Genomic DNA, 576,716 nt, shown 5'->3' on the forward strand with positions numbered 1-576,716 from the left:
CAACCCTGACGCAACCCTGACGCAACCCTGACGCAACCCTGACGCAACCCTGACGCAACCCTGACGCAACCCTGACGCAACCCTGACGCAACCCTGACGCAACCCTGACGCAACCCTGACGCAACCCTGACGCAACCCTGACGCAACCCTGACGCAACCCTGACGCAACCCTGACGCAACCCTGACGCAACCCTGACGCAACCCTGACGCAACCCTGACGCAACCCTGACGCAACCCTGACGCAACCCTGACGCAACCCTGACGCAACCCTGACGCAACCCTGACGCAACCCTGACGCAACCCTGACGCAACCCTGACGCAACCCTGACGCAACCCTGACGCAACCCTGACGCAACCCTGACGCAACCCTGACGCAACCCTGACGCAACCCTGACGCAACCCTGACGCAACCCTGACGCAACCCTGACGCAACCCTGACGCAACCCTGACGCAACCCTGACGCAACCCTGACGCAACCCTGACGCAACCCTGACGCAACCCTGACGCAACCCTGACGCAACCCTGACGCAACCCTGACGCAACCCTGACGCAACCCTGACGCAACCCTGACGCAACCCTGACGCAACCCTGACGCAACCCTGACGCAACCCTGACGCAACCCTGACGCAACCCTGACGCAACCCTGACGCAACCCTGACGCAACCCTGACGCAACCCTGACGCAACCCTGACGCAACCCTGACGCAACCCTGACGCAACCCTGACGCAACCCTGACGCAACCCTGACGCAACCCTGACGCAACCCTGACGCAACCCTGACGCAACCCTGACGCAACCCTGACGCAACCCTGACGCAACCCTGACGCAACCCTGACGCAACCCTGACGCAACCCTGACGCAACCCTGAAAAAAAAAAAAAAAAACATATACACAAACTTTTAAAATACCCAAAAAAACATATACACAAACTTTTAAAATACCCAAAAAAACATATACACAAACTCTTAAAAACAAACAAAAAAACATATACACAAACTCTGAAAAAACCCAAAAAAACATATACACAAACTCTCAAAAACAAACAAAAAAACATATACACAAACTCTTAAAATACCCAAAAAACATATACACAAACTCTTAAAAAACCCAAAAAAACATATACACAAACTCTTAAAAACAAACAAAAAAACATATACACAAACTCTGAAAAAACCCAAAAAAACATATACACAAACTCTTAAAAACAAACAAAAAAACATATACACAAACTCTGAAAAAACCCAAAAAAACATATACACAAACTCTCAAAAACAAACAAAAAAACATATACACAAACTCTGAAAAAACCCAAAAAAACATATACACAAACTCTTAAAAACAAACAAAAAAACATATACACAAACTTTTAAAATACCCAAAAAAACATATACACAAACTTTTAAAATACCCAAAAAAACATATACACAAACTCTTAAAAACAAACAAAAAAACATATACACAAACTCTGAAAAAACCCAAAAAAACATATACACAAACTCTCAAAAACAAACAAAAAAACATATACACAAACTCTTAAAATACCCAAAAAAACATATACACAAACTCTGAAAAAACCCAAAAAAACATATACACAAACTCTTAAAATACCCAAAAAAACATATACACAAACTCTGAAAAAACCCAAAAAGACATATACACAAACTTTTAAAATACCCAAAAAAACATATACACAAACTTTTAAAATTCCCAAAAAAACATATACACAAACTCTTAAAAAACCACAAAAAAACAAATACACAAACTCTTAAAAAACCCAAAAAAACATATACACAAACTCTTAAAAACCCACAAAAAAACATATACACAAACTCTGAAAAAACCCAAAAAGACATATACACAAACTTTTAAAATACCCAAAAAACATATACACAAACTTTTAAAATACCCAAAAAAACATATACACAAACTCTTAAAAACCCGCAAAAAAACATATACACAAACTTTTAAAATACCCAAAAAAACATAAACACAAACTTTTAAAATGCCCAAAAATACATAAACACAAACTTTTAAAATACCCAAAAAAACATAAACACAAACTTTTAAAATGCCCAAAAATACATAAACACAAACTTTTAAAATACCCAAAAAAACATAAACACAAATTCTAACTACACCCAAAAAAAAACATAAACACACAAACTCCTAATAAACCCAATAAAAAAAAAATAATAAATAAATTGATACACACATACTGACTTAACCCTCGTGCGCGTGAATATCAACACGCACACACACATAATGAACGAACCCCCGCGCGTGACCTTGACCCACATAATGAAAGAAACTCGCGCGCGACCTTGCCCTGGATGTCCTTGACCTTCGATGACCTTGACCTGTAAAATCGGCTACAGGCACGGCCTCACGATTGATTGCCACCCCATTAACTAGAGACCAGGCCCCCTCTAATACTAGAAGACCCCCAATTTTCTTATTCTAATTTTTTACTACTACTACTACTACTATTATTTCATGCTTCTACTATTTCATACTTCTACTACTACTACTATTTCATGCTTCTACTACTACTACTACTATTTCAAGCTACTACTACATGCAACTACTACTACTACTCCTCATCATTCCATTTTCCAAAGGCTGTCATTCTCAGGAGCAAGCTGAATACAACGCTCAGGCCTAAGCGTGTATTGCAACCTGCTCCTGAGCGCAGCCACAGGAGTACTCTGCTTCTGCAGAGTCGGGGTCGCACCCCGATGCGTTGAAATCCATGCGCTTTGCACCTCCCTTTATACTAAATCGGCTATCCCAACGCTACCGAGTTCAAGACGCCATCTCGTAATTATATATGCAAATGAACTGTACAGCTGACATACATCAAGTTGTAATGGCTTCTCCCTCTTGTCAATCTCGCATGACATCCATTACTTTACTTTAAAATAACATTGCCTTTTATTTTTTTTTTATTCTATCTTATTATATACACAAGTGCAAATATTCTTGTTGATGTTGTTGTTTAAAATCTTTTATAAACTAATGTGCTGTGGTCGTCTACTTATTATAATATAATAAAAATCTATTATCATGTGTAATGATTTATTTCTTCTTAAAGTAACATAACCACCAGACGTGACATTGCCTATTAAAAAAAAAATTAATAATTTTCATTATACGTTATTACACATATATGTCTACAAGTAAAGTGGTATTTTTCTTATGCTAACATATCCATACTTAGTGAAATGATTTGTGCTATTTTAATTACATATAACCTCTCTCTCAAGTGCAATGGTTTTCTATTTAACTTTTTACATAACCTTTAGTGCAATGGTTATTAAATTAACACGTTCCGTTCATTATATGTACAACTCACGTGGTTATTACATAATTATTTAATATGCTAAAAGGCTTGTGTTTATAATAAATTCAATTCTCTATTAAAATGTTCATGCATTAAAAAAAAATTCCTTATACGACAAAAAACACATAAATTTGTTTCATAATTAAATTTTACAATAATTAATAATGACATATAATGTTTGATTTCATTACAGGAAAATTTCAATGGCTTGGATGATAGGATAGGTTATAAAAAAGAAATAAAATTTGACACAAAACGTGGTAATCCAAAGTAACCTCAAGTGTGCAATGGTATACTTTGTAAGTCGACAAGTAACCTTTAAATTGCAATGGTATACTTTTCCTGTCGACCTGTCCACCTGTAGAGAGTGCAATAATATTCTTTTTACATTTACATAATAATAGTAAGTACAATGATATTCTTCTTAAGTTAACATAATAATACTAATAATAATAAGTACAATGGTTTTCTTTTGTAGATCACAAACACAAATCCAATGGTTTTCTTCTTAAGCAGATATCTAACATCAAGTTAAATGGATTTCTTCTTAAGGAAATATCAAACGTCAAGTCCAATGGTTTTTTTTTCTTCACAAGATATCAAACATCAAGTCCAATGGGTTTCTTCTTAAGGTGAATTGGTGATCACTGCAAAATAAGAGAAGAGAATAAGAAAAGAATTATTATAAATAAAAACAATATTATTCACTTAATTATGATTGCATCACTGTAAGAAATTTTGTTAATTAAATACTTTACACTTTACTACACAATACTTTACACAAAAGTACAATGTGACAGCAGGTAGCCATCTTGAATTTGTCCTAGAGATGTGTTTTCTTTCGTCGTCTAGATGGCGATACATATTCCCTCTACCAGTCGGTAACTAAAGTAAAAATTTATGTAAACTTATAAAAAATTAATTATATTATATTAATTTACGTTTTATATCACAAAAATAAATGTATTTTAAACAATATTATAATACTTACTTCTTTAAACAACATCCTATTTCCATTATAAAATACATGATGGTATTTCTACAAAAAAAAACACAAATGAATTCATACAAATATATACATTTTTATGCTCTTAGTCTATTCCCAATAAAATAAGTGTACATTAATAAATTTAGTACATATAGTAAGAACTGCAAACATTAGAATGTAATTAACCATTTCTTTTCTTAATTTGTGATAACTAGGAAACATTTTTTATATCTAATATTCTTTTCATAAAATATTACTACTCTATATATGGTTTGCTTCTAGTGCAAGTATAAACAGTAACATAACCTCAACTGCAATGATTTTCTATTTCAGTTAACATAACTTCAAATTCAATGCTATTCTAAACTTTCTATTTCAAAAATATTTCATTAATATGCTAAAATGTATATATGTTAATAATAAATTCAATTGTCTACTAAAATATTTCTATTAAAATGTTCATGCATTATAAATAAAAAAAAAAATACCTTATATGACCAAAAAAAAATATAAGTTTCTTAACTTGTAACATTTACAATAATTAATACTTACATGTAATGGTTGATTTTATTAAAGGAAAATTAAATGGCTTGGATGATAGGATAGGTGATAAAAAAGAAATAAAATTTGACACAAAACGTGGTAATCCAAAGTAACCTAAAGTGTGCAATGGTATACTTTGTAAGTCGACAAGTAACCTTTAAAGTGCAATGGTATACTTTTCCTGTCGACCTGTCCACCTGTACAGTGCAATAATATTCTTTTTACATTTACATAATAATAGTAAGTACAATGATATTCCTTTTAACTTAACATAATAATAATAATAATAAGTACAATGGTTTTCTATTTTAGATCACAAACACAAATCCAATGGTTTTCTTCTTAAACATTGTTATCTTACATCAAGTCCAATGGTTTTTTTTCTTCACAAGATATCACACATCAAGTCCAATGGTTTTTTTTTCTTCACAAGATATCACACATCAAGTCCAATGGTTTTTTTTCTTCACAAGATATCACACATCAAGTCCAATGGTTTTTTTTTCTTCACAAGATATCACACATCAAGTCCAATGGTTTTTTTTTCTTCACAAGATATCACACATCAAGTCCAATGGTTTTTTTTTCTTCACAAGATATCACACATCAAGTCCAATGGTTTTTTTTTCTTCACAAGATATCACACATCAAGTCCAATGGTTTTTTTTTTTCTTCACAAGATATCACACATCAAGTCCAATGGTTTTCTTCTTAAGCTGAATTGCCGAGCACTAATCACTAAAAAAAAAGAATAAAATATGAACACTGAATTATTATTGTAAATAAAAACAATATTATTCACTTAATTAAAGCATCACTATTGAATTTTTTGTAATTAAATACTTAACTTTATTGCACGTGGCAGTATACAATGGCAGGTGGCCATCTTGATTGTGTCCAAGCGCGATGTATTTTCTTTCGTCTAGATGAAGAAACATATTGTACTTGTCGGTAAGTGAATTAAATATTTCCATCATTTGATGATAACAGCATAATTTTACCAGTCGGTACAATGAAGTAATAGCTAGTACCGCTGCTAGATGGCAATACATATTCTCTTTACCAGTCGGTGATAAAAGACTAATTTCCTAATAAACATTTTTATTAATTGATTAAAAAGTTAATAAAATCCCAATCATTTATACTATATGATAACCAAAAATAAATGTATTTGAATAATTTTATAATATTTACCATTTTACATATTTTAGTCTACATTAGTTTTTAACAATATCAGCTGCATATTCTTTTTCCATAATAATAATGAAATGAAATTCCCTGCAAAAGAAGATATTTATTAACAAATACATCAATTTTTCTTATCAGCCATTTAAAAAAAAGTATTATCTTCTATTACCGTGTGTACGTAAAACTTGATAAAAAATTTTGACTTGAATTGAATGTCGGTAATATAATAATGTATTAGCCACGTGTGTTATCCATATATCTTGTGATGATAACTAAGATATACATTTCTTCTCGTATTCTTTTGATTAAACATTACAATATAAATATGATTTGCTCGCAGTGCAAGTATAATAGGAACACAGAGTGCATTAAACTGAAATTGCGTGCAGCAGAATTAAAGTGATGGTTAAAAAAAAAAACCCTCATGACTGTATGGGATATTTGGTTATGGATGGAGTCATAGGATTGCGTGGAAAGTTGAAGTGATGGTTTAAAAATCCCTCATGATCGTGTGGAGTCTCTCCTTTTGAATGGTGTCATTGCTGTGCGTGGAGAGTTGGTGTGATGGAATTGCATGTAAAGTTATTTTGCTAAGAAAAGGGACAGAAATGTTTAGATAATGCATAAAGTTAAGAGACAAACTAATCCACACATATATTTTAATAATTAGTAAAATTTCGTATAACAAAATACATATAGATGTACCTTAGTAGTAACTAATATTTGTTAAAATAAATTGATATAATGAGAACATCCTGAATTCATCTATATATACTCGGATTTAATAAAGAAAATTATTTTCCTTTGGTTATGACGTAATACTATTGTACCACACACACCAATACATCCCATTTGTAACTATTTTCATCCAGAATTGGCAATCACTAATCACTAAAAAGAGAAGAGAATATGAAAAGAATTATTCTAAATACAAAATATTATTCTTTTGATTATGATTGCATCACTATTGCATTTCTTTAATTAAATATTTAATAGTGCACGTGGTAGTACACGACACGGCAGCCATCTTGAATTTTTCCTCAGCAATGTGTTGCCCGCGAAAATTCAAATAATAAGAAATGTTTTTTTATCATTAATCCATAACCACAAAATTAATAATAATAATAATAATAATAATAATAATACTTTTATTATCTGAAACAATATTTATTTTGCAAGTGTGTTTATGTAATCTTTTAAAAATAATTCATAAGTATGTCACTTTTTTTGTTGTTCAGTTAATAAAAGTCGATTACTGTAACATGAATTACTACTACTACATATAATTGTACATGCATCGAAATATTTTGTTATATAATAATTAATTTTCCATGAAATTATACTCTTATGGTCACGCAAGAGAATTGAAATATGTATGTGTATATATAGAGTATATATTAATGATGATGCTGCTGCTGATGATGATGATGATCTAACATAAAAGACACAGTCGAGGCAAATTCCTTTCTGATTTTACATTTTCTTTGATCCAATTAATCACCCCGTTCATTTATATAAAATTATATGTCGATACAGTCAACGATGATAAGTCGCAGCACAACAGTTTATACAAGAAATCCTTTTTTGTGTATGTGCATGTGTATTATTGTGGGGTGCAAAATAGACATATAAGTGTTTAATATAATAATGTTAGTTGCAGTATTGTTGGATTCTTCTTATCAATCTTGATAATAATGATTAGGCATTTCTAGTCAAATTATTTACCTATCCTGTTAAATGAATCAGTTTATCAATCAGTTTGATATAGGTTTGTTTTTTACAAATACAAGATTGCAATGCTTACCTTTTGACACATTCTTGTCTTGATTATTCTTTGTTACTGCAGCTGCATTCTATTTACATAATATTATAAAATAAAACTCTTTTTCGGATTACATAATCAATGCAAATCTTCTAATCGTTAGCCGTAAGAAAATGAAATATATATCCATTGATCCAATGGTGTAACGGACTCCTCTTCTTTTGGGTATAACGTTCTTGGATTGGAATTTAAAATATAGATCTGCATACTGAATTGATCTAAAAATATTTTTAAAAGTAGTTTATATATATATATACCAAAATAAGTTTTAAGAGAGAAAATGTTTAGATAGTGCATAAAGTTAAAAGGCAAAATAATCCATATATTTTAATAATTAGTAGAATTTCGTATAACAAAATATATACTTTACTTACTAGTATTTGTTATAATAATTTGATAAAACGAACGTCTCGAATTCATCTGCATTCTCGGATTTAATTAAGAAAATTATTTTTCTTAGGTTATGACATAACACTGTCCCACAGCACTTTATCCAGTTTAATTATTTTCATCCAGAATTGGCGATCACTAAATAAAGAATATGAAACGAATTATTATAAATAAAAAATATTATTCACTTGATTATTGCATCACTAAAAGGATTTTTTTAATTAAATACTTTACACTGCACATAGCCTGTATTTACGGTATTCAAATTACATTGACAGGTAGCCATCTTGATTTTGTCCTAGTGGTGTTTTATCTTTTGTCTAGATGGCGAAACATATTCTACTAGTCGGTAAGACATAGTAACATTTACTTCCGCTAGATGGCAGCCTAAATTTACTAGTCGGTACAGTGAAGTAATATCTAGTACCGATAGATGGCGAAACATATGTTACCAGTCGGTAATAAAATACAGATAACTCACACACTATGTGTTTTTATTAATTGATTAAAAATAAATGCAACCCACAAATCAATTTTTACATGATATAAGTAAGTTTATTTTAATAGTATTATAATATTTACCTCTTCTTTTAACAAATCTATTATATTTGCCTCTAACATATTATTGTCTAGATTATTTTTAGTCAGAACAGCTGCATTCTATTCATATAATAATTCACATGGAATTCTTTGCAAGGAAGATATTAATTTATATAAATACATAAATTTTTCTTGGCAGTCGATGAACAATAATATCTTCCATCATCGTTTAGAAAACCTGGTAAAAGATTTTGTACAAGAACAGAATATCATAATATAATGTATTAGCCATTTGTTTTCCTAATTTGTGATAACTAGGATGCATTCCTTCTGCTAATCTTCTGATAGAATATAACTGCATATGATTTCTTCCCAATGTAAGTATAATAAGAACAGTGCATTCAAAAATCTTTCATAGTTGCAGTATTGTTAGATTCTTCTTATCATTCTTGATAGTAATGAATAAACACTTCCAGTTTATTTTCTCTGTTGTATGAATTAGTTTACAAATTAGTTGAATAAAGGTTTGTTTTTTACTACCTACGAACTTTTCAGAAATACTCTATCATACGAACTTTTCAGAAATACCCTACCCTACGAACATTTCAGAAATACAAACCCTACGAACTGTATTTCTGTATAGTATTTCTGAAAAGTTTGTAGGATAGGAGTATTTCTGAAAAGTTCGTGGGGTAGGGTATTTCTGAAAAGTCCATAGCGTGGGTATTCTTGGAAAGTTGGTAGGGTGGGTCCGGTTGCTTGACCCTTAAAGCAATATTGCACAATATTATACTATTTTCTGTCTTAGGTACGCAACCAAATTGAAGACAGTCATCTGAAAAACCAGAGAAATATATTCATATGAAAATTTTTGAAGTGAAAACTTTTTTTAGAATGGGTGTAATTTGGAAAAATGTAACGGTAATTGTAAAAAATGAAGCGGTAGGCCGCTGCGTAACGGAACGGTAGGAGGCTATGAAACGAAAGCGATACTAAATAAGAGCAGAGAAAGAGACAAACATATAGGATTGAGCCTGCGAGAGAATGAGACAGAATATAGCTCTACAGTTTTTCCTATTCTCTGGCTTTGATTCGTGGTCCTCACTCCTGGTTACTAAGTTGTGTGTATGTGTGTGTGTTGTGTGTCAAACAATGGCAAGCACTGTTAGTGGCGTAATGTTGCTACGTCAGAGCGTTGCTATGGTAACCATCAACGGTTTTTTACATACAACTAAACCGTACTAGTACTTTGCCCGTTACAAAAATGTGTGTGTGTGTGTTGTGTGGCGAAGGACAAGAGCAAGCTTGTTGTATGACGTCACGTTACTACGTAAGAGCGTTACGAGTGAGTGAAAACAAAGCAAGCTGGTTGCCGGGAGAGTTCTTGTTTACGAGAGAGAAAGAGAGAAAGGGAGAACGATACGTGCGATAAAGAAGTGTGATTAAACGATAGAATTAAGTTGAATTTGAGCGATATTAAACGATCGATTTTGAGAGTGAATAAGCGTGAAAGTGTGCAGTGAGTGACGATACAATACGAGCAGTTTAGCGTTTTAGTTTAATAGCGATTCGTTACGTGCGATTTAGTGTCTAAGAGTTTTCAAGAAGCAGCGGAGGGAGTTCATCTAATTATTGCGTGTGAATTGTTTTAAACGGATTGTAATTTATTAACTTGTTTAATAAAAAAAGGTGTTTTGTTTTCTATTTTTTTTTTTTTTTGAGTGGTACCGGCTACGCAAAGAATTCAGATATCCTTAGCCGGATACGTAATAAGTGTTTTCCCTACACTGTTGTCTGAATATACCAAGTATAAGATCGGAAAACAGTCTTCCTTTAAATTTAACTGTATACTGAGCATTGTTTTCTATGCAAATACTTTTATACTTTGTTTTATATATGATTTTCTGAGTGTGGAACAAGCATATATATGTGAGTGTTTGCGTGAAAGAAAGAGATAAGGAATGGTTGCTTTGTTAGGATGCGTGCGTCTAGCGTGAGGATGACGGAACGAGAGGCGACCACCGTTCGTTGTTTGTCGTCGAGCTACTGTGTTGTGTGTTATGTGTATGCGTGTGTGGTGAAGCAAGCATAAGCTTTGTGTATGACGCATAATAGCCGAGGGTGGGAGATGAAGCATCCGGTGTGCATTGTGAGTGTGTGCGTGTGTAGCGAAGAACAAGCATAAGCTTGTTATATGACGTCACGATAGCCGAGGGTGGGAGTAGAAGCATCCGGTTTGTTATAATTGTGTGAGTGCGTGAGTGTGTGATAAAGCGCTTGACAAAAGAAAGCTCGGCTCGTCGCAGAATGTTGCTTACATCAGAGCAAGGTTCGGCGCGTGGTAAGATGTTATCAGTTTCTACAAAGGCAAGCTCAGCGCGTGGCGTGATGTCGTTACGTCGGAGCGTTGCTAAGCAGCTCATACAAAGGCAACCTCGGCGCAGCGTTGCTAAGCAGTGAAAACGTATGCAAGCTTGACGTATAAGTTGAGGGAGCGCGAGCACGTGTGAGAGAGAAAGAGTGATAGAACGATACGTGCGATTTGTATTCCTTTTGATTATTTAACAATTATTTTAATATTATATTAAACATTTTTTACAATACAGGACAATTTAACTCTAAAAGTCATCACTGCTCAAGAGCTATATAATAATTACATTACAATGAAAAAAATATTAAAATAAAAATGATATTATAGATAATAAGTCTTATAATTTTAGATATTTCAATTTCATTTTTTTTTTAAAAAAAACCTTGTGATCTTTCCGATGTGTATATATTATATAAAGGTATCGGTTACTTAAAAGAAACATTAGCGATAACATTCAAGACAAAGCAATGCCGGCGATAAAAGACTGCCGTTTCCGAAAAGAGTCCGAACTTTTCCAATTTTCAGCCTCACCTCCAGTGATATTGATTATGAGGGTATTGAAGATTTATATGTTCCCTGTCCCTGTTCAAAAGAGCGTAGCGCTTACTTTTTAAACATTACTTTAAACAGAGGGTGTAGTGATATCTATGAACAGTCAACGTCTATGTGTTCAGGAGATCTTGAAACCGAGATGATACAAAACCTTTTTTGTTTTTGAATTTACATTTTCAAGGGAGATTTTCCGTATTTTATTATTTTTTGTCATTTTTATTTTGATTGATGCACAGCCTTAGTTTCAAAGAAATAAAAAATACACTTACCTATTTAAAAATTATAGATGCAGTATATATTACAGACAATGTACAATGTAATTTCAATCGTTATTTTTATTTTAAATATTTACTTTTTACATTTATTTTCATTTCTTTGATTAAATCAAATAATACTTGTACAGTGGATCGTTAAAAATAAATAGATAATCAAACACAAAATATCTTTTACTAGATTTTAGTGATTTCTTTAATATTGATTAGAAATTAAATAGTCAAAATATGTGTTGATTGTATTTAATCTTTTCTATTCTATTGATAATCAGTCATTCTTTACTGGAATGATACAATCACAATTAACATGATTATAAGACATTATGTGCAATAATAGAATAATGTATTTTTAAACTGTAAAATATTGAAAGGTTTTTGTTTGCTGAGAGTATAAAAAAGTACTCTCTTATTATTTTGAAGACTCATAGAATATAAATTTATAAGGATTATAGGAATTATAACATGTTATAAACTATATATTCTTTTTTGTGCAAAACGTAATATTCATTAAATTATTTTTGTCATGTTATTATTATAACATTATTAAAGAATCAATATAACGATTTTATGGTCAAGTTTTTGCCATTAGTTGATGAATTGCTATTTGGACACGCAATTCTACGCAAGCATCTTTTTCTTCAATAATACTACGTATTAAAGTTGTCATTTTTTTCTATTAAATAAAACATTAATTATACTTATTTGAAATTGAATAAGAAAAATAATTTGTAATTAGAAAAAGAGAAACAACATTATTAATATACCTCTAATAATTGATTTTCTTTGGCTAATTGTATCATTGCTGTTATCTCAGCTTCGTTTGGAGAGTGAACTCTTTCTTTTGGTTTTGGCTTCTTATCTGGTTCTCGTGTTGTTATCATAAGAAGCACTTCTTTTAGTCGTTTAATTTCACTTTTTTCTTGAGTAATACGAGATTTTAATATTGCTTGCATATCTAATAACTCTTCGTAAATTAAACTTTCTCTTAATTTAGCTACAGCATTCTCTGCTTCAATTTCTATATTCAAAATTTTTATTAGATATCTTATAAATAAAAAAAAAAAAAAAAAAAAATAATAATATAATTATATAAAATAATATATTTAATATACCAGCATTATCTCCTTTAGATGTTGTATTATTTTCTTGTTCTTTACTTTGAATCATAATAGATGATTCAACTGAGTCTACTACGTCTAATTCTTGCGAATTTAATTTTCGTTCATTTTTAATAATATTCGTATTCGATCCTGTACAAGTTGGACACTTATCCTTAATATCCTCTGCATTATGCTGTTGATTATTTTTTTTTACAGTTGTGTTAGATGATTTCAATCCCTCGATTTTTAAATGTCCAGTTTCCTTTTCTATAACTTTTGCTTTTTGTGAATTTGGATCTAAGGGATTCTCATCGCTAGACTTCACTTCTTCGTCTAAACTTTTTTGTGCAGTGCCTTCAAGTTTCTGAACTGTTTTGTACTTTCTCTAACGATATATTTGATAATAAGAAAAAATTAAATTCTTTTTTATTGCAATTCCATTTAATAAACAACTTATTAATTAGGAAAGCTTACCTTTAATTGTGTTATCATACGCTGAACTTCCCATAATTCTTCTTCTTTTGATTTAGTAACGAAGCCTGCATTCATTTGCATATGAATTTGTGATAATAATGATTCCTGTTTGATTAATTCAGCCGCTATACTTTCTACAGTTTCTGGTAAATTTGTACTACCAGATGCAAGTGGTGGAATGTACTTTTTCAATTGTACATCAGGGAAGAGCGCTTTACAATGAAAAAGTAAGGCGGATAATAATCTATGACTCATTTGTAAAACTGGACTTAATGTCATCGATATTGTTTGGGCATTCATTTTAGTAGTTTTTTCCTAAAACAGAATGAATTTTAGTCATTTTACAATTATTTTATATTTATATCAGATCTATTATATATTAACATAATGATTTTCAATAGTTATATAAATAACATACACGTGCTGCAACATGATCTAAATGTAAAGTGATCCATGCGAGGAGAGTTCTATTGCATTTTGGCAATTGTTGCGTTAATTGAAATAATTGTGATTCCCGTTGAGCAATTTCTTTCGTTGATGCAGCTTGTTCAAATCTTGATATCATTTCACTATTCTCTAAAACAGGTTCTGGCAATTCTCTGTATCGCCATTATGTGAATTTTGGAATATTGAAACTTGAAGCAATGTGTAAAATAAAATGTTTCAATACAAACCTAAGAAAAAGTATTAATAAGCTTGTAGCTACCGTGGGTTCAAATTCTGCTATATTTACAATCTCTCGTTGATTATAAAGTTTTTTTAAATTTTGTATTTTAGATTTAACCCCAGGGATTTTATACAGGCATTCTATATTCATGCCATGTTCTTCTACATAGTCAATACAATCGCGTACAACTAAGGGTAATTCAACACCATCATGACATCGACTTCTTTCAACCGCAAGACTTAAACAGATTCCAAATATTGGTTGCTCCTCTAAAACAGATGAATTATATACTCATTACTATTTTAATAATTATATTTTAAACAAGGATAACAAAAAATAATTAAGAAGATATACTTTACCACCAATATCTAAACCTTCTTCACCATGTTTTCCCTTCTTTCTATCTTTTAATTTTTGCTTAGATTTATCTTTTTCTTTGTCCTTACGTTTATCCTTCTCTGCGTCTTTATCATCTTTATCTTTCTTTTTCTTATCTTTATCTTTTTCGACATCCTTTTCCTTAGTTTCCTTTTCTCGAGATTTTTCCCGTTTTTCTTTTTTTGAAGGAAATTTAAAAGCTTTGGTTTTCTTTGATTTTGATGGGCTCCTACAAATGAAATATAGCATCGTAAAAGCAGAATTTCATTATATATGAAATTACATTTTATCCTTGTATGTAGAAAATGAAAAATAGTAAATAATAAATAAAGTAAAGAAGTATATCAGAAGAAGAAGAAGAAGAAGAAGAAGAAGAAGAAGAAGAAGAAAGATATAATATAAACTAATGCTAGGTTCCAATAATTGTTGAAATGATTGTTAAAATATTATTATAAACATGACAATAATAGTAAATGAATATACATAACGTGCAAGTATATTAAAGTAAAAAGCAAGCATATTATATTTACTAATAATAGACAAGAAATAATTAATAACAATGATTAAATTATATATACTTTGTTTCTTGATCCTCGTCTGGTGAACTTTCACCTTCTAAAGTGGCATATCCCCTATCTTTACGATCTTTCTTTTCTTTTCGTTTACCACCGAGAAGTTCCTTTTTTGAATGTTTCTCGTGACCACCTTCGTCGCTGACTAAAATCGAAAAGTAAATTAAGTAAGTAAATTATATCTATAATAAGATATTAATATAGATTTTGAATAAGAAATACATTTTGATAGAATGAGACGTAGAATGTTATATAAAATGATTATTTGCAATCGTTAATTGAATCAAATGACATGTACATAACCTCTTCGCAATCTTCGTACTACTAGTGTTACATTATTAATGTCATTATTATTGTTACTTACAATCACTCTCGTTACTCTTCTTGGCTGATTCCGATGCGTAAAGTCCTGGAAATTCTTTTTCAACATCCGGACTTTCGAAGTCCATCCTTTTTTGTCTGTTTGACACTTGGCTCGAAACATACACGCGATACTCGAGAATACTCGAGAATACTCGATAATACTCGATAATACTCGATAATACTCGAATCTTATTTGTTAGTGGGAATTCGATAGATTCGATTGATCGAATTAAAATATTCAAATTGATAATGTCTATTAAAAAAATATCTAGAGTGACTTGAAAAGTTTTGAGACTACGTTTTAAAGATAAAAGTGAGTATAAGACAAAATAATTTTTGTCCATGTATATTTTGTCTTATTACAAAACTGACAATATTTTATAGGTGCTTTTATAAGCTTTATTGTTAGTTAGGATCAACTTAAAATCATCAACTATAAAATCATATAGCAATATATCACAAATTTTTTCTGTTTTTTAATTTAACAAGTTTCCATTTAGTTTGTGCATCAGTCAGTCATTGGTAATTGACACTGACACTCTTTTGTTTTAATTTGTTTTTATTGTAAGTACTAAGCAGCTTTCCATTTGATATTTTTTAAATTTGTATTTGCAAGTTGATTCCAAGTTGTATAAATTCTTTTATAATTATGAACAACATTTCGGTTATAGAGAATTAAAAATTCTATAGCAATAATGTTTATTTTATTTGAAGCTGAATAAAAATTTGAAAATGACAATCGTGTTGAAAATCGAACTTTGTAAATGCTTGTTAGATTGTTACGAATGATTAGAAAATGAGAAAGAGTCTGAAAGAAAGATTGACCGAATAGGACCAATAAAAGTTAGCTATTGGAAAACTACGATTCGATTTTCTTTAACGAGCTCAACTTGCTTTGGTCATAAACGAAAAGTATTTTCTCCTCGTGTTTATGTCTAAAATAAAGAATAGGAGAATACACTGGTGGATAGAGTAGTATATAGTCGTTCTTGTCAGTGGATATCTAACTTATTATACACTACTAATGAAGCGATATATCACGATTATGGGACTGTTCCTTGCTAGAATTAATTTCCTCGGAAGGTCGTTTGTTTGGTGCAAATGTTTTTTAAAAATTAATTATAAGTTTTAGGCATAATTTTAAGCGATAATGTTCTCTACAAATTTCACATGTTATATGTAATAATTAAACTCGTTAAATAGTAGATTATATTTACAAGTTTTTCTTTAGATCAATCAAATTGTACAACAGGAAAAGTATAGTGTGAATCGTTATGAAAGAAGATACAATCAATCGATACAATCAAAAAGATTGTCCATTAATTATTACACGTGTTGAAGAAAAAAAAAAAAAAAAAAAAAAAGAAAGAAAAAAAGAAATAAGTAGAGGCGCTGTAAAGTTTCATTGTAAATTTAGTTGTAAGCTTCCTCGTGAAATTTAATTACATCTTAAATTCAGATACAGTCTGGACATGAGTCTAACGTCCGAGAAGAGTATCTTTAATATTGCGATAACGTTTCTACGTGTACGGCCTATGCAGTATATTTTTAAGAAACCGACCGACCATAAATTTTCCGAGTATCCGTAAAATGATTATAAATGGCCGAAGTTAGTTTTAACGGTATATTGACGTTGATTTAACGTAGACTTTTGTAGTGTAGTGTTTTGTCTTATAATGTTACACATATTTTTTTAATTTTCTTTCCTTTGTAAGCGACAAGCCTTATATCTGATTTTCTGTCCTTTTATATTATTTTCTTTCCTTTTACATGCCGGCGATAAAAGACTGTCACTTTCGAAAAGAGTCCCATCTTTTCCGATTTTCAGCCCCACCTCCAGTGATACCGGAGGCCAAAAAGATTCATGTGTTCCTTGTACCTCTCCAAAACGGCGTAGCTTATTTTAGATATAAATAAGTGAAAGTAAGTAAGAAAGGGGAGAGGTCCACGTCATTATTATATTATCATTATATATTCTATATTTGTGTGTGTTTGTCCATTCGCGTTTTTATTAGGAAATATCGCGAAGGTCGTTTGAGAACGCGCATGTACCGATTAACACGATTAGCCTTGCAACGATTAAAGTAAGCATATTCGTTCAAGAAGAGAATAATGCTAAAATCAATAAGTCATAAGAGGATTAAATAAGTATCGATGAAGACTTTCTCAAACTTTCGACGCACATAATCTCTTTATCCTTCTTATCTTACTTTCATTTAAATCTTCGATAAGTATATTAAAAATCAAGAAAAAAAGTATTTTACCTTTACCTTTGCATTTCTTTTTCTTCTCTGATTTTCTTTTTTGGAAAGTAACATAAAAATACGTTTTACGTTTTATTTACATGGGATTTAATTGAAAAATATCCGGTTCGAAATGTATACAAGAAATTTTATAAAATGTTCTCGTATATTCAAAATCCTTCAATATCTCGCCGCAAGAATGGTCGATCGGTTGGTTGGTTGGTTGGTTTTGTTGACATGCAATTTCAATTGACCTTAATAAATCTTACATAGAAATTCGTCGTATAATATGTTAGAAATAATTGACTAAAAATCTATTTATCTTTTCTTTGCAGCTCCGATTCTCTTTTTTTATCTTTTACGTCATCTTGTTTCCCAGAGAAATATGTAACTCATTCCAAATTTCGATTTGAACGCGAGCAACTGAGCGTAAAGAATTTATGTTTGTGTATCGTTTAGAACTGTATACAACGAAAAATAGTTATGTTCAGAGTGCCGAGAGAGAAAAAATGGGAGAATCAAAGAGGAAAGGGAAAATAGGAGGGAAAAGCCTTAAATCAAAAAGAAGTATCCTTTTTCCGATTGGTCACTATTTTTCTCTCCTTCTCTCATTCTCCGTTTCTCCCCTTTTCATCTCCATCCTCTATTCTGTTTCTTTTGTGTGTCCGATGCTGCAGAAGGAAGGAAGGAAGGAAGGAAGGAAGGAAGGAAGGAAGGAAGGAAGGAAGGAAGGAAGGAAGGAAGGAAGGAAGGAAGAAAGGAAGAAAGGAAGGAAGGAAGAAGAGAAGGAAAGGCTCCCGAACGATAAATTCAGGTTTAAAAGTAAGAAAAAGGGTGCTGCTGTTGATTCGTTGGTTGTTTCTTTTCGCAATACCTGGAAATTTGACGGTGCGCCGAAACACGAGAAGTTGATTTGCCTTCGCTGATGACCGATTGTTTTCACGTGCAAAAAGTGCAACCCATTTGTTATTCCGTTATTATTAAAAATATCTTTCCTAGTTTTATCGAAAACTTTCCTACTACTTTTCTTCAATATTTTCTAAAGTTAAGAAACTCTTTTGGAAACAACTTTGCGTTTTCCTTCTTCGCGTACGTAAGAAATAACAAATTATTTTATTACAAATTAATGCAGCAAAGCTTTAACATGTACAAACATCGTCCATGCAACAGGAGTACATCTGTGAGCCGTATTTACATACTTACATTTATACTTACGTATTGTATGGATTTTATTTAATAATTATATTTCGATTAAAAACAAGAAAAATGAAAAAAAAAAGAATAAAAAAGCGGATGTGCTATAAAATAAGTTTGAAATATTCGAAAGCACTGGTGTACCAAAATGAAATCCTTTCTCTTTTCGAGCATCGAGATTTTATTTCAATCTCCCCAAATGTAGCAAGACACTGTAACAGTATTTATAATAATTAACACGCTCACGCGTCGCTTCCGCGACAACAAAGATTGCGGTATAATATTCAATTATAATTCAGTCTGAGATTCGATTATTGCTATTTTATTCAACAACATATTTCTTCTCTTTTTTTTTCTTCTTTTTCTTTGTTAATGTTTACCATCATATTTTTTTTTCCTTTTCCAAATTGCAACTTTTCGTTTTTTTTCTCTAACTTTTTGGCGCTCTTTCGTTCGCTTTTTTTCTTTCACTCTCGCTCTCGCACTTTCTTCGCACACAAGTACGCTGAATGAAATTCTGAGAGGGGTTCCCTTTTTCTTTTTTCATTTTTGTTTTGTTTCAGAAGAGACGGCAACGATTATTTCGATTAGATTACCGTAAGAGTTATGTATATGTATGTATAGATATATATATATATATTTTTTTTTTTTTTATATGCTAACACATACAAGTTGTTTTTTTATTACTCCCCTTTTTTTCCTGTATATACATATATATATATACACATATACATATATAGTTTGTTACAAGGCACAGGTAGCTTACACACTTATACTCTCTACCATCATTTTCCATTTACTCGCGCTATTTCAGAATTACACTTTTTGTTGTATTGGACAACACATCGAGCATACATACTCATACACACATATGTAGCTTTTGTCGTTTGTTGAGACACTTTTTAAAAGAGAGATAAATGTACTTTCCTCTTATCTTGATCTTATCTTCCTTCTTGTCGGAAATGTCGTCGACGAAAAAAGAATCGAATTGAATGATATATATATATATATATATACACGTTATATTGAAGAAGGGAAAGAAAACAAATGCTCAGGAATGACATTATAAAAAGGAAATATGTAAAAAAAAAAAAACCATAGGAAGAAGAAAGAAAAGAAAAAGAAAAAGGAAACGATCGTTCGATATATCGATGATGATTGGTTCGTTTACAACATTCGCCGAAATAGCTCCTACCTTATACGCCATTACAAGTCCATTATTATTAACGTGCACGATCGAGGAGGAATCGATACTTAACGAGAATGCCGATACTCGGTACGACGGTTTAACGCAATTGCACAATTCGCGAGGCGCATTATGCAGCGAACGTTCGTGCTCGCGAGAACGATCATAATCGAAGTTCGTCGTTTTGAAACGCGGCCGATGGCTTTTATGGTCTAACGGTAAATCGAGCTGGTTGACAATGACGGTCTAGCGCTAATGGCTCTCGCTAAAATAGGAAAACGATCGAACCCGTTGAAAATCATGAGTCGAAAGTCGATCTATGTTCGTTCATTCTGGATCTTTTCTTTTTTTCTTTTTTTCTTCTTTTGTTTCATTCGTTCAATCGAAAACTCTTCATCGATCTCGTTTAAAATCATTTTTTTCATGTGACGAATTTGAGCATTGATAATTTAATTATAGCGATATTAAATTATATTATAACAATAGACTAATTAATATGAATCATATTGGTATAGAAAAAAAAGATTATTTCGATTCAGTATCCAGAAATCGTGTATCCCATAAAAAGTAGAAGGAAGTAATGTGTTTCATTATTTTCCTTAACTCTTTTCTCTTTCTCTCACGCGCGCATGACACACACACACACACACACACACACACTAGTACACATAAATTTGAATTCATTCTTTAATCGCTTTCTATACATCATTGCCCCACGGTCCTGTCGCGTGTTATATGCGTGATGCATTCCAATTGAATACTGTCACACGCGCATACGCAAGAATGCATGTATTTTTACTTACATCCGCCAAATATATCATGTATTATGTATATATGATATTAACATATATTCTATATACTGTATGTATGTATATATTTTATATTTATATTTATATGTATTTATTTATACTCGTATTTATTTATATTTATATGTATATATTTACAATTGTACGTAGTTATCAAATACGTACATACACTAATACGTTTCTTTCGAAATTTTTTTCGTTTTTTTTTTTTTTTCTTTCTTTCTTAATTATCGGGAAAAAGATGGGATTGGGTATGAGCATAGAGGAGAAGAGAAAAGATAGAAAAGTTTTACAAGTAACGCAATTGATTTTGTTCTCCTCTTTTCCTCTCGGATCATTTCGAAACATTTTGTCGTTCTATTATAGATATAGGACAAAAAATGACCAGGGATTGATATATGTATATATGTATTTGTGCGTGTGTATATACATATCGTTTGAAGTGAATAGGGCGTGGTGGGGTTAGGAAAAAGAGGGAAAACGGTGATGCACGTCTACGATGATTCGATAAAAAGGTTCGATTGCTCGTCGAGGGATGATTGTCCCTTGATTGAAAACATCCTCGATTCTGGTTGGAGGGTACGCAAAGGAGAAGCGAAGGGAGAACTTATTCCGTACATTTCGTCCCCATATGCCAGAGGATCGCTACGTATGTACGTATTACAGCTTCCCTCGTTTTTAATCTATCGATTATGGACTACCGTACGTAGGGTGCACGCTCTTACGATTGTTAAGGGTGCCTCGTTGATATCGTATTTGTACGTAGACACGCGCGTTAGGGGATGACAGACTTGTAGGGATAACTTTTCGACGGGAGAATGTGCCGATTATTTTAGGACCTTATTTTATTCCTTTTTTCTTTTTTCTTTTTTCTTTTTTCTTTTGAATAAGAGCAAGCGAAATGATTGTCATGGGATTTCTCTTGATCATTCTTTTTTTTCCTAGGGGTTCGATCGTATGATAGGTATGTCAAATTATTATAAACCCATAAATCTTTGATAAATTATTAAAAGATGTGTTGGCTGCAAGTACACAGTTTTATCTGTTCAATTTGTGTGAGTATGTTTCTTTATAGATTATATATGATTTATACGAAAAGAAAATGTATGAAACATTTGAAAACTGTGCAATAGATAGTATTGAATTTATTGTTGTTAAACTTAGTTGATTTTATTTGTGGATCTTAATGAGTTTGATATACCTGTTTATATTAGGATATTAAGTAGTAAAAGATTGTCGTTATTTAGTTTCGGATAAGAATGATTTAATGATTTGTGGCCTATATAAAATAGACGTTATTTAATAATGATGACTTTACGAATTATGGTTCCTTTTTTACGAAACTTTGAATGATTAATATCAATTTATAATAATATTTTCTTTCAAAATTTGTATCTCGATTTATATTAGCATTTTTCTTTTATCGAGAAGCTTTCTTTAGAAAATATAAGAAAGTATAAGATATAAAAGCGTCATAAAAAGACCATTAGAAGTGTTGTCTGAGGATGACGGAAGCTATGTCGGGTATTTGAATTTAACGCGGCCGTCACGTGGCTCAATTTTGATTGAACGTTCGATGAAAGAAACGCTCGACGTGATCGACTTTCGTTTCCGCGAACTTTGATTCGATTTATAAGCACTTTTCACGATTCATTCGTCCGCGAGTATCACGAATGGTGAGTTTTAAAGGTTCCCGGGAGAGTATTGCGGCTTTGTACGAGAAAGGAGATCACCAAGAATGAGCAGCATAATCCACCAACGTACGGTAGTAATAAATCGCGAGGGAGTACTCGTACGGACATGGAAGTAATCCGATAATCCCATTAGACGAGGTCCCATAAAATCGTTAACGCAGACAAGTCCGATTACGTAAGCCGTGCTTCATTCGTAACCGTCGTCGGGACTGGTTTCGCGTGGTTATATCCGCACTGCGGATAATTCTTTGATTGCCTTTCCGATCTAAATTTACGTGAACGAACCAACGAACGAACCAACGAACGAACCAACGAACGAACCAACGAACGAACCAACGAACGAACCAATGTGCATACAAAATATTCAACAATTATTTAAATTTATACTCGCATTATCGCGAATAATATTATAAAATGCGTCGGTGCTTTTCGCACCACGTAGGTACATTTTTGTAGCCTACATTTTTGATTGCTAAAACCGCGAGCGAATTTCAGGATTGTCATTAGGTTCATCAAGAATTAAGATGTCTTTTTCTTTCTTCTTTACACTACGTCTTCTGTACGATAAATATTTTATTTTGATTAATCATTAAAAATCTCGAGATCCCAATATTATATTCAAGAGCGACAAGATATTCTTCTAACAGATAATAATAATAATAATAATAATAATAATAATAATAATAATACTACTAATAATAATAAAGATAATAATCTTAATGATTTTCGAATCGCGTAATTACCCGTTACGTTTAATCGAATAACGATAAATAAACGAGTTTCTTTGGGAGTAAGGTAAACGAATTATCCCTGTTCGTTGAATTAAACGACTCGGTTATACGCAGCGTTAAAAATGGGTGTAAGAGAGAGAGAGAGAGAGAGAGAGGGAGAGAGAGAGGGAGAGAGAGACAAAGTGGGTGGATGGGTGGTTGAAAGGGTTGCTTCTGTTTCTCATTAGCGACTCCATTAGCGGAATGTCTGCGCGCGCGCGTGCACGATATTAGGGCCCAATGTAAATTGGTAGCATTAAACGCATCAGGCGATTGCATCAATCTCATTAAGCGGGGCGCGCATAATGTTTCATGAGAGTGCAGCCGACGCGAATTGAGGTGGTCGGTTAGTAACGATGTTTGTGGATGCTCTGGAAAATTATCGAATTTCTCGGTGCTGTTTGCACCAAGCAAATCGAAAACAACGAAGAGTGGTCGAAGCGGAACGCGTTCGTTCGGCCTGAGACCACCGGAACTGCGTCGAGTTTGCCAATCACGTATGTTTATATATATATATATATATATATATATGTGTGTGTGTGTGTGTGTGCTTGCGCGCGCGCATATATACGACTAATCTTTTTGATATATGTATAGGTATATGTATTTTTTGTCGAGCATTCGTTCATTAACGAATGCTTCCTTTGAAAAAATTATGAAAAACGCTTAAAAAATAACGTGTTTGAGAGTTGATTTTAAAATTAATTGTATAGATATAAATTGATTAGATAAATCTCGTAAAATATAAATTCCCATTAATGTTGGCTAGTTAATGTTGGCGATTTGATAGATTATGCTTTCTAATTCCTTTGCGTACATTCCAGGTTTTTTTTCTATCGTGCGACAGATCGATCGAGTGATCGATCCAGGAACGATAGTAATTATTCGAAATTAGGATTATATAAGCAATTTCGACCGCGGGGCAGCCACGTCTGATTGTTGTCACAATGAGCTTATTATCCCTACGAAGCTATGAGACGTTCTTATCGGCTAAATCCTTTTTTTTTTTTTTAAATTTATCCTTTATGTAATACTCTAAATATGCGCTGCATCGCATTTATTTTTAATTTTAGGTTTTTTTATTTCGTTTGGTACGAAATACGGCATTTCTACGGCATTGCTAATTCGCTAAGAATTACTAACGCCTAAGACCTACCTACCTGTTTCGTGAAAAATTAATAGATGCCTCGCGAGCTGAACCGATAAAGCATCGAGGTCTTTCCTTTTTTCTTTGCTTTTTTTTTTCTTTTATCTCTATCAAAACAATATGTTTTTAAAAATTGTTCGCCATTTGTACCGAGATACTCTAGGAAATAAAAAATGAATCTTTATTGATTCCCAGACTTCTTTCATTTAAAATTGAGAACAACGAAACTAAGCGGTTACGAATCAGAAACCATCGTCGTTTTGATTCACCTTCTTCATCCCTTATAAATAGATTATTCGTTAAAAATTTTCGATTGATGTCAAAGTAATGAGTGAGTCAAAGAAATGGACAAATCTCAAGAAGATCAATTCGTTGTAAATAAGACGTTAATATGCAAAGAACATAAATCGTAATTTTATTAAACCGTTAGAATTAATTTGTAGCGAGTCAACGATGGTTTCCGTTTACGTAATTAACTAATGATAAATTGACGAAAATTGTAATGGTATACAAACTACAATAACGCGATTGAAAAAGTGGTAAAATAGCAATTGGCTTTTTTCTTTCTCACATAAAATTGCACACACAACCCACATATCCACGCGCGCGCACACACACACACACACACACACACACACACACACACACACACACACACACACACACACACACACACACACACACACACACACACACTCACATCATACGTAACTCACGTTTTTCTTTTATCCTTTCTTCATTGTCAAATGTTCTCATTGCACGTCTCCTCTTCTCGTTTATCCTCTCGTCACTCGTTTTGGGTTAATTATTACAAAGATGGTTGTACAATAATATAATATATAGACTCTGTATTAGTTACAATAATATCGTACGCTTACGCCCGTTTCTAGCGTCGCCGTCTCCTTCGAAGCTTTCTTCATTTCGCTGAAAAGATCCGAATTCAATTTCTCCCTCTCTCCCTCCCTCTCTCTCTCCCTCTCTCTCTTTCTTGATTAATATATCTACGACGGTCGAATTAGCTCAAGTAAATACAATTTTAATTCTTTTTTACACTAATCGCCTCATTATTTTTATTTTATTTTGTTTTATTTTTTTTCTCTTTCTTTCTTTTTTCTATCGTTCGTTCAACCCCATTGCGCTTTTTTTATTGCTTATTTCTTACGCTAAAAAACAAACCAAAAATACAAGGGAGAGATCAAAGTGGTTTTGCAACGAAAACGCGAAATTTGCTTCCCTTGTGCTATTTCATGTTTTACCCTATCTTTCTCTTGACATAAAAACATATAAATGAACAAGATTTGCGATCGCATCAAGGTCGAATAGGAAGGATATCAGAGAAAGAGTTGAAAAGAGATTCGTAATGCGAATTAAAGATGCAAGAATAAATTCTTCTCTATTCTTTGTTTACATCATTTTATTTCTCACTCTCTCTCTCTCTTTCTCTTCTTATTTTAGGCGAACTAGTATTGGAAAGAAAAAAAAAAATAGTCGATCACAGTTATATACGACGATATTTAAATGTGCAGCGAAGTATAAAATTTTTCATATTTTCTTTCCCTCTTTTTTTACCATCACTTCAAACTACTTTTCACTCTTATCTCTTTCGCTTTTTTTTCCCCTGTCACCTCGAACCGTTCGTATCTCTTCTCTCTTTCTCTACCTCTCTTTTTCTTTCTCTTTCTATTTTTTTTTTTTTTTTTTTTTATCTTTCTTTCACTTCCCTTTTACATCCTGTTAGTCACATAAAATAGTCATTTTCCTATATGTATAAATCGAGTTGGTTGTATTGCGTTGAATCACTTGTTCTCCCATAGTCCTTGCTTTAATATTCTCTTTATACAAGCATAAATTTGAAAATTATCCTTGGCGTATTACGAGCATTCGCCGGGTTGTGTTTCATTCGTCATTCGTTCGATCGTCGTTGGGCGATTTACTCTTGAATTCGTTTCCACCATCAATATACGTACATATATAGACACATAAGCACAACATACACATGACGAAAGGTCATGGAATTTGATTTCGTGCCGATATACATATGCGCTCTCGATTCTCTATCGGTTTTGGCGGTCTTCTTCTGACATTATTTTTCCTATAGGCAACTCATGGATGGATAAATAAATTTCCTGGTATACATATACATATATATTTTCTTTTTATATGTACACATATATGTATATATGTATATACATATAATTATAAATTAAAGACGCTTATGTCGCCTGAAGTAGGTTTATATATAAAAGATAGAGAAGTCTGGCGAGCACTGTGATTTCAGGAGGGAAACGTTTGCAGAGTAAATTGCCCGGCGTCGTCTTTACCTTTATCAAGGATAGTCTCTCTCTCTCTCTCTGTCTCTCTCTCTCTGTCTCTCTCTCTCTGTCTCTCTCTCTCTCTCTCTGTCTCTCTCTCTGTCTCTCTCTCTGTCTCTGTCTCTGTGTGTCTACGTAGTTCTTACCTTAGAAGATAACGAGCCCGCCTCGTCGCTTGGCTTACTAGCTAGAACGAGATTACCGCGTTTATATTTCGTTTCACGATCGGTCCCTCATTCGCTCTCTCTACCTCTTCTTTTTTTTATTGCCCTTTTCTTTCTTTTCTTTCTCTTTCCTCGCGTAATCCCTCATGGCCAAAAAAGAAAGAAAGAAAGAAATCGAACGAAAGGAAACGAAACAAAACGAACCGAAATGAGACGACACGAACGATCAACCGATCCTCGTCTCGCTTTGATATGGTCCGATCACGATAAGCCGTTTGTTTGTTTGTTCATTCATCAAAGATTTTAATTATATAGCATCCGCGCCTTTACTACGAGAGCTAAACGTGTATACAATGTGTTGGTAAAAAAAGCTACTAGCCGTATGCGCGACAGGTGTCGAGAGACGAAGGAAAGCACGTGTTTTTTCATTTTTACATATATGGTCCGCTCTCTTTATTTTTTTATTTTTCATTCTTATTCTCGCCCTTGCTCTTACCCTTTCGTCAATCGTTCGTTCGTTCGTTCGTTCGTTCGTTCGTTCCTTTACTCGTTCCTTTACTCGTTCGTTTGACCGTAGTCAGGAAAAAGAGTCCGCACGTTCTCTGGGTGCATCCTTATCCTTTCGTTCACGGATCGAAGATCACCGGCTCGCCTCAAAGGGTCGACGGTCGACGATAGTGTGCGAAGTTTGTACCTTCTGGCGGTCGAGCTGATTTTCTTCCCTTTATCTTCTCCTCCTCCTTTTCCGTTTACTCCCAAAACGATGATCGTACGAGTACGAATTTCTCCCGACGGAGAATGAGTGAAAGCAAGAGGGAGTGAGTGAGAGAGAAGACTTGGCAAGACCTATCGACCGAAGCAGTCAAAGCCAGTGAATCGATTCTTTCTTCCTCTTTCTCTTTTTCTTCTTCATTCTCCTCCTTCCATCCTCCATCTTTTTCCATTGGCTTCGACGTTCGAACGATCGTAGCCGTTGCTTCATGCCAGAGGCGGTCTCTTTCTATCTCCTTCTGTCTTCTTTTTCTTTTTTTTCCCTTCGTCGCTCAGCGTCCTCGTCGATAAAACATTTTCCAACGAAGATCGTTCAACGCTTTTCTCGAAAATAGTCGCTTGTCGTCGTCGTCGTCGTCGTCGTCTTCGTCTTCGTCTTCGTCTTCGTCTTCGTCTTCTTCGTCGTCTTCGTCGTCTTCGTCTTCGTCTTCGTCTTCGTCTTCGTCTTCGTCTTCGTCTTCGTCTTCGTCTTTTCGATTAGAATCACCTAAATATTACGACTACCCCGGTCAGTAGAAGTATCGTCAGGTACGTCGCTTGATTCATCTGCCCCTTGTTCTCCTCCATACACTGACCTGTGACAACATCAATCGACACTTTCACTTTATGTACGTTAAATCGATTAGGTTCAAAATATTTAATGGAGGATTCAATTTTACGCTACTCGATGATTATGTATCAATCGGAAAAGGAATGTGAGCATCATAAACATCTTCGTTTTTTAAAGGGTGGATTAGGATCTTTAAGGTAGAGGCTCGCTTACCGGTGCTGGTAGCATTAAAGGCCAACATCGGTGCGGATGGAGGAATGCCTCTTTGACACGCTACCGAGCTGGCAGTCAAACTAACAACTCCACCGCTCTCTTTGTACATGAAACACAATCTTTGGGTGTTTCTGTAGGGCTGCGGCCTGTTATTATCGTTCGACCACGTTGTTTTCCGCGTAAGTCTGGTTGCGATCACGAACTGAGTACCCTCTGCGTCGATCCACCTTCCATGGCAGGAGTAAGCTTGAAAGCAGAAAAGACGATTGCTTTAGAACAGAGAGACAAGTGTCAAATCATAGAAAGAGGGGTACAGAAAGAGAGAGATAGAGTGAGAGAGAGAGAGAGAGAGAGAGAGAGAGAGAGAGAGAGAGAGAGAGTACGTTGGGAACTTTTGGGTTAATATAGGGTGACTTTTCGGGGACAGTCGTTACCCTTCGAACACCATTATCCCTTGATGAAACTTTACCAATTGCAGGGGTTCAACGAGCATAATACAGAGCTTTGGAAAATTAAGAGAGGACTCTACATAATTTTTAAGTACCTTCTCTCACTTTCCAAAATTCTACAACAATTGATCAATTTTATAGCAAAAAGGATGCTCCTTCTTTTTCCTTCCTTTTTTTTCTTTTTTCTTTTTTTTTTTTTCTTTTGGAGCCATCTATTACGTGTATGAAATTAATAGATAAATTATAAATGGATTATATATTTTGGAATAATAAGTAAGCAATAGTATTTACCGACAACTGCGACGTCATTCACGCAATCGCTTTGAAGCTCCATTCTGTCTGCGGTAGAACATCCAACGGTGAGAGTTGTGATCTCAGCGTTGCACTTTGATTCGACCTCTTCTCTTTTCTCTCGGGTTTCGCTCGTAACTTCCTCTTCGGTTACTAGATTCTCGAGGTCTCGTCGCATCCTCGTGAGATCCGTAAAGGACATGCTCTTGTAAGATCGAACGCCTTGGGATGATGATCTCTTCTTCGGTGCGTTCTTGGTATCAGGGTAATCCCCAAAGTATTCGTCGTCGTCCACTTCTAATATGGCGGACGTTCCCACGTCGTCAAAGTTCGGCATCCAGAATTGTTTCATGTCAGCAAATCCGGTAAAGTCTTCGGAGTTATCAACTATTTTGGAATTTCTTTTAGATCTGCTCCATCCATCAGCATTATTTTCATCTTTATTAAATTCGTCCGATATTTTCTCTCGTTTTTTCGCTTTCAAGTGCGAACCGTGTTCTCGATGGACCACACTCTCTTGTTGTTCCGGAATTAATTTCAAGGAAGATGACGACTCCTGTTGATCTCTGTGACTTCTGTTATTACGATTCGATCTAGCTCGTCTACCCATTCGCTCACGCACGAGATATTCATTGTTCGCTCGTCTCTTCTCAAGCTCAAAGTCGATCTTGCTTCGACCACGACGGTCCTCGACTATTCGTTCTTGAGCGTGTCTAACCTTTTCACCGTCGTGCCTGCTTGTCAGAGACTCTTGATGCTGAATCCTTCGACTTTCGCGAGTGTTCCTCTGATTATGGTTAACTCCGGTTACCGTGAATTTACCAAGATAAGGACACTGACGTAGTTCCGGTGAACTCGCTGAAACAGATAAAGTCCTTTTTTTAATCCTTTCAATCTACACATGCAAAGGTTTTCTTTTTTGTTTTTTTTTTTTTTTGTTTTAACTATGTAATACATGTACTATACATTACCTACGTATGTATGATCAGATTAACTAAATTGGGAGAATTCTCTTCTCTTGTCATACTCGGTGTACGAGTAGACGGTCTTTTGTAGAATAAAGAGAACTGACATTTTTTTAACGTATAACATTTACAATAACGTTGTAGAGATAAATGGTACGCTTGGGCATGTATATTCCATAGAATATACCTACTGAAGATAAGTTTGCATGAAAAAGCCAGAGAGAATAAGAGAGAATAAGAGAAAATATTATATATAATAGTTAACTCCTTTTGATTCTTGGAGTGGTCTACCCATCTTCTCAACATTGACAACAAAATTATTCGTTGTTGGTTTAACGGCTTGGACGAGATTTCGAGTTTATTTGACAGAACATGCGTACACATAAATACATATGTAACAAAGAGACGACGACGACGACGACGACGACGACGACGCGATGGGACATTTAACTATCAGATTATATGCAGCTCGTGTCGTCAAATGACACGACAATACTGCTCTGCCTGAGAGGGTAATGCGATAGATGCTACTAATTGCTGACAAATGCGGAAGACATATTGTTGGTCTTAATGGAGCCTCGTTAGGTACTAAGTAATACAAAAATGACTGAAGTAAGGGAAGAATGCGAATAGTTATAACGAGGGAGAGAGAGAGAGAGAGAGAGAGAGAGAGAGAGAGAGAGAGAGAGAGAGAGAGGGAGGGAGGGAGGGAGGAGAAAGCGTAAATCGGCCGTAGGCAGACACAATGTGAACTCTAACGAGACAAATCTGACGACGCACCCTCCGGTCAAATCATCACCTCATCCTTTTCCTTCCTATTGAGACGCGTTTCTGCAGGGTTACTAACTTGGAAAGTTTGCGGTGAAATTTTACATCCGCTATACTTCGTGATATTTCTCAAAGAAAGGGGCTGACTATCTACCGTCACACGATTACTATATATAAACCTTCGTTCTCCCTTGCCATTGACTGTTACTAGGATAAATGATAATTCCAAGGATTCCTATCTATCGCATAAAACACAGAATTGTTTGAGCGTGTTATACTGTGTGTGTGTGTGTGTGTGTGTGTGTGTGTGTGTACGTCGTTATATATACGTTTATGTACTTTGGTCTATGATCTACATCGGAAGGACGAATCAAAATTGTATACTTTGTTACGAATTAATGCAAAGGTAAACACTAGGATTAGGACTTTCTTGTTCTCTTCCTATTTTTGTCTCTTTCCTTCTCTTTCCTTCCCATTATGATTATGTATCGTGATTATGTACCGTGATTATGTACCGTGACTTTGTTTCGAAAAGGTCTTTTTAAAATACGCGACTTGTCTTTTCTTTCTTTCCTTCTTTCTTTCTCTTACCTACCATCTCTCGTTTTCTCTACAAATCGTAAATCGATTTGGACGTAGCTTCACGGGACGTGCCCGCAAAAATCTCGTTATTTTTATGGTTAATTAGACACGCATTACGATGGGCTAAAGGCGAGGCCGTGCTCGCCAAAGGAGACTTGATTTTTCCGACTCGTTAGGCGATTGCCAGTAGCACGAAGGTCCTGCCAAAGGGACCGAGGAATAAGGGTGAGTTTCCCGCTGAAGGGAGGCCACCCTTCTTCGATTGGCCCTTCTTTGTGTGCGATCGGGAGGACAAATCGGAGACTCGTCCCTTGAATCGTTAATTATATTCATCGCGAGAAAACTTTGAATAGCATTATTAGATAGACATTGAAAGTATCTTTCTTTTTAAATGTAACAAGCAAAATAAAATAGATGTATATCATCTTATTGACAAAATCCATCTCAATGTCATCTATGCAAGTCATTTTCATCAGTGTGTCTGGAGGGTTTCATCCATATAGATATAATAGTTTTATAAATAATGATCAAAATGAAAGTTTAATTTTGTAATTAATACGCTTCATAGTATGCAATCGCACACAAATCAGTAGTGGGGATTACGAAGCACTGCATAAAGAGGAAATCGAGAATAGGAAAAACTTGTCGCTTTTTCGTCAAATCAGTTTTCAAATCACCTCGATTCTAAAGAGTTTTCATTTGAAATGAAGGTAGCGTAAATAAAGGTAGCGCGTGCATATTTTCGTCTCATTCACGCACGAAAAAAGTAAGTCCTTTTTGCAGGTTGCATATTTTATATTTCTGACACTTTATCTTTGGAAAAGATATACCTACGCATGCATAAACACGAGTTGCACATAAAATGCGCAATTATTTTGCTCGCGAGTGTCGATATTGTCGTACGGTTAGTCGGCGACATTTTACTTTTTCTTCTTTGTTTGGGTCATCCGGAAATGACGTCTCGATTCTCGTCAGAGCGATAAATTTCCAACGGAAATAACTTTTGGCACGGAGATCGAGAGTGAGAGAAAGAGAGAGGGAGGGAGAGAGGGGGAGAGGTTTGTTGCCGAGGTGTTCGTTCGTTCGTTCGTTCGTTTGTTCGTTCGTTCGTTCGTTCGTTCGTTCGTTCAGCCGTATGTCGAAACAGGAACACGTTCGTTTCACGTTCACAAGCAATGACGAGAAATGCATTTTTATTTTGAATTATTTTTCTTTTAGAGAGGTAATTTTGATAGTTTGTTAAAAAGGATCGAGAAACATAGATAAATTAGAGAGAACGTTGGTCAAAAAATTGGTCATCTTTTTGCTGGATTGGGAAATAAAAGTGATTCAAGTCAATATTCTATCTGCAAATAGATTTATTTTTATTTAAAAGCCAATGAAAATAATCCAATATAAATTGTGTAATAATTTGATCAATGATGAAATGTGATATTAATGTGATAGTAATCTTTTTAGAAGCATTGACAGAATATAATTGGAGAGTAGAGTATTTTCCTTTGCTACATATATTACGATCGATAATTAGGAACACAGATTTGAGTGTATATCGGTAAAATTTGGTAATTTATAGTTCTCGTCAAAGAGAACCGCGCTTGGTCTTGATTAACGATCTACACCACAGGAAAATACAAACGAGAGATAGAGATAGAAAATGCTTGTCTATCTATAAGCGACGATGACAACTCGCGTAATTAAGCCTATAACGGATTGTTTATTATTGGCCGGACAATGTTCAACCCTGTTTTCGGCAAATATAGTTATCTATTTAATTTTCTACCGCGAATATCGACCCATTAGCTATAGTTCGATGTGTCGTGTACCACCGCCACGCGTGGTCCAAGAGCTAACAACCTCGAAAACGTAATCGGTTAATTAGTATGCGTTACTATTTGATTAGCTTTCTCTCCCTCTCCATTCAGCTCTCTTTTTCTCTCCAATTCGAATATTTTTGAATACATAATCAATTGTTATTCCAGCGATAATTCGCTATGTATGTTCATCGTACTCGTATCTACTTTGGGATTATTCGCATAACGTATGATCAAATTTATTTTGATGAATTAAAATGATAATTATGTTTTCCAATGATGACGATACTATATAGAATATAGAATATTCATTCTTTATATTACTATGGAACCTCCAATATCTATTCTACTATTCACATGTTTGAAACACTCTTTAGCATTCCTAAATTTATGCCCATATATATTTTGAAATATTTGGAAATATTTGGTTATCTATATAAATATGCGTGATAATAATAAAAAGAAATATGTAAAAGCTCTTTTAGAAGCCTCAACGGGGTTTAAAAGTGGAAGTGAGTAATGGATAGCGTGGGATTATCGGGGACGTTATCAGAGGGTGGCGAGAAGGTGGCGAGAAGGTGGCGAGAGGGTGGCGAGAGGGTGGCGAGTCAAGGAGCGAAAGGAGGGTCTCTCGACAAGGCGGACCGAGTCTAAAGGCCATGGAGTCAGGTGACCCGTGTCAAGTTCAAAGACGCGAACGTTCTAGCCCTACCACCAACGTTTAATCCACCTACGCGAGAAGATACCAAGGAAACTACTCTCCATGATCGATCGTCTATAAAACTCTGAGCTTGTATAACCTTTACATGGATTACATACTTTTTTCCTTTATTTCCATCATTTTTCCATTAAACGAATGAATTGACTTATATGTTGTATATGTATTAGGTCCTTGGATCATTTTTAATGTTCAAACATTGGAAATTATGCAAGGAAAATACCATACGATTTCATTCAAAACAAAACAGTTGATCATTCTTCAATGTGTGTTTCAATTGTCAACAAATTGAATTACACTTTTTTACGTGTCTCTTTAGAAATTTCAATGAAATGTTATAAGTATATATTATCATTTGATGCTTATATTTTTCTCAAAGTAATTTTCATCCTTTCGAGTTAATCGATGCTTGTTTATTTAAAGATAGCTCTGCTTTGAGTTTCATGCAAAAGTCGTCAAGTGTATCGTATCAATCGTTTGCGGGATGGCAAATTGATCGATAAAAAAAACTTTTTCTTGGACTATAAATTAAAAAGCGTTCTGGTATTGAATATATAGAGTTAGTTCTTCTTTCAAGTAGTAAAAGACAGATGAGTCGAGGAAAAAGGCAGGTAGTAAGTAGATACCTCGCGTGTTCGCGACCTAATAAAGAGAGAGAGAGAGAGGAGAGACTTTGCTTTTAACGAACTCTGTTCGCTCGGTTTCCTCGCAATCCATTGGGAACTCGAATCAATCATTTTCAAAAAGATCAAGAGGGTGAGAAAACACGCACAAAAAGAAAAAATAAAGCAAAATAGATAGAAAGAAAGAACAAGTGAATTAGAGAGACGAGGGAGGGAGAGAAAGGATAGTGCCTTCCGTATCCCCTTTGGAGAAGGAACGGCTGTTCCAAGGGACTAACAACGGAGATGGTTCGGTCAAAATGCTAAAACTTGTACATTAACGAATGCATTAAATATGAGAGGATGGTGAAAGGAGTTTTGGTGACAAGAAGAACGACGATAGCGAAGAAAGGAAAAGAGAAAACTCTCGAACGAGACGCATAATATTCCACGAGTCTCCGACGACTGCATTATAGATTACGGATTATGGATTATGGATTATGGATTATGGATTATGATTCGAGGCGACGCAGCACAATTGCGTTATCAAGTCCGAATTTTCCGCCCGCCTTTTTTTCATTTCGATTATTTATCTTTTTAATCTTACAACCAAACGAATATTCTCTCTCGAAACGCGTTTAACGTTTTCTCTTCACGCCCACCATAGCAGATACGAATTATCTTCGTCTTCCTTCTCGTTGGCATGTATAATGAAATGCTCCGTAGAGACGCGAAAACGTACAATTTAATGAGATTTAAACGTGAAAAACGAGGGGTCCTTTGCATATTTACGTAACGTCGCGAAAGCCCGTATATCCGTGGCTCTTCTTCTTCTTCTTCTTCTTCTTCTTCTTCTTCTTCTTCTTCTTCTTCTTCTTCTTCCTTTATCCATTCACCTCCTTTTCCTTCCTTTTCTTTCCTTCAATCCGTAGTTTAATATCTCACGAAAGATGAAAGTCGAGCGTCGTTTTTTGCAAAAACTATCATTCCCTTTCTCTTCATCTCTATCCTTTTTTATCTTTTATTTGTTCTTCCTTTTTTCCTTTTTTCGTTCGAGATTCGTCCCGTCCCGTCCCGTCCCGTCCCGTCCCTTGTCCTTTTGTAACAGTCTTTTCTTCTCCCCTTTTTTTCCTTTCCTTTCCTTTCCATTCCATTCCATTCCATTCCATTTCTTTATTTTCCTCAACGTGATTTTTGAAACAGTTTGAATATCTATTACGAATTATATGAATATGACTTTATGTACATATCGATATAATAATTGCTTATAACATAATATTGTCTTATCTTGTAATCAAGTATGTTTTTTTGAATAAGTGTTTTATGGGGAAAAGAAGAAAAATAGAAATTGAATGTAGTTCTGGTATTCCATGGTCGAGGGTAAATAAATGAAGCATATTACGAGAGCAGATAGATAGTATTTGAAAGCCTTTTATAAACATAATTTACTCGGTGTACTCACTACTCGCGATGTTTTGCGGTACAGGAATCCAAGAGAATATAATTGGCAAAGTTCGAAGCACGCTACTACGGTTTACTATAATAGTTTTACAAAATTATACTTTGGCCGGTGGAAAATCAGAGTCGAACAACGAATAAAGCGATTATCGTTGTATACAATTATTAATCGGTTACGTGAGAAACTTTTAAAGATACGCCGCGTAGTATTTGCGTAAAATCGATAAACACAGTATTATAAGTATATTAATTATAGTTATTATAATTTATAATTGCAAACAAATCTCTAACTATAATGAAACTCTTAATCATAGACAATTTTTTCTAGTTATAAAAAGAAACAAAGACAAAACGGAAACACTCGCGTTTTTCGGTCTTCCACTGTAGGATCGCGGACGTAACGAACGCAAAATGGCACGAAGGATGATGGAAGGAAGGGAGAGTATGGGGGAAAAAAAATCTCAGTCGAAGCAGCGAGCCAAAAATGATCACGCGACGCTTCGCTCTATGGAAAATCAATTCCCCGAAGGGAAAGGTATGCGCAAAAATGACGTGGCCAACGAGATGAAATTTTTGGCACGTGCATTTTTGCTTCATTGAACCATTCTTCCTTCCGCTTTTTGTTCGTTTCTGTCCGTTTTCCTCTTTCACGGGGGACGCGCGCTTCGTTATGCGCAGGTTTCCTGTCGGAGAGAAAGATCTTGCCTCTCTATTCGATTCGTTTTCTATCAGTAGTTGCCTTTTCCCTAAATTCAACTCTCTCCGCAGTCGGACGGAAAAATATTAATCCGCATATTTGTACGTAGCAGAGCCATTGTACAATGCCGAGAATCTCTTTCTTTCCGTCTACGTGCAACAATTCTTTTCTACTATTTTTATCGAAACCATTCGAATAAACGAATGAAAGGACGGAGAGAGAGAGAGAGGGAGAGACAGAGAGTTCATCAACCATGGAGAATCAACTAAGAGCTTGTTCATTTTCTAACATGATTTTATTTTCCTAAACGAGTCGTTTTTTCTCTCGCGTAATTAATATATCCCAATTTGAAAAGCGAAATCGGATGAAAAGATTGAGAAAAAGCGTTGAATACTTTCGAGAGAGCGTGCGTGAGTACGTGCGTGAGTGCGTGTATGGATAACGGATTGCAATGAATTGGGCTTTTGCTCGAGGGGATGAGAGAAAGGATATTTATTAGGAAGAATATATTAACGGCTTATACTTAAACTGGCGTTAACAAACGACGAATATAATTCATGCATTACTCGATTAATTTCAATGGAAATCGCTTTTCTATTTTTGGTATTACCCCAAGCTGCTAATTTGCCAAATATATGCATGATTTAATACGAACTCGGGGACAAATCTTCAATTTCTTCAACGTGACATTTACGGTTTTTTTTTTTTTTTTTTTTTTTTTTTTTTTTTTTTTTATAAATAACTTTCTATAATAGGAAGATCCGTTAATGCAAGAGATTATTGCATTAACTATATATTATTTATTATTCAATAAATTGAATCGCCCTAATGTTGCAAAATTCGAGCTTACTTTTGTCAATTTTGAAAGATATTTACGATACCCTTTCTTTCTCTTTCTCTATCATAGACGTTTCTATCCGTTGTAGGTGGAGATCGAGCTGAATTGATAGGTCAGATGGGGTGTGTAAACCGAGAGGGAGATATCGGATGGACGGTGAATGTTTTTAGTAGAGTTAGTATATTCGGCCGCTTATATAATCAATATACAGGGTTGAGAAGGACGGAAAAAGAAAAAAGGAGAAGCATGAGAAAGAGGAAGGTCGAAGAACGGTGAAATGTCAAGGTCTATTGGAAAGGATTGGAAGTAATAGAAGAACGTGAGAAAGCAAAGTGAATGTTTGGTAAAGTACAGGCTAAAAAAAAAGAAGAAATAGTGAAAGATAAACGAGTGATTCAGAGGAATGAGAAAAATGTGGATGGGAGGAGAAAGATTTGTTTCCTTGAAAAGAAAACACGCGAAGATCGGGGAGGGAGAAGGAGGGAATGATTATCGAAGAAGAAAAATCACGAAGGAGGAGGAGGAGGAGGAGGAGGAGGAGGAGGAGAAGGAAAAGGAGGAGTGTGAGAAAGAAAAGAAAAAAAGAAAGCGGGATAAGAGAAGTAATCGGATGAGAGGGAAGAAAGAAAAGCACGAAGGGTGGAAATGGTTGGATAGAAAGCTAATACTAGCAAGCAGTCTTGCTTGCTCCATGAAATGCGTTAGACGAAGAAAGCTAGCTGCAAAAAGCGAAACTGCAAGATGTGCAACTGCAATCTCAGTTAGGCGCCGCAGGGACTGCCAGCGACGTCAGCAGAAGGTTTCGCTTTTTCTTCGTGGATTCGCTTTTCTGCCGATGCTTCGAAAGGGCATACATTCTTTCCTCTTCTTCTTTCTCTACTTCCTCCCCCACCCCCCCTACTCTTTCCTATTCACCACATCTTTCAAGAATTACGAATGCTCGAGTGCATTGTCGAATTTCGAAATCGGTCTCGCATTGCAAATCAATTTCTACTTGTATTATTGCTATTTCCGTATCAATGTTGCCGACTCAAATAATAATGTATTTTTAACAAGAAATATCGTTAAATTCGAATTTTATCTTCTTTCTAAATTGAACATAGTGTGAATTCGTTTGTACGCATTGTGTGTTGTCGTCGTTGTTGAGAACTATAGTATTCTATGCAAGAAAATTGGCAATTTGTTTGCAAATTCGGTACACGACGTCCGGCCCGGCATGTGTGACGTCAGGCCCGCAGGCACATAGAAAATTTTATGGATTTTCTCGAAGAACGAGACCACCACCCATCGTAGTAGCAGCACCAAGGATGGACGAATACGGACACAATTTTTGCCATTGACTGACTATGTACGCGCAACTTGGAACGGAAAGAAAGAAAGAAAGAAAGAAAGGAAAGTGTGAAAATTGTAGGTAGATGGATAAAGAGACAGAGGGAGAGGGAGAGGGGGGGGAGAGAGAGAGAGAGAGAGTGCCCGCAACAAAGTTACCTTCTTCTTCTTCTTCTTCTTCTTCGTCTTCTTCTTCTTCTTCTTCTTCTTCTTCTTCTTCTTCTTCTTCTTCTTCTTCTTCTTCTATTTCGCGCATTTGATTGAAGTTTCGCTTGCAAAATTTCCTTTTCTCCTTGTGACTCGCCGCCTGAGGACATCGCCTTATATTCCTTAGAGAGATACTCCCTTCTTCTTAATGCTACCCCAGTTGACCACAAAGAGAAAGAAAGAAAGAAAGAAAGAGAGAGAGAGAGAAAGAAAGAGAGTAAAGTACTACTAACTTTTTGTACTTTTCTTTTTTTCTTCGCAACGTTAGAATGGTAGTACTTCAAGAAAGAAATTTTTTTTTTATTACAACTACAAAACAGAGAAAAAAAAGAACACTCTTGAGATGAACTGCGAAATGAAAATGTTTGCTTATGTTTGCTTATATACTTGCACGTACTATCAACAAGTATTGCATACAATCGATGTTTATGAAACGAATTTTTCCTAGAAATAGTCATCTCGTATAAGACATATTTTAGGTATTCAAGATAAAAAGGTTTGTCCGTTTTGTATGGTTTCTCAAAGCCCCCCATATGACGAAACAATAAGGTACCTACATGGAAACGCTTGAATTATTCTCAGGAGACGTAAAGCGTGTAAACCCACCACCATAACGCGTCAACCAGTTTCTATTTATAAAGGTACGCAAACGACCTGTCGGCTAGCTTATTTCATTGAAATCCTGCTTACGGGATTATTCTGAAGGGCTAACGCGAAAGTCTATGATTATAATAGTATACGTTGTTGGATACTAGATGTAGTCTAATAGAGTTGTTAGTGGTAGTCAGATTGCTACAAATAGGATTGTTACTATAGCTAATAGTAAGTTATTAATTAGACGCTCTATTAATGTCAGAACAAGCCGAATTCGAGTTTACACGTGCAGAGGAAAAGGTTAAAGGCAAAAAAAAGAAGAGTTTATGGAAAGGCTATCTTATGTATCTTTCTCATTCCTCGTTAAATGATTTATCTCTCATGCTGCTTACCATAGTTAAATGCAGGAAGCCTACAATATACAATATTTCATATTTCATAAATATACAATACGTATTTTCAGAAACATCTGAAATCTTCTTTGCTATTTATTAATCAACCAACGTACACATAAAGGAGATCCTTTTCACCTTCTGTTAAATTACTTAACGGACGAGATGTCGTTCGCGAATGGTGGACATGATAATTGTTTTTCTTAACTTTATCCTATATACTCTAAGCGTTGACAGAATCGGTCATCAACTATGTTGGTCACGTTTCTTATGTCCAACTAAGAAATCGTTTAGTTTGTTTTTTTTCTTTTCTATTGTTCTACCTCTGTCTCCTTGGTACATGCACTTTCTTGATTTTTTTTCTTTCAAAATAAGATATAAAGGCTGATAGATAGATGGATAGATGGATAGACACAATTATCCAATGTTTTGAAGTCTCCTTCTGATAAGAATGAGTATTCTTTTAATTAAAAAAAAAAAAAAATTAATATAAAATCCTTCCACAAAGTTTTTTGTTCAAGTTTTTTTTCCGAATGACGAATATATTATATGAAAAGGCAAGAGAAAAAGTGTGTCTGTGGGAGATAAAGACAGAGAGAGAGAGAGAGAGAAAGAGTGTTCGAGTTCACGAGATGTAACTTTGTTCGGGGCATAGTCGACGTCTGAATCGTATGGTTCCTTTCTCTGACGTCGACATCGTCACGACTCATACGTCATGTTATTTCCGGTTGCCGATCGCCACAGGCGTTTCTCTCCGACGTTCTATGCCGTTTCTACACGGACGCGCAACTTTGTCCAATCGAATCATCTTTCTCTAACTTAATGTGTATTTTTAAACCTATCAATGTTTCGTTATAGAGAATAGAACAAAATAATAATAATGGAAATTAACAGTTCATCGATGAATGTATCTTTTCTTTTTGATCGTAACATGATTTTTTTCTCCTTAGTAAACAAAATAGAAACAAATAATTTTTGATATGAAAATAAATGGTTTGGCGTTCTATTCTGTTTTATCGAAAACGAACAGAAGAAAGAAATTGAAGACGAAAAAGAAGACATTTCAATTGGTCAAATTTCACGTGAATCGTAGAAATGATTAAAATTCAAATTAGAAGAAGGACGATAAATCGAAAAGACGTTTAATTGTAGAATATTTAAGTATCAAGAATATTAGGAATAGCTGGGGTATATATTACTAGAAAAGAAAAAGAAAAAATAAATGTTTCAAGCTCTCTGTTTGAGTACTGTTCGATATCGACTTTTGCATTTCCCGTTGCGATTTCACGACCCGACAAACCACAATCGGATTAACGCTGGAAACTCTCATGGATACGCGAATATTATAATGAAAGCTTACGGTGAAAGAACCATTGGAAACAAATCGTATCTAGTGGCATCGTTCGTTCGTTCGTTCGTTCGTTCGATGGGACGACGGACAAAGGGAATCGTTTTCGTAGTCAGTGTTCCTGTATACCTGCCTGTCTATTTGTCTGTCTGTCTGTCTGTCTGTCTGTCTGTCTCTTTGTGTGCGTGTGCGTGTGCGTGTGCATGTGCGTGTGTATTCAAATCATCGTGTTTCATCATTGTGGTATTTAATTATTCGAGAGCCGTTTTGCTAATGCCTCGTTCACCGATAAGACCATATTGCACGTGAAAAGCCGCTTAAAAATAATTCTACATAATATATATTACTAGCAAATATTTCTGCGCCCGCCAAACGTCCAATAATTTTGTAACGACTGTGCGATCCATTACCGAGCATCGTCGATAATTAAATTTTAATCCTCCTACCTACTCTTCTTCAATGTCTATACCTTTTAGGAGTTTATTTTCCTGCGAATACACAACGGTTTACTTTCATTTTCGATATAACCTATATATTAAAAAAAAAAAAATGCAGAGCTACAATCGTAATAAGAATAGTAACAATGATACATTGTAAATAAATGACAACCCTCCATTTTCGTGATTTATCATTAAATTAACGTTATGAATTGTTACCGAGTTGTTGCTTCTTTTAATCTCCTTCTAAAAGAATGTGTCTTAAATATTGCGTAGTATAATTACAGTAAATTCTTTTTTTCGAACTCTGAATTCACATAAATTTAATATAATTAATATGAATTTCATTTAATCATGATAAATATTAAATAGATATTCATTACATATTATAAAAAGTACTGGCATCAAAAAAAGAAAGCAAAGGCTAAAATTGAATGACGGCATGAAAGGTTTAAAATTTGCCGGAATTTATTCATCTTATTGCTCGTTTCAGATTTTTCCGCATCGGACAAGTAACCCTGATATATTTTACGATTGGAACTTTCCGAGTAAGGTCTAAGGTCAACTTCGAGCTAAGCTTTCGTCGTCGTTCTAGTCTTCGTCTCGTGTCTCGCGAATGAAATGGTTGAACGGATGAAAGGAGTCGTCGTCGTCGTCGTCGTCGTCGTCGTCGTCGTCGTCGTCGTCGTCGTCAAATGAAAGGGTTGCTATCTCGAAAGAGGAAGAGAGAGAGAAAAGTAGGAGAAGAAGGTGAGATGGGAGGAAGGGAAGAAGGGGATGGCATAAGTGACAAGTTGAGGGATTGCCGCGCCTACGAGCGTGCATTGTACGCAATCGTCCTTCGTGAATACCTCGAGGCCCTTACTCCGCCTGCGATTTTCACCATTTTCGACTACATACATACATACATACATACATACATACGTACAACATACATACATACATACATACATACATACATACATACATACATACATACATACATACATACATACATACATACATACATACATACATACATACATACATACATACATACATACATACATACATACATACATACATAGGTACATGTAACTCGTACGTAAAAGAAGCACACGTCGCTCGTAGTAGACGAAATTTCTCAACTGTAAAGTCCTTTCCTGGGAAAATAATTCTGAGAAAAGGTCTGCTATTCGATTTCAATGTGATTTCGAGCTTATCAAGAGTATCTGTGATCGATATCTTCTCACGTTTCTACGTTATATTATGAATTTGATATATTATATGTATTTTTTTATCTTTGCCTTTGATCGCGCGTAAGTAAGTTTCAAATATGATGGTTTTTTGTTCGTAGAAACTCGTAGAAACTTTAGTTAATGAGCATTAACTACAAATTATTATTCGTGTAAAATATACTATATATATTAAGAAAGAGCGACAAACTTTTGGGACACAATCTAATATAAAAGATAAGAGTAGATTCTAAAAAAGATTAAAACAAATGAATATCACGCATAACGAGGAAATTCATTGAATAATAAAATATATCCTGTCATTTTTCTCGACAGTGAATAAATATAGATGGATAGAAAATAAAATTGACGATCTCGAGCATGAGTCCTCCGAGAGACTACGGTCGATTACTTTGGAAAGGTTACGAGTTTTATTTCGAGCTAGGGGTAAAAACTTTGAGATAAAAAGATAGAAAAAAAAACAAAAAAAAAATAAAAAGAATAAGAAAAATGCGTCTCTTTCTTTTTGTCGTTATTTCCAGCCGTTATCTACTTTTTTCTAACGTTCTCTTTCGGCATATAACAGAGACACACGTGCGCTGTGCTATCTTTTCGTGGTTTTGTTGATGCATCCTGAAATGCGAAAGCGACGTCGTTTGTACGTTTTTCAAAATGCCAGACCGCGGATTCGATTAGGGAAGCCTTGTCGACCTGGCCTCTTTCGGGAATTGCGGAGTTTGACAGTGGCAGCAGTGGCAGCAGTAGCAGCAGTAGCAGCAGCAGCAGCAGTGCACACCACGATCGCGGTTCCACCACGCGGTAAAACAATGACGAATGTGTTCTGTCGCGCCCAATACGGATCCCCGTCGGCGTCGGCGTCGGCGTCGGCGTCGAGGTCGGCGTTGGCGTCGACGTCGGTGTTGGCGTCGACGTCGAAGAGATAGAAACAGGGCGAGGGACAATGGAGGGACAGAACGAAACTGCGAAGGGGTTGCAAGAGAAATACGGGCTAACACGGGACCCTCTCAACGATTCGACTGTGAGATGTCGCTGTGGTATTATCGAGCGGATTTCCTCTACGTGTTACTTTACACAGAAAGACGCGTACTTTACAGACTAGACGAATTCTAAAGTGTCTCGGAACAAGAGAAGACAAAATTACTATCAAATTATTGTTTCATGCACTATCATTTATTATTTAAATGCAAAAACATTTAGCTATAGTTTTTGACGTTCAATATTTGAATATAAATTTTTTCCTCGTTCGTTTACTTTTTTCTAATCAAATTTTAACTCCGCCTAGTTATTATCTAGATACCTAGATAATACCTAGCTGGTCCCAAGCCCAGATAAAGGAGGAGGGTTCAAGGGCGAGGCTAGCAACCTGCCCTCGGTAAAAAAAAATAATCGCTCTCAGAAGTTTAGAAGTTAGGGATAACAGGACAAAGTCCTAATAATAATAATAATAATAATAATAATAAGAAAAAGAAAAAGAAAAAGAAAAAGAAAAAGAAAAAGAAGAAGAAGAAGAAGAAATTCCAATTACCGTCTCGATAATTTGCCACGAGAAAACGAGATCTTTATGGTTTACGATTACACACTCACGAATTATCTTAAATAAATCGATTTTATAAAGGAACTTTAGGGAGAATTCGTGTTTTGTAAAAGCACATTTGGAAAACTATAATACAAATTTCCAACTGGAATTTGCATTGTTCGTGATATTGCGTTGGATATACTCGTGGTATACTAGAGAACATATTAGAAGAATAAATAAAAAACATCTGTTCTTTATCTCTTGCATTTATAAGTTCTTTTACTTTGGCCGGAAAAAAGAACGAAATTTCTTGTTTTTAACGTAATTTTTCGACAACAAATCAACATAAACTTGAAAATATAAAATAAGATTAAGAAGTTGAACTACAAGTTTATTTGCTTGTGTATATACGCGTGTATGAACGATGCACTAATGCGCTAGAGATTTATGCACGATCAAATGGATTTTGGACACGTATCGCGGTACATGGTTTACGGTTCGCTTCCTATTCCGGTTGAAGAACAAACATTGGAGAATATTGTCAGGACTATTTCGAAATTAAGATTCCGCATATTAACTAACGCTAATGGATTTGTTATCAAGCTTATGTATTTTTACAAATGATTTCAATTTCTAGTTTATTTAAGAATTCTATACAAGTATCATTGGATTCTGAAATTTGTAGCAAATATTTATTACATCACCGTGCAACTGTTGTATTATGTATATACGTATGCGCATGTATGTAAGTAAGTACTTGGAAACAATAGCAAACTGCGAGCGAACATGATTCTACCACAACATGTTCTGACCTTAGTAGTAGTTGTGTGAGGCGAGGAAATAAAAGAAAGAGAAAAACGTCGTTTGAAATTCCGCGCCATATGCTCAATGGCTCTTCTATTACATTTCTTTACTCTCCTTGTTCTTTCTCTAGGCTTCTCTTTCTCTCTTATCCATCCATGGCCAATACTCCTTTAGCTTGCAGCTGTGGTGAAATTCAAATTTACGCACCAACTACCTCCGCTGTGTTTTTCGAACTTATGAAAAATGAGTCTAGTCGAGGGTCCGTACCACCCTCGACTAGATCACTCCTTCTGCACTACTCTATTCTTTGCACTCTCGCGACTTTCTCTTTATTTCTTGCTTTGTGAACATCACCTTTTTGGCTCTTATACTTTCTCCTCTTCGTTTTACAACTCGCCGATAGTTTTACTTTATTTTCCTTACGAACTTTCAAAGCTCGTGGAATTCAAATTTCAAATGACTTTTCCTACGATCGATCGATTTCAATACGAAATAGATATGTAATTTTGGATATAAAGTATAGTAGTATTTTCATTCTGAAAATAATGATGTTGCGTTCAAATGTTAACATTTTTTTATCAATTAATTTCAGATGAGGTAAAACGGAAAATAGCGTGAAGCGAAAAAACTTGGTTCATCATTTTGTTCCCTCGAGTGGATCGAGTTACTACTCGCGTTGGAAACTACTACCATTCGCGATGGTGGTTCACATTTTCCGGTAAGAACGTGAACTGTGTGGGTTTATACGTATCGTGTCTCCTGAGGTTATGCGACATAATTTACACAGTGCCGAGCTCGTCCGAACGTGTAAAAAGCGTAAGCGAAAGCTAGGCTGAAACAGCTTCGGGTGTAACGGCTATGGGTTAGCTATCTTGATTTTCGAGATATACCACGAGTTTAAATTATTACCTACCTATCTTCTGGGGATTATATTCTAACGAGTAGGTAGCCATGGAAATCACTGCTTTTGATATACATCTACTAATCTACGTTTCTGTGTAATTTTTTTCCTCTTACTGAAATAATATCTAACTAAAATGAACTTTCTCCAAATTATACGAATATCTAGATGAAATGACGACATTAACATATTGTATCGGTTACGCGATTCTCTAAACTTTAGGAGAACATTTATCTCGTTGACTCGATTATACGAAGAATAAATAACACCTGGAGAATTTAATGAAAGTGATTCGACTCAATTCCGAGTTCTTTAGCTTCTTCTTCTTCTTCTTCTTCTTCTTCTTCTTCTTCTTCTTCTTCTTCTTTCTTTCTTTCTACCGATTCAATAGGGAAGGTTTCTTTCAGTTCGGGTAAAACTTCCACGACCGTGGCTATTACCGTCCGAGATTAGAAGCTTCTTCTTTTTCTTCTTCTTCTTCTTCTTCTTCTGCTTCTGCTTCTGCTTCTGCTTCTTTTTCCGCTTTTCTTTTTTTTTTATCTGCTTCCATTTTCCTCTCTTTCTCGACTACACACTCGACTCTTGTTCTTCTTTTACTTCAGGTCGAAAACACGAGAGAAGGATGGACTTGTGAAGTCTTTTGAGAACATGCGCGAGAGAAGGGGAGAGGATTCTCCGTTTGGCTCGACGTTTACAATCGCTTCGAGTTTGAACGAGGCTAATCGTGCAGCAGGAAATGAGTCTCATTCTCGAGATCTTGGACACCCATTTCTAAAGAAAAAGAAAATAAAGCGTGTCGCAGTTTTTATCTTTCTTTTTTTTTTTTTTAACTTTCATCTTGAGGGTATTCTATTTTTTTTTAAATTTTTTTCTGTGGATTTATCAAATAAATATTTCACGTTTGCATTCGTATAATCAGCCTTAAACCAAATGAGCATATAATTATTGATTATTGAATTATTATCGTAATGAAAGAAGTTGATTGAAACGGTAACAACAAGATGGATTTTGAAATTCGTAGAGAGATAAAATTTGGCGGTTTCACGGATGCATTTGTTTTGTTTTTTTTTCTCGTAATATACGCACGCATTACAAAATATGTTTTGCGTTTGCCGTTTGCCGTTTGCCGTTTGCTCGTTGATGCTGGCTGCTGGTGGTGCTGTTACTACCGTGGAGAAAAAAAGGGCGGACGTGCGCGCGCGCGCGCGCGCGTAAACGCAGCCTTCGTAAATTTACGAGCGTCATTATTAAACGCGAGCCAAGGATGGTCCACGGGTTGTGCGGTCCCTTTTTTAAAAACGGTAGCTTTAGATATTAATTCCTTCCTCCTGCTAGCCAGCCCTCTTATACTTTTTCTCGTTCAGTGGGCGCATTTCAGCTGTGCATCGTTGCTCCTATAGGACCGATGCTGGAATCAAAATTATTTGTCTTCCACAAATTCCTCTCTCTTTCTTTTTCTTACTATTTTTCTTTCTTTCTCTTTCCCTCTCCTTTCCTCTCCTTTCCTCTCTTTTCCTTTTTACTAAAGTGACGACGTTGACCGTAGCATTCTTAATATCGATGAAATATATCGAATATTTTGTCGTCTATTCAATTTTCCGCTCCTTCTTGTAAGGGCAATATCGAGCGGTGCAATTTCAATCGATAGCAGTGTATCCGAGCTTGCGTCATATGTGCACATAACATGCACCCATAGGTGTATGTTATACGTATGCACGCACACGTACATACCTATGTATCGGTTCATCGATAAATGGATACATTCCAGTTCTCGATCTATTTGAAAATAGTAAAAAACATACACGCGTAAATGCCCGGGATATTCGCAGACCGTTGACGGATAAAACACACAAGCATTTTCATCCTGGAAGTTTTTAGATTGCATTTTTTATGGAACGTTATAGGGAAGGAAGGAAGGAAGGAAGGAAGGAAGGAAGGAGGGAGGGAGTATCACGTTTGCCATAAACATATGTACGTAGTACATCGTTCGTATTTGATTGATTAAACTCTCCGATCGCTCGCTCGGTGCATATTTTTCCAAAATATTAACAAAGTCTTATCCCCATTTTTTTCGAATCTTTCGGTTTCTTCGTTATTTGCAATATACGATAAAGATAATGCAGGATAAAATGGACGAAAGTAATTTTACTCGTGTTGTTCTACTCAAAGTACGATCACCGTCGCAAATTGCTATTAAGAGAATTGCACTTAAATTAGAGACGAATTTGTTCTTCTTATTAGAAGATGAAAACGAAGCAGTTATTGAGCCAGGCTGTACAACGCGAAACGATCCTGTAATTCTCTACTTGCATGCGCCTGGTTTGATACCAGCAGCACGGTGCTTACGCGCATATTTTAGGTGTCGTAGTCATAGCACGACCATGCTCTAAGCATATACACACTGTATGCTGAGAGAGAAAGAGAGAGAGAGAGAGAGAGAGAGAGAAAATAGGCTCATGTCGTGTACGTTTGCTATGTACCGATGCAAGTTCTTATAGGAAGTTTACACGAGCATAGAGAAAGCACGAGAAAGACATATGAACGCGTAAGGGCGCGCACGCACACACAGGAATCGTGAGATCCTGTATAAAGGTACTTGAGCAAACATATGCGTGATTTAAAAATATAATATATTCAACGCTTGACCGCCATTGTGCTGTTTAACTAGCCAGCCATGTTAACTACCAAGCTTTTCTCTATTTTCTCTCGAGCTTTTTCATCGCTTCTCTTCGATCGAGTTTTCCTTCGCTTCTTTCTCTCTTCCATTCTTCTTCATTCGTGTGAGGTTACAAGAGCTTACACAAGATCCAACAAATATACATACGACGTATGTAAATATACATATATATCTACTTTATTTTTACATCGTTATTTTTTCCCATAGGTACTTTCCTGTTAAACGAGTTCAACGATTTTTTTTTCTTCTTCGTAAACCATATGGTGTAATAACGATCGATCAAGAGATAAAGTATTTTTACATTTTATTTTAACGTCGTCCTCTCTCTTCGTCCTCTCTTTGTCCTCTCTTCGTCCTCTTTCGTCGTCGGCGATGATCATCGCCTTTGACAAAAAAAGGCCAAGGTATCTGTCGCGTTCCATTTTGCTTGGACAATAACACGACCACTTTTTATTTCATTTTTCTTTGACCTGTTAGTCAAGTTATAATAATTAATATTGCTTTCTTATCAACTCAATAATAGATTTCAAAGTTGTTAGTAACTACTATTTTATTCTTCATTTTTTCTCCTCTATTAAATTACAGGTAAAGAGAATATTTAATCGAAACGTCTTCTTTTTACAAAAATTAAATACATACTTATATACATGCATATGTATTAGTAGTATGTACCTATATATATACATATACATATCTCTATATACTTTAATAATGATATTCAAGGTTGTATTTAATTTATCATTTTTATCATGTTTTAATTATGCTTTTTTTTTAATGAAAAACAGGGTCTTTGATAATAAGTTACTCGAGCGTTGTAATACGTTGTAAAACCTTTAGGTTTTAGCGATTCTCATTCGCTTCTCACGTTCAATATAATAATCAAGCGGATTACATTAAATTTGAGAAAAGATCGTAAGATTTAATCTTACATACAATCGGTCAATGTTTGTCCTGAAAATAACGAAATATTTCTACGTCATTGGAACATTAGCCGTAATAACGAATCCATTTCGTTCATGTAGTATCTTAATATCTAGTATTTAGTAAAAATACGCTTTAGTAAAAAGCGTCTCTTTAATCTTCCTTCGACGGTTAATTAAAATTTTTATGATAAACCGCTCGTTTCACTAACGACGGAATTTCACGTTTGAAAAAGTACGGATGAAAACTTTAATGATGATTCCAGAAGATAGAGATATTTGAAAAGATTTGACGTACACTCCATCGATTAATTAAAAGAAATAATACGAATAAACGAAGAAAAGAAGAGAGAGAGAGAGAGAGGAAAAAAAGGAATTAAAAGGAATAAAAAGGAATAAAAAGGAATAAAATTGTATCTCATTCCGTTTTTATTTACGAGCGCATAAATATTTAATATTAAATTTGTACGCTAGGTAGGAAACGTGTTTTGCGAGAAACTAAAGTATTACTGTTTTATTCGCGAAATTATATTATATTTACAAATGAATAAAAGGAGATTCGTCAAAAAAAAAAAAACAATATGTTTTCGGAAAACCCAATTTCATTTGTATTTCATTTGTATCCTTTATAAGAAAAAGAAACATTTTCACTGTACGCATTATTGCGATGAGCTTACGTTATCGTACGCTTTCGTAAATGAGAGGTAGTAAATAAGTATAAATACAATGTGTACTGTAGTAGAAAATGAGTAGAATAACGAAAAGAAAAAGGAGTAATTTGAAATCGGATATATTTTGACTATTTGGCATTAAAATATGTTTAAACATGTTAGCAAACATGTAGAGAGATTATATATGCGTAGCATTTAATTTGGATCAATTAAGAAACCCTAACGCGTTTCGACGTTTCGCGCGACGGCCGATGCTCGGCTAGAATTTTAGCAGAGACGAAGCATAACGTAATTTAATTAGATTTTCCCCTTACTTCGTTCGTTCTAATTTAATCTCGTTCCACTAGGTTCTACATTCATTGCAATAAGGGCCCCACGGCACTCGTCCGCGTTCTCCTCCGCGTTCTCCTCCGCGTTCTTTGTTTTCATATCGTCGAACGGATAAGCATGAGCCGCGATAGATCTCGACGGACGTTCCACGTGCCAGTAGCTTAATTGCTCAGGGATTCGTGCTCTTTATACCTGTTAAACCGCGAATCTGCTCACACAAAGCAGTATTTTAGCTTATAACCTAATTTAGAAGTAAGTTTCTAAGACAAGATCGAGCCAATAAAATATAACATTTCATAAAGCTTCGCGCCGTTTCTGTAGTCGTAGAGGCAATTCCGCGACACCGTGTTGTATAATTAATTCGCGCGTAAATCGAATTTATGAATTGGACGATCCACGCGAATTATCGTCGGCTGTGGTATCTCTGTTATTGCTTTATCGTGTATTATAGATAGGCAGCGGGAACTTTCTATTTCCTCCTCGTTTGAAATTCGAAGTACGTTCTCCCGGAGATTTGTGCGAGTCGATCGAAGGGGGTGAACAGACAGACTATAGTTTCTCTCTCTCTCTCTCTCTCTTTTGCACTCGCAGAGAATCACTAGATTGAGCTCGCTTCGTACAAACTTGTTTTACAAAGAGAAAGAAGAAAGGAAATGAAGAGGGAGAGGAGGATTATAAAGGAGAACAAAGGGGGATGAAGAGGGTGGAAAAGGAGGAAGTGCAAGTGGTGGTGGAGGAGGAGGAGGAGGAGGAGGAGGAGGAGGAGGAGGAGGAGGAGGACTACAAAGAGAATCCAATAACTTTCATGATCATAAAAGAACTGCGTTATTACATCAAATCAAGGTTAAAACGATGTCTCCTTCGATATCGCCGGATGTAGATTGTTCATCGTGCGATTCAAAAGAATTTTCTCTCCTATTATTGTGTCTACGATGGAATCGTAGTCGATAATTACGGATTCGCGAGTAACAAAAAAAGAAAGTAAAGAAAGAAAGAAAGAGAAAATAAAAGAAAACGAAAGGAAAGAAAATAACACGGTAACAACGTTTGCGGATCGCTAATCATTAATCAATACTCTCTTCTTACGGATGAGTTGGTCCCTTAGAATTTCGAGTATCTGACGAATAATTTATATTTGATCGACGTACATAAATTATTATTACGATCTTATTATTCATCGGAGATATTCCTAAAGCTTCCAAATTCGAGGTTGACCCTCTGGAGAATTTCTACGTGACCCGAAGGAAAATTCAGTTTCTTTCCATAAATCGGTAGATCAATCTTGCCGGTTTCTCCAAGTTCGTTCGACAGAATAAGAGGAAAGAGAAAAACTAGAAGATGAAGAAGAAGAAGAAGAGAGAGAGAGAGAAGGATCGTACGAACGAACGAACGAACGATGTATCAAATCGGATTCAATATCTCTCTTGACATTACGTAAAGATGCTATTTCTCGATTCGAGTTTGTCCTCTGTTTATCTCTCTCTTTCTTTCTTTCTTTCTCTCTCTCTCTCTCTCTCTCTCTCTCTCTCTCTTTCCTTTCTTATTCTTCTTTCGTTTTCTAGTAAATCCTATGACAACCGTTCGACCAAAGCTTCTTGCAAACGGTAAATTGAATAGCATAGCTATATTCGAGAAATATCCGTTATCGTTCGTTTCTCAATTTGGATTATCGTTGATTATACTTTAGAAAAGCTTCCAAACAGTTGTATCGCGCGACTATTTTCTAGCGAAAACTAACGCCTGATTTCTTCCTCGCCTCGTTCTTCCCTTATCATCATATCTTCAATTTTATCTCGCGTCTCTCTTTTCTCTCAGCAGGCAGGTGTATTAAGCGTGAAATTAAAACGAATAGGATCGTCAACGTCGCGTGTAAAGTTTAATTTAAAAAAGTAGGCCACGATAAACTGCTTCGTGTATGGCATCATAAACTTGGCATTATCTTAAAAAACGGGCCTCAAAGAAGTATAAATCCGATGTACGTTATTCCAACCAGACGACAGTCTCTTTTCCCTTCGGACCAGCGAGATGATTTTAAGCCCTCGATGAATAACGACCTTCAATTTTGCATAAATTTCTACTCTCTTTCTTAGCTGAAATCTATATTTTCGTCAACCTGTGACATCTTACGACAACAACAAGTCTTACCATTATCAAATTGAACAAGAAAAAATCATAATAATAGGATAGATAAAAGTTTACGTTTGAAATGAAAACCTTGGGAAAGATTTTCGTATTCGATTGGATCGATGAGACGATTTTCTTGTCGCGAATCGGCTTCCAGGATATAAAGCGCTTCTTTTCGCGAAACTGGGAATCAAAGAAAAAAAAAAAAAAAGAAAAAGTCGAGAGAGGAAAGGAAAGTAGGAAAAAAGAATGAACGACCAGTGGATCAAACCGAATCCAATAACTCCCGTGGGATTACAACTCTGACCCGCGGGAGTCGATCGAGTTAGAAGACGAGAGGGATGAGGGATAAGGGCTGCCATTGATGTTGCTGGCGTTGTTGGCGTTGCTGGCGTCGCTGGTGGTCGAAGAAGTACGGAGTAAAGGAAGGAGAAACCCAACTCGTGGGGTTAACTCATTTCTAAGCTTCGGTGGTCGACGAGACTTGGCAGCCTTTACTATTTTGCGACGCAATAAACTACAATAACTCATAACGATTAATATTTCCTTTCGTTGCAATATTTCATTGTAAGAACATTATAATTTGATATAAAATGTTTTTCAATAGTATCAATTATTTATAATTTACACTAACGTGACTCATTATATGCAGAGAAGATATGTTCTAAGATTTGAATAGGCATTCCTTGATCTTCCATTAATAGATATCTATTTCGGTTCACATATGATATATGTATATATACACTATATATGTATATATATATATATATATATATATATATATATATATATATATATATATATATATATATATAGTATATATTATATATTATAATATGGTTGATGTTCAATTCACGTTCCACTTGCTATGGAATATCGAAATTAATAATATAATTAATTCAGTATTGATCGGAAATAATATAGCAATGGAAAATAGCTGAAACATTTGTATCGACTTTTCGTTGTCATTGCATGATTCGATTATGGTAGTATTTCTAAAGGTATTTTGAAAATTCGCCTTCTGTACTGTACTGTCCTATCGATTTTCCATTTTTGATGAAACACGCTTGGATAAATCTACGGGTGGTCTTGTTCAGGACGACACGGCGGAAGTATTTTCGAAGGAAAAGCTTGGAAAATCGGGAGGCGAGATATCAAAAGTACCAATGGCCATGGGCAAAGGTAAGAGCTAGCGGGCAAATGACGAAACACAAACGGTCGGTATTCAATCACGTCCGAGATAGGTACAACGATTTTCACGACGCGCTGCGTGAATTCTCCGCAAATTGAATTTTTACGAATGTGGTAGTCTTGTTCGCGAACAAATAGCACATATGTATCCACCTTTACTTACGTAACATATAAACACAAAGATATTTGAGCCCCTATTCGTATTTATCTATATATTTGAGAAGAAGGCGAAAAGTTTTCGTGAAGCGCGCACGCGCACACACACACACACACATATATATATATTTTTGTATGGTACAGAAAGAGAGATAGACGCTTCGGCAAGCAACGATAGGTATATAACTTATAAGCCTTTCGTAGGATTTTGACAAATCGTCCAAAACCTGTTTTCATTTCTCCCTCTTGTTCTCTCTTTCTCTTCCATTTTCTTTTTACCCTTTTCCTTTTGTCTTCTTTTTATATTCCTTCGTGATCCTCTTTTCTAGCCGAGGAAGAATTACCTCGGTGACCAGTGGCGTGCCACTAAATTCTCATAGCTTGTATCGGTAGAACTTTCCCAACGGTGCTAGTTCTCCTCTTTTCTACAGAATTCTTCATGTTTCTACTCATACTATATTTCTTGTTTTCTCTCTATCTCTTTACTTCTATACGAGTTTCCTTTGTTTCGAGCAGATCGTTTGTAAAATTCACTGACCTAGACCAAATACTAGTTCATAGTAAATTTGTATCAAGTTACAGAACATTTTCTTGTTCACTTAAATCTATAAGTTAAAAAACGAACGAAATCCTTTTAATAATCTTTCATCTCTTTTCTCATTACACTATTTTTGAATGAATAATAAAGAAACTTTGTTGTGAAAGTTCAGTCGTATTTACAATGTAAACCTTATAAATGTCTAAGCACCAATCCACGCTCGTTATCCATTATTTATGTATGAAATGTTCGGTGGAAATGCAGAAAGGCTTTTTCATCGATCGATTCTCATTACATGGTGTTTCGGTCCATATGTGTAAAATTGCGTTTTCATGTGTTTGTAAGCGTGTTTTTGTAAGTATAATACGTTCATGTTCAACATTATATGTACAAAAGTTAAGCGCGAACGTAAGTATTAATTTATGCATAGTTCAGCGAACATTTGTCACGAATATGCAATATACCCAAGGAGATGCACATTTAGGTCATGTACGCTATCGCTCATGAATTATCGACCGTTTACGTATGTGTACGTATCTATCTGTGTGTGCATATATATAAAGATATATATATATATATATACTGTCTATATAGGTTTAGTCTAATCATCAATCCACACACAGGTATTAATCGTCAACTGTTGTGATCAATGTTTCAAGATTTCTACTTTTCTTTTACTTGACGTAATTATTTAATTTAGTGCATAATTTTATATTTAAAAATGATGGAATAGAAATAACCGTTCTAACATTGTAAAACAGGATTTAATTGAAAATCGAACAGACGTATGTTAAAAAACTTGATCTTCTATTTTGGTATCATCTTCTTTTTATTCAAATAAAACTATAAAAAATAAAATGAAAAATAATAAAACATTTATAGCGATATATAAATCGAAAGTTACTTACTAACTAACGTGAGGTAAGGTATACTGTGTTGAAAATGGGGTGAGCTGCAAGCTTCTTCCGGTCTTGAGATGGCACTTCCTGTTTGCACTTCTATCACGTGACCGTCTCTTCGATAAAACGCCATGCACATGTAACCGCTTCGACTGTGAAGAGTTTCAATCAATTGAGATATAAAAAGTACGTGTATATAAAAATATACATTAAGGTTTCAAATAGTTTCGTTCGAATGAAAAATATCGAATCGAATCGTATTTGAAGACATATAAAATGATGACGTATAAAATAACAAGAATTTAGTAATTAGAATGTCATGAAAATTACCATCCAACAGTGAAGTGGGCAACCAGCATGGTCATAATCATACCGGGAGCAGTATTCGTCTGTTTGATAGTATTGCAGAGAATTTTAACGTCTTGATCCTCTTGTCCAGGAATATACTGTCCATCCAAAGAGCCACTATCAAACCTGGAGGAACTACCGTTTGATCGAGCTACGTGAAGGGAAGCGTTTCTAGGATGAAAGGTATAGGATCTTCCGAGATCTAGTGTATGCCATGTGAGTCCTCCGCTACTATGACCAGTCAACCAGTTCGGGAAACGGCATTCGCCTGGTGATGAGACTGTAACACAAACGGATCAAAGTCAAACTCTAGTATAGTAATAGAACCTTCATTAACGTTCTACTATCTGAACAGTGTAATTAATTATAGAACGTTCTGTCATTTCTATCGATTCTACTTTATCCAAATTTGTTTTGAATCGAACCCTCTTCGATCGAATGTATTATAATAATTACATATAATAAGAAAGTATAGAATATGAAACATGATAGGATAAAGATATATTATTTCGTACGTTCGATATTTGAAATGGAATCGTTAATGTCACTTTCTTTTTCTTTTTCTTTTTTTCAAATGTATAAAATGTAGAGGAAGAAAAGAGTTATTTCGGCCTTTCCGGACCGAGAAATGAGAGAAAAGGGTTAAGAAGGTCTAACGAAGGAAGGGGAGATGAAGGAACAGAGTAAAAGAAAGGAAAAGGAATTGAATAGAAAGGGTAGATGGAAGGGTAGATGGAAGGGTAGATGGAAGGGTAGATGGAAGGGTAGAGGGAAGGGTTGACAGAGTGCACGTTCGTTCGGCGGGTGCTTTTATGGCGCGTAAAAGCATTGTTGCACGACGTGGAAAAGAATGGAAATAATTCAGGCGCTCCTTCGATAAGTCCGTCGACGCGAGCGGCCGAAACACAAATTCCTCGATCGTAAAAATCGAATGGTGCTTTTTTGTCTCTATCTCTTTTTCTCTGTAGGTAAGTTGGTAGGTACCTTAGTAGATAGGTAGGTAGGTATAGCTAATTCGAATTTTAACGACGACGATAAAATTGTTCGAGGACATAGAAATGGCGGTATGAACTTTGCTGCTTTTCTTTATTACCGAGTTACGCCATAGTGTGCGTGGTGTCTCTAACGTACTATCTCTTTCTATCTATTTTTTCTTCTTATTTTCTTTCCACGATGGCAATTTCTATGGAGTTCATATTTAATGCACCGATTGATTATCTAGCAGCTAGAAGCGTGTCCATTTCACCGTCGGTCCATCACCGAACCATCTCTCTCTTTTGGTTCGTTGGTTCGTTCTTTTGGACGCGAAAGGTAGGCACTCTATATGCATTCGGTTGATATAATCGTTTAAGCGATCTTCGAACAACTCTGTCAGTTAGACTCTGCTGAATTATGTGAGGAAAAGGAAAATATGAGGGTACACCGCCGGCCGAGGCTCGATATTGAATTTTTCCAAAGAAAAATAAAATGCACGTATCGTCGAGTAGGATATACATGCAGCAGCAGCAGCAGCAGCAGCACGTGTACGTGAATAACAATAATAACATGCATGCGAATTTTGTTTTGAAATGATACTTTTTACGGTACGATAATACGAATTTATTATTGATTTTAATTTCTTCCCCTGACCTTTTTCGTTTTTGCTTTTTAACAAAGAAGAAGAAGAAGAAGAAGAAGAAGAAGAAGAAGAAGAAGAAAAGAGAAGGCCCATCTTCTGTAAAACGTTTCTTATCCGTGGAAAAGCGGCATCCTTCTGTCTTTTTTTCTGTGTGGCTTTTCATTCGCTTCATAAACCTAATGTCTAGGAAGGAGAAACTCGCGATGCACCCGCAAAACTCGATATCTCGAGACGTGGCAATTTCTGTAACACCACTTTTTGCTAGGAAGAAAACGCTTCTTGGGTTCTGGTTACTCATCTACGAGATGACTTTCTCGCTTCCTGGCGCCCGACTTCTTCTTACAACCCACCTCCTCGAGCTTTTACGCTACCTTTCCTTTCTACTACGGAAGACAAGAGATTCCTGGCAGAGTTTCTGTGTTACAAGATCTCCTCCTGTCCACCCTTTTCCCTTTTCTTTTTTTCTCACCTTTTTTAATCCTCTTTTTGTTCCTTCATTTCCATCGTCGAGCATATTTTCTACGTTCGTAATAATGCATATTTTACAAATTGATTTTAACAGTGAAAGATAATACAATATATTTTGTTATTTTATTTAGACTTGATATATATCTAAAAAGCTCCTTGAATGAGTTTCCCTTTTTCTTTCTCATGCTCGTCCACTCGCAAGTTTTATCCGCGTGTCGTTGACTACTACGCATTCGACTTAAAACGATTCGTGAAAGAAAGTGGCAATTGTAGAGGACAGTGAGGAGAGAGAGAGAGAGAGAGAGAGAGAGAAAAACCACCGAAGTGGAATCCGTTAACGAAGTTTGCCTCGAGACAGTACGTATATATACTAAAATACGGGTTTGTAAACTGAAAATGAGGAGCTCGAGAGTAAGTAAAAATGAAGAAGATCGAAAGAAAGAAAGTAGAAAGAAGTTGAGTTTAGAACCGTGTAAATATTTCGTCTTTTTATATCGACGATATTTAGTTGCAATACGAGATCAGTTCGCATACTCGACGTGCGATCGTTTTATATATATCCAACCAACCATTCGGTTGGACCGATTAATCTGTCTAACGTTTAATTGAATGTATCGAGGTCACCTTTTTTCAAGGTCATCGTCCTGGAACCCTCCATAGCACTGAAAAGGCCATTGCAAGTAGCGTCGCCGCTTTGAGCCACCTGGTATATTTCCGCCGCGCCCTCGGATGATATCGGTCCTCCATTCGGTCCTCCATTCGGTCCTCCATTCGGTCCTCCATTCGATCCTCCATTCGGTCCTACATTCGGTCCCCCATTCGGTCCTCCATTCGGTCCTCCATTCGGTAGGGTGACGTCGTGATCCATGCCGCCCATGCCCATGCCACCAGCTCTGTTTAGATTGGCCTGGACCGTCTGACTGGCCTTCTCGTAGACGAAGCATCGGTATCGATCTTCGTTGCTCGACGCGTGGTTGTGATGTAAACGGCCGACGAGGTACCGGCTGCTACCCTCCTTCCATGTGGCCAAGCACTCGAGCTCTTCCACTGGAAACGCAATGATTTACCTTATAACATAAGCCATCAAAGAAATTTCAATCTTCCTTCATTTATCACTAATTCAATATTTATCCAAACTATAACAAAATAAACGATTGATAACAATTCCAATGTTATGTATGCCCTTCGGTTAATACCACAACTTTGTTAATATTTACCCCCGACTCGTATTTATTTTATATAATTCATTTGTGCAAATAAAAACGAAACATTACATTTTCCAAACTTTGTTAACAAATGAAATATTTATTTATCATATATATTTTATAGTCATATTTTGATAAAATAAATATGTAAACGTTTGAAACGAATGAACAAACCGATAAGATACATACATGCAAACTTTCATCACTCTTTTATCGATTCATGATGATCGTTACGCAGACATATTGGTGTGAATAATTTTTATTGCTATATGAAAACCAATTCAAATTCCTTTCAATCGAATTCTAAATTAATTGTTATCTTTTATTGAAACTTATATCGCGCGAATAAATGTGGAAGAAGAATTTAATGTCACGTACAGAAAGAGAGGTGTATGTATGATTGATGCTAGAAAATATTTCACGACAATTTTTTTTTCCTCGTCGTCTAGAGCAAAAGCCGACGACGATTTTCCGTTAATGACAAGATTTTCACATCTTGGCAAGACAAGAACGACGCACAAAAGATATTTCCTTCATGTACCATCGAGAATCATAAACCCTGTGACTGAGAGTCTCTGTAACCGATCGCGAAAGAACTTTTACGGAAGTGTAAACGAATGGCTGGAACTATCTGTAAAAGAAAAAAGAAAGAAAAATAGAGTGGAAAAACGAAATGGAACTAGACGAATGAGAGAATGGGTGAGAGATGAAAAGAGAGAAAGTAACAAGAAAGAAAGGGAAGTTGAAAGTCCGAGGAGTCGAAAGGAGAAATCGAGTCGAGAGGAGTGACCAGAGAAAGAAAGAAAGAAAGAAAGAAAGAAAGAAAGAGAAAAATTTCCGGCTAAAAAACGATACCCCGATTTGAAGCTGTCGCCGCAGGATCGTTCGGGATCGTACTTTTCTGGAACGGTGAAAGATCCTTTGTAGAAAAGAGACGACGAAAGAAACCAACAATTATCGGTTCGGTAACGAAGTCGCCTCGAGGCTTCGACCGATGAGAACGAGAAGAAGAGAGTGCAAAGAGCGAGATCTTATCATCCTCTATCGCCACCTCTACCATCATCATTGGCACGACTACCTTTTCCTTTTCCTTTTCCTTTTCCTTTTCTTCTTTCATTCATCTCTTTCTCTCTCTCTCTCTCTCTCTTTCTCCCTCTTTCTCCCTCTTTCTCCCTCTTTTATTTCCTTCCGCTCGTTCTTCGAAATCCAGGCTATCCCGAAGAGCCGCGTATCTAAATCACATCTTCTACTTCTTTCTTTTCCTTTCTTTACCCTCTTGCCCCTTTAGCCTCCCTTTTTGATCCTACCGAATGACGTCGCGAGCAATTTGCGAAGAGCCAAACGAAAAAACCGTCATCTCGTACCCTTTTTACATCGAGGAGGAGATTTTCTCTCGTACTCTATAAGGATATGTTTGTTCCTGGCACGTAAAGGATCGTGTCGCGTGTTAAAAAGAGAGAGAGAGAGAAAGAGAGAGAGAGAGGTCTTTTAGATTCCAGCAAGAGAATTACGGTCGGTAGCACTTCATCGAAAACGGCACGTTATTACCTTTCTAAATGAGATTCGTCAGTTGGTAACTTGGAGGTTATAACAAATTGGTACATAGCTCTGTACTCGTATATTATATCGTACGTTTGTATCAATTTCTAAGTATCACGTTAGCTGTATATTTTTGTCGTTTTTGTCGTTTTCGTCGTTTTCGTCGTTTTCGTCGTTTTTGTCGTTTTTGTCGTTTTTTTGTTGGTCCAATTTTATATTTGGCTATGGTGCAATTAGAGTGCACGCATTTGAACGAATCGACGCGTGTAAAGAGATCGAGCGGGTGTTTGGGTGATCGCGAGGGTCACATCGAAGCGTAGAGGCAATTTGATTTTTGAAAATTCGTCGTCCAACCGTAGCAAGCGTCGAGCTTCGCCACAAAGCGCTGGTTAAAAGTACGTTTCAGGCCGGTTACATTTCGCATCAAATTGTTTTCATTTTGGCTGGACGTTCGGTCGAAAACGCGCGGTTAAAGCGTATCGACGTTAAATCGAATCACCACCGAGGAAAAATGCAAATGCGAAAGATCTCTCTCTTTCTCTTTCTCTTTCTCTCTTTTTCTCTCTCGATTGCCCGTTCGTCGTTTCGCTCTCGCGTATTCCGTATTCGCCTCTTCATTGATCTGTTCGTGTTTATACTCGTGGTATTTACACGTTATATATTGCTTTATTTATTCTACTTCTATGTCGGAATTTTACTTAAATAATATCGATTCGAATTTCTAACGGAAACGAAATAAAATATTATTGTAATGCGTCTTTTGTAGAAATTAATTTAAAGATAAAATTATCGATAAAATTCTCTTTGATCCCGTCCAGTTATTTTATTCACCGTATCATTCTATCGTAAAAGATGCACGTCTATTTACTATTTTTTAAAGAAAGATAAAACGAACAAAATGTTGGCTTCGTTCCAATGTATAAATCTCTGTACCTTTCAAATCGAGTGGGTGGGATGTTCGTTAACAGGACAAAAGCGATGGGGTTGATCTTCTTCGTCTTACGTTCTTCGAGACATTTAGCTCGGTAACCGCCCTCGATTTCTCGATCTATAGGATGCGACACGAAATCGTTAATCTCGAGGTCGTCGAGTCCTTACCAAGTCATTCCCGATAAGAGAATCTGTAGAGAAGCCTTCTACGAGATGCGATTTATCTTCTATACCCCTCTCTTTCTCTCTCTCTCTCTCTCTCTCTCTCTCTCTCTCTCGCAGTTCTGCTAACCCTTCGACGGTTACTTTTCGCTTAACTCGCTTTTGAGAATATCCTGATGGTGTAGTACGAAAATATTTGATCAAAGCTACGAACGTAGCGAACGTAGACGTTTTTTTTTCGTCTCTATTTTTATTCTATTGTTCTAATTGTTTATTACTTACCAGCACTTTCAGAGGCGGAGACATCCGGACAAGCTTGATACCTGAAAAGGAGTCGACTATCGTCCGTGCACGTGTCAACGTTGCTTTGCGGAATGGAACAAGTACCATGACCCCGATTATACGAGAAAGTCATTGGTCCTCGAAAGGGACATGGTACCGGGAGTGCCTCCTCGCGAAACATGGAGTACAGAAGTGCATCGCCAGTGATGTACGAGCATAAAGACGACAAGGAGTTTCTAGTGTGGCAGTAAGCTGCGAACAGAAATTAATCTTCCATTTATCTTACAGTTTGTATATGCATGCTTAGTATTGTACAACTAACTTAATATTTCTAACAAATACTCTAATAGAATTATTCAAATAGTATTATTATCTATCTCTCTTGGAAAATAACGAATGAAACTTTGAGTTTTTTTTATCGTCGAGTTAAACCTGTGCTTGGGTTTTAAACCTGTCCGACAATGATTAGAATGAAATATCTCTTCTTCATACGTCTGCCATCAAAATGGTAAAGAATTTTAATCGCGAGACCGAGCGAAAGGTAAAAAATTCTTCTATCGTTTATGCCGCGAGCAAAAAGCGTCTCGCTTTTGAATATTTTCTCTGGAAAGTACATATGGTCCATATATATATATATATACATGGAAACGTAGATACGAGCGCGTAAATGAAAAGTTGCCGAGGTGTCTTTTCACGGTCGGAACGATTTTACGATACGATGATATCGATCGTCGTTTGGAGAGAACATTAACCAGGGCGTTCGACAAACTTTCAAAGAAGGCACGTTCGATTTTCATGGCTTTAAAAGGTAGGATGATGATATTATATTAGGACACGATTCGAGAAAACATTAACCTATATTTTCAAACTTTCCTCTCTAGATTTGTTTCTTTTTCCTTCGACCGTGAAAACTTCATTAAATCGCTATAAATACTTTTTCAAATGACGATTATTTAAATGTTGTCTGCCATTTATAGAACTTTCGAGCTTTTTAATAGCGCCGGCGACTAGTTTGCTTTGTTTCGTTATTTTGTTTCGAATGAAATGAGAATTATCGAAGGATCTCGTAGCTCTCTAACTCATTTAGATTTACATATATAAACGTCGGATTTCGTAGCATACGCGTAATAAAGCTGGTTAATTAAGATTAATGTTTTGGAGTAAAAGTCGAGATGGTCGCGCGCTAAACCATAGCTACGCTCGCATACATAAATGTTGCGTGTAATAACGGCACAAGTGCGCTAATTACCGCACTAATGTAAGCTCGTTTAGATCGTGACCAAAAAAAGAATTCTGGCAAAGAGTAGGGAAAAACGAGCAGAAACATATTTTTTTTTTTTTTTTTTTCTAAAATACGTACTTGCACAAATTCCTATAATAAATGAAAGGAAATTGTTATTATAGAAGGAAACTTACCTTAAATAGGTAAAACGAATAAGGTAAAGCACGGTTAGATATATTCGGTGTAAGAAATAAAAAGCCAAGACAAAAGTTACTCGAGAAGAAAATAAGAAAAAAGTGTTGGGATGACGAATTTTGTCAAAGTAGCAAGTTCATATGGACGAGTAGAAGTAACTCCGGCGTAGAAAAGGTTCCTCCTCGCGATCTCTTTTCTTCGAGTTCGGAAAAGTGGCGTGACGAGTCGGCAAAGACTTCGTCGTTGCGAATGAACTTAACTTTTCTCGTGCGCAGGTGTTACTCTAAGCGAAGAAAAATGTACGAAAGCTCGACTATTAGTTTCTTTCGTGCATAAACTCGAGTGCATAGAGCATCGTCGAGTTTCTTCTATTGAAATTTTCCTCTTTTACTTTTACATATTCACGCAGACGCATTTTAAGAGAGAATTATTAAGTATACGCTGGAAATGGGAAAATGAAGAGAAGTAAGTTAGAGAAGAAAGAGTGAAACAAGCGGAAGGTGAAACAATTTCGTTGACGTTAAGAACAGCCATACGCGGATATTTTTTATCTCTTCATTTTTTCTTTCCATCCGCCAACACCGAAAGCACGAAGCAATAATATTGTGGCGCCCGAGGCGATGGGTGGGAAAACGGGACCTAATTTTAAAACTATTAAAGCGTTGCAAAAAGTGCAATATTGTGTTTCTCTTCGTCCTCTTTTTCCTCGCAATCTCTTCCTCTTCTCTTTTCTCTCTTTAGTTATACAACTACTACACAACCACCACCCTGTACCTTTTTATTTTTTTATTTTTTATTTTTTATTTTTTATTTTTTATTTTTTATTATTATTAAACGTTCGCCGTTACCTACTTGCGCTTTCGTCGACGTTCAATTTTCCAAATGGGAAATAGAATATGACGGCGAGACTAGAACGCCGTTTTAACAGGACGTTGCTCCAGCATTAATTGGTCTTTGTCTTTATTTTGTCCTTTTAATTCGGAGACAAGAAGTTTTTCCGATGTAAACAGACAGCAAATAGTAGTAGTAAAGTGGGATTTTGCCCGTCTGGTTGTAGTCCGGTCTAGTCATCATCGCCATTGTCATCCAATTTTCATTTTTTCTAGCTACTTGAACTCAAGTTAGAGCACTGCATTTTTTCGTCCCATCTATACTTTGTATATACCTAGGTATCTATGTACTACAATTTTTCCAAGGTATCAACATCTCGGTACGACCCATATTTTTTCGCGGCCAGCAGGACGACGATTTGAAACCGCGAAAAGCAGAGAAACGCAAGCTGCGGGCGACAGTGTATTCTCTTCCTGTTTGTCTGTCTACTACTAGCCTGCTGCTGCTGCTGCTGCCGCTGCTGCCGCTGCTGCTGGTTGCGGTATAACGCTAGGTAGATTAAAAATCCGTTTTCAAGAAAAAAAGTCGAAACAAAAGAAAGAGGAGACTTTGACAAATCGTTGAAAAATATGGGCGAAGAGGCAACATCCATTGCCGGCAGTCCTGGCGCTGCTCTCTGTACGTCGTCCTTTTCTCTTATCCTTTTTTGCACGACCCACTGCTTTCTGGTTTTTTTCCTTTTTTTTCCTTTTTTTCCTTTCTTTTTCCTTTCTTTTTCCTTTCTTTTTCATTTCTGATCTACTGCCAAACTGTAGATCTTCGCGATATCCTTTCTATCCTACAATACTAGGGATTTTGTTCTTTTACGAGAGAGATACTTTGAAAAGTTCGATCTTTTTTCTCACTCTCGTTACGTTTAATAATAAATTGTCTTCTTCTACTGTGTCGGAACGATGCCATTCTCGTTCCCTTTCTGTCGATATTTTGACGGTGTTTCGCGTGAATAAAAAATCGAGTTTGCATCGAAGAATCGTATTGCGATAATTCATAGCTTTTCCAGTCGTTTGACCTATTTCTATTTTTTTCTTCAATCCTTTTCCTATGATTTTGATGATTATCTTTTTTTATTTTTCGCTCGATCATTTTTGGCACGATCGATAAAACTATTGAAGCAATAAGTGTTACGTGTCAAACCCAGTAGTTTTTACTCTTCCAATCAATAACCTACTTCTCATCCCAACTCATATTTACCTACACTACTCTATAACGCTCCCACATATATACTTTCACCGATATATAATCTTTCCCGAGTATTCATTTGGTCCTTTAGTCGGAGCGTTATCACTTTAGATTACGGTTGACCGATCAAAGTGTTCTTAACGCTATGATAAAAGCAAAAAGCTACGATATTGTCTATATATTACATTCAACTGTCCGAACATTCCACTCAAGCATCCTATCGAATGAAAAGACCAACGTATAATATATAATTCATTAAAATGGAATGACTTTGTATAAGTTACAACTCGTCATCGTCGAGCTTTTAATTAATAATCGACATTATAATTAACGAGTGGATTTTGGATCGAGCGGCAAAATGCGCACAACTGGGAAATCGTTATCGATCGAAAATAAAAGAAGAGAAACAATGTTGCGAAGAAAAAGACCGAGGAGAACAGCAGCGAATCTACCCATCTTTTCCATGGAGCTTCTTCTACTTTACTTCCCCTCGTCCTTCTCGCAGATTGTACTTACTCTCTTTGTATTGGAGAACATTGGAGTGCTTCTCGTGAATGACGACGCAGCGGTAGCAGGATTTCCTGGAACGAAGAGAAAGACGATGTTCCTTTAGTTTAAAGTCCCGCAGTGTCTCAGTATCTCCTTCTCCTTCATCCTTCTTCCAAGAAGGATCAAGGAATGGTAAGGGAAAGAGAGAGAGAGAGAGAGAGAGAGAGAGAGAAAATAAAAAAGCGCACAATCATGATTATGAAATTTTTCTCGTTCATTTGCGCTTGCCGTACTTTACAATCTCGCGTATTTTAAATTCTTTTCAAGATTATTTGAAAAGTACGTGTACACTGAGTGTTTTATATATATAATTTTTCTAAATATAATATATATTAGTAAAATAGTTTTTTTATCTCTCTCTCTCTCTCTCTCTCTCTCTCTCTCTTTCTGTTTTTCTCACAAAATAAAGGGTACGTATAGTAGACGATTAATTTATTATAACAAAGGTAGGAGAAACGAGCCACTCTCGGTTATATACATTTTCTTTCGACCATGGCGCGTATCGTGAGCCCGTTTTCTCGGATATTTTTTTATCTCGCTCACCGGGCCGTATCGATCGCACTCGCCCCCACGGTGAAAAAGCTGGAGAGAAGGGTAGGTAGAAGGAGAGCGAGCAGGAGGAGGAGAGAGAGAAGGGCGAAAGCCGATAGAAATCTCCACGAAAACTTGAGGCAACTCGTGTGACACGAGCATTACGCGGAGAAACAACGTCGACTTTCTCTCTCTCTCTCTCTCTCTCTCTCTAACACAAGGTTCTTCATCTAGCACGTACTCGCGTGTAACACCTCCCCACGTAACCCCATTGTACCTTTCTTTCCTTATGTGTATATCGTGGGTATTAGAGGAGAAGGACGTAACTCTACACGTAACACTAGTACTCTCTCTCTCTCTCTCTCTTTTTCTTTGACGATGGATCCCAAGCTTTCTCTCTACTCTTGGAAGCTTTTAATCCTTTTCAGCCCCGAGGCCAAACTCTACGTGGAGAAAGGAGCCAAGGAACCGTCGGGCGAGGCGCCAGCAAGGCTGCGATATGACACGACGAGAGATCGAACCGATACGAATTGCGAAACAAACACGACGAGCTCGTCATTTAACTCAACGCCGATAAATTGAAAAATAACGATATCGGTATCGATATCGATATTTGTATGTATATATATATATATATGTATACGTATGTCATTGCTAAAGTTATCCTCGCAAAAGGGACAAGATTGAACGAACGATATATCGCGGCTTTAGAATTGATGAAATTTCCAAATTTGCCGTCACACGTTGATGGGCAAAAACGATCACAAATTTGAAAAAAGAAATGATATTCGTTTTGCTACTGTTGTTGTACTCATTCGATAGTATTATATTAGATATTATTGATTGAACCCTTGATCTCGTAAATATTCGATGAAATCGTATCATGGAAATCAAATCGTATAGATGGAAAAATAATAATTACTCACATGTCGACTAAAAGGAACTTGTCGCCCTCATTGTGGAGACACCTGCCTTTACTGGAAAGCTCATTCCTGGATATTACAATCGATTGCCTCACGCCACTTTGAAACCAGGTGCCTTCCCAACGTGGTGGAAACGAACATTCTGAAACAATTGATTGAATAGTAACATTAATGTCTTATAACATTTAACTGAAGTATTTGGAATATTTGGTTATTTGATTTGTGAAAGATTGCAAAGAAATATATTCCATTTGGGAGATTCGATTATCCCTGTCGCGAAGCCAAAACGGAAGCGCGTTTATAGGGAACTTACGTTCTTGGAAGAAGGCTCACATCAGAAGGAGGAAGATATAGATAGTGGTGACTTAGATGGAATAGAAGCGGCAAGACGAAGGATCGGCGTAGGATCGGCGTAGGATCGGCGTAGGATCGGCGTAGGATCGGCGTAGGATCGACGAAGGATCGACGAGATAATAATCGAACAGATCCTGTAATATCCAGGATGAAGTAATTTGGGACAAATCGGTACGCGGAACGAAGACAAAGCTCGTTGGTAGGAGATAGACTATATATACATGTGTGTGTGTGTGTGTGTGTGTGTGTGCGCGCATGTAAGAGAGGGAAAGATAGAGAGTCGCGGTACCGAGATGAGAATTCCCAAGGTGGGATAATCCCAAAGGCGAAGCGAATTTCCGGAAACTACCATCGCAGTGGAAGGGATACATCCAGCCGAGTTATCGACGATAATCGAAATCCAGGGTAGTCCCTGGTGCCTCGTTCGTTTCCCTATGTTCGCATTCACGAGTCCAAAAGACCAAAATGCGACATGGCTAACGTCCCGCGCATGCAACTACGTTGTATCTTTGTTTTTGTCGAGTCAACAAATCTTACAACAAATGTATGTTAAATGTATGTAATTTTGTTAATTGCTTTTTGTATAATTTCTTTCTTTTCTATATCTTTCACTCCTGGGTGTAAAATCACATGAAAGTATAAGCAAAAACGCTTATTCGCGGAGGGCGTCCTTCGACAAGCTTAAGTGCCTTCCTTTTTCTCGTAAAGACGTTTGTACAAACGAAATGGTTTGCTCATTTTTCAACCGCAAGTAGAAAGATGTAAATGGAACAAAGTGGTCATTTACTCTGGGACGTTTTCACGTGTAAAGTTGTATAAGACTGTGCCATGGAAAGTGGATGATTTACTGAATGAGTTCAAGGTAGATCAAATAAAAAGGGAAAAGGGAGATATAATAAGAGAACGAAGACTAAAGATCGAGTTTACTTGTGTTACCGAATTTCAAGAGCTTTTTTCTTTCAAAATTGCATTTAAGTAAGCATTTAAACAGACTTTATCAAAATCATTTTTATCAATTATATTTCTTTTTTCAACTTTTTTTTTAACAAGCTAAAACGATATCACATAAATGAACATTATTGTACTTCGAGGACTTTCTCAAGATATTTCAGTGGAAAGAAAAATCGTATAATTATTTTTAGAATATGTACATACGCATACAATTTTTTCGTGGTTTTTTTCTTTTTTTTTTTTAGAAAGATAAACGCTTCTTTATTGGCTAACGTTATATAAAGTAGCTTTATATTTAACATGCCTTTAATGGATCTCTCTTATGTATATACACAAGGAAGAAATATCAAAGGCTATGTGTTCCCATCTTGTTCTTTTTTCTTTTTCTTTTTCTTTTTCTTTTTCTTTTTCTTTTTCTTTTTCTTTTAAACGCGAGAAGACGTCGTCGCACCTTTTAATATCGTTACTTTTTCTTCGTTAAAGCGGATCCTTACAGATGATTGCTTACAACTCTTGCGAGAAGAGTCTTGGGTGAAAGAGCTTTCGGTGTTCTTTCTCAAGAGATTCACAGAGTTTGTTATCGTTTCTTGCGGTAAACTAACAAATAATATTGACTCGTATAATTGCCGATAGCTTTTATCTCCACGGATTACAGGCCTCAAAGTTGCCGTTTCTTCCCCATTACTAACTAAAGCTTTTGACGTTCTCAAACTGCAGTTGTTAAAATGAAAGTCCGTTCGACTAGTTTTTTGTTCGTCGTTCGGATGTTTATTAAAACAAACGATTACAACAATTTGAAAAATAATATTTTGTCGAAAAACGTAAGCGTACGCGAATGCCCAAAGCTATCTGTGTATTCTCTTTACCGTTTATATACGATTTTCTGCTTACAAAAATATGTATTTCCTATTTGTATATTTCCATATTTTGCAATTCTAGTTTTGCTTTTATAACGATATCGATTCTATTAACGATTGATTTTGACAGTATAATGAAGAAAACAGACGACAGGATGGATATTTCTTTAAAGAAACATTTACAATTTGTACATTTGATACATATTGACAGGCAACATCGGATAGATGATTAGTGATTGTTTTAGTGAGAAGAAGAAACAGTGAGAAGACAAAGAAATATGTAGATATTTGAAGAAAGCAATGTCGAACGTGCGATTCGATTAGTCGTGCGATTTATTATACGTCGATTTTTAACAGCTGCATTCAGTACATCGAGTTTTGATTTGCTCGAACGATCTCTATTCGAGCTGTTTATAGTATTATAGTTTATAGTATTATAGTTTATAGTTTGACGTTGCTAATATTCTTTGATTAGAGAATTTCCTCTTTTTTTACTCGTAATTATGTTCTACACGGCCATTGAAATTAGACCGTAGGCCATCAACAAGCATCCCAGGTTGCGTCAGAGTTGCCATCCTAGTACCAATCATTTCTTTCTCTCTTTGGGTTTTTGCTTCTCCCCATTTTTCAAGAGAGAACGTCGAAGGGGTGAGTCGCCGCGATTCGTGGCAAAGTCGTCAAATCCGTAATCACAGTTCGCACCAGCCACCGACCGTGATGGAGGATCTTGCGAGAGGGAGAAACACTGGCAGGGGGTAGAGCACTCCAAGTAGGGCGAGGCAAAAGGAAGAGTTAGTTCGACACCCTCGTAGAATTTCCCTACCAGCAGTAGTGTTCGATAAAACAAAACTACGATGTACATTTTTCTTTTTTTTTCTTTCTCTCTTTCTCTCTGATTATCCTTTTAACCCTTTGACGTTGAAGCGACCGACAGGTGTGACAGGTGACGGCTTAAAGGCGGCTTTATTTTAAATCTTTTTTTCCCTGGATCGATCGTACGAGGTACGACTTTGTTATGCGAAATTTCTCAATGCAGAATATTTGAAAGGTAGCACGAGAAATATCGATATACGTACATACCCTATACACGTGTATGCACTTTGATTCTTTTTCCTAACGATATTACGGCTGATAATTAATTTATTTAACATTTTCACCTATCATAATTATCGTTATTATCATTTTGTCGATCGAATTTTAAATTCAAGCTGCAGTCAACCGAACGATTTCAATGGAGAAAAGACACGCCGATGCATAATTACGGTGTTTTTATTCTCACGGATGTTACATTACTTTACTCGTCTTTTTATTCGTCTTCGTTTCCCACCTCTTACTCCTTTCTCTGCTAGTCTAACGACCCCCGCGAGGATATAATTCACCCCTCGAAACGGTCTACAACGAACACCAGTCCGATAATAATAACACGAACGATAATGATAATAATAATGCGAGCGCTCGTCCCGAAGGGAAAATAAGAAGAAGCTTAGTCCGAACTCCCTTCGAGCGTGTACGAATGCAAAGTATACCAATACATTAAACGACAAAAAAGCAAAAAAGCAAAAAAGCAAAAAAGCAAAAAAGCAAAAGAGAAAAAAAATGTAGAAAGAATTTTCGCGTTGAGAGAGAGAGAGAGAGAGAGAGAGAGAGAGAGAGAGAGAGAGAGAGAGAGAGAGAGAGATATGATGCTTCATTCGAGTTTACTGGTCTAGATATTTTGTGTACTTTTCAAAATAGAACAGCCGAGGAGTATTCTTAAAAGATGGAAAGATGGTCATTTAAATCCACAAGCCGTGTGATAGATCATTAGGAAAGTCGGCCATGTACTAAGTACTAAGAGTCAAGCTTCGAATCGGTACACGAATTTCTAGTACATCTTACCCTAAGAGTACTTTTCCCTTGAAGCCGTTGATACTAATTGTTCTCACGAACGAGACATTATTTTTCCTAGTCTCCTTATAAAGCAGCTCTTCTTGCTTTCTCTAGGGAGTTAACGATCCCTAAGAGACCGTAATTCAGCCCTCCAAATGGCGGGTGACATCGTTCCCGTCTCTCCTCTCTCTCTCTCTCTCTCTCTCTCACAAATCCCCTTTAGTTGGTTGAGTTGTTTCGTGCGAGTCACGTGACCGGAGCCAAAATTTCTTGATTAAGACGATGGCACGCGATCAACCTTGATTATTACACATATGTTTATATAATATATGTATAATATACTATGTATACGCGCGTGGTTCCCCATGTCAGGGTTTCTTTTTTTCTGCTTTTATATATTTTTTCTTTTGTCGAACAAAGTACACAAATAAGTAGCACTCGTGCCAGCCACCAACTCCTTCGTCTGTTATTGGTAACTACACACTACAATCCTACGTTGAATTTTGTATGGAAATTCTTGTGAATAGAATTAGACGATCTTTAACTTTGTATTAGAATTTGTATCTTTCATTTATAAACAATTTTATTTGAGAATGTATTTTTGGAAATGTAATTAAATGTACGATCGATGTATATCGTTTTTGATGATTTAGTTCATACCTACAGATACACCACCTATGCTTTGTTCGTTCTACCTTCTATTGCATATGTACGTGCACGCTTTGATAGTCAATTTTCCGTGATCCGAACGTTGCAGTTGGTTACCGCAGTATTGTGGAATCTTTGACGTCATTGCAGTTATCGCTGGCTATATCGGGCTGTCGTTTCTCTATAAATTAGACCGCACAATAGCACTCGTCGAGAGCCTCAGGGGAGGTAACGGAACGTAACGTTACGGTGTGCCAAAATGAGTCGAACTGATCAGAGGGAAACTGCCTCGTTAGACATCCTACGTTTAAATAATTTCAACCACAGAGTGATATAAATTAGCAAATTTGCGATTATCATTAATTTATTTCATAAATGAAGGATAAGGGCAAATTTCTGATGAAAGAAAGGGCTTTCCAAGTGACATCACAAAGACGTAAAATTCGTGGAATGTAGTTGACAAAAAAGCCCTTTTAAAGAATCGAAAAACGACACGACCGGAGATACCAAGTTCGAAATCCTACCCGCCAAAATACTCACCGGACTAACTATTACCCGGCGTCACGACACGTCTCGTCGCCACTTTTAATTCCAACGTTGAGCTGTGTGATAAAAGAGAGAGAGAGAGAGAGAGAGAGAGAAGGATAGAAAAACAAGGAAAACGAGAGATACAACGACACCGTGTAAATCTGCAACGTTCTAGCTAGGGTGTCGTATCTCTTTACCTCTTGTAGCTCTCTCTCTCTCTCTCTCTCTCTCTCTCTCTCCATCTATTCGTGTCGAACGATCGCTTTGAAAAGGGTTAACGAATTCGGCAATCAACGGGTATCGCTTTCGATCGCGCCTCGATGTTACACGCATTTTTTAAAACCTTTTTTTTCCACACCCAGGTTTCATCTCTTTTTTCCTCCGTAGATCAATGTCCTTCCTTCATTGATTCGCACAAAATCGCTGATTCTATCAAATTGGTCAAGAAGAAACTACAACTATAGTCGCCTCATGAAAAGCAAAATAAGAGTAAAGGGAGTAATGGAGTAGGAGTAAGGATAAGAGGACATTCTAAATTCACGAGGGATTTTAATCCTCGGAGAAGCTTTTAAAGCTACTTAGGAAGGAAAAACACTTGTTCGCAACGCTTATGAAACGTACAATTGGTGCGATAATACTATCGTGGAAAAAAATACAAGAGTAATTGAAAAACGAGAGAAAAGGAAAATGAATAGAATTAATAAGTGACTGGTGGGTGGCCTAGCTCAGTTAGATGGAGTCGGAAAAAGATGTTTTAAGTGGTAAGGAGTTTTCGTTGAACGTTCCATCGAATGGTAGCGCGTATCCCTGACAATTCGACCGACAGTCGTCGGTGTAGGTTGGGATAAGAGGGTGAAGTCGGGGACGAGCTGGGAAAACCGCGACTGCTCTCGCCCGTCATTGACAGCTGTCAGCCGTCGGCGCGCGCCGAAACTTTTACGAGAACGAAAGTTCATATTGCTGTGCTCGCAGTTCTATCTCCCCCCCACCCACCCCACCCTGTTCACCCTTTCTCTAATCCCCAATGACCGCGGATAACCTACCTTTACCTTTCGATCGTGCATACTTCGTCGGCAATGGTAACGCGTTCCATTGAAAATCGTGTGAATAAATTGAGAAAATGGAACGGTATGTATACATGGATAAAAGTGAGGTAGAACCTAACGAATGAACCTCAGTTATCCGTCGAGACGTGGATCGATCGACGCTTCTCTCTCAACTATCGAAAGTCACCTAAAATTTCTTTCAAAGTAGACAGTCGAGGATGGAGGATGGAGGAACGAACCTTGTACGACGTTCAAACTCGTTCCATGTAAACGAGAGTTCGAGGGAACATAGAGAAGAATTTGTCGGTGACCTTATTGCACCGAATAAGAGTCAGGAAGGGAGAAAGTAAGTTCATTTTCGATGACGACGTCGAGGATTGAAATGGGCCGTAAAATGGGCCGTAAAATGGGCAGTACTCCCAAGAGCAAAATATTCGACAGTCCTTGTTCTACCGAATCGAGTCTCTCAAATTGCTCTCCTTTTCTCTTTTTCTTTGCTCTTTGCCGATATTCTCAAATTTTGCTCCAATCCTACACACGTTTGGCTTTACACACAACGAGTCTTTCAATTGCTATACATAATTGATTAACGCCAGAGAGGGAAAGAAGAGAGATAGAAGTGGACAATTTCGAACGTGATTCTACATTGATACGGCACTTTGTCATTCGCCGCACGCTGCTTCGTTCGATTCGTTCACGGTTCGTTCACGATTCATACACGGTTCGTTCACGGTTCGTTCAAAAACTTTCTCACGAAAACTCTTCCCATAGATCCGGATCATCGTATCGACGGTGCGCACCAGCTGTCCCTGCGAGTTTCCATTCTCAAGTGCAAAAATTGCACGATTCGTTGCGCACGATGGAACGAATCTTTCTCTTTCTCTCTCTCTCACGAATACTTTCCATCGATTTTACGACTAAGCTGGAATGGAAGTCGAGGATATTCCATTAAAAGTTGAAAGTGAGATCTCGCGCTTGGTGAGAAACAAAAATTCCGAGGACGATTCGAGTCTCCCTTTTTTGTTTTTTCGTCAGGAAAAGTACACAGAGGAAAATATCGATCGAAAGATACGAAAGAAACAATTTAAAGTGCAACAATGCAATTGATAAGAACAAATAACAACAAGATTTTTTATTAGCATATTCAACGTATGTGTATTTATAATAAAATAATCGAGAGATTTTGAGAAATAATACCAGTCCATTTTAACCAGGTTGGAAAATTATTTGAGATTAAAATTTCTTCTAATTTTTATGTCAAATATTACTAGGGAAGTGGAAATAAATTCGAGTAACGAATTTTAATCATCACCGATCAAAGAAACGAGTCGTCGCAGTTCGAGCGTAAAGCCAAGAGTCTCTTTATTTTCTCCTAAAGTTTAATTCTATCATTTTTCTTCCTGCCAGTCTCTTTTTCTCTTTCTATTTCCTTCGCTTTTCACATCGAGAATGTCGGTGAAGCCGAAAAGCCTTTACTTCTTTCTTTCTTTTTCTTCTTCTTCTTCTTCTTCTTCTTCTTCTTCTTCTTCTTCTTCTTCTTCTTCTTCTTCTTCTTCCTCCTCCTCCTCCTCTTCTGCTCCTTCTTCTCTTCCTTCGAATGAACATTTTCCTTTTCTCGGCACGAAAAGGCAACGTACAATTGCTGAAAAGTTCAACTCGGTGTTACTTGGATTCTAGCGTTTCGCAAAGGTGGCAAACGCGAATTCGCAATTTATCCTTTCACTCTTAACTTTTCCCTTGTATTAAGAATTTATAAAGTTTGTTTTAAAAATGTATGTTTGGAAAAAATCAGCGGTATTAGATGGAACGCATAGGTTCGTAGCAAGTTTTTCATCGTAGATACTATTTAAACTGTAATCCTTGGCACACACAAGTGTGTGTGTGCCATTGTACGATTTCCCTACTATCCCATTCTACGATTTCTAATCGGCTATCGCGGATTATCGAGAATTTTAAGTCGACGTCTACTACCACGAGCAAGCTTTCAATCATCACTGGAACGGGACACCCGATGGAAACCGAACCGGATTTCGGGTGGAATGAATAACTCATGACTCGCAGTCTGAGTCCCGATACTCTCGGATCAAACGCGTCAGTGTCGTCGCAATTAAAGCTCGGAACTCTCTCTCTCTCTCTCTCTCTCTCTCTCTCTCTCACCCCCTAATCGTCAATCGCATCGTCAATCGCATCGTCAATCGCATCGTCAATGTAGAAGACGCGGACTCGCATAATTTTCCGTCCCATTTGACTGTTTCAAGCAGTATCTCTGGTAATGGTGATCATTCTGACTATCGTTCGACAAATTGTCACCGATGACAACGACGACTACGATCAATTTTCTTTTTTATCGATGCGGTAGAGACGATGGAACCCTATAATAAAAGGGTTGTTTGAAAAATAATAAGAAAAGAAAGAAAAGATCAGAAAGCTCGCTTCTCGCTAAGGGTAGGTATTATACGTTAGCATACATTTTATGCAAACACTTGTGAATATTCATAAGTCTATTATAGTCTTCGAATGGAGTACAAGAGAACGTTCAAGCTAAAGGTGAAAGGACTTATCTTAGGTCAAGAGTCGTAATCGAGTCAGATCCCTTTCTTATGATATTTAAGAGACAATGCAAGAACATCAGATATATGAGATATGACATACAATATATTTATATATATATATATATATATATATTATAGAAAAAGTGACAAAATCATTTGATAAAGTTTCGTTTATGAAACAACATCACCAGAAGAATTTTCATTGTGTGCCCAACTATGTATGTGCCCGATATTGTATGTCCATTAAAACTTCTTTCGAGGGTCAATAGGGCTTTAAATATAATTGCTGGATTGTGCAATTAGTACAACGAAAGGTCTCATTTTTGCGTCTACCTTACATCAGACGCCTAGATATTTTCCAATGGAGTTTAATTCCAATAATGTTTTATAACAAGATACCTACTGTTTCCCTTATCGGCTTTTGATTTTTAAAATAAGAGAAGCAGCAGAAGAAGAAGAAGAAGAAGAAGAAGAAGAAGAAGAAGAAGAAGAAGAAGAAGAAGAAGAAGGAGAAGAAAAAGATATCTATAAAATCGTTGAAAACGGGAAAGGTGGAACGAAGCTAATATCGCATTCATGAAGTGACGATCGGTCCGAACCCTTCTGAATAAATAAATAAATATAAATAACTAAGTAGAGAGAAAGATAGCTCGATGTTGCATTATTGACGTGCACCTTAATGCCCTATTGTTTGCATCATAAAATACAAATTTATAATACAATAAATAAATATATACATATATACATGCTGACAATTTCATGTAATTTAATACATGGACTTTATTATAAATTGCTAATAAAAAAAGAAATAAGATGAATTTGTAAGTAAATCATGTGCGAGTATTATGAGTTTTTATATAAATCATCCATACGATCGAAATATATTTATTTGTGTATACGTGTAACTATGGTTAGACGCATCGTATGTATATTCACAGGGTGGAAAATAGGAGAAAATTGTTCGCTGTCGGAGAAGGTTGACAACGTGGAGAGCTCTTCAATTTATCTCACCCCTCGGAACGTCCATTCTTCCTTCGTCGTTCCGTTTCGTTCCATTTTCGTTTCGTTCTTTCTTCTTACTTCTACATCCGTTTCTTCGCCTTACTTCCGACTTACTTCTTTCTATTCCTGTTTCCTTCTTTAGCCTTGGGATGATATTTATTAGATTTCTGTCACGTCCCGTTTTCGTGCGAAAAGGAGAGCAATGTGTTCTAGAGAGAGAGAGATAAGGAGGAGGAGGAGGAGGAGGAGTAGGAAATCCGGCATATTCAAAACGATATATACCTACTCACTAAACAAAAACGAATAGAAATATCGATGGAATTATAATTGCAAGGATTTGTCGATACAACACACGATAAGTAGAAAAGCATCCTACTAATCGGAGTGTGAGGATGGATGGATGGATGGATGGACGGACAGTCCTCAAGTTCTTCCTTGCTTCGTAAAATTCATCATGCGCCCGACCTCGAGAACGGCCCTTTTATCTGAAATTCCAAGATAGTCGGGACTACGGATTAGTGTTGTTCAAACAGAGGTTAAGGGCACTTCGAAATGGGCGTGCACGGGCTTACCATCTTGTTCTCTCTTTCTTTCTTTCTTTCTTTCGTCTTTCCCTACTATTCTCCGTCTCTTTCTTTTTGCTTCGAGCTAATAAAATACCACGACGACCGGCCCTTCTCGAACTATATTGCCCTTTGCTCAACTTAGACCGAAAGGAATGCTCGCATTACGTACCTTTTATCTCTTTCTATCAAGTTCTATCACGTATTTTCCACTCTCTTTCTCATTCTGTTATGCGATAATAGTTCAAAGGGGACTCGAGTAAAAGACTCTGCGTTCATCAATTCGAGGAAAATCGATTAACAATTATTTACCTCTGTATTTTTTCTTTTATTTTCGCGGTGGATCTACAATATTATAATAAATAAATCCTACAATTATCTTACTCTTGATACTGTGCACTCGTTTCATTCTCTCAAAAATTTGTTTGTTCAAGGTTTTATTTCTAATGATCTGATGTGATCTGTACATATAGTATTTCTTTTTTTTTGTACATTTTGTATATCTTTTCTTATATACTCTATATCTGTGCTATTTGTTTTCACGATTAACATGCTGTTTAATCTGATAAATTTATCATCCAAGTAATGTTTACCTTCTTTTTATTCGTAGATAAGATAGGGTTGATTTAATAGCAAATTTAACCATTGAAAGGTTCCTTTCTTCTTGTCGTACCATCGAACGATAGGTTTCACAGAGTTCTCGTAAATTTTACTCAACACTGCTTGTAACCGCACGTTCTCATTCTCTTTGAGAGCCACTATCTGTCTCTATTTCTATTTGTCTCCCTTTATCTACGTCCGGATAATAAAATTGCGTCGGTCTTTCTCTCGTTATATCGGCCATTCGTAGTTCTTGAAAGGACGCGTATATCTCCGCTTCCTATGGAGGAATCTACGGAGGAAGCTATGGAGGGTTAGTAAGAATTTTCTCTCCAATGTGTTACACACATGTAATTACGCAAACAAGATATATACGTCTTCTAACAAATGCCGAATCGTAATACACGATAGAAAGGGACGTTAATCGTTTGTCTCGAGGACTTAATCTCGATTTATTCCTTCACGACCATCCCCAAACTATTTAATACCGTTATCTGTATCTGTTCGTACCTATTGTATATACGTTTATATATATATATATATAATGATTTAAATATATATGTTACGGTCGATGCAGATATCTATCTATAGATCAATCTATAGAATGTAATATAAATATATTCAGTTGGTCGAGTTTGATCGGTTTTATTTTTCTTTTTTCGTTTTTCGGTGATACGGTAAAACGCAGATGATATTCTTTTCCGATGCTATATATATATATATATATATATGTATATTTTCTCTATTGTCTCTTTTTAACTTGGCAAAGAGGAAGAGCAAGAGAGAACCGGGAAATGACAGTATCGCGAACGCTCGACTACAAACGACCGAATGAAATACGAAGGAGGAAGTAGAAAGGAGATCTATGAAATATGTATTACGAATCGCTATTCGGTGATTTCGATGCAATAAAAGAAGTTTAATGTATCAATGGGAATATATCATCTCGAACGAATGCAGCAGCCTTTCTTCTTCCTCTTCTTCTTCCTCTTCTTCATCTTATTCTCCATTATCTTTTATCTATCAACGATATATCGTTCGTGATGATTGTATAAGTTTCGATTTTACTAGCATCGTAAATTAGTATTATTGAAGAAAAACTAACGAAAAGAACAAAATATAAAGTAAAAGAGAGATATATCTTTTTATTGTTTTCTTTTTGAAAAGGTTGAAAAATAAAGTGGTATCCTCGATCCTATCTACTGTGACTTGTGCTGATAAAAAAATGGAGTAAAATTATCAGGAAGTAAAAGAAACAAAAAGATGGGACAACGATTTCGGAATAATTAAAGGTCTTAATGTAGATACCAGTGTCGATAGGCAATTTTACGGGCCGTGAAAATGGGCTTAAAGTCTCTTTTTCTTGAAATAAAGTGAGAAAGAGAGAAAAAGGATGAGAACGACAAGAGCAAGGCATCCTGATGGTGAAAGGTGAAAGTCAATAAGGCTTTATCTGGTCGACATACGGTTGACAAATTGCACAGGAAAATTGGCGTTTCCACTTTTCGTATCCCTATTCTAGCAGTGATTTTTGAAAAGAGATTTTTATCGAGTCAATCCACTTGGACTAAATGTTTGCTTTGGTCAAGAACGCGATTGTACATTTTCAAATGACCCTCGCGTATTTGAATAAAAATTCGATTCGATTATCATTTTGGTTTTGTTTCATTGTTTCTCTTTATTTGACAGCGTCGTTCGCCTTTGTAATTAGTCGCAACGCTCGTTCCAATTACGAGACGCGACGCGACACGGTATCGGCCCTAATGAGGCACTTGTAAGTAAGCTGGCGAGGGCTTTGACTAATTAAGTCCCAGTAGGGCTCGCCATCGGCAATACTCGTTGTCCTTAGTTTCTCTCTTTTTCTCTCTTTTTGTGTCCGCTCATGTTCCTTCTGTTTTCTCTTTGAACCTCCTGGTGCCCTACTCTGGGCTGCCCCTTTTTGCTAAAGTTTTGTTCGCGATCCTTGAGTATTGATATATCGATTGGTAAGAGAAGAGCTAGAGGCACGCATTGTTTAACGATAGAATAGCTGGAGCGTGGAGCGTGGAGTGTGCAGTGTCGATCAATAATGTCAACGATCTCAACGTCGGACCGGAAAAGACGTTACTGCGATAGTAAAACCTATCCGCCTATCTCCAAAGCGAGAATGATAGAGTTCCAAGCGTTTGCTCGAATTTGCACGAACTTGCCCGATTATTGGATTTCCTTCCTTTACGTCTATACTATATATAAATTCATCTATGTATATGTACAAGCAGTATTATAGTGCTTTTGTTATCGAATAATATAGAGCTAGGTTCGATTGTTCACGAATACACAATTCGTGATTGTTCCGCAATAGGTATGCGAGTTGGTACAGCTTCCTCGTTAGTAATTAATTAATTAGTTTACGATCGAACCTAACACATGTACATATTGAATATAGAAAAATGCAGATGATATTTATAATACGATACTTCGAAATCGAGTTCGATCTATTGGTAGAAAAGGAGCGAGAGGAAATATTCGAATCCGGTGAAAGTACTTTTCCGTATTCTTTCGATCACCTTATCTCCCTTTTGGCCACCGGAATTTTCCCATAAGAGTTCGCAGACAGTTTCCTCGAACCGATAGAGCGAAACGCGAAAGTCGGCTTAGTGCCCGGTATAATCTCATTTCGATCCTTCCGTAATCCTCATCCTCCCACCATCACCACCACTACCACCACCACCTATTTCATCCTCCTTATTCTCTCCTCTTTCTTCTGTACATTTGAAGACTCCATATATAGTACTCATACATATAATCTCCGAACGATTGGGTAAAAGGGTGACAGTATAGTCGAACGACACGAGATCACACGAATTCCTGATAGCCTTTTTTCTCCTTTTGCATACCGAACTCCTCTTATCCTCCTTCGTATTCCTCTTTTACTACGGAGAGAAGCTCTCAATTTCTTCGAACTCGCTTACTTCAAATCCTTTTGTAGTTTCTATACAATGACACCAGACATTTCGACTTTTGGTCGATGCACTAAATTTTCTTAGGTACTACCGAAAAAGAGATCAGAACCTTTGAATGCTTGGCAGCCATCGGAGAGATGCGTTTAGAAAAGTACAAAGTTCTAAAGTAAGAAACTTTTTCTCTAACTTTGAATCAAATCCAATGTTTTTCATCAACGAAGATCACTAGCAGGAAACGCTAAGAGCTAATATGAAAGATACAGAGAAAAAGATTTTATTTTGTATCATCTTCTTAATGCTTTTGATGTAGAGAGAGTGAGAGAGAGAGAGAGAGAGAGAGAGAGAGAGAAAAGTATTTTATATTCGCATGAATTCGGGAAAACGGATGAAAACGTGGTAGGAAACATGGTGGCCAGTATGCACGATAAAAATCCCTTTTTTTCCGTCGTTGGATTAACTTATCCTCGAAACATTTTGCCGTTTTTTTTTTTCTTTTATTTTTTTTTTTTTTTATTTTTTTTTTTTTTTTCATACTTCCCTCTTATTCAACGCGCATTGTATTGTCCGTATAGAATTCTCTGCGTTCTCGGTACTGAACTTTCCAAACTTTTGTTGTTACAGTATCATACGTACGTGAATTTGAAATGTATTTTTGGCGAATTGTTTAAACATTTATTTTATACATTTGAATATCAGTTTGTTGATATACTACGTTAATTATATACGATTAGGAATGAATTTAGATATTGTAATAAGACGATGAGGGATTTATAAACGTTCAAATGAAATTGTTGAGAAGTTTGGTCGGGTTCGCGCGCGTATTTATGTGTCTATGAGTGTGTTTAATTCTGTGTATCTCGACGAGTGGTACTCCCCCTTTTTTGAACTGGTTGAACGATCGTAAATTAACAGCTATCGCAAAGAGATTTTAGGATTATAAAGAGTCGTCGAAACAATAGGAATAAATTTTAATTACCAAACATATTATCCGTTTAAAGAGACACTCGAATAAATTGTGACAAATAATCCCGGTTTCGTCGCTCTCTTCCGTCCTTCCGACATTTATTCGACCGTTATGGAACATCCATTTGTTCCTCGCGTGGGTCATTTTTTTGTATTTTTTACACTCTGGACAATATTTCGACGACGTTACAACGGCGAACGTAATGACACGTCGCTCCAAACGAATTGCTTTCATTGTATTCCACTAAATTTCATTAATCACGAATAGCAATTTTTTCCCTTTTTCTTCTAGTTTTTTTTTTTTTTTTTTTTTTTTTTTTCCCCACGAAGAGGAAGTTCTCGTTAACGAATCCTCTTTCTCTCTGTGAATTTTTTCCTTCTTTTTTTTTTTATCTTGTTTTACTCTCGAAGGAGAATACAAATGTAAAAGATATCGTTCTCTCTCTCTCTCTCTCTCTCTCTCTCTCTCTCTCGTTTGGTCGTCGTGCAATTTGGCGAGCGTTGGTATCATACAACTGGAAGATGTCGCGAACGTGGAAAGAGCCGTTCAGCCAAAAGGGCAAGCATTCGTCGACGAATTTCAGCGGGAAATAAAAATCCTCGTGGTACGCGTACGGAGGACGACGTCGTTACCTAAAAAAGGGTCCAAGTTATACCTCCGAGAGAACGTTCGAAAGTGCTGAGAGAGAGAGAGAGAGAGAGAGAGAGAGAGGAGAAAGAAAGAGGAAAAAGAGGAACTCGGTTGGTTATGGAAACAAATCACGTTGCTCTTGGAAAGAAATGCAAATACTATGCAGGAGAGGGTAAGAGTAAGAGACGGAGATAAAAAGAGAGAGATAGTCAAGGAAAGCGGAGCGAATTCCAAAGTAGAATTTGCCCTCGTCTCTCTTTCGTTGGAAACTCGTAAACTGCGGAAACTGACCTCCGGTCAGAGAAGACGAGCCACGCACGCATGCACGCTCCGAAACTGCAGCCACTTTTGGAGTTATTCGTATGCGCCGAGAGCAAATTCGCGTTTTGGCATTTCCGCGCTTTCCCTCTGCGACGTGCTGCCGTGGGGCTGCATGGGGGCATGCGATTCTCCGCATGACCGAACTACCCTTCCTTCTTTACCCTTTTAGAAAGCATATTCGAGGAAAGAGATATACGAGTGACGCCTTCATTTTCAAAGTGCAAGCCGAATCGTCCTTGAGATATCGCCTAGTTTCACCTTATTCCACCGTAAAACGCTACTTCGCGGACCGCCGGAATAACCCCTCATCCTCGCCGTCTCTCTCTCTCTCTCTCTCTCCCCAGTTCTTCCTATTCTCGAGAATGACGTTGACCTCTTTCTCGAAGCGTTTTGATATTCCGGAAATTTCTTCCTCGACATTTACGATATTCATGTATATGTACACGTAAATAGGTACATATATATATATATATATATAGATCACGTTCCTGTTTCCTGTCGTCGTTTTGACGTGAATTTATTTACGACGAATATTTTCACCGAACAATGATGTTGCCTCTCTATAAAAGCCAACTTCAATGTTTCTTTTATTTTATTTTATTTTATTTTCTTTTATTTTTTATTTTCTTTTTTCTTTCCTTCTGCACCTTTCTTATATTTATTTAATATCGAATTGAGAAAAGAGCATTATTTTGTCATATTTACGCAAACTTTGTTTGTTTCATTATTTGACAAGAAAATAGGGTAGAATAATATTACATTTTTAATCAATTGTGCAAAATTCGATCTATATTCTATCGGAACGTTTTCCATATTTTGTTCTTTTCGAACAACTGTCAGTTACCGGATGACGTATTTTCCGGTTTTGCAAAAGCAAGAATATAAGAGGAATGTTTTTAGCTCGTATTTGGTATTCCAGATTTTTCTCGAAAGAAATTCGCTTTAAATCAGTACAGAACTAACGTGAAAAATTCGTGAAACGATGATAAGAGAGGGTGGGTTTCTTCGAGAAGAAGCAAAAAGAGAAAAAGGGATAAAGAGAGGGCATGGACAAAAGTAAAAAAAGGGAAAGACGAATGGACGTGAAGTAGGGGGAGCGTAGGGGGAGAAATCGGAGATAGAGAGCGCATTGCGGAATCAGTTTTTGTTTCGTGGCTTAAAAGCAGGGAAAAATGGAAAGCGCTGCGTCGACAATGCGCGAAAGGACGACCTTTTCGCCGAGGTCCCTCGGGGAACGTCAACCGGCACGTGTGTGGACTTAATCGGACGGGAGAGAAAGACCGAGTGGATCGACCTTGCCCATAGCCCTTTTCAACGGTCTACGGATGTGGGCGGACGATAATCGATATCGCGTGTAACGCCACTTTTCAATCAATGCAGGCTGGTGCTATAGTCGTCCTCCGACCAAAGAAAATACAAAAGAACGAACTAGGACCTTTCAAAAGAAAAAAAAAAAAAAAAAAAAAAGAAAAGCTTTTACTGTTCTCCGATTTCGTCTATTTTATTCTACAATGCAATCATTTTCGACAAAATGATAAGTAGCTAATAGCTTAATAAGTAGCTAACTATCAATGTAAAACGTTCGATGACTTGAACTGACTTCATATTTATTTTGTCTTTTTTCGTTGCAATTCGTCCGATATCATGGGATAACGATACCAAAGTATGAAAGGAATCGCGGTCTATCTGCGTATACACTACTACCAACCAAAACTTTAGATACACGTTAATTATAATATTGTTTATTTCTTACTGTGTCATTTATACACCATCTTAAACTAACTCCACTAGTTTAGTTCGTAGAAGACCAAATAATTGAGAAGAAAAACGAAACTTGACAAAGTAATATCATAAACGATATCGGTTGTTCCAAAAGCTTTTTACTCACAATTTGATAAATCTGACGAATTTGGATAACAGTAAAAGTTAACAAAATGGTATCACAAAAGTGTAATGTATATGTCGTAGATGTTGATACATGCGTAGATGCGTAAAGTTCGTAGGAAATATTGACGTAGATCTTGAATCTGCTCGGACGTTCCTCTTTAAAGTGTTTTCTGCGTGTATCTGCGCATTCGCATACAACTAAAGTAATCAGCTAGTCAAGCAGGTTGCCAGCCAACAGTCTACGAGCGAATATAGCTGCACTGATAGGTCTTTGACTATATGGAATTAATTATGCAGAGCTCGTACGATCGTACCAATAACGTCGCGTTATTGCCGCTTTTAGTGAAAGCTGCAAAAGGGGAGAGGAAGAGAGAGGGAGAAATGTTCGTTCAAAACGAAATCGATTCTGCTCTTGGATTTCGTTTCTTCGCGTTATTCCTTGCCCCCTTTTTCGCAGCATCGTCGTCGATGAGGCTTTCGATTAAGAAAAAAAAACAAGCAACTGCTTTGAAAAACTGATGTGATTGACCTAAAACGAGCTACGCTTAATTACCGCGAGTTAACGCGTCATTGTTACACAGTAAAATTAAGATTAAAATAAAGAAAGATCGATTAATAAGATCGATAAATAAGCCTATTAGAGATAGACAAAAAGGCGAGTTACTTTTTCATCTCGTTTCTGTTTATTCCTTTTCGCAAGTTGAATCGAAATTGGCTCCCTCCTGGGTGTACACGTTGATTGAGTTATTAGTACCCTCGCGTCCGTACCTTTAGTCCGTTCCATAGCAGGGATATAACGGTAATTTTAGTCGGCACGTACCGCCTGCAGCACCGCCGGCAGCACCGCCGGCAGCTCCGCCAGTAGCACCGCCAGCAGCACCGCCATTCCACTTACAACGCGACACGCTTCGACGGGGGTCGCGTGGGCTGATTATTATCGTGATTATCATAATTACGATAATTATGTTACTTTAGCGTTCGTAATATAGACTCGAGAGTTGCCAGTGGAAGCTGCCGAGGATTGTATTGGTTGGAAGGGGCTCACGTGCGCCACAGAGATATATGTATAAATGAAGGGGTGAGTTATAAGAGAGACGCGTTGTCTCCGCGCATAACGCACTCAACTCGACTCAACTCAACTCAACTCAACTCAACTCAAGCCATCGTGTCTTTCCTATTTTCTACGTTCTACTTATGCTTTATCTCCCATAGGCGACGACTTCCCATAAATCCAAGACGTGAGCGGACTACGGATGGTGTTGCGCCTGTCGAGGAAATAGAATAAAATTCTATAATGTACCCGTTGGTAACTCCTTCGGTGTTACTTCGTTATACCGAAGCACGAAAAATGCACTCTACCTACTCGAGAGGCCGAATAAGAAAGACGGACAGAATTGGAACGTGTTGAGCTTCTTTCTTGTGCCAATGTTACATTCTCTATTCGGGATATGAGAGAATAGATATAAAGTAATTTAATTTAACAAGTTTTAGCAAAATTTCCAGTTACAAACTGATCACTTTGCGAGAACAACAAAAAGTTGCGTCGTTAACGGAAAGGGGAATATAAGTTGGGGAATATAAATTATAAGTTGGGAATATTCGGTAGCAATGAAGACGACATTAAGAAAAGCTCTACTTGTATTTCGCGCGTATGTTGAAATTAAATCCCTATACGCGCAAAGTTATAGAGGATAGAAAGAATGGTTATAGCTGGTTACTAGCCGGAGGCTAACACTCGCTAGCAACTCGTACTCGATTCGGCTAACGAGCGTCCAGATAAAACTACGAAAACGTCGTCAGGATTAATTAAATAATTAAAGCGCGTAATTATCTTTGAGAACGGCCTACGTGGCTGGACGTCAAATCGTAGGAAGCTTGGAATGTATGAGTGCTAGATTAGATGCTTTCGTAAAATTTAGTGCAACGCAGATATAATCGCCTTTCTCTTTTCTCCTATTCTTTTTTCTCTCCAAACAGAGAGAAGAGATACACAATATAATTATTCGATATTCATTTTCGCTCAGCGAAAAGTAATTCGCTGTTGTATCTCTCCCTTTTATAATAATAACTTTTTAGCCGTATCCGCGATCCGTATTTTACGAAAATAAATCGGACGTCGTCGGTTGGGCGCGAAATTCGTTAATTTCGAGTACGTAGCTACCTACCACTACTACATACTGCGATTATTGCGCACGAATTACATGGACGTCGCGTCGCGTACGATTTTCCGCGTACGATTTTCCGCGTACGCGTTGATCAATCGGAAAATAAACGATCGCTTTGAACGATTAAACAGCAAAAAATTTGACTTGTCTTCTTGTAGAAGAGGCTATTTCGTTAACTCATTGTCCTTATACGCTTGATTTTACGATTTAATAAAAGATTGTAATGAGCATCCAACAACCGACAAAGATTTATTATACGCATGAATATGGAACTCTTAAAGCTTATTTCTCTTTCTCTACCTTTTTCTCTTATTCTAGTTGTACTTACCTATTATACATGTACAGCTTAAATAAGATTCAAGTCGTTTTCCTTGAAACGCAACGCGAACCCACTTAGCATCAAATTTAATGCGGTTAGAACTCATTTTGAATTACAAAGCGTACGCTGCGCAGACCTCTGTCGCAATTTTAAATTCTTACTTGGAGATTAATCGAGATTAAGTCTCTGCAAAGCCTTTTTTATTAGTCGCATTTTGTCTCTTTTCTTATTGGAAACCTCCTCCTGCAATGGTATATTAAGCAATATATACATTGATCAAAATCCAAAGAGAGTTTCTCATCTCTAATCATCTCTTGTCATAAAAGAAGACAAATAAAGGGAGAGATAGCGAGTGTAATCGATACGGGTAATAATCTCATTAACGTTCATCCAGTCTCGATGGTCGTTTCTTCTTCGACATGTTCCTTTTCACTTACCGACTTTCTCGACTTTCGAATCCCAAGAGACTAAAAAGAAAAAGAAGGAGAGAACAAGAAGGAGAGAACAAGAAGGAGAGAGACGGCAAAGACTGCTAGTTAACGTTCATAGGGGATTGATGTATTTAAGTGAAAAGAGGAGAACGTCGCGCATCCATATTCCCATAGGACATTGTCGTGACTACTTTTTCTTCTGGATATCGAGACAAATCTAGGGAGCAAGAAGAAAAATAAAGAATAAAAATTGCCATCGCCAATGCGCACTCACTACAATCACGAAGCGCATATATCGATTTGCAAGGATGAGGGTGAAAACTACAAGAGAAAAACAGAAATAGAAATTGAAAGACGATAGAAGAAGGGTATAGAAGGGGGTGATGAGGTTACAAGCATAGGGACGGGAAAAGGGAAAAGAGAAAAGGGAAAAGGGAAAAGGTCCAGATTGTGAAAGTCCCGTGGGAAGAAAAAGGGGGAGGCCATGAGTGCTAAGTGATAGATCTCGACGACTAACGCGAATTTCTCTCTAACGCGAAAGATCTCCATATCTCGATCACCTTCTTCCTTGATTTATCGACCTTTCAAAGACACTTACACTTTATTACCAAACGGAGTGAGAAAGGGATAAATTAAGACGCATCGCTTTCCGTTCAACTTTTACCATCTTTCCAGCGTATTTTTATTTTCGAGTTGGTTGCCTTCTTTTACCGTTGGTTTCTTTTACCAATATCGAATCAATCTTGAACGAGCCAATATCTCTCTTTTCCTTTTTCACGTGCGATCGAGTGTATGAACGAAGCCAAATCGTGAGTAGAGACCTCCAAAGGAGCTATCGATTTTTCTACCAATCGTAGATACATGCGAAAAATTGTTCCAGACAAAACAATTTATGTATCTTTATTATTTACAAAATTGTCGAATCTGTCGAGTGATTTCTCAATCATAGAACGATGTATAGACGTGATGTATAGATATAGACGAGCGTTTTATTAGTAAAAGTGCGACACTAGGGGTTGAGACTAAGTAAGTGAAGAACGAGCTTAGGGTACCCTCGACCCTCGCCAGACCCGTGGGTTTATTTTCACTCAAGAGTTTCCTTAAATAATTTACGATACGGTGAAGGTGTATCGCCACCTAATTGCCCTGAAATATTGAGGAGGAGGTCGACCGCCCGTTTGGGCGGAGCTTAACGAAATTTAACGTGAATTTAAGGTCTGTATAGGAAAGCAGTCGGTGGGTTACAGACAGGAAGATATTGGAATGAGAAGCGATAAATCTTTGGAAAAATGACGCTGATAGCGCTTATAATGAAATTTAACTAAAATATAAGATGCACGACGCACGCAAGTGTACGTACATATGCACGAACTCGTTGACATGTTTATATATCATCCATTTAAAAATCAAAAAGTAATAAAGACCGATGATCCTTTTTACTAAAATATTCATTTGTACGGAATAAGAAATGGCAAATGAATGGAGAAGAACGTCCAAATGGCTAATAAAGTTTCGAAAATGCTTGAAAGAAGCTTTTAGATTTCTTTTGATGTCTACTCTCGATGGAATAGCTGAAAAAACGATTTAAAGGATGGAGTAAAGCGTGGAGTTTGGAAAAGAGTTCATCATTTCATTCGAGATGATGAAACGGATATTCGATTGGCACTGCCAATGCCATGACAATGAAATTAGTTTAATTGAACAATTTATTTGTCAAATATTCTAGGCGGCTTTATAGGAATCTTCCATCGTTGTAAAAAAGAATGAAATAAAAATTCACGTGCGCGTAAACCGATTAATAAGACGATTAAAAGAGAAATATATAAATAAATAAATAATTACTCTAAAGTAGCCTTCTCTAATCCTTGATAAATTGTAAAAGCTCTTTCAGACGCAATAAAAAAGAAGAAGAAGAAGAAGAAAAAAAGAAAAGCGAGGAAACGTAACGTTAATAATATAAATCCTTTGAAGGAAAAAAAGTAAGCCAGTCTCTCTATTTCCTTTTATATTTCCGTTCAAAATTTCTTAAAGACTTTAACAGTTTGTGAACGTTTTCCTGTTTTATAGATCTTTATAGTCCTCCTGGGCCCTGTAGTGGTTTCGTAATACTCGAACGCGCAACGCTCTTAATGTTAACATCGACGATAAAAGTGATTTACTCTTACGTATCCTTAACTGCGTACTTTCGAGTAACGAGAAAGAAAAGAGAGAGAAGGCAAGCTTATTAAAACTCTTCAAACTTGAGACATTTTCGATGAAATTTTATGCAGCAAATATATGAACGGCGTTGAACCATGGCCCACATGTTATCGTTATTATACATGTTATATCACTTTAATCGAACGAAAATACAATAAATACAATATATATATAATATATATTGTCGATGTCAAATGATTCCATTTTTCAATACATTTTTCTAACTTACTTAACGTACCATTTTGCTGTCGCGGAATTCATGATTAAGGTTGATAAATTGTAGATACAAGACCTTTACCGGGTTCTTTATACCGTGATATATGCGGGAATGTTATTATTAATCCCTTCCGACTACAGTGCTAATGTCAAAAGCGTGAGCGAACCCTTTGACTACTTTAGGTGATTACGGTTGTTCTTAGTTTCTAAAGCGTCGCGTAACCACGTCAATTTTTCTACGTATTTACATACGTGCCACGTATACAAGTATGCATACATAGCAGTAGACAGAGTAAAGAGAGACAGAGAGAGAGAGAGTGAGTGAGGGAGGGAGGGAGGCAAGGAGGGTAGGAGCGTAATATGCGTGAGGCAAATCATCACGCAGCGCGGCTTTTTCTGCGAAATCAAAGGAACGAGAAGTTTTCCAATATTTTAGAGACAGACAGTGTTGCGAAACTCGCTGTTTTTCCTTTTCAATCCTGCAGAAGGATCCTAGAGTGGCATGATTAACATTCATATTTCGTTTGCGAGCAAAATTTACAAACAAAATCACGGCCGCATATCCATTTTTCTTCCTATCCTCGTGCGTTAACAACCTACGCGATATTTATTATTCAAATATATTTTCATATTATTACGTATATTAAACGTTGGTATTATTGATACGTTTCTTATTACCGACGTAAATTCATGAAATATATTTCTATATATTTTTCATTAATCTGATTATTTATCGACTGTCGGATTCGTTTGTTCGTTGCGTCGTAGGATCGTGCTGCCTCTCGGTAGAAACGAATAACAAGAGAGGGAAAGCAGAATAAAAGGGGAAGGAAAGAAAAAGATAGAAAACGAAATGGAAGGCGAATTTATTCGGCAAAGCTTGCTTAAATGCATCTTCTTCGTGGATCTCTTTGTATGTATGTACGTGTGTGTGTGTATATATATATGTAGTGTATTTTTCCCCAACGCATTTCTGGGTGGTCGTAATAAATTTCAACGAAAGGAGATGCGAACGGTGAAATACAGTCGCGGAATTCGTAAATCATGATGCGATAATGCCGGATGTCAAGCACGCTGTTGCGTTTACGATGGGCGACATTTAAAACGCACACCACCCTTCCTCCCTACTTGTTTACACGTGCTTCTCGCCAATCTCCGAGCACCACCCCTTTAAGTGCCTTTCCTTTCTACTCCTTCTTACTATTCCTACAACGACTAGATTATTTTCGTGGTATTTATCGTTGCTCGCCTTTCTGATCTTACAAACGTCTCTCCCGTTTTTGCGCAACAAAGATAGTCACCAAATTCCGTTTTCATGCGCAAACATAGATATTTCTAAATCTAATTTCAATTAGATTTTCGATTGATTTTGTTTTTATAAATAACAATCAATATATACATAGTTGATATTTATTAAAAACATCTACTTCATCTACGATTAGAAACTATTATCGTGCACGTTGTACTTTGATATATAACGACAAGTTGCGTTTTCTATGCTTCGCTAACGAACACGATCGCGAGAAAGCCACGGAATTACTGTAATCCGTGAAAGATTTCGATGATGAATCGCCGTAGGGAGGAAGAACGAGAGTAAGGTTGTTATACGCAAGAACGGGAGGGGAAGAGAGAGAGAGAGAGAGAGAGAGACGATCCAAGATTTAGTACGGATATCTGGATTCCGTGATGTCGCCGTTGGGATTAATAATTAGCGTGTTTTGTCGAACGAGATTCGGTCACGTCGGGAGAACGAAATACGTGCAACTAATTGTGCTACGTGAGATATTGTAGTCCGGTTACGGTTTCGCCTTTGCGTTATCGTCTTTGTGTTATCGTCTTTGTGTTATCGTCTTTGCTCTCAGACTTTAGCCTGAAAAACATACAACCTCCAAAACGATGAACACGTATGTGTCATGATAGCGATAATGCTACTTATACATATAACATTGTCTCTACCGAATCTATCGATTTATTCATTATTTCGTCGTTAGGCTTTATCCAATCTCGATAAAAATAGACTATCATCATTTTCATAGGAAAATAATATGAATGAATGAAGGCTACAAGTATATCATAGAATATATATTTGAATAAAGTATTACGGTTATATAATAAACCTCAATGTAATTATTTTATGAATACTTTCTATAAGTCATCGTTAGTGTCTCTACGTGTAATATCGTTACGGTTGGAACATACGATAATTAGGTGGACTGAAAAGTTTTGGAGAATTTTCCGAGGTAAGAGAGGGAGAGAGGGAGAGAGAGAGAGAGAGAGAGAGAGAGAGAGAGTGAGAGAGAGAGAGTGAGAGATAGATAGATAGAGAGTCTCCTTCCGGAAGCTGTACGCCAATTCTGCTACGTGCGCTTTCATGGAAGCGTCAAGAACTTTAATATCACGAGTGGACTACTTCAAATGTTTGAACTGCTTTCCAGAGAAGAAGAAGAAGAAGACGAAGAAGAAGACGAAGAAGAAGAAGAAGAAGTAGGGAGAGGAAGAGAGAGAGAGAGAGAGAGAGAGAGAGAGCGACGAAAATTTTCAGCGACACAGATTGCCGAGCTATATTCAGAAAAGAGAGGCGTGTGCGCTCTTGTTACTTTCGAGAAACTCCCTGACTCTATAAAGCTTTGATTGAAACTGCCTTAAAGGATGAGTCTCTCGTTAAAGATTATCACGAATGATCCTAACACCCCTATGTCCTTCTTATCATGACACGAATAGATATGCCAAAGAAACACCGAGCTTCTCGTTTTAATTAACGAGAGCTTTCTTAACGTCGATAGAATTATTTGTGAACATGACAAAAAATCCAGTTTAAGGAGACAGAGGAGAGAACAAAATATGTCGATGAAAAGGCAGAGAATATCGCGAAAAGAAAAAAGAAAAAACTTCTACAGAAATAAAGGTGTTTCCTATACCTCTTCTTGTTTTTTTTTTTTTTCAATCTCCGCTTCCTCTTTTTCATTTCCTGGCTATTGCTGGCACCGCAAGATCGCTTCGATTCGAGAAATTCACGCAACTGTAGCGTTTCCATTTTTACATTTTATTTTCAGACTCTCGCTATTGTAGATTTTTTATCTTCTCCTATTTTTCTTCATCTTCTTCTTCATTTTCTTTGATACTACCTTTGAGTATGTCCTCTCTCTCGCACACCCACACACATACTAAGAATAGTCTTTCTTATAATTAATTGAAGAATTGCAGGCGCAACGTTATGGAGTCATGAACTTTCTTGAAAGAGAGTAAACTCGGTGAGTACCTTTAATTTCTTCAAAAAATGAACATTCCGATTTTATTGTTAAAAGTAGATAGATAGAAAGAAAGAAAGAAAGAAAGAAAGAAAGAAACAAAGGGATATAGATATAGAAGGGAGTCGAAGTTGAAACAAAAGATCCATTCGTTTATTTAGCCGTTCGAAGGATTAAAATAAATATCGAAATCGAAGCGTGAGATCCACGATGGTAATCCTTTCTCTCTTTCTCTGTTGTTCGTTGGAATCGTTGACCGATTCGTTATTCGGCCATTACAGTAGGAAAAAAGGGTAGACAAGTCGCCGCAAAATTTATTTCCCTATGACCGGAGGAGGAAGCCGTGCGAGCCGATTTATCGATCCGAACGCGCCGGAAAAAGCAACGCGCGCGATAAATTTCTCGTCTCTCCTCGATGTGTCGTCCCTTTTCTAAAAAAACAACGGATAGCTAACAAAAAAAAAAAAAAAAAAAAAACAAAAGGAAGAAGAAAAAAGAAAGAAGAAAAAAGAAAAACAACAAAATAGAAAGGTCGACAAGCGTGAGGAGAAGTCGCGTAAGAAAAGAAAAATACGACAAAAAGAGAAGTAAATTCTTTCCTTCCTCTCAAAACATATGGTCGGTCTATTAGGACTAATAATAGAGGTTCTTGGACACGCACAGTGCATGCTTTATATATAATATATTTCTATCTTGTTCTTTGTCGCGTGACAAGAGTTCGTTTAAAAGGAGAAATTTTCTCCCTGTCCTTTTGTCCCATCTTCGATAATATATTTTGCAAAAGCTTGCGAGCTTTCGAGATGACAACGATGACGCTGGACAAGAAGGGAGACGTCGCAAAGATACCACTCCCACATCTTAGTTTATGCGTCACTTAGAATTTGTGTAATATGGCGAACGGACGAGTTAGAATTTCTAATGTTTAATATATTCTGGATCTTGAAGTTTACAAAGTCTTAGAAGCTTGGAAGAGCTAGGTATTATTTATTTGAAAAGAGTGAATTTGCAAATAATCCCACGCCCATTGTTCTGTTTTAATTATTTATTTATTTATTTATTTATTATTCGTTAGCTTATGAACAAAATGAGTTTAATAAATTTCCATTGTGTGTGTGTGTGTGTGTGTGTGTGTGTGTGTGCGTGCGTTCTTGCTCGTTAAGCGAAATTCTTGTCAATCACATAACGCACGATATAAGCATAGACGTGTGCGCCGATATTGTAAACAAGCAGCAGCAGGGACGTATCAAAATTAGTTGGATTGCTAATGCAAGCAATGCGTCTCCTATATTAAACTGTCATAACGCAATTCGATTTTACGGTACGGTTCGAGCGTACGCAAAATACATATACATACTCCAAAGTAATATTAACCATCATTACTAGTGTGTCTGTATACGCGAGCGAATTATTTGTTCCTAAATAAACATCAGCGTGCGTAATGAGTGTAATGTGATTTGTTATAACTAGAAACATATTACGAATGATTATAATGTATTAATCGTTCGGATAATAAATGACGTACATACGTAATATACATATACCTACGTACGGCGAATAATCAACGCGCAATTCATCATCGTAGAACGCAGGGCAACGAGCTTTAATTATAAGGTGTCATTTAATTACAAATACATACGTACATACGGCTGTCCGTATGTAGTATGTATGGCTATTAAAATGAAGGATGACGCTTAAAATCGCTAGTCGATAATAATAGTCCTGGAAATCGTTCGTTCACTTTTATCGATTATGTAAATCCTATAGAAATGTTCTAAATTAGTCTTTGACGTTCAATTATTCAAACTGTAAATCTTCAATTAATGTTAATGAATATAAAGAAAGCATCAAATAATGTCGATAACAATTGATATTTCTTCTCGTTATTCTTCTCTACAGATCTGTATAGATATTATCCTTGATTGTGTCTTCGTCGTGATGGCGGAGGATGCGCAAGGCCCTTGTCTACCCTCTTAGTCCTAGCAAGTAACGAGTGAGCAGGGCGTTTAGGCGTTCGCATGGCCAACAAAGTGAAAAAGACGTCGTCGGGTGAAGAGAAAGACGGAAAAAGAGAAGAAGAAAAGCTTAGTCTGGGAATCTAAAACAAGGTACACACCATTTCTCGACGAGTCGACGTCGTTATTGTTACTGGCTGCCAAAAATATACCGGGTGTCGTGTTCCAATGCGAGACCAACTTGACACGAGGAGTAAATGGGGAAAAAAAAAAAAAAAAAAAAATGAAAGAGTCGAGACTTTTGAAATTTCGTTTAAGCAGATAGGACACGTTCGCTTTTCCTTCCTTATTTCACCGAGGAAACAAAATTAATCGCATATCAACGGTGTTTGCTTAATATCAAATTCGATGGTTATCTCAACGTATTTTCCACCTTCCTAATTTAAGACCAATACCGTACACTATGGAAAGACTTCAATAGGATAAGTAGATAACTGACAAGTTATTTCGTTGCATGATTACACATACAACTTAAGTTTTGATAAACACTTTGTATGTTTTAACCGGAATCATATAGTTACTAAAAATATCTCCGACTCCTCTTATTTTAGTAATCTCGTTGTTAAAGTTGAGACAGACGAGCGAAAAGATAGACGTGCTCGACGACGATCGTGGTATTTCCTTCTTCCTTCTCCCAGTCTGCACAGTATTTTTTGGTAGGTAAAATTCGAAATTTTGGTTTAGTTATCACGCGAGAAAAAACGACTAAACAAAATGGAACGATAGCCGAAATCAAACAAAATAAAAAGAAAGAGAAAGAAGAAGAAGAAGAAGAAGAAGAAGAAAAAAAAAAAGAAAGAATTAAAGAGAGAGAGAGAGAGAGAGAGAGAGAGAGAGAGAGTACATAAATTCCACGTTAAGCACGTCGGCAAAGTTTTAAGTGCTATTTCATCGAAATTTTCACGGAAATACCGAAAAGCGTGAGCTTCACTTTCGGCTTGGGTTCAAAGGGCAATGGTAAAACCACGATGCTGTTTCTTTCTTTCTTTCTTCCTCTTTTCTCTCTTTTTTAGCTTTTTCTCTGTACTCGGTATTTTGTTTTTTCTCTTTTGGAAACGCTTCGAAGCAGAAAGAGTTAGCTCGCGGCTTCTCGACGATTCGTATCCGTCCGAACACCCGGTATAAACGAAGCTCATGTTAGCACGAGGGAGAGTTGAGAAAAAGGAAACAGCGTTATTACTCGAGCGAAGCATTGGGCTTTTCTTCGAACCCTCGTTTCGTTGCGCTTCGTTTCCCTGCCTTTTCTTCCACCATTTTCCTCTCAGTTTTTCTTCCCTTTGTCCGCCTTTCCCGGTACCGTTTATTGACCGAAAAGTCACTCTTTCTCTCTCTCTTTTTATATACATAAAAGGGCCACCACGGCTTTGCACATGTGACAAGACATCGGAGGGAAGATCGCGAGTGATCAACGATCAAAGTAAATATAGCTTGCTATATAAGAATGTACGATATGTTAACGGCGTAAAAGCAGCTACACGCTTGGCTTTAAGTAAAGAATTACGATAGGAAACGAGTGTTACCCTTCGACAATGTTATTTGTCCCTGTATCCTCGCGAGGATGAGCCTGCATCGAATGTCAACTCGTCGATTATCGTATCAAATAAAAAGATTTACGATAAAAAGAAAAGAAAATCCAAAATAAATGAAATAAGATATGATATAAATATGATATGAAATGATATGATCTTTTTATACTATTCCATTGTATAATTTTCAAAAGTTATACATATTTGTATAATGTGACAGTAAACGTCAGAGGCAACGCGTGTTGCTTGTCAAGAATATTTCGATGATTCAACTAATTCAATGAGTAGTACGGTCCCTCGTAGTGAAAATTGCTTGATGAAAGAATCCTCGTGTTATTAACCACATTATAAACACGTTATTAACTCGGCCACCGATTATTTCTGCGATTATAATTCTCGTTAGCGTGGCTCGGTCATAACGATGAATCATTTATCTTCATTTATTATACAAAATTAATTATTTGTTCGGTCTCCCTCCCTCCCTCCCTCTCTCTCTCTCTCTCTCTCTCTCTCTCTTTCCCTTTTCGTATCTATCGTTGGGACCAGATGAAAATTCTTTTATTCGATAAAAGCTAATTAGATTGAAATAAAGAGTAATTTAACTAGAACGAGAAGAGAAACAAGCCGAAGCGAAACGAAACGAAACGAAACGAAACGAAACGGAATGAAATGGAATGAGATGAGGAAAAAAATCAAAAAGAGAAAAATCATTGTTTCGTATTCTCTATTCGAACGACAAGATAGAACTGAAATTAACACCGTAACGCGTAAAGAGAAATTCGAAGAACGATTTTGTTTCTATGGGATCCATTGGCAGGAAATTAGAATCGCGAATGACATATCTCATCGAGTGAAATACGGTTTGAATAACGAAATCGATGTCCGGCGTAAGGCGAAACTCATATATCGTATTGCGATAAGGATCTTTACTCGATTTTCAACGATCTTTTTTCTTTCTTCCTATCAATAGAAATGACCTGTTCATTTGTAAAACGGAACGCAGATGTTTTTTTGTTAATAGATATCCAGCAGATATATTATATCGCTTATATCGCTTATATCGCTTATATCGTTGATATCGTTTATATCGTTTATATCGTTTATATCGTTTATATCGTTTATATCGCGTGCGAGTATTTTCTATCATTTATTTTATCGACAAACCATGATAGGAAATATTATATTGGGATTCACGTTAATTTACGAGATAGCAATAATTATACACACAATCGTACTTTTCCGTTGATTTATTTAGAAAGCGAGAGGGGAATAGATCAAAATCGTGAAACGATCTCGATTTTACCTAATAAACCGGAAACCTAATGCGGTTCAACCTAATAAAGCGGAATTACCCGTATTAGGTGACGGATCGATCGATCGATCGATCGATCGATATATTGCACCCAGCTTCTCGGCAATAACGCGAATTTCAATTGATCTAAGCGTTACTGACGTTTTCGTGCTTTGCGTTGCTACTGTTCGATCCGACAATTATCTGATAGAGACATCACACTCAGGGAAAACTGTAAATACAAGGAGAAAGACTAAATCGTAATAAAGCTTCAATCGTAAATAGACGAACGACGACAACGATAGTACGGTATACAACGCTAATTTATTCAAGTACTTTTTATTCATTTATTTTATATTTATTTTCCAAGCGTTTTTTACTTGTAGGAATTTCTTTAAATAGTTTTTCTTGTTCTTTCTTCTCTATACACACTACTATCGATAGGTATAATCTCGTATTTTCCGTTCGTATTATTACATCGTTAGCCAACGTTAATTTAGCGAAGAAGCAAGCGTTTTCCAGAGTTTTATCGAGCGATTCGCAGTTATCGCGAATGAGCATCGAAGTCCAGAGTTTTCCATTGGGAAGCAAGAAAAAAAAAAAAAAAATGAGAGGCCAGTAGCAGCTCCATTGTACGTACGATCGAACGTAACAGATACGTACCATGGCAACATCGTTTTGAAATACGGCGGCCCTTTTAATCCTCGCGAAGCCGGACACACGATAATAAAACAATGAGAAGTACGAATATTAATGACTTTGTATCCATTATTCAACGCGGATGAAACCGCATTTTTCTCGGGGAAAGCGTCAAGGGAAGAGAAGTAGGTGGAGTTACCAACTTGGAATACGGAGATAGAAAGAGAGACCAAAATTGATATCGTATCAGTTTTGCTATGAAACATCGCAAATCATTTAGCAAAACCTTAATGTTCAATTTCTATTTTCAGTCTACTTTTATTTTGGTGTGCTTGCACCATGCAAATGCTTGGAGAATCAAATGTTAGGAATATGTCGCATACCTTCTAGCGGGATGTCGTAGCATGCTTGGATGGCAAAATAATCGAGAACCGCCTGTCGCATTGGCGGACAAAAGAGATATTTCACCATCCGACAAATTCCCTCGTTAAATGGGCGCGCGCGTGTAAAAATAAGAGAGGAAAAAACCGAGAGAGGAACAAAAACAACTAACGCGTCACGGCTTTCCAGCTCTACCAACCCCTCTTTTGCACCACCTTCTTTCACCTCTCTCTCTCTCTCTCTCTCTCTCTCTCTCTCTCTCTCTCTCTTTCTCCTTTTTTTTTGTTTCTCGTTTCACGTTCGATCGACGAATCGGAGCGGCCGGATTAAAATCTCATATCGGTCGTTTGCTCGCTCGCTCGCTCACTCGCTCGCTCGCTCGCTCCAAATGGTGCGCGGTAAATATAATAATAATTAATACGCGCCGTGCCGATTAATTGTGACTAATTATCGCTCACTTTTTGATCCCGATGAAAAAGAAAGAAGCCTGTTTCGTCGTCGGGCACAATACGTTTTGCCTACTCCTCTTACTCCTTCCTACCATCCACTGTTTCATACCTTTCAGTTCCATTTGTGTACGCTCTTCTCTCAATTTCATTTCCATTATGATGAAGAAAAAGTGTTATGATAATGACGATATGATTGTTTCCGTATGCAAATAATATTCGAGAATCATCAGCGTTAACGTCGCTATTATTAAATTGCAATGTATTTCACGTACATATTATTCAATCGTAATGACTAATGAGTGACGTGTGCGAGGAGAGCGACAATTACTGTGCCAGGCGTTAAAAGTACTTCATCGATTGCCTGAAATTAATGACAACGATAATAATAATAATTACAATACGTTTTCAAAGTTTCGTCTTGCAAATATTAACAGTGATTCTTATCGGTGCATTGGCGTTTACCGTTGCTTTTTTCTACGATAATTGAAGCGTGGAACAAGATAGCCTGTAATTACGAAGGCTCTTTTCGAAAGAAATGAAACGCGTCTACGAGATAAAGCTATATACTTTATCGTGCCTCCACGTCGTTCCTCCACGTCGTTCGCGAAGACGACGAGCAAGGAAAGAGCAAGGAACGAGCAAGGAACGAGCAAGCAACGAGCAAGCAACGAGCAAGCAACGAGCAGTCCGGATCGTCGTCTTATCTTGATACGCTTTCATTGGTGGTCGACACGACAGCTACTCTTCGATGTCGAAGAAGGGGAACAGGAAGAAAGACAAGGAAAAACTAACAAGAAAAAAGATACCGAAGGGAGAACAGGAATCCAATCTCGACAGAAGGAACGATTAGTCAGGCTTTCCATTTGTTTTTCTCTTAAATTTCTTTTTTTACACCATCATTCGTTTCCAAAGAACGAATGAGAACGAAACGATCGGTCAAAAATTCTTGAAGGAACCCACTGATTTCTCGGTTATTCTCGGCGGCATGATTTGTTAGATCCTTTTCCTTTTTTCTTATATTCTTATATTTCTTTTCATTTTTTTTTTTTCTTTTTTTTTTTTAAATAGTTGGGAATACACCGAAGAAAAAGTTAGGAACAGAACTGTGAAACTAGTCATTTCCGAATGAGGAATCAAACCGATTAGTATCCGTGGTTGTAGGTCTTTTTTCTTTTTCTCTTCTACCTTGTAGGATTTTTCTCTTTCCTTTTTGGGTCCCCGCGGACGATGGGAAAACTTGATATTGACTGCTCCAACTCTCTGCTCTCCTGGCGTTAATTTTAAAAGTCTCGAACGTAGATTAACTTTTTCAAACGAAATGACTCGTCGAAATCATCGAATGTGCCACAAGATGTGACTCATTATTCGTTTAGAAAAATTCCTCCGGAGAAAATTTATATAGATAGAAATTTATTTACGAACAAAAATATACGAAACTGTTATAGATATTTGTTAATATCAACTAAATGACCAAATGACCATGTGAAAGTATTAACACAAAGCAGTGAAACTGCTTTCCTCATAACTGATTTTTCCTATTCAAAATTTGTTTGAGGAACAATAATAATTCATTGTCAGATTTACATAAATGTTAATTAGAGACTTTTGGCTGAACATGGACGATATTATTTTTGTTCTTCGCACAACGATCAGAAAGATTAAATTATAGAAGAAGGGAGCATGCATCAATCTTCGTGAAGAGGAAAGTATCGAATTTCGTGGTCGAAGAAACGACAAGGAGGCGAGAAAGGAAGGGAGAAAGGAAGGGAGAAAGGAAGAGAGAAATAAAGGGTGACGACGACGACGACGACGTTTCTGGACTCTGAGGAATGCAAACGCGTTCTTCGTCGAAAGAGAAGCTGGCGCCAGTTGCGATGCCCACGCCTGATGCTCACGCCTGATGCTCACGCCTGATGCTCACGCGTACGCGTGAATTCACGCTTTGCTCTCTCCCCTTCTTCTTTTCGTTCCTCGTCTTCTTAGGACTGAGCGTACGATAGATAGTTTGTCACAGTCAAGTGCTCGCTAAGTATGCCAGACCATTTGTCTCCGATCTTCTATTCTGGCACGAACGTCATTCCACGCTAGCCGCAAACAGAATTAAATGTTTCTGCCTTCTACTCGTCCCAACATTTCTTCATCTTTTTCAACGTACAAAAGATTATATTCGTAATACGGAAATATTATTTGTATTAATTTGTTATCTACTATATAATATAAATAAATGAATAAAAAGTAGAGTATTTTTCGATAGGAATATCAGGTAAATAATTAGAATTGTTTGGTTAAACTTTTTGCTTGTTGTCAAGCAGCAGGCGACTTTTATTTCGGTCTATCGCGCATTCTAGCACATCGGATACATTTCTTCTCTCGCATGGATATTTATTCCATGAACGTGGAGGAAAGAGAGAAGCTTGGTTATCTTTTATCCCGGCTGATCCTTCGCGCGTATGTAAATCAAATGGGCGCACGGAATTTCGCTGGAAAGTTTGACTTCGAAATGCATTAGCTTTTAAGGAATTAAATCCATCCCCGATAAGTTCTTCCTCCTTTCCTTCCCAACCCGTTTATATCCAGCCTTCCCCCTTTCGAACTTCCTGCTTCATTCCATCGGTAAACGCGCGCGCAAATGGCCAACACACGTCATTATTTTACTGCGAGATACTAATCCCATCCAACCTTATACTACCTTTGATACATCTCAAAGCAAGCAATGGGGCTAAGCTCGAAAACGAGCGTGTGCACGCTTGTCGAACTTTTGAAAGGGAATACTCTATTAACATTTTCCCGAGACTGCTCGTTTAAATTACGTCTCGATCCTGAAAGACCAGTCTATAATCCCATAATACGTGTTTTTAATGTTTCTTTGCGTCAAACGAGTGTGTGCTCGAATTTCTTTTCACTATGCCTATATATTCTTTATAGAAAATACATTTAGCCAAGCACGGAAAATTTATAGAAATTTTTTTGGCCTGCTTTTATTGGGGATAAAGTGATAGAAAAGTCATAGCGAGTGGAAGAAATGAGTGTGTTCGTTGGATACAACAACATTCGGATTCTTTTGATCGAGAAAAGACGCTAGTGAAAATTCCTACGGGCTCGTTTCTCATCGTCCTTACGGTTACGCGAACTTGCCGCGCCTAGGGACTTTAGTAGCGACGAGTTTTATCTACCGACCACTTTCGTGAATGCAAGAAAGTCGATATAAGTAAGTAAGAAGGGAAAAAGAGACTAAAGTTCGACTTTCGAAAGAGAGAAGTCAACTATGCGCGAACTCGAGTTTCTCTGACACCTCTCTCTCTTTCTCTCTTTCTCTCTTTCTCTTTTACATCTTCGACCATTGATAAATGAGCAACACAAATTATTTTCTTTTTATCAGCTCCATTTATTTTATGTTAAACTTATAAATATAAGATTATTATTATATTTCTTGGCTACTTCGAAAAGACGTACACGTATATTTTGATCATTCGTCGTATCAAATGTTCGAAGAAAAAAGAAAAATGTGTAAGAGGAAGTATCGGATGAAGAGAAAATAAAAATAACAAAATTGTCATTCATGGGGAATCGAAATTCGTATTTCTTGTTTTTTCTTGTTTTTTCTAAACTGAGAGACTAGGAGGTAGAGTTAACTATTCGGTGGAACGAATTCATGAGCGCTTTTATTCCGGAAATAAAAATCTCTAGCACACTTGGCACTCTTTCATCTTCCGATGGGCGCGACCAATCGTGAATATTGCTGTGGAATCGAATTTTTTTTCAAGCTCTACTCCGTGAGAGGAATTAATGGGGCTGACCTATAGATAGTCCAACTTATACGTCTCCTCTCGACGAAGGATATGAGATTAACGTAAGAAATCGGCTCGACGGAGAAAGAAATGCTTCTTTCTGATTGGATACTCTTTTACTAAGGGCGCCAGTCATTTTACGAGTCCGTTCACTGGAAGAAATAACTTTGACTCGATTTCGCGAATCTCGTACTTTAGTAATTGCCCTTTTACTAATAGTACTTACCCTATTACCTATGCACTCGCTCAAATCTACATCAGAATTCAAACATTTCAATTAACGAGAACAATTTCTTCGATTTTTACGGAAATATCGACTATTTCATACAGTAGTTGTAAAATAATATTGACTTTTTCCAATCATTTTCAAGAGAAACATTATTTTTTTATTGTTTCAATCAAACAATTTACAATTTATTCCTAACTTCGATATAAGTAAGTATGATGAGCTATTTGAAGAAGCTAATAGTTTGTAATAGTTTATAAGAACATGAACAAAGAAAAAAAGAGACCTTAAATATATCTGCTTGATGAGCATTGGCTGACAAGATTCTACAAGGACGATTCCTTTCCCCAAGATAATCTTCCCTCACGTTCGTTCCCAGCACGAACGAGTATTTCTCCGTGTCTCTTCGTTCCTCTTCTCTATCGTTACACTTAAATTCCCTTTCTCCTTTTCTTCTTTCTTTCTTTCTTTCTTTCTTTCTTTCCATTTGTATCATCGCTATGCTTGCGGCGAAAGAAGAACTCTAGGCACGTCCTACTCCCTCGCACGTATAAAAAAAGGCGACACGAGCCGGCAAAAGAGGCCAAAGCAATCACGTACTTGTGTTTGGAAAAGAGGAAGGAAGAGAGAGAGAGAGAGAGAGAGAGAGAGTTTCTAGTCGTTCGTTAAGACGCCGACGTAAGAAACGCGGACAACCGGACGACAACGGAGTGACAGTAACGTTTCGAACAGTCGTAAAGCGAGCTTAATTAGGGAGACCCACTTAAACGTTTAGCTTCTGCCAAAGAATACGAATCCATGCAGTGAATCACAGATATTTGCTCTTAACTCGAGTGTCAATTTGATTATTTTTACAATGAATTATTACTTTTATAGAGACATTGTTCCTACATTTTTTATTTGCAAAAGCAAATGAAAAAAGAGGCAAAAGCTAGTAATTCGTCACAAATCGCAGGAGGGGTTACGCGAGATTACCATTAATATTCGATCAGATAATCTTATTTGTCATGCGATTAGAGCGACCTTTCTTTCCTACAAACTTGCCGTCACCATTGGTTTTGAAGTCACCGACAAATTTTTCCTCCATCCCTGTTCCGGACATCAATTTCGCGCTAATCAAGTTTTCTACGATTACAGTATCCAACCCAAGAGAGATTCTAACTCGTTTCTAACTCGTTTCTAGCTCGTAAACGTAGGAGGTTTTCATTTGGAATTAGGTCAAACCGATATGTATACTCGAGCATTTTTTTAAGTCCACATTTGCAAAAAAAGAAAGAAGAAAAATAAAAATAATAATTTTCCTTGGAAAAAACTCGCCGAAGTTATATCCGACTAATCTATATTTCGACAGATATCGTCGATGTTATTTCATTCTATCATGAACTTTGTTCTCCCCGAGTTTCGAGACCAATTTAGGGTTTTTAGCGATATAACGATACTCGTTGAAAGTCCGGCAATTAGCGTAGAACGTACCACGCTAACAATACCGCTTTGTTCGACTTTTTTTCTTTTTTCTGCTTTTTTTTCTTCCTTTTTTTTTTTCTTTTTTTTTTCTTTTTTTTTTTTTTCTAATGAAAGGTAGAAATTCCTCGGAGAATTCCGAGAGAAAGAGCTTCCTCTTTTTCTTCTTATTAGTTTTTTCTTTTTTTCATTTTTTCTTCTCGAGTCTCGAAAATCGAAATTATTCTTCGACATTAACGCTCGCGTATCTAGAATATATTTATGTATACGAGTCATTTTTATCGAAACAGATCATTGAATATTAAAATCCCCGTAATTGGATATTAAAATGTTGTATGCGTTGCATTTAATAATTTATGAAATGATATTTTTATACGCTTTTAATTAAATGTAATATTATAATGTCGTCGGGTATATGTTATGCCAATGTCTTATTGATCATTTTCACTGGGCCAACGGTTATCGCGAGATGCAGGAGCCTAAAATAAACGTTGGTGCGATTCTCTTAAATTACCACGAATTTGTCCAAGTTTTCAAGGTAAAAAGAAAGAAAGAAAGAAAAAAAGAAACTTTAACGGCAAGAACGATAGGAGTCCGCGAGACGCGTGGTGTGTTCTCGGTCCGAATGTAACTGTACTTAACTTTAAAGTGGTTGCGCTTAGAGTCATTACTAAATCTCGTAAATCTTCGAACAATTTATCCGGCGCATTCCGAAATTCTCGAGAGTGCACTATCTCTCGAACACGATGTCCGTAACGCGTAACAGTTTTCCTGAAGCGTATACGAGAAGTTTTGCCCTTCGTACTTGGAGATTCTCTTGCTCTTTCATTCTCTCTCTTTCCCATCTTACAACTATCTGCTTTTCAGGTGACCTTAATCTAGGAAATGGCCACTAAGAGCTACTCTCTACAAAAGCGACTCTCCTCTGCGGATAGCAGAAGACAAAGGGTGGAGAGAGAGAGCGAGAGAGAGAGAGAGAGAGGCGAAAATGTAGGAACTGCTAACACCAGAAAGTAGTACTACAAACCTAGGAAATATCTCGCACGTATTCGCATTTTCTTTCTTCGGTGAGTATCGAAACGTGCGTATCTAATACCTTTTCTCAAATTGTCTCACGACTTTAAATGAAAAATTCTTTTATACTTTGTCCATCTCTACTTATAATAATAAGTTATCCACAAGGAATATTTACTTAAAGATAATACATTAACGAAAGTCAAAAGGATAAAGAAAGAGAGAAAGAAAGGAAACTAGAAAATCGCATTAAGTAGTTTGGTGGACGGAGTGAGTAAATATTGTGCAGTTGTCTACTGTATATTTTGCCGAAGAAAATAAAATACTAAGAAGGAAAAGTTGTTGAACGATCGCGAACGCGTCGAGCTCGGTTCTGTTCATCGACATTTTCTACGGTAAATATCTACCCTTCGTTCTTGGATGCATCATTATCATTTCATCCCTTCCCACTCCACTTGTTTTTATCCTCGTCATTGTCGTGATCCTTCCCTCGTCTTCGTCGTCGTCGTCGTCGTTGTCGTCGTTGTCGTAGTTTCTTTTCACGACAAAGCATCCTACATCGTCTAAATCTTCGTCGTGAAAGCTCGAAGCTTCTTACCTCCTTGTCGCGAGTTGAAGGCACCGATGCTTCCTGCGAAGATTAGAAGCAGCACCGGGCTTAATAAGGCTCTCGAGGATGGCGGCATCTTTCTTGTGCTCCTACCGGCACATGCGCGACAGGGTCCTTCTTCTAGCCTGCTTCCCTCATCACAGCTCTCTCTGTAACGTTGAAAAAACAAAATGGAAAAAAGAATGAGTACTGGAGCTGGGGCTGGGGCTGCTGCTGCTGCCGCCGCCGCCACTACCACCGTCGCTACTACTCTTACAAGAGAAAAAAAACAAAAACAAAAAATAAGGTAAGAAGAAAAAGTGAACAACGTTTATAAAGTTAATCGAGGACCTTCTCGTTTCTCCTTTAAATGGAATCAAGTGCGACAGTTTATTTGACAATGGATTTTCTCGCTTTTAGATTATTATTGCCTTTTATTATTTCTAAATACTAATTAGGTATATTTTTTCTCAATCTGTTGAAATCAATAAATAAGAAGAAAAACCATATATGATAAGCACATTTGCGTTTGCGATCGTCGAATAAGACTTGCTATTAGCGTATCGCCGAAGATGCCAATTAAGCCTTTGTTCCACTGGCTGATTGCAATTACCGTTGCGGAAAGCGATTATCCGCGTAATTTTTGCCTTTGTAATTTCACTCGAGGTAGAGGCTCGGTGATTAACTCGTTTTCCATTTTTTATTTTTCATTTTCCATTTTCTTTTTTCTTCTCTTCCCTTCTCTTCCCTTCTCTTTCTTTCTTTTTTATCTGTTCTTCCTCTGCCAATCCGGTCAAGCTCGCATAGCAATTCGATTTTATGTTTCCACGAGCGTGTAATTTGAAAAAGAAGACTCAGACAGACATATAGTTAAAGAAAGAGAGGGAAAAGGCCAGGGATAACGTATAAATGTAATTATCATGATGGAATGAGTGTGTCATTGTGGTGCGTATAGAAACGCGCTCGACGTTTATCCCTTACTTCTCTTTCCATCTTTCAATCCCAAAAGTAGAATTTTCATTTTTCTGAAAGCTTCTTCATTACCCCACTCTTACGAATTCGTTAAATTTTACATCGACTTTAAACGTGGTCTGCTTAAATTAGCCACCACGGGATTAAGTCACGTAAATACTTCACCACTGACATTAGAGCCAAAAAAAGATCAACATATTATCTTACTAACTAATAATTATTAAATGATCTGTTTGGAAAGAAGAAATATAACGTTAACAGCTTTACTATGAATAGAAGAATCCTTGGAGATTATAAATCTGTAGGCACAGAGTATGTAGGATGATTAGGAAGCTTTTCGTCAACAATTGAATGTCCGAGAAGACCAAGACTCGGTTGTCCACAGTTGTACCACGAGAGGAAAAGGAGGAGATGATGGTAGATGCGGTTGTCGTCGTCGTTGACGTCGTCGTTGTCGTCGTCGTAGTTGTAGGTGGAGGTGGTGGTGGGCAAAATAGAGACGAGGGGGAAACCGAGGGTGGCCCCGGGGAGCGTTGGGTTTCCATTATGCTAAACCGCAAATGGAGTCCTGCGATCGAGTGTCTCTCTGTACCACCCCCGCAGGCGCGCACAATGGCGCTCGGAATAAGGCTCCTAAGGTGTAATGTTACCCAGAAATTAAATTCGCTCGTTCGCAGCGACGCAACGAAGGAAACGTCGGCGGCGTTACGCTGCCTTCCTCCCTTTCTCATTCCACTTCTATTTCTTTTCTTCTTGTTGTTTTTTTTTTATTTACCTTTCTCTCTCTCTCTCTCTCTATCATTCTCTATCTATATCGCCTTCCCTTTCTCTTTCTATTTATCTCGTTTACTCTCAACATCTTCCTTGTCACCTGGCACAAATGAACTTCGCCGCAGCGTATCGTTGCTGTTACCGTCGTATATATTCTCGAGTATACTTACATTTGTATGGGTATATATACATATACATATATACCGTGGAACGGTGTATATATGTGCAAGCGAGAAACAACTCACACGTGAACACTACTCGAGAAAGGACTCCCGTGACATTTGATCTTTTTACGGTAGAGTACTCTCTCTCTCTCTCTCCATCTCTCTCTTGTACTTTTTTCTTCTTGATGACGATTTTTCAGCTTCCGACGTGAACCAAGACCCTTTTTCGAGACGTCCGTTCGATAGAGAGACTTATATCGTGATGGGATTTAAATCGAGGTTTTCTTCGAACGACTTTTCTTCCCTCTTATTTTTTTGTCGATTGATCGACAAACGAATTTATTTGATATGCTACAATCGCTACTTTTTTGACGAGTAGACTTTTAATGGATATATTTGGAAAAGCTCATTCTCCGTAGCTTTGAACGATTTCGGCCCTTGAGCGCAAAGACCACCAAGTTGCAGAGACTTTATTGCGATCCTGCAAGCACGGCGAGAACGAGATTAGAACCGATTCGGGGGCGTATCGTCTTTCGAATTAGTACCAAGCTCATCCTTGTGGTCCGTTTCTTTGTGAAGAAAGCAACGAGTGAACGAGGAATGAACGAGGAATGAACGAGGAATGAACGAGGAATGAAAGAGAAATGAAAGAGAAATGAAACAGATGTAGAAGGAAAAGGGACAGCAAAATTAAGCTCGATACGTAGAGAGATTTGTAGTTTCTCTTTGTGAAACATCCATCACGATTTTCTATCTTCCTATTTACGAACAATACTCTCAACTTCAATATCAGCGACTCTTCGAACAAGATCAAAGATTTATATCGTTCTGCCCGGTTCGGTATTAAGCGCGTAACATAGGAAACAAAAGGAAAGAAAAAGAACAAAAATAATGGACGAATAGGGAAGAGAAGGAGAAGGAGAAGGAGAAGGAGAAGGAGAAGAAGAAGAAGAAAAAGTATCGTCGACGTCTTTCGAAATGAGGGTTGCGTCAGGGGGTGGTAACGTCCGTCTGTGGCTTCTTTCAGTAATTAAATTATAATTAAGGTAGAATCCTTTGTTCTCGTGTCGCCAGCCGATAACATTTCTTTCGTCTTGTCAAATAATGTCTGTTACTCTTTTTTGGGTTACGCATACTAGAAGAAAATGTAATTAAATATTAAATAAAATTGAGTCAACATTAAATAATATAATTCGTAGTTTGAAATGAATTTTATTACATCTTTTTTGTCAAGATTTGTTCGCATACGCATATATGCAATTGTTCTTTTCTTTTCTTCTACCGAGGAAAGATCGTAGCGAATTAATTCGTAAAGACAAGAACTAATTGTGCCGCGTACTACTCGAAGAGATAGATACTAGTACGAAGGTAGAAGGAAGAAGAAAAGTCTCTACATCATCTAACAGTTTCATGAGATTAAAAGGTCGAATAAGAGGAAGAAAAGAGGAAGAAAAGAGGAAGAAAAGAGGAAGAAAAGAGGAAGAAAAGAGAAAGAAAGTAAGGAAAAGACCGGATGAAAATCTCTGAACCGAGGAAAGGAAATAAGCGAGTAGCTAGTAGTTAAGAGAAAAAGCATAAGAAAAAGGTATAAAATGTTCTCTAGTAGATCCGCTACTTGATTTGCAACTCGCGTTCTCCCGATTTCCCAAGTTACGATGCTCTAGAAAAGAGCGTTCTCTTGTCCTGTTTGCTATTTACCAGATAAACTCGAAGAATTATGCAGTCGGACGTTCGTCTCGACGTTGTTTCCAAGAGGAAAAAGCTAAGACCTAAGAAAATTCATGTCCTCTTTTCTTCTCCAAATGCATTAATCCGATATACGTAGGAATAAGTCTGAAAGAATTTCGAGAGCCACTTTAGCAAACCTATTCTGATTTCAAGATACGATGAAAAATTTGCTAATTCGTAGAGATAAAAAATACAAGGAGAAATGTATGAAACATTTAATGAAATTTTGTTGACGCAAGATCAACGAGGAGAGTTTAATGGGCTGTTTGCAGCAATTATTCAAACTCATCGTTAAACGCTACTAATCTTGATTAAAATTAATATGTAAATTTGTCGAAGATAATAAGAGTATTTTTGATAATTAACGAAAATGAAGTTGTTGGCTGAAGTGAACAAGCGAACCGAAACTAAAAAGATAAAGGAGCAAAAGAAGGAGAGAGTATAAAAATGGACAAGGGTGTCTTATCCAGCGGGAAATGTGCACACTTTTCCGAGTTCTTTCGCAGCCAAGTTCGTCGTTCTTGGGTCAACGGTTGGCAATCTTAGCTGCGCGTCTGGAGATCGGCCATTTGCCAGACGAAACATTGAACATTCGTAGCGTTGATTCGTTGGTTATTATGGTCGACGCGTATGGTAGGTGCCGTGGGGTACACAACCCCACGTAGGGGGAAGGGGGTGGCAGAAGGCGTGGTCGAAAGGAGTACCGAGCGAGAGAAAAGAAAAAGGAAAGCTAACTCCCAAGGAAGTTTGATGAACGATTGCGAAAGCGTTAGCTCGCATCTTTCAGATCGACTTTTCCCTCTCGAAAATACGATCGCAGGAACTTTCTTGTCTTGGAGATCTTCGAAATCGGTAGGAGCATTTCTTTCAAGGATTTCGTCCAACGTTCGCGATCGATTGAGAAGCACGAGGTAAAAACTTCGGGGCAATCGTGGTACTTTTCTTTCTCTCTTTCTTATCTTATTTTCTTTTTCTTTCTCATCCTTCTTGGTCGTTGACCTCGTAAGAACGAACCAAGGTGTATCGTTTTCTCTTGCTCTCCTTTTTCTTCTTTATCGAACAATCCCTCGCGTAAATAATTCGTAGGAAAACGTTCAAACTAAAAGATAAACCGTGACGATAATGATGATTGACGGGTACTAGGAACAAACGTTTTTTTTTATCGTATGACAAAATGATATCGAAAAAGCATTGATCGTCTTCCTTTATATTTCATGAATTAAGAAAACGCGTAAGTTAATAGGAGAGATCTCGTCGATGGAAACGAGCATTAGGACAAAAAGGCGATTTACCAAGGTACCAAGAAAATGAATACGACGCTTTGTCCATTACGTTCCATCGCAGTTCTCGTACGTACGATTATTATTGGTCTTTCGCTACCTCCGTTGGAGCCTTTAACTGGTAGTTAGCTTTGGATCTTCCCATTTTGCCCCCATTCTCTCTTTCGCTTTCTCCCTCCTATTACACATTACTCGAATTCAAAGACATTTTCGACGATTTGCTACACGCGCAGAGTTTCCAAGTCCCTCCTTTGCTCTTCCCCTTGCTCACCCTCTACCAAATGTAACAACGAGCAATGCCATCCACGTCCCTCTCGTCCTTTCTCGTCTCGCCGCGGGGAATGCGATTCTCCGTGCCGCCGCGTGGAGCCAATTACTACGTAAGAAACGTTAACTTAGTTTGTCAAGCAGTTAACAGGAAGCGACCCTCTCTCTCTCTCTTCCGGCTAGTCCCTCCCTGTAGGTAGGATAAGGTGATAGCGAGCGCCACGGGAGGAAGAGATATCGAGTTATAGTTGGAACAGTCTCTCTCCGCCCCTCTTTCGTTCGTTCCGCGAATACGCTCTTGCACAAGACGACGACGACGACGACGACAGAGAAACATAACGTAAGAGGAGCTCTCGAGCAACCTGAAATTTCAGGATCGACTGTTCAAGTTTTGACAGTTCGGCGCGAAACTAACCTTAACCGTTCACCACGCGCACGCGTACCTATATAGTTATGTATTTGCTTGTGTACCACGGTTCTCAGTAATTTCGAAGCAAAAGAGAACGAGGAAACTCTCGTAACTGCGTCGACCACCGTTTGTCGTTTCGTTGGCATCGATCGTACTGAATCATGCTCGATATTATGCACCAGAAGGATCGGAAGTCACGCCATTTCTTGAGAGCTTCATGTACCGAGAATTGAAGAAAAGCACAGGTTTTAGTATAACATCGATTTTCGATTCAGCGAAAAAGACAAATTTTCTTTCATGCGAGTGTAACTGATATTATAAATTATAAACAATACTATATTTAGCATTGCCGTCAATGCGTTAAATCACAAGGTTCGATGGAAAATTATTTGCAATAAGTTTGACGCGTTCATAAGGTTTCCCTGGGATTCGGTAAGATCGACGAATAGTTTGGGCAACTTCGAACTTCGTTAATGGACAAACTATTTTAATAACATCGTATTAAACTTGGAGATTTCGCAGCGAAGCTTCGTGAGATTCTTGACGAATTTGCCTGGATATAGATTTTTTCTTTTCCATTTTTCTCTCCTTTCATCGAAATATATATTAAATTATTAATCACGTAGGTTAAAATCGAGCGTGTATGAAATTAAGACGTAAAAAGAGTTAGCTGATTTTTTTCTTTCTACGAGCAAGATATCACGAGAAGTTTGCGACGAAATATAAATCATGCAGAGCGTCGGCCTGTACGCTTTCATTAAAGAGATTCGAAAAAGATACCAGTGGTCGTATTTAAAGCTAAACTACCTACTAACGAAGTATCGCGTGCGAGATTGTTCAAAGTATTCACTGGTCGTGGAATAACGCGTGCGATTCGTGCTTGTATAATCGACAATTCCTCTCTCTCTCTCTCCCCCCCACACCCTTTTTACCTTTGTCCCGGCTCACTCAAGTTACGAGGTGTCGTTCAAAGTGTTTGTTGTCCGATCGGACATAAACGAGCCAGCGAGAAAGCGATTCTCTTCGTAAACTCGCTGGCCAATTACGTCTCGTATAACGTGTAGCATTGTTGTAGGGACGAGTTAGAAACCCTGACCCTTTAGGATATATCGACGGAGTCAAGGAAAAGAAGAAAGATATAACGTATATCCTAGTACGGTTGCAAACTTATTCGAGTTATAACGATTGCTGGTCAGCACCTAGAGACAGAAAACTTTTATGAGAGACCATCGTCGACTCGGTGGTGTCTTTCTCTCTGTTAAACTCTTGTGAAATGCAATAACTATCAATACCTAAGTGAATTTTCTTTCTTCTTTTGTTGATACTGCAATACTAGCAACCGCAATATTTCATATACTGAAATAGAAAAGATTGTATTTTTTTCCCAAATAGTATTGGACGTGTTCAGCGAAGAATACGTAACCGGTGCTTTGGTTTGCGTCAGGGTTGCAAGTAGCGAAGCACGAGCCGGATAAAACATGAAAGCTTGCCGCGTAAAGTTGCCCGATGAAGCTGTACGTGCACTTGTATAATCTTACGCGAACGTATAATTATGCAGCTACGGACTTTGCGCGGCTTGAATTGCGGAAGCGCGTAATGCAAAATCGGTTCTACGATGGAGCCAAGCGGCCGGCTTTGAATTTTAATACGCTCTACTAGTCCATGGATGCAGCGTAATAAGGCTTTTCCTCGGTTACGTTGGCAAGCTCTATCGTTTACTACAAAACACGACCTAACATTTCATGCAATACGATCGAAACAAAATGAGCAATGAAACTTTTAATCGTTATTTTCTTTATTTATACGTGAAACATTCAATTAACACAAATCATTTATATTTTATGTCGATAATTAAACAATTCAATTACATTTGATGGAATATCAATTTGCAACTAAATTATCAATAAAATATTATCGAGAAACGTCGTATCGAGTTAATCAAATTTTGATATCGTTCACATCGAAGTGTATTATTAATCAAATGTTCAAACTCTTATAAAAGACTATTAAAAAACCATTTCCTTTGGTTTCTATAACGAGAAAACAATTAAGAGAACGTTCAACGTTCAACTGTGTTAATCTTTTCTATTTTCGTCGTATTCCTTTTGTAATCTCTTTTACGAAAGATTTCTTCGAGAAAGAAACGAAGAAAATGTATTTCGAGCTCGTTAGCCCATCCCGAGACGTTAATTTGGACATTTGCGTTTAGCTTGCATTTAACTCCGGAATCGTTGTTGCAACGGACGTCCTGTTTTCGTAATGTCGGAGAAGAAAATAGATGGAATTATTAGTCGACTAGAGGTAGTAATAGCGTTAACCGTAACAATGACTAATGACGCGCTCCGGTCATTCGCAGGATGCACACGATAATCTTTGTTTTTTCGTCCTTTTGTTTTTTCGGAAGCTGCTTCAACCAATGGCCAACGATGGCCAACGATGGCCAACGATGGGTTCTCGCGTGTGCAAGTAGAAAGGGGTGTTAAGAATATGATGGATAATGCTGCACTTCCATAGAAATCCGGTGGAATTGGTTGAAAGCCGTTTGCGGTTGAAACGGTGGCAAATACTAACCGGATTATTTCCATAATGTTGCTTGCCTAACATTATTTGTTTTTTTCTTTCTAACCGAAAGGCAACTTAATTGAGCTAACGTAGTTAGTTGGCACTGTAACTACCTTCTCCAACAATATCTATATGCATATTATATATTACCAGGCATCGTGTATATATAACATATATCATATTATATTTTGAAACCGCGCTAGTCTCTCGACCAACTTACAACCCCTTTCGCTTACCTAGCCTTACTTTTGCGAAGAAGAAAATTCTTCACAAATTTTACACAATTTTCTTCCCTTTGCTAAAGTAAATTTAGCCAACGTCGAGAGAAGGTAGAAGAAAATTTTCGGGTTTATCTTGGGGGGGGGGTGGGGGGGGGAATTGTGAAACTTTTCGACGAACGTTGCATTTCAAAGCAGGGAAAACGATCAATTGGAATCGATACGATTTTCACATAGAATTATAAGTTATAATCATTTATAAACTTATTACACATTCGAAACTAATGAAAGAGTTACACATACGTAACAAATATGTAACAAATATGTAACAAATATGTAACAAATATGTAACAAATATGTAACAAATATGTAACAAATATGTAACAAATATGTACTATTCTCGTTCATCAGATACAGTCAGACTGGCCGAAGAAATTTAATGCTTAATCCGTAATGGAAGTAGTGCATGGCTCGGAGTTGTTTTGAAACTCGTGGAACGTGCGTAGTGTACGTGTCCGTTGTTCTAAGAGAAGGTGTGCGGATACGCAGATTTACGCGAAATAACACGTACGCTTCTGAAGCCGGGAAGCATCTCGTTGGCAAGAGAGAAGGGAATAATGAAAACAGAGGGAAGGAGAACTAGATACGAGGAGCTAAGGCAAAGTCTTACGAGGGTAGCTTGCTAGGTTGTGAAGGGGATGAAAGGGGTGTAGAGGGGATTTGAAGGAAGTCGTGCTAAGCAACTTAGATTAGTTCAATCGACTGGCCTTCTCTGGCGAACCGCCAGGCCAAATTGTCAAGAGAATTGCTCTCCGGTTCTTGCTATATCCCTTCTACCACTATACTTCTACCACTATACTTCTACCACTATACTTCTCCTATCTTTTTCCTTCCTTCCTTCCTCATTCTCCTCCTCCTCCTCCTCCTCCTCCTCCTAGTCGGACACGATCTTCTTGAATACGTGAAATAACATTAGCTTTGCCATCCTGCAAAAGGAATATTAGATAAAAGTCAATCACGATTAGTTAGTTACCTTCTCGCGTAGATGTATATTATAATAACGTTGAAAGAGTTCCTAGCCGAGCTTTTCTTCTACCCCCTACATAATACGAAATATTAACTCGACCAAAGTTTCCCTTAACGTCTCCTCGTCGCAGCATCTCGCGACTCTATTTCATTTTCTTCCTAAGGTAAAGAAGAAGATTTGGTAACGTCCCAACGTGTCCACGAATAACGAATCAGAACGAAGATTAATCGACTCTGACCGCGAATATTCGAGAATAATACTTCTCCGAGGTAGCAATGACTCCGAATCAAGCATTCGTCGGTAGAAGTTTTTCAACTTCTATGAGACGAGATGAATGATTATATTATGATATCAGGTATATTTAGCTCTCTCACTCTCTCACCGTATACATAGATCTACTTTTTCTCCACTCAAGCGTCGCGATCGACGTTATAAACGTATAATACCATGTGCTCTTTCGTTTTATTGGATTTCGTGTAAGGGCGGTGTCGTTTTTCCAGGTTAGCGGCCGGCGAAGAACCCCAGCCGCGTCCTCATCTATCATCCGCCTCTACCGTGTGCCGAGTCATTTAGCAAACGTCTCTTTGAGATTCCATCTTGCTGCACCTGCGCGCTCCTTCTTCCTTCCTTCCTTCCTTCCTTCCTTCCTTTCTTCCTTTCTTCCTTCCTTCCTTTCTTCCTTTCTTCCTTCCTTCCTTTTCATTCGAATGATTCTCTCGTAATCGTGCTTCTTTTCTTCAAACTCCTTCTCTCTCCTCTTCATTTTTTCATTTTCTTTTTCTTTTTCAAATACCATGCAAGGATGAAGAGATTTTCTTTCATCCGTTACGCTATAAAGTCAACTGCCTGATTTCACGATAGAATTTTTTTTACAAACAACTCAATTTCATGATGTATTTTTATATTTTAAATGAGCAATCGGACGAGAGACTCGTATCGAGAAAATAATTAGTAAATGTAAAAGGACTATGGGCACATGGTCGGTAAGGTCGAATCCCTGAACGAATAACCGATGTGAGAGTTTCCTCGGCTTAATCCGGTTCCTTCGAACGATCGATGCTAAGATCCGCTCCACTGGCTGTTATTCCAAACGACTATCTCTTTCTTTCTCCTATCATATCTCCTTTGCTCGTTAACGAATCCTGACCTCCTTTTGTTCTCTACCATTCTACATCCTCGTAATACATTGTCCTACGATGTCTGCATTGTCTCGTGGACAACTCAGCCACGAAACGGACGACGTATCTCTTGCCATTTCTCTTTTCCTCTTCTCCATACCAGAGCGCGAGTCAAATCCTTTTACGAATGATAGAAGATTCCACTACGTGTACCAGTGTAAACTCGGTTTACTTCCCATACCCTTTATCCTGTTTACTCTCTCTCTCTCTCTCTCTCTCTCTTTGTATATATAATATATTTAAAGATATCGATTTTGGTGATATTACTAAAAAAAAAAAAAGATAGGGACGCCTTGGTTTTAAAATGATATTACACATCCTAAAACCTGTCGAACAGCATTTATTTATCAAAGTGTCTTGAGCAAAAGTATCCCGTTTTTTCTACCACAATCAGTTATCTTCATCTTGGCGAACCCTTCTCGGTGATGAACTTTTATGACCTTATCGAAGACACAAAAGATCAAACAGAAAGGGGGAGCAAAGACTCGACGTCTTGTTGAAGAGTACAAGAAAAAGAGAGAGATAGAAAGACAGGAATAAAGTGATAGGACTGTAGTAACAACTAGAGAGAAAATGAACGTAGGGCCAACGTAGGGCATCCTGTAACTTCATCGCTAGTCGAAATCCTTATCTGTCCGGAGGGTTAATCTCAGAGAATCCCTTTCGCTCGGTGTTATCTTCTTTAGGTCGAAAACCCCTATAGTATCTCGAAGACGAAGACCACGTAGACGCGAAGACGGTAAGAGTTCGCAAACGCACCAACACAAACGACGACAACGACGACGACTACTTTGACGCCACAGCCGCCGTCGGCAACTTTTCAACTCTTCTCAATAAATCTCTTGGTGCTCTGCCTTTCCGCGACTTTTCTTCCTTTTCTCTTTCGCTTCTTAGTTCCTTTTCTTTCCTTTTTCTCTCTGTATCACCGAAACGTCGTCTCAAACTGTCTCTTCTCTTTTCTTCTGCTTGTCCGATTTCTATTTTTTCCTCTTTTCTTTTTCTTTCGCGAATCTTCATTTATAATATACTACTGAAATATTATAATTCATAAAAGTTTGAATCCAATATTATAACCGATATAAACTTATAAATTATCTAAACATTTCGTCGACGAATTTGTACGAATACGCGTACAGAAAAACATGTATTTTGCAAGTATGCAACTAACTCTGCGTGACCACAAGTTTTTATCGTTTTTTTTTTTTTTTTTTTTTTTTTTCATCCCCTTGTCCTTCTTTCGTTTCATGGACCAACGTGCTCGACTACTTTTCTTCTCTTTCCTGGATCCTTCTTATTTTGTCCTGTTATAGCGCGTCTACCACTGCTGCACCACTGCACTGCACTCTCAACCTAGTTTCCAATGTCTCGCTTCTCTTATTTCTTTCTTTCGTTCTTCCTTTCTTTCTCTTGTACTCTTTGTACTGTGTAGAAACGTATATACATATCCTCTTCTTTCTACGAGCACGATAGAGTTAGATGTTTTATAAGTGGCTCAACCAAGAGTGCTGACCGCGATCATGCGGTTTCTCGTACACCGACACGACACGACACGACACGACACGACACGACACGACACGACACGACACGGACTTTTCTCTACTTTACTCTTAGCGTTAACGTAACGTTCGCTAAGTGACTGTTTTTAAACATTAACATTTTTGTTCGAGTGTCCACGAGAGAGAACGACGAGAACTCGACCACGAGATTTTTTTCCTTTTACTCTCGGCCTGCTAAAACATACCTAATTACCACGAAACTTTTAGAACCGAGTAAAACTGCAGGATTATCTCGATGATGGGAAAAAATAAAATTTTACTTTATGACTGATAGTATTCTTAATCGTTTGATTAAAGGAAAGCTTCAAACTTTATTTTACATTCAATTGATTATTGTAATAATCAAATTATTATGAACAAGAAAGTTCATAATCTCGAACATTCACTTCATAGTTATCCTTGTGAATCTGTCTTTCTCCGTGCATCCTCCTTCAAATGAGAACAATAAGAAGAGAAAAGAGGTCGGTCGCACGAAATTTGTCCACCAAAATGAAAGACTTATGAATTTTGTAATAGAAATGAATGCAAAGTAACTACTCGAGCGAAATGTACCTTACAGTCATTTTCGCAGGAGCGTCAATTTGATGAAATTGATGTTAATATCAAGCAGCAACGTTATTATTTCGAGTAAGAATTTAACCGATAACGCGAACGAATGAAAGAATATAAGAATGGAAGAATATGGTAGGTGCGCGGGCTAGATAGATTATAATCTTCTCCGACGAAATTATCGAAGTAATCGGAACGACAACATTTTCACTCGTTCAACATTAAATGCTTCTTCTTCATTATTTACAGCAAACGTCAATTCTTGGTGAAGGCGTTTAAAAGACCGTGTAAATTTATCGATTGAGAGTTAGCGACAGGAGGAAGATGGAGAAGCACACATACATACATTGAATATATAGGATTTTCCTTTGGCAGAAAAGTGGAATGTTGGAAAAATCATTTAAAAAATGCATTATTCACTGAATCTTATAGATTTAGGTAGGTATATACATTTATAGTAGATCCTACAGACTTTGAAATGCGAATGGGATGTGGTAATATATGGTATAATACGTTCTCTTCGTATAAGGTGAGATAACGCGTGGGAAAAAGAGATGGAGAGAGTAGCAGAGAATCTCTATGTATGTTTATCTCTGTGCGTATGTAAAAGTGCAGGAGAGAGAGAGAGAGAGAGAGAGAAAGATCGATTAAAGGGCGAGCAGAGAACTATCTGACGCTCTCACGCTTTCCGCAAAAGTCCAATTTGTTGGGACGGATGTAAGCTGATTTCGAGGTGGTCAGAATGAGAGTGAGAGAGTGTCTCTGTGCGATTTCTGTGCGATTTCTGTGCGATTTCAGTGAGATCTCTGTGCGATCTCTGCGCGATCTCTGCTCGTATTTCGGCGGATTGGAATACGTTTCGGTGCTGGTAACACGTCCGGTACCGAGTTACGATCGGCAAGCGCAGTCCGACACGCTCCAGGGAGCGTACCACGTACCATCGTTCCTCCTCGTAAACTCCAATCGGTGGGTGGCTCTATCGATCCACGACAGGCTATAGATCCGAATAGAACATTTGTGTCATCGTCTTTTTCCATCTCTTTTCCTTCCTATTTTCAGTCGCCGCCCCGAGGCTCCAAAGAGAATCAACGCGCTGACTTAATTAGGCGTCGAAGTGGAATTAGGAGTCAACAATGGAAGCTCCATTTTCCTCTCCTCGCTTTCTTCTCGGTTTTCCTTCGCCGGCTTTTCCCGGCGAAAACTTTGTCCGCTTTCACATCGATCCTTCCACTGTTGCTACTACCACTAATACTTTACACTATTTCTACTGCTATTACTCAACGAACAATCCTCCAACTGTCTTCCTCTTTTATTCAAACTATCTGACACAGAAAGAGAGAGAGAGAGAGAGAGTGAGAGAGAGAGAGAGAGAGAGAGAGAGAGAGAGAGAAAACGGACATTGCGTGTCGTTTCTCATTCAGGTCCCTGCTTTATCTAGAAATTACGGTTATGAAACACTCTGTACGTACGTACATTGGTACCACTAGGAAAATTCACGAACGGACGAAAATAAGCTTTGTATTCTGCCTTTCTCTTTCTCCGTCTGTCTGTCTGTCTATCTTTCTTGCTAACTCTTTTAGATGGAAGGGGAAAGCTGTCGAAAGTGCCGAGGTAAGCCGATTTCATGATGGACCAGGGTTCTACTCTCGTTGTTCGTTTCTGTTCAACATAGACGAGCGAGATCTTCCTCCCGTAACGAACTACCAATCCTAAAGTCCTGAATTTATAAAAAAGGAGAGAGACAAAGTCTTCCGATTTTCGATAATACTCTTATTTCTGTTCAAATAAAAATCATCGACACGAGAGTGTTTTCGCATCGAGAAACGAACGGAATAAATTTCAGTGGACGGCTCAACGTTATCCATCTTTTTGCTATTTCTCTTTCCCTCTCGTTGTACGAGATTCGAGGGAATTTTATAGGTGGGCGTAAAAAATCATTGAAATTCTAGTCTCTCTCTTTTTACGAGACGGCAGGGCGCGTCGAGACCGTGACGGTCAAGCTTCCTGCTCGCTACCTGCCCCGCTACTACTTGCGTGTCTACTACTACTCCCGCATGCATGTATTTCTACGTACACGCGCCTGCGATGCTTTTTTCCCAGAGCCATCGACCGCGTTGCGCTACTGTTTTATAAAGCGAAACCCCAGGACTTTGACCCAACCCTTTACTCGCGTTCGGAGGGAACAAGGTGAGCTAGTGGGCGGTCTGTATCGAAGTAAGCCGATTTTATGGCCTTTTCTCGTGGGGAAATACCTATTTCGCTTTCGAACCGCATCACGAGCCGCTGACTCTGTAAGAAAAGTGACTACCTTTCGTCCAATAGCCGTGAAGAGAAGAAGAAGAAGAAGAAAAAGACTGAACGCGAGCTTATATCTATGCCGGACCTTAGCTAGTTGTTTTCTCTTTCTTTCTTTCTTTCTTTCTTTCTATTTTCGAAAGCATCCACACAACGAACTGCCTCGGAATTTATGTAAGACGACGAGCGATTTCGAATTTTACTGCTTTTCTCTATCGCACGCTTATACCTAGCACTCGATTTCTGCCCTGGTGGATCCGATAATTGAATTTCGCGGGCGCGGGAACAGTCGCGGAGAGAACTTTTACTTCTATCCTCGTACCTGCGGTTAGAATCTTCTCTTTTTACGAGACTTTTCAACCCTCCTGACGTAACCTGCGTACTTTCTCGAAAGAATAGAAAGAGAGACAGAAGATCTTTTATTTTCTTCAAAGTTTGTCGGATATTCACGACGCTATACGCGCTGTACGATTGTCTTCATTCACCAATAAAGTCTAGGCGTTTCCTTTCAAATTCTTCAAGACTACTAAACCTTAATATTGTTCCCCTATCTACTTTATTGACTTATTCGATATAACTAATCTAATTCCATCGTAATTTTGATCGATCTAAATCTATTTATATCTATACCTATACCTATATGTATATACTATATATTCATATTAGTATCATAGAGATTGTTGGGAAATAGAATAGGATCATAGGAAAAAAAAAAAAAAAAAAAACAAAAAAAAATAAAAAACATAAAAAAAAGCAGGAAAAATAAAGAAACAAAAGTCCGGTCGATGTGAAATCCCAGCAAACGTCGAATTGAATCCGGTTGCATCAATTAAAAAACAGTAAAAAGAGTAGAGAACGAGGGGAATGATAAGAGGGGAATCGGGGAAGGGGAATCGAGAGGCGGATATTCGAGGACGATAGGATTGATCGAGAACGGAGAGTAGATGGTCGAAAATTCGTTATAATTTCACGCTGGACCGATCGATACCAATCGTGAATCCCATCACGGAATATCAGATTACCGTTTCGTCGTTCGTAAAATAACGATAGAGCGAGCGAGCGAGCGAGAGGGAGGGAGAAAAAGAAGAAATAATAGATGGAATAATGCTAATCGCATTGATATTCGGCTCGATTGATTTTCCACTGTCGCGTCAAACGGCGGGAACGCGCGCGTACACGAGGAGCGCGAGATAATAAGGGAGGAAAAATCGACAAGATGGTAAAAGAGAACGAAAAAGGCGAGGAAAATAAATCCGCGAACGACGATGTGATCCGTTCGCGCAGAGTCAGCGCAATCGAGTCGAGCGCGTAACTATTACTCCGGTGAAACGACGTGGCGACAGAAGGAAAAAGAAAAAGGGACAGATAAATGGACGGATGAAAAGAGAAAATGAGAATCAGGGAGAAAGACAAAGTTGTCTATCCAAACGAAAATTACAATTTTCCGAGAGGAGTGTCGCACGAAAGCAGCAGATAATGCGGAAAATGTGAAATTGTGAAATCTGCCGTTGGAGCGAATTAATGATGCTGCACTAGTTACAAAAGTGGCCTAAGGCGTTACAAGATACTATTGAAAATCGTGTCGAATCTAGCCCCACAAACATTTTTTTACATACTCTTCTTCGTCTTCGTCTTCTTCTTCTTCTTCTTCTTCTTCTTCTTCGTCTTCTTTTTCTTCAGTTTGCTAACATTCAAGCAACTTTCCTCTACAAATTTTCAACCTAACGACTGGACTATGGCAAGGTATTCGCCGTCCGAGGAGAAATCTCATCTAAGTTTCTAAGATAATCGCGAGCTTGGAAATTGGAAGTCTCGTAATAACAGCTGCTTGATCGCGGTAACTTTGGCGTAGAAGCTTTACGATCATTTTCCTTTTAATGAAATGCAAATGCATATATGACGTTGATTTTACTACGAACCAAAAAATCATTATTTCAAATAACAAACGTCCGTCGTGTTTTAATGACATTTTGCTCCAACATATTTTTCTACGACAAGGATAAATCATTGTTCATTGTATCGAAAAATAAAACAATAAAAAATATGTTAAACAGAGTTTTGGTCGCGCTGAGAGAAATTTCGTTGAACGGGCATGGATCATCGCGAGCGCATATTTGCAACTTGCCGGAAGAGCCGCAAACAATCAAGCGTCCCGTCGGTGGGAACAACCGCGAGTAGTACCACTTGTCTCGTCAGCGGAGAATTGAGCGAGCCATGTATGTCGCTCGAATCTCGACCAAATTTTTGGCCGACCCTCGAGTATGCTTGACATCGCGTACTCGGATGGATCAACGTTCGTAAAGCGTGATGATCCACGCTACCGAATACCCTCAATGAATCTGTATAAACCACCAAATTTCAATTGAGATCATTCGTCGTCTATCGCTTAATCTCTACCATATATCTATTTATCATCTACTCTTCTTTCTTTACAAATTTAATTTAAGCTTTCCAACAAAATTCTATCGCAAACTTCCTGCTCACCTTCCTACCTTCGTACTTTACTCGCGATTAGTGTGGATATATGAAGCATCAATCGTAAATTCGCTCAAGTAAGAACACTCTGCGTTAAACGAAACGCATCCATGAAATAAGATCGAATAGACGATCGATTTGACGTTCTTTTCCTCTCTCTCTCTCTCTCTCTCCCTCTTGATTTTCGAGGATCTTTTTAAATCATCGTAAGCGTCGTATAAATCCATTCGTTCCTATCGTTGTTCCAAGAGAACACGATTTCATGCTATTCGATTTGAATATTTAAGTCAACTCTTTCTCTCTTTTTCTTTCTTTCTTTCTTTCTTTCTTTCTTTCTTTTACGCTCTACTTTTATCGATACGTGGATAATACTTGTTCACTAAACGAAATAAAACTCGAATCGACTCTACGTACGAGAATCTCGATGAGAAGGGTTCAGCATTTTCTAATCACATTTAAGAGCTTTACTTTTGCCAACATACATTCGACTTACTAATTAATTCCACTTAGAATTAGTCCACTAAAAAGAATTCCTTTTCGTTGCTATCTCGATTATTTTACCTGAAACAAAAAGAAAACGAAGCTACGTGAAATAATAGTTGGAAAAATAAAAATAAAATAAAGAAATTTAAGATTATATTCGCTTTAGGATAACGTCAATCCCAAAACGATTTATTCTTTTATCTTATCGCTTAGTTTTCTCTTGAATTTTGAAGAAATAGGGGATGAGGAAAAGGGAGAGACTAAAGAAAGAAAGAAAAAAAGAAAAGTACTAACGTGGTACGTGAGAAAAGGAGATCTCGAGTACAATTAGGCTGGCACCCTAGGGCGCAGTTCCTCTCATACTCGCCGTTCCTGTGCCGAATTCTAAAGCCCTCTTCCTCGCGGATCGAACACTTTTCTCCGTATAACTGGAGAGGGAGAGAGAGAGAGAGAGAGAAAGCAGTCGCGTTTACCCTTGGGGCACGAGAGAAACCAGGTTCACCATCGAAATCGTCCTGTGCCGAAGGCTGAAGAAGCAGAAGAAGAAGAAGAAGAAAAAGAGGAAGAAAGTCAAAGAGGGGAAAACTAGGATCGCGGTTCTGCCACCGGCAGACTGCCATAATTGCAGCGAATTAAATTCGTTTCTCTCTCTCTCTCTGTCTGTCTTTCTATTTTTCTTTCTTTTTTTCGCGACACCCGACGGAAATCACTTCGCTTCTACTCTCTTGCGTCATTATTTTCCACGATTGCACATCGCCTTCCAGATTTCACGTACTCTGTCTACCTGTTCTCCCTAGCTTCGTTAACGAACTTCGTCAGGTTCATCGAGTTTTTGTTAACGATCCGTAGGACAGTGGTTTTCGTTATACCAAAAAAACTTCCCACAGAGAGAAAGAGGGTCTAACCTTTATTATTTTTTTCCCTTCACTTTTTCTACTTTCATAATGGGGACGAGGATATGTCTACAAAGTTACGGTATTTTATAATTACGATTGATATCTATGAATATCGTTGAACTTTTAATTATTTAGATTGAATTCTAACTTTTTTATATACAAAATATTTTAAGAAATTTAACTTACGCCTTATTTCATTTGTTTTTCACATAAAAATATAATCGTAGGATTGGTCTCATTTATGAATTTTGTTCTTGCAATCAGATAACGCATTGATGAACGCATTGATGAACGCATTGATCTACGCTTAAACTAACGTTCGATAAGTTATCTCTTATAAGCTATCTCTTTCTGTCTCGAATTGTACTTAAAAAGTTGTAACCTACTTCTTTGAAAGATTCGTATCTAATGATTCGGAAGAAATTGTATACCTTCGCAGGGGTAGGAAATTTCAAATGGCGAGGTTCTATCAAGAGTAAAGTTTTGATAACTACGATTTCGATGGCTCGAACGCGGTCTTTTCAATTAGCGAAACAGTATAGATTTTCTACGGGAAATGAAAAAACAATAGCCGTCAGGGATTTTCATTACATACACACACATTCAAGTATGTGCAAGAGAGTATATACGTGAGATAGTAGAAAGCGTCCAATTTCATGAAACTGGTTGTACTTTTTTGTTGGAATGTCGGCTGGGTAGCCATCGTGTAGGATTCTAAAAGGGTTCCATGCCTAACAAGGACTAATCTTGTTAAGGATCACGAAATCGGCTTGTGTGTTTTACAAGTTAAGAATTAGACTGATTAGCGAAGAGTCGAAGCTCGTATCGTTGAGAATTGCTCGAATTCGCTTTCTATCGTTTCAACCTTTTTTTTTATTTTCTCGATTTTTCTTTCCAATTTCTTTCTTCTCTATTCTTTTCTATTTTTCAAGGAAAAAAAAAGAGAAAAAAAGAGAAAAAAAGAGAAAAAAAAGAGAAAAAAAGAAACAAAAGCAGCAAAATTTTCGAAATAATGAAAGCATTACCTATCGAGATAATTTACCTGATATTACCATTCTTTCTTTGTATTCTTTTTTTCTCACAAAGCTTCTTTTTGCAAGGATTAACGAACGCATAAACGACGACGAGTATATGGTCGACAATAAAAATACGCTTCGAGGATAGCAGAGAGAACTCTATGTGTGTATGTGTGTTTGGGCGCGCTCGAGAGAGAGAGAGAGAGAGAGAGAGAGAGAGAGAGTATATCCGTGCGACGGGTGATAAATTATACATTATCGTAAGTGCACCTAAACGTATAATGCGCATAAGTAGCGAATAATTTATGTTCGTTGCATCCAACGGCAGAGGCGAATAATTTATCGCCCATCACGCACCTGCTTCTCGCGCCCCACGCAATAATTTCACGCGGGTGATTCTCTTAATGATCGTGATCCTTGCAAATTCGTGTGACGACAAAAGGTACACATATACATATGCTGATTTGCATTTATATATACATTATATTTCGCATAAATACGTATGTATTTAATCCTTTTTTTTTTTTTGAAGGGAACAACAGAGTAATATCTCGATTGCAAAGGATTAAATTGTTTCATTAAAAATCGTCGAAGAAGAAAAAGGTTTTGAAAAGAGAGTAGACCGATATCGAAACGTTCAAAGTTCCGATAAATGTTTTCTTTAGCACCTATTCTCGACTTCATCCGCCGCCGCACCCCCCCCCCCCCTCCCCAGCACGAAGAGTTAACCGAGAAGATACGTAGCACGTTACACTCGACGCGATCCATCAGATACAAGCTCGAAAGTTCCTCGATAGCGCGTCGTAGAAAGATTCCAAGCTTGAGAAATGTTCGAGGAAAGAGAGAGGTAGAAATAAGAGGAGGAAAACTCTTCTCTTGTAAGTTGAAGACTCGGGGCTTCTATAGAAGAAAGACAGAAGGATGGAGGGCTTTAAGAAAGCATAAAATGGAGCGAGAGAGAATGGTGAAAAAGAGGAAGATGAAGGGAGTGAGAAGAAGAGAGATAGGAGGTAAAGAGGCTGGGTGGAAACAAGTGACGCCATGAATCTTACGCGGAAAAGGGAGTCGTTGGGTGTTTCTTCTTCCATCTCGTTGATTCCATGCGTTCCCCGCCGCCTGCACCACGTGTTTCGAAACGATCCTACGACACAAGGAGGACGTCGTAGAGGAACAGAGGGAGGAACAGAGGGAGGAACAGGGAGGACGAGTATCGTGTCTGATCCACGAGGACCATTAATTTAACGGCTGCGAGACTCGGGAGGGAGATACAACACGGATGCGCACACTCGAACAACTAATAAGCTCGTTGTTGTCTCCCTTCCTCGGTAACATACGTTTGCGTCGACAGACATTTAAAAATAATTATTAAAAAGTATGAGAAAAGAGAGAAAGACGATCATCCTAAAGACGAAAATCACCTAGGCAGATCCCTCGCGAAGATATGGAACATGGATATATGGATCTTTTTGCTTGAAGGAGCGAGGAAGGGACGAAGGGACGAAGTCACTCGAGCAAGCAGGAAATTACACGTCCTTCCGTGTTGGTAGTAGTTTCGCGAGGGGTTGCATCGTCTTGGCGGCTTGACGCAACCCTGACGCAACTCTGACGCGCCTTACCGTGCACAAGTCAGGTTCACCCTCTTTATCTTTCCCTCCTGCCTCTCTCTCTCTCTCTCTCTCTCTCTCTCTCTGTTTTTGCGCCTCCTATCGCTTCGTAGTCCTGTAAATTATTATTCATTTAAGGCAGGAAGTCGAAAGGGCATTCCATGCTTGGTTGGGTAGACTATCTCTAACCCGACGAATATCTACCCTCATCTCACAGTACTCTATTTTTCTTTTTTTCTTTTCTTTTTTTTTATGTGAAATTAAATTCAATCCGTACGAGTAGTATCTTGCTAATCGATAAGCAACGTTTTTATTCCAAAAAGTCGACAATATTTTCTTTCAACGAATTTGAAGATTTGAATCCATGTTTTCTGTTATAATATATAGATATAGTTATAGGTGGGTTATTTTAAAAATATACTATTATATGTCGTATGTATAGGAATATCGACATTTCTATCAGCAATCTTACTTAACGTCTACGGAAATTGCTCAGCGAACGGTCATGCGTTACACCTTAGGATATTTAAGATCGTTCATCATAGATTAAAGGCATGGACGAAGTGGTAAAAAATGTAAAGTAAAAAGTTGACATAAAAGGACACGAGGTTGTAAAAGCAGCTTACAAAGTAGAGACTCGAGCCACGGTTCAAAGCAGCAGACACGGTAAAACGCCATCGTGAGTGGGATATGAAATTTTTTGTTTTCTTTTTCTTTCTCGACAAAGTTGTGCAGAGAGAGAGAGAGAGAGAGAGAGAGAGAAAAAGATGGATCACAACGCGAGATTAATTATTATAAAGCTAATAAAGTTTAGTAAAATATTCTTCACGTGTTTTTGTACATATAACGAATTGTTTTTGGAAAGATTCGAAATACTGACCACTCCCCGCAGATTATTTCTTCGGTAGGAAAATATAAATGAAATTAAGTCGTGCTTGGTCTCGGGTAGAATAAAATCAAGTTACCGATGGTTGCGCGTCTACTACTGTCGAGACTAATCCACCCGAAAATCCTAGTTTTGTTTTGCAAGTTTAAAATATTCATGGAAATTCCGTGCTCATAATGAATCCAGAGTTTCTCGAAATTCCGCTAATAAACTTAGAAACTCGTGCGCGTTCCGAGAACGTCGAGATTAGATGGAAGTTAACGAATTTATTAAACGGGAAAATTGACGAAAATGATGGAACGCAATGTGCGGGCAAAACGGAAATACCCTTTCATTTTACGCCCGACAAAATACGTCCCAGATGGCAAATCCCTTTTTGGATAAATAACAAAAGATGACAATTGTGACAACTTATGCATCTATAGAAAGTAACGTTTTAATCGGACAAGCTAATGATTTGATCGAAATTATTAATAGTACTAAAAAGCATTTACAAATATTTGTATTTTGTTGAATTTTGTATTCTTCCCGGATATTTGATATTCTCTCTCTCTCTCTCTCCCTCTCTCTCTTCATCGACTAGAGCCATTAATTATATCGTAAAGCCATTGTATAAGATCGAAAACAGTTGAATACATTAAAAATGGATTTTATCAATTAAATCGAAACTGTCTACGTAACTATGGTAATAATTGATAATGATTATGTCGTTGCGTCAGAATTGGAATAATAAAAGAAGAAAATGAATTACAGGCAAATATTGATATGTTTATTAATTTGATCGTAACGAAAGGAAATAGAAAAATAAGATGGATGTTGGACGATAAGGATATGTCGATAACACGGGTGCGATCATTCAACCGCAAATCTTCCCTTTGAACTTTTACGATTGAATTCGTGTTATCTTCTTTCCTTTGAAATGTTTTCAAGGTACGAATTTAAATTGACAATTTGAAAGGAATTAGAAGGATTTGGAGATATTCTCGTGCTAAGTCGAAAATAATTTCATTATCTTCTATATGATTCTTAGTTAGATAAGTAATAAGTGTAGATATATGTATAGGAACAATACGCTTAATATAATATTGAAATATGTCGAGTTAACTGTGACGAGAAGGTTCGATAAATCATCATATTTACGAGCAAGATAGATGGGAAATGTGATTTTGGAGTTGTTCGATATAACTCGTAAATATCGTGTGATAGTATTATAAATCACAATACGTAACGGATGAGTCCTCGAAATAGCTTGAGATTTATTCAAATTAAATTTGTCCATGCATTTCTATGCTTATGTATAATATGTATGGTCGATACATACTTGTAATACTATCTACAAATTTCGATCTCGTATTTTCTACTTTTCCGAAAGTCAGTTTATATTTGCCTACACTAAATTCTCAAACTACTATCGAGCTTCTTTATAGGTACACACATATACGTAGTCATATCTATATACGTGTTATATATAGGACAGATATATAACTTTGCCGAGACTTTAATAGATCTAAGCTCTGGAAATCGTTATCGGATGGAGTTCGTATCTCAAGCTCGTAGACTTCTGCTTTGGTAATCGAGACCTTCTGGTGACCCTCGATTTATTACTCTCGATCGAGGAATATCCTCCCTTCTTTCTTCTTATACCTTATAACCATAAATTACTTCATGCCCTAGGAATAAACGAGGAGAATCAATGATTTCAAAGTAAACTTTTAATCCATCAAACGAATGTCTAGATATGCGAAATATTTTCCCATGTGAGTTATGTGCCCGGAGTTCGGTTGGTCGAATGTCTGTGAACTTAAATTCTTCACGTGAATTTATTCAGCAAACATACTCTTACTCGCTCGACGAAACACTCTTCTTATATTTGCCGATGTCACGTAAACAAGCTTAGCAAATATAGAATGCATGTCGTAAGTTATAATTATAACTCTGTCGAGCTATTCGGTTGGTCTTATGGTACACTTATTTGGACACGTCGATATTCGATACACATTGGATATTCGATCAAAATTCAAATGTCATCCTGTTATCTCTTTATTGTATTTTCTTTTTTCCTACCTAGCAACGAAACTTGCGCTTTTATCGCGAATACAGAATTTCATTTGTCAAATATACCTACCGGCCATTCTTCGAATGAATCGTAATTATACTTCTTCCTACGATACTTACATTTCGAGAGAAACGAATAATACTCTCGACACGACTATACAAGCGGAATACCATTTTTACAAATTATTCTTCCACTCTTTCTCGTTTCGCATTGTTCGCAGAAGAGGCACATTGTGTCCCAGGACATAATAAATTATTCTTCTCGTCCTTCGTCGTTTTATTCCACGAACAGTACACGACTGTATCATCATCTCCGTTGAAATTTCATCTTTTTTTTCTTTCTTTATATTCTTCTTTTCTATACGTACTTAGCACCAATTAATAGCCATAATTCAAAATGTTCTAGAGTAAGTTGTTCGAATAAAGAAGCAGTAGAAGAAGCAGTAGAAGAAGCAGAAGCAGAAGAAGAAGAGGTAAGGAAAGATTTTCGACAGATCGAGGTAGAATTCGACGATACTTACACGCTCAGAAGAGAAAAGCACTCGAGATAGACGCGGACCGTCTAGGAAAATAGACGTTCTCAAACGAGCTGCGAGAAGTTGGAGAGTACTATAAGAAGAAGAAGAAGAAGAAGAAGAAGAAGAAGAAGACGAAGTAGAAGTAGAAGGAGGAGGCATAAGATTGTGGTCGTCATCGAGCAATAACGACTTTCCATAATGGTTTTCCATAATGGTTACCGCGCCCACCTTTCCTTGCTGCCTTACAATTTTACCGCCGTTTTCCCACTTACTTGTTTTCCTTCTCCTGCTTACCAATAGCTGCTAATTGTATCCTCGGAAAAGAAGTTACGTATCTATTAAATATATAAATGCACACAATGATATAGTTGTCGATAAATAATTATTACAATTTGTTTGTTTTTGTTTCAATCGAAAACAAGTTTGCAAAGCAGATATTTCCCCAGAGTGAAAACTCTTTGAATGTCGAACCTACTTGGTCGACTTTAGCCCTTGGTAAAGCTTATTACCGTCTTATTATGAAGCAAAAAGATACAGCGAAGAGTGATCGCTAACGCGAGTGCTTTGGCCAATCAAAGTTAAGCCACTATTCAACTACTTTGCAGAGTTCCTAATAGCCGGGCTTATCCAGCCACGAAGTGAACCATCAAAGATGAGATTAATTCGATCGAGTGTCCTCGTAAATTGAAGAAAACTGATTTTCTCTCGAAAGATTCCACCTGCCGTTTTCTCTTTCTCTTATCGAAAACTTTGACTCAGGGAGAATCTTTCTTACAATTAGTTTCAAAGACGATCGACGAAATTTGACTATATTTTTTCAACAGTTTTTCTAAATAGAAGCTAAACAGAGGGTAGGGTGAGAGGGTGAAAGGACGGAGCTCGGATCAATCTTGAGAAAAGCCGAGCCGCGAGCATTTATCCACTTACACTTGACGACCCCCGTCCGAGCACTTTACAACTTCTTAATTGCGGGTTCTTCCGTTAGTGAGTAGTAGCTAAAGGCCGATTAAGAACACGACAGTATCGACCAAGTATCGCGATAAATCGTCGCTTGTTAAATAATTTACCGCGGCAAACGCTCTGCCAGCAGCTAATTATTCCGCAGGATACTACACGAGAATGAAAAGTTTACTAAATCGAGACTATAATTTATGTAAGTTTGACTTTTATGTTTTTGCACATGTACGCATGTCATTTAACTTTACAAGCACGGCGGCATTGCGCTCATGTACAAACAACGAACGTGTTGTAGGATTTCATTTTGATCGATTAATTTAATTTGATTTGAAAACATTATTATTTAATTTTTTACAGTACAAATACAGTAAAACTATTGAAATGCGGTATAATTTGAATAATTTATTTGAAATTTAAAACGATATGTTTAAATAACTATGAACGCAATGATATTAGCAAGTTTGTTAAGCATTTCATAGAAATAAAAGTTAACGAACGAGGTTTGAGCTCTCTTTTTTTGAAGAAGATAATTGTCCATAACGAACAACGAACAGGAATATATACAAAGTTAAACTATTTCTGAGTAGCGATTAAGTTAAGACAATTTGCATGTATATGCGATATTTGAACGTAACATTCGGGAACACTGCTTATCGAAAATAATACTAAAACTATATGCACGCATTGTTCGTTCTAAGCAGGATACTACGTTGGCGTTACGCTCTTTCGACCATTCACTTTCTGCGCGCGATTATATTTAATACGAGAGAGATGAAGCGAGTTGTTGGAGTTTAATCGGGACTCGTCCGCAAAATTTCCTGCTATGCCACGATGTGAAGTTTGCGATTAAAAATAACATACCTATATAAAATACGTATAAGCGGATGTCTGTGAAATTGTCAAAATAACCAAAAAGTAATCCAAATAAAATCTAATGAAAAAAGAAAGAGAACGTAGTGAAAGAATGAAGAAAATAATTCACCGGAGCGCACACAAACGCACAAAAGCGCACGTTCTCTCGTGCGAACTACGTAAACGTCGACGTAACTACAAATTCATGATAATGATGCCGAGAATTGTGAGGAAAAGAGAAAACGAGGGAGGAAAAATCGTGTAACGTCTGCCACGCACCATTAGCGAAACGAAAAAGAGTTAAAAGCTTGGCCACGTACTCGAAGCGTTAACAAAAGTACAAATCGTTAGAGGTATTTCTCAAGTTATCCCTCGTCGTAGGTGGTCACTTTAGTTTGTAGCCCACTCGAAATTTGGTCCCAAGTGCGAACACTTTCGAGTGCGTGTTTGTCAATTTCCTTCCTGAATTTCCTTTATAAAGATAATATATGAATGTTTGTTCTCTTGTTTTGTAGTATTGTTAAAATAATAAGTACATACATACGCGCGTATATATCGAAGTTGAGAACCCTCGGCGCTTGTTTCTCGCGGATTTTCATTTCATCCATTTCTTTTTGTTTCGAGGGTGATCGCCGGCCCGTAAAACTTATGCAAGCAGCGAGCTTGCCGTAGTAGTACATGCGAGTGTTTATTCGGGAAGTGCAGTGGAAAAAGTCTATGCATAGTCGGGCGAGTTCCTGCGCCAGAAACGTCATGTTCAACGTCAAGTCACCCGGAAAATAGGCATCGAGTAATCGCACTTCCACCGATATACAAAAACGCTTTTATTTTTAGAACCGCGCGCTCCCATCGAAAAAGAAGCACGCGACAACTCTCGATTATCGAAATTAAATATTGAATCTCGCAAATAATCGCTTTTGTTTCGTTCCAAAGAATCGATAAACCTATTTAATCCTATCGATCAAATTAAGCTTCGATCGTTAAGCGACACTTTATTGTTCCAGCAAACTTTCAAAGGAATGAAACACATATCTCATCGAAGATCACAACTGTTCTTCACAATTATCTATTCGCATAATTATCGATAACGTCTATCTACGTGGCAAATTGTAGTGGAGATCCTATAACGCAAGGTCTCTATCGGAGGATTAGTAAGGAGAGATGGTAGAGACGAAGGAATCATGAGTAGTGTCTATTATTGGATAGAAAGCGAAGGCACGATAGAGGAGTAGAGGAGTAGGTTCGGCAAATAGAGTCGTCTGACGAGGCTGCATCGAGGCCGTGGAATTATTAATTTTAATTACACAACTCGAGGCGGGCGAGCTCTGCGTCGTGCGCGTCGTGCGCGTCGAGCGCGTCGAGCGCGTCGAGCGCGTTGAGCGCGTCGAGAAGCCCTGCCTTACGTAATAAACTTACAGCAACACTACCGGCCTCGCACCACCAACTCCACTTGCCATCATCCATCCGCACCAGCATTACGTGGGTATTGATTAAACGCAACACATCCCCACCCTTACAACAACTACTACTACTACTACTATCAAATCCTCCTCCACCTCTTCTCGGTCGGCAGACCGGACCGACACCTCTGCGGGGGTTGCTTACTACCACCACCATCACCACCACCATCACCACCACCACCACTTCGAGTCGGCCGGCAATTAATATTATTTATCGACGTCTTAATCGGCTGGCCGCATCTAACCGCTAGCTCCAACCCCTTGGGTTTTCAGCCACGGGGGTTCAAACGGGAAAAACATGAAAAAAAAACAACAAAGTAAGCTCGTACTTCCTATGATCTATTCTGTCATATTCACCTTTTTCTTGCGTGACTATTATCCTTTTCCTTTATTTCATTTTTTTTTTTCAAATCCATTTTTTAACCTCTTCGCGAAGTGCCTTCCCACCCTCCACCCTCTCTCTCTTTTTCACTTTGTTTCTTCTTGAAGAGAGTTTTTTCTAGCCACGCGATCGCTTTACGTGTTAACCTTTTACTCTTGACTATTGCGGAAATGCAATAAAAAGGACTATCACGAATGAAATTGTTTAGGCATGCTTTTAATTCTCCTTTGATCTTATATATTACAAGTGCTGGCTTTTCAAAATGTTATCTATCGTCAATTATACCGTTTGATATATTTTTTTCTCACGTGTAAGAAACAATGAACCTATTATCGATAATTTTGCGAATAATCAGGATGCTCTATACTTGGACTAAATGATCAGAAGTTAAACTGCAACATCTATCTATCTTAAATTGAGACTAACGATGAACTTGAGAGTAAGTATAAAGTAGGTAATGATGAAATTACGAAAGAATGTAAGAAGAAGCAACGGAGCTCTTCGAACATCTTTTCTTTGATCTACTTGGCGAAATAGTTACATACGCTTTAGTTCTCCCTTTTACTTTTCCTCCTTTACTCTTTATTCTATCTTTAACGTAAGCGTAACTTTTTTGCGATTTTCTCTATCATTAAAAGGAAACTCCAACGTGTACGGTAAGCGTTAATTATGCTAATTGTTCCGAATTATTGCCTTTGAATGAGAGGGAAATTTGAATAAAAAAAGAAATCGATAAACGATTCCTCGATTGTATATGAAAGAATGAACAAAAGAATGAAAAATGACATAAATGATTCGATTTAATCTCTGGAGTACTCACAAATAAACACGATTCTCTCCATAACTCATTCGTAAGAGACGTTTTCATCATATAAATGATCATTCACGTTGATGGTAGACTCTTGAAATAACGAAGATACTCGAGAGAAGCTCGTAGAGACGACGCGTATGAAGGTGGTACATCAGAAATAAAAGAAAGAAAGAGAAAGAAAAAGAAAAAGAAAAAGAAGGAAAAGAAGAAAAACACGGTGCCTTAACTCTGACTTTATCTCGAAGAAGGTTTAAGAAATACTTTAACGATGTTGTTTCGCAAAAACGCAACTTAAGGTGCATAAAACTCATCTACGTATATATTTCACATCTTATTGTTAGTTGAAGAAATCGATATTAATGAAATTTCTAAAGTATTTCTAAAGGGTCGTTAACTAAATTTGATAGGAAAGAACATAGGATTTTGTACTGGAGAAAAAGCAAACTACTTCTGAAAGCATGTTTTCCTCTTTTCTTTTCAACCCTCTGTATACCATCGGACTTCTCTGACAGCTCGTCGATATAGACTGCTCATCGTTATCCACGATTCGAATAGCGCGGTCGAGACGAAACAATAAAAGCTCTTACACGTGCATGATCATTCAACGTTTGGCTAGAGGGAGAAAACACCCGCTCTCTCTCCTCTATTTATATACTAACTATATACTATATACTATATACTATATACTATATACTATATACGCGTAGGTACGCGTATTATCGAGTGTTCAGAAAATAACAATGAGATTTACGATCGATTCGTACGTGCCGGACGAGAAAAGTACGAGTAAGAGAGATAAATAGATGTACGGTTGAATAGACAGACAGGGTGAACTATTTATTCGATTTAAATGAAAATAATCGAATACCCCAATTGCTTACGAATGTATCCAATGATAATATTATTTGTTAACAATTAATTATAAAATTGATCCTCTGAAAAAGGCATAAAAGTAATAAAAGTATATGTGTAGAGATTGAAGGCGAATCGAAGGCGCATCGAAGGCGCCAAACTCGAACGTTGGTAGTTGTGCAAGGGGTGAGGTAGTTAGGGCGGCAGCGGTGGCGAACTCCACCACCCTTTCAACCGGCTGCCGGATAACAAATGGCCAGGCCGCCCCTGAAGGACAACGGAGCGTTGTGTCGGTAGTTCGGGCGTAATTCTGCGCCCGGACGACAGGGCCGTAAGTCACGGGCTCAAACGAAGCGGCTAGGTATTAATTAGAGTTTCAGGCCGGGAACCGCGATCACTTATCACCAGGTCCGACCTAATCTGCCGCCAGTCTCCCCGCCAAAACTCTCTTCCCACCGGATTCGAATTTTCCCTCTCGAGTTAACGTTGGCACAGTCAAAAGGCAACGACGAGTGGGACAACTTAAACCACCTGATTGATGCCACTTCGATCATCGTCGTCGAAGGAGCTAACATTTCTTCAATTGAGTATGGTTAAAGCCCAAACTATTCTTCCTCGGATATTATTTCAATGAATGTTTCAAAGAACTTTTACTTTTACTTTTTGTTTGTACGTAAGGTAAGATTCTCTACATTGACTGTAACATATACACGTGTGTTGAAGAAGAAGAAGAAGAAGAAGAAGAAGAAGAAGAAGAAACGAAGGAATGTTTGATCGCGAATACAATTTTGCATTTTCAACGCGAAGTGGTCTTGAAGAACGTTAAACGTAGACGGGGCAATTACTTTTACGAGGCGGTGGGTTCCGCAATAAGAACACGTGTAAATATATTTTAGACTCAGGAGGCGAGTAAAAAAGTGCGAGAGCAAGAGAAAACGGCTACGTGGAGGAACATAAAACTCCATTTTAAATGGGCACGAAGTTGACAAGTAAATAAATAGGCTCGCATAAAAAGCTTTTAACGAAAACACGCCGGTGGATACAGATTAATGATTTACATATATTTTCTTTGGAGGACTTTGAATAGAGAGAGAAGAAAAAATAATCGAAGGAAAAAATAGCAAAGTGAAATTTGTGACGAGCATGCTCGTCAATGCGGTTCTTACAATTGGTTGATAATTAATTGATTAATTTAATCACCAGAATCCCGTTTGAACGAAAGCTAACGAGCGAGGCTATTATTAATCGGTTCATTAATTCCTACTAATTTAAAATTTTCAACCCAGCTGGATATAACCTGACGTTTCCTCCAATATAATTTTCGCGATTTCACTGTAAAATTATCGACAAAATTAAACGCGGAATCTCCGCTTTCGTATTATCGATTAAATCCGTTGGAGAAGAATAATAGGAGAATTTTATCTGCCTGTTTGATAGGATAGGGAAGGGGGGCGGGGGAAAAAAGAAAAGGAAAAATACAAATACAAGTCGTTATATTATTCGATATTAATTATTGACTAATCGATTTAATCATTAAAACGCTTAGATTTTCTTTCGCGGGAAAATAATGTCGCGTTAAAAAGGAGAACGTCGCGAGTAATTGAAAAGCCATTAATATTCTTAGCCTTAAGCTCACACGACGGCAATAATGAAATATAGGATGTTAATGACGATATCTAAATCGAAGAAAAGTCCCAATTCGAGTTGGAAAGTCGATTTGGAAATGGGTTTTAATTGGAACTAGAGATAAAAAGTAAAAGAGAGATATCATCGAATTGGAGATCAAGCGTAGGATTCCATAGACCCTTTTACTACTCCATACGGTCAAATTATTCAGCCGATTTCCAATTGGTCGTGATAGCGCGTCCGGTGCACCACCATCCATTCGATGTCAATTAACATAACGTTCCGTCCTTGTCTCTGTTTTAAAGGCAATAGATCAATTACTATCCTCATTTATCTTCCTCCGTCGGTTTATTCTTCGAACAAAAGCGAACGCAACGTCAATGAGGGGGGATCGATAATGAATCGTGATTTACGCCGTCACGACCTAGTTTTGGAGAAGAAGAAGAAGAAGAAGAAGAAGAAGAAGAAGAAGAAGAAGATATCTATTCCATCTAGCATATCTATCCCATCAAAATGGCCGCCTTCGCTTTCGCGTTCGCCTTCGCCTTCGCCTTCGCCTTCGCCTTCGCCTTCGAAGTTCTCTGTTACCGTGATGAACCGTAGAGAGGGCTGCTGGCTGTTCGTGAGATCTCGACGTTCCAAGTTTCTCATTTCGGAGAGTTTCTACTGGTTTGCGAGCCAAACACGTTCGTCCGAGGGGTCAGCCATGCTTGCCCTTTACAGAGAGAGGATCGCTACGTTCGTAACCCTCAATTAACTCGACTGCGAATTGATTTTCCGGTTTACTGTCACTTACAGGATCCAGCCTCCGAAGCAGGCCTGCCTCCCTCTTCTTCGACGTAGGCACGAGTATCCCTATGTATATATACCTAGAACTACGTATCTAGCCATGTGTATGTGCGAGACTCGAATTAGAACCGCTCGGATACGACGTAGAATTACGTATTAGCTTTCCGATATTCCCAACATCGTTACTACATAATTCTAATCTCAGTATGGATTGCAGGTGTGTGTGTGCTTTGTACAGTGTGCCCATAGTTATGAAACTACGATCTCGATTCGCTACGATTACTTGAAAGCAGTACAATCGACGAGATTTTTTTCCTTCCTAGTTTGAAAGTTAAAACACGAATAGGTATTTTGAAAACGATCAAAAATTCACTGTGAAACGAGTCAAGAGCAGGATAGAGAATGGCATTCGCGACACGCCGCGTTTCTCCTGATGAAGCGCACGAGATCAAAGTACTTTCGAAGCTCGCGGCAATTTCCCGAAAGATTACCCGTTGATTTAATTCATGATGGTGTTCCACGATCGGTGCCAGAAACGTTCGAAAGTGGTGCGAATTCGTACGATTCAACGAATCCAATAAAATGTATTTACGTAGACGCTTGCTTGTATACTATCTCTACGCGTGTCTCTACGATGTTTTATTCAATTCGATCAATAGTCTATGTATTTTTTTCGATTACGCCCTTCAACGAGGAATTAATCAACGACATTCGATAAGTTGATCGTTCGAACGATAATATAGACAATATATATTTCGAGCTATAAATAAATAAATGTAAATGAATTTTCTTGGAAAATGAAAGATTGGCGCAACCCAAAGACAAACTAGCTAGGAAGGAAGGAAGGAAGGAAGGAAGGAAGGAAGGAAGGAAGGGTAGTAGTAATAGTAAAGAGGAGGGGATGCTTTAGCAATGTCGAAGGGAGAGTGCGTGAGGATGTTTCGTTCCGCGAGCCTCCCGCAACTCTCTGCGCAAGGGTGTACGAAAGGCTCGCTACGGAGAGGGTGGGTGCTGGGACTGGTCGTACACGAAACAGCACTTACACCCCCGCTACCCTTCACTCCGGCGAACCTGCGAGGTGGCTCACCAACAGCTGGACTCCGCACCATACTCTCAGCGTTACTCGGTAATACGCCTAAACCGTAGCTATCGCGTGTGTTACCCACCTATCTCAGGGGTTTTCAAAATCTTCAACCTTCTTCTTTTTCTTATTCTTTTATAGATTTATTTTCTTAAAAAGTCCATTTAAGAAGATATATTTTTCTCATCGATTTTCTTTATCCTCAAAGACACCGACAATATCATTTGTGACAAACAAATGATATAATATATTCCATTATAATGAAATTTCATATCACATGATTTATAATAAATTATAATAATAGCTATTTAAATAATCTCATTTAACGAATAAATATTTATGACGTATCGACGCGATGATCATTCGATTGTTTTCTTTCGTACATCTAAAGTTTAATATACCTTCTACCCGATTATGGTTCGATAATTGAATTGAATTGCAAAGTAGTCAGGTTTGAAAGCCACTGTCGCATACACATACATAGATATCCATACATTTACGTAGACACACGTCGGTTATTCCTCTTGGTTCAAGCTCCTGGTTCACCAACACGTTCTCTTCTACAAACGTATAAAGCCTCCCTCGCGTACACAAGGATCAGAGAAATACAGGCGAGTCCGTGAAACTATACCGATACTGGAAGGTACGTACTAATACCGATGCAGTAACGTAACCACCAACACCAACCAGGGCACTCGCGTTCCTGCAGTACTTACTCTGCAAGTGGAATTCTCTCGTGGACCGAGTTGGGGGAGTTTCCCTTTCTTCCCTTCATCCAGCAGCTCCATCAGCCAGCAAGCAACCCATACTCCGCTTTTCCGTCCCTGTCCCGTCCCTGTCCCGTCCCTGCCCCGTCCCTTTTCCGAGCATCAACCCGCTCGGAACTTGCCTGGAACGGTCCTGGTAATGAAAACGAATCGCTCTTCTTTTCGAGCCCTCCCTTTTTTACCCTAACCAGACGGCGGGGCTGCGCACACGGAGGTTTCCGAGGACAGGTAAGGGAGAACCTAGACTAAAACACGGACGAAACTCTTGTTTGTCTGAGCAAAATTATTCTAACCCTAAAAGATCTTAACATTCCTTCTTACGGAGATATTTTGTCAAACATTTCTTTCCCAAAATGTCGATATACATTAATATAATTGTTATTATACGACTTGCCTTTTCTCTTATTATTTCTAGTTTGTAGTTTGTCTTCTGCATAAGAATATACTGCATATATGCATAATAGTGTAATTAATGCTTAAATTAAACATTTTAAAATGCTTTTGTATATTATTATCACTCGTATTTTGATGAAGTACCTACAAATTCAAATATTATATTATCATAACTATTTATACGTCGAGTTTAATGAAAAGATAGTCGGGGCGTAGAACGAATAAAAAGTAACTTTATACTTTACAGCCACGATTATAATTAAATATGAATTCCATCCTCAACGTGCATTGTAATTTGATATGCTCGCGCTTTCTCCCTCTTTTTGATTGTTCCTTTTGTTTTTTGTTTAAGTAGGTAGGTACGTAGGAAGTTTCTTATCGCGGTCGAATGAACATTTTTCAAGAGAACCAAATTCAAAAAAGTCTATTACTTGTATATCCGTTAGAACAGGCGGAATCTTAATTTCCATTAAATCGAAACAACGGAATACGCTTATGGTGAGAATAAAGGAGAACGATTCTATCGATTCGATTGAATTCGTACTATTTCCGAGCGGCAAATCTTTCAAAAGTCTTTTTCCGATCGCGAGTAACAAAGAAAAAGAGAATATAGAAAAGTTGTAAAGGTAGAAATGTGAACCAGGTCAAGAGCTCTTCCTTTTCTCGAGCGTGTTCGTTGCCATCGAATCGACCCTGCTGCTCGCTCTTTCGAATTCATTATCGTTAAGAATCATATTCCTCACGTGTTCGCTCGCCCATTCGCTCGCCCATTCGCTCGCCCATTCGCTCGCTTGCACCTATACGTATATACACAAACATTATATAATTCGTTCACGCGAGTATATACGAGTCACGATAAATTCGTGCTCCTCGCACTACTTGGCGCGAAAACGAAGAGGGACACGATAACGGTGTACTCGAAACGCCTACGAAGGCTCGATGGACGTAGTTGATCAAGCCAAACGAGAACGACCAAAGTATTTTACCATTTTTATCTACATTTTCTACACGAGACAATTAGATAATATGCAACGTTCTATATATGTATATGTGGTATTTTTTTTCTTTTTTTTTTTTCTTTTTTCTTTTTTCTTTTTTCTTTTTTCTTTTTTCTTCTTTCCCTCCGAGTTTCAGACCTTTTCTCCATCTACTGGCGCGTACATACCTAGTAAGTACCTAGTACCTCGTCTAATTAGAGTTCCTCGACCATTCTCGTGTACCTTTCAGAGTCTGAAGAGTTCTTCTAGTACCGCGTGACACTAGGAAAGAAGAGGAGTTAGTCGTGTTGGAGAAATGCCATTGCTGAGGAAACCCAGAGAGTGAGTCCTCTGTCCTCGACTAAAACGAGGCTATTCATCAATTTCTCTAACTATACTACTGTGTATCGTATAATCGACAAGAAATTCAAAGTACGACCGATAATTACTTTTTATCAAGGGTCTTAAGACAACACAAGATATTTACTTGCAATGAGAGATTATCAAAACAAAAAGTGAAGAAAAATAAATCTTTGTTGTTTCTCTAAGTGAATATACGTGTAAGTAGCGTCGAATTTTTCATCCTTTACTAAGTTAAAATCATTTCACTAGAGAAGCAAGAGAAAGATAGATAGATAAGTAGATAGAGAGAGAAACCTTTGGAGATCGCAAAGTACGAGTTATTTGTTCCATTTCAGTTTTCCCGCAAACAAGAAGAACGACGTCGCTAACGGAAACGGACGGAATTTACATTTAATCTCGAGGGTTGAAATTTAAAAAACTCGTGCGAACATTTCCTCTCTTTCTCGTATCTTTGCTATACAGATGACGGGGTAAAAATATCGTTCGAAAATGTAATAGGTATTCTGAGTATTTCATTTCAAAAAAAAGAAAAAAAAAAAAAAGAAAAAAACTGCAAACTTTCCGGAGGAAAAGAAGAATACCCATCGTAATTTCCGTATCGCTTGTCGGCAAATATCTCGTGTTCACTGTTCAAAACATATATTCTCATTCTCCCTCTCTCTTAATTCCAGAAACATATGCGAACTCATTCCAATCGTCCCTTTGGAAGGAAAAAAAAGGAAAGGAAAGTACAAGTCCGGCTTGATTCGAAAGCAAAAAAGGAGAAAACGAAAGAATGAACGAATTTCTGTCGTATTTTTTTTCTCTCCAATCGGAACTTCGATGGGGATTAAAATTAAACGGGCGACCGGGAGATTGGGGGGGTGGGGTGGGGTGGGGGTAGGGCTAAATAAGGCTGGGACGCAACTTGAAATCCCCTAAGAAAGGCGAAGTAGGAAGAAGAAAGGAAAGAAACACGCAGTCATCGTGACTCGGAGAAAATCCCGGCGACGGCGCACCATCCTTCTTCCCTTCGTGCTCGGTGACAGAAAACAAGCACGGATGCACACCCCACCTTTTACCTCGTTGTGGTTTAGGGGTAAGGTTGTTAGGGAGAGAGAGGGAGAAAAAGGGAGAAAAAGGGAGAATGGGATGGCTCGGTCGAATCAATTAAAAGCTCGCGAGCGGTCTGAAATTTATGCGGGAAAAATTAACAAGTCAGATGTCTCTCCGAGCACAAACTCCCCAATTCCCCCTCTTTCTATCTACTTCTCCATGACTCTCCCAACGACAACTACAACTACTACTACTACTACTACTACGACGACGACGACGACTACTACGATGACTGCGACGCCGACGACGACGCCGACGACGACGACGACGACGACGTCGGGGCTCGTGGCTCGACGGATATTAAATTAACGGAAATAATGAAATGATAACCGACTGGGAGCTCTACGAGCCAGTTTTTCCTCCTACCGATCCACCAATCGTCTACTCTCTGCTAAATCCTCCGAAAAGTCAAATTATAATGTCACCGATTATACAGGATGCTTAGTTTAACTCGATAGCATTCGCTCTTTTTTTATACCCTTATTCTCTACTTAGAAATTGATCAAATAATATTATGACACAAGAAATGGAAGCGGTTTCATTGATCTTTTTTTTTTCATAATATTAAATACATAATTACATATAATATATTAAAGCTGATCGAGTTAAATGGAAATACCCTTTATGATTTATCTTCAATGTTCCATTTACCATCCACTCACCCTTTTCTTGTTCGTCCCGTTAGCGTTAACTGGCTACCGCGATTAAACCACTGGTCATTACGTTTCGGATATATTCGGAGCGTAGTACTAACAGTGGAAAGGTAATGTCGAAAAGGGTAAACCTTGCGAAAGCCAAAACGCTTGTACCGGTATCTTGACCTCAATGGTCATAGCTACCACTTCTACCTTCTAACGGCAAATGGAACGATATACTACTACTGATCAAAACTAGTAATTAATCTTCTATAAAAATATTTTTATTATTAATTTTGTCTTCTTTTTTAACTGACCTATTTCGATGAAATTCGCAATGTTTGTTGCTTCGTAAATAAGACGCAAGACAAGGGATAGGTGGGAATATCGAAGACGATATCGGAATAATTAAAGGGTAAAAGCAGACGATGTGATGGATAGGAGGAAGTAAGGGTGCAACGAGTGGGTGGGAGTATCTCGAGGACGTGGCAATTTGCTCTTGGCGGTGTTTGTACTGCAAACTTAATCGCGCCCAGCAAGGTACACAGAGAATGAGGTACTTCGATATCGGTCACAGTGATTAATCAGTGCCATATGGTAAGCCTCAACGTCGCCGGTTCCGCGAGAGAAAGCAATTAATAACGTTTCCATTATCACCGGTTCGTAATAAGTAATGAAACTGTAGACGAGGAAACGGCGTTTAGTCGTGCCGAGACCACCTCAGAGAAAGACGGAAAAAGCCAAGAGTACCATACGATTAATTACGTTTCTCCGTGTCGATTCTTACGTGATACGATGTTCAAACTTTTTCCAAAAACTATAAGAACGAATTAAAAAATACATATATGTGTGTATAGGATGACTGGATGTTTAAGAAAAACAATTATTACCTTGAAGAAGGTTGCACTTTGTCGGCCGTGGTAATCGTTGCGGTCTATAATGATGAATAACCGCCCAGCCCACCCCTCCTGCTTAATTTATTCCGACTAGGGTTGGTAGAATCGCGTGAACTCGCGTAAGCTCGCTCGTGCGCGCACGCGCATGCGCTCAAATTAAGTCGGTTATTTCTCGTGCCAGCCGATTCTTTTTTCTCCGTTTTCGCAAACCTATCGGATAAGCGATACTTAAGATATGAATAATGGTTACCGTTATCGCAGCTATTAGAGATAATGTCTGGCCTCATTTATACTACGTTTGACGACGTTAAAAAGGAGAAACGGCATTAAATAAATCGGCCGAAAAATCGCCAGATGATTAACCTGCTTTTCGTTAAAACGAAATTTAACGATGATGACCAATCGTCTATTTTACGAGCACACATTTAAATAAATACAAATTCAATTATACACGTTACAACGTTTTTGGCAATGAAATTCTCACTAATACTTTTCCTATTGGTTTCACATTATTGTATATGTAATTAGTGTTAAAAAAAGGTAACAAAGTAAAAAAGTAAAAAAGTAAAAAAGTAAAAAAGAAAAAAGAAAAAAGAAAAAAGAAAAAAGGAAAAAGGAAAGGTAATGATATAAATTTATGAAACATAGTTGGTCGCGTTCTCACGGCTCAGAGCTTTTCTCTTCGTCGTTTCTCCTTCTCAGACTTGCGCGCGTGAGCAAGCAGGTAATTAGTGCCGAAAATTCACGCTCCTCGCTTCCGTCGTGGGGAATTACTGCTACCATAAAATATCGCTGCTTTATGATATAAAAGGTAATTAGTACCACGTGCTCGCGGTCGCGAGACGCGCGACTTAAAACAATTAGCAAACGAATCACAGCAGCTGCGTAGCTTTCCCTCCTGAGGCACGTTTACCGTACAAATAAAACGACTCGTGAAAAGGGGGAGTCACGAAAAAGACCAAAACTTCGAAGATGCTGAATATTAACAACTGTGCGAGAGAAAAAATACCAGAAGCAAGAAAAACAACATTTAAGAATTTCCTCTTATGGCGAGCATACGTACTATATATAGGTCTTGAAAAAATAGAACGAAGCGGTTAACGTATCGACACGTTTTCGCGGTAAGCAGCGGAAAAAAGAAAAGCGAGTAAGATGGAATAGAAGGTTCAAGTAGGAGGAAAAGGAAGAAGAGGGTAGAAAAGGCAGGGGTGGAATGAAATTCGCCGAGCTTCATATCGCGGTCGTTACTTTCCTGGAATTTATTCCCAGCCGCACTACCGTTACTACTACCACCATCGACAACCAACCCCCTCTTCCACCCTCTACATTTTCTCCTGTCAAGTACTTTCTCGGTGGCTTAAACCACGAAAAGAAAGTCAGAGAGAGAGAGAGAGAGAGAAACGAGGTGAACTAAGAACTTGGAAAGATGAATACGAGGGGTGGCGCGGACTCTTCCGAATATATACGAATCGTTAGAAGAGCGAGAGAGCTACTTCGACAAAAGTAGGAGGTAAAATCAGTGCTGCGAGGGATATCGAAGAAGGCAATATTTCAATCGACATCAGATTTATCGAGTCTCGACTGCTTCGCCATACGAAATGGCCATCGCACCATACCGTGTTACGTGCCACTTCGCGAAGTGCTTTCGTGTCTCTAACGGGTGTCCACGTCGTTTGAGAAGCTTCAATTTCGAGTTTCGCAAGTAGGTGGTAGGAATAGCTGGCTAAAGTAGTTTCGGTAACGCTCTCTCTCTCTCTCTCTCTCTCTCTCTCTCTCTCTTTCTCTCTGCTTCTTTATCCATCTCTCCCCGTAAGGGAATATATTATATTTAATATGTATGCAATGATGTAAATGTGAACGATGCTATCTGCAAATAAATTGGATATTAACGACAGAAGAATCTTATTTGATCTATATGTTATTATTCTTTTTGGAGATAATGAGGATAGTCGAGATATGTTCATAAGAGAAGGATAGAAAAGACGAAAATGGATTATTTTGCTCGATGGAGCGTTGAACGTAATGAATTGAAATTGGGAAAATGCATCGTTCGAGATAATCGCGAGATAAGCGGTCGGAGCTTTAGGCTGGGCTGGGCTAAAGTAGGGTTGGCTAAAATTGAATTTTTCTGAAATTGTCGAAAAAGAAGAAAAATAGAAGAGAGGTAAACGGGCCCGGTGAGTCTAGTTGCTTCCAACACGTTTCATCGCGTTGGCTTTGAAAACCGCATTCGCCTATGCTTTTCACCATTTTCCCCATCGTGCCCGAGGGGTTAACGGGATATGCGAAATTCCGAAAAACAATCCAAGTTCTTTCGAGAGTTCCATTGAAAATAACGAACGACGTCGCATTTAAAGAAGATATTTGCCCCAAGCGTTGTCATTTTTCGATAAATTCTATACCTTAATAAAAATACGAATTTAAACGAATTGTCAGGAGAAAATATTTCTAAATCAATCGAAAAAAAAAGATATAATTTTTCATCTAAAGATCGAATGTAAGAGAATCGATAGAATCGTAGAAAAGATAAATATACGATTTCAACCCTCGAGACCCCTGATGCGTTCTGCCACTCGAAAGGAAAGTTAACGCGATGAGGTATCGCGTTATGCCACGGGCTTGGAGTAGGTACTACTCTTTCCCCTATCTGTATCTCTATCTTTCTCTTGACGTCAGACGGGATTTCGAAATCCAAGGGCAACTGAGAGGGAGAAAACCCATTTGATCACGCGCGAGAAGCGACGAGACGCGAGTTGGTTGCGTCAAGAGAGTCGAGTCGAGTCGAGTCGAGTTTTGGTGGGAAATAGAGGAAAGGGCCGTTGACGCGCGTAAGGGCTCGCCGCTCTAGGCGTTATGGGCTTCTCTAGAGGAAGGAACAGAAGAATGGGGAGGAACAGAGGAAAAGGGAGGGGAAGGTGGAGAACTAGTGCGAAGGGTAGCTGCGCTTCGGTAACTTGGTGGGGTTCGCCGAAGCATTGAAATTGCAAATGCGCATTATGGATATTTCCCTATAGAGGGTCGAATGTCTCTCTCTCCTCACACATCGCTCCTGTTGCCTGTCTCCTGATTCTCCACCTCATTCTCTTTATCTCTCTTTATCTCTATTTATATCTATATATCTTTCTCCTACTCGTACAAGAGTTTATTTCTGTTTGCTTACAGAACTAAGTCCATTCATATAGAGAAAAAAAAGAATATTATTTAAAGGAACGTTTGGAAAGATGCAAATATTCTTGAAGAAAAAGTACAATAAATGTTGGTTACACCATTTTTGATCTATTTTGTGTCTTGTATTCTCGTCTTTCTTCTTTCTTAGGATGTACGAGTACGCGTTTATCGTTTCAATATGTGGCACGTATTCTAGAGTTTGCAACCCACATCAGACACGCAAGAAAAGCACGACGCCGTCAGGAGCATTGCCTCTCTTGCACTGCTTTTCCTTCATCTTCGCCTGCTTTCTCAGCACCATCTTGTTCTCTTTCAGTAACAACCTTCCTCTTGACTTCTACTTTCTTTTTTTTCCCTTCTTCTATCTCTCACCCTTCCTCACCCTTCCTCACCCTCTCTCTCTCTCTATTTTGACGCACGTTTGCGTCGGTGGTACGTAAAACCAACGGAGAATTTTTCTGAATGTCTAACTCGTGAATTTATCTGTGAAGTACGTGTACTCTCGATTTTCCGCTTCTGCATTTTCTTGCTCTCTCTTTCTCTCTCTCTCTCTCTCTCTCTCTTTCTTTTTCTCTCTCCCCTATACGTTAGCATACGTTTACGCGAATCTCTCCGTGACACGAATTTTCAAAGAATTTGTAATCTCGGTGATTGAAGTTATTTCCTTTTCGTTCCTTTGAAATAATAATAAAAACAATTAATAAAAAATAAATAGAAATCATTTAGATAGGAAATGATAATTCGTTAACTTTGTCTGAAATCTTTTTCTTATAATGGCGATTGTGTGTGTGTGTGTGTGGAATTATCGATCGTTTCCGTTGAACGGTGATTCCGAGTTCATCTCGTGATTCTCGAGACTCGAAGTGGAGTCGCGAAAGGGGGTGACTGTAGAACGACAGGGATGATTAGGTAAGTGAATCAACTATGCGAATTTCACGGGGGTTTGGCGAATCGCTTTAGACTATTCTCCTGTTCTCCTCGTTTCAACGTGTCTCACGCAATCCTCCCTTTGCTAACTTGTTCTATTACATCGTGAATAATTACTTCGTTTATTATCTCTTACAATCGAGCAAAATTCGTCCATTTCTATCAAAGATTTTTTCAACTGTATAAAGTAAAAAGAATAGAAAATATTAAATATAGCGGTGATTAGTTGCATGCACTAATACATAGTATTTGTAATCGCCTAGATTACAAAAGTAGTCACCACAGGAAAAATAAATTGACTTATTTAAGTAATGCTAAACGAGTTCTCCAAAGAAAAAGGAAAAAAACCCTACAGTAAAAAAGAAAACATAAAAGAGAAAAGTAACAGCTCATTTTAAGCTCGTTCTATCTTTGTTTTAATACTTGCTTTACGATTCGCACGTAAGAGTTCGTTGACGAGCAATAAAATTCTAACTAAAAAACACGATTAAAGGAACGAAACGATACTCTCTACAGACGTTTTAACACATTATATACCAATTGATTAGCACCTACTTAATCATTCGAAGAATCTAATCACGATCTTGTTGATAACAAAAAATACTAATAAAAAAAGCTTTTGCTAAGAAATATGTAAAAAGCATAGGACACAAGAATACATTAATAACATTTTCAATTTAGATGTCCTTTAAATTTACGGAACCTTTTAACCGAAGGAGAATTCAATTACCGATCAGTATTTAATCGAGCAACGATTATTTGCAATAAATTTATGTAGAAAAGTTGAATAAAGCGTAAATACCTATACCTATAGTAAAGAGAGATAGAGAGAGAGAGAGAGAGAGAGAGAGAGAGAGAGAGAGAGAGTAGAAATTGGGAGCGACGTAACAGAAAACAGGAAATTGGGAAAACGACGATACATGCTCAACACGCTCATGTGTTAGTACATAACGCTGCTGGTTCTTTACGGCCTTGTACGGTTTACTGCTCATACGTAATTATCGAACGTTTCCATGGACCAACCCAAAGAGGTTTTATCCTTTTCTCTTTCTCCCTTTCTCCCTGGCTTTAGCTCATCCCAACACAGACTTTGTTCACTTAGCAAGCTCCCACCGCTATCACCCCTACTATTACTACTCCAGGTTCGACCAATTTTTGTTACCCCGTACCTACACTCATCTTCATTTTCTCTTATTTTCTCCATTATTCCAGCTTTTACCATCTCTTTCAGGCACGCGCGAGAGAGGAAGGGAGAAAGTCACGGTCTGTTCTCGATAACACATATTTTTATTTTCGTTTCCACGCCCGAGTGGCTCGCTCTTAACGCTCTAGGCCGAGCCTGTCTGCTTGCTTGCTCGCTTGCTTCCTACCTTCCTACCTTCCTACCTTCCTTCCTCTTCTTCTTTTCTATGCTCCTGCCACGAGGTACTCTCCATGTCGGTTTTTAACCAACGTTCATTAGCTCGTTCTCCTCCGATGAAAAATAATTACTAAGAGCGTCTACGCCTCCTTCCTCGGTTGTCTAATCGATGCGACATTATTAACGCTATGCCCTTCCTCTTTATCGAACGATTCGATTATATGTAATATAAAGGAGTCATAAGAAATCTTAAATATAATATTGATATTACAGATTTCATTGAGATAGGAGTTTGTAAGATTGCTACTTTTTAATTAATTTCTAGTACTTAAGAATTCGATATAGTTCATTTATTTTTACAAGTAGAATGCTGCAAATTAATTCGAACTTTTGCGAGAATATCTTTCCATTCCTCAGATTCATTCGAAAACTTGTAATAATAATTATTATTATCTCGCGATGAAACATGTCAGCTGGAACTTGTATCGTTTCTTAATGAGATTAATCATAGGAAAAAAAAAACTGTATTACTCTGATAAATTGACGAAATTATCTCTCGGTCGTAATCAGGAGAACGGAATGAAAAGCTTGAGAAAAAAACGTAGCTCGTTCTAATAGCAAGTTTCCAAAGCGGATTATTATAGATACTCGGAATCGAAAAAGAAAAGGAAAAACTTAAAAAAAAAAGGTCGAAAGTGGGGTGGAAGTAAGGAGTAAAAAAAAATACAAAAAAAAAAAAAATGAAAATTACAGGAGCAGATGTCTGTGCAGGTAGTGAAATAACTTTAGCTCGATTAAGGGAGTGGAAGGATTTAATGATTTTACAAACACGCACTCACTCGGGCCAGGCAAAAGTCTCGAGCGAGATTTAACGCGTCTTGCATGGCAAAGAATCGCTTCGATGATTAATTCCCGCGTTCGTATACGCCCGCTGAAATCAATTATCTTGATTAACGAGAGAAACCAACAGTGGGATTATAACTCGAATAAAACTTACGATTTTGTCGACATATTATTTTTAATTAACGCATTGTTAATTTCACAAGTTTGAAGACGATCGCAAAAAGTTAATACCACCGATATACGCGATTGAATTTGTTCAAACGTTAAACAATTACGACTTTTATCGAATATTTTTTTCAAATACAGATTTGCTTGGAAAGTAAATTTGCAATGGAGATAATAATGAAAAAAAAAAAAAAAAAAAAAAAACAACAACAATATGCAGTAAGGTAATTAGAACGAGCTCTCTCATTAAAGCTATTGAAATGCAATGCAGCTTGTCGACGCGATTCGTTAGTAATAATGACCACAAACGGCAAGTCAAATTTATTGTTACCTACATTATTTTTAAACACTCGCTAGAGGAAATACGAATAATTAGGGAAATAAATATTTCATAAAATTTGATTAAAAATATTACGGTCGTATAATAAAAAAAAATAAAAATTCAAATAAATAAAAAGATTAATCTGGAATGCAAAAAAGGTTAATATTTGTTAATAGAAAAATTCTGCTTCGTTGAACATCAGGAAAGACTCGTGTCAAAGAAAACTGTAAAATAAAGGAAAGTTAGAAAGAAAGAAGAAGAATGAAGGTACATACGTTAAATCGTAAATAAAAAAGGATGTTATCGATAGGCGGAACCGTAGGATATTTGCGAGCAATTTCGTTTTTCCAATCGAACATCGGCATTCGCAATTTCACACCGGTGTGATTTTGCTATCCTGGATTCGGTTTACGTGTATCTCGATTTATGATCGCGCAATTACTCCTGTATCGTCGATACGTCCCTCTACGCTTGCCGATTTTTATTCAAAGCGTACACGTTGTAATTGCAACTGTAGGCTGTAGTTACGTGTACAGTAGAACAGAGCATGAACGATAATACTCGTTTTGTTTCTCTCTGCGTCATACAATTGTCAAAAATATGTGGTGCATCGAGCTTGCCCGAAATAACAACAAAATTCAAACAAAATGATTCGATTGTCAGTGTATGCACGCAAGCTCAGCATAATACAAAATTTATCCTAACGAATTGGTATGAAAGAAATTAAGGCTAAGAGAGCACTCAAAAGTAGAATCGATATTAGTTAGTACGATATACGGATTTAAGGTAGATAATTATTTGATAAACTGTAGCAGTTCGTAATTACGCACGCAGCTAAAGAAGAAAATAATTTTCTATAAATTCTAAAACGTGTAACACCATCGATCGATCGAACGAACGAACGAACGAACGAACGAACGAGCAAGGGATGATTTAATTCTACAAAGAAATAAAATTCATTTTACGAAAGGCGAATATGTATAATATGTTATAACCGCTTCGACATCCCTTATCCTCTCGTTATCGTTACGATCGTCGCTATAATTAATAATACTACTGGCTGGCGCGACTAATTGGTTGATTTTCGACTCATGAATTAGCGGGAGATATTGCCGATCGACTAATTGGCGAATAAACTCCAAATGGATTCTACGTAATACAGTAGAAGAGATAGGTACCGAGGATCATGCGTGTGGCTGTTGATTTCTCTCCCTCCCCCGCCCACCTCTACCTTCCGTTTTATCTCACCATGATGTCTATGCTATGCATGAAAATATGTATAAGTGTGAGAATATAACGATCGTTCGTTTAAAGGTTAACAAAAAGTTTACGAAGCGTCGTTACGTGAAATCGATCGATTCTAACACGGTAATTAACCTAAGTGGCATCAATTTTCTATACCCTTTGTTTTACAATTTTTATCAATAATACAAATTTAATAGATACTATTACAAAAATATAATATAACAAGCGACATTTATACATTGAAATCCTTTGAAAGACGAATAAATGTTAACGATTATGTACCTTTTTATAACATTTCTTTGACAACTTCTAAATTATATATTTATGTGTTAACAAGACCAGTGCTCCGACTAAACTGAAACTTTGTCCCCTTTACCGGTCTTTTATCTAAGTAGAAAGTAATGTTTACTAGTACTTATGGTCTGTTCTATAAACAACGTGACCTAGTTCGTGTCCTCGTTCATAGATACACACGCGTATCAACAAGTCGTACATTTAAAATAAAAACAATATACCTAGGTATTTGTTAGTTACAAATAACTCTTGTTGATATAATAAAAATAAGAAATGTTATCTTTTTTTTTCTTTTTTTTTTCTTTTTTTTTTTCTATAAGAGTGAAAACATTCTAAAATGATATTTATCCGATATATGGTTACATAGAATACAAACACGAATCTCTGAATGAACGTTTAAACCGAAAGAAAAAAGGAAGAAATAGGTGGAAATTTATATGCGACATATATGTGTATATGTATACATAGACGTATTGCGATATGAAGCCATCGGATGCGATAACGCGATGGCATTCGACGCGTGTGCGTCAACGTCGAGTTGGCTTTTATATGGAGCGAGGTCGACATCGCGTGATACCTTCTACGTGCTTTGCGTTTCTCCATATGTGTGTTTGTATATGAATATATACCTATGCGAGTTATATATATTTTTGTATATGTATGAGTACGAAATCAGGTCGAATTGTCCCGTTACATCGACGACATTCGCTCAGCTGCAATTTTATACCGTAATTATGGTCGTTCCATGATGAATCGAGACGATAAAGTTTCTGTCATGGCTCCCTGATACCGACGGCGACAGTACATGCTACTCGTTATCGTTACAATGACGTTTCCGATGCGGTCCGAGTTAGTCTCTCTTTCCCTTTCTGCGGGAAATCGTTTCCTTCTCGAGTTTGTTCCTAGCTACAACGATCAAAGGATGTCGATAAATTCGTATTGACAAGTAGTCATCGTTTCGTTCCTCTTCGATCAAACTACCAATAAATTAATTTGTTCTTTCTTCTTCGATCCCATCTATTATAACATCAAATATGTTCACGTCGAATTTGAAAAGAAAAATGTTTCATCATAAATTTCATTTAAAATACGACTAAATTCTGTCTTAGAGCATATAACAAATCATGGTAACGAGCTTGACTGGATACGATCACGAGAATATAGCTGAACAGTGTTGGCGCAGATGATTGTAGTAGACACACCACATCGTTGTAGTATTCATATCGCTTGGAGGTTCGCGAGATATCCTCGTAACACACATTCACACGTAGAGATAGAGAGAGTATATCTATTGAGATGTAGGTAGGTGTATATGGCAACAGTGTCCGGCAAATAACCATGCACTCGAATACACAAACAGGCATTCGATTCGTGTGGTGGATAGGGGTAGTTACAGGAATCTATTGTGTTCTCGAGAGATTGTCAGGGATGGGAGTAGGGTGTAACGTGGAGTAGCAGTGAGAGGAGAAGCGAGGGAGATGAACGTTTCGTCGAACGAAGCTGTCTGGATTGGGAGTGGCGAAGGGAAGAAGTGGAGGTAGGAAAAGCACCTAGATGAATGGCGACGGTATTAGTGTCGGTGCTCGTCGTCGGTGCTGCCATTGCTACTGGAGGTGACGGTAATGCTTGCTGGTACTGGTGGTGATAGTGGTGGTGGTGGTGGTGGTGGTGGTGGTGGTAACGCTGGTGGTAGTGGTGGTGCTAGTGGTGGTGGTGGTGGTGGTGGTGGCTTTTAGCCGGGTGCATTCAACCACGAGGGTTAGCCGGGACTTGGGATTAACGCATCCACACGCTCTACGAAAACGGGGGATCCGAGAGAAAAGAGAGGGAAAGAAAAGGGAGACAGAGAGAAATGCGTTTCGCAGAATCGTCCATAAAATGTATCATTCGCGGTGGCAGCGATGGAGTTAGTGTTTGTTTAATTAACTTTAACAACACACGAGAAAGGGAAAGAAGAGGGTGCGCGCAAGCATCGAATAAAGCCACCCTTTTCATTGCCACCCGCTGTGCCGAAATGAGCGTCGCGCTATCATTCTTCTGACATCATGTTGGAGAATAGTAATTAGAGATATGACAATTTCGTTTCATTCGCGTGCGAGGGAGTGCCCGACGAATTAATAATAGTCCTGGGACGGGACATTGATAGTAAATCAAAAAACAAAAAAATAAAAAGTGAAAAAAACATTTCTCTAACACAATATTTTCTATATAATTTCTTTTGTTTGTTTGGTTACAATGAAAAAAAATTATATAATTATTCGTGTTTTCGTGATTTTTGTAACCATAAACGAGATCTCTATATTTAAATATAAAATCCTTTCGGATTTTCGTATACAGTATAAGCATGACACGTAAGGATGGGACAATGTTGTAAAGGGAGAAAGAAAATAGTGAATAATCAGCCAAGATCGTCCATGAAACTCATTACTTGCGGTTACCGCGGTGGAAGGACTATCCCTGTTTGTTTAATTCAGTTTAGCTTATACGAAGGGGAGGTTTTCACTAAGATCACCATTGCTTTCCATCCCTTTATTCTTCCTACTAGTCCCCTTCGTACATATATGCGCATACATATGTATATATGTATTTACGTAGCTACTACGTATATTATAGGACTACCTTCTAAAGATTTTAGACGGAAAACTCGAAGGGCTGTTCATCGAACGAGGGTCGCGTTTTCTATTCGTATTCTCCCTCTTGAAAAGATTCGATAACCTCGGTAGTTTGGATATGATTAGAAAGACGATCTCGTCTTTTGCGGCTTTAGAAAAATCACCAACTCCCTTTCTCAACTTTCTTCAACGTTATCAAAACGAACGAAGCCATTTAAAAGTTCAAATATATTTATATTAATCGACGAGAAAAAAAAACCCTTTTCAACTATTTTATTTAATTTATATAAATACATATACACATTTTAGGAAATAATGAAAATTTAATCCCTTCGCAATCGACATCCCTTTCAACGTTTCGTTCCAAATAACGCGAATTAATTTTTTTTTTCACCGATATCGTACACAGTTCACTTTTAATTAAAATCAGTTAAGTAAATCCAACCAGTTTATTTTCCTATCAAATATCGAAGTTTAAATTATCAATATATGAATCCATTTTTTTTTTTTGTATGTTTCGTTTTATATTCATTCTAATTATAAGATAGAGGATACAAAAATGGATTCCGACTAAATATCACCACTCAGGGCGAAATCTAAAAAAGACATTAGAAAGGATATGGCAAAAATAAATGTAGCTATTAATTAGGACGAACCGTTAACACGTTCGAAACATTTCAAAGGCAATATAAAGTATTCATTTTTGGTGGGCAATAGTTTGCTAATTATAAGATAGAGGATATCAAATTGATTTTCAACTGAATATTTCCAATTCTAACAAAATCTGAAACAAGAATTCGAAAAAGAATGAAATCAAAATATATGTAATAATTAATTACAATGGAACGTTAATGTGTTGAAATATTTCAAAGGAAACAAAGTATTACCCTTTGGTGAGATTCCCTTTTACTAGGGAATAGCTCGTATAATTTTCCTGTTAATTTCCTGGTCAAGTTTCCAAATAATGCGATTGTCCAGGAACGCAGCTGCCATAGAAACGCATGCGTAACGTTTTATAAAAGCAGATCGTGTTCGTTGAAATACACGTTAAATAATAGCATAGAAAATGGAAGGAGAGAAACGACTGGGAAAGCGAGTTTTCTCCAAGGAGCCAAAGCTAGAAAAGGGGTGGGAGGTGAAGGATGCTCTGGCGATGGTTGGCGTTGGTGGTGGTGGTGGTGGTGGTGCTGCTGCTGCTGGTGTTTCATTGGGACTTAGAAATCAAATATTTGCACGAGTCAAGCTTCGCCTCGATTTACACGGCGAAACTTGCGAGTCCTAAATACTCAGCATTTACCCGACTCGTCGAGTGTCAGGGTGGAGGGTGAAAGGGGTATGAGAAGAAGGATGAGAAACGAGGCGAGAAGGAGGCGGAGGAGGTGGAGGAGGATACGTGGGAGGATGGGAGGGAGGGAGTGAAGGGATAATTTGCTGGGCTTCCGCGTTTATTGAGATTCGAAAATCGCAAGCCGTGCGATTATACCCACCGGCTACGAGTCAAAATAGCGCTGAATCAGTGCCCATTAGCGCTGCTACGTGGTTGTTATTATTGCGAGTTAACTCGTCCAACCGTTTATCGTCCGTGTTAAGGGCTCCCTGCGAGCCTCTAATAATTGGGGCTTACGCAATCTACCGTGTGAAAGAGAGAAAGAGAGAAAGTCACGTAAATGCAATCGACCGACCTCTTCGCCAAATTAATGGATCACGGATGCTGCACTTTTTTGTTCTCTCTTCCTTTTTACCTTTTTCGACAAAAATTGTTATTTCAAATATTCAGTTTTAGTTTCCAACGATAACTATCTCGTCTTTCGAAGAAAATTCCTATAAGCTTTTGGAATATTCAAGGTGTATGTATTCTGCGGCGGCAAAGGTTAATCCTTACTCTAATATAAAGGATAAAATCATCCTAATCTGATTCTAATTAATAATAATTACGCTGCTTCGCTCCACGAAATCTCTAACGAGTTCAAGTTTTTAATTATTTCGCATTATATTAGCACGTAGATATACCTGAGCTTTTATTTAATAATTTAGATATATTTATTGCGTCAAAGATCATATTGATTCTACTTCGTTGGTTAAGTAAAAGAAGGAGAAATGGAAGAGAGATCATTTTCAGCAGCGGACGTTACTTAGGTGACTAGAGAGGTATAATAATCTCGACCATTTCGCAAGATAGTCACGATCATTGCGATTATTATGACTTCGATATAACTACTACGGGGTTGCAATGTACTTACCAAAGACTTTACCCTGTTCCGTTTCTGTAATTTCAAAGTGTGCGAACGAGTACACACACTTATACATGCATAGGTATGTATTTAATATGTATGTACATATAAGGCACCTCTGAGTACCTCAGGATGCAAGGAAAGCACCCGGTATTTTGCATGTAAAGCGGCATAACTATATTTAAACTTAGATCATGCACTGCATGGCCGCTTGTACGAATAGAAATTCAACGAAGGAATGCCTTCGAATTTAGAGTTAAACGTTACCGAAATTCCGAGATATCTCTAAATGGTAACATTATGCGATTTCTACTTGATAGCCTACATAATTCACGCTTTCTCTTTCGTTCAAACTATTTACACGTTATATACTCGTCTAAGTGTATGCGTGTATAAAGAGTAATCATATTCTTTTCAACATACTATATACTATATACTATATACTATATACTATATACTATATACTATATATTATTATTATTAGTCCGTAATAATTAGCTAAACATTAGGCAGTTTTAAAATCAATATTTAATGACTGTATTATATGTAATGAAGGTAGTTAGCACGCAGCGCACAAACACGATGAAATATAATAATTAGTTGAATTTGCACATTTTTCGCTTGATTAAAAAAGAAAGTATAAAAAAAAGTTGTAAAATTTGCTAACCACTTTTTCTCTACATTCTTCCCACATACTATACCGCGAAGCAAACGAATCACGCAACGTAGTAAAAGTAAATTACGGAATAATAAGATTATTGGCGAACGCGCAACACCACAGCGTATCGTGCGGGACGTCAGACCGCAGAGGGTTAATTATATACCTACAATGTACGCGCGCACTTACTCAACCGAGTCCCGTTCTAACGTCGATATTTATCGATAATTCAACGACGCGTAAAATCGATTTTGGCTTCTCTTTTCAATTTCCCATCAATCGCGATTCTTCTTCTTATTAGGTCTACCTAATAACAATATTTCAAGGCAAAGTGGATTTTTTTTTCAATAGAAATAAATACTTCCACGTGATTCATTGAAAGGAAATACATTTCTAGAATTGGACTCAATTGGAAAATAATACTCGTATCGATTCGGTAGGCCGTGTGTCCGCTGTTTGCACCATTATTCGCGTAACACCGTGATAACGATAACGGTAATTACATTTGATTGAAAGCGAAAGAAAATAGGAAGAAAAATACGGGAAAGGTCGAGCCCGACCGCGAGACCTTTCTTCTTTCTCTCTTTCTCTCTTTCTCTCTTTCTCTCTTTCTCTTCGAAAAGAGATAATAAGTGGCTTCGTTTCAATGCGTAATGGTTCGAACAAGCGGATCGAAGTGAATATCTCCACTTGACGCTGCCATATATACGTTTATGGGACAAGCGATGATGTATTAACGTCATATCGGCGAATCTCTCTGCCAATAGATGAACTATACCGAATGGGCACTCGAGTCCTCCGGGCTCATTCCAACGATCCGATTTCCGTGCTCATTCGTCCGCTTTTAACCTATTTTATCAATAAAATAGTTTTATTGGGATTTTCAACAACAAAAATTTATCATCTCTCTACCTTTTACAGTTCTCTACATTTTTTTTTTTTTTTTTTTTTTTCCCCATTACGACCTAAGGCTATATTATATGAACTCTCTTGTATTATTACTTGGTTTTTTTTTTTTTTTTCATATATTAACAATAAAATGGCCCAGAAAAAAGGAACTTTATCGTAACTGAAAAACAGACATTCTTTTTTTCCAGGTATTTGGAATATCGACATTTTTGAGCCATACTTTTTTAACAACGCTGTAATTGAAGATTTATATCTTCAAATGAAATACAAAATATTGTAATTCTGTCGTATAAACCAATATTGATTTATTTGGTTAATATTTTTAATGGATAAAGCGACTAACTTCCGGAACACTTTATATATGTGGAAAATAAAATGAGCTCTTTACGTGTTTTACTTTGTAATAAAATATTATATATGATGCATCTTTGACCTTGTCAATTGATTTGAAATCTGTCAAAAATTTAGTGCGCGAGTCGAATGACATCTAAGAGCACTTTCACGAAAAGCTCTTTATTATAGTTTCCAAATCCGTAAGATCCGACGTCTGGAATGATATTTATTATCGTAAAATACGATATCGAGAAGTCTTAAGCGTATGATGTATTTCGTTGTAAATCGAGACCCTTTATCCCCGTTTCTCCCTCCCTCTCAGCAACTTTTTGTAAAAAGCATCGCACGCGCGCACGAGCAAGCGTTGCAGATATTGGTGTTTTAATACGATTTACGTTTAATCAATATCTCGTTTTTCCGTTACCTTCGAAGTGGCTCGCTACAGAACATTCGATAAATCACTCCAATGGAATATTTCAATCGAAGAGTTTTGTCCACTTGTTCGAAGTCCACTCTCTCTCTCTCTCTCTCTTTATTTTACCCTTTACCCCACCGCTTCCCAGATACGTTCGGATGCTTTCATTTCGTTTTATATCACGCAACGATAATTAAGCACGAGCTCGACACTGTAATCTTTATGGACGCTAGCCGATTCGTTAAAACGAAACCCAAATTTCGTTCGCGAATCGACGTATGACGATAATGAATATTTTCATGCCAGTTGAAATTAAAGAGAGCGTAACGGCAAAAGAGTTTTCTACAACTAAATAGGTACATGTATGAAAGAGGATATCTTTGTATGGTATCCATAAGGCTTACAATTAATTATTTTTCAATGAATGTCGTCTTTTGCCGACAACATTATTCGACGCACGTTACCGAAAAAATAAAAATCCATCTGATGTGAGCCGAAAAATAACTCTCTCGTTCACGTTCGTAATTACGCGAGCTTTTTTAAATAGAATCACGTAGAGGTAGGTACAATGCGTACGTGCAATTTCTACTTAATTAATATAATTTCATTCATTTGGAATGCATAAGCGATTACATTGTAAAAAAAAAAAAAAAAAAAAAAAGAAGTAGGAATCGTACAATAAAATGTATGTAGTAAATGATAATAGATTATTAATAATCGTTTTTAAAGGAACACTGAGCAAACTAAGTAGACAAAGTAGCAAGCAAAGCAATCTAGGCTGATGCGACGCAACGGCCGTTCGTTCACAGGACAGATTGGAAAAACAACGAAAGGTTTTTCAACTTTTTCCGAGTTCCGGACACGACGGAGACGCGAAACTGCTTCGATCTTCGTTCGTCCGTACGCGAAATGGACCGATAAACTTTTAACGAGGGAGAAAAACGGGGGTGAGCTCTCGAGATTTTATCTTTAAATACTGCCGTCGTCGGGGTACCGTGGCAAATATTGATTTTCATTTCTATTAACGGCTTTATGCATTAACTCGACGGCAAACGAGAACGGAGAGAGAAGAAGAAAATCAAAAATATAAAGAATAAAATGTACGCAAACTCGTTGGAAAAAAAATGAGAATAAAAGTGAAGTGAAGTGAAGATTAAAGAGATTGAGATCGATGCATTTTACGGATTATCTTTGCATATCAAATAAACATGGTAATAATAAAACGTATAATACTTTGTGGAAGTATAATTAATATATAACGCGTTTTACGTTAATTATAATGGTTATTACTAAATGTTATTTTTGTGAAAGGGAAGAGAAAAAGAAAGATTTGCACGATTACAAGCTACTACTGTACGGGAGGGTTTCGATAAACGTGGATATATTCGTGCACGTTCGTGCGCGAGATGAACGAGGACATAAATCACGGGACGTTAAGGGGGATAACATCAGGATAGGAGTTACCCTATCGCAGACACTTGCATAATTGAATCGGCTGGATCTTACAAAAGATGCTGCATGTTACGAGTATGTACACGTACACGTTTACTTACATATTATAGTATAAACTCGTTAACGCGAGTAGAAAATTCAATAAAGGGATAAAAAGAAACAGTTTAAAGATCGGAAAGAAAAACGTAGCGACCGGAAGTAAGGAATAAGAGGATAGTTCTTTGGCGAAAATGGTCGGGAGGAAAAAGAAATAGAAGAAAAAGTATAAGAAGAATAGCAGACTCGATTGTAGAATTTTATGCGCATGACCATGAACCGAAAGAAGGAGGAAGCAACGTAAGTCCATTTCCTATAAAAGTGATATTCCTTTAGAAGAAACGGATATCAGTTTTGTGGAAAATGGACTTACGTTGTTGCTATGTCGAAGGAAAACGTGCACTAGATCGTAGAATGGGGAATGCTCCAGAGTATGCCATTGACGCTCACTTGCCGAGAAAGTGTGTTCGATGAGATGAGATTCCGATCGTTCGAATCTATCGGCAAAGCTTATCGTTGAAAATACAGAATTATAAGGAAATCGTGAGTGGAAAAGTACTTTAGACAAAATATGAGAGATCTTACAAAAAGGATAAGTGAAACGAAAAGGCGTAGATAGACTTGCTTATTTTATTTCTTATAAATCTGATTAAGTATTATACTAAAGAATTTACTAAAATTCAGTGTGTGACTTATTAATGCTACATTTCTAAAAGAAAATGAGTGAAACATAGGTGGACAAAAAAAAAGTACGCACGGATTAATAGACAATACACTCTTTTTCTAGCGTCCTAGCAGCAGCGTTCGATCCTACGTCGCTTCGAAAAAGGTATCTCCCTTTTCACAGATACGAGGGTACACGTGGCTTACACGCAGCACCATCCTTATAAATTTTACTAGACAGGAAGACATACCTCCTGTGAAACCCGCCCTCCTCTATTCATCCTACAAGTCGATATTCCCCTTGCTTACTTATTTTGCTTTCCTTCTCTCCCACTACCACTCTCAGAAAGCTCGATTGACCCTTTAGATTCTTCGACAAATCTCGATAAGATACATTTCTCCAATAAAATCGATAAATACTTGATAATAATTATTTATTTAGATACTCTTTATGGAACCGAACAGTTTTACTTATTAATTGACTTCCTTTCTCGGAGTAATAAATTAGTTTAAAGAAAAGTATGAAGTTTGTATCTTAATACGAATGGTAGCGTAAGAAAGTTTGTTCCTTTCTTCTTTCATTCTCTTTCCGATGCATGAACATTTAGCATGACGTTTGGAAGTAAGAGAATTTTCCGAGAAGTCACGCTGGAATCTGTCGTAACTCTTTTAGAACGAACCTTTGCATAAATACGAACCGGATGAAAGTGATGATCAGGCTCGGTTACAACGAAGTTTCGAAATACGTAAGAAATAAATCTTCCTTTTCTTTGTACTTATTTCTCTCTCTCTCTCTCTCTTTTATTTTGAACGGAAACCTGACGCTTTCCATCAAAATGTTCAGCTTATCTTTCCCGAGCTCACGGGAATGTGAACTTTTGAAACTCCTGTTTATCGCTAAGGTAATAGACATATAGATCTTCTTCGCTTTTCGTTGAAGTTGACCAAAAAGTAAACAACCCGTTTATATCTTCGAACTGTTCCTACCGAAACAAGTTGTAACGCTTTAACTGCGCGAAACCACCTACTTCCCGTGTTATCGGTCTCTCTTTCTCCTCTTATCCAACGATGACGATCCTCTCTAGTCACCCTATCGATCCCACACTTTGGATAGTTAAGTTCATTAATCCGACTACGATTCGTACGACATACGTAATCGTATACATGATCGCTGACCATTAAATTAATCCCAGCAATTGTTTGCTCTCCTCCTTTCATTTTCCTTTCTTTTCTTTCCTTCTTATTATTTTTCTTCTTACTTTTTTCTTCGACGAATTTACGAGCGGAAGTTTGAGTTTACGAGGAAGGATTAAAGGTTCGTTAAAACGTTAAACGAGGTTATTTGAGAAAAGAAGAAAGAAAGAGAGTATAATTTAGATTCGAATTCGTTGCTAAGAATTCTTTTTTTCCTCCCTTTCTTTGCGAACTTTCCAAGTGGCTATTCGATCGATGAATCTGACGACCTTGAAAAAGGCTCTAGGCAAGTTTTTAGGTATCCCGAAGAAAAGAGAAAAAGTAGCGTAGCTTGTGGATTCCTCTCCCCTTCGAATCGACAACCATCAGCAATGCAAACGAGCACTTTGCGATCCGTCGCACGATACAAATCGTAAAGCGTATCTCTTTCTCTCTCTCTCTCTCTCTTGCCTCGAGCTTCGTTCTTTAGATTGCTTCGATTTTGTCTACTACCCTCGTGCAATTTTTCTTTCCGAAGAAAAAAAAAATGGATAGAAAAAGAACAAGAAAAGAGGGTTGAAACCAAGTAAAGACAAAGAAGAATAAAGAAAAAAGAGAATTATCGAAGAAATTCTCGCGAGAATTTGAAGAAAATGTAGAGAAGAGGGTGGGTATTTTTGAGACGTAAGTTCGCGTGACCAGCGTTGGACGATAGGGTGGTTTAGAACGCGTAAGAGAGGTAGAGAGGGAGAGAGGGAGAGAGGGAGAGAGGGAGGAAGGGAGAAGGAAAAGGAAAGGAAGGGGATGGAAGGGGGTGGGATGGTTGGCTGGTTCAGAGTGCGCACGGGGGAAGGCTCGCGGATCGATTCAGCGGCTCGAGTCGAGTTGAGACTATGCTTGGGGACTATGCTTCGCTATGTGCCTTTCTCTATATGTATGCGCCAAACATACACGCCGAACATACACGCGAACGCACACCCACGAATAAAAGGGACACCTTCCCGTACGCGCGAGAACGTACGTGCGAGAATGAACGGGGGAGAGAGAGAACATTTTCCCTCGCAAAACTTCACGATGTGTATCCTCGATATCATTCACCTCTACCTATCTACCTATATATGCATGTACGTATATGTGTAGTACCTCTACACGTAGGTATATGCGCGCTAAACCTCATACGAAGAGAAACGAAGAGAAAGAGAGATACGATTATTCGAGGTTTTACGGAGTAAGCGAGAGAAAGAGAAACGAATAGAATCGTGAAAAAGGTCTAACCAACCGGGCGTGTTGCGTTTAATTGGATTTTATTGAGTTTCATTGAATGCCAGTTGGTTATGTTTAACTTTTCGAATCCTGATCTTGTAACGCCCTCGTCGCGCGAACTCGCAGCTTACAATCGCCAATTTTTCTTCCTTTTCTTATAATAACTTTCGTCCGATGTTTCCAAATTGAATACAATTTGTGCATTTCTCGTTGAAATGCACCCTAATCGATGTGCTTCACGTTTCTATTGTTTAATAGCTATCATCGCAATCTATGTACACTATTGAATATTGAACGAGAGATCCCTGGAGCTCGAAACGATCCCGTGATGTATAATAATATACGTTTTATGTGAAATAACAATGTTAATTACTCGCGAGTAATAAATTAATTGGGCTACGTCAGGACTGGATCATGATGGCGAAGTGGGGTAGAAAACGAAACTGAGTAAACGAATGATTTTTCTCTCTCGCTCCCTTTCTCGGCCTCACACACGTACGCAAGGCCGTAGTTCTTTTGCAAAAGTTACATACAAGAATATAAATGCAAACATTTCTCTACGTACAGGTATACAAGCACATGCATACTTTCTCTTAGCTGAATTACGTTGTGAATGCTAGTATATGTAGTGTTTATGTAGATATACGCAAACTGCAACGTTTAATTAATTTGAACTTCCTGCGTCGTTAACGTTAAATCGACGCCACTTATTAACCAGCCGTTCGTAGGTTCGTAGATTCGCTGGTACGTTGGTTCGTTGGTTCGTTGGTTCGTTGGTGGATTCGACCGAGCGACATTTAGAATCGTAGAGAAAGAGAGAGAAAAGAACACTCGGAAATTAATTTTCAAATCGATCTCTCGTGCGAAACGCGAACGATTGGCTGTACGTTCGACAAACTCCTACCAATTAAGAACGTTGCGCTTGCCTCGTTCGTCCCTAACAATTACATTGAATTATATTTAGCAACAACTATTAAATAACGTTACTCCGTAATTATCTTTCGCTTCTATCGCGAGAAATTTGGAGACTCTGAAAGCGTACGTATACTCTATGTATACATATACATATGTATATGTGATAGAGTGTACACAAGCGCACTGATACTGACACGGCGACCCATGCGATCTCTTGCACCGACTGACTAAGAGAGACGGATGATACGAATGTATATATAGATATATATATATATATATATATATATATATCTCTTCCTCTCTTACATCGGTAACGGTTATACGTGTACGTTGGTGCATTCAATATCTATGTGTATACACGTCTATGTGTTTGCGTCTATATAGAATAAGAGGTCGAGAGAGTAAACTAGAGGGAGAGAGAGATAGAGAGAGAGAGAGAGAGAGACGATCTCTCGCCTCCGTAAGCGCTTCTGTCAACCATACGTCGGCTGCATTTGCAGTTGCAGCCGCATTGCTCGCGCGCTGCAGCGTCCCTCATGGCTGGAGTTGCAGGCCACGATTCGACTGTGTGTTCGTGGTGCATGCCGTTTGTCACCATTCAAGACGATGACGTCGAATGCCGCGCGAGTCTCACCGCACTGGCTCGATGCAAGGCTCCAATGCTTGAGAGAGAACTTCGAAGATAGAGTTGGCGATAGAGTTTCAGTTGAAATCTTGAAAGGTACCAAGAGATGTAGACAAACTTTACTTCCTTCTACTTCCTACCTCCTACTAAGTCCTACTACAATTTCTTTCATTTGCTCGCAGATTCTTTTAATATAATTTACCTCATATATTTACTATGACGAGGTTAAGAAACTTATCAATAATACATTTTATTTGAAATATTTATTTTAGTTTCCAAGTATGTTGTATTGAATAATTTACTCGTCATCAAGGATTCATCTTTAATTGAGATATTTTTATCCATGCTTATGAAATTCTTAAATCGACTAATTTTCTGACATTATGAAATAACAATGAGGATAACATATACATATACTTGATAGAATCAGATTGGGAAATCTTTGAAGAGCAATACGAAATTATCGACGACGTCCGCGATGACTTTTCTTCTTCTTTATTCGATTAAAAATAAATGAAAAATCGTTGAAGAAAATTCAAAAGTTCGTCACTCGATATTCGTTGCTGAAAGCTGAAAATTGTGAGATATTTTTTTAATTACCGAAACAATAAATCCATCGGCGAATCGATAGAGAACGAACTCGTTAACGATTTGTTCTTTGACGTGACTACTTCATCGAGGACGACGAAGAAATTAATTTTAGATGAAAATTAGCAGCAGTCCGAGAAAAATCGATAAGTTTCAAGTTGGAAAGAAGGCGAATTTATCTTATTCTTTCAAAACGAAGTTATTCCAACTTGTAATTCACGTATACGTAGGAGGTGGCAAAATGGGGTGGATTAAAGAGAGAGAGAGAGAGAGGAGAGTGATATCAATTCGCGAATTCAACCAAGTTCACAAATTAACCCAACTTAGTTCCGAACCCATAGATTACATTATAAAGTTCGCAACGTTCTGCATACTATTTCTTAGTTCTCTTTGAAATTAATTTCATATTAGGAAGTGTTATATATCAAAGGAAATGAAATACGACATCAATTCGCATACGTCCAAATGAAATACATAGCGAAATATACAAGAGGAAACGCGTTCCTACTTTTGCATAAAGGTTTATAATATGAATGCTCAAATAAAATGAAAATAAAAAGAATACGAAAAGAATACAATTAATATGCTGTTTCTTTTGTATTCCGAAATAGACAAGAAAAGATGGATCGATTTCTCGGTAAGAAACGTTGAGGATGAAACGAGCGAAAGTTCCGATGGTCGTCGATTCTATCGGGGAAAGGGAAAAAAAAATTCAATATCTCGACGAGACAAAAAGGGGAAAGGGTAGTAGTGGACGTTACGTCGGAGAGGTTAATTTCCATAACGTTCGCAGAGCCGGCAGGTTGCCAACTGACCAATGTTGTCCGTTTGAAAAAAGGAATCGATACGCTTGATACAGAAATTTAAGCGAGCAAACAAAATTGTCCACGGGGACGAGAGCTCGTTAGGATTCTCGAATAATTTACTTGAAAAAAAGAAAATCAAATAGAGAGAGAGAGAGAGAGAGAGAGAGAGAGGGTGAGAGGGAGAGAGAGGGAGATGGTGAATGAGAAAGAGTTCAAGAGATAGATAAAAGAATGGTAGCAGCTGGGGTTTTGTCCCGCGGACATACTTGAAAGAGTGGCCGAGACAAAGGATATCGGTGATCCAATAGAGTCCTTCTGCTCACCAATCTGTACGATGTAACTGCATTGTGTCTCGTGAAATCAACAAGATTATCCTTTGACGGAACTGAGCCATCTGTGCGGCAGTGGTCGACAAAGTCCGATTCTGTATATAGTATCTTATGCCGATATCAAGTAGCTTTCGGATAAGATACTACGGATTTATAGTCGCGAACGAACGTGATAGGATGAACATTAGCAAGATTACACGCGCGAGACCCGTCGGAATAACCTACTACCTGACAAAGTAACACCTGCCTACCACTTTCTAACAGCTACCCCATAAACAGATACATCCAAAATAAAAAGATCCTCGTCTATTTTTATTATTTCTTTATCGCTAATAAAATAGCCGTAGTAGTTGTGTAAAATGAACGAGACGTTTATATTCGTACCTTCTTAAATACGTAAATAAGGTTGTTTTATTAAATTCTTAGAATGAGAGAAAATTCGCCAACCGACCTATATAATTTCTTGGAAAAAACAGCTGTACGGCGCCTCGTAGTCGTAAAAAAAGTCTTTCTATTCTGGTGCACGTTCCAAGCACCTGCATAAAATTCTACAAGAGAAATATGTATGCTTAAAGGGTCATCGACAGTTACTCTCTTTCTTACGATATAATAACTTACAGTCTCAACTATTTTTACAAATTACAAATGTAACATAAAAAAGATATATAAAGTTCTTTCACAGTAGAAAAGAAAAATTACGAAGCAATAATAAAAATGAACATTTTCGAGTATCTAATCAATTGCATTCAGTTGAAGCCTTCAATCGACATGTTGTAACTTTACGGAAAATACTTATTAGACTACGACATGAAAGTTTTTTTATGACCTGTGTTCGTCTCTTCTTTTAAGAGACATCTTTCGAAAGAATAATCTTTAAAGTTACAGTTAAGAACGCTATTTCAAGTAAGGAAATAAAAGATGTTCTGTCGTTAAATTTTCACGGATTACGAACGCACGTCTCCCTCTTTTCTCTTTCCTTCGAAAATATATGAGAATTATTAACGAGTGTATAGCGGAGATTGCAATTTCGTTACTTCCTCGTAATCTCGCCTAACCGACATTTCAAGCTTTATACGAGCGAGAATTACTGACCCACCAAAGGGATGGAACCCTACAATCGGGACAAATGATAGGTTTACGGTAACACTTTCGCGTGCTAAATTACGATTCGAGTTTCTAGTTTCCAGTACCTAAGAGAGAAGGCTTCCATGATACGTGTAAATTTAACTTTGGTATAACATAAGAACCCGAAATTACATTCAAAACAAGTAGATAAGAAAATCTTAACAAATGCTAAGAAAGAAGAATTTCTTTGCGAATTCGATTACATTTCGAACAAATTCTTATTCGACTTAAATTCGTATCAACCAGTAAGCCACTTCCTATCGATAATCACATTTAAATCTAGTCTCACTGACCTCAAGGAGAATCTCCCTGCTGTTGGAGATAAGTAGATATACATCTGTCAGTGTGTAATAGCCTCAATAGGAAGGGTCCTGTTACATGCGTCCATCACATGCAATAATACGTGAGATAACGAAAGATAAAAGATAACGAAAGTAAGGTTTATATAGCTGCACGTTTCACCGAATTGTAGTACAATTCACAGCATTGTTTCGAACGACAAATTATGACAAAGATAAATGATAAAGAAAATTTAGAAGGACGTTTCTTATCTTTAGAGTAATTATTATTACCTGTTTCAGGATGCACCACCGATTCTGTACTCCGGTGTGTCTCGTACAAGTAAACTCGATCGTCTTCTCTTGTTCGTTCTTGCGTACTACTAGCTCAACGTAGCACACTACACTGAAATCAGAATAAGAAGAGAGACTATGAAGATTACGAATACGGTGTCGTAACGAGAAAGAGCAGTAAAATATGTAATTATAAGTGAAGGAGCTCGTGGTACGCGATGCACCTAAAACACTTCTCCCTTTCCTTTTCCTTCCGTTCTCGAATACTTTAGATATAAAGGCAATCTCGTTGTCAACGGGGAGCTTGTATTACGCGTACTATGTTCTTCTATTCGTCGTCTACGTAAGCGCTGATGTAAGTTAATATAGTCGACGATTTTCTCTATGTTGATGTTGTATAGGGATCTAGGTGGGTTGCCATTGAACGTTTTAACGAGTTACGAACGCACCAATGAATGAGATCTATTGAGGACACAAAAAGTAAATGCAAGTCGGAACGATATAGTCGGAACGATATAGTCGGAACGACGTAGTCGCTCACTTAAAACTTTTCTAAGCCGACCTTTAAAATAACGAGTAGTCTCCCAATATAATATCTAACGTGTATAGCATCAACGCGTTTCTCTCTCCCTCTTATTTCCTATTTGGTAGTTTTGATGAAATCCTTTTATTTCGTTAAAATGTAACATCGTTTAAATGAAAAATAAATTTGTTGACATTTTGTAAGTGAGAAAGGATGGAATATACGGGTATGACCTATTTATTGGAAAAATAGCCCGTTTCGTCGACGCTTAAAAGATAATAAAACAGAATGGACAATGGCCAGTGGTAGTATGGTATCACACCATTTACGAACGAACGCGAGCGAGCGAGCGAGCGAGCGAGCCACGCGATTAAACTCAAACGCACCGTATAAACACACGCGACGCGACACGACGCGACGCGACGCGGCCAATCGCATTCGTACAGCAGCGGTATACATTGAAGTTATTACAGGAAGCAAGAATGATCGTCCCATCCTGTCTATATAACTATCCTCTAGGTACGGATAGTTAACCGTACAGTGGTTTCATTTTCGTTCCGACCGTTAGACTAACTTTTTCGATAAATATTTTCTATGCAATTAACTTTTCCAATACTATCGATATAATAATTTATGTCAAATCATAATCAAGTTGACTATAAAAGTTGATTATAAGAAACGCGCTTAGTGGTATTTAAAAAAATGTACGCAAGTCGATAGTTTCGTTAACGCTCATACCAAAATAAACGTTTACGCTCGGTTCGGCTACAATTTGCCGCTCTTTAGTCTGATCCAGTGTATAGAGATGGCAAGATAACGACACCTGCGCTCGCTATTCGTTGGCACATTGCCAAAGCGAATTGTTACGGCATCCCGGCAAAAGCTATGCTTTCGAGTTTGCAACCGCGTGATCGAGTTGTCGTCAATTTGCCGACAAATTTCGCTTCTGCTTTCTCTACCTAGATATATATATAAACATCTATGTGCATGTATTATTCTATACACGCGTTTATATGAAATATATGAAAATATGTTTATACAAGTATTACATGTTTCAACTAACAAATGTTCTAAGGGAATATAGAAACAAATGTTGCAAATTCATTTGGAAGATAATTATTAATACATATCAAGGGGAAACTTTGACTTGGATTCACTATGACTTCGACTTTTCAAGCTGCTCCAAATTGAATAACCGTGAGAAAACGGCTTGCAATCGGTATAATAGGATTATCAACGGCAGGTCTTCGAAATGTTATTCGACTCGATTAGTTTGGGATTAGAGCTTATAATCCTGCGACGTCTCCAATGGCCTAACGAAAGGGAAGATCAGCACGTAACAGTCTTCGTAGATCAATCATGATATTTACATATATATATATATATATATATATATATATATATGTGCAGTTGAATACATGCATAAGTCATTCCATAATTATAATGAATTTTTGTATGTAATCGTAAAGAAATTAGGGATAATAGCGATTAATCCAATTCACTTTTGTAACAATGTACATATCAAAGGCGTGTCCCATGAGAGACACGTTTAACGCGACCCTTAGAGGCTCGTTACCAGCACAGTACTACCGGTAGAGAATCGGTATTGGGAGCCCCCACCTTGGAATCCCCTACCACATTTAGCTATTGTACCGACTGTAATGCACGTTCCCTTTACTCCGTAGCATTCGCTAAGAGATAAGGATACTAGATGGGACATAGAGACAGAAACGCACGCCTAATCGCACATAGGAACAATGGACTCGCATCGTCATCACAGCGTGCGACTATTGCAGAAATTGCTGTGGCAAGCGGGGCCGATTGAAGATTCGATAACGATTCGGGGATGTGCGGAGAGGGTGAATGAGGGTGAATGAGGGTGAACGAACTATCCTTCCCTGCCTTCCTGACGTCTCAAGCATCGACGCGCGCTAATTAGGCGACTCGATGGTACTCCAGGACGAAAAGCGGCATTAACGAGTCTCATCGATTTACCACCAGCGACGTTCACTTTCTATTTTTCTCTCTCTCTCTCTCTCTCTCTCTCTCTCTCTTTCATCATTCAAGAGATTTTGGCTGGAACCCACTACCAATAATTCAATTTTCGATAATCAGAATGACTCGTAAAAATGAAAACTATCGTTCACGATTGAATCCGATTGGAAAATGAAGAAATAAAGTAACGAAAATGTGCGTAAAATTTCTTTGAGATATCGACGATTTGAAAAATGACATTGAAAAATATTGAAATGATCGTTTTATAACTCCTTTGGGTTATTATATCATGTAGAATATGCATGGGTGAATAATTATTTACCACGTAGTCTTCGTTATTTTGTCGACGATTTTGAACGTCGAATAGAAAGCATACTCATACACTTTGCACCGAATCTCTTCTGGGGCAAGTTAGCCTTTTAGAAAGGGCAAACGACACCCCTGTTGGTAGTAATAATAATTGTCGCACGGCGAAAGGGGTGGTCGGCCTGCTCGACTGTTTGGATATCCAGCTTGCCGTTATTAATGGGGAACGAAACAATTTCGTAACGCAACCCGGCTTATTATAATCCTCGCTTTATATATATCTTCGCGCCATTTCATCCCCTTTGCCTCTCCTACGATAAACACGCACCCATTCGCATTGTGTCTCTTTTTCTGTCTCTCTTTCTATGATGTCCCTCTTATTTTATACGTCACGGATACAACTACTTGTACGATAACATTCACCCTTTAATACTAAGGATTATTACAGCTTGTTTGTCTTGAAAATCAATGGGTCATCTTCCTGGGAAAGCCAAGTTCCTTTTGTTATTTTTCCCTTGATATTTTTACAATACTTTTTCATATAGCTACACGTTACTATCGTATGTACTTCTTTCGAATCATTAATAAGGACAATATTTTCTTAATAAAACAAAGCGAAAGGTATTAGCCGAATAATAAAAAATACAAAAATATTGTTTCGATGATTTTCATTTATCGTATTGAAGAGAAAGAAGAGAAAGAGAGGAAAGCTCTTGATGCTTGCAACTTCGTTCAATGTACCAAAGCTAGGGGAGGAAAGGGAATCATTAATTATAGATATTAAAGGTTGCCGCGGGCGGATGCGTCTGTTTTCCATCTCTCTCTCTCTCTCTCTCTCTCTCTCTCGCTCTCGCTCTCGCTCTCGCCCTCTCTTTCCATGCTCACAGAAAATTAGTTCGGTCCAAATGACAGAGGTTCTTTTCCGAGTCAGCGAACTGATAAATGTGGCTTCCTAGTGCAGAAAGTACGCTCAAAAATGTATTCATCCCATTAATTTAATTAACTCTAGGTCTAACCTGATATCGACTTAAATTTTCTAACGGAAAATAAGTGGAAGTCGTCGATTCGTCGATAGGTTAGAAGAGTCACGTGCAATCTGCTTTTGATATTCACGTTGAAACTCTTCTCTACCACTATTACTTGTCATTCTATTCTTCTTCGATTACGTTGGCCGTTCGAGTAGATTAATCGATCAAACTATTCAAAAGATATTATTACCTTATCATCGACCTTGATTCTATTTAATAGAGAGTTATTTCATCGTCTTTTTGATTAAAAAGTAAGGAGAAATAATAATTACAATGGTTCATTTCTATAATACTTATGTGAGATATGATAAAATGGAGAATTTTGTTTGATTAACTAGCGAAGATGTCCGTAGTAGTTAGTTTAAAGAAGCTCCAGAACAATATAATCGATATCCTCGCCAAACTTCCTTCAGACTGTTTACGGAGTATACATAAAGGTCAGATTAGAATTGGAAAGTAGACCGGGTCGAAGAGAGTAGGAAGCCAATAGAAGGCAAGCCAAGGTGCCGGTTAGCTGAATCCGCGAAGAACTTGCTAAAAGATTCGAGAACTCGGTTGAGGTTGCTTAGAAACTTGTAAGACGCAGACTCGATGAAAAACATTTGCTTCTTAATTTGGAAGCTTATTGGTAAGTGAATAAATACAAATTAAATAAGGAAAAATGATAAAAGATAAAGTGACTTTGGCTTAGCAGGGTGTTTAGCAAGGGCCTCGTTGCAAGCTACCATCATTGGTAGAAGCTGCGCTCGATTATACGGAAGGCCTCGAGGGAAAAGAGAAGAGATGGAGACCGATCTAAAGCTGTACATTTTCCAAACGTATCTCGAACACCCTGGTTCCAACATCAAATCCCACGGGATAAAACGAAGTCTCTGCTGCGGCCGGCACTATCTCTCTCTCTCTCTCTCTCTCTCTCTCTCTCTCTCCCTGGGCCCTTGCTTTTCGAGCAACCGGTACACGTACGTGCGGCCAGCGGCAAGTGGTTCCTCCTGGTTGCGGGAAGAACAGCAGACCAGGCCGGTGGCGTCGACCTTTGTACCTTAGAAGCAACACATCCAAGTAACAGTAGAAGCACACCTTGGCAAGTCCTTTCGCGCGTAACGCTAGACACCCCTAACATCCACGAACAAACGCCCGGGGCTCGTTGCTTCCTGAATACTTTATTTGGCCGCCACTACCGTCGCCTTCCAACCACTCCTTCTTCTTCTTTTTCTTTTTCTTTTTCCACTTTCGTCTTACCACCTTGTGATCTTCCCTTATACACTTTTCTCTCTTTCTATTTCTCTTTCTCTTTCTTTGTCTGTCTCATTTTCCCTCCAACGAGTTTCCACAACCTTTGATGCCTCTTTTCTCGTTTTCCTCTCCTTTTCCTCACCTTTTTCTCATTTCACCCAACGCCGTGCTTTTCTCGTTACACTTGTACGTACACATCTCACCTGTTGTCCTCTTTCCGTTCCTATCTTCTATCCTTCTTTTTAACAGACACTACGTCTCTGTTCATTCTTTAAACATGGAAATGCCGTTCCACCTTTCGATGACGTCGTACTTTTTTTATCCCTTCGTCTTTCTTATCCACAGCTATACTAAATGTTCGTTCCGTCTTCTTTCTTTCTTTCTTTTTATACAAAGACGAAAAAGAAACGTAGCTTCCTTTTATTCCGTTCTTCTCTCTTACTCTATTACTAGCCGTTTTTCTTTCTTTATCTGCCTCTCTCTTTCTCTCTTTCCATGACATCTCCGAACCCCTAAAAGCTCGATGTTTCATCCTTCTTTTATCCAACGTATAAAACTCCGGCAACCTTCTCCACCTACAAACTTTTCTGCCTACCTATCTATCTACCCTTCTTTAATCGCACGAATTTATCTCCGTTAGGACGTACCAGGAAGAATTCTATACCGTTTCCATCTATCCTTTGCACCTTGGATCGCGAACATCGGCGAATCTTTCTAAGCTTTTCTACCTAGTCGTAAATAACGTACGCACGCACGCACGCACGCACGCACGAACGCACGCACGTTTGAACGCACGAACGCACGAACGCACGTAAGCGTATTTTCTATCCTCGCGAAATGTCGAGCCAACTATCGATCCTCCTACGCTCTTCTCGTGATAATCTTCTTAGCTTTACAACCACCACGATTCACTTTAATTATTCGCGAGATAAATCGAGCCTTCGCCAAAAGGATTCCAACTCATTTTTATTTTCTTCCTTTTCCTCTTCTTCTATTACTCTTTCTCTAGCTTGCTTTATTTCGGAACTTTGGAAAACTCACCGCAGGGAGTTCTCCTAACCATCGGTGGATGAACGTGCCGTTAAACGTTTCCGTTTATATACGAACTTTCACAAGAAAAAAGACTTCACGTCATTATCTCCCTTTTCTTCTTCTTTTCTTTCCAATTTTTCCTTTACACTCACATACGTACTCACTTACGTACGTTGGAAGTAAGTAAAATTTTCCAATTTCATTGCAAAATATATAGTATTGAAATTTTCCGATAAACTCTCCTTCGCTATGATTTATAATAATAATAATAATAATAATAATAATAATGATAATAATAATATGTTGAGCGTAGTTGTAGTATCAATTACTAGGGCTAGAGGGGACTAGAAACCGTACGGAAATACTTTAACGAGAGGACCGATCGTCCCTCGTGGCCAAACGTCCGAAATATCGATTATGCGAAAGCGTAGCCCTGGAGCAGAGGCTATTTGTATGCGCGGAGTACCACAGGATTAGAGAGTCTTGGGTAAGGTAGGTGTAGATACTAGATGGAATGTTAGACCGCAGAGAGACTTGGACGACGATAGAGAAAACTATTGAAAAACCGGATATATTTTATCGGATGTTTTTGGCCCTTATCAAAAATACAAAATGCCAAAGTAATTTATAGAAAAAAAAAAATTACATAAATATTGCTTGACCAATGATTCATTTTTTTTTATTTTTCTCATAAATATCCTGGTTCTCCCAATTTATGTAGCAAGTGGAAAGTTTGGACAGGCAGTATATATTCTTATTCTTCCGCAAATACATATAGTATATTTGTAGGCGTATCGAATATAAAGTTTGAATATATCGTGGAGAGATATTGTTATTTCTCAACGAATCGTTGTAATTTCGTTAGTCGAACGAAGCATCGAAAGTGCTCGGTGGAAAACGTGAGAGCTTGCAAGCTTGTACAGGACGAAATGAGATTACGTAGGATGCATATCGTCCCCCTTTGGCTTAACCACTGGAGTTCTTCGTTAATTTTGCATGAACCTTTCGTGGGACAATGCCGAGGTGATAGATAGATAGATAGAGAGAGAGAGAGTATGGCGCGAAACGCGTACATTTCCGGAACCTAAATCCTCGACAAGGACGATCGGTGATTTCATAGGGAATTAATCGAACGGCGGGGGGTAAATTCGTGTGCGCTGGTATTAAAGGATTTCCCAACGGTTGCTGATAATTCGATTGTACTCCCTACTTCTCTCTCTCTCTCTCTCTCTCTCGCTCTCTACACGTATACAACAACGCCTATTCGATGCTATTTCGAACGAAACGCCTGTACGAAATGAATCACATCCGTGCTAGGATTCTACTCTCTCTCTCTCTCTCTGGTTACTGGAGCACGGCGAAAACAATAAAGCCCGTCGAAGATTTTGAAATATGACGTAGGAAAGTTAATAACTTGGATTTCTATCTGCGCTATAACATTCTCTTTCCAAATTTTCCCACGAAATGAGAATCAAATGTCGAGGTGAAACTTTCTTATCGAATTTTCTCCATTAATTTAATAAACATCTGGAATTATATATAAGACTATCATCCGTTTACGAAATAATAAAAATAAACCGACGACGAACTTTTGGTTTTTTTGTTTTTCATTCATTTTCATCTATCATTAAAGTCACAAATATTATCGTATCAGAAATGATATAAAAGCACAGAGAAATGAAGAAAAAGGAAGATGAAATTTACATTCGTTTCATGTCTCGCTTCGATTTCCTCATTTTGACCAGGAAAACGGCAAGTTCGTTTCCGTTGATTCATTAAGTCGATTAAACGAACCGAATATTCGAGAGAGAAACCTAGTTTCAATGGAACATGAAAATTTTCTCCACTATAACTTTTGATACAGATTTTACTCCGAGAGTTGTAATGTAAAGCAATCCGAAGAAAGTCGAACGAGCAACTAAATCTTACGGATTAAAGTTGTCGAGGAGGGAGAGAACTGATAAAACCGCTTACACGTTTTAGACCAACAAAACTTACCCTTTCATTTCCGATCATGGAACAATCGATAATCGTTAAGTAAAACACTCATACTGTATTCCATCTTAATTATAATATTTATTAATTAACGAGAGAGCACGAGGTATCTAAAGTCACTTATTATAATTTATAAATAAATATATGTATAAAGTCTAAATGAAAGGATCACGGTGATCCTTTTATCTCATTCATCTCGAAATAAATGGAATACTTAAAGGAGAGTATTCTGCAAAGAGATTGGTCGTCTCCAAGAGAGGAAATTAATTAGCGATCGAAGACGAGCCCCGCTTTGTAAAAAAAGAAAAGAAAAGAAAAGAAAAGAAAAAATCTATTGAAAATGGGGATAGACGGCGGGCGGGCATGCGTTCGTTCGGGCGTTTTCGTAGAGATAACAAAAGCAAAGTGAACTGGAATATCGTCGAATGTAAAAACGGGGCCCTCTTTATTTTCTTCTCTCTCCGTTCGATATTCGAACGTGTCGGTGCGCGATTCCCACGGGATAAGACGATTACCGTCTATTTTTTCAGCTAAATTTATGCCATCAACGAGCAGCCGTCGCTCTCTCGGCGACAATATTATCGTTACCCTGCTGGAAAAAGCAATTATCGACCTTGCGACTTTTGCGTGGCAAAACGAAGCGCGACGGAGCACAAAGAGCACGAAATTCATTACGGATTTTCGGCATAATCCAACGAGAAACGACTTAATACCGCCTATCCGAAACGCTTGTGCGAATTTAAGGACGAATGCGTCGACCATTCGGGGATAAAACCATTTTATTCCTTCCTAGTTTTTCTTTCAAGATCCCGCAACCGATCAACACGATAGAATAGGTCATTTTTGATATACAATAAATACATAAATATTATAGTAAGAAAAAACAATCGGTGACCCCGTCTAAATAAGAGGAAAAAAAAAAAAAAAAGAAGAAGCCGTGCCCAAGAGGAATATCCGAAGGCACTCGCGTAATAGGCTTAAGTTATTAAAGGGTAGTGGTAAGAGAAAATATACGGGGTCTCGACAGGTGCGAGCACCGCGAATTGTCGCTCTCTTGCAGCCGTACAACCTACAAAACTTATTCTTTATTCAGTGAATTTGGCTTTTAACCTCACGACGTACAAGAACAAATAGAACTAATAGAAAAATACAAAAAGAGAAAGAAACTTGGCTTCCTCGGTCACCGCTCGGTTTAACACGATAATTCGAGCGATAACAATGTTCATTTATATGCATCGTTGCATCAAAATTTGAACTCGACAGTCGTGGCAACATGAATATTATTTTCTAATTGTAAGTTATGAAGACCGACCGAATGCGTTCGAGACGAGTTCGATTTTTCGTCAATGAAATGGCCGATCATTCTATTGAGTCGGTCACCTTTTGACGCGTACAAATAAAAAGAAAATAAAAGAAGGGGAGTTACAACAATTGATACCGATCGATCGATAATCATTTTTATTATTATTTCCATTTAAAATACAGGTAAGCAAAAAAAAAAAAGAAAAAAGAACGCGCACGCGCATACGAATTAATATTATGTTATCGGTGTTCGGGAATTCAAATTCGACGAGCGCATTCCAATCGAATGAAATGTAATTCTCGGAGATATAGCAATCAGCGCTAATGGCATTGAATTCGCGCGTTGAGATCGCCGTATGGTGAAATAAAAAGAGTAAATAAAAAACGAGCTCGGAATACATAAAACTAAAGAGAGAGAGAGAGAGAGAGAGAGAGAAAGAAAGAAAAAAAATAATAAAAAATAAAAATAGCACCCATACTATAGGGTATGCTATACCGTAAGAGAGGATCGATCGAGGCAATCATATTCGACGAACAAACATCTCGATGCGGTTGACCGTTTAATTACTTTTTCACGGTTTTTTACATTCTAGCAAAAAATTACTCGCGGCCGTTCGTCATCGTTTCGAAAACGTATTCGGCTAGGTGTGGCTGCTCCCGCAACTGTATGAACAATTTTCCGCGATACCAACGGATTACGTTTTCACGATTCGTCCTTTCACGGAAGCGCTCCCGAGCTTTCTATAAACCTGCGGTTATCGAACCCTTCTTTCAAAAAACCTTTCTATTCGCAGCGTAAAGTTAACCTTATTAAAACAACAAAACTACCAAGACCAAAAAAGAATGCAATAATACGTTTATCGACGGCCATTAAAAGACCATTAAAAAGAATATACGCGGGGTATATAAATATAAATAAAATAGAAAAGTTTCCGTCTCCTTTCGAATACCTTTAAACAAAGTCATTCAATAATTTATAAAAATAATATAAGTATATAAATGAAAATAATTAAATATCTCTTTGTCATTCCTAATGAATGATATCAGAAAAGTTATTTGGAGAAAAAATTATTTGTTTCTCAACCTAATATTTTTATCTATCCGAGCATTCAACAAATTTTTCCCAATTCATTGTTCGTCTCCTCATGGAAAAAATCCCCACGATATTTGAGTGTTTCTATTGAAATGTTCTATCCTCTCCAAGTAGAATGATTTTGGAAAGAGACACGAGTAGACACAAGCAGGAATAAATAGCTTTTAAGAATATTAATATCGACATCTATCGAAAATCGCTACATACCTAACGATCCAATCTATAATATAGATATAGGGGGAGTACCATTTATATAATAATACAGAAGAGATATCTATCGTACGTCATTTCCCGCATTTCCTACGCTAAAATCAAACGATGGAAATCGAGTTATGCCGAAACGAAGTTCCCTCGCTACTACCCTCTTTTCCGATAGGATCGCGGCAAGTGATCAAGACTGATCGACGTTTCCTATAACCACTGTGGGAAAAGCAGATATCCAATAAAAGACAGCGTTCATCGTGTTTAGACAAAGATAATCGTGTCTACTCAAAGATAAAAGTCGAAGCGCCGCGACTGTATTTGCAAAATGAACATTTACAAAGACGATTAATTTCACATGAAAATCATTAGAATTTGTAGTAGTCTTACTTTCTTATAAGAAAACGTTCGTTGAAAAAGGACTTTGGCCGAAATTCAGAAATCGAGAGCTTCGACATATAATATATTATATATACGTATATACGTATATCCATGTAACTCTCAATCATAATATATTTCCTTTTTCGGTAAAGCCAGGCGAGAAAATGGGATACTCCGAGGACGGATTTTTGGCCCGCTTGACCCCGTATTTTTGCCGAAATTGCTATTTCCGCCGTGCCGGTCTACGCGTATTTCACTCGCGATCATCCTTATTTCTCCTATAATCAAATAGATAATAAAATAGATCTTTTCTCTCTCGCATACTTTTTCTCTTTTCGATATGCGATAAGACAGAACTCGTTCGGCTATCATCGAGTCCTGTTGGCACGATAAAGAAAACAACAGAAATTCCATGTAATACATTATACTTGAAAAGAATCGAATGTCAAGAGAGAGGATTATTTTTAGTGAAAATTAAAAATCGACACTGGGGGGTTGTGACACAAGACGGATCGGCTAAAGGGTTGACAAGAGAAAAGGAAGAAGAAAGTGAAGAGGGTGCTGAATGTGTGTCGGTTAGGATGGATGCTGGTAAAAGGGTGGAAGACTCGAGAAGGTAGAGGGTCAATGAAAGAACGTAGTAAGCAAGGGAGCCGAAACGCGGGATATCATATGAGTGGAATGTGCTTTACGACCTCATTTTTCACAAGATCACCTTTCGCAGGTTCCTTTACACTATTTGAAGAAGCAACTTTGGGTGTTTTTATTGTCTCAATTGCTTACTTCGTCTAGTCCCCATGTATTTGCATACTGCAGGATCGTTCACTTGATTTTTCACGAAGGCTCTTCGATCTTCGAACAGAAATTTAAAGCTTTTCCATGCGAACTTAAAAGCATCATATTTTACGTACTCCCGTTCGTTCTACGCCGTTTGCTCTTTCTCCATTCCACCCACTCGGTCTCCTTTGTTACTCGAGAGGACGACTCAAACAGCTTGGAAGATTTGCTGGACTCTCTCTCCCCTCGTTTTCTTTTTCTTCTTTCATCTTTCTCACGCCCCCATTCCCATCCTTTTTCTAGACCCTCTTCATCTTGTGCGTAGATACGCACACGTGGAAGTACGTACACATACATCCACTCGACTCGTTAGGTATAATACTTTTTTTATATCCAATGGTAGATTCATCTAGGACAAAGCAGAAAGCTATAAGACATTTTTAGGGTTAGTTAGGATTTACCTAAATCCTTCTCACCCCGTTACACGCTATCTTTTATTTTCCAATCTTTTCTTGCTGGCCGAAAATGTGGGAAAAATGCTTTATACTCTTTGCCGTCGAGAATTGTTTAGAATTGCTAATGGTGCTCGGTTAACCTCGACCTACTACGAAAACGAAAAAGCTAGATACAAAGGAGGAAAGAAATAAGAAAAAAGAAAAAAAGAAAAAAGAAAAAAAGAAAAAGATGTTTTAGCGTCGAGAATCGTAGAAGATTTATCGATACGCCATATTGGCTCCTTTTCACTTACGCTCGCGAACATGATATCTAACCCGAGCTTGCATAATTTAAAGGATTCCTATATATGTATATATGCAAGAAAGGTAGGAATGAAATATAGTGGAACGTTTCGGAACGCATCGTACCAATACGATTTCTCGATTGGGAGATGCTGCTTCTTGCTAAAGTCACTCACTGAAAATGTCTTCGAGGCTAACTAAAGTTTCAACCAAAGCTTCAACCAAAGCTCCATTTATTTCAAATATTTGTAATTTAAGAATTATTGACGGTATCGTTAACGTTTCTTGTCAATTGTCGATAGTCTTTTTCTTTTATGAAAAATTGTAAAAGACCCTAGACGGACGTATTGATTTATGCGAAATTGGCTCGACAGTCGACGCGTTAAAAAGCATGCGAGAAAGAGATAGAGAGGACGGTCTGAGATATAAGAAATAATAAACGAGACCATTAAGCCTGTGAACTTTCCTCGTCCACGAGGGTAGAAGAAAACGAGGCGAAAGAACAAAAGCTTGCTTTCCCTGAGCTTGCACTCTTTACATCCCATACTCTTTATATTTTCATGCTACACTTTCTCTCCCTTTTTCTTTCTTTTCACTTTTCTCCATATATCTCTTTCTCTATCCTTCTTGTCGTCAACTTTAAACGTATAAACAATATATCGTTACGTGAAGTCCCATTTCGTAAAAAGTAGACCTTAAAAAAGAAAAAATGACGTTAGCAGTAGGAAGGAAGAAGTCGAGACGTTTTCAAACGTTGCCTCTTTCGTTCTCTTGAGAAACAGCCGTCAGTAGTACGTACTTACAATAGTCTCAGACACTTCAAAATACCTAACGAGAATAAAAATACTTTGACGTAGCTAGAGAGTTGACTTTAACGAAAAATTGTCAAGTTTCTCGGCTGAAAGTTTACAGCCAGTTCTTTTCAACTCGACAATCAAATTCCAATCAAATGCTGAAATATTTCCTATCCTTAGTATTTAAGAGATATACTTGCAATTTACCGCCAGTGAAATTCTACAGATTTGTATAAACTAGCGATATGCTTTTGCACGACATCTGTTAAAAGCACTATTTCATTCGTTTGAATTGTATGAATTTATGTAGGGCAAAAATATGGCAAGTTTTACACACCTGTTTATTGTCAATTGTAAGAATTTATAAAGGGCAATGATATTCTCTTACTTGGCACCTGTTAAATGCACATGCATTCTCGAAAAATATATGTAGGTCAGAGAGATACTACTCTCTAATATAAGATGCACATTTTCAAAGGGATATGAAACATAGTAAGGATCGACTAAACAATCCGACCAACTGTGCGTTACATTCTCTACAATTTCTTACAGTAGTAAGCATATCTAAAAAAAACATATTTCAATATTATTTTACTCTTCTTTTTTGCTTCTTTTTTGCTTCTTTTTTGCTTCTTTTTTGTTCTCGTCAAAAGAAAAAGCAGCCATCTCGTGACAGGGAAAAATTCCGCTAAAGTCTAACGTGACACTTTATGCTCGGTAAGCAGATCGGTGGATGAGAAAATTGGTCCAATATTCCGATCAGAAGTTTCCACGTCTTCCAAAACGAAGCTTCTAAACGTTCCATTTACGAATTTTATAAAAAAACCGTTAGAATCGTTCGTCCAAAAAATAATTTCACAGCTAACTGGATAAACGTATATTAGTTTATCGATTTAATAAACTATTTCATTTGTATCTTGCATTATGTATAATAAAAAAAAAAAAAAAATAATAAAATGACAAAAAGATAGAGAATCGCATATTTTCGACAATACGTACATACAAAAATGTAGAGGAAAATTTTCCAACGAATATTCGTGAACTTTCGACGATGCGAGAAAAATCGTGTACAGGTAGGATATAAATTCAATATAAACCGTTGTGTCCGATAAACGCGAAAAAAAGAGAGAGAGAGAGGGAAAAGAAGAAAAAAAAATAAAAATTCGAACATATCGGTCGTAACATTCGCGTATACCTTTGAAAGCTTTCACAACGTGACTCTGCAATTTTTCTGGCATATTTTAACGAACGATTTGCGCCCCTTGAAACTCGCCTTTGCTCCTTCTCTCGCTACTCTTTTCTACCTTTCGCGGATTTCCGTCCTTCAAGCGTCAACGATTTATCCGTATTTCAAAGAGTCCCTTCCGGGCTCTCGATAGCTTTCAAAAGAACCATTATCGAGACGCCCAAGCTCTCCTCGAATTATCCTATATCTTGGAGAATCGGCTACCCTCATCCAACTTGCACTTCGACTCTCAAACCATTCCATTTTTTCCATCAAATGAGACAACTAAAACCATTTGCAGATCGCTTAGAACGAAGTCTCGATAATTGCAATTTCTTTTACTTTTCAAAACTTATCGAATGAAACTATATTTATGAATAATGAAACAAAGTTTATGATCTCAAACGAAAACTCTCTAATTTATCTTGATCGATTGGAAGCCAAAAAATATGCATTACTATATAAAACATTTCAAAGTGCATTCTATGTGTCGCGTGTACCGAATATATCCACCATCACAAGGGTGTTTGGTCGAGCATGAATTTAAGGGAACATTGAAAAGAGGGTGATCATGATTTTTCTTCGTTTTATTATTCATTTACTACCTACAAGAATAAAAAAGCGAATAACAAAGACAAACAGTTTTAAATGCAATAATACTATTAGACGAATAAGTGAAATTTGTTAACCTTTCGTAATAGGTTGCGATTTCAGTCCGATTGCTTGGAATTCCTTTGAATACGCGTTTCATTGTCGATGCAAGTCGATTTAACTCTTTTATCGGAAAGATCTCAAGGAAAGGGGGAGAGAGAGAGAGAGAGAGAGAGAAGGAGTTTTAACAAAGTAAAACTTTGTTCGAACTTACATTAGTATTTCGGAAAACGTTGGCAAATCTGTGTGAAGTCGAATTAAAAGAGTAAGATGAAAAGAAGAAAAAAAGACAATAGTATCGAGTTTGGATAGAAATGCTAATGGCGTTTCATATTTCATCGAGAACTTTAGAATCGAAGTAACGGCGTAAATTTTCATCGTATACAGTAACATCGAGAGAAGTTAGAATGTCCAAAAGTGTAATACTTTATGTTAATTGTACGCAAAGAACAATATCGATGATAGTGTCGCTGCTGTTACATTATAACGGTTCAGGATAGATAATGGATGTTTAACGAGGGAGCCCGCAGCGGTAATAATTATATCTAGGTCAATGAACAATAAACGTTAGCCTGGATGACCTCGGTCGGAATGTGCGTGCCCTGGCACTTCGTTCTATCTCCTCCTCATCGAAAAACGACTAATTAACGAGCCGTTAAACGCTCTCGACCCTATTACGCGTGTCCTTGTTTCGACGCAACCCTGAATGAGAATCGTGTCTACCTAACTACTTCCCGCTTAAACGGGAATTCTGAACAAAAGGGAAAGAAAGTGCACGTAAGTATACAGTGCCATTATGCGAAATACTACTGCATGTTTTGCTAAAACGTATGCAACATATTGTTGCAAAATGATATTTTCCCACTTTTGATATGACTGAAGATGGGAATAGTTACATAAAAGAGATATCGTCGGGGGTGATGTAAAGTTGGTGATATCTCAAGAATATCCGAGGTATATCCGGTCGTCCAATATTTACCGTAGAGATGAAGAAAGGAACCAACCAAAAGGGGTAAACGTCTTCTCTCGTTTTCGTCAAGGCAACATCTCCTTTCAAGGAGAATTCCTTACTCTAAAGGTACGAGCATTTAATCCGATCTTACACGAATTTAGATGAAATTTCTTGCCACGTTTACGACGATCGACGATTCGTATCTTCCTAAGAGCCGAAATAGAAATTAAATAGAAATGGAATAGAAATGGAATAGAAATGGAATAGAAATGAAATAAAAGTCAAAATAAAATGGCAAATTTTGTGTAGGGAAATGATGATTATCGTATCGCTAGGAGAAACAATCTTGAAGTTAAATAAAAATAAATAAATCGATCGAATCAAGTATGGAAATTTATTGAAATCCTTGTGAAATAGACGATAGGTAATTCCGTTTACTAGCATCATCGATCGTAGTAGTTTAACAGTTTACCCCTTAAATACCGATCGCATGTATTTGCATAAGATATTGTGTTCCTTTTAAATCACCGACAATCTCACCCCTCCCTCCCTCCCTCCCCCCTCCAAATATAAGGCATTGTTGATTTGAGTATGTGTATGCGTAGCATATATCAATGTAGAATAAAAGATACCCATACATTGTTTGGTTGAAAATAAAAAAAAGAAGAAAGAAGAAGGAAGAAGAAGAAATAGAGAAAAGAATGTACTCCGATGGAAAAAGAATATCTTTATGGTTTGGTACACAACGCACAGAGTCCATAAATATCGGCGTATCCTTAAGAAGCTTTCAGTTCTTCCATGGAAAATCGACGATAACGTTAAATCGCGCACAATACCAGCCCTTACCCTTCCCTTAGGCGTTTACGGAATAAAAGATAGCTGCGTTGGAAGAGTGGCCTTCGCCTTTTTCGAATTGCCCTCTTCAACGACGGGGGTGGTCGCCAAGTATTAACATATTTACGATCGCCATGAATTCGAACGTACACATTTACTCCCACCCTTTTTTACTCTCTCGTAAAGTTCTATGATCCTTTAGAGAAATCGATATCGATCGTGTAGGAACGAATGGTAACACTAGGTGCAATAATAGTACCATCGGCAAAAAGAGGAAAGGAAAGCAAGGCAAACATGCGAGAAGAGAAAATTAGTCGAGCGTGTCGTTCGTCGTCCTACGAAAAAGACCCTTCGACTCAAGAGAGAACTCGTCCAACCCTTTCCTTGCACTCGTCAAAATACGCGTGCAAACTTATCCGAGCACGTACCGAATCGGATCTTTCCCTTCTCGTCGTCTCGTCTCCTTTTCAGAGTGATGGCGGAGGAGTGTGAGGGACTTTGCAAAGGGCCAGGATGCGCGTAAAGTACCTCACCCAGGTACTGCTAAGAATGCAGAAAAAAGGGGTGAATTCAAATGGGATGAATCACGTTGGCTGGATTCGATATACATATCGATGCGATTCGACGGAAAAGAAATTCGAGTGTCGTGCTAAAAGGGCTTCCTTAGAAAAAGAATACCTACTCACTATCCCACCCTTTTCGATTTCATTTGCATTTAGGCTGATTTTACGAGCATAGATTATCTCAAATCGATCCTAACATATTTTACCTCCGATTTTACACTAATCGAATAATTCTCTTTAGTATTTGTTAGTAAATTCAATCGAATTATATGGAAGAAAATGGGAAAACAAAATCCATTTAACACGAATTACACGAATGTGTTTGCAAAAATACGAAAATAATCTCGAAATAACATATTCGTTTCCTTCAATTAAAATCAATGTAGCAAATTGTTACACATGAGAATGAAAAGTGTATATAAATGGATAAAAATAGATTGGATAAAAAGAAAATTTGTCTAAAAAGAAAATGAGAGAGAATCGATAGGTTCTATCAATTGAAAATGAAGCAAACAAACACGCCTTGGTCGTTATCGAGAATATCAAAAGGTAAGATTGAAAAAACATCATCGTCTTTTGGTTCGCCCGACTTTGACATAGGGAAACTTCATAGCAGAGTTACAACAAATCGTCGAGGAAGCCGTAACGGACTTTTTACCACTCTTGTATTCAATCGCAAGTTTTTGGCGAGCCGCCGACGACAAGTTTGTGCGACTGATCCAAGAATGGGCCATCGATCACGTCTTAGGAACATCGAGAAGATGGAGAAACAGAAAGAAGAAATGTAAAAAGAAAAAGATCTCTCGACTTCTTTATACTTGTTGACTCTTCTTGGAATCACTCCCTGGGAAGCATAGTTTCCGCCGCTATATTCGAACCTTCCCTCCCTTCCCTCCCTTCCCTCCCCTTCTTCTTCTTCTTCTTCTCTCCTGTCTACCCTCTTTGGGTTCTCTCTATCTTGCTGGCTTCATCGAAATTCTGTCGACCTTACCAGACCGTGAGCAAATCCATTCTGGATGGCGTTTCAGTTCGCTTCTACTCTCTCTCTCTCTCTCTCTCTCTCTCTCTCTCTCTCTCTTCTACCCCCTAGCGTAGCAGTTATCAGAAGGGGTCATTCGGCACGTGTGTGCTGCTGCCTCCTACGTGAATATATACGTGGATATATACGTGGATATATACGTGGATATATACGTGGATATATACGTGGTATGCATGTAGGTACACGATAGACATGTGTGTTCGTGCATCCGTACGTGAATAACTCCGAGGAGTCGGTTCGACCCGGTCAACGTCGACTGCACCACGTTGCTCGTCGATCTTCAAGACAAATATTATTCCAAAAAATTGGATTAACCGTTATCGGTTCCCGCCAACCACCACTTTTCTTACATTTTATTGACTTCTTACAAGGAATCTAAAATGTGTTCATTCTTTTTATTTTTTTACCAATTTTATTATTTTTCCAAACAAATTTAAGCAGTAGTTGTTGCTTGTTTTTTTTTTTTTTTTAAAGAAAGACAAAAAACTAATGAAAGCTGGAGCTTAACGCGTAAGTAGATCTGGGTATTACATTGTTGACGATTTTGCGGGAAATTCAAACGTGACCAAATACGAACTAGGATCGTAATTAGTGGGGGATTACGCGTAGGATGCTGTTGAATTATGGAAATGGATATATGCGATACGTGTATTCTATTTCTCTCCCTCTCTCTTTCTCGTTCGATCTCATGGGATAAGTACGTTCGATTCATCGCTTTGACGTAACATGATCGGTGGTTGATCATCGTATTATCGTAGAGATATTAAATTAAAGAGACAGAGTAACCGAAAGAGAACTACGAAGGGAGACGAACGAATAGAGATAGATAGAGAGACAAGTTGATACGGAAAGCCTCTCTCGCGTTCGTTTCGATGTCAATTCGTCCCCTACGCGTTCACTCGCAACGAGAGTGTAAGCTGAGGCTTATAACGCGTTCACAAGCAGTTGCGCGACTGATGAGGCTTAAAAAGAGAAACAGACGAATGAATAGTGCTAGTACCCGATACCAAAGTTCTTTTTGTTTTCCTTTCAGTGTGCACGACTATACATATAGTACTACGACTATATTTCTTTTTGTCTACTTTTTTCCATCCACTACGGAAATAGATATTTTAAGAGAAAATAAATTCCGTTGTATTTACTGGCCGCGTAGAATAACGAAGATGGAAAATATTTCAAAATCAATATTATCTTTCTATTTAGTTACTAACTGTATGTTATAAGAAAAATATCTAAGATAATAAATAAAATTTGCTTTCCTCGCACGATGTCAAGAGTTTGACACCACAATAATACCAATCATTATCATGAAATCGAGCGATCTCGAAGGCGGCCACCGAGACGAGCATTAAAGTCATCGATTAAATTGGATGGTCGAACGCAAGCGAGCATCGTTCCGCGCGGTTCCGCGTCGTTCCGCGTCATTCCACAATACCATTACTCAACCGCAAAATTTCATCTCGTTGGATAGATCATTACGTGCTCGGACGATTTATTCCTTTTCAAAACGCATTGTATCCGCATTCTAGTATCCACCTACTATTTCCTTTAAATGTTGTCACCAAAAATAATGACAAAAAACAACAAAATCAATTTGAAAGGGAACACACGTGCAAAATAATACTCGTACATATCGATGAAACCGGATTGAGATCGGTATGGACGCGCGCGAACAAATTCGGGAAAGCAAGAGGAGAGATAGTTTCGGTACAAATGCAGAGTAAGTGCATTTCACGGGCCACGGTATTTCAGAAATTTCCCGATACTACACGCCACACTCTATATCGACGTTCCTTTACGTACCAATTCTGTCTATCTCATCTTACCTCTTTTTCTCTCTTGACTACCTCTGCAGAAGGATTTGCAACGCTTCCTCTTCCAGCACCACCACCAGCACCACCACCAGCACCACCACCAGCACCACCACCAACACTGCCATAGCATCGTCTGCCAGATGTTTTCGCGAACGAATGGAAACTGTTCCTTCTCTCCTCGAGACGAGTATACTCAATGATGAAACGCTTCGAGGAAAGAGGACGGAACGCTTTTCCTCTCTATTTACCCTCGTTTCTATTTTTTCCCCTTTTCCCTTTTTTTTCCTTTCTCTGTTTCTCCAACTATTTCTCTCTTGTATAATTCATCAAAAGACTACCGATTATCGGAACCAATCGTTGAGGTTGAAAAATTGCTATGTTCTTATCTAGTCACGACAAATGTTACGAGTCGACTGTCGCAATCGGTCAACTTTACTCGTTATATATAATTTATCTGTCTGTTTATCATTCTAACGATGTTATGTTTGCATCTTTCGAAACACGAAACTCGAAACATAAAAAAAGATCAATATTGTATCAACTGAAAAGTTTTATCCGCAATTACTTTGACATGAATACAAATTATATAATTACTTTTCAATAATATTATATTTAAATGATAAACAATGAAAATTCGCATAGAAATGTTCTAAGCAGATCTAATGATATAATAAAATAATAACAATGTTAACGCGCGCGAACATTGAACTCATTTTCCTTTGTCCTAACGTAATCAAGATTATATATATATATATATATTTATATATTATATTTTTGTAACAGAAAAAAAGTCACTTTAGTTTCACGATCGTTAAGAAGTGTATTTTTTTTATCGGTCTCGTGAAATCTCGGCTCTCGTGAGTCCGCGTAAATTGCGTGAGCTATAGGACGGACGCTCGGAGTTCACACTCGAGTCACGCGTTCACCAATATATCGAGAGTTGTTATTCGTCGTGAACACACCACCACCACCACCACCACCACCACTTTGTCCATACCTTTGCATATCTCCAAAGGACCTTTATTTGTCGCATTAAAGGAAAACAGTATGTAGGCTACGTGCGAGAACTTTATTCGAACGTCCATCGATCAATTCCAACTTTCCAAAATAGTTATTTCAAAATAACATTACTTTTCCTTACTAAAATAAATCTCACGGTATTAAATGTACCTATCCTGGGATCCTTTTTACGTATAAAAAAAATTTAGCGTATAAAAAAGTGTCAAACCAACAAACAGCGTAAAGAAAATAATTATTCGTTTATATTACAGTGATAAAAAAATAAACAATTTAAAAGGAGTCTTTTAGATTTACTCTAATCCTATTTAACCTACCGAAAGAAAATTTGTCCAGACCCGGTATTTACCCCCGTAACTTTTGGAAATCGACCTGCCACTGCACGACAATAGACCAACAAAAGAGAGAGAAGAAGACAAAAGAGAAGACCGGTTGAAGGAAGAAAAGAAAGGAACCCTCCCCCAAAAAAGAAAAACAAACGAGGTTCCTTCTCACGGTGTTCCCTTCCCTTTGGTGTATGGCGAGGGTGTGGATTTTGTGGACGAACGATTCGCGATACGATCGCAACAGCTCATTATTCGATCTTAGCTCCGTCCGTGCCCTAACCCGATTGCTCCTATATACGCGTTAGGTCACGCACGTTCTATGTTAGCGCGAACTTAACGCTCCACTGATTACAACGATGCGAACGATCGTTCGTTCGTTCGTTCGTTCGTTCGTTCGTTCGTTCGTTCGTTCGTTCGTTCGCTCGTTTGTGTCGAGTATTGCAGGTAAAACGTTAGCTACAGGGCCGGAAGAAGGTGAACTGGTACCCTCTGCGTTTGACAGACATATGTATTCAACTCCCAATTTCAACCCCCTTTATCGTCCCTTCTAACCCCTCTTTCATCCCTCTTTCACCCCTTAATGTCGATATACGCGAGTGAGTAGGGCTAACAAGAGTGGGATAGCTAGATAGATAAATAGATAGATAGATAAGAGAGAGAGAGAGAGAGAGAGAGAGAGAGAGAGAGAGAGAGAGAGAGAAGTATGTACACGTCGAATGCACGAGCATCGCCACTGCCACGCGAAGAGATTTCGGGATCTCGCATCGCTGATCGAATCGTTCGTGCATACTTCGCAAAGCAGAATTAATTCGACTGCGACTAATTCGGGAATTGCCTATGGTCGAACTCTCCACGTACTACTAGTCGAATACTCTTCCACAATGTGAAAATCTTCTCTTTTTCTATACAGTAAATAACGAATAGTACAAAGTATGTGCTATACTTTTTAAAATATCATCACGATGATAATAAATTTTCTTGAAAAATAGTTCAGAACTTTAGTTTGATTTACTTTATACTTTCCCTCTCTCTCTCCCCCTCTCTCTCTCTCTCTCTCTCTCTCTCTCTCTCTCTCTCTCTCCTTGTCTCTATATGTATATATATATATATTCAAGTTTGAAATTTAAATTGGAAAGAACGTCTCTAGGAAGATCGATACTTCGTTTCTTTTCTCATTATTTTTAAAGTCGATGCTATCGTAAAGTTCGATAAATCATCGATGGAACAAAACGTAAATAGAAAGATATAACAAATAATAATGACTCCTCCCATTAGTTCCTTCGTATCGATCGGTGCTAGCGAACATTGATAAACGATATAAAGTTAGTAAAAAAAAAAATAAATAAATAAAAGCTAAGCCCTCTCGCTGTCTCTGTCTCTCGTCATACCTTGGGAAAAAATAAGCTCTTTACTCGGACATTTGGATTTGATTTTTTTTAGTCCGAAGGAATGATATAGGCCAGAATTTTTTTTTTTTTTTTACCAAAGCCCTAGAAAAACGCATGGATATAGGGATGAATAGAAAAATCCTCTTGGAATGGATCAAAAGAATATCGATTTGAAATATAACATCTCGTTATCGTTTCCAAAGTAAAAAACAAAATTTGGAGAGATGAAGCAGGTAGTCCAAGGATCATATATATCTATCTATGTATACAGGTCGTTCAGAAAGATACTTCTTCGTCGTCGTTCTCGTTGCATAAAACAAAGGAGACCCATGGAAGGCGATATTCCAAGCTTTATACGCTTATGTCTCTGAGCTCGTAGCTTCGGTGACGTCGTACTTGGAAATACGATATACCGTATAACGGGATGTGTATATATCGGTGATATCCATAGGATCTACGGGTTTCCTTTTCTCTCTCTACCTCTCTCTCTCTCTCTCTCTCTCTCTCTCTCTCTCTTTCTCCCATAGCGAGGTAACATAAATTTCTCGAGCATAACGCGCTTGTTCGCGCGCCCAGCCATATTCGATCGTAAGAATATCCAAGTAGCGCGAACCTTCCATTTGCCGAATGTCGTTTCTCCGAGTTGAAAAGCTTTTCGCGATGCACCGAACACATATACATAAGCACTACGTAGAAAAATACGAACAAGAAAATAGATGGAAAAAGACGAAAAATGCTTACGAGTGTACAAGTGTATGTGTGTGTGTGTGTGTTACTTGCATTCTCCAGCTAAAATACAAAACTTTTTCTCAAACGTCCACTTTCGCATAGCTTAATTAGTACTTCACGCGAGGAGACGCTCTTTTCGCGACAACTAACTTTTCCGGGAGTTTGCGTATCTCTACGTGTAGGTATATGTCTACAAACGACGGACAAAATTAAACAAAAAAAAGAATCATGAAAAATAAGTTACGCTCCAAGCGACGCTTTTCTCCTTATCAGATGGAGTCGCATTCTGCACGATATTAGAAAAAAACAAAACCTCAAAAAGAGAAAAACTATGACCGTTCTACTTTGTTTTTCACCATAAATTTGATTACACGCCACGATATTTGTCGTCAATTTGAAATTTACGATATTTCTTACATTTATAAAAGATATTATTACCCGTCATCGTTATTCGATAGTTATATTTTCACATTGCTAACGTTCCTATCTTCGATACATGTTAGACAAATATTGTATTATATAACTACAAACGGATATCAGTTGCTGCGATAAAAGAAACGAAGAGATAATAAAACCAACCTACCTACCTACCTACCTACCTACCTACCTACATACCTACAATGAAAATGGGAAATTCTCGATAAGGAAGGAATTATTATTGCTTCTCGCAGTAGCTTCAAAATGAAGTTGAGAGAAGGACGATAACGTTTGTCGAGGAACAAATCGCGATACACCTTGCAGCGAATATAATAGTATATATGCGCATATATAGTACTTCAGAGTGGATGGAAGGAGAAATGTATTGTGCTTCGGCAATTTTCTCTCTCTCCCTCTCGGAACGTATGTACATATTGTATTTTCATGAGAGAACGAGAGAGAAGACACAGGGACGACGAAGAGAACTACCACGTCAAGTTCCTTTGTATTTCCGACGTATAATAATCGTAATAGCTGTAACCGTCCTCCGTCCTCTCGCCCCCCCTCTCTCGCTGGCCTTCTCCGAGCCCTGTGCCCTTTCCTCAGTCCCCTTCAGTTGCGTCTCGCAATTGCCCGCGGCGGTCGTCCGTACGCGAGTGCCATTGATGGCACGAGTGGCGCAACTTGCATTCTCCAGTGGCAATTGGTCAGAATGCAAACCGCGATGGTGGGTGTACTGCTTGTCCATGGTTAACCAACCTTAGGCCAAACTCCACATACTCGAGCCAAGGAATGGACGAAGAATATCGGGATTGCCATTGGTAAACACATTCCGAGACTACGCAGGGAACGTCATAGACCGGCAACCTAAATCCTAATCGTCTATCTCTCGCACGCATTTCCTGATTGTGGTCGTTCATCTATCGCGAGCATAATTAGTACACGAGTTATTAAGAATTTCATAGATATCGCGGTGTTGATAGACAAATAAATGAAATCAAGTCAGTTTTACCGACCGTACGGCAAGTGCATTCTATTCTAATTCCTAAATAATAAATCATTTCGTCTAGTGTATTTCAAAATAAGCGACCACTAACTCGACTCTACTTATCGATCGTAGTTATTATGGTTACACGATGACCCACGTTAAACGGATTTATAATCAAGGATTAGATGCCGCACTGATTACTAATTACAAATGTAGATAGCAATTACAAGACTGATTAATATCGAAGTGATACATTGGAGAAAGCGGTTAAATTGATGAAAGCTCGTACACGTAAGTACTCGTTATACCGTAAAGTCGTTAAAACGTGTTTCCAAATTTTCATCAATTTTCAAAAGTATAGGTATATGATGGATCGAGAAATGAAAGTGCAATTCTAAGAAATCCTTCGTAGGATCCTGAATGACGGACGACGAGCTATAAAAAGAGTAAAAAAAAAAGAGAATATTCGAGGATTGGAGAAAATATTTGTCCACTGTTAGATAAACAATAATAACGATAGAACACGTACAGGTTGTTTTATCGTCAGTTTCTCGCTACAGTACTAGTATCGTCATTGCAGTCCAGCGATATTGCGAAAACAACAACGTTCAACCGATCCACTAAAAAAAAAAAAAAAAAAAAAAATACATAGACGAATTAATTCATCGAACTGATCCATTGAGCCCCTTTTATCCGTCATCCATCATCGATTACAAAAATGGAAGGTGAAGAGTTGGACGTGTAAGCATAGGATTGTACAAATTCCTTCCCTTTTTCGATTTATTTTTTTTGGGGGTATTTCTTTTTTTTTTTTTTGTACGAAATCGAACGTCACGTCAGGGACATATGTCACGAATTTGTCAATATTTTTTGTCGAAGTAAGATAAAATCGAACAAAGCTCACGATCGAGATCCGACGAGCATCGACAGAAATAGAGAATGTGTGTTTTTAGCGAAAGCCTCTTCGTCGATTCTTCGGCGGTCTTTGATCAGCGATAAAAGCAGAAAGCTTGGCGATAAATTCGCACCAATGACCGACTTTCAAGCGAGTTCAACGATATAACTGTAAGAATGGCTAGAAAGGTGTGGCAACCTCTGACGAGGTACAAGGTGCCGTAAGTGGTCTAAAACGAGCTGAAAACTCTTTACTGCAAAGCTACCCCAAACTAAAGTATATTTCTTGTTAACGCGTCCTAGTTGCCATACGCTTTTCATATTAACGAGTGTGATAGTGTTTAAAAGCTAGCGTTAAAACGACTTAAGCTCGAAAAATTATTTCGTCTTTCGAATCGTTTCGACCGATTACTCGATCTATGTAAGTTGCTCAACGTATTGTGGACGCTCGTGTTTCCTACCTCTTTTTCGAAGGAATTCAATTGTAAAATAAGACTTACAATGAGTCAGCTTTGAAACTCGATAATTGCTTCTGACTGTACCAACGACGTAGAGAGTTACGTTGTAACTAATTAGTTTGCGACAACTTTGTGGTAACTCGGTTCGCTTTTTTCAAAATGTGTCTAACTTCTGTTAAAGCTTTACGAGAAAATAAGATAAGAAAAGTAGTATTCGATTAAAACGTTTAAGTATGCTACACTATATTTTTTCTTTTGTGGTTTATTTTAGTTGTAATATTTGCAAGTGAAAAATAATATCAAAAGAAATAAAAGCCATGAAACGTTTGCTATATCTTTTATGTTGTATTATACATAGGTGTATATCTACCTACTAGAACGCGGTAGAATCAATTTCACGCAGGAAATATGAAAAACATAGAAATGCTTTGCGGAATGCAATTTCGGTGACCTACAACGTTCTCGTAGCTTTCCGATCCCTCCAATTAATTCCGTACAGCGGTCGTATTCGCGGGAGTATAATTTAAATGAATAAATTACATCTGCGCCTCTGTTTAAATGGCTCGTTTTATATTTACGAAACACGGAGAATATAATATGTGTGTGTGGGGTGGGTGGGGGGAAGTGGGTGGATGGGTATACATAGAAAGAGTACAACGGGACCTACGGTGAATAGTGGCGAAGCGCGAAATGCTTTTTCGCAAGATAGATCAAAAAATACCGTGCGTATGGAAAAGTCGTAAATCATCGAGTTCTTTGAAGTACACTGCACACGAATGAAATCGTTTAAAATTGTGGAAAAACGGATTAAAAAGAGAATAAAATGAAGAGAAACAACATGGTTTGTATAATTATTAAAGAAAAAACCCAGATATAGTATAACGTTTGAAAAATCATCGTCAATTCATTGCGTCCAAACGAAAAGGTAGGTAGTAAAGATGAAATAAAAAATAAAAAGAAGAAAAGTGCAACTCGATATATAACAGAAAAGAAAATATAATTATAAAGGATTCACATAAATCATAGCGAGGGTATTATATTTTCATAGGGATCTCGCTTTAATTACACGTTTCTTAGTCGACATCGCATTCTAAAATCTCTTCTATAGTAGCAAGCTCTTCCGCACGTATAAATATCATTCTTGCATTAGCATTTTAAAATCAACAAGCTTCGCTTTAATTACATTCTCCGTGTCTCTCTTCCTATATCGCGAGTACACGCGTTATACCTACAGTAAATACGTTAAAACATCGTAGAAAATGAAGAAAGCAAAGGGACTGGAAACTCGACACTCGAACCCGTGTAAAGTAGATAAAAGAGAAGAAGATTTAGCTGTTCCTGTATATTCGTCTACTATTTCACTATGTTTTCAGATTAAATCTAATTATCTTTTATCCATAGAACGCTAACGATCATCGCAGAGAAAGAAAAGGAAAAAAAAGTACAGATCTGATTGTACAGAGAGGAAAAAAAAAAATAAGGTTAATCGTCGTAATCCCTTAGTAGCGAGTTGGTAGGATATAAACGAGACGAGACGAGAATGCCGCCAAAGACGCGAGTGGTAGGAACTTTGAAGGAGGAAGGTGTAGCGCATGCACCTCGAGATTGCATAATGACATAATATTCATGACGGTGCGCTTATGCTCGTGACCGACTAGGTAATAAGGGTGTCGTCTATGTGAGTGTCGTCGGTGGAAGTCGGTAGGATGCTGAGAGAGGGGCTGAGAGAGGGGCTGAGAGAGGGAGTGAGAGAGGGAGTGAGAGAGGGAGAGGAAAGCTGACGGGCGACGGACACATTTTTAATTAAGACAGTTTCGAGGTGTAATTAATTTTACGACGGCGCTACCTAACAACCAGAGCCGAGCCATGGCTCTTCGTAGCCCCTCCTACTTTTCCTCCATATTTCTTTCCTCTTCTCTGGAAAACTCGCAGAGGCTTGTCTTCCACGTGCAATCAGGAGAGTTGCGTTTCTGCGTAGGCACTTACCTATGTACTTACCTACCTAACTACTCGCGTTTTTTCTCCCTTTTCTCGTTTGTCGAGTCAAAATGTAAATACTAATATTTTTACCATCTCTCATTCTCTCTTTCTCAACGAGATCGTTATCGTCCGCTAGATATAAAGGGAGAAACGAGTTCTCGCGTTAATTTTATTTGCATTTAAAACGGATCTCAACTCGCGCGAGCCCAACACGTATTTCTAATTTAAATCCGATAACTTTTGGCCAAAGGATTTAAGAAATCTCCCACGTGTCTTTTACAAAGACTTTTCGCGCTGCCGAAAATCCTAGTCGTTCGTGTCAAAAAATATCGAAGGAAAAAAGGGAGACAAACAAACAACGAACGAACGAAGTAGTTTATCTACTAGCCCCTTTCTCCCTGAGAATGCATCGTTTCCGCCTTCGTTGTTGGCGTTGTTGGCGTCGCGAAACCACTGAAACAAATTTCAAATTCGCCCGGCAGTCTGGCGTAGCTTGTCATTTAATTTTTTATCTCGCTTCGCGTTTTTATTATACCGAAAGAAAGGAGGAAGAGAAGAGGGTCGATGCATAAATTGCTACGTGTCACGCAGTTGGTTCCTCCCTTTAGTTACTATGACACCATCGCCAAAGACCCTACGCCACATCCCGCGGAGACCCTTTTTCCTGCCAAAACTTCAACAAGATAAAGAGCAACGAGTCTCTCTCTCTCTCTCTCTCTCTCTCTCTTTTCGTCTCTAGCTGCACTGTTTTATGAGCAACTTGAATTATGCGGTCTTTAAGAGATAAAACTTCTCGCAAACGCGTAAGAGGTTTCACCGGTGAGTCCACTCAACGTTTTACACGCTCTGAAATAAAGTGCCACCCGTTACATGACAACGACGACGACGACGACGACGACGACGACGACGACGACAACAACCGACGACGACAACGACAACGACAACGAAGAAGCGACGACGACCTTTGCGTTGGAGTAGAAAACGTCTGTACTAAAACGAGACTGCTTTCTTGTGCTTTCTTTTTCTTCTTCTTCTTCTTCTCCTTCTTTTATCTTTCTTCCCTTAATTTTTTTTTTCCTCTTCTTTTTCCTTTTTTTAAAACGAGAAGCTCAACTTCGCTACCGTCTTCTCTTTTTCTTGCCAGCCGAGCTTAATTCTCGAGTTAATTTTACGCGATGTCGAACAGCAGCACGCTACAATGCATACAACCTTTCATTAATGAAAAATATTTTTAACAAATATTTTTCTTTTCAAAATAACATGGATAAAACTGTTACGGAGCACAATGCAATTAATATACATCCTCCTATTGTGATCGAAAACGCACCGATGATTTTATTAACATTTATTTCAGATAGAAATAATTCATTCAATGGTTCAATAGTTGGATAGATATTTATTGTATTACATACGTATATAGTTCATAAACTATTCTATATTCTATGAGGGTAAATATATCAATTGATGGAACGAAAATTGATAATGTATGTGGAGAAATTTGATAGATAGGTAGATAGATAGTATATCACAAAGGTCGATAACATTTTAGTAAATTTCACTGTAAAACGTAATAATAAGTGTGCGATTAATAAGAAATGATACTCTCTATAGATACAGCTCACATTTAACGTGTTTATGAATTAACACCATTATCAAAGCCGCAATCACGTTTATCGCTATTCGATTACCGTTAATTAATTCACCGTTTTTCTCAACCAACTGAATAAACATCTGAACGAGAATCCCAAGCGATCGTAGATATTAGAAATTAATTAGCGGTTGATCAATTATTTTGTATTAGATTAAATGCTATCGCATTTCAAATTATTAATTCTTGTTCGAATATGTTATTAAATATCGTGCCGCAAAATCGAACCTATCCAATTTTAAGCGTAACTAATTTTTCACGATCATTTGCTATTTCAATATACTTTCTCTTCCTCTTCCTCTTCCTCTTCTTTTTTCTCTATTTATTTCTATCTTTATGACTTTCCTTTAGTATAACGTCAACCTGTATTATTAATATTATTTAACGAAATAAACATTTTTCTTCTTGATCAAAATTTTCGTTAAATATCACGAAAGAATATCGATTTTAGTTGAATGCGTTTACGTCAAGCTCTCGAGAAGCAACCGCGATCTCTTTCCACTTGGAAAAATAGAAATACCTGGCTAGATTGGCAGGTACCTTCTCTCAACGTTCCTCGACACGGTTTTATCGCGAGCGAATTATTGAAATGTCAAAGAGTTTTTTCTCCTCTTTTACCACGAGATTGGTAGAAATGGCAGTCGCAATAACCGTTGCTTGCTTTATCTGCTAACAAAATAAAAAAGAGGAAAAACCAAAGAAAAATGATCTGTTAAACGATGCACATTCTGATAACAAAACCGTTAACCAATAAACGTTCAGCTTTACGCGTTGCGCTTTCAATCTTTTGCACGCTTGCTTCTCCACTTTATATACCTATTTGTTCAAAAACCTAAATACAGTTAACAACAACAACAAAAGAAGAAGAAGCAGAAGAAGAAGAAGAAGAAGAAGAAGAAGAAGAAGAAGAAGAAGACAAAAGAGAGAAAGAGAAAGAGACAGAGATAAAACGTGGAAGTGCGAGGCGACACACTAGCATGTCACGATGACGAAGAGTTGCATTAATAAAGCTCGCGAGACCCGGTAAATTCGTTGTGGAATATTAATTAGTTTTTCCTTAGGTGCATTAACGATAAGGAATGCCTGGCACGATTCAATAACGTTGCCTGCTTGCTTGACGCATCGTTTTAGTTTTTACTCCTACCAACGAATAATAATCAAGCGAATTAGATACGATTGACAAAAATGACAAGAAACAAAATCTTATAGAAAAAGCGCTCTTTAATTAATGAAAAGTGTATATCTTGTTCTTATCATCTTTAGTTCGCTAAAAGTTAGTTTGTATATGAAAAGTTCGAAAGGATCTACCGGTTGAAAATTTGCAAGAGCAAACCCGATGAAGGTTTACCCGAGAAAGGTTTACCCGAGGAAGGTTTACCCTTGGCATCGATTCACGTTTCTGTAGATGGTATTTCGTACATATCCGCAGCAGCTGTAACAGCCGGCGTGCGTCCTGCGGCCGCCGGTCGTTCTTCTGCAGGCAACATACAAGGGGGATACTATCTCTCTGGAATATTAATACAACGCGAAATATTATAAGCCACGACAGTCAACGACTAGGGAATACTAAATATTCTCCGTCCAATACTCTATGCTTATTTTTATTTGATCGATCGAATGAGATTGAATAAGAAAATCGTCCTTTTTTTCCATCGAAATTCACGACAAATTAATGATACTCGTTGTTGTTGTTGTTGTTGTTGTTGTCGTTATAGAACGAACATAATGAACAATAGAATTTCATTCGCAATTCTATGATAAATATCGATGCCAATGTGCATCCAGGGAATTAGAGAAGGAGAGGGAGAAAGGGGGTGTCTTCGAGTTACGCGTTCTAGTGCGATTATGAGGAGAACAAACTTGTCTTCTAACATTTCGCGAACTAGGGCTATCGTACTTAGCTTCGTCGTATGAACAACGAGGGAGGAAGAGGAACTGTAAGATGTATCATTAGTGTATAATTAATGCTCGACTAGTGACGTTCTAAGACTTGTCAACGAGTAATTTTCATTAGATAATTGGAGACGAAGTGAACAAGCTGTCGTGGTGACCGTAATTATATCGAAAGCTAAAGTTTCATCGACGAAGGTAGTTTGTTATTTCAAAAAGTCTGTTCTATCCTACATTTGTAAAATATTAACGAATTAATGACGACTATAAACCCGAATGACCCAAATAAACATATCGTATCATCAAAATTTTCTGATCGAAAGAATTTATTATATTATTTGTCGTAATAAAAAAAAAAAAGAATAATAAAAGATTTATTTTTTCCAAATCACCATCAAATTTCTGCAGTAATTTAACAAACTCTGTACAACAACGATTTACCTCTATTAGACAAAGCAGGTACGGGAAAGTGGCGCGCTACATCGACCGTAATTACAATTAACGAGAAACTTCTCTCATAGCGGCAACAAAGAAGTCAGATTGCTTTCCACTTCGATCCTTTCTCTCTCTCCCTCTTCTCTCTTATGCCCGTATGAAACACGCGTATTAGAAACTTCCAACCGAATAAAACCAAATTCACGAGCGGTAAACTAATACCACAGAGAAGCCAAATCGAAAATACGAGCTTCGCCTATACTATTAACGTTGCTTGCACGATTTACCGTGGATGTTAGTTCAAACTCTCATCCAAATAAAAAGAAAAGGAAAAAAAACAAAAAACAAATAGTTGATTTAAAAAAGCCAACATATACTTATCTCTTAGTGCGAGTAAAAAGTTCAGAAATGAAGAATGATAGTAATTATTGATTTTTGTAAATTTCAAGGCAAAATCTAGAGAAACGTAGAGAGACTTTGGTAGAATATTACTGCCATGCGATAGGAATCTATGATTAGGAGAAACTCTTGTAACGTATATGGAACGAAGAGAGTAGGAGCCCTATAGTTTCCTGCGAGGTACGAAGGAAACACAGTGGGGTGAAATAGCTCGGCGAGAAATCGCATCCATTATGCAGAGTGGTCAAGGAATTATATCGCTCGCGTACTTGCAACACGGATAAGGCTCGGCCGGAATCGCGTGCAAAATTCAAAGCCGAAGGGCGTCTCTTTGGGCGCGATCTCGCTCCAATTCAGAAGGTACAAGGAAAAGGAACAGATAGTGTGAGAGAGAAAGAGAGAGAAAGAGAGAGAAAGAGAGAGAAAGAGAGAAAGAGAGAGAGAGAGAGAGAGAGAGAGAGGATTGCTGCGGTTTGTCGTACAACGTTTCAACGAAAACATGTACGACGTCGACCACCTTCGTTTCACATTAGTTACGATATTTTACACGCATTGACGTTAACGATAATTTATTTCAAACGGATTCAATTATATATGAGCTAGTGAAAAGTATGAGAGAAAAGTGGTCGGGGGGAGGGGGAGGGGTTGGCTTAAAGCGAACTAGAATCAGGTATAACACTTAAATTTCCTGTTCCTTCGCTCGTAGAAACTCGCAATACTTCCCGATTAACGTGCCGCAATTTAGTCAATAAATTTGCCGATGAAATTCCGAAATGCTCGGGGTGATATTAAATTCCGCCTTCGGAAGGAGCCCCAACATCGAGCTCCTCTCCTTCGGGTCTTCGTCTTGGCAAAAGCTCCACCTCCTCCTCGTCTTCCTACATTTCCCAGCCCTCCGACATACAAGTTTCTTTTGCTTGGAAAAGCTTTCTTCCTTCCGGGCTACCAAAGAATTTTTTCAATTCACCTTTATTTCAGACGATAACGTGCATGGAGAGAACCAACAGGAGACTTCGATTTTAATTAAGAAATTGCTCGTTGTTACGAATTCTTTATTCAAAATGTGCTAAAGAAAAATAAAAGACAGAGCAAGAGAGAAGTAATAATAAGAAAGCTCTTGGAGAAATAGAGCACAGTTAGTAGCAGCAGCAGCAGAAGCAGCAGCAGCAGCAGCAGCAGCAGCAGCAACAGCACAGACGAGCCATTTACGGGCGCGTAAGCGGTTTCCATTGTCGATCGAGGTATAATGGAGTAATCTAGCGGTGGTGATGCACCACTACCACCAAGGCCGATATTCAAATCGTGCGCCTCTTGCAAGTACATACGCGCGACCACAATACCGGCCCATCCGGTCAGGGTTGAGCGGAAGGTGCGGTAGGAGGTGGCAAAGTTGCGCAAGCACGCCTTTAAGTGACTTCGACAAGATGAACCGCGAACAAGAGAGCCCTAACCGAAAGACAAACCTTTGAGGTTGCTTTGATGCCAAAATCGGCAAATTCGAGCTTGCCTAAAATAGACAATTGAACGAAATATAAGGGTAGAAAAGTACATCCCCCCTTTAGGTCAGCGATCATACCTTAGTATGATGGTGGGTTATGCGCGTTAACGTAGACCGGTCTCGCGCATCATCGACGTGCAGATGCATCCACCTACGTACTAGTCGTGCGCGCTGGTTACGGCGATATATCATCGCACGTCCAGAGTCATAACGTGACGCGAACAACACGCTCGTGCATCAGTCATTTAGCCGCAAATGGAATCTGCTTCCTTCCTCACGCTATTTTATATACATTCTCGCCAGGCATAGCCAACCGGGGGTGGTTGGGGATAGCCATTGTGCGAGAAACACAACGAGAGTGTGCGCGCGCGCGCGCATAAAGTGCACAAGCCCTTTGCGAAATTCGTCGAAACTAGCTAGAATAGAAATGAATTACGTTGTTGAATCAACTATGGTACTTTTATTAACAATGGATTATGATCGACGACGAAGCTCTCGGATATGACGGATCATTTCAAACTATCTTACGCTACTACTACGTTTTCGAATTTTCTTTTCAAGTATATCATTTAAATAAAAACCAATCACTACGGAGAAAGAACAATTTCTCTTCTTGTCGAGAAAGAAGCTTGTATTCTCTGGGGTGGTTAAAATTCGCGTAACGAAGATTCGAAGTGGAAAAATCGCGGGAGGTCGCAAGAAAGCGTCTACGTGACCTCTCGTAGAAATCTCGGGCACGCGGTGGTGTTACCCAAAGAAGAGGAAAACAAAAGGAGAAAAAAAAGGAATAGAAAAAGAAAAAAGGTAGCACAGGAAAACTAAACAGGAAAGAGAAAAAGAGGGATAAAAAGAAAGAGAGAGAGAGAGAGAGAGAGAGAGAGAGCGAAATGGCACCTGCTGCGGTGGTGGCTTGTACACGCCGTCTTTTCTCTTTCTTTTTTCTTCTTCCTTTTTTCTTCTTCCTTTTTCTTCTTCCTTTTTTCTTCTTCCTTTCGTCGATCTTTCTCTTCCACTTAATGGACTTTAACGAGCTCCGAGATATGAGTGGAACGAACACAAGAGAAAGAAAGAAAATCGTAGAACGACGCGGTTAAATTAGAAAACTCTTGGGACCCTCTTGAGAAACCAGAGGAAGGGGGAGAAGGATATTTAAATTAGGTGAACACCCTACTACGTAAAGCCCGCATCCCTAATGAGCCGGATAAGCGATCGAGATTTTTCGGCGTTCCCTCGAAAGAGGACCAACCATCGTAGTTATACCACGACCCTTCTTTTCTTCGGGCAGGTGTTGGCCTAAAAGATTCCGGTTTTCGTGATATCATCAACCGGTTAACGACGTGCCAGAGATCGCATTCTTCGTTAAATACAAAGCTCCCGCTCTCTTAGATTCCAGACGTAGAAAGCAATTTACAACTTCTATCTACGATCGAAATGATCCTTTTATTATATTCCGTTTGAATAAATTTGTAATATGTTTGATCAACTCAAATTGACGAGATCGTGATATATAATAATTATTATTATTTATAAATCGACATTAATTAAAATAAAATATTTCTCGATATGTATATTAAATACGTGTATACAAAACCAATTTCATCTTTGAACAATTATTATATTTATTACCTCATCGGAGAATTGTCTGGAGAAAAAAATATGAATTTTTCGAGCGTACTGTACTCGTTTCGACAACAAACTTTGGAGGAATGTAACATTTTCCAGCAGCAGTTGAGAGTACAAGGTTTTCGAGAAAAAAAATGTATACTGATATATATATATATATATATATACATATAATATTAATCTACGTACACCTATATTTATGTAGCTATATATTACAAAACACGTTTATCAAGTGGACCCGAGATGCAAGCCATTGCATTAACATATAGATAAGCCGTTTCTCTCTCGTGGCCGTGTTAAACATAATAATGCATATTTTCCGATAGTACCTCCTCTTCGCAATTAATGATACAACCCGTCCGATGTGAATATTGTTACATTAACGAATACTATGTTTCCAGTGGCCGATCATCATGAGTCGATACTGTTATCCTCTGGGTAATAATTAAACACCTTTACGGCATTCGATCGATATTCGTACAATTCGATGAATGCTCCGTACAATTCGTTGTTCCGAGTCGGACTTTTAAAAGAAATGATTATATCGTCATTATTATTACAATTACCGTCGACATCATTAACATCGTAATTATATTCATACCGAGATCGTACACTATAGCTACAAAAATCTCTAGTATCGTCATTGAGATAAGCTTCGCAAGAGATACACATACATATATAATGCACTTAGATTTTATTAATTAGTCCTGTTCATTTTCTCGAGATCTATTCAGGATTTCCGGTGTATTGCTTTGTTCTATTAAAAATAATTATCTTTTCACAGAGAAAAATTCATAAGCTTATCTTCAGTGCTTTTCATAACATAAATCTTACACATTCTTTCAAATATATAATATGTATATATAATATAATATAAATGTAAAATATCTGTTGAAAATGTAATATATATGCAATTTTCCTACGTTCTTTCATTCTAGTAAATGAAAAAGTAAAACAAAAAATACATATATATATATATATCAAAATAAAAGCATCTCTGATAGCAAGGAGGGTTATTCTTTTAATAAATATTTCTGATTAATCATTCTTTATGTTAGTCGTCGACGATTATCAATATTGCACGAATGAGGATCGTGTTCGCGCTCGATTGAAATTTTCATAGAACGAAAACACGAACCTACTGTATTCTACCAATTAATAATTCTCTACTCGAGTGTATATCTATACTCGTAGGGTATCCCAAGTCTTTAAAGAAAGTTCGTGTATTAATAACAGAGAAACAACACTAAAAAAAAAAAAAAAAAAAACAATGATGGAGCATTATCCATCGTTTTTAGATCGAATTAATGATAGAAATTTCTAGGACTTAAAATAAATCACGTTACATTGAACACGAAATACAGGAATAAGAGGAAAGGATGAGAAAGAAATGCAGGGGCATTGCGTTGGACAAATAAACAGGTCAGGTGATCGATCTTCGACCTCGATTCCATAACGAACTGTTTTTTAATTAAAATATAATTAAAACTGCTTCTCTCGCGACGAAGAGTTTAAAACTATTACGAAAAATAGGTGTACCGTATCTCGTTCGCTTCTCTTTTTATATATGTAAGTATATATTATATATCTAGATATATATATATATATTATATATATACATATATCAAAAGAGTGAGAGAAGAAGTTCATACTTTCGTATAAGCAGCTGTATCTCATTACAGCTTTTCACGAGCGGAGAATATTTCACCTGGTTGAGTTACATAATGGTCGTTCGAGAACTCTTCTTCTAGAGTATACGCGAGTAGGAACTCATTTCTCTGCGCCTGATAGCGCCGCTTTTATGGATTAATTTCCTTTATTTTCATTTTCTTGCAAAATCCGTGATAAAGAGAAAGAAAGGATCAAGCGGAGTCTCCTCTCAACATTATCCTCTTTTTGAAATTATTGAAACGTGCTTGGAATCTTTCCTTATATACGAGAATAAAGTTCGTTACTTTATCAAATAATATTATCCAAGTTTTCTTTTTCTTTTTCTTTTTCTTTTTCTTCAACGACCGTATTAGACAATATTTTATACATGAAATGTTACCCCCCCCCCTTTCTAAGTTAAGAGAAAATTAATTACCAAGATAGGTAGAATATGTCAAGTTGTCGTTAAAAGTAAAGACGGTTTATACAAAAGAAATATGTTATAAGAAATGTAAAACAAACTATTATAAATATTATATATAACCCACCCAGTATATAATTCTCGAGCACACACACATTTGGGGCCCTCGGAAAAAAAGAAAAATTTGTTAAATATCTGACACAGCAGGGCGCAGCTGAAAGGGAAGTTTCGAAGGCACAGAAGGGGAGCAAAGCTATCGGCTCGTTAGATTTTCTAACGGATGCTCGAAGATCTTTGTTGCGTTTGCCTGCACAGAGAAACCGAAACGATAACCGTGACTCGACGGCAAGGTGTGCGACTTGAGAAAGAAGATTGAACATGAACACGAAGGAGAGAGGAAGATATACTCGTATATCTTCTTATTCGATCAGACTTCATAATATATACCAGCTATAATATCCTTCGTAAGCCGAGACATCTCAACTTCTCCCACCTTTAAATAAATTCCTACGAGACCTAAAACTTTCTTTCTTTCTTTCTTTCTTTCTTTCTTTCTTTCTTTCTAAGTATTATAACATACGAGTGTATACCTAAAATTCAATGCTTTCAAACTTTTTAGTAAAGTCAAATAATTTAGACTTCATTTACTTGTTACAAAAACAATAGAAGAAAAAAGATAATCGCGAGTAAACTCGAGAATAAAAACTTCACCTAATACTAAATTGAATACTAAATTGAATACTAAATTCAACTAATAAAATTGACTTGCTGTGATTATAAAGCCGCGAAGCTATATTGCACGATTATTGTACTAGCCGAACGACCGAGCTTACGTATCAACGAACAAATACCGCTAATTAAAATACACATTGAAAGTCCGTCGATATCCAATCGCCGTCGTTTAAAGTCTCGACGATAACCTATCAATATTTTTTCGTTTGCATGATCGTTCCCGATATTTATTTAATTTCTGCCGAGCACCAGGCAAACAGATTTTCGCCGTAATTTTATGAACGATCCGTGAACGCAAACGTTGCGATCACTTTTCAAACCCGCTTTTATAAAAAAAAAAAAGAGTAGCAATAAAAAAATCCTTCTTCGCTTGTTTACCCTATCGATCGAACGAACATATATGAAAAACCGTTTTTTTTCATTCTTCTTTAATTGCAATTAAAAAATTATCAAAACAATTAAACGATATACTAGATTTTGTTGATAAAAATGCATTTATTTCTTAAACAAATTCTTTCTTAGGTGTTTTTTTTTTCTCTCGAACGAAGAGATACGAAATTAGAGAGGAGAAAGAGAAAATATACGGATGTAACATGTCGAACTGTCATCACGACGATGCTTCGCTTGAACGAATCGTTTGAACGCAGCAAACTGTGCGACAAGTTTATTTGCGTCGTCCTCTCTCTATCTAACGCATACACACATGCGATGTCTAGGTACATCACGCATGCGTACACATCGATAAATGCAATATATCTAAAGGGTGAATCTGTATAGGAACATCTTGTAACAGTATTTTTGAAAAAGTGTTTTTCGATCGAACTCGAACGAAGCAGCCAAGTATTTGAGCAGCCTTTTCAAATTGCTTGTAACGCGTGATACGTTTCCAAAATCAACTAAATTTGTCATTTTCCTCTATGATCTTGATCGATGAAAAATCAAACATTACAAAGGTAGAATAATGCAGTATTATTTTTCAGTAGTACAATGGAGAAGCTTAACGAGTATTCTCACGGTCAGCTTTGGTTAGAAGGAGGAGAAGCTGAAACCACTAGCAAAGGCTTGGCCAACTTATGCAAAGTACTTTCTCGAGGGCAGCTGGCAGTCGACGGGGTAACAGGAGGGTAAGAGCCTAGGAAGCGAACGAGAATAACCGTTATAATAACTACCTTCAATTATCGCGCCAAGTCCTTACGTACCTATACAGATACCCCATGATTTTCACTTACGAATAATTGTTGAATCGCCAAATCCTCTCTTATATCTGTAATTCTTTCCTTCGATTGGTTGTTTTTTTATTGAAATTTCCTATGATAAAAATGATAACGACAGAGATGGACGTGTAGCTAATAATTAATACAAACGTCGACGTTTCAACAGGACGCGAGCGGATCCATTTTCCAGCGAAATTTTATGATGCTCGGCAAAAGAGCGAAATGCTTCGGCAGAGTAGTAACTGGGCAGACAGAGACAACTGGAACGATGAAACTGGGTCGTGTTACTCTCCGCAGCATTCAACGTGGCGGATGTGTAACGCAGCTGACAAGTGATAATTGAATTTTGTCGGAGGATCGTCGGCGATCCGTTTATGAACTCGATAACGCTTCGTATCATCGAGATATCGAGTACGTTCGCGCACGATTGCCTAGAATAACGTTGTTTCTAACTTCTGATTAGTAACCATAAACGAGGGGGACCGATGTATGATCGATGCATGATCGATGCGAATTTAATGATCTAAACAAATAACCACGAATAATCGATAAAGTTAGTTAAATGTTATCTCTAATTTCTATCTAAATATACTGTGAAAGAAGAAGAAGAAGAAGAAGAAGAAGAAAAGTACTAAGTTCGTATTATGATCCGGCATGAATATGAAGAAACGACTCGCGGGAATGTAACGAACAGAAGCTCGCACTTACCACTACCACAAAATGTCTCAAGTTCGAGTCGTTGAACCGTCCAACTTCCGTCCAACTTCCGTCCAACTTCCGTCCAACTTTAAACTCGGAGTATGCTCGAGATATCGCAGAATCGCGACGGCACGTCGCGACATTTCTCTAACAACGCGCCGATAAGGCTAACCAAATCGGTCAAACAAAGACAAAAAAGGCTGAAAAGAGGAAAAAGACGGAATATAAAACTCGTCTAGCGAATATTGTGTTTCTCTTTCTGTTCTTTTCTTCCTTCATCTAAAATCACAAGAAAAAGTGTCGTTGGAAGACGTCCGTCCTTCTTCTTCATCCCTTTCTTTCGCTCTTCCTTACCAAGGAAAAAGTACGAGTATTCTCCAAGGGATTCTCGATAATGGAAGAATAATGCCAGACGTACGAAAGTCAGAATAGAGGTGGTAGTGGTAGGTTTAAAAAAAAAAAAAAAGGAACAAAGAGCATTTCTTTAAACGTTAATAATGTTTTTACCAAACGTCTCGTTCGTTTTAAAAAAGAACCAATTTCAATGTTCACTTCTATTCAAATAGTGACAGAGTACAACGTATTGAATGAAGATTAAAATTGTTTGAGAGAGACAATTGTAGATGAAAAAATCGATATAAAAATCGTGAAAAGAAAGAAGAATAAGTTATCGTTTATCGCATTCGAAAGACGCGCATAGTTTTCGAAATGGCAAGAGAGAATGAACGTATAGAGAAGGGAGAAGAGGTACGAGAGGCGGATAAGAAAGTTTTGCGGCTCTATGAAAAATGCAACGCTCGAGTTATCGCTGACGTGAATTTTTCATCGGCGCGAGTCGACTTCTCGGTCGCGAATGCGCGAATACGCGCGCGCACCCTCCTCTCTCTCTCTCTCTCTCTCTCTCTTTCTCTTTTTCTAACCAACGGAACTTGTATACACTGTCTTTTTTCATCTCTCCAAAATATAAAATACCTTAGAAATTTCTAAAGGAACTTGGCCGAACGAATGTTTGCAAAATGATTATTTTTACATAAACTGTAACCTATATTTGAATCCATTCGACGATCATACATATTTTACTTCAGTTCTACAAAACTAATTGGAACAATCTCCTCGCTGCAGTAATTATATATTTTATCTTTTTATAAAAGTATCTAATTGGTTTTTCCAAAAATACGAAACATTGATATTTGAATCCTCGCGAATTATTCGTTCGATTTATGTTTATTTATAATTTCAGAAAGAGATTTCGTATCGTTACACACGATAATAAGCGAATTTTCCATCGAAATATTAAAGTCGAGACAATGGTTTAATCAGCATAATTTTATAACGTTAGAAAGTTAATCGAAAAACGATTACATTCGTATGTTCGATAATGATGATTATAATAATAATAATAATAATAATAATAATAATAATAATGAATCGACCATTGTATCGACACGTTTACATCGAGTTAAACGTTAACGTTACACATAGCTTGTTAATTAAGAATTGATAATACCATTGGAATTGACAAGAGAAAGATAAGATAATGTTGAAAAGGGTCAAGAGAATAAAGAGGAAAGGATTTTAAACAAGTGTAAGTACCGATAAAAGGGCCTCAGCTACATTGTGTCCAACGAGAGATTAAAAAAATAAGCCTAATGGCCGATTCACGTAGGAAGGAAGGACGAGAAGGGTCTGAGGAAAGTTGGCGCGTGGCTCGAGGGCGCCGATTCTGAAAAGGGCGTCACGCTGGACCGTAAAACGTTTATTCGACCCTCTTTATTCCTTTACAATGTAGTTTGTTGCGCTCTTGAAAAAGTGAAAGAGAGAGAGGGAGAGGGAGAGGGAGAGGGAGAGGGAGAGGGAGAGAGAGAGGTCTCCCCATTCGAATAGGTACAAAATTCGTTTCTCTGAAGTTTCTCTCTGACGAGCACGTACAATACGTTAACGATCAAAATTCAAAAATCAACCGTCAAAGAATTGAATGGCATTGTTTTTTATTCAGAAATAAATGAAAGATCGCCATTAAACAAAAAGTAACTGTAAAAAAAAATATATGAAAAATCAATCAAATGAAAGGATATTAAATGAAAATTTACAACGTGGAATTAACTAAAAAGACTAAAAGACTTTGAGATTCGAATCTTTTAGTGAGTTATTTGAACGTAACGAGTGGCATTCGAGAGAGAGAAAAGTCTCTGACAGATTTAATGGTTTTATGGGACTGAAAGAAAGGGGGAAAAAGAAAGGAAGGAAGGAAAAGAGAAATACAGTTGGATTTTGAACATTGGAAGCTGCGACGCGAGTTCGTGAAAGTAAAGATAGGAAAGCTTCGAGAGGCAGATAACACGAAGAAATTCCACGAAGCGTGGACGGGATAAGTTATCCTCGCGTTTCGGGATACGCGTCGACATTATTTCGTATCTTGCAGGACACTTCGGCCAATGAGGATGTCCTGCCTGTTACGCTACCGGAATTCATAACGAGTTCTTATCTCTCTCACTCTCGTTCTCTGTTTCTCTCTTCCCCCACTTGGTCTCTTTCACGATTTATTCTTCTTTTCATTCCTCTATATCTTTTCCCACCCTCTGTTCCTTCCTTCCTTCCTTCCTTCCTTCCTTCCTTCCTTCGCCCTCTGCCACTTCATCTTGTCCCCACGCTCATGTTCGCACACACGGTCAGGTAATATCGCGCGATTCTTTCTTGGAATCGAGCCCGCTTCTTAGTTTTCTCTTCACGCTTGTCGCCTTCTACTTTCAAAACTTCTACCAAGATCCAGGACTTCACCATTTGTAATTTCAAACGCGCACTCTCTTGCGACGACGACGACGACGCCGACGCCGACGACGATCTTTAAAGAATAAAAAGTATTTTTTTATCGACTTTTCTCCTTTCCTTCCTATTATTTTAAGTTGGCTCAATTAAATGAAATACAAATATTACCGATCGATGCTGAATCTTTTTCTTTTTTGTTTTTTTTCACATTTAATCAAATCAAGGATATTCCTTTGGAAAGCAAACATACATAGATACCTATATATTTGTATAAAACATTTGGAAGGATATAGTTTTGATAACGCTTAAGGCACGTCGCTCGCTAATAACAAATCTAGCAACGGTGATTACACGCTGTGATTTCGCGGAGAATTGGACGAGTGATTAATTCTCGCGGGCAATCCCGTTCTTCCCCCAAAATGTCCCTTCCTTCCACCTCTCTCTCTCTCTCTCACACATATTCTCTCATACACGTTCCCTATGCGGATTTGTCGGGTGAGCCACTCACAGCAAAGATATTTTAATTCCGAAGCGCCGGCCGGCGAAGCCGTTTGGAATGGTTATTAATTCGTGCGTCGAGAACGAAGGGTGTGGATGCTGTACGGAAAGAGGGGGGAGGCCCAAAAAAGAGAGAAAGAGATGATAGCTCCGGAGAAAGAAAAGAAGAGAGAAACAACGTTCGTAAAAACAGCCCCATTGTTATCGCTGTCCCGCGGCTCGTTTCGCAGTGGGCGGCACTCGAATGAAGAGCAAGAGAGAGAGAGAGAGAGAGAGAGAGAGAAAGAAATAGAAGAGAAAGAGTTTCGTGTAAACGCGTCTGCTTGCTCGACTCACATATATATAGATATATACATATATACATGAAACATGCATATGTATTATATACGTGTGTACAGATTTTACTAACGACAAAAGAGTAGAACCGAGGACGATTCTTTTACATTGATTAATGCATCTCATGAATGATAGTACACACCATGGATGATGGCCCACCCACTCACTCCATGAAACGTTTCTACCCCTCTTTCCGCATCGTCTATTCGCTCAGCCATCCGTCTTCGTCCCTCTCACCAAAGCATTTTCCATCTTCTTCTCTTTTTCTTTCTCTTTCTCTTTCTCTTTCTCTTTCTCTCTACTCGGCGGGAGCAACTCGTTTCGCGAGGACGGATTCATCTCCGATTTTATGCCTCGTTTGAAAGCTCTACCCCGCCCCCATCCCTACCATTCTTCCTTTAACTTCTCTTTTCATCCCCCAGTCGACTCTACGACGATTCCAACCCTTATCCCAATGTACCTGTGCCTACCAAATTCGAATACCACGTGTCTGAATTTCTCTCCACATAGAAAGCACTTTATTTGTTATTTAAATAAGCTCGCGCGCGAACACGCAAAGATTATTTTTCAATCTTTTTCAATCTACTCTTTCTTTTTATTTGCTAACGGTGTGTATGTAAGTGACAGATATTAAGAAGCTCGAAAGAAGTCCTCGGTTCGTTGAAATTCCAAGATATATATCTTTCTTTCTCTTTTATTACCTGAAAAATGATCTTTATGCCGAGAAAGGTCGATCCAGATAAGAAAGGAGCGTAATTATCTCTCAGCATAATTAATTTCTATGATCAACGTCCATGTTCTCTTCATTCATTTACACGTAGTTGATTAAATCTAAACGAAGAGTATCTTACGTGTTATTTAACTAGATGAATTAATAATAATACGAATTATACGCTTGTCCTACAGATACGATTTTATCCAACAATTCCTAATGGATGTAACAATTTTCCAAATGAAATGTTGTTTTTGGCTATAAAACTTGCTTTTTAAATGAAAATTTATTACAACAAGAAGACTTGAAATTATCGATAACAAAAGTCCTTGAAATAAAGTTAGCGAGAAGAGAAGAGAAGAGAAGAACGGCCAAGTCAATATTGTCCTCTCGCACTATAAGACGAGTTAAAGTACACCCTGAGAGCAGCACAGAACGCAAGAGAACTTTCTATATCTAGATGCGTAGTTCTGAACAAAGTTGACAGAATCTAAGTCGAAGTTGTACAATCCCCTTCGACGTTTCCTACATCGCAGAAATAAATACGGTCTCCGTTGGCCCCGTGGCTTCGTACCAAGAGTCATTGGATAGAATGGCGAGAAATAGAACCGACAAGAAATGACTACTATAAAACGTTGACTAGCATCTTAGCTACTACTGTCTAGGACGTTCAACTCGATCTTTATACTCGACTAAAATATCCTCAGCAAATAAAAAGAAAAAACAAACAAACCTACTACAAATATATTCAAAATAAATATTAACCCTTTCCACTACGTATGTCACAACTGCAATAACACTTTTGTTAATAAAAATCATATTTTCCAAAAGCAAAACGAATCGGTGTCATATTTCGAATCATCCTTCTTTCCTTCGATCACGTAAATCGATAACACCTTTAAAGATATTTTTCTACTAAAACCAATTTCCTTCCTTCGCGACGAAACAGATTTGCGAGAAGAAAATCTGATCCGATCTATCTACAGTAGTCCGTGCTTCACTTCTGACTAAATATATTCTCTAAGCTTTTTTCTTTTCTCTCCAACTTTTAAATAACATTGAAAACTTTGTCAATCGTATAATCTTACCTACTATCGATATTCAAAAGAATAAATCAATTGAAATACAAAAAGGAAATATATACATAAAGGCCACCAACAATGAACTAGGTGTCGTTTCTTAATGAGGCAGTAAATCTTCGTCAAATTAATTGTGAAGGAAAAAAAGAAAAGTATAGCGAGAGGAATATGAACGCCCAGCCGCCCGCATATGTTCCTTTTTACTTTGGCTATTCAACCTAAGTATGCATGTGCATGCTTCGCATTAACGCTCTTTATGAACTAATCATTCCTAATAAGTCACTCATCGCGATATTTAAGATCTAGAGCGTTGTCTATTGAAATCTTTGATAATAAACACAAGCAGCATCCTTTCAAAACAAGTTTTATCTTTTCACATATGTATGCATTTACAAAAAAAAAAAAACAAGCGAGATTTTGACGATTACATACATATACGGTGTAGTTAATTAAGAGCAAACATTATACAATTGATATGATTTGAATCGAACGGGGAACGTTTTTGCTGCTCTTTCCGGACGTTATAAAAATAAGGAGAGTTTCGTTATATGCTTCGACTGTCGATATAACCAACAACGAGGTATCGTACTTCGACAAGACGGAAATGGTCTTTCTATTCCTTCCTTCGTATTTCCTTATCGCGTCGCAATACATTCCTACATACGTTCATTTCTGAGAATCGAATTCCGAAGGTACCGCTTTTTATTCTCGATACTCTCCCCGACCCTTTTATGTCTCGATATTTTTACTTTTACGATAGTATAGAGTTCCGGGAGAACGCAAAGAAAATCAAATCTAATGTTCCCCGGTGCTCTCGAGGTAGTCGTAAACTTTCTCAAAGCTTTCGCGATAAAAGTAAGAAAATCTGCCGATTAACTTTTTTCTTTTAAATATTATTTTTACATTGAACATTTCTTCATCAGAGATAGGTAATACACAGAGATGGTAATCGTTACAAATGTAACATGTAGAAATTAATTAAACTCAATTCGCTTACTTTTTTTTCAAGATCATTGGTATTTTGCCAAGATAATAGAGATACCAAAGAGTACGTTATTATCTACCAACACGATGTTTAAGAATGATAAATAATTGTCATTAGCAGATTTTCTTGAAATAAAATCAACCCTCACTTGTGTTGAATTACAAATTTTATTACGTTTTTGTACAAACGTAATTTTCATTATAGCTAATATTTTGTCGGTATAAAAGAAACTCTGACAATAAGATAAAAGAGGAAAATGGGGGAAGAAACACAAGAAAAACTTGAAAAGTACTTACTTTTCCGAGTAGAACGCAGATTTCAATAAAGAAGTAGTCTTGATGTCTCTTAAACGAAGAAATAAAGCTACTCTTCTTGTTTCTTTTCAGTAGAACGGCGACGACGACGACGACGACGACGACGACGAAGAAGAAGAAGAAGAAAGCAAGCACGATCGTCGTAAAAAAAACACGTAGCACAGTAAATATCCTTAATACGGTCACGTGACACACAGTAGAAACTAACCGGAACCACGAATCTCTAAATCTCTATTTCCTTCTATCTTTAATTTTGGTATTTTTCCTTTGTTTCAACCCTTTACACCTTCGCTGACACCCTTAGTCGTTGCACGAACAACAAAATTCTCAATAATGTCAATCGTTCATCCGTCTCTTTCGGCGAACGACGAACGACACTGCAGTACAAAGTTCTTCAACTCTTATTTTCTTGTCATACTCGTTGCTTCCATTTAATATAACTGTTCTTCTGACAATGTTGTCTTTTATAATGGGGACAAAATAATAAATATTATGAAAAACCAAGGTCTGTCGTATTGTGAAGCATTAGAAAAAGAAAAAAGGGGAAAAAAAGAAAAGTTTACATTCGCGATATGTTTTGAAATGGGGTTGAACGAAAGGAGAATGCTTTTTGAAAGATGCAAAAGAAGAAAAATGGAAAGAAAATAGAAAGAAAATAGAAGAATAGAAGGAAAGAGTAAAGTAAATTGTGGAAAGAGGGAAAAACAGATAAGAGGAGAGAAGGAGGGTGTAAAAAGAGATGGATGTATAATATACGCGGGGAAACGAGCGAGGCGACAGTCGCGTGGTATCGATTCGTGGTCGTGGAAAGCCGGTGGAGGCAGCCAAGAGAGCGAGAGAAAGAGAGAAAGCTTTTTCTTCGTTTTCCCTTCCCGTCCCTTTCCCTGCCCTTCCCCTCCCCTCCCCTCCCTTCCCTTCCCTTCCCTTCCCTTCCCTTCCCTTCCCCTCCCTTCTCTTCTCGGCAACGATCTTTTCTCTTCGTCTTTCTCTCTCTCTCTCTCTCTCTCTCTTTCTGTATCACACACGCACGCATACACACACGCACAGCATAACCCTCTTCGTCCCTCGATGCACCTTTTCTCTATCGTCCGTTCTATCACACTCTGAATAAGAAGTTTTATTTTCTCTCTCTCTCTCTCTCTCTCTCTCTCTCTCTCTCTCTCTCCCTCTCTTCCTCCCTTGAATGAATTAAAGTCCTTTAAATAATATTATTACTAATATTATTATTATTATTATTATTATTATTATTATTATTATTATTATATCCTTCGAGAGGGATGCGAGTCGGTTGCAACGTCCCGCTAAGAAATGACAACTTTTTTCCCTTTCTTCTGCGTGTCCACGTTTATTATAATAAAGAAGAGATAATTAGGTAGGCTTATTCTAACAACACAAAGATTGTTATTTTATGCAATAAGACAATAGCAACAACGTGCGCGAGCAACACCGGTGCGTCCTTGCGTGCGTACGTGCCGGCAAGTAAAAAGCAACAGACACATCTCCTACGGACGTCCGGGTCGGACTGAGCGCTCGAACCGCGCCGAAGACGCACGGAGCTATCCGAGTTAGTGGGCCCCCACCATAAGGGTCCCTCTCGCGCCGCCGCTGCGATCTCTTCATCCCTACCCCGTCGACCACGAACACGCTTCCACCACCACCCTTCCGCCACCCTTCTGCCACCCTTTCCTTCATTTTCCCTCGAACACCAGCAACCCTACCACCAACGCAAGCATCGTCGTCGTCGTCGTCGTAGTCGTCGTCGTAGTCGTCGTCGTCTACGCCTCGACATCTACTTGGTATCTGCTTCTCTCTTGCTACCTTTCGTGCCGATCGCCTCTTCCTCACCCTCTCGCCCTCCCCAAACCACCCCCGAAACACCAGTCGGCCGAGGATTTAAGGCCCTCTCTCCTTCTCTCTTTCCCTACGCGGTGTTGCCAATTTAGCGGGAACGCCGCTCTTGACAGTGGATCAATCTTTTTGTTGATTTCGTTTTCCTGCAACACCTCTTCTACTTTTTTCACTAGTCTCTACATAAATGCAAACTTTTAAATCTATCGCGGAATATAGATCATTTTTTTCCATGGTGGTATTTTAGTACTTGATCGAAGGATCAACAATAAATTATTTTGTACAATATATTATATGGAGTAGGAGTCCGCTTACGTACGAGCGTACGAGTTCCTCGACTTCTCAATTTTAAAATCATTAAACGTTGAAATTGTCGAATGTTTTTTTGTTTTTGTTTTAACAACTTGGATGAAAACAGTGAATTGTTGAAGAATATAAATAATTCATGTAAATAATGAAACTAAAGAAAATCGATGCACTCGTTATTTTCATCGCTCTCGACGGTGTGCGTCGGGTTCTGTACAAAATACGCGCACGAATGGAACATCGAAGATATTCTAACAACGAGCTCGCGTTTCATCGTAGTAACAGGTAAACGTGTCAGGTTTTAAAAACCACGAGCGATTTGATGTATCGCAAAGCTCGTGCAAAGCTATACTTTAAATACGTGCCGATCGATTTTCAACGTTATTTGTAATTTATACAGTGCCGCGCGGATTTCCAAGTATCAGCATTTCGTTGTCGAAATCCGTTCTCACGTTTAGAGTTTTAACTTGTAATTAATTGTACGATGCATTACGTGGCATAATATATGTAATTTGTAATGCACACATTCGTAATGGGTAACACGATATCGTTCCCTGTTCAAGCGTTCGGGATGACTGTCGATTACTCGATTTATTTCGACGTAGGAGGATACTCAAACGGTTCGCGGAGGAAGGACCGAATTGTATATATCGTAACTAACTGATTTACAACGCGGAAAACGATAAATATTTAACTGCATGAAATAATGGAGCTCGAGTATAACATATAAAATACGCGTATCACCATAAACATGAATTTTCCTATTGCTGTCGTTCAACAGATATTTTTTTAGATCAAATATTTCAACCTTAACGAAAGCAACGGCTTTAATATGTAATACGTCCTTACACGAAGCAAGATTCATTAATTTTCACTGGAAGATCCATCGAAAGAAAAAGAAAAAAAAGAAAAAAAAAGAAAAGAAAAGAAAAGCAAGGTGAAAAATAAACTCTCGGTGTCGTAATTCCGATTCTGGATAAGAATAAAACTGGACGAATCGAGAGGAAACGAATGAATCAATACCATACCTACTGTCGCAAGAAGCGACGTGATTTGAAAGGAGGCCTGAAGGTTCTTCGCAAAGCTCGTCTGGATCACAAAAGAAGTACGAGTCTTTCTTTAGAAGCAGAAGAAAAAGAAAAGGAAAAAATATAAGGGGAGAGAAGAGGGTGTAGTACGTCTACCGACACGAACCATTTCGAGTTATTTCATCAACGGCCGCCTTTATCGCTCGTAGAATCGGTGTATCTTCCTTGGGGCTGATCCTACCATCGATTCATGCGAAGTGGGTTAACTAGCTTGAGAGGGATGTAAAAGTGGATTAATGCGTGTCGACGTTAAAAGGAACGTCTCTCATTAGAGTAATGTGCGAATTATTAGTAAAGACTCCAAGATATAATCATTTCAGATCGAGCAAGATATCTAAAGATATTTGTATTTGCGGACAAAAAATTTATTTATATAAATAAAATCAAAATATCAAGTCTACGTGATCCGACGGCATTTTCATTATTAATTTTTCAACCGGGACAAAGTAGAATCGAATAGCATGATATACTTGGAAAATATATACGTATATATGTATAGAGAGAGAGAGAGAGAGCTTCTTTCATCTTATCTCGAAGCATCTGCCACGAATCGCTAAATTATAGTCCATTCTCGACATACCTTCTCGCAAGATACCTCTATCTAACCAATGAGAAATTCGCTTTTCCATGTTAACTTTTCTTGCTCTATCCCTTTTTTCGTAGTTCTCCTCGAGAAGAAATAACTCGTGATATTATTGGTCCAATCTTGAACGTTTTAAGAGTTATCGCGAAATGCCGATGACATGTTTCGTTATTAGGATTTTTATCTCCTTTTGATAATAAGTAAAGCAAAACGAAAGGGAGACTCGAGATGTTTCACTTATATGCGCGTAAATTATATACGACGAATGAATAAAAGAAAAAAATAGAAAAAAAGTACTGAAAATCCGAGAAGGCGTAGATAAAGAACGAAGTATCTTTTAAATCTTTCTTTCTCTCTTTCTAATATTGTCACTGCTGTTCGTAGAGAGATTTTTTTCTTCGTCGTATTATCGAGTCGAATTTATTTTTCTCTAAAATCGATACTAATAAATGGACAGTTACATGCGCGTTAATATAATATAAAATTCATAATGAAACGTCTTTTTGTCAACGTACTACGTTAATTAATTAGAAGCTCTTTTCGTGAGTTAGATGACGTTGAAATAATCCAAGCAAAGTACATTTACATTCTCTATTAACAGGTTCCCTTAGGATCGGCTTTGTCGAAAATCTCTCTCGCCTCTCTCTCTCTCTCTCTCTCTCTCTCTCTCTCTCTCTTTGGTTTTAGAGACATGACAGCAATGTCGCATATGCGTAATGTCAGATTGCCTGGACAAACGGTGCATCGTACATTTGCAACACATGCTCGCACGATCGTGTCAAATCGGAGATAATTAAACCAAAGATTATGCGGGATTGGATTATAATACTTGGTCTGGTATCTAGCGTTACTAATCAGTATCAAAGTAGTTTAAGCTCGGTCCGTTTCTAATCTTTGTGCGTATCTACATTATAAATGAAAACAAAATGTATATAGTAAGTAAAACAATGTTGATAGGATCGTAAGACTGGATAAAAATCGATTGACTAGGAAAGAGAAGGCGTTATATAGCGTTAAGGCGAATTCAAGTAGAGTCCAGTGTGTGCAGGAAGAGCGAAGGTTTTCGGTCGCGTTTGTTCCGGGTACGCCGCAACACGAGTTACGGATAATAACGGTGGGCTATCCCGGAGCCACCAAAGTCAAACCGCAAGCTCCATCGACATACGCTGCACGTACCGAGCATGCACATGCACGAGGGTACTCCTGTCGCGATTGGTATTGGTGTACGTTTCTCTCGTATATTGTGCATCTCGTTGCGACGAACGCGTATGTACAACGCGCAAGCACCCATGTCCCTATATATAAATATATACGTATATACGTACGTGTCACCTGTTTTACGTGTACGCCCGCATGTAGGTACTCTGTCTGCGTTCGTGCGTGCGTGCGTGCGTGCGTGCGTGCGTGCGTGCGTGCGTGCGTGCGTACGTGCGTGCGTGTGCTGCTTTTCTACGTATATGCATATGTATATATACCGCTAGTGTACACGAAGAATCACGAAGCGTGTTTGGTGCGCAAACGCGCGGAACACGAGCCGAAGGACATCGTGAACGAGCGCAATAAACTCGTAGCGCGTCACATAGGGACCCCGTATACACATCGAGAAGGAAACGTGTACTGTGCACGATTCCGATCGGTCGCGCGTAAACACACGTATATGCGCGCGATCGCAAACGTTTCAGCGCGTTCACTCCTAGATAGAGACGGCGATAGAAATTTATATGAAAAGAGAGACAGACGAACATGCAGACGAACATGCAGACGAACATACAGAGAGCTTACGTGGCTTCTCTATTTACCTTTACTGCATTCACACATATATAGATGCGCGTTAAATGCATTTGCGTGGTCAACTAGCATAAGACTGACTGTCCTTCCTATGTCTCTTCAACTTATCTGTCATAGTGTGTGCGTTAAAGCTTCGTTGGGATATAATTTATTTGACAGGACGAGTTTTAACTTACCTAAACGCATTATTAAATGAGTCCACGTATGCAAACGTAATATAATTTTCTACAATAGAAAAATAGAAAAATAATTTTCCATTTGATTTGCTAAAAGGAAGAATTTGTAAGAGAGTATAAAATCTATAGACATTATCTTTACCTTTATATAAGAAAAAATACTTACAAACTGTAGTATGCATATCGAAGAGACTCAGAACAAAAGATGCAAGGATAAATGTATAAACAACTTACAAGTTCTTCCCTTTATCCTGTACGTGACATAATTTTCCGTGACAAGATCGGCGATGTTTATCCATCGTGCGAGCTTGTATAGAGAGTGCACCAAGAGATTCCTTTAACCATGGCGCGCGCGTTCTCCTAGACGAGGTATCGATAATAATGTTTGTGTCGCGTTCAAAGAGAATGAAATTGCCTACTCCGTGAAGAGACGATACTACTTGATGCCTTTAAAGACGAGACCTCATAGAAATAGTTGTTCTTGCATTAGTGATTAAATTAAACCAATTCTAATTAATATTTTTAATATTTTTTTAAACGTTCTCATTTTCAAACGTAGAACATAACCGTATTTCCGTATCAAGAGAACGGGAACTCATCGAAAGGGTTAAACTATATTTCTAAACAGTGGTTCTAGCTAGTGATAGTTCCGTTACTGTTACAGTTATTATTGTTACTGTGCTGTTGATGACGATGAGAAGGAAGAGAGTACTTCTAAATGAGGGTAGTCCAGTTAGCGAGCTTTCTAGAAACAATGCATTATCGAGGGAACTCGATGATTTCGAGTACTCAAACTTGGAACTCCAGCTGACCTTTGGTCAAGCCTTACGAATCGACATTGAAACTGTAGCTTCGCTCCTTGTGTAGATAAAGTATTAGCACGTTATACAATGTTTAACCAATTCGAAGGGAAACGTAGACTTGTCAACGAACGCAAAGTTTCAAACTGAATTCTCTATCTTCTCTTTCTCTTTCTCTCTTCTATGTGCATATATATCTTTGTCCCTCTATCATTCCCTCTTCCCATCGACCTTTCCACCAGTGCATATAATACCGTAGCATCGTTCGCCGATTATGAACTGTGTAAGCGACGTAGAGAAGCGTTCTCCACCCCATAGAGTAAACTTGCACATATGTACACACACGCATAACGACGTCGGGAATGAGGTCGTTCGGAAAGTGGCGTATCCCATTAAATGATATCGTACTTCGAGTCCACCATCGGTGTACCACTGTTTCCTATTTCTCTTTCTCATTCTCTCTCTCTCTCTCTCTCTCTCTCTCTCTCTATTTATCTACCTATCTATCTATCCCTGTCTCTCGTTTTCTCTCTCTCTCTCTCTCTCTCTCTCTCTTTCTCTCTCTCTTTATCCTAGTCTCCGCAACCCTCGTTTCTCTTCAGCCTTGGCAAAGCGACGCCGGCTCCTCAGGGGGTTGCTAACTTCCGTGAACTTTTGAAAGAGATACGACCGATCGATAGAACCGCTGAAACAAAGGAGACGTTAAAACCTCGAAACGTTTAAAGCGACACCGATCGATCGATGGCTAAGATCGATTCGTAAATTTCTTACTGATCCTAAGAATTTCTCGCTAGAGAATTCATTAACATCGATTAAACTATTCTAGAGTTTCTTCCACCTTCTTCCTAGGTATTATCGATCAACGAAAATCTCTTTGAGATTTTATACCTTACACTCGGATATTCTCGCGGGAATGAAGATGAAATAGAAATAGGATGGCGCAATCTAAGTGAAAATTGAAGAAGAAGAAGAAGAAATAAATTCTTTTTAAAACTTTCGTCGAGAAAGGTACCCCTATATACGCGAGTATTTAATTTTCTATGGTAACCATATAATCAAATTTTAAAAGTCACCGGTTACTTCTCACATAACTTTTCAACTTTCTGACTACTTTTAATTTTTATATAAATGCAATTTATCGAGTTTATTACTTGACGATAAGATCTTCAAAATATCTAATAGAAGATACATAGATATTTTAAGAAAGGAGTAATTGGTATTATTTTATTTCAATAATTTATGGAGATTTTGTTAACTCTATTTGTCGAATAAATAATTACCTTATTCGTATATATATATATATATAAATAATTAGTAAATAAATATCGATTTTTAGCGATACCGCGCGAGGTATATTAAAATTTTCATTTTACCCAGTAGAAGGAGTCTAAAGCGTCGAAAACGTTATTCTTAAGTGCACATCCTTTTAACGTCCTCCGCAACATAATTCGCGGTGAACTTTCCAATTTTGGTAGAACGAACGTTTTACTAGGTTGTAGGTATTACATAGACGACGTCCGCTTCTCATAGGGTGTGCCTATGTACACACACTCATGTTTAACGAGATCGAGAGTAAGATCGTTCGGTGGCGTATACCATTAATAGCACCCTTCCACAAGTCCACCAAGGAGAAACGACGTCTGGTCGTTTAGGTGATTTGCGAAGGAATACCACCGATAACTTCTTAAGGTGAAAGAGCCGATTAGCAGTAGCGTAGAAACACCGATACAAACGATAGCAAACTTTTCTTTTTCAAAACCGAGCCAAGGATCGACAATTTTTCTTTAATAAATCTTCCCATTCAATACTCGATTGGAACAATTATCAAATACGACAGATAGAGAGAGAGAGAGAGAGAGAGAGAGAGAGAGAGAGAGTTAAGCAAGAATAAAGGGTGAAAGTCATTCGCAACAAAGTACATCAACGATCTTGAGTAGCGTGTTAATTTACAAGGTAATTCAGACGACGTTACTTTTGCTTTTCGTAGCCCTTTTCTCCACTTAACCATCTACACCTACTCTCTCCTCGTCTTTCCTTTTCCTTTCTTCCTTCCTTCCTACGAAAATGGCGAAAGTTTCTTACGCCACTGCGAACCGGAGAATTAGTTTCTCGTTAACGAAGTTTACGCTTGTGCTTATAGCTCTCGTAGTACTAGGAGAGGTCCTAGCTGAGACATATTTATGGTCCTGTAGACGCAGGACACGCGTGTGTACTTGGAGAGTATTCTGTTATATCTATCTCCCTTTTTTTCTTTCTTCTGCGCTGAAAATAGGCTTTCCCTTTTCCTCTCCCTCACGCTCTCGCTCTGGTTTTTTTTCGTCACGTTCTTTTAGGGGCAGACAGGACGAAGTACCAGCGGATAAACGTCGAAAATATGTGCTCGCTGCTAAACACGGGGAACGCAGTTAACACCTGCTCCATCCCGTCGGAATTATCTACACCCTTCGAAGGCCCCAGGATGCGAGCGGTTGAATACACGCTGCATTTCACGCGACTCGCCCTTTGTTGACAATGAAACTCTAGAACTTCACCCCGATTCCTTTTCCTTTCCCCTTTTTTTTTCTATTACCACCCGGGAGAGACTCTAATGCCTGTCAACGTGGAAGAGACGCATCGTGGTTATTCCATTCCAAATACAAATCTCTTTCCCTCAGGATAAATGCATGTTCGATTTTGTCTTCTTTCTTTTTTCTGCTATATTTAAAATAAATAAAAAGTGTTACTATACTATAATAGCGACAATAGACGTTTCACTAGTTTTACAATTTTTATCAAATTACTTTAACAATTTTCACATCTTGTACTCTCTTAAGGTAACTTTGAGTAATTGAAATTTGTTAAAAAAGATTCAATTGTTCGACATGAAATAAAAAAAAAAGAGAGAAAAAATATTAACCGACCTTTATCTCGCATAACGTAAAAGACGATAAACGATAGGAGTGAGGGTAACATTGAGAGGTAATACCCCTGTGTGTACCATGAAATACGATCGTTCTGTGCACAATTAGAACTGTGGACCGACCTCTCGTTCTATCAATTCTGAACGTAGCCATCCCATCCACATAGCATCCACTGCTATGTTTCTCCAAGGGATTCTCCGATAATCCTTAAATCGGATAGCCGATGCATACAGGATCTATTGTAGGTGAAAAAGCTTAAAAGGTACTTGCCATTGAGTGCCATTAGAAAAAGAAACAGGTGCTATGATCACCCTACGTAGGGCTCTTTTCGAGTCCTTTGTCGGTATTTGTGTATGCACACGTATTATATTATGAGTATTACAATTTAACACGCGCTTCTACAACATTAATTATATATCGTTTTTTATCTTTTTTTTTTGCTGTATCTAAAATTTCCTTTTATATATTTTCTTGTTACACTTCCTTTCTCTGGTCCGAGAAACAGTATGTTATATCTAAAGCAACTCGATCGAAGGTACGTCCACCACTTGTAACCGCTTATCTACGATCTCTCTCTCTCTTTTTTTCAGCGAATATTTATTTTATTCATGAGCGAAGGAGCTACGCTACTATTACGATTTCCTTTTGTGCCGATTCTCTCTTTCTCTCTCTTCCTTTCGTTCTCGACACAATGCACGCGCGTTCTCTGTAATTCGGAAAATACTCACGAAAATGAGCCCAAAGGGTATAAAGAATTATTTATGACACTCTTAACAGCTTGCTCGTGCCACGCGTGCAAGGAAATTAGAAATGGTACTTTTACAAAATATTGTTTTAGGTATCCGTTCTGTGGTTACTCGTATCATTTTCAATGAAATTCATTATCTCCGTCGTGAAAACTAATAAAGAAAAGAAAAGAAAAGAAAAGAAAAGAAAAGAAAAGAAAAGAAAAGAAAAGAAAAATGAAAAAATAAATGATAAAAGATATAGGTAAAGTAGACACATCCTATTCGTATGTTTCGTTAAATGATAAATTAAAAGGAACGTTTGCAAGAAGTTAGTTATCTCTTAGAAACAGGAAACGGCAGGAGAGTAAATTTGATCGGTTCGTATTACGCTCGTGAAAAAGAAACAAGTAGCACGAAAATGATCTTCGTATCGACTGTAGTTTCTACTTGCAGCCCGGGTAAAGTCCGAATGGAATAGCTTGAATAATTAAACATTGGCAAGAAGGTACCTTCGTGCTTTTCGATCAACTCCTACTGCTTGATTATACGAAAGCTTTTCTTTCATTCTCTCTCTTTTTCTTTTTTTGGAAACGACCACGAGACAGAATTGGTCGAATTCATTGAAAAATACATAAATAAGTCTTATTTAAAACAGTATTTCTCTCTCTCTCTCTCTCTCTCTCTCTCTCTCTCTCCCTTTTTATTTCTTGACTCTTGGTCGTAGCAAATATTGATATATATATCCAACTAATTAAAGAACGTTTATTTCTTAAGTTAGAAGAACAACGAAAGTAGTAAGAACAACATGAGTTGGAATATCGATTCTTATCAAGGTGGAATAGAAGCAACTTTGACTATATTTTCACAATGAGAAACGTTCAGAAGAGAAGGAGAAGAAGGAGAAATTTGTGAAGGGCGGTAAGCAAAAAGGTCCATTGTGAAATGTCTGTCTCTCTTTCTGTCTATTTGTCTGTCTATCTGTCTGTCTGTCGGTCTGTCTATCTGTTCGACGGTAGACAGACAGAGCGACAGAAGTAAAAGTGCTTCTCGAGTGGCGCACCCCCAGTTGGATTCATTAGTAAACTGAAGTAGCGCGCAGCGCGGCACTAAGGGCCTTTTGTACGAGGGTGCACCATTCGCTATAACTCTCCTTCCTTCAAACCCCTTTTCTCTACCTTCTACTAGCCTCGGCCTCCTTTGCTTTCTTCTGTCTTCTGTCTCTTTCTCTCTTTGACTTTTTCTTTATCTCACTCATCCTTTCCCTTTCCATACACATAGATACCTTTGCAAGTATCTTCGGCCTACCGACACGTCACTAATGTCGAATTGCTAATACTATAAGAATATCTAATATTCCTTTATATATAATACATTATCTAGATTTGTGAGAATTTATTTGAAATTCATTGATTTTCTCTCTGTATTTACAAAAATATTATAATAAAAAATTTCTCAAAATGAGAAATAAAAATAAAAATAGTTCATGTAAAATCACCGAAAGGATTGTAAAATACATATGACCGGTCGTTCTTTGGGAGGGTTTTGAACCATGAATGGCAAACGTTGCATGGAATTTTGAAAAGAGCGTAGAAAAAAGCGATCGATGAGAAACATAAACGAAAAGAAAGTCGATAAAAACAGAAATTTAAATAGAAAGGGATAGTTTGGTGGGGAAAGACAAAGGACGAAAGAAAGAAATAGTGAGAGAGAGAGAGAAAGGTCCAAATCACAGGGTGCGGTTGAAAAATCTCGACAACGCTGCAGGACAGACGAATAATTGTCACGAAATTACAGAACGATGGGAACATCGGCGACAATGGTGTTCGGTCCTCCCGATAAAGCCCGACAATTAATATTGCACTGCTTCGACGGCGCGCTCGGGGGCAGTTTTGAAGGGTGGTCATGCTAGTGGGCGAGGATAGCGCGAGAGAAGGGACAAGTGGGAGGGGGATAGGATGTAGGGTCAAACCAGCGAAAAGGGAACAGAAAGGGCAGATCGTACAACACGGTGCGCGTATACGCGATACCGACGCGTTCGCATTCGCGTTCGCATTCGCGTTCGCATTCGCGTTCGCGTATTGTGCGAAGATCCCAAATATTCAGCCGTGTATAGATTATACATAACGTGTGTTCCCTCCTCTTTCTCTCTCTCTCTCTCTTTCTATATATATATAACATGTTCAATGTACATGCATGGATATATCCAGGAGCGTAAAGCGATATAATTCGCAAACTGCGTTCAGCAACATCGTCTGGACGAAAAGTCGATCAACGATTCGAACCTATCGATGAACGAATTTTTTACTATCGCAATACAGATGTATTTCTATAAATGTATATATATAACTTGTTTCTCGTAGTATTAACAATTTGTTGATTTTTGTTATATTCGACAAGAGGAACTATTGTATCTACCTGGAAAAAATATGAAAAGCCTCCAAAAGTTCGTTACATCGATTATGGAAAATATCTCCTTTTAATTAATATATTGGAAAAAAAGTACTGTGAAAATCTAGCCCGAGAGTGCACTCGTTAAACAAACAACAACGTGTAAATAGAGATTTTTTAACAACCGAGCTGATTTTTCCAATGTACCAACTACGATACCTCGTTAGTTGCTTTAATGCGAACGGATCAAGGACCGGATTTGCTTTCTCTCTTTCTCTCGCTCTCTCTCGCTCTCTCTCGCTCTCTTTCGCTCTCTCTCGCTCTCTCTCCCATGTTTCCAATTGTTTCTCCGGGCAAACCACCTGATTGTAATTTACGAGGAAAATCGTATTAACGCTGCGGCGAGACCGCGACGCGAAGTATAATATAACGATGCGCGGCACCAGGATGCGTTCGTTGCTGGAAGAGGAAAGATAATCGTTCGTGAACAGGATGACAAGAGCCGTTGTTCGCGCTTTCGCGGAACAAACCGACAACGACCGCTTTGATTTTCCTAAAAGAGATTCGACAACTGTTGTATCGTCGCTCCTATCATTACTTACATACCAATTTGATTATCGCATTATAAGTTCAATATACACGAATGAGAACAAAACTTCTACAAAATCATTCATTCATTTTAAATGCATTTATTGTTTGCGTTTTATACTTGTTACATACAAACTAAGTTTAACATCGAATAAATGTAAAAATCATCCGTAAAATCGTAATGCAACGTTAAATCCTAAAATTCATCGCGCAAAATCGCTTCGATGTGCACCGTTAGCGGATTATCTTCGACGAAATAAATAGAGTGAGTACGATAAAAAGGGAATTAATGGCTGCCGATGATCGTATTTGATTCCTCCTATCCATCGGCTAACAATAAACTAACAAGATATATGGCAAGCTTAAGAATGGGAATTATCCTGAAAGGAAATAAAACAAAATAAATAAATAAAGGAGCTTACGATGGTGGTAAATAAACAGGGACGTTTGATAAAAAAAAAAAAAAAAAAAAAAAAAAAAAAACGAGAAAAAAGAAAAGTAGAAAAGAAACGATAAAAATGGGCAATGGCAAATCGTACTTTTGTTACACGGTATCTCTCGATTATTCTCTTCTCGTTATTCGCGTTTGAGTATCTTGAAATTTTTTTTTCCCCCCCAAATAGAATGATTCATCGAATTTTCAAGAGAACATCGTATAGTACTACAGTACTATATGAGTAGAGGATTTGTTAAGCCACGCAAGCGAGGAACACGTGAAAGCTGACACCTCGTTAAAACCGTCATTAATGTGCACAGCAGAGATATTAGTATCAATTCGTGTGGAACGAGTAGGACGTATGTACATGCACGTTCTACGTTTTACATATACATGTAACTATGTATATGTATATTACATAAAATAACTAAACTAACCAGTTAAAGTATAAAAGAAGATAGAATTACATACTTCAAGAGGAAGAATGGAGGTTGATCAATCGGAAAATTTGTAAAAAGAAGCAAAAGAAAGAGAATAGTCGAGGACAAATATCACGTATCTGGTATCTATAAAATTTGAAGTAAGTTTTCGCGGCAATTCCATTGCCCACGGCATTCCCGTAAAAAGGTTTTATAAAGTATATAAACGATTCACGAGGCTGTTGGAAAAATTCCCGTATCGATCGATCGAATCGCGAGTACGCGCGCGCACGTGCTCAACTCGGTCCATTTGTCGTTTCTCTCTCTCTCTCTCTCTCTCTCTCTCTCTCTCTCTCTCTCTCTCTTTCTCTCTGGCCACATAGGAAATGTACGTTCGATCGTGATTGCACGACAATCGGGTTAACGTACGGCACCGTTCGGACGTATATCGTTATATACGAGGACGGAGTAATAAAATGTTCGCGAAACAATCAACGCGAGCGAAACGGTCAACGATGCGGCGACGGAGGCTACGCCACTGCGTCCAATAATTATCGGCTGTCGTCGGTAACCACTCGGCAATCGGCTAATTCCCTACGAAAAAGATACAAAAGTAGTATCATTGCCGTCGATTTTACGCGCTTGATTCCACCGATCGAGAATCGAACGTGATTTCGCATAACCAAGGGATGATAGTAAGCTAGACCCCCTCCAATCATATACTCAGTATGTGTAGATTGTTTCTACACATATATACATATATTGGTTTAAACATTCCATATCATTCCGATTAATCAAATGAAATCGGAGAGGGGCCAATTTTACTATCCCTTGGTTATGCGAAATTTGTTCGATTACTTTTTCCAAACTTGTTACATAGGTAGTAGTACATCTATAAAAATGTATGCAAGTATATTACGTATGTACAATATGTACAATCTAGTTTGATATCTTTCCGAAATTTAATCCGGATATGTCGTTATGTTGGAATTTTGATAAAAGCTTGTCGGCTGAAACGTTCTTGTCATTTTTCGTGGATCCTCATGGTATAGATATCGCATGGTGTACGTTGAAAGATTATATGATACGATATATATGTATAATAACAATTTCAAATAACAAAAATGTCCAAGTAAAAGAGTTAATCTGAAAATACGATGGATGGATAAAAATCTTATAGGTGTACAACAAAGGGATGTATTTCAAAGTATAAACAAAAAATAGGTAAACTTTTTGGCATTTACAAAGCCAGCTCGTAGATAATGCGAGTATACGTACATATGTGTGTAGGATACTTACACAAGCACATGTATACAAATATTGTCTATCTATTTCGAAAGTGCTCCGATATGGGTGTCCTCGAGTAAACGAAAATTTGCTTTTCTCGTCGTGATGGAAAATAGAGAGTAAGAGAAAGAAGGAAGGAGAGAGAGAGAGAGAGAGAAAGAAAGACAGAAAGAAAGAAAGAAAGAAAAATAGAGGGTGTGTATGCGCATTGCGAGCCACGCGACTAGTTTCATGAATCTTTCATCGCGATCGGAATTTAAGATTTTCCTTGCGGCGTGCCGAGTTGTCGGCTGAGAAATCGCGGGTAGGAGGATCAAAGGTGCGAGAATATTCTTGCGGAAGGGAAAAAGTGAAGCCTTGACCTCCTTCCTTCGAGGTCTACGAAAGAGGAACGACTCTTTTCTTCCTTGACTTAACAGCAACGTTAGAAACGAGGCAAGAGAGGAAAAGGAGGAAAGAGAAAAAGGTAAGGACACGTTCGAGAGGTCGGGGGATAAAGATGAAGAAGAAGAAGAAGAAGAAGAAGAAGAAGAAGAAGATCGTTGGAGACTCCGAGTTTGAAAGAGAAAAAGAAGGAGAGAGAGAGAGAGAAAGAGACTCGAAGCAAGCGAGATTATGCAAATTGGCTTCGCCGGTACTCGAAGGAAGGTTCGTAAAGGCACGTCTTCGAGCCGGTATGGTAAACGTCGAAAAGGGTCGTACGAAGAGTCGTAAGGGCTCGTACAAAGAGGCACGAAATCCTTGGGAAAATGCTTCGCCAACCGTAATCGAGTCGCGGTTACGGACGTCAACGTACGTCGACTGCTTTTCTTCCTCTCTTCGAAGAACCGTCTTGAGTATATTCCTGAGACCTCCCAAAGAACGTTCTCTACCTCTTTATATCTCTCTATTGGCTAAATCCTAAGTCAAAGAACTCGCTTTACATACTATCTTGGACGAACCTGTTGTACGTTTTTCTTTTAATACCAGCCGATGGTACTAAACCGATGAACTTTTTTAACAAGGCTAATCTCCAATTCGATTATACCACATACAGCTTGTCTTGTATATTGACGAATCATTTGGTTTATCGAATCGCTGAGGAAGTTAGTATCAAGATTGAATTATCTTTGTAGTTCGATATCGATTTGAAATATTTGATAAGATCGAACGTCGATGCACCGTTTTTCAGAACGCAACGAAGAAAAGGAAATCCCTGAGAAAAGTATTCCGTTGGTCTGGTAATCGAGTTGCTCCAGCAGACGTTGCTTCGAGATAGCATCGATATAAAGGGACACACATAACCCATACCGCCCTTTTTCGCTTTCCTTTCTCTCTCTCTCTCTCTCTCTCTCTTCTTTATCTCGATCTACTATTTTTCTCGATATCTACCTTTTTCCACCCCGTAGAACAGTCGCGGGGGTGTAAAGCAATGTGAAAATCTCGCAAAAAATTTAATAAAGCCGCGAGATCGAGCAGCCTCCAGAGGGAGAGAGAGAGAGAGAGAGAGAGAGAGAGAGAGAATCCTTCTTGCGACCTATCATCCCATTGTTTCTTAATAAAAAGAGAGAGAAAGAGATAAAGAAATATATTATTTTTATTTTTCTCGACAACGTTGAAACTATCGAGAAACTATCGAAAAAGTATCGAAAAGAAAGGAAAATTTGTAAATTTGTGAGGTTTTTTTAATCGTTCAAACGATTTTATCATGGTTAAAATTAAAATAGACACGGAGGAAAATGTTGAAATGATCTCTACGCAAAACATCGTACCCGCTATCCATTAGGTTTGTTTTTTCTAGCGTTCGCTTTTATGGTAAAAGAAGGGGACAAAAAGTAGACGTATAAATAGACTAATTAATTATGTCCCGTTTTAGACTAAACACGCTATGGTAATAGAGAGTAAAGTAAGATAAAATAAAATGAAGAGAGAAGAGTTTTGGAATATAGAGGAGATCCTTTTCGGTGGCAGGAAATTTAATTCCCAGCACTTTGCACGAGTCATAAATACGGTGGCGGGGCGAGAAGCTCTTTTCCATCCTGACGGTCTCGTCGCGAGTCCATGACGAATTCACGTGTACATACATACTAAGGTACCTACGTGGTCAACAGTCGATGTAACCTAAAATGACTTGTCAACCGTGTTTCGTTTTCTCTTGGCAATATTTCTACGTCCTCGGCTCAAACTCACTTTATTATGTACTATTCAGGAATGGACGTTTTGACATTCTACGAGAACTTGTTGTCAAGAACTGCTTATCTCTAAACTGCATAAATTTCCGATAACATTATTTTTTCTTCACACTAAAAAAAATGTCGATATTTTGTAAGATTTGATAAGTAATTGAATCAACGATTAGTTTGTTTCAAAAGTACTACAAAATGAACGAAGAAGCTTTCAAATCTGTTAGTACCTCTCTATACATACTATAGTATATATACATACGTGTATTAGGGTGAATACGTAAAAAGAACAAGAGGAAAAGTAGTACGGAGGAACCTTTCAACCGGACTTACGCGACACCTGCGAGGTTTCAAGGATAATTCCTCGTTGCAGGATCTTCAGTGGCGCGTCGTAAAACATCGTAAAGCCCTCCTAGTGATCCCTGGGTGATCCTGCCAGGCACCACGTGGAAAAAGGGCTTGCGTCGGGATAGGTACGCGTTAAAACTTGTGGAGAACCACGCACGATTGCGTCTTTTTTCACTCACTAACGTAAACGTGTGCGTTTGACCGTGGTAATATCGAAGCCGGTAGTTAGTTTCTCGGAGCCGGTAATTTACGAGGCCCTCCTAAGTACACCGACGCGCACTTTCCTCGCGAATGTTCCACTTTCTCGATGAATTTTCCTCGATCGTTAGTTTCGTGAGCACTCCCACCCCTTACTTCGGGAATCTCCTGTCTAAGGCAGAAATTTTAATCTGCTTGCCGGAGGAACGTGAGATTTATGCGTGTTGAGATCAACCACCTAACACTTTCTCTTCTTTTTTTATACTACACTTCAAGTTTTTCATAACATTTGAGATAGTTTAATTGGATTTCATTGTTAAACGAGTCAAACGATTTCTTTCATTTTCTTTTCGTTGAAAATAGGAAAAATTGAATGAAAGGACACTCGCCGTAGGTGAATTTCATTTATTTACATAATCCTCGAGCGATAATATTTGTTCTACTTTTTCGAGTAGGTTTGTTCCACTTATCTCGGACTCTCCAATCCCCTTCCTCCCCTCCCCCTCACTCCACCATGTAGAAAATCCTACTTGAACGTTAACATTCTCTATCGCTTAGCCGAGCGAGCGAGCGAGCGAGCGAGCCGTTATCGCGCGACAGACTTTCCGCTTAGCAATTTTTCCGTCAAGTCGAATTGTTTGAGCACCCTACACGCATTTATTTCTTTTCTCTTCTCTGCCTTCCTGCCTCCCAACTACCACCCTCTCATTCACTCTTTTTCCGTTCTTCTCATTTTTTTCATATGCACACACACACACACACACACACACACATATACACAAGTCGTCGTTCGATACGACGACGTGCCGGATATTGAAGTTCTCGAGTGCAATACACGACGTATACATTGCCACGAGCACTCGAGAAGGAAATATTTCGTTTCTGAACCAATGAAAAGAGAAAGAGAAAAAGAGAACAAAAGAGAAAAATATTTCTATGATATCGATACATTAAATGTAATTGGCTAACAAAAACGTTATGATTATGAACGATTAAAAGCTTAAATTGATCATGGTTATGAAATCAATGTTAATGGTTTTTAATTGAAAATAAATAAGAGAGCATTTTTCTTTCGTAGAAGTTAGTATTCGTAGCGATCAAATCGTAAAGTTATCTCGAAAGAGTCTCCCGAAATCGATAAGCGCAAAAAGCAAAGAGAAATCGACCTCTCGAAATTCCGCTTGAACTCGTACACGTCGAACTCGTACGTATCCTCGCATGGTAGGGACACTTTTCGACAGGAGGTTTAATATTTTGCAATATGTCATAACGCCGCTGTCGCTTTCGCTCGTTCCTCGTATTCGAGTGAATTTCTCATCGGCGTACGACGACCAAAATCCATTTCGTATTCGTCCTATACCTTTACAACGTCACTCATTTTTACTCTTTCTCTCTCTTTTTCTCTCATTTATGTTTTTTCAAGAATAACACGAACCGTGACCGCTGCAAACGAATATCATACATTTCAAATTATAGTCAAGATCAAAATTTACAATGAAATTTAATGTGTTCTACTAGAGGTATTTGATACTATTATTATTTCATATGTATGTATGTGTGCGTGTTCTAATGAAATATTGTAACACTAAATAGATCAAGTGGAAATGCTAAATCTTTTTGAAGAAGGGAGAGAGAGCGAGGAAGAATAAGAAAATAATACACTCGACATACACGTTATTATAAATGTGTATTTATATTTGCAGATATTTCTCGAGTCGATGACAAAACGTAAACAACCGATAACATAGGTATAATAGCCGAGCGTTCGACACGTTCCCGAGGTCTCCTCTACTAAGGTTACGTAGTAATGTACCTCGTATTCGCTTTCTATCTTTCAACGAGACAACATCAACGAAAATAACTTGTATTCAATTATTTAATCATTTTATTTCTAACGTTATCTTTTTGATTTTAATACTTTAAAAAGTTTTTCATTGCATAGAATGGTTTAAAAACTGGTTTATTTTTTATGTTACTCTTTATTGAGTTTGCTGATGCAATTACTGTTTCATTTAGACTACTTAAAACAGATTTTTAATTCATATTCTTACCAACATTACATACTTGGTATATAATTTAGTAAGCAAATAGTTGCATACTTTGATCAATTTCATAATTATTTAATAACTTTAACTTTTAATTATGTCAATTTTCATAAATTATTAAATTATTTCTTTCTATTTAACATTGAATATTTTAGATAAACGTGTGCCCTGTCTTCAAAAATGATTTACAGAAAATATTTTAATATAATCTTTAGTATGTTTCAGATTTTTTATTTAATTTTATTTTATACATCGTCATCCTAAGGGTAGGATACCCATCCTGCATTCATCAACGAAGACTAAAAGTAAGTATATTTTCCTATCATACATTTCTATGATAATTTCAATGGTTTTTTTTATTAAGACGATGACATTAATTGTTCTTTTTCTTTTTCTGTTTCTGTTTCAGATCATTGCAATCGTGCGTGTAGGCAATGAGGTACTCGTGTGTTGCATCGTGTTAAAATAAAATATAAAAAAAGTCGACAAGTAGATTCAGTGTTGATCGTCGCATGTTAAAGTTTCGTTTGCTCGGTTAAGAAACTCGCAAGTTTCTTTTATTCATCTTAAACGTGTGCTCATCGTCATCCTAAGGGTAGGAGACCCATCGTGCATTCATCATGCGTTCATCAAAGTAAGTATATTTTTGTATTAAATAATTCCACAAAAATGTTAATGTTTTTCTGTAATAGTAATGATATTAATAGTATTGTTTTTTATTTCTGTTTCAGATTACAATCGTGCGCAAAGCAATATATGTATCACCACGGGTCGGTGTCTTAAATCGAATGTGAAGTGACCGGGAGTGAAATTTTGGTTCTTGCATTTGACTGCGTGCAATGCAGTCTTTGAATGAGTTGTAGAATCAGTGATCGAGCGAGTAATAAATTCAAATCAAACGCGAATTAGAGTCAGTGTTGTTTGTCATTTAATCAAATTTCGGTTTCGCGATAAGAAACTCACCTATAGTTTCTTATTTTCGTTTATAACGCGTTTTTAGATTCACGCGAGGTGCATCACCATGGTGCAATTGAGCTGCATCTCATTGGAATGCATTGTAAGTATTCATTTGTATTTACATTTTATTCAATTTTATTTTATATCATTTTGAATAATATTCTATGGTGATTCTCTTCCTTTCAAAGATGTTGGATGAATTCTTCGATGGATCTTCGATGGATCTTCTATCAGTGGCAAATCGAGTATCGTCTTCCATCGTCAGATTGCAATACTTGCTACGAAGTAGGAGTGTTTTGGAGCCATCGCAGAACTTCTTAAACCGTGAGTTTTTATTTAAGGTCTCTCCAGTGCTCAATCATGCCAAGGATGAACAGTCCCAATCGGCACGAGTTACTGATTGTAATTATTTGAATAAATTATTGACCAGCCATGAGTAATACCTTTTTAGATGTTTTTTGAATGATGTTAAAAATGATTTCAAAGTTTCAACAAAATTGAAAGTGGTCGGGGTCAAAAGTGGTCAATTTGACGTAGAATGCTCCATATTTATATATCTCCGTACATTTGTTAAATAAAGCTCATTTATTAAGATTATCAACGTGTTCGTAAATAAGTAGACGCTTAACGTTATATTCGACTCGCTTATTTTCCTGGAGAAATGTTGAACAATACGCTGCTCTTCTCATCGCTTTTATTTCTCCTCGAAATCGTATCTAGAAACGCAGTAATAAGAGGCATAGGTATAACGTAAAAGAGTAAGAGAGAGAGAGAGAGAGAGAGAGAGGAAATGAGTAGAAGGAGGAAAATCGAGAAAGCATGGGAATTACTTCTGAATTATGCGGACCGAGTTGAAGCATCGTCTGTGCTATGCTCAAGCCGTAATTGCGAACGGGTAGATTCGACCGTGCGTACCGTATGTACCATTCGCCCTTTCCTTCGTTCCTTCATTCGTTCATTCCTTCATTCGTTCATTCGTTCATGTGATTTCAGATTTACTTATGTACGTAGTATCTACATATGTAAATGCTGTATCTAAGTAGAAAAGAAGAAGAAGAAGAAGAAGAAGAAGAGGAACCGTATAAAAAGAGTAAGAGAGAGAGAGAGAGAGAGAGAAAGATGGAAAGGTTGAAGAAGGTTGAAGAAGGTCGAACGTCTGGCTGCGAGGTCTAATCAGTAAATTTACCGCGGAAACTTCGCCGCGATATCTTTCTTCTTGGCAGGCGAAAGACCAGAATACGTAATTCTCTCCTTTCGCGATAGAGACAACGAGATAGATCGCGATAGAGTCTGAGAGATAGAAAGTGAAAGAGATAGAGAGAAGATCGGAGTGGAATGACGTATAAGAGTTGCCAGAAGAACGAAACGTTTCCGTTCGCGGGAAATAAAATTACGTGAACGAGTGGAGCTAGTACCTTTAATTCGCTATGATTAAACGCGAACGGAAGTCAAATTATAATTGCAATCGAGTAACAGAACAGACGGAGATCGGACGTTCTTTAATCGTCGAATCAACCCTAACAAATTTCTTTCAAAGTTTCATTTTTTTTTCTTGTATTTTTATTTCGAGAAATATATTTAATGAAAAAGATCACTTTTAGATACCTACATACCTGGTGCTAATGATACTCGTTCGAATGACCGATAAAAACATCAATGCCATTGTCGTCTTCGGTGCAAATGGAAATATTGTAAAAGCTTTCATAGCGAGAAAAGACGAATCACCTTCTTGAAAAATACGATCGATCGTCGTACGATCATGCGCGACCGACTCCAGGAGGAAGAAACTCGTGAGAAAAACACGTTATATTTACACCTTCTTTCCGTGAAAAGAAAGAAAGAAAGAAAGAAGAAAAAAGTAATAAAAAAGAAAATAGAAAAAAAATCTATTTGTATCGTTCCAGACGATCCATGCCATAAATACATACCTGCGTTCTTGCGTACAGGAAAGATGATAGCTCGACGTTTCGATGAAAGAGAGAGGGAGAAAAAAGAGGAGAGAGAAGAAAGAAAGATATATATATATTTATAAAAAGAGAAAGATAGATAGATAGATATAGAGAAGCATGGATGTGGGAAGAGAGAAAAGAAAAAGAGACAGTTCGGAAACATCCCTCGACGACGCTTTTAGGACGTGCCACCGCCCCCTTTAACATTTTCTTTTTATTTCCTTTCTATTTTTATCCTCGAAAAAGGCATAAGTTCTATACGTACAAGTATCGAAACGTTGTTCAAATTTAGGTGTAAGAAAAGAAAGTAGAAGGGGAAATGATCCATCTTTCTCTCTCTCTCTCTCTTTTCTTGAAGAGAAATGAACGTAATAGAAAAGGGTGTCCCGTATATTATTCCTCGTTCCAGCTTCCATCCCATTTAGGAGCGAGCTACACCGAAATAATGTTTACGTACACGCGCGTACAGGTCACGCACGTCCACTCGACCATTAGTCCTGTACTCAGGAGGTGGTTGCTCAGTGGTGGTTGCTCAGTGGTGGCTGCTCAGTGGTGGTTGCTCAGTGGTGGCTACTCCAGTCGGTCACGCACGACCGTTTGCGCCTCCAAAAGAGTTTCATACTAATTCGCACGCGAACGCCCGACTACAGCGAGACAATTATTTCTAACTGAAACTAACGATTTTTCTATTATTTTATTTTTACTATCTTTTATTTGTGACGCAGCGTATTTTAGATACGCTGGCTCATTTCTTTGACTAGATAGCTTTTAAAAATATTATTGGAAAATGATTTCATTAATGTAATCTACAAAATTGCACACTTTTAGAGATATTATATTATTATAGATTATTAATATTAACAAAATTGGAATATAAGCAAATATTGTCTCGGGTGGCAAACAGAGTAGAGCTATACGAGCTGCATTTTGCCTGCTGTTAGTTTGTACTATGCATATTAAAAAAAGGACCAATCATATACATACGTATGCCATATTTTAGAGCAATTAAAAACAGTTCGTTCATTTTTCGAAGCTATATCAAATTAAATTAGTTTCATAATGAAATTATTTTTATTCTCCAAAAAATTATAAATAGAGTCAAGAGATATTAGATTATTAGTTATATTTTTATATAGTAGGATGGATACACGTGTCTACGTAATAGATGTAATTTCTTAAATGTAACTAAAAAAGAAATACAAAAAAGTATATATTCTATTAGATACATTCATATTGCTTTAATATACTTAATAGAGAATATAGAAGAAAAAAGCCACATAAATTTATTTCCTCTACGATACGCGCAAACACACATATACATGTATACGCGTATGTACGTATATTTATATGGCTGCACGTGTCGTATAGAAAATAAATTTCTAGTCGTTTACCAAAGTACTTCTACGATCTGCTCTTGCTTCGATCGTCGTAATTTCGAAACATTGAGATACAGAACAGCATCCGGGCCTCTCACTCTCTTTCTCGCCACGGGTAGTTTCCCTTCCGACTCGGCGTGATCACGAAGAAAGATGTGCATCGATTTACCAAATGGCACCAACAATTTTTATACTACTCTATAGAGATTGAGGTATGATCTATCGTTCGGATGTTATTTTCCTAATATTCAAGCTTTTAGTTACTAGCCAAATTTTTAAACGTACTAATTTTCTAAATATAACGAAATATTTCAAAATTATAGTTTATCTATTATTTACAGGTGTTTGATTTCACAATCGATTATTATATATATAAAAAATAAGGAAACTACACAATAACTTTTAATTGGCTAGAAAGTACTCATTAAATTTATTAGCTAATTTACATGTGTAACATTGCTAATATTTATCCGCGTTCTATCGTATAATTTGTTTACACGATAAACAATAAACTTCGGTTATAGACGTTGTAAAATACATTCATTGTATGCTGTTGCTGCTGTTGCTGCTGCTGTTGATGTTGTTTTTAATGAAATTCAAAAATTGCCCTACAAGAGAAAAGTGAAATTCAAAGCTATTGAGAAAATTCATCACGATCCGATCGGTTCGATCGAATTCAGTTGTTCGCCCATAATTACGAAATCCCGAACATATGTCGAGAAGGAGGATGAGGAAGTGAAAACATTTGGAAGAGGGAGAGAACATAATCGTGAAATTAAACCATAAATCAGTAAATTGTTTCTCGCAATGAGAGTCGATTAATGTTCCGCTGGTAAAACCGTCTCGAAGAGAAAAACGAGGAAAATTCGTTCGATTCACTTTTTCCACCTCCTAAATCCCTCCCTCCCTCTCTCCCTCCCTCTCTCCCTCCCTTCTTCTTTCTTCTATTTCTAACGAGATTGCTTTGGTGGATTTTCATCGTGCTTACAAAATGCTCGTGCTCTCGCGGAGGGAGATAAATCGGGATCTTTTGAGAATAAGGGATAGTAGGACGTAGGAAAAGATAGAAAGAGAGAAAAATAAATTACACGAAAAGCCAAATTTCGTTCCACGCATTTGTCGTTCTCATCGGTTCTCATCGGTTCTCATCGAAAACAGTTACCTAGCGCCTTCATATTTGGCACATATCGATTTTCGACTTTACTTATACAATTGGCAACATATTGCGGCCTTATTTGCACCCCAAGCCTTAACCTATGGAGGGTCACTCAGCCGCAAAAACTCAACGGCACGTGAAATACAAAAATAATTTAACGTCCCACCTTGTCCTCGTCTCCGATCGTACTAAACTTTTGTAAACGTTATTTTCTTATGGACAGCTGACTCCTTACCTTTATTCTCTTTTTATCTGTTTTATTCTTCAAGAGGTAACATCTTCTCCTTTTTAACTCTTCTCCAATTGAAGTTTATCTCGACGAAGATGATCTCATGAATATGAAGGAAACCTAAAAGCAATTTTCTAAAATGAAATCCAAGTTTTTGATCAATTCTATAACATTAAACGAATAACTCTTGTATATTTGTATATTGTATCTCGAATGTAGGAATTTTTTCATGTGAGATCAGGTAAACATATCAATTTGGAAATATATAAAAGATATTGAAATATTGGAAAAATGTATATAGGATTGATTCTAAATAATAATATAAAATACAAATAAATGTTTTATTTAACGTAAGCGTTGTATGACGGACATAACAATATACAGTACGATATTCGCTGAATTTCATACAGTTTTATCATTGAAATTAATTATGAAATGGTTAAAAACAGATACTGAGGATAAACAATAATAAAATCATTTATATTTCAATATGCTTATTTGACCTCTTAAATGAATAATGCTGACTTGTTATTGCAATTATGAATTATTTATAATTGAACATTAAACTTAATATTTGTGATTAATGATTATTTATGAATCTTAAAATAATGATTATTTGTGTGTTAGATTTAATAATGAAGCAATCTATTGAACATTGAACCGTAAATAATAGGATAATGAAGAACGATTGAAAATACAAAAGAGAAAGACGCGAAATGTCTCGATCTTGCTTTTCCCTTTTAAATCCGCGTTTGTATACGCTCAATGCTCACTTGACAATCAACTGGCAAAGTGGTTGGTGACGAGGTCGACGACAAAGCCGAAGAAAAGTGAAAATAAATGGCGATCGTCGAGGACCGAGTTTAAAGCTTCATTCAGATTGCTCAGTGAATTCGAAATCGTCCTATTATCGTCCGTTTCGTTATTGCATTTCAAAAGGATATAGAAAGTGAAGCAGTGGAATGTAATAAGATGAGAAATGAACATTCACTCTTCCTAAGAAATTATTTATTTACTATATTTCATTACATTGACAAATCTAAATGATTATTAAAATAACTCGAACCCTTTATACAGATTATGATTGATTCTCACGTTCATTGTTCTTGCTAATCGTAAAAACGTAATAACAATAATTACAAATTAATTACTTTCCACAAAAGTTCTTTGATGAAAAATCTAATATCGTTTAGCATCCTAAACTTGTTCTTTGAGTGAGCTTCCCTTTTTTTATTTTTTCAATTTACACTAGCAAGAACGAATAGGAGAATTTACGTCAAGGGTAAGTCCAATTATCTCCCTTTTCTTTTACCTCTTTTACCAATTTAACTTTAATTTCCCCATTTAATTATTTGAAGTTTGGAACGATCATAAGGTGAGACGATAATTGACTGGAAAAGGTCCACCTAGGCAAAACTCGTCATTACGAATTTCTCGGAGTAACGTCGACGAATGAACGAAGTCTCTCAGTTTTGCCCTTTCTCTACGATTTTACGACCCTTTGGAGAAAATGATCGCACTAATTTGACGGTCACATACCGACCCTTTTCGAAATAGTCACGTCGCCAAGCCACTCTCTTTCCCTCTATTTTTCGATAAAATCTCAAAGCGTCAAATTAACAAGCAGGAAAAAATAAAGTAGCTTAAACGAAACTTGTCTACGAATGAGTATTTCTCTCAATCTACAAACTGTCCGTTCGTTCTTTTACTTTCATTTATGAAGTCAAAAGCAAACGTAAACATTTGAACGATGGTAAGAAGAAAAGATGAGAAAGGGCTTGACGGGGGAGAATCGAGACAGGCTGCAGAGTAATTGTAATTAATTGCCTTTACATTTGCGAAAGCGAGAAATGAAAAAGAGCGAGACTTTAGAGACGTTCGAATTAATGCGAAATGAGTATGCGAAACTTATATAATATCGTCGTTAATGGAGTTTTCGCGATGCAATTCGTGAAAAGTTTATGTGCACTAAGATTCTCGCATTCTCTCGTTATAGTTGAGTAGAGAAGGCAATGGTATGACAGGTGCTGCGTTAAAAGTGCTGCAGAAAGAAAAGAAAAGAAAGAAAGAAAGAAAGAAAGAAAGAAAGAAAGAAAGAAAGAAAGAAGGAAAAAAGAGAGAGTGAGTGAGCGATATACCTTGAGCACAATTAAATTAAATGGCACTCGGGTGCGCGGTTCTTACGTTATAATCGTCGTTTTAATAGCAACGGTAATTAAACCGAGCGTAATTGATTTACGCATACTCTTTTCCGCGGGTAGTAAACAGAATTTGAAAGGGCGTTGAATGGGGTGGAAAAGGGTAAGGTTCGAATTAAAACGGACAATGCAACGTTTACTTTATTTCACTCGCGTTAGATATTTTACATCTTCTCAATCACCTTTTTCTTACTCCCTTTATCTAATACCCAAACAAAAATATATCCGTATATATGTATACCAGTAGCTCGTGCCGATTAGGACCTTTCATCCTCGACATAATTGAGCACCAGAGGGACTTCAAATTTATTCACTCACTCGTTATATCACATATATGTGACATTTTAAAATTAAAATGACGCATTTATGGAATATATAAACAGTTAGTATTAGAAGTTCTGCGATGGCTCCGAAACACTCGTACTTTGTAGAAAATAGATTAGCTGCATCAATCGTCAAGAGCCATAAGAGAATTCCTTGATGATTTTCCTTGACGATGCACTCGCGTGAATCTAATAACGCAAATAACGCAAATAACGCGAAATTGTAAACGTAGGATAAAGTTTACACAAGCGACGGACGGACTTTAAACTAACGAATGGTAGAAAGACAAAAATAAATGGAATAAAAATTGATTAACTAAATAATAAATTCCAATATATTCGATTGATAACGTAGACAGATACATACACAGCATTTGCACATTATTTCTTCAATAAAATAAACTTTAGATATAATCTCTTTACGCGCGTTCGAATGACGTTTAAAACGAACTATTTTCTTTTTCTTTCATCTGTATTTTTGTATTTTTGTATTTTTGTATTTTTTTATAATAATTTTTTGTTCAGAGAATAACAAGATCGTCACAGTAAGCGTCGCTTGTTTTACAATGAAAAGACCTTATCAATTGTACGTAGCAACATTTACAATTCAAACGAAATGTTGCTGATTGACAATTGGTCGTTGAGTTAACGATAACAAGCCGACTATTAAGTTACCCACGCACGTGTCGTGTATGTCGCGTTATAGAATGTCCTCGCGAAGAAGACGTCATAGAATTTAAGAGGAGCCAATCGTGTGACGCATTTTCTTGCCACTCTGTAAAAGAGCCCTCCAAACGGATGTCTTTGTTAACACCTCTTTTTTCGATTGATCTTTATCGTTATCTCTGTCATAAATCGTCTCCAAACAATGATTAAAACCAAATACGAATAAACAATAAATAACTAACAGCTGTTGCATTTAACATACATCGATTAAAAACATCAAAGCTTAAAAGAGGATTTCACAAGCGCTTTTTTTTTTTTTTACATACAATCGTCGATTTTTGCATATTTTTCAATGATCTTTTCAATAATCCTTATTCTTCTATATCGTTTTTCTCGTTCTTTAATATAAATTAATCACAAACATCTATGACCCGTTTATTGCACAGTCACGGTATCATCATTATAACTAGAGGAAACAACGTGTTACGTTAGTGATAGGAGAGACTCGTGACAGAGATATATATATATAATTAGGTGTATATACATAGATAGATATATATATATATGTTGCTTTCATATTGGTCAATTTAATAATTGTCTTCTTTTTCTATCTCTCTGAATTTCGATGTAATACCCTGTATTACTCTTTAGTTAAGTCGATTATCAATAATAGATATATCATCGACCGGACGTAGAGATTTTTCTAGTATATCGGTGTGGCCAGAGATAAGTTCTTTCAATAAAATATCTTCGTACATAAAAGGATTAAAGAACATCGAATAGCGAATTATAACTACGAAAGATAGGAAAGTAATAAGAGCATGATAGATCAGTTCGATCATTCGTCGAACCTAATTCATCGCGAACGTGTCTCGTAAGGAATAATAGTATTATTTCTACGTATATATGTATGTATGTATATTAGGTACAAAGTATGTACCTTTTTATATCACGACACTTAACATATTATCAAGTATATATGTCGTAAGTATAATCGAATTACTTTTTTGAGTAGCACTTGATTTTCCATGCTTTCTAGAAACTGATTCACTTTTATATCGGAAAAGCACCTTTCGTGAATTATCGCACAAGTCTTCGGAATTTAATTATCGTACAATATACATAATATGTATTTATGCGTGTATAGTGTATATATATATATATATATAGATATATAATATATCTTTCTCTAAACGTGACAACGTATATAGGTATATATAATATATATGTATTATAGTTATAAGTATATATCAGAACTTTGTTTAGTCTCTTGCCGACCAGTCAGGATAAAAATCTGTCCGAAAGATATTTCATTACTACGTATATGTATATATATATAATATGTATGAATATATATATATATTTAGTATACATTTTCTCTAAGAATGTATTTTTTCACACTAACGAGTCAACTACATACGATACAGTAAGGTTCTGTTTTTTTTTTCACTTTTTATCCAAACTTAATAAGACATATTCCTTCATTTCTAGATTTTGGAAATAACAATTTTCTTTACTTTTTTTTTGTCTTTTTCTTTTTCAGCGAACAACATATTCGCTATTTATTATTATACTTTCCACGGTTCTTCCGTTGCGCTAAAGATATATGAAAAAACCAAATTTTCGTTTGGAACTTTTGTCAAAATTACAAAGATTATATCATCGGTGTAAAGGCATCTATGAATGAATGTCCTTTAGGCCGGCACAGTCAATTTCTTTTCTTTTTTTTTTATCGAGGAATTAATATTTTCTATTTATTTTAACGAGTCTGTAAGAAAAGGAACGATCCTTTATCATCGTTTTTTATCATTACTTTTTTCTTTTTTTTTTTTTTTGGTAATCGCAAGTCACGAAGAAAAATGTACGATAACAAATTCTTACGAAGGAACTGTACGTACACCCTGTTCAAAAGATTACATTGTTCGCAATAGTAAAGATAACTATGAGAATGCTTTCCTTTGTTTCTTAAAAGAAAAAATCTTGTATCATTTCTATTGAAAAAAAAAAATAAGATTAAAGAGGAAAAGAAGGCAATCTCTCTTGAAATGTCGCTTAAATCGAATCAGTCAAACAGAGCGTACATTTAATATTACAACAGTGATCGAAGTAATCGGTAGATTTTTCTATTTCTTTCTTTTTTTTTTTTTTTTTTTTTTTTTTTTATATATAGCTCTTCGTTATATACTGCTCATAGTCGGACATGATATTCTCTCGTACAGATTTGAATCGATATAGAAATTTATAGAATATATTCTCTTTATATATTGCTTTCCTTTTCTCTCAACGCAACGAAAGTACTGTCAACTTTCAATATATTAACAATATGTTAAATCTCTCTTACTAATATTAACAATCTTTAAATATATATATATATGTGTACATATATATATATATATGTGTGTGTGTATATGTACGTAAACGTGATTGTATATACGTATGTATATATACGTAAACATCGTTCTATATTATATTACTAATTTGCACTATCCCACTAATAAAAGACTATTTGTAGTGATTTTACTCCCCTTCACTCCTTTTCCCTCTCTTTCTCTTTCGTTTTTTTTTTCTTTCTTTAAATAGGATCGTTGTTATTAATATTCCGTCTTATGTGAACCCTTATCGTGACATACGACGTGAACCAGCCTCAAGTTCTTCAAAGTAAAAAGATTTTCATAAATATCATATATGTCTTTCTCGTTTACCGTGTCTTGAAGTGACATACTAAGAAGCCTTGGCACGAGGGTCCGCGATCGTTCGATTCTGTAAATAACAACAAGCGAAAAACGGTTTTTATTATAATATTATAGTTAGATAGTGGAAAAAGGTTGACTATAATAGAACGGTATTTTCAAGTTCTATTTGAACCATCACTGTCCTTGCATCCGATATATCGGCTTTACGAGATATCACCGTGAAACATAAAAACGATAATATTCTTGTAGAACTTTATCCTTCGTTTTTATTACGTCAGATTTTCTCGCCTTCAAGTTTATTTTCAAAAAATTGTCAAATCGATTCGCATAAATTTACATCAAAAACGTTAGGAAAAAAATGAAATGTACGAAGGATTACTGTACACGTGTTTCTATACGATAAAACATGACAAGTTGACACATATGTATTAAATTGTAGTAAAAGCTTAATGAGAGCACATTATAAAGAAGGAGAGAGTATATACTCGTATGTATGGAGTGTGTGTCCTTGGCACTGTAAAATAAAAAAAAGAAAGAAAAGAACGTAATGCGTCATCGGCATTGAACGCGTTAACTCATGTACAACACACCTTGAAAACGCTTTGGTAAATGCATTTTATCGATAACCTATGTATATTGATTTATACATATGTATACACATGTATTATAATAAGCACCTATCGTAGTGCCCTCAAAAGATAAAAGATTCAAATGATTTTCGTTATCGAAATATTTGAATAAATATTTTCTTTCATTAATACTTACTTTGATAAATAATTTGTCAAACTTTTGATAGGAAATAGATGAAACAAATGAAATATACTCTTACTTGTGATCCAAATTCCACGTGGAAAATAGGACAAGTTCCTCTCTCGATCTGTAAGGATTGATCCTGTGTCTCGATCCATAAGCACATTCGTTTGCGTTCCATACTCCTTCACATCTAAATTCTCCCTTGCGATCGCAAATAGCTTTCTGTTCTTCTACTTTTCGAAGTTTAATCCTAAAAGGACATTCCTCCTCATTTCCATCGTCCTGTTTTCTCTCGACCGATACTTTGGTGATTTTTCTCGCGTCTACTTCGTCATTCTTCAAATTATCCTCGATTCTTCTGACATTTCCGAATAAACGAAAATGCGTGCTATCGTCTAAATGACTCAATTTGCATGGACAATGATCGTAACAATTTGAAGAATCTACTTCATCGAAATGTTTTTCCGTTTCGTTTGAGTCCTTTGATGCTCGACTTCTATCGAAATAATAACCGAAATAATGATCCTCTTTTAATTGCAATTTGAAGAAGGCTATGGTCTGTAATAATTGCTGTCGAGCTTTTCGATCATTTAAATATATATCCGAGGATCTTATCTGATCGATCGTCTTATACAAATATCCTCGTATCCTATCTTGACATCGTCGATGCATATAAGCTTCCTGTAAACAACAAATTTCATCTTTAATGCAATAATACATTTGCGATAAAATAACATCCTTGATGTGTTGAGATATTATTTAAAAATTGTCTTAATTTGACGACATCGCGAGTGGATATTTTAAAGCTCGAAAGAAAGAATTAGCTACACGCGATATAATAGACATACATAGATGTTCCATAAGTTTCAGCAGACGAAAAGTTTTCTCAGAGGCCTCAGCACATTATCGGAAAACAGAGGAGCCCAAACACAGAAGCTACGGTATTAACCTACTTAGAATTCTTGATCGAAAATCGACTTAAGAACGATCTACTGGAAACGTCACGCGTTCAGCTTGAATATCCTTCCTTTGAAATCGGGCCACGTATCAACGAATAGCTCCATTCTGAAGCAGCTGTTCTCTTTTGAAACGTTCTTTTGATGTTCTTCCTTTTGCATGCTACAAAAATACGCTTCCGAGTCTTTTCCGAGTCTTTTCCTTCGGTATTTTCTCTTCAATATATTATAATATAAAATATTAAGACAAGCATGACTCATTTTTATTTAGTCGAACGATGATCAAATATTGAATGTAAGAAAATGTCAAGAAGTACTATCTTCGTATATTGTAGGAAATTTTCTAAATGAGATTACCGGTCCGGAGATGGTAGTGACATTTTAATAATAGTTAGAAGAATCTCTCGGTCGGGCACGCGCGCGTTGCATGTGTGCATGTGTGACTTTGAAAGTACCATAATTCGTAATAAAGTGACAGAGAGAGAGAGAGAGAGAGAAAGAGTGAGAGTGAAAGTGAAAGGATACGTATGGATGCGTAGGTGTATTAGAAACACATGACAAAGTGACAGCACCATATGCGATTCATCGCCAAGAGGGACAGAGATAACGAGTTAATTAATTACATGAACCAAGCAGATAGAGCTTCCGAGATTACAGGGAGAAACGAGGCAAGCGATAAGTGGGACGTTGAAACTCTCAAAGTGTAATACGAAACTAGACGTTAATTAACCCTCGCGATATCGTGAAATTGACACGATTTCCGCACATATTCGATCGGCTCATTTCGTAGATAACTTAGAATCCTGAGTACCAATTGAAGATTTCTCACATAGAACTCGCGGATGGATATTTCATCGTATTCAAATATATTATACATTAATTAATCTTGTTATGTTGCAAGCTAGTTATTAAATAAGTTATTTTATTACTAATATTATTATATAATATTTTATAGAAATAGTCAAGTTATAACGAATTTATGAACACTTTCGTGTTATCTTAACTATACGTATTCGAAAGGATGTTGTTACTTAAGACAAATGGATAGAAATAGTTGAAGCGTATCACTCAAAGTATCTCCAAGTAATTTCCTTGTAACTTACCTTACTGGTATAATTAGTCTCTAGTCCACGAAACCACTCGGAATGTTCCTCTCTTAAGCTGCACGTTGTCTTGGAGTCATCCACGTTCAAGGCATTGTTCAAAACGGCGATCTTGTTCTTAAGATTCTCTGTTAGAAATTGCGTCACTTTGTCACCGGCAGTAATATATTCGATATTCACGCGACGCAAAGTGTCATACAGAAGATCAGCATCTACGATAAACGATTATTACTGTACAATCATTAAAACTAATTTTTGTATCATTAATATTCAAAGTGATTCAACCAACCGGATAAAACCTTCTCTCCTGGTTTCTGCAAGATCAAGGTTGTTTGCGGTTCCAACGTATGAAAATAATCCTCGTCTACCAAGGATCCGTCAAGAAGAAAGACGTTAACCTCGGCCAGATCGTTTGTTATCTAAAAAAAAAAAGAACGCCCACGTGTCATCGCATAATCGATTTTCTTCTTCAGGCTTACACTTAGACTAAAATAAACCGGAATATATAATATTTTGTTCTCTCTCCTTCACATCAAGAAGCTATCACTCGAAAGAAATTTATTCTTACTTATTATTTATTATTAATCGAGCGTAGGATAATAATAAGAAAAAAAATCCCTTTGAACATTGTAAACAATTTTAATACGCAATATGTTCCACTTTGTAGAAAAGTCAGAATTGATCAAAAGAAAGTTAGAAAATAATTCGAAGATGAGAATTTTCTGAATAAAAGATAAATGCGGTAAAAAGGGCGATAAGAAAAGTAGCTCGAAGAAAAGTAGCTTGAAGAAAAGTATGAATCTGCAACGGAAGTAGAGGATTGGTACAGTGCCGAGACGAAGACACGACCTTGGCATTGGGGTTGCTCTCTCTGTCCCTGGCCCGGATGGTTCGATAAAGCTACATGCTGCAGGCCAATAGGATTCGTTTCCAAGGTCATACTGCAAACGGATTAATCTATCTGCAAAACGTTACGCTCTTTTTCTAATCCTTCCTATTAAGATTAGGTATCCTTTGAAGAGACAAATGTAAATCGCGATGGAAATAGAACAAGAATGAAGAGAAACTATTTGAGTCTACTAAAGGAGTGAGATTTTAGTCGCAATAGAATCGAATCGAATCGAACGGATCAGCCGCATTGAAATTTCTAATCGTGTCCGCAACTCCTGAATAGAATTAGAAGTACTCTGGTGGTACCTTCCTATCAAGCTATCTGATCAAAGTACTTCCTTTTCCTTCTTTTTTTTTTCAAGTTCTTTTTTTTTATATAGATATATATAGAAATATTTTTACAAGATTACTGAATCCAAATTTTGTGTTTAAGAATATATATAAATAAATAAATTGAATTGTTATATATTATAATTATATTATTCCATATTTTGTTGAAAATAACGAAGGAGATCCATCGTGTGAATTTATTTGAAAATGATACCCTGTCAATATCATGCATTGCTGATAAATCGTATAGTACTTTTTCGAATATATTCATTAACAGCTGGTTTTCTTTCTTTCTCTCTCTCTCTCTCTTTATCCCTTTTTTATATTTTAAAACAAACGATAGCATGGAAATTCAAAAATATGCAATGAAATATTGTTATCGACGGTAGCAACATGAAATTGGAGCTTTTTTTTCTCTCTCTCTCTCTCTCTCTCTCTCTCTCGAACATTGCATATTATCAAATTACGTGTTATTAAGACCTCGAATTTGATAACTTTTAATGGGGTTCGAGTAAGTGGAATAGTTAATGTAATTATCGCTAAGAGTCATCTCACTTTATATCTTCTTCGTAGATAAATGACAAGTAAACTCGCAAGAAATTTATTTCATTTTCAAGCGTGTACTTTTAATGATAAGAAGAGTAAAAGAGAACAAAATCTCTATGAGATTTATGTTATACGTAGAAAATGATTATATCATATATCATATATTATTATTATTATTATTTTTAAAAATATTAAACTTCATTTAACGAAAATTTATTATTTTTTTATTCATTTATAAATAATTTCATGAACCATCAAAGGAGCGATTAAAATAATCGACAATTTAAAATGCAATTGATTAAATTGTAAACACGTTGAAAATCCATTAAAAAAGAGAGAGAGAGAGAGAGAGATTCAATCATTTGATAGGTATTTAAGTATATACATATTCATAAAGAAAATAGAAAAAGGAAGGATACAAAATTACCTATATATATTTTAAACACATATTGATTATGCATTTTATTTCATATTAGAAAATGATCACGCGTGTACGTATTCGTTATCTCGTAGTCTCTCTTTTTCTAGGCATTTTTATAAAACAATTTCAAGTGCAATCTCTCTGTCAGAGCAGAACTTGCGTCCGTGCTCTTCTCTCTCTCTCTCTCTCTATTTTATTTTTTTTTATTTTTAGGACGTTTCCTACACTCAAAACCTACACGGTGGTACACCGAGTACTTTTTACCTCGAGGCACATACGCCCTACTTTTCGATTCTCAACTCTTATTATAAAATACGAACGACACGCGTCTCTCGACAAATATACACGGGCACGCATGTATACACGCGTCGATAAGTTTTATAATAATTAATTACTGAAATAAATGATAAAAACATCATTGTTTTTTACAAGTAATGAACGAAATTAGAACCCAAATTTTTACTTACGTTCAATTTTGTGCAAGCTTTCCTTTTCAATTCCTGAAGACTTCGACAGGCTACGCCGAACTTTCTCGTACGATTCACATCTGTTATTTTGTAACCCTTTAACTATAATCAAAAGGGAAACGAGCTTAATTGCGATTTATTACAAATGGGTTAAGATTGGCGATATGAACCTTTAATCATGAATATTCAAATCAAATTTCTAAAGTGTTATTAAAAAAAATTAGTTATTGAATGCATAGAGAATTATGAAAACAATGTTTACTTTATAGGCGAGCTCTCCAATTAGAAAAGCAATGAAAATGTAGTATAAAAGGATCGATTACATGGACGAAATACTATCCTTGCAAACGCGTACAATGAACAACTATAAAGGGAAAATAAAAATTCAAAAAGACGCGCCACGCCGTTCAATCACGATGGTTCAAGGCCATGAAAATATCAGAGAAATAGTCATCACAGTTTTTCCGGTTGACCCACATTATACTCCTCCGTTACCCAATCCCAGAAACCGGAGTGAATCTCCATCGTATTCAAAGGCAAACAACATTGAAAGAGAGATGAATTCCAAGCTGGTTGCATCTTGATGCAGGCTTAATTGAACTTTGACTGGTGTCGCGATTTCGACATTTTCTCCCTTTTGTTATGCTGCTTCAATCAACCAACGAAACGAACAAAGGTGTAAATAAAACTATGCAGGAATTAAACGGGGCCAACCTTTTTTTGGCTTTTAAACAAAGAAGCCAAATAATAATAATAATAATAATAATAATAATAATAACAAAAGAAAAATCCAGAAAGGTGGATTACGAATGAAACTCTAATCGATCGACAATTTCAATAGTTGGAAATTTATTTTAAAACTATAAATAAAATAGGAAAAAAATAATTTATTAAAAATACATACTTCACTTTTGTAGGACGTGTCAGTCAATCGACGAAAGCATTCGGCGATGAGCGACATGATCCTCTTCTTCTTTTTCTTCTTCTTTTCTTTTTTTTCTTTTTCTTCTTCTTCTTCTTCTTCTTCTTCTTCGAGAAAGAACGAAAAGAAAAATAGGGTAGGTTGTTCGTAACACTTGTTTTTCTCCCTTCTTTCTACATCTAATGCATTCTTCCTTGTGTCAAAACGTCCCAGCCAGCTGTTTGCCAAGGTTTCTTTTCTCTCCCTCTTTCTCCCTCTCTTTCCCTGTTATCCTTCTTCTTTTTCTTCCTTTCTTACCCCTCTTGACTTGGAGCGTATACGACCCTGACACTGACAACGTGTTCGTGGTTCACTATAACAATCTTTTAAAGTTAACAACAAAATAACACGGAAAATGTGAGCTAAATATATATATATAATACATATATATATATATATATATATATATGTGTATGTAAAGAGTAAGAAAAGAAAAGATAAGAGATAAGAGAGATGGATGGAAATATTTAAAAGAAATTGGTTTAAAAAAGGTATGATATAAGAGAGGGGGTAAAACGATGCTAATGAAGCCTGTTGCCTTGCTGCGAAGACGAGCGCCGGAAATGCACGCGCGTGTCACAAATTTCCGCAATGGGGTAGTAAAGAAGAGGGAAGAACACGCGTCTATCTCTTTAAATAGACAAAGAGGTAGGTTCTTCCTGTGTGTTAGACGCGATCCTTGCAATACTCGAGGAAGGAATGACGAACAAGCCTTCCGAGGAAAATGCTCGGCCAAAGAAGGACGGGGATTAAAGCGGTGCAAAGTGCGCCTGCGAGACACCGTCCCCGTGTATCCTGCACTTACCTTATTCCAGCCAGATGGCACCACCTATCAGTATGCACAGCTGACTGCACTCCCATCGACGACAACGATAACAACAGTACCCATTTATTTTCTAACCTTTATTTTTCTACTCGAATCGGTTAATATTCTTCTATAAATAAGTTTAATTCATCGTCATTTTATTACCGTTATCGTTCAATTTGTTCTAAGTGATATTTTATATTTGGTAATTGTGTGTGATATTGTTTTTCTCTGTTAATGATACTATTAATAGGTTAAGAAATGAACAAAGTATTGCTACAGTGTAACATTATATGCAAATAATATCAAAAGATGAGAGTAGATGATTATTTCTTATGCCAATCGTAGTGAAAGATTGAAAACAACAGAATTATGTAGATGTTCTTAGTTTTTATTTAGCAATTATGATGTTATCATTATCAATGGAAGTTGAACAAGCTTGTCGATCAACAATGCGATGATGCATGCAGTATACTACGTTATAAATATATTTTTTTACATTATTAATGTAATGTGTATGCATTGGATTGAAACTAGCGCATTAAGTTTACAGATTATTGATCGTATAGCGAATACTTGAATTTTAATTATAAGCACTTTTGGTACCATTTATATACACTGAACAATTACAAAAATAAAATATTCAAAGCATTTATTTAAATAATATTTATGTGTCAATTGTCTGTTATACATTATTTCAAATATATTACATTAGCAGTAAGCAACAGTATAAAGGATAATTCTACATTAATTAGATGTATTGTTTCATTAACATATTAATCTATTAAAAATCCAATTATTGAATGCAATTTAAAAGGAAAGCAATAAGCTCTAATTAAATTTTCTACATTACAATATAATATATTAACAATACTTGCGATCGAATTCCATTCAAACGTCAAAATAGAATGTTATATTACAGTAATAAAAGACAACAAAGAAACACTTGTACTATACATATAAGTATAGTTCTGCAGACTCGATCGACTCGTCATCTAGTGAGCAGAAGGATTAAGTTTATTGTTATTTAAATAATTATATGCATGAAATTTTCATTAATTGATATAAAAATATTAAGCAAACGTATAATAAGAAAAAGAATGTTATTTATAAACAATATTTGTTATAATTCGGTTCTCTATTTGTTAACACCGTCATCGGTTTTTAACAAATAGTCGATAATACAGAGTTCTGTATAAACATGATAAAGATCTGTACACACGAAGCATCCTGTATATATACAGTTTCTGGAATGTTTATTTTCAAGAGAGTAAGTGTGGATAGACATGGTACTAACAAAATAGTATTTCAACAGCAACTTATCGATTGAGCATCTTTATTGCTACGAATGCAGTTAATAAAAATATATATCTGTAGTTGGTTTACATTGTCATTTGGATTACTGCATGTCCTATCGTAGTTTTCTTATTTTTATTTTGTTTTTTAAATTCTTAGATTACATGGAAGATTCTTTAATTATTGACATATTTATTGCGACAAAACTTTTGCAAACAAATAAAATATCGATTGTGCGAGTTTAAAATTCATAAAGTACCTATACTATTCGAAAGTAATAACCAACTACTGTATTTATTGAAATTTCTCGAGCAATTTGTTATTATCAATTTAATTCATATTAACATTTTCATCGCAAATTACATTTATAAAGAAACTTTCAATACGGCATAGAAAAAGAAGAAGAAGAAGAAGAAGAAGAAGAAGAAAGAAATGAATGAGCTGTAATCAATTGAAAAATATTTCCAATTCGTTAGGATATCAGAATATTTTGTTTGCATGATTGAATCAGTGCACTGCATGACAGGATCTATATAACAAAATGACATTATATTATTGAAAAAATCAGAGAAAGAGTAAAAGGAAATTCTTAGAAGCAACAGTCGTTGCAATTCAGATCGATATATGTTTTTGTTGTTCTCTTTTTATTATAAATAGTTTAGTTGAAGCTGTCAAGAAAAGAACAATTTCTTAAATGTTGCTAGAATAAAAAAAAGAAAAAAAAAAGAAAGAAAAGATTTGATCGTCCGCAATGTACGGTGTATATACGGTGTCCCAGTTTGTTCAAGCGTATGGCGTCGCGCGTATCGAGTTGTCTCGGTCTTTGTCTTGTGGAGGAAAGAAGTGCGCAAGAGTGAGATGGAATATAAGAAAAGTAGGAAATGAAGTGGGGAGAAAGTCTGGTACCGAGCTTGCGCGGTGCTTTTGTAAGGCGCGTCCTGGTCTCTCCGGACGAGACCGGAAAGTGGAGAGGGCTTTATTCGTCGGCGAGCTTTCGTCGTGGAGAGGGTGCGCGCGCGCGTGCTAACTCGAGAAGAAGGGTTGGAGAAACAAGAAGAAGAAGAAGAAGAGGAAGAAGAAGAGGAAGAAGAGGAAGAAGAGGAAGAAGAGGAAGAGAAAGACAAAGGAAGAAGGACATTTTTCCAATTGTGTCTCTAAGGAAAAAGAGAGATTTTGTATAAGAGGGAGGAAAGGTAGGAAGTTTGAAGAGGAGACAAAAGAGGAGGTAAAAAACAAAAAGAAAGGAAAGAAGAAGAAGAAGAAGAAGAAGAAGGAGGAGGCCGGTGGTGGTGGTGGTGGTGGTGTGCTGGTGGTAGTAATAATAGTAGTAGAGTAGAGAGAACGAAAGCGTCGGTCGATCGTAAAAATGTAATGACCCGGCGACGAGAGAGGGAAAAAAGGTAGAGCTCCGCTTGGAAAGTTTTAGCAGCAAGCTACGTCGTAACTACGATAAGAACGAAGAAGCACCACCGACAGGAAAGCTCATGGCGTGAGAGCTCGAACAATCGACCGGAAGGGATTCGCGGCTATCGTTTCTCTTTTCTTATTTTCGTCGTCTCTGAGCGAGCAACTCGAGCGAAAGCTCGACCACAAGGATCAGGTAAGGGATACACAACTATACATATATTATAATACGTTAATCGTTATATACAGTTTCATCAGTTAGATTTTTGCTTTCTTTTTCTTTTTCTTTTTCTTTTTTCTACTTTTAATTGTGTAGTTATGTTCATATGTTGTATACATATTATTGTTCGTAACAGTCACGTTCAACCTTTGTCTATTGTTCAAATGTTATTCCCGCAACAGGTTACGATTGATGATCTACGGCTCTCGAATGAAAACAATGATATAACTCGCGGAGCTCGAGGGCTCAGGCTTCCTTTCTCTTCATTTTCTCCTTCTCCGCTCTCCTCTCTCTCTTTCAAATAGTTCGGTTTCGTCGCGCGGGTTACTCATATGCTTTTCCCTCTCTCTCTCTCTCTCTCTCTCTCTCTCTCTTCCATTTGAAATTTTCTTCCTATCTTTATAACGTCTCGAATTAAATTGCTTTACTTTGTTAATTTAATTTATAACGTATTTGTACGTAACAAAATCAGATCCTTGTCGGCAAAACTATTGAAATTCGGTCAATCTTTCAACGAGATTGACGACCAATTTGAACTAGTTAATTAATTAATTAAGTTAATTTATTCATTGTGTTATTTATTTTCCATGTTATGTTGATTTTATCGATATACTAACCTAACGTCTTATATACATCATTTTGACAGGGGTTGATAGATTTGTTCATAAATATAATATAAATGTACTTTATAGAATAATCACTATGTTGTATACCTAATTACACCGTATTATTATTTACGTGTATATTTAAAAATGTTATTATTGGTGTAAGAAGGTAGGAACATAATTTCTTGTATATCGTCTCATGTTATTTCTATCTCTCTTTTTTCTCTCGTAAAAGAAAATCTTGTTAGTCGTTTCTTAGAACATATATTATCAACGAAGTGAGCTTTCTTTAAGGTCAAAGAAAGGTAAAGCAGGAGGGTTAAAAGCCCGGTCGATCTTCCGATGCGCGACGACTCGAGCCGTTCTTTGCGCGAACGTAAACACTGGATCGGTCGATGACTGCTGCGCAATGCAATTTTTCAACAAATAATCAAAATCAAATGAATAATCGTTTGTTTTATTTTCCATTTCGAAAAGTCCATCTTTTATTTCTTTTTTCAAGACTTTTCATTTTTCATTCATCGTCAAAATGCATTTGTTGACAATATCTGAATCGACAATTATTCGGTTTTATTCGTACGAAATGATTGATCTCTAGGACCTAACACTATATATTTATACATATTTAAAAGGGTGTCCATCGTAATAGAGAAGAATTGTAATATTTATGACCATCGTTCGTGCACGGTAATAAATTCGTAGTATAAAACAAATTCGCATAAAATTATCATACATTGTCGTTTATAAAGCCAATTTATGGGAGAATATAAATATTGGTATTAAGAATTATTAATAATTTTAATTGGATATAAAGTATTTATTAAAATACTTATTTAAAATCGAAATATAATCTTTCCTTCATCATCAATTTCTACATATAAATTTGATCGGTTTATCGAAAAATACGGAATTACTTTGTCACTTGAAACTAGTTTCATAACTTTACGATCTGTTGTGTTAATTAACAAATTTTGAAGTAATTAAAAATTCAAATGAATTTTAATTCATGATGATGAATATATTATGTATATACATGCATATCTTGAATAGATTTAAAGTAATTTAGATTTAGAGTATGTTTTTTTTTAAATCTTTCAAAATGATAGAAGATTTTCTCGAAGACAGGCAGGCAGCACAGGAAGCAGGCTACATTTGCTTTTACTCGAAGTAAAAGCATGTGCTTTAGAACTATACTATGTAGCATTAGGCAAATGCTTCTATTTCTGTGCCTAAGAAATTTTCGTATTTATTCGGCGTATGTTAAGAAAGGCGTGTTCTACCAGAGTACCGTGCAAAAGCAAATGCTGTTGGACTTTAATTCGTTGGAATTAAATAAACCAATCGTATTAAGCAATTTGTTCAAACCTGTCGTAATATTTCATACACTTTATTCATACTAAAGTAATATTTTTGTTAGCCGATGTTTTATAATAAGTACGCAAATGTACAGAACTGATGAGATTAACGCAATTCAATTTTCTACTTCAACATTTGATGTGTGTCTTAAATTCACCATATGCGGATAGTTTAAAGTAACGTTATCTTTATTTAACTTTGAATTAATAAATTGGTATAAAATAGAAAATCGGATAACATCCTATATAGGGTATGATTCATACGAATACGAATAACACGTTAAAAAGAAAGAAAGAAAGATCAAAAATTCGCATCGATAAATCATCAAAATTAGTCTACGGAGAAATGATTCTATTTAAATGTTGTAAGCAAGAGATAGTAAATGCGGCAACTTGGGTGATATTATCTTTGGCACAGATAACGGATCTTTTAAACGGTGTACTAAAAATTCAATACTGTATACTGCACAGGAAACAATGGCGAATGGTCTTGCACACATGTATAAAATTGTATATATATGTAGTATATTGATGATGCAATATAATGATTAAGAAGAGGAGGAGGAGGAAAAAGAGTCGATCGAAGGTCAAAGAAGGACATTCGAGGAGGGTAGGTCTGTAGGTAGCTCGGTAGGAGACTCGATCGAATCCATATCTCGAATCGGAGGATTAATCGACGGGTTTTGACGACGATGGCAAATCAAACACTCTCACGTTAGCGGCTCCGAAGAGCTTTAAACGCGTCGAGTGGCGAGTGTTCGACATACACACGTATCTCGGCTGCAGTTGAAGCTTTTCCGTGACGTAGCTGGAGCTTTTAACGACAAGGAAAGAGTAGACTAGGCTTTCGGCAGTGTTTGCTTTGGCCGTGCCGTACTTTGCTAAGTCGAAACGACTATCATTTTATTTTTTTTTCATTCTTACCTATTTCGAAATCGGCTGTAGGCAATGTATGTAAGGCAACCAAAGACAAGAAACATTCCTTTACAAAATTTCAATCTATAGATATCATATATTTCTTTTTATGTAACTAATCGTATTTCAATACAACACGAATGGGGTATATTTTTGTAGATGTATTTGTATGTAGAGATCACAAGCATCGCACTTGATCACGTCAGTCTGGTTACCACTAACTGCCTATACACGGAACTGCTATATCCCAAGTGTTATTTGTTAACATATCGTCAAAGAAATATTTTAAAATACGAACAATATCGAATGAATAATATCGGCCGATACGTTGCATCTATAATGCATAAACTACGATGGGAATTTTATAATATTCAGAATTGCTTTGTTTTCTACGACAATTTTGATGCTATTCCAATATTATTGAATAGCTTCGAGTAATATACGAGTAATAACGTCATGGAGGAAAAGAAATATATCTTTGTCTTTATTTTTTTCCTGTAATAAGTGGTAGATATCGATATTGTAATATTATTCAATTTAACCGAATTTTACGTAACTGTAGAAATTCAATATCTCTCATCTAAATCCTACTACATGTTTGTTATATTTTATTTCAAACAAATTCTTCATCCGACATTGTAAGGTTTAAATCGTATTAGAGATAATTCTATCTCTGTCAGTCTTTTTCTTCAATTGTCAATATTTCTACAACGCTCGTCTTCATTTACAATCAATTAATGAGATTTGTCATAGCTTTAAAGATTTCTTAGCACCTATTTAGACGATACGAATTATACGAAACGATCAATTTTGCACGCGATATTGATCTAAAATGATTACGAACGTTTAAGTTAAGTCCTCTTATTTAACGACTACATAATTCAAGTTTGTTACATATGCAAGCTTATATTTAAATATACAATTACAGTTTCGTTTTGATATTAATTCCATTTGCAGAGAGTTCAAAGAAACTTAATCGAATAAAAATTCTGGAAATTGCTAACTCGCCATAGTTACACGTATATAAACAGAAATGTACGAAAACTCGTGGACGAGATATCCTCCTCTTTCAGTAGGAAGGTGAATCGATTTCGAAGGAACATGACGATCTGCTGGCAGTTCGAAAGGTCACTCGCATGACCCACATTCAATTTGAACGCGACGCAATATTCATGCCGTAGCTCACGAACAACTTATATCATTTATCGTTGATAAGGACAATTTTGAAAGGTGCGGCTCGATAAAGTAGAAAGCTTTGATTTTATTGTCCAACGACGCGTAAAGTTCTAAAGCATAAAAAAAATAATTAGCGAAATAGCGAAGAGTAGGAGCAGTAGAAAGGAGTAGACGAGCTTTTGAGCCGACAATTAGGTTCTTTTCTATATAACTTTGTAACATATTTAAATACTCGTATCCACTCAACGAAAGCTTTTACCGTCGATCGATCCTTGCTAATGGTAGCCACATTCAATCCAAGTATTCTACTTACATACTTTCATGAAATTTCGGGAAAAGTGTGCGAGAGAGAGAGAGAGAGAGAGAGAGAGAGAGAGAGGGAGGGAGGGAGGGAGAGAAATCATTCGATCGAAGAGAATGCAATTTAAACGTGTCATTTGCGAATAATGTCGCCTTGCTAAGAGAAAAAAAAACAACTTATAGCATAGACGGAATTTTCTCATTTCTGTGAAAAACTATTTCGGACGATCCCTTTACTTATACTCATGAGATTGGTTATCCCTTGGGATTTGTAGCGTCCTGCTTCGATCACATTTTTTTCTATTTTTTACAAGTGTAAACCATTCGATTCTCTTGAGAAAGGAAGTGTATAGATAGATAGATAAAAAGATAGAAAGGGATGGTCATACGTTTTTGTTTCAAATCTTTCGCTGGGATTTTGTCGTCCCTTGGAATTATCGATCTACCTTTATCCTTTAGATTTTTCTTATCCCATCGGAAAATATAGATTCTCGATAGTTCTTATATTCCTATTATTTATTTCTTCTCTTTTCCTTCTTTCCTTACTGATCATAAAAAACATATGAATACCCTCTACTTCTATTTTATTTTTTTTGTTTTTTTTTTCGAGCCAAAACCTTTTTTTACGCAGTCAACGAGTTTCGTTAAAAACTTTTTCCTCTGCTCGCTATTCCGCCGAAAATTTTTTTAATCACGTTACTTTCCTACGTTAGCTAATATGACGAAGCTATCGAAACTTTTACAAACTGTTTCACGTATGCATAGATTTGATAAGGACAAAATATTCGTCGTGGGTGTAAAATATTTTTCTCTCTAACGAAAATGAACAAAGGAAGAGAAAGAAGAAGCGTCTTTTTAAGTTGATTATTTTTCCTTTAATTATATATCGTGCAAAGGTAAGAAGGAAAATAATTATACAAGGATAACACATCTCGGATTAAATTCGATGCGAAAAATGTACGCTTTAAATGTCGTTGACAAAAGAAAAAGTTACTTCAATATGGAATTTAATTTTGATCGAGTTTGTTAATAAGGCTACTCTAAAGGGAACGAAAAAAATCTTTTGTGTTCGTTCATGCGGGCCTTATCGATGTGAAGCTTTAGACACCAGTGCCCGCGGAAACCTTCTATTTGAGTCTCGTCAAATAACTACCCTTGTGTAACTCTTTTGATAAAATCGCTATTCGAGTCCAGGATATCGGAGAAAATATGGTCGCGATAGATCAACTTTGACCATCTATTTTTCTTTTACGTTAACTCGAAGCAACAGTTTTCTCTCTCTCTCTCTCTTTCCCGTTTATTTTCTTTACTTCATGTTTTGTTTGTGAGAAATGATGTTGAATATATTTTAACTAAAAGTAGAAAATTTGTTTAGTCATGTTTGCGTGCTAAATCTACTTGTGGAATTATAAATATCTTATTTATATTCTATCTTGGTACCTATCACAAAACTAATTTTTCATTTTCTCTTTTCTATTTTCAATTCTTTCGCCAAATCAGTTAAAACTTGAAACTTTCTTGTCTTCTTGTTCGTCTTTCATTATCAACAAGTCTGGCCGTTTTCGCGAAGGGTATCTATCGATTATTTATCAAAGGCCTCCGCTTGCCAAGAAACAATTGGAAATTGATGTAAAGAGGAGGAACGAGGGAGGTGGATGTCAAGTTGAATCTGGATAGAGTAACGAGGGTGAAACCGCTTGTTGCTTCTTGTTACTTGCAGGTTCAGCAACTTTTGAAAGAAATAATCTTTTGACATACATCTCAAAGACGTATTCATTTCATTTTCAAATTTATTCCCGATTAACGGGTTCTATTGTACGATACTTGAGTAAAACAACGCGTTTCTGTGTTTGAACTTTCTATTGCTTTCTACTAACTTTAATTGTAGACATATTGCAAAGTTACTTTGTGACACAATCTTCTTCTATCCAACGTATTTAATCAAGCCGTGATATTATTGATTTTTTTTATAAAAGATAAATATACCTATTAAAACAAATTAATTAATAAAATAGATTAATATATATTGTATTTTTATATTTACAAATGAACATAATTAAATTACACAGCTTATATCGAGTCGATCTTAATGTTTTAAGTATCTTAATTTGAAGTCAATTAATCATTTACACAAGTGTTAATTACATTGTGCATGCATGAATAAAATGTCATTTGAGAAGCATTTAATACTTACATAAGTACTTAGAACAAAAATAAGGTTGAGATAGTTCACAAGCAATCTGTCCCATCGACACCAGTTTCGTGTTTTCACCTGCGCACGAGTGCCTATCGATCTAATCGAGAGTGTTTGAATTTATATCCTATGTGCCTCTTCTATCCTTAAACAACTCTCGTGTACACACATATACATAAGCATACATGAATATGCGTGTTCACGCTTCGTCGAGTCGTCTACTGCATTATAAAATATCCAGTTATATAATCACTGGACACGACGCTTGCGAGTATATAAATGAAATTTTGTAGGGATACATTTCTACAGGAAAAAATAAAAAAAACCAAATTTCCACAGATCTTCTCTTTTTGTCCTCTTCTTTTCTTCTTAAACTTGGCACAGAAACATTAATAATTCATGAATTTAATCGCATTGGCTGCTTCCCAGACTTTTCAGCACCCGTAGATTTCAATCACAAAATTACACGTTACTTCCTGACATAGTAAGTTTAACGTATTGCACTAGCTTTTTCTTCGAGGCGATAAATAGCAGCATTAGAAATGAAATACGAAATTATAGCAACGCCGAGAGTTTTCTTTCGGCGGTTAAAAGACAATATAGGAACTAGTAAAATGAAATTTGTTCATTTGTACAATTGTATTTTCTCATCGAAATGCAACATAATAGAATACGTAATAACTCTTTTTTTTTCTCATCTCTATAAATAATTTCGTTGAAAACGTAACAATACAGCACAATAAAGTTTGTTAAAAAGTATCATTGTTTTAAAGCAAACAAAAAATATTTCAATCAATTTTTTTTGTAAGAATAGAGAAAGGAATACAAGATGAGTGGCAGATAAATTTCCACAATTTCATTATTTGATACTTGAATTTAATCGAGATATGTCGATATTAATCATCAGTAACACATATTGATAGTTTATATCGAGCACATCTTCTTCACTTTGTTCTCTTTCAACGAATCTCTCTTTCATTAAGTTTGAACAATGAAAGGGTGTTCACGTGCGCGTCATGTTTGAAGAACTAACGCTCGTTTTTACTACACATATCTGAAACAACTACAGACGTAACTAAATACATATGTAAGTAAATGAGTGTACATGTATGGATAACTAGGGGATATACGTTCATTTGATATAACATCAAACGCAGGATTACCGTGGAACCTTTCACGAATGATACTCGCAAGCTACGCTTTTGAATGGCTGCTAGCTCAGTGCTTCACATTTAAAGCAGCTTAAACCTATGCTTTACCTGCTCATCCCGAACAACGTCAACTTCGATGCGGCTTGTTTCCTAATTATATACGTTACGATGCATTCAAATATGCATATGCATATGCACAGAGAACTGTCCTCTGACTCTATCGTTCAATTTCATTTCTTTACACTCGCGATTACCAACCGAATGATTTTCCCGTGATCCGTCGGATTTTCTCTTTCTCTATTGCTTTTGTCAACCAAAATTTATATAATATTCGATGCAATTCGATGCAATTCGATGCAATTCGATGCAATTCGATGCAACTAATTCAAGTAACATCGTGTGTTAAGCTAACCGATTTTCTTCTTTCCCTTGGCTTAACGTCAAATACGTAAAGATCAACAACCCTTTAATGTCGTGACATACATACCAGTTGGATACTCGCCAAGATATCGATTTCAAATGTATGCAACCGATCTTTTCGTGTCTGTAAAATCTTGTTCTCTGTTCCTTTTTTTTCGTCCTGTTAATTAATGAGTACTTGATATTTGAGTAATACATTTTGGATATAGGTTCTTTTGTCTTGATCACTTTTATATAAGTAAAAATGTCTATTTACCTATCATCTTTGTTGTAGCCGATTCTTTTGTCTTCTAATATAGTTAATTAATAAAACATACTAATTAGAATCTATCGAACGTAAGATCCGTGCATCGTCAAAGTGTATAATAATTGAAAATGTTCTGTTTCATTGTTCTCGAGAAACAATTTCTTTCTCTTTTTTCTCCAAGACTTCTAAGAAATGCATGAAAATTAACGGATGAAAAGATCTCAAAGGTATTCTCTTTTTTACGAAGGTTCCACTCGAGGTCTGCACTGGTATTCCTTCTTTCTCTCTCACTCTCTCTCTGTCATTCTGGTTACCTCGTAACGACACGAAAAATTTACATTAACCGAATCCTTCTCCAAGTACTGCTTGACCTCAAAGCGGATTTTAATGTTTGAAGGAGGTTACTAGCCTTAGTACTTTACTTACTCCCTGGTATAAGTAACTATATATACCTGTTAGAGCCAACTTATTTATTATGAACTTTTTTCTAACGAATAAAATCTAACACAATTGCAAAGATATTTATTGAAATGATAGTGAAGTATTTTTCGTCGCACTCTTTCTTATAAATATATCAACCATTTTTATTTTGACGTTTATAAAACAGGATTTGAGATGAGATATTCCATTTCTATGAGAAAGTACATAGATAAAAAAAAGACTATTTAACTGGAATGTATGTACTTAATTACATATTACAAGTTCTCCAACTGAGATATTAACTTATTCTCTATTTGCAAAGTTCGTAGAAAATACTATAGTCATTCCCTAACATATAACACATACCGTCCCCTTTTTACTCCTACACCGTCGGCATTTTCAAGGCTTCTTCTTCTCCTTTTTCCTGAGCGTTGTAGGATCGTTTGTCATTAATTTTCTCCTCCTTTTGCTCGGTACGAAAGCATCCTGGCGCCGTATGTTCATGCGAACAACGCAGCCAACAAGTTCTATAATTAAGAAACATGCACATAAACCTACATAAGTGCACGTATTTAACATTTACGGAGTATTACTATTCACTTCGGAGAAATAATATTCCCATTTTAGGAAATATTATTTTTCATTTTGTAGTATTGGTAATAATTTATCTGAATTAGTTTATTTATACAATCGTGAATAAAAATGTCTTTGCATAATTTGGAAGAAAAAAATAATCACCCAAATTAGAAGTGATAAAATGTAGAAGGATATAAAAATAGCGCATAGATGTGCTATCGAATCTATTTGTTAATTACACGTTTCCTAAATTAGAGATCTTATCAACGGAACACCCTATATAGAAGCTTTTGTTTCCTTGCTAACGCGCGATGCACGTAGCGCACTATCTGTCTCATGTACTTTGTGTTTGCGTTTCACCAAAAGGGTATGAGGATGGTTTATTGATCGACAGAAGCAACGCAGGAAATGGTTCTGCGTTCCATATATCGTGATCGCCGAGAACGAGAGAGTATTTACCGTCAGACCTGCCCTTTCTTTCCTATTTTTTTCTTTTTATTCGTTCTCATCCAACCCTCAATCGACCTCTTTCCTTTATCTTACCCTTTTCTTTTCTTCTTTTATTTTTTTTTTAATATTATCAATACATACACATTCTTACATCCTCCTACGAGCATGCTCCTTTGATTTTTTTTATCCACATTTTTCTCTCCCCCTTCGTTTTTCAATTTCTATATAATACAATTTTCTCTTTTGTATTCTTTGGTATTCTTTTGCCATAGTCATCGTGTCGTTTTATTTCTCATTGATCTTTTAGCCGTTCCTTCTTTTCGAATTTATCGTCGAAATTATGTTTACGTCATTACGTAAGTTATCGAGAAAACCTTTCCTCCTTTTTTTTCCCTTTACTTTTTAACTTCGTAGCTAGAATACTATTTCTTCTTTCTTATCCTTCTTTGCTAGCGAAGCCTACCTTTTTTTTTCTTCTTGTTTTTTCGAGTTGACACGATTCGATTATATTTACGGAATCTAATATAAAGACAAAGGACGAAGTTAATGCACGACACAAGTGGATTTACTCTTTTATCCAATAAACGGAAGATCTTTTGAATTGTTACAGCACCGTATTGAAAAAAATGGTTTATAAATAATGACAGAAAGGCGGGACGGAAAGGGATGATTAATTCGATCGAAATTAAATTGGTGAAAAATTTCATTCGTTAAATAATAAGCCTTTACAATATTAAAATCTCATTTAAAATGATGAGACTTGCAAAGAAATATTTGTAAATGTATATATGGAGAACAAATGATAACGAGTATCTACGTGTTTTGGTAGGATCATTTTCGCGCGAGCAAACACATCCTTTTTCGATAACAAAACAGTATTTCCCAAACAAGAAACAATTATAAACGTAGGTATAAAGAGGGAGTATCGTTGGATGATATTTATTTCATTTATTAATATTTGTTGTTTTTTTTTTATTCTTTTCGTTTTTATGAAATTTTTACAATATGCAATTAAGAATAATTAACTCGGAAATTAAAATAAATATAAAATCGAATATACATATAAAATAATACGTGCGCGAAATATTCATATTTATAGTTGCGGTTATGTTATCATCAAATTTGAACGTTAACGAAACTTTAGTATTTCTGTGGTCGAATGGGTGAATAATAATTTGTGATCATTTATACGTGAATCCTAAAATAAATGTAACCTCAAGAGGTACGCGTTTCTTTCTTCTCTATATTTTACTCGATACTCGGTTAGGATTTCATTTTGTCGAATTTCTAAAGAGCCATTTTGGAAATCTCGCGAAGAGGATTCCTTTAACTAGGAAAAAAATTCATGCACCTTGGGAGTAATTAATTTCAACATAGTCAAAGTATTACAGCTCGCTTCTAGTAACTTTCATTCGTTTTACATTCCCATTATATTTCTATTTTTTTTTTCACGAATTTCTCTTTGATATATCATTTTTCAAGTATACTACGAAATCTTTAAAATAATCAAATGTCAAGTTTAAAATAATATTAATATTATTATTATTAAAGAATAAAACAATTTAGAATAAAAATAATTTGCTTAGCAGTATAATATAAATGCAAAAAATTACTGTTTATCCTTCGCTTCATATTTATGTATTGCATGCAACTGCGCTTATTAAATAATTACTATATATATATATATATATTTTTTTTTTATTTCTTACATAGATCTATGTAATTATGTTCTCTCTCTCTCTCTCTCTCTCTCTCTTTCTCTCTCACTTGCAAGTTTTTGGAAGAAAGTAATTTAAATTGTAAATTAACTAAGTAAATTTTCTTCTCAAGCAAAGATAGTACATACTTATTTGTCAAGTAAAAGAAGATTAAAAGAAGATCATTTTTTGTTTGAGAAATACTTAATGAATGTCGTACGAATGTAAATGTAGTAGATACTTTTGTATCTTTTTAGATTTTTCTTTTATTTAAATACAAGCTTTACGTAAATTATTCAAACCTTAGCTTAATTATTTCTTTACAAGTTGTTAAATACGTAAATTGATTTCATTAAAACCAGTAGATCAGGAAAAAATCATGAAATCAAATGTACACCCTGAAAGGTTTTAATTAATGATCGTTAATTAATTACTGGCTAAATTCGTATCAATTCATTAGTTATAGATATCAATTTCGTCATTATCAAATATGAGTACGTTCGGATAATTTTTATCGCGTATATTGATTGTGCATTAAATAAAATAATAGATAACATTCGAGAATTGTAACGTCAATGCGAGATTATACATCAATGTGTAGATTTAATTGTATATACAATTGCACATACAATTGCATACTGTGTCATATGGTCGATAACGTCAACCTTTCACCTTTCATTTGATTTCTCTCTCTCGACGTGACATTTTGTAACTTTTCTTGTTTTTTTTTTTTTTTCTTCAAATAAAAATATTCTTTGAGAAGGTCCAGTTTAGCCGATATCTCTTACGTGATACGTTATTTTATATCTAGTAGGTAATATATTACTGTGACACACCTTGCGAGGAAATCCATTGACTTTAAAGTAGTAGGTTTTATCACAATTTCAAGTTTATGACGAAATATGATCGGTTTATAAAGTACAGGCAATTCGATAAAATTACAAATCTTTTCTTTTCTATTCCTTGTTTTCTTTCATCTTCGATTTTCGATCGAATAGAGTCAAATAAATCTATCGTATGTGAAAAGGAAAATTGTAAAGTTCGAAAAATATGTTAGGACGTAGTCGAGATAGAAAGTTTAGTAAATTGCATTGATTCTTACGTTGATTTGCATCGATTCATAACCACTTACATCCTGCACGACGCAAGTTCTTCAAATCAAACGAATGAAGAAGAAACTTTCTATCGAATTAATTCTCCTTTGATACTCCTCTTGAAACGTTCGAAATATATAGGCCACATTTTTCTATTTTAACAAGTAGAAATAAAAAATAAATAAATAAGATAAGCAATTCTCGTTTTATTGCTTAGAATTTTGTCAAATATTTATCTTATATTATCGTCTAAAATAAATGACCCACTTATCGAACTCGTCCTTCTAATTGAACCCTCAATTAAATGCCATGGTGAGGAGAAAAAGATGATTGCATAAAAAAAGGTTCATTAATATTTCATTACGGAAGAAAAAAGTCTCGGGTAGGGAAAAGAATTTCGTATCGTATGAGAATATACGAATATGTGGAAGATTACTTGGAGGATCTTTTTCTATATCATATTTTCAAAAGAAATAATAAAACGCGATCATAATATTTTTCTTCGTCCTTTATTAATTTTTGTTTTCTTTTGTTTTTCTCTCTCTTCTTATAATTTCTTGTTAGATTATTTTCTCTTCAGCTGGCGATTGTCACGTTATCAAGAGAGGGTGAAAAAAAGAGAGAGAGAGAGAGAAAGCTTAAGAAGAAGCCTTCGGGGATTCAAGGACATCGAGAGCGAGTCACCCTCTTGGTAACAAGGAAATAATAGCAAATGAAAATATAACATATCGGACGTGTCACTCCATCGCAGTGCATCCTGTAACCTCGTGAGCAAACCCTATAGCCCTTAGATTCACTAAACTTTCCAAATCACTTGAGGTTAGAGTACGAAAGTGTATGTGTGTGTGTGTGTGTGTGTTTGTGTGTGTGTCTGTGTACATATTTGAAAAGAGAGAGAAAGAGAAAACCTTATGTTTCGTCGATGATAGTTCGAGTAATTGAATTATTGCAAGAAGTGTATAAAGTCGTAGAAGAATTATAGAAGTTGACTCAGCAAGGGTTGTATTTCCGGTGTTGCAGGATGCACGCGGTTGGATTGCATTCGGCGCTGGCCATCAAGCGTCAAAGAAAGCGTCGGGATGAGCAACGTCGTGCTCGTGAGCGCCGTTATAGCGCCCAATCGGGTGAGAGTGGGCTGACATCGCCGAGAGCGTCGACCGGTTCCCTGGACCATCATCCAAGACACCATAAAGGAGCACACCCTAATCGCGCCGCGGGACAAGGCATGTTGGATACAAAGGTGGTCACTTCTATTGGGATGCTCCACATCGGAGTGGTCTTTTTAGTTTTGGGAGCATTCTTACTGATGAGCGGTCTTCTGCCCGGTGATTTGGCTCACTGGAGTAGCGAACGCTCCGGCGGTTGGTGGAATGAGTTGGTCGCTGTTGGTCTCTTCGCCATCTTAGTTGGCATCTTTTTGATCATTCTCAATCGTTTAATTGCAAGGAAGGAAGAAAACGATCTCGAGGAATACGTTCAAAGACAATTAACCAGGTCCAGGTCAGGGCATCGATTAGAAAGAGATGTCGAAACTGGTGGACTCACCACCAGACACGCCAGAAGGGTCAAACAGATGCAGCAGATACCGTCCGTTGGATCGATCACGACTGAAGATGAAAAGAACTCGGAAAACTCTCCACCGAAGAGCCCTCCACCGGCTTACTCTCCGCCACCGGTTATCAACGGCGATAATCAAAACGTACAGTCGACTCTCTTTCTCGAACAAATCACCGAAGAAGAAATCATCAGCGATCGAGTTGAAACGTCAACTACCAACAGCCTCAGTCCTGGTTCACCTAGCGAGACGAGAGAACTTTTACAAAATCCTAAATATTCCAAGCAAAATGGAAACCCTCAACAAGCTCATAGATCTCTTTACGTCTCGAGAATTTAGATGTCAAAGAAGCTCTTACTTCCTTTCAAATCGCGAATTAAATGTCAATCGCTTTTGGGCTTTTCAACAAGTCCCCTAACTAACGTTTGCGCGTCGAAAAATCTAACATGATCTATTATAACGTCTATCACCATCCTTGGCATATCTTAGACAATTTCTAATCTAATCCTTGGTGACAGGAATAAACGCTTCATTATCGTTGTCTCCTGATTCCAAAATTCGGACTATTTATCTTCGTTGAAAATCATTATTTAATCCTTTCGTTTAACAAAGGATAATATTGTTATTATACATTCCAATGAGAGATGATACGAACGTCAAAATGATTATCGATATATATATATATAGAGAGAGAGAGGAACGATTCTCCAACGATTTTCCAACGATTTTCCAACGATTTTGCAACATCAATGATGTTCAGAAGGAAAGTTTGTAATTTTGCTTCCGACGATCATTTACGGTGATCGTATTATAAACGTCGTGCTTTGCGTGTTGCCGACACGAATTTCCATCAACGACTAGAAGGTATACTCTGTCAAATTAAGCTCGGTATTACGCTAGGAGTTAGAAATTTCTGCTTTGAATCGAATAGGCTTGTTATATCGATTTAATCCTTTAACCACGCAGACCTGTTATCCATAACATTATCCGTTATAACATTAGTTTCGGTTTACGAAGAACGTCGTTCTACAAACCAAATTTATTTAACAAAAAAACTCGCAAACGAACTAACACCTCAAACATATTATTTTTACGTTTCTTTAAATTATCTAGCGGACAACAAGTATAAACTAACTTTTGTCATTACTTTATTCTACTAAACACTGCCTGTTCACATTTCAATTACACTCAAACTTGAGTTTATTAATTAAATGTTCCTATTTTATAAAATTCGTTAGAACCTTCAACAGCACTTATGTGATTAAAACGATCACGAACTACGACTGGTGGTGTAAATTTTCAACTTTGTTCGTTTTCAAAATGAAAAATATTGAACGCGATCGGGACAACAGAATTTCCAGTGAAAATACTATAATTGCGTATGAGCAAATCGAAAATGGAAAAATAATTCGTAATATAATTCTGGACGTTCGTTATTTGGAAAATGTATTCGTGATCAATACGATACTTAAATCTTTAAAAGATTATTAATAATTAAAACATTCCTTTCTGCGATTCTAATGATTGTTTTGACGCGTTGTCTATATTTTTTCTAAGTTAGGAAAAATATATCATTCGTCTAATATATCTGATCATTTATGTCGATCATGATTTATAAAGGTTTTCTTTGAATCACGAAAGAACGTGGAAATTAGCGATGTAACAATCATGTACAATCAAATTTACACATCGTCATTCTACTCATAAACAAATGAAACAGCTCGATTTTACAAAATATTTGTAAATATTCGACAGGTGTTTAAGAATGTGAAATAATCGATAGAATATCTTTTATACGTGGAGATAAATGAAAGACAAGAAAAAAAGATCAAACAAATTTACTTATGCACATACATACATATATACATATATATTATATACGTACAATTACTATGATTCAATTAATGTTTATTTTATAAATGTTGGTTCTTTTCTTTTTTTTATGTCAATATGCATTCCATTAAACTTAACTAATTCCATCGAATTTGAATATTATTTCGATCAATGCGTTTGAGATTTTTATTATTTTTGGTGAGAACAGAGATTTATTGTTTTTTTCTTTTCTTTTCTCTTTTTTTTTTAGTTGGCACAATAATTCTATCAAGTTTAATCGAAAGTGAGAAAAATCGTTTTGGATCAAAACGATCTGGTTTCTAGATCGCTTATCGCCTACGATTGATAGGTAATCGTACTTTCGTCCAATTAATGCCTTCGAATAGGCTGTATATCTTTTTCAATGTGAATTAAGATGTTTAAGACGTCAAATGGAAACTAATAGAAATGTGAAACTAAAAAAAATTGTAAAAAAAAAAGAAAAATATCAAAAAAAAAAAAAAGACAAGAAACGAAATAAAAATGTGTGTGTCTCTGTCGTATGATAAAAACTAATTGTTAAGGAGTTGAAAAGAGGTAAGATAATAAACCTCTCGATAAGATGTTTACAGATAAATATGATGAAAGTAGAGTTTGAAGAATGACGTAACGAGACTCGTACATTTAATTACGTACTTGGCAGCATTTACGTGGCAGATATTACGTCAATCAGAATGGAATGTTTTATTAAATATAATAAAATAAAGTGAGCGTGTTAAAGAGAGAAAAGTAATGAAGTGAAAAGAAAAAAATCTATAAAATTATAATAAAAAAAAAAATAATAAAAAAATAAAAAAATAAAAAAATAAAAAAAATAAATAAAAAACAAAACGGAGAAAACGAATAATTCAAGGACCAAGATAAATTAATTCGAAGCAAACGTTATAGAGATAAAGCATGAAGGAAAGGATAAACAGTGGAGGAAAAAAAGAATAAATGAAAAAAAAAAAGATTATTACCATTAGCGATTACGATCGTTGAGATGAAGAATTATTAGCGAGCGGCATATCGGCGGACTCTTCGCGTGTTCATTCAACAATAAGAGGAAAAAAGCAACTAACGCGACGAGAGAAAGAGATACATATGAACTAATTATTACTAATCGTAACTCGTAATACTAATCGTATTATCAACGCGAACATACTCATTAATCTGTAAACATTTCAAATACGAACGTCTCAATGTTCGATCCAGTATCAGTCATTGCGCTTGCATTCTCTTTTACGTTTTTTTAACAAATTACATGAACATTTCGATCGATATTTATCTATCACAATCGATCGAATCAATGTTTTGACCACCTTGGGGACGTCCATGAAAAAAATTAAATAAAACACATACACAAAAATTATTAAAATATAAAAAAGAAATATATATATATATATAAATAATCAGCCAAAAATATTCTGCCTAGGAATCGTCAGGATTATTTCTACCGAATGATGATGATAGGTCGATCGAAATAAAATTAAAAGAAAAATAAAAGAGAAGAGAAATATAATAAATGTCTCTTTTTGCTCGTTTTATTATCGATTGGTCGGGATTCCTATCGAGAATTTATTCTTACGTCAGAAACGTAATAAATATCTACTATCTTCGGCTCGATGTCAATATCTTCTTCTTCTTCTTCTTCTTCTTCTTCTTTTTGGAAAGAGAGAGAAAGAGAAAAAGAGAGAACGAGAGAACGAGAGAGAAATGGAAAGGAATATAAAATATTCGAATCGATGAAGAATTGAACGCATGAGAATGTCCCTTCGGTGAATCCGAGTTACGTGGTGACGCAAATCTATGGGGGGTATTCTATCGTTTGGTCATACAGTCGAATAACAGTATTTCGTAGAACACCCTCGACGTCCAGTGACTGATGGTGCGCGTTAATCTTAAGCTAGATGATAATTTTAATATATGCTATATATTCCATTTTATAATACCCTCGAGTGTTTACGTATTATATAATACGCTAGTCATAAATTAAACCAAAAGAAAAGACAACAAAAATGACTTTCGGAAACGATCCGATTCGCACAGAGACCAACTTAGATTGAATATTTTATTTCTTTTTTTTTTTCTTTTTCATTCCCCGTTATTGGAATTTTATAATTTCGTCCTTCTCTTTTTTTTTTCTTCGATAAATACGACATTAGCAAAAAATTCGAATTATTTTCTCATTTATTCCGTTTATCTGTTTTAATTTCGGATCGTTTTCTGACGTCTTATGTTAGAGAGTAAGAATATTGCCATGCTCGGGCGCTACCATTCTGTGATCCAATGAAAAAAAAATGAACAAGAAAAATTACACACACACACACACACACACACACACACACACACACACACACACACACACACACACACACACACCCAAGATAAAAAGTAGAAAAAAAGAATTAATTAAAATTCGCATGAAAGGGAAACGTGTTTAAAGGAATAAAAGATGAATGAAAAGAAGAAACGTTCTTTCGAAGAATCTTACTCTGTAAATATTTAAATGTATATATTATACATTTACATATATATTATATTACATTATATTATATTATATTATATTATATATTATACTATATTATTATACACCTGTACCTTTTTTAATTGAGACACTCTTATACATTTATTAGAGATAACGTGTCTTCACTTTTTGCATTCCGCGCAATTCCAATTTTTGTACGCTCTTGCAAAGATCGACGAGGGAATGTTATTTCATCTAATTGTACATGAAATTGATAAGAGAACTAATTGATAGGAGAACGCGTATGCAACAAAGAGAGAAAGAGAGAGAGAGAGAGAGAGAGAGAGAGAGAGAGAGAAAAGTAGAGTGAAAGAGAAAAACAAATATGGATGCATCTTTTAAGATCATACAATTGAGTGAAAGTGCCTTTCACGATGTGTTTCGTATTTTTTTCTAGCTTTTCGACGTCAATGGGAAGCAATTTAATTTTGTTCGTTTATTTTTTAATTTGTCGCATATTAATTTTTGCATCGAAAAAAAGGGCAACAATAATAATAATAATAATAATATATATAATTTGTTTTACGAGTTATAATTAAAAATCTACGTTTAAAGAAGCAGTTATACTTGTGCATGTATGTATGTATGTATAATACTTCATTATTTTTTCTTAAATACATATTTATATAGTGTAATCATACAATTATGCATCCCTGGTGACTTTGAACACGTTCTGCTTTTTTATTTCTCTCCCTGTATTTTTTTTTGTTTCTTTTGTTTGTTCCTTTTTCAACAGAGTCGAGAGCTACTTCTTCTATTCCCACGACCGAAAAGCTAACATTGCAAAACTAATTTTTAAGTGGCGCGCGTACTACTTCTGTACTTCGCTCTTTTTGTGGATTAGTTTAGAGACAACAGAAAGAGTTGAGAAGTGAAATAAGAAACAAGAAGATAATGTAAAAGAAAAAAAAGATAGCATTGGAAAAAGGGGGAAAAAACACAATGGTAATTACTGTTTATCTATACTACACTAACTGTACTTGTCCCTCTCCGATCAAAACCGTGCTCCAATTCTATACAAGTTGACAAACTTTTTTATCGCTGTATATTATTAAAAAGAGAGTGATTTTTTAAATGCACAACAAATACTGTGTATATATATATATACACACATTAACATATAAATAAAATATATTTATTAGATTATTGCATAATTTGTATCGCATTTCTTATGTTTAGGTCAGAATATTACACGTCTAATTATCCATTGCAGGTGCAGATATTTGTTTGAATTCTTCAAATTAAATCATTGATGAAAAAAATGCAATAATCTAATATATCGTTTAGCGATTGGTGAATATACCTGTATCCTATTTTTAATTTATGATCGATAAATTGAACCGATTCGTCGGTACGAGGTACAGGTGTATTCAAAGAAAAAAAAATAAATAAGTGGTACAATTTATTTACATTACCACGTAACTACTGTTAGCCTCGATTTAACGAAGAGACGAAAAGAAAAGAGAGGAAAAAGAACAAAAAAAAAAACAGAAAAAAAAAGAAAAAATACTTTTTAGAGAATACGAAGCTTCGAGGCTTTCTAATTAAAATATAATACAAATTTACGAATAGTCGAAAAAGGCATATTTCGGTTGTTAAAACGATCTTGAAAATTGACATACCGAAACACGATAATAAATGACTTTTTTTTTTTGAATGAGAGAACTTATAGATCTTTGTGTGCGAGTATGCGTATGTGTGATATATATGTATATCTGTGCGTTTGTTTTAAGAGAGTTGGGGGGAAAGGGGTGCAAGAGAAGGAGTGCGTAAGAAAACTACGAAACGGAAAAAAAATAGCTTAGATTATACATGAAAATGTAGATATTACACAGAAGCGATTACGATAAGCATCTTGTTGAAGAGACTAAACTGCGTTATTATTATTATTCCAACGTTAAGTTCTTCTATATTGGAATTATTAGAAGATAAAACAGAACCATCGCGTAGGATAAATCGATCGACGTCATGTGCCGTTGACCTCGAGAGTTCATGTAGTGTTCATGTAATGTTCATGCAGTTGCATACGTAGCTACGTAAGTACTACATGCATATATGCGTGTTGCTTAAAGCATCAGAATCACACGGTAACGGTACGATGATCGTCTCGTCTCGTCTCGTCTCGTCTCTGACCCGATTATACCTTTACAAAGGATTTATATCACGCGCGAGTTTCTCATTTAATCGAGATGTTGGACCATTGTCAAGGATGATTACAGAGGACGTACTTAAAACAATCATCGCTACGATCGTTCACTACTTATTTATTTGATTTTATTTTATTCTTTTTCCTTTTCAATATTTTACGACCCAGGAAAAAAAAACAGAGAGATATTTTTTCCATATTTTTTTAATACAATGCTAGAAGATTTTTGCGTTTCGGGAATATGATGCAGATGATGATGCTTTGAAAATCGTTGACTTAGAAAGAGAGCTTTTATTTTGCTAGATTAGAAAGAAAAAATAGAAATGTTTGTTCTCGTGCATTTGGTACACAACGATCCATCGATCCTCGAAGAAATTCAGGAGATAGTTATCTTTCTCTCTTTCTCTCTCTTTCCCTGTATCATCCACCATTTTGTCTTTTCTCGTTGTTTCGAGGTGAACCGGCTAAAGGCTATTCTTCGAAAATTAAGGACAAAGTTTCCGAGCCGCTTGCGACGGTGCTTGCGACGGTGCTTGCGACGATGCTTGCTAGGGGGAAAAATAATATAAAAATAACAATCTCGCGTTTGGGAAGTTCGTCGATGAAGATTACTGCATATAATGCTCGATCAGACGTTGTTTTTTTATTTTCCAGCAGTTCTTTTTTTGGATTTCCAAGTTGTTCTTCGTCGACGAAAGCAATATGTCTTCGAGATTGTTAGTAAAAGTCCGATAATGAGAAGCCGATAAAAAAAAAAAAAAAAAAAAAACAACAACAACAACACAACAAAGTTATGAAAGAAAAAGTGATTTAAAGGAAGACGTGTCAAACAAACGTGTTCAATTATTTCGATACGATTAATCTTTATGATTTATTTAGAATCGTGATCGATCGTGCATTGCCAACTAATTTCTTGCGCGATGAGTTTGCTCCTTTTCCTCAGATTAGACTCAATTTGTTTGACACAATTTTCTTTATAAATGCATTTCTAATGTATGTACTTTATTCGAGAAAAACAAAATTCATCGAACGATTTGCTATTTCGTAGTTTTAAGATTATTGAAAATATCGTAGCGAGAAAGAACGAATGGATTGCATGAAATGATTAAAAAAAGGAAGGACCGATCAGCGAGCCGTAACGATCGTAATCATTCTCATAGTTACTAAAATATTATCACATCACTATTTGCAATTTACTGCTACCTACAATTATTACTATACGACTAGCAACTAATAAGCTTTCTTATGGCATTTCTCTATTGTACCACTTATACATTTGACGCACGACTTTTTCGAAAATAAATCTTTATGAAACGCTCCATTGTTTTGTAATTTGGTAGTTCTTTCTATTGATCCAACGAGATCCATGCATTTTCCTTTATGTTTATTGTATATTATGACATCTCTTCCTCGATAGGTTTATTTTATTGTCAAATAAATTAGTTGTAAAGTGTATCTCTATAAACGCAACGTTCTACCTTCGGGATATAATTTGAAAGATTAAATTGTCTGGAGGCTTAATTCTCGATTAATTGTTGTTTACCGAGTGATAGGCTGATAAGCTTCAATTCGATCTACCTTCTCTATTACCTCTTTCACATATCCGACGACCTCATCTACCAATTTTCCTCTGCCTTGTTCCATAACACATTCCAGAATCTACTACGTTTATAATTCGATCGAACCTTCGTTACGTACTCGATCTAACGCAAAGAAATGAAATTATATTTGAAATCTAGAACGAACTAAGCGAATTATAGTTTGGCTGAACGGTTAAAGTCTTCTTTAACGTCGACGTTAATCCGTGTCAGGTTGGCTATTTAGAGACATCTAACGTATTCAAAACTGTCTCTTCATTTTCTAAGTCAATGCTCCTGGGAAATAATCAATCTCAACGGGATTTTATATTTCAAATCTATAATCGAGAAAAAGAACATTTATTTTTTAGAAGATTTGTTTTTTCTATCGTTGAGAATGTTGGTCCAACGGAAAAATTAATAGAAAAAATAGAAGAAAATAAGGTCAACCATTTATTTTTCTTCATTTTTTCTATCCTAGTTTTGATTGCAATTTCCTTCAGCTTTTATCGATAATACAAGGCTACCTAGTATCGACAATTAGGGGAAATTGCACAGATTACCGTTTAAAAGACCAGTAATGGAGAATACTTTAAATTTAAATAAAAAAAAAAAATGTTAACTTTAAGTCCATTTTATTTCTTGTCAATGCTGTAGAAATGAATTTTTCTTTTGTTTGTATTAAATATTGTTACGTATTTTTATTATTAAAAATAGATACCATCGCATCATATTCTCTTTTTTAATCACATTTCCAGACTGAAGTTGTCATAGCCGTATCTTGCTAAAGGAAAGTAGTTTACCTTTTAAATGTAAACATTCACGTGAAACTTGAGTTCATTTTTAAAGCTGGTATCTGAAAGAAACGAAATGGTAACAAGGTATAACACAAGACTTGCTTGTCTCTCTTTCGTATTTCCGTATTTTCAAAAACCAAGAAGGTATCTCACAAATTTCCTTCGCACAGTTCTACAGTTTAAATAAACGAGTTGGTTCAAACATAATTGCTACAAGGATCTCAAGTTTCACTTCGTTTATTCTTATTGAAAACTAATTCGTTTAATGTTTTATTTATAATATTATAAAGAGAGAGAGAGAGAGAGAGAGAGAGAGAGAGAGACAAAATTGCAAAAGTGAAAAAATCAAGAATAGACAATACCTTGTTCTGAATAATTCATTTATACTTGCACTTTTAAGTCTACTACAATACATACTTGAGTTGTATTTACATTTTGTGAAGATTACTCTTTCGAAATCTTAAATCTCTTGCGATGACAGGATTCATTGTTTAAAAGAACCTAAACTATAATATTCTGGGGTACATTGTAGAAAGGTACATTGTCTTCTGAGAAGCAACAGCCTTCAGGAATGAACACTTCAAATGTATAGATGTGTGCTCTAGGTATATACAAGGTGTTTCAAGATATGTGGACTCATAGAATTCGTACTTTTACATTATATAGTCATTTTGGTATTTAACAAGGAATCAGTAAATTTATGCGAATGATTGAAAAACAAAAGCACAGCTATAATAGGAAATTTTATTTTATTTCAACGTACTAAAACCATCCCTGAAATTATATTCGTATATTTTAAAACACCCTATGTACATCTATGTACACTTTTATCCCCTCGGAGTCGGTTTACTCGTTCCAAATCTTTTTTTTATGACGTTTTACGAGCGGTAAATAAGAGATCTTCGCACGATTTTCTGGGTAGGGTAGAAAGTCGTGAATTTGACTTTGGTTGAAAGGACTAATCATAAAAAAAAGAGAAAACCAATATGAATTGATCATAAATAGTATCTCCTACTTTCGTATATTTTTTGTTCTATTTTTTCGTAGTTGTGTCGATTTAGCGTCGAGACGATTAAAGCTAGCTGGCTTTAGTTTTAGATATATTTCCTTTCTAGATGGCTACGTTACAGAAGCATGGTATAGTCACTTGTGTCCTACTTTAACGTAACGTAAGTTTACTAATCGAGAAAATCGCTCTTGTGACAAACACAATCAAAATGTACCTAATTTTTCTATATAATTAATAGAATTTTGCTAGAAAATCTAGAAATGTCCAATGACTCGCTTCAATATAAATACTACGATACATTTATTTAAAGTCATGAACGAATCCCCGTTCTTCCTATCGATTGATCTTCTTTGCTACTATTCCAGGAAGATGCTAAAGCATGACTCATACCCACTTCCGTGGCGTGTATCCAGCATGCTGCCATTTTCTTAGTGATTCATATAGTAATATTGTTATACTTACCGGTGAACTTTACACAATTAATCCATCAATAGCACCATCACGATCGTTCACACAATTTCTAGAAAAATATACCATGTAATATAACTTTTACATGTTTTCATTAAAATAATAAATAAATAAAGGTAACCGTGTAAAAGGTTAAAACGTTATACGAATGCGTAGGCGTGTATACGAGAAATCAGATTTTAATTATTATCGGGGAAGGAAAATTGTGTTGGAAACACAATACGTATGGAAAATTAATTACTTTGTTAATAATGTTTTTAATGCAAAAAAAGAAAGATTATAAAATATTATCAAAAGAAAGTATTATTTCAATGATTTTACTTTTATAGTTTGACATTTAATTTGATTAAACAACGCCTAATGGAGATTTTCTTTTTTAGATTATAAAAATAAATGTTAATACTATTTCTATGGAGACTCGGTAAATGTTCTCTGCGAATATTAATAAAATAACAATAAAGAGAATATTGATAAATGTATATTTGTTAAATCCTGTATCATTCGAACTTCATATCGTATTTCATATGCACATACCCATAGTTCATGCAAATTCAATATTGCAATAGTTCTAATGAAATATCTTTGAATATATTTTACTCTTCCACTTGTTATCCCCGATGTTACGTTGGAACTGAAAGCTTGCATATAAAAGAACAAACAAATAATAATACTCATAATTGTTTCAATAAAATCGAGTTATTTTATTTTAACAGTTAAAATCATATTACTTCATTTTTCAAGTTTTATAAATCCATTGAAATAATCGTTTAATTTATACTAACAATAGAGACAATGATAGAATACAAAATGGTGATCAAGTTTTATGCTAAGAACGGATGACAGGGTAAGATTTAGATGTGGATGGAAATAGGAAGGAAGAAAGAAAGTTTCAGATGCAAAACTGTACGGAAGCTAAATAGTTTAAGGTGATAATCGATATTCCCTGTTTCTTCCTTTTCTACCAAACGTCAGGAACTTTAGGTTGCAATTGTGCAGAGTCCTCTCTCTCTCTCTCTCTCTCTCTCTTGTTAATGGAAAACGTGTATAGTATTATTAGAGAAAAGAGAAGGACGTGATTTGAAGGATTTCGATAGAAGGTTGTTGGTTCCCTTTTATTTGAGGGTGCAGCAGTACCCCCATGAAAGCTTTCGCGAACGGTTGCTTTCGAGCACCCAGGGGAGCCTGTCTCTGGCAAAGACTGGATATAGTGATGTATCGACCGGTGGGGTCACAAGAGGTCACCAAAGTTCATACCGTCTCGCGGTTCACGAACCCACCGACGAAACTACCCTGCGCGTTTCCGCTTCTCGTTAAAGCCAACATTTCATTGTACGACTTTTCTCTATACACTGATGATCATAACAAACGAGAGCAACTTTTTCATAAGGGCAGGTATGTATGTAAAAAATAGTCGACGATTATCGCTAAAGATATAACATTGCGATACAATCATTTTCTTTTTTATTTCCTTCTTGCAACATTGTCGTCGTGCCTGAATAGGGTTCATTCCTTTATTCTGATCATTTTATTTTTAACTCAAATTTTCTTATCGAGATTTTTCTTTCTTTTACATTTTCGACATGTTGCTTGTTATACAATATAAGTTTGTATTGTATCGGCATATCTAGGTCCTTCGAACGATTAAACGGTCATACGATAGGGTCTATAGAATCGTGTTTATATTTATCGAGGCGATATAAGAATATTTTATATTAACAAAATATTTGAATATATTTAGAAAATCGTGTTTCTCCTGTTTATCTTTCTTGTAAAAATCGAATATCACTGACGTCATCGTCCTTACATCTCGATGATAACAGTTCAACACTTTGAATAAGTTATTTCACACCGACGATACGATTGTAAAGCAATTACGATTTACTTCGTTGCACTATCAATCTCTCTGTCAGATAGTTAGATAGTCACTTGTCATTCCGATAATTATATCCAAATCGTACACGCGCGTACTTATACGGAGTTTACCATTGACAAATGTGAAAATTAGAATCATCGATGGACCGATTAATATTTATTTTCTATCCAATAATCGACGTATTACTAATTGACAATTAATCTCGTTCCGAATTTGTATAAATGAATAACATTATCAGAAGTTTAAACTCGATAAAGAAAAACCTGGTGAGGACAAAATGTAGCAAAGTAGGATTAAAATATTGTCAATTGAAATGATTCATTTCCGCTTTGACTTTTCTTTCTCATTTTGAAATGACAGATGTTTGCATCAGCTTCTTTTTATACTACTAGAAAAAAAAAAAAAGAAAAAGAAAAAGTATGCAGATCGATTAGCGTTGATAAGTGTAATTATTGTGGAATGGCATGTTTGCAGCATGATCGGGGCCATGCCAGCAGTGGCTGTACGCCATGAACGCAGGAGACAAGAAAAGAGGCTAAAACGACCGAGTCAGCTTTATTTGGGTGGCCAATGGATGCCACCCCTTCAAGGTTCACCACCTACACCTAGTCCCCACGGACACAATAGTCATCTAGATCCGCTTCCAGAGCTTTATCTTTGCGGCAAGGTAATCTACGTTTTAATCTTTCACTACGAGGACATTTCCGTTTTCTCTTGACCTATTTTCAAATCTTCATTTTTATTTTTTTTTCTTCCTTGGAAACATTTTTCCTCCGGCAAACGACCTCGAGGTCGTTCAACTGCTACTGCGAAGCGTACGAACAAAAGTTCTTTTTTAACGTTGTCATGCAGATTTCTTTTAATAATTAACAATTGTTTAAATTAACTTGTATTTAATTAACGGCAAAGGATTAAAAATGTCCATTAAATAGCTCTTTCGAAAAATCATTTTGACTAAAAGTAGTTGTGTTATATTTAACGGACATGCGAGGTGAAATCATTCTATAGACTTTGAAACGTAACAACGTAAGATACTTTATTATATTATTACAATCGATAAACTAAGAACTTTTATCAATATTTTCGAACCACGTCAGATTTCAATGAAAAAACAAATATTTCAAGATACACCCTGTTGGACCTTGAGATTTTCCGATAGTTTGATGATGCAATTAAAATCTTCTCTCAAATTTGCTAGATAGTCTAACAATGTCGTTATTCGCAGATATCCGGTTTGCACGCAGTCGTGGTGTGTCTGTTGTTGGGTGCAGTGGTACTCGTGGTTGGTCTTGTCCAACTTGCCCCGGGGGCAACGACCACAGACCACAGACTCGCTTTACTCATCGCAGGCGCCACTTTGCTCTTACTGGGTAAGTTTATCTTTTCCTCTCAAGATTTATCTTTAACAAAGTTAGAAAAAGAAGAAAATATATTTGAATGAACCCTTTCGGTACTACCAAAAGTTAAGATCTTTTTTCAAAAGAAATGTATAGTATATTGGGAATAGGATATTTTATTATATAATATTATTTTTACTTTTTTCTAATTTAAATAAATAATTAGAAAAAAATGCGCGTCTGTAGGAGTGCAACCCTTCAGACACATTTGAAAATGTTGCTTGCGAGTGCCATCTACTGGGACGGAATTTTTTTTCTGCATAAACTGTTTATACACGTATATATTACGGGTTGCCAATCTTTCGGGCAGAAAAAAATTCCGTCCCAATAGATGGCGCTCGCAAGCAACATTTTCAAGTGTGTCTGAAAGGTTGCATCCCTACAGGCGCGCATTTTTCTAATTATTTATTTAATAACTAGAAAATTCAAAGAATAAATAAAAAGTTTGTAACTTTTAGGTATCATCTTGGCTGCCGTGAGATGTTACGTCCTACATTGCGTTCCTTTACCAGCGGATTCGCCCATAGCCACTCCCCTTCCTCCATCAACAAACGAGCACAATCATCAGGCAATGGTATCGAGAGGTACCTTAGACCTTCTAGTCGGTCATCAGAACCAACCGGAGACCGACGCTCTTATGCGCACCGAGCAACAACAAGAGCAGCAACAACAACATCAGCAACAACAGTATCAACATTATCATCATCATCATCAACATCACGGTAACCATAAGAAGAAGCGTAGCTCTCAAAGCTCTTATCCGGATGAAGCCTAATCTTTTGTATCATTTTGATGCGCGAATCGGAGAGTAAAAGAGAAAGAAAGATAGATAAAGAATAAGAGAGAGAGAGAGAGAGAGAGAGAGAGAGGAAGAGAGTGAGAAAGGGGGAGATGAGGTAGAAAAAGAAGATAATAAGGAACAAGGAAGAAAGAAAATAAATGAACACAAAATCGTGGGTATGTTTGAGAGAGAAAGAGAATGTATGAAAGAAAACTCCGGTATGGTTAGAAAGTAATAGAAGGAAATCCGTCGAGAAGCCGCAATGTCTCTTATGATGCCCTGTATATGTACATTATACTCGATTCTTTTATCTTTTGTAACTTTCTATATATAAATAATGCAAATACATATTATACACACACACACATATATATACATAATATTATACTATACATATTATACATATACGTATTATGTACCGTGTACTCAGTAATTGAATGTTACTGAAGAAAGTGCACTTTTCTGTAATGTGTATGGGGTAGTAGTACTTGTTCTGTCAAGTTATTACAGATTAATCAGACTTATTTCTAATATATTTAAATAATTAATATATGGAAAATGATGATATTAAAAAATGGAAGAAATGGATAAATTTGGAAGAATTTGGAGATTGTTCAATTCAAAACACCTTATGCATTATTAACGAAAGAGCTCGTTACCATTATAAAAGACTAAAATTTGTTCTGACAAAACTGATGAAATTTCTGTACAAAAAAGTGTTATATGTATATACATACATGCATACATACACAAATATATATATAAATATAAATATAAATATAAATATAAATATAAATATAAATATAAATATAAATATAAATATAAATATGTAGAGTAGAGACGCATATATAACAAATGGTGAAACAAATAATAATTCCTCTCTGCACGAATATTTACAACATAATGCATACGTTAGACGGGAAAAAAATGGAACAATGAATGAAGAATATCTCGGTCTGACAAGATAGAAGAAAAAAAAAGATAAAATATTACAAAAGAGCGAGGAAGAAGGAAAGAATAGGAAATGAAAAATAAGATGGAGATTGGGCGGAATAATTGGTGAATAAATTCAATGTGATTTTATGTGCCAATTTTGAAAACCAATATACCATAAATATTTGATAACAATCCATAATACTTTTCTTTCTACCGAGCTCGATTGTTGAAAAAATACATACATTGTCAAAAGAATTACGTACGTAATTTTTAAATCTCTAAATCTGTAAAAGATAAGAAATCGTTTATCCCGTCTATCATTAAATAAATAATTCATTCCTCTGTCTTTCGAAATAAGTACAATTTGAAAGGAACAATCGATCGTCACTTTAACTATATTATTATTTGATATTACTTATTCGCGATTTATAATTATGCGAAATGTTTTTTAATTGAGAATAAAAAAGAAAGGAACAAAACGTTTGATATAATAAGCTTCTATACATACGTCCGATCTTCTAAGATTATTTATTCGCGTACGTGATACAAGCAGAAGAATCATGTGGGTGATGTTTTTATTTTAGCGCTAAGAAAGAAGGATCAAAAATAGATGTCGATATCCACCTATTCTCGCTTTATTATTCAAACGAAACGAAGAGAATTACCAGTAACCAGTGGGGAAAAAAAAACAACAAATTTTATGTGAAATTCTCGACACACGCATACACACACACACACACACAATCACCTATTTACACAACATCAAACATCGCTCGAATTTTTCTAATACGAGCTTTGTATATATTATTATACTGAATGAGTGATGATATATAGGAAGATGAATGAAACGTTCGAAAAAAAACGAACGAAAGTGAAAGTAAAAAAAGAAGAGGGAAAGTAGGATAAATAATTAAATTGATAAGGACAATTGGAAGAGGGATGAGGACCGTAATAATAATAATAATAATAATAATAAGTGTCGTTACTTTTAGCTAGGACTTTATCGATACATTTTACTCAGCACTTGCACTTTAATCTCGATGCTATTTTATCGAGGATAAGTATTTTAGCAAAATGGATAAGAAAAATGGACAAAAAACAAGTATAATAAAAACAAAGATGATGATGATGATGATGACGATGATTATAATAAATAACGATAAAGATATTATTAAAAAAATGAAAAGAAAAAAAAACAAAAATACAAAAACAAACAAGAAAACGTGTATAAGAATTTACAGCAATCTTGCGAGCGCAGCGTTATGCGAAAATCTATGTGTCTTTCGAATAAAAAAATATTTAAATTCTCTATTTACACTAGGATATTTATACTTTTAAGCAGCGAGGTGGGAAGATGGAGAAAACCAAAAAAAAAAAAAAATAAATAAATCTTATTTGCCCACGTGACGGGAAGACCAAACGAGAATGATATAATATTTTATCAGGCTAGGTGTATGTGTGTACGTATTATTTATTTAATCGTCGAGAGAGTTAAACAAAATTTATCGACCCATTCGCTGACGAGATATCGATTATATAATTTTTTAAATTCCTTTGAAAATAAAGACAAAGAAATATTTCATGTGTTCGGACAACAACAAAATAATGAATAATTAATGAATTATAATTGAAATAGTCGATCTATGGTCATGCCTATCTTGAGGTACTTGCGATAGGGTCGATTAAAAAAAAGAAGCGCTGCCAAATTCGCTTTAAAAAGAAAAAATCATTGTAATATTATTCGTGCCCTAATTGTAAGATCGATTAAAATCGTTTCGTATCTGTAAACGTAACGATATTTATCGATCGTTATTTTTTCATTGTCTTTCTTAAGTAAGAACGTAATCACGTAATACGTTGTTCGTATTTTACAAAGGAAAAACACGATGACGAAACTTTTCCCATCACGTGGGCGTACACGTTCGACTACCGTTGGGGTCCACTTAAAGTTATTACAAATTTAATGTCTAATGAACAGATATATTGTATAAGATAATTTAACGAAGCGAAACGCGCCAGATGGCAGAAATGAAATTTTTATCAGGGTTAAAATATCGTCACGTATATATTCGTCTTTCGCAGCTATTTTATTTATTTATTCTTGGTCATCTGGTGCAGTGATATAAATAAGTATAACAAATTAGAAGAAAAGGGAGAGATAGAAAAAGAAAGAGAGAGTAAGATGAAGATTGAGCATATACACTTTAACATGACGTTTAATTATAAAGCATGAGTTAACTCTTAATTTAGTATGAAATGTCTATTTAAAGATAAGAATCGATAAAAAGTAATATAATATAAGATAATATAAAATAGTATAATATAATATAATATAAAAAAGTTATTTCCTAATTCGTAACCGCGATCGTTAATTTTTGATGAAAAATATTTCTCCTGGAGATTTTTCCAAAAAGAATTATCGATCTTGAACACGAAGTAAGTGGGTTTACATACTAATTAAATACATAATATATATATATATATACCTTTAGCGCTGTGGCATTTAAAAAAAAAAAAAAACCATGGACACAGTAAAAGCTCGAACTTCCCTTTAAAAACTAACGCGTGTAAATACATAATTACATAGTATGATAATTTAAGCTCTCTAACGACAAACTTTCAATGCAATTTTCTAAAGCGCGTATTTTCCTTTTGATCCCCTTCTAATACGTTTTTATCGTTACCTTGTTCTTCGATTCAGCACGGCTACAAGCTGAAAACGTTTAGAAGAGGGTTGGAAAGGTGAACAAACGGTGCAAAACGGCCAATAATATCTAAATTCGAAATACGATTCAAACAAAATAAATAAATAAAATAAAATAAAAATAAAATAAAAACAACATAAAGAAAAACGAATTACGCTTATGAAAACGCAGCTTCTTCGAATAAAATAAACATTTCTTCCATTTTCTCTCTCTCTCTCTCTCTCGCGCGCTCTCGCCGATATTTAAATAGTAATATTAACTAACTAATAGAATTTTTTTATTTGCATTTTCTACTAATCCTAATAATTTTCTTCCATTTTTCTACACCATACTTTATGGATCGTAGTTGAGGGTCATTTGCAATCGAATTATTCTCAAACGCTTCACTATATACATACATACATACATACATACATACCATATTAACCTATATTATATATAATATGTAATAGCAATATTCATATATATCATATACTTTTTGCGTCCGTTTGTTTGTTTTTTTAATTAATGCAATTAACCAAGTAGAATATTAATCATTATTGTTAGTTCACTGATTGTAATAGTATCACGCTCCTGCCCAGCGTTTTCTGCGAATTAAATTCGAATATGAGTTTCAAATGACGACAAGAAAGTGTCACGAGGACTTCTACAAAATAAAAATCTACAAAATAAGTTGTGTCTATGATAAATAAATAAAATAAGCCGCGTGTGTACGTAGGTAGGTTCGTCTCTTGACAAATACTTGGATCAAATGCGACGATTAATTAATAAGACTCTTAAGAGACGTCATTTCTATTATTTGTCACATTTTCTTTTTCTTATTTAGATTTGAAATTTTGAAAAGATCAAGTAGTTCGATAGAAAATAATTTCAATTGGATTATATGCAAGTGATTTTGGAATTGAAAATCGTTGAAACGTCTCGCGAAAGATCTAAATGTATTTCTGTTAGTGAGAACTTGCTTGAGTTTGTACGCGAAATAATTAATGCGTAATAATTACAAGAGTAGAAATAAATAAATAAATAAACAAATAAATAAATAAATGAAAAATATTAGAAAGTATGTAATATGCCAAGCACAACACACAACTTCTATAGGCATCTGAACTTTCTTGAATTCTCACGTGATCTTGTAGTTTCTAAATCGTACTTCATGCGAGCCTATCTTTCTTTTCGCGAAGCATTTTTTTCTCTCTTATACATAAATAAAAAATAAAAAAATAAAATAAAATAAAAAGTATAAACCTCTTACGTTAAAACGCACAGAGTATCGGCTAAACGTGTATATGATACCCTCTTCAGGGTATTCACAAACAAACAAATGGCAACTAACAAAAAAAAGGGTTTAAGGGTTTATTTAAGAAATAAAAGAATAGAAGAAAATGAAAAAAATGAACGTTCATATTGTGATAATAAGATACTGTTTCCCTCTGTGCCGTGGAACGATCGTAGAAACAAACTATTAAAAAAAAAAAAAAAAAACGCGTTGCGATCGTTCAATGAATCCATAGATAACCGGTATATAATTAAAATATATACATACATATAACGAGGGAAAGTATATAAACGATTCAAGAAAGGCAATCTCTCAATCGTTATTTTTAATCATTATATACACGCATATGCAATTCTTTCGAACTAACATTCGCTGACTGGTTATACACAGGTGTACGCACGCAATGTTTTGTATATACATACATACGTATACAAATATATATATACATATATATAAATATAAATAAGTTCCTCCTATTTAGTTTGGAACTCTACTCCATTATTATAAATCAGAGCTTTTTACGAATAATCAACATGGATAGCTCTGTAAGATGGATTTTAGATGATTAATTATTGTCTTATGTAATAAGTTATTAATTATAAATTTTACGTACAAGTTGTTGTCATTTGTTCCGTTTATTATCGGATAAATATATTAAATATATATATTTTTGGGATTACCTTTGTTGCAGTCAGAAAATGCAATGATAACATTACGATTTTTACATAGATTGTAAAGTGAACATGTAAGGCATACTTTCTCATGATATAATATGTACAAGTATATACGTTCGATCATTGCAAATAGGTATGATTACGACGTTGATCAAGAAGAAAGAATAAGATGGGCAAGAAAAAAAAAAGATATACCATGTCAGTTACACGTGAATAGCCTCTCCTTAAAGAAACGCTGATGTTGTAATCCTATATGTGATTCTATAGCAAACAGCAAGTAAAAAAAAAAAAGAAAGAAAAAAAAATAATAAATCAAGAAAAAACTCTACCGCTATTGTAACTTTCAGAGTTTAATAAAACGTTTTCACTAACAAACAAACAAACAAACAAAAAAACTCATTTATCGATTTAAATATTGTATCGAACAATTTTTATTCGATAGATTTCATTCGGATTATAAAAAAGAGGATTATTAAAATTGATTCATTCATCGAATTTGAAAATCATTGCGATAATTTTATTTGGCAATATTTTTCATTTATATCTCGCCCACGTGATTTTACATTTACGTCATTCATTCGAAGGCTAATCTTCCGATTGCTCGTATCCAACAATTTCCGTCTCTATTTCGAATTAAACACGTATGCATGTATATTCGAAAATTTACCCCTTACGATGCCGAATAAAATTATCGGAATTAATTAAATTTACATATAAATACATATTTGGTAAATTTTCCTATTAATTTGGTCAAATACTAATCCTTTTCATTCAAGTCCTTTTCCTTTCTAAATCTTGCAATTTTTCTTATTTCTGTTGAATTTATCAATTTTATTGATAAAATGTTAAGCATCATTCATCTCATTCCAGTAACTTTTACTTGAAAATTTGAAATAGCATCCCAGTATTTGGCGATACATCACTTTAAAGGTAATCAAAAGTTACTTCTATCCAAGTTAAATTGAATTTTTTCGTGTATATTGATAAACAGATATATCAAAAGTCTCCGCGTATACTACTATTTACGCCATCCATTTTCAAAGGAACGAAATTAACTAGTAAACAAAAAAAATTAGATTACTAACCTACGGTCGGGAATGCAACTATGTCGTTATGGATTTAATTACGTGATGGTAAAACAGAAGACAATAAATTAATTTGAAAAATTTTCTTTACTTTTCTTCGTCAGATGAAAAAATAGAAATGTTTCATTTTACCATCTCTATCGATTATGAAGAATGAAATAATTTCTAAATTTAAAGAAATATTTTCATTAAAAAATGAATGTAAAATATTGTGAGAAAACATGTGTCCATCAAGTAGCAAACATGGAACTTGTAAATACGAATGTGTTTGTATTTATTTTCATGAAATTTCTTGATGAAATTAGCCATCATTTCGCAATACTTCTATATACATATATATATCAGTCAGTCGATACAATTAACGGTCGTCGAGGTCGAAGGTCAGCAATCGCAGATGACCCGAGATTGTCCCTCGATTTTCTTCACCTTTCTCGGGGTGGATGGCGCTTTAGGTTGTGTCACGAACGATCCACTTGGTTGATTGAGGTCGAGCGTTCTTTCACGAACCCAACTTATTCTCTTTTATTTTGTTCGCATTGTTCCTTGCTCACCCTTTGGTCCTTCTCTTTGCATTTTCTTTACAGGAAACAGAAAGAGAAAGAAGAAAAAAAGAAAGAGAGATACCTACCTCAAATAATTCGATCGTATCATCCTAATAAATTGATAATAAATGTTAATGACGTAAAACATTATTTGATGTATCAGAAGATTTTCAGCTAAGCGTAATTGTAAATTTATAAAGCGGATTTAAACCCATATAAACTTATATTTCTCGCACGTGTGGGTGCATGAGCCCACGTGAGTAATGTGACGAATGTTTACAGTGATAGTATCAATCGCAATACTATGTACACGTGCGTGTATCACGTATGTGAGGAAAGGTTATAGGTATTCGTATGCGTTACCTGAACAAGAAGATGATTATGGTAGTGATGGTGTTGGTGTTGGTGTTGGTGGTGGTGGTGGTGGTGGTGGTGGTGGTGGTGGTGGTGATGATGGTGGTGTATGGAGGTAGGAAAGAGGAAAAAGAAGGAGAGAGTGATGTGGGAGTGGGAAAGTAGGGGAGTAGGAGCTCGGTGTGATGGTAACTTCAGCACGATGCAAGTGGGTGGTAGAAGGGTGGTTTATCGACCAGGACGCAAACCCCTAAAGGCTCAGTATTCGCGGGACCAGCACTCCGTTAAAACGGTCGTGCGCTGGACAAAGATTTTTCCGTAACATCCTCTTGTCTTACAATATTTAGCCTTTAAAAGTTAATAAACAAGAAGAAATATTCAATTAAAAATATCAAATTATAGGAGAAGATTAAAAAGTGTCCGATGCGAGTATCATCGAATTTGTAGACAGCATCTTTTTTTGGTTAAGCGCGCGATTTTCAAAAGGAATCACAACCTAGAGATAAGCTCTTGACCATCAAAGTAAGTAACATTTGAAATAATAATTAGTTGTAGTTTTAATTTAGAAACTGCATCTTTCGTCGTTGGGTTGTGTCAGCTGTCAGATCGAAATGTAAATAAGAGACCTTTCGAGTTGATTGACAAATGTTTAAAAAGAAGAGATCAAAATATTGACGGTTAATGTTTGACTTTGTTTATGCTATCTACCCACTCGTTGCTAGAAATTGTAGCAAACGATCGCTATGGTCGCTCGCGTGCAAAACCCTTGTATATCTCTGCGCGCAGACACGCGAATCTCGTTAAAATAATTCCAAGAAGACTCCTCCTATACTTTGGAATTTTCTTCTTTCTCTTTGTTGCGTAAATTTGTATATTCTTTCGAAGAGATGCCAAATTCGATTTGTTTTTTAATCTTCTATCGTTTCCCGATCTTTTCTCAACGATCGAGTGACCCAGTTGTTGATCGCTTATTCGTCGCGGGTTCGTGAGATATTGTTGGATGACCTGTAGTGACCTATTTATCTGAAAGTTTTAATGAACCGGTGGAGGAACTTTTGTTCTCATCACGTGCATCGCAATGTGTCCCATAGATCAAATGTAAAATAATAATATACGATTTGATGGTATAGTAATGCTGGTTCGTTCCATTATACAAGGAATTTTGAAAAGCTTTCAAAGCTAGATCGTGATAGAGTAAATGATTAGTTATGATATAGGTACAATAGTATGGGGTGCAGTGACCCCGATTAGCAAATTCATCTCGTCCAATATAGGTGAACGTCTCTGGAAGACAGCCAAGTCGAAGTCGCAAGCGCTTACTGTGAGTCAACGTACGTAGGGGAAGCTTTGGAGCGAAGACATTTCCATAAATCGTCGTTGCTCCCTTTTCGAGTGTGCTCTGGTATTTCCAACTGGTCGATAAATAGGTCTTCTCTCAATAGACTCGTTTTAGGTTAAGAATCATCGAAAAAACCATGATAAATTTTCATTTATACTTTTGTATATTTTGCGGGAAACAATTAGACATAAGAATAAAAAATGGATCCTTCCACCATGTTCACACTGATTTATTATTTCCATGTTGAACACGAAAGAGCCAAGGATGCAGCTTGGCATCTTCCCGGCGAAAAGGTGAACCACCTTGATGTCGTGCTGCCTCCGATAAAAGCCGACTTGCATGCGCCATGCGGACTCACGTATTTGCATAAATAATACCCCGGGCCATTTACTTTTATCGTTGAGACTGCACCTTCGATAGGGACTTTAATTGGGCTTACTGGAAAATTTTGTAAAAGATAAATTTCGTGGTAACGTTTTGGGTCGTTAACTCACACGCAGATTGTAAATTCCAATTGTATTACGCATTTCTTATCGTTCATACAAATCTCTTATCAATCTCTTCCTTAGAGTTTTACATTGAAATACTTACTATTTAACTTGGAAATTATTCTCTCATTTTCCCTTGCCTTTTTCTTTCTTTGAATTTATTCTCGCGTCATTCATTCGACGAATATTCGACTAGCCGAAAGGCAGAGTGCATAGAAAAAGTTTGAGATTCTTTTGAAGGATAATAAGCCATGTTGGACTATTCGAATGTCACTCCACTTTGTTCATTTTTCGCGAACTCACGAAAAATAATAAGTGAAAAGAGAAAAGAAGAAAAATGAAAGATACCTTTGTAACGTAGTTACAAAGTTCTACGTGTTTACGTAGTAAAAAAGAAAAAAAAGAAAAAAAAAGAAAAAAAAGAAAAAAAAAAAGAAAAAGGGTCAAGTTTTTAATACGAAGTAAGAGCTCTAATCCAGTCTCTTTTTTCTCCGTACTTTCTCGGACTCTGAAAGCTCGCTTGGCTGAAATCCAAAGCTTAGAGAGTAGCGAACTGGTTGTACCTTGTGGTGTGTCTATAGTCGGCCTCTACTACACTACTACTACTATTACAACTACTCTACTCTCTCTTTCTTTCTTTCTGCGTTTGGTGGTGCACATGCAGCTGCAGCCATGACACCGGGAACCAGGCCACTGTCCCACTTTACGCCTTTCCGTGCAATAAAGGTTACCTCTTCGTCGTCGTTGTCGTTTTCGTTGTCGCTGTCGTTGTCGTTGCCGTTGTCGTTGCCGTTGTCGTTGAGACGACGTACACGTAACCGACTCCTTACAAACCTCGTTTTAGTGTGAATCGAAAATCAGTAACGTTGAAAATCTATAGAACGAAGGGCATAGTTTATTTGATGGAATTTGTTAGTAGTCTAAAAAAGAAGAAGAGAGAAAGAGAGTATCTACCTAAAAGGACTCACATATCGTTAGAGAAAGACTTGAGATATCTTATATCTAGCAAATAAGTACTTTTAAATAATGACTGAATTAAGCGTCTTTAGCTTCCAGACGGTAGATACTATTTTTAGGGTTTCTATTTAAAACCTTATCAAAAATATTTTCTTTATTTTTACTTGTTTTTGAAATTACGTATTTACATGAAACGTGAGTAGATACCTACATGTTAGACACCTACATGTATATAATACATGTTGTTCCTTAAACGTACGTCAAGCTTAAATAAATATGGTGTTTACACCATATCACGTACCATTTGTCATCGTGTACGCGTATTGGGATACACGCAAGACACAAGGTTTATCACTGACGCCCCCACAAACGTAAATCTAATGAAGTAGACTAAACGAAGAGTTTGTCGTATCGTTCAAACAAAATTGCATTTGACCATTTTCGATGACGCAGATGTACTTTGTGTTTTTTATTTTTATTTTACTTCATTTTCTTCTTTTTTCCTTTTTCTCTCTTATAAAAGTATAATTAATTAGATGAAAGTCAATTGGAGAAGGAAAAAAAATAAAGAAATATATATTCAACATAAATTATTTTATCTATGAATATTATTGCATAATATTATTTTTTATATACCTTCACATAATTATAATTTTGAAAAATTGACGCATATATTAGAGATATTAAAAGGGTTAAACTCAAGGCTAACGCGGACGCGTTATAATCGTGCTCTTGAATCTTACAATGGCAGTAACTAGATTTCTCGTGACGAGCAAACACACACGCATGCATATAGATATACCTAAAGAATTTGCATGTTAATTGGAAATAAAGCGTTTACTCATCATTCCTTTATCTTTCATTTCGTTTTGTTTCTTATCGTTTTGTATATATTTCTGATATAACAAACAATAATATCTAAAAATAAGTGATTCGACTAAATACCGAATAAAAAGAAAGCTTTTTGAAAGGTGTAACAAGAAGAAGAGGAACAGTAAAAAATGTATTGAAAGAATGAAAAAATAACGAACGACTGACGACTACCTGTCTGTCTATCAGCATGCAGCTTTAAGAAAAAACTACGAGTCTCGTGAGTTATTATTTTTCCACAGGATCGACACATCCATAGGTAATAACAACTCCGCATACTTAAGAAGTCCTTCGATTAATCGACGTTCCATTGGCGATGGCTTATTCGTAAAAATAAACTTAAAATAATAGTGTGATTAATGTTTGCGTCTAATATAAGATATCATTTATCTCTTTCAAAAAGTTGAACGCGCTGTGCAACACGTCGAGTGAATCTGACGTATAAACTAATGCCGTAAATGCGAAAACGTGTAATAAATCACATCCTTATTTATTCCAAATTTAAAATAATAGCTACATTCAATTTTAATGCAATATTTCAATGATGGTGTTATACAGTCAACATTTGTTGATCAATCAAAAAAACCAGAGAGGATCGTTCGTACAAGATTAAAATTCGAAAAGAAGAAAGAATAAGGGGGTGGGGTTAAGGTGGTCTCGTTAAGAGACTGGAAAGAGAACGATCGATGAGAATGAGGCGAACGGTAGAAGGACGAGAGAGCGCAGCGATAGTTTTCAGACAGTGCAGCTGCACCCCTTGTGTGCCCTGGCTGTTCGATAACCGAGGTGCAACGTCCGTTGGCCCCGAGAATATATCTAGGCCAACACCACCACCACCACCACCACCACCTACCAGTGGCACCAGCAGCAACAGCAGCAACAGCAGCAGCAGAACCGGTAGCAGCAGCACGAGCTAACAAAAGCAGCAGTATTACCAACACCACCCATATCAAACCGGTTACAAGTACTCTAACTAGACAAGTAACACTAACACCTGCTGCCTGCACTCTCGACATAATAGACCGATCCACGTGTCTTGTGTTTGCAATGCTTTGTTAGCCAGCAGCCGGCACCCTTGCCTGACAACGACGAGCTTTTTCCTTTGTTTCCTATTTCATAAAAGAATGTGTATATATATGCAAGAGTAAAAGAAAGGAAAGAAAAAAAAATGATAAAGGGACACAAGGGAGAAAAAGATTCTGCGACGCAACTAGGATGGTTCAATTAATTCAAGGACACGTCTAGGGAAAATCCGCTTTCTATTCAAATCGATAAGAGAAAAAAAAGCGATATTTCCAAGAGGAATTTTTCAATATCCTCGACCCGTTGCCACCTTCCAGAATAGAAGGTTGATAACTCGATGTATACAACACTCGTTTCCTTTCTTAGAAGAACTCTGCTTTCGATTTATTATCGGAAAAAGTAATCATCTCTCGAAAGATTCGTAGCTATTCACTCGAAATGTTGCAAAGAAACACGATTGCGCTTCATTTATTTCCTTTTTTTGAGCTTCGTTAAATTTATTTGTTGTACGAGAGAAATCTCGTTGAGAAAAAGAAAGGTAATTATTGCACAAATTAATTGTGTATACTCGTTGAATTATTCCTGTTCAATTGTAGAAATTCTTCATTGCGATTGCAAATTTTTTTTGTTCTTTTTTAATCTTTTTATTTAATCTGAAATACACTATTCTCTATTTATATTTCCAATGTAAACTTTTATTTCATTTTAGAAACAATACAATATCTAATGATGATTGTAGAATAGCGTGAAAAAGGTAGAAAAAAAAATGGAATGAAAAAAAAGAAAAGAAAAAAATATATTAGAGTATAATATTTTAGTGAAAGGACGCCCACGCGTGTGCGTTATCATATTATATCGATATGCGAATCGAGAATATAAAACGTTTAGATTTCCAAAAATATTGGGAAAATATATCGAATACATAGATTTCCATGTATGCGTATGCGTGTATAGATATTATTTGACCTTTTGCGATGTCACGTGTCGCGATAAAAAGTAATTCAATCGGAAAGATGTTTTTTTATACCTTTATAGAATCGTTTCACGGAAGGATGTCTGTCATTGACATTTTCTCTAATGAACCAAAAGAATTCTTACAATGGTAGTCGTTAGATAACATTATCGTCTAGCTCATACATAATAACATCGATCGAAACACAGCATATATGTAACATATATGTAACATTTTGGAAAATAAGCCGCGAAACGAAGTTATCAAAGTGAAACTAAAGATTCAGCCCTCCTCCTTAGGAAAGGCCCCTACTTGCTCGTGCATCCGTTAAAGCTGTTCCACTTTCCACGTCGAGCGTGCAGCTCTTCGATAACCCTGGATGATTTACACCTCAGTTGGAGGTTCTATTATTTCGTGCTATATATTAGCTATATATTACAAATTGAAATACGAACGTACTATATTCCTTTCTAATTCAAATTCCAAACGTACGTTTAAATCAATCAACAACTATTTAATCTTTCTTTATCCAACAAAAACAGATACAAACATTTCTTTCAAGGAAATAGATTCAAGCGAATGATTTTAAATCGTTAGTTTCAATCATTCGATTCTTTTTTCTAGTTCTATGAATCAGAGTAATGAGAGCTATTTTGGGATACGTCAATACACAAACGCAGTATTATTTGATAGTTGTCACTCACATTGGTTTTGCTGACGTTCATTCTCTTTGAGAATGCAAACGAGAAATATATCTAACCGTATTGTAATAATAATAATAATAATAATAATAATAATAATAATAATAATCGTGTTTACAGGATGATCACGGCATTACCAGTTCCATCGGTAAAGGTCTTCCACAAAACTTATTACCAAGAAAAGGGGACGAGAATAGGAAATAGCCAACCGGGAAGCCCATTGGCAGAAAGTGAAGCAGTCTTAGCGTTGGCTGACAAAGAACCACCAGAATATTATTTTTGTGGAAAGGTACATGAGAAAAGAAAAACATCCTTTAATATTTCAATTCATTCTTCACCCACGTATGTGAATCTCATAAGCTATTCGTAATATGGTAGGGAATGGTAGACTTTATTCCATCAAAATTTGTATCTATTACGACATTTTGATACTTTCTTCTCTCATAGTTACGAAAAAATTGAACTAGAATTTTGTTTAAATCTCTCGAAAAATAAAAAGCCTGATGGAAATAAAGGTTAAAAATAACAGAAGGATATTTAAAAGCGTGGGTATTAAGCTTAGAAACAACACACAGGGATTTTGTTTTCACTGAAAAATAAAATAATTATTTAATCGTGGCATAAGGTTTAAATATTTCATATTTTTTTACAGTAATGTGAGGAAAAAGTATTTTTTCATTTAATTCCTTTCCATTCGTAAGCATAAATAATGAAATATTTATAAAGAGTTTGAAAGATTGAAATCTTATAAAATGCAGTTTTTGTATAAGAAGTTTAAAAAAAGCATCACGGAGAGTCGATCGATATTCGATTACTACGTTATAGTAATTTTAAGTTATTGACGTAGGGGTTATAGGAAGGGAAGGAAGATATTTGTGACGTCATTCGATCCTCGTAGGCGTTACGAGAGGAAGGGCGGAAAAAGCTCTTCTCTTGTAATTTAAACGTGTATCGAGTTTTTTGTTTTATTACAAACTTTTTCATTTTGTTTGATGGAAGAGTATAATTGACATTTCAAATGAAATTTTTTAGAAGAACAGATATTATTTACCTCTTCATCTTTTTCTGTCTCATTTATTTTGTAATCGTTCGTAATTACTCGTCCAAAGTAATTCGATTAAATTGTACGCATTATCTAAGCCGAAGTTAAACGATTATTTTTCATTAAAATTAATATAATTAATCTCTCATTATAAATGGCTTAGCTTCTGTTAGGAAAATGCCAATTAAGTATAAATTTAAACTACCTCTCGCACGCGATGTTCAATGAGTTTGAGTCGATCTATATTTTGGAAAAAAATTCAATGACCTTGACCTTGGTGCTCGATAACGAAAAGTCGAAGGAGAAATTCGAACTCGGCTGAAGGTGCAGCCGAACGAGAAACGCGACAAAGAGCTACCACCCTATCGAGACAGCTATAAAACGTTCCTCAGTTCGCAGAATCAAATTGATCCCTAGAGAAACAAAGAATTACAAGATTTATGCTCTTCTCCTTTTCAAATAGAAATATCCAATCTTTTAGTGTTAATTATATTATAACTCGTTGTAAAGTTTAAAGGGTAGACCGATCGATAGGGTCATGATGTAAAAATTGTCGCCCTTTAATTCTTTAACACGTGTGTGTATATATAATATTAAATAGAATATTTGTTATAAATATTAACAGGTAAATTCTCTTCATGTTGTCGTGGGATCTCTACTTTTTGGATCCGTTGTGCTCGTCGTTGGCTTAGTCCAACTTGCACCGGGAGCCGAAGCCGCACAAAACTCGGCTGTGTTGATAGCTGCTGGATGCGGTCTTCTCCTCGTTGGTGTTTTCTTAGCGCCCCTTCGAGCACTCTGTATTAGAAGACAAAAGGCTGCTCAGAAGGATGGCACGCATCAGAGAAGTATCACCAGCATAGACAAACTTCTATCTCAAAACAGGTAGATCTCTTTAAATTTGACATATTTTTAAATATATTTTTTTATCTATTACCATTTGTAATGAATTGTACTATCAGAGATTTCACTGTCCTGACACCGGACGAACTGGAGGATCTCGTAGGAAGGCCGGCCTCAAGTTTGGAAAACAACAAAACGAGTTCGAAACAAATTCGAAGTACCTAGGTATTGTCAGCCTCGAAGAAGGTAATGCCTTCATCGCCGACGTGCTCGAACACACCATCCTCATCTACATCACCAGGAACGAACTCCTCCATTCTTTACACTCATCGTTTCGACTCGCGCGAGCACAGTCTCGTTTGAAAGAAAGTTTCAAAGCTTATATCAAAGCAAATTTCCGTAATCAGAGGAATAGGGTTAAAAAAAAGAAAAATATAAAATAAACAGAAAATAAAATTACGACAACGACGACGAAGCACACAGGAAGAGAATTCATTTAACATTTAAACATTACAATCTTCGATCATCTAATAATTTATTATTCATTCATTTTCTCCTTTAGTTTAACGCATCTAACTTGTAATACTACTTTCGCTTACGACCAATTGGCGTTTTACTTGATTATTATTATTATTATTATTATTATTATGGTTTTGGGTCCAACGAGGAAAAACGTATGTTTCTGAGAAATCGATTTTTTGTCGACAGATTCGTATTTACATTGGCATGCAAATCAAATTGTTCTACATCAGAGAATAAAATAAATACGAAATTATTATTTCATTGAAAACTTTGTATTTTTCGCATCGATGGAAATGAATGAATTCGTTTGTTAGGAAAGTTCTGAAATTGTATTATTATTAGTTCTGGATTGATGTAACTTTAAAATTATTATATGATATCATTCCAACCAAACTCAACTAGATCAACAAACAATTTCAATTTGAATGATTGAGAAATAATGAAGATAAATTTAATTAGTTGAGTAAGAAAGTTTATAATATTAATAATAACGATAATAAACAAACAAGGCCTAAGCCAAAATAATTATAATTATGATAGTTTATAAAATAACATGTGAATAATTGAATATAAACTACATAAATAAATCAGTTGATTGCATTTGAAATCATAAACAATTCATCGTAAAATCGTAAATTGAAGCTGCTGTTATTTCAAAGTATATTCATCAATTTAGAATGATTTATTCAGAGGTAAAAATAGATTCGATCAAAGCACGTAGTCCAGTGAAATTGGCAAGTTTGTGTTTCTAAAACGATTGAAAATCGTTACGTTGATGGTCTAACAAGATAAATTTGAGATCAAAGAATAATACGTTTTTTCTTCCTCCAAAAAAGATCGAAGACGAATTGATTAGAAATAAAAGTGTCGTAGGATGAGCGTGAATATTCACGACTAAAATTTCTCTATGTAGAAAGAAAAATTTAAAGAAAGTAACGTGCAAATTCGACCAATCAAAGGAGTTGCCTTCCCTTCGTCGTACGTTGTTCAAGTTGCGGTCCACTCTTTGTGTTCCAAAAAAAAAAATAATAATCAATATCCAAAACAAAACAAAAAAAGAAAAATGCATTCAATGATGCATACGTTGCAATGCATCTTGCAATCAACATCATGCATTTAAATCGAACATCTTGAAAAATGATGCTTTAAAAAAGATAAAGAAAAAAACTTTGAGCGAAATGAGTTATAACATAAATATATATATATATATATACACCCTACTATACACGAGAGAAAACATGAATAACAACATAATCATTTAATAAACCGAGACATAGCGATGTAAGTATATATATATTTCTCGTATCGTAATTTTTCTAATGGGGTTCGCACGTTTCTCCCATAGACAACGGAGAAACGTGTTTTCTGTTTTTTGAAAGATCGTTAAATGCGCGCGCGCGAAATACGTATGTATATTATATTACACGTATTATTTGATTGATGATAATACGAAGAAAATCATTTCCTCACTCTTATTATTAGATATTTGTTATTACTGTTATTGTTCTTATCGTTCTTCATTCGTAACGTTGAATATTTTGTGTCGTATCTCTATTATTAAAAAAAAAAGAAAAAAAAGACAAAATGAGAAGAAGAAAGTATGTAATTTTATCAAGAAAAAAACTAACTTCGTTATTCCGTTCAATTTCGTCTACGCCAAAGTCAATTCGTAGGAACCCTTTGTGCATCGAAAGATATAAAAAAAATCTATCGATCATCCAAAAAGAAAAAAATATAAAAATAAGATCGTTACACAAAGGGTTTAATGAAATCATTCGTACTCGGAATAATCCACGTTACAATCCCGTCAAGATATAAGTCTGAGCAACTGCCCTTATTAAAGATGATGATGATGAAGAATAAAAAGACGAAGATGAAGGAGGAGATGAAGATGATTTAAGGAACAAAAAAAAAAACAAGAGATATAAAAAATAATATATTATATATATACGTATAAATAGTGTATCTCGTGATATGCCGCGACGATCGGACTTTTACTTTTACCCCCAGTGTAAGCGGTCGTTTGGTAAATGATTACTTTCGCTAAAAAAAATGTCATCTAACGATAATCAAATTTGTTTAGATAATACGCGCGATCAATCTTCTAATTTCGCGTAAGTAAGTGAGAATGTAATTCGAATGAAAATATGAGTGGAACGTATATTGTCGTTGATGTGTCACGTGCCTAGTAGCTAATATCGTTCAATTAATTATTCGCATATTGTTTTTTTTTCTTTTCTCAAAAGACACGAATTCGCCTTCATCGTGCTTTTAAAGTAATGATTAATGACAAAAGATGCATAAATAGTATAGGAAAAGCGTTTCTCGCTTATAGTGATTACAACACCTTACTTTATCAAGTTCCTGCGAAGATTATATTATTAAAAAAGAACAAGCAACAACAACAACAACAACAACAACAACAACAACAATGGTTAAACGGAGCTTCGGCTGATACAATCTTTTCTAGCTTTTAAGCTGATTTTTTAAAAGGCAAGATAAACTTTAGAAAAAAGATTAGTTCGGTGGTACGATTGATGTTAAATAACGAACGGATTCGAATTCAAACTTGAACTCGACGGACGGTAATCCTTGCTTAGCTCCATTTTGCGAGTTAAAAAGTATAGCCTTTGGAATATACAGGGATATAAATAATAATTGTGACGAATGGGAAATTAAACTAAAGAGATATAGGTATGTGATAATGTGCAGGGTGAAAGATTTTCAATAGGAATTAACTTTCGTAAGCAGTTTTTTCTCTTCTTTTATGATTGTAGACAACAATATTTCTCTCAGGGGAAATTGACATAACGTTTCGAAAATGCAATATTTCTCTACGTTGATCACTTTTTCCTCGGTCATACATAAATAAATAAATAAATAAATAATAAAAAGATCTTTCTACGTTCCTATTTAAATAGTTCACCCTATACATATATATGTATATCTAAGTACGTCCAAATAGACGAACGTAATAATGGCTCTAAAATCGATAATATCTTCGATATTTATAGTATGCAGCGCACAAGTTCTTCAAATTTGCAAACAAATTTCAATAGTCGTTGCGCTAATTATTTTAATCAAACTCATTTCCTTTCATCACACTGCGATCATTTTTTTAGAAATGTCTCATAACATTTATAGAGAGAAAGAAAAGAGAAAGAAAATAAAAGGAGGATTAGATACTAATTTAGGAGATTAGACGAAAGAAAGAAGGAAAAGAGATAAACGTAAAGAGATCGTAGATAAAGTCATTTTTTTGATGCTAGAAAAGTGAAATTTGGATTTTCGAATTAGTACATTTTTTTCCGCTGATTCTACGATCCCAATTTTTGACGTCCTATTAGAGAAATATTAGATAACTCGACGTATAGATCATAGCGAGTGATCGATAATTGAACTTTGACGTTGTTGACAATTTTTCGACGATAGGATAATTCACAGTGTGAAATGAAATGGAAGATGACAAATGAGATTGTATTTCATTCACGCTAGATTAACGAACCCACAACAGTGAAACATACCGAGACGATATTTGTATTGTTTAATGTGCTTCATATTATATGAAACATAAATCGATGTTTAAATGTATAGAAAGAAAGAAAGAAAGAGAGAGAGAGAGAGAGAGAGAGAGAGAGAGAAATTCTTAGGTCATAAGTTTTAATTCTTATCGTAGAATGCATTAAGAAAAAGGTTAATAAAAAAGAAAAAAAGAAAGAAAGAGGAGCGTTTAGAGATACTAGATACAAATCTAAGTCTATTTGCGAATGCTTGTTCATATCATAGAACGTATAACGTCCTTTGTAATTCATCTTTTTGCTTCGAGCGATTCTCGTAGTTACGAGAATATTCATTGTCGAAAAAGAAGAGATAGTTAGAAGAAGATAAAAGAAAGCAACATTTCAGTGAGAATTTAAACGGAAAAGCGACGTTTGTTATCGATATATATATATATTATTCTAATACATCTTGTGTTAGAAAAATAAAAAGTTCTAGTTTTCGAATGAATTCGTCGCACCGTTTCTCTCTATAATTTCAATCAAAAGTTTTTCGTAAAATAACCTCGCTCCTGGTATAAAATGCAGACTGTAGAAAGAAAGAAAAAAAGAAAAAAAGAAGAAAAAGAGAAAAAAAGAAAAAGAGAGTAATAATTATATGCTAAATATGTACGAACGTGCAAAAAAATTTTAAAGGAAACATATCCATTGAGTCACGAACGCGGAGAAATATTTTTTCATTACCATTAGTGCTCACCATTTCAAAGGGAGAAATAATTATAATATATATATTACGTAAAAATACGTACATACATAAATACATAAATGCGCATATAATCACACAAACGCTACTTGCATTTTTCTCAAGATCGAGGTCGTATTTGCTGTGGTTTTCTTCCTTCCATAAATGAGAGAAAAATAGAAAAATCGGAAAAATCAAGAGTGATGTAGGAGATATATGGAAAAGAAACTTTTCGCGTAATAAGTTTCGTACGATTTTTGCGAATACGTTGCGGACGGAGGAAAAAATAAAATAAGAAGCAATTATTTTCGAATGTAATGTAAATTCGTAAAATTATAAGGAGCGTGCCTGACATATTTTAGGAAATTTTATCAGTGTAGAGATGAAGAGAAAAGAGGTAAAAAAAAAAAAAAGAAAATAAGAAAAAAAAATAGTAAGAAAACGAACAAAAAGGTGGTGGACTTTGTTTTTTGTAATTTAGCATACGAGAAAAGTGCACGCTTATTGTTGCAATTATTATCCTTTGTAATATCACAAGAGTAACAAGAGAGAGAGAGAGAGAGAGAGAGAGAGGGGAAAAGATAAAAAATAAATGTCGCGATTAGAGGTGCTTTTTTAGAATGCGAATATGGGTCGTTGAGAAACATAGTCGAGGAAAATAAGATGGATGAAAGATGAAAATCTTTCGTTATTAGATCGCGAGATACCGCTTAGTTTTGTTCCAAAAATATCTCGGGCATGATAGGCTTTAGAAAAAAAAAGATTAAAAAAGATAAATAAAAGTTGGATTTCGATAGCGTGCAACGAGAAAGCCATCGTCGTCGCGAGATAATAAAAAGAAAAAAAAAGACATTATTAAAATAAAATAAAACGCGATAAATATTCGTTAAATTGCATTTAACCTTTTGCACTCGAGGCCTTTTTCGCTTGGACGAAGCAACTACTTGAGACGATTATACCAAATTGATTATAGCACTCGAGTACAGAGGGTTAATTGATATTCAAATAAAACTCGACACGATTATAGCAAATTTAAATTATTAGGTAAATATATAATATATATAATAATATATATATAAAAAAAAATACGCTAACGAGAGACGGACTTTAGGACAAAAAAAAAAAGAATTTTTATCCTGTCGTTATTTAATAGATATATCTATAAAATATGTATATCCACGTGCTCGATACTTTTTGTTCGTTGATCGAACTCTTCCGAACTAACTTATCGATAATCGTGTATGATTTCGATTTAAAAAAAAAAAAAAATAAAAAAAAAGCAAAAGAACAAATAAAACCAAAAAAAAAGTTTGTAAAATTCATCGAAAACGAATGTTAAGGTAAAGCGTGTAAATAAATTCCTATATATCTCTTCTCATTCATCGTCGTTAGAATTCGTTGAATTTTATGAGCCAACGTAATTGTCAAATAAAAAAAAATCAATTTTTTGATCGTCGATAAATATATTAAACTATCTATTATCATAATTCTAATGAAAAAGAAAAAAATAATAAGAAATAAAAAGATAAAAAAACTTCAGCTATTACGATATAATACATATATCTATATTCAATAACGAAATGTCTTCTTTAAAATGAAGAAATCGTAGCCGTCTTTTTATCAAACTTTATCATATCACGAAAGAAGCTTCAATGAAATCGTCTTCTAACGATTGAAAACAACAAAAAAAATCATCTGACTAATCGTGTCTAAATTACGAAATTAATTATAATCTCTTACGATACTTGGGACAGTTATCAACGATATTTATACTTAATACGTATAACGATTAATATACATGCATAAATACATACATCAAAGCATACATATAATACATATAAATATATTATATATATATATATATATAGTATATAATATCGAAAAAAACCAATTTTCAAAAAAAAAAATCACGACGGCTTCTCGTTGTACACTAGAGTCCGTGATTAATATTAAGTCATTCAACGCACACTCGTAGTTCTAAGGGTTTTTATAATGGTGCTCTATGGAAGCAATTGTATTATTCGATTGAGATTTCAAAGATTAGCAACGTACAGCAAAAAGTTGTTCATTCAAGAATGAGAGAGATTTCCTGTAGAACATCATGATACATACCGAAAATTGTAAATAATAAGAATGAGATTTATGAAAGATCTGAGATTAGGACAGAAAGACAAAGAAGAAAGTTTGTCAGAAGATTGCTAGCGATCCTTTGAAAATTTCTCTTTTCATTCTTTTTTTCTTCTTCTTCTTCTGTTATCACTAAAATAAAATAAAATAAAATAGAAAGAAGCAAGAATGAATTACTCGTCGAATTAACAATTAGTTAATAAATGTAACAGAGAATGACGTTAAGTTTAAAGTAAAGTAATTAATAATAAGATTCATTGTGTAAGATTAATTGAACATGTCGTTAAGTTAAAAATAATTTTTCGTCACGAATTTTCAAGAGGAAATTTTATCCTCTGTTTTTCATTTTTGTAATCGCTCGAAAAGGATAAAAATGATTTCTATGGGAAGAAAAGAAAGTATAAACGAAAAAGAAGAGCTTGAATAATAATTAAAAAAGAAACAAAGGTAATACGCGTTGTAAGAAGTTCGGAGTATTTAATAAATGCATTTAAAGGAACGATGACTGTGTTTGCAAGCTGTGTTCTCAAATGTAAGACGGAAAAGTTAATTACTAATAATTAACACGATGATAAACGTGATGAAAATGATTCGACGTGATACGAATAATCGTTGTAAACGTTACTTATCATGTAAACGTTTATTCGAGCCATTTATACCTGGCTACAAATAAGAATCGGTACTTGTAGTGATTTAACGAACATGTCATTACTTTATCGCTTAAGAATTACGTTAATCCGTATATTTTGTAAGCCAAGATTATCGATAGTGATTAATAAACATTACTACGTATTACGATAAACCTCTATTTGATCAAGTTATGCAGAAATCTACCAATCCTTGGTCCAAACTTGGCCCAAAATTAACATGTGCACCCGTTAGAAGTAGAAAAACGTCAAAAAATGACGTATTTCGTCTGTTCTACGAATAAGGTTAGTCGTCAAAATTCTTTGTAGTATTCAAATGCTATCAAAATTCATTTCATAGTTACTTTCAAAGTAAAAGGATCAAATTCATAAACGATGGATGAAATATAGACGTACATTCGTTCACAAATTTCTACTTTCATTTTCATCGGTTGAACAATAAAAAAAGTAAAATGATAGAAAGGATCATATAATTTATTGCATGGATAGAGATAATAAAATCAGATTAATACTTTCCATAAGAATATTTTAAAAAAATGTTTAACATTTACATTTGCGCGTCTCCGTCAACGTCCGTCCTACTTTTATTGTCTTTGAGTACGTGGTTATGTATATGTCGATGGGGATTTCGATACAATATGAAAGATCATCAAGTAATTATTTCATTTAATTATCAATTCTCTAACATTATTATATTAATAATATTATTTTGATATTCATTTAATTATTTAACAGGTCTTGTATTGTTTGATAATGTACTTTTTCATTATAACGCTTCTCAATATGATATTTCTGGGTCATTTGCAACTCAGTTGCGATCATGTATCATCGACTGATAATTAATATTAATTTCAATTCATTCATAAAGATAAATAGTTGTTTTGTAATCGTATAAAATTATAATATATTTATTTTTAACGTGACACATTAATTCAAATGGTAATTTGAAGTTCCTGCGCAATCCTTGACGCATGCGCAGATACAAGTGACGTCCTAGATAGCGTTATAGTTAGTTGACGCATGTGCACGGAGTTTTTTCGGACTGTCAATTGTGCAGTGCATTGTGCAGTGTATTGGTGCATAATACGATTGTAAACATTAAAAAAGTAAGATTTATTAATCATTTATCTTTTACTTTTCGATCTTTTCTTGAAATAATAAATTACTATATATTTGTCCGATTACATGTTGAGCAGAAATATTACATCTAACCTCAAAATTACATTTGTAATTTATATGTTAATTATATCAAAAAACTACTAATAATAATAATTAAAACGTTATATATTTTTAGATGAACTTGAGAAGGCATACACAATTCCTTGCCAGAACGATATTTGTCAAGAACAATGATGTTGAAAAGGCAGCACGTACTATGAATCGTATTCTTAACAGTGAAGGTATATTTCAACAGTACAGATTAACTAGATACTTTGAAAGACCTACAAACACAAGACGACGAGTTAATTTTGAAAGGTGTAAAGCTATATACAATGAGGATATGACCAGAAAAATCAAATTGTTAACACGGACAGTTAGAGAAGAAGCTTATCCTGGTTGTTCTTAAAGCTTCTTTTTTTCTTCGTAGACACAATTAATAATTTCTATTATTAAATAAAATTCTGAAAAGAAAATGTTTTCATTTTCTGTTGATATATTGAATAAATATGCTGAGAAAGAAGAAGCTAATTCATATTATCTAAGCGACTAAATTCTTTATCATCTTTGTTACTCTTCCTTTTATGGGCTTGTGAAACCTCTATAATATCCTTCCCAGTGCTCCAAAGCAGTCATCATTTGATACTCTATTTTGTTTAATTTAGGAGCAAAAGTTATATAAATTTTGTCTAATGCATCATTCAATTGTATGAAATCCAATTTATCATCAACGAATAATTGTTCGAGTTGAATTAACTAGGACCTGCAAAATGCATATTTTAACTATAATGTATTGTTTGGTTTCCCTAATATTATTCATGTCAACATGATCATGTTTAGTATTGATTCAGTTTTGATTGAGCATATCAATAATATTTCTATAACAAGAGATATTAATAAACATTGTTTAGTGTGTTTCGGAGTCTAATGTAAATGATTTATGATATTGATTATCCTATCAACTTATAGGATTTCGAATAATTAGTTTGTTCGTCAATATCATCGTGTAAAGTAGTAAAGGGAATCTCCGGGTAAGAGGCAAATATTTGAATTTTAGACGCCGAGTATTACCGCTCTCTCGCGAGAAATTGGATCAACACGTTTGTATCGACGGATCAAACATTTTTCAAGCTCTCAGATCATAATACAAAAGAGAATAAGTTTTGTAACATGCGCACTAAAGTTCTTTGTTTTTTTTTCTTTAAATCCTATAGATCGTAAAGCAACATAAAATAGAAAAAATATGAGTTAGGAAGACGTACACCAGACTTATCATAGTGATTTTCATTTTATTCTTTTGGAATCAAATTATCATGGCGAAAACTTATCTATTCTAATAATCCTGTCGTCTAGGATATTGCCAGACGGTAGATACAGCAGGAGAATTCGTTCTTCTCGAATTTCTGGATAGGAACGGTTCTACGAGTATCTCTCTCTCTCTCTCTCTCTGTCCCCCTCTCTTTATCTATCCTTCTTTCTTTTTCTTTGATGAAAAACTTGGCACCACTTCCCATCCGTTCCTACTATCTATTCAATTTTCGCCAAGTTGGCGGAGCCGTTTGCCAAGAAAACCAACGGGACGTTTTGTCTTTTCTCACTTTTCGCGGGTCTCCTACAAGCTAGCGGAGAAAGATGAAGGAAGCAGCGTGAAAAAAGATAATTCCGCTCCCGTGGAGTTTCTTTGAGTTACGAGGCGAGATAGCGCCGGCAAAAACCGACAACGAACAATCCAACCTCGGTTTCTTTTACTCGACTAAAAGACTCAGGGAAAGTAAAAAAGCAAAAGTACGTACTTATCAAAGTTGTAATGAAAATCAATTAGGAACTCACTTAGCGAGTTACTTATCGCATTAATTAGTCCTTAACTGTTCGTCAATTTCTACTAAATTTTCAAACCGTACAAAATACGTGGATGTAATAATAGGTAATAATATATGTTTCAAGTAGATTTAATATAATCTATTTATATGCGTGGAATATGTTTGGTTATTGTGTTTATGAAGGATCGAAATACTTCTCGAGTTTCAATTATTTACAATGAAGATTTTGAATTTATTTGCCATTATAATTCTACGTTTCAATAACACTATGAATTTTCATATGTTTCACTCGAGTCAAATGAAACAATAAGTAATATTAAATTAATAGAAACACATATAAGTATATGGAAATAACATTTGACCTGAATGAACATTTTTCCCTTTATAGGAAAAATTAATTCAGAAGTAAATAAAATACGCTGTCAAAAGCTATGAAGAGCTGTAATTAATTTGAAAATATTTTATAAAGTCGAACGCGCTATTAAATTAAAAAAAATGATTGGTTATCAATCGATCTTACTCTTTCAAATTAACCGTATAATATAATTTTATTTAAATTCAAAAACATAATACGTTTAACTTTTTCTACACGTGACGCAAGTATCTACGTCGCGACGTATCAATTGTATTTGACGATTACATCGACTTATCCAATAATATTTGTTGATGTTACTTTTCGACGGGATACTCGAGAGTAAAATTTATCAAGGGTTTATCCCGCTACTTGACCTACGTCGAGCAAACATATTTGTACGATTTATCTTTTCGTTTACTATACGCGAAACAAACATTGCAATTTGTTACCTCTCATATCGTCGCCGTGTAAAACACGATTTCTCCTATTTTTATTTTTATCCTTTATTTCCTTTTTTTCTCTCTCTCTTCGTTATTAAAATACGTAAATATGCATACGTATGTAGAAAATAATATCAAAAATTAAAATTATCTATGAAAAAATTGAAATTTGTGATACAAAACAAATGCATTATTATTACAAAAGATTCTAATCTTGCTAATCTTGTAATATAAATAAGAGGAGTATTTAAACTTTAGTAATTTCGGTATGACTCAATTAAAGGGATGTTAATTATCAAATTGATGTAGAAAACTTGAGATACGTTAATGCGATGTCAAAGAGAAGACGGACTTAAAGACGAAAAGCCAATGAGAGTTAAGACGAGAAAACAGAGAGAGAGAGAGAGATAGAGAGAGAGAGAGAGAGATAGAGAGAAAGAGATTGTATACCCTTAGGGGATGAAGATAGACAGAGATAGAAATCTAGTTCTAGTAAAGTCTAGTCTTGCGAGTAGTTCGAAGGTGGTTTCGAATCCAAATTCTCAAGAGTTAAGCCAAACCGTCTTCTCAACCGGAACGTACTCTCGTTCTCTCCGCAGAGTCTGTTCTTCGGTAAGTCTGAAATGAGATCTGCCAGCTCGTACTGTCCTTGATTCTCGCATGCAAACGATCATGAATGCTCACTCAATATCAGCCAAGTTGCGAACCTCTTCGATAATCCTCGAATCAGTCAACAAACGTGTGAGCGAGTTGAGGTACGTATGTAAGAATGAGAGAAGGCTTGAAGATTCAAGAGAGAAGCTAAAGGTAGGATAGGATAAATCACGCCTTTCCGAGTTCTCTCCGCGATTTTCTCACCATTTTCCGGCTATTTTTTTTACCACTTTATACCAGTTATTCTATAGAAATAAATGAGGAAGATGTTATCTATACAAAATTGAAATAGGTAATTCAATACTTGTCTTTTTTTCGTGATCACTTTCAAAATGATATGATGTATGTAATATCTTTCAACAAGGCTTATCGATAAGAAAATTATCCTGCAATTTGATTTTGTTCTATTTTCTTACTTGTATCTAAGATTTTTCCTATTTCACGTTGTGTTATTTCTAAATCAATTTGATCGCAAACATCGTAGAAACATCCGACGTATGGAAGAACAATAGTAAAAGATTTCTAAGAATCGATATAATCGAAATATGAAAAATTCATGGCACAAGTCTCAGAAGACGTTCGAAGAAAGTTTCAAAATAATTGTATTATTTGTCAGAAGTTTTCTTGCAATATCGATTAATAATTATCTACACGTAAAGAAGAACTTTGTAAATTTTAAAGTAAGATGATATTTTCTTACAATAACGTGTTTATCCGTAGGAGAATATGTATAAGAAAGGATAATAATCCTGAGAACAAGACAACATTTTCTAGTTTGTTCTTTTTCATCCGCGTTTACATTAAAAATACAATGTGCTAATTGAATCATAACTGACTCATAGATAGAACTTATTTTTCTTTTGGAAAGCATTTATCTCATCGCATAAAAGCTATTCTCTCGTGTCCGCAAACGCATTGCTCGATATTGTTCTCGAGTTTATTTGTTCTCTGCGTTTTGTGATTTATTTCCGGTCTCGAAAAGCGTATACCGAAGTTAACCGAAGAAGGAAAACGATACTGCAATGCGGTGGTTAGTAATGCCAAATTTAAGTGGAATGTTAGCATGATACACATGGACCAGAAACGTATAAGAAGAGAGAACAGAACGGTCTTTATCATTTTCCACCATCCTAAATGCATTTACCACGCTCGAACGATTTTTTTTTATACGCTCTCTCCTTGACTCGTACCTTCAGTTTTCCACTTGATTTGACAAAATCCAAATAAATAATTTATCACTTTATAACCTTTTCCTTTCTTTTTTTTTTTTTTTTTTTTTTTTACAAGAGTTATATTCGTTTCTGTAAATACCTATATGATGTACTGTAGAAAATAATTAGTCAGAATAATTATCAATGAAAATGATTCGTTTACTCGTGACATCTACTGATTAATTCTACTCACGATCGTGCAAGCCATGCTTCTACCTATTGAAACGGAATGAGCTTGAATGAAAAGGAAAGCGTCGAGTAACATCGAATCTCGCGAGAATGTTAGAAAGTCGAGAGGAATGCAAATGTCGATCTTCGTTTCGCACACAGGATCCTTTTGTCCTTGATAGAAGCGTGTCGAGCTGGCGGAGGAGCACGTCGTAAAACGAGATTATTTGAGCCTAGACGACGAGACGATCGATGGAATGGATAGTAAAGTCTCTTCTATGTGTTATCTACAAAAGCTAGGACTGCCCCTTCCTGCATATTGCAGTAGAAGCCTCAAAATTACTTTCCAGCTCGATAGCTAATGCTTCAGCCCTTTAAATATTCCAATTCGTTACTCACCATCTCTATTTTCGATCCTTAACTTTTTCTCTCTCCCCCTCGTTCAAATAGCCGAACACCAAATCGAGATCAATTCTTCTACCTTTTCTCTTTTTAAATATTTCCACGCGATAGCTTATCCCTTTCTTTTATTATTAAACCCAATCCTGCCAATCTCTTTTCGATCTGTCACTTTTTTTTACTTCTATTTTTATTTTTGCCATGTGACGCAAATAAGTTTTAACCTATATTTTCATAATTATTTAATTCATCCTTATTATTTACTTCAATATAATTCCGTCATTTGTTTTGATGCTAATTTTACTGACCAATTAATATTTTATTAGCTTAATATTAATCCAATTTAATCATTTGAAAATTGTGGCATATATCTTGTTGTGGTTTTATAAATAATACGACATTAAAATGAAAAATGACCGCGCGAATATTAAAACTTTTCTATAAAATATTTTCAACGCGAAAGGTGTTCGCGTGCCTTAAAAAAAAAAAAATAATAATAATAAAAAAAGAGGAAAAAAGAGGAAAAAAGAGGAGAAAAGAGGGGAAAAAGGTAAAAAAAGAAAAAAGAAAGAAAACACAAAGTTTGAGAGTTGGAATTAGTCCGTTCTTTATGGTCACGTTTCTTCTGCACGACGAGAGCTAGTGAACGTCGTAAAGCTTATAGATACAGAAAAAACTTCCCGTTGGTCCATCGCAACATTTTTGCGTTCTCATTCCGACTAATGTCCGTGATATTTTACGTTAGCGATCGTTTAATAAAAAAGTTTTCCCTTACGATATGGAGAGTCATGTCGACTTTTTACGCGCGTTTATACTTGAATATATTTTGAGTTAAAAGATTTCATCTTTCGATTCGCGAATAAAAATTAAACAAGAGCCCAGAGGTAGTAGGTATCCACACGTAATAGCCCTTTTACGATAATGACTGAAGAATATTTAGGACAAAAATGTAATTACATTTAATATTTTTTTTTTCCTATAGTTTTATATTATAAAAAGGAGGAAGAGAGAAGACTCAAATATGCGTGGGTGTATACTCGTGTTTTATAAAATATGCACCTACATTATATTATATTATATTACATTATATTAGATTATATTACATTATATTTATTCCCTCTTTCTCTCATTTCCCTCGATATATCATTAATCTAATTAGTATCATTTATTTTAATTAATATCGTTCATTGTAATTAGTTAAAAAGGATAGATATACCTAGGTGTTACATTGTTATTAAGCTTGAAAACTCTTAAGGAACATCAAGGACAAAAGATAGATGAGTTGTAGGTATAGCAAGTCTATCAGAGCGAATCGAATCGACTTAACGTTAATATTTGCAAACTATATTATAGGTTACATCCGTTCTAGCTCTTCTGGTTGGCTCTTCATGGAAACAAGACGTAATTCTGGAAGCTTTCCATCTAAACATAATTTTCAGTAGATATCGAGCGAGATACGAACACAGCTTTCGGATATCCATGTAATATGATCAAGATTAACGTTCATTTCGTTCGAATCTCTCTCGGATCGAATACATACGTTAGAATCGATTCTAATAGTCAAGCAAGATTGAATTATCCTCAGGCTAAACCACTGTTCTTGACAAAAGAATCCACATGACTCTCTTCAGTGAATTCAGAGATTAATTCATCGATCGATTCAAATTCACTAATTCAAATCTTATTCTATGAATTTCTATTCGTTAGAAAATGATCTTATTTTAGAAAATGAAAAGATTTCTTTTTATCGCGTTAATCGAACTAAGTGCATAATAATTAATTATGAGAATTATGAGACACGAATCTGTCGTATCATGCTTTCTCACGTCCTAGTTCGACCGATTATAGGAAGGACGACAATATGAAATCATTCGGTCGGCGAATAATATCGTTAATTAGTCTGTAATACAGGTACAAGGTAATTAGATAGATGGCATTCAGGATGTGTTCCAATATAGAACGTGATACGTGGTAATAACGAACGATACGTTCTCATTCGTCATATCATCTGTTCGAATCTATATTCGAGTCGCATAAATTTACTTTCTTTTTTTTCTTTTATTATATCTAATTTATCATATCATAAAATAAACTTAAAATAATCGATAACTCTTCTGTCAGAAAATGTCGTTTGTAAATTTATCGACAAACTTTTCGTTTCCTCCTACAAAATAATAGTTAAATTTATCATTCGATGTTTTCTCATTTATTGAAATAATTAAGGTCTCCTGTTGTACGATAAAATATCAAAGTTAACGATTTTATGATCTTGCATATGCATCTTCCAAATTGACATTCCCTGTCGTGAGATTTAAATGAAATGAATTTGTAATATAAAGAAAGAGATCTTCTTAATATTTTGCCAAAAATCAAAGGTTTGATTTAATGAAATGCTTGCGACATCTTTTGACGAGTCTACTCTAAAAAATTAATGATCATCGTATAATTAATAATTATAATATTTTTCTAGAAATGTAACAAATATCATTAATATATGTAACACATTTCTATGCAATCCAATTATATTAGTTAGGTTCATTTGCATGTGCATGAACATTTTCAATCCATTATCTCGGAAATACAGTGGAGCTCATGCTGTCAGCGATGTTACGATTCAGCAATGTGGTATACTAGTGTAAATGCTAATGATATCTGCGCCATCGGAACAAGATAATAGCCAACGGGTTGACCGAAACGAAGGCGCTAATTAGTAAACGTTTCACGTTTAAGCTTGAAACGAGAGCATTAAATGTCGACGTGGCTTATTTGTAATAACAAGAAACGAACTAACCTAATATATTTGTATATACTTACCTATCCCTGTAGCTTGCACAGAATGCTTTAAAATTGAACAAATATCCATAGCCTTACTCATAAGCTGTTCATTTGGTTTTGGTTGAAACACATCTACAACATTTTCTGCAAAATTAAGCAAACTTTTCTTTTCTCTCGTGCTCTAAAGACATAATTCTATACAATGTCCAGATTGTTCAGATTATCCGTAACATATATAGGCAGAAATGATGTATCAAACTCGTCGTAGTTAGGAAGGTAACGTTTACGAATGCAAATTAACTTGACCAACAGTTCTTTGAGATTCAAATCAATGCAAATGGATCCTCCTTGCGTCCTTCTGATGTGCTACAGCTGTGACGAACGTTCGAGAAGTTCGTAGGATACGAGTAGGAGTAAGGAAAAGAGAGATAGGGAGAGTAGTCGATGGGTAGGAATAAGTAAATAAAAAGCAAGAAAGGACGACGCCAGACGTCCTTTCATTGACGTTTCTTTGGCGCCGAAGACTCGCGTCGATGACGCCAAAAGGATGGCGTCAATACGACGCTGTCTCCCTTGCCCTACAAATACAGAAGTACAGATCGAGAGGGAAAGGAAGGTCATAACAGATGATTCACTTATTTTTATCTTTGCTTAAATCTTTCCTTTCAAGAATTTCTATTCCCTTCAGGTAGTAATAATTTATTCATATAAAATAAGTTAAAATTGTACTTTTTATTTTGCAAATTTTTGGCCTAAGTAACGAGCAGGATTGTCCCTTGGTATTTTGAAACACGAACAGTTGGTTAGAAGCAAAAGCGTATTCTCGAATCGTAGATCAACAACCGCATCCACAAACGGTGCGATACTCACCTCAGATTCGGCTTACCGTCATGATTTCAAGCACTGTTGAATACCGCATCCGACAGATCAGAGCTGACGGACATACCACGTTACGCAGGCTATAAACGTGTTCATCGAAACCACTTCAACCTAAGCTCGAGAAAAAGGAGGATTCAATAGGATTGCCAGATCTAATGTTGCGTCAAGTTTTTTTTCTCACTCGTCACTACATTTTTTCTTACACAAAGATTAAGAAATATTATGATACTGTTACATTTATTCATATTTTTCAACGAATTATATAAAATATATTTTTCATTGAAAAACGTTCTACCATCAATTTCTCTTTTGGAGAAAAATCGATTCATTGAAGCATCATAAATTGCTAGATATGAAATTTATAAATTTATAGTCTTCCAAATTCTTGACGTTATTTCTATGACGTGTATATGGCTAGAAGAAATTGCCATGTCATCTATAGCTACGCGATCGTATCGAAACGATCGTATTAAAAGCGTGCGATAAAAATATCACACACACGTTGCTAACGAATCAACACACAAGATTAACTTACAATGTTTTACATATGTTAAGAGATGGTTAGAAGTATGTATTATACATAGTGTTACATAGTCATTTGATCGTACATTATTAAGTAGTCTATTTCCTATGAATTAAATACAATAACGTAAAGCATTAGCGATCGAACGATTATCGTACGATATTTCATGCAAGTAAGCATGATTGTACGAATTTGATAATTCCACTGATAGAAATAAAAACGTCAAACGCATAAATATACATTATTAGGTGTAGACATTAATTCGGTGCCTTTTTAAAACAAATTTAATATCTAATTAATATATTATAGTATAATTTGAAAGCTTATTTGAACGTTTGAAATATAAATTTGATATGTTTGACATATTGTATAAACTTTATAGACATTTCTGTTATAAATTAAAGCGATTTTCCTGACACGTAGCGACTTATCACAAGTCATAAGAAGAGTCCTGCAAAGGGATTCGAAATTTTCTTACTTCCATCGTATGCGCTGGTCTCGCGAGAGTGCATTAATATGCATTATTTCGCTGAGCTTATGAATGCAGCATAAATAAGAGCCGTAATAGTCGACGGTGTAAATTCTCGCGAGATCGCTCGTGGCAAAAATAGTCTGGCTTTGAGATTGCACCCGTCTTTTCGAATTACGTGTTTCTCAAACAGCTTTCGTGTTCTTCTCTTTAAATCTTTGCGAATTTTCACAAATTTTCCCGATTTTTCCCGAATTTTCACGCTCCTATCGGAATATCGGAAATAATGAATCTTTCAAAGGGCACAAAAACACAATGTACGATCCTTTTACACTACGTAGATACATATCTATTGAGGTAATAAACGAATAAAAGAATAAACGAATAAACGAATAAACGATTAGGAAATAATCTTATCTTCCGAGTATTTTTGTTTTGTATTTTTCGAAAAAACATTGCTATCGTCATATTTCATTGAAATCGATAAGAAATTTTACGATTCCATTACGAAACGCATCTAGTAATCGATTAAATTATTGAAAACTTTTTAGAGGATACAAATTTCTCCTAACTTTCTTCGATTATGTTATACGTACAAGTTTATCATATACGTATGACTAGAAATCAAACTGGAATATTGAAATGTATAGAAAAAGAAATGTTATCTCTGTTGAAAAAGTTTTGGAATACATTTAAACTGTCCGATCTTGCACGTTCGATCGGTTATTTCGTCGATGATGTTGGTGCAAGAAACGTTACGTAGAATGAGCATCTCTACTAGAAGCATTTTTCGTAGATAAGAGGTCCTTTTGCGCGGATGAGGCAGAACTCCGCGGCAGCTCGTAAAACTTTACGAGTTTCGTTTTCTACGTCGAAAGAGTCGCTTGGGAGAAAGGCCTGGCTGCCTTCGGTTCCCGATGGCTTTTCGGCGTAAAAGCATTGCCATTTCGGACTTGCAACGTTTATAGTTATTTGTTTCATTTAATTCTTTTCTATATATATATTCCTTTTTAGTATATATACAACCAAGTATATTTAAGTTTGAAACTCTTGTGTAGGACAAATACAGAAATGGTAAACATATAAGCACACATATGATATATGATCTAACCACGTTTATATACGTTCACGTTTGATATATAAACTCAAACAGATACATGAAGGATTTATCGGAAATACTTGAAACTAAAATATACATTTCGAAGATAGTTTCGTCGCAGAATTTTATTGTAAACTCGTTTATTCTTGTTTCCGTTACTATTGCTAACAATTCTTTCTTTTCGGGTTTATATTATCGTAACAGATTTTTCTTTACTATCGAGTACCTACTCTCGATATGAAAGGGACCGTGTGCTAATTTTTTATCGGTTACATTTAATAGATATACGTTTGTTAATGGATGTAAAAAGAAAAAACCAAATAGAAAAAGTGGATTTTATTTAGGGAATCGTTCGTTGTAAGAATTTTTCCGTGTCATAACCAGAAGACAAGACGTAGTTTCTTATTCGCCAATAGACAAAACATGTCTGGTTTAGGCAGTCGTTCAATAGATATCGTGCGTTCCTGCAACTTGCTAGCTTTTTAAAATTCACTCTTCGAACACTCCTGAATCTCATTCATACGAAAATAAGCTGGCGATGTCCTTGGAAAGCTTGTTCGGGAAAACGAATGGAAGTGCTTGGCGAAAATAAGAATAATGGAAAATGATGAGGAAAGCTGAGTGATTTCCGACAAATTATTATTCCCTTTAAGTGAATCTAATTTTATAATCTGTGATTATTGATTAGAACTGTTGGTGTAGGTGTTGCCAAGTGTCTCTACGATGGATTCAAATTATTGAAAATGTTTAAAACTTTGAAATAAATATATTAAATTTGTTTAAAAGAAACCGAATTAATTGATGTGCCTAATACACGTGTATGCGAATTGTACGTACGACCAATTATCTATAGTAAAGAAGAATCTTTCTCTTATTCTGTTAAGTCAAATGCGGAATACTCGCATTTCCGTGACAAACATAATCTACTTACGAGACAAATCCTCTTACCGTGTCACCGTTAGAATCTCTATTTGCCATATCACGTATCAACTCGAATAAAGTAATCGATTCGCAACTGGTCGAATTTCAGAGATCTTTATTCCTTCCGGATGTTTGCAAGCCAAAAAATAGAAAAACCGGAAACGAATTCAGTATGTTCGTTGGTCTGGAAAGGAATCACGTGTCAGGATTAAAATTTCAATACATTGTTAATGCTATATCTATGATTTTTTTTTTGCAAGACCCATATTCTGTCCTAATTTTAAATCGATATATGTATCATTACAATCATTTATCTTAACTCTTTATAAATACATATGGTGTTAACTATATATTTATACTCGTACGAATGTCGATGCTTTTCCAATATCGAAGAACTAACTTCCAATATCGACGGAACCTGGATATGACTTTAATTCCACATGGAAATTCATGTCACGTTGGAAGATGTGCTTTATATTATTTTGATTTTGATTTTTTGGTCAGTTCTTACACTTTTATCACTTTTTCATAGCTCACGTTCGTGAGTAGCGACATAAATGGATAACAGAAACTCCTATTTCGACTTGATTTTCGAACTCAACTGAAATGAAACGGTGGATTTGCTTGCAGCACATATATAGAGATCGATTGATAAAAGTCTATATATATATATATATATACAAAGTCTATATATGTACAAATATATGTACACACATAATCGAATCGTATGCAGAAGAGCAAAGTAACGAGAAGTTTTCGTTAAACAAACGAGGCGAAAATCGATAGAAAACTTCAACTTACATTAGTTAGACTTTTAGTTAGATCAACTCTATTTCTTCCTTTTTCTTTTTCTTTTGCTTTTTCTTTTTCTTTTTTTTTCTTATTCTATTTTTTTTTCTTTCTCCTCTTTTTGAAGTAAAGAGCCCGTAAAAATCGATCCACCGATGTTAATCGGTCGCGATCGTTTACTCGTAACGGCGGTAGTCGTTACTATTCAAGTTAAATGAGATTTCCCGTCGAAACTGGCGAGCTTCCATTTGAGAAAACGTTCCTGCAAGACCGAACTAACGCTTTTTTATGTCAACAGAAAAGGATATTTTTGAAGGAGCGCATTGTGAACTGTTCGATCAGCTCGTAAATCGCGTTAGGATAAGACCTCGCTGAATATCGATGAAAAGGTATTACGATTCTAACTCCATCTCCCTCACCTTCTCTGTGTGCCGAGTATGTGTCTACGTTCTTCAAACGTTTGAACTTTATTTCGAATCGCTGCGTCGAACTTGGCACTCGACAACCGTCCCCGTTCGAGCGACGAATCCGAGTAGCCGAGATATTCAAGGTTACAACACCAAATTCGTCTTATCATCAGACTTAAATACATTTATCGTTCAGGAAGTTTATCGTCATACAAATAGCTTATTAAATGTTATCTGTGTTGTTGCTCGTGTATCAACAACAAATTGAGGCTACAATTAAATTTAACTTATTGAATGTTTATCTACGTTTCTTTTGTTTTTATTTTTGCTTTATAATAGCACAATAGTTTACACTGATTAAGGACATTTTTTTTTATATTTTTTTTATATGCTTTCAATTTAAGAAGGTAATATCACTGGGAATAGCATAATATAAGAGAAAAGTTAGACGCGTTAGTTGAAGTGTTGCAACAGCTGGTACGAATGCGTTAAAAATGACACTTAAAGGGTAACAGTACGATAATCAGCATTCGTTCTCTTTTCGTCTTATTTTATATTACATGCTGCACACGAATTTTTATTATAATATTGTAACGAACTATCTCCTTATTTACGATGTCAAATTGTAATCATCCTATATTCGCATCAAATATTTCAGAATATCGTTTATCCTGTTTGCAATAACAAAGTATTCAATCAGAGTTCATAGCTAAAGAACTTCTCATTAGTTTCTATACGAATTCACGTATTTGTGTAGTAAGCATTATTCACGCATATATGATGATAATACACATATATGTATAAATGTCAGTTCACATTATTGATTTGGGCAATCGATAATCAGCGAGTCTTCTGTATTAATTAACGCTGACTAATTTCACTCATTAAAACGTGTTTACAATTAATAAGTATACATATCGTTTTTCTTTTTATACGTGTAAACATATTATTTTTTCATAGGTAGCATCATGCATATACGTAAATATATGAGAATCGTATGATCTTCTTGACGCACGTTTATACATCACGAGTTTAATAAACCAATATGTTTATTTGCAACTGTATATAATACTTACGTGTAAACATTTCATTGCACGCACGTTTCATAACTTCTCTTCTAATTAATTACAAGGATAAATCTCTGTCTCTTTCTCTACATTAATAAGAAGAGAAAAAGGAACGTGAATTCTTTCGATGAACGATACTTTTTAATATTATATTATAATCTTATAAATTGATTGAAATTCAAATACCAATAAGTATATTACATTTCATGAGTTTTATATCATTAATAATTAAATCGTTATTAAATACATGTAAAATCATTGCTACTTTCAATTATATTTATATACATGGATCTATGTGAATTATCCACTTCTCTTTCTCTCTCTCTCTCTCTCTCTCTCTCCATTTCTCGAACCAAATCCACTCAACTTTGATTTGTATTATTCATCTCATTTAACTCGTAGATTCGTTCTCGTCAATGAAGAATTTTCACTTCGTTGAAATTATCCGTCAGAATATTTCCAAGTGTGCCAATAACAGGTTGAATAATTATCGTTGCAAAGATGGAATTGACGAATCTATCGAATTAATATTCCAAACAGTATATACTCTAGTGGAAAAGATATTCGCTATTTGAAGTGATAATAAATGAACGTGGTATTCTGATATTACGTCGATATTTTATAATTCTATTATTAAATATTTAATCTATTTAAATGATGATTACCAATAACATGAATATCAACAGAAAGATCTATCGGTTAAAATATGTTATCAAATATTGGATGTTCTTGACATTAAAGGAAACAATACAACTATTGAAAGATAAAACTTGTAAATCAGATTCTTAGATAGATTAAAGCGACATGCAAATTGAAGATAAGTTCTTTCAAGGCTCGCAAACTGTGAAATAATTTCTCAAAGACGTAAGTTTCAATTCGATAAAGACTGATATCGTTGTTAAGGTAAACCGTAAATGATAGTGGCACCAGCATGTTTCGTTGAAATAGAAATAAAAAAGAAAGATAGAATGAAATGGCAAAAGCAAGAGAGAAGGAGCGATAAAGTTAGAATCCAAGAGAGTAAACTAGAGAACGAGAGAAGAATGTAGAGAGAGAGAGAAAGAGAGACAATAAAAGGGTGAAGAGGTAAGGAGAGAGATAGAAGGAGAGTGTTTGCCCCTTCCAAAGAAGTCCGGTGGCGTGAGCGATCGGCGCAAGCGCACTCGATCCGCTTCAAAGCTTCATGCCGCCAAAATGCATTTGCCACTCAGTCGTGCACGGCCGGTTGCAAAGTACGGAACTTCAAACACGCTTTTATATTTCATTCAACGTTTCATATTAAACGTTTTACTATTTATTATAATTATTTCCGTTATTCATTATTTATAATACGTTCGAATCGTATGAGATTTCGAATAGACAATCGAGATATATCGATCTTGTCACATTTGTTTTTAGTTTTAAAAGAAGAAATATTTTGAAACAAACTCTTTCACACTTTTTATTTCTTTTTTTCTAAATTGGAAAAGAGAGATAGTGACGTAAGAAGGAAAAGCATTCCTCTTGTGGGTTGAAAAAGAACAAGAAACCAACTTCGTCAATTTAATTTGGACGAGTGTCATCACGTTTATTCGTGAGAACAGATAAGGACTACAAGTATTTAAGAAAAGGAATCTAGAAATGAGAACACCTATGGAACACCAACTATCCTGGTTCGCCTTATTAATGACTGCATTCTATTCTCGTAAGTATCTCCCTTATTATTTTTTTTTTTTCGAGTGTCAAGGGTAATTTTATTTCTAGTATGAACGTATCAGAGAACAAAATTTTATTTCGTATTCTCCGTCTGTGATTGGCCTTATGCCCACGTGCTTTTAATCTCTTTTTCTATTTCTATCTTTTCGACTAGATGATTTTTTAAACTAATCAAAGTGGAGAATATTGAAAAAACTTGCCTACGAATCAGGAAACTAGCGAGCGTATTACGGAGAAGCTAAAAAAACATTTTCCCTTTAGCTGATTTCGTTCTCGCGCCCTTTTTACCTTACAGCTGGCTCGACCTTTAACGGTTCAATGCACTAACGAACGAATTAACGTATTTCCTCGATTTTTCTCAAAGATCAAAATTCGATTTGTCTCGCGAAAATCATATTACTACAATCTTTAAATTCAATCATATTATTTTTTCTTCTTCGAAAGTTAGGAAAAGAAAAAGATTTCACGATATCGCAATTATCCCTTGAGAATTAATTCGTGACACTTTGAGATTAAAAAATAGAATGAAAGAAAGATAGATAGGATAGAGATAGACAAAGGTAAGATGAAAAGATTGAAGAAAAAGAAATGGATTCCCAAAGCGGACACGAATCCGAATCGCCTTCCTCTTCCTTTCCTCCTTCCTTCCTTCCTTCCTTCCTTCCTTCCTTCCATAGATGAAGCAAAATTTCATTCTTTCGTTCATTGCTCCGAGCCGAAACTCGCCGGTAATTAGGTTTGCCGCAGATCAGGACATTTAATTAACGGACGTGATTGATATCGCTGCGAGATAAGCGAATTTTATACGTGAATTTCCTTCTCTTTCTATCTATCATCTTTAATTTGTTTTTTATATATATAACATTGTTTAGCAAAAAACATAGAAAATAGTGATAATTCGATTTTGAAATTAATTGTAGATGTTTAAAAAGGAAGACAAATATCTGAAATAATATGATTCATTTATTCGTTTCATTTCATCTCAATCATCCTTATGTTTTTTTCATACATATGCTAATAGATTATTTGCATAAATGGCAATGTCATAATTTAAACGAGAACAATCATACGAAACGAAAAAAAAAAACGCCACGTAACTTTGAAAAATATCTTCCGCGTACACAGCTACACGAAAGCTGACGATAGTAGTTACGCCGTTCGACTATTTTAGTCTCCTATCTTGTTGATCGTCTTATTTCAACGATCGCCAAGGAATTCGTTGAAAGTATTCATATATATATATATATACCTGTATATAGCATAAACATATGAGAAATTTGCGTGTGCATTTCCGTTTTGTATATTTTTTCCAATTTAAATTGCGACGAGGAAAACTTGTTTACGATCTTAATCAATTGGCATCATCGTAATATAGAAAACGTGTATTTTTCTATCTCTCTTTTTCGTTCATAGAAATGACCTATCATCACGTTGCATTCGACTCATCCTTGGATGCAATCTCAGTGCAATATCATGATATACAATTGCATGATAAATGTTGTAAACAAGTCATTTAATACTCGAAACGTACGAAAATTAAAAGAATAAGTTTAACTACTCATCATTTTAATAAATATAATTAATTATAGGGATGAGAAGGAATAAAGTCGTATTTGAAAGTTGAGTAAACAAAACGTTTGATAAGTAAAAAATAGTAGTAAGAAAAAAACTAAAGTCTACGTAAATAAATTTCTCTTTGCAATCCAGCGAAATAATCGCGCTCCTCGTAACAAGTATTTCTTTTTATTACGTCCACCGGATGCAGTTATTTCGCGTGGTAATATTTGCGAATTCCGCTTGTAAAACTTTACGCTTCTTATAATTACCACGGATTATCCTTTTAATTCGGATGTCTCCTACGACCATGTATATTCTTCATTCATTATGGAAAATATTATATATTCTCTCTCTCTTCGCAAAAATTGTATTTCCGGTCTGTATGAGGAATGAATTCATTTCATTCTGTCACTAAAGTACTGAAAAATCTCGACATTTTTCATTCGTCTACGAAAATTCGTAAATTACGGAAGCGTAACAGCTGGACGAGATCTTTTTAAAACATCGTATGTCAGGGAAATGTCAAAAAGTCCAAAAAAATCAAAATGAAGAAGAAGAAAAGTGAAGATACCCGACAGAATAACTTGAAAATGAAAGGAAATAGGAGGATGGGAGAGGAAACAAATCGTTTAACGATCATGCCAAACGTGCAAGAAAAATCCTTACCTTTAGTAGATATATTTCCTTGGAAGATATCAAGAAAAAAAGAAAAAGAGAAAAGAAAAGTAATCACGCGCGTCCTTAGAAATGCGATTCGCGTCTGGTGCAACGACCCATTTTCTACATACATAGTCTACTATCGGGTATAATAGAAAAACAAAAGAAAAAAGCAGAGAAGAAGCAGAGAAGACGAGTTAGCGAAATACTTTTCCTTATAAATCGCGTCGTCAAGTTTGACGACGATAGTAACTAGATTGAGAAGGAAAAGAAGATGAGGGCTGAGGCTAAAGTAAAAAGTCAAAAGTAAAGTCACTAAGAAGTGAGTAAGTGAATAAGTAAGTACGAGAGTATAAAAGAACAACGAAACGAAACGAAACGAAACGAAAGAGAAACGAGAAAGTAAAAGAATGAGAGAGGGAGAGGGTGAGGATAGGGGAAGGGTACGGGGAAGGGGACGGGGAAAGGCATAGCCCTTGGTAGATTGTTCTAGAAGGATCGTTTTAGAACGATCTCGCGATTTTCTCTCGAAGCGATCTCGAAATAGCGCGGCGCTTAGACCACGTGGGTGAGTCTCTCCGTTACATCGTACGAGATGACGTAGCAAGCTCCTATTGGACGATAGAATGGGCGTGCGCGTGCTTGTGTGTGTGTGTGTGCGTGCGTGCGTGTACGACGGCGAAAGGCACGTTTCTCGCGTGTATGTGTGTGTCTTCGCTGGCACATACTACCTACCTACCTACCTACCTACCTAACTATACCTCTACCTCTTGTATCAAACTTTTTTTCCTTCGTGTTCATCTTCTTATTGTCTGTTGCAAGGACTCATCGGAGGCCAGTTTCTCCCGAGGCACATTCCTTGCGGAGTTTAGGTCGAGCCCTCTCCTCTTTCCTTTTCTCCCACCTCTCTTTCTTTTTCTAACTTCATCTAACCGGTTTGAGATAACTCTCCAGACGGACGTCCGGCCAATCGTTCCTCGAGTAAACGTCATTTGACGCCATTGACGGGGTCATCATACTTCACAAATAATTGGATTGATTTTTCATCGATCCCTTCCTTTAATTCTTTCTTTTTTCTTCTTTACTTGTTTGTTTGTTCTTTTTTCTACGAGCAAGTCAACACGTTTGGAAGTGTATACTTGAGCATACCAAGTCGACTTTCATGGGATATCAAGTGGAATATATAGCTACTACTATCCCGAGGGAATTCCCTTGCACGGAGCGAATTAGTTGGCTCCGAAGCCACGAATCCTCTTTGGACCGACCAACCGAACGTTGGCACAGGTCAGTTCATCGAGAAAGAGTGAGAAAGAAATAGAGTTCTTACTCTCTTTCAAAGCAAACAGTTAACCGAGTTCGTAAAATACATTCGGAACTTTCGGTAGCGGATTTTCTCTTACGTAAGTAGCTGCGCTTAATTAAGCCTCTAAACAACAACGTTAAGAAAGTATACGAGTTAGTGAGTGAGGAAACGGGAGAGTAAGAGAGAGATAGATTGACTTCAACGAGTTTGCCAGTATAAGATAAGAAAGAAGAAGCAATAGTAGCGAATTTCGATTCAACAATAAAGCCTATTCCTATTCTTTTCTTCCTATTGTTACTTTTTTTTCAATTTTATTATCAAAAGGAAAGGACAAAAAAAAATGGAATTAAATACAACAAGAGAATAAAGAAAATATTGTACGCATATGGTAATATGATATTTTTAATAATCAATCATATACTTCAGAATAAAATAACAATAACATTAATAAAATATAAAAAAAGTATTTATACTGTTATTTAATACGATAAGGAAAATGATTGTGATATCGTCGTCATTGACGAACCATTATTAGTTAAATCGATGCGCGTTGATATGCAATGATTTACAATATCGCATAGGGTGGTCCGCGTTTTCGAGGAGGAGGAGGAGGAGGAGGAGGACCAGGAGACCGCAAGCTTGTTCGATGTATTACGAATATATATTTTCTCAAATTCGTTCTCTGTGCAAACCAGATAGAGAAGAGAGGAAACCGATGGATCTTCCGGATATATCGCGGTTATACCTCTCTTTCGACTATACGCTTCAGCAAATGCGACTTTAGCTGTGTATATATCTGTGTACCCACCTACGCATGTTTTTCTATATATTTAGAGAGATACGTGTATATACATATAACCATAAATCGCGAATGGCGTTGAAACTGGCGGCAACGAAGCGGCAGGATTTTGGAAAAACGTTATCGACGATCTCTCTCTCTCTCTCTTTCTCTCTCTCTCTCTTTCTCTGTATTTTTTTTTCTATTTCTGTATCTTTCTCTTTCACTCGAATGTGCTAAAACATGTACCCAGGCACGAACTGTAACCCCGTATGAGGAAAAGTTTATCGAGTTTTCGCATGCGCTCGCGGCGAATTATCTTCGTTAGCGTGAACGTCATCGAGAGAGAGTGCAGTTTTACCGAATATCAAAAGCTCGTTTTTTTTCTCTTTTCGATATGTCATAGTTCAAAGGATACGAGAACACACACGGAATGTAACAGACTAAAACCGACGTTTATTATCCCTGTTGTTTAATTTATCACTTGCCATTAGATAATATACTCAAAGAGATAACGCTTGGAGCGTTTCGTTTGTAAATGATATAATAGCAATCATCATACCATAGTAATCTAGAGATTAAATTAATATTACACGCGATACTTTCTATCGTAAAAAAATCCAAAATCATCATCGAAAAGCATCGAATTTTGAAAGATTTCATTAACGTTAGAAAAGCCATGAATAAAATTCGATCTTTTTTATTTCTTCTGAAAGAGAGAAAACAAGAAGGAGTAATAGAAAATAAAAGAGAGGAAGGAAACTTGAGAGAACGATCCTTCGCTTCGCAGTTGAGAAACGTCAAAGGAAAGCCAGCTTCCTTTAACGTTATAAGATAGTGGAAAGGAAGAGAACATATCTACCTTCCGGTTTTCACACCTATATCTTTCTTTTCATAGTCCTTTGGAATCTCCCTTGGAAATATCTAGCGATCCTTAGGAAAAGTAACTAGATATGACGTCGTCCTAGTATCCTAGTCATATCGTCGTATCGTTCAAAAGCAACCGAAACGACGATGACGTCGTTAGTTTCTTTATTTTCTTATATATTTCATATGTTATCTTATCTTCTTTTTTCTACCTAAATGAAGTATAATACAAATTATTGATATCGCTTGGCTATGTAATTCATTCCCATTCGTTGAATCAATATTTTTCTTTCTACTTCTTATTTTCGGTGTTTTTTTCGTTGGTCTAACCAAAGCTGACGACCATAATTCTCATTTGGTTAAAATTCTTTTTTTCATAGAAGGTAAATATTTATCAGATATCTGAATTTGAAATGATGTGAAGGAGTGAAACGTTTCTTTTTGTCGTATTCCTTTTGCTTTCAACGTAACGTAGGAAGATTCGTAGAATATTAAGTGTCGTGGCGTGATATGACGTGGCGCATCGTACGATATGACGTTATTCATGACTCACACGTACACATTTATATATATGTATACATGTACTTATAGACGCACACGCATATCAAATATTTGTGATACTATTAAAAAAAATATTAGTATTTCATTCATTAGTATTTCAAGTTGCCACTATAGGTTTTAACTATTACTAGAATAAATATTAAATAGTAAAATAGGAATATATACATTCTGCTACGAATAACGATAATTTGTTAAACAATGAATGAACGTATATAATTACGAATAGAATTATCGGTTGTGAGTAACAAGTTTATCTATAATATAAACGTCAATTTTATCAGTAATTCCTAAATAATTATATCTAGAAGACAACCCATTCTGTTAACGCAATATATCTGAATAATCGATGATTTATTTCATAAATATACACGGAACAAGTAAACGTTAACGCACATGTATCTACGTCAATAGCTACAAATGTAATACAATAGTAACAATAATGCAAATAGAAATGTAAATAAAATTAGAACAGGTAGAAAGGTAAAATAATCAACGTAAATATTAAAAACTCGTATTATATAATACAAATACATAGTATTTTCTTTAAAAATATACATTTAATTATAGACATATGTTAATTTGGATTTAAAACGATGTGTGAATTCCAAGGCGTACGAAAAAGGTATATATACACGCCTATGCGCGTGCACGTTTCTCTTAATCTTATTTTTCTTTCTCTCTCACTCAACATGACACATACGCACATACGCATATACGCACACAATTGCGAACGCTCGTTTTGCGTAAGCCAAGCACGCTTGAATGTCTGTGCACAAATCCAGTCTCTGGTTGACCGCGTGCAAAGGTGTACTAGAGAGAGAGAGAGAGAGAGAAAGAGAGAAAGGTGTAGCACCGCAAAGTACGAGGGGAAAGACGTGTATTTATAACGAGACGGGAACATCGTACGATGCCGGTACGACCAATCGGAAAGCATTTCGTGGTCTGGCCTTGCGGCTCGCTTCCCTCGCACGCAACACACCTTTGCGTGTGAACGAGCTCAAACGAACAGACGCACCTGGAAACGTAAAAAGTTCCTATTACAGTATTCAAGTGTTATTCATTTAGAAATTACTGATCTCCTTTTTTCTTTTACACGTGAAATCATTTTTTCTCATATATTGTATTTTAAACTTGTATTCAGATGTATGCATTAAATATGACAGACGTTATTATAAGAATAAAATGATTTATCGAATTGATAATTATTATTATTAATTTAAAAATATGCAGGCACGTGCGCATGATAATTCAAATTTGTTTGATAATTGAAATGCATATTGTTGACATTGTTTTATAGATGTATATATCGTTTTTGCGATAGTTATATAAAATATAAAATAATAGAGTATGCTAAAAATAAATATTTTTAAATTAGTTAATTAGTTAATACATATTAGATAATAATTTTATCAATAAAGTCGCGTGCATTGGAGAGTGGAATTGGCATATGTATGACTTCGGGTCGAAAGTTATCGGGTTCAAGTCTAAAAGTTTAATGGATATCGTTTAATCGAAACAATTAAATTCACATTTATTTTATACTCCGATAACAGTGTTTTGATATGTGAGAAAAATAATTTCAATCGTTATCGAAGCTCTAATAGCAAACACGCGTAACAGTTTTAAGAAATAATAATCAATTTTGACGTATATTTTTGTACGTCACAAATATTTGTCAAAATTTAAATGTAAATGTGAAACCATAGAGAGCACACCATAATATCGCTTGAAATTCTATAAAAATGTTTTTGGTCTTTTTCTCTCCCCCCCCCTCTATCTCTCTTTCCTTTTGTCTTGAAACTTTGGCCAAGGAATTTAGTTCGCTTTATTTCCAAATATCGTACGATAGCCCAGTACATAGTTTCGTTATAAATTTTTTACCACTAGTAAAACTATTCGAGCAGATATATCTCGCGGCAATATAGGAAGAGACACGAAATTTAATCGACCACGTTAGCCACCGACTTCGCTTCGGGCTGACGAACTTTGAGTTATTTTAGATCCATCCTAGCTGGAAATCGAAAGAGCTCTAAGGAAACAACGAAAAAACTCTTATTTCCAAGAAATTTCTTTTCGAACATGAAATTTGGAACGAAGTAAGAAATCACAATCCATCGAAATGTATCTTTGCGAATGTTATTGCAACAATTCGTTGTAAGTTTTTACAAATAATTCAATCGATAAGAAGGAAAATTGCAACTATAAGCCACGCAATATTCTTTCAAGAAAATTCACGATTTTTTTTCCATAAAGTTATTAGCCAAACTCTTGAGTAGTATTTCAATTTTAAGTCAAAAGAGTCGAATCCCTTTCATAACTCCCCTTCATGCATCGCTTTACTTTGATCCATAAAACGTTCGGATGCGTTTCTTTTTTTTTTTTTAAATCTCCCAAAGTCTTATACATTTTTCTTAGTTTTATAAAATCTTGGTAATAGTCTGAGTATACGAGTCGACCATATAACGATGGGAGTCTCGTTAAAAGGAGGAACATTTTAAAAGTTCGAATTGTTCTTACTTTTTACAGACTTATAGTGAAACTTTTCGGAGAGACCAATAAACGTAGCGTGTGTGTGGTACGTTTATTAAATCTATCGTAGACTAAGAGGAAATATAAAGAGAGAAGAAAATAAAGACTGGTAGGACGGTGACTATAAGTAAGAGAGAAAGAAAGAAGAAATTTCTTCTTTCAAGTTAGACGAACACACATAACAAGCATCTTCGATTCGTCGATTCGTCGTCGGTAAAGGAAAAAGCGACAAAATGAAAGAGTCTATCTATCGACTCGTAGACGACTCTAGGAGTCGAGAAATAGGTTTACAGGTTGGCTCACATTGATGCTCCGGGTCACGATCTAGCGATTCCCTCGTGAACGGATCATCCTGCGTCAGCTTCCAAAAGGACTCTAGGAGATAACACAAAAATAACAATGCTATCGTTCTTCTCTCTTTTCGCGAATCGATGAATTTGCACCGAATCATACTGCAATAAGAGAAAAAAAAAACACCAAAATAAAATACAAATGAATAAATGAAGTTTCATCGATGTATTTGAGTATATGTATAATATATGTACGGGATGTCCAAAAAGATTAGTTACAAATGTGTACCACGTATTGCTCAAGTCAAATAAATGACCAAAATTTATATTAACTTATAGTTGAAAATTCTTTACTATCCAAGGCAACATTTTTAATTTACAACTACGATTGCATTGGAAAATAGTAGTTAATGCATTTTGTGTAACTGTTTTACGCGACGCCATGAATACAAAACAATAGGCAGAATAAATTTGGTGGCAACCTTTTTGGACACTCTATATATGTATATGTATCAAGCCTTTGGCACCTATCGGCGAATTGACGCGTTATCAATGCGTTGATTAACGACCCAAATGTTTCTGTGATCGAATGCGTTCTCACGATTTTGATAACCGTAGGTATAGCTTGGAAAAAAAAAACATTTATATATATATACAACATATAGGGTGTACCGATTTAACTTTAATATCATATACTATACGTCCGTATCAATTTTTTGTCCATAGAATTTTTCACCAAGGATATATGGTTAAAGAAAGTCTTTTGAAATCTCAGAAAATATGATCTCGAAGAAAATGTTTCGCCTTTCGTAAGATTTATCATCCCTATTGGAACAGCTTCTTTTCGAGACAATTTTTTATAATATTAAGAGCACAGGAGGTATCAGGATAGTCAAGATAAATGGGACACCTCGTGTATACGCGTAGAAAAAGACCAAGAGAGATAATATTAAAGAGAGAGAGAGAGAGAGAGAAAGAAGAAGAAGGAAAACAAATCTCGTTCGGTCTCTTGTTTATTAAACGCAATCTCTCTCTCTCTCTCTCTCTCTCTCGCAGTAAAATTTCAAACGATCACGGGTATATAAATATGCATGTTAAATTTGGAAAACTGTAGTTCATTTTTAAACATCTTCGTCATTGATGTAGAAAATAAATTATATTTTTGTACACCCATCAAGTCGATTGATAAATTTGTAAGATTTTAACGGAGTTTGAAACGCACGTTCTATTAATACTGCATACATCTGTAACGGGCTAGAGAAAACGGCAGAGAGATGCAATATATTTGATGCGATGCACTTTTATGCGCTCTTTTCCATCACAATAGACGAACTAAATTTTCTGAGAATATAGTCGGAAGATTTCTCTACGTAATACAGATAACGCGGTTGCGATATATCATTCCGTTGGAACGATTTGCCAAAGGTACGATGTTGGAAAATACCAAGCATCCACTAGGTATATGTAAAAATGTCGGAGTTGGTGTTGCTGATGCCGTCGGTGATGGTGGTGCTGGTGGTGGTGGTGGTGGTGGTGGTGGTCTCGCATAAATAATGATCCTTCGGCATCCATTTACCTATGATCTTCTTATAATAGCTAAGATATAATATATTTTATTGTTGAAAAGTAGTGCGTTAGAGATACTTCCAATCGATTGCATTTCATTTTTCAATCATTCCCCCTATTAAACATATTTGAGTGAGTTAAATAAAGATTACCATAAAGCAAATATGTTGACCGCATTAACAATTAATGTCACTCGAATTATAGATCATATTAATAAGTATCACTAGGCGCGATATGACTTTAAATTTATTAATTACAGAGGGTAATAATCTTCGAATTTCACATTACTAATACCGATGTCACAGAGCTCTATCAGTTAATGAATATTAATGGTTTTATTTGAAATGGATTTTTAAATCATGAAAATAATTATTTCGATTGAAGTAAATATAGAGTAAAATATATTAATTTACATTAAATCGATCTTACTGAAAATAAATCTATAAATGAGTTGGATAGTATGTAAATAATTTTTCCAACTAATGTTCGATAAATAAATAACATTTTATCCCGTACATTTACATAATATTAATTGGCTATTAATTGCGTACGCAAAAGTGAAATATCTTGAAGGGATGAAATACCTAGAAAAGGATCGAATTGCAGCTAGTAGGCTCACAGGTCGTTGGAATCGAAAGGCGACGGACCTTTCGTTGCATAGATGCAAGCGTTGAGAATTAACTAATGCCCAGTCGCATAATGCGCTCGTAATTTCGCCTTCCTCCGGAGAGTCATAACGTTGCCAAGGGATGCACTTTAAAATGGTGCTCGACTTTATGGACCTGTCGACGAAGTGTTATATTCACATATACATATACTTGTACATATATGTATACGTGTAAAAGTAATATCATTGAGGGAGAGATGCGCACCAGCGCACCACCCCTACGGAAAGAGAATTTGCACGCGCGCTTGCAACAAAAGCGCAACTACCGACTCGTCCAACCGTTACTCCTGCAATTAACGCGCGAATGAAGATGAAACGGACAATTGTTCGCATTTTCCTACTGTTTCCGTTCCTTCTTTCTTGCTTGCTTGCTCTTTCTTTTATTTCGTCCTCTTACTTTTTCTTACACACTCAGATATTATCCCACTTTAATCACCTACTTTTTTTTTATCTCCTACACGAAAATTCCTCTTCTCTCCTCTGTTATCTGTGATAGTCTTTTTAATTCTCATCGTCGATGTGTTTTCTTCGATATCTGGTCGTCTAGCACAATCTTTGCGTTCCCTTGCCGTGAAACCATTACGTTTCTCTATTTCTTTCTCTTTTTATCTCGTATTTCGTATACGCCAACGGAAATGCATTACGGATCGAGTATCGGTAATATCTCTTTCGTGATGACTTGCATGAGAAACTCTTTGCTCGAGAGTGATAAGAGAGAGAGAGAGAGTGAGAGATCGTTCGTTGAAATGCTTTTTGAATTGATCGTTGCTGTTATAATGCGATATCTCAGTCATCATTTTATAGAAATGTGATTATATTGAAGTTTCAGCAAATAACATACATATACCTTGGTAAGAAATGGTATTTAAGCAAAGTTGCCGTATTCTTAGTTATTTACATGTAGCATCAATGTAGAAATTTCTTAGATACATTCCTTAAAATTGAAATGTTTCCTTTATTACTGACAATGAAATTCATTCAGTAGGACGAGTCAGCGAGTTACAAGTAGCTACTACTTAACTATGTATTGTATTCATTTACAATCTCAAGATGAGAGACGATGTTCTCGAGTAGTAATACCTTGTACGTTACGTTTCGAATTCTCTTCTCCATTTCTCTTCTCTATTTCTCTCACTATCTTTCATTGTAGGTTGTTCGCTCGTTAGACAACCGCAGTTTCCGCACGAAATCCTTTAGCTTGTTATAGTGTCGTAAGCAAAACTAACACGCCGGACGAGTAACGTTTCAACGTTAATCATCTTTAACAGAAAGGGAGAGGGAAAGAGAGAGGAAGATGAGCTTTAAAATATGCTCTTTAAATAAAAAAAGAACAAAAATAATATGAGATTTTTATCAAGGTTTCTTGATTTTCAATTCTTTCGTTGCGATCATATCAAGAAAAACGCGTACGCATATATATATATATAGAAAATTATTCAGTAACAGTTGCGTTTAATATTCACCCTTGTCTTTATTAATAGACATCATGAGCATCGAATTTTCACATTGCGAATTCACCTGGAAATACAGTCGACAGACGCGAGAATAATGCATGCCCATTCGCGCGAATCTCGTTTTCGTATAAGTCAGCTATATTTGTTCGCTTTTTATTGGTGTGCCAAGCTAAACTTTCCAATAATATGGAGATTTCCATGATTTTCTGACAAAATGAATTCCCATTTACATTTGGTTGGAAAGAAAAATAGATTTTTTCTTGATTAACGAATAGCTTATCGTAAATTAAAAATCGTTACTTCATTGCAAAGATTTAATATCATTATATATCGTTTAAATTGAATTTAGAAAAAGTTCATTTTACAAATACGCTAACGTTTTAACATAGAAATTGTTGATGGAAAAATTCTTTCGAGGATTATGATTTTTCCGATGGTACATACTACAAACGTGGATAGAGAGCATGAAACAAATATCGTTTTACGATATTGTCAGTCCGAGTACACGGATTAGAATAAAAAAGAGAAAAAAGAAAAGGAAAGACATATATACATATATACATATATATTAAATAGAGAAATAGAGAAATAAAAAAGCTGGCAAAGAAGATAGTACTTTTGAAAATCGACGATAAAAGCACTCGATGAGTTCTTGATGATAAAGAAAAGGGGGAGTGACGGACAGGTCGTCGACTAGAAAATCCACCTTTATTTTTCCTTTTCCACCTTCTTTTCTACTCTTCTCGATCGACGATCAATCTCTTTTATTTTCCACGGATCCTTTGTCTCTCTTTGGACATAATCCTCTTCCTTTCTAAGCTTACCATTGTACCTACGTCCTCGGCAAACATTAATTCCGTTCGTTCCGTGCTTCGAGTGAGACGAGGTTCGTGAGGTCGAGACGATCATTAAGATAACGAGACTTTTTTCTTCGATCGCTTGATAAAACTTCCCAAGATTTATTCGATACAGGTCCTACACGAAATAAAGAGAGAGAGAGAGAGAGAGAGAGACAGACAGACAGAAAGAAGTGTGAGATACGGAGAAATAAGAGAATAGTAATTAAAAAAAAAAAAAAAAAAAGAACTAAAAAACCAAAAAAATTCGTTTGAAAAACAATTCATTTCAAACCAAAGTAAAAAATAGTAATAAAAGAGAAATCAAATAAGAAAGGAAATAAATAAAGAACTCATCTTGAAAAGTAAATTCCAATGATCGAGCAAATACGAAGAGTAAACTTATCAATAGATGAAACCGTAGAAGGAAGTTGATGCGAGTTTCCTCTCTTATGACGATTAACTGATAACGGAAACATGGGAGATTAAACGAATCTATATTATAACAGACTAACTTGAGTATGGATTGCTTTCTCGTATAGTCAAAGTCGTTAGTTTTCAAATAAAAAAAAAGTCAAGTGGAGTAGAATAATCCTCTTAGAGTTCTTTTTTTCTTACTGCAAATGATCTAGATCTTATGCTAGTACTTAAACTGTTTCAAGAATATACCAAACTCGAGAGCAAGAGTATGCGAAGATGTTACGCACGAATAGCTGCTGCATTTGCTTCTCTCGTAATTTGAAGTTGTTGTGCGTTAGTGTGCACACGTGTATGTGTGGGATGATATCCTATCCGAACCATCAGAACCGTCCGAGAATCGATTGAACGATCATCGCTTGCTGATCGTCACCGCTTACTAGGAGTCCTCTAACACAGGCGCACACGCACAGATCATCCAATATGTAGAGTGTGTCTATCTCTGTTACACCATTGCCAATCTATCCCGACACAGTCACAACCATCGCCCGCGTTTCGACCCTCTCCAATAATTTAGATAGTTTGTAATTAAATTTAATGACGCTCGTCGTTGGAGCCTCGAGGGACCACCCAAGCCCCGTTCTAACTCGAATTTCCCTCGAAATTCATCCTACTAAAAGCGCCTTGTCCTACGCATGCGTCATTGTTCCTTTCTTTTCCATTTTCAATCTAACGATATATTATTTACTTATACGAGAACACTTTCGTTCCTTTACTAAAATAATATTATATTAATAGGGTATTTCAAATTGTTAATGAATGCAATTGAAAAACAAATAGACCACGTGTAATGCAGTTGGTAAACTGATTCTAACCATCTGTAGTTATTGCATCTGTCAAGGTTAGTGGTAGGTAATTGAAACATTTATTATGTAATTCTAGTAGTTTCCTCTTAACTAGCTTCGTTTCTGCGTCAAAGTTTTTTTTATGGATTCATTGGTAATTGCAGAAATTAAATGCTAAATATACTCGTATAAAGATGATGTGTCCCGTCAATCGGATATGACAAATTATTTCTTATTTGATTAATTTAACGATGTTTTGATCATTTGATGTAAGAAATATATAGGAAAACATTATTTTCGTATAGCAAAGTATAATAGAAAAAGAAGACAGAGTTGATTAATTATAAAGTATAATTAGCAAGACTAATTAGTAACGGGCGTTACGTAAAACGTGCGATAGAAATTTTTGAATGGTTCTGCGATAGACACCTAACTTTACTAAATAGTTGCTAAATTATGCAACACGTTAATGTATGTGTCGGTAAAATTAGACGATATTATGTAAAGTTCGCGTTTGATAATGATCGCTTGGAAATAAATTAATCGTCGGTCGGGGAGAGGGTTCATCATCCATACGGATCTAAAAGAGTAGACATACGCACTCCGCTTAATTTATTTAATTGGGGAAAATGGCCGGAGGTCGCTGTGAAAAGAGAATCGTGCGACCGTATTCGATGGGATGACAGGCACCGTTTTCAACCCTTTTATAGCGTTTAATTCGACTCTCCTTCACCATGAAATACTAAATTGCTATGTCGATTTCACGAACAAAAATGTTTTTTTTATAAATAATTTCAAGTAACGCGATCTTTGATTATTCTTCTTCGAGCTACTCCTGTTTCCTTTTTTCCTAAAATATTCAATAAATATTTACCATCAATATAAAATACTACATTTTATAATGTCACTTTGTATTTATTTTATAACAAAAATTTGTCGATAATATCGATCTCAGATAAATTCGATATTTAATCGTAAATTCAAATGAACCATAATGATATCCATATAAAGCTTTGGGGAGGAATTAAAAAGTATCATTTAAAAGGAAAACGTTCAACATATATTACACAAAAAGCGGATGATTCATTGCAATGTGTTCGCGATTCAATTATAAACCCAATCCTGTCGTTTACGAGATTCCCTCGAGTATTATGTTATGTATTATATTTAAAAGCAACGAGGGAAAAGAGAGAGACGCTCGATAGCGATGAAAATAAAAAATATCAAGAAGAAAATAGAGAAAAAAGTTTTGGAAAACCGAAAAAGAAAAAAAAAGCAAAAAAAAAAAGCAAAACACAAGAACAGAGTTGTGGTTAACGCGCCGGAAAGGTTTCACACGTTTCTGTATTGGTAAAGAGGAGATGAAAACACAGGAAATGCATTCGTGGTACGCTAACGATGACAAATGAACGCTTATTATCATGCCGGACAGTACTAGCGTAGGACAAAAAACCATTCGTTCAAATTAAGAAGTTGATTTGAATTTAATGATGCTTTGTTTACTCATTTTCCTGCATTTTTCGCATTTTCCGCATATTCGTCACTTTAGTTTTGCCCCAGCCTCTTTCTCCTCCCTCGAGACCAATCTCCTGATGACTAAGAATTATGCATCGATTAGTATTTAAAAGCATTTTTGGTACTCAATATTCACGCAACGTTCCACATTTCTATTCGATTTTTTTTCCTTCCGTTTTTCCAAAGAGAGAGAAAGACAGAGAGAAAGTTTCTCGAACGACGGAAAAGTTCGCAACGATACCACCGACCAGACGAAGAATGGCCAATCATAATTTGACGAGACAAATGGGCCAGACGTTGAAACAAATGTTTCTTGGAGTACCGGCCGTCTTTTTATGATGATCGATGTTTTATCTGGGTGTACCAAAAAAAAATAAAAAAAAAAAATAAGAAAAATAAGAAATTTGTCGTAGGTCGGGGAAAATAATTTCAAAAGAAAAAGATAAAATTGTATTTATGAAGTAATTGCACGTTAGGGTTCCAATGTAAATGTTGTTCTAATGTATAATATATGTAGAAACGACACTTGCTAAATACGCGTCACGTTAGCAAACCGTAAGAACGTGCGTTGTACATTAACGGGAAGGAAGGAAGGAAGGAAGGCTCGTTACACTCGGTTGGTAGAACCGGTCGTACGTAATCCGATTTAATCCTCGCAAAAAGGTGAGTCGAGGGCTCAAGTGGATAAAGCCCGCCTGGTGTGTTGCACAGCCTGTGTAATAGTAATAGTAAGTAGTAGTACGTCTCAACGTGCACTCCTCCAAAGACCCTACGTAAAGACCTTGGCGCTTCGAGTGCCGCCAAACCATAGACTTTTGTAGAAAAGAATGAATGGTTCTCCTTGAAAAGCCATTCTTTTCACCTCTTATCTTAAATTGCGAATTTCGAGAAGCAAATAATTGCTCTACTTACTGTCTATTTAATTCAACGTAAAATACATTTAGAGTAATAACTTAACAAAAATGAAGAAAAAAAAAAATACAGAAAACACTAATTACAACGATAAAATATCTACAGAGAAGAACTGTTGTATCTTCGAAAAGGTACGATAGATAGAAAAATTGTTGTATACTTTGTTATAGAAATCCAACATAAAAAGGATTATATTTAGAAAAGTTCAAATTGCGGTAAACTGTTCGTAGGGACCCCGTTAACGTACTCGTCCTCTCGATTACTGTATTATCCATCCCTATGAAGATTGGCATAATGATTTGATCTATTTTTATAAAGTACCTACTACGTTGAATTTATACTATTATTGAATTAGAAAAAGGTACGTTTCAGCGTAGCTACTTTGAAAGATCGATGCGAAAAAAAGTAGGACAAAGTAAGACGACGTTCCCGTACTCTTGTGGAAGGGTAATTGCGAGGGGTAGAAGCGAAGGTGGTTCTGCTGAGAAAAATTAATTTTTATCTACTTAAAAGTCGTCTCACGTAAACGTGTCTTCTTTAGCGAAGGGATGAGTGAAAAAGGTTCGCAAAGGGGTGATTCGATCAGAAGTCTATAGGATTAACCGGTAGTTTACTTAGAACGAGGTCAAGATCGACTTTTCCCTCGACATCTTTGCCTCTCAAAACAAACTTATAACGAAAAGATGGTATAGAAGGAAATAAGGCGACGATAGAGCTTAACGGAAGTATCACTTTCTGGATTAACAAATAGAAACTACCGGTAAACTAATTTCTATCTCTATCGGGAATTTTTTCTTACAAAAATGTCTTATTTTTGTTTCCTCCTTCTGTTCTTTCCTTTATCTTTCTTATTCTCCTTTCGTTGCAATACTCGCAGTTCATAATCCAGTTAGTCGACTGAACTCAGTTATATATTTCTTCCCTAGTGACTTTGAATAAAAAATCAAAAAAGATACGCTTCTGTAATATCGACAATATTTCTAACTTTGTTTTATTTATTTTTTCCTTTGTTTCTCACAGTTCTCGCAAGTTGTCGAGGTGAGGAGTGCGGACACGAAGAACTTACGAGGTGCGCCAGACCTCTCAAGAAGATCAGCAACAACAACGATCTTAGTTTCGTTACGAAGAAGGAGGATCTTCAAGAGTTATGCCCGTAAGTTTCTTAACTTAATTCGATCGAATGAGTTAACCACAGAAATTGGTTAATTGGCATCTAATTAAATGAGCTTATTACTCTTACTAATAAGACAAGTTCAATATTTACTCGAGTATCTCGAATATTCGCATTTCTCTATACATTATATAAGTACGTTTCGTATCAATTTATTAAGTACACAAGTTATTTCGCATTTGAATTTTTACAAAATTAAGTAGAAACTGAAAAAGTTTTTTTTTGGGGGTTTTTTTGGGGGTTTTTTTGGGGGTTTTTTTTGGGGGGGTGTTTTTCAATATCGTTTATTCAAAGCTTGCGATTAATATCGACGAGCATATTGATATTTCACCTGAATAATTCGACCTATCGTCGATTAATTTATTAAATTGACTCGTTAGCTTGTTACTCTACTCCCCAACGATACTTCTCATTAACATTAACCGGTATTGCTAACAAGTACATTCTAAACAAAGCTAACGTAATCGAGACTGATTATTATTCGTATCGTTGACCGTTGAAATGCATTCAAATGATAAGTAACAAATAAAATAAATATCTTTATTTTCATTTGTTCTCCTTTCTATTTTATTTTCATTTTATTATTATCATCATCTTTGGGAAAGAGAAAGGATTTCAATCGGATTATCTCATACACATTTTCAGCACTTAAATGCGCCAGAAAGGGCCTTTAACCGCACCATCGATAATTTCATTAAAAAGTGAGAACGCGCGTGGCTTGTTTGGCATTATAACTCGTAATCCGAGTACGCTCGAACCATTCCAGAGTATAATGGACCAAGTCCGATGTCACACGAGTCCTCGGACCGCAATGAAAATCGCGTTAACGGACCGGACCTAGGCGATTATAGAGAATAAAATAGGAGAACGGCTAAATGGCGTCGACCATTTTCCAATTTTTATTCTCTTTTTTGGATTATTTTATTTTATTTTTTTTTTCGGATTCCGTTGTGTCCATCTTTATTCAAAAAGAGAAATTTGTTAACGACATTGCAAACAATAAAAAAAAAAAAAGCGTAAACGTAAAATATAAAGGAAGCCCGAAAATTTATATGTAACCGTACATCCTACGTAATCCCCGCATAACGTTCAAAAACACGAAAAAGAATTTTATTCAGAAAAATAAAATATCATTGAATATGAATATCAATGATATAGGGGATTTGCATCTTTTAAAATGATGAATATAACCTTTAGGAAAAATTGACTTATTGCTGAAGCTGATAACGTTTGTATAAAATTATTAACAACCCAATATGGAATAAAAAAAATATCAATAATCGTTAATACGTAATATTTCAATTAAAATCATTGGCTGGTAAGCTCGTTGGATTGAACTTACGTCGATAAATTATAAATAAAAGTACTTATATAGCCCATTTTCTTGTCTCAATGCCTCGGGTAAGTCGAGTTTCGACAATTTTCTCGCGTGCGCGAACGATTGAAATTGAAATCTGAAATTTAGATGCTTTTTCCAGCCTTTGGCAAGGTAACGGTTTGCTGTAAAGCCTAAGCTATTTTTTGCCCTATAGAGAAATGTTGAAGAAAGCACGCGTAGAATATTCCTTTTCAACGTTAAAACCTCGACTCGCAGTATTGTTCAAGGTCGTGCAACTACTTCGATACTCGACATGAAGTAGGTACCTAGTTATATTGAAAGTTCGAAAGAAGATGTAGATTGAATGGGATGCAAGAGAAAAAAAGAAACGAAGGTCCAATTCGTAAGAGAGCGAGAGAGAGAAAGGAGTATACAAGCCTTTTGATGCACATTTTTTTATCCCTCTTTTCTCGAGCTTGCTTCTTATCTTATATCACAAGGAATACGATTTTCCTTGATTTTTTATTTTCTTTCATTTCCCTTCATGAAAAAAAATTGAATCGTAAAAAATCAAAAGAAAATATTTAGATATCTCAAAAGTTTGGTCTTTTTCACAAAAATTGTCAATGTCTACTTCAATTAAATGACTAAATTTCTAGAAATTCTAATAGAATTCTTCAAATTCCAAAGTTAATACCAGGGTATTAGATTTTCTTAGTGGTTGTTCGTAACTGACCCTATGTTACACATACGTATCTACATATGTACAATTAAATAGAATGGGAGTATCCCGAGGAACCGAGTAATGATATGGTTTCAATTAGACGGAAGATAATTAGTCGAATGAAATCGAGTGGATCGGAGAGTATTCTCCGAGAATATTAAGCATATATATTCTATTTCATTTTCTCTTTCTGTCGATATTTCTAGAGATATCCAGGCTGGCATGAGGTGCATCAAAACGTACACCGTCAAGTGCATGGCGGACGAACAGAGGGAACACTTTAACTCTTTGTACATGGGGACAAACCAAGCGATTATGGAACTTTGCCAAGATGGTCCTTACCAAGACGGTAAGTGTGCTGGACCGTCTTAACGTTTGACTCTCGCGGCCGTGTGCAATTTCCACTGGAAAATCGATAAATTCAAGACGCATTCGAGATAGCCATTTTGCTGCTTACTGCGTCCGTCCTGTCCTTTACAGAATCGACCGAAATCCTTCCTTCCTTCCTACCTTCCTCTCCCACGATCCCTTTGTACATGCCTACATATACTCACGCACGTGTATGTGTATGAGAAAGACGATACACGCGCGATATTCCCGTAATCTCGAGAGTGCCGAATGCATTATTGAGTCGAGTGCCGGTCGCTATCTCTGACCGTGCCGTATCCCTCTAATCTCGAAACACAGAGATAACTCGAAACTAGTCGCGTGATCTCTCCCCCATACCCTTCTTCTCTACCTTATCAAAGATCTTATTGGATCGCATCGGTTTCGCACGAACAATGACCTAACCCTTTACGATATAATTTAATATACCACCCTACTCTTCACCTTTTCTCCAGCTAGAATCATTTTACTTTAAACGTTCCCTTCGAATTATTTAATAAACCACAACGCACATTTGCATTCGATTAATTTATGCTTTCAGAGTATCTACGACACGCACCGTGCATGCAAAATGCCAAGAAAGACTACGATCTCTGTTACAAGAGATACGAGAGGACCACTCAAGAAATCGAGAGAGAAAATCGTACGTCAGGACCTAACCGTTCTCTTAAATCGGTTTGTTGGTAAGTGTGAGATTCTATAAACAAAGAAAATTGAACTCCATTTATCTTTTCGTTTCTCGTATTTGACGGGAAAGAGATCGATAAATTAAAGTAGCCACCTCCTCGTTGACTTCTGTTGCAATCTCTTTCTCTCTTCTCTGCTCTTGTCATCTCTTCTCCATTTCTTTCACGTCGAAAGTTTCACTTTATCAAGCTCGATACGTTCTTCGAATCGAAATTCAATGACGTTTAATGTCGAAACACTTGTAAGAGATCGTATGCACGTGCTCACATTTCTATGAAATTCAATCTTTAATTTATTTCATTGCAATCGTTCGCATATCATCACTGTTGTTTGTACTTAACTCTCTTTACCTTTGCTAAAATTTAACGAAAATACTACTACTCGAAACGGGATTGTGCATTTCAATGATTCAAGCATGCACGTTTATTTGTAATTGAATATTTAACAAATATTTTTCGATCGAAAAGTTAATTACATTCCGTACGTTTTCAAATGTTCGTATGTAACAATTATTTGTTCATCGATAACGTTTGTACAAAACGAATTTACCTTTTAATGTTATTTCATTCGAATAGATATTAAATTTCAACGATTATATTCGAGAATGAACGGTCGAATTTACATTCGTATTACGAATCTCGTACGATACATTTTTCAACAATTTATTCACTTTGAATATATCTATTCTAAATAATATCTACATCACAAAAATTCGATTAAACAATTGTCCAAAGATAAAATACTATACGTAATCTATCCGATCGAAGACGCTTCGAACGATAATCCTCCCACTTTTTATTTTCTCTTAACCACACACAAATTATTTCCAAGCTATTTCATTTTCTGTAAACGGCTCGAATATTGCCATGAAATATTACGAATATCTATCGACCGATCGAAAAACATATATATTATACCACTTCAAAGAATAAACTATTATAAAGTCATCAACAAATTCTTCTTTTTTTTTTTGCTGAACTCGCATCAAACCGACCTTGACATTGTTTCAATGTCTTAATTGTAACAATTAAATAAAAAAAAACACACCATGCCAATTAATTCGCGAGAATAAATGTATCGATGATAAATATCTATCGTATACTTTGTCTTTCGAAAGTTAATTTTTCAATGTTTCCGGTTTACGCACGCGCACTCGCACAAACAATATTTCCACTTCCTCGGATCTTCTCTTTCTCTTTCTCCCAGAGGATGAGCGAGTTCAAAAGCTGCAACAGACCGTGTTAGAGATAGGCTAATGACATTACACTCTATGTACATCCATCAACCTGAAAACCTGCCTTGTGTATTTACACGCGGTTGTTCGCGAGATCACAACGGCGAAACGATGCGACGGGAAAACTGAGAAGGTCCGTTTTCTCCCTTTGACCAGCAAATACATTTTTCCCCTTCGTATCCATCATCTATCATTTTCAACATTTTATAACAAAACTAAATAATTTTCTAAATTTTATGATACGTGATCGATTTCAATCATTTGCAAAATCTTATTCCTCGTTGTAAAACAAATTGTTTATAATATTTAATTGTTGTTTTTTAATCTGTCTGTTGCAGTGCCTTCAAGGAATATCTAGAGTGTTCGCATCATACGGTACGTCGACAGTGTGGTGATGACACGGCGCGATTCACAAAGGAATTCCTCGACAGGATGTCAAATTCGCTTTTGAAGGTAAATATTTGCTACTTTTATCCTGGCGTGGAAAACTTGTCGCTAGAGTAGCTTCGTTTTACTGCATCAACTTTGCGTCATTTATTCTTCATCTTTTCTGTTTCTTTTTCGTCAATCTTTTGTCACACGCGAATCGATTAGTTGTAACTCACCGGTGACCCAAATTTCAACAATTTCACGTTTTCTCTTATCAATGTCTCACAATCTACATATTTTGTTTCCTTTTTATCTCAATAATTTCTTATCATTTTATTCTCCTTTCTTACGAGTTTGTTTATTCAATACTATCAAGGAGGACTCGTATCTTTTTACGCAAGTTTTTGTCTTCCGTTTCATCCCACCATGTTCTAAAGAAAAATTCAACTAATAATTTATTCAATTGATTAATAGCAAAAAAAAAAAGTAAATGTATTTAATCATGAAACGAACCATTTAAAGCTTTAGGCATTTTAGCATTTTTGTTTTTTCTTTTTCGGTTTCAGATGCACTGTGCATCGTTCAGCCATGAAGAGTGTATAGGAATCTATAGTGGAGCTGGTAGAACGTGGAGTAATGTCGAGTTGATCGTGCCACTGGTGTTTGTTTTTCTCGCGAGGTATTTCACGTAAACGTTGCGATGGGTTTCAGCCTTGGTGGCCGTCACCTACGATGCGGAAAAATGGGCAATTTCCTTGTCTCTACTGCAAGGCCTTTTTTTTCTCGATACGAAACAAAAAAGGGCTATCATTTCGAAAGAAACGATATCAGTTTAGGGGAAGCAAGATGCTGGAAGGAAGAACAACAACAATATCATTTGTTTTCTTCCCTTTTATTCTTGTTTTTTTTGGAAAATCAACAAGAGTAAAAGGAAATAAGAATACGAAGATGAAGAAAGAAAAAAAGAAAGAAAGAAAGAAAGAAAGAGAGAAGAATGATGACGAGATGAAAGAGACGAGCTGGAAGATTCTCTTCGTTACGAGAAAACGTCGCTCGTTTCTGCTCCGATACGCGACTTGATGCGACTCGACGAATTTTTCGCGTGTAAAAAGTAACGGAGGACAGAGATAAAAGTCGTCAAGAATAAGAACACAAACTCTTTGCTAGAATGAAAACTAAAAGAAAGAAAGAAAGAAAGATAAAATCCACTCGTTCTTCCGACTGCTTATTCCTTTCATTTCGTCCTGAACCGTGAAAACACGTATTACGCGTTAGTTCCTTCGCGAGTTGTTATCGTTAATCTTTGTCAATATAATATTAAATATTATATAATCGTCGTCGTGTCCTCGCTAAATCAATGGATATTTCTCTGGACACTTTTCGTGATACCTTCCGATTTATTACAATTAGATAAGTACATTAGAATTCAAGTTATTTCAAAATGTATTATTCGTCGCCGTTATATAGTCGTGTTAGATTAGAATTACCGTTTAACATACGGAACAACGAAAGGACCAGAAAGTCGATGATTAACTATGCACTGCCGATGATCAATAAGCCGATGATCGGCTAGCATAGATCGATTAAGTTTTTTTCTTTCCCTCCCTCCCCCTTGCGATAAGAAAGAAACGTATTTGAAGATAAGATAGAGTGAAGAAGAAGAAGAAGAAGAAGAAGTAGTAAAGAAGAACTTGCACATCCTTTTGAGAAAAATGTTAGCCACTCTACTTCGTTACCGAAAAGCCGATTCTTTCAAAAAGATCGTCTGAGTGGGAGAGAAACACAGATGTATATACCTAAATACATTTACCTCTCTCTTTTTATATATATACAGGCATGTATGTATTTATGTGTGTGTGTGGGTGTGTGTACAACATATATATGTAACTATGTAATAGAAGGAGAAGAAAAGAAATACGTTCTGGCGTCGAAGCACGTGCCATTTCCGTAAAAGGAAGAAGTAGCAAGGGGTTGGTAGCAAGAGGGTGGTGGCAAGAGGATGGTGGAGAAAAGATAGTAGAAAGGGAAAGGGGGCTGGACGAGCACGAAGAGGAATACTGATCTTTCTTCGGGAAGTAGCAAGTTTTCCACTAGGAACGATAGAAAAAGCGACGTATCACTCGAGCAAGAGTACTGGTATTGGTCCGTTCGGGGTTATTCATCGAAACGACATCTTCTTCTTCTTCTTCTTCTTCTTCTTCTTCGCGAGAACGTAGATGGGGGTTGAAGGAAGAAAGAAAAAGAAAAAGAAATAGAAGAAGAAGAAGGAGAAGGAGGAACGAACGTTTTCTTTTTACGAATGTTCTTTCTTTCCATCTTTATTTTTTTTTTTTTTTTTTTTTTTTAAATAAGTAGGTAAAGTCTCCCCTAACTCTCGTCTTCCATTACCGTGCTTTTCATTCTCTCTTTCATTTTTATTCATCACCTGATAGGAGATAGAAAAAAGGAGACACGAAAAGTGCGTAAAGGAAGAATAAGAAGAATCGTTAATAGGAGAAACGTTTCTCCTGTCTCGATCGCAATCCTAAATGCTTTTTTTCAATGAGATCTTTCTTCCTTCTTTCCTTCCTTCCTTCCTTCCTTCCTTTTTTCAGATTCACTTACACGAACGTTTGAAAAACTAGTCGTCTCGTTGTCATCGTCGTCGTCGTTTTACCGTTTTTCCGAAAATTCAAACTCCTCGTTTTTCCTATAATCTCGCTCTTTTTTCTCTTTCAAATTCTACACGCGTAGAAAAATCTTTCTATCTCATTCATATATTTCCCATTTCGCTTAGATTATAAAGAAGCTTTACGATCAATGTTTTCCTACTTAACGAAAATGATTAATGCTCTTTTCATAATGCTCATATCTAAAGAAATTTCTTCCAAACTTTTCTTTTATTATTTAAATTAGAAATAAATATCCAAAGAGAACAATTGATTAGAGATTTTGAAACGCGTCAATAAAAAGAATGAATCTTCGTCTTGCTATGTTTTTCTTTTTAATTATTTATAGGAACTAGTCGAAAGTAAAAATGATTTTCGAATGCGAGAAATAGCGAAAGACATAGAAAGTTGTATCTAAATGATATTTAAGCATGATCGCGTCTAATGCGCATGAACGCACTGCGTTGCGTCATAATAGGGAAATCGCGATGCTTTGTCGAGTGTACTTTCATGTGTATCCATGCATAATGTCACTTAACGATGGTCAGTCATAATTGGATTTTAAATCCCTCGTGACATCCCGCCTTTGCTCGAAGTCATTTCAAATACACACACCCACAGATAAGCACTCAATCGAATACGAAACGTTCGATATTTGACTACATTCATTTTCTAAAATCGACGTTCATCATCTAGAAAAAAAAAGATTAAAAATTGCATAGATTATAATGCAATTATAGAACAATAATTAGATAATCTAATCAACGAAGAGAATAATAACGTCTCGTATTATTTCATAGAAAAGCTAATTCGTCCAAGAAATATACTTTTTTCTACGATACAATTTTCTACAATTTCTACCAACAGTTATTAATAATCGAAAGAAGAAGAAAATAATTTATAATAATTTATGAATATGTTAAATGTCATCGTCGATATCGAACAAGTATCATGAAAATTCTCAAATACGTTTCTCAAATTATTTTCTTTTGGTTATTTAAAAATAAATATTTGTTAATGTTATTTTCGTATGAAAATATCTTGTTGTATTATCGTGCACGTTTGTCAGTTAAAAAAAAAAATGATTTTTGTTTAAGAAAAAAAAACACCAATCGCAAATACAGAGAATATTTGTATGCGTGTCTCTAGACATCCCACCGATTTGTGTCTATCCTATGACGGAAAGACCATATAAATAAATAAATAAATATATATATATGTAATATAAGTCGAGGAAAAATACCATGAAAGAGGAAAAAAAAAATAAAATAAAATAAAAAATGGTTTGTTACATAAATATATAACGTATTTCTTTGGCTATATATAAAGAAAAAGGAAAAGAAAGAAAAAGATTTAACAATTTAATACTTCGTATTTTATCGTTCTCTCGAAAAACTTTTCTAGGACAGACGGGCAGGCAACGTTTGTTCCTTCGTAGAAATCTTTCACGACAAAGATAAAATGGTGACTCGAATAAAATGGGAAGAAGATCATCGAAGAAATATTTAAAGTGAATGGGATCGTTCGAGAGAGAGAAATGTTTTATATAATATAATGCATATGTATGAATGGTATGTATATGCAGTTACATACATTCACGTATGTTTACGTATATGAATGAATGTTTGCTGTGTACGTGTATTAGCTAAAATATGATTGGAAAAAGACACTGATTTTTCTTTGCTCCTAACTTATATGATATGCATCTAAGAGTGTACGCGTGTTTTGTAAATATATTCTACGATGATGTGTATTTACCAATATTTTAGATCATAAGCCTTATAAAAGAACAAAATGATTTAGATTCATAGAAATACGTTATACGTCCTAGATATATCTATGTAGATTTTAACTATAAGGAATAGTATTATTGCAAACGAAAAGCCTCGTAATAAGAAATAAAAACAAGAAATGTACCTTTTACCTTGAAGTATGCGAATGCGAATGCGAATGCGAATGCGTGATAGAAGAAAACAGATTTAAAAAGAGAGAGTGAGTAAACGTTGCTTTGATTTCCGGATATAAGAGATAGTATGAAGAGGTACTACAGCAATATGATAGGTGGAAAGCGAAGAACACCAACGATGTTCCTTTCCAATTTATCTATATTATGTATATCTAGATAAAAAGAGAGCATTCACCTCGAACGCAAAAGAGAATAATTTATTTGTAATATAAATAAATATATTATAAAACCGCTATATGTACATATTAAGATAGATAAAACTCGACTGTGAGTCGAGATAATTGTAAGATAACTTAATACATTAATACGTTCTCAATAAAAATCGATTATTTTTCGTTAATCAAGTTAATCGATTATTCCATCCTCTAATAAAATATCATCCAATAATATTTCACGAATAAATTGAAATATATTAATCTATGCATGAGAGTAATTGAAAATGTTTCAGGTAAAGCTATCTTATATTAAAGGATTTTTATTTCAGAAATTAATACTCGACTGAAATGCAAATGTTAGATAAATGTTCATAGAAAATCGCGAAGAAAATTAGATTTTTCAACGAACAGAGAACGCGAAAAGTGTTAGTAGAGATAGCCGACGCGTTTTGGCTCTTTTTCGAAAAGAAGGAACATACCGATGGGATAAGATAACTTAGAGTAGAGAGAGAAAAATACTGCTCTCGCGTGTATACTTGAATCGTTTCACATCTTTACCTACTACACTTCTATCCAATACCTTTGGATATCCCTTTGGATATCCCTTTGGATTTTGATGGGAACCGAGCATGTAGATATTCATGTATATTTATAAACTTATATACACATATATATATATGCGTATATGGATAGGTATGTATTATCGAGAAATGTATCGACTGAAATTTAGTGCGATATAAAGGACCAGTGTATTATTCCGTTCTATCGAGAAACGAAAAGCGTCGAAGCACGCGTGTCGAAACACGCGTCGAAGCACGCGTCGAAGCACGCGTCGAAGCACGCGTCGAATTTCACGCTTATGGTAATCGTACCGGAAACGTGTCTCCTAGATTTCAAGCTACGAAGTCGAGTTAATCGTTATGGAGTATGCTGGTCTTGTGAAACAAACTGACAGAGAAACAGAGAGAGAAGTGATGTGAATTATCGAGAATACGTTACGTTGGTCCATTTGAAAGCAACTATGGTAAAAGGGACGAGTCGAATTACCGTGAAACGAGTGATGAATAGGCGTAGGAACTTTAGTAGTTTCATTCCATCTACCCTTGTTTAAATATTGCAAACCGTTCGTTAGGAGATTATCGAAAATTACCTCCTCAGAGAAGAAATTTATTTGCAATCAAAAGTTACAATTAAAAATTCATTATTGTACAATAATTGTAGAGAGTAAAAAATGTCTCTACGTTATACTTTCAATTACGTTTTCTGCTGGTCATATGAGTAAAATCGTTCTAGCATCAAAAGCTATCGTAACCAGCAAGGAAAGACAGTTATATGTAATTTAAATTTAAATGAAATTCGTTCGACGTATGTTCTCCTGTTGAACCATTCGTACGGTCACCGTCAAGTATAACTTTTTAAAGGTTCAAAGAACAGCGCGTTCCAATTACTCGTTTCGAACACAAGCAAATAGTAAAAGGTAGGAAAGTTTGAAACGATGCACGGTTGTTCTCCCTTCTTCTCTCACAGGATATAACAACGGTGACGACGACGGTGACAACGAAATGCTATTGGAAAAGATCGATCTCTGACCGAATTCGATATATAACCGCAATTTTCAACGAAATTCTCATCGCGAGAATCTGTTAGGAATTATCCAAGAGATAGACGTCCCTCGCTATTTCCAGAATTTCGCTTAAACTTCACCACAAAGGTATTGTTTTACATCGATTTGGTACCGCGGTGGTTCGGATCGTAAACGAAAGAGGATGAAAGATAAGAGCTATATCACTGGGCTTGATTATAGGGTTTGAACTCTTGGGAGAACGAAAGGTAGGTCGATGAGTACACACGTTATATATTCTCTTTCTTTTTTCTATTGTATAATAATTTATTAAACAAAATATGAATCCATATTAAATCATTGTATTATACATTGTATGGATAGTATACATTTTTCATTTGCAATATATATGTTTTTTTTTTTAGCTACTGATATTACTTTGTTCGCGATAAATAAGTTCACTTTATGTTTATATTATAATAATATTTAATAGCTATGTAGGGACTACAGGGAATGGAATGAGAGATCGATATGCGTACATTTTATCAACCCTCTTTTTTTCTCGTGTAGCGAGTTATCAAAAGAGTATATTATGAATTCATGCTAAATCATTGTAATCACATAATGAAACTTTTTACACAATACAAAATATGTATTTTTCATATATTACTTGTACGTCCAATGCATGTACAACATATATATAAGTATTATAATATTTAACAGAAACCTTTCCTCTATGATTTCGAGAGTATCAGAAATTTTTAATGAACGGTATACGTTCTCGTCCCATGTGTTTCGTCTGCTACCTGCGAAAATGATCTCCTGGGAATTTGATATTTCGACACTTCTCCTAGCAAAGAACTGTACTAACCTACCCGTAATTCAAATCTTCCTCCTTTGAAACTATCGTTTTCTCTTAACGAACAAAATCTTTCTAATATTCTCCGGCTAAAAAATATTCGAGCTTGCTTGTTTCATGATAAAAATGAAGATTTATTTTAGCAATTTCGGAAAAATATTAAAACAATGGAACCGTGAAAATGTGTATCTGATATTACTTAAATGAAATACATAGAAAGTTATTAAAGTTATTAAATAAATGAAATACATACAAATGTACTTATTCAAATCTCTTCTTCTCTGCACGAATAGTATATATTTTCTATAGAGTCGTATGTACGAGTAATATAGTACACATAGGTACTTATATAGGTATTCCGTGTGAGTTGGTTTCCCTCGCATATTCGCATTTACGCGAAAGCTGCTTTTAGCTTCTGGACATTTCCCTGCACGAATTAACCAATTATTGGGCCAGGTGAACGCGATCCAATGCGATGGCAATTAGCGCATTTCGAACACCGAAATCCTAGCATATAGAACAAAATCCTCTTTTGCTATGAACGAAGCCAGCATAGATCTGGAAACTGATAAACAAACGTTCCTACGAGATTCTTGTCACAGGGATATACACGTGCTGCTATATTATATTCAAAGAATATTATCACATTTGTTCGACACGCAGCAAATTCTTACACGCCTCAATCAATTTTCATTCGTTTTGTTTTATTTTATTTATTTCACTTTTAATTTTGTTCAATCAATGAAAAGCATTCGCATTATATTAAACCAGACTATTTACTCATTAAATACCACACCCCTTCGACATTTTATTTGCCAGTATCCAATTCCTAAAACTCATTCCAAAAATAACTCGACAAATATCCTATCTACCTGTCAATTTATTCAAATGCAAATATAATAGATATTTGTTCGATCTTAAGCCAGGCATTAAAAAATAAAATGAACTAAAAGTAAAAATATAAAAAAACATTTCGTTTAAAAATAGGAACGAAAGTACATTATACGATATACAGAATTCAATATGAAGAATTTTTATAGATCCAAAATATTTCTATATAGTAGATAAAAAAAGAAAAAGAAGAAAAAAACATGTTTATCAGCGTCTGGTCGAATGGACAGTTTTCGGATTAAAAATAGATGATCGTCTACCATAAATGTTTCGTCTAAAAAAAGTGAACTCGTTTAATCCTTGTATGATCGAGGTCACCAAAATGCGCTTTTATTTATACGTATTCAATCATTCAGATAGATCAGATGTTTATTACACATTTTATATTATCTCGTTGGAATATTTATAAATAAATACTTGCATATATAATTGTTAATCGAAATGGACAATTTGGATTGGAGCTTTATAAGGATTATCAAATGATAACTGTAAACTGATGAGAAATAAGTCCCCAAAGCGTTTGCCTATTTTAGTTTACTCAGCTTAGGAAGGACGACATCGTTGCTTAAAACTAAATGGACTCGTTCTCTAGGTGAGGCGAGGCGAGACGAAGCAAGGCAACGAAGCGAATCAGCGAGCACGTCGACAACGAACAATGTCGTTACTTCCTTCCTAAAAATCTCTCTCTTACTGTTGGAGGACTTTGAAAATTTGCCAAAATCAATGTAAGGACTTGGAGTTGGGGGTTGGTTGGTTGGTTGTCGCGACAACTTGTGGAATTTGGCGCGAGTCCTCGACTCTCTTGAGTCATCTTCTTCAATTTCATTTTATTTTAAATAGATAAGCTCGATCTCGGTCAAGGTAAAAGTATACATAGAATAAGGAAGATAAAAAAGAGGGTTCTTTTTCCTGTTTGCAAAGGAAATCGCTGACACGAGGTCGAGGGTCGAAAGCGACTCACGTCCTTCCAACATATTCGCTTTTATCGTAGTACCCTCGACGCTGATAACTGCCATATAAACCGCTTTATGCGAGCCGCATATATCCTCGATCGTCCTAGATACATGCATGCATAGATGATGGTATAAAGTACCCCCCCCCCCCTCGCCCTTGCCCTAAACATCTCTACGCAACCCAATTTTATCCTGACGCCAAATCAACCCCCTAACCCCTTACGATTTTTATTTTTCCTTTTTCTTTCCTTTCTTTTTCTTTTATTTTGCTGTTTTTTGGTTAAATCTTTTTTTGTTTCGGTTTATCTTCGGTCCTCGCGGAGTGAATAAAAGCAAAATCTGTAATCCATCTCTCTCTCTCTCTCTCTCTCTCTGCGAATCCTTCCCATCGTGATTTTGTTCCCTTTTTGTTTTTCATTCAAAGGCAATATTTACCTACGTATATTTTATATTTACATTCGTATTTATATTTATATGTATATCTATGCGTTTGTTACTCCGATATGTGATTTTCTTTCTATTTCATGACGTCAAATAAAAATAACCCAAATAAAACTAAATATTACAAAACAGATACCACGAGCGCGAATATTCGTGCATTTTTATTAGTTTATTTTAAATTGCACTTACATGCCTATCATGTAGAATATCCTATGATGAGTGGATTGTAATCAAATTAGGCAGGTGTAACTTTAGAGTCTTGTCAATAAATGCAGAGTCAATTAAGGAAGTAAAATGCAATTAAACGATTATCGAGTTAGAAACGAATAGGAAATTATCGGAGGATCGTAGGAGAAACGATGAAGTTTAAATGAAATTCAATGGTAAATGATATTACCGAATCATTTGAAAAGAAAATCCTTATTAAAGTGAATCCTTCTTGTTTGCTTAGTTACCTATCAAAGGAAGAATTCTTGCGCATCAATTTTGATACTTTATGAAAAATAATTTGCATCTCTTTTGGTGGCAGCAGCAGCAGCAGCAGCAGCAGCAGCAGCAGCAGCAGCAGTAGAAGTAACAACGTTGGTTGCTACTTCTTTATCGAGAGGATAAGGTTTAAAAGGAACTTCTTAACTCGCATAATTGGAGAAAATTAATCGTTTTTATCCTTCGTCTACTAATGAGCACCGCCCAAGTATTCGGTACCGTTAAGTTAACTCGAACTCTCAACTCTTTCTACTTTCTTTCAAAATGATTGAAGATCTGAGAATCCTTTAATATATATATTTCTTTTTTTCATTAATTTTACTCTCTTTGAGGTGACATGGAAAGTTTACATTGATAACAGATTTTTGTAAAATTAATAATAAAAGAAAACCAATTCTTACAAGATAGTATTGACATCATTTGAAAATATTCCTGTTAAAATTTAATGATAATGAAATTATTACTGATCGGTTATTTAGTATATTCTAGTAACTACAAGTTCACTTTCGTTATTTCTAGAGAAAGGACACTTAGCTATTCTCGAAAATGTCGATACGAATAACGTTTCCTTCGAAGTTTAGTACCGATTAATTCTATCAACACGGTTGGTTAACTTCTTTAAGTTACTTAGTACATTCAAAATTTATATTAGAAACTTAAATAATTTCAGACTTACAAAACTTATTGTCTTATTAGACTTAACGTACTATTAATTAAAACATTATATTATTTATAGTTCAATGATACCTTATGATCGTTTTTTTTTTTTTGGTAATGTTCCTTAAACGAAAATAGTTTGTACTTTTTTGAACCAAAGTTGTATAAGGTACCATTTTACATTAACGAACTTGTCGAACGTTAAAATAGAATATATAAAAAAACGAAAGAGAGAGAGTAGAGAATTAAAAAGGTGAAAGAAATAAGGTAAGTATCAAAAGAATGATAGGTAGGAAGTTGGTAGGTCGACGTAAACTAATTGGTTTCTCTCTTAACTGGCTAAAATCCAGCTTGTTACGTGGTTTCCCTCGTCTAAAGTTCTTCGAAAGAAGAATATTTTCATGAAAATACCACGAGAAGTACGAGCTTCTTTAAGTAAAATACAGAACAAGAAGTGAGAAAAAATATCGAAATATAATAAAGAAAATAAATTCATAAAATAATAATAGTAATAGTGGTAATATAAGAAAATTGAAAAAAAAAAAAACTTTGGCTAGCTAGATATTTCGAGGATTCATAAATGTTAGGATACAGCGTTATCATAAATAAATTGTAAAGGGTACGAAAATATTGATAGGTAAAAATTGGTAGGAAAAATGTTCAGATGAATGGGTGGAAGAGATCTAAAGTATAAAAATAAAACTATAAGTCTAAATAATCGAAATACTCGATTCTTTCTATCCTCTTTCGGTCGTCTTCCAATAATACAAAAGCAAAAAGAAGGCAAAAATAAGGCAAAAAGAAGGCAAAAAGAAAGAATGGAGGAAAGAAGGTTTAAAGAGGTTAGAAGCATCGACTTCCGACTGATCGATTCTCGTGGCCGGATGCTATTTCATCCCTCTGACCCCGGTGTCCCCTGGCAAACTCTTTACCAAAAGACCCTCGTAAACTGCTTACGATCTTGTCGCCGTTATTAAGAGGAAAAAACAGGTACGAGGACACTCGTTCGTTCGCTTGTAAGCGCTAGATTCAGGTTAAACGATGGATCCTCCAGAGTACAAGTAGAAAAGAAAGACTCGAGAATGAGAATACCAATATAAACTTCTTCGAATTCGTTAGATTTTGATTATCTTGAAAAATAATTCTTCTCACCGCGAAAATCAGTTAAGATTATCGTTTGCTTCGATTATCTTTTGATTATCTATCGATGATCAATTTAATCTGTATATCTCTTTCCTTCTTTAAAAACGTATATATATATATATATATTCTTCTTATCGAAAGAAATTTAATCTCTTTAGGAAAGCTTATTGTTATATAATAATAATCGAGCTATCGATTTACTATCGGAAAAATACTTCATAGTTTTCTTATTTACTTTTGAAACTTATATCAATTTCAACGTTTATAGTATAATAAAACTTGAACAATATGTATCCACTTATATGTTAATATAATATATTATAAAAAAGAAAAAAACAAAAAAGATAGTTTAGAATTGCGAATAATTACATTCTGCGTCGTCGTTACTATGTAAAAATCGACAGAGTTATACTTCGAGTAGAATTTCGACAAGTTTTTCCCAACTTGGAAAATAGATAAAGAGAGAGAGAGAGAGAGAGAGAGAGAGAGAGAGAGAAAGAAAGAGAAAGTCTAACTAGTTTTAACTTCTTTAAGCTCGTTATCTACGTAGTCGGAGAAGTTCAAGTAATTAGGCAAAAATAAAAGCAAAGCTTTTCGTAAGACATTTTAAGATTTGATACGTCGCGTTAAGAAATTGTCAAAACCTTTCGTCGAATAGTCCAAGATAATATTTTACGTGTACTCTCACATATATATGTAATCATGTTTAATTTTTAATAAATAATTTTTGAGCAATGTATAAACGAAATAAGAGAGAGAGAGAGAGAGAGAGAGAGATTGCTAATGAAATTATTCGATCTTCTCTGTGACAACGTGTGGTTTCAGTCATAGATTACTTTAAAATATTTATAAAGTGAAAGTTATAATATAATCCGTTTAGCTTCGTCAACGTTAACGTATTTATACTAAGTAAATTATCTCTTTTTTATCCATAGAAAAGCCGAGGGACTCATGCGACCAAAATATTATCAGGATATTTAATTATCTCAAGCACTTTTCAAACTTTTCACTTTGAAAAATGTTGATTTGATTTACTACGTATTCCGCTAAGTAGGTTAATTATTCTTTTCAAATGAAAAATAAAGAAGATGAAAAAAAGAGGTAAAAAGTTGTAAATGTTGTAAAATCATTAAAAACTTTCCTAGGATTCTCTTCTCATCAGGGTCGATTACGTAACACAAACTATGAAAAGTCGTTTGCTTAAAAGACAATGCAAAAGGGGAAATACATGCAACGCAAACTTCAAATATACACGGCCCGTTTGGCAGCTGTCGAATACATTTTACACAGAGTGTATCTACCAACTACCATTTGGCAAAACTACCGAATGTACAAAATATACTCATAAATTCGAAATTTCATTTTAAATGGAGAAAATAAATACGTTGCTGAGATCTCGAGCACGTATTAAATAACGAGCTGATTATATTTTATCGATTATTCTTCGTTTAAATAAAATAGGTTGCAATGCTGCATGCGTTAATAAAAAAAAAAAAAAAAAGAAGAAATTACAAAAGATAAACCATAAAGTATTATAATTTATTTTCTATATAAAATGTTATTGTTCAATTTTCGCGATACAATAAAATAAAGTAGAAATTTCAACAAGCTGTATTAATATTCAAACAAGGTCTTGCATTATCATATTGTGTTACAGACTACTACAACGAAACATTTATATTATAATATAATACGTTTATATTTTGTATTTAATTATTCAAATAAAATAATAACTAAAATACTTATAAGATAATTATTGGCAAAATAATAGTCATTCAATGTTAGTAAGACTTCTTTCTACTTGGCTATCAAGTAGAATATATCAACCATAATTCGGAAAAATAAAAAAGATTCTATTTTGAAAAGTAAAGACTACTACTACACCTTCAATATCGGCAAGTTATCGGTAATATGAATATTTTAAGGTTGTTCTTAAAGTTTGTTAATTGAAGAAGAAAGAAAGAAAGAAAATTTTCTTATAGTTAGCTTTTAGCTTTCGTGTAGACTTTCGTAAAAAGCTCATCCTAAGTTGTTATAATTAAAGCCACCTTGTTCGTTCTTTGAGATAGTACGAAATTGTAGTTTGCAATATATTAGCGAAGGAAGTTTTTTCTTGAACAATTAACTCGTCGTAAAGAAAAAGAAAAATATAATTGGAAACATTAATACTCGAAACTGAAATACGTTAGTTCAAATGAAGATATTACCTGAGGTAAGTTTTTTCTTTCTCTCTTTATCTTTTCTTCATTTTTTTTTCTCCTCTTATTTTCGTAGAAATTAAGAGAAAGAGAGGAAAGTAACGACATCAAATGAATATAATGAAATACAAATAAAACTAACTGATGGAAGGAGGTGGAGAAAATTACGTTAAATTCTCGTAAAACGAGCTTCTGGATCGCAAAGGCAAACTTTGACTTCCGGATGAATCGAAAATTACGACGATCTAGGTTCATCTTTATCCGAGACAACGACCATTCGTATCGTTAGTATTATATAAATTGTGTTTGCTTTTTTAACTTAATATACATAGATATGTCTATAGATGTAAAATCAAGTACTTACTTTTAATCGCTATATCTAAATATGTTTTTTTATCTTTTATCAATAAACGAGACAAATTTTTATTACATATTTATTATTAAATGAACAATCTATCCTAAATATAAAGTGCATAACTGAAATAATTAACCTAATTAATAGAATTTAAGATTATAACGTTCTAATTTTAGCATTTTTTTTTGTTTATTTTTAATATTCTTTTTCGAAATCAACGAATTGACAAAATTCATTTTGGACCAAAAAGAGTATAACATCGTAACGTTAAATTTATCTTTATTCTTTATTACAAAATTAAACTAAGATAAAAAGGAAAAAAATATTAAAAGGATAAAGGAAAAAGGAAAAAGGAAATGGCAAGCTAGTCAAACAATACAGAACTAATTGAAACTTGCGTATTATATATGCAACGTCGACGTGTTCTCGTTCATTTGGAATTTCGTTGGTACCAAAACACGATTAAACATTTTTAATACGCGTTATGATAATATGCACGTATGTTATTTTCTTTTTGAATTATCAATCCAACCGCGAATTGTACTAACGATTGTTTACCTCTATGGAAAACAGGAACCCGTCGAAAAAGCGAAACATAATGAAAATAACATGAACGATTGAAAGGCAGTTCAAAGGGGATAAATATAGAGAAAGATAGAGAAAGATAGAGAAAGGATAAAGAGAATAAAAAGATTCAAAAGAGGATGAGAGAGGACAAAATCAAAAGACCAGGAAATGTATTTCACTTAACAGAAATGTTTAAACGAACGCGAACGAATTGAATTTCGTGCGTGGAATCTCGTTTCTATATGTAGCTTTCACCGTATATGTATAATATATATATATATATATATACATGTACATCTTTGTACACGAGGCGTCAAAATAATTGAAACACGTGTAAAAAGGTAAATGTAAAGTCAATCGTGGGTCATTAATTTACTTCAAATTCGTTTGAATCGACCGATAAACTAAAAAGGATACGTGGATAAAACTATAAAGAACACGCATGCATTCACGCACGCACGCACGCATGCACGCAGGCATGCACGAAAATAGGGGGAAAAAATAAAAGAAGGCGATGACGGAAAGGAGGTAAAATATAGGACTGGTGGTGACAGTTCGGTGTTCCGAAAAATCTCTTCTATCGGTTGTCCCTTTTGGCCCCTTTTGTCCTAGCTTCCTTTTACCCAACCGAATCTATTTTTCTCTTTAGGAAGACGCGATAGGTGATCGACGTTTTCGCTCCCTGTCAAGCTCGTTGTCGTCGTCGGTTCGGTTCGTAGCCAGTGTTTGGCAATCGTTTACGCGCGTCACTTCGAACGCCTCATTTCAATTAAATCGTTCACCGTTCTCTAGCGCGATATTAATCGACCGAATAGAATTTACATTCGTTTACTTGTCAACTCGACCTATTTCCTTATTCAAAAATTCTATCGAGAAAAATCTTACATGGAACTTTGTCATTTCTCTACTATATATCAAATAATCTAGATAAATAAACGGAGAAATGAAAAATACAAAAATACGAAAAACAAAGTATGAAAAAAGTCTCGATTAATTGAAACAGCGTTTCCCTTTGATCTACTTCAAAAAATTGTCAAAGATAAGTCAACAATTCTCGGTGCGATACGAATTCGAACGAAATTGAACGATGCGCTCAAACAAAACATCGATGGGCTTTCCAATGGAATGATCGAATGAAATAACGAAGAATCAGAGATAAAAATGTACGACGTTTCTATACTATATTTCTTTTCATCGTTTAATCAATGCTATGAGATACTAAATAGTAGAAATTTTCTTTCCATCCATTCGAAAAGCAAATACCAGGAAGACAAAATTGGAAATCGAGAGGAAGAGAAAGAGAGAGAGAGAGAGAGAGAGAGAGAGAGAATAAAAAAACTATCAAACATAAGCTTTTCAATAGCAGTCAAATTTTACACACCACCGAAGCGTCGTTTATTGAATTATTTCTTCATTTCGTAAACGTAATTTTCTGTTCATTTTCTGTGTTCCATCTACAACGCGAGAAATAATAATCCTTCTCAGCAAGCAAACTCATTATCGATTACTTTATTACAACGTTGTTGAATGTCATGTAAGAATATAATTTGACTTTTTACGGTACACCTGTTTAAATTCATATATTCCTTAATAATTGGTATAAGAAAATATCTGACTTATTTGGAGCTCAATTAAATTTAATTATATGACTTTACTGTGTGTGTGTGTGTGTGTGTGGAAATAGATATTATTACCCTAATAATAATTGTCATAAGAAAAGCAGGTTAATTTAAATAAAACTTATTATGTTTTCGTATCACACTGCTAAGAATAATCGACAAAAGTAATCATCTTTTCTCCTAATATTTTCGATTATTATTGCTTTCGTATTAATTTTAGATTTACTTTATTTATTTGCAAAGTGACGCAAACGAAAAGTTCATTAATCTCGTATTTTCAAAAGAACGAATAACCAAAGGGAACAATCCTATGGCATTGTTTACAGGAATGCGAGCTAGCAACGAGGAGACAGGTAGACAGCTCGCACAAACGATCTATCTATATCCATGGGCTTTTGAATAAAAGAGAGAGAGAGAGAGAGAGAGAAAGAAAGACAAACTATTAATTTTTTATATTTCGAAAAAAGGGCTCATCAATTCATTCTGTTTTGTCGATTCGCAGTGATGTTGGCCGCGCCTCGATCTATCATAAATATCGTTTTTCGCAAACATATCTATCATCGTTAATTATCGGTATATGCTTGTTGTTTCTCACACTAAATATACGTAGGGTATAGAAAGTTCGCATAAAATGGGGATGCGCGTGGAACTATTCTGCCATAAATTGGCTAGCAACAAGACCGCGGAGATGAGGGGACCGATGGAAAATTCACGATCGGTTATGCTTTGAAATCGCATGAATTCGCTTTTGCCTTTCTCTACCATGGAATCATATTCCGCGTTTTGTGGGTACATTTACCTACATATAAATGAGAATGCGCATTGGGGGTGTATTGCAAACGTTCTCCCATTCTAATCGACCCTAACAAATATCACGAACGTTAATAGCAATATCCACACACAGTTGAGCTAGGGATGTTTTAAATGATATAAATAAAGTCGTGTGAAGCTTCAAATGAAAAGGAAGAAATACACATTATTTCTACTGGGCTTATGCTGTTACGGATAATCATGGTATAAATTGTATTTCATATAATAATAAATTGTATTTTATAAAAAGAGCATAAATGAGATGGTTGCTATGTGTGTGCAGGTGTGTATAGGTATACTGCTGACGCGTCGACAGAACCCCTCGTAAATCCTAAATTAGCCGGTGTGCTACCGTGGGATTCATTTATCTTCATTCATAGTTATCGCAACTACATACTTTTAGAGATAGGATAAAACGTAGCTATAGACTATATAGTATAAGACCTCGCTCGCGTCTTTCTAACGACGTTCTTTCGAGCCACGTTCATATCGGAATATCTTTCATATTTTCTAACAAAATTTCAGAGCTGACGGTGATTTTTAATAGTGTCCTATCGGTAAGTTATCTTATTATAATATTATTATTATTACGTATTATTACGATCGATTCAAACGATATACGTGTTTTATTGTTGAAGGAATTTTAAAATTGATTAGTTCTTTATTTTGAAGAATAAGTCAATAAATTTGTAATAAAAATGTTCAACAGAGTAACGTGTGGTGCTTTTCGTATAAAAGTATCGTAATGTTCGTAACGAGAAGAAAGAAGTGATCTACCTAACGCGTCCCCCCCCCCCACCCAAAAAGAAAGCAGTTTACGTAGCTCACGTGAAAAGCTTCGTAGCTCGTATTTCGTATCTAATCTATAAATCGATATACGAGGTACACACGAGAAAAAGAACGAAAGAATCGCGTGCAGTTCGTATAACGAAACACGTAAAAATAGTAGTACGTACCTATAATACTACGAAATGACTGCCATTCGTTTCTTTCGAAAAAAGAATTTCATTCCTTTGCGAAAAGAAAAGAAAAGAAAAAAAGAAAAAAAATGAAGAAATTACTAAAAATATGTCATTTAGATTAAATCCATCGATTATTCGCACAACGATATTCGTTCATTTCCTTGAAAAACTATGAAGCAGTGAGGTAAAATGTTCAATCTATCGCTCGAAAATTATTTCTGAAAAAGCGTTCGCGTACATTTAAATCATTTGAAATATTTTCTGACGACTATAAAAAAAAAAAAAAAAAAAAAACATACTATAGAAATAAAATTTGCCTATCATACGATGGTGCGCTCTTTTAAAGGATTTCATGGAAAATTTGTGGAAATATTTCGAGAAGAATAATTATGATAAGCGAACAGATTGATGGAAGAAGAAGAACGTAGGAAATAATCTAACGAGAGATTAAAAATTATTTTCAATGTAAAAGAATTATCTTCGTATACCAGTTCGAATAAAATTTAACTCGCGTGCGGTAAGTACTCGAAAAAAAAGTCAAAGAGAGAACGGGGAAAAGAAATAATATTCCATGAGAGTTGTAACATGAGGAAGTGAAATAAAAGCAAACGAGAGAAAAAGAAAATAAAAGAGCTCGGTAAAGTTCTTACGATTCTTCGACTGTCGGCCGACATGCAAATCTACGAGTCGTTACGTCCTTCTAAAATTTCTTAGTTTGACGATACAGTTCGTGAGTTGAAAAGTATAGGGATTTTTCCAGTGACGAATTGACACGCGAATAAAAAAATAGCTGAGGTATTAACGTGGATTGAAAAATATTTTTGTCAAAGTTAAATCCTTTAAAAACTACTGAAATAACGATTATTTTATTTAAGCACATTTCTTTATATATCAGGGAAAATATGTATTTTTGTAAAATAAACTATCTTTCAAATGAGATCAAAATAATTGTGCTACGCATTTTAAAGGGATAAAAATGTCTTTTTTCAAAATTATAAAAATATATTTTCTTTCATATCATTTTGGTTAAATATTACAAATTGTAGAGGTACTCTATTTCTGTATAAATTGTAAGGATAGCATTGCAAAAATCGTAAGGTTTTCGTGGAAACGTAGGAAAGATCTTTAATCCCTAATGAAATGTATCAAGAAGAAAGAGAAATCCTAGGTAAGACGAAGAGCAGTATCCGATTTAAAAGGCAGATCGAGTTTTCGCCGAGTCGGTGCTCGAATGGCTAAAGAAAAAGGGATTTCTTATGTTACGCGAAAGGAAGGAAGGAAGGACATGTAGAGACTACTAGTCTAAGGAAATTCCGTATACGTGTTTACCGCGGTTGGATGCGCGATACGTGCTGTCGATCGTCGTTCAGAGCTAAGAAAAAGAAAAAGAGGAAAAAGATAGGACGTATCGAACCACCACGTACAGGAATTGAACGCCAGGAAAAGAGAAAAATATTGAGTCAGAGAGAGAGAGAGAGAGAGAGAGAGAGAGAGAGAGAGAGGATTCACCAACGTAAGCAACAAACGCACGTCGATTCTTGAAAATTCGCACAAAGATGGAATCCAAATTTAGTTTTCCACTCCGAGTTGGACCGACTCACCGCTCGACCGGCTTTCTTCTCGATCGGTAAACCCTGACGCAACTACCCCAACCTTCTGTTCTTTCTTACAACTCTTCCCTTCTTTCTCTCTTTCACTCTCTCTATGATTTACGAGCGTAGTAGTCGAGGAAATCACCATTTTCTTCCATCGCCGAGAAAACTTGGCTCCTTCTTTCGTTATATCCCCTTTCATTCCCTTTTTTCAACTGCAACGAACAAAGAGAGAGAGAGAGAGAGAGAGAGAGGGAAAAAGACTTTTGGAATCATGGTCGACAAAGCTCTTTTCGTGATGCCCGTATGCGGTTGTCTTCTCAACGAGAATGTTCTAGATGTTATCGTCTTGATTTTAACGAAAAGCTCGCCCGCACACACAAACCTTTACCAACAAATGAGAAGAGCAAGGGAGAATAAGAAACAGGATTGAAGGGCAACTCGAAAGCGGACGAGATTAAACCGTCCACTTCGGAGATGTCAACTTTATGGATGCATCCTAGAATTGCGAGATGAATTCGATGACTATCTATACACCTTTATCTCTTTCTCTCTCTCTCTTTTTCTCTCTCTCTCTCTCTCTCTCTTCCTCTCGCCTCCTATTTCTTTCCATCTTCTGTCCTTCTCTTTTTGAATTACCAACAGAGAACGGTAGATCGAATTTAGCTCTTTATACGAGCGGTCTGTGGTAACAGGATACGAATGTAACGCAATATTTCCTGCATTTCTCTCGTTTCTCGCATTTTTCGCATTCTCGATTCGTCCTCTATGTATATGTGTATCTGTGTATGTATATCCCTTCAACCCCTTGCGTATACGTAGTTCTAGCTATGAGAGAAACTTACTGGTAATAGGTTCAATGTAAAGCATATAAGCATATAATATTTCTAGTCTATATACTAAAGTAACATGTTGTATCAAAAAATGATCTAAATTCTATGTAGTATTCCTTCGTATCACCACACTGTGTCAATGTAAAATAATTAATATTTTCTAAAGCTTACATGCAGAAGCATTTTTCTCTTTTTTTTGTTGGTTTTTAATTGAAATCACACTATTACACGCGATCGTCGTAGCGTCAAACACGTTCATTGATTTTGTACACAAAGATTTTACTAAAGAATCATCGTGGATACAGGTACTAGCGCTCATGCATATGCAATCGTTGGCGTATAGCTAACACGAGATAAAAAGAATACATTGAGCGGACGAATGTTAAACATTTCATTACCTTTTTCTAGAATTTTCGTGAACAATGAAAATTCACGGAACGGTCGTTTTACTTGTCGAAAGCTCAACATATGCAGATATTTCATATTAACTCTGTTACTCACGTTTACTGTTTATTTTTTTCTTTTTTATTTTTAATTAATCCAACAGAAAAAAAAAAAGATCAAATTTTTATCTATTCTTATGCAACGTATCAAAAGAGGCAGAGTGCTCGGATTAAATGAAAATGTGTGTGGAAATTTTGCAAACAATAATTTCTATTGAAATTCAATTTTTCTCCGCGATAAATATGCCGATCTAATCTACACGAAATTCCATTGTAATTAAAAAATATCCTTTTAATGTTTATTTTTTAAATATAAGATTTTTAATTAAAAAAGAAGACCCACCGTTGTCGATGATCGGATAACAAGAGTAGCGTATTTTTTTCCATCGAAAAATGGTTTCTTTTGAATAAACAAAATCGTTAATCGTGTAGCTCTTCTTATCCCTCAAGTATAACATAAACTCTTCCGAAAATATTTCTCTTGGAAAATAAGATTGATAGAATGTAAAGAACTGCTTGGTTTATTCAACACAAGAGTAAACTTCTTTCCCCTTTTCTATTTGGAACAATTGTCTTTGTTTTCAAAAATCCCTTAAAATTCAACTAATAGCAAGGTTTCTTTCTCATTTCTTTTCTGAATAGTTAGCTCAGAGTTCATTAATACAACGAGTAAACGTTTGAAAGCACGCATCTAAAGATCCTAAGAAAACGCTTTTTTCTCTTTGGCCCTTCTGAATAGACGGCGAAAGCAAAATTAGCCCTGTGTTCGGCCTCCGAGCCCGAACTTTATCGAATCCTTACGGGTAACTTGGCATGGTAGTAAAAAAAAAGAAATGGAAAAGGAATAAAAGTAACCATTCGTCCTTTTGAACCACCGAGAAATATCGATTTCATGCTACATCGATGTTCGCTAATTCGATAGCAAGGCGACTTTTTCCAAGAGTACAAGCGAAAAAGTAACTTACGCTCATGAAGGAAAACGAGAAGGAAGATAGAATTCAGGTAAGAGTCCTTGAATTATTATCTCGTCGTAAATTATTGCCACACGTTCGATTGCTTCTCCTACGTTCGTTCACGTCTCTCGACCTTTGGCCCGATTCTCTTCTTCTTTTCTTTATTTTTTATAGTTCTTTTTTATCCTTTTTTTCCTTTTCCGTTCCCGCTACTAAATCCACCCCCCGCCCCAAACGCTTTTCGTTTTCTACTCTATCGTCTCGAGTCCTATTTCGAACTTTCCGAAAAAGAATCTAAACTCGCAAGAACCTTACGACTATTCTTTAAGAGATTTCCTCGATTCATGTAGAAACACACACCTTGTCCAGGACTTTCAATTCATCGTAAATATTGTTACACGGTTTTTTTTTTTTTTTTTGCCAAACTTTCCGATATTAATTTTACCTTTTGGAATTGTTCATGTTAAAAGTTATTAAAATGTATACGAGGAAAATGTAAAATAAGAGACAGCACGTATATTTGAAAATTTTCTCTAAGATTAGGATTGGTGTCATATAAATAGAGAGAAAAAAATAAATAGTGAAAAAGATTTGTTTTAATATCCTCTCCTTTTTATCGTGCATTGATCTTGTAATACATTGACGCGATATGTTGTATCATTTGTCAAAGACAAACCTTCCAAAGACAGACGATCTTACAGGAGAGAGTATCGACATTGTTTGATGCATGCTCCGTTTGATCATAAATCATAGGTATATTCGAGTACAGGACGTTATCGAGTGTAATGCTGTTGGTTATGATCGAGTAAGTATCGAGACAACTCGATAATTACCACTCATTTATATACTTCATCATTTATTAAAAAATTAATTATTGCATAATACAAAAATAAATATACGACACAATGATCGATCTTAAAACTTATTATTAAATATATACACGTATTAAATTGAGATAAATCTTTTTCAGTATACTTTTATCTTATAATAATAGTTTCATTGATTTCTTTACATTTAAGTGAAGTTTTAAATTGTCAGAATAAAATTCTATCTTTTTCCCTATCTTATCTCGTTCCCCTTATTTATCCACTGAGCATAGAAAATCCTGACAAATATAACGAAATAACGACGGTGCAAGAACTTACAACAGGCCGTGAGATATAATAAAATATTCCAAGTACGCTTTCGAGAAATAGAGAGGGAACACGGAGAAGACGGACAAAATGCGTGTATGTGTAGAAAAAAGAGTCGTTGTTCATCGAGAGAGACAGAGAGAGAGAGACAGAGAGAGAAAGAGAGAGAGATTGATGCGCGGTAGAAAACTCAAGCTTTTTATACAAACATTCTGTTGTATAGAAAGCGTTACGAGACAGGTGAATAAGAAAAAGAGATATCTAAATTTAAAAAAACAGAAGGATAAAAGTGGAAAATAGAAATACACTCGTGGGATCTATGTAGATAGGATAAAAGCCCTAAAAGGTTGCAGCCTTATATATGGTATAGGTAAAGAAGGTTTTGGTGAGACGACTGATTTCAAGATTCTCGCTAAATTCACTTTGAAATCTACAAAAGTACTGTAGGAAGTAACCGCAAAAGCTTTTATTGGCCACGTACTACTCTACCGAATAATCCCGTCAAAAGTTGATATTTTATCCGTTGCCACGAGGCTACAATACAAATACAAACGGGGGATGCTTTAAGTTACCTTCGAAATGAAACGATAAGGATTAGTCTTAAACCTTATTGATACTCGAAGATATTAAGCTTTTATCGATTCTATAGAAATATTATTTTATATTATTTTCCTATATAATAGAGTAATGTTAAAAATGATCGAATTTGTTCAGAAATGAAATCAATGAAGTTTCGAGTTCAAGAAAATTTGACAACAAATTATTATACTTCTTCAAGATTAGATTTAAAAAAGTGAAAAACCCTCTTTGGGTCGTTTTAAGAGTCTCCTGGAAAGATCTCGAGTGCTCTTTGTCGTATATTTTTTTTTTTTTTTAATTTTATTTTAACACCGCCGTACCTAAAAATTTAACTTGCTCTGACAATAATTTTATAATGAAAGACATAATGACGTAAGAGTCTTCTTGTTGCGCGATGAGAGAAAAAGAAGGAAACAAAAGACTATTTTACGATTTAAGTAACGAGAAAAGCTAACTCCTTATATATTTTTCTCTCATTAAAAAATGATTCTTTTTTCGTCCTGTAATACTACATGTTTCTTAACGATGTATTCTTTAAACGTGATGTTGCGTTTTTTAAAATGAGGAGAAAAAAAAAGAAGAAGGAGGGAATAAACAAGAAATGGAAGAAAGAAAGAAAGAAAAATAGTGAAACTAAGTTAATAATGAAAGATGACACGTACAGGAATATCGTTCTTTCCGTATCGTTCTATTATGAATAATTAAATATAAAACTATTATGATTTAACAATGTCAAAAGTTAGATCGTGGTAATATAATAAAGAGAAAATAAAAAAAAAAGCAAAAATAATATTTATCGTGGTATATAAAAAAATTGTAACCCCATAATATAAAAGGAAAGGAACGCTTATATACGCTTTTCATCATTAATACTGTGTCCTCCTATTTCGCGTTAGCACGTTCGAGTTAGGCGAGCACGTATAATAACCAGCGATAAATTAAATATAATGATGCGCAAGGATGAGTAGAAGATGGTTATCGAGAAGAGTAAAAGAGGGCTTTTCCCGTACGACCATAAATTCACGAAAGTGCTACCGCGTGAGAACAGAAATGCGACGTTACAGGGACTTCCGGTCGATCTGAGGTAGATTGCCTGTACTCGATCTCTGCTGCGGTCACAAATGAAATATGGCCGCGGCAACTGCAGTCATGGTGACATAGGGTGAGGCCAAAAGCAAGGGAGAGAGAGAGAGAGAAAGTGGAAGAGAAATTTCGTCCAGCAAAATCGCACGGTTCATCTGTCCCGATACAAAAGTAATCACATTTATCGTGTTTTCCATTGTGTCGTGTTTCTACTTCTCGATAAAAGCGTAAAATGTAGTTAAAGTATTTGAAAATTGTCATTGTACGCATTACCAATATTGCTGGACGTTATCTAATGTTTAACCATTATTCCAAGAAAAAAAAAGAAAAAAAACAACAAAAGGTTATTCAAATAAATGTAATATCAATTGAATGTAAATTTTATTCGCAATTTTTCTTACGTTATTTCCAATGGAGATGTCGGTAAATTGATATATCGAAGATATACTTGTATTAAAATAATATGAATTGGTGTGGGAACGAATAGAAACTTCGGAGATACAAATGTAAAGTGAAAGCGAAACGAGAAGGTCGACGTTCCATTGTAGGTTTCACCGTAAATTTCTTGGAAACGCGTTCGCGATAGAACAGAAGGGCGAGGTAACGTCAACTTCCGCTCGATTCAAGACCAGACCACTCATACTCGATCTCTGTTATAGTCGCGTTACGTAAAATACGATCGTCCTGGCGTAGGTTAGGATCCAAATATAGGATGGTATCTTTGAATCTATGTACTATTACTCTCGTCTTCTCTAACTGCAATTTGAGAATCACGTCGCGTAACTAGAAATTCTCACCAAGTTTCTCGGCTTTTCAGTTTTGTTATCGATGCGAATTACACGTGAATTTTGTCGATTAATAATTTGATTGGCAAACTGAATCAATATTCTACTAGTTATTTTTGAAATATCATTTCTAACGAGAGATCTAATTTTTGCTTAAATTCGTCGTCGTCGTCGTCATAGTCGTCGTCGTCGTCGTCGTCGTCATAGTCGTCGTCGTCATAGTCGTCGTCGTCATCGTCGTCGTCTCGTAAATGGGGAAAAAGCTAGAAAAAGTAGAAAGTATTTGACGAGAGGCAAAGCTCATTTGCGTAATGGAAGGTTGCACCGTTCGGTAGGTAGGTACCTATCTATATCACGAAGAAAAGAAAACGCAAATACACTCTGTGGAAAATCGATGAAATTGTAAAGTTAGGTCGATGGGAAATTCTCGTTGAAATGAAAAAGCCAATGCTCGGCCAACGTTTTAAATGCTCCTGCAAATGCTTCGATCACCTTTCAAAATACAACATTCATGAGATATTATATTTTAAATGTTACATTTTAATTCATTTATCTTATGCTAAAAAAAATTATCTATACAATGATAATACAAGTTTTAAGGTTATCGAATAAGTTTGTCCTATGTGTATTTCTATAAATAAATGTATGTAATTCTCATTACTTGGAAAGGCGTCTCTAAGCTGGCTGACTATCCTTAGAAAAGATAAAGAGGATCCAAGAGGCAAAAGTAATCTCACGAGATTACGATTTTACTTGGATTGAAAGTTGTTAGCCACCGCGAAAAACCTAGCACGTACAGTAGTAGAGATTCGTTATAAAGCAGACCGAGGAAAGGAGGACAGAGAATGTTCGTGGGCAAAGCAAACGTTCAGTAGTATTAGTCCTTTACAGATCAGACATATCCACAAACATACGAGAAATTGTACACATTTAGTTACTCTTTGTGTTATCTTTTTACAAATATTCACTACATTTGACAAATATAAATATTTCCAACGAAAAATTTATCCATCTATAGAGTTTATTCTTCTTTTCACGTTATTTTTCAAGATAACGAATTGAAAGACTTGCTTGGGGGAAAAGAAAAAAAGAAAAGGAAAATAGGTTAAACATCACGTTCCACGCTCGATGCGTACTTTTAATATTTGACTCTATTCGAATTTTATTCATTTGTAGCTTACCCTGTCCGATACATGCTTTTCTTCTTCCCTTTCGTACCCTTTGCTCATTAATTATACAAAAATCTCATTAACAAGTCAGCCATATTGCCTGACATCACGAACCAGATAAAAAATGAGGAAGAAGAATAGCATCAAAATGTATCAAAGGCGGTTTTCCAACGAAAGCTTCGATGCAGACGAAGAAACTCGATGTATAAAATAAAATAATGGATGATCGCAAGAATTCTATCGTACAGTCTCCTACCTCCCTAGTTTATACGAATACACAATTCGCTACATATATTTATACATATACATCTTGCTGACTACATCACATTGGTCTCTCGAAAAATAATAATTACGGCTATATTTTCTTTTCTGCTTATCTCTACCTTAATCCCACGTAGTTGTATTATCACGCGCGAGTTTCCTTTCGATGAGCTAAATTAATAACCAAAAAAAAAAATAAAATAAAACAAAAATTTAATCAACTTCCAAATGAAAAAAAGTTGATAAAAATACTGTAATACCCGTGATATTTTACAAAAGTATAATATTGTATCATACATTTTCACAAACAATTTTAATGAATATTATCAAATACTCATATACATTTACAAATGATAATACAGTTCGCATAACAAATGTGAATTTGGTTTTCAATAAATAACGTAATGAATTATAAAAATACGATTGGTACGAGCATATCGACGAAAACGAATGAATAAGTTGAGCGTAGAAAATCGGCTTGAAATAATGAAACCATATCGAATTCGAGCTATTAAATATTCAAATATTTTTAATTAAAAGCAAAACAATTGATCGAGCGTGAAACGAATACATATATATATATATATATAGTGGACTTATAATCGAACGATCAACCCACCGATTTCGAAATTCTATTGATGATGTTAGAAAGAAGAAGTAACGGGAAAAGTATAAGTAGATACTTTTTCCTATTAAAACTTTTCAAAGAGAAAATTGTAAAAATGTCTTGTACATACGAGAGAGAAAAAGAGAAAAAGAGAGAGAGAGAGAGAGGGAGAGAGAGGGAGAAATAGGACGCTCTCTTGAATCGATTTATTGATTGAATGAAACAACTATACCTTGGTTTGATAAATGAACGATTAAACGCGTATTCCAGGCACGAATTTAATACTAATTGTAAGAAATATTAGAATTAATAAACGCACAACTTTAATTTACGAGCGTTACGTAGAACGAAGGCAAATATTTGAAAACAGAAGGACGCTAACGATGTGATCGTATAGCCATTGTTTCGGCCACCATTTCAAGCATTTCTCGTCTATCTTTCTCTCTTTCTCTCTCTCTCTCTCTCTCAGCACTTCGTTGACAACAAGGGAAACCAGCAAGCGAGTCTTCGAATCGTTGCAAGAGTGAACTAGCTCGCAGTGAAATGTCGTAATTAAATCGACATTAATTGAATCGACGCGGCCGTTCTCGTTGAAGAAGAAGCCTGAACGATAGAATGAAAAAAGGAACAAAAAGAGAGAGAGAGAGAGAGAGAGACGGCACAGAACCGATACGATTGTTACTTTTATTTGTTCCGAAATCCTTTTTTGTTTTAGTCGTTTTAAATCTATCAGGCCTTCGCGTCACTCTCTTTTCCATTACCATCTTTTTCCCCCTTCACCTTTTTATATCACGAAAATACTTCAGTCCCAATATAACTCGTTCTTTTTTTCTTCTAACACATGATAAATAAAACATAATACAACTCAACAATGGTATAACTATTTTCATCTCTTCAGTGTCAAGACTCCTTTAATATTTTGACGGATGCACATTTTGGTGAAAACATTTTCCCAACCACGCAAATGGTCTCTTGCATAATCGCAATCGTTTTTTTTCTTTCTATCTCTTTCCTAATCTCTTAGAAACGTATGCATTTTTCAATTAAATATTACACGCGAAAGTGCTATCACGTGTAATATTTAATACTTGATGAAAAAACCTATGAAAAAAAAAACTTCAGTAAGATCATTTTTGCATTGAAATAAAAAGAAACTTTTTCCTCGAACGAATACTTGCATACAATGCATACATATATTTATAGTTAGGTTGGTAGATCGTTCGAATTTCATTCTGTAGAAGATTTCTCTAGGCTAACACGTGTAGGTAAGTAGAAGAGAAGTAAAGAGCGTATGTACAAAATCCAAAACGGAATGCGATCAGGAAAGCTTACGTCGACGAGCTGGTCGGTCTCAGATATTGGATTCATAGAGCCGTTACAGCAAAGCAAGAGAACACCATAAACGGCATACAGATCGAACAGGAGATGGGATTTCGAAGAAGAGAGGGCAAAGATCAGCCGTTCGGATTTGATATACGACGCTGAAACTCCTTTCTATATTCCTATGTGCCCTTATCGTGCACAATTTCAATCGTAGAAATGCTACCTTACCCAAGGATTCTCTACCCTCACATCTACAAAATCTACCTTCTCTCCTCTTCAAAGTCACAGAAACTTAAAATGACGAGAGAAGTTAACGATCACTTATTGCGTCCTCGAGAATATTTTCCCTTCGATGTTGACTACTCGATTTTATTCAAGAAATATATTCTCACAATCTTCTTTTTTTTTTTCTCAACCTTTGATATATCATTTATTATCGGATGATGAATTATACTGCAAGAAATTTCTCCCACTTTTTTCATAATATAAATTATATTAACAGCAACGACTCATATTCATAATTTTTTTCTACTCATTTTATAAATGCAAATGCACATTATTATTTAAAAAAAAAATGACTGTTCTTTCACTGTCTCGTGACACCTTTGCATTTCATAGCATTTAATCTAGGTAGAAGTTACATGTAAATAACCATTTTTTTTTTTTAATTAAAAATTATTCAAAAGGACTCAAAGAGAGAGAAGTACTTTGAGATACATTTATTTCGTAATATGAGACACAGATAGAGAAGCCTATGGCTTTATGAAAGACATTAAAGATTTTTATGGGAATAGATGAAGTGTATAAAAAAAGAGAGCTTAAAAGAGATATAAGAAAAATAATTTGCGACATAATTAACGCAGAATTTTCTTTTTTTTTTTAAACAGAAACGCCTTTTCATGAACCCATACAGAAAAGAGTATATATAACAAATCGATGAAAAGTTCTGTTACAAGATGGAAAGGAAAAGATAGAGAGAAGGGGAAGAAAAATTTTGTGATAACGATGTCACCAAATTCGAATGGATACGACATAGTGGATCTATCCTTCTGGAAACTTTACAATTTTCCTATTTCTAAGAACTTTTGGAAGGATCACGCAAGACATCTTCTGGTTGGTTCTCGTTGATCTCTCTCTCTCTCTCTCTCTCTCTCTCTCTCTCTCTTTCTTACTCTAAAACGAGATTCGTTCGAATACGAGCAAAGTTCTCGAACAAAGACCAAAAGAATCGATGGAGATTCGTTCGGACGATTTTTCTTTCAATTCAATGTAAGGTAATTGTTAGAAGGATATCTACCACGTTTGTTATATTTCACTTGCTAACAAAAGAATCGTATTCTTCGTTCTTACTTTAGACAGAAAAATCAAATCATAAATTTTTCATTAATTATCAACATTACAAATAAAAAACAATAGAAGAAAAATATGTTAGCATCCAATATTATATTAGAATTGTATCTTAATTTGTTCGATATCGGTTATTTCTTTTGATTAGTTTGTTTTTAAACAAGGTTGTACGTTCGGTCAATCGAATATCACGAGACACCGCAAAATACAATACCTAGAATACTTGCTTAACGTGGAAAAATAGGTAAAACGAAAGAGTTGATGGCGCACGGGAGGTAAAACTGGTGTTAGCCCGAGGCCGGATTTGTCATAGGAAATGCACGAGATAAGGAGGGAGTAGAAAGAGAAAGAGAGAAGGAAAAGAGAGGGAGGCTGAGCACGTAGCTTGTTACCACTTGTTTATCCTCCGCCGTAGCTACCTCGCTCTTGCCAACCTTAGAAAAGCAAGACTGTTCAACCCTATTCCATTTTATGTCTTTACTCCCGGATGCCGACGACATACTAAACGTACGTTCTACGTGCACTCATTAGGCTTTCCCGAAGACTCTTTCTTTTTCTCGTCCTTTTTTCTCTTTTCTTTTCTTCACTAGCAACGCATGTATATATGTATATACATACCTATGTACCTCTTCGATTTTATTTCCTCTTTGGTAACTCTCCTTCCACCATTTTCCCGTATAAAATCACGGTGAAAGAGGTCAGCCTCATTTACTTTTTCAACGAATCGACCGAGTTTCTATGACGTCCGAGAAATAACGCGAAACTTCCTTCCTGATTGCCAACCTATATATGTATGGGCCTGCGAATATGTGACATTGAAGGACGGCAAAGTGCGAATGAAACAGACAAGTAATAAATCAACTACGATCCTAACTAGATTTTCCCTTTAGCAAAATAACGACTGTTCATCTCTAAAGTGTTACTTTTATTTATCTTTATTTTCTTTCCAACAATATAATATGCGATTATTATTATCGTCATTCGTTGATACTAATTTAATGTTAAACAAAAGAAAAAAAGAAAAAAATACTCTTTACAGCGTTTTATGCAATTTTGTATAAATTATGTCATTTTAAAAGCACCGAGTAAAAAGTTACTTTAGCAAGTAATAGTTATTGACTCATTCTGTATATAAGAGGGTGATTCACCGTTATACGTAGATACGCGAAACCCATTATATGTATATACGCTATAAATATATGGGGTGTGTGATTAACGTGACTTGTAACAAGTAAATAATTTGCAACTTGATCAAAATATCTACTAAATAATAATAATTGAAAAAATTAGCAAAATAACATGAAATGTTTCGAAAATAATTTGACAAAACAAATATATGATATTTCATTGAAAATGACAGATATCGAATCGTAAAGGATTATTCGACTCACCCTGTACATATACGCGTCCGCGTTAGAATAACGTAACGTCGGATTGTTGAACGTAACTGGCCAACATTAATTAAGACTTACGACTTTCGGACGACCGTACAGTTTCTCGTTCGTCGTTAAACGACTCGTAAAAGAGTGAACAAGCTTTCCCGCCTTTTGGTTTTACGCCGATAGGACAGGTGGCATAATACATACATATGTATATATTGTAAAACAAATTATTTTTATTTTTCTCCCGATTCGAGTTTAATATTACAATCCAATACTACACGTAAAAGAGATGTGGAAAACGATCGATGCAATATTAAACGTTTCGTTACGAAATGGTTAAGAAGAGTGACGAATACGATCTCGTCATCGTCGTTGTCGTTGTCTTTAATAATTCCAGGTTACCGAGAGAACTCGACTATAAATGTGAAACGTCGTTATCGATCATACGAAGCCATGCTATGAAAAGTTGCACCTATTTTTTTTTTTCACACGAGGACACAGATGTGGACTAGGATGAGCTAGCTCTTCCCTCTCACTCTTTTTCTCTTCAACTTTCTAGAAAGATGTCGTTTTACGTCGACTAAACGACCGATACAAACTGTCGTAACGTTTTAAACCTTTACTCTGTTGCAGTCTGGCTCGGGAAAAAGCAAGGAGGAAGGACAGGTGAATGTGGGAGTGTGTTGAAAAGAAAAAGAGAAAAAGAGAAAAAGAAGAAAAATAAAATATATATATATATCCGAAGAAGTACTCGTAAAGCCAGTCGGGAGCAGCTAAACGATGATCTACGAGCATTTTTTCTCGCCACACCCGTTAAAAGTCACGAATAAAGCCACGCAGCACACACCAACTAGTTGGACAAAAAGCAGAAGCGTACTGGGATGAAAAAGAGAATGAAAGAAAGAGAAAAAGAGAGAGAGAAAGAGAAAGGGTTAACAGGGTGAAAGCACGCCAGTTATTACTGTATTACCGATGGTAACTCGGTTTTGTGACCCATGGGGAGCATTCGAGGTTCCAGAAACGAACGCGTATAGCAGCCAACTAAGTACGAGCTAGCTAACGTGTTCGAGGTAACACGGGAGTGTTCAGCTCGTACCCTCTAAATACACCAGTCGCGACTCGTTTATAAAATTCGCCTTTCCCAACTTGGTCGTTAGCGAGAGACCCCCGATGCACCGATAAATTCCTAAAGATATCGCTTTTACTAACACAACCACCACCACTACGTTTCTACGCAAACCTTTTCGACTGTTAAGGTTTCTACTACCTAGCATACAAAGTTATGCGTTGCTTTACTAGCTACCAAAATATTCGACTCCTTTAAACGTGCAATTTTATTCTAACAAAGTTTTCGATGTCATTTATAATATATATTCATTTAGATAGATTTTATTAATGACATGAATTTTAGTTCAATTATTTTAATGAAATATTTATCTTTCATTTATTTAATCGATCATAAATTTTCAACAAGTTCTTTGATCCTTGTTAATTAGATGTTAAACATTTTACATACGGCTATACGAATGAAAAAATTAATGATACGATACTCTTGTACAATACGTTTGACATGACAAATGTATAGTATTGAAATAAACAAGAAAAATTTATATATTATAACAGATATAGATAATATTTAACGACAAACAAAATTGTTGACCCAATTTTTCAACAGAATGAAAAGCTCGAATCGTATCGAAGAATAATCCGATTCTCCAATTTAATGATACCTATATTTGTTCCGCAACGCTATTATTTCCTGTCTCCCTTTTTCTCTCTCTTTTTCTCTCTCTTTTTCTCTCTCTTTTTCTCTCTCTTTTTCTTCCCATCTCTCTTTCCATCGAGAGCACGTTCTCTGTCGAAAAAAGTGGGAGCGTTTTTATCGTTTGAATAAAACGCTCTGTTCCCGGGGCGACTATGAAATTATGATCGATTCGTTGGATCAATTTTTCAAACGATACCGTTCTTCTCTAAATTATTACATTTTTCTCGGGATTTGAACGATCTCTGTGGACAATTAAAATTAGTCTCTAATAAAAAAAAAAAAAAAAGGAACATACATAAATACATATTAATTATCTTTTTACGTAGTTGCAATGATTTATGCATACAGGTAAATAAAAATGATAAACATTGTGTTACTTTCGTACGTGCATACTTTCGTCGAAATTACTTTTTTCATAAAATAAAGTAAAAATAGAAGAATAAAACCCCTCGGCTGTTATACCATGGCCACTTGTATACTTTACGAGTTACCTTCTGTTGCACAATGCGCCAGCGCAAATATTTATTGTTATATAAATTCACTTAAACGGACGCATACGTATCTCTCGTTCATTTATTTTACTCGGGATACGTGTACGTTGAAAAACATGTTGGCTTTGACCGAATCCAAAAGCAAAAAAAAAATAAAATCTGTATAAATATTTCGTGATATCATATGAATACGTCTATCAAAGCAACAAATTATTTATTCCTACTGCAAAGCGCGTGCATTCGCACGAATGCACTTTTGATACTCTGAGATAGCTTATATTTATAACAACAACCAAAAAAAAAAAAGAAATTAATAGGAGAACAATTTTTATTAGCTTTCTTTTTTTTTATAGTGATAAATGTCAGTAGTTGAATGATAAATTGTAGATTCAATTAAAATGATAGGATAGAATTTTTTGCATAGAATAACAACAGCGAGTGTAAGGCTCAACTCGTTTTCAACGATTATCGTTGACTTGCAAGGCAAGCTTACGCGTTATCAAGAATTTTGTCCTACTAGCAGTCCCTTTCGTATTTTACGCTAGTGCGATTCGTCGGCATACTTATGTCATAAATACGTAGGGATATAATATCCTTAGTGCGGACTAACTCTGCGTGACGTTTATCGCGTGTTAAGCAGAAACATTATACCTTGCCGATTCTTACATACAAATGTACTCTACAAACATTGCTCGAGTCAGAAATCCACTTATTTTATAAGTTGCAAAAAGTTAATAAAAGTCTATTTGCATAAGAGAGTCATTTTGCAGATAAAGGGCACGCCAAAAGAGCATTGAAATGATTAATAAATCATAGATAATAAACATGACTACGATTTATTTCAAACTACGACGTATGTAAGAATCACGATTTGAGAAAGGAGAACAATGTACTTCTTTATTTCTTTGTATTTTTTTCTTTTTTTTCTTTTTTTTTATTACTTACTTTTCCAGTTTCAAATAACGTTATAACAGATGACTGTAAAGAGATATAATAAAAATTTTTAATATCGAACGTTAGAGATGAATGGACCAAGCGAATAGATTACTACATATATTGCAGATATATTAGATCTGTCTATAAAGATGCATCGACAATAAAAGATCCTGGAAAAACGTGGTATCGTCGAATCGAAAAATCAGATAAGACGATATCTCGATATCGTATATTTCCAACGAAAGCTACATTTTTTATTTTCAAAAGTAGCACGGAATAAATCAAAATGATTGGAAAAAATCTATAATCCTTCCCACGACACATTTTACGAAAAAAACCTTTACCTATTACTCTAATCTTGAATTCTTTTTTTCTTCCTAATCGTTTAAACAAAACATCGACTTCTCGTCCTTTTCGTTTTCTTATCTTCCCGTCAAAGCTAAATAAGTTTCGTTTCATCTGATCTTTTTTCTTACTTTTACTACCGTGTAACTTTTCTCTCATTAGCTCGTTCCTCTTTATTTTCTCTCTCTCTCTCTCTCTCTCTCTCTCTCCTTCTCTTTCCGTTCTATTTTTTTCTCCTTTTACTTTTCACCCTTTCGCGGCTAACACTCATTATGTAGACACACACACACACACACATATTATGTACATAAGTATATATATATGTAATGTAAAGCCGAGAGTGAGCTCGGCTCTTCACCTACAAGCACGTACACAGATTTAAGGCGAGAATCGGCGGGCGACCACGTACAAGGAGACGCTAATTTAAAGTTTAACGAGCTCCTTCAAGAGGCATTAATTACCCGTGTAAGGATGCTCTCGACATTTCTATGGAATCTCTCATGTCGGCTACACACCTTCTAGGATCACTACAATGTTCGAGTAAAGAGAAACAACTTTCTGCTTTAACGCTTAAACAATGTCATTATACTTTTTTAAATTTTAACGCTCGGACATATGAAATTAATTTTATTTAACACACGTGTGCATATCTTACACGTCGACATTCATTAATCATATCATGAAAAATGTCTATAAAATTTGTTGAAATAAATATTATAAGAAAAAAAAAATGATTTTCTTTTTCTTTCTTTGAATGAAAATCAAATAAACCTCGTTGAAAGTTATCAGGTTTTAACAAATCCGAGCAGCAGTTTCTTAGAATATCCGATAGTTTCTTCCCGTAGTTAAATACCCGTCAGGACTTAGACCTTTGAAAAATGACGCTTTTCGATGGCTAAAGTTTGCAAAGTTCGATGAAGGAGACTCTCATGAAAAGTTATATCCTCAGAATTCTCAACGTTATTTGTGTACTTTGAATACGTTCGACGAATATTTTGATCGTTCTTTGCTTGCGTTGCACCAGAAAATTCTTCCAGTATCATTTTAGAAATCGAATCTTTCGCTCTTTGTCGAAGAGAGACGAACGTTTCTTCCTCTTTCTTTCGTAATGAAAAAAAAAAGTGAAAGAGAGGGAGTAGAAAATAAAGAGAAAAAATGGGTCATTGCGGTACGTAAAGCAGGCTTTTCGTTTAGAACACATCGTCCCAAAGAGAAGCTTAGAAATGTGTACCTACATTCGATGATTAAACCTTTAGATCGCGAGTTTTCATTCGTTCTATCTTTTTTTTCTCTTTTTTTCTTTTTTTTTTTTACTTCCCCTCTTCTTCACTCTCTCTTTCTCTTCCTCTCTCTCTCTCTCTCTCGTTAGAACGGTAAAGAGGAAACTCACGAATATAACAATAATAATGCTCGGTACTTTGGAAACGTCCAGATTGTGTCCAATGTTGTGTTGGAAGAGGATTACGATGAAGTTCGATAAGAGTATGCGATTTTAGTCTATAATCCCTTACCCATATCGAACGAAGCACGAGAAACTATGGTTAAAATGAATCTGCCCTAGCGACGAAGATAAAAGAAAAATAGAGGTAAAAAGAAGGAAAAGAAAAAGAAAGAAAAAAAAAGAGAAGAAGATAGGAAGAGTGGATGAGAAAGGAGGATTTACAATAGGGGTTCGCGGAAAAAGATAATAATTTATGATCACTTCGTAGCGATGATAACGGAAATCCGGCTGAGATATACTTATACGAAGGACGAAAACGGAAGGGAAAGCAAGAAGAATTTCAATTCCTTCTTCGAGAGGATCGAAGGGACGGATAAACGAGAACTCTTGCGAAAAGAATTACAGAGAGAGAACATTTTCCAACGATAGTAGCTCAGATGCTAGAAATCGTAGTTCCCAATAAAACGAGAGTGCACCGATCGATCGATCGATCGATCGATCCTTCTCTCGCAAATAATTAGTCGTGCCGATAACAATGATATCAACTGAGGAAAGAACAAAAAGAAAGAGATAAAAGTAAAATGAAAAAAAAAAGAAAAAAAAATAGAAAAAAGAAGTTATCGTCGATTCGTTCATTGGACACATCGTTGGACACATCGTTGGACACAAAGCTTTTCGTCGATCCTTTTCGTTTCTTCTTTTCTCTCAAACTTTTTCTATTCACTCTTCTATTTTTTTTTTTTTTACGTATTTTTTTTCTTTTTTACTTTATTGTATTTGCACTCCCCTTTTTCTCATTGAAAAACCAAAAAAAAAAGAAAAAACCAAAAAAAAAAAAAAAAACAAACATAGAGAAAAGAAGATTAACCGTCAATCTTTTTCTACGAATCCAATAATTAATTTGTCAAAATCGAAAAGATAAAAAGCGTTTGGAAACGGCTCGCTCGTATGCTCGTCGGGAAACCAAAGCATTTAATACGCAGCGAGTGGCACAGGATCGAATTAGTTATTCATGGTTGTCGAGCGACTTTCTTGTCGACAAGGGGCTTATGTCAACTAAAGCTTTCGTAGACGTAGAATGGAGGAAGCTCGAATCGTGAATAATCTAGGAACGAGTGAACAAGCTCCTAAGCTTCTTATCGCAGTGGTAGAACCCCTCTTCCTCCTATCCCACCCCCTTTCTCGGACTCGACGAGTCACTTTACGACTTTTCGAACAAACATCTGTATGCGGCTAAAAGAAAGAACACAAGAATAAACATCAAGGAAGAAAAAGCCAGTGCAATTCTTCCGCAATTGATATCTTTCGTATTGAACAAGTACGCTTATTGAACGTGAACAGGAGCTTTTTCATCTATGTAATTTCATCGCTATCTTATGGTGTACCATTAATAAGAGACCTACATAATTTCTTGGAAATAGATCATTGTGACCCACTGACTTAAATAAATTTATCAAAGAATTTGCGTGACCATTAAAAAGTTTTCGTTACTACTACTATGTTTACTACGTTACTATGAACAGGAGTACTACACGAATTATGAATGGCAATATTTCAATCGATGATTATGATGATTAATATGTGAAAGATATCTCTTTTAATAAATTGTGCATTGATCATCTTACTTCATCGAACAATTGTAGAATAATTTCTAAGCGACTATTAACCAGAGATAACAAAACTTGAAGAAAGTATATAACGTTTGCAGGTCTAAAACTGCTTGCAAATTCGTCTGGGATCCGTCGAGAGAAATTTAGCATTCTAACAGTTTGGTATAGCGTTCGCGTTTCAACGAGCTTTACGAGAGAATTAAGTGAGAGAGGAATGAAAGGGAAAGAAGATAAAGAAGAAAAAAGAGAACAAATTAGCGTACATCAGCTTAGTAGCCTAATAAACGTAGGTACAAGAGAGAGGATGAACTGTACGTCACAACTTCTCTCATGTTTCGATTGAAAACTTTTGCTCGTTGAATAAACAAAAGGGAAAGAGAGAGGGAGAAGAATTATTCCGTCCCTCCCCGTCTCCCAACCCTCAAGTTGAAACCTGTAGAAGGAAAAGAGGACCGACGCGATGGCGTTGCATCAAAACGTGCTCGTGTATTGGAAACGAAGAGACGCGAAAGAACAAAAGCGATACGTACATATCAGGAGCTTGCTGTCATCTCTTTTTCTCATCCTCCCTCTTCCTCCCTTCTACACCCTGTTTGACCCCAACATCCTTCCTTTTGGCCACGAATCGATACCGATATTCAACGTCAAAGGCGATAGGATCCCCGAAGCTCTCTCCCGAGAGAGAATGTCATTCAAGCTCGGCACACAAAATCAGTTTTTCCTCTCTTTTTCTACCCATCTACCTACCCACCTATCTATCTTTCTATCTATCTATCTATCTATCTACCTACCTTTATCTCTCTTTCTCCTCCATTCGTTCGTTCGTTCGTTCGTTCGTTCGTTCGTTCGTTCGTTCGTTTTTTTTTCCATCTCCCTCTCTCTTATTATTTTTCACCCTTTATTTTCCTCACTCTCGTTGATAAAGCAAGCAAATCTAGAGCAGAATTTAATGTCTCGTTTTCAGCGTGTTTACATCGTCCAGGGAAATGACGAGCTTCTTCTTACCATGAAAAGGCATAAAAAGACGCGGATGTTCGAGAGAAAGAGATTCTCTTAGCTCGTATACTTCGACGTTGGTAACATTTCGAAATTGCTTCGACTGTATTTTTCCTTCGATATATCACACAATGGAACTTTAATACAATGTATTGTTCAATTTATAGATTAAATAAAAACGAAAAAAAGAAAAGAAAGATAAATCGTAAGCCTGCATGAATTGAATACAATGCATTTAATAATAATATATCGAATTGAATCATCAAAAAAAAAAAAAAAAAAAAAAGCAAAATGAATTTCCATGAAAATATCTTCTTCGGAAACTTGGAAAATTTGTGCAAATGTCACATCAAGCACCATCATTGTTTTACTAAAACGTTAATATGTATACGAAGACACGAAATGAATGAGCACGTTCTGCCAATTTACATTTTACGAGTTCAGGGTGATTCAAGCGTTTACAAACTTCTACTACGATCGTGAAACGTTCAACGAAGTTAGTTAAATGATTCGAAAGTTAAGTTTTAAGTGCAATTTTTGTTACCTCGAGAATACACAAAGAACGATCCTCTTCAATTTTCGAACAGAAAGCATTCTAGAAAATAATATAAATGATCTAATTCTAGTAGCATTATTAAAATAGATGGAAGAAGGATGATTGATCATACTGGAAAGATGGAACAACGAATTGCGTTTGGGTGAACGAGCATGTTCTGATTTGAAAAAAAAAAAAAAAAACCAAAAGAAATTCTCACTAAAAATAAATCTCATTACTGCGATTGGTCAACAACAATGGACAATTTTGATAGAAAAATGATGTCATTTAATAAAAAAGAAATTTCAACGTCAATTTATTTCTTAGGTAAATTCACATCTTTGCCTTTTTTTTTTCTCTCCCGTCATAGTTTTTCCGTTCATCGTCGACATCGTAAAACGTTCGATCATCGTCGAAGTTGACCCCTTAGACTTTATTTTCAACGATCGGTCGTACTCTTTGAAAGGCAGATGCATTCAGCGAGCGATAAAACTCTAGAAAACTGATTAAGTAAACGGAGGTTCGGTGTTAGATCGAAAAGTAGTCGGTATCAACGTAATAGGAAGTTCGTCATTTTATCTCTCGGCAAGTTGGCACGTCCTTTTCCAAAAGGGGAGAAAGTGACAGAGACAGAGATAGCTTCGAAAGGGTCGTTGGCACGTATTCACCCTTTTCACCTATAAGATCTTTACGATTTCATCAACAATTTCCTTTAGTTTCTAATCGTGGCTATGGATCTCTGAGGAATAAAAATATTTCAAGAAGACAAAAAGAAACAAAAATCTACTTGATCGTCTTATTAACATTAAGTATGAATGATCGATGCACTTAAATGATGACAGATTTATATCGATCTTGTATTGAATATAAAGTAATAATACGATGAAAAAATGTGCATAGATGTAAATACAACTAGATCAATCTAGGAAGAAATATTTTCTTCGAACTTAGGTAGAAGTGCATTTGCCGATCGATGAATTCGATGAACGCTATTTCGGATAACCTATATTCGAAAAATGATAAATATTTGCTCTCTTCCTTCTTCTCACGAATTTATAGAATATTTTCGGTTCTCTCTCTCTCTCTCTCTCTCTCTCTCTCTCTTTTTCTCTTTACCGAACTTGAACTATTTCGTGTGTTTTTCTACGACTAATAACAGAATAACAAGTCGAATTAAATGAATTTGATATTAATGAGTTTATCGCGAGGTTATTATTTTACAAACATCCCACGCGATTTCGTTATAATTATGAATACTCGTCCCCAAGTCCAGGTTCGAAGTATAATAGAAAGGGCGTGATATTAAACTTTTCCCATCGTAGCAAGTTCGAGGTTTATCATCAAACTTTCTACGTTTATTAACGTCCTCGAGCTTTTTAACAAATTATTTTCAAAAGAAAATCCAGATGAGATATTAGGTACTTACTTAGTTAACAATAAACACAAAAACAAATAATTCGATTATTTCAATATTATCTATATGATATCGTACTATTAGCTATTTTTCTAAGACGAGAATTCATATATCAGAATTTACTTAGAGTGCAATAACATCGTACGAATCGATATCGAAGTATTGGCAATAATAGAATACTCGAAGCTTCGATTGAACTGCGATTAAATTAGGCAAATAGCGGGAAGATATATATATATATATACCTACTAGCAAAGTTGTACCTACGTAGTAAATCTATTAACGGAGTAACATTCGCTTTGAGTTACGATCTCGTCGATTGCCCAAGTGAAACTTTTACTTAACATTACTTCGCTTTCGTAAGTATTACCTTCGTACTATTACCTTTTACTTCACCACGTTGATCAAAATATAAAAAAGAAGCTTGGTGAATTTAATTAACGTCATACGTATACGTATAATGTAACTCAAGATATGATCACAAAACCACCTTTGCTCTTAGCGATATTAAAATGTAACATTCATTAATAAACCCGCACGCATACATAATTACTAAATAATTAATGGATCAATGAAAAAAAAACTTGAAAGCGATACGATACGTTTGTACGATTGTTTCATTGTGAGATATGAAGGGTTAAATAAAAAGAAGGATGAGCTTTGGGTAAAGTGCATCAGCAAGATACATTTTCGTCGAAACGATACGTACGCAACAGGTACTTGGAGGACGCGGCAGAAGATACTCGTGCAAACGGCCATGGCGTACGAGTACTTTGTCCTGCAAACTGCCTCTTGCTTTTCCTACCCCTGTCTGCATAGAGAAGTTTCGATTGCAGCCATTACTGTGAAAGTTTCTCCAGTACGTTACACAACAAGTAGCAATATTATGTCGAGAAAGTTAAAAAATGTCGAGAGTTGGAGAAGAACAAAGAGAACGATAACTTCAACGAGTATATACTTCCATTTTTTAATTACGAACGTATTAAGCTACGGCTAAAGTAAAGAGTACGATTTAATTAATCTTTGTGAGGTTTCATTGCTCTGTCGACATTTCAAAGGGGAACCATAACTTTTTTTTTCCTCCTCTCTTGCTCCTATTTCTTTTTATTCTTTTTTTTCTTTTTCATCATCGTTCGCATCTCGTTCGAACTATCGCGTAAGTCAGGGTTCTTTTCTTTAGTTATTTCTCAAAGAAAAAAAAACTCAAAGTAGTAGATAATGGTAGTGGTAGAAACGAAATGGCGAGATATAAAACGAGAGAAAAAGTAAGAAGTAGAGAAAACGTGACACCCTTTTCGTGAATCTACGTTTAATTAAAACACGTTAATGAGATTGATGACTTTTTCTATGGCTTCTTTCAGCAGCACGTTTTTAAGTACCATATTCACTGGGCTCGAATAACTTGACTGTTTCACAAGGTTTTCACATTTCTACGTACTCTTCTATTTATCTCACGTAATTTGCATGAGTATCTACCTGTGTCAAATTAATTGCGGTATGTCTTTTGTAAGGTAACAATTAGCTACACCTACAAGTATCTCACTTAAAGGTAAAAAAAGAAAATTTATCGCGAAAATAAAGATTTCATTCAGAATAACCAAATGGTTAGATTCATCAAATAATTGCTAAATAAATTACATTCTACAACATTTGTTGAAACGTTCATTTTTTGTTTCGTGCTTTTTGGTGCTTTTTTTTCAATGTTAAATGTTTAATTTAGCGCGCTTTCATTATTCCTCTCATACGTGCAAAATTAATTATAGTACACATTCTAGTTAAAAAGGACGAAGAGTAGATACGTGACGTGCGTTTATGAAAGCGTCATCATTTTTGACCTATACAAAATAAATAAATAAATATACAATTTTTATACGACAATTATAGACGATTAATGAATATAACGTATGAAAGATTGTAATAGAAAATGAAAATAAAACAAAAGCATGGACGTGAAGCAATTAAATTGCATACATTAATGAATTAATTTAGTTTTCTTCTAATGCATTAATTTCCTCAAGCGGATCCACCTAATCTCATGGGATAGAAATTAATCAACTTTGATGTGAGATAATCATGAGTCGCTTTGTACTCGGGTCGTTGCATGCTACGGAAGTTATGCGAACGATGTAGTACGAAGAGAAAAGCGATCCGCGTTGTAAGGTAATCGATCCTTCCGAAAAGTAATTCAATATACCATCTATTCTCGAAGACCATAAACGAGTTTGGATATAACGCTCATGACCACCATACAATAGACGAATGCTTCTCTGATAGATAATCAAGTTTCTATTGTAAGTAAAGTATAAAGTGTTGATCAACTATTAATCAACAAGAAATTTTTCTTTATTCTTTATAATAAATAATATTTTATATTGTACGCGTAACAAATACTTGAGATAAATAATGATTTTTGTTGTACTCTTTAAAGCCTTCGCATAAATAATGCTAAGGCGACGTATTATTCCAACCCTTGAAGTGTACACCTTGCCTTATTCGTTCAGTACCGGGTGACATATAAATTCAGCAGTTGCTCTCCATTATAATACGTTGGGTGCGTGTTAGTAACAGGCTCGAGATACGACCGACATCGTTGGTTCGCGCTGGTGTAACGTGCTCTACGTGATGATGCATGGCAAGCATTAGGAAGATTTAGCATATATGCATAGACATCCTATGTACCACGAAATGGCATAGTATCCTAACATAAGAGATGAAGGGTTTCGGCCAATTTCTAAGATCAGAGTGTTCCCCTATGAAACTACTTGGCATCTTAACGAGCACGAGACTTCGTCTCTCGTGTACCTACTTTGAAAAGCCGGATCGTTTGTACTTTTACTTCAATTAGTCATGAATTAATTAATACAGTGTCTCTACTCCTTTATATTATCACTTTTTTCCTCATTCTTTTCTTTTACAAATTTCTTTGACCAAATTATACAATAGATACTTATAATCTTTATTTATTTTTTCATTCATTATATATATTTAATCATCAAAGAATTCATTAAATGTAATTCATAAGAAAAGAAATAGAGAGAGAGAGAGAGAGAGAGAGAGAGAAGGAAAAAAATTATAAGAATAATAATCAAGCGTTTCCATTTAAATGCTCCATCTTATATAAACGTGCTACTTCACTGAAAAACGACGAAGAAGTTGGCAGGTGTAATGTCGCAGAAGAACAAACAGTCGGTAGAGAAGAACAAAGGTAAAAAAATAATAAGCGGCAGAAGGATGACACTGGAAAAAAAAAAAAAAAAAACCCAAGTAAAAACGAGAAAAGGTAAAAAAAGAAAACAGAGATGAGATCGAGGAGGAGGAGGAGGAGAAGTTTGAAGAGGATGAAGATGAGGATGAGAAGCATGGTAAGCACGAAAAATGAGATATTTCTCCTTCTCTCTCTCTCTCTCTCTCTCTCTCTCTCTCTCTCTCTTGCTCACAATTCTTTTCATTTTAAGAAAGAAGGAAGAAAATGATATTCTAGGATCAACTAAAGGAGAGAATATCAACGAAGCAATGAAAAAAGAAAAAAACACGTACAATTCTAGAAACATAGAAAGAGACAGAGAGGGAAGGAAGAAATGCAGAAAATGGTGAAAATGAGAGAAATGGTGGTGGAAGGAAAGATAGTATGTAAAGGATGAAAGAGGCAGAGAAAGAGAGACAGTAAAGGTGGATACTAGCGGCTTTGGTAAAGTTATGCCTTGTGGGAATTAGACGGCGACGACTAATCAGAGTCTCGAGGGAATTTGTGCAGGACAAGATAGACTGAATACTCTCTCTCTCTCTCTCTCTCTCTCTCTCTCTCATCCACCATTACACTATCGTAGACATCTCTTCGATGTAAAATATTTCGTTACAACGGTCCTCGTACGTTACTCGAAAGCACAAATGGGACTTACGACGTGAGGACAACCGATTCCGTTGGCAATGGCGGCAGGCAGGCTTCTTCGTCGTTGTAAACCTCGGATCAACTAGCATTGAACATTCACTCTATATATGTATAGACACACTTACACACGAACACAGAATTCTCACATTTCCTCTGAGAGATACACGCACATAATGTGATAATTAGTGACATTCCTTGTTCTCCCATACACATGTCAAATAACACTTACGTCATTTAACTAATCTTCCTTTTTGTTTTCCTTTTTCGAATGATCTATCTCGTAATAATATTTAAATAATTTCATTAAAAAAAAAAACCAATGTTTACACACATGTGCATACATTACATTTATATACTTAAACTTATTCGAAGTTAATTTCGGTTTGAAAATGATGCAGTGTGCGCGATAACAAGCAAGAAAGTTAGAAATTTCTATCCTATCTAGGATCTAAGAGGAAGGTATTTCCGCGTCGATACACGTTCGATATTAAGCTGGCAAATATTCTTGGCAAAGTTACGTGCACACGTACCTAGAAAGATGCATATGCACGTATCGCGATGCACATATCACATCGTTGAACGTGCAGTTTGCACGTGGGGGTATCTACATACTTGTGTTGTTGTTGTTGTTGTTGTTGTTGTTGTTGTTGTTGTCGTCTTTCTCGAATGAAGACGTCGTACACAACGAACGCGATGAGTTAAGAGCCGAAGAGAGGCTCGGCCTCGGCAAGCCATTTCATTGGTCGAAACATATATCGTACGATCGTCACGAATACTTGACACCACTTGACATCGTCAAATGTTAGTGGGAATTAACCCAATGAAAGGAGGACACGGTCGGCCATACTAAACTTCGAAAATTCTCCTCTCTCTCTCTCTCTCTCTCTCTATACATATATATGTATATATGTATAAGTACTAAATATTTAATACATAGGTAAGTCGATTGAAATGAGTCAGAAAATAATATTTTTTGATCCGATTAACATAATCTATGCTTTATCGATTTTAACGTAATTTATTATTCAAAACGAGTTCGGTATGTTCATTATGTTTTTGATTATAGATGTTAATATGTAAAGATAAATTATAATTATCAATTAGCATTATTGAGAGTTGATTTAATACTAATATTACATGATTGGTGGTTTTTTTTTATATGCAAAATATGAAACTTTTTGTGAATATAAAAGATCCGATATGTAAAATGGAATATATATATATATATTAATAATATAATATTAATAGAAAACAATGTCTTTGATTCGTGAAGAGTTGACATTGTTTTTGAATTTCAAATGAACGAAAAACATGGAAAAATCGATTCTCATCTTTCTCTAGTAAACTTGACCGTATGAATAAACTTCAAGGTAAAAATTGCAAAATCGAAGTACTCTCAAAAACGCGATGATATGAAGTGGCTTTATAATCATACAAGCAAACCACTTGTAACTCCTTTGCATCTCTTATTAAAGTGAACTTCAAAAAATAATTGTCAGGTATTTTCTTCCCTCTTCTCTCTTTCTCTTATTCTCTTTCTTTATCGTGAAAAATAGTCACTTTATAGATTCACTAAAACAACTAACCGCTTATCATGATTTTTAATTAATTGTGAAAAATAAATAATGAGGAAAAATGGACTCGATTAGCAAAAGAAGAAAAGTTTTCTTCCTACGTTTGATTGCTCTACTTAAAAATTCGAGCTTTACAATTAGATATTTAATTATAGTTCATTTCAATATGAATTACGAAAGACACGAAGCATTTTTTTGTGAAACACATATAAGATACATTTATACCTGCACACTTCTGTTCTATAGAAGCATAGAAAACAATGCAAAATCACATTTCATATCGATGACATGAAAATGACAAGAAACTTTTTAATTTATCATTGTAAACCATACTCCAATGAATACGTAACAATGAATTTAAATAAACATGTAAAGTTATTCGAGTAAAAAATTATCTCATACTTGACAAAAGTTACTTTTTCCCCTTTGAAAAACAAAGACACCAATTTGCAACAAATTACACGATTCACTCTCCAACTTATTTATCTAGAAACTTTTAAAATAGAATGGAATTCATACCAAAGGAAAATGATATCTAAACTTCACGACACTTGATTCATTAGGAAGAAAAAGAAAGTTATTCAATCTGCAAAAAAGAAAAACAAATATAGAGAAAATAATTTCTGTAGGTTTTGTTCAAAAGAGAGACTGCAAAAGATTGGTCAGAGAAATGAAGAAATGAAGAAATGAAGAAATCACTGAGGAGATGATACTCTTTCGCAAAGTTCGACTTAAGGAAAAGGAAAGTTCGTTTCCTGTAGCACATCTTTTCTTCTAGTAGTCTATTCCAGATGCTATGTAGCTTGCAAGCTTGCAAAGTTGCAAGCGAGCGAGCAAGCAAGCGAACGAGTGAGTGATTATTCGCGCGTGTATATATGCCAAAGCAAAGGATACTAAAAGGCGTCAAGGGGGTGGGCTCAGGCTTTTTCCTCGTTTACCGTTGCCAGTAAAACGAGCTTGAGATGATACTGGAAGGGAGTTGGAATATTTTCGTTGGAGGGGAGATAGTGCTACTGCTGGTGGCGACGGTAAAAGCCAAAAGAGCGAGCTCGATCTCTCTTAGTTGGCTGTTCAAGCTCGTTAGCTGAGCGAGTTCTTTCCTCTTTTGCCGACTGCTAATTATCCCTTCGCCTTACGGAATACTCGCTAAAGCAGAAGAAGAAAAAAAGGAAAAAAAAAGTGACTAAGAGAAAAAGAGATGGAACCATCGATGTTACCGGTTCATCCTCAGCCATTTTTACCCTTCTTCTATCTGTTTTTTTTTTTATTTGAATACTCGTGAAACTCACGTTGATGATCATTTCGTTAAACAACTACTAGAGATTCATCGATCCGAGACACCGAAGACTGTAACTTCTATTTTTTTTTGTCGTAATTTTGTTGAATAATAACAATTAACTTCTTCTTTTTATTTCCTTTTTCCTTTCTTTAATTCTCTAAAGACGTTTTTAAAAAACGCTTTATAAAGGTGGTCTTTAAATGGCCCTGCAATAGCCCGGATTTTGGCCTTTTAATTAAAACTTGCAGACGTCGCACGCAGATTGGATTAGTGAATAGAGGAAAGAATATAACCGGATGGTTAAACGTTTAACCAATGTGATAATACAATAGATCGGAGACATTCGTGATTCACTTTTAAATGGTTACTCGTGTTACTCCTATAATTTACGATAGATTAGATCTATTTCTTTTAATACGTTTAATCTTCAATTATATCATCCTCTAATACTACGTAAAAAAGAAAGGATAAGAAGTTATGAAATAATCGATAAAAATGTTAATGTGATTTAATTAACATTTCGAATTAAATCGAATTAAATAGGAAAGTGTTGAATAATAAGTAAATTCATTTAAAATTCGTATATCCTGAGAAATAATCAACTTAATTTATATATCAAATATCCTGACTCTTTTATAAAAAGTATACTCGTACATATAAGATTAATTATTTCTTTTCCGATAGTATATTTTATTTTTTCCTGTAAAAGCTAATTATTTCATGAATTAACGGTAACATATGCATATGTGTATACATTTACACAAACAATATATTATCATTCGTGATATTGACGTGTATCGAATTCTTGAGCGATGCTCTACATCACACCAGATTTCCATGTTAAACTTCTGATAGAATCCGCGACGAGTGGATGCATAAAGCCGCGGTTACATCGTCGATTTATTTACACACTCTCATCGTATTTGCATCAGCATACGTGGTTGCTTGCTTGCGTGCGTGCATAAGTGCGTGCATACGTGCATAGAACACGTTTGATTCTCGAATTTCGACTCACGCTCGATAACGTGCATAATGCTTCATGTTTAACGCGTTGTCAACTTTTGTGTTATTCGACAATTGGGGTAAATTATAAATTAATTACCGTTTTGTAGCTGTATTTTTCGTTTGATATTTTTTAATAATAATTTTTAATTTTCTAATCACGTTTTTATTGATATATTATTCAATATTAACTTTATTTCTCTAAAGAAAAACATTTCTATTTTGGAATTCGCAACATTATACTATAAGGTGAATATACGATGTGGAAACACTTGCTGACGCTTGATATAAGCCAAAGCAAGACTCCATACAGGCTCATTCTTTGCTGTAACACCTGCTACATGGAACAACACGACATTTCTTGTTCTATCGTGACAGTTGCGAATTTGTACGACACTAAAAGCGATTGTGTTACCTTTTCACTAATTTAAATCTAACTAAAATGTTCTTGCCAAGAGTTTACAATATCTTCTTATTTACAAATATTTTCTGATTTTTCTTTCGATATTAAAATCAACTTAAAATTAGTCTCGTAATAATGAATAATTGTCGGATAGTTAAAATTGGTTTCTATTTGATAATCTAACACGAAAGGACAGTTTTTTGTCTATGCATTTATATTTTATTAACTCGAGCATTGAAATTTGATGCTTGGATTATCTCGAGAAGTAAATCCAATAAATCATTCAAAATTCATCTCATAACACGTTATATCTCCATATTTTTTAGGAAAAGAAAAAGAATATGAATAAAAATAAAAGAAAAATTGAAATGAAAAGAAAGAAAAAGAGAGAAAGAAATTTAAAAAAAAAGTACATTGATAATACTGCTGCATATTTTGAGAAATTGGTGGTAAACAAGAAGAGAGGAAAAGGTGGAGGGTGGAGGAGAAATGAGTAAGAAGAGAATAAATCTAGAAGGGAAGTGGAAATGATAGCACAACGATGAGAGAAAGAGATAAATAAGAGTATTTCAACAATGAGCAATTCAGTGTCGTCTAATTTTCTCTTTCAATGTTGTTCCAGATATCTGTATTTCTTAGAATCTCTCTCTCTCTCTCTTTCTCTCTCTTTCTATATATATATATATATTTCTAGCTCCATTATTCTCAGTAGACGACGCGTATTCTATCAATTTTTATGATTTACCCTTCCACGGAATGAATGTGGCTCATTTGCGTAAAACTCTAACTAGATATCTCTGCTGTCGAGAATTATGTTACATCTGCATCGTGTATATTCACGTTATAGTTCGAATAATTTGAAGAATATTGAAAATTCTTCTTATGTATGTATCGTGCGTTATTATTTCTTATGTATATTGTATTATACTTATATTATAACGAGTAGAAAAAAACCATAAAATAAGAGGAAACCTCAAATAAAATAAAATAAAAAGAAAAAACATGCAACTAAAGAAGATAAATGAATTATCTAATGAAAATTAATTAAAATTGTAATTGAACCTATGAGATCAAAGAAAGAATAAAATACGTTTAATATATTAAATAGAGTAAAGAAAAGTCACAACAGGAAATAACTAATAATGGTGACAAAATAAAACACAAAGACAATAAAGCGAAATTCTAATAAAAGGATAATTAACAATAAAGTCGCTGGTAGACATTAATTAAATTTTAATCAACGGAACAAAACTAAGAAAATGAAAAATACTGATGCACACAAACACACACACAGGTAAACTTATAATTTAAAGATAGAAGTATTAATAATCGTGATTCCAATTTTCCTTGTTAAATTCTACGATATTACGATAATAGTTGAAATTCTCATCTTATTCGTTATTATCATATCGTTCCAACATCGATGTCAATAATTTTGACAACAATAAGAGAACCGAAACGAACTTCTTCATTAGCTTTGGAATCGAAGAAATAATGGAGAAAACGATCTAAAATCGTGGATCGAAAGTTATAGACGCAGGAGTAGTAGAGTTTGTACAATGAGAAACGTCTTCGTATTTCATTCTCTTCGATATTTTTGTCAATCCTGACATCGAGTTCTTACTCGACGGAATAATAATTTGAAGCGTGCAAGAGTAGTCGGTAGGAACGCGATAGGAAACGTCGGCCCCAGAAGGCCGGATTTGCACTTGGCAGGAACCGAGAGACAACTTCCTGAGAAACTTCCTTGAGTGCTCGAGTCTCCATCTATCTTTCGTCCTTTCTTTGTACCCCCTAGTACCCCCACTACTTCAAGTTTCTTCCCAACCCCCAATCCTCCATCTTCTATCTCTCTTTCATTTCTATCTTACCACTTGGTCTCTCACGAAGAACTCAAAGAGTAAAAGCCGTAGGAAACGGACGTGTTCGGAAAAATGTTCTCGAGATGGTGCATTAAAGTAAAGGATTCCATGGAAAACTTTAAGGACTGACTAGGACTCCCTTTGAACCTTCAATTCATTCTTTGGATAAAATACTAATGCCTTTTAACGATTTCTATAATCTTTGCATTCAACGACGATTTCTTTCTTTCACATTTATTTTTTTCTTTTTCTTTTTCTTTTTCTTTTTCTTTTTCTTTTTCTTTCAAACGTAGAGATATCTTTTGATTCAAAGTCAACGGATTATTATGCGTAAAGAAATTTATACAGGGGATATTACTTTGAAACGATATAAATGATCCCTCGAGACGTTTTTCCTTGCTTTTGAAGAGACCTTAATTGACTTGAGAAAAAAAAAATGAAAAAATAAAAGAAAAATAATAAGAAGCAAAAGAATAGGGCTTCCGGTTTTTAATTCACTATGAAATGCTTCCGGTGAATCTTATCTCTCAGACGAAACATTTTACTCTGTTTCCCGGTATCATAATTAGCGGAAGAAACTTGCCCAGACAACGGCCGTAGATGAATTTGCCTACCTTAACGTCTACCTACCATCATCTATATGTACTTATCCTTTAGTTTGAAAACTCGGAAGGAGCCAAATATTCCAGAGAAACTAAATACTCGCTTCGTGTGAATTTCTACGAACTTTGAAATATTTTTCAATAAAAAAAATTAGTCTGTACCTGGCAGAAAAAACAAAAGAGAATTTGTAAATAATTTCTCGTTTAATCAAAGTTTCTTTCGATTTTTCAAATAAACGTAGGAATAAAGTATAATTAAGAACAATTAGAGAATCTATCGACATACGTACGTACCTGAGGCCTCCTCTCAATTCCCACCCAACGTTTTCCAATTTGTTATTTATATTTCATTCAATAACGAACATATTTCAATACGATATTTTTGAAAAGTGTTTCGTCGTTAAATCTCTGGCAAGATTAGCGTAATTTGTTGCTACGAGCATCGTACCGTTAGAGACGATTTAATGATTTCATAAAATGAACGTTGCGAAATAGGTCGACAAAAAGAAACGTGTTGTTTCACTTTTTTTTTCAAAATCAAAATAGATAATGAACGTAATATTAATTTTCGTATAGGTTTATAAACTTACAGTTAATAGATATAATATTTATATGTAACAAAATTAAGAATTATTGAAAAGAACATTTCAGTGAGGGGTATTCTTTTCTTTTTCATTGACGATTCAACTCGATTATGATAGCTATTGATTTCTATAACACGATAATGCGTGGCCTATTTTCGGAATATACTGCGAGCCAATTCTACTTCTCATAACGAGCATCGACGCGTAATTGAGCGCGCTGGTTTAAGTGTCATTACGTTGGTTCGCGATATAAGCCGATAAAATTCATTCGCGTAATATCGGAAACATTGGGGTGTACAGCACGTCGAATATGTTCCCCCTATCCTAACGACAACAAAATGACCAATATAGTTTAACGTGGTCACTTATAGATATAATCGTACTTTCATTATTTTTCTCATATCTACAATTGAACGTCATGAAATATGGTATACATTATAAATAAAAGATTTCATTGTATTTTATTTATATAGATTAATTAATTTAATCGGTGAAATTAATTGGATTCGTTAATCATCGATTCAAATGTATCGATAATCATTGTAATCGAGTAAGAAAAGAAATACCAGATATGACGTATAATTTATTTTCAATAAAAGATGTGATTTATAAGAGGTTTGACTCGTGAGAATTGATGTATATATTTAAATGATATTTAAATCGATAATACATGCATACAGGTATATATATATATATATAAATGTTACGGACGGCATACGTCACGTCGTTGAGGAAAAATACGAAAAGGGAGTTGGAGAAAGATAGCGGATAACCAAGTCAATGAAGTTTCCCGAGAGAGCGGATATAGGAGAAATGTTTGTTGAGAAAGAAACGAAGGTAATCCCGATGGAAGATTTAACTGTCGCTAGAATTTCTCGCCCGAACTACACGGAAACGTAGCCGCGCCAAGTTTCCGGCCGGTTTTCCTCCTACAGGCAACCCCCTAAGGAAATTATAAATTGGACGGCGTACTCGACGCGTTTCTAACAAGTAAACGACAACCAAACGAACGAACGTACGAACGAACGAACGAACGAACGAACGAACGAACGAAAGTCGTACCGCGATATCAAGAATCCTGTAAGAATCAAACACGACGATCGTCGCGTAATCCTTCAACTCCGTTTCAATATCTTTCTCAACTTTAACGCGAATTTCGATATATTCCAATGATATTCCTATATATTTTCATGAAAGAAAAAAAAGTTCCATTGTGTTATTCCAAATATTTAATGAATATTAATATATGATAAAAGATAATTTGAATCATATGGAATTCTTTTGGAAAACTTATTTTATTTCCAATCAGATTTATTTTTGACATGAAAGAGACGATATATAAAATATATGGAATACAATTTAACCAAGTATTTGTAGTAGAGAAAATGATATATTATCAAATCTAGCGAATTTATGATATCAAGTATCGTTCCCAATTTTATAACTAATTTTGAAGCATCGATGAATCTCTTGTCCATCTCCGCATTGGTTAACATCGCCTATATTTCGAACATCGAAAACTCATCCATTATATCGCTTATTATGAGTAGCAATTAATTCTCCAATCGAACGTATTTAACATGACGATAGCGTTTCTTTGACCGATTAACTAGAAATTAAAAAGTGCGGTTTAACTATTATCGAGCATGATTAATCGAGATGGTTGGTGATACATATTCTGTAATACAATGAATGTGTACGATCATTATCGTTACTTCATTATACTCGATCTCCCGTATAGTCAATGACGAATTTCCTTTATTCGGATATGAAAAATTATTTGTAAAAAAGACAACTCTATTTTTCAAATGTATAAATAACAATCATCACAACGAATAATGTCAATTTACGTAATTAAAATGTAATCGATATTTATATTATTGACATTGTAAAACAATTTAATAATAATCTAGTAATTATCATGCGAGATGACTAGACATCGTATTATGTATTACGTTCGTAGCATTATCATCGTCCATTGTCCCATCAGTATATCATGTTAATCATCATTTGCATCGATCGGATCGACGGACTTCTAATCGTTCGGATTTTAACTCTTTAACGAAAAATTCAATTGAAAAGGTATGTTGTATGATATAGCGAATGAATGAATCTAATAACAGGAAGGCTTTGCTGTAGTCTCGATATATCCTTCCAATATTTATACACGTCCAGTATTCATTCAACCGATGAGGAAGGCACGTACAACTCATTTCTAATAGATTCTGGATGAATAATGGTTCACCAAGCGAAAATGAATGCTTTTAAACGAAATTCGTTTCGTCGATCATTAATAGAAAACGGATAAAATACAAAAAAAAAAGAAGAAATGATTGAATATAAATATTAACGCAAATAAAATCATTTTATATTTAAAAAAAAAAATGTATATGAAAGGATAAAACAGTTATAATATGTGAATAGACAAATATACTTGTTATACAATAAAAAATACAACAACAACAAAATTAAAATATAATCCAGGTGTTGTCTTTTATTTTTATGTGGAAAAAAGCATGATTGGTCGATAGATTTTTTGATCGGCAAATGAAAATAAAAAAAAAAAGAAAAGAGAGACACGAGTTTCGAACGAGGATTTAATGGGTGTAGGACGTGTCGAATGCGACGTATTGTTTCAGGTTCCGAAACATTCTGTTGGCCGTGTTCCGTTGGATTGACGACAAGTGGAGGCCCAGCAATTAAATCAACGCTTTACCACTACAACTCTCTTCCATCTCTCTTCCATCTCTCTTTCTCTATCTTACTCATCAATGCCGCGTTGATCTACGAACGTACACTTTTAATTGACGTGCGATTTTTTATCATCGATTAAAAAAAAAAAAAATAACACTCAGCACTTTGTTCGCAACATCGTCACCGTTTTATCCTGCGAATTTGATTTATTTTTTTCTTTCTTTCCTTTCTTCTAGATTCTCTCCTCGTTTTTCTCACTATTCTTCTTCTTTAGCAAATCGTTCCCTAAAACTCGTTCAACGTTGGTATACCTTTCAAAACTTACTCCTTTCCATCCCATAAGAAGTTTTTCTACGAAATCAAACTCCAACTTCTCGTTAACTTACGATAAGTTATCTTCATTTTGAGATAACAGATCCTTGTTTGTACTTGTATTTTTCTTTCTTGAAAAAATCCGATTGATCTATTATTCATATTTGAATTCGATTCTCAAGTCTGTTCTCTTTAAGTTAAAGCTATGTTTTGTATATATATATGTGATTACTTTTTATTTCGTGAATTATTGCTATTTTACGAATAATAAAAAGAAGAATCGTAGATAAAAAAAAGAAAAAACTATAATTTTATTCGTGATTCGTATGCATTCGTAGATATAAAATACATAGAAGAAGTAACGAGAAGGAACATCACGTCTTTGAATACCTGCTCGAGCCTGCCAAGTTATTCGACTTGCGTTTATGACATACGTAAATATATACTTAGTATAATACTACGAGCTTACATGCTTACGTATGATGATACATCTACATATATATACATTACGCATAGATATCTCTTCTATCACGGCTATCGCGTTATATTCTCTTCTCATTGTCTCACACCGATAAGCGCTTGTAAGCTAGAACGTTATTCTCTATTTCTCATCCTAACCCTGAATAAGCGAAACGAAGGAACCAACGGAGCAACGTAGTCAGCGATTTCAATTTTTAAAGTAGCTATGAGATTCTCCATCGAAAATCTCGATAAAAGAATTGATTTTAACTTATATGAGATATGATGGTTAATATATTTTTTTTTATTAACAATAATATATTATTATTATTTCTACGCATAAATCTTTTATATATTTACATACATATGTATATATATATATTACGGGATAATAAAATATTTCTTATAGTTTAAAGAAGAGATTAGCAACGAGCAAAGATTTATTCACTTTTTGATGGTGAAAAATAACTTTGTACTTTGGGACGTTCAAAGGGTGAGAATTAATTACAGTCGACGAAGCGAAATCTTAATTTGCCAGACCGCAGACGCTGCGAGCGGTTTGTCACGGTTGGTTCTGTGCTCTATAACGATACCCAGTGAGAAACTTGTAAGGAAAAGATAGAAGAGAATAGAATAGAAGAAGAAAGAGAGAAAAATGAAACTGACAGAGAAAAGCTGACGAATATTCGTGGCTTTCAAAGAAAGAAATAAAGAAAGAAATAAAGAAAGAAAAGATAGGAAAGAAGAATACCGAATTGCCGCGAAACATTGTGTAGCGGTAGTAGACAAAGCGTTTATTACGGACGTCGAGCGTGTGAGAATAAACGAAAAATAGGCAAAAGATTGTAAACGCTAGAAAAATGGCAAAACGTGTCGCTGCTTGGATTATTTTATGAAAAAAAAAAAAAGAAAAAAAATATAAAACGTATCTAAATCAGTTTAAAAAGTAAAATATATTCTCTCTTTTCACATTCGTCGAAAGAGTTGAGTATTTGATCTTACTGTATATACAATGTATTTTCTTAATGGACACGCGTAAAAAAAGTCGATTTTTGAAAGATCTAACAGGTAGCTTTCTTTGTATACCAGCATCAAGTTTATCAAACTAACGTAACAATATCTAGAAGAAGTTCAAGCTTCAATATGACGCAAACCACAAGCTCCGACCTTTTGAAGACTCTCTTGCGAAAGAGAATAACGACGTTGAGTTGGCTCGTTTGAGAGATGCGTGTGTGTCGAATATTTCATGCATAAATCGTGCAATCTGGTAATGTCGTGCAATTCACATGTCGCTAGATTTTACGTGAAAATTTCTCTCTCTCTCTCTCTCTCTCTCCCTTCAAGTACTTCTATATCTATCTATCTATTTATCTATGTTTCTCCATCCACCTATCTCACTTTCTCTATCGCACACGCGTACCTCATTTCAAAGAAGCCGTTTTCGATGGATGCACACAAACGTTCGGAACGTTAATATCTGTACATTAACGACCCTTCGACGAAGTCGAGTCTGTAAGCACAAGGTAGGAAAGCACACTGTAATAACACAACTACGAACTACGACTTCATCTTGAAATTCACCTCATTACGTTCCCCAATATATTATATTATTACACGAACGTGTCTCGTCAATGCTATCTTAATAATAATGCTCCCCTTTAACATCTTTGAATAGTTAGTTTTCATAATGTTACTAAACTAATTTCCAAAGTTTTTATCGAAATATAAAACCATCTCCAAATGTGTAATAAATTAATTTGTAATTTGTAATTGTATATTCAAATATCCTAATTAGTAAAGGATCATGATTATCTTTATTATGAAAAGCTTCCAATAACGTATCAGATTCATATCTGAATAATTATTAATTAAATTATACGCAGGTTGCATCTGACAGGGATGATATAATCGGATGGAGGATGATTTTACGTGGAAAAAAAAAGATAGGATTAATAAATTTTCCTATTTTGTATTAGATAAATAAATAATCAGATAGATAAAGAAAATTTGTAATAATTTCTTTTTCTAGTGATCATTGACACGTAATATTTTTTTTTGAAAAAACCATGAGAAAGAAAAAGAACTCCATGGTTGTATGTGAAGTGTAAAATTCGAAAGGATGAATCATTGGGGTAGCTGGCGAAGGCTGAAAACAGAAAAGAAAAAGAAGAACAAAAATAGAGAGAAAGAGAGAGAGAAAGAGAGAGAGAAAGAGCGAGAGGGGAAAAAAAGCGGATGGAACGGAAGCGAAGGGTGTCTGAACGCGAACCGAAGTTCCCTTTACGCGAATTCCATTGTGATACGGAATATAATGGGGATTCAACACGGAAATGTAGCTCCGCTGGAAAATAATGGCATGCTATCGAAGAAACCAGCTCTAAAGCCAGATTATTTTCAGAATTGTGCGAAAGATGGCCAAGTTCTCTGCGTGTCTCTGATCGTTTCAGCAAGAACGATTTTTATCATCGATCAAGTAAAGTACACGTTCAACTAAGAAACCGTATCCTTTAAAACTTTTCTTTGTCTTTTCAATTCTATTTTCAGAGATTATGTAGGTCGGTGATCGATCCTCGTCTATTAAAAAAACCGTGATCGTTATTACCGTTAATTAATAGGATCATCAAATTATACAATTTAACAGAAATAACGTTATAATCATTTTTACGATTTCGTCGGTTATCGTATTTCAAAAAGAAAAAAATCAAACATTTATGTTTAATACTGAAAATGATTATCCCAGTAACTCCGATTGTTCGCATTATTTTGTGCGAGAGTGCACACTATTAATTCAGACTAATTTTATTGAAAATTGTACTCCGTTAATTGAAAATTTTCGACTCAAAATAATAATAATAATAATAATGCAAATTATTATTATTCTTATTATTATTATTATTATTACCATTTTCATTTTCAAAACGTGTAACGCTGACAGTTCTGCTACATTTACATATTATATGCGTACACCTACCTATTCATATACTGTATGTATTCTCGACCAAGAAAATTTGTGGATAACTGTAATTTTAAACTATACTTCGAGAGAACAAGATCTTGTTAGTTATGTAAAAGTACGTAAGGGAGCCTAGAACTAAGATAAAGATATATGTATATGCAGCATTCCACGTCAAATCGATCACTTTTAACCCCAACATCTTTCGAATTTGCAAAAACTTTTTTATCATTACCATAGATCGTTATCATTATTTTATTAAAAATATTCAATAGTAAATATAAAGAAATCATTTAATAATCTATGAGAATTGACATAATTAAAAGTTAAAGTTATTAAATATTTGTGAAATTGATCAAAGTATGCAACTATTTGCTTACTAAATTATATACCAAGTATGTAATGCTAGTAAAAATATTAATTACAAATCTTTAAAGTTGTCTATATAAAACAGTAATTGTATCAGCAAACTCAATAAAGAGTAACATAAAATATAAACCAGTTTTTATACCATTCTATGCAATGTGAAATACTTTTTAAATTATTAAAATCAAAACGATAAAGTTAGAAATAAAATTATTAAATAATTTAATACGCCTTATTTTCGGTTATGTTGCCTCGTTGAAAGATAGAAGACGAATACGAGGTATGTTACTACGTAACCTTGGTAGAGGAGATCTTGTGTATTGTTTTCTTATTCTTCCTCCCTCTCTCACACACATTTTTTCTCTCTCACTCTTTCTGCAGTATTTCTATATGCTAAAAATATTCAAAAAATAATGAATAGAATAAAGACAATGTAGACATACACATATGACAATGTAGACATATACATGAGAGTGTATTAGAATATTAAAATAATTGTTAATTAATGGATAGAAGTATCAATTATTATTTAAAAGTATGAAATATATTTCTAGAATACCTTCCTCTTCGAAATTCTTTTATAGACTGAGCCGTTGTTTTCTGTAACAAATTTATCTTTAGAAATATTACATTGAAGTTATTAATTAGGAAGTTAAAAAGAAACCAATTACAATTATAATGTTTATGGTAAGCGGTCTTTAGCTAGATTTCACTTGCCATGGAATGTGTATCATATAAAAATATGATAAACATTACATGGAAAGTAATATCCATTGCCCGGGTCTAACCACGAGGAGGTAACCGCTTCTGAAGACCCAAGAGGGATGTGCATCCTAAAGAAGCCACCATCCGAATATAATTCAAAGGAATGAACCTAACTCTTAGGCCCCACCATAAGAGTACCATCCGAAAAATCGTTAAAATTATTATCGAAAATACCAGAGACAAATTTCAATACTAAAAAATACAGAATTAGATAAACAAGGAGTGTAATCTGAAAAGAAATTCAATAAAATCATTGATGATACTTAAAGCTAACACACCCTAGAATAACTTTAACTTATAGAAATACAATCTATATACATTTATATACATAATTTTAAATCTCCATAAAATAAAGTATAATAATTAAAAAGAGTATACAATTAGGAGTTGTTCCAAGGAATCTATAAATAAAGAAAATACATTAAAAATATTTATCAAACACGTTCGACGCTAAAAGAAGAATTATATAAAGATGCAAATTTTCATTTTATTTATAGAAGTAATTAATTTATACTATCCCATATTACCAAGTCCACTTCTTGTTCCTTTATGGTCCTCCTTTGGTCCACCTGTGGTCGTTTCCTTACCATAGTCCAATCTGCAACAGAAAAACAAAGGGATAAAAAAGAGTTAAAAAATAAAAGGGATAGGAAAAAAGGGAGGATGGGTATAACTTTTAAAGCGGAACTTTTCACGATTTTTTTTTAAGTGGTTTCCCCCCGATTGGACTAGTCCACTGACTCTAAATCTAGGAGAAACCTACACTAAATGTTCAGTCCAACACCGTATACTATTGCGAACTTACAGAAAAGAATCCTTGGGTCCGTCTAACAATTAGCGGAAGATGTTTTCCCTTACAATGAAGCTTCAGTTTCCCATGCTAAATGCATATCTATCTATGCATATCAAAAAAGAAAAAAAAGAAAAAAAAGACGGTAGCTCCAGTTTAAAAGTTAAATGAACATGATTCTATCTTTGGGAGTAAGATAGAATCATGGCTCGCGTGGGCAGGGTCGCATCCCTGAAGTAAATTCTTTATTTGTAAATGGTACCACCCTTTACGAACAAAAAATTTACCCGCTACCCATTAAACCACTTCTGAAACAGAAATTTTTAATGAATATTAATACAATTTTATTTGCAATGTAAGTAATTGGAGTATATTATATTACCTTCCGATCTAGGAACGCAATCAAGTTGAAGACAGTTATCTGATAAATTGAAAAAATAAATTCATATTAAAATTATTTTCTATTTAAAGTACGTTAATAGGTATGTAACGTTGAAACCAATGTATATGCGTTGAAACAATCTATTGTTCTCATATAGTCTCTTAGGCCCCACCATAAGAGTACCATCCGAAAAATCCTTAAAATTATTATGGAAAATACAAAAAAAAAGTATGAATACCCAAAAAAAAAACAAAATAATAAATGAGGAGTACAACCTAAATAAAATTTAAATAACATCGTTTATTCTATTGAAAAGTAAAACACCCTAGAATAATTTCAATATATGCACATATGGAAATTACAAGTTATGGATATTCTATATTTAATAATTTTTAATCTACCTAAAGTATAGTATAATATTAGATGGTACCTGTAAAAATATAATACTTCATTTACCTGTAAAAATAATTATTTTATCCTACCAAATAGTTTACCATAACTCAGTCCTCTTTTGGTCCTTTGTCATCTTCTCTTGAAAAGAATTTTGACATCGTCTCCATAGTTCATCCTGCTAATAAAATATTTAAAATAGGATGGTAGGGGGAAGGAAGGATTTTAGGTAAGGACATGATTTCTCCCAATTATTGGAGGTAGGAGAAAATCATGGCTCGCGTAGGGCAGGGTCGCATCCCTGAAGTAGACCTTTCTTTGTGAAGAAACCAAAGAAAGATCTACCCGCTACCCACTGAAAAAAAAAAAAACCCCTAAACGAACCTGAAAAAGAAAAAGAAAAGATTATTTTGGAGGTCTGAAAAGATGCAATGAATGCATCGAAGGGCAAGTTCCCGATAAAAAACCCGATGCACTTACAAGTGCATTAAAATTAATCATATTCTAAAACAAAATAAAATGAAAATTAAGTTTCTAATACCTAGAAAAAAATATATATTAAAAAATATTAAAAAATATTATAAAATAATTAGTTTCTATGAATAAAATGAAGAATGAAGAAAGGTGTGGGGTAATTGGAAATGAAAAAATGATATAATAATAAAGTGAGGGGGAATTGTAAATGGGATTGTACTCTAGGAAATCAAATTTATCAAATACTCGATTTATTTTTGGCAATAAAAATCTCTGGTAATTGGTGGTGGTAATTCCAACGATGTTCACCTATAACATAAAGAAAACTATATTAATTACTTCCATTCTTAAAAAACCACTATAAATTATTGACGAGCAAAAAAAAAATATAAAATGACCAACGAGCTATTCACAAAGATTCAACCATGCTGTTGAATTTTGCAAATAACTCATTGAGTCCATAGTTGCCCTCTTGAGCCACAATTAAGTGGGGGCCTCTTCGGCATTTTGCCTCTTCTTTCTTGATGCCTACTGTCGGACATTCCCTACGTGCGAGCATGAAAAGAATCATTGACCAAAAACATCAATCATTCCCAAAAAGTATTCTCATAATTTAGCATGTTACAACGATCAATGATATAGAATCAGAATCGTCCCTGATTCTAAATTATAAAATGGAAAAACAAAACCCGACCTAACCAACCCTAACACAACCCTGAAAATAAAAATGTGATTAGTAAAACATCCTGAACTCTTTTTACATTGAAAATAATTATTACCTTTTGATCGAGAGAGATATCTCTTCGTCGAAAGGAATATTATTAACCATGTAAATTATCGATTCTATTCTAATACCATATCGTTGTAACATGCCAAATTATGGTCCTACAATTTAGAAACGACTTCAAGACATTTTCACCCAATTACTCTCAACTGCTTATAACACTAATATAAATGAAATACATTTCATATTACAATACCTATGAAATAATTTCATTTATTTTTCTATCATACATACCATTTTGCAAAATAATTCCGTTCGATGTTCGTTATATAACTCTGTTAAATAATTATTACAAAAATAAATTCGCGTTTTACCGTTAGCTATCCTAGCTCGTGGACAATCAATGAACTTAGAGTTCATCGACTGTGCACATGTTACACGAGCACATTTAATCGAATGTCCGAACAGTTAATTAAGCTAATCCATGACACTTCGCACTTTTTACTATCAAATAATAAAAACGAATTGAAATAAAAAAAATAATACTAAAATTGCAATGCATTTCTTTGCAAGATTTTTATTTAATTTAAATTGAATTATATCAAACATATCAAAGACTAAATCGCGATAGTGCGAAGTGTTAAACCTGTTATACTTAAAACTAAGTATCAAATTCATCAAAGATTTTGCGAATTTAATTTCGATTATATCTCGTTCGAGATAGAATCGAAGTAAAAATGAATCTTTCAAATGGTTGCAAATATCTTTGAATCATGATACATATTAAAAATGATAGAATTGTCACAAAATAAATTTACGAGTTAAGCATGATAGAATAAAAAGATAAAATTTTGTGACAATTCTATATAAAAAAACCCGGAGATGGGACTTGCACTATTAAAGTGCAAGTGTACCCATGTGCCTTTCCGGGGTCCTATCTACTTAAAATTAAAGTTTCACATTCACTCAGTAAAAAACACATGCATACCCACCCATTCACTCCACGGTTCTCACACATACCACCAGGGTGCAAAAGCCTACACTAGAGAGCATGCCCCGGGGCACCTCCGTCACCCTAGTTCAACCACGTTTTCTAAACTTACATGCTAATAGGTTACGTACCAGTTGCTGTAATCGTCTGCCAAGGCTAGTGATTATTGCAAATAAAACTACTGCAAAAATACAAGTATACACTAGTATATATATATGCATACTAGTTATATACGTGTATGTTTCCACAAATAAATGTGGGTGACTCTACTATGCAAAACGATTATTAAAAAAAAAAAAAATTCGTATCGTACGCGTGACTCTACAAGTTATATTTATTTGAATAACTTTTTCAAAAATACGCGGTATTTCACGTAATCGCGAACGATGTACAATGCACCACCTACCACGCACACACAGGTGCAATGTACACCGTGCAATCACTAGCACAATGACAGCCGCCAAAGGAAAACTTACAAACTAATAACCCATGCAAACTTTTTCTCACCCATACGTGTAACACCTGGGTAACACGCATAAATGAGAACGAAGCGTGCATAGGGGGGAGAAAAGGGGGTATTAGTATATTAGTTGCTGAAAATCCTAATCTAAAAACATTGATTAATACATTTAAATATTCTCAAATAAATCTAAGCGGACTATGACTCTACAAGTCTTTAAGACTTTCAAAAAAAAAAAAAAGATATTAGATATTAAAAATTGAAAATTATTCAAAAACCTCGGACGACTCCTTTGATTAAGTTGGCTGTTCTTATTAAAGAACTGGGCTTTTTTAGCCACCACTTAATTGCCAGTGTCTATCCGTTCGCGAAAGGGTTTTGTCTTCTTGCTCATTTATTTATAATATCGAAATTAATCGCGATTAAATAAACTAAATACGAAGCAATGCATGTAAGACATTTATTACATGCTTTATTGGTACGAAATCGAGTAAATTAATACTCGATTTCACCACTACTAAAACGCGAATCAAACACGTAATCAAAAATAAAAGTGCATTTCATTAATTAGCACTGCTAATTAAAATGAATTTAACCGATAAGACAAGAAGACCTATCCTAAACTAATAAAACATACATACAATGAAATATACAGTTTCATGAGCCATTTCAAAAAAAGGAATAAATCCTTTTTTTGGAATAAACTCATGTGCTCGTCAATAATTTTTCTTGTAAAAAATTACAACCAGTAGCTCGTGCCGATTCGGACCTTTCATCCTCGGCATGATTGAGCACTGGAGGGACTTTAAATAAAAACTCAGGGTTTAAGAAGTTCTGCGATGGCTCCAAAACACTCCTACTTCGTAGAAATTAATCCCAGCTGCATCCCTCGTCCATCAGGTCCATCGGAGAATTTCTTGATGCACTTTTCCTTGTACTCACTCACTCACTCGCGTGACTCTAATAACGCGATAAACGAATATAAGAAACTATAGATGAGTTTCTTATCGCGAAACCGAAATTTGTCTGATACGACGAACAACACTGACTCTACATACGCGTATTATTTGAATTTAATTTACGCCCGCCCGGTCACTGACTCTACTTCGCGATCAAAATTGTACTTTTTAATTAATCGAACAAACACTGACTCTACTTTAGAAAACTGCATTGCACGCAGTCAAATGCAAACACACGAAAATTTCACTCCCGGTCTTCACTTCACTGACTCTACTTTCGCGAACAGTCTGTACGACTGTTATAAATAAAAAAAACAACTTTAAACGAACAAATACACTATTGTAATTAACTGCATTGCTCGCAGTTATAGATGATTCTAAATCCGTGATATAAAAATAATATAATATAAAAGAACAAACAATGACTCTATTTCGCGATAAAAATTTGATTTTAATTATTCGAACAAACACTGACTCTACTTTTACAACTGTATACCGGACAGTTGAAACATCAAACACTAACACGTCTTACCTGTGAACAGAAAAAGTAAAACAAAACGATTAGAATCATTGTTATTATTTCAAAAATCATATAAAGTTATTAATGAAATGTTTAATAGAAAAGTTAACTTACCTTTTCATCTTTTTAGATGATGCCCGACAGGTATCCCACCTTTAAAGATGACGATGCTGTAGACGGTTTAAACGACGGAGAAACTTCTACGTGTTTCTTATCGCGAACACGGCACTGACTCTACTTCGCGATTCAATTTTACTTTAATTATTCGAACAAACACTGACTCTAATTTTTATTAACTGCATTGCACGCAGTCAAAAAATTTTGGATGACGATGCGCGCGCGTTTCAATCGAATAAAAGAAACTATCGGAATTTCTTTACCCGAACAAAACCGACATTTTTATATACGGCGAACAAACACTGACTCTAATTCGCGATTTTGTTGAACGATGCAAACAAACGATCCCTTCATTGCCAACACGCACGTTTGCAATGGTAATCTGAAACAGAAAAATGAAAAAGAACTATTAATATCATCGTCATAATATAAAAGACACATTAAAATGATCATCAAAATGTTTGATAGAAAATTTATACTTACTTGTAGTCTTCAGTGATGAATGCCCGATAGGTCTCCTACCCTTAAGATGACGTTGACCAGTAGACGGTAACGAAAATAAAAAACTATAATAAAGTTTTTTATTACAAACGCGAACGCGAACACGAACACGACCGAGACGTGTTTAAACCGACCGCACTACACGTCACAAAAATCGACTGAAAGAATTTACATGATTAAATTTACAACAAAATAAATCGAGTATTATTATGTAAAATATAATATGAAGGGAATATTTAAGGGAAAGTAATGAGAGGAATGTGAATATGATATTAATTAGGAAAATGAAAGAAACCAATTATTATTATAATATTAATGATAAGCGGTCTTTAGCTAGATTTCACTTGCCATGGAATGTAGAGCATATCAAAATATGATAAACATTACATGGAAAGTAATATCCATTGCCCGGGTCTAACCACGAGGAGGTAACCGCTTCTGAAGACCCAAGAGGGATGTGCATCCTAAAGATGCCACAATCCGAATATAATTCAAAGGAATGAACCTAACTCTTAGGCCCCACCATAAGAGTACCATCCCAAAAATCGTTAAAATTATTATCGAAAATACCAGAGACAAATTTCAATACTAAAAAATACAAAATGAGATAAACAAGGAGTGTAATCTGAAAAGAAATTCAATAGAATCATCGATGATACTTAAATTTAACACACCCTAGAATAACTTCAACTTATAGAAATATAATTTATATACATTTAAATACATAATTTTCAATCTCCATAAAATAAAGTATAATAATTAAAAAGAGTATACAAGTATGATTTGTTTCATGGAATCTATAAATAAAGAAAATACATTAAAAATAATTATCAAACACGTTCGATGCTAAAAGGAGAATTATATAAAGATGCAAATTTTCATTTTATTTATACAAATAATTATTTTATACTATCCTACATTACCATGTCCACTTCTTGTTCCTTTATGGTCTTCCTCTGGTCCACCTGTGGTCGTTTCCTTACCATAGTCCAATCTGCAACAGAAAACAAAGGGATAAAAAAGAGTTAAAAAATAAAAGGGATAGGAAAAAAGGGAGGATGGGTATAACTTTTAAAGCGGAACTTTTCACGATTTTTTTTTAAAGTGGTTTCCCCCCGATTGGACTAGTCCCCTGACTCTAAATCTAGGAGAAACCTACACTAAATGTTCAGTCCAACACCGTATACTATTGCGAACTTACAGAAATGAATCCTTGGGTCCGTCTAACAATTAGCGGAAGATGTTTTCCCTTACAATGAAGCTTCAGTTTCCCATACTAAATGCATATCTATCTATGCATATCAAAAAGCAAAAAAAGAAAAAAAAAGACGGTAGTTCCAGCTTCAAAGTTAAATGAACATGATTCTATCCTTGGGAGTAAGAAGTAGAATCATGGCTCGCGTGGGCAGGGTCGCATACCTGAAGTAAATTCTTTATTTGTAAATGGTACCACCCTTTACGAATAAATAATTTACCCGCTACCCATTAAACCGCTTCTGAAACAGAAATTTTAATGATTATTAATACAATTTCATTTGCTATATAAGTAATTGGAGCATTATATATTACCTCCTGATCCAGGAACGCAATCAAGTTAAAGACAGTCATCTGATAAACTGAAAAAATAAATTCATTTTAAAATTATTTTCTATTCAAAGTATGTTAATGTGTATGTAATCGTTTAAACCAATGTATATGCGTTGAAACAAACTGAAAAATAATTAAAGTGTATTAGAATAATGAAATAATTATTAATTAATTGATAGAAGTATCGATTATTATTTAAAAGTACGGAATATATTTTCGGAGTACTTTCCTCTTCGAAATGCACTAATAGACTGAGCTGTTGTTCTCTAAAACAAAACATTGATTAGAAAGTTGTTTATATGACTTTGTTTTATGTCGAGCATGTGTGCAACGGTAATTATATTTCTTATAAAGAAAATTCAGTATTATAACGTACAGATTTTATTATTTTATTTATTCTAAAGTAAGTATTTTATTGTTCATGCGCAGTGATGACTTCGAGTGCTAAATAATGCTGTAATATTAATAGAGTGTATTAGAGTATTAAAATAATTGGTAAATAATTGATAGAAGTATCGATTATTGTTCAAAAGTACGAGATAAATTATTGGAGTACCTTCCTCTTCGAAATTCACCTATAGACTGACCCAATGTTCACTAAAACAAAACTTTGATTAGAAAGTTGTTTATGATTTTTCTTATGTTGATTATTTCTGCAACGGTAATTAAAATTCTAATAAAGAAAATTCAAGATTATAACGTTCAAATTTTATTATTTTATTCATTCTAACGTAATTAATTTATTGTTCATGCGCAGTGATGACTTCGAGTGCTAAATAATGCTGTAATATAAGTAGAGTGTATTAGAGTATTAAAATAATTGTTAATTAATTGATAGAAGTATCGATTATTGTTTAAAAGTACGAGATATATTATTGGAGTACCTTCCTCTTCGAAATGCACTAATAGACTGAGCTGTTGTTCTCTAAACCAAAACATTGATTAGAAAGTTGTTTATGATTTTTCTTATGTTGATTATTTTTGCAACGGTAATTAAAATTCTAATAAAGAAAATTCAATATTATAACGTACAAATTTTATTATTTTATTTATTCTAAAGTAAGTATTTTATTGTTCATGCGCAGTGATGACTTCGAGTGCTAAATAATGCTGTAATACTAATAGAGTGTATTAGAGTATTAAAATAATTGTTAAATAATCGATAGAAGTATCGATTATTGTTCAAAAGTACGAGATAAATTATTGGAGTACCTTCCTCTTCGAAATTCACCTATAGACTGACCCAATGTTCACTAAAACAAAACTTTGATTAGAAAGTTGTTTATGATTTTTCTTATGTTGATTATTTTTGCAACGGTAATTAAAATTCTAATAAAGAAAATTCAAGATTATAACGTTCCGATTTAAACAATCTTTTTATTCTAATGTAATTAATTTATTGTTCATGCGCAGTGATGACTTCGAGTGCTAAATAATGCTGTAATATAAGTAGAGTGTATAAGAATATTAAAATAATTGTTAATTAATCGATAGAAGTATCGATTATTGTTTAAAAGTATGGAATATATTTTCGGAGTACCTTCCTCTTCGAAATGCACTAATAGACTGAGCTGTTGTTCTCTAAAACAAAACATTGATTAGAAAGTTGTTTATGATTTTTCTTATGTTGATTATTTCTGCAACGGTAATTATAATTCTAATAAAGAAAATTCAATATTATAACGTACAGATTTTATTATTTTATTTATTCTAAAGTAAGTATTTTATTGTTCATGAGCAGTGATGACTTCGAGTGTTAAATTATGCTGTAATATAAGAAAGCTGTATTAGAATATAAAAATAATTGTTAATTAATCAATGCAAGTATCGATCATTGTTTAAAAGTATGGAATATATTTTCGGAAAACCTTCCTCTTCGAAATTCACTTATAGACTGAGCCGTTGTGCTCTAAACCAAAACATTGATTAGAAAGTTGTTTATGATTTTTCTTATGTTGATTATTTTTGCAACGGTAATTAAAATTCTAATAAAGAAAATTCAAGATTATAACGTTCCGATTTAAACAATCTTTTTATTCTAATGTAATTAATTTATTGTTCAAGAAGAGTGATGACTTCGGGGGTAAAAATTGAGCTGTAATATAAGTAGAGTGTATAAGAATATTAAAATAATTGTTAATTAATCGATAGAAATATCGATTATTGTTTAAAAGTACGGAATATATTTTCGGAGTACCTTCCTCTTCGAAATGCACTAATAGACTGAGCTGTTGTTCTCTAAAACAAAACATTGATTAGAAAGTTGTTTATGATTTTTCTTATGTTGATTATTTCTGCAACGGTAATTATAATTCTAATAAAGAAAATTCAATATTATAACGTTCAAATCTTATTATTTTATTCATTCTAACGTAATTATTTTATTGCTTCTGCGCAGTGATGACTTCAAAGGTTTAATTTTCCTGTAATATAAGTAGAATGTATTAGAATATTAAAATAATTGTTAATTAATCGATTGAAGTGTCGATTATTGTTTAAAAGTACGGAATATATTTCCGGAGTACCTTCCTCTTCGAAATTCACTTATAGACTGAGCCGTTGTTCTTTAAAACAAAACATTAATTAGAAAGTTGTTTATATGACATGTTTTTATGTTAAACATGTGTCGATTATAACGTTTCGATTTTAACATTCTTTTTATTTTAATGTAATTAATTTATTGTTCATGAGCAGGTATGACTTCGAGTGTTAAATTATACTGTAATATAGGTAGAGTGTATTAGAATATTAAAATAATTGTTAATTAATCGATTGAAGTGTCGATTATTGTTTAAAAGTACGGAATATATTTCCGGAGTACCTTCCTCTTCGAAATTCACTTATAGACTGAGCCGTTGTTCTTTAAAACAAAACATTAATTAGAAAGTTGTTTATATGACATGTTTTTATGTTAAACATGTGTCGATTATAACGTTTCGATTTTAACATTCTTTTTATTTTAATGTAATTAATTTATTGTTCATGAGCAGGTATGACTTCGAGTGTTAAATTATACTGTAATATAGGTAGAGTGTATTAGAATATTAAAATAATTGTTAATTAATCGATTGAAGTGTCGATTATTGTTTAAAAGTACGGAATATATTTTCGGAGTACCTTCCTCTTCGAAATTCACTTATAGACTGAGCCGTTGTTCTTTAAAACAAAACATTAATTAGAAAGTTGTTTATATGACATGTTTTTATGTTAAACATGTGTCGATTATAACGTTTCGATTTTAACATTCTTTTTATTTTAATGTAATTAATTTATTGTTCATGAGCAGTTATGACTTCGAGTGTTAAATTATACTGTACTGTAGGTAGAGTGTATTAGAATATTAAAATAATTGTTAATTAATCGATTGAAGTGTCGATTATTGTTTAAAAGTACGGAATATATTTTCGGAGTACCTTCCTCTTCGAAATTCACTTATAGACTGAGCCGTTGTTCTTTAAAACAAAACATTAATTAGAAAGTTGTTTATATGACATGTTTTTATGTTAAACATGTGTCGATTATAACGTTTCGATTTTAGCATTCTTTTTATTTTAATGTAATTAATTTATTGTTCATGAGCAGTTATGACTTCGAGTGTTAAATTATACTGTACTATAGGTAGAGTGTATTAGAATATTAAAATAATTGTTAATTAATCGATTGAAGTGTCGATTATTGTTTAAAAGTACGGAATATATTTCCGGAGTACCTTCCTCTTCGAAATTCACTTATAGACTGAGCCGTTGTTCTTTAAAACAAAACATTAATTAGAAAGTTGTTTATATGACATGTTTTTATGTTAAACATGTGTCGATTATAACGTTTCGATTTTAACATTCTTTTTATTTTAATGTAATTAATTTATTGTTCATGAGCAGGTATGACTTCGAGTGTTAAATTATACTGTAATATAGGTAGAGTGTATTAGAATATTAAAATAATTGTTAATTAATCGATTGAAGTGTCGATTATTGTTTAAAAGTACAGAATATATTTTCGGAGTACCTTCCTCTTCGAAATTCACTTATAGACTGAGCCGTTGTTCTTTAAAACAAAACATTAATTAGAAAGTTGTTTATATGACATGTTTTTATGTTAAACATGTGTCGATTATAACGTTTCGATTTTAACATTCTTTTTATTTTAATGTAATTAATTTATTGTTCATGAGCAGTTATGACTTCGAGTGTTAAATTATACTGTACTATAGGTAGAGTGTATTAGAATATTAAAATAATTGTTAATTAATCGATTGAAGTGTCGATTATTGTTTAAAAGTACGGAATATATTTTCGGAGTACCTTCCTCTTCGAAATTCACTTATAGACTGAGCCGTTGTTCTTTAAAACAAAACATTAATTAGAAAGTTGTTTATATGACATGTTTTTATGTTAAACATGTGTCGATTATAACGTTTCGATTTTAACATTCTTTTTATTTTAATGTAATTAATTTATTGTTCATGAGCAGTTATGACTTCGAGTGTTAAATTATACTGTACTATAGGTAGAGTGTATTAGAATATTAAAATAATTGTTAATTAATCGATTGAAGTGTCGATTATTGTTTAAAAGTACGGAATATATTTCCGGAGTACCTTCCTCTTCGAAATTCACTTATAGACTGAGCCGTTGTTCTTTAAAACAAAACATTAATTAGAAAGTTGTTTATATGACATGTTTTTATGTTAAACATGTGTCCAACGAGAATTATAATTCTAATAATGAAAATTTAATATTATAACGTTCAGATTTTAACATTTTTTGTATTCTAATGTAATTATTTTATTGTTCATGCGCAGTGATGACTTCCGGGGCAGAAATTCCCTGTAATATAAGTAATGTGTATTAGAATATTTTGAAATTGGCGCGTCGATAATTAATCGATAATGCAGATTATTCCCGCGAATTTTTTATTTATCGATATAATTTACGGTTGCATGCCTGAGAGATATCTTAATTGTTTTATGCATATCTATTTTTTACAGTGTCTACATTATCTTTTTTTTCATTCATTATTGTTAGAATATTTACTAGCGACGAGTACATTTAATAAATAAATAGAATTGATATTTGATTTATTTAATAAATAAATTATCATATGGAGTTTATTTAACGTGATTGTAAGATAAAAACGAGTTACTTACGTGTGCGGGTTAAGATTGTGTGCGTGATGAATCTTTTGATTGGTCATTTCAAATTCGAAATAATGAATCAGCTAATTAGCCAATGAAACGACAGCGCTCATCATTTCGCCAACGTACCTCGAAAAAGAAGTGGCCATTTTGAATTGCCATCTATAGTAGTTGCAGCAGATTTGATCGTTCCGTTATTATCAGGTAATTAAAAGATATTTTCTAACGTTTAAACCTTCAAATTATATATGAAACGATAATTAAAAGCAAGATTTTTATACGTGAGTGTTTTCAAAACTGAAAAACCAAAATTTCGATAAATATCCAAGAAAATATAATCGTCGACATTTCTTGGTTTCCCGCCATATCTCAACAAAGCCAATTTATAATATTTCTTCTAATTTTTATCTTTTTTTCATGGTATCAATACTTTTTATCATCTCTAATGATGCTCTCCAATTAATTATTTTTCATAATTCGTATTCAAAATCGCATATCGTATTAAATTTGATTTCTGTCACATACGCATACATATAGGCATATATACATAAGTATAGGTAACTCGTATACGTACACTCATATATTTGATTTTCTTTATGTTGTACTAACGTAATTTTAATTTTTACTTTTTTTAGTTTTCCGAGCGTTGGGAGAATCCAATACGAATACATATACTCAATCTAAAAATCGTGTTTCCTTTTATATAGGGGTAATGACTAAATTATCGAGGTAAGTCTATCTCTTTATTTTAAAGCAATAAGAAGTGTAGTAGAAAAAGTGTGAGATAGAAAGAGAAAACGAGAAAGAAAGAAAAAGAATACAAACATTCGACTTCTAGGTAGTTAAATGTGTTTATATATTTCTAGGAAATTCTCGAGATGAAAATATAAAAGAAACAGCTGAAAACAAAAGAAAAACAGCCGAGCACCGAGCACTAAGCATCGAGAACCCGAGTACCCCCGAACACCGAGTATCCGAGTACCCCCGAGTACCGAGCACCGAACGTTCGACACTTTCAAGGATAAATAGGAACGATGTATCTCTTTCCCCTTCCGTCCTTCGATAAGTAAAGACTGGCAACAGTAACTAGACATTAAATTATTTAATAATTTTATTTCTAACCTTATCTTTTTGATTTTAATAGTTTAACAAGTTTTTCATTGCATAGACTGGTATAAAAACTGGTTTATTTTTTATGTTACTCTTTATTGAGTTTGCTGATGCAATTATTGTTTTATTTAGACAACTTTGAAGATTTTTAATGAATATTTTTATTATAATAACATTACATACTTGATACGTCATTTAATCCAAGCAAAAATAGTTGCATTCTTTGATAAATTCTATAAATATTTAATAACTTTAACTTTTAATTATGTCAATTCTCATAGATAATTAAATTATTTCTTTTTATTTACCATTGAATATTTTTGATAAAATATTCAATGGTTTTAACGTGTGTCCTACCTTCAGAAATGATTTACAGGAAATATTGTAATATAATCTTTAGTATATTTCAGCTTTTCAGACTTTTTATTTAATTTTATTTGATACATCGTCATCCTAAGGGTAGGATACCCATCCTGCAATCATCAACGAAGACTAAAAGTAAGTATATTTTACTATCAAACATTTCTATGATAATTTCAATTGATTTTTATTACAACAATGATCTTAATTGTTTTTTTTTTATTTTCTGTTTCAGAAAATCATTGCAATCGAGCGCGTAGGCAATGAGGTTCTCGTGTGTTGCATCGTGTTAAAATAAAATATAAAAAAGTCGACAAAAGAGTAGATTCAGTGTTGATCGTCGCATGTTAAAGTTTCGTTTGCTCGGTTAAGAAACTCGCAAGTTTCTTTTATTAAGTTTAAACGTGTGCTCATCGTCATCCTAAGGGTAGGAGACCCATCGTGCATTCATCAATGAAGAAAAAACGTAAGTCAATTTTTATATGAAACATTTTTTCAATAATTATAGTAATTTTTATATAACAAAGATTTATATAATCTTTTTTTTATTTGTGTTTTAGATCATCGTTGGAATGGTATTCACATTTTATTAATTAAATTCATTTAGAAATTTGTTTAACACTAGATTTTTTCACTATTGTTTTGTTCAATATTTTTTTTTAAATTTACAAACATTGTTTGAATGAAAAAGTGCATAGAGGAGGGGAATTAATATTAATATATATTTCCTTACAGTATTAAAAATTAACATATATTTTTAAAAATATTCTACTTTAAAATTTTAATTAAATTTAAATTTTATTAAATTACAATTAATTAAAATATTTCTATTTAATATATATGTAACAAAAAAGTTTGAAATGAATCACATTTGCTCAGTCCATAAATCTAGTGTTAAATGAATTAACTGCATGTAATGCAGTTTTATAGTCATTCTTTGTGCATTGTCATCGTCCTCCTAAGGATAGGAGATCTATTGTGCATTCATCAATAAAGATTTACAGTAAGTATATTTTTGTATTAAATAATTCTTCAAAATTTTTAATGATTTTCTGTAGTAGTAATGATATTAATAGTATTGTTTTTTATTTCTGTTTCAGATTGCAATCGGGCGTGTTGGCAATGTACGGGAGTGTTTTTCGTTTATATTATATAATTTTAAAATCATGGATTTATAATCACGTTCTTTCGTTCGTTAATTTAAATTTCGTCGCGTTGTGCGTACGCTTTATTTTTGAAATATACACAGTAAATTAACTGCGAGCAATGCAGTTAATTACAGTATTGTATTTCTTTGTATAAAATTGTTTTTTATTATTTATAACAGTCGTACAGACTATTCGTGAAAGTAGAGTCAATGAGGTGACCGAGGAGTGAAATTTTTGTTCTTGCATTTGACTGCGTGCAATGCAGTTTTTAAACTAGCCATAGAATCAGTGTTTGTTCGAATAATTAAAGTCAAATTTTGAATCGTGAAGTAGAATCAGTGCCACGGTCGCGATAAGAAACTCATAAGTTTTTTATTTTCGTTCGAAAAGTGTGCTCATCGTCATCCTAAGGGTAGGAGACCCATCGGGCATTCATCATCGAGGATTGCAAGTAAGTCTAATTTTTCTATCAATCATTTCTAGAATAATTTCAATGGTTTTTTTTATTACGACTATGATTATTAATTGTTCTTTTTCATTGTTCTGTTTCAGAATGTCATTGCAATCGTGTGTGTTTGCATTTGACTGCGTGCAATGCAGTTTATAAATTAGCTGTAAAGTCAGTGGTTATTGTTCGAGTATTAAAAAGTACAATTTTGATCGCGAAGTAGAGTCAGTGACCGGACGAGAGTAAATTAAATTCAAATCATACGCGTATGTAGAATCAGTGTTGTTCGCCGTATAAGAAAAATTTCGGTATCGCGATTTATAATCGTTTACCGCGTTATTAAAGTCATGCAAATGAGTGAGTGAGGGAGTGCAAGGAAAAGTGCATCAAGGATTCTCCGATGAACCTGGTGGACGAGGGATACAGCTGGACCATTTACTACGAAGTAGGAGTGTTTTGGAGCCACCGCAGAACTTCTAATGCCAATTGTTCATATATCATACATGTGACATTTTATTCTAATAAAATGTCACATCTATGTTATATAACATTGGTAACGAGTGAGTGAAAAAATTTAAAGTCCCTCCGGTGCTAAATCATGCTGAGGATGAAATGTCCAAATCGCCACGGCACCAATTACTGGTTGTAATTTTTACCAAATAATTATTGACGAGCACATGAGTTTATTCCAATAAAAGATTATTCCTTTTTTGAAATGGCTGTACATTTCATGGTATGTATGTTTTATTAGTTCAGGATAGGTAACTCATTTATTGTAAACATTTATCGAATGTTCTTAATGTATAATATTTTTCTTGTTGATGAAATTATTCAATAACGATTTTCTATAATTAATTTTTGTAACTTTATGAAAGTAGTGTGTAAGTCTCTTATGTAATCGAAATATTATTATATTTTCTTTTTTATTTTTTACCGTAACCGTAAGGATTTTTTATAAGACACAAAGAAAATAGACTTAACAGACCTACAGATAAGAACAAAGAAAGAGAGAGAGAGAGAGAGAGAGAGAGAAAGGGGAAAATGAAAAAGAGAAAGGTAAAGATGAAGGGAATAAGAATAAGGAAAAGAAAAAGATAGAAAAGTCGAAGACGGAGATACTTGGGGATGTAATCATGGGCTCTTATCCATCCGGCTTCACCGACGAAGCTTAAAATTTCACTAAAGCTGAAATCCCGCAACTATCGTAGACGCCGTGGCGGAACTTATACCCGGCTTAACTGCCAGGCTTCGATGGAGGAACCGAGCTGCTTAACTAAAATAGAACAGAATTTAAGCTGAAGGTGGAAAATACATATGGAGTGCAGTGATATATCATAAAGTAATCGATAATTCAGCGTTACATCTCTATTCCAAGAATATACTTGCCAACTTATAGTCTTCCTCATCCACTTTTTCCTATAATTGTATAATGAGTCGATAATCTTCAGTTTTCTAAATCGGATGATCTATTTTTTGACACCTCTTTGAATATAGTCGGCGTTAAGAAGGTTTTAGCAAACTATTAGTAGTAGAAGTTCTCGACTGTTCAAGTTTAAATGCGATGCTAGAATAAATGTTTTTTAATATAGAAATTTGGCGAAATAGATTTTTGAAAAAGTCCAGAAATCATTTGAATATAGATTAATAATGGTAAGTAGGAAAAGAAATTGTACGTGCCATATGTATGTAGAAAAAGAATGCAAAGCTAAGGGAAACGTTATATAAGGCAAGCCAAAGTTGAATATCTTTTGGGAGAATCTTCTTTCTTCGACTCCGACAATGGAATATCCGTATGTGCATATGTCCTGAAAAGAGCATAAGGATTTAGAAGGACAGTCGTTAAAAAAGGCCAAATCTCAAAGGACATTTCTTTGAGTTAAATTTATACGATCTTTTTAATAGAAGTATATACACATATGATCTCTCTGGTTCTCTCTTTCTCTCTTTTTCTCTCTCTTTTAGCTTTGGAATAATATACACGTAAAAGATGAAAAGAGAAAGGAAGAGAGAGAGAGAGAGAGAGAGAGAAATGATGATGAATATAATGAGATAAATGAAGAAACAAAAATCGATAACGAAGGATATTTCAGAATCTGATAAAAATCATGGATGGATTTATTTATGATCTTTGCTTTCAAATTATTTACTATTATTATTGTATTATTTTGCTATAATATAAATTTGAACGATCGATCCAATTTTAAAGCCAACACGTAAATGTTTGTTACGCGCGATCTGTGGAAAACTATAAGCATGACTCTACTTCTAACCATAATCCTCACATAGAATAAAATTTAATGAAACGCGCGTCTATGGGATTTGGAGAAGATATCTACCTTACTTACTCGAGTATAAGCAACATACATAAAAGTAAATATCTTTCGAAAATACCCAATTTCTACTTTTCCTTCTCTCTTTCTTTATTTGTTTTCTTATTTTTATGAAATTTAACAAGTTTCGGTAACTCTTTCAACTTTTCTCAAGCTAAAGTAAATGTAGAAAGTAAAATAGCGACAATTTTTCTACCGAAAGGTAATAAATAGATCATTTATTTATTTTCTATCTATATTAATTATCATTTTATGACAATAAATGTTTTATGTATTTAAACAATAATAATTGGAATATTAACAAATAGAATACGACTTGTTAAATTTTGCGAAACAAATGGAGGAGGAAAGTTCAAAAACAGAATAAATATCGGTAGAGAACAGAAACTAATTAACCGAAAGTAGTTAAACTGTGGTCATCGACAATTGTGTTGGTGAGTTTCGACAAAGCTACACGATACGACACCGATGGGTTGGTATGTACGATTCGGAAAACTTAAAAAGACTGTGTACTATGATAACAATTTACGACCAGGGAGATCAAAATGTCCAACCATTATGTGAAAGCTTCCGTTTACTATGAACTTCCATTTCAATGGACCGTACACCAAAGTTTAATAAATATACAAACAACCTGTAATTATCGATACCACAGATTATTTCATTTATTATTTGCTACATTAATAACAAAAGAAAAAAATGATTATTATTAATTTCATGAAGAATCGTAAAATTTCCCTCATCTTTCTAACGAAACAAAAGTTTTCAAGAATCTATCGTAAACGAGAGCATTTCTTTTCTAACTTTATATTTAATAATGAATAAGAACGTGAAAAATAATCGTACGCATGGGAAATTGCAATGTACACGCTCGAATGCACATAAAAGCATGTTCAAGCTAATTAGTTAGTTAGGCGTGCTATTTAGCTTTTACATCTTTCCTATCATCTTTACATATTATTTCTTTGCGTTGTGACGAACAAATATAAAATATGAAGAAAAATAAAAAGAAGAATTTTTCAAGCATACTTAAATATTTTATTTTTCAAATATACTTGAATATTTTTCAAACGATCACGAATGAACGACGATAATGAAGAAAGGAGGAAGCATCAAACTTTCCAAATTAATTATTATTTTCTCTCGTGAAAACACTCAACTTTAATAATAATAATAATAATAATAATAATACGAATATTACTAATAATAAGTAAAATTCTGTTCTTATCATGTTAAAACCAAATTATAGAAGGCAAAGAAAGTTAAAATCAATGGCAAACAAGGGAGGAATACTAAAAAGTAAATCGGCCATTCCTTTAGGAGTCGATCAAAGAAAACTTTTACGAAACTTCATTCGTACGGAACAATCGTGAATCGTTGAAGGAAATAAATTGAAAGCCAAGAAAGAACATTTTGCAAATAAAAATAGAACTTTTAATTTTCAGCTTGAACAATCGAATTTGAAAGGGCAAGTACTTTAGTAGTGATTCTATTTGAGTGATTCGGTAATTAACGATAAACTCGAAAGAATAGAAAGGAAATGAAAAGAAAAAAAGAGAAAAAAGAAAAAAGCATAAGAAGAAGTAGAGTAATATATAGGCATGTTCGTGTCAATGAACCATTTAAAGAGACCTATAGAAGTGGTGCAAATCGTTCTACGCTTTACGGGTAGGCCGGATCGAATGAATACTCAACAAAATGACGGGGACCTATGAACTGCCTCGAGAAGAGATTCGGTCGAACGTTCGATGCCAAATATGAAACCAATTCTCTCATTCTCTCTTTCTCTTTTTCTCTTTTAGCATTGACCCTTCGATTACATGCAACCCCCTTTTTCCTACCACCTAACCACTTCCACTTCCACTTCCACCTTCATCCCTGTATCCCTTTTCTCTCACTCTTTTCCATGCTCGCGCTCGCGATACAGAAAGTTATTGCTTTAAATTGGATTCGAATTTAACTCGGTTACAAACAACATACGATATCTCACCCGCACCCACACCAACACGCGTAAACACGTACCAACTACAAACTAGATTCCCATTGCACACGAACGAGATAATTGAGCGTCCACGAGTTTAAATGGACTTCGAATGGAAAACGAATTCTCCTTTTTATCTCGATCTTCACTACTTTCATCTTTCTTTCTTCCCTTTTCGTTTCATTTCTCGTTTCATCTCTGAAAACGTCAAAGTCTCTTCTTTTTCTCGTTCAATACATTTTCCAATCCATATTTTCTTTCGTTTCTGCCAAAAAAATAATTATATTGAATAATAAATAATACTTTTTACATATGATTAAATATCAAACTGCTTGTGACCCCCTCCCCCCATTAACTTTAACATTTCTACAAATATATACGATTTTCTAAAAAAAAAAAATAAAAAGAATATTATTCTTAAATATTATTTTTCCTTTTTATATGATTATTTGGAATTATTTTAAGGGGGAAAAAAAAGAAGACATAGAAAACCGTCGACATATCAGAGACGGTAGTATTAAAAGGATCACATGGGATAAAAAAGAAAATAATACGATGATACAAGGGAAAATCTTCGAACAATCTTATTGTTAGAACGAAAGGAGATGAAAAGCTTGCCATTTCCGTTGAGACGTAATAAGAAGAAAAAGGAAAGGAAAAAGAAAAAGGGAAGGAAAAAAAAATACGCAAAAAGGATAAAGGATCGTTTCTTCGTTCTGGAGAAAAAAGTAAAAGAAGGAACGTATGGGTGGGTGGGTGGATGGGTTGGTTGGTTGGTTGACGCATGCTTTTAAAACGTCTCACCATCACATTTATCTAATATGCACTTTATTGTTGGCCAAGTACTTAGCTGACAGAAATAAACAAGAATGTGTACTTTTTCATTCGTCTTTTCTTTTATGTGAGACGGCCTTATTATTTCTCTCTCTCTCTCTCTCGCTCTCTCGCTCTCTCTCTCTCTCTCTCTCTCTCATTCTCTCTCCATTAGACGTCATTCCGTTGAATACACGCGTATTTACAGGTGTAATATCGTATCCTTACCCGTTCGATGCTTTACGTCTGTATATTATGTATGTATGCATGTGTGTGCGCGCGCATGCGTATGTGTATGTATGTATATTTTTCTTTTTTTTTATGTATTTACGGATAGATGTAGATAGCGTAATAGGTATCTTTTTCTCTATGTATATATATATTTATATATGTCCTGTTCTTTATTGTACATAATTATATATTGAGAGAAACGTGTGTGTGTGCGCGTTAGTCTCTGCGACTGATAAAAGTATTTAGATTGTATTCTAGACAGATTAATTCGATAATTAATTAATCATTAATCAATCATTAACGTTAAGACAATGGATATATGTAATCGTAACGCTATTTTATTACGCTGACTGACTTTTCTAGAAGCATAATACGAAATATGTTAAATCTCTCGTTACATTTTATTTTTTCTTTTCTCCTCTCTCTCTCTCTCTCTCTCTCTCTCTCTCTCTCTCTCTCTCTCTCTGTCTCACATACACACACACACACACACACACACATACACAACCTCTTATTCTTTCTTTCTCTCTATTTCATTCGCTTTCTCATGCTTACTCTTTCTTTCATTCTCGTTCGTTTTCAACATTTTAATTCTCTCTTTCTTTCTTACTTTCTTTTATACACCTTTTTGCGCTCTTTTCATACTGAATTTTTTGCCAACATTCACACGCACTAACTCATACGCACGACACACTGATCTCCGTCGTTATTAAAGTAAATAGCAAGGAAATATCTTAAAACGCAGGAAATCTCTGTATATTCGATGGCCCTTTTTTTTTATAGAAAGGTAAAAGCTTTCTCATTTTTTTGTTTATGTATATACATATATATATATTTCTCTTTTTCTTTCTCTTTTCTTTCTCTTTTTCTTTTTCTTTGTATTTTTCTTTTGTAGCAAGAAAACAACAAGCCTTTTAAGACGAGCAGACATTCCTTCTTTTCAAAGTGTCCAACCCGATTAAGTGTTTCCTATATATTATTCCATAGTTTGAACTTATACGAAAATGGTGTTGCATCGTAAACTTTGTTTTAATCGTTCCTCGAGAAAATCTAACTTTAACTTTACCTCTCATCGTTGAAACATTGAATTCATTAAAGGGCGATCGAACGATCGATCGATCAGTCTTAGGACGCACAAGCTCCTTTTCGAGCCATGCAAACACAACGCTCATTCATTTTACACTAAATTCAGGTGTAAAGTTTTCTTCAAGTATACCGCGACATATACATAACTGTGTGAGAGTGTAAATGTATAGGTATATACTGTAAAATTATTCTCTTCTTATTTTATTTTCTGCTTCTTTTTCTTGTTCTTTTTCTTTTTCTTGTTCTTTTTCTTTCTTCTCTATATTTTTATCTTTATCTTTTTTTTTGTTCGCAAAAATACGCTAGATGCCAACGTGATATAATAAGCGCCTTTAAAATAAACTACACGCGCAAAAAATGTACGTTGTCAGGTCATTATTATTGCATTGATCATTATTCATCTATCTTACGACTATGACAAACGATAAGTCGATCCACTTGATTCATTTCAAAAAAAAAAAAAAAATAATAATAAGTTGAAGAAAATGTCTTAACGACAATATTCTAAGAAACCAACGAACCAATCGGTTTCAAATTCGTTATCATAAAAGATCGAATATATGTAATCAACGATACTATTATTAGCTGTCCGATCTTTTTCCGACTATGAATAATTGAATAATTTACGATGACGAACGAGTTCGAGACCTGACAACGCGTCCCACAATATTTTTCTCCATTTTTTATATTCTTCTTTTAAACACATATTTTTCTTTTTTATATTTTTTATTCTTATATTTATTATTATTTGTATTATAATTATAATTATTATTAATATTATTGTTATTATTTTATTTTTATATTATTATTATTATTAATTATATTATTATTAATATTATTATTATTATTACTATTATTATTATTATTATTATTATTTATATAATAGATCACTAAAGGGGTCTAAAACCCTTTCTTTTCTTTCGCATTTTTTTCTCATTTTTTTTTCTTGTATTATTTTTCTTGTTTTTTTTGTCATTATTTTTGCCTTTTTTTTATAAACAAACTTCAGTCTGACTATAATCTTGCACTCACATATACGCGCACACACCCCCGATTGCCTTACAAAAATCGCGTAGGAAAATATAAACGAAATTCTGCAGTATCTCTGTCTCTCTCTCTTTCTCTCTTGTTTTTTTTTAATTTCTTTTTTTTATTATTTTTTTTTTCTTTGCTTAAATCTTTTTTATATGCTTATATTTTCTTTTAGCTCTGAAATTATTTTCTCAGACTTTTGGATTCGAAACAGTCATGTGTCCTTTATTTGTTTCTCTTTTTTTGTCTCGTTTTTTTTTTTTTTAAGTATCTCCCTTTTCTCAAACTATTTGTTTAAATCTGGTTACGCGCGTGCATTTCTCGATTAATAAAATAGAATAATTTCAAACTTTCTAAGATAAAATATATTATTATTATTATCCGTTTTTATCTTCTCTCTTTTCCTCTTTCTTTATCTCTTTTTCATCGTTTCTTTTCTTGTCGTTCTCCTCAAATGTCGTCCCAATTTTGTTTTAATTTCGCAAAATGTACACGTTCGGTATATATATTATCACGTTAGTCCTAAGATTCATATGCGTTTTATATATTTTCTTATTTTTTCTTTTTTCCTTTTTTCTTTTTTTTATCATCTTCTACCGCTCGCACGATTATTTCTAATATTATAACGAAAGTACTAAACTAGCACGTATATATACTTATGCAAAAATTACGTAATATCTATATTTTATAAAATAAGACGAATGCTTATGCTTGTCTCTCTCTCTCTCTCTCTCTCTCTTTCTCTCATTCACTCACTCATTCATCACTTTCTCTTTCTCTTTTTCTCTCTGACTCACTTTTTTATTTTTCATTTACATGTAGCCTAGCGCTTCTCTCAAGTTCGTGAAAAAGAACGCGCAACTCTATTTTATTACCGAACAAATTTCATTTATTTTCCAACCTCCCATTTCTTCTATTTAGTGTTATAGTCATGTTATGAAATCATAGAAAAATCTATTGAAATGAGAACAAAAAATATATCATCGTTGAAATAAAAGATTTGGAAGTTTCATGGTTTCAACCATTACGTGATCACACTTATAAACTATTACCCTTACGTAATAATATCTAGACTAGTACGAACGGTAATATTTCCTTCGCATTCGATCATACCCCATCCTAATCCTCAATCTATCTATCCCAAACTCACAGCCCCCACGCATATATTCATTTGATTCTCTTAAAAATACGAATTAACGATTCCCATAGAATGTTTGCGATTTAAACGCACGGAGAAAAGTATGGCTTTTCACCTTGGCGACTATCACACTCCGTTTAATAATCATTTTTTCTCCATTCTCTCTCTCCCTCTCTCTCTCTCACACACACATTCGTTCTATCTTTCACACTGGTTCTTCAATTACCATATATACGTCTCTCGTTCTCTCTCTCTCTCTCAATATATTCCATTCCTCAATTTCATGTAAATTCGAAGAAAGAGGAGTGCCAATACGAAATGTCGATATCTTTTTAACGAACGTCCGTACAATGTGACAATATCAATTGAGATCTACTTTTTCATTCATATATTACAAACTTTTCTCTCACGTTGGACCAAGAATATTATATATGTATATATACTACATATAAGCATGTATTCTCATCTTGTCGATTTGAAATATGACAAAACCAACCCTTTCTTATTTACAAATTCGTTGAAAAACGTTTATCTTTTTTTTATCCCCCCCTTTTTTTAATTCGTCAAAAAATATGAAAAATTCTTATTTTATCGAACGTCGAAGAAGACACCGACATTTCTTTTCTTCATTGTCTCTCTACGGTACATACATACATACGTACATATTTACAAATCTACAAATAAATCGTGTTTTCAATCTCTCTCTCTCTCTCTCTCTCTCTCTCTCTCTCTCTCTTAAAAAAAAACACTTTCTTATTCCGTATCTTGATTTCTCTTGTATTACTTTTTAGATGAAATATAAACCAAAAAAAAACATGGATTTTCCAAGAAGAAGTAGAGAACAGTAGCGGAAAAAATTTCGTGGAAAATCCTTACGATCATTTGAGTCGATCTGATACATACATACACACATACATACTTTAAGAATTTTTTTTTAATCATTTTTTCACTTGTACTCTATCCGTCTTTGTCTCTTGAGAGCTTAAACAACTCTGCATCATCTCTTTCTTTTTATGGAAAAATACTATGTAATATACATGTACGAATACATCTATATATAAATGTATGTATACAATGACACATAAATGTATGTATTATATATATATATTTATTTTGCATACGGATGCATGATACTCGTTCAAAGTAATCTAATCGATTCTGTTTTTATATTCAACCATTTTCACACACACTTTCTTCCTTCCTCCCTCCCTCCCTGCACTTTCTTTCGTTCAGTATAATATAATCTGTACACAGCTAAAGGATAACTCTTGGAAAATATTTTCAAAAAGTATCGCGAAAATGGAAAAGACCAAGTAGGTGATATATTTACATACATAGAATGTAAGTTTTGAATAACATTGCGTTGCACTTTTTCCTTCCTTCCTTCCTTCCTTCCTTCCTTCCTTTCTCTTGCCCCCTCTTGTCACCCAACGTAATAATGATAAACTATACGATTATAATTTGTAACCGTACAAATAATATGAACTCGTCTCACTCAGTGTTTTTTCTCTCTCTTTTCTTTTCATCTTTTTTGTTCATCTTATGTACAGTGTACAGCTGTACTATTTATTTATTTACATGAAAAATGTACGTTTTCCTAGCCATAAGTACTTCATCTTTTCTTTCACGTTTTGTTTTCTCTTTTTACTGTCTCACTCACTCTCTCTCTCTCTCTCTCTCTCTCTCTCTCTCTCTCTCTCTGTCTCCTTCTCTCTGTCTTTCTTCATCTTTCATTCAATCTTTCATACCATACATTCATACATACTAAACAAACACGTAAATACCTTTTCTAACACACACTCATATACACAATTCACCGACATTATTGTGTTATTATTCGTTTGTACTAAATCGTACGCTTGTTTAGCCTCGCTTTTTAAAGTAGGTAGTAGTTTTACACACGTCCCCATAATAATAAGATAATCTATGGAGATGATAATTAAAAGTATGGTACCATTATTCGTCAGCATCGATCGCAATAATCCGATTACATTTTACACCTAATTGTCACTTCCTGTTTATTCTTTCTTTCATTCATTCTCTTTGATTTCTTTTCTGTCTTATTTATTTTTTTTTCTCTTTTTTTTTTTTTTTTGTTGTTTTCTTATTTTTCTTTTTTCGTTCGTACACCTTCACAGGCATTAATTAAGTATATAATATGTATAATAGTAAAAGCATTGTTTTACTTTTACGCACGAGATTGAGTAAAGATAGGCTCTTGGAATTGTCCCTTAGCAAATGTGTCTCTCATTTTTTTTTCTATCTCATTTGTTTACTCATTCATTCATACATTCATTCATTCATTCGTTCTTTCTTTCTTTTTATCTTCGCTACATTTTCATTGATAATGATATAGGTATAAAAAAAGAAAATTTGCTTAATCATCTAACAAACTTGTACAAATATACGTACGAATCAGAGAGAGAATTGAAAAAGTATATTATCAAATGATTTTTCTATTTGCGCGTTCCCTTTAATAATCGCAATAATAGTTTATGTACTTTTTACGGTCATTTTCACGCTTAATATTTATTTTTCTCTTTTGTTTGTTCGTTTAACTTAGAAAGACTCAACACGTTGATAAGAACAACGATCATTGCACTATACATAATAATGATAATAATTATAATTTTATTCATATAATAATAATAATAATTAATAATAACTAATAATGATGATAATAATAATAATAATATTTAATGAAAAGAGAAGGAGAAGAAGCAGAAGAAAAAAGAAAAGGAAAAAAGCAACTGGCAAGCATTTCGCACACACTGCAGAATGATATCACGTATATTGGACAATAGTAAATAGTAATTAGTATTAATAAGTCATATCATCAATACAATGACAAATAACGATAGATATATGTATGTATGAATATTAATAAGTAATAATGGACGTTGGTCCACCTCGAATGAATAAGAAACTCGCGTTTCTTCTACAGGTGCGATTGTTGTTAGATAATACAAAAATGATATATCTGCATTTTTTTCTCTCTCTCTCTCTCTTTCTTTCTCTCTCCATAAAAAAAAAAACATTGTTTAACACTAAACAGCTAATATATATATGCGATGAAATACTAGTAGTAGTAGTAGTAGTAGTAGTAGTAGCGTGCTCGCGAGTTGCAACTCGGAGTCAATAATAACGGAAGCATATTTAAGCTTTTGCATACCTTGAATAAAAACCTAATATTTAAGTATAATGTAAACTTTCTTTCTCTCTTACTATCATTTTTATTTTTCATTTCTTTCTTTCTTTTCCTCTCGTTTTCTTTTTTTCTTCTCTAATTGTAAATCTTCATCATCTTTGTCAATCTCTGTCAACAGAAACAGTAACACTCGAGCGCAAAAAAATACAAACAAATATTGCGATAGCACCTTTTAGCCATTTTTTCGTTTGTTTCTAATTTTTAATCATTTTTTCTTTCTTTCTCACATACACACACACATACGCACACATATACTTTTGCTCACACTCATATTAATTCTTCCTATCTTTCGATTCTCAAGCTCAACAACGCCTTTCAAGCATCGAATCACAGAATCACGTTTTTGCAATATCGCAAAGCATTTATTAATCTCAGTTTTAAATTCTTCGTGTGTTAATAGTTTTTTTTTCTTTGTATAGATTTTTTTTTATTTTTTTTTTTTTTTATTTCGTTCCTTCTGTATGTCTGTCTGTCTGTCTGTCTTCCTTCCTTTCTCTCTTTATCCCTGTTCTTTTTATCTTTCTATATTATCTTTTTGTAGGAACGACACGAACGAACGAACGAACGAACAGATTTATTATCCCTTAAATTCTAAGTACGCTTTCGTTTAACATTAGCAGACACTTTCAGGTTTATCGTCGACATTTTCAATGAGTATGTGTCTCATAAAATTGTATGTAAGCCAAGATTCGGAAAAAAAAGGATATCCACCTGAGCTTAGATTAATTCATTTTCAATCAATAATATTTACAATTAAAAATTTTTTCCCTCTTTCTCTCTCTCTCTCTCTCTCTCTCTCTTTCGATTACACTACTCAATGTATGCAACACACGTACTCGCGAAGCCACTGTTGTTTGCGCATATATTTCTATCTATGTGTATTATTTCAGGCAACTAGATCCACTGAGGACTTCTACTTTTTGTCTTTTGCTCTTTTCTTTTAATATATATCTTTCATACACACATACACAAAAAAAAACACAACACACACATACACTCGTCCTCGAAATATTCTCATCAAAATCGCGTCTCTCATTTATTTAGATGATCGTCGTGTCAAGCGCGACACATATTATTTATTAATTAATATTTATCTTATTATTATTATTATTATTATTATTATTATTATTATTATTATTTAAACGTCTGTCGAATTATTTATATACAATATTTACACAGACAAAAAAGAGCGAAAATTTCTTATTAATTAACGAAAAATCAATTTGCATTATAACATCCCTGTCACTCGTTTATTGCAACTTTCTTTTCGTTATTATTATAATATGAGTGATAAGTGATCAGGACCGTTAGTATCAGATCGGCTACAAAAATATCTACAAGGATCTTTTTCTTTTTTTGTTTTTGTTTTTGTTTTTTTTTCGTACGTATGTAAATACATTCATTTTTTATCGAAGAAATACAAGACACAAACTTCTTCATTAATGTCGATTAATTTTTTTCTTTCTTTTTTTTTTTTTTTATCGATTTCTCCCGTATCTTATATGTTCCTTTTTAATATAAATTTATCCACGATGGAAATGAGATCGAGTAATCTCAAACGAATTATCATTCCCACCCTTATATACAAATATGCTTTTCTTTTTCACACGTGGTATTAGATCGATGACACTGTCGAAGATAAGAATCTATTAGAATTCTAAAAAAGAGTTTATCAGAATAAAGCTTTGCCAAACTCGTGAATTACACTTTGGTCAACCTTGTTTTTTTTTTTTTTTTTTCTATAAGATAGCAGGTATACTGTATATATATATAACTATGATACGTAATATAATGTGAATGCATATATGTATATTACATACACATACATACATCACATAAGTATAGAAATTAGTTGAAATATTTCATTATTAATTTGTTCTATCAATGAAATCGTTTAAAACGATCTAAAGAAGGATTAACCATCTTTGTTTAATATATCTTCAAAATGGACATTATCTCGGACAGATAAAATTATTGTATTTATAACGTCCGTAAATTCTTTATCTTGAGCAAGCGCGAGCGCTATCACAAAATACTTTAGAAAATACACTAAATATAATAAATAACTAACACATTGAGCAAGTATCGGAGTTAACAAGAGACTCATTTGTATTTATGTACGATAAATAAAATAATTATGTTATTCGAATAGCATTTAATAAGTTTCTTTTTATCGTTAAATTTAGTTGATTGTTTAACAAGAATATTTTTTTTTCTTCAATCATGTTCAATAAGATTATAGAGAGAAAAATTAGAAAGCATTTATTGCAACAATACGTAGTTTGACATTTCTATTGGATAATACGAATTCGTTTATTGTAATTCGTTTAAATTTGTTCAAGTTTGTGTGGCACTTCGTGAATATTTTGTGATAAAACTTGCAAATATAGTGTGCAAAGATGACGGGAAAAATAGTTTTGTTTTTCTTTTTCAAATACAACGCTTGTGCCTTGTATGAAACAATGATACACTTCTTTGGATGCCTATAGCAACGGGATCCAATTCGCAATGTTAATGAATAAGATATATCGCAAAAGATTCTTCTGCACAGCAGACGACTTCTTTAGACTTCTTTATGCAAGTTTATAGATAGTAAAAATGAACTCTATTAAACATCGTTCTCATTAATAAATACCAAGAAGGCGTACAATGGAAATGCAAAACAATTGCATTCTATCCCTTATTGCATTATGACTTCTGTGTTAGGAACATGATTCCTAAATCCAGTGGTTTTTTTTCCTCATTGTCGTTTAACACTAACGACAAGATGAACAAAGCTTTGTTATTAATTGTTATTAAAAAACATTAGCTTATTTTCATTGAATTTCGCAAAATTGTTGGCTGACTACGATTAAGTGACACCAGTCAACTTAATCGTCAGCTTTAGCTGATCTCAAACAACCCCTGGTTGCATACGTAAAAGGTACGTGGTGGGATCGTAATATCCAGCCAAGTAGTAAGTATCGTTGTTATCATAGTTGGTCTGATATCTGTGAGGTTCTTTTCCCATCTTTTCTGTATATTCGTCCAATGGTAGTACTTCGCATTTGTGTGAAATAGTTTGTACATCATTTTCATCCATATGAGGTGATTCGAATAGAGCACCCTATTTCATAATACACGAAATATTTGAAAAATGACTATGAACAAATGTAATCTACGATATTTATCTAGTATTATCTATAGGAAGATAATAAGTTTCTTACCGGATATTTTAAATTGGTCGGACATCTTACTGTCTCTTCGGGATGATAAAACCACTTAACTTTAACTATCATATTAGAACTCGATGTTTCCCACATAGATTTGATACGTCCAATGTATGGTCTATCTGTTCCACCAAGAGAAAGAAAAACTGCACTATCACCAATCTGGATAGTTTCGTTTCCCCTTTGAATGGCTCGGAAAAATTGCTTCTTAGCTCTTCCTTTTGCACCAGGTCTCCTGTAACCTTTGCCAGACCATCCCCATAATTGTACATCAGGCAACAGTGGAGCAATTTTACTTCGACTCTCAACCGATTCCTGTCTCTCTCGTACTTTCCCTTTTTTATGAGATTTTTTCGGCTTTTCTTTCTTCTCCTCTCTTACTATTTCTGCAATTGGTTCTTGAACTGGTTCGTCGATTGGCTCTTCTTCAACTACAGCCATTTCTTCGCTTTCCTCCTCTTCTTCTTTCTCTTCCTCCTCCTCCTCTTCCTCTTCTTCTTCAATCTTAGCTGGAGCTTCTTTATTTGGTTCGTCTTCGCTTTTTTGTCCGCAACAACTTTCCCCGCTGCTAAGAAACGTTCGAAATATTAGATTAATTAAAGTTTATTAGTAATATATCATTATTATTTGAATTGCTTATACATTGTGTAATTAAACTTAGAAACCGAACCTCATTTGACTTCCTTCGCTGTGGTTGCAATGATGACTATGTTTGTGTTTGTGTTTCCTATGTTTCCTGTGCTTATGCTTTCTGTGTTCTTCACAACCCTTATGCCTCTTATGTTTCTTTTTTCCTTTTTGAGCTTCGTGCTGTCTCTTCAATTTATCCTTTCTTCTCTTTTTCAAACGTTTACGTTCGCGATAATCATCCAATACCTTAGCACTGATATCATCGGTTTTATGTCGTTCAACGGACGACGTCCCATTGGAAGACGAAACAAGGGAGGAAGTTGTCGAGGAAACCGTGGATGTTAAACTATTGATATTCGATGTTGTACCAGATATAGTATTAACAGACGATCTTTTATCTTCTATCGACACTGAGGTCTGTCGACGACGTTTATTTAAAGATAAAAGAGGATTTGGATCATATACTACACAAAGGAACATAAACTTGCATAAATTTGATTATATTAACAAAAAAGTAGAATGTCAAAATATGAAGAAACATTACATACCAACAACAGGATAATCAGGTTGCAGTAGTCTGATGTGGTCCAAAGCGATTCTACCGCTGTCGCCGTCATCAAATTCAACACTGACAAATTTCTCGTCAAGTTCGGGATCTGGTTCGGTAGGTTCAACCGATGTTCCCGGATAAAAACATCTGTACTGATCGCTCCAATGAGCACAAAGTCTCGTACCCGGTGGTAACTCTCTTGTCGAACTTGGACATACCTCTACGATCTGTAGTAAAACGATATTTCAATTTATTATAAAATTATAGTACTTACAGTCAAATATTATGAGATTTGCGAGATCAAACAATACCATACCGAGTCTCTTAAAATTTCTTCTCTGCAATGAATATGAGGTCTATTGCCTCGTTCGCCATCAAGAGTAATAGCATAAATATCAGGAGCTTGAACAGCACTAAGTCTACCGGCATAAAAGAGTCCACCTATTGCCAGAAGAACTCTTAGTTGATCAATAGCCAAGTGAGCCGACGTTAGCTTACATCTATTAATAATGCTTTCTACTCTTTCTGCTCTTTCTGCTCTTTCTGCTCTTTCTGCTCTCTCTGCTCTCTCTGCTCTTTCTGCTCTTTCTGCTTTAGCAACCTTCGCACATTCCTTACAATCTTTACAATCGGAAGATTTTCGACGTTTAGATTCCCTCTTATCGCGATCGTTCGATTTATGTCGACCTGGCGAGGATGAGATAGACTTTTGTTTCCTTTTCCTCGATTTATCGTGCCTATTCCTTTCCACCTCTCTTTCCACTTTTTCCCTCTCGACCTCCACCTCTTTTTCTTTCTCTTTTACGTCTTCCTCTTCTTCTTCCACTTCAACTTCCACTTCATTCTTATCCTCTTCTATTTCTTCCTCCTCCTCCTCTTCTACTTCTTCCTCTTCTTCCTCCTCCTCCTCCTCCTCTTTCTCTTCTTCTTCTTCTTCTTCATCCTCCTCTGCCTCTTCCGGCTGGCCAAGATTTTTATCCTGTAACACGGAATATCTTTAGAGATTTGTCCGAAAGATTATATTTCGTATTTTTACAATTACGATTTGAACCGATTTGAACCGATTTGAACCGATTTAAATCACCAAAGGGTTTATTTCATATAATAATAATAGTAATAATGATACTGAACGTGATTACCTCAAGAATTTCCTGGCTAATGGCATCCGTCAATATATTTGCAACTACTGTATTCTCGTCGTCTTCCCAGGTTTTAACTTTTGCCTCAGCTTTTAGTTTTGGTCTTACCTTACTGCTGTGTTTATCCAACTTAACTTCATGGCTAAGTTTAGCCTTCTCCGCTAAAATCGAACTGATGACGTTCTTATTGTGCAGCGGAGTTTGTTTCGCGGGTTTCGTCTTCGCCTTGACTGATTTGTGATTCTTGGAAGAAGCTTTTAAGGACAACATTCCGGTTTTAAAGGGTAGGGGAGTATAACCAGACTTGGCGATGTACTGCGGGGAGAGGAATACGTTTTACGTCCAACGAAAATTAGATATGATTGTCTACTACGCGTTTATTTGTTTCGATTAATCTAAATCGTTTTGATGTAATTTTACCTTTGTTTGAAGATGCCTATTTTTCGGTGACAGCAAATAACCCACGAGGGAACTTTTGCTTTTTGGTTTTTTTGCTACTATCGTTTCTGTAAAGTGTCTGGTATTTCCGGATGTGCACATAAGTTTTCTAGGACGGCCAAATTTACGTTTTTTCGATGCTGAGCTTGAACTTGCTATGGTTGGTGCTGGCGAAGATGTATCATATTCCATCTAAAAAACAAAAGCGACAATGAAACCTGCTTAGAAGCAAATCTTGTAGATAAGATTCGCTATTATCTCACGCGGTGACTTGTTAAAAGGACAAGAAAATAATTACCCTTCCAGTACTCTTGTCGTCATCCTCTGATTGTATCTTGCTAGTAGGTAAGACCGTGATAGGCGAAGCAACCGGTGGTACTGGTATAGGTATACTAGGTATACTGTCCAAAAGTTTAATATGACTTCGAGGTTCGCCGAGTTTTACAAGATTCACGTTACATCTTGGCATAGCCAAGACTGCTGACGTTAACGGCGGTGGAGCTCCGTCAGGAGAATGTGACGGAGACTTTTGACATGGGACTACTGGTTCCAAAATGGGAGGAGAAGAGAGAATACTATGTTCGGAACTAAAAAAAAATATATACAATCATATATACACACACACATATATATATATATATTATTTCAATGAAATATAATAAATATTTTACCTAGAAGAATGACTCTTCTTTCTCGGTCTACCTGGACTTCTCTTGTCCTCTTTTTTCGGCGTTAACCTCGAAAGTTCCTTTTGTTTTTCTTTATATTGTCTTTGGATATCAGCTAATCTAACTCTCATATTCAACTCCATAGCATCCATATTTGGCCAATCCCCGTCTTCTTCCAAGTTAACTTTTTTACCAGCGATTATTTTACTATCTAATTTTGCTTCCCTGTTTGTTTCCTCTGTAGATTCTCGTCTCCTTTGCATATTTACGTCGAGTTCATCTTCTTCTAATCTCGTAGGAGAAGAAGTTGTCGTCTTGTCGTTTTCAGTTTCAGAATCTGTCAAGGTATTTTCTTTAGAAACATCACGGTAACACCTATCGTTAGTGCAAAATCTTTCGTACTGAGGCTCGTAAGGTTCCAAGCTTTCCTTATTTTCAACATAATCCAAATCTTTATTGTCCTTGTCGAGTTTAGGAACGCATTCTCGTTCTCGTACGAATCTATCAGCCAAAGAAGAAGTTTCCTCATCGTCGAGATCAATACTTCTCCTTGATTTTTCTTTCAGTCTGAAGACCATGTCTTCTTGCAATCTAGCTCCGTGTTTCCTACTTTTACCACTTTGCTCGTAATAATAGACCGATGAATTTTTAGTATCATTTTCTTCATAGACAACATCGGTCTTGAATCGTTTAGATTTTTCGTAATTTTCATCGTCACCTTCGGTACTTTTTCTTTTATCCAATCTTCTTCTTTCCTTCTCGAAGCTTGTCCTTCCAAGATTCAACAACAGCTTACTAGCTCCAGATATTTCTTCGGAACTTTCGATATTGGGCTTAGTCGGCACTTTATCTCCTTCGACCTCTTCATTAAATCTCATGGCAGCCAAAGCACAGAGCAAATTGAGCCGACTATTCAGTCGATTATTATTACTCTCATCCGGAGGTGATATCATTTTTCCTTCTTCGAGGTCCGGAGTCGAACAATTCTGTGCCTCGGGTTTCAAATGTTCCAACTGTTCGATGCTATTCGAGAGCAATTCTAAGCCGCTGAGATCGACGTTAAATTTTGGTTTTGCCGAAATGGCCAATTTCAATTTCGTACTTTGATTGTCGACAATGGCAGCTGATAAAATAACGTCATCTTCATTGACATTTGATGTTCTATCAAGAAGACGACTCTTTTTCGCTAGACTCGCGTTTACTTTCGGCGTATTGTACTTGACCCTGGAATCGATAGAATCCACTGCTGACCTTTTCCTACTGACATGTTCTTTATCGTTGATATTTTTAATATTGTTATTGTTACTCCTACTGTCATTATTATTGTCATTATGCAGGTAATCTCGATTACAAGCTAAACTGCAAGAATCTTTTTCCGAAGATCCTTCGATCTCGGATCTTTCGTAATTTTCACGTTTCTCATTCATCAATTGTTCATTCTCACAGGATCTCAATATGTGTTTCTTCAGTCCATTTTCTAACTTTCTCGGCATCGTTTCCGGATGCCTTCTAGAACGTAAATTATCGCCGTTACGTTCTTTACACTCATCGATCTTTTGTAATGGACAGGACGATTCTTGCATAGCGGCAGCTGCATTTTTCTTCAATTTCTCAACAACGTTCTCAATACCTGGATGAGATCTTTCTACCGAATGCCTCTTTGTCGAATCCTTTGGCTTATCCATTGTCGGTGAATTATCGAATTTAGAATTTTGTTCGTCAAATGAACCGTCGTCGGCTTCCTGTTTGATCACGACCGTTTCCACTTCTTGATCGTCACAGTCGATGTTGGGCATATCGAAAGATTTCACACTGATCTGAGGTTTCACTTCGGAATTTTGCTGAACGACCACTTGCGGACGGATATTATCTCGATTTTTCCCGCAACTCTCGCAATCTGCAATAGTTTGTGGAGTTGTCGTCGTCGTAGTCGTCATCGTAGTCGTCATAGTAGTCGTAACAATAGTCGTCATAGTAGTCGTCATCGTCGTTGTAGTCGTTGTTATCGTCATAGATTGGGGGGACGCGTTATTCGACGTCGAATCGACGACGATTACTTTAGAATCCGCGTACATTTCCTCTTTCCTCTGTGAGTCGCAGTAAGACGTTTCCGGTGGTACCTTAGCAATAACTTGATGTATAACTGTACCCCTTGATTCTTCAGCGATCCGATCAATCGCGGGCTAAAACGGAAATATTATTTAACGATCGTATCAATAAACTTATCATTTCATTTACTTTCTAGTTGTAGAAAAGATGAGGAGGATGTCTGTTACTGATTCGAAGAGGATGTAACTTCTTTGTCCATTTTTATTTATGAAAAAGGAAAATATTTTTTTATATTGAAAATCGATGTCCCATAAATATATTTATCATTTTAAAATAGATGCAAAACTATAAAAAAAGAAAAAGAAGAATAAAATATTTGAAAGGTCTTACCTCTTCGACAAGGACTTTTTTCTCTTCTTCGTGACTCTGTTGAGGTTGTTCCTGCGTAGTATCGACCGCGTAACTTCTCCTACGATCTCGTCCCCTTGCAAAGAATTCCAAATTCTCGTGAAAACTGTCACAATTTTCCTCGGTAATTTCAATTATCCTAGGGCCAGTTCTTGCGTCTCGGCAGATCGCAGGTGACTTGCCGTTGTCGTAACCATCGTCATCGTCGTTGATCGTTGTTGATCGATCCTGCCTAGAATCTTCTTCCTCGTCATGTTCTAAATCATCTTGACGACTCACGACGCGTTCGATAGTTCTGTCGATCGACGTAACGCTTCTGCACTCCCTCGTGATTGAATATTTTGGACAATCAGCCATATTGATGATCGTGTTTTCTGCTTTATCAACTTTGCCAACGATACCGCAAACGGTCGGATTGACCGTAGTCGTTGTCGTTGTTATCCTGACGACGTTGCACATCTTTTCCGGGGCCGCAGCGACGATCTCGAAGTTTGTCAAATTCGTCAAATTCGTCGTGGTCGTTGTAGTAGTGAGATTCGTCGCTGTACTCGCACATTGAAGCTGACACGGACTAAGATTCTGCTCCTGTTTTACCTGCGTCTCCATTGGTACCATTGCTGGTACATCCTGTTCCTGTTCGGCTTCCGGTGCTTCTGTTTGATTCGAAGCATCCTGAACACCGACCATCGGTGTCATCTGTGGTGGCTCGATTGCATGGATCGACGTAACTTCTGGTGGTGGCGTCAGACAGGATACCGGCGAGGTTGCCTTCGAAATAAACACATTTCGCTGCTTTTCGCAGGATTTTCGATCGTCAAATACGGGCGTGCTTTGCTGCGATTGAACGGATAAAGAGAGTAAGGGAGATTGCTAGCATAATCGTATATATATATATATATGATAGATCGTAAATTTTTTGAAGACTCGACAATTCTTGTATGTTCTTTTGGACACTTGAACACGTATGCAGTTAAAATTTCGTTCGAGAATAGTACTCGAAGAAAATTCTCAATCTTGAATGTAGATATTTGATTTGTTCCTTTTATTAACGTTACAAGTAGGAAAATGAAAGTTAATGATCGAGAAGGGAAGAAGAAAAGAAAAGAACGATGCAGCAGCAGCAGCAACAGCAGCAGCATCCAAGTTGGAGAGAGAGGAGAGAGCGCGTTCCAGCGCAGACATGGATATTATGTAGCGCGTGGCGTGCTGGTGGAGCGAGCGCAATATCTATGCAGATAGCAATGCAAATCGGTGGACGGGTTTGCGCATGATTAATACAATGTGCCAGAACGTTTCCACGTTATGCGAATTGCTGAACCGCGCCCTGAGCGTGGCATAATTATTCCTAGCATTACGAGTTCCTGCCCCTTCTCTCTTCGTCGTTCTTCAAGAAATCAAGATATCGATCGATAAACGATCGCTTTTCTATGCACGCCCTTGGAAATGATTATAATTTTTTGTTCTCGCCTTGAAAAATGTCTAACGAGAAACTACGTTCGACCTACCTGCGACCTACAATGCGTAGGCTCCGTTTGACTAATCTGCACCAACGCTGGTGCATGTGGGTAGTAATGAAGAGTCGTTACGAGCGGTGCATCTGGCACGAGAGTACCCGTCACCGATGTCACGCTCTGCAATGCCTTCGTTGATTCCGTCGATGCTGCAAAAATCGACGAAGGTGCGTTTACCACGATTATCCAACTACCAACTATCGTATATTAACTCTTTGAAGCATGCTAGAGTTTCAACATTTCATCGTCAATTTGTGCATTGTAGGATATTTCCTATATTACCTCGACAAATGATTTATTTTAAGTACAGGAGTATGGAAAAATTTTGTGTATTCTTACCTATTATTATTAAATATCGATTCTTCATTTAATGTTACATAAAATATCCTGGGGTAACCAAAATAAATCTACTGTGTTATAAATTTTCTAACAAAGGGCCATTTTTTTTTTCTAAAATTCAGTGCTTCAAAGAATTAAGAAACATGGGGTTAGTTTTTCGTATTGTGGTCGTGATTAGAGCATTCTTGTGATTTCAGTCGTTGCCGTAATGTTTCTGAATGAACAGATAGATCAACAGAAGATTAACATAAAGCGTTCTTATTTGAAATTTCCTTTCTAACGTATTTCTAGATCACATCGATCTAACTTACTGATTATGGTTGTCGGACTTGTACCGCAATCCGCCTCGATCTTTACGATAGGTAAAGTGTTCTGTTGTTTCCTTTTACTCTCGGTAAGGACCAATCTAGCACCACCTATGTCGCTTAAAAGTTGAAGGGACGGTGGTGGCGGTGGTAACAAAAGGGATGGAGGCGCTACGTTTCCGCCATTGTGATTTGGATAATTCGGCCAGACCACAGCCTGCTGCATTTGTTCTGTCAAAAAACCATATTCGTTTCTTACCCCTCTTTCGTCTTCTTTTCTTTTCCCACATATTTTTTCTTTCCCTTCGTTTTATTTTGTTTGACATATTACAGAGAGACTTATGCGTACACGTTGAGATATATTTTTTGAGACATAAAAATGATAATAAAAGGACAAAGAAAAAATATTGAAAAAAAACAAAGAAAAACATATAAAAATAAAGAGAAAAAGAAAAAAGGAAGAGAAATCAAATGGAGAAATCAGAAATAAAATGAGCTATTAACGTACCGGCTGCGTGAATTAAAAGAAGATGACCGCTGGATGGATCTCTGACCAACTGCAGACCGCCCTGCACACCGACGCCCATCTGTGGGAACCCTACGGGTTCCATGGGCATCGCTATAAAACAAAATACAAATCATTCTACGCGCAACGTAAAAAGGTCCCCTTTGAATGAGAGACCTTTTTAAAAGTCGGTAACGATCGAGTTGAAATTCGACGAGATAAAGGTAAACACGGGTCTCGCGAGGCTTATGAATTTTTCAGCCCAGACGACAGCACCAGCAGCGAATAAAAGTGATAGAGGGAAAAGACTACTGTTTTTAAATGTCAGTCGGTCAACGAAGGGTTGCGTCGTCGATTTAAGAGGGTAAGAAACGAGAAAAAGAATATTGCTAAACGAAGCAGAGCCAAATATTCCACTCACTATTATTATCTTTCAATCAATCGTCAAATGATATAACTTAACGATTTTTTATCAGATCATAGATACTATATTATATTGAAATGTCATCTGACAAAGGACAATTAATCTTCGTTAAAAAAAAAAAAAATACTCGGCTTTGCTAGAAGCGAAATCGTACGAATTGGCACGAAATGATAATAAGCGAGAAGGAAAGAAAGATAGATAAATAGATATAAAAAAAAAAAAAAAAAAAAAAAAAAAAAAAACAAATATAGTTTAACGACATTAATTATTAGATAGAAGATGTGTTAATTGTTATTATTTATATAAGAGTGTAAGTTTACCTGCGGCTGCGGCGGCAGCAGCAGCGGCAGCGGCCGCGGCCGAGGCCGGATACTGCCAAAGCGTGGGAGGCCAAGCGGTAGTGGCCGCGGCCGTTGCGGTACTACCGAGCGTGGAATTCAAGCTGGAATTCAAAGTGGAATTCAGGCCGGAGCCAAGACTCGGGCCGAGATTTGGACCGAGGCTCGAACCAAGGCTTGAACCAAGGCTCGAACCAAGACTCGAACCAAGACTCGAACCAAGACTTGAACCGAGGGCCGCGTTCAACGAGGGCGCCAAAGCACCCGAAGGAATGGCGAGGTGGGCCGGACGTTCCTCCCCACCACCACCGCCGCAGTGGACGAGCGTAGCGCCGCCTACCGTCATGGCCGTGCTTGATGAACCTGACGACAGGGCCCAAACTAATGATCAAACTAATTCCATTACTATTTCATTATCTTCAATGTAAAAAAGCAAACACGGAACAACTCGATCTTACAAAATTCTTATCAAATTGAAAGGAAATCAATGCAACGTTGCTCTACTCTCTCTCTCTCTCTCTCTCTCTCTCTCTCTCTCTCTCTCTCTCTCTCTCTCTCTCTGTCTCTCTTTCTCTTTGGAATATCTCTAAGCACAAGTATATCTAATTATTGTCTGTCGATGAAATTCCCGTTCCGATGTGTCAGTGTTGCTCTCGCTATTTAGTACGGAACATCAATCATTGGCATCGAGTCGTAAGGCTGCTTCGATTATCGATATTTGCATATGCAATCGGCGACAGTCAATTACCACGGAGACGTGCGCACTCTGAAAATTACCCGGCTCGTGCAAATTACTGTCATTCTACCGCGCCGGCACGAAGGAAACGAAAAACGAGCGTCTCAGAGAAACGATACAATATCGACCACAAGAATTGTGATTATACGGTATGAATGACTCTCTTAATTCCTTCCTTACGAGAGCCTTTTTTTTTTCTTTTTTACTCATACTTCCTCCCTTTTTTTCTCTCTCTCTCTCTCTCTCTCTCTCTCTTCCGACCTTATACTACTCCAATATTTCTTCGTAGATATTTTTATTTCATTGAGGATCATTAAAATATAATTATTCGTTAGACTCGTTTACTTCTTTATTTTTTATTTTTTATCAACGTTTGCAAGAAATTTCTACTATTAAATGTTATTAAAATATCCAAGCTTTAGATTTTCTTTTTTATCATTTTTTTGTTCATTCCGACTTATCGAAGATATTTTTGTTTTTGTTTTGTTTTTTGTTTTAGGTATAATCAAATCACAATTACATATTTTTTCGTGTGTTGTTCCCTATGCAATGCATGTACATTTAGAATATATAATATGTTTGCACAAATTTGAACTATAAACTTGATTTTATTATCGTAACTGTCTATTACGTTGACTCTCACTAGATATTTCTGGAGAATTCGAATAAAACGTCGGAATGAAAATTTGCCGGATGATTTGATATCGCGCAATCGGTTTTACCCTTCGCGGAACGGAAGAGGCATTTCGAAAGAATGTCCGCATCCCCCTCTTCGTCGTTCCTCGTTAATATTCCGCCCAGATGTTCGAGCCGCTTCTCGAATACCGATGCCTCTCTCTGCACATTGGCTCAAATGAAAACAGCCGCGTATCATCCGATAACGCTTATCCATTCTATACGAGCGCGTACTAACGCATTGTACTCGCGAATACATTTTTTTTTTTTTTTTTTTTTTAACAACCAACAAACTAACGAACCAACTTAATTTCATATTTTCTCCTAATTACATCTATTCGATAATCGATCATCTATACAAATTTTAAAAGGTGCAAAACTAAGATTCTCCAAAAGAGAGAAAGAGATACACACACACACACATACATATAAAATACAAATTGTATTTTATAGTATACACACGATTATTTGTTCGTATATCTTTTTTGTACGAGTTCTTCCATTCAATGCATTTTTCATTCGATTTCATATTCAAGAGATATTTTATTAAATAATAATACAACGAATTCATTTAACATTGTTAAATACTACTGACTATCATTATGGCAGAAAATCAATTGATTTCAAGCACGCGTTTGTATTATTATCAATATTATATTAGACATAAATTGTGAAATGCGTGTATAAACATACGTAATAGATATGCAGTCTGTACAAGATATATAATATATACGTGTAATATATATAGATACTCACCAAGATTGTCAGGTTGAAAGTGATGATAACTTGCGTGATGCGACGTATGATGACTGAGGGAGACATTCCGCATGGAAGCCGAGCTTTCCTGATGCTGTGATCTCTGTCTTGCCATAGCAATTCCAACTGGTATTCCACCTGCGTTAGTATTCGATACCAATATACCTAAAATGAAAAAGATTCAAGAGAAATATTAATAATAATAATAATAATAATAATCGAACGATATCATAACACCCCACGTGGGTGACTTTGTGGTGGCATTTCAATAAAATTACATTTATAACGAATCATTTGAAATGATTACAAATTTCATTTCATTCAAATTATATTTGATGTAATCAAAAAATTTCATCTAAATTAACTTTGCTTTTTCAAATCTATTAAAATAATCGAATATCTTCGATTAACGATATCTCATAAAATTATCCAAAAAAAAAAAAGAAAAAAAAAGAGGGGAAAAAAGGAGAATTACATTTATCGATTTTTCAAAAGTTTCAAATTTAATGGAATTATTTGAATAACATATTTTTCATTCGGAGACTCTTAAAAGACCTTTTGACAGGGTAGAAAAAATCAAAGAGCAAAATATCAAATTATTTTCGCACAAGCACAGAGTACACTCCACTCTCTTCTACTTTGATTAAATTTGCAATAAGGGGGGGGTGTTCGTAGGCTGGCTAGCTGATAGGCCAAAGTTTTTCACGTAGATTGTCGCGGTTCGTCGACTAAGATACACGTATTATATACATCGTGGGTGTAGTTGTGAACGAAAGGGATAGACTTGTAGGGTCGAGACTCTTTCGAGCCACGCCTTGTGTTTGCGTCGCCATGCGTGCCACGCACCTCCTACTTAACCTTTTGCTGCTGCTACTACAGCCACAAAAAATGCTCAATTACTATAATCGATATATATATAACAGAACCGGGTGATACACATGAACGAGACATGCCAAATTTTGTTTATTTGCGTATTTCAAACACACTGTATATATCAAATAATATATCCATTTGTTCTATTTTATTCTTCTTTTATTTTTATCACCATGAGTTTGATTAGTTTTTTTTAGTAAAGATAACAATAAAACTGTTACGATATCGATTTCGATTTTTGGAGCAGCGATGAGAGATGAACAAAATATTTTTAACTGCAATTGATTTAACGGTTCTGACTCGTATCACTTTCGGTCCTTTCAAACCGATTTTATATCGATTTCGTATTGGTTCTTTAACATTAAAACGGTCCGGCGGTATCAGTTACGGTTCGGTTTAATACAGAACCGAAAAATAACAATTATAAAACCGATTTGAAAGTGACGTATATAGTTTGGAAACAAAACCAATAACGAACAGTTCGAACATTTCCTAAAAGTTTGAAATATTAATTATCAACACCATTTCACTCTCTAGTTATTAATAATTAAACTTTGAAAGATTTAAGAAAGCAAACTAAAAATACGAAATTTCGTTCGATTATTGGTAAGATTGAAAGTATAATAATACATCGATGAACAGTGAGGGTAACGGGAAAGGGGATATGAGAATGTCGACTCCCATTTTTGCTTTTTCTTTTTCTTCTTCTTATTTTTTTTTTTTTTTTTTTTTTCATGGTAAAAGCAACGTACATAAGCTTTGATCGTCGAGACTGGCGTATTTCGGTGGCTCGATTAATTTCTTTTCGTGACAGAGTAGTAGGGGAAGGAAAAGCCACGGATCGGGGGTTGAATGTTGGCGTGCTCGACCAATGGGAGGGCAACTTCGAGGGGAGTCTTTTCTCGAGTGTAATACGACATTGCATCGAAAGTGTGTGAAGGAGAATAAGAACAAGAAGCGTAGCGTCTACGTACCACGTATTGCATATAGAAAAGTGTGTGTGTGTGTGTGATATGTGTATAACGTCGTTGTGGATAAAGGGGTTACACGCGTATTGTACGTACTTACTTTAAGCAAGGAGAGAAGGGACTCGAGAAGAGAAATCGTTGGTTAACATCTTAGAACTCTCTTACGAGCCTTTGTTTCGTCTATCGAGACAAGCGCTCGGATGGAAGCACGCGAGTGCCTTTCTAAGAAGAAAAGAGAACGAGAGATTTCCTTTCAAAAACACCTATCTCGAAAATTGTTAATTCAAACGTAATTAAACATGTAAATTCTAGAATTTGTTAAACGTCGTTTAACGAAAGTAATTATCCTACAATCAAATGAAATTGTATTTCTTGATTAAATCTCTTATTCCAAGAATAAGAAGAAAAAATTCTAGTATTTCATTATTTCATTATAATGTTAATTATTACTATTATATTATGTGTTGGTAAAATATGCGAGCTAAGAACGAAGGAAATTATATTTTATTATAAAGCATTTAGCGTTTGTTGTTTCCGTGAGAATTACAGGGGGATGGTTTTAACTTAATTATCGTTAGTATCATTGATCGCAAATGAAGTTAGAATAAATAAAAAACAAAAAAAAAGAATGAAAAATTGCATTTCATAATTAATGAAATATCTTATAATTAGTCGCGTGGATATCGTATTAAAGTAAAATGAAAGCAATTTGAATATTTGGTCGCAAATTACTCGGTTGCGTTTGTTCATCTGCAGGAATACGATGATGAAACAGAGAGGAGAAACGCATCGAACTGAATTCTCGTGGTTCCTCTAACGTTCCAAGAACGCATCCGTCCATGCTTCAAGCGTGACGATGCATCAAGGAAGGATGGTTGGATGGATGGATGGATGGATGGATGGATGGATGGATGGATGGATGGATGGATGGATGGACGAATGTCATCGAACAGGAGGTTGAGACGAATTGAGAGAAAATCGATTTCCGAAGAAAGGAGATGGTGAAGAAACTCGATTACGTTTCCTTCTACTCATCCTTTTTCAACCATCTGCTTTTACAGTCTTTTGGCAGATGTGATACTACGTCGCATACTTTTATGAAAGAAAGAAAGAAAGAAAAACTTTGGATATGTGTGTACGCGTGAATGATTTTGAAAATGAGAAAAGGGTTATAGGAAGAAGGTTCACTTTTTCTAATAATAATTGTGTATTCTTAAATTAAATTTAAGGAAAAAAGAAAATTGTGTAGAATATTTAGTGAAAAAGCTCTTTGTCGATTGTTCTTCCCGTCTATCTATTTTTCGTAGGAACGTTAACGTCACCATCATAATTTTCATTCGCACAACGTATTCCTATCCCCGTAAAATAACTTACTAATGCACCATGCATACGGTGCATCCGATAGGAGAGTAAACCAAGCGACTAATTGTAAGCCAAGCGTATAAGTTATTCCGGGCGTTTCTTTTTTAAATGACAGATCCGCAATCCCTCGGGAAAACGTCCGGCGTGGTAAACACACTAAAGAGAGAGAGAGAGAGAGAGAGAGAGCAGTTTCCGGGGAACAAATGCATAACGAATAGGATGCATCCTACTACGCTCGCTTGTCTCTCTTTCCTCAACCACACGAATTCTCTACAATTATCTTGCATTTTCCCCCATTTCGCTATTTAACTTACAACGCACTGCTTAACGCGTTTATCACACCTTGTCAACGTCTTTCCTCGGGATCAAAATATCCTACCGATTAACTCATAATCGCGAATTCTAGCTTAAAAAAAAAAAAAAAACAATATTTCATAATTCGTGAGTATTTAGGTAAAAATCATCGATGAAAAATATTATCCAAGCAATTCCAATGTGTTCGTATTTTTGGGAATCTTTTAAATTTGACCGTAACGATCGGGGATTAATTGTTTTTTTTTTTTTCTGAAACATTTAGAACGAGCTGTTAGAACACAAACGGTGATGATTCGCGCGCGATTTCAACGACAAACGAAGAGGAATAAATGCATGGATATTGGGATATTGGCCAATTAGTACTTTCTACGTTGCAGGATTCGTGAAGAGGATTATGGCCAATCGAATGGTCCTAGGTATAAAGGCACGGTTTAAGTCCTCGCTATATTCACCGATAAGCAGTATCAATGGGATTTGCCGTCTCTCTCTCTCTCTCTCTCTTTTCGATTATAGTATCGTCTGAGAGAAAGAGACTCTTTTTTCCCTCTTTCAGCCGGATAGTTATGGAACTGTGATTTTTGCATTAATTGCATATCGATGAAAATCGTGGCTCCTATAGTAAGCCTCCAATTCTTCGACTACCTGACCTCTCTTTTCTATTCTATTCCCCCCCCCCATCCAGCAAAGAACTCACCCCATTAAAATCTATATAATAAAAAGGCCGGACGATGGAAATGAATTTTGTATTGGACCGTACGAGATAATCAATATTTCACGAATACCTGTACTACTCATACAAAGCCACGCATACCAAGTGTAATAACCGAAGCTACCTCTCGATATTCCAAACCAAATTTATCAAGGAAGAGGAACACACATACACACACACACACGAATTTCTTTACAAATTTCTTTCCAATTTGAAATATTATCTATTTCAATTTGAATTTCATTTCTGTTTTGTTTTATTCCCTTTGATAGGACGATACAGAAAGAACGTAGTTTATGAACATAACGCGAGTGCCGTCGTTAAAGTAAGTTTTCAAGCACAGATCGTACATAAGATAATTCTCGGTTTTACCCTGCGAAACTCTTTCTACGCGTTTAACGACCGAGGAAAGCTGATTTTCAAGGGAAACTTTTTTTTCTCCTACGAAAGAACGTTGAATATAAACCCACTTCTCAGCAGCGCAATTCGAGAAAAATTTGTCCAATATTTTTCCTTCATAATATGGTAATTATTTCATAACTTTGATAGGGAGTTGTTTTTTTTCCCTTCCAGGCCAGTAGATATAAACGGAAGGCAAAAGTTTTTTAGGTATCTACGTGGAAATCAACAAAAATTCTCTCATACGACATCAAGCGAAAGAACAAGAAAAAAAAAATAACAAAAATGAAGGATCAAAGCGACGATTAATCGTTCACGTAAATGTTTTAAAAATAATCGAAAATCATTAATTTATTCTTTCGTTTGGTTCAAAGGTTCAATAACAAGCCGGTGAATGCATTCGCGCCTGTCTGACGCATACGCGAAAACAAACTTTATACGACGAAATTAACTTTCGAATGGTAATTAAAAAAAAAAAAAAAAATTCGCAAATAACAAACCCGCGAGAATGAACAAGCTCGTAATCGCGACCAATCGTTAATTGAAGTCAGATGTTTTAATAAAATCGATATAAAATATATATATATATATATATCGTTTGTGTGTGGTGCATAGAAAAAAAAAAAAAAGAAAGAAAACTTGACCGGAATTATTTCAAATATCTTCTAATAATTAATATCTATTAAAAGAATCTTCAAATACAAATATTATTTTGATCAGGATTGTATGCACAGAAACAACCTTACGTGGGCCAGTTGAAAAGTTTTTAATCCAAGTTACCTAACACAATTTGTAAGAAATTCGTTGTTCGTAGGATTTTAACTCTGTATATATTGATTTCTGAAAAGGAAATAAAAAGAAAAATGGAATGCTGAGTAAGCTCACCATTTTCCGATTTCGGGGGAACCGGCTCGATCTTAACAGAGGTAGTGGTAGCGTGAAGAGAGGTCGAAACCTCGGCAACCTGACAAGGTACAGAGGCCAAGGGTTCTCTCTTCACTGGGTTGTTATTATTATTCGTATTAGAATTAACGCCATTATTCGCATCCTGTCCATTCCAGGACGATGCGACGGGCAACGTCCTGCTGCAGCCAGCATCCGAATGGACCACTTTCGTTTTACCTATAAAATTAATCACATTATCGCCACTTAACACATTAATTAATCGATTCACATATCATTAACGAAGAACTAACGAATTTACTCATATCTTTTTATTTAATCCACCTCGTCGTTAAGTATGAAAATAAATAATCGGCCGTTTTCATACGTAATGAATCATACGAGTAAAAGGATTAATTTTATTTTCAAAATTTGTTCAATTCGATGCTTTTATTTTTAATATTTAACAATACCACCAATAAAGTCGAATAATAATATAAATATAATTCAATTATAGCTTATGGGATATTAATCGATTTGCCGTAAGAACGATTCGCGTAATAATCAAATCAATGTTTCTTCCTCAACAAAAACTATATCGAATGATTAAAACGTCGTTTTTTTTTTTTCAAACGGGAAACTTATTCCGCCGATTTGATCTTAACTCTTTAGCTGTCAATGTGAAGTATAAAAAAAAAGTAAAAAAAAGAAAAGGAAAGGAAGGGAAAGGAAAAGAAGCAGAAGAAAAAAGTAGAGAAAAGAAAAAATTTGAGGACCTCTTCCACAAAAGTCTTTGCCCAGTTTCTACGAAGGTAAGGACTGGTTTTCGTGGGAAGTATCGACGTCACATGGTGGCCAAGGAATGATTCATGGAAACGAAGCGTAAAACTGGCGTCGGAGACACCAAGGAGAAACGCGTAGAAAGAGAGAAAGAAGGAGAAAGAAAGAAAGAGAGAGAGAGAAAGAGAGGGAGAAACGAGTCGTTTCTCGCATAGTAAATATAGAAGCGAGAGAATCTTGCGTAAGACTTGCTATCTTTTTCTCTTCCACTACTTCATATATCTATGTCTCTCTTTCTCTCTCTCTCATACACCAAGTTCCTTTCTTTTTTATTTTTATTTTTTCTCCCCTCTTCTACTCTTTCGTTTCTCTTTTTATTTCTTTTTTTCCTTCCTTTCTCTCTTTCTCGATCTCCCGTCTGTATTTCTTCTTCTTCTTCTTCTTCTTCTTCTTCTTCTTCTTCTTCTCGTAGTAGTAGTATTATAGTTGACGTGGACTTAGAGTAGAAGACTCCCGGAGGGAGTTGGTTTCAAGGTCGTCAATTGCATCAACAACGATGGCTAACTCCCAGCCCGTAGAAGTCTCGTCTTCCTGCTCCTCTCTTCTTGGCGTAACAGGTTCGTCGTCGATAACGCCTTCGGGCCATCGACTAATACGTATGTTAGTACACATGTGTGTCTCTCTCTACTCTACTCTACGTGTTCCAATTGAAAATTTCGATTGAAATCTAACGAGTTATTTGTACGTGTGATAACGGACAATCGGTAACGTTCAGTCTCGCTAATATTTGCTTTTCACGTAAATCAAACTACTACTACTACTATTCTATTACTACTATTACTACTGTGCTACGTGTCTTGTTCAGAAAAATAAGAAAATTCGATGTGAACGAATTCAATGATTCGCAAATGCATACAACGTAGAATTCTTTTTCAATGCGTTTAAGTTTGAATTACGTCAGTGGTTTAGAGGATGTGTCAGTAACTATTTCCAGGTGAAATAACTTTTTGTTCGTCTATAGTAAACTCTCTATGATCAAACGATTCCAATGAAACGTTTAAATAGAAAATTGCTGATCAATTTTAGTGTGGTTTCTTTATTATTCCATCGCGTGTAAAGAACGAAGACCAGTTTATTGCTATGTCCTAACATGATGGACATAATTGAAGAAGAATTAGATCGTGATAACTTTGTACAAACTATATTAGTACTCGAGACGTATCTATCAAATAAAGTAAGGAAGGGAAGTAAAGAAAGAAAGAAAGAAAGAATGAAAGAAAGGAAGAAAGGTTTACGTACCGTTGCTGTTCCTGCAAACGCAGGGCTGCCTCGTCGACTTGTTCTCCAGTTTCACCGGTTGACCTTGACTCGAGAGGAAGGCTTCTCGTTTCTTCGCGGTAGTCTGGACAACCTGGTTGCCACCCTGGACAACCATCGTGGTACTCGTCGAACTCGTTGGACATGAAGAACCGTTCACTGCGACGGAACAACCGGTGCCCGTCGAGCCTGTCGGTGACTGATACTCCTGGAGCAATACTCCTGTCGTCGGCACGACATTACCCGTCGAATTTGGGGAAAAACTATTGATCGTCAATGTCGGCGCATTACCGGTCACCAGGGAGAGTTGGGGCGAAAAAGTGTTCTGATGTAAACCTTCTTTCGCGGAGAATGAAAGAAGACAAATCCAAAGAAATACAATTTAATCTTCACGACAACAAATCTCATATATTTGTGATCAACTTAGAACTAATTATTTGATAGTAATGCAACCCCTTTGCACTATGAAATCATCACTGACGCGACAACAGTATTTTTCCCTAGAATTCTCGTGAGTCATCTCTCTCTGTCTCTTTGACACGACACTTTATTTCATTGATAAATTAAATAAAAAACATTTATTTTCGAACATTATCTCTAATAAAAAAAATTCCAATTGCAATGACTCAACAATATTAAGGACAAATAAGAGATTATTTTATAGAGAAAAATATTATTTATGTTTCGTCTTAAAATATTGATTAGAATTGAAACCATATCGTTGTGAAAGATGTTACCTACTTGCGATCAATAATGTCGTTTGCTCACCATGGTGCAGATGATGAAGTCCAGCGAGATTGAGGGTGTGCTGCGTGTGCTGAGTGTGCTGCGCATGATGAAGACTGCCGACATTAACGCCGACACCCTGAAGGCTCAACGCCTGTTGGGCGGGAGGCCCCAAACTCGCCAAATTCTTGGCGAGTAGTTCGAGCTGAGTCACAGGGACAGGGCTGTAGGGTGATCCTGGGGGTGGCGTGGGAGCACCCCAGGTGTACCCACCAACGCCAACTCCGACAGCAGCAGAGAACACGCTCTCTGAAACTGAAGAATTTCTCCATTTAATCGATCTTTCAAATATACCACCTTGAACTCCTTATTTTCTCTACGTCGTATTTTTCCTATTAAACGTTCCATAATTGCGAGATAGATGTGTTCATTAAAATTACAAACAAATAAAAAAATATATTTTGTTTGGTAGTAGACTTTGGAAAAGAGTTTAGGCGTTAAGTTGTTAAATAAAAATGTACGTTTGAATTTTCCTCGAAACTACCGAGAGATCGGAGAAGGTCGAACGATAAACGATAAACCTCAAGGAAAAGTCGCGTAAAATCGTATTGCGTGCGCGCGAACGCAGTCAGAATCAACCAACCAGCAACTAGAAAGAGAATCGTATAAATATTAAATCCCGTCGTCCGCCACGTCGGCTTCGGCCGATGGGCGAATTGAAATTTATCGCCGTTAGTTTCTCACTGGTTTCGATAAATATGCAATAAACGGACCGCCGGATAAATAAATGGAAAGTCTATGCAAATTCATTTTAATCGTACTCCATGTCCGAGATAGAGAGAGAGAGAGAGAGAGAGAGAGAGAGAGAGAGAAAGATAGACAGACAGAATAAAGAAAAAACAAACAAAAAAAAATACAAGAAGTTGAAGGAAAATGAAGTGCGGGGAACGAAAAGTGTTGTCGATTTTCGCGGAATCGCATTCGCGTTTCGCGTTATCCTATCTCGTGCAAAAGACACTTAACTGCTATTCGATACGAACAAAATGCTAAACCATGATTTCTCCCTTTTTACCATACATATCGGCAAAAATATACAGAGCGTCGCAAAACTTCCTTTACGGTTCCTGGTTCAATTTTATACGTTCTTTTTATTTTTTTTTTTTTTTTTGACAGATATTTGCAATGGCAGATTCATATCTTCATAACTATCTTTTCTCGATAAAACAAAATTGTTCGAATAAGATTAATGTACAAATTTATTTTCGAAGTTTAAGTACATCATTTTTTTGTCACGAAATTAGAATGATCTAATGATCGATTAGAATGAAGATCTTGATGACAAATTGAAGGTGAAATTTTATCAATGTTAGATTATATAAAGCTATTCGGTACATATTCGATCATACGTCAAAACATATCGACAGACAGGCTTACGAATGTTATTTGACATTTTGTGATCGATAAGATTAGTACTTAAAGTTCTACGATAAAGTTTGGATTGAACACTTTAGAAAGACAACTCTGCGACTAAATTAAACTAAAACTGTATTATGCTTATATCAGTAGACGACCAATAGAAATGTCAATTTCAAATCTGATCCACTCGATATCTGTCAAAAGCATTATCTTTTTATTTAACAACTATTTTCCATTCTCTAACCCACCTGTTCGTTCTGCGGCCAACATTCAACGCAGCGTGAAATATAAAAAAGAAAAAGATGGATAAATTTGAAAATTAGTCATAGGTGCGTAAAAGCGTGTGGAGTTCGATCGAACAACTCGATGGAGAACTCGGTCATTCGACGAATATTCGTTCGGACGATTAATAGAGAAATATACCTACACATATATCTATATATCTATATATCTATATATATGGACATATAGTTATTCATTAAAATCGATTTTGTGTCCCCTGTAATGCCAAAATCATTTCAGTAAGCATTCGAGCGTGTAAATCGTCAAAGAAAAGCAAGCAAATTCTCTAAACTAATATTAAAATACATGACTTATCTAATAACCGAGTCTTCGGTCTGTAACTTTATACCTTTTGGCAAATAGAAAATAATTCTCTAAGAAAAATATTGAAATCTTGAGTTAGAGAGTAGAACTGGGATGGGGGGGGGGGAGGGAGGGAAAAGATTTCCTCAACTTGTTCTTGTTGTGCCGGTGGTGGTACCTTTTGTTTCTCTCTTTCCTACGTCAACGCAAATCCTCTTTTGGGTCCTCGCAAACGGTGCGGCGTTTAGGATTACACCTTGAACAATAAGGTCGTTAAGAGGGAGAGAGGAAACGAGAGGTAAACGGAGCATATACCTGAACACGAGGCAGCCAAGAACGGGACACGCAAACTAATGAAAAAATTCTATTTGACCGAAAGCATTTTTCTTACTCTCGCATACACACGCGGGGGAGACCTCTCCCATCCCCTAGTTCATCGCTTTAATTGCATAATTGCACCTTTGTGCCCTTTGCTCGCGACTGGGCCACGTGAAAGGACAGATCGGAGAAGGAGGGGAAAAAAGAAGAAGAAGAAGAAGCAGAAGAGAAAAAAGTGGCCAAGAAGGTACGGGGGTGAGCGCCTATTTGTGTATGTCATTGTAGTAGGGTCTCCAAAAGTCGCGCTTTACTTTGATTTTTTTTTTTTTCTATAATTAAAACTATTATTCTAAGAGTATTTTATATCATAAATTTGGATCGTTCAATTTGTGAGATTGCGAGAATGTAGGAATGTTGAATGAAATTTGAAAAAGAAAAGTAGGTACGTGAAAATCTTGATGTACAGTTTTCCTTTGAAATGTTCATTCTTAATGACTTTAGTATTTCAATCTCGGCCATTACCACCCGCTAACGTTTTAGAAACGCCTACATAAAACCTAAAAATCCCGAAATATCCAGACGAACTGACCTCCTCTAGAATAACTTGGCCTTTCGACGCTCTTAAATGATGATGCGAGAGTGGGCACTGTACGTTTGAAATAACTTGCATGAAATGGACTCTAGTAATAACGTTTCGTTCAAATAATCCCTGTATTTACACAATGGTACCATGCAAGTGGATGTAGATAGAAAAAAATTAGAAGTAAAAAAAAATACAAAAAAAAAAATACAAAAAGCAAAAGAAACGGAGAAGAGAAAAAGGAACAAATTTTCAGGTGGTAGAAATTCACGTTGAAATTGTATAGCTCTGCTAGATGTATTATTTATGATTTAAATCGATTAAGCGAGAAGGAGAAGTATTATTTCCTAATCGATATCTCGATCTTTTGCAAAGAGAAATTCTAAGAAATTTTTGTTTCTTTTTTCTCCTTTTCCTTTTCCATTCGTTTCTTACGATAATGTAACTTCTTACGATATCTTAATGTTAAATCACCACGAGAGATTCTGTATTGTTCGACACAATTTCGCGCGAGTTGGAAAGAGTTACAACACTATATACGGCAATGTACAAATATTTCCAATTTTTTCAAAAGCAGCTGCAGCAGGTGGCGCACAGACCGTAATATACAATCGATGTCGCGAAGTGCGTATTATTTCATTTAGATTACATCTCAGCGATGCCAATTATAAACGATCGCGTGTTTATCCATACGCACGTGCTTCCAAAGTACCGAATTCAAATTACCTACATGTACTTCCAATTCATTCGAACATATATAAGGTGTCCGGTAATTGCTGCTACAACAGAATGTAAACTTTACATGAAAAACTAAGTTGAAAATGTGCAATCAAATTTTTCATTCACACGAGATTTTTTAGAAAAATAAGTTGGAACATTTGTCAAGCTACGATATTTCTAAAAAAAAAAAAAAAAAAAAAAAAAAAAACACCGAATATAATTCGATATTCTTATCGTCGCGATTGTATCGTGATCGTTATCATACGGAAATAATCGAAATCATCTACGTATCAAATGTTGTAGTCGAAATTGAGGAAAATTATTTTATATATCTCGTTTTATTTTTTTTTTAAACGATACGATCTGTCGATGCAATTTTAATTCGCAGTAAAAAATCATATTTCTTCGTTTGAGAGAACAAAATGGTCAAGGTAAAATAGAAATAGAATAAAATAATAAAAAACAAAATAGTAGCAAATTAAAAATGTAAAAGAGGAAAGAGAGAGAGAGAGAAAGATAAGAGCCGATCGTAGATATAAAATTTAATGGACGATGCTATTTCGTCCGGTGATTTGCAAGACGTATGCACTTGAAAGAGAGAAACGTTCGCAGTCTGTCACAGATTTTCCGGGAACGAATAAATCTAATCTGAACGACGGGAGAAGCGTGGAGGCGAAGTATAGAATGAGAAATGGAGACAAGCGAACATTTGTGTTGGGGGGTGGCTGAGTGTTGGGAATGGAAAGAGTAAGATAGATGTAGACAAAGACAGAGAGATTGAAAGAAAGATAAAAAGAGAGAGCGAGAGAGAGACGAGACGAAACGAAACGAGACGAGTTGTTTAAGAGATGAGACGAGAACGAGACTGAAAGAAGGTGAAAGTTTTTGTAAACTTACCCTTATGCGTTGTTGCGTGATAAGCGCGCGCGGGGGTGGGTGGCCCTGGGGTGGCGGGAGTGGCCGCGACGTAACTACCTCCGCCACCCCCGGGAAATAACGAGTATAACCCGTAACGGCTCACACCTGAAACATTAATAAAAATAATAATTATAATAATCGTCTACATCGTCGTCGTCGTCGTCGTCGTCGTCGTCGTCGTCGTCGTCGTCATCATCAGTTTTACATCGTACGAACAATCGTCTAACCATCCGAAAACATTTCGCAAATATTCGATACACGTGTTATTCGTATTTCATTGACGAATCAATTTCTCTCTCTCTTACATTTTTTATATTACCAAGAGATTCGTTGTAATTTATTAAACACGCATTTCCGTTTACGAACAAGATTATAAAACGAAAGTTGAAAATTATTGAAAGAATTGTAATTTGATATCATTTGGATACATTTATTTTATTACAATAATTTTAATCAGAGACTCGAAGTTTTTGATAAAAACAAAAGCAACGCGAGTTTGAAACAATCCTTTCCTTTCGCTTGTAACTTTGAATTTATCAATGTGTTTATACCAAACACGGAAACCTTGCTTGCGCATGCTCTTTGTAAAGCGTTGCAATATCCGGTGTGTATATTTAATCCTAATCACGCGTGTACGGTGAATAACAATGCAATGATTTGACGTATGTAGGACCCATAGTAGAAATATTTCATGTTTAAGATCGGAACGACTTTAAAAGAAAGTACCGATGATATTGGTGGTTTAATGAAATGTATTACGATTGCCTCAAGTTACAGTAAAGACTTTTACATTTACACTTGCGTCAGGTAGGTATCGCGTGAGGCACGCGATTATAACGCATGATGCATCGTAATATAAATGTGCACAACGAGATTTTAATGCGGTTCCACGAATGAGACATATATTCGTATAAACTCGTTTACATCTTCTACTTACTCGTAAAATTCGATCGATTTCAGATATACCCGCAGGTAATTACGACATTCGGTAAAAAAAGAAAATTGAACTGAATTGATTTTACACACACGATTTATTTTACATCATCATTGCTAAAGTTGACTCGCAGTTACACTGTCATCATTATCAACACGTATAAATTATTTATAAAATAATTTTAAAAATTTATAAAATAGTAATATTCGTGAAGTACAAGGATTAGATATTGTAAAATAGAAAAAAAAAAGAAAAAAAAAACCACTTGCCGAAACCCGGGATTGAACCGGGGACATTTAGATCTTCAGTCTAACGCTCTCCCAACTGAGCTATTTCGGCTACGAGAGACTCGTGTTTATATAACTTTCATATTACACAATAAAACTTTACTAATACTACTTTTATAATTAAGAAACTTTTGCTACATTTATTAAAGCGTTTAATATTAGATAAATAAATTACAATAAAACGCGATTTTATCAATATTACGTATTAATTAAAACTATATTATACAATATAATTTTTAACTTAGAAAACGTTACTTTCCAATACTAATATCGAAGTTTGTATTTCGTATTTTACAAATAAATTTCACATATTTTGAAAATGTGAGGGTATTAGAAAACACGAAAAAGAAAAAGAGTACTCTTTAATATCAACTATTGCAGTAAGGAAAGCAACAATGTAATGCTCAATTAATGTAGATTGAATTTTTAAATGAGGGAAATTCCCGCGTTTTATCATGTACCGTGTTGTAAAAAAAAATCGGGTTACACGAAAATAGTTGTCGCAATATCCTTAGAGCGTTGTAAGAATTCGCATTGTAAAAACTCGTGTTATATGGGAGTCGTCTAGTGTACTTTAAGTGTCAGTAGGTTTAGTGTTAACCTTTTAATTAAGAAGTTCATTTATCAAAAGAACTAATTAATTTCTCTGTAATAACAGTAAATAGGTAAAGTAACGATATGCGTTTTATTCGATTCACATGTAAGGTATCTTGATCAGTTAGTTCAGCATTTCTAATTAAAATATTAAACGATATGAAATATAAAATATAAGTATTCAAATGTACCTTGATTGTGTGCCGGTGCAGGGGTAGCAGCCAAGGGTGGTATTCCTTGGGACTGTTGATTTGGAACTTGATTGGGCTGCGCTGGTGCGAGAGGCCATAGGGTTGCTGTCCCGGCAGGGCCGGACGACTGCTGGGCCCTACCACTCGCGTCACCAACGGGACGATCGCCCGTCCCGCCTTGGGCCACGGGAGGGACCAACATCGAACCACCCCCTCCCGAGGCTACATAAAACAAATAACAACAAATACAAGCCTATTAATTATCGCAATAACGAACTATTCTTACGCGCTAATAAATAATTAACAACGTAACGTAAAATTAAATCTAGCGAAGAATCTGAAGATATCGACTAGTAGATTCGTCGAAAAAAAAAAAGCGAGCAAGGGTCAGATCGAAAAGGGATTATATTAGTTGTACCTGGGGGAACGGACTAGGATTGCTAACGACAAGGGTAAAAGTTACTAGGAGAAGAAGAACTGAAGCGAGTGAGATGGGACGAGAGATAAATAGACGGATAGACCATATGCGATACGTAGATAGGAACAGTAAGATGAAACGAGAAGGAAATAGTGATTCTAGAAAGAGAAGAGTATAGAAACTTTGTATATGTATTACATGTATGTATGTATGTATGTGTAGAGAGGGAGAGAGAATAGGAGGCTTTCAATGAGGCGAAGAGAGCACGAACGCTCCATTTGGTGGTACACAGGGGGTTGGGCGAATGTTCGACGGGGTGAGGAGGGGTAGCAACAGGTCGGAAGGCATAATGTAGTCTCTTATATATACACATAGACGTCACGACGTCACGATGTTCGACTCGCTCTTCCTCCAACGACCTCGAGCGATTCTATCCGCGAGCTACAACCTCCTATGCCTTCTCTTTCCCTTTCCCTTTCCCTTTTCCTTTCCCTTTCCCTTTCCCTTTCCCTTTATCTCTCGCTAAATACGTATGTACTACAACTTTGATACTCTGTCTTTACACGGTTACGACTAACGCTCAATCTTCTCTCTCTCTCTCTCTCTCTTTCGGCAATAATACACATAAATTCTGACAATTTCCTCTTGGAAACTTTATAACTAACAAACCACCGCGTTATCAAATATAAGCTAAATATATTTTCTAGTTTTATCAAGTTTTATTTTATTACAGCGATGATTAATAGATCATCTACATTTTACGATGGTCGTGGAAAAAACTGTTTTCTTTAAATATATGGAAATTATTTTGAAACAATAATTAACTGTAGCAACAATCGATTATACAAAAAATAAGATCACAACCATTTCGATCGTAAACCATCGATCGCGTGCAATGGTTGGTTTCGTGTAACTTCGTGCATCCTGTGCGTGTATATGCGTGCTCGTACTTTCTTATAATCGTGTATAATACGTAAGTAAGCATATATATATATATATATATATATATATATATATAAAGGCCTAAGGTGATGCTGTTGTCTTAAGTACATGGCGTAACAGCCGCCAATAAGCTGTCAATCGGCGAGTAGGCAGGCATTTGTCAGAAATCGTGTGTATGTAATACCTACGAGAAACGAACCAAATAAATTATAATAATTAGATATTCTGTGATCCTGAACAGAGAGTTCTCTTTTTTTCACAGCTTTTCGCTTAATTTTACGTACAAAGTATAAGTATACGAATGTATGATTATAAGATCCATCTATACATACACTACCTTTAAGTTATGTAAAATATATACACACGCGGGAGTCAATAAAACTGTACAACACAGTGATTTAAATCAGAAAAGTCTTTTCTTTGATAAAAAATAGAACTATTACAAATATATCATTCCATTTCTCTCTCTCTCTCTCTCTCTCTCTCTCTCACACACACACTTTCGCATTACTCGCGTTGAAAGTACGAAATATTAAAATTCCCCGCAAGTTTTGGGCCACGAGTAATCGCATCATTTGCGACGTAGGAATTTTTCCCTAGGGTATTTAGGATACAACCTTCTTGTATCCTCGTGCCCTACTATTTTTAGAAATATTGAAATATTTATACGCGACCCACAGAGAAGAACACGTACCTGTGAAAAAGTGTCAGCTCAACGGTGAATTCAATTTTAAATAAAAATTTGATTAACGCGAAATATCAAACCAAAAGATACTCGAATAAAATTCATCTATCCAAGTGAACTCTCTCATTTATGTGAGGAGGAAAAAAAGTGTTTTTTTTTTTTTTTTTTTTTTTAAGGATAATAAATTTAATCGTATCTTAAATAATAAATGAACATTATTTTATCCGATCTTGATTTCGAGGGATCGTTTTGTAATTCTTCTCACGACAGCGAACGAAAAGAGATATAAGAAACAGGAAGAAAGAGGGAGAAAAGAGGTAAGAAAAGTTGGAGGCGTCGAGTTTTTAGGGACACCTGTTCACCATTTTCCAAGCTTAAAAAGAGGCCAGGCCACATCGTCAAGTAGTCACGCTTCGTAGGGCCCCTTCGCATCCTACCGACCTGAAAACCTGTTCCTCTGCTATCCCTTCACCCCTCTCTCTCTTTCTCTTACTCTGTGTCCCTTGTCCAAGTACGGCTATTCTGCCACCGGCAAAAGCAATGGAAATTAAAAATTAGGACCTCGTTCGTACCTTGCTCTCTATTCCCCGTTATACATTCCAAAATTAGCCACGATCCCGACTGATTGGAAAATATCAAAATAATAATAATAATAATAATAATGTCATTTACGGTTTATTATTATATAACAATTATACGTTATATTATTATTAGCACTAATCATGGTAAATTAGAATCTATTTCAAATGCAACTGACGTTACGTAATAAATTGATAAACGTAACTACTACTATCGGTATGCACAATCCTTGACATAATGAAAAGAAGAATATTTCAATAAATTATTATTGAATTTTGAGAATTTGAAGTTATATTTACAAAAGTTTTTCCTAAAAATCAAATAAACGTACCGAACCTCGATACATAATGTTGGAAAACTCGACTCTACTTGATTCAACTCCGAAAGTCGTGGGTGTAGCTCGCGACATTCTCGCTCACGCGTGTATTACGCGTTCGTTCTGCGTTAGTTCTGCGTTCTCTTTGCGGTCTGACTGGCCGCGAACGCGCGACATACGAATCTATAGAAAAATATATATATATACATTTTATATAGGCACGTATACGTGAGCGTATCTCATCTATGGCGTTAGCACGCGCGCACACGTGTACGTCGGACGCAACAATTTATGTAGACGCAAACGTGAATGGCGTAGTAAATTCAAGTATATAAGGGTGCGGCCGGAATACGAGAAATAGAAAGAGACAGACCGAGGGCAAAACGACGCGTACAAGTTAGGGGGGAAGAAGCGTGAAGAAGGAAGTGGGGTAGGATGGTTGGATGATAAAAGGGGCGAAGGTGAAAGGGGGATAGAGAAGATACAGCAAAGCTCGACTAAGTAGGAGAGAATCTCGGTTATCTGTGGCGAATTCGTGGCTTTTTGCGTACTCTTCTCTTTTTCTTCTTTCCGGAACACACGGTAGCGTTTTAAACCAAATTCTACACAACGTTCTTCTTCTATGTATATGCATATATAAGTACATATGTGTGTGTACGTAGGTAAAGTTAATCCCAAAGATACTTTTGCCAGCTGCGCAAAATGCATCTCGTTTTTGGCAAGCTTCGAAATTACGATAGGCAGGAAAAGTCGGAAAGAAAGGAGAGAGAGAGAGAGAGAGAGAGAGAGGAGAAGAATAGAATGGGTGATACTACTCTTAAAACGTTTATCTGTGCTATGCACCTAAGTATTAATGTGCTTGTATTATTATACCGATATTATATAGAGGTTTAGAAGTTTGCAAGCTCGTATAAATCTTTGAAAGAGGATGTTGCTAAAGTTTTTAGAGTACAGTTAGTTATGGTCAAAGTTTTTATTTGGGTTTTGTCTTGTTTTTTTTTTCTTTCAACTGTCTTTTGAAAAAGTTTTCTTTAAGTATGCACGATCGACGATTATTTTTACTCTTTATCTAAAACTGTTAATCGCAAGTAAATTCGTGCTTAGATTAGATAAATCTATTTATATATATATTGTTAAAAGTTTGTTAAAAGTTTACATACGAATGATCAAAAAAAAAAAAATGTTGAAAAAAAATATAAGACGAAGAAACGGGATCTAAGAAAGAAATTTCGCAAAGTACGGTAGATTCTCTATGAAAGAGAAATGCATATTAAGTTCTCGACACAACAATGGCCTCGCTTAGACAGTAGCCTTTTCCTCCTCCTAAAGAACAGCGGCAGAATCAGCAGCATCCTTACTACTCCTACTCCTACTACTACTATTATTATTATTATTACTACTACTACTATCAACATAGTAGTCTCTTGAACGGCCTCTACTTCTCGCAAGGACCACCACGTTCTTCTTCTTTTATTTGCTTTATCATTTTTTCCTGTTCATCTTTTTAATGTTCTTCTTCTTGTTCCTATAATTTTTCATCATCTTCAATAACGTTCTTCATCTATTTCTTCTTTTACGAATCTCACGCACCGAGACGAAGTGTGTGTGTGTGTGTGTGTGTGTTGTGTATTGAAAGCAAAAAGAAAAGGTACTAACAATAAGAAGAAGGTATAAGTAGAAAGGTGGTCGAGACTCTCTACGGTGGACGGTTCCGACACGCGCCTTCCTCTTTGCCTTCCTCTTTGCCTTCCTCTTTGCCTTCCTCTTTGCTGTGCTCCTCCTCGTTTCCTCCTTTTACTTCCCCCCTTTACCTCCCCCTAACCTCTCTCCCACTCAGCGAGTTCTCGCTCATCTCCGCCTTCCTGGCGTCGTCGCCGCCGGCGGCGCCGCTAGAGTACGCGTTTTCCAATATAAACACTAGCCACCCACGAAACATCATGATATTCCTCTCTCTTATTTCTCTCTCTCTCTCTTTTGTCCCTCTTTTCCTATTATTTTCCTTTTTTCTTTTTTTTTTCCAATTCACCTACTTGAAATTCCATTTGAATTATTAATAACTCTTTAGCATACATTAATGAAATAATTATTTTACCAATAATAATTAATACCTCGTCGTTTCGTTAATTTATTTGAAAAGAAAAAAAAGACAATCATAATAATAACGTCGCCGTGTATTATACTAAAAATATCATAAATATATTATATAAAGTTAATGGTATCAGTTAATCATTAATCTTTCGTTCGATCTATCTCATTATTTTTTATTTCAGTAAAGTATATTTAATTAAAAGCTGTACCAGTATACCTAATCATAAGTAAACTGTTCATTACCAGTAATATACATAAAGGATGTTTAACATGGGCACCAATCGATGATTCAATATTTCCTACTAATCGAACAACAACATTTCCAAGAGACATTTTCAATTATCAAACGATGATTCAAATTCTTCAACTCTCTTTACTTTCTCTTCAAATTATTTTTATATCTCGCAGAGATCTGAAGAAAATCTATTTATTATTTATCATCTTTTTCTTCAACTTCATCCACTTTATTCATCCACATCATTAAGATCATCTCCATCTTCATATTTTGTTTATAAACGACGAAGAAAAACTGTGACCAAAGTTTCGATCGTATAAAAGAATAAAAAAAAGTGTCGACGTTTTTACACGAACTTTTCCACTTTTATATACTTCGACGATACATAGAACGTTTAACCTCTTTTCCCAGACATCTCCTCCACTCCATCCACAAAACCCGAATACAGCACCGACACCCTTTGAACTTTCATGGTACGACGGTTAACCGGATTTCGTTGATGTTTCAAAGACTCCGACGGTAAAACGACTCAACCATTTTCGCATGTAATTAATCTTGAATGAGCGAACACAAACCTTGTCTACGTCGTGGAAAATGAAATCTTACAAAATACATAAATAAATAAACAAAGGTAATACGCATTATTCGTTGCTAAGCTTAGTGTCGGTGTGTTCTTTAGACGAATCATCTTTCTTCTAAACTTCCAAGAAACACTTGGAGAAAGACATTAGAAGTGAATTATTAATATTATTTAACGAGAAATGTTAATAATAATTGTATTTAATGCATACGAGTCGAGTTAAAAGTTTTTAGATGACTTTAAAAAATCAACTACGCTATTTATAAACTTTTCACGTTAATCTTTTCTTTTTTTTCAGATTGTATAAAATTACGAGTCTAATTACAAGCTTCAAAAAAGTTTCGATAAAGGGTCATTTATTTGTAAAATTACTCAAAAAGTTTTTTTTACTCGCCTGTACTTTTATAATTACAGTATGTTATTATTATATTTGTAAGATAATTAAAATAATACTTAAGAACTTTTAATCTACTTGTACTTATACATACTGCACTGTAAAATACATTCGTTCGAATGAATCAGAAAAGCAATTTAAAAAAAAAACAATTACAAATTCGTTTCAATATAATTTGCAAATACGAAATCATCAAGTCACTGTTAATTTCGAGGATAAAGAGTTAGGATTTACCTGGTGAAGGATTTAAAACCTTTGAAGAACGACCACATTGAAGGTTTATACGACCGAAAGCGAATATATTTAAGAACACTGAAAGATCGTTTGCGCATCCTAAAATAACGAACGTAACCCAGTTTCTACGATAAAATTATTATCAGGTTCGTACAGATGAAAACATGAAACTGTGAGTTAAAGTTATTGATGATTGTGATGGCAATGATGATGGTAGTAGTAGAAAGTCATGGATTAATGTCACTAATACCGCCTCAATGAATGAATAATGTGATTCTGGGACTTGCTACATTTCTCTCTCTCTCTCTCTCCTTCTTTCTCTAATAAAGATTAGAACGAAATCGTTCGTTGGAGTTTCAACGAAAAGCGATTTCATTTCCCTAGACATAAATTAAACAGAACTAAAAGTTTCGTCTAGGAAAATGAATCCAGAGTTCCTTTCATTGGCAACATTTTAACGATAGGAAAGTTTCACAGGAAGAATTAGAACGATCCTTTTTCGAAATTGATCAAAAATCAACGTGAGATTGACGAACAAAAATAAGAAGAAATAAAAACGAACTACACCTCTTAATTATGAACTTTTTCTAAATTTGACGTAACAAATAAAAGATATATGACACTTGTGGGTAAAAATTTGACGAATTTTCCAATTACTATTGATTTTATTGAAAATAATTGCAGAAGTTAGAGAAAAAGGTAAAAACGAGCGTTAGTTATTGGCTTTCCTAACGAGTTGCATTACAAAGAAATGAAAAATATTGCGTTCGACCATTGACAATACCTACATCTATTCTTCCATCCAACCATCCATACATATATACATATATACATGCATACATACAGCAGACATACCTACAAACATACATGCATATATACGTAAATACGTACTTAAGTGTACTCGTAAATGCTTGCGAAGAGGTTCAGCGAAGTCATGCAACGCGTTCAAAGCGTGCATCGGACTGTTCGTTTCGCGGTAATATTTCAGGAACATAATATCGCGCGCCTGCCCGTAGCAATGGAAAGGTGGTGGTGATGGCGATCATGGTGGTAGTGGTATAATGATAGAGTATATGTTTGTATATACGTATGCATGCGTGCGTGTGTGTGTGCGCGCGTTACGGGGCTTTCCAGGGAAGGGAGAGCTTGAGTTTTCAGAGGGGTGGATCATTCTGGTAGTGGGAGAGAAGAGGGGTGGCACCCTCTCGTGTTCTTTCTCTCTCAATCTCTCTCGATTTCTCTGTCTTACTCACTCGAACCGAGTAGAACTGGGTGGAAATGACAGCCAGTTTGGCTATCCCCACTCCTAGGGGCCACACGCAAACCCTGAGCCACCCTGTGGGCCGGCTCCGTATATCGACCCATTTGCCGCGACACACCGAGCGTGTGCGACCTCTGACACGCGTACAGCTTATGTTAGTGTGTGTGAGTGTGAGTGTCAGTGCGTGAGAAAGAGAGAGACAAACGATCCTGCAGTTTCTTAATTCGAGAAAGAAAAGGGACAAAGAGATCCGATAAACTTTCAGTCTTCATATGACACACAAAGTATAGAAAATGATCGGAAAGGATGATGCGAGTTTCTTTTCTTATCCCCCATATATATTTTTTTTTATATATTAAATGTGACAAGCATGTCACTTAGTATTTTGTATTATAGATAACACGATAGATAATAAAAAAATAGCAGATATACTTAGGTATAGTGGTATCTAAAGATAAACGTGGAATACTTTCAAGCTCTTATCGTCTGGGTTGAAAAGAGTGAGGTCAGTAATGTGCTATTCTATATACGATATTAATATGATAACACATTAAAACATGAGACTGGTATAACAAGAAAATACAAATTCGAAACTTGTTATTTCAATGAGATCGTAATATTAACCACCCACATTGCGAATTATTCATATTTCGTTGAAAAATCAGGATAATCGTATCACTTGTCTGTTGTGTGTCTGTATGTGTAAGATAAAAAATTAAAGAAAAAAGAAAACAAAAATAGTAGATAGGAAAGAGAGAAGCAAAGAAGAGCTTTTTTCAAGTGGGTTCTCTTCTCTCTCTCTCTCTCTCTCTCTCTCTCCCTCTGACACACACTCTTACTTTCATTCTCTTTCTCTCTTTGTCGCGGGCGCGTCTTCGAAGCTTTTTATCGCACGCGGTATGAATTTCTATGGGCGTCGCGCGACATGTCGGTAGTTCGAGCACGTGCGCGTTTAACGTCAAACAAAGAAAGAGAAAGAAAGAAAGAAAAAGAAAGATAGAGTGGGACAACGAAAAAAAAGAAGAAAAAGAAGAAAAAAAATGCGAGATTTTATAACGCGGCACGAAATTGATGCTGCTGTGGAGAGCAATTTTTTTGCTCAATTTAAAATCACGTATTCCCTAATGCATATACATATTTCATCATTATTATTATTATTATTAAATAATACACAATTATGACTTGGATGCGTGCATGCGTGCGTGCGTGCATAATCGATACGATATTATTAAATTTATCATTTAAATTTATTATAGACTAGAATTGAAAAAATATGTACAATTGAAGCACTTATTGTACAGATCTATTAATAGACATGCGTGTGTATATGTGTGTGTGAGTGTGTGTAAAGGGGGAGAATGAGGAGTAACATCGGCCCCGTCAAAGCGACTCATGTTACGCGCCCCAACAACGAATTCTCGGAAAATGGTCGGAACTGTTCGGATAAATTGAGAACTGCGTTTCCCCCACCATCCTACCAATTATTTTCCCTTGTTCATAAAAGGAAAGGTCGAGGAATCGAGATAAGGTATAGTCGAGATAATAATTCGGAGGAGGGTAATCCGATAACAACGTGGAAGGAACTCCAGTTTCCCTTTAAGAATTTATTTTCGATCTACCGGTAGCCTTTCTCTCTATCTCTCCCTTTCACATTTATAATGCTCCTTTTTAATTCCGCCGATTTACTCGGTTAATTCGACAATGACCCGTCAATACTTTCAATAGATAAAAAAAGAAAGATAATGAATATTCGTTGCTAATAAAATTTGAAATAGAAAAAGTAAGAAAAAGAAAATCTTTTGCAAGTTAATCAACGTTCATTCAGCCGATACGAGTTTTAATAAAACATTTGGATCAAGTATCGAGATCAATTTATCTTGTTCACGGTGTTGGAAGAAAAACGATAGGAATGGATAGTGAGAGAGAGAGAGAGAGAGAGAGAGAGAGAGAGAGTCATTTTTGAATAATAAAAGAAAAGTATAAGAAAAATTGTGTGTATAAGTGCGATGAACTTTTGAAGAGGAGAAGCTCTTAAATATTATAAAAGTAAGTTTGTAAAGTGTTTAACGCATAGACCCCGCGTTGCTAATAGATTACAAAATGGTCTTTCATTATCGAAGAAGTTTGCAAGGAAAGAACGGTCGCGTTAAACAGTTGTACTACTACTACCACTACTATTACACTACCTATGGTCGAACGATATTATCGTGACACCGTGATGGTAGCAGAGCGGCGGTGCAGCTTTTGAAATATAATTGGCGATTGGGACTCGCTTGTTATTCGATCGTGCAACTTCCCCCATTTCCTACTTCTTCGTTCTTTCGTTGCGGAATCGAACGGGCTTTATAGAACCTGCCCCCACATACACGCAACACAGATACATACACACACACACACACACAGAGACGCACGCGCATACAAACAAAACATACATATGGGCGATTTTAATCGAAATTGCCAACGGCTTGAACGAGAACGTCAACCCGATTTCTGTTGCAGCATTTCGTGCCCAAGCATATTTTGCTAATATTCGCCGAAAGGGAGTTTAAGCTGACGCTTTTTGTCCCGGAAAATAATTGGGTTACGTAGATTTGAAGGAATTTTTTGCTAGCCAAAAGAGCAAAAACGTTAAAGGTCTCTTCATTTTTCTTCCGTCCATCCTAATGGTAGAAAAAAAAACGCATACATGTATATTTACTTTCCGATATGAAATGGCTGTTGTGTTATTTGATTTCTTCATTCTTCGTAAAAGAGTTCTTTATTTTTACGCATCCTTATCGAAGAATTTTACCAATTACAAAAACGAAAGTAGAAGAAGAAGAAGAAGATTGCAACGGGTAAATGAAATTGATCTAATAGAACGAATAAATATTTAATTAAATAAAACACGATAAAGTTGATCTCGTGTTAGACAATATTATTATATCGAAATATTCTGTCTCTATCTATCTGTCGGAAAGTTTAATTAAAAATTCTGAGGAATTTCATGAACGGAGGCCCAATAAATCCAAGCGTAAAAGCTTAGAATGTAATCATCGACATACGATCGTTTCACGATAAGCTGCTATCGATGAAATTCCAATTTCCGGCTAAAATCCCGAAGGAAGATGACGTTTGTTCCTATAGACGAAAAAAAAAGGTCCAAAGATGAAAGAGTACAGTGAGAGGAGGAAAGGAAGAAATGTCTCTTCCGGGGCGAAAAATCGCACACCGTTTGGTGATCGATTCGAACCTTCTATTAATGCGATCCATCGTAAGGGGGTGTAGTAGGCAGTGACGGAGCCCGAGGACACGATGCTTCTCTCCTTCAGGGCCGTAGACAATCTTTCCAAATAGTAGGGGACTTTGGATGCCGGGCCACGCACGATTTTCATTCGTACTTTTGGCAACAGGACAAAGAATCTTGTCAGAGTGAAAGATAGAAAGAGAAAGAGAGAAAAATTAAGAGCATAAGAGTGAGAAAGAGAAAGAGAGAAAACAGAATTTCCTGCAACTCTGGTGCTACACTGATGCTGGTGCTGCTGCTGCTGCTGCTGCTGCTGCTGCTGCTAGTGGTTGGTTGGATCGATGTTTGCCCCGCTGCTAGAATTTCTATTTCATAGAGGGACGGCCCTGTGTGTACCCATCTGCTATTCCCCTTAATTCGAACGATCGTTACACCCGCAACGCCAGGGTGCCTCGGCTTACTCTCTCTCTCTCTCTCTCTCTCTCAGACCTCCAGAGACATCGTTTTCGAACGTTCGTATTTCATATTTTCTTTGATCCAAAATACTTCAGAGAATAACACAAGTACGATAGTAGGAAAGGATATGTAGAACAAATGAAAGGAAATTAGTTGGACGAATTAAGCTCGAAAGAAATATTCAATAAAGTTTCAGAGTTTGGGATCTAAGGTATATTAGATTGGTTGTAACGTCTTGCCAATTACAGGAGCGCGCGACTCCGACTAATTAATTTGATGGCGTTCTCGCGCTTATTCTCGAGGAAAAAGCCACCCGGCGAAATAATCTCGCTCCGTAATGCATCATCGATGGTAAACCGGTGCTGAACCGGCGCTGAACCGGTGCTGAACCGGTGCTGAACCGGTGCTGAACCGGTGCTGAGTTGAGAAACGAAAGAGGAGAAATGAATCGGAGGGAAGTTATAAGAGTAGTAGTCGGTGGGATTGAACTAATGACGAAGTCCAATTAATTACTCATAGTTACGAAAATGAACGTCCCCGTTATTATTAGACGGTGTAATTTTCGGTAAGCAATCTAACTCTGTGTATATCCATATGCGTGTAAATACAAACTGTATATATGTACTTACAATAATACGTAGAAAGTCTCACGATAGTCGATACGAATTTACACTCGATTCGGCAAAGCCGATTAAACGTCAAACACTGAGACAAAAGACGAGGAGAGAGAGAGAGAGAGAGAGAACTGGCTACTAGTAAACGTTATTTGTTTCTCTCTCTCTCTCACCCAATCGTATTAATAACGGCCATTATGATCGTAATTACGCGTACTTTGCACATTCGTCAGCGGAAGTGAGTAATGGTCATACGAAATTGTAAATCAAGATACCCAACTAATTTACTTTCAAAGGTTATCTTCCTTTCCTTTTGTATAGTTATTTTCGACACATTAATTGTATCTTTTTACTTTCGCTTTTACAGGCTCCAATTCTCACATCTATCCAATACTCTACCCAAAGAGGTCGGATCCTTTTTATCGACTCTTTGAATTCAATAGCGTACAGGGGGAATTTTTGTTTTTCCTAACAGATCAATCATTCATTTTATTAACCGTATCCACCATGTTGCTTGACTTTAGAGATCTGACGAAAAATTTCATAGCAAAAATTCGACACAATAATATGTGTCAATTATATGATAAGTAGATAACAACAACAACAATAACAAAAACGTTGATATTTTTATAAAACGTTAATTCTAGAATATTTTCTCTTTTGCTTATCATTTTTTTTGTGTTCTTGTTCTTTTTCATAGGATAGCTCGATCATCGTAATAAAAAGAATAATGGTAAAACACGCGAGAGTTTTCAACTTCATAAGCCCGAGAACGAGACGGCTATCAGAAAACAGCTATACCCTTATCAGGCTTATCGGTACAAGCAACGTTCTCTCGCTGTCTCTCGATGATAAACGCTCGTAGAATCAGCAGGCTTCTCTCTATTTATTCTTACAACACATGGATACGTAATTGGACTAAAAATTTCGTTGGACATTTACCGATGATTGTAAAAAAAAATCCTATCACAATAATTGAAAGAATGAAATTCTTTAAAAGAATTGAATAGAATTAAACGGCTCATATTATAATTGCATGTTAAGAAAATATATACTTTGTAATAAAAAAATAAAAAAACAATTAAAAATTTATACATACACACACACACATACGTGACTAGAACAAAATATAGAGGTATATATATGCACTAGAGTACTATTTAATGTGCATACATTTCTCTAATCATACTTTATTCCCGCGATGAGCAACGTTGATAACTTTGTCTCGATCGCATCCTAATCGAGGTTTCGCAGCGTTACAGGATTTTATCTCTCACCGACATCTCGTGAAATTCACTCCACCTAACTCGTCGTAGCGATGAATCGAACGAGAAAATTTACATCTTCTATAAGACATCATTCTTCCAAACGGTACGCGCACAACAACACATTGCCGTTTTTACTTCTCCTATTTTCTATTCAACCTCGATATTTAATACTTTTACTATGCGGATATGTTTTTTTCAATCTTATTCGAACATAAATCTTTCCTACTAATAATACATTATTTTATACGCGTGAACGTTACGTGCATTGTATGATCAGAACAAAAATTACATTTAAATGCGTAATTAATGTAAAAAATCTTTCATGAATTTCCATTAAATTTTCCACAAAAATTAACGAATCAAATACGGCATAGGACAAAAATTAATAGACCGAAATGGTATTTAAAAAAAAATAAAAAAAAAATAAAACGAAACTTAAGATATAATCAAAACTATTGCGTAAGTAAAACTTACATAATGAACACTTACATTTAAGAAAAGAAAAAAAAAAAGAAAAGGAAGATTTATACTTCATTTTATTGACTGAATGAATTGATTTTCAGAATTCACATTGAATATCTACTACCCATCTTGATTACGTAATGCAAGTAAGCAAAAAATAACATATGGATTTTTAGAGAAAAGAAGACGAGAGGGCATAAAAATTCGAATGACAATTCTCCGAAGTACGCGATATGAGTCGATGACGTGCCAATTCTTTTTTCCCTTCTTCTCTTTGAGTTTCCTGCTTCTTTTTCTTCTTCTTCCTCTTCTTCCTCTTCTTGTTCCCTAGGAAGGATATAGCTGGTAGACATCAAAACTTTTTTATTTTTCCATCCCGGAAAACGCCTCGAGGGAGCTCTAGAAACGTGGAAGGGGAAAAAAAGGGGAACGTCTATCTCGATACGCTTAGGAGGAGTCCCGTTCTCGTAGGAGTTACTACTACGAAAGAAGGAAACACGCGTTCTCTTCTCTTTCTTTAGTTTTTAATCTTAAAAAAAAGGATAGCAAAAGGTAGCAGCAGCAGCAACAGCAGCACCCATCTTGCTATCATTTCCGTCCAGTTTATATCCTTACGTTCTTGTTCGCCACCGTTACTATCGGTTCCACCTTTCCCATCTCTCAAACCTATGATTTACTTATGTAGAACAAGGAAGAAACGGTGCAAGAGAGAAGAATGAAAGAGCAGAAAAAAATCTAGATAGCTTAGCTCAGCTAGCTAGCTAGGCTAGGCTAGGCTAGCTAGATAGATAGAGATAAAAAGGAAAAGAGACAAGTTGTGAAAGATAAAGAGAACAAAAATGAGACAGGTAGGAAAAAGATAGTAACAGAGATTGAGAGAGATGAGGGAGGAGGGGTAAGGCTCACCCCATGGATACCGTTACCCGCTAATTGAGCGTCTGGGGGATTTCGCAATTTTCGTACCTTCCTCTTTCTCTCCTTCTCTTTTTAACACACGCATATATATACTAAATATACGCATACCATCATCTCGGTCGTGTACCACTCTCATCGTAGTAGAATTCGCGCAAAATCTGTTCTCGTAAAGCACGCGTAACATCCGAACCTCGCTCTCTCTCTCTCTCTCTCTCTTTCTCTCTTTCTCTTTCCCTTGATACCCTTTTCCGCAACGAAAAACAAAAGCTATAGCAACATCAGACAACGAGGGTGATATGCGTCCATTTAACGCATTGCCCGTTGTCCGACCTTTATACCAGAATTACACGTTTAAACCGATATATCTCCTCTTCACTTATGCGAAGAGATTTCTACTTGCTTTCGTTGCATTTTACACTTTGTCTAAATGATTTATTCAATTGAATCTCCAAAAACTTATATCCTCTGCATTCTTAACGTTTCAATGGAAATTCACAAAGAGTGGAAATGAAATATGTATTACATATTTAAGTAATATACGGTTGAACCAACAAATTTGAGGAAGAAAAATTCTACGACATGTAAGATTTTTCTTCTTTGATATACCATTCCCCTGTTCACTCTTGTTCGATGAAGATGCGAAATCATTGAAAGCTCTTAAGAAAAAACGATGAAGGAGCTCGTGAAGAAGAAGAATTGAAGAAGTGGGAGGAGAAGAGGAGGAGAAAACTCGTGGCCGGAGTCGATCGATTTCGTTCTCGTCGTGAGTCATCCGTAGAATGGAAGGAAGGTTCTTCCTCCTCGTAAGCAGCCGACCTTTCCTTAACCAAGGTCCCCTCTAACCGCAACAATACAGAGAGACAGATAAAAAGAGATAAAAAAAGAGAAAAACTTGAGTACACAATCGCATACCTTGAAGTTCTCTTCTCGGTTTGGTCACTGCCAATGTGAACGAGGAAAGAAAATATTTTTTCCAAGACCTCCACCACAATCGAAAAGGACATTTTTATAATCGGTTAACAGTAATAATCTTTCTCTCTAATCATAGTAGAAATCATTTCTTCAAACATCACATTGTAACTCTCTCTTCTACCTTATCTAAATATCTTTAAATATGATTTTCCATAATAATTTGAAATTTTCATACATGTATTTGTATATAGTTATATCTATGTATACGTACTGTGGTGATTATGAAAGTGGTTTGTTTCTTCTCGATGAACAACAACAAAAAATTGGTTCATTGCGTGATTCTTATAATTAGGCCACTGCCATATAAATTGTGAAATAAAATGAACTTCTTCTTTTTGTCTTATTTTTCACTCGTCCGACTTTCATTATCAATTCCTTTCTTCAACTTTCATAAATTGGAATAAAAATTTGACATTTTTCATAAACTTATGAAATCTTATGAACGAACAATAAGCAGGATTGTCGTCTCGGATCGATTAATATTTTATTCTAAATAAATTTCATTGCACATTGCAATTGTGCACACTTGATAGAAGATACTAAGGGAGAAGTTTATGACAATGAACAATCGCACGGTTGTCTTTGAACCCTGTTCTCGGGCGTGATCATGCTCGATTATTATTGTAGACCCACGACAGAGGAACGAGCAAGGGAAAAGATGGATAGCTAGCTGTGGAACGTGGGAAGGGGGAGGGGGAGGGGGATGGGGGGGGAGTAGAAGAAAAACGGTAGAGGATGGCGAGTTGTCCCGCGCTTTGCTACGTTCACCGCGTTAGCGATGTCTCGCTAACAGTCCACTTGAGTCAACAGACGACTGATTGTTAGGGCAAACACGCACACGTAAGTACGCGAGCGAGGAAGAAGACGAGGACAACGACTACGAGACGAGTCTCACAACCCGTTCCTCGTTCTTTCATTTTCTCTCTCTCTCTCTCTCTCTCTCTCTCTCTCTCTCTCTCTCTTCCTTTTATCTACAAACCTTTATCGTGACGTACTACTCTCGACCAGGAGAATACCCAGCTAAGACCTTTCCTGTTCTTTCTTTTAATAAACAACAAAATTTTGTCTTAACTTTAACATGCGTTCCTCTGCCTACGTCTACGTCGTGGATCCTATTCGATAAGGACTTTATTTATTTATTTATTTTGTTTCAATTTGTTCATTAATAATCAAGAATTTTCTAAATATTCTGATACAGTTCGTATTTTTGTTTGTACGTAGCCGAGTAGACATTTGCATCTCTTTCCACAGCTTCAAAGGTCTTCGAGCCTTTCATTATACGAATGCCGACCACGGAGTGCTCTTCTTGCTTGAAGGTGAAAGCTGAATTTCTCGCGAATAAAAGGGTGATGCTTGCGTACGTGTACACCACCTCCTACACGTATTGTATTTATGCATACTGCACAATGTAGGCATACACATATATATATATACGCTGTAGTCATTTTTCTACACTACCGGTCAAAAGTTAGGAATCATTTTGGTGATAATAAATTCGATAATTATTGGTTCGTGGCCCTTCAAGAATTCTCCGCGTTAATTTTCATTTCCTCCAGGTCGTAGGAAAAAATGATCCCTTCTATTCCTATCCACCATAACTTATTTCGGTACCTTTTGTCTAGGTACCGAAACATAGGTAGTTTAGCTTAACTCCGTAAATTTTAAGAGTCCACACAGTTTGGGGTCTAGACCATCATCTTCTTCTTCTTCTTCTTTGGCCCTTTGGACCGCCTGGGTTCTTTCTTCTTTTCAGGGACGTATGAAGCACGTGCTCTTTCCTTACAAAATTTTTCACCAGGAAAATCCATTGTATTCTTCCCCTTTTACATATCGTTTTCGATGACTCGACTTTTTATTTTTTCAAACGATTACTCCTATTTGCGAACGTCATTAATATTTAAAAAAAAAAAAAAAAAAAAAAGCATTTATTTCCAACATATTTTCACATTAAATATTTATTTATTTTAATAAATCAACTAAAGAAGGAAAAATTTGTAAAGAAGAACGTGTGTCTAGAATAATGAAGAGTTTAAAGAAAAAGGAATATGTAATACGGTAATTAACTCGGATAATAATAATAATAGTAATAATAATAATAATAATAATAAAGGTTTGGGCCCTGAAAGCGGCTGCTCGATTTGAGTCTGATGGAAGAAAGATATGCCGTTAAAATGGACGGCCCTTAAGCCGATGGTGCCTCGTCAGGCCCGTAGGGAATACGAAGGCCCTTGGTTACGGGGATGTTAAGAAGAAGAGGGAGGCTTTACACACCGAAACACTATTCTCTTTCTCTTTCTATCATCCCTCGTTGCTTCAACTCTCTTTCTCTCTTTTTCTCTCCGTCACGGATCATGTATCTACCAGTGACACTCATTTCATCGTAAAAAATCAACTCACATATGCATTTTCTTTTATTTTAACAAATTTCATTCATTCAAATTTAAATTCCAACTAAACTAAAGATTAACAAACATTATTACTTTCAATATAATCTTTTATCCACAAATAATTATATCATTGTTTAAAAAAAGATTTGAAAGTTCGTAGAACGGATACATTAAAAGGAGAAAATAAAATGAGAAAAAATCCGATAAGAGAATGGGTTATGAGAATAATAAAAGAAGTTGCGTACACAAGTGCCGGATATCCCATTTATTTCTTACAATTTGTGGCGATAAACGAAGGGAGAAATCATTTGTAAACAAAATGAGAACCTTATTCTTGGGATCGGAGTCTGAAGAGGCAGCAGCAGGATTCGTGAGAGGAAAAGAGATGAAAGAAGAGAGAGAAAGAGAGAGAGAGAGAGAGGAAGAAAAAGAAAGAGGTGGAGGCACGTAAAACCTTGGCTCAGGGGGACGAAGGTAGAGGATAAATAAACCTGATGAGAAAGAAAGAGAGAGAGAGAGAATAAGTTGAAAAGAGTGGGAAGAAGGTTAGGAAAGAGAAAGAGTATGGTGGGAGTGTTTCTGAGTGAAACAGAGAGGGGAGAATAAAGGGAAGGAAGTAGAATGAGATAGATAGTTAGATATATATGTAGATAGGTAGAAAGAGAAAGAGAGTATAGCTTTGAGCTAGACATAGCATTCCAGAACCCAGTCTTCTGTATTCATCCCCTTGCTAGTATCGGGATCAGAAACTCCTTGATAGGTAATGGGGTCTCTGAACATCCCTTCGCTAACTGGTATCACTTGAACTATATGTGGGCCAAATTGCATTTTTCAATACTTTAAGTATTACGAGAACAAAATCTCATACTTTATTGTTTCACAGATTTTCACAACTTTATAGATATTTTTGTTGTTAAGTGCATCCAAAATATATTTACATCTGAGAAACATTTGATTGGTATTTAATAAACTCATAAAAACTCAAGTAATTGGAATAAATTGAATGTGTTGTTTGATATATGTATGATGTGTAAGTGAATGAAAAGTTATTTCACCTGAGCAATAGCTCTAGATCGTTATATCGACTTACGGTGCCTGCGTCTGTGTGTGCTTTTAATAAATTCTAGGCTACGTAAATAGTTACGTAGCGTAGAATATAAAAAAAAAATCGATAGACAAAGGAGAAATATATATATATATATATATATAAGGACGTGGAAGTACAAAAGTAAATTCTATCGATACTTTCAATTTCATCTAATAAAAAAAACTGCAAAGGTAAAACAAAAATCTTGTTGTAATTTTCATGTTTACAATTTAAAGAAAAAAAATTGTAAAAATAAATTGGATATTTGTTATATAGAAAGGTCGTATGATATGATCGTAGGTATATGTGATGAAATGTATGTGAAAGAACACGGTCGAAGGAATGATCGCATTACAGGTATCAACGATAATCGTTCGAGAACCCCACATAGATGATGATAATAATAATTATTTGTAACGATCGCAAGTATATACACGATGGTCGCGTTAGAAAGGTTCGACTTCGAAGAGCACGCGAGTTTGATCATAGCCGCTCCTGTTTCCACGTCGGCCAAGTGAAAGTCTCCCCTGGAAAACCGTTCGGAGGAAGAATCCTTGATCCTTGATCCTTCAAAGGTTTCAGGGAGTTTAAGAAAGTAACTGGAAAAACTAAACGAGCCTAACACACCTATTTGCCTTTATGGTTTACAGTTTCTTCTTGATTATTCTTAGATTTTTTTTTTTTTTTAATATTTTTTTTTATTATATCTTATTTCTTTCTATCAGTCATAAATCAAAATATCAATTTAATATTAACGCAATACGTTAGCAATAAATAATTTCTTAATACACAGATGCATTTTTTTTAAATATCTTTTATATAGTCTTTCACGATTGACAGAGGTTTTTTTTTCTATCGAAATAATTAATAAATATGTTAAAAAGTTTTTTTTCTGAGATTTTTGATGTCGTCTTGATCACAGTTTGACGATAATTGAACAAACGATAAGGGCGTGTCGATTTTATTTATTATACACATTTTATTTTCTATCCTAATTATATCGGTGCAACGAGAAACTGCATTCTACTTGTTAATATTATTATTAAATAATAACTATATTAAGGTAACATACGATCTTACTTGCTTGTCGACATTTATAACATTCTGTGCATCTAAACGACTTATAACCAGACTTCAATGTTTCAGATAAAAAAAAACTAAAATAATAAAATAATTTATCAACGAATAGAACGAATCCTCTTGTTCAAGGATCTACGGGGATTATAAAAAAAAAAAGAAAAAAGAAAACAAGAAAAACAAGCAACGAAGGTTTGAAGGGGGGGAGAAAAAAAGGATTTTGATCGTATTTCCCTGGTGTGTTTCGGTGAAATGTTTCTGGGCGTTTCATTGTTTGTAAATTATTTGGCTGGTTGACCGGAATAGGTGGAGGATAGTTTCTAGGTCAGCCAGTGGACGAGGACGACGAGGTTATAGTAATTAAATCGTCATTCCAGGGCCGTATATGGCAAGACCGATTGTGTGTTATTTGTCGTTGAGTTACTACGCTACTACTATCGTTCTTTCTCACCTTCAATGAACAAGAGGAACAGAAAGAGGGAATTTGGCCCGTCAAAGGAACGGAGCTAGAAGGGAAAAGCTTTGTATTTTTGTACGGTACGGTAAACAAAGTGAAAGAGGAAGTGAGAAAGAGAGACAGAGAGAGAGAGAAAAAGAGAGAGAGACAGAGAGGGTGGCGGTATGATAGGAAGGAAGAGTAACGGCCGAAAAGTGGGTGGATGGGTGGTGGTACGTGGCTTTCCAGGGGTGGTCGCTAGGCAACAGGCGCCCCCCGAGCTGGGGCCACCCGGGGGCTACCCAGCACCACTGGCATCACCCTGCTTCTTCTATCATGCACGCCCTGTCCTCTCCTGTCCTGTACTTTCCTGTCCTTGTGTTGTTCCCTATACCTGTGTATCGTCTCCCATTACTCATCCCTTCTTTAATTTGCATCCTATAAAGATATATATGCCATATATGCTTTTATTAATAATTTCTTTTTCTAGTTAAATGCATTTTGTTGACGAACGCACGTCACTCTCCTTCTAATACTATTATATGATTGCATTTGTTTAACAATATTATTTTACGAATAGATAATATAATTGTACTTCCGCCTAGGTTGAAATAAACGAGCCAAGAAAATATGTAGGTTGAAAGAAAAAAAAGCAAGCAAACAAACAAACATAAAAATGGACGAACGATACGTTAATCCATGAATCGGAACGAATCGTAACGTCTCTTGATTGCTTTATCCGCATGCATCGATTTGTTATATCGGTGACCGTTAACGCGAACACGATCAAGCGGAAAAAAAGAAAAATCCTGTTAAATTTCTTCTTCTTCTTCATCTTCCTGTACTGTGCATGTTACGTTTTTCGATACCCGTCTATATCTATAACGATTTCTGATATCGATGTTCGATCATATCGTACGCACCACCCCAGTACGTGTGTGTTGTGTATTGTACATACAAACACGATGTATAAAACGAAAGTTTAAAAGCTTTTCTACTACGTTTCAAATGTTGGATTTTTACGATCGACATTTAAACGACGAGTAGCAATAATTTTTCAAAATATGTGCGTTTATATAATATATAGCGTTTATATATATATATATATATATATATATATATATATATATATATACCAAGTACCTATAGTGATTCCTGCAAATTGAAATCTAAACGTAGGGGATTGTCGATTCGCAAATCCTCGAGAAGTGGGATTTCGGGGTAATAGGGTCTATGATCACAAAACCGTTGGCATCGTGAAGTGGTGTGTGTATTAAGGGTTCTATTCGATTCTCTGCTTCACTCTCTCTCTCTCTCTCTCTCTCTCTCTCTCTCTCTCTCTGTTTCTCTCTTTCTATCTATCTACCCTACACTATTGGCCAAAAGTTTGTTAAATTCCTACGTAAAATCAGAGCAACCGAATTATTTGTAAGAAAAAAATAAATGCCTTTAGGGCAACGATGTACACAACCTTTTAATTATAGAGGGTCGTTAATTATAAAGTCTGATTTTAGCTGCCGGCTGTATCATAAAATTGTTCGTGAATTTTTTTCGAGTAAAAAATAAACTTGAGTGAGAGAAAAAAAATTGCGATGACATGTTTTTTCTTTTATTGTTCAAAGGGGAAGAGAACATATTGATATGTTTTCAGTGAGTAAATTTGAGAAAATTGGTATCGTAGAAAGAAGGGGAGAGTCAAATTGCGTGCTAGAAAAATAATCATCGATCGAGACCATGATGATGAAGGAAAATATATGTATATAGTCGTGAGAATAAGAAAAAGTGAAGATATCTAGAAAATGAATCATTGAATGTAATATAAGAAAGAGTATTGGGAAATAAACAAACGATTGGATATATTAACGATGATTTAAAAGAAATGCTTGCGGGGAAATGAATAGTTTTGATTAATCGACATTAGGTTTAAAAAGTGAGGAAAAAAAAAGAAGTAAAAAAGAATTGCAAAGGAGTGTCGGCACGATTATCATCATCGTAGTCTTTATTGTTGTTTCACGCCCTCCTTCTGCTTCATTCGCAGAAAGAAGAATAAAATCTTGTTGTGCAGGTAGAAATTAAACACGATGTGTATTCTCATATATGTATGTATGTATGTATGTATGTATGCAACGGTAATATAACACACAACAGGCAACACGTAACGCATGCATTTAAGCACGGAACTCGAAATTGCATCATAGCTGTTATATGCAACGACCTATAAGAGGCAAGTTCGCGTGGCAAAAGTCACTCGCGTGATCCCTCCTAGTCCTTTGCCGAGAGTACTTAATTGTTATTTCGAAATCGTGGGGCAGAACGAGCCCTCTAGGATGAATCTAACATAAGGATGGTTCTATATTCTAAGAAATACAATCTAAGATTCTTGGAAGAATTGAATCGTTTGAAAAATTTGTAAAAAAAAAAAAAGGATTTTATCTTTCAATAATTCAATTCGTTATTACTTGCATCAAGTGTATCATAAATTCATTGAATTTATTGAATAATCCTTCGATCCACATTATTGAAATATTATTTTATTTATATCGTAATTTTGAAATATATATTTTAATTTATAATTTTCTCTCTCTCTCTCTCTCTCTCTGTCGGTGTTATATTTTTAAACAATTTTTAAATGGATCAACGAATATATGAGAATTCAACGAACTCGAAATATCATTGGCATTATTAACATATTTAACAATTCTCGACCAATTTTCAATTTTGACCAATGGTTGCCATTTTCTTTCAATGCTTCGATACTAAACATTGATAATAATTATAATACCTGTGCAATGTAATTTATGAGATAGCTTAAGTTCGTAAGATTGTAATTAACTTTAATAATAATAGTAGGAAAATGTATATCGAATAACATGAATGATAAAATGTAATACGTAACTTGGAATATCATCTTGCGATTGATACATTGCAATATTATGATTAAATGTTATATGCAGCATGAAAAAACATCTACAACCAAAGTATATTTCTATCCGATAAGAATATTAAATCGATATTATTCTTTTTCAAATGGAAATGAATGAAGTTATCGATAAGTATCGAACAAATCGTAATCTTTCAATAATTATACTTGGAATACGTCAAGATGAACGATAAACAATTTATTAGTTTTAGATAGAGAGAACGTTTAAAACATTTGGAAAAGTTAGTATACTTGTATCTGTAGAAACGAGACGAGATAGTTTCAAATGATTATGAATGAATGGTTCGAGAGATTACTCGATTCTTAAAGTCGAATTGTCGCATTGAGATTGAAAGTATATTTCTGTAGAAGCGAAACTTTAACTTAGTTTCTCTCTGGTACATAACTAAAACTCGATTATATAGTATAGATGATATATATATATATATATATATATATATATATATATAAGAAACGAGTGCATATCTTTCTGCAATCCTGAATTCAATGTGTTCTTATCTCTCAGACAGAAAAAAAGAAAGAAAAAAAAAAAAGAACAGAAAAGTATTGAAGGGCAAGGAAAGGAAATAAAAAGGAAAATCAATATTAGACGAAGGTTCGATAGAAAGAAGAAAAATGAATAAGAAAAAAAGGGAACTTTTCATATCCATTAGGGATCTCTTATTGAAGAAAAAAAAACGTTGAACTTGCGATTTTACTTATTTAATACTTTTGCGATGGATCATACCAGCAATTCGATCACGTACGTGATCGAAATGAAACGGAAAGTAGCAAATCGTAAAGAATTGTAAATTTATTGTCGATTAGTAATAGTATAACGTTGTAAAAGTGTATTATCGTCACAATATTGTATTGGTAGGTAGGTTAGGTATATTGGTTGGTAACCGTTGGTTACAATTTTCTCTCCGGTTTTCTCTCGAAGCAAAAGTTCTCTCACTCTCTGGTGTTTAGTCTACGCACCACATGGCAATTCTCTTGATGGGCGAATGGGAGCCACCACCAACGTCTTTGCAGACGGTTTATCGTCGCGCGAAAGACTTATATGCTTTCAGAAATAAAGAAATAAAGAAAGAGAGAAAGAGAGAAAGAAAGAAAAAGAACAAACATGACGGGAGTGGATAAAAGAAGAAGAAAAAAAGAGAGAGAGAGGGAGAGAAAAAAAAGTCCAGAAAAAAGAAGAAGAAAATTATGAAATAACATTAGAAACGATAATACCGGAAAGAAAAAGAGAATGGAAGAAAGAAAGAGAGAGAGAGAGAGAGAGAGAGAGCAATAATCGTGTGTGTATGTGTGTGTTGTTTCGTGTTGGCGTGCGTGAACGACGGTTAATCAGCCGCGTACGCGATTTCCCTTTTCACCCTCGTTTATTTTTCTACCTTCGTGAGATGAACTGCTCCAATTAAGTGCTAAATTAATGCGCCGGCGTCTCATAATTTACGGTTAGCTTCGTAACGACGCTACCGACATCCCCCTGTGTCCTCCTCCCCCTCCTCCTGTCGACGTTGGCCAACCGACGACTGTCCCGACTAACGTCAAATAAAACTTAACTCTTTTCTTCTCGATTCCGACAACTTTGACTTCTTCGAAGATGACAATTGCAATATTTGACACGTTCCTTTTGCACCATCACCATACCCATATTTAAGTGAAATTCAATAGTTGAATGCACGGTTGAATCAAATTCAACGATGAACATTTTAAATCTGATTAAAGTTTGTCAACTTTTAGAAAAGATTGAAAAATTATTGTGTAAATTTTGTAAGCATTAAAAAGGGCTTAAATAATTATTTAAACTAATTTACTGTACTTTTTATTTTTGTATAGAACCACCTACGGTATTTATGCCGGTCGAATGATTAATTTAAAAACCAAAGTTTATATTTTTATTATTCCACCAGTAAAGGATTAAGTAATAAATCAAATAATTTGTCGATAATAATAAAAACAATATTTATAAAGTACGGTAGTCATTAAGTCAAATAAAGAAGAACATTAATGTCGAATAAAGAATTTTAATTGAAAAAATGAACAACCTGTCGAGATACGTTTAGGATTAAATATTATGAATAATAATATTAAGAAGCTTGGTAAAATAAAGCATAAGCTTATATCGATTCCGAATAATTATAAAAAGTAATATCTTCATAAATGATATGAAATATATAAAGCGTTGATTTGTAATTAAACGCGAATGAGAGAATAACAATAGGATGTTTAAACAAATGATATTATTTTATACTTCATCACTGAGGATTTAGTCGAAAGTTACTCGTTTAGAAATTCCTTTTGTCGACTATTCAATTTCACGTTTATCGTGGGATTACGCTTAGCGTTAGCGGTCGCGAGAGAAAGAAAGAAAGAAAGAAAGAAAGAAAGAAAGAAGAAACGAAGCTTTTTAAGTAACAAGCTCGGTTCAAAACGTTTGTGTTGTTACTATATAAGTACGTGTGTGTGTGTATGTGTGTAAGTGTAGATGTATGCATACGCCAAGAGAAAAACCATACACCACTAGATCTGAACTTTTAAAGCCGAGTAACATCTCCCCAGCATGGGTTAAATGCATTTTCTCTCTCTTCTTTCTCCGTGTTACACGCGTTTTACACATTGCTCGTGTAACTCAAACGCGTTATCCATCCTCTTTCTCGATTTTTCTCTATGGCGTTTAACGTGTTATATCCCACAGACAATTTTAGTCAAAAGTTTTTCTATATTTCCAATGGAATAACACTAATCATTTGTATCAATATTCTAAAAGATAACATGTAAAATATGTTACAGTACTTTTCAACGCAAAATCGAAATTAGTTGAGGTTCAGATACGTCGTTGGTATCGTGATAATAATCGAACGCGTGGGTCAGTTAAAAGGTCTCGTAGGCGCGACTCAAGCAAAATGAACGACCTGCTTCCAAACAATATGCGATTTATTTTCACCTTCCGACATAATCCTCCTCTTTCCGTTTGTTCCCCCCTCTTCGTCCTTCTTTCTTTCACTACACCAAAAGCCTGTATACAATCACCCCAGGTAATCCTAATGCAATCGACCAATGTTTAATACGATTTCAATATATGCAGAAAGGGGACCTTCGTCCAATATAAATGACATTAACTATTAATAAAACGTAATTAATTAAGCTGCATCTAAAGTATTACAAATGTTTTTTCAGTTACGCAATGTTTAGTAAATTTCGCGTAGTGATCTGAAACAAAAGCTTCTATAAAAGATATCAACTATACGTACAATAACGATTTATTTTCTCTAGAGATATTTACCGTCACCTATTGCCGGAATATCACCCTATATATCTCTACACTACTCCAGATTATGTTAACTATTTGGCCGCGTACCATATGCCCGTATCAATCTCGAATACGCGGGACACTTTTATGCGTCGCAAGCTTCTTCTCAACATGTTATTTCGCAACGCCTTCTTCTTCTTCTTCAATCTCAAGGAGTATGATATCACGTTGTATTATTACAATAGTGGTCAAGGTTTATTATTATTATTATTATTATTATTTTTATGAATCTTAAATAATTCATTTGTTTTCATTAATCAATCAATTAAATGTATAATTACTTTTTTATAAATATAATAATTAATGTGCCGAGTAATTTCGAGTAGGGATGGATGGATGATATAGGAAAGCATCGTTATGTTTAGAAACAGAGGAAATAAGTTTTTTGGTCGTTGTTACTTCTCGTCGTTGGTACATTCGTCCATGTATTTCTCTCTCTTTCTCTATTTATCTGTGTATAAATAACGGTACACACACCTTGTTGTTGCTAGTGGACGAACGAGCAAAGGAATGTGAGGATTTTTTTTCGAGAATCATGATTAATCGGCAGAGCAAAAAGCACGCTTTAAGGTCGTTTGCACGTTAAGTTATGGCTCGTACCAACGTTACCACTTCAACGCGTTTAGGGTGCAACAAACACACACCTTTGCGTTAAGAATTTTCGGAAGGTTGTGCCGTTCAAATTTGTATTTTACTCTAATGGTAAATGTAATACGTTTTTACGTAGACGTCTTTAATCATTTACGTCTCATTTCAATTTAGTAATTATTCAACAAAATGTATTTCATATATCTATCTTTAAATAAATCAAACGTTAACATTTAAAAGTAATGCACGCGTAAAATTCTACGATGAATCTTATAAAAAAAAAAAAGACACTGTGAGAGATGATACAACCATAATGAATAATACAAATTAATCCAAGAAATTCATATATTTTATATATTTGCAAAGAAATCAAGCGAATTTATTTATTCCTAATAAATAATATATATTGCGTATTTAACAAGTTCTAAGTTTAATTAAAATAATAAATGTATATATAAAATTAGCATAAATTCCTGATTTCTCTCGTTGCTATAAACCCTCAAACGTCACCTCCTATCGTATCTCAAATTAAATGCGTAATATTATAATATAAATTTCTCTCTCTCTCTCTCTCTCTCTTAAAAAAAGAAGAGAGTAATCTAAAGAAATATGTCGGGGAATCGCAAAGACATACAACAACGATATATATATACGTGTCGAATAATTAATTCGAAGTAAGAATCACTTGTTTATCAAAGCGAAAGCTCTCAAGGAAACGCGAGAAGGTTCATTTAAATTTGAAAGCAACTATAAAGCCAGTAAGAAGGGAGTGGATCCTTTCTCCGAAGAAGATGGTAAGGGAATGGAAGGAGACTAGAAATTTGGTAAAGTAATGTCAGAATTCTCTCTCTCTCTCTCTCTCTCTCTCTCTCTCTCTCTCTCATTTTCTTTCTCTCTTGCTTTTGAAACTGTGTGTATAATACTTGTCCCTCTCTCAAATGCGTAAAGCTGGACGTGATGTTGACGGTTTGAGTGAGATGACGTTGACGTCACTAGCCAAAACACCATTTTAACAGGAGGTAGGAGTGATCGATATCGCAATGGGTTGTGTGTACCTACCAAGTCATTAATCGGCTGACCAACTTGGAAACGAAGCAGAAATCGGCGAGGGTCGTTCGATGCGAATGATAACAGCGTTTCGAATAGATACGAAAGGTAATCGAAAGGAATTTCGTTATTATACTTGATATATAACTAGCCTAATTCATTTTCATTAATCATAATTTATCAACGTTCATTTCTCAAAATCTATGCTAAACGAATTATGAAGATAAAGATACGAAAAAGTCCGTTGTTGTTTCTTTTTTTGTTAGAGACACCCGGTACAATGACAATTTCAACTAATAGTTTGGCCCCACGTTTTATTCTCGAACATAGGCCTTGACAAAAGGAGTAAGCTAACTCTCTTGATCATGTCGAGTTTCCGAGGGTCTAGCTGCCGGCCCTTTGCCACCATGATCGTACGTTAATGGTTAATTCTGTCCCTTTTTCCTACCAACCAGAGCCCCTCTCCTCTAATTCTTTACTCATTCCTCTGCCTCCGGTTCAAAGTTACGACTCTACTCTTGACAAACATAACGAAAAAAAACACTGCATTCGTTGGTATTATACGTTTCAATTCTACGAACAAATGAAGCTTTTTTTTTTGAATATTTTGATGCATCCTGTATAAAATAAATATTATTTATTTATAGGAAAATATATACTTACTTACCAACATATATCTATAGACAAACTAAAGATTAGTTTATAATACGATTTGTTCGCTTTTCAAGGGTACAACTTCAATTATCTAACGATTATACCGATCGCCTTATCGTCATTTTTATGAACCGCAAAAGAGGTTTCTCGTTAGAAGAACCTTCCTCGGTATGGCTATGGAGAGAGAGAGAGAGAGGAGAAAGAGAGAAAAAAAAGTGTGGTGGCTTCTTTTTATGGCATCCCACCTGACTCGTCGCTGATTCACGTAATCTTTCCTCGTACGTGTTCGACGTCATTAGCGAGGAACGTAACGTTCCTTGGTAACACTTTAGTGATACTCCTTCTCTCTCTCTCTCTCTTATGTGTGTGTGTGTGTGGTTATATCTTGGAAAAAAATAATATCCTATCCAAAGGAATTCGTACAAAAATAAGGAGAAGATGACAAAATGGAAAAAAAAAAAATTAGACAATAGAAGTATCATCGTATCAATCATAGTTATTTCAAATGAATTATAAAAACGTCATCTAATCAAGTCAAATTATTTTTCTAAAAGTACGTATCTTAACCTAAGTTGGAAATCCTTTTGATGAGAGAGCTTACTCATTTTCTTCTTTCTTTTTCTTTCTCTCTCTCTCTCTCTCTCATTCATATATTCATTGCATATGGATAGATCCACTTATGCTAGTTGAACGTACCAACGTTGAGATCTCACACTCCGACAAGGATTATTGCGAAGATTCGGTAAGATAATTAAGCCAACTTAATTAATTAAGCTGGAACATCGATCGTGATATACGATGAGTTTGCGTTATATCTTCTCATTGTTCCTTACTAAGTTTCTCTCTTGATAGTTCGCTAAGGAAACGAGTAAGCCGAGTTGCTGTGTAATAAATATTTATATTATAGTTTAGTTCTTAAAAGACAGTAAGACATAAAATTACGTTTCTTCAAATTTATGTTATTCTATTCGTATTCTTCTTCTTCTTCTTCTTCTTTCTCAAATTTCGAATAAATTTGATAAAATTATCATAATGTTTGGACCGAATATAAATTGTATTTTCTCAAATTCTTCAACAAAAAAATGTTCAATATAAAGGCAAAGAACTACTCTAAGCTTGAAATATTATCGAAGGAAAATTCGTTTATCTGAAACCTTTTAACGTTGGATCATTCTTATCAGATCGAATAATGCAGATTCCATTCTATCAAAATCGATCAAGTACGATGGAACGAACGAACGAACGAACGAACGAACGTGTGTCGGTAGGTAATCTTACAATCTTCAACGTAAAAGATCGTCCAGTCTTATTATATCGGATGAACTACAAACCAATCTGAAAGAAGTAATTGACAGCAGCTTCTAACAAGATCGACACAGCATATAAAAAGCATCAAGAACTTTATCCTTTAGATTTGAAAGCATTGACGACCGAGAAAATTCCTATATCAACCAACTTGACCAGTTAATATCCTTAACAATAAACACCCTAACAAAAGCGAGAAAGAGAGAAAGAGAGAGAGAGAGAGAGAACTCGTCTTAAATACTCAACGCAAAATAAAGGTACGCTTAATCCATTCACAACGTTAACACAATTAATAACCTTGTTTTTGCTAATTATATTTAATTTTGTTCGATGGGATATTATTTCAGAAGTACTTACCTAGCCAATTAAAAACAAGCGAGATACATAATGAATGATTCGTATTAGATATATAGTAGGAGTAAAAACTCGCAAAGGAAAATAAGAAAACATAATGTTATCTGAAAAGAGGGGGCGACGACGCGATATAGGTAGGCGCATGGTGATGCACACGCGCGCGCGCACTAACTCTCAGAGCAACCTTGAATCCGATCATAATACATATATATATATATATATATATATATATATACTACGAAAAATGCGAGGCAAGATATTCATTCTTTCTTTCTCTCTTTCTCTCCTTTTCTTTCTTCAACAGATGAGATGCCAAGAAGAGGAAGAAGAAGAGAGTGATGAAGAAAGATGGAAAAAGGGAAAGGGATAAGGAAAGGGCCTCGAGTTACGACGAACGTAGGTTAGAATCTCTACGTAGTAAAGGTATATACCCCCTCCCTCTCGCGCCTTGTAATGGGCGGAACTCGTATCTGTGTTCATGTAAAGAGAGAAAGAGAGAGATAGGAAGTAGAAGAGAGAGGAGGGGAAGAAAGAAGACAGATAAAGAAAGAAAGAGATAGATAGGGATGGTTATATAGGAAATGAGAGAGAGAGAGAGAGAGAGAGAGAAAGAGGTCCTCCCCGCTTTTGTAAAGGGGATATACGCAGGAGTTTGGATATGGAGGTCGTAGGGAGGCGATGGAACTCACGAAGAGCGTTCTATCTGCTTTAACGACGAGTTTCAAAGCGCGCGGGGCGCTTTCTGCCTCCACCGTCACCCAACCCTCCCCTTTTCTGGCCCTTACTCTTCTTCTGCTGCTGCTGCTGCTACTTCTGCTGCTGCTTCTGCTGCTACTTCTACTGTTGACTGCTTCTTCTTCTTCCTATTCCTTACCTTCTTCTACTTATCCTTTCCCCCTTTTTTTTTCTTCATCAAGTTTGTCACCTACGAAATTTCCTTCCTTTTATTTTAACTTCGTTCGTTGAACTCTTCTTCCTTATATATCTCAATCAAATTTTGATTCATCTTCTTATTCATTGAAAATCTTTCATTATTTATCCGGCATTTAATAATAATCGTTGAAATTGTGAAACGAATCAATTTTCTTTCACTTGAAGGAGAAGTTTCAGCTCAGCAAGAGAAGAAGAAAACATGTAAGTGAACGTATATAAATACATAAGTAAATATATACTTACTAATATATACAAAGAGAGATCGTAAACGACTTGAAACAATAACTACACATACAACGATGAGGAGTATAATACCCTTACGAGAGGAGACATCAAAGGAGCTGAGAATGAAATCCGTGAAATTAACTCGAGATTGAAGGTATAAAGTTCGACTATGTTTAAAAACCATTTTCTATTTTCTCTTACCCCCCTACCCCCTTATCTTCCTGTCTCTTTCTATTTCTTTCTTTTATCTTTTAATTAACAACAAGATATACTTTCTTCTCGTTTTTTCTTTTTTTTTTTCGATTTTTTTCTTCTTCAACTCAACTCTTCCCACGAAGAAAACAATCGAAATATTTCACAGTTGTTGGATCGATTTTCAAGGATTCGATTCGGATAGATTTTTCAATGTGGATTAACGCGGAACCACATCATGGTTTTACCTTGGACTTTTGGTTTCCGACTCTTCTGTCCGACGGCAGCAACTATGATCTCTCTCTCTCTCTATTTTCCTCTCTCTTTCTATCTTACCCTATATTACCTTTATAATATATGTTTGTATTTATTGTTGTTGTCATATTATTGAACAATCGTATTACAGTGAATTGATTTCCTCTTGTGCTACTGAACACAAAAAAATGCTTCTCTTGTCAATATAATAACATATGGTTTTTTTTTTATATATAACAGTTCGGTGTAACACGATATGCATGTATAACATGGAAATACAACAACGTTATCGAACAAATCGATATTTCGTAGATTCGTTTTTCCATGGATTGTATTTTGTACGTTGTATCAAGTCAAATCGTATACATACCTATCTAATAAATAAAAATCCCTTTCAATCTTATTTTCGAATGAAAATAATGGAGACAAATTGTAAAGTACTCGAAGAAGTTTCGAGACTTTTTCGAAAATAAATAAAATTGATATAACTTATAATAATAATAATAATACGTATTTTTTTCTATATAAAAAACATTTCTCAAGTTATCATAATTCCCGTTGTGCAGAATAACGAGACGACGACGTGGATCAATTAAAAAAAGCATCGAAGCTTATGAAATGTGCACGTCATTTGTCGTAGGAATCGATCGATGGTCGTCGTCGTTTCGATTGGCATCGATCGATTCGTTCCAATCGTTCCTTCAATGAAAATTCTACAATAAGAATAGTAGACGAGGAGATCGTACGAAAAAAGAAAAGAAAAGAAGAGAAAATAAAGTGGAGATTCCGTTGTATGAAAAAAGAAAAAAAAAAGTTGTCGTTCATCCCGCATGCGGAACAATGGAAAAACGACGAAGCGGTGATTCCATGCTTCTGGAATGCGTGTACAAAGGTGCGTGTCATTGCGTACAAGTGGGAGGACAACGTCGTTTAGAATCAACTTGCTTCATTAAAGAAGAGGTCAGCAATTATAATCGATACCCAACGACGATGGTTGGAAAAAGAAAAAAAAAAAAGATAATGCGCGCGTACCGATCGATCCTACAATTTTAGTCTACACGTTGTTTTTTTTGCATTTCATTGACCCCCTTTTTTTATTAGATACTTATGGCATTGATTTTGTACGATAGAACATTCAAATCCACGTAGATTGTATTGAAACTGGATCCACCCACGCATCGTCGATTAGCCCAGAGTTCGCTCGTAACGAACGCATTTAACGCGTTCACTGTCCGCTGACCTATGTATGTATATATATATATATGGGTTAGAAGAATTTTTATTGAGAAACTCGTGCCTCGCATATCGATCGAGAGAGAACTGTTCTTATTAAAATTACGCCATCTCGGAACCGTGGGTCGATCATACGCAGCGAACGCACAAATCTACATATGTACATGGTAGCAACGATTGAAAAATGTATATTTCATTAGTTAATTGTATAAATTCGATGCCAAGTTTTACAAAAAAAATATTTAAATACAATATAACGCATAAGTTTTGAATCATTTGTTATTTCCGTCTAATTTGGTACCACGATTATCAAGTTTTACAAACGACAAAGAGTTGTATACAACGCGTTATTACAGAAGAATGATTTCAAAGAAAAATGATAAAAGAAGATAGAGAACAAAAATCGTCACGTTTTACGAAATCTTTTTTAAAAGCTGACAACCATACGGGAATCGTCTTTTCCCATAATCACCCCCTAACAACAGAAGATGAGAGAGACGTATAACACAAGTTTGAGTTTGAGTCGAAACAGCACTCATCGATCGATGTTTCGGTCTTCGACACTAATTAAAAAGCTATGTTTCTATCACATTTAAACTCGTCGTCCTCGTCTACAAACCGGAAGTTCAAAGTTTGGTTTGCAGTTGTCACGGTATTTCCTCTTTGAAATGTTCAACGATTCTTCTTTATCTTCCTTTCACTTTCTTGAACTTTTTATTAAAAACAACCCATCCGGCGAATGACTTAGCGCTTATCTTCCTTTCCAAAGAAAATACGAAAAATAAGAAGAAAAAGAAGAAGAAGAAGAAGAAGAAGAAGAAGAAGAAAGGAACGTAGAATAGGCCCAAGGCAAGAAAGAAATAGAAAGAATGAAAAAAGACCAAATAAAAATAGTTTTTTGCACAAACTCTCTTTCAGATACTCCTCCTCTTCCTCTATTCTTGATTCTTTTTTTATTTTCTTCCTTTCCTTTCGTTCTACCCTGATTAGTTATGGTTTTATCCTTACTTACTTTTTTTCTCTACTTCCTATTTTTTCTTTTTTTTTCTATCGATCCACCGATCCTATCGATCATCGACTAACTTTCAATCTGTATAAGTACTTACTTATACATATACAAGAATATATCTCACGTATATCATTTCCGCAAGTTTCGTAATCTTCATAGTTCGTTTCGTGTAGTTTATTTTCTCTCTCTCTCTCTTTCTCTTTCTTACTCTTACAGGGTTAGTTGAATTTTCAATTTCGAGAAAAGATCGATCAAAGATCTAACGCATCGACGTAATTCGTTAAAGTAAATCAATTCTATTCCCGAACGAATTGATTTTGTAAAGTAGCATCTTTAACTCGGTGTTATACACACGTAAACGCTGGTCAGTAATTACATTGTTATATCTAAAAGTAACTTTTTCATTGAATTATATTTTTCGGTAAGAGGTAAAAGGTGAATGAAATGTTTTGTATATAGATATTTGAACGTTTTCATTAAAACTCGTTTGAAACTTTAGAGAAAATCCGATAGCGTAATCTATTGCTAGTAGCTATAGGATCATTGAGAAGAATGAATGTATGGATAGAAGAATAAATAAAAAGTATCGGACATATCAAAAGAAAAATATCGAGATATCTGTGTGTCTGTATATTTCTTTTGCTCTATGTTTTTTTTTTTTTATCTTCTTCTTTCTCTCTTCTTTCGGTAACAACACAATCGCCATAACTTTCAAGCATCGATACCCATGTACCAACATATTTCACATTTCCATACGTAAAAACGATTTAGAGAAGACAAAGCTGGTAAAACTAGGATGAAGAAGAAAAGGACAAAGAAAATAGACTCGAATTTCCATATAAAGATTCAACGAATAGAGAAAGAGAGAGAGAGAGAGAGAGAGAGAAAAAAAATAGAAAGCAAGGTGAAGCTCTCTTTAATGGATATGTGTTCTCATAAAATTCACATAGGGTGAAAGATGTAAATAAAAAAATAAATAAGAGGATGCATATGTATAGAAAAATACACGGGTGATTTTTCATTGAGTAAAAAAATAGGGTCCGGAAATATCCCTGTATAGGTTCAACGTAAAAGAGAGAGAGAGAGAGAGAGAGAAGGAACGAGGTGGAACTCTATTAAATTTGCTCCCATAAAATTTGTCTAGGGTGAAAAATCTGAATAAAAAAAAAAGAGATACATAAAAGTATAAAATCCATACAAGTGGGATCTGTCATTACTGTATAAAGTAAAATAGGGTTCCAATGAAAAAAGGAGAGAGAATTTAGAGGCAGATTAAACGTGAGCTATATAGAAAGAAGAAGGGGGGGAAAAAAAGAAAGAAAGAAAGAAAGAGAGTTAGTTTCTGAAGAGACGCGACTAGCGGGATCCCAGAACGAGATGTAACGCTTAGAACGACGAGAGAAACGGATGACGTTGCGGAGGAGGAGGAGGAGAAGGAGGAGGGAAAGAAGGAGGTGATGTCGACGTTGTCGAGAGAGAGCAACGAAGATGGATAAGGAAAAGAAAAAGAAGAAAAATCGTCAGAGGGAGAAAGAGAAAGAGAAAGGATAAGCTATGAGGTGGGAGAACTAAAAAGAGAGAGAGAGAGAGAGGGACGGACGTTGCCGAAGCACGATTCGAAGATAACACGAGAGAGAGAGAGAGAGAGAGAGAGAGAATGAAGGGGAGAGAGATTAGATACGCGATGAAATGAGAAAGACGATACATGTGGTGCCGTTGAGAGAGAGAGAGAGAGAGAGAGAGAGAAAGAGAGATGGATAAACGTTGGCCAGAGTTGTTGGGAGTGTAAGAAAGAAAGAAATAGTGGGAGAAAACGAGCTTGTTATATGTATGTGTGCTTGAGTATTTACAGGGCTGGGGGAAGGCACAAGCGAATACGAGTGTAGAAGAGAAAAAGAGATAGAAATAAAACGAAGGCCGACCGCTCGTTAAACTTCTCTCTCTCCCAAGTAATTCTTACTCTCAAAATTTTATCTATCCTTTCCCTGCAGTCATTTCAAACTCCGAGGAGAAATCTAGGTGAATTTTAAAAGACGTAAAGGAGAGAGAGAGGAGTGGAGAGGAGAGGAGAGGAGAGGAGAGGAGAGGAGGGGCTTGGCCCAAGGAGAGGATATCGAAGTTCTCGCGAATGAATCGGGACAACCTGTTTTGTTGCCAAACACCATTGAAAACAAATACATAAATATATGTATGTTTGTATCATACACTATGTTATGGAAAATATTCGAGTTATTCTACAATATGACAAGGGTTACTCTCATTATGTTATCCTTTTAATAATTATTTGTAATATTTACAATACTTTATACGTAATTAGGATTTGAATGTGATTTCTTTACTTTTGAGAATAGCTTCAATTACGTTTGGTCATTTGAATACGCTAATAATATGGAAGAAGAAGCTTCTAAATTGTGTATTACGACTCGTGTTAATAACCAAGAGAAAAAGAGAAAGAAAGAAAGAAAGAAAGAGGGATAGGTTATACAAAGTTTGAAAAAGACGGAGATCCGATACCCATTTACCGTCGGTATTAGCAGAAGGAATGTCCGACTGTGCGTCTACCATGCGTAAGAATGTCGTGAGAGCGAAAAACTGGTTTAAGAGTCGAGTAAGAAGAAAAGGCTGACTAATTAGATCGTATCGGAGGGAAGGCCATAGTAGCTGAGAAAGATAGAAAGAGAAATAAAGTTACTTATTAGATACATACGGTGGTAAGAAAATGTTCCAACTCTCTAAGATACCAACCATTTGTTTCCTACCTTAAGCAATAGACTTTCGATTCGTTCCTAAGTACCTAGATTTTCTTAAATATACCTACGCGCTACACACTCTTGTATAACTAGTTTAATATGTTCGACTTTATATGAGTTTATTGGCGTTTTGAAAAATTGACCGAGGAAGAATTTCCTTTCCTTTTCTTTTCTTTGCTTTGCTTTTTTTGTTCGTCAGCAATGAAGACAACAACGTGATATACTCAATTAAAGGAAATTTAACTTTTAAATTCATCGAATTCCCGAATTTGATTATACAACGTCGGTTGCAAGAGAAATCGCGTTATATAAAAACAGTGGTCGAATAATTTCTTTGGCGCATCGCAGGAATTCGCGTTATTCGAAAAATATATATATATATATATATGTATGTATGTATGTTTTCTGTAAAGATAAGGACAACGATTGATTGTACTTTTAGTAAAAATTCGTATATCAGATATCAGATGATACTTGGAAACGTGGAAAATCCTTGATTTTCATCTCCGTCCAAGCAGATCTCTTGTGAAAACGTTCTATTTCGAGGCTTTCGCGTAGCGAAAGTTGGCGACACTTGAACATCCTTTGGTTTAAGACGACGAGCATTAAAATAATGCGAGACTCGTGCGAGCTCTCGATCAAACTGACGGTTTTAAACGGTTCGTTGCTTCTAAACAACCGTTTGCTTTGCTTTCTTACAACTTTACCACTGTTGAATCTTTTTACAATTAATTCTTTTTAACGATTTTTCATTTTTTACCATTAATTCGTTATCCTAATCAATGCGTGACAAATGATGCAAGGTTTATATTCAATTTGATTGGAGAAACTACTTCAATGTCCAGAAAAGTCCTGTTAAAACCGTACTTCTTGTAAATAACGAACGGTGATTCCGAGTTTATCACATTTTCACAAATATTATATTATTACCATTTACAAACATTGCATTGAACCGCAATATTATATAAACAAATGCATTCGATGCAAGACCAAATGTATTAGATAAACAAATGCGTACTATTACAAACAAAAGCGTAGTATTGAATTGCATTATTGGATTGAAATAAATGTTGATAAACGCTATTTGATAAAATGAACATCCAAATAGAAATTTGTCCCTAACCTTTTGACACGTCAGATTTATGAACGATATCATCGAAAGTTTCTTCCCTATTTTCTCTTCCTCTCTCTCTCTCTCTCTCTCTCCCTCTCCCTATTTCTATTCCCCTACCACAAGCAAACACGACGATCTAAGCTTTCGCGGAAATCCATATCATGGTTGGGAGAGTGCTGGCAGACGCGATAACTCGGAACGAACGCAACGTCGTCGTTGTGTTGGATGGAACACAGCAGATTTCGTTTAACACTCCCTTGCTGTTGTTATTTCGAGAGGAAAAAGATAGAAAAGAAATCAACAAAATTGAAAGTTGCAAAAGTGACTCCCAGATCGTTGGAAAAATTCTATCCTTTTTTTTATTTTCCCTTATGTCAGATCGAATATAAATATATTTTGTCTTTGGTTTTATTTTATCGCACTTTCCTTTTTTTTGTTGGTCATTAAATAACGCGTTATAGCATTCGTTCGAGTAGATTTCTGAATTCGTTGGCTCTTTGCAAAATCGTCTAGCACAATGGCATACAATGATGCTCGTTACCGTAAAAGAAAAAAAAAAAAAAGGGAACGATAAGACGTCTTGAGAGGAAAAATCGTCTAAAGTATTGGAATGGGGGAAAGAAAAGGATTGAGTGTACTCTCACCAGACACTATTATTGCTTTTCACCGTACATATACCGAGTGTCTCAAGATTTAACTGACTAACTTTGTTCAAGTATTCTCTACAGATATATTATATAAAATATAAATCATTGAGAGACATAAAAAGGGAACGAGACGAACATCGAAAGTATTCAAATATTAAACATTTGTTCATTTGGATAAAACTATTTTGCACCAAATTGTCTAAAGACTTTTTCTATAAAAGGAGAAAAAAAACTAAGATGAAGTTTTGTAACTTTGTACGTTCGTGTGATACAATTAATCGAGAGAAATGGAAGAGGCGGGCCAAGAAAACGATGGCGGACGGTCATAAAGTCTTTAGAGACATCGGAATAAATGAAGAAAATGGTTACATTTTACACCGAATTTAACATAAGTGAAGGCTCTTTCCCTGGTTGTGTTGAACAGTATCGCCGCGAGGTAAGTTTCACCCTTGAAATCGACGTCTTTACAACACGATACGATTTAACACACCCACCACTTTATATCGTACGTTGATTTATGCGTGTCCAGAAAGTGAAATGATTTCGTGGAAAACGCGAATCTCGCATTTCTGACAAGCACAGTTGTTAAATCCGCAGTTAAATCTCCATCGTAATACTATATAATAATATAACACAGATTGTGATGGGAAAACATTATAAGTGGAGTAGTAGTAGTTTTGTACCTAGATGTCGGATGCTTGGAATTTATATGAAATTTACGTTTTAGAAAATGCTCGATAAAACTGAATCATCTACAAATACTCACGTGAACTTGACTTCATTCAAATTCAAACTATTATAGATGATAAATAATTAAATGAGAATGGTAATAATACTTCGTTCTATTTCAAAATACTCTGTTGTTAATAATGTAGAGAGAGAGAAAGAGAGAGAGAGAGAGAGATTATTTCTAGAGTTCCAAATGGTCTCATTTTCAAATTCAAACCAATAATATTCTCTCACGCAAATTTATTTTCCTTAACATTTAATATCTGTTTGTTTCATGGTAATTCTTGCGATCGACGATAGATCTTCTCTAATTACCCCTTATCTGAGTTATATGTTAGAAAACGTTTTTCTATACTAAATCTACAACCCGCATGGACATTTCCTGCGATTAATTCGAACAAACAGGACGAACTAGATAACCGTCTTTCGTATGGCTTAAAAAAGAAGAAGAAGAGAAATTTTCGTTGCTTTTATTTGTCAGGGAGTAAAAACGCAACGAGCGTGACGATGACGACGACGACGATGACGACGACGACGACGACGACGACGACGACGACGACGACGAAAAAGAAGAAGAAGTTGAAAATCCTTCTTGGGTGATTCGCAGCCGGTCAACAGGAAACGGACTTCACCTCCACCCACACTTGGACTAACCCTATCACCTCCACTACTTTCACTTGGTTTGCTTCCATCTCGTTTTCTTTAATACAAATCGTGAATCTCAGGAAAGGTAAAGGGCCTTATAGCTGTAAGGGCCGTTCGTTCACGTGTCCATGTCGTGTCGTGTCGTGCCGTGCCGTGCCGTGCTGTGCTGTGCTGTGCTGTGCCGTGTCGTGTCGGCGAAACGGAAAAGCGCCTTTAGGGGTCGCCTCGAAAGGAGCATCCAACCACGCGCGCATTACCACCCTATCTCCGGTGTAGCACTATGTGCTATGTGCGCTACGGGGTGGTTAGCCCTTATCAGATCGCGCGTTAAACACAGGTGCTGCGAGTAACGCTAACTGCGGCTCCTTCTGCTTCGTTCGCTTTCACCTTATATACGAGTTATCGTAAAGCTTTACCTAGTTTATCTTTATCTGCTGCCACCTCTTTGTATATACTTACTTTATATTTCTCACTTGAATTATATTATTATTAATAATAATAAGAAGAAGAACAAGAAGAAGAACAAAAAGAATGACCCTTTTTTTCGAAGTAAACTTCTTGGAACAATTTACTGACCAAAAAACAATATATATGTATGTAGAAAATTTTCTAGAATTTTAGGGTCGACATTAAAGTCAATTTTTTGGTCATCCATCATCCTAAGAAAAAAAAAAACAAGGGAAAAAACACACTATATTTAAGTTCAAAGACCGGTTACGTAGTCGGCCGTTGAGAAGACAAATTTTGGCAGCAGCACAAATAAAAAGTCAACTACGAAGAGTTAACACATACTTAGAATGGCCTTGCTTTTTGCGTAGTATGTATTATGCTTGTTAGTTCTATCTTAGGTTTCCTTTCTTTGACCATTCTTCGCAGTCACGAATTCTCCGTGCGCATTACTTGTCCGTTTATCTATCAAAGTAATCACACGCGTGTATACTTTTCATTGTTAAACATTGTCACGATGCACACTCGCTATTCGCTATTTTTTCTTTTTTTCAAACGTTGAATACTTAATATGAAAAATGACATTTGAATTTTGATAATTTATGCATGGTACAATATTAAATGTAAAAAATAAAAAGATGCGGCATGGGGGGAGGGGTTGTAACGATCCAATTACTTTAGATTTAGTAGGAAAATCTTGTCAATCACATTTTTTCTCGTCTCGTCTGGTTTGGACGCACCTTAACGAGGCTCAAATTGGCTCACTCACCTTCTCGAGACGACGATTAAATAAGACCAAGAAGAAGCATCTTCTTCACTGCTCAAAGAGAAAAAAAAAACCCTTTTGTCTTTCGTCAGCTGACAGAGATCACGTTTGTTTCATGTTTCTATTCTATTTTTTCTCGTTAACCCAAAATTTGCATTATCTCGTGATTATTATTACAACTAATAATAATTGTAATTATTTGTATTGGAAAGAAAATATTTTGGAGAGATTATAGTTGAAAAGGTGGTGTGGTGGATGGACTACTAAGAAAAGGAAGATAAAAAGGATGGCGCCAAGGAGATACAAGCGTTTCGCCGATGGGTCGATTGAAGATAAGCCGCAACTAGGTTACTCCACGCCACGTTGCACCATCCGGCTTAATTGCTCGACAAGAAAGAAGGTAAAACGCGGGTTACGCATGCGTATTTTTTCTATCGTCAAATTTACTCACATTAACAATTTTCTTGATATCGATGACTAAAGAAAATATATCGTAAATTCTAGATAACGATGATATAATATATTTATTTCTAATCTAGATGACGTTTAATTGAATTCTTATTTTACCGTGCTAAACTTCTGTAATCACATTATTTTATTAATTAATTACTCATAACTTATAATTATTAAAGTTTGTTATTTGAGAATGTTGATTGATCTCTTGCATAAAGGTTCATGTTTTTTCTAATAAAAGTGATCGGTATAAATAGCGAAAGTTTTAACGATCACGATCATAAACTACTTTCATTAGTGTAACGTTCTAGTAAAACGTTTAACGATAGCGAAACACTGTTTCACCCTACGAAATTTCTCTTTGTTATTTTCCATTGCAATCGTTAAACTGATAGATTTGGTCTATAGTGAAAATTGATGGAACGATTTAGCGAACGAAATTTGCCTCGAAATCGAATGTCAAAGTAGAATCGATCGGAAAGGCTTTTTGTCCCTACCATGATATATTCGTGCAAAAAGTTTTCATTAGAAATGATTTAGAAAAGACGAACATATGATTGGAGAATATACAGGATGTCAAAAAAAAAATACTATACTATCGTTCGCTTATTGCAAAATGTTAATGAAAACTAGTGTTATTATGGTTTCCAGTGAATTACTTCGTATAGGTGTATCTAATGCATTTTCTAACTACCGAATGCGATTAGAAAACACATTGTGAAAGAAACAAACGGTCTCTCGACACGGTTGCAGCTTTTAACGGATATGTTCTTCGGACATGTTCGGACAAAAGTTAGTTACACGATTTTAAAACGTTCAAATAAAAAAACAAGAGACGATGGAAGAATTAGGATAAGAGTGTGGTAGAAGAAGGAACGTTTTCTTCCTCTAATGAAATAGCAGTTTTCTTGAAAACGATCAAGATATACCAAATGTTACGTTTTTATCTATTTCTGTGAAAACAACGAACAATAAGGACGCCATTTTCTTCCTATATTTCTTTCTATTCTTTCGTGAAAAATTGTAGATACCATTTATCCGGAAGTAGATTAGTAATTTCACATCAAAGCAATTGAAATAAATTCTTTTTTTATTTTTTCATTCTTCACAATAGAGATCCCCCATTTGAAAGTTTTATTTGATATTTCATAAAATTATCAAACGTTTACAATTATTTTGTTGTTGTTGTTCCGCAGCCTAATCATATCTTCCGATAACTGTCTTTATTTTTGGAAATGTCAAATAATTAGTCGATACTCGATCTCCATTTGAAAATAAACACCTACGCTCTCGAGTAATCAAAATATCTTTCTTATTTCAAATCAATGAAACATTAGAGAGATAATGAAAACTAAGGAACGGCATTTTAATCTCATATCAGAGCCAAAAAGAACACTCTCTCATAATCACTCTACACATGCATATATATACACCTATCTGAATTGTTAATCTCTTGACGAAACGCAAACGTCTCGCGTTCCTCTTTCTGCCGAAGTCTTGCGATAAGAAAGGATGTTTAATCTTTCTTCAATCCACCTTTATCACCTCCTCTTGTGCTTTTTCCTATCTGTTTTACTTTTATCTTCAAGTTGGATAGAATTTTCTGAGACATCTTTTTCCTTCAAAAAGAGACCAAAGAAGGAATGTATAAAGACAGAAATTCAGGAAAAAATAATAATCTAAAGATGAGGAGGAAAGAAAGGCCAAACAAGAGAGAAAGAAAAGATGAATGGAAAAGGAAAGGAAAGGAAAGGAAAGGAAAGGAAAGGAAAGGAAAGGAAAGGAAAAATGGAAGAAGAGAAACGATAAGTATCGTCGTGCGTTCTTGTGTCGCAGGACGCGAGGCGGTCAAAGGAACGCGCGACCACGCCGTGTGCGTGCATGCATGCGTGCGTAAGTGTGCATGCGTGTGCTTACCAACGAGAGGAGGGAGAATAAAAGGGTGGGAAGAGATGGTGGTGGAGGAAGCGACGGAACAGGACGGAGATAGCGTAGGCATGCAACAAAAGTAGATACCACGACGCGATACGACGTCTCTCGTGTGCAAGTGCACGCACCGAATGCGAGAGGGAGATGCACACGTACGTACACGCCAACGCACGCACACACACACACACACACACGCGGATAAAAAATGTTCGTTTTGTGAAAGGGAAGGGGCACGCTCGCGTGTGGTGGGAGGCGCCTGAATTCGTGCCCTCCTCCTACACACCGTGAGGAAGAAAACCGGTGAACGAGGAGGCCACGTGTGCGCGTGTGGTGAACAACACACAACGCAAGAAGTATAAGCGGCCTACGCCGACAGTGTACTCTACTATATACTATGTTCGTGTGCGTGCCCACATGGGACGGTAGAGCAAAGCCTAGGGCGTCTCTTTCTCTCTCTCTCTCTCTCTTTTTCATCTAACCTTGTGGGCCGCGCGTGTTTTGTGCAAGAGCGAAGGAGACCACCGCTGCCTGCCTGCCTGCCTCTCTTCTTGTCAGTAGGACACATGTGTCGTGTTTTTATGCTATTACCTCTTGACTATACTTACTCAGGACCCCGGCGAGTCACAGACTCTGGATGGATCATTCCAACTCTCTCTCTCCCGAGAAAGAGAGGAATGGATGATAGATAAATAGATTTCTCCTTACCACGATGTTGTTCTTAAAACTAAATTAGCCAAAAATTCGTAAAGGAAACATTTAAGATTCAATTGCCAATGGTAATTTATGTGAAATAGAACATTTATAATCTATGATTCGAAGATTTGTTGTATTCGTAATTTCACAATTCGCGTTGGAAAATGATTCTACAATTTAATTTACTACAAGAACAACAATGATTGACAACGTAATGAAAAATAAGAAACCTTTCGTTAGAATTGAAAGAAGAGAATAAAAAGAAATAAAGTTAAGAGTTAGGAAAGGGAACGTTTTGATAGTCCAACGAACCAGCAAGCATCGAATTTGTGGGACTTCCCTTCGAAGACGGGATTGACACGATTCTCGTACCGTGAAACGACTAACATATGTACACGTTATGTACTTATATAGATACATATCTACATAGTTATATAGAAGGTGTTACGTTTGTTTGTTTATTTACCAGTGTCCATTCGTTCTGAAAATCATCGATCTTATGGCAAAATTCCAAGTAGAGTTAGAGATATCTCGTCTAGCCGTTAGTCTACCAAAGAGCAAGTAGTATTATCAGATAAATCGGGATAGATCGGACAAAAAGAGAGAGATAGGAAAGAGATGAGATCAAAAAAGTCAGAGAAGGTCCTCCGTGTAAAAATATATTCTCTATGAAGGTCTCGTGCAATAGGGGAGGAAGACCTTCTAACGTTTTATCCACGAAGCACTGCTTCTGAAAGTGGACGATATCAAAATGGAATACGAAAAGTTTCGTATAATGTACTGGGTGTTCCATTTTAATGAATGCATAGAAATACCGTAGAAATTCTGAGCGGTATCCATGGAGAGAGAGAGAGAGAGAGCAAAGAAATAAATTTTCAAAAAAATCTTCCTATATACCGCCGGTGAGGATGGTCCTTCTGTCTCGTACTTTTTTTATTTCGAATTTATACCTCAGAATTATGACCTATGTGTGTTATATAATACAATCTTAAAAAACAACATTCATCATTCTGTTTATATATATATATATATAACGAGACCGCATTGAAAATGTTCATTATCGATTAATGAATAAACATTAGCTTTCATTTTAGTTGGATTATAATTAAAGGTGGTCATTTCAATTAATCCATTAAGTTAATTTATATTATAATGCATTTTGCATACCAAATTTTTACGTTTCTAAAATTAAACAATTTATATAAATATATATATATATATATATATATCTAGTAATATTATACCGTCGTCGACTCTATATATAAATATACGTCTATATATTTACCGATAACGTCGGCGAAACACGATCGAGCGTTTCGGCCATCCTGCCTACGTATATTTCGTATACCAAGGCCGGATATTACCATAAGCCGCGAAACGTTTGCATTTGAGTCCACGTGGTGCTCGCGATAATCCTGGCAAACCATCTCTCTCTCTCTTTCTCTCTGCTTCTCTCCCTCTCTCTTTGTACAGCAGCAAAGCATAGAATTCTTCGTTCTCTCCCCCACGTAACACGTACAAACATCTATATATATACGTACATACGTACGTCTATGTATAAGTGTATGTGCTGTCTCCTCCGCCTCCACCTTCACCTCTTCCTCCTCCTCCTCCTCCTCCTCATCCTCCTCTACTCCACCACGATCTCCTCTTCGTGCTGTGCGAACGTATACGAGTCTTCGTTTGTATGGGAAACTCGATATGTTCCGATACAAAGTACTGAATACCGTCTGGGCACCACTTTGTCCGACTAGCTCGTGATGTATACCGTTGCCACGGGACCGAGGGAAACGCCATTCTTTCATTCTTCCTGGTCCAATTACGGACTTCTTAACCTTTGTGCACCAGACTACACACCCGCGTACACGCGCGTTATTTTTTCTTCCGTGCGCGACAAACATTATATATTTCCGGTAATACCAAAAATATCACGAAAAATGACGTTCTCGCAATTTTTCTTCCAATTTTATCTATCTACATCTTTGTTGAATGTACATTTTGCAAAAGAATATTTTTCTATATTGTATTTATATAATGTGACGCGAATAATTCATTACTTTTCGAATATTTTTTTTTTTTTGGTTGAACTATATGAGACACCGTGTATTTGTAAGGGTACTTTTAGAATGAAATGTAATAAAAGGAAATAATATAATCGAAAAATGAAAGAAACGCGATGATAGCTTCTTTTCGAGTAGGCGAAGCAAAGCGATCTCTTCTTGCTGCGGCAAGAGATCTTCTCTTGAATTTAAAAACGATCGTTACTTCTCGCCACCATGAGAGGCAGAGAGAGAGAGAGAGAGAGAGAGAGAGAGAAAGAGCGCGGAATAAAGAGGCGGCGGCGGCGGCAGGAGGAGCGATATAAGAGGAGATAGAAAGTACGACCAAGAGGGATAGATAGAGAAAGAGAAAGAGAGAGAGAGAGAGAGAGAGAAAAGAAGACGCGAGACAGGGAGGTTTCGAGGAGAAGACGGAAGAGGAGGAGGAGGAGGAGGAGGCGTGAGGATTGCTGAGTTAGTCTCTCTCCGCTTGGAAAGTTCACGAGGTTCAACGTTGTACGATTCGTCAGTCTCCTGTTACGTGAAAAAAAGATGATTTTTATTTTATACGATTTAATAAAAAAGAATCCCTCGCACGAGATCATTTTTCTATGATATAAAAAAGAAGACTCTACGATTTTCCAGATTGACTATTACTCCAAAAAAAAAAAGGAAAAGGAATAATTGTCTTCGTCATTGTTTATCCAAATTGTTGTGAACATCTTAGTAATGTTTATAGAAATAATTTGTCACCTAGACGTAAAGATATATTCATTCATTTATCAAGAGCATACGTAGATAATATTAAATCATATTTGCTACTTGTCGAGTAGCAAGTAGTCAATAACCATAATTTTCCAGTTTGTATGTCCAGGCAAGAAAGAAGAAGGGTGGATATGTAGGAATGAAAGAATGAACGAATGAACGAATGAACGAGCAAACAAGTGGAGCAGCAAACAACGATCGGTGGTACACATACACATACACACACACACACACACACACATATGATTCATACCCTCTCTCTTAAAACCAATGAAATCGGTGCAATTACGATACGCCGATATCCATCATTACGTCGAACCACACGAATCTGATTCCAGTCGTTGCGAGGAGTCTAACCAGTACACGTAGGTGTTATATTACCTTCTCTCTTTCTCTTTTATCATCTTTCTCTCCTTTTCCGTAGAAATTAAATTATTATTCGAAAAAGATTGCAGATAACTTTACTATCTCTATTCGTTAACATCATATGGATAAGAATATTTTTGTAATTATTATTATTATTAATATAATTACACGAAGAGATAATTAACTGTTCATAGTTGGTAATAACGTTGTAGTAAATAAAATTTCGAATATTTAAGAAAAGTTCTATCTACTTTTACGTGCCTATCATTGAACATAGAAATTAATTACTCAGATAATTCAGTTTATTTTTTTGTTTTGTTTTGATTTGCCAATTTTCACGCATAATTCCATATCCGATTACATAGGACTATTACAAATAACATATAAGTAATATGTATATGCAATATATACCTGCCTCATTTCGTAACTTTGTATTCGACGATAGGTCAGTACACTATCGACTTTCAAATTACTTCTCGTAAAGATAAAGTTCAAACGTAGTAATCGATAAATCCGAACGAACTACTACTCCCGACGACGAGGAGAACAACACAACAGTAGTATACACGACGACATTTTTATTCTCCAACAAATGAAACGAATCGCCAATATTTTCAATGAACGAAGCGTATATTCCTGGAGTTTCTAGTGCAAATGGTAAAGAGAGTGAAACAGAGGGAGAAGCAATAAGAGATACTATCGGAAATTCGTTCGTTCAAGGATGTATTATCGCGAGTAGGTTACTTCCTTAATATTTTGTTCACGCGAATGGTCTAATCGTTACGCAATTAATCTCTTATCTAAAATGACCAACTGTAGTAATGTATTTTTTCTAATCGATTCTCTATCTCTATCAATGGAAAAAGTAGAAAGAAAAAGAAGCGATTAGATGACGTATAACTAATACACATTTATACATATGTGTATGTATTGTACATACACATGAGAGGAATGGGAAAATGTAGTAGGAAAGTTAACGCTGAGGAATAACGCAGAGAAGTTCATTTCCAAGCAGTTAACGACTCTTCTTCTTCTTCTTCTTCTTCTTCTTCTTCTTCTTCTCCTCCTCCTCCAAGTTTTCCTGTTCCACCACCTCTTTCTCTCCCACCCTTTGGACTCCCACCACAAACCGAACGTTCCCTCTTTTACTCTCTATCCCGTGAGCCATGTTAAGACGTGGGGTATAACTTCGGTATAGAAAAGGAGAGTAAGAGAGAAAACCTCGGACCGCATCTACAAGAAATCTACCAGCTCTTTCTCTCTTACTATATCCTCCCTCCCTTCCTCTCTTTCTAGACGGCTCCACCAACGAGATTTCAGATTAATTGCTTCGACGTTAGTTGCAACTTAATGAGATGGCCGAAGCCCGACTGAGTAAAGGATTCGAAGGACTTCTGGAGAAGATCCTCGAGGTATAGAACTTGCAAAATCGAGCTTTCATCGAAATACAAATTTGAAGATTTTTAACCTTGAAATTTAATGGTCAATAAGTGAAAGAGAGAATGAACGTTTTCGTTGGATCAAGCTGATTGTGAGAGAAGAAAGAGGAAGAGAGGAGGGCACGTTGGGAGAGGGAGGGAGGGAGGGAGGGATTTTAGGAAGAAGAAGAACTTGGCGCACGCAATAAAGTCTCCTCTCGCCATTTTAAAACGCTTTTTGACTGGTCTAACGAGAACTTTACTTGGAACGTTCTTGGTCAAGACACTTGCACGAAGGGGAAACAAAATATCTTACTTGAAATATGTTCTATCCGTGTTATGATAATTCAAAGAAAATAGGGTGTGCTAGAAAAATTAGCGTAGCTATGATTTAATGGAAATTCCTTAACAAATTTTCCGTTGTTTCTCTTTTTCACCGGTGCGAGAAAAGAGACCGTTTTAAAAGGGGGGAATTTTTCCTCAACGTCGAATTACATTGTTTGCCGCGCGTATCGATATCCGCTGGAAAGCTTTTCTTTTTTTTTGTTTATTCCTCAATTAAGTCTAGGCGAGTGTTGAAACGTCGAACAAACACGACCGTACGTACGCCTACGCTTTACAAATTTTTACGGAATTTTTATCGTCGTACGAAAAAAAAAGAAAAAAAGATTTTACAATCGCGTCGGATTGTCAGAGGAAAAAAAGAGCAAATTCCAAAACCATTCTCGCGAACGGTTCGTTCACGGATCATCTTGATTTTATTTTATTCTTTCTTCCTTTTTTTCCTTTTATTTTCGTCCCTTTCGCAACTATTCTATCGGTCAAAGGAAGATAAAAGGGAAATTCATGGATGTTAAGAGAAATTTAGAAATTTAGATTTATTCCGTGTGTGTGCGTATTAAAATGAAGACAAACAAATTGTAATATTCTTGAACGATTATTTCGAATCACCCTGTATATATCTCTCTGTACACAATATAAACAATAGATAAAATAGAAGAAAATGAAATATAAACGTCAATTGAAAGTTTTACCTGGACATTCGTGTTCATGAAGGAAAAGAGAGAAATAGGATAATAGAAAAGAAATACCTATCCGGTTTGAAACGGAATTTTCATTATTCCATGTTACCGTAAAGCTCAACCCGGAATATTGGTTTTTTCAAATGATCACAAATCGCGACACACAGTTTGAAAAATCAAAGGACCGAGATAGATGAAAAGAAATAATCATTTCGAAAAGTATTCGAGTGGGCAAGTGCAATACGTTTGCTTAAATTTATTAAGTTTTCAATGAAATGGACGATACGGAAGATGACAAGTTCTTCTCTTGTGGAAGAAACAAAAAAAAAAAAAAAGAAGAAATAAAATCTGGAGAATTGTTTGAGAGAACGACAAAGGGTGGTGGTGGTGGTGGTGGTGGTGGTGCCTGCCATTCGGATATACCCAAGCGCTTCAAAGGTGTCTGACGTTTTAGGGAAGTTAGCGGGACTGAAGAGAGAAGTGCTACGAAATTGGAAGGGAAAGACGCGAGCTTAGAGGGGAATTTTGGGGAGGGGGAGGAAAAAAAAGGGGAGAGTCTTGTCCCTTAAATGATTGACGGCTGGGCCGTATCGTCCAGTGGTTCTCAAAGTCACTGCAATATATCTCAATCCTACTTATCCTTTAAGTAAAATAAACTCGCGAGTAATGGAATTGTTCTTCTTCTTCTTCTCCTTCTTCTTTGAATTCATTCCACGTGGATTTCGAGAGTTGTTCAACAATCGATAATTGACTATTTTTCACGTAGCTTCGGTCGTTTTCGAGTTGTCGGATAAGTTTAACGTCGAGTAAAGTTTTTCGTAAAAGGGTGCGATGCGTCCCCCACCCCCCCCAACCGTGGCTGACAAGAAACAAAAGAAAAGTTGGGACTGGAGTAAAAGTTGCAAAAATTAAATTCGACTTTGGCATTCGATCGTAACTAACTATCGAGGTCGTCCGACCTAGAGTACCTCTTTTTTGCTCTTTTATTTCTTCCCTTCCGTCAACAAAGCGTAACACGATTCATTCTTTTCTTTCTTTCTTTCTTTCTTTCTTTTTCTCTGACTTGGGGATAAACTTTTCGCATTTCTTCGAATTGTTTTTTTTTTTTCCCAGAGCAAAAAGCATCCTTTAAAGGTACATAAACAACAAAGTTTTCGGCATTACGTCTCATGGTTCTCCTGCATCGTACCTCCGCATACGGGACGGGAAGGTCAAGGCCGACGATAGGATGAGACTTAGAGCACGCATTTAGATTCTTGGCATCGGGACCGTTCCTTACAGGACCACGACGACGACGACGACGAAGAGGAAGACGACGACGACGACGACGAAGAAGAAGAAGAAGATGAAGAAAAATAAAAAGATACTTACGTGCTAACATAAGTGACGATCTATTTCGACAAATATATAAAATCTTAGGAGAAAATCCAGACTGCACGTCGTCGCGTTTACAAATTTTTTTCCTAACTTAACTCGTAAATCGTACCACGTATGTACGTTTCTTTTTGTTAAACAATAAGAATAGATGGGATAAATTTTGGGTAAGAGAACACATTTCGTATGAAAAAGACGATAAAAAAATAAAACGATATAGCAGAAGGAGCGAATGTTTATTCACAAAGTTGAAACTCGATCGTGTAAAGACCGCAAAGCTGCAAGTTTTATTCGTGTATATCGTGAAACGTGGAAATGTTCCAAAGGACTTCTTCTCTTTCCAGTCCATCCAAGCAAGAAAACACACTGAGCAATGCTGCTGCTAGCCTTCTCGAAACATTCTTCTTTACGATTCTATCGATTTTGCATTGCAAATCTTATTCAGTCGTCGTGAGTAATCTATCGTTTCTTTCTACTTTACTACAATACTTTTCATATTTTTTCTCTTATTGTTCAAAACTTCATATTCGTTCGACTGACTTTTCATTTCCTATTGTTACCTGTTAAAATATTATCTAATAACAACAACAAAATATCATAATCATGAGTATCAATTCGATATGGATTAATATTTCCAGATAACAACATTTCATTTCAATGATCGTATCTCGATAAATCGTAGGAAAAGAAAAACAACGATGACCGAATCGGATCAATTAGGTAGGTATCGGCTAATAATAATCGATAACATAGAGTACATAAAAAGTATTTTATTCATTGGGCAGTACTCATACTGGGATCAAGTTAAATCCGTGCAAACAGGAAACAAGACTTACGTCATGGTCCCCAACTCGAGCGGTAGCAACTCGTTCGAAAGGTAAAACCTAACGTTCTTTCCTGGCCACTCTTTGCCTACAGTTTAGGTACATACATACATACATATAGTTCTAGGTATATTTCTGTGATATGTACATGTACACCTAACTACAAATATATATATGTATATGTAAATGTTAATGTACATAAAGTTTCGTCCAGTAACGTTACGCACCGTCGAAGAGGAAAAGGGCTCTCTCTCTCTCTCTCTCTCTCTCTTTCTCTCTGATTTTTTATTTCTTTCTCTCTCTTTGTCTAACTCGAGTCCTTGAGACGTTCGGAGGACGACAGAGAGCAAAGTCAGCGTTCGAGCGCGTTCCATCGAGACCCCAAGACATCCGATCTTCCTTGCTCCGATGTTCATAATACCAATCGTATTTCTCTCAAAACGTTTCCCTACTACACCTTTCTATTGAATTTCTAATATTCGAAGAAATATTTCATAATTAAGATATACCTATCTATTATAATTGTTTACATAATTTATGTCATTTCATTCTCTCTCTCTGTTTCAAATAATACAATTTAAAGTAAAAGAATATTTTCTTTTCAAAGTGAAAAGATATTCAAAGATTAACAATAAGTATATTATTTGATAATTATCTAATTATTCTTGGAATATCGATTCATTACACTATTTGTAAATATAGAATATATAAGATCATTGTATTGGGTTGTTTGGAAAGTAATTTCGTTGTATTTTTTGTGAAAATGAAAAAGACAATTTTCGCTTCGAGGTTAAACTTAGGATTTTAAGGAGAATAAACCTATAAGTAAATAACTTTGCTTGAATTTCATTCCATTAATTGAAATTGTGATAAGAAAACGATACGTCAAGTAAACTAATCGATCGATCATTTGTCAATATTACATCAGAAAAGATAAAACGCAACGATGATGAGATTTGATAGAATGGAAGATGTGTAAGACACAAATGTGTAAGAATTTTCGTAAAAGAATGATTAAAAAGAATGTATAGTCCTTTTAGGATGTATTACAACTTACTCGAGGTTGCTAACTCACAATTCTTTCGAAAATCGTTGCTACGTGGTAAAGGAAAGATGATGACGACGACGACGACGAAGGGTAAAAGGGAAAGGATAAGAGGGTCGAAGAGGCAAAGAAGGGACACGACGGACAGTCGCACGTGCACGGTGGCTCCTTTATTCGTGTCTGTACACACCAACAATAAGAGAGAATAAGAGAGAGAAAAGGATAGAAGGATCTCTATATCTATCTATCTCTTTCCTTCTAACGTTGTCGGTGCATTTTATGTTCTTATACCTGCGAGACGATGTGAAACGCCACAAGACGCGGACGAACGAGGTGAGGCGAGGCGAGGCGAGGCGAGGCGACCAAGGGGATCTTCTCCTCCTCGTCTTTCTTTACGTTCAGTCTAAGGACGAACCGGTCGAAAGAATCCCTATATCTATCCTTCTTTCCTTCCATTAAGTATTACGAAATTTTCTTTAGATCTATAATCGAAATCCATATGTGAGATACTCCTAAGTTCTATTCTTATTTATTTGTTTCTAGATTTGAAATTGTTTTTTTTTTTTATCAAGAAAATTCGTTCATTCATTATTTATACATATAGTTTGCTTGTAATAATAATTAAATAATTATTAATATAAATAAATAAATCTGAAAGAAATAAGATACGCGAAGACCGTGAATGGAAGGATCGCGCTTAGGGACGGGAACAGTAGCCCTGGGATTTGGTATTTGCGGCAATGAACTTTCCAGTTCCTAATGCCAGTTAATAATAATAATAATAATAATAATAATAATAATAATAATAATAATAATAAATAAATAATAATTTTAAATAATAATTAAATAATTATTATTATTGTCTATAACTTCCCTGATCCTAAAATATCTTTCAAACGTGTTACACGATTGAAAAATAAAAAAAAAATAAAAAAGCTATCAGACACTTCTCTATTAGATGAAAATTTTGTACACACATATATGCCCACGCATTTATACATGATAAAGTATGTATACTTACTTACATACGTTTTACTTTCTCTCTTTTATCTCTCACCTCGTCGCATCTTGTGTTTCAGTTAAAAATGAATTTCCTTTTTTCCAGCAAAAGGATGCGCGAGTTGGAAAAATAAAATAAAATATAAAATGAACCTGAGGAAAGAAAAGGTCAGCGAAAGTTCGTCGTTCTTTTTCGAAGCTTACCTCTCTTTCTACGTAAATATCTATATACATGTGTGTATGCGCATGTGTATATATATATATCTACAATTCCGTGTTACTAATTGCAGGATTATATCCTTTAAGAAGACTACAGTTTATCTCTTTTCCCTTTTTCTACTTGCGATCACGCTTAAACTTAACTTTTTTCTTCATATAACCTGTTGCTATTTCGATATTTCTCGCGTCACTGAAAAGCAAACGACAATGGGTCGTAGTAGGAGGTGAAGGTGGAAAAGGAGGTGGAAAAAGAAGAAGAAGAAGAAGATGAGATTATAATATACCATGTTTAGAAATTAAACGCTTTTTCATACGCATTCGATTCCAACCAACTGGAAACTTTTCGTATTATGTTTTTTGTATTACGAAAAAATATTTAGTAAATATATCTTTATGATTATTTATTTGAACGAACGAAAATAGGAGACACTACGACAATCGTGTATTTAGTTGTTTGGAAAATTATTGTATTTGTCATTTGAAATATTTCGCTTAAAATTCGCGTGTAATAATTGATCTTTAAACGACAATAAAATTGTAACAACTTGTAGCAATCAAAGGGTTAAATATGTTATTAAATGAATAATAAATATATTCAGCTGATGAAATAATTATATCGCATTATCCTATATAAAGACAATGGTAATATAAAACCGATAGATGAAAATATAGTCCTACAAAACAAACTGGTATAATAATCAAAACACACTTATATGTATTATAGTACTCGACTAATCGTAATCACGATACGTTAGAAATTCTTCTCTCACCTACGACTCGAGTTTTACCGATCGCAATATGGCCTTTCATAGTGTGTCGTTTATTAATAATCGTGATCGTTCGAAGATAACGATGACGGTCGTCGTCGTCGTCGTCGTCGTCGTTGTAGCAAAGTGATTTCAAGCTTGGAAAGTAACATTACTCGTTGGCAAATGCTACGATATTAACTTGAACCCGTACATTATGCATCCACGATAAAACAGAATTATAGAAATAATCTATTGAGAAAGTTTCGATTCTCTAGCTTTGGACAAAAAATAAATAAATATCAAATATTCGTTGAAAAATATTGTAAAAATATTCTTATCAATGTAAATTTTTATATATATAAAAAAAAAAAAAAACAGATGTGTGCAGATCACACACGGTAGAAGTGAAACCTTCAAAGAAAATCAAGCTTCGAAATAATTGAATTATAATACAGTGCCATTTATTGAAAGAACCTTACAGAACCTAGATAATCTCTAAATAAAAATCTTTAAATTAGTAATAAATTTCAATTAGTAGTGGACAAACATATTGTTACACTGAATTTTTATATATAGAATTTTATTAATTAATTAATTAATATATAGAATTAAATAATATAGAATTAAATTATATATTGAACTTTATAAATTAATTAATTATTTTTGTTGCATCGATTTTACGTCCTTCCGTTTCACGATTATCAAATCACCCTGATTCTAAAGAAATGTTCACTTTAAAAATCAATCGCAACAATTTGAATAATTTTTCATAAAATTAAGAAAAAGTTCTTGCGAAAAATAGCAGCAACTAACTTGCAACTTTCTTCTTGTTCTTTTTGTTCTTCTTCCTTCTCTCTACTTTTGTCTACTTTTTATTGTAACTAACGTTAAAAGAAAAGTTACGAAAAGTGAGATCAAGCTTGTAAAGATAGAGAGAGAGAGAGAGAGAGAGAGATACGGTCGGGAGTAAATACGAGGAGCCTTTCTAATTCCAAAGACGGGACCCACCACTATCTCCTTCGAGAAGTCCTTGGTAAGAAGGTACGAGTGGTGGGGCGTCGTCCTTGACACCTACCGTAACTTTTGTTGGACGGCTGCGTCTCGAGAATTCTTTCTTACCGCCCTACCGCCGCCCCCTACCCCACTAAAAACCCTTTCGATTTATTATCCAAAATAGAAAAAAATCTTCTTTTTATTATTCCATGAAATATTTTGTGTAATAATAATACCAAGTTACATATTTCTGTATCAATTGGCGATCAATTTTAATAAAAAAAATAAATAAAAGAAAGAAATGAGATAACAAAAAACAACTTCTATTAGATGATAACTTTGGCGATGTAATTTAAACGTTACATTCTCAATGTATATATATATATATATATATATATAGTAAGTTCTATCGATAAGATTAGAAAATGTGAAAAGAAGAAATAAGTATTTCGTTGTTGGTAAGAAACGTGTTAAATGTTAAAAGATTCGATAAGAAACTCACGCACATCGTAACACGAAGCTTTCCTTCGATATTCGAAATAAGAATAAACGAGATATATCGTTTGGCGTAGATAGGACGCGTGTCGATGTCACACCTATCGATCTTCGTAAAAGGTGCAAACGATATTTCTTCGTGACGAAACGAAACGAAATGAAACGAACGAACAAACGTGCATGTTGGATCACAGAAAAGGACATAGATACATAGATTGCTATCCGAAATCATGGAAGAACCCTCGTGAATCCTTTCGGTTCAATTAAATTTCACTTTGTTCATACATATTCATGTACAAATCGCTATATCTTCTCCCATTTTCTTCCTCGACACAATTTCAAATTAATCTCACACTTTCTTTTCAATTAATTTCAAAAAAATTGTTCAAACTATCAAAAACAATCTGAACCCTTTCGCTACGGGCATATCTTTCGCGGTGCTACTTCATCGAAATTGCAATTTATTTTCAAGTAATTTTGTTGTTGATATTAACAATTTTTAATGAAAAGAAACAAAATACTAAAATTACACGTCCAGTGTGTGGGATATTTGACTTAGTGCTATAACTGCATATGTTCGTCGTATTTTATGAAGGGTCACTAAAGTGATCCGTAGTAGCGAAAGGGTTAAAACTTATTCGTTAAAGTAAAACGAATTGTTATTATTTCATCATCTTTTTGTTTTATTTTTCCTTTGAAATTAACGTCGATTAATAATTAAAATTAAACACAAAAAAAGAAAAAGAAAAAGGAAGAAAGAATGAATAAAGTTTGATGATCCTCGCATAACTTATTTTATTAATAACCAAACCAGTTTGGACTGAAAGAAATAAAACAAAAAAGGAAAACTAATAAAAGATATTAAAAATGAATATTGATTTGCAATAAAATGTCTACGTTCCTTGGTCAATAATTTTATCGCAATGGCATCAATCTTGTCATTCGCAAAAAAAACACAAATAAAAAATACAAAAAAAGAAATGAAATTTGATAACGATCGGATTACGTGAAAAGTTGTACGTACATTCCCACTCGATATTAATCTCGAAAAAGAAATTGGAAACAGTTGTTTAAAACACTATACTATATTTTAAAGCTTCTACTACGATATTCATTTTCCAATCAGTTGTTTGTTCCATTCCGTTTGGAAAACATTTTTATCCATGTTATGTTATTTTTTTTTCTTTTTTCTATGATTTCTTATAACAATTCTATAGAATATAATCTCCTTTTATTTTCCATTTTCTTGTTTCACTGTAACTAGAATTATCAGTAGAACAATAACAATGTAAAAAAAAAAGAAAGATAGCGTAAAATTCGACGATTATTTTGTTCTCGGTTGAATTAACCTTTGCTTACAACACTTGGTTCAAAGGAACCAGACGACCTTTTTTGCAACTTGAGTCTCAAAAGTTCTCAATTGTTCAATTTTGGTAATTTTTTTTTAACAAATTTAAATTTAATTTAAACCTATAAAACCTATATAATCTTTTTAAGTAAATATCAAAGAAATCTGAAAAATATGTTGAAGTAAATCTATGCAATAGTTTCTTTTTTATAACAATGTATCTCGCGGGTGTGTAAACAAATATTTAGAAAAATATATTTTTCCAATGTAAAAAATTGCATTTAGTGTTTATGGTAGGAGATATATAGGTGTAAAGTTCTTTGATGTAATAGAAAATAGATGATCGATGGGTGATACCTAAAACGCAACTTTTACGTTCACACGAAGTATTAAATGTCAATGGTAAAATAATCAATCGATCGATTATGCAATAAACATAACAAAAGAAACGTTTCGTTTTGATCGTTTGCACGCGTCCACGAGGCTTCGCTAATTGACGGATTTATCGATAATTGGAATATTTAGAAGCCATGCCATGGTTTAGATATACGAATAGAAAAGAAAACGATACAAATAAAATCTACAAGAACAAATATGTTAATCTTTTCATCTTTTGTATTTATCTCCTTTTTTTTTTTTTTTAATGAATTAATTCTATTTTTTGTTTGTTTTATTATCTTCTATAAAATAAACAAAATGTTATTTACTTTAAATGATTCGCGTTACACATATAATACATGTTACATTTTCATATACTGAAATAGATATTTGAAGTCATTCATGTAACATTGCAACTGGACAAAGTTAATTAAAGGAACAATCAAAATATGAATTTGTATGAAACTATTAAGTCGATGTTAACTTCGTTCAGGAAAAGCAAAAAGTGTAATTTCAAAATGAAAATTCATTCAAATTGATTTCATCTAAGAAAAAAAATTGGCCTAAAATAATTATGTCTTCACGTAAAACACTCGGGTGGTTTTATATACATTAAAAAACAAACATAATATGTGTTTCAATGATTATGAAAATGTCTCTTATCAAAATGTTCAAACTTAAAGATTATTATGAACGAATGTATTGATAGGTTTATTATTCAAATTTACATGAAATCAATCCAAAAGATATAAGAAAATAATAAACAAATTAATGACAAATAATTGTAGGACAAATTTTTTACGAATTCGATCGATCCGATCTAAGATAAAATTATCTCGAATCGAAGATAACAAAAAGAAATCGTAGAAAAGGTATAAATACGACGTAGATAAAAAAAAAAAAAAAAAAGAAAACAAGAAAACACGTGTCGTGGAACATGATCGATATATCTAAATAATAGATTTTCAAATAAAAGTATTTCGAATCGTAAGATAACAAGAAGAAATCTTTAATAAATTTCGTACGATGTAAAAACCAAAAAAAAAAAAACATGTGTCATAAAACGATCGAATTAAATAATAAATTGAATAAATGAAAAATGATATATCACGAGTCAAAGATAAATTTAAAATTAAATGTATCTTCTTCGATGAAAGATAATACGAAAATATATCTTGAAAAAAAAAAAATAGTCTAAGATAAAAAAAATCACGTAAGTATCGCGGAATGATCGATTTAAATACACAAATAATATACACAAATATACTTTGATATACGTGCAATTTAATCCTTTGCTCATTTTCAAAGATAATACACTGGTGGCGTGTATCGCACGTGCTTTTCTAAGAACACATACGCAAGGTTTTTAATCTCGTATCAATAGAAATAAAAGTAAATAAAAGAATGAAGTAAATGAAAGCAACGTACGAGTACCGTCGGAAAGATTCCAACTCTCTTCTGTTATCCTCGCGTTGAAAGTTTACACACAAATATTTCATCTTAATAATTATTTTATCCGTCGGACAAGAGGAAAAATCATGAATTTAATGATAATTATTAGAAAAAAGAACAAGAGACAAAATATGTGAGAATTGTAGTAATACGAAAAGAAAAACAAACTCGATAAAATGTAATTTGAAATATTCGACAAAGGGAAAGCAACACTTTAACTGTATTAAATAATATAAGAATGTATATGTATATACAGGATGTGTCTGTTTGAAAACAAATCAAAGCAACTAAATTATTATCCCATCAAAATGTCTTTTTGTTGTATCAAAGTTGTATCTAAATGAAATTTGAATGAAAAACAGGACACCATGCATAAGTATTTGTTTAATAAATAGGATAATAAAATCAACAAAATATGATTACCTGCAATTAAGCAGAACTCCACTGTGATGACTAGGCGTACGTCTCCCGAAAATAGAATCCGATCATCCTGAAGACCGAATCCCCTTTTTGGTTGTGTTAATATTTTTCTTGATGAAAAACAGTAATAAATCCTCTTTCACCGAAAATATTCACTCATTCTTTTTCACAGTAAGAACGTTAGAACTTTTCTTGTCTTGACACGAAAAGAGATTTGGTTTCTTGATCAAAACAATATAAGTAGTAAAAAAACAAAGGAAAAAGGTAAGATAGAAAATTGGATCTCTCTTTTGCTGATATGATTCTTCTTCACCAATTACACGATATTACATTCGTAAACGTCGAATCACCATTAACAAATGATTTGCGTGTATGCGTGTGTGCATGTATATGATAGATACGAATGAAATTTTCGTGAATACGTTTGATCTTCTTATTTTTTCCCTCGAGGCACCCTGCCTCCCTCGAGGAAGGTCAATACTTTAGGGCCATCGCGAGAGCTACATCTTCGTCCAGAAGAAATGATAATCCAAATAAATGAAAATTCAGGGAATACCGAAATATTCTTTGGCGTACGTGATAACGTTCGTCGAGCAAACTTTCATTTCTGGTTGAATCCTTTAAAGGGAAAACACGATCCCGGAAGTGATCGGATGCAAATCTTCGAAGGAACCTTCGAAGCTGAACGAAGGCAAAAAAATGAATTAAGAAAAAATAGGAACGGATATAAACAACTAAATGAAATAAACGATAAAGAATCGAGATGGTAGGATAGTCTCGTTTAATAACTATGAGAAATTTGTATTAACAAATGTAATTTGGTTGGAAACTCTAGAGAGTTCTTGACGCGCCGACGCTTTCGTTCTATTCCCTTTAAAGCGGGCGCCGGCCGGTCTTAAAGCCGCGAAGCCGGACGACGATTCCTTTCGTTCCTTCGTTCGTTCGTTCGTTCGTTCGTTCGTTCGTTCGTTCAGGTCCGTAAGAAGCGTTGACGAACCCTAAACGAATAACGTATTCAAATTTTTCTTTTCACTCTTTATATTTGAAAAAAATCTAGTATGTAGGAAAGATGGAAACGAAGATAAACGTTCAATTCTACTATCTCTTCCCTTTGTTCCTTAACTCGCGTTCCGTCGGCGAGAACGTAGATACATATACACATAAACTCACACTCACGCTCGAACACACAGTTGCGCGCGCGCGAGAAAGAGAGGTTATTCAGCGGATAACACACTCAAAAAAAAATCACTCCACGTCTTTGTTTTATTTATTTTCAAATAAACGAATTTGTAGGCTAACGCGGTACCGGTATAAGTAATGCTGTCGTAGAAAGCAAGGCTTCTTCACTTCCGGTAAAAGATAACCGCCGGTAACGCGATATAACGCAACGTAACGTGTTCACCGTAGAACGACTAAACTGTGACTGCGGCTTGTAGAGTTCGACGGCATCTACCCCCACCAAAGCAAACCGCCCGGCCAGCCTCCTCAAGCCACGCCTCCTTGTCTACCGAGAGCGTCCAACTACCGCGCCCCTTATTCGACTCTGCCCATTTTGAAGTCTCAAATGACCTGCCTCCATCCTGGTCACCCCCACCGACGACGTGGCTGACCTCTCGGTCACGCCCAATCAAGTCGCGGCTCCTTTTTCCCGCGATCATTTCTCTCCACCGCACCGCGCCAAACCTAACTGTCTTCCTCCCTCTCTCTCTCCTTCTTTTTCTTTCTTCTCCCTTTTTTTTTAGTATCTATATACTCTCTGGTGCCCCCCTCCCTCAATGACCAACCTTGTCTTTTCCCGCGCTTTTAACTCCATCGTTTGAATCTTCTTTACTCGATCGCTACTCGATCCAACAACCGAGATTAACATTTTCACTCTTAAGATTGATTATGTTTCTCCTATTATTTATTTTATCTTTAAAAGTATAGTAAATCGGAATCGCATGCTCGAATATTCCCTTGTGGTATTTACAGTATCTTTAGAGATTAGAACCCGGCTGTGATTTCAAGGGATTATTGGGATTTTGTTTTGATGTTGATGAGTGATAGTATTGCAAACCGAAACGACTTGAAGGAAGAAAACGGTAGTATTAGTTACATGATTTCGATACATTTTTTGAAAATAATAAACCCTTGTGCGTTCATTCAATCTTCGAAACCATGTATTTCTAAATAATCCTTTTTCCACAGATAGTTTCGATCTATTTAAAAAACCGTTTGAAGAAATGTACTTTTTCACTTACTTTATTCAAAGACAAATGTGATTCTTAGATTTTGTCTATTTAACTAATGTAAAATACCATCACTGTTGTTGACTTGCTGAAATGTATCCTAAAGTTCAGATTTTTTAAACTTTTAAGGCTGCTGTTTTATGCCTCTCTGTAAAAGAATATCAACGAAATTTCTTGCAATAACATTAACGCAATCGTTCAAACTCATCCTGAGACCATACATAATAGAGTTGCGATAAATCATTTATGGAACTTTTAGATTCCTAGATAGATAAAAAAGAAAATCTGCTGATATATATTTTCAAATCCCTAATTAATCTTATATTAATCCCATTTAACTAACGAAAAAATAAAATCATTCATGAATGACAGGATAGAGAAAAGTTTGGTGCACGTTCCCTACTCTCTCTCTCTCTCTCTCTCTCTCTCTCTCTCACTCTTTCTCTTTTTTCCTAAAAAATTCACTGTCTCTCCTCTCCTTGTCCTCTCCCTAAAAGAACTAGAAAGAAAGAGAAAGAGAGAGAACTGCGAAACCAGTGACGTCGTATTCCGTGTGGTTTTTTGCAGCGAGCAATACAGTGCCAACCGGTGCAAGTTCGTTGGAAATTGGCCACGCCTACCGACACCATCGCAGCCACGCGAGTTACCAGCATTGCGCATGCGTGCTCAACGAGGAACTATATACGCGCGCTTTCGAATTACCCTCCGCCATCTTTCACGCGCGGTACATCAGTGGAACGCCGTTGCTTGCTTACTAGCTTGCTTGCTCGCTCACTCGCTTGCTCGCTTGCTAGCTTGCTTGCTTGCTTGCTTGCTTGCTTGCTTGCTTGCTTGCTTGCTTCTCTCCCCTTTCTCCTCTTCTGCAGCAGCAGCCACCTCCTCCTGTCCCTCTTCGACAAACCATCCACCGGTCGCTTTCTCAGCTGCTACCGTTCCATTGCTGATACCACACGCGGTGTTCTATGTAGTTTCACAGCGTATAACTAACGAGATACTGTATTGGGATAGAGCCGTAGAACTAGTTACCAAAATGGCGGTTACTGCCCGCGATATATGCTTTTGCGTTCCTAGTACCAGCAACTGCTTCAAAACTTAACTTCAAATCTTCTTTCTTAAGCCTCATTTACTCGCTAAAACATACGAAAAATATTCTATTATAAGAAGAAGACCTTTTCGCATTTATTTTACCAACTATCGTCCTGATTTTTCTAATCTTTTCTCCATACTAATTTAAATCTATGTATATTGTTTCGATACGACGTTATTGTTTATTAATTAAATATATTTTCACTCTTTCATACGTAGAATTTATCGATTGCATTCTTTTCTTTGGGTGTAACGATTATTACATAAAATCCTGTATTTATTTGTATACAACAGTCAAAAATCGGAAAGTTAGATCGTTACAAATGCGATAACTTATCAACTTTTATGTATTTCGTATATATCGTACATTTTATCAAGATTGATACAAAAGTATCGTATGTTTATTGTAATTTTATATTTTCGCATTATTTTGAATTAATGATGTTTATTAATTGTTACAAAACGATATTATTTCCACGATTATTTAATGAAGAAACAAGTGAAGAAACTCTGCAATCAACCGGACTTGCATTTGGAATGTTAGTTACCAGATATGCTACTCCATTGTATGTAAAATGTAAACTAAATTTTTTATTAATTTAATAATAAAAAAAATTACATGAAATAAATAAAATTGCAAAAAATCATTACTTTTTACATCGACGAGTAAGTTATGTAAAAAAAAAAAATGTACCATTGCCGAAACCCGGGATTGAACCGGGGACATTTAGATCTTCAGTCTAACGCTCTCCCAACTGAGCTATTTCGGCAGACATGAAAGTATGTTTTTATTACTAGCTTTAAAACTAATACCTAATACATTTCATGTTCAATTATATAAATATATATGTATATACTTCATAATTATTAGTAATTGATATTTCAATATTGCTTCGTAATGGCGAGGGTTATTAATCATACTATATTGGTTATGCTAATATAATCTAAATTACTTATCGACCATTATCTACATATTTAAGTCAGTTTAATAGAATTGTAAGCCTTATATTAAGTTCATCAGGTAAGTACATCTGTGTATATAATTACTAATAACTTTGATCTATATATATATATAGCTTAATAAAACTTATAAATCCTATTAATTATTATTACTCTGCATTTTTGTATCTGTCATAAATAAATCTCATTCTCCTGCATATAAGAGGTTATGATATTATTCATAGTTCTTTTGAAACATGCATCTATTTTTTAAAAAATATCCCTATATATATATAAAAATAATATTCATAATCTAATTTTTGATTATTATTTAATAGAATAAATATCTAAGAAGACAACATGCAGAAAGCTTTGCTTCCAATAAACAATGTCCAAACTCAAGTGATAGCAGAGGGTCGATGGGTTGAAGAAAGTTTTCCGCAAGATGGTAAAAAAGATGTGGTAATAGTTATTCCAGGAAATCCAGGAGTTCCACAATTTTATGAAGGTTTTATTAAATCTCTCAATTCAAAATTACCATCGGAAACTCCAGTTTGGGTCATTGGACATGCTGGTCATATTCAACCACCTAAAGATTTGGAAATTAATATGCCTAGCAACAAAGAGTGGGATAAATATTATGGTTTAACTGCACAAATAGAACATAAGGTTAATCATTCCTTCTTTCTCTTTTTCCTTAACTTTTACTTTATTATTAAAAACATATTAAAATATATGCTATTTTATATTACATAGATACAGTTCATAAGAAATTATGTCCCAAACGATGCTAAAATATATTTAATAGGTCATTCAATTGGATGTTGGTTTATATTAAATGTACTGAAAGATGAAGATATATCTAAAAAGGTAGAAAAGTGTTACTTACTCTTTCCTACGGTAGAACATATGGCAGACACTCCAAATGGACGCTTTCTAACAAAGTTTGTAAGTTTTTCTGCTACTAATTGAAAAAGATGCATCTTTCTAAATGTTAACACATCCATAACAAATTTGATTACAGATTTTACACATAGTCAACTTATTGCTTTTTTTAACTTGGATTTTTACATGTTTTCCTTATTACTTGAAAGCATTTCTAATACGTTTGTTTGGTATATTTTATGGTATTCCTGCAAAACATGTTAACACAGTGATTCTATTGTTACAACCTAGCGTACTTAAAAGAGTATTTAGATTAGCGGATGAAGAAATGAAACAAGTAAAAGAACTTGATCATAATATCGTTTCTCAACACATTGGTAAACTTTGGCTTTACTATAGCGAGAAAGATCAATGGACTCCGATCAGTTATTATAGAAACATGAAAGCTAAATATCCTAATATAGAAGCTAATCTTTGTAAGCATGGCTTTGCTCACAGTTTTATATTAAATCATGAGAAAGAAATGGCTGAAATAGTAGGTAATTTAATCAATGAGAATATATCAAAAGCCTAATTGTTGATCAAGATAGTAACAGCCTTATGCATTTTAATCTATTCTGTTATAACATGGCAACAAATAGTGATAAGGTAATAGGTCAAATTATAAGCGATTTAATATATAATAATATATCTCTCATAAACCTAATTAATGATTTGTTATGATTAAATATTGTTGATTTTATATAAAATTATTTTAATGACATATCTAACATTCTATTAATAAAATATTTGATCTTATAAGCACATATGTACTATATGTATATCATGTACATTTATACTAAACATTATAATTAATAACACTTATTATATTTACTTGGATAAAATTTAATTATTGTTTGAACTTTAATAATAATTTGTTCAATTTTTAAATAATAGCGCTTTAAGGAAAGATTATCAAAACTTCTTTTGATTGGTATCAAACAATCAACGACATCTGCCGGCATCGATTAATAAACAAATATGAATTTAACTTAAAATCATGTGGCGCTCTCTAAAAGAGCGTCCGTCATTAAAGTGAATAGTAAAAAGTTGTGTACCTATTTTGTCATTAAATAATTTTTTTTTCACTAATGTATACTAATAAATGTATTAAATTAAGTTTTTATCGACGTTTAAAAAATTATTCTTTTATGGAAAACAAGTTAACCTTATTTATAAATCGTTACTTTTCAAATGTGCGTAATCATCATAGGGAACTGATTTTCATCGATGTAGTAGTGATAGCATAGATAGTAGATAAAATATAATGAATTGAAATAGTAGACCACTATTACATGTGTATCTTTATCTTCATACGTGTGTAAACGTTAGTATCAAATTTAGAAATATATATTTAGTTGAAAAGAAAAGAAAAGTAAACAAGAAGAAACAACCACAGTGATATTATATACATTTAAATTGATGAAAGAAGTTTAAAGAAAGAAAGAAAAAAAGTAATCCATTTATATTTTATGATTTGTCCAATGACAATTGTCAATGCATAATAATATTAAATACGTGAAACTTTATCGGAATGTAAATATTTTATTATTGTAAAGTTTGAAAAAGAAGATAATACATATACCTGTATAAGTAGTGACAGCGCTTTATTTAAAGACGTCATCATTTTGATTGTTGTGTTTATATGTATATATATAAATATACAAAAGATTAAAAGAAGATGTTTTCTATGTCTTTTAATATAACAAAAACAATAGAAGATGTCATAGGTAATATATAATTTATATTTTTTTTTCATCATTCTGTTTTATATATTTGAATAGCATGCAATGATGACACATTTGTTTAGATTATATTGGTACATTTTTTCAATTAATGTTAGAATACATGTATGTGTTGTTCATGTATCCTAATATTTAGGATAATATATTGTTGTATTATTAGAGTAAACAATTAATTGCAGTTGTTTAATTAGTAAGAAAATTAGATGAGAAAAAGAAATTGTATAAAATATACTTTCTAATTTTTAGTTGAATACATTGATGTGGATTTTACACTATGGCTGACTTGGCTTTTAATGCCGTTACTTATAACATTTTTACTTCCATTTGTAATTGTTCTTCTGCTATATTTTACTATTTTAACGTTACACATATACAGATCACACAGGTTAGTATATAGTAGTAATGTATTTATCATTCATTATATTTATAAACGAACAATTATTTTTCCAGAGGAAGAATTCAAAATGCTTATGGAACTGATTGGAAATTTGCAGCTCAATCCGTTACTGGTGCTATTTGGGATGCACATGGATGGATTTGGCATGGTATGATTTGTATAATACAATTTGATAAGTAATAGTGAACAAAAAAATCTACCAAAATTTCTATTACATTATTGGATTATACGTGTTTTTTTCTTTTTGTCAGGATATGAAGTTGTTGGTTTAGAAAACATACCAAAAGATGGTGCAGCTATGTTGATATTTTATCATGGAGCAATACCCGTTGATGTCTACTATTTTCTAGCCAAAGTATTTCTATATTATTCAAGATTAATCTACACAGTAGCAGATCGTTTTCTTTTTAAAATTCCGGGCTGGTCTATTATGTCTGATGGCTTACGTGTATTACCTGGAACAATTCAGACATGCTCATCCATTTTGAAAGAAAAACATTTGCTTGCTATTTTACCAGGTGGTGTTTATGAAGCACAATTTGGAGATTCTTATTATAAACTTTTATGGAAGAAAAGGATAGGTTTTGCAAAAGTTGCATTAGATGCTAAAGTTGTACGTCATATAATTTTATATAATTAATATATATATATATATATGAATAGATGGTAATACTTACATTACATTTGCAGGATATAATTCCAATATTCACAAGAAATATCAGAGAAGCATTTAGAACAGTAACTTGGGGTCGTAGAATATTTTTGCGTTTATACGCAGCAACAAGATTACCCATAGTTCCAATTTATGGTGGTTTTCCTGTAAAAATGGTAACATATGTAGGTAAACCAATTCCTTACGATGAAAGTCTTACACCAGAACAATTACAAAAGAAGGTAAATAGTATTACAAAATTAGATAGATATATCTTTAATTTATATAATTATTCTAAATGATAGATTATTTGCTAATATAATATTTAGGTCGCTGCAGCTGTAGAAGATTTAATTAATGAGCATCAACAAATACCAGGAAGTATTACACGAGCCTTGTTAGAAAGAGTTTTACCTCCTAAGAAGAAAACTCAATAATTATGGATTTTAGAAACATATCCAAATGAATCCAATGAAAATCATCCATATATGATATTTATATATGTTACTATAGGATACAATGTGTACTTCCTCTAATTTAATATCATTACTAGTTTTTTTAAACATAAAAACAAAAATTTTGTCATATTGAAGAAAATTCTATGTGAAATTTATATTTAAATTAGAGGCCTTAAGGAGATTCCATCAAAATGATACATAATTTTATATGTCCTTCTATTTTCCAAAAAAAACAAAACAAAAAAACAGAAATGTGCTTTTTACAGTATTACTATAGTACATACAGTTCTTCGAAATGAAATTTATAAATTATTTAATCATTCTTTTATTTTACGGGTATATAAGTTATGGTTAAATATATTTTTCTTATACAAGTATATAAGTAAATTTATATTTATATGAACTTGTATAATTATTCTTAAAACTATTTTCATGGTGCATAGTATTTGTAAGTATTTGGTTATGCCTAAATGGGGTACTTAAATATTTAAATAATTTAAAAGATTTAACGCGCGTTACTCTTAAGTGCTCTCTATTATTTTATTATTTTGTATTTTATTTTAGTTCGTAAATTATATTTTTGTAAAGTAATTGTTATTTTTTTTCGACAGAAATTAAATGAAATTTTATATTAAAAAAAAAAAAATTCTAATTTATATCGACAAAATAATATGTGTTTCCAATTTTGTATTACTTTTGCAAAGTATTATTCTTTGTGATACAATCTTGTGATCAAATTAAACATTATTATTGTAAAAGAATAAAATAATAAAATGTCTGTTGATAATATATAAAAAAGGAAATTCTTTAAATAAACCGATTTTAAACGTAACTAAATGAAATTATTATTATTATTATTATTAACTGACATTAGGAACTCGAAAGTTCATTGCCACAAATATCAAATGTCGCCATTGTTTCCCGTCCCTAAGCTCGATCTTTCCATTCGCGGTCTTAAAAACTAAATAAATACAACATATTAATAAGAAAGAAAGAAAAGTAAACAAAAAAAGATGAAAATATAAATTTGAAATGTTAGCGCCAGGAAATGTTAACATCGATCACTAGAATTTGAGAGGAAGTGGTATCGATAGTGGCGTCTTCTATCGGCGTCTTTAACAATTGATATTTCTTTCCTGGGGGGTATTCAGGGGTATCTAAGAAGATTTTATTTTTTAGCAAGCGGCATTGGCCTAGGATCGTCTCCAATCGTCTTTTAAGGTAGCGGAAAGCACGTTTATGCAATTTCTGTTAGCCGGTGGTCATTGCAATCCCGTCCGCTCTAACGGATTTTAGTTAAAGACTTTTTTTATCCAAGAAGTTAAGTCAAATTCCATAGTGAAAAATAATCATGGGCGTGGATGTCGAGATTCTTATTCACGGTGATGGTAATTATTTTTTTTTTACTTCATTTTATATATATAATATATATATTTACCTGCATTTTTAACACTCCATTAAATTGAACAAATTTTGTCTACCAATATTTCTCTTTCTTTTTACGATATATTTTATAATACATAATGGTGGTTAAATGCGTTTCGACTTTGATCCTCCATCTCTCGATGTTTTCCGATTAAAATTACTTTTTTCTTTTTTTCTTTTTTTTCCTATTCCACTTTTCTTTTTTTCTACGAGCACTTGTTTCTACGCGTGATCACTTATTATCATTAATCAAAGTCAAAGTTAGAATGCATTTATGCCAGTCACGTGCATAATTATAACAATAATTGCTCATAAACATGTAATTATATTTACATTTCCAGGCCAAACTTATCCCAAAACAGGACAAACCGTAGTTGTTCACTATACAGGTATTATTACTTATTAATTATTAATTATTATATATATATATATATAAAGACTTATAAAATTTTATAAATTATCTTGACTAATATCACTATATGTTTTTTTTGTATTTTTTTTTTTAAATAAATGATAGTATTTTATATTATTTAAAGATATGATTATATATAGTTCACAATTATAATATACTTAAAATGATAATGATGATAGGTACCTTGAGCAATGGAAAGGTATTTGACTCTAGCAGGGACCGTGGAAAACCATTTAAATTTAGAATTGGTAAAGGAGAGGTAATTAAAGGTTGGGATCAAGGTGTGGCACAAATGTGTGTTGGAGAACGTGCAAGGCTAACATGTTCACCAGATTTCGCTTATGGTAGTCGAGGACACCCTGGAGTATATCCTTTAATACAAAGATAAATATAATATAATATATTACAATGATTCTTTTTTTTTTTTTTATTCATTAGTATTATTGCATTACTCTGTAATGTCTAAATATTGACTTATATTAACCTTGACAAAGACACACTATTCCACCAAATTCCGTTCTCATCTTCGACGTAGAGCTGCTGAAGGTGGAACCTTAGGATACTCTATGGAGTCTATTTGTACCGACCAAACACCTAAATATCTGAAAATTAAACAAACGCTAAACGCTTTAAAATTAATTACGTTAAGTAGTCATTGTACAGACGGCACTTTGTACACAATAATTCAATCGCTCATATTTTTACAACAACAACAACAACAAAAAAAACAAAAGAAAGAAAGACATATAATTACTTCTTTTTCTTCCTCTCTTTCTAATCACAGTTTACATTAAAAAGTATTAACGGAAGGAAAATACAATAAAGGAATTAATAGAGACTAAAAAGTTATACTTGCACTATGAATTATATATATATAATAATAATAATAAATATATTTGAAAATATTCTATGTAAAGAGATAATTGTTACTTTATCTTTTAATCTTGTAATTAATTTGTCATCACTTAACTTGTGTAGTATCCTTCAAGATGTTCCTGCAATGAGCGGTTGAATAATTAAATTTGAAAACATTTGAAAAGTAATCTACAACCTGTGTTCATTCCACTTACTTAGCATTTGGTAAATAATCATCTGCATATTTTGTACAAAAATTTTCAAATATCACACCAAGTGTAATTGTACTAACGATGTAATAGTCCTAAATATTGACATTTTAAAATTCAATAAAAAAAAATTGAACTTACTCAATAATTAATATCATTTTCTTATGTTAAATGGTATATATATATATGGATAAATAATTATTAAATATCGTAGTACATTTTTCAATGTTATTGATTTTTTTCATTAATGCTTACAAAAATTAATTTTCTATTACACTTTCTTTTTTTTTTTTTTGATGAAGTTCAACATTGTTTAAATTTATATGGAAATGAGTACAACTCTGTACAATACAATAAAACATAAAATAATTTATTTCATAAATTAGCAAACATATTTTTTGTTTCTTTTTATCTCTCCGTGTGTTGTTTTTAAGCGTCGATGTACATACATAGTGACAATAAATACACAATGATTATTAATAATGTGCAAGCATGGCACTTGTACTTAATGTTTTACATTCTATAAGTACTATTGTTTTACAATATGTGCTAAAAATAAATACCTATACAATAGAAAAACTTGATTACAACATTCTCTATTCCCATATTAAATTGGTACTAATACTAAATTTTTCAGCTACATTCTAAATAACAACGTCAGTGAGACAATAAAGAAACTTAATATATAAAACAATATTAATTTCTATATGATATAAATTAATTATCTTATATGTTGTAACTGATAAATAAATTGGTGTCACATTTAAGCCATCAAAATATTCTCTTATATAAAAATATTATGGTATCACAATTACGCAATTATGCTTATGCACTTGTAGTACAATAATATAAAGCAATATTGTAAATTGTAAATTGTGTAATTGACTTCCATGAGCGATAATAATATTATTTTGACGAACAAACTAAAGAAGCATATATATATATATATATATATATATATTACGAATTTTACATAAATATACGAATATATTTACCTTTCTCTAATAAACAAATAATTCTGGAAAATGTATTTCATAAGCTGGAGTTTGATTAGGTTTGGCATCCGTTTGTGGACCTCCTGGTATTATATTACGTGGATCAACTGTCAATGTATTAAATATTTCTGATAGTTTACTTTGTAAAACGTCATGCTGTAATCATATAAAGTTAATACAGTTTAGTCCTTGTGTGCGTGTAAAGCATTTTCGATTTTATTCGAAACAATTTCTTTTCGTGATACCTTTGGTTGTGTTATCGACACAAGATCTTGGAATGGTGCACTTCGGAAGAATTGTGAAAGTTGCATTCGTTTTTCCTCTTCTATTACATTATTGTTATTAGTTTCAGTCAAAATTCTTTTCATACTCTCGAATGTCAACTCTTCACCAGGTAATTTCTATCAATAGGTGAAATAATGTTAGTGTTGTTAATGATAATTATTATAATCATTGAAAAATATACTTTTTGAACGCCTGGAGATGAACCACCACTGTCCAATTCTCCAGTACCCGAGTTAATATCGGCTAATGAATTTCTTCCTGTACCATCAACCCATGAATGCCTTTTGAAAAGATATATACATGTTATATACATAAGTTATAAATGAAATACGGAATAACAGTAATTAATATTATGTTACCTGTGTTGTAGAGAAGTGCTACTGTAACCAGATCCTTGTTGAAGTTTTCCACTATCGAGGCCAGCTCCTTTTAGACATTCGCTTACCACAGTTTGATCTACTAGCAATGTCGGTACTAATCTTGGAGATAAATTACTGTCGTATTGAGAATGTAAATTAGGCAACAGATGTGGGGCTTCTTTTCGGCGAGCTTCAACAACCTAAATCAAATATTTCACAAATAATTGATTATAGTAATATTGTTATAATTAGAGTATTTTTGATCTATATATCATAATATAACATACTTTATGCGCATAATCCATAAGAGAAGAAATATTGCAAACGTAAGAAATCAAAACAAGTAAACTAATAACAATAGCATGTAAATTGAATTTCAATGTAATGCTTATTTGGCCGCTTGTCAGTGCTAGATCTTGAAGACTCAAAACTAATCTTAATAGTTCTAAAATAGTATCCTCTGAGGCGAGTTCTACGACTAGTAGAGCTAAAGTTGTATATATAGATTCCACATTTTCAACAGCGTTGCTTGTCAATTCTAAAGATTCATAAAGTGCTAGATAAATTTCAGGTCCATGTTTTCGAATAAATATAATATCCGGTCTAGACGATTTCTCGATTACCAAGTCGAGTTCAGCTACGTTCACGCTGCCAAAGAAAAATCAGATTATTTATAGAAACAACACCTGCTGACCATAACGATTGACATGAAAGCTTAAACTAACTCAACTTACGTTGGCTTAGCAAGTTTAGCTATATTATTATGTCTGTCGATTAAAGTGTGGAATATTTTTTGTACCAACAGTCTCATTTCAGCATCTGCTGCTAAGGACATCCTAAGCAATGGTTCTAAGAAACTTGGTGGGAACGTTGTATTTAAATGAATCGTTTTATACTTTGTACCGACCTATTATTATCAATATAAATAACGTATTAATTATTTGTATTCAAACATTTTTTTTTGCTATATATCAAATAATTTATAATATGAATATAGTTTACCTTCAATAGAGATTTCAAGAGAATACTTTGGAGCAAAACATCTCCTTTACCAACAGGAATAATACGATCTGTTTGATTATACGGAACTTTACTCATTATAAACATCATTATTTCAATCTTTTGATAATCAGGTAGATGATTTGCAAACTCTCCAAGTGCATTGATAAGAGCTTCTTGATATAACTGTTCATCATTGCCGGATGATTGGTTTCTCGTTACACTAACTCGTAAATGAGATAATAACGAGTTGATTATCTCCAAAACAGAAGGACCTTAAACACACATTTAAATATATATCATAATTGGATATTTCAAACATTTGTTCATAACATATATAAATTAATATTTATATCTTACCAACACTTTCTCCAGCTGCTATTGAAATAATTTTGGACAATGTGTCCGCAATGCTCGTTCGTATTTTCGGTGATGATTTTGAATGATCATCAAGATGAGTCATTAAAGCTTCGACAACTGTATAAGAATATTGTGACTGGAAATAATAATTTACATCATGAATAATCAAAACTTTTAATTAGAAATGATATACATAATTTAATATATAACCAACCTGTATAGAAAACATTATTATCCTAAATACATGAATAGCAAAATAATTAGGAACCCATAGCTGGTGATTATCTAAATGTCTGAAATCAATTTTGATTATCATTTATATGAATGTGGTGTCATTTATAAAATATAACAATAAAATTCTATCGAACCTTAGAACAGGTCTAATAACACATCGAATGTGTCCAAATGAAGCACGACCAACAAGTTCTCGCATACAACTTTCTGCAAATTGTGGTGGTTCTGGTCTTTCTTCAGTTGGACAATCAGGTGTTGCGTCTTCTTTGTTGGCATATCTATAAAATAATATATTTATGTTTGATAAATATATTCTGTTTCAGTTGATTTTTACTGACCTACCTTGTATTTTGCATATTGTATAATAATGAAGGTACTATTTTATCCATATGAACAGGTTCCCAAATGTTTTCAACCAAGTCATCAGAAAGAGTTTTTCTCACAACACCCTGTACATAAATATTTTTAATTAATTACATTGATGAACAAAGTATACATATAATATGAATATTGATATCAAAATTATACCTGCAATCCTTGGATTCCTGCAAGTCTGATCTGTTTGCGAATAGTGGCGTCGTCATGGTTGGAGTGGCACATTGCAGAGTATTTTGATACAAAGAAATCGTAACGTGTGTGATAAGACGGCGTGTCTTCTTCGATGTTGGCAAATCTGACAAACTGGAAGAAGCCAGGACTTTGTTCAACTGAATTAAAACATATAATATATTTTGTATTACTAATGAATATAATTAAAGCAAAATGATGATATCACTCCCAATCACATGCATATATGAAAAGAAAAAAAAAAACTATACAAACAAATGCAACAATTATTGGTTAGATATATCTGTCAGGTATCTTGTTAGATATTCAATATATATATTGATATAATAAACGTTTACTTACAGATTGTGTCGCAAGAATTTGTAATTGTGGATCTGTCGATTCCAATAATTTTTGGACCATTTTTAAAAAACTTTCAACGAACAGATTGAGAGTTTGTGCATGGCATGCAACTAACAGTTGATCCATGGCTTCCATGGCAATAATCACAAATCCATTTCTTCTCCTGTTCAAATATTTTCATTTAATTTAATGTTATCAAATAATAACTTATCAGTATTTTTATTAATTACAGTCATTTACAAAACACAGTTCAATTATATATATATATACAATAATAATTAAACATGACATAAGAACAAGAATGACTAGTAATAAGTAATCATGATTTTTTTTTTGTTTTCACAATGACATACGTTTATTCTAGTAGAAATTATATAAAACTTTACCTATATATGTCTCTGGAGGCTCTTTGAAACAAATATTCTCCTATTCTATCCAATTTTTCTGGGCTGCTCAATGAATAAAATGTCAACTTTTCCATATTATTTTTAACCAGGCCATCCTACATAAAAAAGCAAAAAAAAAGAAAAGATTTAGATTTTGGCATGTATAGATGATTTTATATTTTTAAGCCAATATTGATTACTTTTTGGCTGATATATATATAGTTATAAGAACCAGTATAGATATCTATAGTTAACAGGTATGCATTTGTGACATTAAAGTACAATGTCTTATCAATTATATCTTATATATTAAAATTTGATAAAATAAGAAGAATTATTGAATTGAATTAATCAAACAATAATTCAATAGTTAAAAACACAATTGATAAAAAATGAAATAAATACCTGTGGGTTAACAGGAAAAATGTTGTCAACCAGTCTCTTGTATCTTGGGCGTAATGCAGAGCAACACCAGCAGCAACCTATTGAAAGTAAAAAAAACATTTTTTTTTAAATAAAATCTTTCTCTACGAAATATGAAATAATATCACGATGAAGTATGATCAAAATTGAAGAAGTTTTATGAATGAAAGATTGAAAAACAGATCAAAATATTCGTGAAATTGAAGTATTTACCAAACATTTTGACAGGAGTATCTAGCTCGTATGCACTCAATACGGACGACCTTCGATTTCTACTAACTTTATCGGTCGAGTAAAGTAACGACAAAGAAAAAAGAATAAGAAAAATCAATTATTTTTCCTTCGCAAACTGTATTACCAACAAATAATTCAAATGATTATATTATCAAGAAAATATAGGAAGTTCTAGATCACTGACATAACCTATCGAATGTCGGTAGTTATCTGTTATGGTAGTATAAATTATATAGTTTGTACTACGATTGATAGATGGCAGCAGCAGTCATATTCCAATGAATGAAATAATTTTTGAATGAAAATAGTTTTTGAATGAAATAGTATTTCTCTTTGATTTGTTTTGTTTATTTTCTTCTTACTATCTTTTTATTTTTGTTAATTAGAATATATATATATTTTTTTTAAAATTATTCTGGGATTAAAACAGCAACAATTTGTGATGGAATGTAATCGTATGGAACGAAGGTTTTATATGCAAATAGTAATAGCACGTAGAGACTTCAACGTCATGAATTAAACATTAACGAGAGCTCATTGAGAATTAATGGTATCACCAAATAGATTTATGATGAATAAATTAATTATCTTGGTCTTGGTGCACGAGACCAAGTGCATGGTATTGTTAACGGTTAAACCCATAAACTATTAAGTATCGTGTGTGTCATTTTTTTTTAATTTAACAGTTAAATGTAGATGACATTTTTCTACACGATTGTATATATATATTTATATGTACGTACTTACACATAGTTACACATAGATAATCAACGATAAGAATGATACTTTTAGACTTGAAAATAGCCATGGGGGTTTTTACAACGTCGATGTAAGTCTTCGGAAATCAATAATAGCTCTCGCGCACATAGTTTGAACGTTACTTAAGACGATTGGTCATCCTTGCAGAAACGATCAATAATATCGTGAATAGACAATGTTCTGCTGTTAAAAAGATAATACGAACGTTTTTCTTAAGATAATAAGACCACTCGAGATAAATATTGAAAAGTATAATATCTTTGAAAAACGTGATTATAATCTCGATCTATGCGACAACATGTAAAAACATCGACTCTTTAGTTTTTATCTTTCAACATTTATTTACTTCTAATCCTTTTTTTGAAGTGAAAAAGAATTCTTTAGAATCAGGATGATTTGAAAATTTTGAAACGGAAGAACGTGAAATCCATGAAACAAAAATAATGAATTAATTAATAAAATTCAATATTGTATAATTTAATTCTATATATAAAAATTCAGTGTCATAATATGTTTGTCCACTACTAATTCCAAAACTACTCAACTTATCTTAATGAAATTAATTTTATTTCAAGCGTGATTTTTTCCAACTTAGCACACTGTTACACACCATTACATGGCATTGTATTACAATTCAATTATTTCGAAGTTTGGTTTTCTTTTACTTCTACCGTGTGTGATCAGCACACACCTGTTTTTTGTTTTATTCATTAATTTATATTATTATGATATTTGGATGTAATTTTATATGTAAAATGATGATCGAATTTTGGTTTATAATTTTCTATTTTTTCATATTTAATTTATGCGAATAAAAAACAAAAAAACCTATAAAAGATTATGACACGAACGTTCTATTATTTTCTTTTACTGTTAAAGATATGTTCGATGTTTAACAAAGCTTTTGTCATAGCAATCGAATGCCAATGCGTGTTCTCTAACAATAACTTACAGGCACGATGATTGGACTAAACGCACCTTTAGAAATCGTCGCACGTTTCAAGAAGACAAGCATACTCGAAAGAATGAAAAAGTATTTTAGTCCTCAGGGTTGTTCGTTCATTCATGAAGATATTTTTTAACATTGAAGATCGTAGATAAAGTTCCATTTCATTGACCTATATATTCTAGCATTTCCATAGAGTTTCGATATTTGATCGTACACACATGGACAAAAAAAACACATTCATGATATTATGCAAACGTGTGTTTGTATTATAATTAACAATTCTATCGAGGTTCCGAACGGAAACAGCCGTAAGGAATAAAAACTGAAAATTTTCCTACAATTTTGTTCTTTTCAATAGAATAATGTCATGTCCATTATATGCCCATTGCGAAAGAAAGAGAGATAGAAAGAGAGAGAGAGAGAGAGAGGGAAGAACAAACTCATCATTTATTTATTTTAAAAACAAATTATCAAAGAAAACAAAGGTAACAAAATGTATTATAAGAAGACGACACGCATTGTAATTTTAATTAGAAAGATAAATAAGAAGAAAGAACAGAATGTTTGAGAATATCGTTGCATTGAGAAACAGAATGCATAATTATGAATATTAGATTTACTTATATAAGTATGTTACTTACTCTATTTATGTCAATATGGAACTTAAGTACCTATGCAAGCTGATTATAATAACTTGTCCATATTTGCAATTATTTACAAAATACACACAATAATTAATTGAAAATCTACACACATTGGTTTGAATAAGTTTTTTAAATTTATCAGTGTTCTGTTTTTCGCACGAATCATTTCATATTCATTTAGAATGAAGATGATTTAATGAATGTAAATGATCGATCAAATACTCACAACCAGGATCGGTGCACTTTTGTACGAGTGATCCAAGGATTTCAGGTGCTTCAGCTTCGAAACAACATCTGACAAGTGCCATAACTTTCGAAATGTTGCTCAGTTTCCATGAGTTTTCTTTTCTTCTTTATGGAAAAATAAAGGATAGACTAAAAGAAAAAAAGAAATGAGACAAAGGTTCCGTGACGACGACGCGTGGCGTCGCGACGCCTGTGTTCTACTAACCCGCATGCACAGCACAGCACAGTACAGCACAGCACACGAGGTGATCTCAACTACCCTTGATAATACTTTCTCTGGTTACGTCATTCGACGGAAGGGCGCCTGTGCCAAGGCTTGCCAAGTTGGAGGGGTGACAACTAACGGATGAATTAGCACCCTTTTTTTTTTAACAAACAAAAAATTAACAAAAAATATAGAAAAAATAGATCCCTCGATATTTTTATACATTCATCTTCTTTCTTTTTTTATTTTAACATGAACAATTATTTCAATATTATTTTGGTATATAATAAAATTCTTCTTCTATTTTTAAGTTCTTTTTTTTTTACATGTTAAATGTGCTTATGCCAACTTTAAAATAAATAAGAAAATATATGTGATTATCATTATTACATCTAAGAATTATAAGACATAGTTTATTCGTATTCCTGTATTTGACCTACATATTGTACCATACTAAACAAAACGAGGACACTGAAGCAAATGACGTCACGGAGCACTCCGATGACATTAATTAATCACGTTAGTCTTCCATACTTTTGGTAGGTTTGCATCTACGATCAATGAAATATTTAGAATTGATTTAAACACGTGTAACTTTGAATTAAACAAATATATATTTTCATGTTTTCAACATTTTTGTGATACTTTGTATAAAAATAATGTTGATAAAATGACTTATGAAATATTATCGTTTAAGTTTATCTCAAAGTTGCACCTGTGTGAAAAATAATTCAAGATCTATTCATTCGAAATAATAATTATTGAAGCATATTGGCGAAATGAAATGACATCATTTTAAAATTGTTCTTGACTACTCTTTTCATACGCAAGATAGCGCCTTTTTTTTTTTAGTTTACTAGATGAATTTGAATTTATTTAAACAATCGGCAAACAACGATGATAAAGCACATATTTATCTTTTGTATAAATCTGTTTGTTTTAAAAAGAAGCAGCTGCAAATCAAGGCTATTGATAAATTTGTAATTACAAGTTATGTATCTATGCATGTGTATATATATACTAAGTAAGGGAAGAGTATCTTCAATCGATTGGTTGTTAAGTCATTGGAACTGTCATCATCATGGCTCGTTTTACAATGTCCTATTTGGCTTTCTTCGTGGTCTGTCTCGCTGCTAGAGGTAAACAAGAAAATACATATAACAAAAAATACAATTCGTACAATTGGTCGTAATTATTATTTATAATTGTGGGATTCGTGAAAATAATTGGACCGCTGGACCAACTGGACACCGGGACACGAACCACGAATTTTTCGCTTTTCGGGGCGACTGCTCTTTTAACCATTTGAGCTATCCAGGGCCCACCGATCAATCTTTCTCACGAATTGTATTTTTGTTTTTGTTTAAAAGCATTTGCCGAACCACCGGAGCGTATAGTAGGAGGTAGTCGTGCTGCTGTTGGTGAATTCCCCTATCAAGTTTCCATAAGAGTTGGTAATCAGCATACATGCGGTGGAACGATCATCTCTTCAAGACACATTTTAACTGCTGCACATTGTGTTAACGATTGGAATGCTCCAATCAGCTTTTATACCGTTGTAACTGGAACTAACAGTCTTAATTATGGTGGTGAAGTTCACGGTATCAGTTCTGTTTCTGTTCATCCCAGTTACATAGGTAGTCAGCAAACTTCTTGGATCAACGATGTAGCTGTTATTGCGGTAAATTTCAATTCAAGATTGGAATGATTGATTCAATACTATCTTTTTAACAATATAATTATTCTTTCAGTTAAGATCTCCTATAACGTTTAACAGTCTTCAAAAGGCTATTCCATTGCTGGATTCAGAAGTGCCAAATGGTAGTCTGCTCAGTTTGAGTGGATGGGGTAAAATCGCAACGAATGGTCCACTTTCCAATGCATTACTGAAGACCTATTTGTATGCTGAAGATTATAGAGTTTGTCAACAACAACATACGATACCCATCTACCCAAGTCAAATTTGTGCACTTAATCGAGCAGGAATTGGCGCTTGCCAGGTGAATAGAATTCATTCGAATAATTTAACTCTATTGTCAATGTTTTGTTATTGTATTATCGATTATTATTAATGTATATTTCTTTTTTTATTCGCAGGGTGACAGTGGTGGTCCACTCACTTACAATGGTAGAATTGCTGGTATTGTTTCTTGGGTTATTCCTTGTGCTCGTGGAATACCTGACGTTTTCACCAAAGTCTCGGCTCATCTTAATTTCATTAGAAATGCTGTTCAATCTACATAGACGATTTAATCATCAGATGCTCTGTTCACTTTTACAAAATATATATCTAATAATGTTTAAATAATTTTCATTTCAAATGACTTTGATTATTTCAATCTTCGACTTAGTATAATGATAGGATAATAATTTTTTTCGAAATATTTGTAAATTTATTAACAAATTTAATCAAATAAAAAAATATTATACATAATTATAAATCAGTTTTTATTTTTATTAAGTATGATAAAATGTAATATTGATGTAAACCTTTATAATTACTAATTATAAAAATTAAATAAATTTATTAAATATTTAAATAAACACCCTTTCAGAGTAAACTTTCCAGTGCACAAAAGGTTAACTCTAAATTGAACTCTACGAAATTTTTTATCATACTTGCAAAAATTATAATGAAAAAAATATTAATCATATTCAACGACGATTTAATCGCTCATATTTATGATAGAAATATTTTGAAAAAAAAAAGATTACTAACGCATAATACGAAATAGAAAGTTATGAGAGACATTTTTTAAAAAAATATCCAAGGATATCGGGAAAAAAAAACGGATTATGATTATTAATTAATTGATTATATTTATTACATATTTATTTATTAAAATATTTATTGCAAATGTAATCATAAGGTAAGGATTCTGTTTGTTCGTCAAAAATGAATGATTAAATTTGATCAAAGAGTTATTGCGTATTTAATAAAACCAAGATAACTGTAAACGCTGGTGAAGACATCAGGTATTCCACGAGCACAAGGAATTCCTCCAGAAACGATACCAATCACTTCATTAAAGAGGGATAATGGGCTGCCACTGTCACCCTAAAAATGAACAAATATTCGTATAATTCAATAATTATGATTAAACCATTGAAAGATTATTTTTAGATTTATCAACACTTACGGAACACGCTCCAACATTCTTTTGTACGAGAGTACAGATCTGAGATGATTTGATATCTATGGAACTGAAATAACTTTGGCATTCATCTTGAGACAATGTTTTGAGATTAAGTTTTCTGAGCAAAGGAGAAGCTCTTCTTGGGTAGCTAGAGGTTGCACCCCAAGCACCGATTATGGCATTAGTGTGGACTGGTGGTTTTTGGGTTGGCAGAGCAATAGGTTTTACACGATCGTTGAATTCGATTGGGCTGGCGAGCTGTAAAAAAAACAAATAATTTTTAGAAGATTTAACAAATATTGTTGTTCTTCAATCTTATTTGTAAGTAGAAAATTTGCAAGTTAATTTACCTTGATGATACCGATGTCGTTTATCCAAGGATTCTTCGGGTTAAAGTCATGGTGACGAATATAAAGACTAGGTTCGTAGACTTGACCACCGGAGTAAAGATTGTTCGTTCCAGCAACAATGGTTACCTCACCTGGTTCTGCGTCTAACAAAGGTACCACACAGTGAGCTGCAGTAAGGATGTGATATGGACCAATGATACAACCACCGCAATGAAGGTTATTGTCTATCCTTATGGATACCAAGTATGGAAATTCGTTATCTCGAGCAAGCGAAGCGCCGACCAAAGCTTCAGGTGGTTCACAGTATACTGATCAAAATATTCAAATATGTTTCAATGAAATATAAAAGAAGAAGATCAAATATTTATATTTTTTAAATGAAATCGACAACTTACCGGTGCTAACGATACTTGCAAAAAGGCAAGCAATGATTGCCTTTATTATATTTTTACGTGCCATTTAAATTTTCGATGGGTCTTTACAAAATCAAAATTCACAAAGTATACCGAATCGATGTTTCGTGCAATTTATATCAAAATACAATGTTTACTTAAGATTTTTATAAGCACTTGTGAATACTTTAACAAAAAAAAAAAAAAAAGAATTGGTAGATTGTAAAATGTAGATTGAAACATAATTTCAATGATGTTTTTTTTTTTCGATAATCAATATTTGAGTAACGAATGAATTAATTAATTCATTCATTCGACATGATTGCGTTTTATATCTAATTTTAATCATCGAATTTATAAACGAATGAGTTGTTTCGCGAAAATGATCATAGGCATTTAAACAATGAAAATATTTATTCAATTGTACGTATCTTCTTATCTTCGATTAAGTATCACGTCATATATGCATTTTAGTTGCACAATGCATTGGTACATTCATTATTATTATTGTTATTATTATTATTATTATTACTATCATTATGATTATCTGCTTAGCATATCAATTTCAAGAACCCATTCGAAATGTCGAAATCATCTTTTATAGCTCGAGTGCTGATGTTGGTTCGAAAGGATAGGTCGGTTAATGAGAATCTCAAGAAGAAGAAGAAGAAGAAGAAGAAGAAGAAAAAGGATAAGAAAAAGAAAGAACGATGACCTAATCGACCCCCCACGAAATCTTTTGCAATAAACGCGTATGTTTTCGCACGCATGCAAATTCTTGCGGTTAAATTCGTACCTTTTGGAATTTTTGATAGTCATTTTTATGAATTACAAATACAATTATATAATTACACTACAAGGTAAACGTTAAAATTATTTCTTTCTTTTTTTTTCCTCACTAATTGGTATATTTAATACATCGAGATCGAATGAAAAAAAAAAGAAAAAGAACAAATTCCGAAGACAACAAGAACACATTTGAAAGTAGTTTTTTTTTACGTAATACTCGTACAACAAGTAAGTACATTAACATTTAATGTGATCGTGCATTTGATCAACAATCGATTTACAAATACATATACACAGATATATAATATATATCGTATATATATAATACTTCTTTACTAGATCCTTTGGTGTTACGTAAATCAAGTCTTGTGATAAATGAAATCAACGAATTCGTTCTCTTAGCATGTTGTTTGAATAAACGTAGATGAATACTCATGAAGGATTCTCCCTCTCTCTCTTTCTTTCTTTCTAACTGTCAGGTTCTTAAATGTCACGTGAAATTTAGATCTCGAAATTGTTTATCGAAGATTAAAATCAGAGATAGTAAAAGAGCGTTGTTAAGAGTAGCACTTTGCAGAAAGAGAGAAGTGAAAATTCACTGACGAAAAATACACGATCGAAGATTCTTCGATCAGTCAGAGAAGATATCAGTCTGTAAACGTATTATACAGCGAATATTCATTATTCATCGGTGCGAGTACGTTCATAGGATCGACTGTTTCTCTTTTCTCGTTCACTCCTATAACTTGCGGTATATACCTCTCGTGCGATATAAGGCAATTAAATCCATGGAATGTGCACACACCATATGGTCTATCAATGGTGCAGCTACCCCACTCGAATCACCATAACCATTATTATTATCGTGGACAAGAAGTAGCCGGTAGGTATTGCTACTGGGTCGAGACTTCATCATCAACTCCTTACAATTCTCTTCTTGTTCATGGAAAACAGATTGATATTTTGGTCATCGTTACTCATAATTTCAAGTATGGATTATTACTCGTAAATGATTTTGTAAGAATTACGATTTTCATCGATGAGATTGATATATATATATAACTACTTCTCGAAGTTGTTCGAAATATTAATTACACTTTCATTTAGATGCAAGATACGAAAGGTAGGTAGGTAGGTAGGTAGGTAGGTACCTATGTTTCTCGTTCGATTATTGACGTCCTTCTTTGGAAGCTGACTACTTTAAGAAGAATTATTATTTACTAGATTTTCTTCAAACGTCTTTCATACAGGCTGTTTCTAAAATGAAACAATTATCTTTGAGTTATTTTATTATCATTGATCATAGATTGATTATTACAATTAATAAGGTATAAGTAATATGTGTGTGAATAAGATCATTTTTGTTTAGAAAAATGAATCTTTTAATTAGTTAGTTTAATGAGTTAATAATCTTTAGGAACATCCTATACAAATTACGTGTCCAGAAAAGGTACTGGTATATATGTATAAATGTATATATGTATGTATGTATGTATGTTCGCCGCCGGTTAAAATAGAAAGGATCGACGGTATGATTGCTTCCTTTTACGTGATTCGAAACTAATTCCCTGCGTAATGACGTTAAAGTCTTACAGAAGGAAGGGAAGAATATTTCCCGTTCCATTGCGAAACGTTTTATAGATGAACGAACTATCGAAGAAATTAATTGTACCTTTAACATTTGGTTATGAGGAGAAAAATCTCTCTTGTCTGCTTTTGTTATTCTATTCGACGTGTTTTTAATGATACCTACGAAAGAAAGAAAAAATTGTTACGATTAAACGTTATCAATTGAGATGTCTTTACACCTGATCATATATAAAATATCGCGTAGAATCATTGACGATGTTATTGAATATTAATTATTTCGTACGCAATGAAAGACGCGTGTAATTTAGAATTTCGTAATGTTTAGTAGATAATAAACGATATTAACATCAGCTGTGTAAACTTAACGATGTACGTCGATTATGCAAGTGTGGTTTTTGAAAATGTCTCATTTAGTTTTTAAAAAGACATCGATTGAACATTACACATGGAAATTTGAGTACCATGAGATTCCTTAATACAATCTTTGTAAGTTAACAAGTCTCTAGTTAGTTAATATAATATTATATTTCTTATATAATTATAAGATTTCAAGATTTTCTTCTTAATCATCGTATAATCATAATGATTCCAAAAACTTAGTCCTTCCAACTAGGCTTTCTAAATAGAAATAGGAGAGTCTCTTGATACATCAAACGATACAATATTCTTAGAACGACATAGGCCGTCGTTACGATACAATCGTACATCTCGGAGTACATCTGAAAGAGCTAGAAAGAAAGAAAGAAAGAAAGAAAGAAAGAAAGAAAGAAAGAAAGAAAGAAAGAGAAGAATCCTTCCACCCTTTTATGATTCATCGAAGGTGCCACAGCTAGTCGGTTCTTTTCGTAGAAGAGAAGACACGGTAACGAAGCTCGAGTCCGTGGTACGAGTCGAGCGAGTGGGTAGGGTTAAGAGGGCGCATTTACGTTCGTTTAAGAATTTTTCTTTCATCGAACGGAACATTGAAATCTTTCGAAGAGGCGGTGCTCGATGGGAGCTCGATCAGAAGAGTACCATGTTCTTCGTGTGTGTATGTACCTATGCATGTGTTGGAGGTCTTTGATCGACTGGAAGCTTCGATGGTAACAAAGAAAGGAAACGGAATGAGAGAAATAAAGAAAGAGAAAAAGACAAAGAAAGAAAGAAAGAAAGGGGGGGGGAGAGAGAAAGAGAGTCAGCGGCCGGAAAGTGAAAGAGCCACTTCTTCATGGTCACCATGTAGCAGCAATGCCATATCTCGGCAGTTTTATCACCGGCGTCATTCTCATTCGCGCGTGCATCGTGCCGCGTTAACGGCTGTATAATCGAGCTTTAACCTGTCTCCCTAATGAGCGCGAGCCTCGTTGTGCTGCGGAAACCGTCACGAAAGTGTCAAACCATACGTCGTCTCCTCTTTCTTTCTTTTTTTTTTTTTTTTTATTCTTTCTTTCACAGAGAAAATGTGTAGGTACCTAGATGTGCGTGTGTGCTTCCCTAGTAATACGAAAAAAGAAAGAGATGGATTCAATGGGAGCCATTATTCCTAGTCTACTCTTTTGAGTTCTTCGTACCTTTCTTACTTTCATCCTCTCTTCTCTCTCGTCAATGGATCTTTACTTATAACTATATATAATGTGTGAGGTGTGTGTGTGTGTGTGTGTGTGTATGTATGTATGTATGTATGTATGTAAGTACTGCATATTCGCAGCATTAAAACGTTTACGTCATTGTTTGCACGCCCGTTAATTTGTTCGAGGACTTCACGGACGATTCAAGCCGTCTCGTCGTCTATTATCCAAAGGAGCTCGCGAAACACTACCTGTCTGGTAGTCTCCAACATTTAAATACGTTATTCTTGCGTTACCAATTTTATTTTATACAGATATTGACGATAAGAGCGAGGGATACTAAAAGGTACGAGAACTTACGAAAGCATAAACTTCATATAGGTACCTTGTGAGAATAGTGTTGCTAGGATGTATTATCTTTAACATACATGATATTTGATATATATAGGATGTCTTATAAATTGTGCGAAAGTGGTGCTTCTGTATGACTAACATAAGCAAATGCAAATGTTCTCGTATGTATACTTATTTATGTTAATGTTGTTTTCAGTCATCAAAGTAACAAATACTACAGCCCTTTAAATATGCACCTATGAGATAATATGGTATACCATGCTTTATTTGTCATTATTTTGTTAACATAGAATTATCATTTTCCCATAGAAAGGAGGATCATAAGTGAGAGTATCACCAGGACACCCTGTATAGCATACCGAAGATTTATGTATGCACTTTACTTCTCCGGCATTTAGATAGGAGGGAAGGGTGGGAGGGAGGGAGGGAAGGCGCTTCCTTTGGAACGGAAAAAAGGAGGATTAACGAAAGGTACGGTCGGGAAAGCGAAACGTTCGTCTTAAGTCGATTTGTACGTATGGCGTTCATTACGAGAAGAGCGCGAGTGTAATGACTCTCGGCATGATTTCTCGCGGCTGCATCTATTTCATTTCTCTCGGCACCGAACGCGAATACTATGCTGTTGCTCCTGCTGTTGCCGACGAAGAGAGACAGAGGAAGAACACACTAACATAAGAAGAAGAAAAAGAAGAAAAAGAAGAAGAACAAGTAGAAGATGAAGAAGAAAAAGATGAAATAGAAGAAGATGAGGAGGAGGAGGAGGAGGAGAATGAGGAAAGGGTGGAGGAGGAGGAAGAGAAGAAAAGGACGGTAGTGCGACGAATGCAAATACGATGGCAGAAACGAACGGCAGTTAAGAGCGCACGGCCAAGGATATTTTCTCGTTTGCCTGATTAAAACGTGGCCGCGAGCGGTCTCTCTGTGTGCGTGTAACGCGCAATAATTAAATATTACGCCCGGTTAATTGTAATTGCCGTTCGCGAGAGGACTGTACCACCACAGCCGTGCGCTCCTTCTTGCGATAATCTACGCGATCTTCCTCGGAGGTAATTCTAACTTCTACTTCTACTTCTACTTCTACTACTACTTCTTCTTCTTCTTCTTCTACTTTCATCTTCTCTCTTCGACACTAAACTGACCATTCCAACGCGTTCCTTATTTTCAAATTTAACGTAGATTAGTATGTACATGTATATTCTATCATCGTTATTTACATACTTTCCAAAATGTTCAAGAGATAGATTCATATTATATGCAAATGTACATATCATTCTGAATGAATTATTTTCTATTTTGATAAACCGAATAAAATTGTTCTATAAATTATAAGCTACTGTTGGCAATAAGAATATATGTAAGAGAGAAATAAAGAGAATGATAGAGGGAGAGATCCATAGGAGTGTATAGCTACCGATCTACATCAGTATTGAGATCAGTATCAGGATCGGTATTGGCAACGAGATTCCACTGACTATCAAGTGCATTGATGATGAGTAATGATAATTTCAGGTAATTATATATGCCACAGCCCCCACGCATGGAGTAATCGCGATGTAAGTGATTTAGGACATACAATTGCTTGTGTGTCCGGTATTATCCATTTTTCTCTTTTTATTCCTTTTTTTATGTATGCCACCCTTCGTTGAGAAAAATAAGAATAATTTATATTGTAAGAGTATTATAAGAAAATATCGATTAATAGAGAGCTTTTAGGGGAGGTAGAAAGATGATGACATCTCGCTCACGTTTGCGAATTGTTCGAGGACGATGGTAGTGGACGATGGTAGTGGACGATGGCAATGCCGTCGTGGTAGCCGCGAATAAAAGCGCTGTGCACCGCAAGCGGCAAAGTGTTCTTATCTCTCTCGACAGAATGGGGATTACTATGTTTCCTATGGGGTACAACCTGTTAGTCGATAACTTCGTGCCGATAAGCGGAGCTTACGGTCTACGGTTGGGTTCGAACCGATTCTTGCGATAATCATTCATTACAGAAAATTCTCTAAGCTTTCGCACCTGCAATGAGATTCGAGAAAAGGATAGAAGAAGAAACAAAATAAAAGTGACTACAGGAAAATGGGATAAGTCGATCTTATCATTATATATACCGCGTAAACTCGTGCCAGGACAGAATTATGAACCATTTTCATTAATGATTTCTCATCGTACTTGTACAGCCAGAGACAGATAAAGAGAAAGATCAGCCTTGCTGATAATTGAATACTTATGACTGTGAAATGAATGCGTACTCGTGATAATTATTCAGAAAAAGATTGGTCATTAAAACAACTTTGTACCTACCGGTGTATAGAGTAATAAAAGTATTTCATATTACATTATATCGTAGTAGCGATTAGATCCATGTGGTTACATCGTTGTACGAGAATTCTCTATCGATCATTGTGGTCATTCGAAGGACAAACCGTTATATTATACTAAAGGAAGGAGGAACATTTAGATTGGAAACTCGCAGTACACTCGGTATTGTGTCCAGTGAGGTGTAAACCGTGGGTGAATGAACCTGCACCAGTTCAAGTCGAGATAGCGCGCAACGTGTCGGGCGTGGACCACCTATAGTGCCTCCGGCCTAAACAGCGAGAACTTGGTTTAACCCATCGCGCTTGCTGAGATGAGTCGAGAGAGTCTACACGGAACTGTTACACCTGGACGACCGACCGGCCGGCCGGCCGGCTCATCCTCGCTAGATTCGCAATACTCGTGCGGAGTTACTACTTTTGAAAAATTCTATTGCTTGGATTATAGTCTTGATTTTCTTCTCCCTTCGCAAGTATATAGCTATACAATTTTATTCCCTACGATCGAGTTTCTTGTTTACTTATGCAAATTAAAACAAAAGGTAAAGCGCATATAGAGATCCCCCATGCGACTGAAGCAAAACTTCTTCACCATTTTTACCTTGATAATTTTATTGAATAATTAGATTATTAATTAGTTTTTTTTTTTAAATTTTTTTTTCTACGTCAGCTTACGATAAATGAAATATAATTAATTATTTATTGTAATTTGCATTTAATAAAATAACGTTGGTGGATGATCAAGCGGGAATAATTGTTTTTCTAAATATTAATCTTAAGTAGTATATCAATTTTTCATAGACGTCAGAATAGAAGATACGATAACTCATGTGGATCTACAATTTGAAAGGTATAGTTTATTTAAGAAGTTTCATTTGACTCGACTGGTTAATGAAGCCAAACACTACCATTTGTTATTACGTTGACGTCATACCTACGTACATACATTCGTCATCGTACTAATTTGCTCGAGATATTAGCGCATTATCGTTCGTTCCACTCATCAATGTACTTTTTTCTCTCTTTCTTTATCTTTCTCCTTGTTTTTTTTTTTTTTTTTTTTTTTTTCTACACTTATTAACGTTCGAACATGGGTGTATAGATACGACCTCCCTCGACATTCCAAGACGAGCGTTTAACTCGTCGATGTGCTTCGAGCACCGGATACATAGCCGTCGGGTAAAAGAAAAATGGACCCGGTGTTATTATCGAGGTGTTGGATAGTATGTACCGCTAGTTGAATAATGCATATACGATACTCCTGGGACCGAAGAGCATTTAGATTAATAAGGGCTGAGCGATGAAAGAGAGAGAGAGAGCAAGAGAGAGAAAGAGAATACCGGAATTATCTGCAAACAGGTTGAGTCTTCCTTTTTCTGCGGCCTCTAAGAAGATTGCGGATTCCATATTACGGAAAATTCTTCCTTTGTACGCATATACCTGTGAATAGTTGTATATATTCAAATTTTTATATGATCCTTGTTATATTCATGGGATGTAACATAATATCTTTATTAACAAAATTTAATATAGTTAGAACAAACGATTCATTTTTAATAGAACAGAAACATTTTAAATAGATTTGAAAAAAAAAATATTGAAAGAACACGTTGGTATCGTTATTATTGATAATTTTCTGTCTAGTCGATAAAAGTTCTTAATATTTCTTGAAACATAAGTTATTATATTTACTTTCGTGCAATCTCGAGCGAAAAAATGTGAATACTTTGCAGAACTTAAAATAAGGTAAAAACGCGATCGCGTGAGAATGCTATCTAATTGTTCGTTATTTAAATCCTTGCTCTCTTCGTGTTTGCCAATGTTAATAATAAGAAGAATGGAGAAAGGAAGAAGAAGGGGCATGGAAGGGTTCAAGGATATAATCGTCTAGTGATGAGTCGCTTTGATGCATTTTCCATTGTCATTGTACTATGTTCTTTCTTACTATCTTTCTTTCTTTCTTTCTTTCCTTCTTTTTACGAGATAGAAAATACATGGAGCAGAACGTTGGGTGCTTCGCAGAAAGATGCGCAAGGTTTGATGTATATATCAAAGCGAGCGTACGCGATCGTTACTGGTCCATCGTTATCGCAGCAAATACGAGAGGGAATCTGAGGAAGGCTAGGGTCGAGAAAGAAAGAAAGAAAGAAAGTCATGGTCAAGAAGAGTTAACGTCCGCGTGTCATCTCGTAATACCGTCTACCGTTTCACGCTCGAATCGTTTTATGTTCCGAGATCGTTACATTTGATTATCCATTGACGTGAAAGAAAAAGGGGTTGCTAACGGAGAGAAAAGAGGAAGTTATATGAAATAAAATTCAAAAAGATTCTCCCACGAAAGCTTCAATTTGTTTAATTAGATTCAAAAATCGTCAAAGCAATATCATTTAAATGATATGTACCAAAGATAAAAATGATATATTTTCAATGATTATATTTGAAAAATTACATTTTTCAGCTTTCATTTATTAAAACATTTTTACGGTGTAATAACAATCGTAAATATTTGTATACTAATTTTAAAGTAGCAATAATTCGTTTTATTTCTACCTTTTATTCATGATTAAGTATTCGTCTTACAATTATTCACTTTCTCTTTTGATTCTCGCGAATAGACTCGTTACAACAGTGTTTCGTATTCAGTAAAGTAAAATGAACTTCTTGAAAGAGAAGCGACTGTTCGTTTACCAAAGATATCATTTTACGATGAGGAACGTTCAAGTTCGTTAGGCGTTATTCAAGATAGTATGATCTAAGTAGAGAAACATTCTTCGAGCAAGGAAGTGTCCCTTCTAGTGTTCTTGCGATTTAACACCACCACCATCACCACCAACCACCAGTAACAGAACTCAACCGTTGTTGTTGTGAGCTTTCGTTATAAACGGTCTACTATTTATGTTTTTATTACATTTTGGATAGTCAAGCTCATGGTTATTAATAAAAGACCATTCCGCCATGATATCTTGGCAAAGAGGGCGGAGATAGAAAGTTGCTACTATCTATCGATCGTTCAGCTACACGAAGTATACCTACGTTCTACGTAATGAAAACGTACGACGGTTTTTCCAAGTTTTATGGTGTCCTGTCGGTCTTCATTCTCGATTAATCATTAAGAATAACACGAGGACGAGATTTATCTATCCTTCAACGAACCGAGCTTATAATATATAGAATATATTTTTCAAATTTATTTTATTTTTACAGATACTACTAACAAAAAAAATCTATAATATTTGGATTTATATTTCTAGATATAATAATAGAAAATGATTTTTTTTTTTTAAATAGTAAAACAAGAAGTATCATTTAAATAATGATCCATCTTGTACACGTATCTCTACTACTCTTGCATAATTTGCTGTTGTATTTATTATATGTATATATGTATAATATAACCCCATGTTATATTCGAGGTTAAAAAATATGATTTTAATTTATGTATGATATACTTGTTACGTATGGGGCGCATGCAAAGAGAAATTTTTTTCTTTTTTGCGTGACTCTTTTCACGGCTGATAGCAAACAGGAGGGTAAAAGAACAGGCACAAAAAAAAGGACTCTTTTATGCGCTTATGCCATTTAGTACGCAAACGAGTTGGCAAGATCGCGTGAGCGACGTGTTTACTTATTCGTAATTTATATCTTATTTCTCTTTCCCTTCCCTCTCTCTCTCTCCTTTTCTTTCTCCCTATTTCTCGCTTGTTTTAAACACAGCAAAGCATTCATTCTTTCACCAATTATGCCGCTTACCATTTGTAACTACTCCTTCCATCTTCTTCTTTTACCCCAATGAGAAGGATAGAAATTGCACGGTCAAGATCACAATTTTGTATTATTATCGTTCGCTTTTTCTTATCACGCTTAATTATAAATAACATTAAAAGGTGACACGAAATTTGTAGAAAATCAAAAACGTTCATTTCTTGTTGACGTATGTATGTGGGGAATTTTATTTAGGGTGAGAGGTGCGAGGTGAACATACGTACAGTTTAATCCTACTAATGAGATTTATTTAAAACAGGTATTAGAAAAAGTACAATAATAGTTTCATAATCTTACGATTACAACTTAGATGAGCGACTGTATTCTTACAACTGATAACGACTTATAATACAACCTGCGACTGTTACGACTGATGATTAACTACGGCTACGACTGCGACTCGTTTCCTATTTCTTTCCACGTATTTTATAACAGAAATGACATACACCCCTTTTGAGAAGGAAGGAGCTTAAGAATCTTATTGACTAATAGCATAAGGATCCACCCCATAGTCCACCGACGGGTACAGACTATGGTTTTTTGGTAGTGGGAACTATGCATAAAGAAACTTGTTCTAGAATATCGGAATGTTTGTTTATGGTTTTATGGCCTTCCTAATCTTTTCTTTTAATCTCTGAATAGAGTTTTCCTTTCCAGTAAACAAAATATAAAGAAAAGAATTGAATACTAGTTGTTCGTCTACATCTGCGACACTTAAAACTCTCCTATGTATGTATATTATAATATCTTACGTAATTATTTGAGCAGGATAGTTTATAAAAATCATCGTTATTTTATTATAATAAAAAGTTGTACCTATATATTATAAACATAAACTTTAATTATTTTCAATTTTCACTGTGTATTCTCCGCTTAGTTACTGATTTTCATTTTTTTTCTAACTTATGCATAACGAAGTCTATACTTAGTGATTGCAAGTATAGTGTAATAAATATTTCTTTATTTTGCTCTTTCTCTCTCTCTCTCTCTCTCTGTCTGTCTGTCTCTGTCTGTCTCTCTCTTTCCTTCTTTTGTCACGAAAGAAACGTAAATCGAAATCCTGTTTAAAAACATGTGTACGCGTGCTTCGATGAAAAGGGTAGATTTAATCAACTAGAAGCAGCTCCATTTTAATCACCGCCACTTTACCTGATTTTATGACTATTTATGTAGATTGCTGCTAGTGCGTGCTTGTGAAAAGGCATATTTCGGCGCCCTAGGCGTTTAAGACAACGTCATCGATCTAACCATGGTTCGTACGATCGTTTTAAACGCGTTTCCACCATTTTTCTTTCCTTTTCATGTCAAGAAGTCTTCTCGTTATAAAGATACTTGTTGAGAGATGCGTCAAGCTCATCTTCAGATTATTCTACAGATTAACTTTGCAAAAAATTTATATTAATATGTTGTAAAATTTCTTTTTTCTTATTTCGTATACAATCTTATATTCTTAAACACCTTGCAGGTATATACGCATATATATATATATATTGTGCAAGTTATAGGAAAATTATTCTCATTAAAATTATCAATCTTATCTTAAGATTATCCTCGATACATTCCAAATAATTTACTTATATATATTATTTCATTTTTATAATCATTTCATAGACATATTCTTGATCATTTTCTACGTGCATACATTGATCAAGCTTTTTTCATGGAACGATGTTAAAATTACTTCCATTAAAATTACTAGTCTTATCTTAAGATTATCATCAATAATATTACAAATAATTAACTAATATATATTATTTAATTTTTATATTAATTTCATATAGGTCTTGTACGCGTTTATACATTGGCTAAGCTTTCTTCATGAAATGATTAGAAAATTATTCCCATTAAATTATCGTTCTTATCTAATATAAATTATTTTCGATAATATTAATAATATTCTCATATTTTAAAACATATCATAGGCCTATATATATATATTGTCAAAGTTTTTCGTTAAGAATAAGATCGTGTCATTATTTCGTGTTATCAAATTCGAGCAAGGTTAATAATTGTAGGAAGCTTTGGTTGAACGTGTGCACGCGTACTTCCATCGATTCTCGTGTATCGAATTATCAAGTCGGTAAAGTAACGTTGAAAGATGATTATTCGATTGCAGAATGGGAAAGGAATCGTAGTATCTCCCTTTTCTGTTTCTTTTGACGCAAGACGGAAATCTAGCGGGCACCCGGAACACTCGGCACGTCGTTGTTGTATCGGAATAACGTCGTCGTTTTCCTATCTATGTATGTATGTATTGTGTAAATATGTACGTGCATATCTGTCTGTATATGTTGGGGAGTGTGTAAAAGATGAGTACGCACGTGGGCGGGCAGGTTGCGCTTGTGTTCATTACCAACGATACGTTGCCATCATTAATATCGAGAACGACGCCTTATACCGCATGCCCGTGTTTAGAAGTACGAGTTAAATAGATAGAGAAAGACAGAGGAGATTGTCTCTCTTTCCATCCAATAGCAGATATACACTTACCAATACACATCCCTAACGCAAATTCGAATGGCGATCGGTTTAATTAACGCGTCGAGCCCGCAAGCCGTGGCACAAGTCTCCTGGTCAAGAAGTCGATTCCATCTATGTATGTATGTACACGTAGATAAATACATAAGTATCTATGTACATATGTATCTTCTTCGTAAAGTTAAAACGTTAAACGAGATTATAATTTAATTAAATTTAATTAACGAGAGTTAAACGCGTATAATAGTTGGAGAATTGTCGGTCAATCCTCGCTACTATGTTTTATACAATATAAATATTCTTATAGACATTTTTATCTATTTTAATATCATTTCTTTTTATCTCTTTATATACTATCTATATACTATCTCTTAATTTCTCTAATTTGTCTTTATTAATTAGAATCGTTCGATTGAAATTTTCGTATGATTCGAGAGGAATCGTGAGTTAGTCCTTAATTAATGGTCATAATCGTTAATCGAATAAACCAATTTGAAAATGAAACGCATCGACGAGTTAGGAATTTATAAGCTGTCGAATATTTTACGCCTCGTGTCGCACAATTCTAATTCTCCGTCTTGGTATCGTCGTTATAATCACCGTCCGGTATGCGTTAATTACGTTCAGTAGTAAGTGTCAAGGGGTAATTGAGAGCTTCTGTATGCGGTAATACGAAGGAAGATGCGATTCCCAGTACGGCGTAGTGGACTACGCCGTAAGGTGCCTTCCCACGCGGAGCCAAAGAACTTAACGTAAATTCGAAATACGATAGGTTTAATTAATTCCCTCTGCGGGTATGCGAGATCAATTCACCTGCGGCAATTGCACGGCAACGCTTACAATTTAATTAGAAACGCATATATGGGCGTAGTGCCGTTGCACCAATGAATATACTCATTCTATGCCAACTGAGATTTCCTTACGTTAGATAGATCGTCGATAGAATCTTTGATAAATCTTAACATCTTTCTACACATTTTTATCATTTCGCATTTTATTTATTTACTTATTTTATTTTATTTTTGATGATAAAAAGATGAAAGTAAGTGGAAGTAGTATTTTGATTCAAAGTGATCGTCAGACTTCAGATCGAGAATCGTTCGCTATTCATGGGTGAGCGTGAAAAGTCGAGGCACGTTACTACCTTGGACTCAAAGTTAATCTGGATTAACCGGTCTTGAACTATCCGCGGGCTTCGGTTAACTTAAAAATGAAGATCGAAGATTTATGTCTTCCGAAGATACGCGTCGTTCGAAATGTCATGCTCTGATTCTAATGAACGAGTCAACGGAAGCATTGTCCTGATTTTCTATCAAAATGATTCATACTTGCCAATTGTTAGATATATACACTCTATCTATTTTATTTCATCTATTATTTAACGACAATAACGTATAGAATTTATTTTTCATTATTTTCTATTAACGACTCTAACGATAAATCATTCTTTCTTTTCTTTTTCTTTTATTATTTAAATAATAAATTGACATTGCAAGAAAGCGATGAAAATATTTTAATGAGATTAATCATCGGTATATACCTTTTAATGATTTAATCGATCGATTTCCTTCAGATAACGCGTATAATTAGGTAGGAACGTGTTTTCGATGGATAGTAGGAGCCTCTTCGTTAATGTTCATTCGCCGATGGCTGGCGTGGCGCGTGCAAAAGTGCGTACGATACCACACGGGCTTTCAATTTCTTTCGGCTGCTTTGAGGTACGGCCTTTAATTTGCCGCCAATGATACTAAACAGACAAAAAGAATCCTCCGGGTTCCCGAGGCGGCGGCGTTCGAAGAGAAAGATTCTGTTTCTATTTCTATCCCTTTCTTTTCCCTTTCCATCGTTCCTCTAATTCCTCTTTCTTTCTCTTTTTATTTCTTTCTCTTTCTTTGTAGAGAGACCACGGAAAGGTATAGATACCTATCTACATATATACGTATTCCATTAAAAGTTCATTTCGTTCAGCCACGAGTAGCACGAATGAAAATTACATAGCCGGTCACGAGCACCGGCTCTCTCTCACCCTCCTTGTTCTTTCCTTCTCTTTCACTCTCTCCCTCTCCCTTAACCCTCTCTTTCTCTTTCGTCCTTTCTTTCTTTCTTTCTTTCTTTCTTTCTTTCTATCTTTCTTTCTCTTTCGCATACTTTAGTCTATCTCTTCCTGTCGAACTACTTTAAATGAAATCTTCTTTATAACGATGCAGTTAACGTTGTCTCTGCACGCGACGCGGTTCGAGAAGTTAGAACCTAAAGGTAAAAGATAAGACGAAGAGAAAGAAAGAAATAAGAAAAATTGTTAAGGTAAAAGTAAGAAATAGAGTATAGATAGAGAGAGAGAGAGAGAGAGAGAGAGAGACAGTAAAGCAAAGGATGGTCAGGTGTACGAGAGAAAAATAAAGAAAGGAAGGAAGGAAGTTTGCGAGAAGGGATGAGAAAGAGTACGACTGGAGCGTTGAGGTCAGGGCTTCGTGGCTGACCCTCGCATTATCCGAATAATTGGTACATTACTTTCGAACGACAAGAAGAGGGGAGTGCAGGAGGAAAAGGAGGGAGATTTTAAAAGGAGAATACGAGATTACGTTCACAACGGCCCATCTATTTTACTTTAATTTATTACCCATTCATGGTAATCAATGAGAACAATTTGATCTTTTTCTCCTCCTCCTCCTCCTCCTCCTTCTCCTTCTTCTTCTCCTTCTTATTCTTATTCTTCTTATTATTGTATTCTTTCTCTTTCTCTATTACGCTTTGCACGTTCCTCGACTAATCCTCTATGCTCACGAACAAACGTTCACGATGAATTGTCTTTGAACTAGCGAGTAATCGATATCGATATGAACTTTCTCTATTTCAATTCGAAACAAGGATCAAAAGGATCATTAGAAAATTATCTACAAATATGCAACTATTTGATTTGCTAAATTACATATCAAGTATGTAATGTTGGTAAAAATATTATTCATTAAAAATCTTTCAAATTGTCTAAATAAAACAGTAATTGTATAATTACAGTAAAATGTTTCATTTATTAACTTATCTGTTTCAGATTTATGAATTTAATAGATTTACTGTCTGGCATTTCAAAAGGTAGAGATTTTCTGTTGCTTGATACGAAAAAGAAATGTAGGATATTCGAAAAATTATCGGTACAAAATTTGAGGAGAAAAGGGGATTAATGAAACAATTAGGCAACGTAATCTTTTATCTAACTACAATTACAGAATTATAGTAACTAAAAATCTATAAAAATTCTCAGTTATAGTTACTGTTCAAAGAACAAAGTAGGGGAAACTTGTATCGTTGTGTAGTATAGTTCACCATATCGATATTGTAAAAAGATATTGAAAAGAGATAGAAATAAAGGGAGCTCTACATAAGTTTATTATATTTTATCTGTAACATCCGGCAGGGATTGTAAATCGATAAAGCTAATTTCAAAATCGATAGGGTCCTCGTTCTCCTAGTGAACATCCACTCGCCTATTACCATTGTTATAGAAGTCAGAACCACGGGGCTATTATTAATGCGTGGAATGCGTACGAAGGTTCCGTGGGAGGAACCACGGGCTGAAAGCCGGAGGGGGAGAGTACGTTCGTATAAATTATTCATGCCGACGCACGTTCAATATGAAATTTTAATCGATCGCTCGTGCGTCAGCCGACCAAATCCGCTCGCGGATCCTCCAGAGAGAAAAGCATATTAGCGTTCTTCTACGTAGGTATATACATATGTGAGAATATACCAACGGAAGTTCGATTTGCGAATTGAGAATATCATTATTGTTATGATTTTTCTTCCATCTCAATGATCACTTGATTTTCTATTTGAGGTTCGATCGATTGTTTTTTATCATTTTTTACTTACAGTTTTAAATATTTCATGTTAATTCAAAAGACAATTTATTGTTGCTAAAAAAGGATTTGGTTTTATAGGAATGTTTATATACGAGTGAATATTAAACTATGGGGTTAAGGAACCTTCGATATAACGTCGATCAATGCATTATAGTTCGGTAGCGTGGGTAGATAGGACGTCTTATTTGAATTTGTGATAGAACAGGCATGTATTCTCTGTGATTGGCAGTTTGGTTTGTACGCATATAAGAATGATAATACGACAATAGCTGCTCGTCATCTGAAAATCAATGGTGAAGGTCCGGATGCGAAGGACATGTTAAAAATAAAAGAAACATGTAGAAGAATTTAAAACATTTATATGCAGAATAATTAAGAAAATAATTGTAAATATTTGATTGAATTTAAATTAATAATCGTAACGATTATTTCCGTACGGGTTTCCTTCGAGAAATTGATATATTCGAGCAATAAATTAGTTTAGTTTTTTTTTTCTCGATCAAATCGAACGAATCAAGCGAGCCGTGGAAAGCAAGTAGTAAAGACGAGATTTAATCAGACCTGACATTCTTTACTCGCGTTTCGCACGAAAGTGGAAGATCTCTTGCATTCCTCGTGACTTGGAGAAAGGTATGGAAGTGTGAGGTGAAGCAAAATAGAAAGAGAACGAGAGATAGGGAGAAGGAGATAGATTGAGGTAGAGACGAGCTATCTGTTCCGAATAGCCAAGCTTGAGCTCGGGTTCTGTTTTACGAGGTGCCGCGAAAGTGGAGCCTATGGGCATAAATACGAAGGCGTCTCGTGAGTGGTAGCTTCGAAGAGTTGCGCCAAGTGCCGCGGGCACCTTCCAGGTCGTCTGTAGAACTACCAGGACGGATTATGTGACGCCCACCCACCCACGCGATCCTACTTTTCTTCTTCTTCTTCTTCTTCTTCTTCTTCTTCTGGTACGCATTAAAACAACGAGACAAAACCGATCGACAGTTTTATTAAAAAGGAACAAAGAAATCATTGTATTTAGTAACGCAACGAAATTTAAATGCTAAACGTTTTACGAGGGATTATTCTCATCAAAATAGAAATATCGTTAATAATGTTTTTCTTTTTTTTTAATTTGAAATTAAAAATGAATCATTTCTTCTCGGATGAATTCCGATGATGTGTCTAGGGTATTAATAGTCGTGCCGATGTACATATATACGTTGATCCGAATAATACGCGAGACGAGAGAAGACAGAACAATGAAGTACGGGGGAGAAATAAAAATGATTCCCGTCCGACGTAATAATCACGTTTAAGACGGGACTATCTTTGTTCGATTAATCAAATCGCGTGCTCTTTCTTTTACGTAGGCGTGAATCTCGGCAGGTCAGGAAGCAATACTTTCGACTCGGTAGTAACGGAGTAGGAAGGAAAAATACATTCCTTCGAATTCCCTAAAGAAATGGTAACGTTAATAACGATAATAAGTCTAGCGCGACAAGAATTTAAAGAAGGATCATCCATAAAAGATATTTATAATAATTAATATTAACAATGATAGAATCGCGAAGAAGTTGCAGTCTAGTTGCATTTAGAGTTGTTTTCCTCCTACCGAGTGTTGTTCTCGTAGGTTTAAACATCTGCATCCCAATGTCATGATATCACACTATGTTTCTATATATATGCCCACCTTGTATATACATATACCTGTATACATAGATTTTATATACGTATCTGCCTACGTAGATAGGTGGGTTGTAAGACGTCTCGGATAGGTAGAGTAAAGACGCGTACAAAGTTTGCGTACTGAAATCGTGTATTCGCTCGTTTACATTGCACATATGTGGATCGATCGATCGATCGATCGATCGATCGACAAGCTCGTCTCTACCAAATATTTATCTACTTCGTAGCATAGAAAGATGATATCAAACTTCGAAGTAAAGAAAACTTGCTGAATTTGCGTAACTGTCGTCTTTCAAAAATTTCCTTATCGATAGGTATGATAATAGGAAGTGTGTGTGTGTGTTTTTTTTTATCTTCGTGAGAAATGTGTTCGCGTATTTTTTTTTTAGTTTTATTTAACAATCAATTTTATAATATAATAATTATATTACTGCAAACGGCGTGAACATCTAAGACGAATGTTTTTTTTTGTTTTCTCTCATCTTTTTGTTGATTCGAAAAGACTTACAAAGACACTTCATGAGAAAAGGGAAGGAAGAATTAGCGATGGCAAGTACGAGGAGTAGAAAAAGAAGAATAAAAAGTAGAAAGAGAGTGGAAAACGTGATAAGTCCGTGGTAAGAGCACTTGAATTGAGACTGTGGTGACTGGTGGTGCCTCGGGCTGATATTACGCCGGACAAAGGCGAGTTTGCCATGGCCGCCAGCATCTTCGAAGTGTTGTACGTTCGCTCGCCTTTGGGACTTGCAATCGCACCGCGCGACCATAGTCGATTGCTTTCTGGTAGCATCTGCGGATAGCGTGTGGCCGTGGCTAATGTGATCTACGTTCGCGTAGCACACTCGCGAGTCGTTGGAGAAAAATCGTTAAAGTATCTGCTGTAGGTAGCGAAGACTCGAATCGACTACGTTCAGAGTTAATTTTCAAAAAATAAATATATATATGTATTATTTGCTCTAAGATAAAGGAAGAAAGGATGATTTTATAAGCTAATAATATCAAGTTTGGGAAATTATCAAATTTTCTAATGAAATGATTAATATATTATAATTACTGATAGATATGTTAATATTAATACTCAAAGCCATCAGTAGCGCTTAAAGCTCGCCTTATAAACTAAATAAATAATCCGCAGCATCTGGTCTCATCGTATCTGCGTATGTGTCGCAAGCCGACTAATAAATCGCTCCCCACCCTAATAGCCGTGGGGGCTGCCACCTTTTGCTTTCTCTCTCTTTATTTTTTCCTTTCTCGCCGACGCGTGCTGTTCATACAAAAATGTAGGTAAGCATTTGCCGTAGGACCACGTAAATCATCGTTATTGTTCTTGTTGCTTTATCGTCGTCTCGTCTCTTTCTTTCCTTCTCTTGGTAGCTACCACTACGTTTACGTACAACGCCAGTCACCGAGAGATAGAGGTGTATATACGTAAGTACTTACTTGGTAGGTACCCATGGCACCATAGGGATTATCAGTATCTCAGCGTTCTTCGTGTATTCGAAGTACACACATATACACACATTTATTCATACCACCTATGTAAGAAAATACATACGTAGCAAACGAGGCGCTACGTTAAGTTAATTCAAGGGACCTCGCCTCCCAAGTAGTCACTGTAGAAAACGTGAATTGCTCGTCGGAAGTGCACGGATCGTTTCTGTATTATCTACGTTAGAAGAAATCACCGTGGTACCGGTGCTTGCCGTGTTTGTCGTTGACCATCATCTTCAACTTCGTTGTCATTCCTTGATAAAGCCACCACCGTCACCAACGACTAGCTAACTTTGATCAACGGGACAAGGGATTAGTGGTGACTCGAATATAAGTTAGCTTCCAACAAAAATGACTAATGGTTTTCTTGGCATTGGAAGAGAATCAAGTTCGTGGATAATATCCCGTGCGTATTATGCATGCTAGCCTAATTTTATTGCGAACACTTTGGTTACGGAGAACTCGACTTACGAGCTTCGAGCGCGATTATTTACTCGTCGATCGGGATTTAAACGTAGCTTCGTTGGAGTTCGAGATCGAAGAAATATGATATTGTGGGAACGTCGAGATAATTTTATCTCTAGCGACTACCGACGCTACAATGACCATCGTGACGCTACCTTTTAATCGGCTTTACCGATGCGATTCCAACACGGAGTGAAAAATTTTGAAGCACGTCTCAATACTCCCTAACATTGTTATATATTTTCTTTTTTTATATTTGATTATAATTTACGCGGTTTTTTCGTTCTTTACCACTAAAAAGATGAGCAAAACTGTGTATTAGTTTATTCGCAAAGTCTCATATTTGTTCGTGATAAAAGGAACGTTCTTATACTTAGAAAAGCCATAAGTTTGGATCGAAAATGTCGCTAGCATGCTTGACTCTTGGCCCAACAACGTTTTTAAGGAATAAGTTAAACATGTACCGAGTTCGACACGACAATGGCTGGAATGGTAGTCGAAAGTGTTTTCGCATAGAGTCGAGACTTGTTACGCGGGTGCATTTCGCATGGTAATCAGCATTTCATCGTCTCCCTTACGGCGTTTAACAGGGCCCCGGCTTCTTCTGCTTTCCGATTGGTACATATTCTGACGATTTACCCCTTGTGCCATAAAAGGCTTGTTGAATCTTTACCTCTTGCGTGGACAAACGAAGAAACAGCATTGCCACGGTTCCCTCGCTACACCGTTAACCCAACCCAACAACGTCATGGAGGATGGAAGAAGAAAGAGAGAAAGAGAGAGAGAGGAAGGTCGCGAACGATATCTACGACATGCCGATTCCGCATGAACGGGCAGAAAATACGACGCTGTATCGATTCCCCTCTCCTCTTCCTCCTTGTTCTCCTTCTTCTCTTACTCTTCTTCCTCTTATTCGTTTTCATCCTTTTCACGGTACAACCACTCGTTCGGTTTGGTTCAAATGTATTTATGACCCAGGAAACAAAATGGCAAGTGCACACAGTGGAGGCTCATTTGCAAGGTTTACCTAAATCTAAAACGCGTTAGAAAGAGAAAGATAGGAAAGATTGCCAAGATTGTCTATAGCATAGTCTCGATCACTCGCGAAAACTTGAAAATACATAGAAGCCTCTTTTTGCTGTGGGACTTTGAACTTAACTACAGAAGTTTACGAGTTTCTTTTTTCATTTTTTTTTTTTATTAATCTTTCCGAACGAAGCTGTCGTCTTGATCGTATATAATTCATCAGATATTCTCTCTCTCTCTCTTTAGATATTTTGATTATTATTATTTTTCATTCTTTTGATATTCATGGTCGGTAGAGTCCTACCTAAGAGCGTAGGTAAGTTTGAATTTACATCGAGTTCAATTTATGAGGAATTTATTATTGATAGCAGATGTACTTACGTACGTATATACAAGATAGCATATTAGGTATCAGAATAATATGCGATCTTAAAAAGGCGATCTCTGTAGATCTGGGATCTACAAAAAAATACATACTATTTGGTTCGTGTACTTTCGTTTTGCTTTATCGAACACTTCCAAGTCTCAACTCTAAATAGATCTAAAAGTAAGATTAAGAAGAAGAAGAGGAAGAAGAAGAAGAAGAAGAAGAAGAAGTATGATTGATGAATAAGTGCAACAAGTAACATGAATAATGAATGAAAAGAACGAATCTTATGCCAAGTCTGACAGCTTTTTCTAATCGTTTCGGAATCATTTTGTTGTTGTTGTTGTTGTGTTTTGATGAAAAGATTAGTTTTTTCCTTTTTCATAAAATGCCACGCAAAGTCTCATGAAAGTTCATTTTCATGCCGCGAGATTTAGTCTAATTTCCCGTATGGTATCGTGTCATGGAAATCGCGCAATCGAGTTTAATAGAGCCACGACGTCCAAAGAGATTACCCTCGTTACGTCGTCACGATGACGACGATAGTGAGAGTAATCCTGAAGTCCCTGCAGCGTAACGCAGTTTCTCTCTTTTTCTCTTTCTCTTTCTCTTTCTCTCACATTAAAGAACGAAAGAAAAGAAAGAAGGAGAGAAAATATCGACTCCCATAAAACGATATTGAGGAAGGCTATTAAATCTTTTTTTATTTATTTATTTTTTTCTTATTACATTCTTATCTTTCTTCTTTCTATCTTTCTCTTTCTATCTTTCCTTCTGTCTTCGTTGAACGAACGATCATTTTATAAAGACGACAATTTCCTTCGGTCTTTTGGTTAATCTGCAGCGTAACTCTGGTGACAATGTATTTTAATGCTTCGGCGCATGTTCCAAAACCGGTTGCCTAGAAGTAAGGTAGAAGTAATTGTTGGTCGAAATAGATGGAAGCTAGTCGATTACCGTTCGTACCGTCACACCCTGATACTCTTTCGACGGTTGGGCGTGTCACCTGGTCGTCTAGTGAATGCTACAAAATCTTGCACTCCGCACCTTCGTCCTTGTCATCGTACGCAGGTTCTCTGCAATCCGTGTAGATTGATATTTCATATCTAATCTATATCGTCGCTTCTTGTTACTTGTGATTTTCTCTCTCATCCAAGTTTATTAGATCCATCTACGCGATAAAT

At 35.3% G+C, this 576,716-nt stretch overlaps 15 protein-coding genes, 6 long non-coding RNA genes and 2 other non-coding genes across 53 annotated transcripts in view; 12 read left to right on the top strand and 11 right to left on the bottom strand.

Annotated features, from left to right (window-relative positions):
- Window positions 1–2,799: 2,799 nt before the first annotated feature.
- Window positions 2,800–5,540, top strand: LOC149031597 (uncharacterized). 2 transcript variants are annotated; one of them, XR_016177510.1, is made up of 3 exons: window positions 2,800–2,816; window positions 3,533–3,742; window positions 3,818–4,103. It is a non-coding gene; the product is annotated as an uncharacterized LOC149031597 (long non-coding RNA). The 2 variants fall into 2 exon arrangements; XR_016177509.1 differs by lacking the exon at window positions 2,800–2,816 and adding an exon at window positions 5,183–5,540 and having other exon boundaries at window positions 3,602–3,742; window positions 3,818–5,110.
- Window positions 5,541–6,687: 1,147 nt separating this feature from the next.
- Rlip (Ral interacting protein) lies at window positions 6,688–15,721 on the bottom strand. Of its 3 annotated transcripts, none has more exons than XM_089175215.1 (12): window positions 15,561–15,721; window positions 15,203–15,341; window positions 14,606–14,853; window positions 14,254–14,515; window positions 13,998–14,178; window positions 13,580–13,894; window positions 13,118–13,490; window positions 12,770–13,023; window positions 8,505–12,678; window positions 8,255–8,408; window positions 7,863–8,098; window positions 6,688–7,788 (listed from the first exon to the last, which is right to left on the bottom strand). In XM_089175215.1, the coding sequence occupies exons 1-9, from the start codon at window positions 15,643–15,645 to the stop codon at window positions 12,577–12,579; spliced, it is 1,959 nt and encodes a 652-aa protein (XP_089031341.1). In that variant the 5' UTR covers window positions 15,646–15,721; the 3' UTR covers window positions 6,688–7,788; window positions 7,863–8,098; window positions 8,255–8,408; window positions 8,505–12,576. The 3 variants fall into 3 exon arrangements, with proteins under 3 accessions (XP_089031341.1, XP_089031342.1, XP_089031339.1); XM_089175216.1 differs by having other exon boundaries at window positions 8,500–12,678; XM_089175213.1 differs by having other exon boundaries at window positions 8,255–12,678.
- Window positions 15,722–21,836: 6,115 nt separating this feature from the next.
- Window positions 21,837–220,741, bottom strand: LOC107072214 (uncharacterized). 12 transcript variants are annotated; one of them, XM_089175207.1, is made up of 14 exons: window positions 220,258–220,741; window positions 219,195–219,673; window positions 171,642–171,753; window positions 125,712–125,779; window positions 107,777–107,937; window positions 68,103–68,241; window positions 66,613–66,677; window positions 62,610–62,861; window positions 59,116–59,538; window positions 56,388–56,685; window positions 56,067–56,209; window positions 29,350–30,207; window positions 28,610–28,855; window positions 21,837–28,421 (listed from the first exon to the last, which is right to left on the bottom strand). In XM_089175207.1, exons 5-14 carry the CDS (start codon window positions 107,862–107,864, stop codon window positions 28,330–28,332), a joined length of 2,604 nt encoding a protein of 867 aa, XP_089031333.1. In that variant the 5' UTR covers window positions 107,865–107,937; window positions 125,712–125,779; window positions 171,642–171,753; window positions 219,195–219,673; window positions 220,258–220,741; the 3' UTR covers window positions 21,837–28,329. The 12 variants fall into 12 exon arrangements, with proteins under 12 accessions (XP_089031333.1, XP_015187456.2, XP_089031334.1 ...); XM_015331970.2 differs by lacking the exon at window positions 125,712–125,779 and having other exon boundaries at window positions 220,287–220,740; XM_089175208.1 differs by lacking the exon at window positions 125,712–125,779 and having other exon boundaries at window positions 219,195–219,589; window positions 220,258–220,740.
- On the bottom strand, window positions 37,950–50,743 carry LOC149031598 (uncharacterized). Its single transcript, XR_016177511.1, has 2 exons — window positions 44,021–50,743; window positions 37,950–43,942 (listed from the first exon to the last, which is right to left on the bottom strand). It is a non-coding gene; the product is annotated as an uncharacterized LOC149031598 (long non-coding RNA).
- An 18,669-nt stretch (window positions 220,742–239,410) lies between the features above and the next one.
- On the top strand, window positions 239,411–248,473 carry LOC149031599 (uncharacterized). The gene is made up of 2 exons (XR_016177537.1): window positions 239,411–240,357; window positions 240,446–248,473. It is a non-coding gene; the product is annotated as an uncharacterized LOC149031599 (long non-coding RNA).
- Window positions 247,289–259,054, bottom strand: Drep4 (DNA fragmentation factor-related protein 4). 4 transcript variants are annotated; one of them, XM_089175313.1, is made up of 7 exons: window positions 258,959–259,054; window positions 257,219–257,588; window positions 256,315–256,416; window positions 253,949–254,078; window positions 253,660–253,871; window positions 251,677–252,281; window positions 247,289–250,914 (listed from the first exon to the last, which is right to left on the bottom strand). In XM_089175313.1, the coding sequence occupies exons 2-7, from the start codon at window positions 257,273–257,275 to the stop codon at window positions 250,746–250,748; spliced, it is 1,275 nt and encodes a 424-aa protein (XP_089031439.1). In that variant the 5' UTR covers window positions 257,276–257,588; window positions 258,959–259,054; the 3' UTR covers window positions 247,289–250,745. The 4 variants fall into 4 exon arrangements, with proteins under 4 accessions (XP_089031439.1, XP_015187467.1, XP_089031437.1 ...); XM_015331981.2 differs by lacking the exon at window positions 258,959–259,054 and adding an exon at window positions 258,081–258,098; XM_089175311.1 differs by lacking the exon at window positions 258,959–259,054 and adding an exon at window positions 257,814–258,039.
- Window positions 259,055–260,833: 1,779 nt separating this feature from the next.
- LOC107072216 (uncharacterized) lies at window positions 260,834–295,500 on the top strand. 2 transcript variants are annotated; one of them, XM_089175314.1, is made up of 4 exons: window positions 260,834–260,976; window positions 287,878–288,070; window positions 288,629–288,773; window positions 289,259–295,500. In XM_089175314.1, exons 2-4 carry the CDS (start codon window positions 287,879–287,881, stop codon window positions 289,573–289,575), a joined length of 654 nt encoding a protein of 217 aa, XP_089031440.1. In that variant the 5' UTR covers window positions 260,834–260,976; window position 287,878; the 3' UTR covers window positions 289,576–295,500. The 2 variants fall into 2 exon arrangements, with proteins under 2 accessions (XP_089031440.1, XP_015187460.2); XM_015331974.2 differs by lacking the exon at window positions 260,834–260,976 and adding an exon at window positions 283,135–286,922.
- Window positions 260,836–282,998, top strand: LOC107072217 (uncharacterized). Its single transcript, XM_015331975.2, has 2 exons — window positions 260,836–260,976; window positions 274,621–282,998. The coding sequence occupies exon 2, from the start codon at window positions 274,622–274,624 to the stop codon at window positions 275,492–275,494; it is 873 nt and encodes a 290-aa protein (XP_015187461.1). The 5' UTR covers window positions 260,836–260,976; window position 274,621; the 3' UTR covers window positions 275,495–282,998.
- Window positions 295,501–297,378: 1,878 nt separating the features above from the next.
- LOC107072218 (uncharacterized) lies at window positions 297,379–313,058 on the top strand. Its single transcript, XM_015331976.2, has 4 exons — window positions 297,379–297,675; window positions 303,604–303,772; window positions 305,151–305,410; window positions 305,488–313,058. Exons 2-4 carry the CDS (start codon window positions 303,605–303,607, stop codon window positions 305,591–305,593), a joined length of 534 nt encoding a protein of 177 aa, XP_015187462.1. The 5' UTR covers window positions 297,379–297,675; window position 303,604; the 3' UTR covers window positions 305,594–313,058.
- Window positions 313,059–313,876: 818 nt separating this feature from the next.
- Window positions 313,877–314,601, top strand: mRpS21 (mitochondrial ribosomal protein S21). The gene is made up of 2 exons (XM_015331978.2): window positions 313,877–314,009; window positions 314,198–314,601. Exon 2 carries the CDS (start codon window positions 314,198–314,200, stop codon window positions 314,468–314,470), a length of 273 nt encoding a protein of 90 aa, XP_015187464.1. The 5' UTR covers window positions 313,877–314,009; the 3' UTR covers window positions 314,471–314,601.
- Window positions 314,602–329,236: 14,635 nt separating this feature from the next.
- On the top strand, window positions 329,237–357,330 carry LOC107072221 (uncharacterized). The gene is made up of 6 exons (XM_015331982.2): window positions 329,237–329,721; window positions 347,507–347,639; window positions 349,906–350,048; window positions 350,628–350,769; window positions 352,346–352,460; window positions 352,943–357,330. The coding sequence occupies exons 1-6, from the start codon at window positions 329,658–329,660 to the stop codon at window positions 353,066–353,068; spliced, it is 723 nt and encodes a 240-aa protein (XP_015187468.1). The 5' UTR covers window positions 329,237–329,657; the 3' UTR covers window positions 353,069–357,330.
- A 76,301-nt stretch (window positions 357,331–433,631) lies between these two features.
- wge (BAH domain and coiled-coil containing protein winged eye) lies at window positions 433,632–532,305 on the bottom strand. Of its 9 annotated transcripts, none has more exons than XM_089175403.1 (21): window positions 530,631–532,305; window positions 469,883–470,104; window positions 467,856–467,981; window positions 463,382–463,654; window positions 462,596–462,949; window positions 460,520–460,756; window positions 455,009–455,173; window positions 452,824–453,204; window positions 452,083–452,193; window positions 451,581–451,805; window positions 450,925–451,079; window positions 449,402–450,211; window positions 446,966–449,145; window positions 446,593–446,881; window positions 446,277–446,486; window positions 445,857–446,171; window positions 445,034–445,696; window positions 444,716–444,944; window positions 444,208–444,631; window positions 443,535–444,105; window positions 433,632–443,434 (listed from the first exon to the last, which is right to left on the bottom strand). In XM_089175403.1, exons 2-21 carry the CDS (start codon window positions 470,082–470,084, stop codon window positions 443,222–443,224), a joined length of 8,133 nt encoding a protein of 2,710 aa, XP_089031529.1. In that variant the 5' UTR covers window positions 470,085–470,104; window positions 530,631–532,305; the 3' UTR covers window positions 433,632–443,221. The 9 variants fall into 9 exon arrangements, with proteins under 9 accessions (XP_089031529.1, XP_089031530.1, XP_089031527.1 ...); XM_089175404.1 differs by having other exon boundaries at window positions 449,402–450,208; window positions 462,596–462,952; XM_089175401.1 differs by having other exon boundaries at window positions 462,596–462,952.
- Window positions 469,077–469,149, bottom strand: TRNAF-GAA (transfer RNA phenylalanine (anticodon GAA)). The gene has a single exon. It is a non-coding gene; the product is annotated as a tRNA-Phe (tRNA).
- Window positions 509,758–523,042, top strand: LOC149031601 (uncharacterized). The gene is made up of 2 exons (XR_016177520.1): window positions 509,758–512,046; window positions 521,445–523,042. It is a non-coding gene; the product is annotated as an uncharacterized LOC149031601 (long non-coding RNA).
- A 2,333-nt stretch (window positions 532,306–534,638) lies between the features above and the next one.
- Window positions 534,639–534,711, bottom strand: TRNAF-GAA (transfer RNA phenylalanine (anticodon GAA)). The gene has a single exon. It is a non-coding gene; the product is annotated as a tRNA-Phe (tRNA).
- A 2-nt stretch (window positions 534,712–534,713) lies between these two features.
- sturkopf (lipid droplet associated hydrolase sturkopf) lies at window positions 534,714–536,569 on the top strand. The gene is made up of 4 exons (XM_015320829.2): window positions 534,714–534,962; window positions 535,219–535,549; window positions 535,637–535,828; window positions 535,905–536,569. Exons 2-4 carry the CDS (start codon window positions 535,241–535,243, stop codon window positions 536,337–536,339), a joined length of 936 nt encoding a protein of 311 aa, XP_015176315.1. The 5' UTR covers window positions 534,714–534,962; window positions 535,219–535,240; the 3' UTR covers window positions 536,340–536,569.
- Window positions 536,570–536,820: 251 nt separating this feature from the next.
- Window positions 536,821–539,711, top strand: LOC107066314 (DGAT1/2-independent enzyme synthesizing storage lipids). 2 transcript variants are annotated; one of them, XM_015320830.2, is made up of 6 exons: window positions 536,821–537,534; window positions 537,796–537,934; window positions 538,000–538,094; window positions 538,198–538,559; window positions 538,637–538,840; window positions 538,928–539,711. In XM_015320830.2, the coding sequence occupies exons 1-6, from the start codon at window positions 537,486–537,488 to the stop codon at window positions 539,033–539,035; spliced, it is 957 nt and encodes a 318-aa protein (XP_015176316.1). In that variant the 5' UTR covers window positions 536,821–537,485; the 3' UTR covers window positions 539,036–539,711. The 2 variants fall into 2 exon arrangements, with proteins under 2 accessions (XP_015176316.1, XP_089031244.1); XM_089175118.1 differs by having other exon boundaries at window positions 536,822–537,000.
- Window positions 538,260–540,816, bottom strand: LOC107066316 (uncharacterized). The gene is made up of 3 exons (XR_001475701.2): window positions 540,495–540,816; window positions 538,624–538,763; window positions 538,260–538,401 (listed from the first exon to the last, which is right to left on the bottom strand). It is a non-coding gene; the product is annotated as an uncharacterized LOC107066316 (long non-coding RNA).
- On the top strand, window positions 540,232–542,097 carry Fkbp12 (peptidyl-prolyl cis-trans isomerase Fkbp12). The gene is made up of 4 exons (XM_015320831.2): window positions 540,232–540,444; window positions 540,823–540,870; window positions 541,073–541,259; window positions 541,394–542,097. The coding sequence occupies exons 1-4, from the start codon at window positions 540,408–540,410 to the stop codon at window positions 541,449–541,451; spliced, it is 330 nt and encodes a 109-aa protein (XP_015176317.1). The 5' UTR covers window positions 540,232–540,407; the 3' UTR covers window positions 541,452–542,097.
- Window positions 541,603–550,038, bottom strand: stmA (Protein EFR3 homolog stmA). Of its 3 annotated transcripts, none has more exons than XM_015320832.2 (17): window positions 549,945–550,038; window positions 549,720–549,868; window positions 546,890–546,966; window positions 546,485–546,600; window positions 546,099–546,261; window positions 545,718–545,870; window positions 545,532–545,638; window positions 545,324–545,467; window positions 545,170–545,248; window positions 544,956–545,091; window positions 544,599–544,870; window positions 544,331–544,503; window positions 543,884–544,244; window positions 543,597–543,796; window positions 543,419–543,518; window positions 543,198–543,353; window positions 541,603–543,108 (listed from the first exon to the last, which is right to left on the bottom strand). In XM_015320832.2, the coding sequence occupies exons 2-17, from the start codon at window positions 549,799–549,801 to the stop codon at window positions 542,959–542,961; spliced, it is 2,469 nt and encodes an 822-aa protein (XP_015176318.1). In that variant the 5' UTR covers window positions 549,802–549,868; window positions 549,945–550,038; the 3' UTR covers window positions 541,603–542,958. The 3 variants fall into 3 exon arrangements, with proteins under 3 accessions (XP_015176318.1, XP_015176319.1, XP_015176320.1); XM_015320833.2 differs by lacking the exon at window positions 549,945–550,038 and having other exon boundaries at window positions 541,603–542,880; window positions 542,953–543,108; window positions 549,720–549,938; XM_015320834.2 differs by lacking the exons at window positions 549,720–549,868; window positions 549,945–550,038 and adding an exon at window positions 547,121–547,198.
- A 987-nt stretch (window positions 550,039–551,025) lies between these two features.
- Window positions 551,026–552,192, top strand: LOC107066275 (chymotrypsin-1-like). Its single transcript, XM_015320752.2, has 4 exons — window positions 551,026–551,083; window positions 551,315–551,625; window positions 551,696–551,944; window positions 552,042–552,192. Exons 1-4 carry the CDS (start codon window positions 551,026–551,028, stop codon window positions 552,186–552,188), a joined length of 765 nt encoding a protein of 254 aa, XP_015176238.2. The 3' UTR covers window positions 552,189–552,192.
- Window positions 552,193–552,804: 612 nt separating this feature from the next.
- LOC107066276 (chymotrypsin-2-like) lies at window positions 552,805–553,890 on the bottom strand. Its single transcript, XM_015320753.2, has 4 exons — window positions 553,827–553,890; window positions 553,432–553,739; window positions 553,085–553,339; window positions 552,805–553,002 (listed from the first exon to the last, which is right to left on the bottom strand). Exons 1-4 carry the CDS (start codon window positions 553,888–553,890, stop codon window positions 552,859–552,861), a joined length of 771 nt encoding a protein of 256 aa, XP_015176239.2. The 3' UTR covers window positions 552,805–552,858.
- A 22,320-nt stretch (window positions 553,891–576,210) lies between these two features.
- LOC107066303 (uncharacterized) overlaps window positions 576,211–576,716 on the bottom strand; it is a 1,285-nt gene continuing 779 nt past the window's right edge. The window contains exons 2-3 of one of the 2 annotated variants that reach the window (XR_001475698.2): window positions 576,499–576,703; window positions 576,211–576,433 (exon numbers count right to left, since the gene is read on the bottom strand). This is a non-coding gene — a long non-coding RNA (uncharacterized LOC107066303). Of the gene's footprint in view, window positions 576,434–576,489; window positions 576,704–576,716 lie in introns of both variants that reach the window. The other variant, XR_016177555.1, reaches the window with a different exon arrangement.

This window comes from Polistes dominula, unplaced genomic scaffold (genome assembly GCF_049000335.1).
Source record: "Polistes dominula isolate Pdom_NZ unplaced genomic scaffold, Pdom_raw_medaka contig_82, whole genome shotgun sequence".
Lineage (NCBI taxonomy): Eukaryota > Metazoa > Arthropoda > Insecta > Hymenoptera > Vespidae > Polistes > Polistes dominula.

Bases quoted from the DNA above. Each gene is read 5' to 3' on its own strand.
- LOC107072217 (XM_015331975.2), top strand. From the start codon at position 274,622: ATGCACGCGGTTGGATTGCATTCGGCGCTGGCCATCAAGCGTCAAAGA.
- LOC107066276 (XM_015320753.2), bottom strand. From the start codon at position 553,890: ATGGCACGTAAAAATATAATAAAGGCAATCATTGCTTGCCTTTTTGCA. The intron at 553,740-553,826 runs GTAAGTTGTCGA...TATTTTGATCAG, and splicing joins TGCAAGTATCGTTAGCACCG to TATACTGTGAACCACCTGAA. The intron at 553,340-553,431 runs GTAAATTAACTT...TTTTTTTTACAG, and splicing joins ACGACATCGGTATCATCAAG to CTCGCCAGCCCAATCGAATT.
- Rlip (XM_089175215.1), bottom strand. From the start codon at position 15,645: ATGGACTTCGAAAGTCCGGATGTTGAAAAAGAATTTCCAGGACTTTAC. The intron at 13,895-13,997 runs GTATGTTATTTA...ATTCTGTTTTAG, and splicing joins TAGATCATGTTGCAGCACGT to GAAAAAACTACTAAAATGAA. The intron at 12,679-12,769 runs GTATATTAATAA...TTTATTTAATAG, and splicing joins AAGAAAATCAATTATTAGAG to AAAAAAATGACAACTTTAAT.
- LOC107066275 (XM_015320752.2), top strand. From the start codon at position 551,026: ATGGCTCGTTTTACAATGTCCTATTTGGCTTTCTTCGTGGTCTGTCTC. The intron at 551,084-551,314 runs GTAAACAAGAAA...TTTGTTTAAAAG, and splicing joins GGTCTGTCTCGCTGCTAGAG to CATTTGCCGAACCACCGGAG. The intron at 551,626-551,695 runs GTAAATTTCAAT...TTATTCTTTCAG, and splicing joins ACGATGTAGCTGTTATTGCG to TTAAGATCTCCTATAACGTT.
- LOC107072214 (XM_089175207.1), bottom strand. From the start codon at position 107,864: ATGCCGCCATCCTCGAGAGCCTTATTAAGCCCGGTGCTGCTTCTAATC. The intron at 56,686-59,115 runs GTGACCTCGATA...TTTGTGTTACAG, and splicing joins GACGATGACCTTGAAAAAAG to TCTCATCACCAGGCGAATGC. The intron at 56,210-56,387 runs GTAATTTTCATG...AACTCTTCACAG, and splicing joins GCCCACTTCACTGTTGGATG to TCGAAGCGGTTACATGTGCA.
- Drep4 (XM_089175313.1), bottom strand. From the start codon at position 257,275: ATGTCGCTCATCGCCGAATGCTTTCGTCGATTGACTGACACGTCCTAC. The intron at 252,282-253,659 runs GTAAGTTACAAG...TGTTGTTTACAG, and splicing joins AGACTAATTATACCAGTAAG to GAAGCTTATATGCATCGACG. The intron at 250,915-251,676 runs GTAAGAGTATAT...TGTTATTTACAG, and splicing joins ACGTGGAATTTGGATCACAA to AATCGAACGATCGCGGACCC.
- Fkbp12 (XM_015320831.2), top strand. From the start codon at position 540,408: ATGGGCGTGGATGTCGAGATTCTTATTCACGGTGATG. The intron at 540,445-540,822 runs GTAATTATTTTT...TTACATTTCCAG, and splicing joins GATTCTTATTCACGGTGATG to GCCAAACTTATCCCAAAACA. The intron at 540,871-541,072 runs GTATTATTACTT...TAATGATGATAG, and splicing joins CGTAGTTGTTCACTATACAG to GTACCTTGAGCAATGGAAAG.
- LOC107072221 (XM_015331982.2), top strand. From the start codon at position 329,658: ATGAGAACACCTATGGAACACCAACTATCCTGGTTCGCCTTATTAATG. The intron at 350,049-350,627 runs GTAAGTGTGCTG...TTATGCTTTCAG, and splicing joins AGATGGTCCTTACCAAGACG to AGTATCTACGACACGCACCG. The intron at 350,770-352,345 runs GTAAGTGTGAGA...TGTCTGTTGCAG, and splicing joins TCTCTTAAATCGGTTTGTTG to TGCCTTCAAGGAATATCTAG.
- LOC107066314 (XM_015320830.2), top strand. From the start codon at position 537,486: ATGTTTTCTATGTCTTTTAATATAACAAAAACAATAGAAGATGTCATA. The intron at 538,095-538,197 runs GTATGATTTGTA...TCTTTTTGTCAG, and splicing joins ACATGGATGGATTTGGCATG to GATATGAAGTTGTTGGTTTA. The intron at 538,841-538,927 runs GTAAATAGTATT...TATAATATTTAG, and splicing joins CAGAACAATTACAAAAGAAG to GTCGCTGCAGCTGTAGAAGA.
- LOC107072216 (XM_015331974.2), top strand. From the start codon at position 286,669: ATGAAAGCTTTCGCGAACGGTTGCTTTCGAGCACCCAGGGGAGCCTGT. The intron at 286,923-287,877 runs GTATGTATGTAA...GCATGTTTGCAG, and splicing joins CAACTTTTTCATAAGGGCAG to CATGATCGGGGCCATGCCAG. The intron at 288,071-288,628 runs GTAATCTACGTT...CGTTATTCGCAG, and splicing joins AGCTTTATCTTTGCGGCAAG to ATATCCGGTTTGCACGCAGT.
- stmA (XM_015320832.2), bottom strand. From the start codon at position 549,801: ATGGCACTTGTCAGATGTTGTTTCGAAGCTGAAGCACCTGAAATCCTT. The intron at 546,601-546,889 runs GTATTTATTTCA...TTTTTTATGTAG, and splicing joins TTTTTCCTGTTAACCCACAG to GATGGCCTGGTTAAAAATAA. The intron at 545,249-545,323 runs GTTCGATAGAAT...AATTGATTTCAG, and splicing joins GTTATTAGACCTGTTCTAAG to ACATTTAGATAATCACCAGC.
- mRpS21 (XM_015331978.2), top strand. From the start codon at position 314,198: ATGAACTTGAGAAGGCATACACAATTCCTTGCCAGAACGATATTTGTC.
- sturkopf (XM_015320829.2), top strand. From the start codon at position 535,241: ATGCAGAAAGCTTTGCTTCCAATAAACAATGTCCAAACTCAAGTGATA. The intron at 535,550-535,636 runs GTTAATCATTCC...TATATTACATAG, and splicing joins CTGCACAAATAGAACATAAG to ATACAGTTCATAAGAAATTA. The intron at 535,829-535,904 runs GTAAGTTTTTCT...ATTTGATTACAG, and splicing joins GACGCTTTCTAACAAAGTTT to ATTTTACACATAGTCAACTT.
- wge (XM_089175396.1), bottom strand. From the start codon at position 470,084: ATGTTGGTCCCTCCCGTGGCCCAAGGCGGGACGGGCGATCGTCCCGTT. The intron at 460,757-462,595 runs GTACGTAAACCT...TTAATTTTATAG, and splicing joins CGTTTGCAGGAACAGCAACG to GTAAAACGAAAGTGGTCCAT. The intron at 445,697-445,856 runs GTAATCACGTTC...TCCGTGTTACAG, and splicing joins TTAGCCAGGAAATTCTTGAG to GATAAAAATCTTGGCCAGCC.
- LOC107072218 (XM_015331976.2), top strand. From the start codon at position 303,605: ATGATCACGGCATTACCAGTTCCATCGGTAAAGGTCTTCCACAAAACT. The intron at 303,773-305,150 runs GTACATGAGAAA...AAATATTAACAG, and splicing joins AATATTATTTTTGTGGAAAG to GTAAATTCTCTTCATGTTGT. The intron at 305,411-305,487 runs GTAGATCTCTTT...TTGTACTATCAG, and splicing joins AAACTTCTATCTCAAAACAG to AGATTTCACTGTCCTGACAC.